Consider the following 576,716-nt stretch of genomic DNA (forward strand, 5'->3'; position numbering starts at 1 on the left):
AACCAATGAAATCAACAGATTGATATATGACACTCCCACATCATCCCCCCAAAAAGAAACAGGGGCAGGGGACTGTTATATAAGGTTATGATAGAATTAGGTATAATTCTATCTCTGGGTTTAGCTCAGAGTTGATGCTAATTTTTACCCCCATGACCTAATAGATGAATCAAGAGCCTGCCTAGTACTAGATCACATTAAAAGTGAAGATCAGGTTACAGAAATAGTCTAGGGCAGTGGAGAATTAAAGTGGTCCTAATACCAGAATTCTAGTTCTGCTAGGTACTTCAAACTTCCTCTGAGGCTGCGAGGAATCAAATGCAGGAATACTCACATGCAGTTATACGCCTTGAGGGACTGGAGGTGAGGGAAAACAGCTCACACTGGGAAAAGCTATAAACCCCCTGTGGCAGCACATGTGCGAGGGAGGCGCCTTATTTTAAGCGCTTGGCGTGTTCCTAAGCAGATGCATACTAAATGCTCATCTGATTACACATGCGACATATCTGCAAAGGACAACAGGGGCTCTGATGGAAACTGGATCACGGCTATAACCATATAGGAGGACCATTGCTTTTCTGAGAACCTGATTCTGAAGCAGACATCAGAGAAACAAGTGGGACTTGGTGAAAAGAAAAAGTATAAAGGTCTAAGTCTGTAATCAAACATTTTTCTCTACCTGCCAATTCCTAAATAAGCACTCAGAGGCTCAATATTAGTTATAAATGATTGGTCAATAGCTCAGGCTTGCTACTAGCTAACTCTCACACTTAAATTAGACCATAATTTTATTTATGTCTTGCCACGTAGCAGTACCTTTATTAGCATGGCACGTTCATCTCCTCCTCCCTCTGCATCTGGTTGGTAACTCCTCTGACTCCATCCTTCTTCCCACCATCCTTAGTTTGGTCACCCCACCTATACATCCTGTCTGGCTACTGCTGATCAATCAACATTTTATTAAACCAATTAGAGTGTCAAATCTTTGCAGTGTACAAGAGGGTTATTTCACAGCATTAATAGAAACAACGCGGGAGAAGCTGGGGAGATGGCTCAGCTGTAAAGCACTTACTCCATAAACACAAGGAACTGTGTACAGGACCCCAGCACCCATATCAAAAGCTGGGCGTTGACATCCTTGCTGTTCCAGCGTTGGGGACGGGGAGACAGAACAGTACCTGGAGCTTGTTGACCAGTTAGTCTCACCAAACAGGTGAGCTCCAGGTTCAGTGAGAAACCCTGCTTCAAAAATAAGGTGGAGACCCATTGAGGAAGGCAGTTAGGATTGCTCTATGACCTCCACTTGTATATACATATACCGTACACATATAAATTAATAAATAAAAACTCTCTTTACCTTCTGAACTTTAAGTCTTATGTGTCTACCTCCTGGGATGTTGGAGTTAAGTGAGCTAAGTACCTAAGGTGGTATTTACCACCCCTGTTGTCCCATATGCGAACATGTCCCCAACTGGGAAGACTACCACTCAGGTACACACAGCAGCAGCATTCCATCCACCTCAACAGAAGCAGAAGACAGAGATTTTCTTCTAGTTCCTGACAGATACCACTGGGGTAAGTGATGCAAGCTGGGTCAAACACTCCTGTCCAAACACTGAAACTAAGGTAAAGAAGAAAAAAGAGAGGGCATCCTAGGAGACAGCTCAGTCTGGAAGTTCTTGGCACTCAGGCACAAGGACATAAACCATAAACAAGCATGGAAACCGTAGGGGAGAAAAGTTCAGGTGTGTTTGTAATCCCAGCACTGCATCTGACTTCAAACACAAGGTAGGTAACTCCTGAGGAATGGCACCTGTGGTTGGTCTTTGACCTCCGCACACATGCTCCTGAACACACACACACACACACACACACACACACACACACACACAGAGGCATAACCATAATAAACAAGAAACAAAAGGGTAGGAATATAGTGATTGTGCATGACAGCTTCAGGATGGCATTAGTCTAAAAAGAAACCAAGAGCCAAAGGAAGTAGGACATTGATGATGATGATGATGATGATGATGATGATGATGATGATGATGATGGTGATTGTGGTGGTGGTGGTGATGCTACTGCAGTGTCTTGAGAAGATGCTCCTGTGGTGTGCCCTTCACCCATCCTGCCCCCTCCTCTGACTTCTGTTTGTCCCTTAAGGCTGTTGCTCTAGTCATTTATTCCATCATTTCTGGGATCTGTCTCATACCCTTTCAATGACATTCACTTCCTACCTGTGGTGGTTAGAATAAGAATGGCCCCTTAGGCTCATATATTTGAATGCTTTGTCACCATGGAGTGGCACTACTTGAGAAGAATTAGGAGATGTGGCCTTGTTCAAATGCATGTGGCCTAGTTGGAGGAAGTGCGTCACTGTAGGTAGGCTTTGAGGTTTCAAAAGCTCAAGCCAGTGCCAGTGTCCCTCTCTTTCTTCTGTCTGTGGGTCTAGATGTAAAACTCTCAGGGACTTCTCCAGCACCATGTCTGTCTGTGTGTCACCAAGCTCCCCACCATATAATGTACTAAATCTCTAAAACTGTAAGCAAGCCCCAGTTAAATGCTTTCTCTTATAAGAGTTGTCATGGTCATGGTGTCTCTTCACAGCAATAGGACACTAAGATACCACCAAAAGTTATTCAAGCTTCTAACCATTGCTTGCAACCAAAATCCCTGACCTTATTAGCATCTGATATACTTAACCTTGAAAAAGTCAAAACCCCAAATCCAAGGCATCTAATTGCTGCTGAGAGGGCCTGAAATCATAGAAGTAAGGAGGCAAGCTTTCTTCCAAGTATGTACCAGTTATAACTATACTTTAGCGTTGGGGCAGAGAGCTCCGTATATAGAATGAATGCTAATTTTAAAAGCAGTTGGAGAAATAGTCCATCTCTAGTTAACCACTTATGAAGCAGCCCTTATGTCTGTAGTGTAACTCAGCACTAAGACATGGCACTGTAACATCATCATTGAGTAGATGGATACTGACAAGCACACAAGACGTAACTGAGCTTTAATTCAAGTCCTAGGAGGTCCCCAGAGATAGAAGCTGGCCTGATACATTGCAGTTATGGGACAAATGACTTTAGAACTTAGAAGTTAAAATTATTTAGGCAGCAATGGAGGGGGGGACTTAACTGGTACATCGCATGATGGGATATGTCCTCCAGAATTTAATAAAGTTTAGATTATCTGAATCTAATTGTGAGGCCATTTGCAAAATCAAGTTACTACATAGCATCTTTGGAAATGAGTCATGTCCCTAGGAAGTGCTACAGCAAAATGGTTATCTGCATCATACCCGAAGGGTGTTCTGCTTGTTGTGAATCAAAGCTCATGGAAGACCTGTCACATGTTATAAAACCTGGCTTGGTGACGGTTGCCTGCAGCGGTGGAGAAAGGAGATGTAGCGAACGTGTTAGCCAAGCAGGCAGAGGAGGCTGTAACCGCTATCCTAGGCTCTGACCACTTCTCAGCGCGTCTCATGTCTGGATACTCTGATGATTGTTTAACCCGTGTCTGGTAAAGAAAACCCAAACCAGAGGCCACCGTTTAGACACACCCTAAGGCTAACGGCCCAGAGTCATATAACTCAGATTCAGGCCATCCTGATGGCCCTCAAACACTCAAATCACAAACATAAAATGTTGATTTACATCTTTATTGGCATGATTCGGTGAAATTACACCAATTAGTCATAGGCAAATCAGTACAAATACCTGCTTGCCCTAAAAATAATGATAATATATGATATATAATCATGAAATTGGTTGCAATCATTCCTCTGTTATACTTGAGGCTTAAGAAAAGCTTCTTCCAACCTAGTTTAAAGTCTTCCAGACTATGACCCATTCATTTTATTGCTTGACAGTTAACTTTAAAAAATGTTTAAATCTGACCTGATTTTACCTCTGGCATCTTATTTCTACTCTCATAATGCATGCATACAAGCCTGCAAATGCATGTGTGCACACAGGCACACACACGCCTGCCTTGTTCCTCTTTGCCTCACCTAATCCCAGCCATTCTGATCTGTGGTGGTCCTTGGACAACACCAAGCACATTTCTACTTAGTTCACCCCCACAGTGTTTCAGGTCCAGTCCCAAATGTTACTTTTTCTATAAGGTTTGTCCTATATTACCTAAAATCACAATCCATGGCTCCCCTGAGATGTTTTTCTTTAGTACGTGGGCATGTACATGCTTCTCATATACTGGACCCTTACTTATTAGTACATGATCTAAAGCTCGTCTTTTTCATCTGTTACAATACAAGCCCACATAATCACAAGCACCTTCCTAAGTTTTATCTGCTACAGTATCCTCCTAGCCTAAACTAGAAGTGAGCGCTAATGGATGCTGTCTTGGTCGGTGTCAGCCAGCAACAATATATGACACAAACATAGAACACTCTAGGAAGTGGGGCTGCAACCAAAGAGTTGCCTTGGTCAGATTGGCAAGTCTATGAAGTGTTTTCTTACTTACATAGGAGGGCCCAGCTTGCTGTGAGCAATGCCATCTCTAGTGGGGCTGTAAAAGAAAGCAGGCTGAACAAGCCATGGAAAGTAAGCCAGTAAGCAGCACTCCTCCATGGCCTCTGCTTCAGATCCTGCCTACAGGTTCATGCTTGAGTTCCTACTCTGGCTTCCCTCAAACGACTGTAATGGGTGAGATGAAATAATACCTTTTTCCCAAAGTTGTTTTTCGTCAGTGTTTTATCACTGCAATGAAAGCATTCTAGAACAGATGCTCAATAAAATTTTGTAACTCTAAACCTCCATGCAACAGAAAGGTTAGGGTTTGGGATAAATATGAAAGGGAATTAATTTTTTCCCTCTGCCTCCATACTAGAAAAATATTGGAGAGTAAAGGAAAATGAAGAAAGCAGACTGTCTGGTACGTTATGAGGAACAGAATTCATATGCCATTGGCAGAGTCTCAAGACCCTATCAGGGGATGGATGTGAGCTGTATCGATGCGCAGAAGACCAAAATCAAGATCTCTATCAGATGGATACTCCAAGAGGGAGCAGAGCCAGAGGGAGAGGCACAGGATCAAGGATGGGTGCTCCTGCACCCCTCATCCACCCGTGTCTCCCTGTTGATGGGCCCATTCTTGTGCAGAACTAGTACAAGTGTCTACAGATGTTGAGTTTGTGGTTACAATGGCTGTGTTTTGTGCAGTAGGCGGCATTTCTAGCCCTTCTATACAGTTTCCAGCTCTTACATTCTTTCTGTAGGAGCCCTATCCTACTGATAGGCTCAGGCAAAGGGGATGAGGGGTCATTGCCTATACCTGTGTATCCACTCATGACCCTCTAAGACTCCAGTGGATCGTCCCTCTATAACAGTCACACTATGGCCCCAGTTAAACTAATCAGACCATAAAACAAAGCCAATGATAGGTGGGTAGATGGATATTGATAAGGATAGGAGGGAGATATGAGATGGGGGGGTGAAGTGAGTAATCAGAATGCATTATGTGTGTGCGTATGCATAGAAATATCAGACATCTAATTTTAATCAAACTATTCCAGGTTAAAAAAAATATGGGCCATGACAGAAGAAGGGAGGTCTTGGGGTAACCTGTGTGAACACCCTGTCTTCCTCTGAAACCTTGTCCCTCTTCTTCACTGAGCTGTTGGAAGAAAGGTTAAAATCAAGGTAGGATGAATTAGGCAAATATATTATTATTATGCCTCTCCTCTGCCAGAGTCCAAACTAGCCTCATTTTATTCAAGATTAAAGATAACCACTATTATTCTCAGGAATGAAATTAATTTTAAAGAAATGTTGGTCATGTGCCACACAGAGAGTCCAGCTTTTCCCCCCTGGAGCCTGGGATAAGCATGTCGTGTCCTCTGCTGACCTTGTATGTGCTTCTGTAGGGAAATTAGAGATGCGTTAAGTGGCTGCATACAGTAGAATAATTGCCATGGCAACCAAAGGCCCATCACCTGAGCTTTCTTCCAAACTGATTTGTCAAGAGTGAATTGCAGATGGAAGAGGAAAAACCCATCATATTCTCTCCTTCTTCCCTCCTTTCTCATGTTTGGATATCTGGGTTCTAAAAGTGGCTCACTCGTGTCTCCTTTTTCTAAAATTATTCTAAATATGGTTTTTTTTCTTCTCCAAGATGCTGTCTGACTCATGGATCCTGTGCTTGATGAGGAGAGGGACTGGGATAAAATCAGCACACAGAAGTTCCCTTGGGGAAGGCGGGGGTCAGCCCACATGTCTTACATTGGCAAGGCTGGCAGAATGACCGTGTGCCCTTGATGAGGCCATTCTGGGACAAGAACGTCTCTGCTCTGTTAAAGGGGATCCATGACCTTGTCAGTTCACTGTCTCAAACGAACTAGACCCAAGATAAAATTGTTGTGTGAATGAATAAATGACAACTTTCTGTCCACAGCCTTTTAGAGGCTTGTTTTTCCTTGAATCCATCATTTGATATAGAAGACAGTAAACATGAACTGACCTAGAATATGGTTCAGATGATGGGTTCTTTGGTTGCTATGGTGATCACTCAGCTATTAGTCAATGATACTTCTGTAAACAGTTCCAACACATGAATAAACATAAAAGACCAACCATGAGGGTAGAAAGAAAATGTTTATTCCTGAGATCCTCGTGTGTGTGTGTGTGTGTGTGTGTGTGTGTGTGTGTGTGTGTGTGTGTGAGTATGTGTGTGTGGTTGCTTCTGTCTTGAAACAGGGTCTCATTATGTAGCTCAGACTAGCCTTAAGCTAGTCTTGCCTTAGTCCCCCAAGTGCTGAGATAACAGGCAAGCACCACTATGCCTTGCTTGCAGTTAGGTTTTAGACAAATAGTTCTCAGAGGAAAGGTGCCCATTTAAGTAACTTGAGGCCACACCGAGAAACACAGAACACTCCAAGGATTTCCCTATAAGTAAATGAAATGGCATAAGCTTTAGTGAAATGTCACGAGCTTGCTGAAATGCCACTAACAGTTGACCATAAGGAGGAGGTCTCTGCGGCAGTGTGGTCTTCTACCTACCCTAGGTTTGTTCCCCTCAGGCTACTTCTACAACCTCCGTTTTCTCCTGTGTCCCCTAGGTAGGCCATTAAGAAGCCTGTGGGCAAATGACACAAAACTACCAAACTCTGATTATCAGACAGACTCACGGGCAGGAAAAAGTTAATTCTACACTATATGATGTTAAAGCACTTTTTAAAGGAAACTCAGAATAATGATTTTAGGGGAAAGACTTCCATTTCCCATGAAAGTTAAGTACTACCTCCTAGTTCAGTTCTGAAATTGTATAAGAAATGGATTTTACATCTCCGAGTTTTCTCTAAGAAGCAATATAGGTCTTATGAAAAGTTTGCCTGGAGGATATATATGCATACACATTTTGGGGTGGAAGACTTCAAATCATCAAATACATGGTTATATTGGGCTGCCGAGAAGGAGATGGGATTGAATTAACTATTGGACTTGAATTAAATCTGTTTCCAATTATCCCCTGAAAGAAGGTGAGCTTATGGGTCAGTTATATCTTATAGACAAAATTACTGTTTTAAAAAGGCACAAATAATAAATCACGAAATTTTAGGCTGGGAGTCGCCTGAGAGGTCCCATTGTTGTCGCTATGTTCAGGGCTTCTGTAAGGTTCTCAGAACCACTCAGGTTGTTGACCTCACTGGAGTTTGATCATGCTGCCCATGGGATGCGTTCCCTGGGACTCGGCTGCCATTTGGCTCTGCTGCGGGAGAGTTTGCTGTTTTTAGGATTGGGTTCGACTTCTGGGTACGTTGTAAGGTCTGTTTGGCTTTCAGTTTGGTCATGTTTGGGGAAGTGGATTAGATGAAGGGGATTGTTTGAAATAATGGCAAAACAATGCCCTCAACAGAAAGGCGTCTTTGGAAGAAATAATCGTAGGTGATTATTGTTGTGTCATTGAACACAGTGTGGCCATAATGACTGTTGTGCGTCATTGCTCTTGTCCCCCACTTGTGTACCCTGTCCCCAAGTGTGTGTGTGTGTGAACTGTTAGGGTTTCCATTTGGTTCTTAGCACTACACCTAAAAGGGGGTTAGCATAACTGCAGTCCTCTGTCACTGCCTTGCGATCCCCTGAAATTCCATCACTATGGGGACTCTTTACCCCTTTCATTGTTCTGCTTGCTCCCTGGTTCATTATTATGTTCCAGCATAATCCCAAACCAGGAGGCAAAGGGCCTTGCCAAGGGTCCAAAGAGGCACAGTCCAGCTGCTCCATGCCAGGATGTGCCCCATGATTACTGCACAGAGGTAGCAGGGTGGCTGGGCACAAAAACATGTCCTGGCTCAGAAACATGCTTCCCCAGGCTGGCAGAGGTGCTGGGATGAGTTCCTGGTCTGTAAATAATAGGGGGGGGGGCACAAAATTCTTGGTGCAGGCTCTTCCATCTCCAAACAATGTGACTCCACGATCAGCTGTGGGCACTCCTTAAAATGTGGCCATGAATGGATTCTACCAGGTGCTCTGTGGAGAGAAGGAAACCCTTGGGGTTCTGAGTGTACTCCTGTGCTTTGATCAGTGAACACACCTTTGAGGAGAACCATCACTGAACTAGTCTTTCCCAGAAAATTCCTTCCTTAACCCCTGATAATGTTCCTTTACTTCACAGCCATTGTCACTACCCACACTTTGAGCCTATGCCATCCCTGCCTGAAAGCTAGAACCCCAATTCAATAATTCTACCACGCACATGACAGCCCTTATTTCTTCTAGGAGGTTTTGTTACTTCCACATGGACTCAACGGAAAGGTGGCTTCTGGAGAACAGAATAGAATTCCTCTAAGGCGGTGGTTCTCAACCTTCCTAATGCTGCGACCCTTTAATGCTGTGACCACCTCATGTTGTGGTGACCCCCAACCATAACCTTATTTTGTTGCTACTTCATAGATATAATTTTGCTACTGCTATGAATCATATGTAAATATCCAATATTCAGGTTATTTGATATGTGACCCCCCCTAAGGCGTCGTGACTCATAATTTGAGAATCACTGCTCTGAGTTCTTTTTTTTCTAAACTCTTCAGGGCTTACAGCTATAATCTTCAGTCTCTTTCCCCCATCAGGACCTGCTTTTGGAAGAGCAATTTACTCTCCCTATATGCCATTTACAAAGAACTTTTTCTCCCAATACTTGAAAGCTCTCTTCCAGGCATTACCGACCACAGTAGAAATGATGGGAGTGGCAGGCTTCCTTCAATAGACCAAGCACTACTTCCCTGTACTGGACTGGGCGAATAGCATCCTCCAGTACTCGTCTCTCCCTGAAGCTTCAGTGAATGCTGTTATTTGCAGGGACACAGGGTCCCTGAGGATATATAGTTAAGAGGATGTTATATTGTTCTACGATGCATCCTGTATACATGTCTATTTTCCGTTCCTATAACCACATATCTAAAAGCATGTACTTTATAAAGAAAAGAGGCTGATTTATCTTGTGATTTTGGAGACCTCACTTATTGGGCCTCTGGTGAGAGCAATGTGGCTGGCTGCCTAACAGCATGGCAGACGGCCTCACGGTGGGCACACGTGCAAGTGAGAGAAATCACAGGCAAGACAGGCGATAAGAAGGACGCAAGGGTCAGACTTCTCTCTCTATAACGACTCACTCGAGAGAGAGCTAAGTGGGCCCACAAGGCCAGCATTAACCCCACTGACTTAAACCTGTGCCGGTCTCCATGCCATCAAGCCCACCACACTAGAAACCGTGCTTCCAGAACAGAGATGTTTGGGAGCCACAATGAAACCATATCCAAACCACATCTATGACTGGGGTTCTTAGAGACAAAGGACAGGATATATAGATCCCAGAGGGAAGGTGATTGGGTGATGACAAAGGCAGAAGCAGATGCAGCCAGGTCAAAGAAGACTAGACTGTTCGTGAGCCAGGAACAGAGGGGAAAGGATTATTCCCGAGAGCCTTCGGAGGGAGTCCATTCCTGTAGATGACATCCAGATTCTTGCTTCCAGAACTGTGAACTCCCCAAATAAAACGATGCTAAGTCAAGAAGATACCGTTCAGGAGTCTTCGGTGTCATGACACTATAGAATGGAAGCTTATTAAAGGCTTGGACCATTCTTAGGACAGGAAGAAGAGAAGGAATCAGATGTTTCAACTCATGCTGATAGCAAAGAGCCAAGCTGAATGTTTTACATGGTCACATATGCAATTTTATGTAAAGCACAAATTAGTCTCCTTTAAGATGATATATATGCTATGATGTTGTAGGCTTGCATAGGTGTAATAAACAAAAAGTAGTAAGGCTACAGGTTTATTGAATAATAAACAGAATAAAGTGTTATATGTCACACAAAACAAAGCCCAAAGGCTCTCTTACAAATAATATGCAAATAGTTGTCTGAGGCACATAGCAAGCGTGAGAGGTAAGAGTGGAAAATCCATAGCCAGATGTTACTAATATGAAGGAAGCCAGTGATCAAATTAGCACTCACATGGTAATTGTAAATAAGCATCCTCAATAATAACAACCACAAATGCGTGTTTTGAAAGACACAAATAAGGTGAAATGAAATTACTGGGCACGTAACATGGTATCGCAGTTTGATTTCTCTTGCTGTGGTAAAACACCATGACCAAAGCAAACTGAGAGAAGTTTAAGTTTCACATCTCTATCACAGCCTCCACCTCGGAGGGAAGCCAAGGTAGGAACTCAAGGAGGGCACGAACACGGGGCCGGTCCTGAGCAAAAGCCACAGAGGAACACTTTACTTTCTCGCCATGGATTGTTTGGCTTGCTTTCTTACACCCCCCAGGACCATTTGCCCAAGAGTGGCGTCACCAACAGCGACTAGGCTTTCTATACCAATCACTTAATCACGACAACACCCCTAGAGACCAACTGGATGAAGAGATTTTTCAACTGAGGCTCCCTCTTCCCAGCTTGTATCAAGTGAACAAAAAACAAATAAATGAAACAAACAAATTAGCACATGGTAAATGCAATGTCTAAGGGTCTTGAATAATATAGGGCAAGGGTATCGATAGCAAATATAGCCTTCAACTGAGTATGCCTCTTACATAACAAGAAAAGGCACTATTCTGGTAGTGCAAGGGCTTACATAACGTCCAGTCAGGGCAGACGCTGATAGAAATGTTTTCTGACTCTTCTCTGGGGTCGCAGCTACTTAACTCTGTCGTGCAGCCCTAGCACACACCACCCTGTGACAGAATGAGATTAGTGTTGTGCAGCCAGTGACTTTGCTGTCCCCATTAGCTGTGGCCAGAGGGTAGGAACAGGGACATGCTGGAAAAGCGTGCGTTGGAGTCAGGGGCTGTATCACTTCCACATACAGGTCTGCTCCAGATGGCAGACTGATACACACATTTAATCACATGAATATCAATTATCCCCGTATTAAAGCTGAGAAGAGATTTTAATTTTCCTGAGTGGTATTTATGGAGCGACCTTCAGTTTATCTCCAGATAAACACCTAATTTCAAAAGAAGGAAAATGATTCTCTCCACCACCCACACCTACTCAAGGTACACACACACACACACACACACACACACACACCCTCAAAGGTGTCATCTGCCTGGCACCATGTGGGCAGCAATAGATGTGGGAACTAAGCCAGCGTAGAAAGTGTCTCCAAACACTTACTCATCCTCCCACCGCCTTCCAAAAACACTGTGTTGAGTTTACAGCTTTGAAAATGTAATTAACACTTTTACTTACGGAGAGTGGATCCTGCGAGTTTCAGCAGGCTACACTAGAAACAGCCTCAATTCTCAATGGCCTTACTCAAAGGGTAACCCAAGTATACCCAAGTATAGACACTCTCTTTTCAACTCCCAGGAGCCTGGAGACCAATACAGGCTTAGGCCGACCTTTCTTCCTCTTCATCCCCACCCCACTCCATCCCCACCCCACCCACAGACTTAAAAATTAAAGCGCACTGAGGACAGCACTAAGCAGCGCCATGGTGAGAGCTTGGAAGAGTTACTTAGAATTAGATTCTGTCTTAGTTCGGTTTCCATTGTTGTAATAAAGACACCGAGACTGAAAGAATTGGGGGAGGAAAGTGTTTATTTCAGTTTACAATTTCACATGGTGGTCCATCAGGAAAGGAAGCCAGGGCAGGAGATCAAGGTGGAACCCTGGAGACAGGAACTGAAGCAGCGGCCATGGAGGAGTGCTGCTTACTCAACTGTTCCTCATGGCTTGCTCAGACTGCTTTCTCAGCCCATCTGCCCAGGGGTGGCCCCACCCACAGTGGTGTAGGGCGGGGCCTTCCTACATCAATCATTAATGAAGAAAATGAATACAGACTTGCCTTCAGGCAATCTGATGGAGGTATTTTATTAACTGGAGTCTCTTCTATCAGATAACTGTACCTTGTATCACGCTGACAAAAAAACAAAACAAAACAAAAAACCCAACAACAAAAATGCCAAACAAACAAACAAACAAAAAAAACCAAGACAGGTTCTACAACTTTCTGCCATGGTAGAAAGATTTTAAGACTAGATTTACCTAGAGTTGTGTCTTTACAAGGAATGCTATATATAGGGGTGGCATGACGCATGGTATCTTGTTCCCAGACCTCTTTCCTATAAGTCTGTCATGGCACCTAAGATCTTACATGAAAACACCAAAGTCTTTTACTTGAAAGGAAGAAGCAAAACTATCATGATTAGACAGTGAGTTGGCAGTCATTATGGAAGGAAGCAGACTGGGCAAATTTTGGTAAGGAAACAGAACAGAAGGTGCTGCTGAGTGGTGCCAGGGTAAGAATCTGGGCCCTGGTGTTCAAGCAAAAGCTGGTTCCCATGTGAGAGAATCAGTTTCACGATGCAACAAAGCCAAAGAAAGAGGCAGACAAACCCGGGATTGCACAGAGTATAATTTATTGGGCACTTAGGTAAAGAAATGTATCTTGAAGCAAGACAGGTGAATTCTCACAAACTGGATCAGAAGAAGGGGGAAGATAGAATGGCCAGCATAAGGCTCCATCCAAGCCAAGTTGGAGCTGGTTTAGCTCCGGCTAATACCAAGGACACAGGACACATTCCTGGTGCTGATGGGTCTAGAATCTTGGTCATAAAACTCTGCAGACTATTTATAGATTCTGGAGAAAGCTAGTCAGAGTCACTCGGCATGGTCATGGTTCCTATAACTCAAAATGGTTTCCTTCGTGTCAAGTTGAAGCCCCACACCTGTGCAAGGGCAAAGGCAGGTAGGGAAGTCCATGGGGCAGAGGGAGATCAGAATTTGTTTCTCTGCCTACAGCTGAAACACATGGACACCACTGGGAAAACACCAGCTAAAACATTGGCCCCTGTCCCAGAGCAGCTGCCGTATATGAGGATGTGGGAAACAGGTTTTTTGTTAAAAAAAAATACACATTTCTTTGGGAGTTAATTGCAAGATCCACATGTTATTTTAAACAGAGAAAGCAGAAGGCTTTAGTTTCAAATTTCATGCATAGAGTGGAGTCTTGGGATGGTGACCTGCACGCCTCAGCTTTTCCCCAGCTCTGTCCTCACCTGCTCCTGCTAGTGAAGGTCACTGTAGACTTTAGAGAGACGCTTTTTAATGAGCTTCAAGGATATAACCCTAGGAAGCCTTGTCATGATCAGAGAACAGTACTAGGAATATGAGTTCTTTGCACTCAAAGGGCCTTGAGGGACTTTTTTTTCTGCTTGGAATTCTATCAGGGACGATCAGATAAAATCAAGCCCACTTCAAAGTTAGGAGAGTCAGAATGAGAAGCTGAGCAACATAGTCCATTTCTATGGCAGACCACCAGCATCATCTACTTCCTTTGCAAACTGATGCACATGTGTAAGGCCCACTGCCTTACTGCATGTAGTATGCCTAAAAGATGGTCAGTATGGCTGAGGAAGAATGTTTCCAAGCACAGGTCTAGGGAGGGAGACCTGGAGAGTTTAATAAACACAACTTTAACCTGGGAACTAAACAGATAACTAGTAGAGTTGTGATATTACAAGCAAGAGGTGCATAACACATGTTAAACACTATTACGATGTTCTTTCTCTAAACATGTCTTACAAAGGACCCAAAGGATGGACTGGAGTCTTTAGCTTAAAGCCCTATTTTCAGGAACCCGAGGTCTGTGTTGGACTTGTACAGGAAGCTTCTCACTGCAGCTGCATTGATAGATAGGTTCTTTAACAGCTACAGGGACACTTGGGTTATCTCTACTTCTTAAGGGAGCCTCATTGGTGACTCAAGGGATTTAGAGGCAAAAGTGCTTTTAGGAACCATTTAGCAAAGCGGTTCTCGACATCTGTCAGAATGACCACAGCCCTGCACATTTACTTTGAATATTATAACAAACACTGTAGGAGTAAATATTAGTATTTTCCTTTTCCACAATTCCCAATGAAATACAGAAACACTGCATGACAAGTCACCCTGCATGTGTAGACAGACAACAATCTTGTTGAGAAAACTGCTTGGTGCAAGCTGTAATTAATGAGGCGCCATCTGTGAGAGGCAAGACTCCCTGCATAAGCTGCGACTATCCAAGCGAAGTTCTTAGGCTTTTTAGCCAGATGGGAAGAGAGAAAAGGGTGTAACAAAGCAGAAATGTGGGGTGAATTATCTGATCAGTAACATATGCTATGTGGTTACATTTTATTTTATTATCTGACATATAGATTCATTTTCACATTCTTCCTAGAAAACTTGGTTTAGAATTTATATCTGACTTTGAATTCTTCCACTTGGTTTGGTAGTTTTGCATTATTAGTCTCTCTCTCTCTCTCTCTCTCTCTCTCTCTCTCTCTCTCTCTCTCTCTCTCTCTCTCTCTCTCGTGTGTGTCTGTGTGTGTCTCTCTGTGTGTGTATCCCCTGCTGTGGAGATCAGAAGACAACTTACAAGAGTCAGCTCTCTCTTCACCCCACATAGATGCCAAGGATGAAGCTCGGGTCTTCAGGCCCCGCAGCAGAGCCATCTCACTTCTCAACTCCTGCTTGATTTTAAATTGCATCAACAGATCAGCTCATACAAACTGCTTGCTTCCTCCCAACTCTGAGTAAAACTCCAACCCCTCTGCTTCCCAGTTCTTGCATGGGTCACAGAGTGAACTCATGACCAGCCCACTCCTGCTATTCAGTTCCCACAGAGTCATATCTGAGTGACTGCTAAACATGTCCACCCATTAGCCGGGCCGAGAACATTTCTCTATAACTCCTCCTGCCATATCTCACCCTTCTCCTCTCTTGTCAAAATCCCAGTGACTCTCCAAGACAGAACACTTCATCCAAAGACTTCCCCCATATGGTCTCAATATATCTTCATGTAAGAAACATTTACAGGCAACTATGACTTCCAATAACTCAGTGCCTATAAAAAACACCATGCCATGTCAGTTAACTTGCAGATCTGAACACTTTTTTAAAAATGTGTATCTATGCCTCTGTGTGTCGGCAAAGGCCAGAAAGGATGTTGTGTTGTGCTGCCTGGAGCTGAGTTATGAGCAGGTGGAAGCTTCTGATGTGGGTACTAGGAACCAAACTTGGGTTCTCAGGAAGGTGCTCTTAACTGCCGAGCCACCTCTCCAGTCTAAATAGCTGAAGAATTTTTAAGCATATCTATTTAAGGATAATCTGCATATACTAAAGCTGACTTTTGGTAAGGGCACAATTTCCTTGAAAAACTAAAGCAATTTTAATGAGACATAACTGACCTATAATAAAGTGCATGTAAATATATATTTGTAAATTTTATACATACATTCATAAAGTACACAATATGGTAAGATGGATATATGTATGTATATATTGATAAAGCTGTTACCACCATCAAGGCAATAAATATGTCCATCACAAGGTTTTTCTACGTGTCTCCCTGTAAGCAACAGTTATTAGGATGCACTTTCTAGAACTTTACATAAGGGGGAGCGCCAGCACATGCTCTCTTTCTTGTTTGGGTCTTGTTTGTTTGTTTGTTTTTTGCTCAAAGCTTATGTGGTTTGAATGTAATTGGCCCACATAAACTCATAGGGAGTGGCACTATTAGGAGGTGTGGCTTTGTTGGAGTGGGTATGGCCTTGTTGGAGGAAGTGTGTCATTGTGGGACAGGCTTTGAGGTCTCCTATATGCTCAAGCCATGCTCAGTTTTTCAGACCACTTCCTGTTACCTGGAGGTCAAAATGTAGAACTCTGAGCTCCTTTTCCAGCACCACAGATGTCTGCCTGCACACCACCATGTCACACCATGATCATAATGAACTAAACCTCTGAAAATGTAAGCCATCTCAATTAAATGTTTCCCGTTGTAAGAGTTGCCATGGTCATGGTGTCTCTTCACGTCAACAGAAACCCTAACTAAGACAACGGCATTCTCTGATATTCACTCACGTTAATGTGCTTCAGCAACAATTCGTTCCTTCTTAAAGCCAAATAGTATTCCACTGTATGGTTGTATCAGTTTATCCACTGACCTGTTAATAGGCATTTGGGTTGTTACCAGTTTGGGGTTATTACAAATAAAGTTGCTATGAACATTCACACCCAAGTCTGTTAAGTGAACATTTTAAAGTTCCAACTGTTTATATGATAACCAGAACTCAGTCTTATCCATTTAAGTTTCAGCTATTCTAATTTAGTTTTTAATTACATTTTCTTCATGACTAATGATATGAGCATATTTTCCTTTATTACTTTTTTTTAAAAAAAAACTATCTTTTCTCTTTTTACATATGAATCCCAGTTCCCACTCCCTCCCCCTCCTCACGCTCCCTCCCCCTTCCACCTACACTCTACCCCCCTCCCCCGGGCCATCTACTCCTCAGAGAGGGTAAGACTTCCCTTTGGGAGTCAACAAAGTCTAGCACATTACTTTGAGGCAGGACCAAGGCCCTCCCCACTATATCTAGGCTGAGTAAGGCATCCCTCCAAATGGGTTCCAAAAAGCCAGTTCAAGCAGCAGGGATAAATCCTGGTTGAGATGAGAATCTTTTTGTGTGGATATTTGCCACATATAATATGCCATTTCTGGTGAGGTTTCCATTTACTTTATGGTTGAGATAGTGTCATGCTGTGTAGCTCAGGCTAGCCTCAAACTGCCCCCCTACCTCCTCAGTGTTTACTGGCATGCACCATCATCTCCAGCCTTTTTACATGTTTTGAATTTCATTCTCAATGAAAGTCATTTATAAACTACATACTGCCCTTAAGAATATTTCCTCCCAGTCAATGGTTTATTTTTCTATGCTTAGTAATGCCTTTGGAAGCATGATAGGCCTAAAGGTCCAAGAATTCAAATTTATGAATCTTTTTCTTTCTTTTTTTTTTTTGATTTTATGATTCTAGAGTTTCAGCTAAGAAATCACTGTGTGGTACAAATTTACACATGTTATTTCTTCTAAACATCTATATATACATACACATATATATATGCATATACACATATATAAGTATATATACATGTATATATATATATAGAGAGAGAGAGAGAGAAATGGAGAGAGGGAGGGAGGGAGGGAGGGAGGGAGGGAGGGAGGGAGGGAGGAACAGAGGGAGGGAAAAAAAGTTTGTCCATAACTCATAACTTGTTTTGAGTTAACTTTTGTCAAGATGTGAGCCAGTGGGCATCTGGGGCACACATTAGCTAGTTACATCATTTCAAGTAAACTTAAGATAACAGTTTGATATATAAGGTTAATGGGCTTCTAAAACTAATTTGTATCATCAGAGATAAATGAAATAAAAACTCATGCAAAGTGAAAAAATGTTTTTATATACACAAGTTGAGTCAGTTTCAGAGAAACAAATATTTTATGTTTTCTCTAAAGTGTGGCCTCTAGATTTTACTTAGAAACTTAAACTACTAGATGTACAGATGACATGAAAGTGACTGTGACACTGGATCGGGGACAAAGGGAATAATGGGGTGAGGAGCATATGGCTGAAATGCTCCCCACATACATGACATAATTGTTCGACAGCGTCTGTATCTAACAATGAATGAAAAGCAAAACCAGGAAATACTTAAATCTTTCTTTTAAAATATTACCTTATAAAACAACAAACTTCTTAAGGTAGGTTCTGGTTTATAGTATTTTTGTTTGTTTCAAAAGAGGGTTTCTCTGGCTTCCCTGGAACTCACTCTGTAGACCAGGCTGGCCTAGAACTCAGAGATCCGCCTGCCTCTGCCTCCCAAGAGCTGGGATTAAGGGTGTGCGCCACCACCGCCAGGCTTGGTTTACATTCTATGCTACCTTCTTAGGTCTGCATGACATTATGGCTACAAATGTGTACATTGTTCTCTCCTGTGCACTGGCCCTTTGTGGAGATGTATTTGGTCTGAGGACTGATCAGATCATAGCAAAGTGCTGCTTTAACTGCTTGATTAAGTGCTGTGTGTCCACGTGCTCTGGAAATGCCGCTTCAGACTTCTGAGCTGCAACATAGCTTCTCTGAAGATCTCCAATCTGTAGGAAATACCAGATCAGGAACAGAATAAGATCTACGTATTGGAAAGATGTCAAGAGTTCTCAAAAGTAAATTATTCAGTTTAGAATTATCTAAATTTTAAGTCCATCATAAATAATGAGGTAAATAAAATTATATAAGTAACATATGTTCCATTATAGTTGTTTAGTTATGAATCAGAAACACGTGTTTTCTCTCTCTGTTGCTAAGAGCACAGTAAGTATAAAAAAAACAAGGGCATTTGCAAAGACTCAGGCCTGTATAGCTATAATAAATGAAACATCCAACAGAGACATTTGATTAGCATAGTATCTCTTAGGCAGAAAATTTAAATAAAATATATTAACTTAAGATATAAAGGCCAGGCACTGGTAGCACACAGCTTTAATCCCAGGACTCAGGAGACAAAGACAGGAAGATCTCTGTGAGCTCAAGGCCAGCCTCATCTACAGAGCGAGTTCCAGGACAGTCAGAGAAACCCTGTTCCAAAAAAGATAAAGAAAAAAAAAAAGACGGGGTGAGGGTAACTGGAGAGATGGCACAGCAGTTAAGAGCACTGGCCGCCCTTCCAGAGGATCTGGGTTCAATTCCCAGCACCTACATGGCAGCTCACAACTGTCTGTAACTCAAGTTCTAGGGGATCTGATACTCTCATACCAATGCACATAAAATAAAATTAAATAAATTGTTTTTAAAAGATATAAATTATGTTCTGAGGGGTTCTAAGTGATACTAAACACAATAATGCACGGCAGATACTGGTTTTTAAGTTTATAAAGGGTATCTCTAATGTTCAATGAACTCTGTTTATGTCCAGTACCAAAGAAAAATAATCTGCCTTCATTCATGCATGCACTTCTAAAAAGACAGAAAATTTTTAGTATGTGCACAAAAAATCTAGATGATTCAACTTTGATAGATTTTTAATAACATATATATGTATGTATTTTATATTTAAATGGTTTCCTTTTAAAATCATAATATTGTCAACATTATTATAATATATCAAAACATTGCCAACATTACTCATATTTTATAATATTTTTCTGAACTATCTTATAAGAATAAGAATCATAAAGGTACACTGATCCTCAGGTGAGCTGGCCTTCCTATAAAAAGTGTCTGTGCCTTTAACTAAGTGGCAGCACGGCACAGTGCAAGATGGAAGGGCATCATAGGAGCTGGGCTTCAGTCTGGAATCTCACGTTGCTAGGTGGCTTTAGGGTGTGTCTTTGTTTTGCTTCAGGTTTATGTTTTATCATTTTTAATTATGTATAGGTGTGAGTGCATGTGGGTATGTGGATGTGTGTGCAGGTGCTGCCAAAGCTAGAGATGCAGAATCTCCAGGAGCTGGAGCTGCAGGTGTTTGTGACCTGCCGTGGGTGCTGGGAACCAAATTCTGGTCCTTTGAAAGACCATCAAGTGCTCTTAATCACTGACTCATCCCCAAAGACCCCTGCTGTTTGGGTTTTATTGCAACTGGATCTTGTTGGTCTAACCTTGAACTAGGGACCCTCCTGCCTTAGCTTCCTGTGCCCAGTGTTTTACAGCCTCCACAGCAGTCCTATGGATGCCTTGTAACCTCTGTGAGCCTCAGGTTCCATGAAAATGCAAGCATCAAGAAGCAGTTTTCATCTGCTTCATTTTTTGCTATGTCTTCTATGCTAACAACAGGGCCTAGAACACAGAGAAGCTCAGCAAAGAAACCTTGATGGGGTTTTGCGGAGAATTCAAGAAGGTAAGTAAAGCAGCGGCAACAGAAGCTGGTATCTAGTAGCTGTTCCCCAAATTGTAATATGAGTGGGAGCTTTTTCTATTTTCAAAACAGACACATGGATAATTTCGTGATCATGTTATAAAGATACAGTGCTTATGTCTTTAGTAAATAAAACCCTGTACTTATATCACAAACATTTTGAACTGTTTCTTAATCCTCAAGACAGACTTACTTTTCAAGGGTAAAAATGCTGAGATGCTTTGGTGCCCTGGCTTGCTTGTCTGTGTTTTATGAAAATAGCTCACTCTTTCTGTTGACTTCTGGATATTAACTGATTGGCAACAGAATATTAACAGCTACCTTCTCCCCGTATTGCTCATAACAAAACAGCATTCACTACCAGCCTTAATTCACAACAATCCTGAGAAAGGTGTGGTGGAAATATGATCTGCAGATAATGGACAAGATTCCTTTGCTGTAAAAGTCTATTATAAATCCTTCTTGGGCCAGGAATTATCTAACAAGTGTTCTTTAGTGATTAAATGTGGTATTTCAAAATGTAAGAGATTTCTTCTGCAATTTATAGTGGTGTTTTAGTCAATACCCAGTGATAAAGTTTATTACATAATCTCCTGAAGTGAAGATATTTGTGATAAAAAATTTTAAAAAGTCATTTCTTTCAGATTGAAAATAATCAACCTTCTGTTCAGAAAGATAAGGTTTAAAATGTATTCATTCAATCTGTATTTTTTTAAACCAAGAAAGATCAAGAATGTGTCAGATGATAAATTAATAAAGGAAGAAAATACCTTATCAGAGATGGTTGCAAAATTAAAATGTGGCTCATACATATGGGGCGCTAAAGAGGATGCCGTCTGTAAGAGCGCTCTTGCCTGTGGGGAAGAAACGAAGAGAAGGCAGCCATATGATCGCATGTTAGACTATAGCTATGACTTCTTTAGGTTAAAACAAAACTTACCTGGGACAGGAACTTAAAACAATCCCACGGAAAATACAAATGACATTCCTCAGGAAGTGCAATGATGTAACAAAATATAGCTTACTCTGGACAGCCTGGCGAAATTATGTTAGTGATCCATACTTCAAAAGAGGAAATAAGAGACTTGAATAGGGTAGATGGAAGTTATTTAAGAACCGCTGCCTCTTCGAGGCCAGCCTGGTCTATAAGAGCTAGTTCCAGGACAGGAACCAAAAGCTATGGAGAAACCCTGTCTCGAAAAAAAAAAAAAATTCCAAAAAAAAAAAAAGACCCGCTGCCTCATAAAGTTAGCATTTCAGCATGATATATAATTTGAAATACGATCTTCTCAAAGCTTAAAAAAAAAGGTCTTCTTGATTTAAGCTTTTTCGTTGGAGATCAACTTAGGCGGCTTTAACAGTCTGTTCCCTCATAACAACTTGACATCAATACATTTCACAGTCATTTCAAAGTTCAAAGTTGTGTGTTGGATGAGATGGAGCAAACATTCACGACCCTGCTGATCAGTCTGCTAAGTGAAACAGCAACAGGAAGTGGCAAGCTTTCTCTAAAGTACTGTCCTAGTCAGGGTTCCTATTGTGATGAAACACCATGACTGAAAGCGAGCTGAGGAGGAAAGGGCTTATTTGGCTTACACTTTTGCATTGCAGTCCACTACTGAAGGAAGCTAGGACAGGAACTCAAACAGGGCAGGAACCTGGAGGCAGGAGCTGATGCAGAGGCCTTGGAGGGGTGTTGCTTATGAGCTTGCTCCTCATGGTTTTCTTATAGAATCCAGGACCACTAGCCCAGGGATGGCACCACCCACCATGGGCTGGGCCTTCCCATATCAACCACTAATTAAGAAATTACTCTACGGCTTGATTTTTATGGAGGCATTTTGTCAACTGAGGCTCCCTCCTTTCCAAAGCCTCTCCCTTGTGTCAGGTTGGTATGGACTAGCCAACAAAAGTACTCAAAGCATGAAACAGGCTACATTTCACACAATCATGTTTTGCACAGACCATGTTTTGTATAACAGGAGATGGTAATGTGTGTACCACAGTTCATACCATGCCACTAAACAACCCCCCGCCGCAACCCAAAGACCCTGAGAACAAATTCATGCATCATTTTTTTTGAAATGGAAAAAAGGACACCAACTTATATAAGACAGTAGATACTAGATTTTACTATAAAATGGGGGACATAAAACTTTTCAACACATCTGAAATCATATGGACACACACACGCCTCACAGTACTGAGGTACACATGCAGGCTGCAGTGGCTTTTTAAGTGGGTGCTGGGGATCTGAACTCAAGTTCTCAAGCTAGTGTGACAAGCACTTTACTGACTGAGCCATGTCCCCGGCCCCTTCAGCAACACTGCCTTAGACTTCCCATATGCCAGGTGCTGTTTCTGGTGCTGAGAACGCAGAAGTTACATAACAGACGCGGTCCCTGCTTTCAACAGCCAGCAGTCTGCTCCACATACCAATAGCTAGATAGCTAGTAAAACAAGAAAAAGGAAACACCACAAGATGTGCGAGGCCTCCAGGGCTTTTCTTAGACCGATGCTGGGTTTTTCCAAGGAGATGACACTTAAGGCTCATGTGACGAAAAGAAACTTGTCACGGCAAGATCTGGAGCACTGCAAAGGCCCGAAGGGAGACAAAGCCCTGTGTGTCTGTAGAGCGGTGGGATTGCTCATGCACCTAAAGCCGGTGAGAAAGGAGCACACGGATATAGTCTCCAAGGTAGGGACCAGAATGTAGGGCCTGCACAGGCCAGGCCAGGACGCCTGGGCTTTAGTCCAAATGGAAAGAGAAGGAACTGGGGGGTTTTTAAAAAGCACTAATAAAATGATAGTTTTATAACAAAATCCATTAGGTTCCTCAGAGGAGGATGCGCTGCTGCCTTATTCACTCATCATTAAGTCGCTCGGTAGTCTCCCTTGTAGGGGGTGTGGGGGCGGTGGCTTAGTCAGTAAAGTGCCCACCGGGTGTGTGTGTGTGTGTGTGTGTGCAGGAAAGAGATGAACGTGGGGTAGAGAAGAGGGACCACACCAAGCTAGGGGTGACAGGATTGCCAAAGAGTGTGGGTGCAGGAGTACCAGAGAGGGGAAAAAAGAAAAGGGGTTGAAAGGGGGCTGCTAGGGCCCTGGCAGGAGCAGCTACATCACAGGTGGGAGAAGAACATGGAGGTGTACGTTATTCCAATAAATCAGATGTTCAGTTTTGGCCGCAGAGAAGTGAAGTGACGGGCCCAAAGCCACACAGCTGGTAATAATGGAGCTGGGATTAAGAACCAGGCCTGTTGGACCCTAGAGCTATTTTAAAAGTGTAACAGATAACGAGGGCTAAGTGTCCCAGCTTTCCTCTGAGGAAATGCACCTCTCTGACCTGTTCAACGTGGCCTTTCCGCATCTCCAGCACGGCCAGGTTGTTGTAGGCCTCCGCATGGTGGTTGTTGTGGACCAGGGCCAGCCGGAAGCACTGATGGGCCAAGTTTGTGTCTCCTATCCCCTGAAAGGAAAAGTGCACATGCACACATGAAGCCACAGGCTCCCCACGCCACACCCCCCCTCATTTGGAATATAAATCTCCCCAGCTGCATAGAGAAAACCAGCACCAATCACAGCGGGGAGGTGGGAGTTCTGTGCATGAATTTAACTTGAGGATATAAAATGACGAAAAGCTCCAAATTGTCAGCTGGATTTATTATGTCTGAGAATTTCTTCACATGAACATATGGTGACTTTGTCCTTAACAGGAAATGCACACGCATGCACCACATAGACATACACGCAACACACACAAAACATACCACAGCAATGTGCCCCAGGTTGTACCAGACGTCAGCTGCCTCTTCTTCATTTTCCGCCAGGGAAAGGGCACGCTCAAACGAGGTCAGAGTCATATCATACTGCTGGGCGTAGAAGCAGCACAGCCCCAGGTTGTTGAAAAGCTGGCAGTTATAAACTCCCATCTGCAAGAGGCGTCTTTCCAAAGAGGAGCACAAAGTTGCTGTTAGACTACCTTTACCAACGTTGTTAGAAGTCAATTCATTTAATAATTTTGGGACCCCTGGTGAACATTGACACAAGCATATCAATAAATGTTTTAAACAATGCTTATAACTTGTCATAGGGCACGTGTCCAGGGACAAGGTAGGGAAAGTGGTTTGTTTTGTTTTGTTTTCTCCCTGCAAAAGCTTTATTAGAAAGAAAGGAGAAGTGGTCACATAAGTTCATACATGTTACTTCAGAGGCCTCAGTACCTGCAAGGAATTCCCTGACGCCTGCTCCAACCTGCGGAGTGTGCTCCATGCTTACCACCAAGCCTTCAGTAGTGCCCTGGATTCTGCCGTGTACTGTGTGGTACAGGTGTGCTACAGGGCTCACTCCAGGGAACCTCTGCCACGAAAGGTGTGACTGGAGTGGGTCTCTGTGCTCCGCACTCAGCTGTCCCAAGGAAGCTCAAGAGCCCTGCTTTGCTTCTATGCATCATTAATCCGACAGCGCTCAGACACACAAACGAAAAGCCAGCCTGGCCGCTTGAGAAGCCCGTGACCCACTTTAGGGGTGGGGAGGATGGCCAGCTGTACACGTGCGGGGCGGCATCTGTTTATTTTATGCTTCCAGCATGTGTTTAGAAAAGCTTGTCAGCTGCCAGTCCGTCCCTGTATATTATAAGGGCTGAAACCACCAGGTGAAAGTGAATTTTAGGGGCCATTGGTATGGCTTGGTTGGTAAAGGCACCTGTGTCCAAGCCTGACAACCCGAGTTTGATCCCAGGGACTGGGGTAGTAGAAGGAGAGCCCCGGAAGGAAGGGAGCTAGTTTTCACAAGCAAGCCCGTGCAGTACGCACCCCTCCCTGACATGCACAGATAAACAGTGAACGTAATGATCAAAAAGTGTAGCTTAGAAGCCACATAAGGGACAAAATAAGAATGTGCTCAAAACAGAACCAGACTATAATATACTTGGGAAAAGCTGAAAATGTCTCACAGAACAGGTGACCCTGTCTCAAGTCCTCGTTAAGGTTCAGAACACAGAGCACCTGCAAACCTTCCTGCTCCAGGCTCCCTGCCTTTAGGTTTGTGGTAGTAAGGGGCAGTGGCAGCAAGAACTATTTCAAGAAGCTCTTTAGCCTCTTGACAACTAGCATAAACTCACACAGAGCTAAAATGAAAACTTGGCCACACAGGTTTGTTTTTCCAGGATGCCAGCCTGCACACCCGCAAAGTACCGAATACCACTTTAACCTCAGGAAGCAGCCAAGAGACGCAGTTCTTAGATTTATACACATGTGGCCTTTCTAGCATTTCTCTACGTTTTCATTCCATCCCTGTACTGTCTCACTGACTTTGGCTGCAGGCGCAATGTAACGCCCACCTGTAAAAGCGGAGCGCAATCTCTGGCTGGTCAGAATAAAAGTGGTTGCTTCCGATGCAGGCGATGGCTTCCACGTGAGTATTGTCTTGTTTCAGAACTTCTTTGTAGTACTCCGCCGCAGAGGAACTATTGTTCATTTCCTAGTCCCCATCCAGACAGAAGAGCAACGTTTTATTAACACTGGACAAGAAGCTGCTTTTTTTTTTCTGACTAAGTTCGTTCATTCAACAGTATTTATTTCAAGCCTGCCATATGTCAGACTCTGTTCTAGACAGTAGGGACGAAATACGAACAAAAACATGAAGTCATCGTCCCCAAGGAGATGACAGCTGGGGGGAAGACAAACAAGTGAGTCAGTGTAATGTCAGGGAAGGATGAGCCATGGAAAGAAACGGGGTAGGGTGAGGGGAGAGCGAAAGGGAGGCAGGGGCTGCTTGTTCTCAGTCACCTTGGAAGAAGCCCTGTCTAACAGAGCTATAAATGAAGAGAAGTGTTGGAGCCAGCATGTGGGGGCCGGGGGGAGGGGGCAGTTTCATTTGGCAGAGAGACCAAAGCACACAGTCCTAAAATGAAAACACTTAGAAGAAACATTTTCAAGTGAGCCTGGAGAAGGGGCAGCCAGGACCTGTTGAGGCATTGTGAAGAGCCTCAGACTCCATACTAAGTTGAGAGCCATCAGGGGATTAGAAACAGCAGCATGTCCCAAACAAGCTGCCTCGTGTTTAAGGAGTTGCCCGGTGGCTGACTACAGGCTGTACTAAGCAAGAAGAGAAGGCCAAAGAAAGACCAGATCTAGGAATGAATCGAAAGCCACCCAGACCTAGTTTAGAAACACATACATAGGTTAAAAAAAAAAAGAGCCTTCTGCAGTTGCTGTATTCATTTGTAAAACACTAGTAATCACAAATATTGTCTCTAATTGTTCCAACCTACAAAAGAAATCAAGTCTGCAAAAAGAAGTGTGCACAAAATGACCTTTATTAGGAGAGAAAGCATTTTGATGAGGAATAGTCACCATAGGCCCCAAAGTAGGGGAGCATCAGGAGAGATTTCATCAAGGGAGAACTTCAATTCCCAAAATGGAGCTTCATCAGGTGAGATGCCCACCATGCTCAGCCTGAGGGTCCTGAAGGAGAAGGACCTTCAAGGACAAGGGTGGTCGCTGCCTCTTGCAGGTTCTTGGGATGAGGTGGGGCAAGCTCCATACCAGGCTCTAACCTGGCCTGGCCTACCTTCCATGGGTCACAGAAAGGGAGGCGCTAGGTAAAACTACACAATTCAAGGCTGTCCTAAGTCCAAGGACCGGGGCTGGGTTTGTTCATAGCTCTAAGTGAAAGGGAGAGAACTGAATTCATTCTAAGTGCTGGAAAAATCACAGCACATTTTGTCAGCTCTGTCCCAGAGCCAAGAGGGGTGTGGCCTGAGTTCCAGGATGGGGCAGTTAGCAGGTCTATGACATAATACTAGTTTTATTAAATTTGAGGCATATTCTCAGCATGTTGTCCAGTCTGGACTTGAGCCCGAGCTTAAGCTATCCTCCTCCCTTAGCTGCCTGAGTAGGTGAACTGCAGGCAGATGTGACCACATCTGGCTCAACAAATATTGTTAATGAAGGTACCACCTCTTACATCTACCTCAAGGACCAGTCCATCCTCCAGAAAGCTTTCCTTATGTCCAACTTCACACAGATCTCTTCTGCCTCTCAAGCTACATGACACCCATTATCACTCACACACTTGGTCTTACCACAGGAGGACTCTTATTAATGTAAGATCTGAACCATTTTTTAAATCAAATCCAAAAGACCCTGCCAACTGCAAGAAGCACCACACACTGCTTCTTTAAACACAGAACTAGTATTTGGTACAAGACTCACTTGACCAGGCTTGTACTCCAGACCACATTTGCATCTTTATACACAGAAAGAAGTATGTAAAGTAAGTTCTTTCACACACAGTCAAATTCTTCCAAGTCCCCGTTTCACTTGGTCATCCGTGTACTGTCTGTGCACTCAGTGCTTTGCTCTTTAAATTTTATTAATAACTTTATATGTCTGTGGGATACAATGAGCAGCCTTGACAGGCACATAGTATAGAATGAAAGTATCTAGCTATTACCCATGTCTGTAGCCTCACCTACTTCTCATCTTTGAGATGAAGAGGGTTGAGATCCACTACAATGCTCCCCACCACTGCTCCCCACCACTGCTCAGGATTCCCGTGCAAGCTCCTGCTTTGGGAGGCTGATGCCTGTGCTTTCTGGATTTAACCAGCAGGTGTCAACAAAAGCTTTCAGGCAACAATCAGAAGTAATTACCATCTTCACCATGTTGGTTAATTGGAATAATCGCCAGGTTTTCACAGGGCTGCAGATGAGGAAAACTACATAACAGCTGTTACTTGGCTACAAGGAGCAAAAGAAAAATGTGGTATATATAAACACAATGGAATACTATTCAGCCATTAAGAAGACAAAGTTATGTCATTTGCAGGAAAATTGATAAAACTGGAGGTCATTGATGTTAAGGAAAAAAAGCCAGGCTCAGAAAGATAAGTATGTTTTCTCTCAAGAAAAAAAAAAGACTTGAAACATAAAAGTAGAGAGATGACTGGGGGAAGGAGGAGGGAGGACACAAGACAGCGAGGAGGTGGTAAATAAGATCAAAGTACATGAACCCCATTACTTTGTACAACTACAACATGGTAATGCAAGGAAAGACGCACCCCGATGTCAGAGATGTTCAAATATGGAAAAGGGGTCTTGTGAGTCTATACGCATATGTGCGTGCATGTGTTTTATTATGCGTATAGATGGGTGTGTACATGTATGGACATGCATGTGGAGGCCATGTGTCAACCTTGGCTGTCACTCTTCAACGACCAGCCAGTTTGAATTTTGCGACAGGGCAACTCACTGGCCTGCAATATAACTCCCAGTTGGGTTAGGCTGCAGGTGCTTGAAGACCAAGTGCCACTGATGCATGGTTCTCAGTGAAGTGGCCAAGGGCCAGCCAGAGCACTTTTTCATTCTTGTGTGTGACATTATTTGTGCACTAATTTGTCTGTGTGTGTGTGTGGAGGCTGGATGCCAATGCTGGGTGACTTCCCCTATTGCTCACCCTATTTTCTTTTAAGAACGGGTTTCTCACTGAAATTAGAGCTCATTAGCTAGACTGGCTGGCCATTGGGTTCCAGGAATCTTCCTGTCCCAACCTCCCCAGTGCTGGGGTTACACGTGCACACCACCACATTTGGCCCTTTTTTCTGTAGGTTCTGAGGACTGACCTTGAGCCAGGCAAGCACATTCTTAACTGAGAGTTATCACACCAGCCCATTGTGTGTTTGTATTTCCTCACCAAAACATGTCACATTCTCATAAACTACCCAGTTCCTTTTCAGCGAACCTTGGTTTCTTTACATTTTTTAATCAAAAGAACAAGATATAAAACATCTCTGCATAGCTGTACACTCTACTAGAGGGAAATTCCCAAAGTAAAAGTTCCCCCCAAAGAACCTGGTTCAACCTCTCCTTGGTGACTATAAAAGCTTCCCGGTGGGCTGCATCAACCATGTATCAACCGTCAACAGTGCTCACACATGGAATTTGTTTCTTCACACCCTTGGGAGCCTAGGTTCTGTGGAACTTTTTCACCTCTGCCAGTCCAATCAACTCGGAAGTGGCCTATGGCTGGTTTAGCTTTTAACTCTTTAATTCTGACAGAGATGGGGCACTTAACAAATGAGACATCACACTTGCTTTTTCTGTGAGTTGCCAATGTGTGTCCCGTGTCTATTTTCTTAGCTAGCCTGCCTTTGGCCCTCTATCACTGGCATTCTGTGCTGCTGTTGCAGAATAGCACAGGGAGAATAATCTATAGTGAACAGAAAGGTGTTCAGCTATGTTTCGGAGGCTGCTGAGCCCAAGATCCAGAGGTGGCATCTGGCGCGGCCACCACACCTACCGGACTCTCACCTGCCATCTACCTCAGGCACGGCAGGCATTTTCCTGGGTGATATCCTAACCTTTTAAGTTTGATTTTATTTAATTTTTTTCTACATAGGATTATTTTTTGAGCTCATAGGGTTCTGCTTGCCTCTCCCTCCCCAGTGCTGGGATTAAAGGCGTGCACCGCTGTGCTTGGCTTTGGTATATAGGACATCTATGTAGGGGAATGAACGTTCTCACACATCAGTCTTTACTGTTATGCCTTTATTACTTGGCTTTGGATAAAAAGCTTTTCCTCAGGTAAAAGTGACAGGTGGCTCAGTGGTTAAGAGCACTGGATGCTTTTCCAGAGGCCCTGAGTTCCACTCCCAGCACCCACATGATGGCTCACAAAAGCCCTCTTCTGGCCACAGGCACCAAACATGCGCTGCGGTGCACAGACTTACATCCAGGTAAAACCACCATACACAAAAAAAAATAACTGAATAAATAAAAAGATTTTCCTTATTCTAATTTATACAAATAATCTGCTTATGGTTTTGTTTTGTTTTTTAAATGTTCATGGTTTCTTTGCTGGATGGTTTTAACTCTCAACTTGATACAACCAAGAATCACCCAGGGGGAGAGTCTTAATGAAGACTTATCTAGACCAGGTTAGCCTATGGGATGTCTGTGGGGGCTGTGTTGACTATTAGACCAGATTAGCCTGTGTGATATCTGTGGGGGCTGTGTTGACTATTGCTATAGGGAAGAACCAACACATCATGGGGCTCACCATTCCCTAGGCATGGTGTTCTAAACAGTATGAAAAGAGAAAGCCTATTGAGAACAAGCTAGGTGTGCTTGTTCTCTCTTTGCTCTTAACTAGAGGTGAGATGTGACTAGCTGCTTAAGTTTTTGCCTTGACTTCCCCCTCGGTGATGGGTTTTAATCTAAAATTGTAAGCTGAATAAATCATTTCTTCCCTAAGTTGTTTTCATCAGGATATTTTACAGAATAGTTTCATGTTTTGAAGTTTTAACTCTTTTTTAAAAGTTTAAATCTGAGAGCTAGGGACATGGTTCAGTCAGTAAAATTCTTGTCTCAGAAACACTGAGGACCTGAGTTCAAGGCCCAGAAACCACATTAAAAAGCCAGCTGTGGTGACTTCTGTGTGATTTCAGTGCTGGCAAGGGGAGTCCTGGGGCCTATGGGCCAGCCAGGCAGCAACTAGCCAGGCTACACTAATTGATGAGCCCCAGTTTCAGAAACAAGTGAGATGGCTCCTACGGCCTCACACCAAGGTGACCTCTGGCCTCATAGTACACATATATGTATACACATACACACAGCTTAAATCTGGCTGAAATCATTGTTTTAATACATGAAACATCTGTTCATTTGCTCTAACTTTAAAGTATTTAATTAATATCCAGTAACTCAATCTTTGTCACATCCTAAATTTTCATGTGGAGTCTCTTTTGGTCCTTAAACTTATTCCTGCATCAGAACTGGGTAAATCATAATAGTTCGAGAATAGATCTTAACAGCATATACTTAAAATAACATTTCCTTGTATGTAAATATTGCCTCAAGTGTGCAATAAACTTGATATTAGTTTAAGTGATTTTTAAAGTGGTTATTTCTGAGCCAATTCATGAAATATGAACTATACTTACAGCTGAATTATTTGAAGTAAAATTGCAAATAGCTCAAGGATGTGAATTCTGCAGTGGTTTTGCTCAGAATAGCAAAGGAGCGCATTCAAAATACAAAGGCCTGCGACAGAGATTGATGGGCCATACTTCTTACACATGCCTGAGGCAATTTCCACACACAATAAAGTTGAAAGGCCACTGGAATAACATTTCCAAGATTAGGTTTCTAATTTCAGACTTTTTTTTTTGGCAAAGAATAGTTAAAATGAGGGCCTTTCTACCAAAATGCCTCAAAAAATTTCCAAAGCATCAAAAATTTAATAAAGATGCATATCTTAAGAAAGCATCTGTAAGAAATGCAAGGAAGCAGAGGTTATACATGCTCACTGTAAAGCAGGAAACACGCAGACCATGACAGAATAAACACAGCGGTAAGGAAAGAACACAAAGGGGAAACCCTAGAGGAAAGCAAAGTCCTCAGAGGCAAATGCGGTGTGGCTGCAAACTAAGGACTTAGCTAATTATACCACCGTCACACAAAGAGCAAAGGAAGCCTCCAGAAATCTGGCTCTGGTGTGGTAAGCTTTGGCAGAAAGGAAATTAGCTGCAAAGGCGGGGTGGAGAATGGGGGGGCTCTACAGGGTCCTGGCGGGGTGGAGGATGGGGGGGCTCTACAGGGTCCTGGCGGGGTGGAGGATGGGGGGGCTCTACAGGGTCCTTGCAGGTAGGCCACTCTCCTCTCTACCCCTCTTCCTGCTGCTGCCAACTCCTCTCAGAAGAGAAGGGGAAGGTAGCCAATAAAGCACTGTTATCTATAGGACCACGGGGTGTTGTGGTGCACAAGGGCAACCCCAGCACTCCAGAGATGGGGGCAGGAGGATGGCGAGTTGGAGGCCAGGGAATCTGTTCAGAGCCTTGGCCTGTCCCAGCCTTAGCAACAGTGACTGCATCAGACAGGCATAGATGGAATTCTTCTGAAAAGCAGTCATAATTAAAGATGCTGACAGCTAAATCTTCTATCAAAAGGAAGGACAAAGGGTCTGAGAAATGGCTAATATCAAACTGACTTTTAAAAATAATGCATTTCTATCCACCATCATCAAACAGAAATTACAACACTTCATTCATAGTAATACCTCCATTCATAGTAGTACATCCATTCATGTTACACCTAGGAATACACGTGTGCATGGAAGAGTTAACAGAAGACCTGAGGTTGCTATTCTTAGGAAGGTATGCACTGGGGAACTCAGCTGATTCCTGCTCTCATACAAACTTTTCCCAGATGACAGGAGCCTTGCTAATGCGACACTATTGGTACCATGTGGTTTGTGCTATTACATGCTAGCTCTGGTACATGATAGGCACATGGTGTCCACACACAGTCTCTAATGAGACCCCTGGCAGACAACACTCTGCAGGAGTTGTCACAACTTGTTGCTGGAAGAATTAAGTGTGCTCCTTGTGACTCCATGTTGTGACTACCCTGCAGAGACGCGCATTACAAGGGTGTTCTTCTGAACAGAGCTGAAACATTCCATCCTGCAGGGACGCTATTAAGCTCAAAAAGTGAACAACTCAAATGCCTCAGGAAGTCCCTGAAACTGACTGGATGCACTGGGTTCCCCTTTCCCCAAGCATATATCCACTGTCAAGAGAAGCAGTCAGAAAAGCTGAGCTGCCTAGGAGAGGCTCAGACAAGATGAACCAGCCAACCCCCCTGGGGGAAGCAGGCACCAACCAGTTCAGCTGCCTAAGAGAAGCAAAGATCAGCAGACCTACATGGAAAAGCACAGACCACTTGCACTGCCTGAAACAGACAAGTCTCCAACCTGTGAGCTGGAAGCATGCTCCGGGTTTCCAGCTTTTGTGAGTTGTCACCCAGGCTGGGATGGGTTTTGGTGATGCCTATGAGTTATTTCTGTTCTTGTAAGTAACCCTTCATCTATACTCCTGTAAGTAACACCCCCCCGCCCCAAAATCACTGGTCCCCTGATGTGGACTTCGGTGGTGTCTGCACTTTTGTCTGTTACCCGTTCCCTAGGTGGGATAAGTAGATGTTGGTAGTGTCAATTAACACTGCACTAGCCGAGATCTTTTGGAAGCTTATCCCTTGCTTCCTCTGAACTTTCCCCGGGAGCCTTTCCCCTTTACTTTTGAATTTGTTTTGTGTCTTTTTCCACTAACACAATGCTCCTTGCTGGATGTTTTATGCTGTGTTTTGGGAGTATTAACGAAAGGACTGAATTTTAGCATGGCTTGGTGACTCCCCCGACAACCTTTCTGGGAATGATCACAAAACATTCACTGGAGCACAAAAATGAATGAAGCAACTACAGAGTTATGTCATAAGGCAGCCTACTTACCCACCCTGTCAATCTAAGTCATTATGCCTGCAAGGCTAAAAAGAAATATGTCTCTCAAGGCACCAGTCTTAAAATCAGTATGGAAGAGCAGAGAGATAAATTTTCAATTGTAAAAGAGAAAAACCAGGGGGTAGGATTACCTAATCTAGCCTTGGGATTATTGTAATGCTATAATAATTAGCAGAAAGAGAAGTTAATGAAACTTTTCTGCTGAATCTGAAAACATGAATCTAAAACTGTATAAAAATAAGAGTCCAAACTGTGAAGGCAAACCTACCAGCTACCATTAGAAAACTACAGAAATGTAGCTAGAATGAGCTTGGTAAGACGCTGGGCAAACAGACCAATGAAACAGATAGAAGGCTCAGGCATGTCTACCAAAAATGGGGAAAGCAAGCAAACAAACAAAACCCCCACATAGTTGGTGTTACAGATCTTGGGAAAGGATTAAGTGTGCTGAGATAACAGGCTACCCATGCAGGAAAAATAAGTTAAATTCCTGTCTTGTATCATTGACCTTTGGGTGTTTAAAATACTTCATTATAAAAATCTAGCTGAATTAAACACACACAGCAAAATCTCTCCTTATACTGCTGAATCACAGCCAACGATCTTAATTTTATAAACTGCTCCCTACTAGGACCCCAAGGGCCCTATGAGCTTTTTAAAGTAGCACACAACCTCAATTTTACACCAGCCTTAAAAATAACGTGAACCTTACCTCATAGATCCTGGCAATTCCACAAAGCAGGGTCACCTCGCCTGGAAATTTATCTAAGCCTTGTTTGAATAGATTTAAAGCAGTCACGGGTTGGTCCAATATGATATAAACCTAAAAGCAAGATATATTTCAATAAGATTACTTTAAGCAAGATTTATTTCAATAAGATTACTTTACTGGTTTTTAAAATAATAACTTTTATATAATAAGTTTTAATTATTGTTTAAAAACAAATTTTCTCCCAGAAATTAATGAATTTTCATAGACATAATTAGATTCTAATAATGACTTTACAGTATATCTGCATATTGTACATAAAATTCATCACCCCAAGAAATGTTTACTGCGGGGATATTCTTGTCACAAAGACTCGGTAATACATAAACGGGAAAGGGCCAGGGGAGCATCTTCCTGCTGCCCACACCAACCCTCCACTCCCTATGAGTCTTTCTCTGATAGTCACATCTCTTTGGTTTGTGTCTTGACTCACTAATTTCAACCAGGGTAACGTGCATGACTATGGGTTTCAAGCTACCCACGGGAGCCTGGAGGGCTCACCGGTGGATACACAACGAAGACAATGACTGTCCTTCACCTAGGAAATACCGGTAGCCAAAAGTTCAGCGGGATGGAATGTGGTCTTACAAGTCCTTTGTTCAGCTGTGACTGACTGATTTTAGGCTTAGGCTCACGCAAGCAATTCTAACTGCTATGAGATCATGATTGCAACGTCTGTGTTTCGTCTAGAAGACAGCAGCTCACAGCCCTTTCCCCACCTTTCCTGCTCTTTTCCTGAGCACAGCACACTTTTTAACTTGGAAACTTTTCAACAGCTGGACCACAATAATGCAATACCTACCACTTCATCAAGTGTTTTCATTCAAAGAGGCCTTGATGAGGCTCAGGCGATGACTTTATCCCAATATAAGTAGAGCTTCCCTTCTCGGAAATGTTTTACCACAGAAGTATTCTCAATTTCTGATTTTGGGGTATTCTGGGGGTATTGCAGAACACAAGTCTAAACGTGAAATTCATTGATTTTTTAAAAAATGTTTTCATTTTTACTTTGTGTATGGGTGTTTTGTCTGCATGTATGTTTGTGCACCATTTGTGTGCCTAGAACCCTTGCAGGCCAGAAGACGGTGTCAGATCTCTTGGAACTGGAGTTCAGATGGTTGTGAGCCACGATGTGGGTGCTGGCAATGGAGCTGGATCCTCTGGAGGAGCAACAAATGCTTTAATTGCTGAGCCATCTCCAGCCGTTTCACTGGTATTTTTCCATGTACATGTAAGGCAGTTTTACACAATAATTTGATCGCACCAGTGTTTCCACTTGTGGCAATCATATGGTGGCATTCAGTACACTTCAGATTTGGGAGCACTCCGGATTAGGAATGTTCAATCTGCACTGAAAATTCTAGGTGGCCCAGGTACTGGAGCTACAGTCACATCATACAGCACAGTGGACTTGAGCTTGCTGCTCTCAGCTCAGTGATGCTGAAAATCTGACCTCCTGCAGTCTCATTTTCCTTAGCAGCACAAAGCAAGGTATAAAACCTTCCCTGTAGGGTTACTTTATGGATTAAATTAAACTGTCTTTGCTAACAAGCCTGCTACAATATCCTATGCTGAATCGTGCTCAGAGCTGAGTAACTTATGTTCTATAAAGCAATCTACGAAACAGTCCCTGTTCTTAGAGCAGGGTTTGCTAGCAAAGGCCTGGGATCTCAGCTACCCAAGAAGCTGAGGCAGGAGGATGGTGAGTTCAAAGTCTATCTGGACTATACAGTGAAATCTTGTTTCGAAAACAAAGGGGCTTGTTTTATACAACCTGCTCAGGTTTGCGACAAAATAGACTGCAGAAAATACCTTTTTGTTACCTACAGGGTGGTGAGTCTGTGGTGTTTCCTTCTGTCCTAAAAAACAATCTGTCAAAGGGATTTTCTTTTTTTTCCGCAGCCATCAACTCCTTGTGCCGTGGGTACCCTCCATATGCTATTTTTTGCTTGCTATAAAAAATAAGTCTGAACATATTAACTTGCCAAATATTCCAGAAGGAACTGGCAACTTTACCCCATTCAGTGGCCAGCACCCTAAGTAGACAGTTTTCACTCAAGTTAAGAATATTTACTTACTTTTGCCAGATAGAGAAATGTGTCTACCATTTCCTGCTGCTTCAGGGCTGACTTAAACTGCTTCTCTGCTTCACGGTACATTCCTAACCTAGAAACAGCCATTTAAAAAATCAGACATGCCTTTGGAAAATCAACGCTACATCATTGTTTTTCAAACCCTGAGGATATGAACAGACACATCTCACCCTAGAGCAAGCATATACCAAAGCAGGTGATGCTGGGCACACAGACAGTAACGGGTATGCTAACAAAAGCTAGCAAGAAGCCACCTGTCTCCCAGAGTCATGATAGCTAAGCCTCGGATGGTGTAAAGACTACAAACGTGTTGCAGCGGGACCACAAGCTGTCTCTAACGGGGTCACATCAGGTCACCACTGCGAGAGCTTATAATCAGCTGCACATATGGCAAGTGACCTGGATAACTGCGGAGCTGCCACTTCGCTGAAGAGCTAAAGGACAGCGCTTCTTTGAAAACATCTCCTTCCCTCAGACAAGCCCTGTCCCCTTTAGTTATCCCTATACTATCTTAATGAAAGCAACAATTGTCAGTTGCATCCTACAGCTATAGCATCCCTTTTCTACAGATCTTCCTTTCCTCTGCCCGTGAATCTGAAACTTGATCTTTGCCTAAGTGACTGTTTTGATGTCAATGTCCACCCCTGTGGCCCAGGAAGCACGGGTCCTACCAGGACATTCACCAAAGCACATACGACTTTCATTCAGCTTGTCCTGAGTAGACCTGTTCTGCTTTCTGATAACTATTCACTCTTCTCAATCTATGAGCTACTTAGATGTATTTTTTCTGTAAAATAAACTGAAAATTATTTACAATATGATCCATGGGGCTAATCTCACATGCAGCTGGAAAGAATAGCTTTGGTCATTTTTTCATGATCTAGACTTCAAGCATTGGTGTAGCTGATATACTAGCAGCGGCTGGAAGATGGGATTAAAGTGATGTAAGGTGACTTCAACAGATTAGTGTAAAGTTAGAGGGCATGTAAGGAGGCAGAGGTCCCTTCCTCTTCACAGACTATGTATAAAATATTATCAAAGAACCCAAAGTTCTGAGAAATAGAAATAATAAACACGAATTATTGAACAAAAGAACAGAGTACGGCATATTCAAAGATATCTAAGGAATGGGGAAATTGCTCAGTTGATAAAGTACTTGAAATAGAGCATGGGGACCAGAGTTCAATCCCCCAAACTATTTACGATCTGGGCCTAGTGACATGCACATGTAATTCCAATGCTGGGGAGGCAGAGACAAACGGGGGAGATCACTGGACCTTACTGGACAATCAGCCTGGCCCAACTGGCCAACCTCAGACCAAGAAAACATGTGAGAAAAAGGTGTAAGGCACCTAAGGAACGACACCAGAAGAGGACCTCTGGCTTCCACATATACACACATCCTCTCTCTCTCTCTATTTCCTCCATACACACACACACACACACACAGACACACTTTCAAGAAACACATTTAGATACATCAAAATAAATAAATAAATAAATAAATGACACATCAGTCAGGTTCATAAACTTGGGCCAATGTCAGAGAGTCCAGAGAGACAGTGCCCTACAGCTGCCAACCGTTTCCCTGCAAATGAACCTCAAACAGCTGTGAAGCATCACCGTACCACATTTCACGATGTTAAAGAGATGCTAAAATGAAGAGGATAGCAAGCATGCCCTTAACGTCGTGACAGAAAAGGGCTAAATGTGTTCACTGACTTAGATGGCCAAGAGGAAAATTACTTGCAGAAGAGTGAGTAAATCAAGAGAATAGTGGATGAGGACTCAACTGTTGGGTGTGTGCTGGCATGCATTTCTGGGGGGGAGGGGGAAGCAATATGATATATGTACACAGAAAGGAAAGTGGATAGCATGTAGGGACAGGCTGGGGAATTCGCTTAACTGAAAAGGACATGACAACGCAAACAGTGAGAGACACGAGAAAGCAGACAGACAGGGACCACAGCACTAGACTGCACCAACGGTCAAATGGAGTCATCAAGAAGCCCAACAGCAGCTGTCTGTGCGGATCCCCTCACCAGACGCAGGAAGGAAGTGCTTTTCAACCTGTGGGTCACGACCCCTTTGGAGGTCAAATGACCCTTTCACAGGGGTCACACACCACACACATATTCTGCACATCAGATATTTACATTGTGATTCGTAACAGGAACAAAATTATGGTTATGAAGTAGCAATGAAAATATTTGATGGTTGGGGTCACCACAACCAGAAGGACTGTATCAAAGGGGCACAGTGTTAGGAGGGTTGAGAACCACTGCAGTAAGTGAAAACGAAATGTCCAGAATTAGGGCACTGCAGTGGGGCTGGGCAGTAGGAGAGGAAATCGAGAGTGCAGAGGTAAGGTCAGTAGGATGTAGTGGCCAGGAACAAAGGCTGAAGTCAGCTTCAGGCCACATCCTCTAGTAAAGCAATTCTGACCTCAACAGTTGACATCACAAGCTCTTTCTCTGGGTTCCCAGTGTGTCATGCCCTTGCTTCCATAATAATAGGAATCATCATAATAATTATTTGTTGTCTGTCTCAGCATCTGAAAGTAACATCTAATAAATCTTTGTGGTCCCATCTGAGAGAGGTTGCTCATTAATGTTTGGCTAAGTGGATGACTGTGAACGAGGGAACTATGAATGCATAGTAAAGATGCTCTGAAGGACAGGATGATGTAACATGATAGAATGCACTCATTTGAAAGGAGACTCACCATATAAATGGCATCACCTATGGGCAGTAGCAAGTGTCTGAGTTATGCTTTCCTTTAATTATCAACCACATCTCGAGGTTTTGTATAGAAGCTCAAGATGTTAAAACTGTCTTTAAGAATTAAACTCATAAAATTTTAACATAATGATCTCACATTATCTCTCATACAAAACATGTTTCAATTTATTAGTGGGGAAAAATGATTCAGAGCTGTATGCGAGGTGTCTAAAGGGAAAGTCTCTTTAATTTCCACAACAGCACAAGAACGTTTTCTGCCCACTTCTTCTTTTCCTCACAGAGCGCTGGTCTAGAAAATATGACTTTTTTCCTTTCCGTTTTCCCCAAAGGTTCTAAATTTTCTGAATATCAGCAGCAAGCATCAGATTGCACTAGAATTAGTAATGCCTCTACTGACCTCTCAGTTTGTTTTCTTTTGAATGTATCTAAACATTAAGCACGTTTAAGAAATATTCTGGTCCTATAAAAACCATAACGGTTATGGAAACAGGAGCAGAGTGTGGCAGACTGCTGATGCTGACTTTCCAGGAATTGAGGCAGGAGGAAAATGAGAGCCAGTCTGGGCTGCATGGTCACATTCTGTCTGAACTAAATAAATAAAGCGTTAATAAAAGAATGTGAACCAGTAAATGAAACTGAAATTCTTGCTGTATCACTTCTTAGCTCTATGAATTTCAACAACTTGCTTCACATTGGCCAGGCTCAATCTTCGTCAACTGAGCAGCTGACTCCAGATGCTGTGAGTCTTAAGCGAGCTCTGCAGGGCACTCTACAGATGTGAGGCATTTGTGTGAGGACCTGAAGCCAGGAGGACAGACTGAAGTGAACACTCTGGGTTCTAGTCCCAGGTCTGTCGCTAACCAGCTCATGGTGGAAAATGACAACTGAGCTCTGGCCTCAGCTTCCTTGTGTGACAGGTTCTCAGGGCACATGTCCTTACCGCTGTCATGTGACGGTTCAGAAAACGTTTGCTCAAATAAGCCCAAGTTGCCACTGCTTCATGAGGAAACTTGGTTATTTTTTCACCATCATATTGGATGACATAAAAATATTTCCACTTTTAAAGCTTTCACAGATGGGGAAGGTTTTACCTGTAGTAGCATTTTCCGATCTGTACTTTCCACCACCAGTCCTTGTACTGAGAATGCTCTGTGGAAAGGGATGCCAAGTCCAAAGCCTTTGAAAACAATTCATTTCCAATTACAAAATGCTTTTCTAATGGAAAGCAGGCAGGAGGATAAATAATTAAATAAACCACATAATTAGCATCAATCAAAACATGTATTAGAAATTAGATAGAAATTCCAGTTGCCCAAGTTTCCAGATGGCCCCACAAATTCCCCCTAAATAATCAGTTCCAGGCCAGAGGGCTAGCATCACAGAAGTTGGAGACATTGGTCGAAGGGAAGCAGATGTACAATAAATCAGAATATAATTTTAATATACAAGGCACAAAACTGAATTTAAAACACTAGGATTTTACTCTTCCCACTTTGTAGCTACTCTCTAAAGATTCAAAACGCCTCAAAACTCAGTGATGGCAAGCTTTCTGTATGTAAGGTGGGTCCAGCGGCAGTCCCCACTTCAAATACAGCTGTAGAGAAAGAGAAGGACGAACTAAGAAGACAGAAGAGGAGTTTGGAAGAGTGGGGGCCATTGCTCAGGAACAGGGTATTTGCCTCATCTGCCTGACCAACCCTGGGGTTAATCATAATCACTAGCTACAGCAGAGGACAAGTGAGGCACCGGCTTGCTATGGGGCCTGGGGCCAGGGCTTCAGCAGGCAAAGTGCTTGCTGTGCAGGCATGAGACATGAGCTCAGGTCCCAGTCCCCAGGAAAAGCTGGGTGTGGTACCAGGTACCTGTAACCTCCATGTTAAGGAACATACATGACTTCAGAACAAGAAAGAAAGGGGCTTTTGGAGCGTGGGATGGCACAGAAGAGGCTAAGAAGTCAGTACTTGGGTTCCTGCTGCCTTCAATGATCAGAACTCAAGGCCCTGATGTCACTTTACCTTCTAGTAATCAACGTTGTCCTCCATATTTAACTGCTTATCTGACACCTTTTAAAAAGGATTTCTGTGTGTGCGTGCATGTGTGTCTGAGTGCAAGCGCCTGCAGAGAACAGAGACACCAGACTTGGAGTTACAGGTGGTTGTGCACTTCCAGATGTGGGTGCTGGAAACAGGAACTAAACTCTGGTCCTTGACAAGAGCATATGTCCTTAGCCACAATCACCTCTCTGCCACAATCCCATATCTTCTGGAGCTTTTTCCTTCCAGTGTTTTTTACATGGTCAGACCAGACACAACCAATTAAGAATTGGGATTTTTAGAGAGAGGAAGTGGAAAACCTTTTGACAGAGGAGAAAGGGAAGCCGGGCGGTGGTGGCGCACGCCTTTAATCCCAGCACTCGGGAGGCAGAGGCAGGTGGATCTCTGTGAGTTCGAGGCCAGCCTGGTCTACAAAAGCTAGTTCCAGGACAGGAACCAAAAAGTTATGGAGAAACCCTGTCTTGAAAATCCAAAAAAAAAAAAAAAAAAAAAAAGAAAGAAAGAAAGAAAGAAAAGAAAAGGAGTAAGTTTTAACACAAATTTGAAGTTCACGGAAATCTAAAAGTTCTATAAAGATTCACTGAGTAGAACTGGAATTATCAGTTAAATGAGAATTTTGAGTTTTAATACTTATTTGTCTTCCCAATAGAGAGACTGCTTTATTCTGGAATCAGTGTTAATATAATCATGAGAGCCAACAGTTCCATTAAAGGAACACTTGGATGTTTCAGTTCTATTATCTCAAAGTGCATCCCCTATTACTGTCCTCTTTAATATCAGCTCTCTTCTGAAATTAATGCCAGAAAAGTCCCCTCAACCTACTATTGCAAAATTAATTACTTTTCCATGTGTTCTCTATCTCACTTGCTCCAGGGGAGACCTCTGAATATGCAAACTACTTATCCAGGAATGGTGTCACCATGCTGAGCCTCTAATGGACCTAAAAAATCAACATCTTTACTTGAATGCTATGGAAATGAAAAACAAGCCACATATGATTATACTTTCATGTGCTTATTTTCCTTTTTCCCCTCTAGCCAGAAATAAAAGTCAAGACAAAAAAAAATAAGTGAGAAGTATGACTTCCAGTGGCATTATCTCTGGAAACACTGGGAAACGTGTGTTTTCAGAAGGCTACATTCAGACATGCACTGCAAATATCTTTGCGCATTATCTCTGACTCAACCTTTATTAAGACCATTCCTAGCAAGCAGTTCACATTCCCTGTCATGTTTAATATAAACAGACCAAACCTTCTACTTTTTTTTTTTAAATCTTCCATTTGAATGCTCATATACCCTGACTTCCTAAGGCTAGATTCAGTGTTTATGATTGGTGGCCGAGTTTGCCTTCAGATACAGTCCTGAATCAAATCTTCCCATGGAGGAACCAGATGTTCCCATTAATCCAATTAAGGAAAATATAAATTGCTGAGACAATAAAAATGGCAGGAAAAAGTTACATCTTAGCAATTCTTAATTACATGAGAACTTGGGCTAAATTAGACAAGAATTCTTGTAATGACTTCTGAAGGCCCCTACGCTCCCCCAAGGGAAAACCCTCTTGTGGGAGTTTGAATAAGACTGTTCCTATAGGTTCCTATACTGAACATTTGGTCCACAGTTGGTGGCACTGTTTGAGGAGGTTTAGAAGGCGTGGCCTTGTTGCATGTCACTAGAGGCCAGCTGTGAGAGTCATTTCCAGTTGTTCTCTCTGCTTTGTGCTTGCAGTTCAAGAAGTGAGCTCTCGGCATCGTATCCAACTACCATAACTGCCTACGACCTCCAGTCAGCACTACGGACTCTAACCCTCTGGAACCCTAAGCCGACATAATCTCTTCCTTCTCTATGGACTCTGACCCTCTAGAACCCTAAGCCGACATAAACTCTTCCTTCTCTACCTGCCTTGGTCATGGTGTTTTGTCACAACAACAAATTTGAAGATAATGCATATGAAAGCAGCTCTGATTTCATTAGCATGCTAAAAAAAAATCCTTATTTTTTTTCTTTTTACAGCTGACGTTAAAAATATATAAAAGGTTAAAAAATGTCCGGTTTGTGCTCATTATCTAAATCCTTTTTGGGAAATAACATTTGTGATAAAATCTAAAATGACATTTTAATGGAAGAGTCTGGTCCAAGGAGCACCGTGAGCAAGGATGTGCATGCAAGTGTGCGAGCTGGTGAGGGCAGGAAGCAGGCACAGGCATATGTCCCCAGTTCCTCCAGTCCTTCACAGCAGCAAGGCAAGGGCTGCAGCAATTATTTGCTTAAGGAATAAACCTGTCATATCACAAATGCAAACAGGAAAGGAAAGTTTGTAGTTTTCACTAAGTAAAAACAAAAAGAGCTACCTCCCTGAGTGTTCCACACTGGAGTGACTAGCACATGAAAAAAATACAGGGGCCCAATTATGAGCATGTAAATTTATTGAAGTACTTAATCTATAATAGCAAAAATTGCTATTAATTCAGGAAACAGACAAAAAGTTTGAAAAAAGAATATAAAATGATACTTCATCTCCACTAGTGCCACGAGGCCAACCTGCTTGGTTGATGCATTGTGGGTATTCAACAAGCACACATGGAGTGAAGATCTTAAACCTATTCTCAAGAAATAATCCACGTATCTGTCTTCGGTATATGTGTACCTGTATTTAGTTATAATTCTGTTTAGCATCCTGAATGGATACTTTTTGACTTAACAATAGTAAATAAATATTTGCAATTTTTATAATTTTGGTAACTATTATTTTACTGGCTGCATGAAAGTCCATTCGGCTGCTCATTATAACATCTTATTTATCTTCCAGCACTGAGCATTTGTGTTGCTTTCCAAGCATTTTTCTACCATATCTAACACTATAGTGATCATTGCAAATAAAGCTATTTTTCCTAACAATTGTTGAGAACTGGAAGTACAGCATTATCTATAATTTGTAATAATTTATGACACTGTCCCTCAACATTTTAAAGTCCTTTGTTTTATATTCCTTGTCAGCCATCCCCCAGCCCTAGTTTAAAGTAGTTTATATTTTAGTAACTCGTTAACCCAATGCACAGAAGAATGTCCCCAAACAAGCTCCCCCAGTTCATCTAGTGATTCAAAGAGTTCTACCACAAAAAGTTTTACATTCTGCTCAGCACCACTTGTTTCGAATATATTAAGTCATTATTCATGAACATAATCTTACAAAATTTATAAAAGGAGACTCTGGCTCCCAATAAGATCTGGCATCATTTTCTTGTTCCTGGGATATATTTAAAGGTCATTTTGTGATGCTTTCTTTCTACTAATTTGCTAATTTCTTTTGATGAACTTCCTTCCCTGGTGAGGTTGTTACATGGAATTTAAGCTTTCAAATGCTCGACTCTATTTCTCACATCTGAATACATGTTTCCTAGTGTTTCTGTAATTCCAACATACGTCCTAGAGCAGTAGTTCCCAGTCATCATGAACACTAGCATCGCCTGTGGAGTTCTTAACAACAGCAGTCACCACCTCCCCTGGGGATTCTCATCTTGGAAGTGTAGCATAGACCCACACACCATTGCTACTAAGTTACACAGGTAATTAAGAAAGAGAAGCCCTTTTTGTATTTCTATTTCTAGGTCAATGAGAATATGATTTGCAGATATAAATATAAAGAGCGAAGACTTGGGTCGGCCGGCCTCCCTCTCCGTCCTTGATCTCAGGACTGAAATGGTGGCTGGCATGCTGTGTCACTCAGAATGACATTGGATGAAAAGAGCAGATATTCCCTCAGCAAATGAATTATTCTTCAAAAACCCAAGAGTATAAAGTCAGATGTGATGGCGCACACCTGTAATCCGAGCACTTGGTGGTCAGAGGCAGGAGCGAGAGTCTGAGGTCAGTGTGGGCTACGTAGTGAGATCCTGTTTCAGAAAACAAAAGAGAAAAAAAACCTTCTAAAAACAGATTTGTGACAATTTAATAATTAGAGATTTGCTCATTTGTGAAATGGATTGGATTTGGGGAGCATTACATATCATTCCACTAAAAGGCTCTAGGAGCTGTATAGCAAGTGAAACCACTGGGTTCTGTTTACAGAAACGCATATGGTTTCTTGGTGCGCTAACCTTAGACTCCGCTGCTCCCTATGTGACCACACACTTGACTTCTTCATCACAGGTGAGTCCCACATTCTCTGTATCTGGCCTAGGTTCTTAGATGTATACCTGTACCCTACTCCTTAGGGCATGCAATTGTATCTCCACACAGAGATACAGATTCCCAGAGTCACATCAAACACAAAACTCTTTGAGTCAATTACGCAGCTTCATTATAAACTGGTGAGTCAATCCCAGGTCTGTCAGTAAAGCTATCAATCACCCTCACAGCACCCTAGGTGGCAGCTCTGACTGGTGTCCCTTCCCTTGATGTCCTCAACATGAAGCCCATCATCAAGTTCAGTCATTTCTTTATACTGTCTCTTCAGTGCCCTTGTTTTTGAAGATAAGTCTTATTCAGCGATTGTTCCGGTCTCTTTCGAGATTTCCAATTTCTTTACAGCTCTTTTGCCGCATTTCCAGGAAACCCTGCTCACTCGGTGGATGTTTGCCAGCATCCATCACTGCCTGTCTTCCCTTGGCTCTCCTCAGTCTAGCAATCAACTCTCATTTGTTTGTTTTTCACACAGGTCTTACTCTGTAGCTCCGACTACTCTTAACTCAGGATTCTCCGGATGCGGCCTCTTGCGTGCTGTGACCGCAGGTGTACACCTCCACTCCCAGGGCCAGTTTATGTCAATTTTAGTTTCTACGTTAGAATGGATAGCTCAAAGAAGCAGGTGTGGTATCATATTTTCATTAGCTTGCCCTATACACTGAATTGTGGCTGACACATAGGAAACATAACTGAGGAAAGTATTTTCCTGAACACTCAACATGTGAACATAGTGTTTTTCCTGGACTCATAAGAAATTGGGGAAATTGTTATCTGAGATTATAGAATTGACTTCATTTGACTTAAACAATTTCGTGAGACTTCTCCTCATTTACATATCGGCTTATATAAATTGAGGCAAATTTGGAAAATCAGATGCATATAACCTCAAAATTCATTAGTGAGAAGCTAGCATGAAAAGTGACTCTAGCTAAAGCTAGATAGGAGTAACGTGGGCTCCTTGTGTTATTATTTCTGCTTTTGTGTGTTTGAAATCTGCATGGGAGAGGAGGCAGAAGGCAGCAGAAACGCATGCTAGTAAACTTCTGATAATCTGTGGTCTACAAAAACAATGGACCAGTGGTACTATTAGCATAAAGAAAACATTTTCAGTTATCTTGCCCTTTAACGACAGCTACATAATCTATGAACCAGGAATAAGTCTTATCATGTCTATATTTATACAAATGTCCTCACTGAAACTGAAACTTTCAGTTCCTTGCATTTTTAATGATTCCCCCCTTTTAAGGAAATAAATAGAATATTTCAAAATCTAAAGCTCGAAAGCCTGAAAAATTCCTAGGAAAGAAAATAACAGGAATTCATCACTTACCATCTTAATATCATTTTCATGGTGAAAAATATATTCAAATAAAGCCTGGAAAAGACAAAATGTCAAATATACTCAGTTTTATTTTAATAAAACACTTGTTATTGTTATACGAAAACTCAAAACTTAGTTGACTCAAAGTGCAGGATACTCTAAAGTGCTAGAAATTGGTAAGTAATAAAGGTGACTGCCATTTGTCATAATAATCCATTTTGAAATTCTGCAACTCACAATAAATTTTGTTTTTAATACTGAGAGGCCTAGTTAACTACTAATTAAGCATATATATTTCATCCCTTTGAACATCCTTAAATCATAATACAAGAGTTGAACATTATTTTTCTGAGAACAGTCCAAGCTGAAAAACAAACACATCCAGACAACCTCAAGCTTCACTCTGCAAAGGTGACTCTGCCTCTCTGCTTTCTTTGTTGCAAATTATTGTTGTTAACCAGGGGAGGGACTTCCTATAATAATTACATATGTACTTATTTCTGATCAATTGTACCTAATTCAAGACAAAGAGAATTTTCATATGTTAGACTAACTAAATTCTCCATTTCCTACAAAACCATGTCATCATACTTCTATCATTACTGCATAACTTAGAAGCTTTGGAAGCACATACCTTTGCCAACTTAGGTTTCTGGGAATATTTTGTTAAATTCAGTCTAGATAAATTTATAAATGGTCCATCAGGACTTGTAAGCATGGAAGCCTGTGAGAGTAAAAGACAAGAAGAAGAAATTAAAAACTTTCTCTTGAAACATAAATAGAGTTTCTTCTACATAAATATTATAGTAAATTATAGAAATTATAGAACAACAAGAATTACCTTCAGAATTTCTGTTTAATTCTCCACTGAAATACTAGTGGAACATAAAGTTACTTGAGTAATACAAGGTCCTGGGAGAGCTGACAGAACCTACCGTCCCTAGTCTGACGAACCTTCCAGATGAGCTAGTGATAGGTCGTGCTGTGTAGGCAGTTCTGGGTGTTCTTATGGCCTGCTCCATTGTACCGGGCCTTCCACTCTGTGTGCTAGGCCTAAGGAAACCCGTAATGGGTCTTCCAGCTTGAGTGATTGGCCTGTGGAGATTGACAGCTGTTATAATACAAACAAGATCAATTAAGGAAAGTCTGGTCAGGATTTAGAGACAGAGGGATGAACTAAAATACAGACCTGATAGCTTGACTTGGTCCTCCTGCCTGGTTAGTTCCAGGGAGCTTCAAAGATGTGCCAGGGCCTACAAGATAGGATGGTTATCAACTTATCAATTACTTATGAATTTTTAGATCCACTTAGCAACTTAATTTTCAGACTTATCCTGGCCTGGGAAGAAGAGGGTATGGCAGGAAATGCTTTGAGGAAAGGAGTTTGAGGCTCATCATCAGGGCACGAATACTGTTCTGGTCGGCAGCAAGAACCTGGTAGAGCGGGGCCTAAAACCGAGGCAGACTAAAGTCTCAAGCAATAGCCAGCTTTATTCAGAGCATCACACAGTGTACACTCTGAGGTTAAGACAAATCACATGAGCAAGATGTTCAACCACAAGGACAAGCCCCATGTGGCAAAAACATGTTTTTTCACAGAGGGATATGAACAACGGCAGCTGAAGTAGACTTATTCCTATCCATTACACATGGGAGCAACATGAAAACCCATTCCAAGAACAATTGTGTGTTTTGAAGAAACTGGGGTCATAAGACTCTTGTTTTCTTGGAGTTTTCTCACAAGCACTCAGAATTCTAACATGACTCCATTCTCGAACTGTGTTCTGACAGCTGAGCCCCTGTCACTGATTTGTGCTATCATTCGGTCTGTAAGGTAAGCTTAGTACTAACCCAGTTAACAGAGGCTCAAGGAATTAAGCTAACAGGTCACCCTATTAGCAGAGTTTAAGTCAATGGCTCTGGACTCAAAGGTTAATTATTTTTCACACAAATGTCTACAAATAAAAGATTGTGTCCAGAATTTACATGTGTTAGCAAGTCAATGAGGAAAATAAGATCTTAACAACCAATAAATTACCAACAAACCAACATATATTATGATATTCCTCCAATACCATTTATTTATATTATGACCCTGACTTGGACTCCAAGGCAATCCCATTATATATGTGTTTATATAAAATTCAGAATACACACATGTTCCTCTTCTATACCATATCCTTCCTTTAACTCAACTCAGTAAGTACTTACGTGGGACTTGGGCAATGGCATTTTCATCCAGAATCATCTCTGCAATCCCTTCATGATCCACATCAATTTCATCTATGTACACCATTTCAGTCAGCGCTCGTGCTTTCAAAATCCAAGCTGCCTAAAAAGCATTGAAAAAAACATTCGGTAAAATAACACAGTGCTTGAACTGGCCTTTTGGATACCTTGTTCAGCCTAGATATAGTGAAGAGGACCTTGGTTCTGCCTCAAAGTGATGTGCTAGACTTCGTTGACTCTCTGAGGAGTGGGTAGGAGGAAGGTGGGGGGAGCGGGAAGAAGAAAGAGAGTGGGAACTGGGATTGACTGATATGTAAAATGAGAAGATTGTTTTAAAATAAATTTAAAATTTTAGATAAAAAGTTAGAAATCTCACACAGCTTTGGTAAGAAGCTAGGTGTGTTTTGTTAATGTACTCTGCACTCTACTTCAGGACAATCCGGGACAACATCCAGGAAGTCCTTCTCAGCTTCCAACCCCCAGGCATCCTCTTGTCTTTCTTACAGTTTTCCCTTTAGGTTTCTGGTCTTCTACACATTCCATATTTGACAAATAGTATGATTATCTGAACATGTGTTAGTCCCTGTTCCCCAGAATACAAGCATTTCAACCTTGTCTACTCTTGCATTTTCTAGACTTTTAGGTTTTTATACATAATTGGGTATTCAGGAAATGTTGCTTGATTCGAGCTAAGATCAATTTCTCTGGATTCCAAATCACTGCTTTGTGATCTAGTAGGGAGAACTGGCTGACGAGAACAGAGGATGGAAAAGTAATTAAAGCTCTAGGCTGAAAGCATCATCAGCTTAGTCGGAGCCTGAGAAGGGCATCATGAAGATGTACATACTTAACTTTCTTGCCAAACACATGAAATTGCTTTACTGACAAACTTGACCTTTCTGCCTTTTTTTTCCCCAGAATAAAAGCCAAGGACGATGATGCTCAGTGTCCTTTGCACAATCTGAGAGGAACGCGAGTCTGGAAGTGGTGGCATAGACCTGATTCTACAGTCTACAGGAAAAATAGCAGAAATCTGGGGAGGGACTGGAGCTCACTATACCAGGAGTCTGGCTGTGAGGGAAACAATGAGGCTGCAGGACGTCTGCAAAGTCCCCACACGTACAGAACTTTGCCCACTTGGTCTTTTTATTAAAGCCCTCTTAGATTATACACCCACTATCAGGCTGAGTGGGAAACAAGCTCACAACATGGATCCTACCATTCCTGAACACACCATCAACCAGTGGATTAAACAGCAAAACACACAGCAGTATGTGATTAGGTGACAAGTGTGTGGTAGAAGAAAATGGGTTTTATAGAAAATGGTTGAAAGAAAGGAAGAAAGAACAGCCGAGATTGTAGTGTATGCTTGTAATCCCAGCACTCAGAAGTTCCTCCTTGACTGCACAGCAAGTTCAAGGTCAAACTGTAATACGTAAGTCTGTCTCAAAATAATGATGATTACAATAACAGTGATGAAGGCTTCGGCTCTGAGGTCAGGCAAACCTGTTCACAGCGTGTTTAGAAACACCCAGTAGCTGTGATTGTTGGAATGCTGGTGAAACCGTCTGGACTGAGAGACCAGCCAGAGAGCATGTGTGTCACGGTAAGGTTAGGGGTTTTTATTCTGATAATGAGGAACCAATAAAGCTTCTGGACCATGACTTGGAGTCTAACTTAAATCCTTCTCAACCAATCGTCCCTCCTCTCTCACCTAACCCCCAACCTCTTTCTCTGACAGGGTCTCACAATATAAGCAGGATGTCCTTGAACTCTAGACCCCCTGGTTTAGCCTGAGTGCTGGAATTATAGGCATATACCACCATACTCATATTACATCAAGTTTTTAAAAGTCAAATTTTTATATTTTTAGGCATCATTTACATAATCAGTTATTAAACATCCATGAACATATTTTAACTAGCTTTGAGTTGTTAGCACTATTTCATAGTCCAATCTGTTATGCTTGATATCTAGCTCCCTATTAACCTCTTAAATGTTAAGATGATGTAAATTTTCTTTGCTGAGATAATCAAAGCAAGGGAAGTGAATCCATGATTCTCCCTGCCCTGAGTAAATAGATAACTACATCAAAAGTCCAGTAGGAACATCTATTTTTCACTCTCTATGCTTTTTAATACTTAAGTCTTAAGAAATGGAAGCAATGATATGAAAATTTGATATTAAAAGATCTGTAGAGACTGGAGACTGCTCAGTGGGTAAAATGCATGCTGTGCAAGCATGAGAGAGGCCTGGTGTTCAGGTCCTCAGCACGCATGTAATGCATATCTGCAATCTCTGCACTGGACGGTGGAGCTAAGAGGCAGGAAAGAACTACAAGTTCTTAGGAAGCTAACCTGTTATAAGCAGTGGCAAACAAGAGACCCTGTCTTAAACACATGGTCCTCTGATATCCACACATGTGCTGTGGCATTCACATGCTCACACATACACATATACACACACACACACACACACACACACACACACACACACAGATATCTCATACATACACACATACACATCATGCATTCATTTACATATATACACAAATCATACACACACATACACACACACAAAAAAAACGATCTTTTAGAGATCTGAAATAAAACATACATTGCTGCTTAGTTTTTGTGAACTTGATACAAACTAAGATGAGGGAACATCACTTGAAAACTTGTCCCATCAAACTGGCCTGCAGGCAAGTCAGCGAGGCATTTTCTTGTGTGATGATTGATGTGGGAAGGTTCAAAGCACTGTGGGTGGTGCCACCCTTGGGCAGTGGTCCTGGGCTGTATAAGAAAGCAGGCTGAGCAGGCCTTTGAGAGAAACTTGGAAAGCAGCACTCCCCCAAGGCCTCTGCATCTGTTCCCACCTTGGCTTCCCCCTCAAAGACAGACTGGGACATGCCATAGTAAATCTTTCTCCCCAAGTTGCTTTTGTCTTTGGTATTAATCACAGCAATAAGACTCTAACTAGGAAGTTGGAACCAGGAACATGGGGTGCTGCGGTGATGGATCTGACCAAGTGGATTTTATGCCTTGGATAGTCTTCTGGGTAGGATTGTGAAAGCTTTTGGAACTCTGGGTCAGAAAAACCACTGAGTTCTCAGCACTTATTGGGCTATTCTGCAGGAGGCTGGAAGATAATGCTGACGGAAACACAGATAATGAAGGCCTGGCTCATGAAATTTTAGAGAGAAGTTTGAGAGTCAGTTCAAATATTCTATTGGGCTGTTTGTGTGATGCATTTGGATTTTAAAAAAAATCTAGGGAACTGAAAAATTAGTTTTATTGGGATTATCTGGGACTGAAAAATCAGTTGCGATTAATAAGAGAAGAGCATCCCTGAGGTGAACTCTTCTGGGAAATACTTCCTCAGGGTCAGACACAGAAGCTGTGGTCCACGGAGGGCAAGGGTTGCAGCTCAAGCTGGCAGCCACGCTTGGCAATGTGTAGGAGTCTCACACATGGTACACACTTTAAAAGCATAAGGGAGTCATGGAGAGTATCTGAGGGCTGCTACTGTGTGGCAGGGTTGGAGTCTCCTTGAATAAAGTCAGTAGGGGCCACTGGTGAAGGCGCAGCCTCAATTGCAGTGGAAACCCCGGCATGTTGGAGATGTCAAGATCACGGACGAGAGTCAGCCTGCTCCCAAGACCATCGGAGCCCAGATCATGAGTGAATCCTAGGCGGTGTACAATAAGTGTACGAGTTTGGTTTCACTTTAATCTTACTGTTACTGTGTCCTGATTCCTCCCTCTTAGAATAAAAAGTAGTTTAAGATAAAATAAACCCTTTCCTCCCCACATTGCATTTGGTCATAGTGGTTACCACAGCAACAGAAACCAAACTAGAGCACATACTTAAATCATTATTCGATTTAAAATTTCATCAGTGTTTCAGAAAAATTAATCTTCCTGATTTTTCTTCTGTCCTAACAAAAAATGACCTTGAAAATCACATGTTACTGCTGGATTACACATCAGAGTACTTAGGAAAAAAAAAAACACTACTCCTGGCAATGTGAGCAATTCTTGGGATTTTAATGAAAACAGCAGATGGGGCTTTGGCTCAAAAAAAATTATTTTTTGGAAATAAGCCAAATATGTTTTACAGTTCTAAAGTCCTCTGCATATTAAAATAAAAGAAACATGATCAAATATACACAGGAATCTCTAATTTTCCCTTAAATATGAAAAAACTACAAGTTTGTTTTATGTGTTATGTTCAACTGAATAACTGCAGTCATCCAGCTTAAAAACCAACCAGGCACTTATGCAAGTGACTATATTTATATTACAAGGTCTATAGAATCAATAATGCTAAAAAGATGCTTAGGACATTTTATAAAGAAGAACAGTTTTTCCCAACCTAAATGAGTAATCACCATGCTAATTTACTTGCCTGAACATCTCTTTTGCAGTTCCTATCAATTCTTTGATAATTCTACACAATGAATGATCAATTCTTTGATCATCCCACACACTGCATTATCAATTCTTTGATCATCCCACACAATGCATTTTGATCGTATTCACTTTCTTGACCAACTCATCCCAGGCCCCACAACCTTCCCAACTTGATGGCCTCTTCTTTTTTTCCTTTCCTTTCTTAAAACCCATCAACGCTTTTCTGTGCTGGATGGGGGCCCTTCACTGAGCACAGTCAACCTGGCAGGGGTCACCCAAGTCACTCACTCCTGAGATGTCTAAAGCATACCCTTGAGGCACAGACCTGCCAGCTTAAGGTTAATCTAATTTCATTTATGAAATAAAAACTCAATTAGCTGAGAAAATATGCTTTAATTATTCTGTTCCTTTTGATAAGTAATTCAAGGCCAACAGGTTAAGCCATGTGAGAAATAATTTCTGATTATTAGGACAAATCAACCAAGAAAATCATCTTTCTGATATGATTTGAACATCATAAAAAAAACTGGCAGAGAGTCAGGCAGTGATGGCGCACACCTTTAATCCCAGCACTTGGAATGCAGAGGCAGGCAGATCTCTGAATTCACGGCCTGTCTCGTCTACAAAGCAAGTTCCAGGATAGACAGAGCTGTTATACAGAGAAACTCTGTCTCAAAACAAAAACTAAAACTAAAACAAAAAGCAAAAAACCTGGTAGAGATACTTGACAGTCTGCCTGTAAAATGAAATTCTAGGCACAATATATTAAGTTGTCCCTGTGAGGCTTTTAGGGTTTGGTGATGGAATCTCCAATGCTCATGTATAGATGACAGTCTCCAGTTGGTGGCACTATTGAGAGATGACAAGGGTACCAATCTCAGCAATAGATTTCTCTGCTGATTCCCTCATAGCAGGACTATTAGGGGTGGGGCACAGGTCTAGCTGGAAGAAATGGGAGGCCTGGGGCCTGCCTTTGTAGGGCCTTTCCTGTCCTTTCACTCTCTCTGAACCCTGCCACCATGCCCTTCTGTCTCACCACAGGCTCCAAACCAACAGCCACCAACCACAGAGGCCCCTATAATAATCAGGAGGCAAATCAAACCTTTCTCTTTTAAGTTGTTTTTGGTAGGTTTTTTTTTTCTTTTTGTCTCAGTGGCAAAGAGCAAGCATAAGTCTCATTTCTTTTCAAGTTGTAAACAACATGAAAATATGAATGAGGTCAGCCTTGGTCCTTTTTACATCATTACCTGGTGATAATTGAATCTACAGAAACAAAAATAGAAACTGTTACTACATATAAGGCTTCTTGAAACTTCTTGCTAGTCTGAAACGTTTAAATACCACAGGCAGCTTTCAGTCATGTCTACATGCAAATTCCTAATGCCTCAGTTTAATTTTAATAAAAACCTTCCAGATGACTAAGAGCAAAACTATACTCATTTATTTGGAAACACATTACATTTCTGATTAGATCTGTCTTGAAATAACTAGATGTATAGTTTATAAAATATAATCTTCAGCCTATACAGAGCTCAGAATCGCATTTGGGCCATTTTCCAGTGTTGGTCTAATACAGAGGTCTCCATTAGAATACCTCTCGACTTGTTTTCCACTCTGAAAGACTGGATCACTAGCAGAAGTACCTTGAGTGAAGTTCAAATCACTCTCTTAGATGCTGCTGCTAGCGCTGTATCTCACGTGGCAGGGCAAGCATGGAGTAACGTTTAAGCTCTCCGATTTACTAGTCTCTGTATCTCTTCTCCTCTTCTCAGAGTCAATAGAAAGCCTTCTGGACAAAAAGTTTCACTGGTCAAGTACTATCCTCCATAGCTAGATCCAAACGAAACCTCTTCTCTTCCAGAGACGCCTTCTGACTCTTGTTTCTTACCCCGTTAGCAGTTCTCTAGACGTCATCTCTAACCAGCAGCCATGGCAATCTGGCCACTATCCCTTCCTCCCTCTCTCCCTCTCCCTTTCTTCCTTCTTCACTGGGACAGCTTTGTCCTCCCTGTTTAGAGCTACCAGGTCAGTTAGAAGCAAGCAGGGTGGGACTACTGGATTCAAAATCTCTGCTGCCCATCACAGTTCTGCAGATTCTTGTGCCTCTGCCCACAGCCTGGCTCCCTCCTAAGTCTGATTCCTTTTACCACCATGGGGTTGTTTTTTTTTCCATCATTCTACTCAATCTTGGCAACTGCTACAACCCCACATCTTAATAAGCAGGTCACATTGGTTCTACAAGGCTATTAAATAAAAGCTTTAGAAAAATGAAAGTTTATTTATGCACTAAAGAACAGAACAGCTGGTAGACGCAGCTAAGTTTCTAATACTATGAGCAGATACACAGAGCATTTTTTAATCTTCAGTAGCAAATAAGCAACAGCAACTAAGCTATTCTTTAATGTTTGCAGCTAAACCTTTACCTGAGACACTGGCAAATCGGGAGCTGGTTCCTGGAAAGCATGAAAGGTTGTAAACATTTTAAGACATGCAATTTCTGAAATCAAAAGATCTTAGTGAATACGTATTCAATGACAGTTTAAATACTGCATGTGTGCATGTGTAGTGTATACATGTGTATGTACAAGGTGGGTTCCTTGGCCCTGAGTATATGCATGCAGAGGAGAGAGGCTAACTTTGGGGATCTTCCTGATTTCCTCTCCATCCACTTTTTCTGAGACAAGGTCTCTCACTCAACTTAGAGCTCGTAAGTCAGCTAGAGTGGCTGACCAACAAGCCTTGAGATCCACCTATCTCTGCTCCCCACCCCAGTGCTGGGCTCACCTCCACACACTGCAAGTCTTTCTGCGCACGGTGACTATCTGAACACAGGTCCTCATGCTCACAGAGCATGTTCTTTACTCATGTCCCAGACTGGAAATAGAAATTGCAATCTTTTTCCAGAAGTACTCTCAAAAACAACATACACAGAAAATTCCTGTTTTTTTTTTTATCAGAAAGTTCTGCTTATCCAGAATAAAGAGAAAATGTAGCTCAATTACTTGTTTAAAGAAGTCAATAAAAGGCCCATGACACAGCCCAGTGGGTAAAGGCATTTGCCACCGAGCCTGAGGACCTAAGTTTGATTTAAATCCAGAACCCACATGATGGAAGAACAGAATTGACTCCCAAAAGTTGTTCTCTTGCTACCACCTAAACTACTCCTTCACACACACACATACACACACACACACACATACACACACACACTTTAAAAAGCCAATACAAAAGGAAAGCAGAAGTAATAATTTAAAAACAATTATTTCAATAAACTTTATTCATGAAAAATGACTCAATAACTATGAAAATTAGAGTAATTTTAAACTATACCAAGGAACTATTTTCTTGCCTCCAAAAGCAAGACATTTAGACTTTAATCACTCATGGGACAGAAGGAAAATCCAGATAATATAAACCTTTGATTCCATATAACCATGATAAGATTAGTGGCTGATAGTAAGAAATTAATTCTAACTACAATGTTCTTGTAGAAATGTTTATAAAGACTACATAGTATATATTATATTAGTGCTGGGTGTTGATAAATGTGGCATCTAAATCTTTTCTTTCCAACTTAAATAGGAAACCATCCGTCAATCAGATCTTACAACAGACATCTACACTTCCATGTCTAGGCAGCAGCAGCCAAACACGTCATCTATGCCACACTTTAGTGGAGAAAATGCTAAGAAACAGAAAGATCCTTGCTCTCTCTAATGCTACGATCTGAAAGGAACACTGTGGATATATTACATACATTATCTGCACAAGCAAAGGGCAAGCTGTGGATAGATATATGAATTCTTTAGCATGGTTCATGACAGGGACACGAGAGGAAAAGGCTGAGCCAGGCTGGACAATGAACACCCCAAAGGACTGAATTTAGAGAGGATCTTACAATGTACTAAATAAACCAAACACAAAACAGCAGCTGGAGAGCATAGAGCAACTACAAGTTCACAATGTAGTGCATGTAAGGAGGATCTAAAAGCAGCACGAATTTCCTAAGCACGGCTCATACTTCAGCAGTGTGAGACAGAGGGGAGGAGATGGCAGATCCCGGAAACACACCTTTCTATTCTTTCTTATGTACGTGTGGCAATCTCATTCGGATGTCATAACAACAATCTACACAACTCAAGAATACGAATCGAGAAATATCATCCGGAGATAACAAAACAGAGAATGAAAACAGATTTAAAGACAGTAATCCATTCAAGGTCATAGTGCTGACTAATTTAGATGGGTACCTTGACTGAACTAAGAAATACCTAGGGCATTAAGGAAGCACACCTTTGGGTGAATCTGTGAGAATGTCTCTAGAAAGATTTAGCCTAGGAGAGAGGACACATACTAATGTAGGCAGCACCATCATGGGATGGTACCACTGCCTTAAGGACCAGCATCCAGCAGCTCAGGGTTTGAGGGAGAGTCACGGAGTCGGCGAATTCATCACTCAGCTTGAATTTTCTATCTGAGGGAGTGAAAATTCTGGGGTTGCTGGTGGTGCGATGGGGGGCAAAACTTAACTCTCTGGGGCTGGCGAAAAGGGAAACACACACACACACACACACACACACACACACACACACCTCCAACATGGCAGGACCTCACCCAGGGTGCTGATGAATGGCAAGCTTTCAGTAGGTCAGAGAAAGTGAAGAGGAGTTGCAGAGCAGGAAAACCACTGGACAAACAGACACACGGGGACTTTTCTAAGGGCCAAAGCTTAGTTCTTTGTTTTAGTCTTCTTTCTGTCGCTTGTTCCACTCTATTCTTCTGGTGTTTTCCTTCTGTCTCTCTTGACGTCTTCCTCCTAACTTTCCTTCTACAGCTTTACTGGGGTTTTCCTTCTCTCGTCTCTTTATTTTTTCCCTCCTTATAGCATATATACCCCAGCAAAATCTTTCAAACAGTATAAAAATTACAATGTGAATTTCAAGTGAATTTCAAATGAATACAAGTAAAACACAGCATTCTTCCATATCCCTTACATGATTAAACTTTTACATACTACAGATGAAAAACAAATTGTCCCAAGAACCCACATATATTCATGTCCAAGCAACTTGTTATAGATTAACAGAGTGTAAGCAAGCAAGGTATTTTTCTCAGCCAGTTCTTTTACTGGCAGGCTGCATTTTATGGTTACAAAGAAAGAATAAATTATTTTATTAGTTATCTCAAAAGGTAATCTTTTTTTTTCAAGACAGGGTTTTTCTGTAGCTTTGGAGCCTGTCCTGGAACTACCTTTTGTAGACCAGGCTGGCCTCGAACTCATAGAAATCCATCTGTCTCTGTATCCCGAGTGCTTGATTAAAGGCGTGTGCCACCACCACCCGACTCAAAAGGTAATCTTATAAAAAAAAAAAAACTTTCATTAGATTCTTTTAAAAGTTTTTTTTAATATATATATATCAAGTCAGCTCTATTTTAAATCCCCAGGGTGGATATCTACTCATCAGCAGTTTTTATACCAGGAAGCTGAGGGCAGAAATGGGCACTAGGAATTAATCATCATCCTATCCTAGCAGGAAAGATACGTCAGCCAGCTTTAGTCAGGCTGCCATTGCTCTTGTATCTTGACCTCAATGAGTCCTCACTCAACTACTAAAAGTATGCCTTCAAATTGCTTTCCAAGATTTTATTTTTACCTCAAAGTCATTAACAAAAATATCTTAGCCTAACCTTAAGTCATTGTTTAAGGCTTTGTTTTAGCTATGAAACACATCTCTCAACATTAAGATTAAAAGAACTTGAGCTAGCCGGGCAACGGTGGCGCACGCCTTTAATCCCAGCACTCGGGAGGCAGAGGCAGGCGGATCTCTGTAAGTTCGAGACCAGCCTGGTCTACAGAGCTAGTTCCAGGACAGGCTCCAAAGCCACAGAGAAACCCTGTCTCGAAAAACCAAAAAAAAATAAAAAATAAAAAATAAAAAAAATAATAAAAGAACTTGAGCTAAGAGCTTCTGGGACTCAATTGTTTCTCTTAATCGTTGACCCAAACCATAATCTATACGGCTCCTCAAGAGAAACTAGCTGTGTGATTTTCCTTGTTCCTATTTTCTATCCTCTGCAGCCACTGTTTAACAGGGGTGAGGATAACACTTTAAACAATACAATTTAGGAGGAAAGCATCTTTGTAATCCACAGGTAAAAATGTCCAGTAGAGCGGGATATTTCCATGAGATAATCAGACTACATCAAGGTTCATTCACAACAAGCCAGATACCAGAGAAAAATGGCAGCGGCAAACATGTAAAGGCACCGCAGTAGCAGGAGACATTCTGGGGCTAAAGCCCCTGGGGGCCTTGCCTATCCTGAGATTCACCCATCAGTGCTTTGCTTCCTAGTAGGCCGATCCCCTGAAGTCAACTGCCACCTGCTACTCCTCTGACATGGCCACCAGCAGGATGGGGTCCAAGGCTGATTGCAAGGGGAAAGGGAGAAAGGCAGCTGAGCACTGGCTGTCCTTTCTCCACTCCCTCTTTAGCGCCACAGCCCATGCATAACCCCTGCCTTCTCTGCTACAGTGGGCTGCGCTCCTCTGCACCATGCACCGAAACAGACTCCTCCCTTCCTTAAGTTGCTCTGGTTAATGTTTGGCTACAGCAAAGAGAGGAGTAACTAACACAGTTATACAAATGTGTGTGAACCAAGAGCACATTTTGTCAGCTTATTGAAAATTTAAATTTTCTTAAAAGCCAGAAATAATAAGGCATGCCAAAGTAAAAAGTAAAGTTTAGATGCAAGGCTGGATTACATCTCAGTGGTATAAGGTATGTTAGTATGCAACCCTGGATCCATAATCTCTAGTACCTCAAAAAGTGAAAAACCAAATTAAGTTTAGAATATCTGTAAGACAGGACCAATATAGAATTAAATGGGTAAGGTGGTTTGAAAAGAAAACACCCTCCAAAGGGAGTAGCACTATTAGGAGATGTGGCATTACTGGAGTAGGTGTGGACTTGTTGGAGGAAGTGTGTCACTGTGGAAGGGGGCTTTAAGATCTCATATATGCTAAAGATAACACTCAGTGTCCCAGTTTGCTTCCTGTTGCCTCCCGATCAAGATGTAGGACTCTAGAGCTCCAGCACTAAGTCTGCCTTCATGCCACCAGGATGACAATGGACTGAACCTCTGAACTGTAAGCCGCCCAGTTAAACGCTTTCCTTTAAAAGAGTTGCTGAGGTCATGGAGTCTCCACAGCAGCTGAAATCCTCACTGAGACAGTGGGAAAGATCAACAACAAAGATCAAAGGCGATTGCAAACGATGTTTGAAAAGGAAGAGCAAACAACTAAAGGAACAGAAATCTCTAACAAAGCTTTTGCCTGGTGTTCCTTATTCTACCAACAGGAGTTAGATTCCTCCAGTGTCCCAAACAGAAGCCACCAACTCATCCTCACTGGGTTCTATTTATTGATGAAGGTCTTTGCGATCCCTCTATCCTGTTTTTCCATCTATCCCTTGAGATACATATGTGTAACTGTGCAGGAGAGGAGCAGGCAGGAAAACAAGATGTCAGAGAAGAAAATGAGAGGCCCAGAGGGTGGGGAGGACAGAGTAGGGGGCCGGTTATGTGGGTGAAAATGTGTATGGAAAACAGAGGCAAGGCCTAAAAGGGTGTGAGACAGAGAACATGTTCATTCCGCATCCTGTTCCTGGCAGTTCTGGCACCCACCAAGATGCTGCAAACACTCTACAGGGGAATATGCAAAATTAAATAAACTACAACATAATGTGCTAGGTGCTGTAGTTATGGAGTGAACACATTTCAGAGAACTCAGGTGGAGGGGAAAGAGGTAGGGCAGAAAACATAGGAAATGAGAAGGAAGTCCGAGGAGGGGGAGATTTGTCTGGATCTCTTAAACAACAAGGGTTCACATAACTCCTTGGCATATAGGTATAGTACCATTTTCACTACGAGTGAGATCAAGGTGTGGAGGCAGTGTTTAAGCCTAGACGCCCTGAGCTGAGAGCATTCCCTATGCTAAGTATGTGAGATGATATCAAGAGAGGAAAACTGACCACCACAAGATACAGACAAAGGGCAGGCATGTGTCATTTGATATCAAGGGAGGAAAACTGACCACATGATACAGACAAAGGGCAGGCATGTGTCATTTGAAGGCCCATCAGGAGCACAACCATGAGAGAAAAGAATTTTTCATTTCAATTAAACATTTTAATTTAAGGCTAAATTTTAATTTAAAATTATTTTAATTTAAAATTAGGGCAATACTTTAATTAGAAAACACTGCAGCCTTTAACTTGGAGTCTGTCTAAATTATATTTTCTGTGTGATTAAATTCATTCCTCTATATATTTTGGAAATCAGCCTTCTGTCAGATACGATAGTGACAAAGCTCTTTTCCCATTCTGTAGGCTGCCATTTTGTCCTATTCATGGTGTCCTTTGCCCTACAGAAGCTTTTTAGTCTCATGGGGTCATATTTATTAATTGTCAAACTTGGTACCTGAGCTATTCAGGTGTTCTGTTCAGGAAGCTGTCTCTTATGCCAATGTGCCCAAGGCTATTTCCCACTTTTCCTTCTATCAGGTTCAGTGTATATGAATTTATGTTGTGGACTTTGATCCATTTGGACTTGAGTTTTTGTGCATGATGATAGATATAGATCTACTTGTATTTTTCTACATGCTGACATCCAGTTAAAACAGCACCATTTGAAGAAACTTTTTTCCCCATTGTATAATTTTGACTTCTTTGCCAAATATCAGGTCAAGAAACTAGAAATCAAAAACCAAATAACCCAATTTAAAAAATGGGGTACAGATCTAAACAGAGAATTCTCAACAGAGGAATCTCAAATGGTCAAGAAACACTTAAACAAATGCTCAACGTCCTTAGCACCCAGGGAAATGCAAATAAAAATGACGCTAAGATTCTATCTTACACCTGTCAGAATGGGTAAGATCAAAAACACAAGTGACGGAGAGTTCATGCTGGTGAGTTCAAACTTGCACAGATGCTTTGGAAATCAGTGTGTGGTTTCTCAGAAAACTGGAAATCAATCTACCTCAAGATCCAGCTATACCACTCTTGGGCATATACCCAAAAGATGCTCAATCATACCACAAAGATACTTTCTCAACTATGTTCATAACAGCTTTATTGACAATAGCCAGAGCCCAGAAACAACCTAGATGCCCCTTAACCAAAGAATGGATAATGAAAATGTGGTACATTTACACGATGGAGTATTATTACTCAGCTGTTAAAAACAATGACATCATGAAATTTGAAGGCAAATGAACAGAACTTGGAAAAAATCGTCCTGAGGGAGGCAACCCAGACCCAGAAAGACCAACAGTATTGATGCCTAGCCCAATTGTCATCAGAGAGGCTTCGTCAGCAGCTGATAGAAACAGATGCAGAGACCTAAAGCCAAATATTAGGCCCAGCTCAAGGAATCCTGCTGAAGAGATAGGGAAGGATTGTACAAACCAGAGGGGTCAAGGTCTTCACAAGAAAACCCACAGAATGAACTAACCTGGGCTCAAAGGGGCTCACAAAGACTGAACTAATAACCAGGAAGTCTTCATGGGACTGACCTAGGCGCTCTGGTTATATGTGACAGTTGTCTAGCTTGGTCTTCTAGTGAGACTCCTAACAGTGGGAGAAGGGGCTGTCTTTGACTCTGATGGATTTTGGGACTCTATTCTTCATATTGCCTTGCCCAGCTGTAATATAAGGGGAGGCACTTAGTTTTACTGCAACTTAATATGCTGTGTTTTGTGGATATCTATGGAAGGCCTGCTCTTTTCTGAATAGAAATGGAGGAGAAGAAGAACTGGGGTGGGTAGAGGGGAGGCAGAGGAGAGGAGGGAAGAGAAAGCCTACATGACAATACAGGGAATGCACAGCTGACAGACCAATAGACAGACCCACAGGAAGTGTGTACATCCACATGAAATAACCCATTTTGCAGAGCTGCAAGAACACTTGTCTTTCGGAAAAGTCGCTGTCATATCTGTGGAAACCTGTGAAGACATGATTCTTCCATTCAAAATGGGATTCATTCCCAAAACACCTCAGCAGTGTGCCTTCTGCAGGGCAACAGAATGACCTTGCTCCATTCCCCCACACCATGAGGCCTTACAGCAACAACAGGCAAATTTGTTCTTTGTTCTAACAGGCAAATTTACAGAGCCAGTCCCACAAAATTACCTGCTAACAGACCACATAGAAATTTCTATAGAAGACAGGCACTGAGCAAGAAGGCAGCATGCCCTGCCTTTGCTAACAAACAAATCTGGACGTGCCCCAAGCTGGTTATCACCAAAGAGATTAGAAGAGGAGACTGGATGAATCCAGGATTCAGAGATGGTTTGTAACTTTATCTAATGGTTTGGAATGTCAGCTACTTCCCCTTGGATGCTGGCTCTTCCCTGGGTCGGGTCACCTGTTCCAGAGTACAGCTTTGTCAGGTTCTACCTGCCCTTTTTGTGATTTTGATATGCATATTATCATTGTTCTTGCCTATGGAATTTTCCAACTATGTCTGTAAAAACTAGAAACCTCGTGGAGATCAGCTCTTACTCTTATTCTTCTCCAGCAGTTTGCCTCTGTGACAGATTAAAGTGATGGTCAACTTGACAGAAGCACCTAGGAGACACATTTTCTGGACGAGTCTATGAGGGATTTTCCAGATTAAGTAAATTGAGAGGTAGGAAGACCCATCCTAAATACTGTTGGCACCACTCCACGGTCTGGGGTCCTGAGCTGAATACAAAGAAAGAAGCGGGTTGGCAAATGAGCATTTACTACTTTCAGCTTTCTCAGTAAGAAGCAAAGTGATTTGTTAGCCTTCTGCTCCGGCCACCCTGCGCTCCCCACCGCAGTGGACTGTATCTCCTAAGACTGTAAACCAAGAAAAACACTTCCTCCTTTAAATGGCTTCTTGTAGTGGTATTTTGGTCACAGCAACTAGGAAAGTACACACAGTCTCTTCCTTCCTCCCTGAGGGATGTTTCTCTTACGCCCTTGTTATTCCTTCAGGGAACTGAATCTCCAGATATTTCTGAACACAACTTCCTAATTATCACCAACACTTACTCCGGCTAATGAGCCTGCCCAGATCTAAAACTGCAGCACTGTCATTCAGAATTTAGTCATAGCAGCAAGGAGAAGCCTGTAAGGCAACAAAGATGGGTGGGTTTCAAAAGGCTAGGAGGTCAAGTGACCAAGCAGCCATGTGGCAATGCAATCTGTATAATCCGGGAGGACAGAAACCCAGGCAACCAAGTGTCTGGCACGTACAGATGAAACCAAAGGATGAAGCCTCCATGGCCCCAAAGAGGAAACAAATTAGGTAATTGGACAGAAAGACAAACTGGGGCGGGGGTGGGAGCGAGAGCTGTACCATCAAATCATTGCACTACTCACTCACCGAAGACAACTTGTTTCCTATCTTTCATCTTCCAATCATTTGCCTTCCTCTTTGTAATATCTGTCTGTGTAAGGGGAGACTCAGGGCAGGAGAGGAAAAAGTGAACACACCAAATATTTCCGCCTTCAGAAAGCTACCCTATTCAAGAACAGAGTGTCTTCTTTTAAACCCCACTGCCTATCCGAGTTCCATGCTGTAGGGAACGTGTCGTTACAGAGGGCCTCTACATTCAGCACTGTCTTGAAGGCCATTAATCTGACATATGGAACACAAAGAACAGTAATCAGATTAGGCCACTAATCAGGATGATCAACAGGAGCCTGGGAAGCCAGCCCTCCCTCTAGGTCACACTGCTCTGCCAGGTGGCTTTGTGTCTCCTCCTTTCACATCTAATCACTTCTTGCCACATTTTTAGTCACAATTAAAACAAAAGACAGGGCTCCTCGCTGTAATTGCTCATCTTTTGTTTTTCTAATGGGAGAAAACTATGATAAATGAACCCACTATCTCTCTGGCTTTACTCTTAGGAGACCCAACTTTCCTATCCTCCAAGCTCAGGGATCCTGGCTTCTGTCTCTCACTGTTAATCATACTGTTTCTGGGGAAAAGAATTCACAAGCCATGCTCTCTTAGAATGCTTCTCCATTACCAAAACCACATATCTTATATTCACCCCACTCTTGGCCCTTCCGTAGCCAAATAAAACAAGAAACATGTTGTTCCTGGTCTGGATGCTTCTGTGGGAAGCCCAACTGCCCTGACTTATCCTAACTTTGGCTAGAATTAAAAATAAATAAAATCTGATGTCCTACTAAAAATGCAAGGCACTAAGGATTCTTGATGGTGCTATTTCACAGGTGTCCCATGTGCAATGAAAGCAGATGAGAGGAAGCAACTCAGTGGTGGAGCATTTGCCTGGCATGCACAAGGTTCTAGGCTCAATTCCTAGACCTATGAGAAGAAAAAATGAGTCAGATGAAATAGAGACAGGCTTCATCCAATAGGTCCACATATGAAGACATATGTTATCTTTTGATGCTCCCTGGCCCAGCTTACACGAGTAAGAAATATCAAATCACTTTACCAAAGTTCCTTCATCTATATGGAATAAAAATAAAGAAATCCAAGGTGAAAAAAATTACTTTTGAAAACAAAAGTTCTTACCTGTATTTGAGGAGAGAGAAAAGCAGGGGCCAAAATGAACCCACTGGCATAGAAAAGAAGCATTTGCATTTCTTTGTCCCACTATGTGTCTGGGAACTGCTCCAAAGAAACTCATTCACACCAAAATCAGCCCAGGAATGGCAATTAAAATAAACCAAAAGGATTCTGAAAGGAGGAAGTTCAAGAAATGCTAGTGTTTTGTCAGGTTGACATAGCTAGCATCATTTGAGAGAACCATGAGAGAGTGAGTAGGTGTGGCTTGTGGGCAAACCTCTGGGTCATTTTTTTTCCTTTGGGAGGTGGTGAGAATTAATGACTGATAATTAATGATTGACCCAGATCACTGTGAGCACTACTAACTCTAGGGAATCTAAGAAAGTAGGCTGGAAAAGCCATGAGGACGAGCAATCCGGTAAACAGCGATCTCCATGCTCTCTGCTTCAGTTCCTGCCTGGAGTTACTGCCCACGTGAGCCAAACAGACCCCTCCCCTCCCCAGTTTGCTTTTGGTCACAGTGCTCTATCACAGCAATGGAATCCCTAACTAAGACATATTTACCCAAACTGAGTATAACTCTTGCTCATATCAACAAATTACAAAGGACAACTCCTCTGTGGTATAAACTATGTATCACATTATGAAGTCTGATCACAAATCCACAAAAAATAGACTGATGTAATAAGCTAGAACCTAATAAGATCTCTCTCCGCGATGATCTTAGCCATGCTAATCACCCAGCAGCACCTACAGCAGCATCTCCAGTGGGATCCCATGTCTGTTTTCTTTATCATCAACACCATCATCATCATCATGAAACCACACGTTCACAAAACAATCTCAGACTGGGGGTAAGACATAATGAGATCAATACAAGAGACCACACTAAGACCCTTTATCTTCTTTAGCTGAAAATATGAGACTGTAAACAAAGCACTTACTTTGTTTTCTCTTTTTTCCTGGAAAAAAAAATCTTTCCTGACCATAATAAAAGCACCACTTCTGTGGCTGTTGGTTTTCCCAAACAGTATCTTTGTCAAACAATGGAGGAAATTTGTCCTCCCCTTTCCCTTCTGGTCAAATAAGTTTTATTATTTGGCTAAATTACCTTAAGACTAATCAGAGCTTTTAATCCAACCACATAGATGTGTCAAAATCCTACACCAGCTAAAATCTTGGGAGTAGAGAGAAGGCATGTGAGAAAAAATATACTGGGAAAAGTTTAGTGGCAACCTAAAGGGCTTGTTTTGCTAGCTTTGTACTTTTGGACACACTTCTGTGTCCTGGATCATGAGATGGGGAAAAATAATTCCAAGCCCTAAAGTAGCTGAGGATTAAATGAGGTAGCACAATAAAATTCTCAAAACCAAATCTGTTGTTTTTATTACCTACTTTACAAGGTTATTTTAAGTATTAGAAAATTATTTACTTTATAGAACTTATGCTTGCGAAATCATAAGTAGTCTATAGATGGTCATTGAAATGAACACAAAGAGTCCTGACACAAAATCTAGCACAAATAAAATTTCAGCTCACAGGTGTAGTACTGAATGTCACTATGATCTCAAGCTCATAGGGCCTTACCCATTAATAAGAACACTTTTGCTAACAATATCTACTCCAAATAATAAGAAGTACATTTGTCCTAAGGACAAAAAAAAATCAGTACTCAAGTAAGTTTCTAAATAAATAAATTTCTAAGTAAATAAAATTTGGCAAAAATCAGCTTTATTTTCTTCTGAACTATTCAGGGCCTTTTGGGCACATCTGAAATCTCTAAGAAGGGCATGTCTATCTTTCACTGGCATTAATGAGGAAACTTCCAGCCAACAGCTCTTGGGAATCCTGTTTGTGGAAACCACCCCAACTCAATGGAAACAACACGGAAAGTTCTTGAGACACTTTGTGCCCAGAACAATGTCTGATACATCAAAACTTCTTAACAAACTTCCCTCATAACAAAGGTAACAAGATCTTATATTATCTCATTGTTTCCAAACTTTTGCCAGAAATGTCTTTTGCAGCATTTGTAGGACTAACGGGCCAAGAGACACTCTTGGAAAAAGACTTGTTTACAGACACACAGCCCTTTAATGAGGTGAGTACCAAGACCAGAAGCTCATTTAGCATCACCACTGTTGGGCAGGCCAGATGCAATCACTAGGTTACTTCCATCCATTTGCTCAGAGAGTAGCAGAGCCCAGAAACAGCCTTCACACTCGGATCCCTGCGTTTCTAACTCCCCACCTTTCCCTAGCAATGCCACGAGAGGAAAAACAGGGGAATCAGAACTGTATAGGTGCACTCTGCATGTACTTGAAGCACTGCCAAACTGCCACGATTCTACTACTAACCTCTCATTTTTCTTCCTCTTCCAGGAGCCATTTGCTCAATGGCGTTGTACCTCTCCGTTTTTATTACCCTTTCCGTTTAGCATACACAACATGACTACACTGTTACTTCCTTTCTAAAGGCAGGTTCTTACCTCACCAGGCCAGCCTTGAACTCTCTACTTAGCGGAGGATTACTTTGAACTACTTTGCCTCTACCTCCCAAGAACGGGGAGTACACAAGTGCACTCTCACGCTGGACTGTTAAATTTCCCTTGAATCAACACTATCATTTTCTCTTAGAGGGATTCTATCTTTCCCTCCTACAAGTATAGTTTCTCCTGCCCAGGTAGTTTCTTTAGAAATAAATATATCTTGTATCTTATCTCAAGTCAAACTCATGAGTCAGAAACAAAAGCTCCTTGACACTTGGACGGACATTGAGGCAGGAAGATCGCACGCTTCATCTGAACCAAAAGATAGCTGTGTTTAAAGGGGGCAGCGTCTCAGATCTTTGTTCGCATACGTCTTTCCTTTTTAGAAACCAACGAAGTAAGGAGTCTGACCAGTGAATGACCAATGAATTATCAAAGCTTCTCACAAACTTAACAGAGTCGCTTTAAATGTAACTAACTCTGGAAAGGGGGTGTTGTGGTTTACAGCAGGAGCTGTCAAGGCACAGAACTCAGGATCTCCGGAGATGTAAAGGCCAGGGACCCGCCGTCCAGGACTCCAAAGAGTCTTGCTTTGGGTGCCTCTGCGGACCACACAGGTAACTTCGCTTAGGGCCCTCCTCCCAGGGCTACCCCAGGGGACACAGGGATCCCCCAGAGCCCACGGCCATAGCAAGAGAATTCACCGACTGCCTAGGGTCAGCAGGTACCTGGTCATAAGGGGATTTCTCCAGCATCTGCGTGCATAGATCGGCGCAGAGCTGGAACTTCCTGCGCCTAAAATAGCTCCAGGCCCGGAGCAGAGGCTCCATCTCCGAACCCATGGTGGGCCGGACAACGCTCCAGTGCCAGGGGTCCGGGGCCCACGGCCCGGAGTAGGGAGGGCGGGGTCCAGGAGCGCGAGCGGGAGGATTCGGGCTCTGCCTGGCAACGCGGCGGGGCCTGGCCTGAAAGGTGTCCACAGTGCGCCTGAAAACAGGGGAAAGAAAAGCCGCCGTGAGCCGACCTCATCCAGAGAGTTTGCGCAGAACTGGCTGAAAAAAATTATGTACTCTTTTAAAGACAACAGCTTTCACTAATTTTGAAAAGCCACCACTTCTTCAAACAAAACAAAAACAAAAACAGGAAATGACTTAGACAGCTTGTCTGGGGGCCTCCGTGCATACAAGAGATGCAGTTGCCTAGCAACCGCCCCGCTGCTTTCCCCAGTAAAGGCAAAAACTACCTAAATTGACCCGGGTTGTGCCCCCCTACTTCACTCATTCCTACTGCGCTCATATTTCTGACTCTAGAAACATAAATGAGGAAACAGCTTTTCCTCTACCCTAAAAAGAAAAAGAAAAAGAAAAAAACAAATGAAAAAAACAAAATACCTCCAGTAGTTTTCCGTCTAACTCCGCCTCAGTGTTGAAATTGTAGGGGAGCTGAGAGATTGCTTGGTCCAATCCATTCATTTTAGAGATGAGAAACTGAGATAGACTCCAAAAAGAGAAATTAATTGCCTAAAGTTGCCCGGATTTAGAAAGCTGTATGATGTCAGGGTGTTGATTTTGAATTCTAAATCTACGGATTGATAGCATTTCCTCCAAAGTAGATAATTATGGAAAAGGGAATTTGATTTTTCGATTTTGTTTGATTTCTTTTGGTATCAGGGTCTTGCTATGTATCTTTGGCTAGCCCCCAGTTCAGCCTCCCCCGTGTGGAGGTAACAGACATTTGACACACGTTACAGCAAAAGAACTTTTGAAACACTATCTTCGGGCACATGTGTCATCTGCCGAACGTTTTTGTGCACAATATTTTCCCCCCTGCTGAAGACTGAGTCCAGGTTTTTGGCATGTGCTAGGTAAAGAGTCTATCATTGAAATCCTTGAGCTAACTCAGCAGAGCCAGATCAATTTCTTCGGGATCTGTGTCCTTTCCTCTACAGATTTACGGCAAATATTTCGTGGTAAAGCCAGTTAGACAGAAATGCGGCAAGGAGTCTGGGGGTGGCTTCTTAGATCATCCACTTGCCCCCTTCCTACCATGATGGAAGATGGAAGTGAAAAACCTCCATAGTCAGCGTTTTCTGATAGTGTCCAAATTTCCTTTCGGAGATAACAATCAATAAAGAGAAATATTTTGCAGTTTTCTCAACACTAGAGAATAGCGGTGCCAACATTATATTTAAACCAAGTCGCTTTTGCAGATATCAAACTGAAGTATAAATTTCAAAACTAAGGAATGGATAGTGAATATTTCTTTTTTTCTTTTCTAAGCAATCCTTCTAGAACTTTTTGCATCTTGGAAGTGAATAATGATAAAACTTGTTTTGACAGTGATGTTTAACACTAGCCCATTTGTGTTTCGCTGGGGGTAACTCTAGAGATGTAATTTGTGTAAAGGTCCCAGTAAGGCAGTCCATGTGAAGATCAAGCATATGTTGGCAATTGACAGATGCAGCAGTTCACAAGGGCCTTTTATTTTCTGATACAGCCTAAGCAGATTCCTATGGAAAACTGACTATAAAATGAGCACTTTTGTCTCAACTTCTAGACTGTTGTGGTTAAAGGTATGGAACGTTACAGTACATACATATATATATATTTTAATTTTGTAAGGTTATTTTACTTAGGTGTATGAGTGCCTTGCTCTCATGTTTGTCTGTCCACCATATTTGTGACTAGTGCCTGCAGAGGCCAGAAGAGGAGGCCTGGTTCCTTGAACTGGAGTTATTAAGTGTTGTGAACTGCCGTGTGGGTGTTGGGATTTGAACCTGGGTTCTCTACAGTAACAAGCGCTCCTAACCTCTGAGTCATCTCCATTCCTATACACATTATTTTTTATTTCAGAATAATTTGAGATTTGCATTTTAAAACATTGTGCAGATAGCACTAAGTTCAATCAATGTGTCCCTACTTGGTTCTTCCCATTGTCAATATCTTACAATATGCTTATCACAACTAAAGAGCTAACAATGATACATTATTAACCTAAGGCCATACTTATTATTTATATTTCAGTAATTTTATGCCAATATCACTGGCATTCCAAGTATTCAGAAATTTTTAAACATACATTCTCCTTCAAATAGTAGCAAACTGCAAACGAGGAAGCCCTACAAAACTGACCCCTTCCCTGAAACTAAAAATCTTCTCAATTTCTACATAGGAGCTATGTTACATTAACCTCAAATTGCTGACCATCTGCCAAGATCCATTTTTCTCCCGCAGCCCTCCAGTGAATAACCACCTGGGAATGGACTTCAAAAACAAAAAGCACAATTAATAACCATCTCCTTTGATTCCAAATTTGCTTTCTTAACTCTGAATTTCACAGGCAATTACACATTCACTACGTTGATTCAACTAGGTGTTCTTAGGAATATTTATGGGGTCTTTCTGATTCAAACCACATCCAGTAGTCTGAACAGCTCTAAATTGAGTACATAAAGAGAGTGAGTTCATTCAATTGCTTTTTCTAGCAGTCTTCTTATTTAACAAACCATATTTTAAAGTCTGAAATTGAACTAATTTTCAACAATGAAAGTAAGATTAGAACATTGTTGGTATAAATTCTGTTTGTGGAACAACCAGCCCCTGGCCCATATTATCCCAATGGGAGTTAATATGAGCTAAAAGAATACCCTTTCCTATTTAGTGCCAAGGAATCATAGCATAATCCTTCAATGTGATTTCAAATAAAAAAGTAGTTTCTTTAAATAACATCTTCTACATGTGACATACATATGGAATCATAGCATAAATACTTGAAATGCAAAATATAAGTGCTTTTTAAAAGTGCAGTAATGTCTTACATCTCGACTTTTGGTCCACAAATACTCATGGCATGTGTGAGGGAAGAGGGATGAAGAAGAAGGTATCATTGATGAGGCTAGAGCACTGGTCTTTAAAAAACAAGTTCTAAAATGTTTTACCACCACAAATCCAAACTTCCTCCCTGCACTCTGAAAATTCCCAGGTTCTAGCTGTGAACTGTCTGAGTGTATGTCACCCCTTACTTCCATGACTCCAGTCTCTGTGTTGCACCTTGATGGGCTGAGCAAGAGTATCTTACAGCTGTGATGGCCATAGTTTTGTCCAGGCATCCTCCTGCCTCACTGTAGAAACTTCCCCTATTGAAATGTCACGTCATTGATCAGGTCCCTTTTCAAACCATCAACATTTCATTTCTGCGCCACATTTTTCTCCAAGTCCCCTATCACTAAAGATTCTTTCCACTACCAAACCTTTTCTTTTGAAACAGGATCATATATAGCTCAAGCTGGAATTGAGCTATGGAGCCAAGGCTAGTTCTGAAGCTCCCGATGTTTTTGCCTTCATCTCCTAAGTGCTGGGATTACAGGCATGTGCTACTGTGCCCACCTTTCTTTTTACCAAACTTTTAGGTTTCTTTAAGCCTTTCCACTACTTGATCCTTACCTCGGGTTTCTGTGTTCTTTCCTACAGAGTCCAATTATACTAAGAATACTGCTAACTTGGTTTACAGAGAATCTCATCCTTATATCTGACTACCTCTGTATCTGATCTATTCTTCATTCTCCACCATCTCCCATGTGGTCAGCTCATCCTACTCTACCTTCATCAGAAACTCTGTTAAGTGAATTTAGCATTAATTCTTCCCAATTCCAATGTCATCTCAGAGATTTTTCTATTTGTGGCTGTGCTGGTTAGTTTTCGTCATATGAACACAAACTAGAGCCATTTGGGAAAGGAGGATCCTTAATTGAGAATATGTCTGCATCATATTGCCTATTGGCAAATTTGCAGAATATTTTCTTGATTAATGATTGATGTGGAAGGCCTAGCACACTGTGGCTGGGACCACCCCTGGGCATGTGGTCCTGGGTGCTATATGAAAGCAGGTTGATCTTTTTGAGTCAGGGTTACCTCACTCAGGATAGTGTTTTCTAATTCCATCCATTTACATGCAAAATTCAAGATGTCATTGTTTTTTACCACTGAGTAGTACTTTAATATGTAAAAGCGCCACATTTTCTTTATCCATTCTTCTGGCGATTACAAATCATGCTGCTATAAACATAGTTGAACAAATGCTTTTGTAGTATGATTGAGCATCTTTTGGGTACATGCCCAAGAGTGGTATTGCTGGATCCTGAGGTAAGTTGATTCCCAATTTCCTGAGAACCTGCCATATTGATTTCCAAAGTATGTACTCACTCTAGCTAAGTGGATATTAGCTATAAACAAAGGACATTGAACCTATAGTTCATGATCCTAGAGAAACTAAGTAATAAAGTGAACCCAAAGAAAAACATATATAGACCCACCTGGAATTGGAAAAGGACAGAATTGACTGGTAGAGTTGGGAGCATGGGGATGGGGGGGAAGGGGAGGGTAGAAGGAGAAGAGTAGGAGAGAGGAGGAGGGGAGAGGAGAGCTTGAAAGAATGAGATGGTCAAGATGGAGGAAGGACAGAGATGAGAGCAAGGAGAGAGAGACCTTGATTGAGGGAGCCATTATAGGATTAGCAGAACCTAGTCTAGAGAAATTCCCAGGAATCCTCAAGGATGACCCCACCTAGGACCCTGGGCAGTAGAGGAGAGGGGGCCCAATCTTGACTTACCCTGTAGTGAGACTGATAATTATCTTAAATATCACCATAGAGCCTTCATCCAGCAACTGATGAAGGCAGAGACAGAGACCCACATCAGAACACTGGACTGAGCTCCCAAAGACCAGTTGAAGAGTGGAAGGAATGAGAATATGAGCAAGCAGGTCAAGACCATGATGGGTTCACCCACTGAAACAGTTTGCCTGAGCTAATGGAAGCTCACCAACCCTAGAAAGACTGAGAAGGAACAAGCATAGGACCAAACTAGTTTCTCTGAATGTGGTTGACAGTTACATGGCAGACTGAGGGGCCACTGGCAGTGGCACCAGGATTTATCTTTACTGCATGTAGTGGCTTTTTGGAATCTTATTTTCTTTGGATGTATATCTTGCTCAGCCTAGATATAGTAGGGAGGACCTTGGACCTTCCACAAGGCAATGTGCCTTACCTTTTCTGAGGATTAGATGGGGTTGAGTGTGAAGGTATGTGCAGGGAATAGGAGGAGGGGAAGCAGTGGGAACTTTTTAAAAAAAATCTAATAAAATAAAAAAAGAAAGCAGGTTGAGCAAGCCGTGAAGAGCAAGCTAATAAGCAGTATTTTCCCATGGTCTCTGTTTAGTTCCTGCCTCTAGGTTCCTGCCTTGAGTTCCTGCCTTAGGTTCCGTCAATAGACTGTGACTTAGAATCTGTAAGCCAAATAAACCCTTTCCTCTCGGAGTTGCTTTTGGTCATGGTCTTTATCACAACAATATAAAGTAAGATAGGACAGCCAACATCTCAGCCTTTTCCTTGGCACTAAATCTTCATCTTTTTCTTCATATTTGAAGTTGACATTAGGTCCTTTCTCTCTTACTGAAACAGTATCTAAATGGAAACATATCGGCTTCTAGTTTTCTTTCATGTTACCTGCTATATTTTATATGTAGTTTTGAACATAATTGCCATGCATTTATATCCAGTCTTCTTCCCAGAATATAAACACCAAGAATAAGAGACTTTGCTACATCTTCAGTGCTTAGTGTTTGACATGCAAAAGGTGCTCAAAAACTACTTGTTAAATCACTAGTTATCTTTTCAGAAATAAACATCACACAAGTTATGAGTCATTTATAGTACCATCCCTGGGAAAATAAAGACAGGCACATCTCTGGGACTCACTGTCAGACAGCCCAGCCTAGTCATTAAGCCCCACGTCCTAGTGAGAAAACCTGCCTCAAAAAACAAATAGGATGATTCCTGAGGAACAACTGTTGGGTCAAATAAACCTGTTTAGGGGAGCAAAAACATGTGACTTGAGTATCCTCCAGCATTTCAGAAAGTATCTGTCCTTGGGCAAGGGGCTTACAGGTGAGAGATACAGTACCATCCATATTTGGGTAAAACTCTCTAGAATTAACTTCATAAACATATTTAGATATAGTGATATATTATTTGTGTTTTTAATAAATAAAGCTTGTCTGAAGATCAGAGTGGGAAGCAGCCACACTAGTTAGCTAGAAGCCGAGTGGTGGAGATGTATGCCTTTAATCCCAGAACTAGAGAGGAATGTATAATGGGAGGAGACAGATCTCAGACTCAGTCTCAGTCTGAGGATTTGTGGAGGCAGGATTGCCCATTTCAGTCTGAGGTAGAGGAGAATAAAGCATCCAGCTAAGGAATCTGAAGATCACTGGACAAATATGACATCTGAAGAAAAAGGGCAAATCATCCAGAAAAAAAAATGTTCCAAGAAAAAGAATAAATTAGCCTATTGGTGTATCACATTTCCAACAGGATAAAATTTCATAAATCTTCCCAAATGTTTGTTTCTGCTATTATCTACAATCACATAATGCAAATGGTCTTTTGTAGTCCCAGTCTAATTAAAGATTAAAGCTGGCTTTGCAGTTGGAGTGTGTCCTCTCTTTCTCTAAACCCAAACATGCTTATTAAAGTGAAATCCAAAATCTCTGTCCCATGTCAGAAGAGCTACCTGATATAGGACAGAAGAAAAACAAATATTCAAGGACTATTCTATTGCCACTAATCTCACAATCCATTGGTTTTATATTGACTTTAACAGTTTTTCTTAAGGTATAAAATTTATAAGATTAATATATATACATATATATAGTTTAAGGTTTTTGTCATGATATTAATGGTCATATAGAGTATTAACTATCCTAGAAAAGGGTTTCCTCTACCTTCCTGTACGTGATTTCAGATTTGAGTCTCTATCAGTTTCCTGCATTAAACCATGAGTATGCATAACAATGATCTTTGAAGTCTCCAAAAGGACGATGGGGCCCCACAACAATCCCTCAACGACTATGATAACACCACTAAGCTGAAAAACACCACCTAAAAATCAACTTTGGACTAGAAATTGCTCAGAACAATTTCGAGGTGGCTAGGTGAGATGATCCAGCCTAACAGACAACTTTAGCCAGAACTTGAAATAAGCCCTGCACCTTCCCATTACTCAGAGACTGAACAACAAATGATAAATCTACCTCTCCCAGAACTTGATAATTAACCCAAATTTTTCTTTTCATGATCCCCCTAAAGATACCATAGCCCCCAGACAGCAAGGAGTAAATTTCAGAATACGATGTCCACATTCCCAAGAGGTGGGGTGGGTGATTTATGGTCGTTCAATGAGTTATGGATATTTGTCATTGTTTGGGGGAGTTAGTTATAAGTTGTTATTGGTTATGGTCAGAAGGAAAACTGAACAAAGGAGACTAGATTCAGAGTTATTGTTTGAAAATAAAAAAGTTGATACAGATATGATAGGAAAAAGGGTAAATTATTGAATCTACTCTGAAAAGACAAAAGGGAGGATATAGATACAATATGATAAAAAAGGTAAATTATTGAATCTACTTTTAAAAACCAACTCCAATTTTTCAATATTTTACATCAGATTGGACTTTTGTATATTGTATACAAATTTTATATATTGATACAAATTTGAGATTAATTTTGTTAAAACATACTGGACATACATTTCTAATCCTGTTCAACATGCTGTACCTATATAGCTCATTTAAGATTGGAATGCAAATTTCTAGTTGTTAAAAGTTATTATTATCAACTGTTTAGGATAATAAAGAAATTCAGCTTAGTAATTAGTCACCTAATATAATTGAACTTGTAGTCACATTACATATGTTTTCAAGGTCAAACAGAGATATATTTTAAATAAACAAGTCATCTTCAAACACTTCAGAGATCTACAGAACATGGCATTTAAGATGTTTTAATAACATAGGTTGTTTTTTCTTTTTTTATGACAATGAGACATGTCTGCTTCTGGCAATACCAATCTACTTCAGAGAAGATAATGGGCATCGAAGAAACCCCACATGGATTTTCCTTTCTTTGTGGCAAAAGTAAACCAATGGGCAGGAAAATACAAGCTGACAGTATGCTGTTCTAAGTGGATGTTAGGAGCCAATTTCCTCCTAAAATCATTACAGGAACCATCACCCTGGGGAGTCTGCAGAGAACCCCACACCCCTAATTGTGTTAAGAATGGTTCTATTGACAGAGCCTACCCCACACCCAAATTGGCTGTTAATGAGAGCTATCTGTTAGCGGAACCCACCCCGCATTCCAAACTATCTCGAGAACTAGGTGTGTCATCTCCTAGTTGCGACCGAAGGTAACCTGGCTACGTGATCAACGAGAACCACGTGACCAACGTGAACCACGCGGCAAGAGCCCAGAACCCTGTGCCCATCCCTCAACTCTTTACTCTATATAAAGCTATACCCCATCTGTAATAAACGGAGGCTTTGACAAACTTTGCATGGCCTTCTTCCTGTCTCCTAGCCCATATCTTCCAGGTAGTGCCTCTCCGCGACCCTGGAATAACTGAACTGCCAGGCGGGCTACTAACCCTAGACTAAGTAGCCCGCCAAGGCAATCGACAAGTGGAGAGGCAGAACACAAAAGAGAGGGACTGACAAACATTGTCAAGACAAGGAGGGGCTGCCCTCCAGAGTATCCTGCTTCACAGAAAAGTCTGTTGGATATTCTAAGCCTGTAGGACAAAGATGGATGCACCAACATTGCAGAGGAACTTTGGATGACTGTCCAGGCAGTCACTGTTTCTGTCATTTCTCACATTTTTTGGAAGTCGGCTGTTTGTTCTTCCTGCTTACTCAGTTAATATTATTTCCTTCTTGGGTCTCTGAGGGAGTTGAAGACTAGATAGTTATAGTTTTCCTTGTTTACCAAACTCAGAAAAGAAACTCACTAAAGAGGTGTAAAGTGTAAAAGGTTAAGAGACATTAAAAAAGAATTTGATAAATGCAAATAAAAATAGAAAGTGAGTTAGGTGCAACCTTTTGGACTCATCAAGATAGGATAGATATGGAGTACTTTCTCTGAATTTGCCAAATGCAAAAGACTAGACATTGTTGATGTATATAGTTATTGTACTCATTGTATATAGTTTTTCTTATATTACTTATTGCCTTTTTATTTTAGACAAAAAGGGGGATATAGTGGTATATTATTTGTGTTTTAGTAACTAAAGCTTGCCTGAAGATCAGACTGGAAAGCAACCATATTAGTCAGTCATACAGGCCAGGCAGTGGTGGCACACACATTTAATCCCAGCAACAACACTAGTTAGCCACAGAGGCCGGGTGATGGTGGTGCACATACATTCTTTAATCCCAATACTAGAAAGGAATATAAGACAGGAGAGAGGTCTCAGTCTCAGTCTCAGTCTGAGGATTCATGAAGGTAGGCTCACCCATTGCTGTCTAAGGTAGAGGTAAGAGCTAGTGGCTGGCCGCTTTGCTTTTCTGATTTTCAGCTTGAACCACAATATCTGTCTCTGGGTTTTTATTATTCGTGCTATACTTAGAGGCTTGCCTCCAAAGTGATTCTAAATCCTGTCACATTGCTGATCAAGCAGTGATAATTGCCACATTGGAGCACAGATTGCCTTTGTGACATTCAAAATTTTTTATTTTGAAAAACAGCAACACAAAACACCACTGCGGTCTGCAAGTTATGGTGATGGAGCTATTAGCAGTCCCTCTTAGAGGGAATGAAGGAGGCCCTCCTGCCTTTCCTTTCTGCTGCTCTCTCCTGCCCTCCACTGCTGGTGGCCTGTGGGTTGGGTTTCTAGAGTATAAGGAGGTATGTTGACTGAAGACAGAACTTCAGTGAGTTAGTCTCCCTGAGTCCTCACTCATCCTGGGATGAGAACGCTCTGTGATATGACTACTTTTGAGTCATCAATACTGCTGTCATTAACCTTTCATTCATACTTCTGGAAGCAACCCCAACAAGCTCATTGGTTCACTGAGTGGTGGTTTGAAAAAGAAAGAATCCCATAGGCTCATATATTTGAATGCTTAGTCACCAGGAAGTGGGACTCTTTGATAGGGTTAGAAAGGTTAGGGTGTGTAACCTTGTTGGAGGAAGTATGTTACTGGGCATGAGCTTTGAGGTTTCAAAAGTCCACACCAGATCTAGTGTCAGTCTCTGCCTGAAGATCAGGTTGTAATTCTCAACTACTTACTTCTCTTGTACTATGCCTGCTATGCCTGCTGCCATGCTTGCTTATCATGGTGATAATGGACTAGACTCCGGAAACTGAAAGCAAGCCCCCAATGAAATGTTTTCCTTTATAAGAGTCGCAGTGGTCACAGTGTCCCTTCACAGAAATAGAACGGTGACTAAGACAACTGGACGTCAGTGGAATCATTCTTTAGGTCTGGTTGTATCCTATCTGGGGTGAATAAATGTCTCGGCACATCTTCCCAGGAAAACAAATTGCATATGATTGCTTTTCCTTCAGGATGCCAGAGTGAACTGTATTATTGCCACCAGCTGTACATTTATACCTTCCCTACATGAAGATCAAACATCCTTACCTACATGCAGTGTCACCTGCAGGACCCACTGCCCTCCCCCGAGAGTACTGTCATTCTTTCCTGCCTGCATTGACTTTGGGCTTAGTCATACTACTTGTCAGTGAGTTAAGGACAGATGTGCTCTTTAGACCCAGTGCTGGAAAGAGAAGTGGAACAAGTCGCCAAGTCATAGTACAATTGCTGATCACAGCGTGAAAAGGAAAGAAATGGACGTTATTAGCTCCTGGGATATGTGTCTTCATCCTCATCATACAAGTCTGGTAGTTCTGAACTACTCATCTCCTTATTCTTCTTTATTTTTCTTTACAGACATGCTTGTTTACATAGTTATTATCTGTTGTAAGCCCAGGAACATAACCTTCAGAGAATAAGGATTTCTATCTTTTTGTGCACTATTGTGTCCCTGTCCTTAGAGCAAAGCATGATAAATGGCTATCACTCAGTGTATATTTACCAAAAGTTATTAACTCTGAGATTGTTATTCTAAGCATCCATCGAAAATTGGTTTTGTTTTGTTTTGTTTGTAACACTGGGGACTGAATCCAGGGATCATATATGCAAGGCATGTACTCTATTGAATGAGTTCTTTGTCAGTCCAAGATGTCTTGTGGAGTTGAAGAAGCATCGTGGTGTGTAGCTAGTTTTATGTCAACTCAGTGCAAGATGGAGTCACTGTACAAGAGGGATCTCAAGATTCCTAAGGTACAGAATGAGAAATATTTCTTAGCTCATTTACTATTATCATCATTCAAATTGACTGGCTATGCTTTTTCATGGTGCCCTCAAAGGAATTTTCCTCCTGAAATACTGATGTGTTTGGAAACTCCATTGAATGCTATTAACACTCTCAAAGGCTTAACAAATTTTTTGAATTACTGTAGCCATTAATAAAGTCCATTTGTTTTGTTTTGCTTTATTTCTATTTTTCCATTTGGGGTTTTGAGACAGTCTCTCTAATGCTGCTACAAGTACCAAGGAGCCCTGGCTCCTTGAACTTGCCACTGGGGACCACATTAGCCTTGAACACACAGACATCCACCTGCGTCTGCTTCCCCAGTACTGGGATTAAAAGTGTGCACCACCACACCTGGATCATTTCTTTTTCATTTTATTCTCTTGGTATAGGTGACATTTTTAAAGTAGAAAATTTGTTGTTTCTATTTTTTTAATATTTTTTTATTTATATTTATACAATACATAATATTCTGCGTGTATGCCTGCAGGCCAGAAGAGAGCACCAGACCTCATTACAGATGGTTGTGAGCCACCATGTGGTTGCTGGGAATTGAACTCAGGGCCTTTGGAAGAGCAGGCTCTTACCCTCTGAGCCATCTCTCCAGCCCTTCTATTTTTTTTTTAATTTTTGTGAAGAGAACAAGGCTTTTGTAGCTCAGGTTGGTCTTAAACTCACCATGTAGTCCAGGACAGCATCAAATTTACCATCCTTCTGCATTAGTCTCGCCAGAACTGGGATTATACTGGGCGACCACATCCAGTTTTGGGTGTTTTTTACAAAAATATTATTGTTTTTATTCACATTTTTCAATGGAATGACCATGATGTGTCAAAGAGATCATCTATGTGTCTGTCTATCTATCTATATCTATGGTCTATCACATACCCTTCTTGAGATTTTTTTCTGAACTTCTTGGATCTGTAGCTAGCTTTATAAAACTACCAGCTCTCATTTCTTTAAACATATGTCTTTGTCTCTGTTTCCTCTTCTCTTGAGACTTCAATTACACATCTATTAGTATGTTAGACTATTGGCTGTCTCACACAGCTTCTAAATGTGTTTTTCTTTTCCACTCCCTTTTTGTCTTTCCAATTTGGACATTTTTATTGGTGTAGTTTAAAATCACTGATCATTTCCACGGTGGTGTCAGTCTGATGATGGCTATGCTAAAGAAATTCCTGGGCAAGAGAGCTAGCCCAGCTGATAGTGAGTCTTCTGGCCTTAGACACACACACACACAGAGAGAGAGAGAGAGAGAGAGAGAGAGAGAGAGAGAGAGAGAGAGAGAGAATGTAAAATGATAAAGGAATTATTCATCTCTGATGTTGCATCTTTTATTTCTGAAAGATTTTTTTGTAGCTCCTACTTCTACTGAAGTCTCTATTACTTGTGTGTGTTATCCACGTTCTTCTACCAGATTCTTTTATATATTAGTCATAGTTATTTTAAGGTCCTTAATAGATTTCCCCCAGAGAAAGAAAACCAACAGTGTGTGTGTATATATATATATATATATCTATCAAATTGTTGTAGTGGTTTATCATGTGTCCTTATGGAGATGAATGTCCCACAATCAGTCATCTTCAAAGAGGCTCAGCCCCAGCCCAAAGTACTGAGGACACAGAAGCCAATGTGTAATTATCATGCCAATTCCAAAGGCCTCAGAGTACAAATATCCAAAGCTGAACAAGAACATACTGGCCAAAGCAAAGATCAAACCCGCCCACTTCACTTTTTAGTTCTATTTGAGGCCTCAACAGATTGATGCTGCCCATTTGTGTAGGTAAGGGTGCTCTTTCTTTTCCTGAACATAAATCCTTTAAAACAGCATGTACGCTGATTCTCTAAGTTACTCCCCCACAGTACCAAACTTAATGATTCACACATGGGCGCTCAATTTCTGTTTAGGAACAGTTACGGTGGTGAGTCTCAGCCCTTTTCTTTCTGTGAAATGCTTTTCAGTGGTAGGACTTTTGATGATGCTCTTGAAGGAATTAGAGATGTGGAGGAACTTGAAACAATTCAGCAGTAACTACAGAAAACCACTCCAACAATAATATGACAGTTCTTCGAATCTATGCCAGTATCCACAGTTACCGCATCTTCCAACCCTTACAGCGCTGTTTGCGGATAATTGTTTATGAACCTGAAAATACCCTCCTGATTCAGTGAGCAAAGAGTTCTTGTGTTTTATTAGGTTGATGTCAAGGTCTACTTCTTAGCAGGGTGCTAGCACTGTACCGTGTTCTCGTATCTGCTGTGACTGAGTGTTCTCAGTTGTAGGGATGGGAGAGACGAGGTATCAGAGCACATGCTTAGCATGTCGCGACTCTGTGCTCAAGCCCAGTGGGATAGGGGAAAGACCCAACTGCTGAAAAAAATGTGTTTTAAATCGATTGTAGTTTCACCCCGTCAGGAAATCAGTATCTTGTAGCAGCATATTGGATCTGTGTTAGGGGACCATGTTCAGTAAGGCTCTCATGTTTCTGCAAATCTTTGAATGGGAGGCACTGACCGCCCATGCCCTAGACCTCTTTGCAAGGAGTTGATGACCGCTTGTGGAGTAAATGACCACAGAAAATAAAGATAGTGTTTCTTGACCATGGAGTATTGATGATTGTCCATTTGATAAAAGATGGCATCTCCCTTTGGAGCAAAGCTCAGACAAGTTTACTGTCCATTATAAAACGTCTAGGTTCCTGATGCTTGACTATTAGGATTCCTTTTCAGCCACACAGGTATTGTCCGGCACTCTTTGTGTGGGGATCTGGGCTCAGGGAACCTGACTGGTTACATTCATACAGAAGAAGCTGGCTGATGAAACTATAATGGTGGGTACTAACTCTAGTACATCACACGATGACCTTTAACCAGTTAGAGAAAGGACCCAGGAGACAGATGTGAGTTCACCTTTTTTTCTGTTTCTTACAGCATACTTTAGGACACAGTTTCTCCTTGTACTGAATGAAAGAAATCACATGACCAGGTGGGTGCACTTGCCTGCTTAGCCTGCTTTCTCTCTTCACAAATTAGAAGGTGGCAGCCAGGAAATAATGCCTCTTTATGTTACATATTATTCTGGAGTTATAGTTTTCCTTCCTCCACATCCTTTTCTTCAAGTTTCCTGCTCTGTTTGTCCATCCCTGGTACATTGGTGCCTTAATCATTGCCTAGTCTAAACTTAAAATATTGGCTAAGAAGCAAGACCAAAGACCCTAAAGAGTAGATAAATGCATGCTCTCCCCCGTACACACTATAGGGATAAAAATAAACAATTTCCTAAAAATTTAGTATCAGGGATACTATAAGGTTGTACAAGTTTAGAAAATGAAAATAAAGGGAAGCCAGTTCTGGACACTGTGGATGGGACTGTCACAGGAAACTTTGGAGAAGTGTCTTCATTGCCAAGTGCTGCCAAGTACACAACCAATCGGATGGCCTAAACACCAGAAGCATGCAGATGTCGTTCTGGAAGACAGACCAGAGATCAAGCTCTCAGCATGATTGGTTCCTTCTGAGGAATGGATGAAAGAAACAATTTGATTCCTTCCATGCCTTTCTGCTAGCATCTGATGGGTGTGGGAATCCCTTGGTGCCTTCATCTTTACATGGCATTTTCCCTCTGTGGGGTTCTGTGTTCAAGTCTTCCCTTTGTGTAGGGATGCTGGTTACATCAGACTTAACGTACTCTGGGGTGTTCTATATCTACAATGAAATCTTTTCCAAATAAGGTCAAATTCTAGAGAACTAGGAATTTGGGTTTCCACTCGTGATCACTGGGGACTGGGAAATACAGTTCAACCGCTAACAAGAGAGCATACAATCCAAATCTGGACTGCGCTTCAGATTCAATAGGATTCTAGGTTGGCAGTAGATAATTGAAGTTATAGCCCAGCATACGACTGTACCACAAGTATGTCTGAAGTTCTGGAGAAGCACGGTTAATTTTCGGAATGATCATTAATGTAGGATGACTGGACGTCAGGATCAGCTCGGAAGAAGGAGAGAGTAGCTGGAGAAAAGTTTGCTAAAACAGGTAGGGAGTTTGGGGCGACAAAACACCAATCCTTTATTTCATAAACAACTCACAAATACCTATTGTTTCATAATACTTCATTATAGTTTCCTAATGATATACACAATATTGTGATTGAACCACTGAGCAGTTAGTTCAAACAGTAAAATGTTTGTCTTGCAAGCATGAGGACCTGTGTTCAGAGGTCAATTCCCAGAATCCATGTTAAAACAAAACAAAACCAACACAAAGAACAGCAAAAGCTGAATGTGATGGCTGTGTGCTTGTAATCCCAGTTGGGGAGGTAAAGATAGGCAAATCCTTGGGACTTGCTGGACAGTCACCTAACCTTCTCAGGGGTGAACTTCAGACCAGAGAGTGAACACGTCTCAGGAAAGGTAGATGAATTGTCCTGAGAAATGCTACCCAAAGTTGCCTTCTGGCTTTCACAGGTGCATGTGCATATATCCTTGCATGGACATGAACGCAAACACAAACCACATACATACACACGTACACAAACTGTAACTTGAATGCTGAACTGAGGTTGGAGAGATGACTCAGTGGACACGAGAACTGGCTGTTCTTCCAGAGGACCAGGATCTGATTCCCAATACTCATATGGCACTAACAACCACACTGTTCCAAGGGATCTGATACTTCTCTGGCTTCCACTGGCAATGCATACATGTGGGATACAGATATACACACAACCTAAATGGCCATAAATGAATAAATAATTTTTATATATTTATTTTTATATTTATATGTATTTATATATAATATATGTTCATTCTAATGTAATATTTTTGGAGATAGAGAGTTGTCAAAGGGGTCATGAACCACAGGTTAAAAACTGCTGGTCTGAAGAACGGATAAGGAACGGTATATTTACATAATGGAGTACTACACAGCAGAAAAAAATGACATCTTGAATTTTGCAGGCAAATGGATGGAGCTAGAAAACATCATTTTGAGTGAGGTAACCCAGACACAGAAAGATAATTATCACATGTACTCACTCTTAAGTGGTTTTTAAACATAAAGCAAAGAAAACCAGCCCACAAACCACAATCCCAGAGAACCTAGACAACAATGAGGACCCTAAGAGAGACATACATAGATCTAATCGACATGGGAAGTAGAAAAAGGCAAGATCTCCTGAATAAATTGGGAGCATAGGGACCTTGGGAGAGGGTTGAAGGGGAGGGGAGAGGTAGGGAGGGGAGTGGAGAAAATGTAGAGCTCAATTTAAAAAAAAAAGAACTGCTGGTGTATAACATCATATGGTGTTCCATGGGTCATCCTTGTAAATTAGCAAGTCAAGGGCAAGACAACCTGCTAAGAGAATTAATGCGCAGATTGAGCCTATTAGGCACCAGGAGAGCTATGACAGCCACCTGAAACGGGTGAAGGAAAACCATGAGAAGAAAAAGAAGTCAAAGATATAGGTACCTGGGTCCAGCTGAAGCACCGGCCAGCTCCACCCAGAGAAGTAAGGTTTGTGGAGACAGACAGAAAGGAGCTCGGGCTGTTGAGCTTCTGGAATCCATTCCCTCTGAATCCATGTGTTAATGCACACACACACACACACACACACACACACACACACACACACACACAGACACACAGACAGACAGACAGACACACACACACACACACACACCAAAAATACAGAAGACCTAGAGTACTAAAAGTTTTTTTTAAAAAAAATAAGAAAATGTTGGTTGCAGTTCCCTATGAGTTAGAGAGTTTAGCATGGCTTGAGCTCCAAGCTTATTTTCTTGGTTTCCTTTGATCCTTTTCTGACAAGTTAAGGACTTTTTCATGTGACATTGCTTCCCACACAACAACTCAGAGGAGGAGAAACTCCATTTCTTCCATTAAAAAAAAAATAGAAATCTACCCAGCAGTTCATGAGTGAGTAGTGACTTTGTCATCTCTCTGACTTCATTCCACCCTCATCTTCCTGGAGGCACCGATTCATCCTCATCCCTCATGCAGAATTTTCCTGCCCACATCCGGCTCCTTTAGCATCTCTTTTTCTGGGCCAAGCACCATTCAGGTATTTTCCCAGACAAACAGAATTCTCTTCTCATAAAAAAAAAAATAAGATTCTCTTTTAACATATATTTTAAAGCTCTCACAAAATACACCCAGAATAGTTTTAAAATTATCCATATCACAAATCTTAGCACGTTGGTATCTTTTGTTCCAGTTGTCATTATATTATATAACTGGGCTCATTCTATATATACATTTATTTTGTATTCTGCCTAAAAATTTTATGCATTCTATTATAGAAAATTTTCATCGCTGACAGAATGTATCAGGAAAAAAAACAATTTTCAATGATTTTTATATTTTTCCATATTAGCTGGGTGAGTTTGCTTAAAAATTATCCTTCTGGCTAGACAGTTTAGATTCTGTATTGTCATTCTCCCAACTTGTGTTATAGTAAATATCTTTATACCTTTTTAAAAAATATAATACTGAGCTTAGTAAAAACTAGGCAAGCACTGTAATAAATATTTTAACACACAAATATTTTCCACTTTTTCCCCCCTATTCTATTGGGATGAATCCTAGGTGCAGAACTGGCAACCTGAAGAACAAGGTCATCTTAAGTCTTAAGATAGGCGCTGCTGAAGTGCTTCTCGAGAGATGGGAAGTGGCACGATTAGATACAAGATTTTCTTTCTACAGATAATTCAAGTAGCCCACTCTACAGAAGAGATAATTAAAATCTGAATCAAACTGTGGTGATGGGGAAGGGCTGGGAGAGTGTGGATGTAGAGACAGGATGAGAGTCAGTAACATTTCTGAAACAGAGAGCAAGGTATGGGCGGTGAGAAGCAGTGAGGATCAGAGGCAACTCACCCTGCTATCTGCCTAACTAAGACGATGCTGATTTTTTTTTTTGAATACAGAAAGAGACAATGATTAAAGAGTGCAGATGTGCAGGAAAAGATAATTCGGTATGGGACTCATTTTATTTGGATTATATGCCAATTTTTAAAAGCTTTGGGTGGAATCTAATAGACTCGCGGAACCATTGTTCTCAGGCATGGGGCATCTGTTGTTTTTGCCAGTCTGACATCTGGCGCTCCTTCACAGGAGGAATTTTGGGTGCCAGTCTGGGTTAGAAGGAGCCTCGTCTCGGAGCTGCATTTTTTTTTACACCTGCTTTTTAATTAAATTGCGGGTGTCTCTGGTTTGGTAAACAGAGATGGGGGATGATTGAGCATCCAGGTCTACCCTGAGGATCACTAGAGGCAGCCATCCCTTAATCTTAATACCCCTGGAAGGGCTGGTTTTCCCCATCCTCTTGCGCTGCGGCTTTGATACACCTGGTACTCCTCTGTCGCATCCATAACCCAAGTCAGCTAATTAGAGACAATGAAGTTGATGTCTACTAATTTCCAGGAGATGGCCAAAAATTAAAGCTATCTCTCAGGGATTTCGAGCTAAGGGGATTGGTCTGTAGATGGAGTTGTTGACAATTATTTTGCTTGTCTGGCAACTGAAGCAACACCAAATAAATCTGGGCTAGTTCTATGACTGGTTCTGACTGGCATCCTAGGGTTCAAGTACACCGATGCCAGTTCTTGCATTTTTCAGTCTTCGGGACCTTACAGTTCTCTTTAATCTTAAGGCAGTTTCCAACCAAAGAACCTCTGACTAACACAGTCATAGGGTATGAGTATCAGAAAATGATTGCTTTCTGATAAAACCAAGAGGAGTGCTACTGTGAGTACATAAGATTTTGTTTTATATTTAATGGTTGACATAGAAATGAGGAATATCTGCCATAGGGTCTATGTCCAAATAAGAGTGATCAAAAGCATGGGTGTAGAAATTAAACCATTATTACAATTTATAACTGCCTGAAGTCGATAGCTAGAATATCATAAATTTTCATTATGTTTTACATGCTTTTCTTTGTGTGTGTGTGTGTGTGTGTACACATGCATGTATACTTGCCTTTGCATGTGTGAGTAGGGGCTAGTGGATCATGTTGGATATCTTCCTCTGTGCATCTTATTCAATTTTTTAAAACTACATTCGTTTTAATTATGGGGGGGCACATGTATAAGTGGGAGTCAGAGGACAGCCTGTGAGGGTGAAGGGTTGGTTCTTCATTATACCACATGGTTCTCAGGAATCGGACTCAGGTTGCCCAGCGTGGTGACAAGCTCCTTTATCTGCTTGAACCATTTTGCTGGCCCCATCTTCTTTTTCGAGACAAACTCTCTCACTGAACCTGGGCCTCGGCCTTTTTAGCTAGGCTGAATGGTCAGTGAAGCCCAGGATACAACTATCTCTGCCTCCCTAGCATTCAGCACTTAGGGACCTGGAGATCCAAGCCTCACACTTGCTCAGCAAACTGGTTCCCCTCTGAGCCATTGCCCTGGTGTAGACCTTCTATTTCTTTTCTGGGTTGAAGGACGCAGGGCACGGTGCTGGCATGCGAGCAGCACCAGAAACTCCAATAGACTTGAATTTTAGAACACACTTCAAGTATCTGGAACATGCAGCTTCATAGTAGGACTTTGCATTTCAAGAAACAGATTACCAAGGATTACGGTTCTGTTACTTCAAATGTCCACCAGGTGTCCATTCGTTGATCCAGGGAATACCTGGGGTCTGGTTGCCACACTATATTCGCGCGACTTTCAGAGAGTGACAGCAAACACGTCATCTAGCAGCAGAGGCTTCACTGCCCTTTCCGCTCTGACGCTAGTAACAGATCACGTAAGAACTGGTCAGATTTGGTCTCCTTCCTTGGGCGTTCATGAGTGGTTCATTTTCTAGCCACCGCTGTGCCTCAGCCATCTCTTTTAGTCTGGAGTTGTCATTTGAGGATGGCTTAATTAAGAATGTTTTTGCTTCGTGCTCTACCCTTGGGTCATTAAAAATTGCAATGGAAAATATGATAATGGGAAAATAAATTATTTAAATCTATTATTAATCTGAAGTTCTTAAATATGTATCATGGGATCTGTAAAACACTGTGCTGAAAAAAAATCGGTACAGAAAGAAATTCTTATTCTACATCCTGCCTCATAAAATAATATGTAGCTAGTAATTAATATTTTACATATGTACAGCAACAAATATTTAATTTTTTCCAAATGTAGTGCTTGAATTTACATAGTCAATGTCTCTTTCAGGAGTGGTCTACCTAGCTACAATAATTTAGACCATTTGATCTCACAATTACGCTAAAACATGCCCTTCAAGAAGTCATTTTAATTATGATATAATTGCTGTTATCCAAAACAGCAATTGAAAGAACGTCTGGCGGTGGGAGTGAGGACGGGGGTGGTGGCAATGACAAACATTTGTAATCCCAGCATTCAAGAGGCAGAAACAGGAGGATCATGAGTTTGAGGCCTGTTCAGCAACAGTATCATCAAATCCAGGAGCCAGCGCTATTTACTAGGACATGGTATCTAAAGTGTCATAAGTACATTTGCGAGGTCGGATTTTATTCTTGACAAATTTATGAACCAGAGAGCGCTATAATAAGCAGAAATACACACATAAGGTATGGAGGAGGTGGTTAAGGGATGTTAATTCACAGGCATATGAAGTAGCTGAGGTCGCTCAGATTCCTGGGCAAGAAAGCCGAACAACAGCAATCCAGCTCTGAGAGGTTCGGTGAGGAATTCAGGTCCCGCGAGGGTGGAAACACGTACTTAGATCTTAGTAGGGAGGGCTGCGGGTGAGCCTGGAGCCCCCCCCCGATTCTACTCTAACTCCGGGAGGGGCGGGGCTGCCTGGTGGGCGGGGCTAGTGCAGAGGAGGGGCGGGGCGAGAGCCTGGGAGGGCGGGGCCGCGCGTCTCTGCCCGCCCGCCCCTCAGCTGGGCTCGGGAGCGCGCGGCGCGGCACCGCCGGGCTGTGGAGGCGAGGCAGCGGCTAGACTGGGGCGCCGCAGGTGACCCCGGCGAGGAGCCGGACGCGCGGGGCCGGCTGAGAAGCGGCGGGCTGGAGGCGGGCCCCCCCGGCTTGGGACGTCTCTCCGTTTAGACGCAGGGCTAAGGAGACGCGCGGCGAGCTCCGAGCCGCGCGAGGCCCCTGACGGCCGGCGGGGCTAGCGGCCCTCGGCATGTTCGGTGAGGCGAGGCTTTTCCTCCCGCCCGTGGGCTGAGGCGGCGGCGGCCACACGAGCGAGATGCACCTGCCGGGCTCGGCTTAGAGGAGCGTCTGGGCCGCCAGCGGGAGAGCTTTGGTCGTCCAGAGCCGGCGACGACCGCGGCCCGAACCGCAGCCACGGGTGGGCGCCCCGAGATGGCGGCCCGGAGCGCCCCGAGCTGCCACCTGCGGCTCGAGTGGGTGTACGGCTACCGGGGCCACCAGTGCCGCAACAACCTCTACTACACCGCCGCCAAGGAGATCGTGTACTTCGTGGCGGGGGTCGGCGTGGTGTACAGCCCCCGGGAGCATCGGCAGAAGTTCTACCGCGGTCACAGCGACGACATCATCAGGTATGGGCTCCCGGGAGCGCTGTCACCCCTGCCAAGCGCTCTCGGAGTTTGCACCGGCCTGTCCTTCGGGGAAGTCGTGACCACTCCTGCAAAGGAGCATCACCCAGGGACGCAAGGCGCATCTGTCTGATTCCGAGCCCACCTACTGAGCACTCCGCTTTCTAGGGAAGCCTCCTCCCGACCGGATCGTGAGGACGGTCCGCAGGGCAGTCACCTCCATGGTTTTGTGACCTTTCCCATTCCATCAACGTCAGGAAACTTGTCGAAAGGTTGTTTGGCTAACACTTTTTCCTTTTTAGACCCGTGACTGGTTTCCCGTTAAAGGAGATCTTAGAGAGCCAGCGGTAGAAAATACTTAACCGACCCAAGCTCCGCAGAGCGGAGGCTGGACTTGGGGAGCGCATCACACGGTGCCCAGGAGGGTGCTCGACTCTTGGCCATACTTGTTAGTTCAGGTTTCTCTACCAGCAGAGAGACTCGGGTATTTCTCTCAAGGCAGTTCACGGGAGGTTAAAAATCACACTGGAAGGCAGTTTGAGGGTTTCTGTCTTATGTGAGAAATAACCTCACTGATTTCCAGTCCCGTTGTTTATCTTCATCCGAGTAATCTTAAATTTGCTTTCCTGTTTATAATTTAAATCACAGGGTGTGTGTATTTTGCTCTTTATTGATCTGCATCTTAAAGTTGGTCGTGATGTTTACATTTCTCTGGGAAGCTGTGCATTCAAAGGCTAATTTTCAGCATCTCAGCCGAACTTTTAAGTTAGGAGCATTAGAATTGATTATTGCCCCAAGCACATTTCTGCCTTCTATCGTAGTGACTATATTACAGAAAATTTTGAGAGTTTGTGTTTGCTGTTTCTGAGTTTTTAACACAGGTTCTGTGATCAGGTTTAATTTTATTCCTTCATGGATGTTTCACAAGATTCAAATTAGTATCGTGGTTTGATGTCTACTAAGCAAGACGCTCTGGTGCTGAAATTCCATGAAGTTGTGTTATTTTGACTCTCTATACGTATACAAGGGGGAAGAGGGCCTAATGCAAACAGAAGGTCAGATAGGATGGAGCCAAGGGAAAGTAAACAGAATCTGAAATTGTAGAGTATGGAAGGCATGGTGGGGGCTTTTATCATATAACTCAGTTGGTTTTATAGACACTGCAGTGGAGGTTTACTAGATTCCACATTTAGAAAGGAATCTGAGAAGCAATTTTATTCTCCTCAAATTAGGCTTTTTCTGTGGTGGTGCTGATGGGGGCTTTAGACCTAAAACCAAAATCACTAACTTGAACAGAAGTTATAGTGATTACTGATCTTCTTATTCACCCGAAGAGCAGATTTTTCCCAGTCTCTTCTTTCCCCAATCCTGTCATGTCTGTCCTTCTCCAAGGACTTGGGCTCTAACTTTACTGACATCAAGTAGCTTTGAGTAGCAGCCTCCTCCAGATAGTCTGGGGTTAAATTCAGAAAGTAGCGCGGGTGTGAAGGACAGTGAGCTCTTTATAGGGAGTGCAGTTCTGTTGTTTCTACTCCTTGTGAGAGCCCTGTTCTATGGAGGGTCTCCTAAACTTGATGTGATTTATTTGAGGGAGATGAAGTTATGTCTCCATTCTTCTAACACTAGTTAGAAGTTATATTCCACAGTGCTTGAATTTTTTATTTATTTTTTATATCGCAGATTAAGCCCAGGGCCTTACACATAATCAAGTGCTGTATCACCGAGCTACGCTGACTGCAATTTTTATATTTCATTTTAGTAAACTATAAAGAAGGTTGTACTTTTGCCTTCTGCAAGAGTTATGCAACCTATACATCTGTCTCAAAATACTTCCAAACAGCAAACATACTCTACATGTCTGTGATTTGTGTAAATGAAACATTCTTATATAATTTATGGCAATTAAAAGGATTTCCTGAAAAGTTGTAGTGGGTAGTAAAATCTGAACCATACATCATAGTAAAAATTGTGGCACAGATTTAATACAATACTAAGAATATAATTGAGAAATCAAAGTGCTTTAGAAAATGTATTTCAGATAGTAATGACAGATTATTCTTGTGAAATAAAACCGTCAAACATTAAAACCCATTTTTTTCAGTAGTCCATGACCTGCAAGCATAGAAACCATTCCAATAATTGCTCAGTTATTTTATGGCAGAAGATACAGCATTCATAAATGTGATGGATAGTAGAAAACAATGTTATGATATTAGCCTTAATAATGAAAATGTTTTCATTAGTTTTATTCCCTGCTGTGGGATAAGGCTCTTGTACACTGTAAAGATTTGTCACTTGTATTAGTTTAATAAAATACTGACTAGCCAGTAGTGAGGCAGGAGGTATAGACAGGGTGACCAGACTAAGAATTTTGGGAAGAGAAAAGGCAGAGTGAGTCACCAGCCAGACACAGAGGAAGCAAGATGAGAATGCCTTACTGAGAAAAGGTACCAAGCCACATGACTAAACATAGACAAGAATTATGGGTTAACTTAAGTTGTAAGAGCTAGTTAATAATAAGCCTGAGCTAATAGGCCAAACAGTTTATAATTAATATAAGCCTCTGTGTGTTTCTTTGGGACTGAATGGCTGCAGGATCGGGCAGGACAGAAACTTCCCACATTTACTTAAAATTTGCTTGTGATTTTTTTGGTAAAATATAACTCCAGATGAAGACTGTTTTAAAATGAACAGGTAATTGTCATATGTTTTTAAAAATGTAAGTGCTATACTGGTTGTAAAATTTAAATAGTCTGTTACTTGGTCCTTCTATAATCTTACTGTTGTCTAGGATGACTCAAGGTGATTCCATTTGACATCACATCATTTTTTTACATCACTTATAGTTAGTTGTCTTCCTTCTTTTTCTCTGTATCTTTGTGCACTAAACTGCTCTGGTCGTTTATCCTCTACTAGTATTTATTCCAGTAACTTGTTTATATTTGGAAGTGAACTTCATTGTCAAAATAATGCAGGGCCTTTTTTTGTGTGTGTGTGCACATGTGCATCTGTTTCGAGTTCTGTTGTTTCAGTTTCTCTATTTGGTATTAGCAGTGGTTTTATTCTAATATAATATTTTGCTAGTTCTAGTTTTAACAAAAGATGCTTATCAATGACCTGTTCTAAAACGTTTTTCTTAAAAATGTTTTGAAACTTTTTCTAATTGAAATTTTTTTCCAAAGGATTTTAATGGCTTTTAAATTATGTTTTCATTGTTACTGCCCATCAATATTTATTCAGTAAAGTAGTAGATATTATCAAATGTTTTCAAGTTATGTATACCAGGAAGGATCATGGATGGGATATAGTTAACTTGGAGTGTTTTTACATTAAGCTCTATTTTACTCAGTTATCCACAGTTTATAGATCTAGAACTTGAAATGTTTAAAAATGAATTTCATCTATTCCTGAAAAAGGCTGTTGCTTCCTATTTTCCTTAAAGACTCTGCTTAATTCTTCTGAGAAATAGCGCTATCATCTGACATACTCTTGTGTTAGAACAGAATGGTTAGTAGTTGTTTTACTGCCTTCTTCTCCCTCCCACTTACCTTTGGTTCTATTTTGCAATGTCCATTTCTCTCAGGATCACCAGTGACCTAACACATTGCCAAATGCAGCGGCTGGTTATCGGTCATGCCCATCTTACTAAGATACTTTCTTAAAATATTCCAAAAGTTGCACAACTGTTTATATGTGTGTGTATTAATTATAACCTTTAAATCTGTATAAAACATTTGTGTCCTTAAACGGTTATCATTTATTTTTAGTGAAAACATTAAAAGTCCTTCTAGTTTTATGAAATACAGAGTCCATTTTCATTAGAGCCATCTTACTGTGAAGTACCAGACTTCTCACTCCTAACTATAACTTAGGTCTCAGTGATAATCTTTTCCCCATCCGTACCCTCTGTCTTGTTTTCCCTGGTCTCTTATCACCACCCTTCGACTCTCAAGTTGTATGAGATCAGTTTAAAAAACAATTCCATATATGTGGAAGATCTTGTAATTTGTTTTATTTTACTTAGCAGTGATCTTACGTTCCAACTATGTTGTCAAAATGATTTTGTCCTCTTTATGGAAGAATACTATTTTTTTATTGGTGTGTGTGTGTGTGTGTGTGTGTGTGTGTGTGTGTGTGTGTGTGTATGTGTGTGTAAAAGTAAGGAGAATCTGGACTATGAAGAACATTTTAGGTACTGTGGAAGGGAGGACTCACTGTTCAGGTGATGCTTCAGAAACTTGGAGGTGAGGAACTATACTGTGTAGAAATCTGAGTAAAGGGTAGACTAGGCAAAGGGACTCTTCTTTATGGAAGCTCTGAAGTAGAAGCCCTAATAGATTTGAGGAACAGTAAGAGAATTGGTGTGGCTGGAGTGAGGTAAAGATGATATGGAATAGATTGTATAGAAACTTGCTGAGAGAGTTTTGGCTTTCTCTCTGAGACTAGAAACTTTTTTTTTATAACAATTGTGGTGGTTTGAATAAGAATGGTCCCCATAGGCTTTTTTATTTGAGAGTGGCACTACTTGAGTAGGATTAGGAGGTGTGACCTTGTTGGAGGAAGTGTGTCGCTGAGGGTGGGCTTTTAGGTTTTAAAGCTTAAGCCAGGCCCAGTGTCTTTCTCCTCCTGCTGCCTTTGGATCTAGATGTAGAACTCCCAGCTACTTCTCCAGCACCCTGCCTGCCTGTGTGTCACCATGCTCCCTGCCATAATGGTAATAGACCAAACTGCTGAAACTATAAGCAAGCCCCAGTTAAATGCTCTCTTTTACCAGAGTTGCTGTGGCCATGGTGTCTCTTCAAGCACTAGAACACTGACTAAGACAACAGTTTAATGAAGTTACTGGCTTGTAGAATAGCAAAGTCGCACTGGCTTTTATATTCAGAATATACTGGAGAAGAGGAGCAGGAGGGGAGCAGGGGAACCAGTGAGGGGCCTGTTGTAGTTCTTTCCAGAAGTGTTGGTAACTTGGACCCACCAGGAGATACTGAGAAGAGTAATAGTGAAAGCAGTGAAAAAGATAAAGTTATGGGTGTGTTTTAAAGATAGGAGCAGTATGGTTGATTCATGAATCAGCTGTGAGTTAGAAGAGATCAATAATGATCACAGAAATTTTTATCAGAACATGTGGAGAATGAATGGGAAAGATTATAAAAAGCATTTTCTTTTTGTGGAGAAAGGGAAAAATCAAAAGCCCTGTGTTAGAATAGTTCAATTTAAGATAACTTCATAGATAAGTAAGTGGGGTCATAAACTAGACAGCTGAACAATTATGCCTATAACTCAAGGAAGCAGTCTGGTATGGCTAATATAAATTGGGATTATCAGCATGTAAGTAATGAAGACATGAGTCTCCATGAAGTCACCAGGGTAGCAAGTATAGACAGAGAACAGATTTGGAAATGGATTTCTGTTATGCTCCAATATTCAAATGCAGGGGAGGTGAAAAATGAAATAACAAAAATGTATCCAGAGGAACAGAAGGGAAAATGAGTAGTATGGGGACATCAGATATGACCAAGCCTGTTTCCCATTAGTGAAGATCTTAGCTGTCTTGTGGTTATTACATTACGGTTATAAAGCCTGTCCAGGAGACCATTATATCCAAAGGATCAGGGGAAAGGAGATCCAGGAAGAAGTCAAAATTGGCTGTTATTAATACATAAATCTAGCACCCTTTAGGATATTCCAGCAGCTCCTATTTGTTATTTAAAACAAACTCCCAAACAATAGCATGTGACTGGCAGCTCTCATTCTTACGACTCACAGCGTGAGTAGTAATTCAGATTAGCAATAGAAACAAATGCAGATTCTTATGTCTTACACTGCTACCATAACTTAGCTTTCCATAACTGTGACACAGTTCCTGAGAAAGGAGGAAATCTGTATTTTCACTTACGCTTTTCAGAGATTATGGTTGAAGGTTGAAGTCTTTTGTTGCTTAGGGGCTGAAGCAAGGCAGAATATCATGGTGCAGTGCTATTGGGAAAGGAGACTACTGACTTCAGGACAGCCATGCAGTGCACAGATGGGGAGAGGAAGAGGACCAGCAGAAGGAAGCGGGAGGGCAGGGAAGGGAGAGGGGAAAAGTAATCTGGAAATTGTCTACCACCTTCACTTCAGAACTCTTCATTCTCCTTCCCATTATACTGAATCTACGTCTTGGCATCTTTTGCGAGAACTTCCTCGTCAGGACACCGCTGGCTCCAGTGTGGAGTGCTGTATTTCATACTCCATTCTGTACGCGATAGGGGATGGGATTCTAGATTATTCACTTGAACTTTTTTGGTACCTGCAGTCTTGAGCCGTTCAGGTCACAGTGTGTGTAACAGATGATTATGTTTTTGCTTAAAATAACAGAAGCTTTTCCAATATTAGGGGAAATCCCCACACTTTTAGGTGGTGCTAAAGTTTTTGTTGTTATAAAGGACGGGATGAAAGCAATTTTCATAAGGGTTGTTCTTTGTTGAGGATTATTTTATTCAAAATTTCCTTTGAACTTTAGCAGCTTGTTTGGAAATTCAGTCAACAAATATTGACTGAATAACTCCATGCACTGATCATTGCTCTAGATGCTTAGAGTTCAAAATGAAGAAAGTGTGTGCATGTAAAGTTTCTGCTCTATTGGTTGGCATGGAGATTTTAATGGAAAGAGTTAGACCGTATATAAATAGTAATTTTCTTTTTCTTTTTAAAATTTATTTATTTTATTTTATGTACATTGGTGTTTTGGCTGTAGGTAAGTTTGTGTGAGAGTGTCAGATGTTGGAGTTTCAGATAGTTGTTACCACTTATGTGGGTGCTGGGATTTGAACCCGGGTCCTTTAGGAGAGCAATCTATGCCCTTAACTGCTGAGCCATCTTTCCAACGCCCACATATATATACAATAGTAATTTTAAATAGTTAATAATTACTGTTAAATGGATTAGGATAATTAGAATATTTTGAAATCACTAAGAGTTTAGAGAAAGCTTCTCAGCACAAAATACATTTGATGTAAAGGATAAATGAGGCAAAGATTTTGTAGATCATTCTAGACAAAAACTTTAAAAGCACAATTATGTACTTAGAAATATATATTTATTTATGTGTAAGTAAGTGTATTTGTCCTGCCATGAAAGGGAGCATAAATAAAAGTTAGAAGTTTAAGTTGATAAATATTTATAAAAAAGAAATATATATTTAATAACAAAGAAAAATGGTCATGAATTTGAGAGAGAGAAAAGGGGTGCATAAGAGAGGTTAGAAGAAGGAAAGGAAAAGAAGGGCAATGATGCATTTATATTATAATTTAAAACATAAAATTATTTTTAAAAACTATTTTACGATTTCATCTTATCCCAGCCAGAACAGCTAAGATTTAAAAAAAGAAAAAGAAATGACAACAAATGCTGGTGTGGATGTGGCAAAAGGGGAACTCTTTTGCATTGTTATATAGTGGTAGACCCTACTTGCTATAATACTGACCTTCCAAATGAATATGTCTGTTCATGCAACAGTAGAAAAACTATGTGTCTTAGTCAGTGTTCTGTTGCTGTGAAGAGTTACCATGACCATGCCAATTTTTTTTTATTCTTTGTTTGTTTGTTTAACAGCCCTAACTGTCCTGGAACTCACTCTGTAGATCAGGCTGGCCTCCAACTCACAGAGATTTACCTGTCTCTGCCTCTGAGTGCTGGAACTAAAGGTATGCACTACCACCACCCAGCCATGGCAACACTTATAAAGGAAAGCATTTAATTTATAGTTTTAGAGGTTTAGTTCATTGTCATCGTGGTGGGGAGCTTGGTGGTATGTAGGCAGACATGGTGCTAGAGAAGTAGTTGAGAGTTCTACATCTGAATCTGCAGGCAGCAGGAAGGGAGAGAGCCTCTGGGCCTGGCTTGAGCTTCTGAAATGTTGAACTCACCTCCAGTGACATACTTCCTCCAGTAAGGCTGCACCTCTTCATCCTTCCAAATAGTGCCATTCCCTGGTTACTAATCATTCAAATCTATGAGATTGTGGGGGCCATTCTTATTCAAACCACCACACTATGTATGGAAGTAACCAATCACCCTATTGATTGGATTTGAGGCCACAGGAGGGAGTTCATGCCTGATACTGTAGACATGATCAAAACCCATAGCTAGCAAAGTTATAGGCTCCTTTGGAGAACCCATTGATATTGGAGGAAGGAGAGGAATGCTGTTAAATGTTTTCTCTGGACATGGCATGGCTCTTTGTTGTGTGGCATTTTCCTTAGAATTGAAACATTCCTTCTGTGAATGAAGGGGAGGCTCATGAGACTTAGGAGGTAAACAAATAGTCATAAGTCTGGGAGAATATAAACTTGGAAGATTCTTGGAGGCCCCTTGTCAGATTATTAAAAGAAGTGAAAGACTGATAGAGGAAGAGACTAGCTGAGCTGGAGGGAGATTTTTAGACTGGCAGCTACTACAGGCTGTGTAAAGAGCTCCAAGGTTACAGCCTTTGTGAGTTGCCACCCATGTTGGAGTGGGCTTTTCAGTGATGCAGCTGCTTTTAACTCATCCTTGTTCCATGTGACGCCTCACCCATACTCCTGTTAGTGACAATAAAAACTTTGGTTCATTACATTAAGTTGAACATTGGTATGATCTTTACTTTGATCTCTCATGGGTTCCTTTTTTGGGGGTGAAGAGATATTTGTGTGCAGTGTTTTCACCCAAAATATGTCACAAATGTTGCTTATTTCAGGCATTTCATGTAAATGAATCCATAGAATGGGAGGCACTTATGTATATTTTTTCCGTGTAGTGTTAAAATTCAGAGTTCATCTCTGTTGCAATATACTATTAGCACTTTGGTTTTTTTTTCTCCATTCAGTTGATGAACATTTGAGCTGTCACTTTTTGCTGTTATGAATAATTTTGGCATGAGCATTTGTATACACGACTTGTGTGGACATATGTTTTTACTCCTTTTAGGAATGAATCTAGAAATAGAATTGTTACATCCTATAGTAACTTTACTAAACTGTTGTTCAAACTGGCTCTGGATTTATAGTCCCACAAATAACATTTAAAGGATCCAATTTCCTGTATTATTTTTATTTAATTATGACTGGTATTCTGTTGACCTTAGATCAATTTAGGAAGCATTGCCACCTTGAGACTATTACATTCTTCCAAGCCTAGAACTGATGTGATTTTTCTATTTAGACCTTTTAAAATGACTTGCAGTCGGGCTTCTAGATTTCAGCATAGAGGGAATAACTTCCTTAAGTTTATTGTATATTTGCTCTTGTTGGTGCTCCTATAATTTTCTTGATTTTTTTTGTCCTCTGCTAGTGTACAGAAATGCATTTGAGTGTTTTTTAAAGGCAAGTCTGATACTTTAAACTCACTTGTAGAAACATTTATCTAGTAGAATATTTTGTTTCCTGCCTTCTGCTGATGTATGTGCATAGACCTTACTAATTGTTAGGTTTTGTCCTACTCTTAAAGACACGTTGACTACTTTCTGTAAATTCCATATCATATTGCTGTTTTTTATAATGAGATTAAAATTTATTACTGTTACAGTGTACGTGCTACCAAGTGCCATTTTGGACATTAAGATTTAGCCATTTCCCCCCATTTTCATTTTTTCCCTTTAAAGCATGACACTACCTTTATTTATTTTAACTTCTTTATTAAATTTTTTTGGGTTTCACATCATATGCCCCAATTCTGTTCACCTTCAAGTCCTTCACATATTATCCCATCATTCCCATTGCATCCCTCCTCACTCGAAAGAAAACAAAACAAAGTAAGCAAGCAAACAAAGCAAGAACAGAAAAAGAAAAGAGAAAACCCATTAAATCAAAACAGAACAAAAAAACATACCCAAAACAGCAAAATCTCTGCTTCTCCTTCTCTCCTGCCTCTCCATCACCTCTTCATTCGACCTGATGGCATTGGAGGCTTCAGTGTGTCATATACTGTATCCCTTTGTCCCATGAGCTTGACTGGCAACTGTTCATTGCAATGAGTCATTGGTCTGGTTCAAGGCCTCTGGTTTTTGGTACACCATCCTCACTGAATCTTCACCAGAGCTCTTCTGGGGTATCCTATGTCTTGGAGATCTTGCGGGTACCATTCTGCAGGACCAGTCCCTTCACAAGCTCCAGTAGGACCCAGATGGGGTAGATGCTAGGGTGGGTCAAGCCAAGGCCCAGTTGTGGGCCTAGGTGTTAGCCAGTCAGGTCAGAGCCACTGGGGCCACCAGCCTCCTGTGAGGTGGTAGAGTCAACTTCTCTCCATGCATGCCCTCAGGATAGGTTCATCCTCTCTTGCCTGTGGTGAGAGGTGGGGGCCTTCTCTCCTGAATTCAGGGGCCAGCTCTCTTGCTGTAGTGGGCAGTGAGAGGTAAGGCCAGGTTCTCCCAGGGCAGTGAAGGGCGGGACTGTTGTATGTGTAATATGGTTTGTAATGTGCATTTGCATATGCATATTCATGGGTGCACATGTTTGGGGTGCATGTGCCTATGGATATGAGTGCTTGTGGAGGCCTGAGATTCATGTTGGACTCATCCTTGATTGCCCTTATACCTTATTCAGTGAGGCCGGTTCTTTCTGTGACACACAGAGCTCTCTGATATAGGTATTTCTTGACAACCAGTTTGCTTTGGGGATCCTCTGCTCTCCAAGGTTGGAATTATAGATGGTCTGCCGTGTCCACATGGTGTTTAGTGAGTTCCAGGAGTATGAGCTGCAATCTTCATATTCTCCTGGAAAGTGCTTAACCATGGAGCCATCTTCCCGGCTCCTAGATTTAGTCCAGTATTAGTCAATAAAAGAAATGGTGTGATACAACCATGAATACCAAATGAAAAATGGCATGTTATAAATTTGTTACTGTAATTCTCTTGATCTTTTATGAGATCTTTTTTTTGAGAAGTTTATGTATACTGTATGCAGTTTATGAAGGCTATAATTAGTTTATCATTAACTTTATGTAGTATATTATTAGGTATTCTTAGTAAAAATTTTTATAGAAATTATTTCTGAATACAAATTATTTAAGATGAACAAAGTCTAATGTTGATATTTGTAAGTACAAATATCTATATCAAATGCTACAAAAATTTGATAAGCAATTTTCAAGTCTTATTGTTTACTTATTTATTCTTTATTTTCTAGTCTTGCACTACATCCTGAGCGAGTGTTGGTAGCAACAGGACAAGTTGGGAAAGAGCCATACATCTGTGTTTGGGATTCTTACACTGTTCAGACTGTGTCTGTTCTGAAGGATGTTCATACACATGGTATAGCTTGTTTAGCATTCGACTTGGATGGACAGGTACATGATAATTTTTCTCCTTTCTTAACAATTTTTGTTTCAATGCTTGCTATAAGAAATTATTAGTCTATAAAAAAATTGATAAAAAGTTTTGTTTATTCAAAGGTGATAAAGTATAAGTGAGATGGTTAGATGACATAGCTAACAAAAATAAAAACAACAAGGGGTATTGTTTTAATCATTACAAAGAACTTTCTCAGTCAAATTGTTCGAAGAGTCAAAGAAATTCTCATTCAATGGAATATTACATGGTTGTTACAGAAAATTTTGTCTGCAATTATTTTACAGGTAAGGTATTTAGGTAGTGCATATGGAAGATAATTTAGGAAAATTAAGTTTCTATAAGTAGACCTGTGTATATTTTAATTTTCAGTTACTTTAAAGTTTTTCTTTCAAAATTATCTTTTTATCGAAAATGAGACAATATCTGTGAGTTACTTTTATACAAAACCAAAGATCAAAGCAATCAATGTAATTATCACCTCACTGGTTGATTGGTTTCCAAATTATCCTCTAACAAGCCAAGACTTTTTGTAATTCTGTATAGAAGCTGTTATGAATAAAACATATTTTTAAAAATGGTATTGTTAATTTATAATTGTTAAATATTTTGTGTTTAAATTAGATTTTAAAGCCATTTTAACATATGGAAAATTTTACTTACTTGCTTTTTATTATTGTTGTAGATCTAGACTCTAGATCTAGATTGTAGTATGGCTGTCTTAGAGGAAATTATAGTCAGCAAATACCTTTCTTTTCCCTGAGGTACAACACTTCCCAGTAGTGTGGATTCCTGACTTTCTGGTAAGGGATCTGAGAAGACTTCACTGGAGCCTCTCAGAATAAGTGCCCTTAGGTTTCGTGGTGATTAGCGATTGTGAAAACTCAATTCATGCCCCATGTTTGTTAATAGCTTTCAAGTCCTTTACATTTTTATCAGAATTTCACTTTCTTTCTTAAAAGAATATCTTCCTTACACTAAAGGAGTATAAAGCATTATTAAACAAATCTACAAAATTAGTTTAAAATTCCTTTTCATGGGTTTTGTGAAATTTAAGATGTTTTAAACTATAAGAGATCATGAGTATTCTTTAGATATAATTTCTTCATTTTTAAAGTTTCCTTTATTTTTAATATATTATATTATATTATATTATATTATATTATATTATATTATATTATATTATATTGCCCAGATGTCCCTTCTAAGGAGAAACTGCTTCCGTGCTGTTTACTACTCGGAAGCACTTCATCATGCTTACTTTGAGCTATGAGAAACTGTGAATACTTGTGTTTTATCATCTTGTCTTCATGAGGGCATGTTGTTAAAATTTAAACTTAGAAACCCAGAGATATGGAGTACACACTATGTACTTGGCATTTTCCTATACCTGCATTATTTCATTTACTCCTCATGACAACCATATGAAATAGATTCTGTTATCATCTCTACTTTGCAGAAAAAGACACTGAGACCGAGAAAGATTAAATAATTTTTTCCAGGTTAACAGCTAATGACTGGAACCAGAGCAGGAACCAGGTCTCAGACTCCAAAGCTCATGTTTCTAACAACAATGCTTTACTGCCTTCCAAACGTTAGGGTCCGAGAGAAGCCCCCAAAGTAGATCAACAGCTACATATTCAGTATCAAGAGCACTTTATTAATTGCAACATTGGGGTGGCTCTTGGCAACCCCTAAAGAAGGTCACAAGCGCCTTTTAAGCGGACTTAGGGGAACTCCAGAGAGCAGGGATTAATCTGGGACTGATTGGTGGAGGAGAGATTAGTATGGGGGCTGATTGGTTTAAGGATCTAGTGGTTAGGGACCTTCTAGCAGCAGGGTAGGGAAAGCTATCTTTAGTTATCAGGAAACTGGGGAACACCTGCTAAGCCAGCAAAGGGGGCCATGGGGTACCTGCCAAGCTAGCAGAAGGCTGTGGTTTTTCTGAGGACTGTGTGTTTAGCTCTGTCCATTTTAGCGAACTGAAACTAAGGCTTAGATTTCTGTTGGCCACTAGGAGAGCCTGGTCTGCCTCCTCCCAGCTCTCTCATCCCTCCCCACCTTGAGTAGTGGGTCATCTCAAATCCCGGAGATGCATTTTCCAAATCTATAGGCTTTGTATTGCTGTCTCAGAACCATCAGCTGGACCGTAGAGATCTGTGATGATCACCAGGTTTCCTGACCAGAACTTGTGGGACATAGGAGGCAGTGCTTTCTCATAGACTGCATGCAGTTCAGATTAGAGTTGTTTCTGCACCTGAGACAGAACTAGTAGGGAGGAAAGAAAATTTTTGGTCATCAAATGCAGCCACTAATTCTGCCCTAAGATTAATCAGAATAGGTGGTGGCCTGACATACATGATCTCAAATGGGGTCAGGCCTAGGGTGTAAGGAGAATTGTGAACGTTCTAGAGAGTAAAGGGGAGGAGAGACACCCAGTCACTGCCAGTACCAAGGGCTAATTTGGTTAAGATCTCCTTTAGGGTCCAGTTCATCCTTTCTACCTGGCCCACAGTTTGGGAACAAAAAGCACAGTGAAGTTTCCAATTGGTTCCTATAGCCTTAACTAGTTTATATGTTTGTTACCTAAGAGATGAATGCAGGTCCATTATCAGAGCCCAAGAGCACAGGAAGCCATACCTCGGAGTAATTTCTTCCAGTAGCTTCTTGACCATCTTGTGCTTAGTTGGGAAAGCCTCAGTCCATCCTGAAAAGGTATCTATAAAAACTAGCAAATACTTATAGCCATATAGGCCTTTACCTCTGTGAAGTCCATCTCCCACTTGGCGCCCAGCCGAGCTCCTCTCTCCTAGTGTCCAGTACTTGTGACTCTACTTATTGTGTTGACAAGATGGCAGGTGGGACATCAACTTACAGCTTCTGCTGTTTTGGCCTTAAGGTCAAAGACCTTAAGATGTGCTCTTCTCAAGAGGTCCCATATTTTCCTTTCTCCCAAGTGAGAACCTTGGTGTATTTTTTGGACTAGTTGAGTGGCAAAGTCTGATGGGAGGATGATTTGTTCATTGGGGGTCCTGAACTATTCCTCCATGTAAGTGTGCACGAGTGAATTCTGTGGAGCTCTTGGTCAGTGTAAGCTAAAATTCTGGCAGTGTGGGTGTTACCATCTTTGGTGGTATGACCAGCAGGATAGCTGCTGTCTGGAGGACAGCCTCCTTTGCTGGCATTAGCACATCGGCTAGGTAAACCTCAGCCTCTAGATTCAGTTAGCTCTAGCCTCCAAGAGGGGAAAAAAACAAAAACAAAAACCACAGACCACAGAACAAGAAACAGAACAGACCAAGACAAAGAGAGCTCACTTACTTACCAGCGGGCCAGGTTATCAGACACTCAACATAGTGGTGGGCTCTGGGAGGCTTCCCAGACAATGCACCGGCGTTAGGTTCAAGAGATTTTAGTGAACCAAAACTAAGGTTTAGATTTTTGTCAGGCTCCTAGGAAAGCCTGGTCTCACCCCCACCCAGCTCTCTCACCAAACATGTAAGTTAGGAGGTAGTGGTTTATCTATCAAGAGATTCATCCTTTGAAGAGTAAAGTTAATGTAAGGAACTTTTTGAAATTGAAGATAAGGAAATTATTTTAATGTCATAATTTGAAAAGTATATTTGAGCAAACATACCCTTTTATAAAACTCTTTATGAGATAATGAGTAGGAAATATTGTCTAATGTTTTCATTTTCTGCTAGAATTAAAAGCATATGTGATAATTTAGGATTTATTCCCTACTAGGTAGCAATACTAAATGTTCTTTTCCTAAAGGCTTTCTTTTAAATGAGCTGAATAGATATATAAATACTAGTAACCTGTCTTCTTGAGGATAATTAAGGCCTGAAAAGTCTATTTCTAGAAATCTGTAATAAACAGGGACTGAAGTTTCATACAGCAATGGGAGGAGGTAGTGGGTAATTTACCTTATAATTTACCTAAAAATATAGACACATATTATAAAAATATAGTATTCATTATTTTAAAAATCGTGTGTCTGTGTGTGTGTGTGTGTGTGTGTGTGTGTGTGTATGTGTGCGCGTGCGCGCGTGCACGCAAGCAAATATACTTGGCTGTACGGGCACGTGTAGAGGCCAGAAGTCAACACTGAGATGTCTTCCTCAACTGTTTTACCACCTTGTGTTTTGAGACAATCTCTGATTAAACCTAGAACCCAAATTTTCAGCTATGCTGACTGGCCGAGGAGAGCCCGGCTCCACCTGTGTCTGCTTTGCAGAGCCGGAGTTACGGACCCATGCCTCAGTGTTCAGCTTTTCCTGTTGGTGCTGGGGCTCTGAGTCATGTCCTCAGGCTTATGCAGTGAGCACGTCACCCATGTGCCGTCTTCCCCACCCACAATAGTTTCTAACAGAAACATAAATTATAGTTAAAACTCTGTTCATTTCTAGAACAAGCTTAAGGATGAAGTAGTTTTTAAGTCTAATTTTGTGAAAAGCCCACAAACTGGCACAAAAATAAAATGTATCAGTTTACCTTTGTAAAATTTGTAATGTTCTTTATAACAGCAAAATGGTTAATTCTTATAGAATAAACAAGACCGCACAACCGTCCATACTAGAACTGATCCCATTTGGTTTAAATCATAATTCTACCCATGCGAAGCTGTTCTGACTGGGCACTAGGTGGCAGTTTTCATTTGAACAGAGAACATGGATTTGTAAAGCTAATTATGTATGACTTATGGTAAATAGTGTTAATGAAGATATCAAACATTCATGTAGGAAGTCCAGGGGTTCCCATCTCTGCCTCCTTGGCAGGGGGTTAGCAGGAGTGTGCTGCCATATAATGATTGTTTTCTCTGTCTGAGTGCTAGGCACCAATCTCAGGTCCTTCATGCTGTGTAACTAGCACTTTACCTACTGAGTCACCACCCTCATCCAGCACTTTCACAGATAGTATCTTCTCTTTTTAAATATCTTCATAATTTTTAGGTCCTCTGATGACTGACACCCTCCCACGATTGTTTCTTTATCTGTTAAAAGTTTTTGTTAGATACTGGACATTGTGTATGTTATATAATTCTTAAAATGATTTACATGTTGGCACCTTTAAAACATTTGAACATTGTTCTGATGGATCATTAAATTCCTTAGTCCTTGTGAAAAGCTTAATGTTTAAATGTTGTACAATGGGAAGTTGGGGGACCTATAGTAGCTTTACTTCTGGGATGGCTGTTTTAACTTCTCTGCTAAGTCATGGCCATCCCGAGGCCTTTAATTAACCCATGGAGTTCCCTTCCATTGTAGCTATTGGGAATTGCTATAGTATTGACCAGTTATGTTCTCAAATTGTTTGCCTTTAGTTCCCCATTAATTGTTCGTTTTCTGGAATTTCTTCTTTGTCTTAAGATTATTGCCCTGTATACAGGAAGAATGGTGTTCTCAAATCTCACCTGTAGACATATTTTCTTCAGCTTTATCTGTGCCCTTCATATTCTAGCCATCTTGTCCTCTGAAACCTAGGCCATTGTCAGTTGAAATAAACAAACCTGTTGGTTGCTAAAAGACTCTACCTTTATGTACTACAATGTAGAAACTGCCTCTTATGTTCTCAACTGAGGCAGTTGTAAAACTCACTTTATTTCTTTCCTCCCCTCTTTCATCACTCATAGTGCCTTGCTTACTGTTAGAATGTTTGTTTCATATATATTTGTACAGTTTTCTAAATGTTACAGCAGTAGTCAAGTTCAGACCCTGGTGGTCCTTCTTGGCTAGAATTCCATCTTCCATGCTTCTTACCCCTTTCATTCTTTCAGTCTTTTTAACACCTGCCAGACTGTGTCCTCTCATCTCTTTCTAATTTATTGAACTCTTCCACGAGTTTTTAACTTTATCTAGTTTTATTTTCAACAAGCCCTGTGTCTCTTTATATCGTTTTGGACACTTTTTATAGTTTCCTATTCTTTGCTCTTATGCAGATGTTTCAAAGCCTTAATTTTATTTCTCTGTGTATGTTTAGCATATTTTATATTGTTTATCTAATTCCAGTGTAATGTATTTTACTAATTGCTGGAACTAGCTTATCTTCTCTTATGGTCACATTTCCCTGTGTTTGTGCTAAATGTCTGGTTTGTTTTTACTGTGTAGCTTATTTTTATTTAAATACCTACCTGTTGGAATTCTTTGAAGGATGGATTAAAAGTTGCATCCCCTTATGTTGGATTTATGTTGCCTGTTCCCTGCTGCTGAAATTTCTTGAAAACACACCCAACCTTAGAAACCCTCTGAAAAGAATTTCCCCCTTCAGGGTTCATGACCAATGTAAACTTACGTCATTCAATAATTAGAAAGCTGATTCTGCTTTCAGATGTTCAGGGAGATTTTTATTTTCTTTCACAATTGTCCACAGTTGTTCCAAAGTTCCCTGTTCTGGGAAATTTATTCCTCTAGTTAAAGGCTGCAGTTCCAATCACCAGAGTGGGTAGATTCCCTAGACTTTCTCTCGTACTCTTCTTTAGCCTTCAGTAAAACAAACCAATTAACCCAAAGAACTGGGGTAATCAGGCTTCACTTGATACATTCATAGTAAATATTTTCTTCCCTTCAGGATTCTCACCAAGAATCCTTTGTTTTTTCTTAGTTTTTCTTCATTTTTTTGACAGTGCAACAATGCATTTAAAAAGATGTGTTTATAGTTTATTTAGAAGTTTTAGCTTTTTGCTAGAGTTTGATTATGCTACTTAATGGATTTCATGGAACTGAAAGTTCTTACTTCATATGAAAAACTAAATGCATGTACAAATATTAATGGGATGAACACATCGATCTGCCTTAAAAGGTGTCTGAAATATGAATATGAATGGATTTATTTTGATGTTATAAGTAGAATTTATTTGCCATTTATAATGTGATAGTTATTTAAATTGTCTTTTCATTCCCTCCTGCACCTCTTGAACAAAATCCAGCGCTTGGTTTCAGTTGGACTCGATTCAAAGAATGCAGTTTGTGTTTGGGACTGGAAAAGGGGGAGAATGTTGTCTATGGCTCCTGGTCACACTGACAGAGTGAGTACCTCCTCTGGGCTTTCTAATGAATACCTGGTAGGACAAGTCTGGTAGAGTTCAGGGGCTTTCGTCTGTGTCTTGTCATTGTCACAGTCCCACAGGTAATACAAATTGTACAACTTGTAAAAAATATGGTAAAGTTACAGGGAGAGGGAGGGGGGAAGGGAAATGTGTAATGAATTTTTTAGATGATAGAATTTTCTAAAACTAAGTATAATTACAGTTGAACAATTTTGTAAGTATACTAAGTACCATTGATTTGCATACTTTAAATGAGGAAAATTTTTTGTATGTTTGTTTTTTGAGGCAGGGTTTCTCTGTGGAACCCTGGCTGTCCCAGGACTCGCCCTCGAACTCATAGAAATCTAGCCTGCCTCTGCCTCCCAAGTGCTCAGATTAAAAATGTGCACCATCTGGGTAAATGATACGTGAAATATTAATAAAACTTTTAAAGTAAAAAATTACACAATTATTAATACCCATAAAATCTTAGATTGTAGACCAGTGAGATGGCTTTTTGGTAAAGATGCCTTCATACACATGGACATAAGTAAATAAAAATATAATAAAAAAATCTGAGATACATATCTATCATAGGACTAAAACACATGATCCACTGTGTACAGCATTAGTTTGAAGCACATCTGCATGCTTGCTTCATTAAAAACATGCATTTTTCATTTTTAAACAGCTTTATTAAATTTAATATTTATTTAAAAGCTGCAGATATTTAATTTGTACTATTTGAGGAGTTGTATATATGAAAACATAAATTATTCATATTAATTTTAAGATTATGTGGTCTGTTTAGTTTGGTTTACCAGTATGTTACATAGGTATTATAGTTAAAGGGAAAATGGTATTGCTTGTTTAAATTTAAAATTATGCTAGAAATGTTGCTGTGTGGAAGAGGGCTTGCTTAGCATGCACAAGGCTGTGTTTGATCCCAGCTATGTAATAAATAAAAATAAATAAATAAGTTTAAAGACTTAACAGTTTTTATTTTGGAAACTTGTGAAAAAGTGATTTGTATATGTTATATAAGATTAATGTTAAGAAACTTTGTAAAGGGGAGAGGGAGGAAGGAAGGGTAGTAGGAAAAAATCGTAGCTCAATAAAAACAATAAACAAACAAACAAAGAATACTTTGTAACTGGTGCAGTGGTGTATGCCTTTAGAGGCAGGTGGATCTCTGTGAGTTCAAGGCCAGCCTCGTCTACAGAGACAGGATGCCAGGGCTACACAGAGAAACCCTGTCTAAAAAAAGAACCCCCCCAAAAGCCCAAAAAGGAATGCTTTGTAATCAAGATTTTGTTTCTTTGTTTTTAAGACAGGATCTCTACAGGACTCTGGTTGTCCTGTAACTCACTATGTAGATCAGGCTGGCCTCAACCATAGAGATCTGCTTGCTCCACCCCAAGTGCTGGGATTAAAGGTGTGCACAACCATGCCTGGCTTTGTAATCGATTTTTAAATTAAATGCTGTGATTTTATGAACCTAGACAAAAATTTAGATAAATTCATAAGTCTTTTTTTTTTAACCAGACTAGAATGATAGTCAGTGATACTTGTTTGTAAACATCTGTTTTGTAGGAAATGTCATAAGTTTTTACAGTTTGGAGTGGTTTTTGCAAATTCTTTAAGGAGCCTATTACATGGCCACTGATAACTATTAAAATGTTACCATATCTTATTAGACAACCTTGTTCTAACTTACTTGCATCAAAGTACTTCACAAATTTGTACCTTGAAGTTACAAACCAATTTTTGTAAAAATGGTATTGAATGATAATGGGCTGTTAAAAATATTGTCATTACTATATTAAAATTGCATTAGTGTAGCCAGGCAGTGGTGGCGCACGCCTTTAATCCCAGCACCCGGAAGGCAGAGGCAGGTGAATCTCTGTGAGTTCGAGGCCAGCTTGGTCTACAGAGTTAGTTCCAGGACAGACCCCAAAGAAACAGAGAAACCCTGCCTCGAAATTAAAAAACAAAAAAAAATGCATTGGTGTGTTTCCATGTAATGTCTGTTATGGTGATCTGGTGAGCTGTTAAGCAGTGTCTTGTCCGGTATACTCTTACTATCTTTGGAGAGCATCGCTTTGTAAAGTTTTAGAGATGACAGACTTCTTAGGTTAAATTATACAGTGACCAAAAAAACTTAGTGAGGAGCAACCTATATAGCAGAGCAAATGAGTGATGGATTTTCTTTCATTTGTTGCTTAATTGTTGTTTCTATTAGATATTCTGATTCAACTGAGTTTTTTCTAACAATGTGGTTTGTGTGTACTTTGAATTTACGGAATATTAGATATGAATAAAATCATAGGGACTACAGAATTTAAGAAAATGCAAGTTAATTCTGTTTGACCTATAAACAACGAGAAAGTTAAAAAAAAAATGAAGGCTAAATATGGCTGTGAAATGAATGTTTGGATTTTAAAGTAGGTCTGATTAAAAATGTAGAAGTATTTTGTATATCTCAGTATATGAGTATTCCATTTGGAATTTTGCCTCTGTAACAATTCTTGGGCATCTACCCCATGCTCTAGTTCTACTGAACTACTCTTGTTACTTACTTGGATCCAAGTATTCTTTAACAACTACAATTACATGTGTTAAATTTTACCCTATTAGTTGCTCTGTAAAGTTAAACAAAACTAAGAAATTGCCTTTATTACTTATCATCATACTTATTTTTTCTTATAAGATTTTGAAATGTACAATTTTTATCATTATCAAGGTTGCTATAGTTTCTGATAGGTGAGGATTTAGCCCAATTCGTTATTTGGGTAGGATTCTTAAATGATACTGAGTATTTTAACCATCAATTTGATTTATTTGCAGATATTTGATATCTCTTGGGATTTGTACCAGCCAAATAAACTTGTCAGCTGTGGTGTAAAGCATATCAAGGTACAAGAAGTTTCCTTCTTTTGTAGCAGGCATTTCCGGCCCTCTGTGGCTACATTTGCGTCACACCGTTAGCCATTTATGGCAGTTACAGATTCTGACAAGACTTATGTTAAAATGCCAACCTTTTAATACTATGCCTACTCTAGCAAGTGCTTAATGTATAGTTATTTTAAGACATTATATTGGTATAAGCTTTATAAGGGAAGTGATGAGTCACTCCCTATTAGGAAACATAGTCTAGCAAGAAAGACTCTACTGTGCTCATCTTGTTTCTTCATATTTCACTTGCAAAGAAAGATGTAAAAATAGGAAATCAAACAAACTAAGAGTTTTTCATCTGCAGAGGTAATATTGCCTTGTGGAAGCAACATGGATATCACTACTGTCATTTAGAGACACTTAACCTGTGTGAGTCAGTTAACCACAGTCAGGGTTTTTTCCCACATTTTGCAGCTATGACAGTTCCTACCATCCTCAGAGTTGATGACTTAAAAGGCAGCATATGTTCAAATGCTTTTCATAGTACCCAACTAGGGTTGTCTTTTTCTATGTTTGCCACCTGAAGGGACTTCCACCTTGATAGTTACTGTGTATTTGCTTATGCAAACTGTAGGTTTTGTTTTACTGTAGTTAGATTTTGAAGCCTATAAAGTAAGTGGTGACTTTTTTTTTACATTTTTATTGAAAATAGAGTCTTTTCTCATACAGTATATCAGGGTTATAGTTTTCCTTTCCCTCCTACACCTTTCAGTACTTCCCTGCCTCCTCTTCCTCCAGATCCACTCCCTTTCTGTCTCTCATTAGAAAAGAACAGGCCTCTAAGAAATAACAACCACACATTATGTTTATAGTTAGCTTTAAATCACTGGTGCAAATGCCAAATACTTGTTTCTCTTCTACTGTCTTATATAATTGCTCCTGGAAAGTTAATCCCTAGTGAGTGAGAATCTATGTTCTGTCATTTTTTCTGTGTCTCCCTCCACTTCTTCCTCAAGGTTTTAGGCACATATATTTTAAGCTCTGGGAAGATAGATATCTTTGTCCTTTTAGCTAAGGTGATTTTTGATATAGTACTTGAAATATATATGTATATGTACATGAACTTATTAGATATATGTGTCATATATAATATATGCTATATTAAATAAGTAGTTGGCAAAGAAATAATAAAGAGATCTTACTGATGATTATATTGTAAATAAAGCTAGAAGTTTAAAAATACTTATTTATTCTCTCATAAATCCCATCTACAGTTTTCCTTCTTTCCTCTCTTCTTAGTCCCTCCCCCAACCTCCACTCTCCTCCAGATCCACTTCCCCTTCATTTCCCTTCAGGAAAGAGCAGGCCCCCCAGGGATATCCACCAAACATCGCATAACAAGTTACAATAAGACTAGGCACATAAGCTCATATTAAGATTCGATGTGGTAACCCACTTGGAGGAAAAGGGCCTTAAAATCAGGGAGAAGAGTCAGAAACAGCCTCCATTCTCACTGTTACTAGTCCCACAAGAACACCAAGCTACACAACCATAACATATATGCAGAATGCCGAGGTCAGACCCATATAGGTTTTCTGATTGTCCCTCCAGTCTCTATGAGCCCCTATAATCCCTGGTTAGTTGATTCTGTGGGCTATGTTCTTTTGATGTCCTTGACCACTCTGGCTCCTACAATCCTTCTTCTCCCTCTTCCTCAGCATTGTCTAAGCTCTGTCTAATGTTTGGCCATGGGTCTCTGCATTGACTCCCACTAGTTTTTGGATGAGGCTTCTCTGATGATGATTATGGTAGGCTCCAGTCTACAAGTATAGCAGAATATCATTAGGAATCATTTCATTGACGTTTGTGTGTGTGCCAATCTTGTTTGGTTCTACCTTAGGTCTCTAGGCTGTCCAGCCTTTGGTTTGTGGCCCTCCAGGCAGTGTCAGGTGTGGGCTTCCTCTTGTGGTGTAGGTCTCAAGTTGGAACAGTCGTTGGTTGGCCATTCTCACAAGCTTGGCACTACCTTTACCCCAGCACATCTTGCAGGCTGGACAAATTGTAGGTTGAAGGTATTGTGACCGACTGATGGCCCCGTCCCTACACTGGAGGCCTTGCTTGGTTACAGAAGATGGCTGGTTCAGGCTCTGTATCTTCTATTACTAGGAGTCATCATCCTAGAATCCAGGGAGTTTCTACTGCACTAGGTTTCTATCTTACCTCTGAAATGCCCCCAGCTCCGGTCATCTCTCCCAGTACTCTCTTCCTTCATGCTTCCCCTGACCTGATCCCTCCTGTTCCAATGTCCACCTGCCCCCAGTCAGCCTGCAAAATCTATTCTATTTCCCCTTTCCAGGGAGATCAACATGCCCCTTCCTTGAACCTTCCTTGTTACTTAGCCTGTCTGGGTCTATGGACTGTAGCATGATCATACTTTACAGCTAATATCCACTTATAAGAGAGTACATAGCATATTTGTCTTTCTGGTTTGGGCTACCTCACTCTGGATGATTTTTTTTCTAGTTCTGCAAATTTCATGATGTCATTGTTTTTAAAAGATGAGTAATACTCCAATTTTATAAATGTACCACATTTTCTTTTTTATTATTTTTATTGACCTATACATTTTTCTCTGCTCCCTTCTCTTCCTCCCCTCTCCCCTTTAACCTTCTCCCCTGTCTCCCATGCTCCCAATTTACTCAGGAGACCTTGTCTTTTTCTCCTTCCTATGTACATCCATTTATGTCTTTCTTAGGGTCTTTTTTGTTATCTAAGTTCTCTGGGGTTGTGGACTATAGACTGGTTTTTCTTTGCTTTATGTCTAAAAGCCACTGTGAGTGAGTATAAGCTCAAATGAAATGAAATTTAAAATTCATTTCTTCAGTCATTAGCCACATTTCAAATACTCAAGAACCATATGTTTCTGGGGTTCACTGTATGAAACCATATATATATATATATATATATATATATATATATATATATATACACACACACACATATATATATAACATATTATATATACACACATTATAAACACATATATTTATCCATACACACACACACACGTAGGAAGTGAGGGAGAAATTTCTGTTTTCATTGAGTTTCTATTTGACAGTATTGATCAGGATTCTAGAACAGAGGGATTAGCTCCTGCTGAGTCTCAAAAACATTTGGAAGCCTAGACTTTCTTCCTCAAAGATTGTATCTCATTTCATCTCAGTGGGTGTTCAGGAATTGTAACTCTCCCCAGGTGATTCTAATGTGAAGCCAAGATTGACAGTCACTGAGCTGGAAGAAAATAATAGAATCAAATTGGGACTGGGTGAAAGGGCAAGACCAACTATTTTTGTGAATATAAATTATGGATGGTGCTTTTAGGTAGAAGTCATAAAATTTCACACATTCAAAGTACTCATTAGCTACATGAATGATTAAGTATCATAAATTTTAATTCTGTGATGCTTCAGAGTTTAAAATTTAAAGATGCAATATTAAAATATATTAAATGGTAATTTACTTTTTAATAAAATAATATTCTAGAGATCCAGTTTCTTTATTTAGAACAATTTCATGTGTAGATCTCTGCCTTACCACATTCATATTTTTTCTCTGTGCAAACTATAAAAATTTATTAAACACTGAATAATAATAAGGCTGGCTGTGACGACTCATGCTCGAATATGCCCTCTCCCAAGGATAAATTGGTTGTTTCTAATGGGTATCTTATTTTTAAGCTTTATAAACAGAGCTGTTATCAGCTTGAGACTATCCATGAAAATGACATATATTCTTTTTTTTCAGCCCTCTTCCCCCATCTTAACTGTTTGTATCAGATTCAACATAATGTTCTCCTTACCTTTCTGGCACTTGAGATTGAAACCAGGGCCTTGCACAGACACTAAGCAAACTACCTTCAACTGAGCTATATTCCCAACCTTTGTCTTCACTTTCATTCCTAACTCACTCCCAACTTTTTAACCCAATTTACATGTAGATTTTTTTAAAAAACAGAGTGTCTGAAATATAAGATCCTTTGTATTAATTCTTTGAGAAATTATAGATTTATATAGTGTATCTTGATCATATCCACTTGTGCTCCTCTCCCTAATTTCTCCCAGATTTATCCCCATCACTGGAACTCCTCTCACTCAGTGGTTGGTTAACTCCATAACATCCATGACATTATTGCACTCAATGAATGACCAATGGTCATTATTAAAACAATGGGTTCACAGCAGGGTAAGACTGTTTGATGACTTTTTCCTCCAAGTGAGTTATGTAACATTCCCTGATGCCATGAAAGGTGGCAAGCAGGGAGGAAAATTTCTGGTTAGTGTTAATCTGATTTCTATGTGTCCAAACTGTGTTTTATCTTCAGCAATATGGTCTTACCATCAAGCTCTAGTGGGCAACCAGAAGTGGTGGGAGTAGCCTATATTGGTTTGGAGTATCTAGAACATATTAGAACAAGTATTCTTGGCCTGTTCTTTTTATTTGGCATCTTATAGCTTCTGGGAGAACATTATTCCCTGTAGTAATATGGAGCGGCGGCGGGGCTGCGTCCCCAACACCCCAGCCGCCTGCTCGGCTAGCTTATGCCCCGAAATAATTACACACAAACTGTATTCATTTAAACACTGCTTTGGCCCATTTCTATCTAGCCTTGATGTGGGAGTGTCATATATCAATCTGTTGATTTCATTGTTTAAGCAATAAAGAAACTGCTAGGCCCATTTGATAGGCCCACCCTTAGGTGGGTGGAGTAAACAGAAGGGAAGGCTGGGAGGAAGAGGAAGTGAGGTCAGACTCCGCAGCTCTGCTCTCCGGAGCAGACGCAGGAGAGACGCCATGCTACCTGCTCCAGGGAAGACGCATGCTATGAAGCTCCAACCCAGGATGGACTTAGGCTAGAATCTTCCCGGTAAGCGCACCTAGGGGCGCTACACAGATGATTAGAAATGGGCTAAATTAATATGTGAGAATTAGCCAGTAAGGGCTAGAGCTAAGGGCCAAAGCAGTGTTTAAATGAATACAGTGTCTGTGTAATTATTTCGGGGCATAAGCTAGCCGGGCAGGGCAGGCGGCTGGGGTGTTTGGGGACGCAGCCCCGCCGCCGCTCCCCATATTACTACATAGCCTCTTCTAGGCTAATTCTCACATATTAATTTAGCCCATTTCTAATAATCTGTGAGCACCGGTCTTACCGGGAAAGATTCAGCATGTCTGACCTGGTGGCTTGCTTCTTCGCGTGTCTCTGCCCAGGAGCGGGGCATGGCATCTCTCTGAGGCGTCTGCTCCGGAGAGCAGAGCTGTCGAGTCTGACCTCACTTCCTCTTCCTCCCAGCGTTTTGTTCTGTTTACTCCTCCCACCTATCTTCTAACCAATGAAATGGGCCAAGGCAGTTCCTTTATTAGCCAATGACCTTCCTCTATCAATTCCCTGAGTAGGGTAACTCCAGTTTAATACTTTTGTATCAAAAATACACACACACACACACACACACACACACACACTCACACACTTAGAAAGCGTATAAAGTAGTAGGTTTCCATATGGCTTTTTACCTCCTTCAAGTTAGTTAATCCTCCTCCACCTATTATTCCCTTACCCTTCACTTCCATCCCCTCCCTACTTAAATATAGCTTTAAAGGAAATGTTAGCTCGAATTCCTTACTCTTATAGATAAAGATTGAAACTAGTGACTAATCTGCTATAACAGCTTGTGGCAACACAAGGATGAGGATATAAACATTGAATATTATTTTATCATAAGACAACTATTTTCAGTAATTTCTAGTCTGCTGCCATAGTATAGCATCGAATTATTGAAAATACTTTACTTGGTTTTATAAGCATTATTTGATAATATGCTTATACTGTATACATTTTAGTTCTGGAGTTTGTGTGGAAATGCTCTGACCCCCAAACGAGGAGTTTTTGGTAAAACAGGTGACCTGCAGACAATATTGTGCCTAGCCTGTGCTCGGGATGAATTAACATATTCTGGTGCACTCAATGGAGATATATATGTTTGGAAAGGAATCAATCTTATACGAACAATACAAGGAGCCCATACTGTAAGTATATTTGAATATTTGAAATACTGGATATTTACCGCTTAATTTTCTTAAAACAAGCTATCTAATATAACCTGTTGTTAGTCTTCTCAGTTTCTTGAAAAATGTTCTTCTAACAATTTGTTTTAAGATTTCAATGAAGAACCATGTAATTAGACTCATACATATTTATTAACATAGTATAATTATCATCTTATTACCATTGCTGTAACAGTGTCAGAATAGTGGTGAGTAAAGTTTGTTGACTTTAGCCATAGAGTTTCTAGATTAGCTTTAGTAAAATAAAGCTAGTGTTAAGGCCAGCTTAACCAGTAGGCAGTTTTGGAACATATAGGAAATTACCCAAAACCAAAACCATAGACTCATTAATCCAGGGAAGAAGGGATTTAATATTTTTAATAGATTAAATTGTTATTTATTTACTTTGTGTATGTGGTGTTTTGCTTGTATGTATGTACCATGTATGTGTATCTTTGGAGGCCAGAGCTTCCATGTGGCTGCTAGGAATGGAACTCAGTTCATCTAGAAGAAAAGCCAATGATTTTAACTAAAGAGTTATCTTTCTAGTCCTTGGGATTTTTTTAATTCATGAGATTTTCATTTAATTAAATTAGAAAAAATGTATTGTTAACAATTTTTTCAGACTATTAAGCAGTTGAATCATCTCTCCTCAAACAGTGAAGGGGGTTGGTTAGCATGGTAAGATTGTCAACTGGAAAGTACTGACGTGCTAAAGAACCATGTATGAATTTCTTGCTGTAAGCAAAAATATCAGTTTTTTTAATTAAAGGTGTGGTAATTCTTATTATAATCTCTAGTATGTAAAAACACTAGTTTTTTCTCTTCATATTTTTCAGCGTAGAATATGAAGTGTTGAAAATTTTTGCTTATCTTCTGGAAGAAAAATGTTAACTTCCTTGATTTGTCATTTTTTATCAATTATCCTTTTGTCTTTTACTCTTGTTTAGTTGGTTGTATTAGGACTTTTGTTCATTCGTATATTAGAGATATGTAGTTTTTCAATATATACGTTGCAGGTAGGGGCCATGGATGTAGCTCAGAGATAGAATGCTCACCTAGCATCGTGGAGTCCTAGGTTCAATCCTAGTCCTGCACATACATGCACAGAAAAGTGAAAGGTTTTTCCTTTATGGTTTATAGTTTTTTTATTATGTATAAAACGGTCTTATAACTCAGTCACATGAGTATTATGATTTTTAAACACTTATTTATTACATTTAGAGTTTTGCCTTCTAGAACTAATTTTATATACAGTACTATATTTAACTTTCTTTTGTTATATACATATTATTAAATACTGCCTCAATTCCATATTGACTTTCTAATGATGGATTATATTTTTGATATGTTATTGGTATGTTTATTTATTTATGTTTCATAAGAAAATATTGCTGAGTGGTTTTTTTTTGCCTTTATTTAGTATATTTCCCCCTTCCCCACCCTAAGCCAGGATTTCTCTGTATAGCCCTGGCTGTCCTGGAACTTGCTCTGTAGACCAGGCTTGCCTTGAGCTCAGAGATTCAGCTGCTTTTACCTCCCAAGTGCTGAGATTAAAGGTGTGAGTCACCACTACCCAGCCTAGTAGATGTTCTTAAGAAGTTTATGTTGCTAAGTTGATTTCTACCTTCACCTAGGCGGGAATTTTTAGTATGAATGCTTGTGAAGAAGGCTTTGCTACTGGTGGCAGAGACGGCTGTATTCGTCTTTGGGATTTAACTTTTAAACCAATTACTGTGATTGATCTCAGGGAAACAGACCAGGGATACAAAGGTAATAATAAAATGAATGCATTATGCTAAGAAAATTGTGAGTGGACCAATGGTTGTCTTTTGGTGATACACGTCTTCTATACATTCCTCTTGGAGGTTTTGTTGATAGCTGGGCTCACTATCATGACAAAGGTTCTTTTGTGTGTCTAATGCCTGTTGTAATGAGACCAACAGAGACATCTGCTAGACATTTACTTTTTTACCTGTGAATTTTGAAAAATATTTTACTGTTACAATGCTAAATAGAACTATTTGCCAAATAATTACACAACTGAAATATATTGGGAATTGGTAAACTTTTGTTATTGATGATTTAAGTCAATTTTCTTTATTCAGAGAATTTACTTTTTCAGCAATTAGGGGACTTAAAATAGGCATAATAGGATAAATTCTCAGTGTAACATATTAGTTATTATTATGTCATTGAAATATAAGACTAAAATTGGAAGTAACACATTTAGATAATATTTACTTAAAATATTATTTAAATAATATTGGTGCCACTGGAGAGATGTATATAACTCCAGTCTAATTGTTTAGCCTCATCTGTAAATTAAAGCCACTATGAATATCTCCTAGTATTGAACGAATTAATACACATTAGTTATTTAAACTCTTCAGTACATTGTAAGCTTTTAGATGTTAGCTGTTACTCTTATTTTTATTAGTTTAGATGAGCATTATTCTGAAGCTTAGAAAATAATGTCATTCCTTTTCTTTTATTCTGAAGAGGATATTATAAGATATATGGTATCTTTATATTGGCAATATTGTATAAAAAATAATGTTTTTCATAAGGGCCCAACAGTAACTGTGGACAATGCAGATAAAATAAAAGTGAATATGTTCTTTCTTTAAATATGTTGATAAGCAGATTTAAGAAATGATATACAGTGAGAAGTCAGATTCTTATAAAAACACACAATGCACTTCTCTAAAGGCAGGTCCTGAGCACTTACCCATTGTGAGCGCTTGTGAGAGCCTAACTACAAACACAGTCTGACTCTCAGGATTGTGTAGCAAGGAGAAGGAAAAAGTGTATCTAAAGATGGTTAGAAATTAGGTTAGAAAAAGAAATCTATTGTTTCATAAGGAAAAGAATACAAACAATTGAAGACCATGGGAGTGTACACCCAGACTTTCGTACTTTGTCTTATAATCAAGATATAAAGGATATGAAAATTCATTTCCAATTTAAACTGCATTTTATTACTGTAGCATTGACATTTACAATATTGGTATTAAATGTGCTTTTTACAGGTTTGTCTGTGAGGAGTGTTTGTTGGCGAGGTGACCACATTTTAGTTGGAACACAGGACAGTGAAATTTTTGAAATTGTTGTACATGAAAGAAATAAACCTTTCCTACTTATGCAAGGGCATTGTGAAGGTGAACTTTGGGCACTTGCTGTTCATCCTACTAAACCTTTGGCCGTGACTGGAAGTGATGATCGTTCAGTCAGGTAAGTAAATCATTTCTTAGGTAAGGGACTAAGCAATTTCAAATTCAGATTTTAAGAACTAGTATCTTACCAACTAAGAACATGTTTGTGGTCATACACCTTAAATGGATTGTGCATGCCTCTGACCTGCCATGGCGCTCAGGCATGCAGATGCATATACACAAATAAATACGTGTAAAATTTGTTCTAAAATCTACCTCTGTGATGGTATGTAAGCTGTAGGCAATGTGTAAACAAATGAGTGTGTCTGTGTTCTTATAAAACTTTATTTATAGACATGAAATCTGAACTTTGTGCATTTTCTCGTGTTTCAAAATTTTATTCTTTTATGATTTTTAACAATTAAAATTTATAAAATTCATTTTTAGTTTTCAGTCTATAAAAACATCCAGCCACCTGGTTTGTCCCAGAGGATATGTTTACTGACACTTGTGATACAGAATAAGAAATCTTCAGTAAACAAAACACTTAATGTTGCAGCAATGAAACTTTGTGGTCAGGAAGGATAGTGATTCACCAGTGTGGAACGGCCAGATAGAGATGATTGGGGCAAGGGACATGAGAGCGAGAGAGGGGAGGGAATAAAGGAGAGTCAAACTATTTTTGTACAGATGATTGTATCTGTAGGAAGAATCCAAAGAAAATGCAAATCAATTTGTGGAATTTAAAGGGAATTAGTGTATTGCAAACTCTAATTGGTCTTAATAATAAAAACCCAGAGTCAGATGCTGAAAGATCAGAGAAGTAAAGGGTCACCCACTAGAGAGACTTTTTACCTTTGCCTAGTCCTCAGATTGAAGGGGGCAAGATCCCATCTCCACGAATCCTCAGACTGTATGTGGTGAGCTCCTGTATTCTCTTGCCTTATATTCCTCTCTCTCTCTCTCTCTCTCTCTCTCTCTCTCTCTCTCTCTCTCTCTCTCTCTCTCTCTCTCCCTAATTATATCCCTTCCTGTCTTTACCTCCCTAATGTTGGGATTAAAGGTGTGTGACTCCCAAGTATTGGGATTAAAGGTGTGAGCCACCACTGCCTTTCTCTTTTTCTTTGAGATGAGATCAATCTAGTGTAGTTCAGGGTGGCCTTGAACTCACAGAGTGCTGGGATTAAAGGTGTGAGCCACCACTGCCTGACCTCTATGGCTAACTAGTGGCTTAGCTCTGTACTTTGATCTTCAGGCAAGCTTTATTTTTTAAAGTACAAACAAAATATCACTAGAATATTGTCTTACTTTAAACCAGATTATTTTAACCTTAATGCTCTTATATAGATTATCATTTTTACAGTATACATTAACTATTTTTATTTTTGAATTAAATTGTATAGGATTTGGAGCCTTGTAGATCATGCTTTAATAGCAAGATGTAATATGGAAGAACCGATTCGATGTGCTGCTGTCAATGTAGATGGAATCCATCTTGCCCTTGGAATGAAGGATGGGTCATTCACTGTCCTTAGAGTGAGGTATGCTATTAAAGTAGAAGTAGAAACAGTAATTTACTGTTTTGTTAGAATGTAGAGTACTCATTGCTCTTACCCACTTGGATACCCTCTTCTTTTATATGTGTGCCAAATAAATGAACATACTTCATTAAGTGAACATACTTTTTGTTGGAAAATTAAACTCAAGAAGTTTTATCTGGGGGCATTAAGAATGCTTAGCAAATGTGTTGGAGAGATGGCTCAGTGTTTAAGAGAGCTTCTGTTCTTACAGAGGAAGTGCCCAGAACCCACTTGGTGGCTCACAACTATTTGTAACCCCAAGTTCTAGGAAATCTGACTCCGTCTTCTGGCTTCTATAGGCTCCTGCACACGTGTAGTAAGATAACCTCAAACAGGTTCACAGACATATACATGGAAAAGAAATATGTTATTTTAAAAAAGAATGCTTAGTGCAGTGGTAGCTGCAGTGTGAACTACAAATTTGGGTCCTGATTTGCTGTTGGTCGTATTATTTTCAGTTATGATCCTATTTTGTTAAATATCCTCAAGGCTATGAGAAATGATGGAGTAGGGTTTTGTTTGCTTATCTTTATGCTTTGAAAAATGCCTGCATCCTCTAATTTGTCTACCTAGAAATGATTAAGGAATTTATTAAAAGGCTGGGCATAATGACATATGCCGTTAATCCCAGCACCAGGAAGCAGAGGCAGGTGAATTGCTGTGATTTTGAAGCCAGCCAAGGCTGTATAGGCAGACCCTGTCCCAAACAAACAAACAAACAAACAAACAAACAGAATTTGTTAAAGCTGTATCTAATTTATGTTGAATTACATTGAGTTTCTGTCCTTTGTCATCATTAAAAACAGTACTGTAGCATGTTCACAGATCAGTGTTTATGAAATCTTTCTCTTCCACCTCTACCTAGAAATTTTTAATTCATTTTTTAACTTTGCCTTTCTTGTTTGAGTTGCTTCCACAGAAGCTGTCTAGTTCACTACCTTCCGTGCAGTTTTACTATTATACTCTGTGTAGGCTTTGCCATCTCCTCACAGGATTGGTGGAACAGCCCTCCTAACTGCTCTCTTTACCACCTCAAAACCATTCCCTGCTGCCATGATAGAGATTCCTTCTTTCTTTGTTAAATAAATCTGTACCTTGACAATTTCATACACATACAATGCATTCTGATTACTCTCATTCCTTGCCCTGTGTTAGTTGATAGTTGCCCACTATCAACCCTTCTTCTTCCCTATACATCTTTTTCTCACACTCATTCTTTCTCCTTTGTTTTGTGACCATCCAGAGTAACTAGTAACCTTGGTGTGACCATGAGTTTGGAACTCTATTGGAGCCTGATGGGGCCATAGTGGCTACATAACTGAAGAAGCCTCTCTCCTAGCATACATGTCTATAGCCAGTAATTTAGGTAGGGCCCTATGCGTCCCTCTGTCTGTGAGTGATTAGGTAAGGTCACTGATGCCTTTTCTCCTCCAGCAACCTGCATAGCACTCCTGGCACTGTGGAAGCCACAGCAGGGAAGAAGTTTCCAGCTCACTTCCAGCTTGGTTTTAGAGATTTCTTTTAAGCCACACTTGTTTCATCCATCCTGTCTCCAAAGGCTTTCTGCTCCTTACGATGAAGTTTCTAATCCCTGACATGGTGTGAGGGCCCATCTCTCTGATCAGTTTTCTGTACCTCACTCTGGTTTTTTTTCTTTTTTTTTCACCTATTCAAAACTTCTTCACAGCTGAGCCTGATGGTGCAGACTTGTTGTAATCATAGGCAGAAGGATTGTGAGTTGAAAGCCTGAGTTCAAGGCTAGCCTACTTAACCTTGTGACTCAAAATAATTAAATAGGCTGTAGTTAAATAGTAGAGTGCTTGATCAGCAAGTATAAGACTCTGGGTTTGATTCCCAGTAAGAAAAATAAAAGTAGATTTTTACAGTGGGATGTACTGTTACTTTTTCTTAAATTGTTTTTATTTAATGTTATATTTGCTTTCACTCACTGTAGATATCCAGTGACATTAAGTACATCTACATTATTGTGTCAGTACTATCGTCTCTAAAACTTTTGATCTTTCTACATGGTTTCAGTTTGACATGCTGTAGTCATCTTGATTTATAACTGCTGTATTGATCAGGTTAACCTTAATCAGCTTTTCCTACATAGTTTCCCAGCATGCTACAAATAGACAAAGCCTATGGAGTTATGTAGAGCTTTCAACGAGACACTGGTGCTGGGAACGTACTTGACTCCATGATGTTGGCAAGATAAACTTGCTTGCATGATGCCATTTCGTTCCTCTTTCTAGCCCAGGTTGTGGGGATGAACCTGGGCTTGCTGATGAATACTTGTGTCTGTAGTTTCCAAAATTTCACCCAGTAAAATTTGTCTGCTTCTCTTTCTTTGGTTGTACCGTAGTTTATTAGTTTATCTTTAGCTTCGTTGTTTTCTGCTCTTCCTAGTAGTTTCTGTTTCCACATTGTATTGTGCACCTTTCTTCAAATAGACCACACACTCTATCTTTTCTGTGTGTGCTGCATCTTATTCCTGAAGAATCGTCTCTCCTCTTTTAGACTTAGCCAGCGCCTCATGTCTTATGCTCAAGTCAGATGTATCTTGCTGTGGCTCCTTCCTGCTTTCAATCTAGTCCTAGTCTGCCTTTCAGTATTTCTTTCAGTTTAACATATTTCCCTTGAGCAATTGCTGTACATTGTCATAGTTATTTTATGTCCATCTCTCATGAAAGGTCAGTTTAGTTTTGAATCCCTTGTACTAAAGCAACATAAGTGTTCAGTGCTATTAAAAGAATTTGAATGTTTGCTCTGACCTTCATTTAAAAACTTTAAGAATGAAAAAAAACATGCTTCTGCTTCTCAAATTGCCAACCTGAAGCATTTCAAATAACTAATACAGAATTTATATGGAGAGATGGTTACCACCAAGAAGCAATGATCCTTCCTTCCTCCTGCCCACATTCCCCATGTTTCTGTCCTCCCAACTACTTCCAATTCTAGAAGTTTGAAAACTCATTTGTGTTAAACTTAAGTGTCCATCGCTTTTATGACTGTTACCAATGCCTGTGCTATTTTGGAGATTCCTTTTAAGGCATCCTATGGGAAATGACTGAATTGTGGCCTATTTTTAAAATAATAAACTAAACAGAGCATGGTGGTATCTGCTTGTATTTTAAGTGCTTGGGAGACTGAGAAGAATTGAAGTTTCAGGCCAGCCTGTGATATGGGATTCCCCTCTGTATGCTATGAATATGTTTTATTAACATTGATTATTAAAGAAGCTTTTTCAGTCAGTGGCTTAGTAAAGTAAAGCCAGGTGGGAAATCTGAACAGAGATATAGAGAGAAAGAGTAGGCAGAATCAAGAGAGATGCCGTGTAGATGCTGAAGCAGAAAGACACCAACTACTAGCCAGAACCTTACTGGTAGGCCACAACTTCATGGAGATACACAGATAAATAGAAATGAGTTAATTTAAGATGTAAGAGTTAGCTAGAAATATGCCTAAGCTATTGGCCAAACAGTATTGTAATTAATATAGTTTTGTGTTATTATTCAAGTCTGGGTGGCTGGGAAATGAACGACCAGTCTCTGTCTACAAGCCTGGACTACATAATGAGACTCTTAAGAAAAGGGAACATTTGAAATAAAATTCACTAGTGGGGAAAAATGAATAAAAACAACCAAGGCAATTATATAAAGATATATATTCAAATATATTGCTCAAGTGATACATTCTTTCATGTTTTCCTTATTTCCCAAATGTCAGTTTATACATTTGGCTCATTACAAAAATGTGTTTGAAAATTATGGTGTTTAAGAATGTTCTATAAATTCAGTATTTACAAGGAACTTTTATCATTAAAAAGTTTGACTAAATATTTTATTATCTAAATCCAGAAATACAGTAGTGCTGTATGGTACTTAAAAATAAGGTTATTTATATATTGAAATTTAGCATTTTTTCTCTCCTACTTTTTTTTTAGTGCTGGGGGTCAAGTCCAGGACTTCCTGCTGGGCAAGTGCTCTATCATCACATACTACATCGTCCAATTTTTTTTCTATTTATTTTTTGTCAGCAAAATAATTATTCCCAAGCAGATACTACTTATCTTACTCCTTACTTACATGTATGTCACAGTTTGTAAATACATGAACGGAACCTCAGTATTTGGGGACATTTTACAATTCACTTGTGACTTTTGCTCATATGATCTTTTCTTTTTTTCACAGAGATATGACTGAAGTTGTACATATTAAAGACAGGAAAGAGGCAATCCATGAGCTGAAATACTCTCCAGATGGCACTTACCTTGCTGTTGGCTGCAATGACAGCTCAGTTGACATCTATGGCGTTGCTCAGCGATACAAAAAAGTTGGTGAATGTGTTGGTTCACTTAGCTTTATCACTCATCTGGACTGGTCTTCAGATAGTAGATATTTACAGACAAATGACGGCAGTGGAAAGCGGCTTCTGTACAGGATGCCAGGTGAACTTTTCCAGCACACTGCATATAGTTCATTGACTTTTAATGTCCGTGGTATTTAATTTTCAATAAGAGTAAATTGTAAATTATGTTTGATTATAGGCAGAGTAATCTGAGCTATTTCAGGCTTTACGGTCTTTTCTACAAGACAAATATCTTTAGAATTCTTTCCCATCAGAATATTGAGTTGTAAGTGACTCAAAATTCTATACATTTAAAATTTACAATGTGATCTTTAAAAAAATAAACATTGAGATAAGGTCTCATTATGTTTCCTGGCTAACCTGGAACTGACTATGTAGACCATGCTGGTTTCAGATTCTGAGATCCACCTGCCTCTACCTCTAAAGTGCAGTGATTAAAATTGTGTGCCACCATGCCCAGCCCAGTGTGTTTTTTTTTTTTAAAAAAAGTATGTACATACATTGGACATTGTAAAATGATTTTCACAATTACACTAATTGTCATATCTATCTCCTAATACAGTTATTGTATTTCTGTGTGTAGTAGACACATTCAAGATCTTTGTTAGCAGATTTCAAGTATACCATGCAGTAATACAGTGTGAATAGTAACAGGTACTGAACTGTACATTCAGAATGGACACTCAGAATTCATCACACACACCTGGGACTTAGTGCCCTGGAGAACATGTCCCCATCACAGCACTTCTCCCAGCTCTTGGATACCAGCATTGTAAACCCTTCTTAATTAAAACTCCAAACCTCTCAAAATGACTTTCTACACCTCTACTTAATGTGGTGCTTTGTGAATTAATCACTCTTATAAGAACTTATTTAATAAGATTGGTGGCATAATAAATCAATGCATCTTTACCCAAGATTTTCATTAATGATGTGAGCCCTAAAGTCCTCTTACCTAACATAAATATATCACCCTCCATTGATCATTCCTTTTTAGTCTTTTTAAGCCCCCCTCCCAATTATATATCTTGGCTTTCTTTTTAATACCTGATTTGTCACTTTGTCATAGCTTTTCCCCTTTCTTCTTTTCTTTCCTTCTCTCTTTCCCTGTCTCCGTCCATCCCCGCCTTCCTTCCCTTCCACTCTTCTCTTCCCCCTTCCTTCTACCTTTTCTTCCTTCTCCCTCTTCCTTCCTTCTATCCCTCCTGTTTGTGTTTTATTGAACATATTACAGAATATGTTTAGTAAAAAATGTTAAAGCCCTTGCCATTAGTAGACCCCTTAGATTCTTCCTCTGCTCCCACTTTCTTCTCGTATGCTGGAACAGCGGCTGTACAGTGAGTAGTCAGTTCAGAGTTGGCCGGAAGATGAGGAGAGCTCAGAGACCACTAGTTGTCCGGAAGATGAGGAGAGAGTGGATGTAGGAGAGCTCAGAGACCACTAGTTGTCCGGAAGATGAGGAGAGAGCGGATGTAGGAGAGCTCAGAGACCACTAGTTGCCAGAGGGGGATCTCATTCTACCCCATAGCTTCCTCAGAACCAAGACCTTGACAGTCCCCGAAAAAGGCATCTTTTGCTTTTTCTCACAACTTACCCAGTTGTCACTAATCTGTATTATGATTTTAATACGGTTCAGTTCTTTTTTCCATATGGATGAGCCTGCTGAATTGATAATTACGTTCAAACTCTCTAAACTGATATGATGTTAGTAACATTTAAATTTTTCTAATTTTGTTTTTTCTTCTAACCCGCACTTACCTATCTGTTCATGTTAAAATTTACATTTGAGTGAAAAGAATCAAATGAAGTAATTCCTTAAATGAAGACTCTTTTATTTTTAGGAGGAAAGGAAGTGACAAGTAAAGAAGAAATAAAAGGTGTTCACTGGGCTTCATGGACATGTGTTTCAGGCCTTGAAGTCAATGGGATTTGGCCCAAGTATTCTGATATCAATGATATAAATTCAGTGGATGGAAATTATGTTGGCCAGGTTTTAGTTACAGCTGATGACTATGGAGTTGTAAAATTATTTCGATATCCATGCTTAAGAAAAGGTATCTTTCTTTTTAATATTTTAACTAACCCTCTCATAAAAGATGTTATGTTCTTACATAGTCTAGATAAATGATATAAATTAATATTTCAAAGGATATATTAATTAGTGTAGACTTTATTTTATCATTTCAAAAATTATTGTACTCTTACATTTTTTTTATTTTAATATCTAATTTTATTAGTTTCTGATCTGGTTTAATGTCTAATTCAGCATATGCTTCATGACAGCTAAAAGAAAAGAGAAACACTAGGAACTTCTGATTGGAGAAAGTCTACAATGTTATGACATTCAGCAGCATTCTTTACATAAGAATCAGTTCTCAAAAAGCACACGCTCCAGAACATGAAAATAAACTTCTGTTTCCATATTTGTTTCCAAAAGCAGTCATTCTAGAATAACTATTCATCACCTAAAACGTAGCTGAATCAAGTAAGAAATAATTATCAGACGCGAATACCAATCCAAAGCACAGATTTCTGCTCTTCTGTTTAGCTTCTTCCCTAGACAAAAGCAGGAAATTGTTAATATCCTTATTTTAAAATTCTGACCACACACATTGGCCTTTCCAAGTGATTCAGGGGGGAAAAAAAGTCAACAGAAACTCCTGAGATACAGCAGTCTTCAGCATGGCCATGAGAACCTCTGACGATAAGTGCTCTGTTCCTGAGGAGGGATCCTTGTGCTGTTCGTGAAGACATGTTCCATTTCCTTTACCAGGCAAATGGAAGACATAGCACTGCCAACCAAATCTTTCCATTCTGTTTACTCAAAACACTTCAGGTCGGCATTAGCACAGAAATCTCCGCCCCGGGAGAAGCTAGCTCAAATACGCTTGTTAGCATCTTTGGTTACAGGGCAATACAGTGTGTAGACGCTGTTAGTAAGAGCTCTACCATGGCTATGTCAAGACGTGAGATGGACTCTTACATTTTTTTAGTTATGAAATTTTTACTGAAAATTATCCTTGAATTCATTATAACATGTAGTAATAGTTTTTCACCTGACTTGTTAATAATTACTACACATATATTAAAGACAACTTCATAATGGTGATTACGAGAGCAGCTGAAATAGCTTGATACAAGTCTATAGTGAACACATCCAACTTAAGTACTGGGTTTTCATGGAAGCCCAAGCTGTATTGATACTGTGCATGTGTACTGATGATGAATTCAATACTCTGCAGTCCCTTCATGCTGCCAGTTCCTCCCTGTGAATGTCAGATGCTCTAAATAATAAATAATTCCATTCTGTGAATAAAGGTTGGCTGTATTTTTAGTGAGGGAAGCCCCTGTTTCTAATCTTCTACCACAGGACATGTGAGGCATCAGACATTATTTGATGCTGTTTTTTTTTTTTAAAGATTCATCTATATTGTTTCATATACTTTTTGGGTTTTTTTACTGCCATAATATAATAGTGTTGTAAATGCATGTTATATTTTATGCATCTATTTTCCCATTAGTTAGCATTTGAGTCATTTCTAGCCTTTTGTTAACATGTGTAAGTTTCCCAGAACTGTATATAGTGTGAAACTGTTGGATGATAGAGTGTATGGATGCTGAACTTTATAAGAAAATGTCAGTTTGCTTTGGCTCACAGCCTGTTCAGCACTTGGCCTGACCATTAATCCTTTTAATTTTTGCAAATGTAGGTACTGTAAGTCATATTTTGCAGTCTCATTAAAATCTGTACTGGTGAGACTGAGCTTCATTTTCAGATGTTTGGGGGGAGGTTTCTGTGCTTCCTGTGTCAAACAGAGTTCTCTTGCTATGTGGTTGCTTCTTTTGTTGAACTGTTGATATATTCCAGTAAGTTCAGGTGATTTATGATTTTTATGGATTGCAAGTATCATTTCTCAAGTGCAGTCAGTTCCTTTCTTTTTTTTTCTGAGAGATGGTCTTTATAGCCCAGACTGGCCTCAAATTTACTATGTAGTTGAAGAGACTAGACCCAAGTGTTTATCTTATTTATTCTTAGAGTTCACAGGTGTCACAGTTGTTAGGACTGGTGAGCTTGTCTCACTTGGCCAGCGTGTGTAGCAGCTCCTGGTATTATGAAAGCAAGATCCAGCTGTATTCCTCCAAGTCCTGTGTTGCAAGCACATAGTGTCTTCAGCAGTAGGAACTTAGTGCAGTTTTTGTGGGTCCTACCAAAATACATTGTAAAATCAGTAAAGGAAACATTTGCACCCTTCAGTTCATTCATTTGTTCACTTAGCTAATTATTTTAAATCATTTTCCCATCTGGTCATACTTGACATAATGGTCTAATGTTGTAATAGTTTGAATAAATTAGTTGTGTAATAGTTTGAATAAAGTGGTATTTTGTGTATTGGCCTTTATCAATTTAAAGATATATTTTTGTTATAGGGGCCAAGTTTAGAAAATATATTGGTCATTCAGCTCATGTAACTAATGTCAGATGGTCACATGATTATCAGTGGGTTATTTCTATTGGTGGAGCTGATCACTCTGTGTTTCAGTGGAAGTTTATTCCTGAAAGAAAATTAAAAGATGCTCTTCACATAGCACCCCAAGGTAAGCTTAAATATCTTCCTCATTCATAGCTCCAAATTAATGATTTTACCATAAAAGCTTACTAATAGCAGAACTTTCAGTTTAAATAGGTCTACATCTTTAAAGTCAGGTGTCACAGAGTATGCCATGTGAAGTAATTGGGTTGAAATTTAATTTATCAAACGAGTAGAGTAATAGTTCTACTAGTAAAACCAATGATTCTTTATCTCAGAGATATAGGTTCCTAGGTTTTGTATATGCTACAAAAAAAATTAGTTCATTTGTTGTGTGTAGTATTTTTAATGTTGATTATAGGTTATATTCACTTATCTACATATACATTTAAATTTGATGTAGCCATCATTGGGGAGCCAGTGGAGGGATTTAAAGGAGCTGTTGAGTTCGCAGTGAGTGGACAGGAAGATAATCTGTATTAGTACAGTTTACTGACATCTGGGTCACTTGAATAGGTAATTTCATTTTATTGTTTTATGGCTTTTTTCCATGTCAAACTGACAGAATCATCCCTTAATTATTGATTTTACATTGTTGTTTTGAAAGTAAATCTTTAAACAAATGATACTTTATTTTTAAAAAATGTACAGAAAGTCTGGCTGAGTCCAATAGTGATGAATCAGATTCAGATCTATCTGATGTTCCGGAACTGGATTCTGAGATTGAGCAAGAGACACAGCTTACTTACCACCGGCAGGTAATGTCCTAGTAGCCCATGATATTTTCCCCCAAAAGCTCACGTTCTTTGCATCTGAAACTTATATTGAGTATATGAGCATCTTTATTAATACCTACCCTAATCATATTGTTGTGTACATACATTTTTAAGGTTTACAAAGAAGATCTACCTCAGCTTAAAGAACAATGCAAAGAAAAACAGAAAAGTGCTACTTCTAAACGAAGAGAACGTGCTCCTGGAAATAGTATTCGACTGCACTTCATTCATGGGTATAAAATACTATTTTTTATTTGTGTGTTTGAATTTGAGTTTGCACTTATAAGCTTGGCAAAGTCACCTTGCTGTGTGTCTGTTTCCATCTCTTCAAATTGGTGCCTGACTAAAACTGTCACAATGAGGAATAAATAAGCAATGCTAGTGATGATGGACAGCATTGTCTGCACACATGGAGCCACCATGAAAGTATGATTAAATTTCTAAAAACTGTTTTTTGAAAGTTCATATAAATGGGCATCTCACCTTAAAAATGTAGGATATTAATGATCTCTCCTACAATGTGACTAAATTGAAATTTTCTGAGACCCCTTTTACCTGCCTACTTATTTTTTAATTGATTTTATTGAGCTATACATTTTTCTCTGCTCCTCTCCCTTCCTCTCCCCTCCCCTTCAACCCTCTCACATGGTCCCCATGCTCCCAGTTTACTCAGGAGATCTTGTCTTTTTCTATTTCCCATGTAGATTAGATCTATGTATATCTCTCTTAGGGTCCTCATTGTTGTCTAGGTTCTCTGGGATTGTGATAGTAGCCAGGTTTTCTTTGCTTTATGTTTAAAAACTACTTACAAGTGAATACATATGATAATTGTCTTTCTGGGTCTGGGTTACCTCACTCAATATGATGTTTTCTAGCTCTATCCATTTGCCTGCAATTTTCAAGATGTCATTATTTTTTCTGCTGTGTAGTAAGTACTCCATTGTACAAATGTACCACATTTTCCTTATCCATTCTTTGGTTGAGGGGCATTTAGGTTGTTTCCAGGTTCTGGCTATGACAAACAATGCTGCTATGAATATAGTTGAGCACACGTCCTTGTGGCACGATTGAGCATCCTTTGGATATATACCCAAAAGTGGTATTGCTGGGTCTTGAGAAAGGTTGTTTCCTAATTTTTTGAGAAGTCGCCATACTGCTGTCCAAAGGGGCTGTACCAGCTTGCATTCCCACCAGCAATGCAAGAGTGTTCCCTTTACTCCACAACCTCTCTAGCATAAGTTGTCATCAGTGTTTTTGATCTTTTGCCTGTCTATTTAATGTTTAGCCTCACATTTTAGCTCCTCAGCAGCAAGTTTCTCCCCTCAGGAAACATGCATTTTCTCACCAGGTTGTTAATACTTTCTAAGAATTTGTAAAGAATTTTATGAAAACTATTTCCAGGGATAGATCAGTGGTTAGGAAGGGTTTCTGCTCTTCCATGAGACCTGAATTCTCTTCCCAAGGGTACCTGCACATGTTTAACAGATCCACCCACACAACACATACATAAAATAGACCCTAAAAATAAAGAATATACCTTCTAATGTTAAAATAAATAATAGTTTTGTTCGACTATGTTGTGTGAATTGGACTTATTTGAATCACAAAGCAAGGTTGTCATTGATGGGATTATATTAACTATTTTAATTAACCAATTAAAATATGTAAATATTTTAATTTATCACTTAAAGTTACTGTTGGGACATGTATTATTACATTGCCACAGTCAACATTGTGCTTAACTAAGTACCTCTTGAAATCTTCTCACTTCTCCTCACTGCCCGCACCCAGGTGTCATTTCCTTCCCCTATAAATGATATTTACTTTCAGAAATATTTGAATACAAATATGTATTCATTCCTTACTCTATTGTGTATAAAAGGAAGTGGTTTTGCATTGTAGAATGCAAATTTAATAGTGTTTTTTCAAATACTAGAATATAGAAATTTCTGTACCTGATTTCTTTGATGAATACTTTAGCCTAGATTTAGCTGTTTGTAACCAGAGAGACTCATAACAGTATGTAGATTCTAAGAAACTGGCATTTTCCTTTAACTATTCAGTTCCTTTATGACCAGAAATTAAGTGATCTGAATGATACCTATTTCTGTGTATATTAAATATTGATCAGATGAAAGGTTAAAATACATTGTACATGATTTATTTTCTGCATTAGTTACAGAGGTTATGACTGTCGAAGTAATCTTTTTTATACTCAAATTGGTGAAATTGTGTACCATGTGGCAGCAGTAGGTGTCATCTATAATAGACAACAGAACACACAGCGTTTTTACCTGGGTCATGATGATGACATTCTGTGCCTGGCTATTCATCCTTTGAAGGACTATGTGGCCACAGGCCAGGTAAGTCCTCCTAAAAGACCATGTTACAGTAAATCAGATAGGCAACTTTTTTAAAATCTTGCTTTTGAGATTTATTTTTATGCACCATAATCTTAGTGTCCTCTTTGAGGTGATACTCCAAGTGACTCAGTTCTATATCTTAAAGGTTTTATCATTCCTGATAACAGCCATGGGCTAGAGATCAATTCTCATGTGTATATTAGAGGGCCCTTCACATCCAAACTATAGCACCAAGTTAAAGACTGAGGGTGGGTGGTGAATAAGAAGGTATGTTTGAAGTTTCTTCCATGAAGAAGAGATACAGTAACAAAGAAAGGAAGGTAGAGCATTGGGAATCCAGAGAGATAAACACTCAACTAAAAAACACATAACACCAGAAAGATAAACACAAGTTCCAGAAAAAAAATACACCTTACTAGAAGAGTTAACAAATGACAATTATCAATCAAACATTATTGAATTTGTACTCAGAAAGCTTCTAAGGTGAAGAAAGAAGAACTCAGCACACACTCTTTAATAATAACCCCAAGTGTAAATGCTCTGAACCTTCCAAGTAAAAGATGGAGACTGAGGGGGTTGTCACTGAATGGGAAACACCTTCTTGGCTCTAGTGGCTAGTCAGTGAGCTCTGGACATCTGCCATCTCTGCTCCTCAGTGCTGAGGTTACAGCCACAGACAACAGTACTGACTTTGTAGTAGATACTAGGGATTCAAATTAGATCATCAGATCCTCATGCTTGTAGAGCTAATGTTCTTACTGGACCATCTCCCCAGTCCTTAGAATCTAGATTTTACATTTGTTTATGGTGTGTATGTGTGTGTGTGTGTGCAAGCACGTGTGTGCACATGCACACATGGAGGTTAAAAGTGACTTGTAGGACTTAGTTCTCTCCTTCCACCATGTGGAAGGTTTGGGGGTAACAGGTTCCCATAGTCTAGATTTTAAAAGAAGGTATGCAAATCAAAGGGATTTTCTGGGAAGAGCAAAGGGATTAGGGGAAGGGGGGAAGGGGCCAGTAATGGGAGGGTGAATGTGCTCAAAAGAGCATTACATATGTATGAAAATGTCATGACCCCGTTATTTTAGATAATACATACCAATAAAAAACAGTATATAGTAGAAAAACAATATCAGGGTGATATGGTCCATTTTGGTTTCATATACTTGCTTAGTACTTTAACCCTTTCTGAATTTTTGATTATGCCAGTATTCTAATCTAGAATATTCTTGCTTACTTCTCCTACTGTAAGATATATACTGTCTGAAGTCATAGCTCTATTATATGTTATCTGTTTCATGAAGTCTTTTCTTGAAATTTATTTTATTTTCAAGTATATAGTACCATGTGTTCTTAATGTTCTAAGGAGTTTACCAAAGTTATCTGAATGTCACAATATTTAAAGTGCCTATCACAGTAACCCTGCCAATAATAGGTACTTAGTAATCATTTATTATCATTATTGATGGATCGTAGAAGGAGTAGAAGGAGTCATATATAGCTCTGTCATATGCCTGGAGACACTGTGCTGAGCTTGATTATCTGTTTTTGTTTTGCCCAGGGTATTAAACCAAGGACTGCATACATATTAAGCATAGTTTGTATCAGTAACCCACAACCTCAGTCCCCTTAATTAGCATTTCAGAATGTTTTCAGCTAGTAAAATAATGGATCATACCGTGCCATTTTCATTTTCTTTGGTTATCTCTTCACTCTGCTCTCTTCAATCCCTCTTAGAGTTTGAAGAAAGGTTAATGAGAAAAATACCATGTTTGTACTCTTCTGTTTGTTTTTATCCGGGAAAATTTCCATGACATATAAAGGCAATATAGGTATTTTGTTTCCTTTGAACAAATATAAAAATATTGTTTACAATGGCTTTTATAATTGTATCTTTATCCAGGTAGGTAGAGATCCCTCGATTCACGTATGGGATACAGAAACCATTAAACCATTGTCTATATTAAAGGGCTACCACCAATATGGCATCTGTGCAGTTGATTTCTCAGGTAAGACTCTTCTATCTCAAAAAGAATGATCAAAAAGCAGAGGGAATATATAGTGTTTAAATCAGTGTTACCTAAGCTTGCTATTTAACTATGGCCTTCACGGTTTTTATCAAGTGTGCATACTGTTCTAACCAAGTAACGATTAAGCTAGGTTTTCTGGCTTGTTTATAATTACAGTGTAATGACTTTAACTGTAAAGCCTTTTTAAAATGTTTGTGTTAATATCAGCATAAAAATGGTTTTGTGCAAAACACCTAAAATTGTCATGGTTACTCTTGTAATATGTACCTTCCCTTTGGGCAAATTTTGATGTTAATCTTTTACAGCTTTAAAGTAAACTTTAAAAATGTTTAGTATGAATGAGATGAGAATGTTTCCCCGGTGTCTATATTAAGTAGCAGTTTCAGTGCATCTTATAATTTTAGTTCATGGGATCAGTTTAGCTACTACAGATATACCTACAGTGAAACTGTTGTGTTGATTGGAATGAAATATTTTATTGAAGAAGTATATATTATGTGTTTTTGTTGCCTTAACCAAAGTCAGTTATTCATAAATAAGATTTTGGGGGAAATAGTATGTACACATACATTTTCAAGAGTACTAATGGTCAAGAAACAAGAAAACGTAAAGCAGACTGAGTGGATCAATAACAAAAACATCACTGGTGGCACTGAACAACTAAGATTTTCAAAAGCAAGGCAGAGTGGAACAGATTCAGTTACACTTTGGACCCTATAAGCTGTAAACACATGCACTTCTGGCAGTATGTTTCAAGTCATTTGCTTCAATATTTAATATGTCATTATTGTTTGTTAACAGTGACAACTGAAACTTGGCCTTCACTAAAGCAGCCACACTAGTGATAGCAAAACCTAGATGTTTTTCATTTTACTTACTTTTCATAGTCACTGAGTTTTCATGTCCCAACAGAGTTCTTAATAGTGAATTTAATTGAAATAGATCTGTTTTCTCTTAATTATTTAATAATCTGTTATTTTCTTAATATAGATTTTGGTCTTATTTTTATTGACCTATAATAACTGTTTATATTGATGGGGTATATGTTGTAATGTGTGTGGTGTCAGCAATGGATCGCAAGACTTTACATACACCAAACAAGTGCTCTAGCATTGAACTATACCCCCAGGCTCTAATATGATGTTGTGATACAGGCATATGTTATGTGCTAATCACCTCACAGGATATTTAAGATATACATCTTTTTGTACATTTCCTACCCACCCCCAGCCTTCTTCTTCTCAACCTAATGAATGCATAAAGTAACTTAGGTCAAGTATGGTAATAATTCAAAAACCCATTATCCCAGCTTGGAAAATGCCTCTATGAGTAAAATTACTTGCCGCCTGAGCCTGACAACCTGAGTTCAATCCTTAAAGCTTGTATGAAAGTGGATGGAAAGAACAACCTTCATATAGTTGTCCTTCGACTTACACACACACACACACACACACACACACACACACACACACACATACACACACACACAAGTTAAAAGAATCATTATCCCCACTCTCTTCTAAATTCTGATTTATTTCATGGCTGTATATATGCCTAACATTTATCATTACTTTTTCAAGTTTTAAATATAGTGCTATAGCCTATTAGTGAATTTTCTATTGCTATAACAAAACACCTTAAGGTGAGTCCCAATAAAAGCAGAGACCTGGATAGCTCAGTTAAAGAAACTGAAAATTCAAGTCAAGTGACTCCATTGATTCTACTTGTGGCAAGAGTCTTTTTGGCTGTGCCACAGCATAACAGACAGCATCATGGTGGTAGTGAAAAAGTACATAACGCAGGATATGCTATGACTTCAGATACCATAGTGGCCAAAGCACAGACCCTTCCAGCCAAAACCATAACTCAGCAGGCTGAATTAATAGCTCTTACCATGCCTGTCAATTAGTAAAGGGACAATCCTTAAAGCTATATTACAGACTACCAGCCTCTGTTCTCAGAAGAATGAGACCTCATACACCTGTCAAGACTCAAGCCTAATCCTACTTCTTCTCCTCCTATTTCTTTCCACTCACCCCTATAGCTAGCGGACTCTGTGGAGATTTGAGGTTCAGGAAGCATATATCCAGCAGTTCAACCAGACCACTCATGTAGTAGAGTCTCGAGACTGCTCACCAGTAGGTTGCCAAAAAAGAGATACTTATCCCTATAACACCAAAATGGATTGCTAGGACACCTGTCCCCAATGCTTGCTCTCTGAGATTAATGTCAATACAGGCCAGAAACCTATGGAGGCTGTCCTTATTGGTCCTATAAGAGACATGATGCATATTCAGAAAAACACTCTGCTTTTATAAAGAACAGGGAATCTTTATACATCATAGTTAAGGATCCAGGGCAGCCCAGATTGAAAATGGGAGTCATTGGTAAGCATTTATCACATTCACCCAACAGATATACTCAAAATGCAGAGGGTACACATCCTACTCTCTCAACTCCACATTAGAAGAAGTGGTCCAAACCTCCTTGAAAATCCCTATATTCTTAATAACACTCCTTTTTGATTATATTGATCCCACTCCCCCATCACACTATCTCTTGGCTATTGAATAATGCTCAGACGACCTCTTTGGAAAATGCTGGTTGTGTGTCCCTCCAGGGTCAAACTGGCAACCCTCATGTGTGGCCTCGCCCATTGTTTTATTAAATTCTCGCGCCTTTCTACTTGCTAATTGCTTAGAGTCAAATGTTGCTGCAGCCCCTTATCTCTCTCACATTCTTATCTTCAGGAACACACCCTGTGAGCACTCTGGATTCTGCAGACTTCAATAATATCATTACCCTTAGTACTGTCACCCAACCCCTATGTCCAGACATTCACAATGCCTTGATTCTCTGTGGTACTCATATTTATCACTGCTTACCTGCTAGGTGGTCTGGGACTTGTGCCCTGGTGTTCCTACTTCCTAAACCAGGGGTGGTACCTCGTGAAAAACCCTTGCTAATCCCCACCACCAAGCCCATAGTGGCACAGCATAACAAATGAGCAGTCCAGGTCATACCCTTTCTGGCAGCCCTGGGCATAACTGCAGGTGTGGCCACTGGAACAGCAGGACTGACTACTTCCTAGCTATTTACCATCAGCTTTCTTTGCAGTTCATCCAGGATTTCCAACAGGTAGCTCTATATCCTTCAGGCACAAATAGACTCGCTGGCCACCATAGTACTACAAAATTAGAAAGTAAAAGATTTACTGATAGCAGAGAGAGGTGGTCTTTGTCTCTTTCTTGGGGAATAATATTGTTTCTGTGTCAACCAGTCAAGTGTAGTGAAAGATAGGATCCAACAACTCCAAATAGATCTTTAAAAACAGAAAGAACCTGATACTTCTAGGCAGTGGATCACTGATAGTCAGGATACCTTTCCCTCCAGAGCTATAGGTATCCAGGATACCTTCCCTTCACAGCTGTAGGTATAGCCTGACTTCCCGGCAGGCCAGGATACTTTTCCCTCCAGAGCTGTAACACTTGCATCAGTAAGCAAAAGGAAAAGATAACATGTTAAGACAGGAAGCCCGGGAGATTTAAGGGTTAAACTTGTTTTTATTATAACAACCATTACAATAGAGCTAATTCTTCCTGAGAGAGCATTATACCTTTCTTAGGGAAGAGAACTAAGCATTTAATCCCTTCACACCAGGCCCATATCTTAACTGTTCTATCATCATACACCATCATACTGGGGGCTAAGCATCCAGCATGCGAGACCTGCGATGGAGGGCCTATTCAAATGAGAGCCCATGCTCTAGAAAACACATTAAATGGTTTTGACTTCAAAATCTCGTCTTTTTGGTTGTCACAGCTGATGGGAAACGCCTAGCTTCAGTTGGAATAGATGACAGCCATACCATTGTACTGTGGGACTGGAAGAAAGGGGAGAAACTTTCAGTGGCAAGGTATGGAGAACCCTTACCATGCTGGTACAACCCTAATGTTGCCATGTACTTCACTTTTTTGGAAGTCAAGCTAATATGTAAGATTTTTATGATTATCGGCTTTTATTACCTTTAAATAAATATAATCAAGCTAAAAGATAAATGATTTTATTATTTCTTTGTAAGTTTAACCCCTGTGTACCCATTTTTAATGTGCCTCAATAGGACATTGGAAATTACTATTTCAATTTGCAATAACAAAGAGTGTATTCTATTAAAGACTATTATATACCAACTGGGAAGCATGGTAAAATGCTCATACATTTTATTGAGAAATATGTACATATATCAAAAAGAAATTATATGTTGTTTTTCTAGTATTTTTCTTCATTTCTGTCTTCTAAACTGAGCATGATTTGGTTTATAATCATAAATAGTGCTTTGAATGGGAAGGTAGCTAACGGTGTTGGAGGTTACATTTTAAGTTTGTTACTCCCTCAAAGTGAGATGTGAAAATACCTAAAACATGAATACTTTTGCGGAGTATATAGATGAAATCCAAGGATACAGTAGTTGAAAGGAACTTTGAGGGGCTAGTAAGATGGCTCAGTGGGTAGAGGCACTAAACGTAACCTCAGTTGATTACCAGGGCCTGTATGCTGGAAGGGGAGAAATGATCCCTGCAAGTTATCCTCTCACTTCTGACACATATATTGTATAATGAATACCCCTCTCTCCCCAAAACATGTACTAAAAGGAACATTGAAGGGGTTGCTAAATTGTGATGAATTGCTGTTTTGAAATTTCTTTAATTCCGGTCATAGACAGCATTCTCTGGGCACTGTACAGTGAGTCTTATGGGTACTATCTAAGTGAAGTTCTGTGTTCACTGTTATCCTGCCTGGAGAGTCTGCTGAGCAGGTTAATATGCCTGGTGACAAATGTACAAGTGAATGATTTCACAGCCCGAATGTCAGAGACCAGCAGAAAACAACTGTCTAGAGGGTGGAGGGTTCTAGCTAGGAAGTGAGTTGTCTTGAGATGGATTCTCTACAGAGCTAAAACATTCTGGTTCATTTCAGAGGCAGTAAAGATAAGATTTTTGTTGTGAAGATGAACCCCTATGTGTCTGATAAACTAATTACAGCTGGGATTAAACACATGAAGTTTTGGCGTAGAGCAGGTAAGGAAATGTTCCTTTTAACTCTTTTAAAATGCTAAAACCATTACCTTTAAAATAATTTAACTAAGTACAATTGGTGTGATGGACTGGATCTTGGGATAGAGAAGGAAAGTTTTTAGAAAGCTAAAATCTGAATAAGGCCTGATGTTCAAATTAATGGCACTGTGTAAATGATGTTGGTTTCTTAGTCTTGACAAAGGGACAGTGATGTTAATATGTTAGTATTTCGAGAAACTGGATATCGGATTATGCAGAAACACCGTTATTTTACATCTTTCTGTAAATCCAACATTATCCAAGATAACCTCACGGGTGGGAGGGGCCGTAGGTTAGGGTAGAATGCATTCCTAGCATTCCTCACCTCACGGGTGGGAGGGGCCGTAGGTTAGAGGTAGAATGCATTCCTAGCATTCCTCAGGCTCTGCTTGACCACCACCATCTAAAAGAAAATGTTTTATTTTTAAAGGATGCTCTTGTCTTGGTACATTTTAAACAAAGATGCTTTAACTTGTGGGATTAATCAGTTAATGTACAGATTTCACCATTTTATAGTCTAAGCTAAAATTTTAAAAATTTCGTAATTTGTATGCTATAAAGTAATACAGAAATACTGGTGCTTTAGTCATTTGTAACTATAAATCACAAATTTGGAATAAACTTCCTTTTACCATTAAAAAAACACCTCTTTTCAAATAGAATAGTATATTTATGTTAGCAATGTGGCAATGAAATCTCAATGAACTGAAAACTTTCAGAGAAAATGCTGAAGTGTAAGAAGTGAAACATCAGAAAACAACAAACTTTGTGGTAACATTTCCCAAATTCACCTGTCTTCCAAGTTGTGAATTATATGGGATGTGAAGTAATGGTTCAGATTTGTATTGAATGCTGTGCCAGAGACTCAGTAAATCATAGTGTTTATAATTATGAAGTGGATAAAACTTAGGGTTTCATTCCCATAAATTTAAACAAGCTTTTCATTTGGCCATATTACTTGGAACTGAAAATGCCTACTGAGTAGTACTTGAGAAAACACACACATATACACACGCATGCTCACACCCCTCGTCTACATATTTGTTTGAAATAAGAGATTTAAAGAAAGTAAATACTAAGCAGCTGGAGAGATGGCGCAGTGGTTGAGAGCACTTGCTACTACTCTTCCAAAGGACCCAAGTTTAAAACACCCACAAAACTGCTCACTGGTAGGGGATCCAGTGCCCTCTTCTGGACCTTTTGAGCACTGCATGTATGCAGTGCATAGGTATACATACATATAAGCAAAACACATGCACATAAAAAAATAAATTGTCACAGAGTCCCTTCAGTTATAAAAAAGGAAAAAATAAAGTAAATACATATCTTAAAATTTGTAGTTGAGTAACATTTTTTTTCCTAACCTATCTAATAGCCTTGGAACTGAGTCATAAGTGGATAAATGTTAAGGTTTGATGTGTATTTTCAATCTTCCATATTTTCAGAGTCAGATCCACAGAGTTAATTAGACAAGTAAAAGTAATTCCTGTTTTCTTTAAGAATTATCTAACCCTTTGCTTGCATAGTTTTGGACAAATTATTAGTTGAAGTAAATACCTTATGCATGGGGCTAACCTGGATTCTCATGCTATTTTATCTCAAGTTTATATTTATTTGAAACTGTGTACATTTTGAAAGCAACACTTTCACATTTTTTTATGAATCAGGGGGAGGATTAATTGGAAGAAAAGGCTACATAGGCTCTCTGGGGAAAAGTGGCACAATGATGTGTGCAGTGTATGGATGGACTGAAGAGATGGCCTTTTCTGGAACATCCACAGGAGATGTGTGCATCTGGAGAGATGTCTTTCTTGTAAAAACAGTTAAAGCCCATGATGGGCCAGTGTTCAGTATGCATGCATTGGAGAAAGTAAGTAACCTAAAGTCATTTTAAGTTAAATATAGTTATCATAGAAGGAGCACTGGTTTGTACTTAGCTACCCAACTATAGTCTGTGTTTTATCATTTCTTTACAAATCCCTAAATATGATACGAGATAGGTATGCTGCATACAAACATGTTTAAAATGTCACATAGTGGCACATGCTTGTAACCCAGGACTCAGAAAATGAATAGAGGAAGATCATAAGTTCAAAGTCATCTTTGGATGAATAACTAGTTCAAGGATAGCCTGAACTACATGAGACCCTGTCTAAAAATAAAAATAACAAACAAAAAGCTTTTGCTAGAAGTGGTGACTCATGTCTGTAATCTCCGCACTCAGGAGGATTGGAAGTTTGAGGCTATCCTGGACTATAAACAGAGACTTGTTTCAAAAAGAAAAAGAAAGAATGAAAGAAAGGGCTGATGAGATGGATCAGCATGTGCAGCGTACTCACTGCACAAGCCTGACAACCTGAATTCAGCCCCTGGTACCCATGGTGGAAGGAGAGAGCCAACCTGCAAAAGTTGTCCTCTGACCTACACAGGAAAGCTGTCACAAAAATTTTTATTATGAAAGAAAGGAAAATGAAACCTTACTATATTAAGGCCCTGCTATGTGTCAACATTATGCTAAGTGCTCTCTGTATAATCAGATGCTATTCAGTACTGTTGCTGTTCTTTCTTTTCCAGGGTAAAGTAGGAGGCTTTGGAAGGATGTGTGATTGCTGAAAGTGGCAGTCATAATTCATCACCCACTTTAGAAACTGGTCTTTTGGCATCCTATCCTATCTTTATAGATTCTGTGTTGATGTTTGGGAAATATAATAAATACTTACACTAATCCCTGTTACTCAGAAGCTGTGACTTTCATCTTTATTCTTTTCACTATAGTTTTTTCAATATAAAGCAGGTAATTGTTTTCGACAAACTTTAGTCTTTACTAACTGGGACTCTTTGTTTTTATAGGGATTTGTAACTGGAGGAAAAGACGGTGTAGTAGCCCTTTGGGATGATTCCTTTGAAAGATGTCTTAAGACCTATGCTATAAAAAGAGCTGATTTAGCCCCAGGATCTAAAGGTGATTCCATATTTAGTCTATTGTTCAGGAAAAGGCTAATTATTCATCAATATGCTCATTCACTGAAGTGGAACACAAGAAATATATTTCCTTTCTTGATGAGCATCAGAATTGCATAGAAATCACTTAACTTGATACCAGAGTCATCCTGCTCCTTTCTCTGGTGTACCTGATGAAATACGAACTATGACACCCTTAACATTTAACTTTTGCATTTATCAGCATTCAGGAGCTTGCTGTCAGGCTGCATTTTGAGTTTACCTCTCAATCCTGATAACCTGAGTTCAGTCCCTGGAACCCATAATGGAAGGAGAGATCTATGCTGATCTCCTCTCTAGCTGTGCAGGTCTTCCATTGTCTTTTGTTTGTGCATTTCCTCCTATTAGGGATGATGCCACAGTCCCACCAATCATGAGGCCTTTCTGCAAGCTTTCACTTGTTCCTAGAGTCTGTTATTCTCTCAACGACAGAACCACATGCTCACTATTCAGATCTCAAACAGAATTTATTCTAAATGACTTCATCTTCATTTCCCTCTTCAGGAAGTTTAATTGCCTTCTTAAATTCTCCCTTTCTAATAACCTCCTCACACAAGATCTGTTGCAAGAACTAGATCTGCCACGCTTGCCAATACATTACTGAGGCCTGCCTAGGACACCCTGAGGGAAGGGATGTATCTTACACTGAATTAGAATTCCTGGTTTGGATTTTATAAATAACCTAAGGGAAATGGAAAGAAGATGATTTGCTAATGTATGAGGCAAAGAAGTAGTTATCAGAATGGTAGTATGGAATCTGGATAGAACAGAATTCTATGTGGTTATGCTTATTCTGAGATTAACAAATTGAAGATTAAAGGAAATAGAATTTCTTAAATATAAAAAACAACTTCATAATGTGATTTTTACCACCCAAATAGCATCAGTTGGAAAATATAAATTCTGGAATTAACTTCATACCTACAAGAACTTTTCTATTTAACATTTCAGGTCTGCTCTTGGAAGATAACCCATCTATACGTGCCATATCATTAGGACACGGTCATATTTTAGTTGGCACAAAGAATGGTGAAATATTAGAAGTGGATAAAAGTGGCCCAATAACACTTTTGGTCCAGGTACTTTAAATACTGATATGCACTTTTTCCTTTGAACTTTATGTTTTCATTCAGAATATGAGAAGCAAAATTGACACTGCAGAAAACAATGCAAAATGAGTTAGGGAAACATTTCTTGATGTTGATATAAACGAAAATTAGTTCAGTGACTAGACATAATTCAATAAATTGATATACATGTTCTCATGCAGAATTATTGCCAATATTTAGGTAAAACTTTATCGCTAATTATTAAATCAATGGGACAAAAGCTAGCTATAATATATTTGACATAGACGTTCATTTCATGTTTGATTTTACTTTTTTGGGAGCATTTGTTAAACATGAGATATTTATTTTTCTGAAACTCTTTCGTTAAGTATATCTTAAGCTTATAGCTTACAGAAGTGGAAAGGGCGAGCATGACTTTATACTAAAACTGTATTACTGAAAGTATTTATCAGTGAAAAGAAGCTAGTGGAAATTCAGAAATAAACTTTTTTAAAAAACTGAGTCCCACTGTGGTTTGGAACTTGCTGTGTAGACCAGACCTGCCTCAGAATCTTGGAGATTGACTTGCACCTGCTCCTGCTTCTGCCTCCTTTCTTAATACAGGCATATTTCTTTACCCCTCTGCTTCATTCTTGTTAGGACACCAAAGAGTACACACAGAGCACTGCTCATGCTTTATTTGGTGCTTTATTGTATCTTTGTTGTTGTTGGTTTTTTTTGTTTTTGCTTTTGTTGTGTTGTTTTTTCGAGACAAGGTTTCTCTTTGTAACAGTGTAACAGTCCTTGCTGTTTTGGAACTAGCTGTTGTAGACCAGGCTGGCCTCAAACTCACAGAAATCCACCTGCCTCTGCCTCCTGAGTGCTGGGATTAAAGGCATGCGCCACCACCACCTAGCTGGTGCTTTATTGTTAATACCCTATGAATGAGATTGTGTAAAAGGCAAAATGTGTACGAATAATTTCACCTGCATAATATATCTTTGAAATAAAAACATACTGAAGTCATTGTGGGGTTACTGGTTGTGTGTGTGTGTGTGTGTGTGTGTGTGTGTGAGAGAGAGAGAGAGAGAGAGAGAGAGAGAGAGAGAGAGAGAGAGAGAGAGAGAGAGAGATGGGGAAGAGTGTGTGTCTATGTAACTCTGATTGGCCTTGCACTCATGATTTTCCCCCTTGGGTCATTCATAACAGGCCTGGCTAGTCATGGTACTTCACCTGTTTATGAGAACTCAGATGTTATTACTACAAAACTCTTAAAGGCGAAAATAGGAGAATTACTTTTTAAATTTTCACAGAAAAAAATTTAGAAATAATAAATGGTATCTATTGAGATAAAAAATTGTGTGGGGTGGGGAGCTGAAAAGAGTTGGAGAGGCGATAAACAAAATACATTGTTTATGTGCATGGCATTCTCAAGGAGTAAATGAAAATATGTAAAAGAGAGAGGAAATTTTAGATAAAAGAAACTACCTAGGCTTATTTGTGTATGAAAGTATTCGTGCAGTGGACCACACTCAGAATCAGAAGGAATCCAGGGAGATGTGCCTCAGTACAGGAGTAAGCTCTTGGCAGCTCAGTGCAAAAGACAGAGATCCACTTGGTTAGAATTGTTAAACCTTAGCTTGGCATTATTGGCAGTTTGTGATTGTCAGATTCTCTGATTAGAGTCCATTGATGGCTTCTGTTTGGCAAAATATCTAGTTTCATATTAGTGTTTATGTTGGCTTTCAGGATGCTTACATAGCACCTAAAGTGTGGATGCTGTCCTAATGGCCTCCTAAGTAAAACTGTTCTCAATACATCTTTTTGGAAAATGTGCTAGGAATTTAGGCCAGGGTCTCATGCATGCTGATTCATATTCTACCACTGAGTCACACCCCAAGCCATCTTATTATATTATTATTATTATATTTATTATAAGGTAAAATTTTAATGTCTTTTTCACTTCCTTACATGGGGATTCCTGATAGCTTTGCCTTAGCTGTTATTATCTAAATGTGTGGGTAAAAGCTTAGTGAGTCCAGTGAAACTAATCAAGCAAAGACTTAATTGTTGGAAATAAGAAAAGCAGGGCTGGAGAGATGGGGCAGAAGTTAAGAGCATTGTCTGCTCTTCCAAAGGTCCTGAGTTCAATTCCCAGCAACTACATGGTGGCTCACAACCATCTGTAATGGGTCTGGTGCCCTTTTTGGCCTGCAGGCATACACACAGACAGAATATTGTATACATAATAAATAAATAAGTATATTAAAAAAGCAGTAGTAATTTCATCTGTAACAACTGTGTACCTTGGATATTGAGTTAATAAATTAAAACTGAGAGAGCCTCTGTAATATGAGTTTAAAAATGAACATAAAGAAATTAGTTGTATTTCTTTATACTATCAATACAAATAAAATATTACAGAAAATACTATTCATAAAATAAAACTATACAATAACCAGTATTTTATTTTTTACTATTTTTACATGTATTCATTGATTTGAAGGACAATGCACATGGCATGTGTGTGGAAGTCAGAGGACAACTTGGGGTGTTAAGTTCTCAAAATCAAATTGTCAGGCTTGGGGATGTGTCTGATCCTTCCCACTGGTTATTCCAATAATTAGGAATTTTAGAGTTAAAATATGGAAGACGTGCTCTAAGAACTATTAAATTTTAATAAAGATATTAAATAAATTATAAACTCTGTGTAATTATAATCCATACTTTGATAAGATTTTTTACATAATCTTCTCTTTAAAAGTACCTAGAAAGGAAAATAAGAATAAGGAAGAACTTGTTGATACATGTTCCATGATAGAAATATAGAAAACACAAATTCATATTAACTAAAAATATGGGAACATGTATCCCTAACAGGATGTTAAGACAGCAGTGTTTGTAGTAGTGCTGTCTGTTGATCAGTCTGGGGATCTGTCCTAATGGGAGCAAGTTCTCATGAACACGAAATAGCTCTTACGTCACTAAGATCTCTAAATACTGTGAGATAGTTTCTATGGTTGTTATTGTATAGCCTTATTAAGCTTTTTCCTATTTTTTGATGCTGTTTTAAACAGGATTTTCTTATCTTATTTTCAGATCATTCTTTGCTAGTGCATAGATTTTGTACACAGCCTGTGAATGGAAACTTAGGTCCTATAGACTTGCTAATTTCGTTTATTAGTTATAATGTTGCAGTAGATTATAATTTTTTAGGTACAAGATCTTGTCATCAGTAAATAACTGATTCACTTCCTCGTGTCAGTTCTGGGTGGCTGTTACTTCTTTTTCTTGGCTAGTTGCCCTGGCTAAAACTTGTAACATGAGGGTCTGTTCTGTTGGGGTTTCTGTCCTGCCCAGTTCCCACATTCAGTAAACTTCCCAAGGAAAATCACATAGAAGTCTCCATAAATTATTAACTGATTGGCCCATTAGCGCAGGCTTCGTATTAGCTCTTTTATCTTATATTAGCCCATTATTCTAGTATATGTTAGCCACATGGCTCAATACCTTTTTCGGTGGGGCAGGTCACATCCTGCTTCTTTTGGATAGGACTACAGAGGAATGGGCTTCCTCCTTTCTAGAATTCTCCTGTTCTTATTGCCCCTTCTCTACTTCCTGTCTGGTTGTCCCATCTATACTTCCTGCCTGGCTACTGGCCAGTCAGTGTTTATTTAAAACATAATTGACAGAATACAGAATTGTCCTGCATCGAAAACTTCCATTCTAACACTGAATATAAGCAATGAGAACAGACATTAATGCTTCTGTTCCTGGTCTAAGTAAAGCTTTACACTATCAATCACTAAGTGTGATGTTCACTGAAGGAGACTCCTTCCCTTCCTCTGTTGTTTCTTTCCTCTCTCCCTCCACTTCCTCCCTCCCTACTTCTCTTTCTTCCCTCCCTCTCTCCCTCCTTCCCTTACTCTCTCCTCTCCTTCCTTTACTCCCTCTTTTCTTCCCCCTCCCTCTTTTCCTTCCTTGTTCTCTCCCTTCTTTCCTTCCTTTCTTATTTTGAGACATAGTTTTGTAGGTTATCCTGGCTTGTCAGGAACTCACTATGTAGAATAGGCTGGCCTTGAATATGCAGCTATCCTCTTGCCTCAGCTTCCTGAGTGATGATAAAATAGGCATGTAGGTTTTTCATAATGAAATTGTAGGTTTTTCACAAATGCTCTTTGCTAAGATTGGGGAATCCTGATTTAATTTCTAATTTATTAAGTGGTATAAATCATGGGCCAGGAGGGATTTGTCAGATTCTTTTTCTGTGTCTATTGGATGCTCATGGCGTTCTGATATTCATTCTGTGACACGTATTACATCAATTGATTCTGAGGATTAACAGCCTTGCTTTCCTGGTGGCAGTGTATAATTGTTTTTACATGTGGTAGATTCTGTTTGTTAATATATTGTCGACGACTTTAGTAATCCTGGTGAGGAGTTATTGCTTTGTATTTTTCTTATCTGGTTGTGGTATAAGGCTTTATGAAATGATTTGTGAATTAGTGCCTCATGGTTTAAGAAGAAAGCCAGAAAACAAAAACTCCTAATCTCTTCATAGAGAAACTGACTTTATAGCAGAACACAGAAAACAATCCTCTCTAAATGTGCTCTCAAACAGTGGAGTGTCATAAACTCAGATGGTATGCTAATCAAAAACATAGACCAGTCAGTTTTCACGGAGGCAAAATCTCAGTCAGGCTCTGGAGTTGAGTATAAGGACAAGAGAAGGCTTCTGGGTCTTGCATACATATAGTGGAAAAAGAGACAGTGATCTCAGGTCTTCTTGAGTTCCAATGGGGCTTCTTTATTCTCAGTAGCACTCACTCGAAGTAGACTTGACATCTGGAACAGGGGCAGGGGGAAAAGGAGTTTCTACTTGTCAGCTGTGCACATCAAGCATCTGTCCTCCAACAGGCAGCTGGTTCAGGGTGGAGAAATCGATATGCTGCCTATCCTGGGAAGCTGACCCTCCAACCGGGAGTTGGGGACAAAGCTAGGTTTCTTGGTTACAAGAGTCTGAGTTGGTTTCCATGTGGATGAGCTGTGACCAGTGAAGAGGTACTGAAATCCAGTACATATGCCATCACTATATTGACCAAATTCTAACAGGTTTTCTTTAGTAAATTTTTCTTCGTTTGTTCTAGTTCCTTGAAATCATGTCAGGGCTTTTCTGAATTTGGATCTCTTTATCAATTTCACTGGTGAGCTGGTCTGTGGAGTTCCTTATCTAATTCACGTATTTTAAGGTTACACTGAGATTAACTGTGTTTTCTTTATAGGGACACATGGAAGGAGAGGTGTGGGGTTTGGCCACACATCCTTATCTGCCCATCTGCGCTACTGTAAGTGATGATAAAACTTTAAGAATATGGGATCTCTCTCCTAGTCATTGTATGTTGGCAGTCCGGAAACTGAAAAAGGGTAAGAGGCTCTCAGACTTCAACAAAGATTAAGCTGTCACATTCTTCTGACATTCACAAATAGTCATAGAGTGTCTCTAGTAAAGGATTGTTGGATATTCCTTCATTTCCCTTGTGCTGAACTCATGACACTCCAAGGGCAGGGTGATTTTATTCAGTTTTTTTACTGTTGCTTAACTTCTCTTTAACAATGTAATACCCTTTGGAGTGAAGTATTGCCCTCTCTGGTCCAGTAGTATGGCCTTAGTTTGATAGTTGACTCTGTTTTGAATTCTTGTAATTGCTTCTGGAGCTCTTGGTGTAGATGACATTATTTGGGTTCTGCTGCTCTTTTGCTTTTCCTTACAGTTCTGTAGTTTAACAACACTGGGCATGTATCTGGGTTTACTTGGATTCATCCTGTTTTATGCTTCCTAAGTTTGTGACCTTTTATTTTGTGTTAATGTTGAAAAATTGTCTGTCCACTAGGAGTATTATAATTTTTAAAAAGTGTTATGAGAGAAAAGATACCATGCAACTGAGTTCACATGGAGGGTTGTTGTTATTATTATTATTATTATTATTATTATTATTATTATTATTATTGAAAAGGAGGGGAGAGGAGAGACCAGCCTCGGAAACAGGAGCAGCAGAAGAGAAAAGAGAGGGAGGGAGGGAGAGGTAGAGAGGGAGAGAGAAGGGGAGGGGGAGACAGAGAGGCAGAGAAGCAGAGAAAGGAACACACACAAACACATACAGAGGGAGGGAAGGAGGGAGGGGGGAAGGTGGGAGGGAGGGAAGGAGAGAGGGAGGGAAGGAGGAAGGGAGGGGGAGAGAAAGGGGGAGAGAGAGAGAGAGAGAGAGAGAGAGAGAGAGAGAGAGAGAGAGAGAGAGAGAGAGAATGAATAGGAGGTGGATACGGTTCACCTTTTAAAAGGGAACATAGTGAATGTGCACAGGAGATGCTCTTAGTGGCTGCAGCTGAGGATGTATCCTGTCAGGACCCCAAGGGCAGGCCAGTACAGATGCCTGAATACTCTCAAGAAATACTTCTTTGCATTAGGTTATAGGCAAAATTTATGATTCTGTGATTTTGGATTTAAATATTTTTACTTTGGTATCTTTATTTTATTCAGCATTAGTTCAAGACGGGGAGTTGATTTTCCTAATTTACAAAGGATGTGTGCAAACTTTCTTTTTTGGGACAAAATCTCACTATGTCTTCCTAGCTAGCCTCAAACTCTACAGATGAGACCGGCCTCGAATTCAGAGATCCATCCACCTGTCTCCTGAGTGCTGGGATTAAGGGTGTGAGCCATAACACCTGGTGGTATTTGTGACCACTGCTTATGTTAATATAATAAGATTACTGATGTCACATAGAGTTAATTATGAGACAGTGATGGAAGTGGGCTCTCATAAGAAAAATTTTTGACAAATGACTCAGTTTTATAGTAATCAGAGAATAAACAAAAGTATAGATACACAATATGTCCTAATGTTTACAGTCTTTAAAGTCTAAGAAATGAATGTATTGTGAATATTTACCAGCCTTTTGCACTTCTTTTTGTAATAATACATTGGAAAGCTCCCGTTAACAGCTTTAGTGTGCTGTTGACCTCCTGTAATCTCAGTAGAGGTGGTATGACTTCAAGTTTCAGGCCAGCCGAGGCTGTACAATAAGACCCCATCTCAAAAACAAACAAAAAGCAACAGTTCTTATATCCTGCAGTTGTAGTTTTTAATTATAATCAATTATGGATTTTTATGGAATTTCTGTTTCTGGATTCTTGCTATCATTCCATGTCTTTCTTCATTCCATGCCCCCCCCCCATAGCCCCACATCTCTGTAGATCTCTAGTGATGAATCATCCCGGTCCAATATTTAATCTGATAGCTCATTTTAATAATTGTCATTTTTCTACGTCAAAACCAAGAATCATGGGTTTGCCCTAGTGGTGGTCCCTGAAAATAATTTCTCAGGCTACCAAGGGTATCAATATAGAGCTTTGTCTCTGTCTTGTTGTCAGAAACAAAATGGCATATAAAATAATAGGTTTAGAAATTGGGAGCAGTGTACACGAATAGGTGGCACAAATCTTTTTACATTCCTGCCACAGAAAAAATGTCTTTTCAAGAGGAGCTAGAATGAAGCAGAGTTGCGTTTTATTAAGAGATTTCAGTGTGACTTTAAGCATGGGGCTTAAGATAGGGCAATTGGGAAGAAAGACACACCCAAGAGCATGTTTGTGGGCTTCTTGAAGAGAGGCATACTTCATTGTCTTTCCACTAGCTGTATATACCATTTAGGAGAATTTGAAGCTATTATGCACAAAGAGTTGCTAAGAAACTTTGTAATCATCTGGAGATTCCTGAAGGACAGGGCAGGTTTATAATCCATAAAGTAAACACTTAGGTCACAGGGATGTAGAAAGATAAAAGCAATAGTTCTGTTTGAGATTCTCAGAGGAATCTGGGAAAACAGTAAAGCCTTATTTGTGGTCACATAGGTTTAGGGTTTAAACCTAGTTCATTGGTATTTTAACATTCTTATTTGAAAGGATTTATGAATAAAAGAAACCTTGTCTCTATGTTGAAAGCCTTTAGAGCAAATATGACCCATTGTGTTGGAATTTTTGATTCTTAGCTTGCAAGAGGCTTCAAGGGGATCATTTTCATTCTCATGATGCCATAATGTTCCCTGTTTTTGTATCCTGTCTCATACCTGTGTATCAGCTTGAGCCCATCCTCTCTTCTGGTTATAGAGGATGTTTTGTTCTGTCTATCTATCCCTCCTGCCTCAGCTTCCTGAGTACTAAAGTTATACTGAGCCACCACATTCAGCAGAGAGTAAAGCTGAATTGGATCACATCCATGCCCTCTGTGCCATGTCATCTAGGGCTGCTGTACTGCTGTCGCAGAGCTGAACAGTTTTGATGGCTATTTTGTGGCTTATAAACATGAAACTCCTTTTGTCCATCTTTGCTCTAGAGCAGTGGTTCTCAACCTTCCTGATGCTCTGACCTTTAATACAGATGTTGTGCTGACCCCTAACCATAAAATTGTTTTTGCTGCTACTTCATAATTACAATTTTGTTACTATTATGAATCATATTATAAATATCTTATATGCAGGATATCTGGTATGTGACTCATGTGAAAGGGTCACTTGGCCCCAAGGGGGTTGTGACCCACAGGTTGAGACCCACTGCTCTAGAGACTGCTATATTTTACCCACGCTATGAGTCTAATGACAGACAACACAGGGTGGTTCTGACATTTCTTCAGAAAGATGAGTGTTTACAAGCAGCTGTTCCAGGTCATATTTCTCAGATACAGAAAGAAGCAAACCATGTGTATTGGCAAGAGAGTCCTTAGAATTACGTAAAAGTTTGAGATCTCAGTCTTGTAAGAGTACAACCAAATGTTCACATTCAAAATTTCAGAGTTCCCATTTAGTTTCCCAATTGTCACAAAAGAATTGTAGAGAGGCTGTGTAATTAAATTGACATTATAATTTACTCCCAAAATTAAACTTGTGTTTAATTTTTATGGACCGTTGGGTGTCAGGAATTCTTTTAAACTTGTGGAAGCTTTAACGATTCTAACTTGTGCTGAACACTTCAGACCTGAGCTGGTTCCTTTCTCTGTAAATGATTTCTGCATTCAGAATCTCTTGTAATCATCGTTAGCACAGTGTTGATAGGAGGAGCCACTTGGGCTCCCCAAGGCCTTAAGTATATAGCCATCACAGTCAGCAGCCGGAGAACCTGGCTAATTGTGATGCTTGTCCGTGCTTTCAATTACTGACATCTCATTTCCTGTTGGCAGGGACTCAGACTGCTCAGCCCAAAGGTTATTAAGTGACAACTACTAAAAGACAGTTAATTACTAAAAGACAGAAGAGAGGATGCTGGAGGGTATAAAAGGAGCAAGTAAAGAAGCAGATGTACCTGTAATCCGGGACAGTGGACAATGAAAAAGGAATGAACATAAAGGAAGTAGTGGCCTCCTCAGAATGAAATTCAGATCTCTTTCAAGGAGAAGGCCTTTTTTCTGCCAGTGGTAAAGGAGTTTACCAGAAGTCTAGGAAAGTTTCTGCTCTAACATCACAGTCATCCACAGCCCCACCTCAATCCCTGTAAATCCATCTGCTGGACCCACTGCTCTAAAAGAAAGAAGCAAGGTCCCTTTCTTCAGTTTTGGCTTTGCAGTTTTCCTGTGGTATTGGGCCAGGGACTACATTAGTAGGGAAGGAATTATGCAATAAGAAGAGTAGTGTATTGAATAGGCAGTAAAGGTCAGCACACTGAGCAGTAACTAGAAAACTGTAGTATACAGCTGTAGGCACATGGCTGCAGTTTAAAGTCCTTGTGTGGTTAGGTTGAGCTGCTTTGTGTACAGTTTCCTGGCATGTAATTCATACCATGTAAAAGGAGGGCAGTCCACATTGGCTTCTATGCAGTGTTGGGGATCATATGCACCCCACTGTGCATACAATTTCCAGTTATACAATTTCTGCCATGCAAGTAAGGGCTCTGCAAATCATAGTCATGTAAATTAGAGCAGTCCTGACCTCAAATTCAGTTCTTGTCCTAGTCTGGTTTCTGTTACTGTGATAAAGACCATGACCAAAAGCAACCTAGAGAGAAGGGGTTTATTTCTGCTCACAGCTGAGTTCCGTCAGGAAGGATAGAGCAGGACCTGAAGCAGGATCCATGGAGGAGTGCTGCTTGCCGACTCGCTCCTCCTGGCTTCCTCGCCTGCTTTCTTCCACATCCCAGAACTACCTGCTCAGGGCGGCACTACCCACAGTGGGCTGGGCTGCACCCCTCACATCAATCACCAGTCAAGAAAATGCCCCATGGCCAATCTGATGGCAGCGTCTTCTCATTTGAGATGCCCTCTTCTCAGATGACTCTATCTTGTATCTAGTTGACAAACTAACCAACACAGTCCTGATCCGAGACTCAGGTCACAGGATAATAGGTTTCAGCTCTGTCACGTTAAGTAGCAGTTTGGGATTCCTGGACAATGCTTGTGGAACGTTCCCAAAGGAGATCCCTGCACTATCTGCAGAGGCACTTCTTAATGACCTTCCTGCTGTGGAAAAATCATGCTGACTGAAAAGTATCTACATCATTCTGCTTTAAAATCAAAAAACAGGGAAAGGAAGTATGGATTTTGGGTTGGCTGGTAATAAATGACAAATTCTATCCAGATTCGTGTTTATAACCGCCACCCGCATACTATCATCCCCCATTTGTTTCTCTAGCTTATCCTCCCGAGAAGTGTTAATATATGTCAGATGGCTTTCATCATGTCTTCCACTGAGTTTCTTTTAGGCATCCTTAACTAAAGGGATACATACTTGATAATTAGATGATTACTTATTCCCAGTGCAGTCTGATTTTTCATTCTGTAACAACCTCACCCTATCCCTCAGATTACATGCTAGTACCAAAAGCTTTAGGGTTTTGCCTTTGCTTGCCATATCTCTTGCTGTTAGGATAAGCTCATTATTATTTCTTTATCAATGTAACTCTGACTGCTTTTAAAATTAATAGTAACATCATTAATAATAAACAATATTAATATTATATATAGTTTTGAAACAGATCTTCCTAGCTTAAACTAATAATTGCCCAATGTCCTTTTTTAATTTCTGAAGCATTTTTACAAAGATGTCCTCATTTTTAAAAATTTTGTTTTTTTAGATTTATTTATTATGTATTCAGTGTTATGTCTGCATGCTTCCTTGCATGCCAGAAAAGGGCACCAGATCTCATTATTGATGTATGTGAGCCACCATTTGGTTGCTGGGAATTGAACTCAGAACCTCTGGAAGAACAGCCAGTGCTCTCAGCCTCTGAGCCTTCTCTCCAGCCCCCAAAATTTTGTTTTAAAGAACATTCAAAGATAGCTCTTGCCTCCCACCCCAATCTTCACTTAGGTCATTGGCTATAGTTGGATTTTCTATTACTCTAGTCCCATGTTGGAATACCAAATGTTGTTGGTTGTTTTACTCTTTTGGCTTTTGGGGGCCCACCACCCAGCTCCCAAGTAAATCACACATGAAGGCTAAGTCTTACTTATGAATGCCTGGCTTAACTTGGCTTGTTGTTAGCCATCTTTTCTCAACTTAAACTATTCCATCTATCTTTTACCTCTGGACTTTTTCCTTTTCTATTTCTGTATACCTTTCTTTATATCTTTCTCTGTGGCTTGCTGGGTAGCTGGGTCTCTGGCCTCTGATGTCCTTCTTCCCTTGTTCTAACTTGCTTCTTTTTCCTCTCCAGATTTCGCCTTCTATTTATACTCTCTGCCTGCCAATGCTACCTGTCATTTTCCCTGCCTCCTTGTTGGCTGTTTAGCTCTTTATTAGACCATTATGTGTTTAAGACAGTCAAAGAATCACAGCTTCACAGAGTTAAACAAATGCAGCATAAATAAAAGCTATACACCTTTACATTGTTAAACCAATGTTTCAGAGTGTAATGTGACACACCTTAAAATAATATTCTACAACAATTGGCTTTTTACTAGTTAAGAATTCTCTTTTTATCAACTTTCTGTTAAGGTAAATAACTGTACATTCTTGTTAAGGTTAGAAACTCATTTGTTTTAACAGAATTTCTTGACTTCTTTTTTATGTTGATTTGAGGCCATAATAAATACAGGTTCCTCTGTATAGTTAAAGGCTCTTAAAGCACATACTCTAAACTTGTATATGTGACAAGAAATTCCCTATTCCTTTCCTTCTCTTTCAGGTGGGAGGTGCTGCTGCTTTTCTCCTGACGGAAAAGTTTTAGCTGTAGGTCTCAATGATGGAAGCTTCTTAATGGCAAATGCAGACACTCTAGAGGATCTCGTCTCCTTTCACCACAGAAAAGATATTATTTCAGACATCCAGTTTTCACCTGGTGAGATTGCATTGAAATTATATTTGATTATTTGCATCAATCTGGCAGTGAGTAAATGTATCAATGTGTAATAATTTTCTAACTTACTTTACCTCAGACCATTCTCTCTGTCTCTCTCTCTTTGTGTGTGTGGTTTTTTAGTTTGTAGTGTATATGCATGTGTTGTGTGTACACTTGTAGAGGACAGAGTTAGGTGCCCTGCTCGATCACCACCCACTTTAGTCCTTTATGACAATTCCTTACTGAACCTGAAGCTAGGCTACCTGCAAGGTCAACAGTCCTCCTGTCTCTGACCCCAGCAATGTTGGGGTCACAGGGTGTAGTCATGCCCAACTTTTACATGGGTATGAGGATCCAAATTTAAATCCTCATGCTTTCATTGCTAAAACTCTTATCACTGACCATCTCTCCAGCTCCAGAATTTTACTTTTTGATTAGGCAGTGGGGTGAAGTGTAAGAGCCCTGTACTTGCCAGGTACAAATATCTTGTTTAATCTTAATCCTTGTGCCACTAATGTTCCAAATGACTTGAGGCCAGGACAATTTAGGTGGACTTTAGTTTTCATATTTGCAAATAAAAGGGAACAAATAACTTTTTTTGATATAGTAATGCTTTTGAAGTTGCTTGTTTCATGTTACCAATTTCTTTGATTCATTGTCTACTACAGTGCTGATTAAAATGACTAAATTACTAATGATAAGACGACATTTCTTATATTGATTCATGTCCATTTCTCCCCTAAACTTAGCAAGATTTTTTTTGGAAGGATTGATTGTATCAAAATTGGAACATAAATGACTCTTTAAGATTTGCTGTCCAAAATAGCTCTATGGGAAGGCAGTGCTTAGGTGTCATCAGTGTGAGAGGATTTGTGCTTATATTCATGAGTCCTTGGATTTGTTCCCCAGAAAAACAATGAACAAAGTCAGAATATGTAAGATTGAAAATAAAATAAAATAAAATTGGCCATACACTGAAAATTCACTTCATTTTTGTTATTAATATTCTTGAAAAAATATATTGCCATTTGATATCAACATTTATATCTGATTATAATATAATTTATTGGACACTTAAGATTTCCCCCAAAAGATAAGTAGAGTTACCTCTGGTTGCAGAGTTAAACTCCTCCCACAGGTAGGAAATACCAAGCAAATGTTTCTGTTGTAGGTTCTGGGAAATACCTAGCCGTGGCGTCCCACGACAGCTTTATAGATATATACAATGTGATGAGCAGTAAACGAGTGGGCATCTGCAAAGGAGCCACCAGCTACATAACCCACATTGACTGGGACTCCAGAGGTAAGACTTCAGTGACTTGATACTGACAAGAGTGTCGTGGTGCTGGTATAGCTCTTTACAGGAGCCCCAGGTGAGCGCTCTAAAGTTCAGACTTTTCAGTAGCACATGTCATTCAGATGGGAGTACAGTAGGTGTTAAGAAGTTAATTTTAAAGTGATTCAATTTTATCCAAGAAAGAATTTAGTCATAATGTTCTGCTTTTTGTCAGGTAAGTTTCACGCATTTCAAATTTGGAAATAGAAATGTTAGTGAAGATTTTAAAAGCATTTCTTCCATGACTTAATTTACTATATGTTTTCTAAAAATCATCACAATCTTGTGGCATAGTATTTAATGAGAACTTCTTTGCAGATGTATAGCATATAACACTTTGAAAAGTTCAAACAAATGTTAAATATTTTAAATATCCTCATTTTAAAGGCTATTTCACATTTTCAGTTTTGTAAATTTCATGTTTATAAGGTTAAGATTTCACAAATATCCTTAAACTGTTTACTGTAAAATAGTTTTATCTATTTGCCTACATAAAAATAAGCTTTTTATGAGTGAAATTATTTAATTATAAGGGAATTAAGAAAATGCAATGATGTTAATATGTTCACTATAGAGGAAACTGACCTAGGACCTTGCGCATGCTAGGCAAGTGATCTACCACTGAGCTGTGTTCTACCCCTTTCTCATTTTCCACTTTCACGTGGGGTCTCACTTAATCCCACAGGTTTGCCTTGAATTTACTCTGTACTCCAGCAGTCCTTGAAATTGTGTGTTTGCTGTCCTAGTCTCAGTCTCTTGAATGCCTCAAACTTAAGTTTTCCTGTAAAGAATGCAAACAAGACCCAAATATCCATGCGAAGACATAGCTGTCACTTCATAGGGAGTAAGAGACTACTTATTCTGGAGCCAAATATGAGTGACCATCGCCTAGGAACACAGACTTAGGTTACTCCTAATACCATGTCCCAAGGTAGTAACAGTTACATGAAGTTTACATAATCATAAAGCCAGGAAAGTTATAAATCAAGACATTTTAAAAGTACATTTGTGTTTAGACCAGGTAGATGGGTTGTGCAAAGAGGAAGCTCTGTTTAAGGCTTCAGATGCTGCCTGCAGACATTAGTCTCTGGGTCTGTGATGTGGGAGTGTCATATATCAGTTGATTTCATTGGCTAAGCAATAAAGGAACTGCCTCGGCCCATTTCATTGGTTAGAAGATAGGTGGGAGGAGTAGACAGAACAGAATGCCAGGAGGAAGAGGAAGTGAGGTCAGACTCGACAGCTCTCCTCTCCAGAGCAGACGCAGGAGAGACGCCATGCTACCTGCTCCAGGGAAGATGCACGCTATGAAGCTCCGACCCAGGATGGACTTAGGCTAGAATCTTCCCGGTAAGCGCACCTAGGGGCGCTACACAGATGATTAGAAATGGGCTAAATTAATATGTGAGAATTCGCCTAGAAGAGGCTAGATAGGAATGGGTCAAAGCAGTGTTTAAATGAATACAGTGTCCGTGTAGTTATTTCGGGGCAAAAGCTAGCCGGGCAGGTGGCTGGGGTTTTGGGGACGTAGCCCCGCCGCCGCTCTTATTACTACAGGTCTGTGGAAGCCAGAGCTATGAATATCCTAAAAGGATTTACCTAATTAATAGTCACAAACATGCCAGATCTCATGCAGAGGTGAGCTGTAGGTGACTTCTTAGGGAACTAAAGCTAACCCACGATAATTTGTCTCCAGACCAGAATATTCCACTCTCCCTAGAGAATTACACAAGTTCTGATCAGCCTGTGAGATGTTTATCACATGTTACGTTTTGTTTTCTTTCTGGGAATTTTGGTTCAGGGTCATGATCTTTGTATTTATATGTTTTTAATATGTATGTCTGTAACTTTTAAATTTTTTCTTTTAAGGAAAGCTTTTACAGGTCAACACTGGTGCTAAAGAGCAGTTATTCTTTGAAGCTCCCAGAGGAAAAAAACAAACTATCCCCAGTACAGAGGTAGGAAGATTGAAGTGATGTTTATATAATTGACATTGATTGGAAAGCTAAGGCCTCCTTCCTACAAGTGATGACCATTCTCACATTGTTTGGATAGGTCTGTGGGTGGCATTGTTTTACTGGGCTACATAGATACCTAGATGGGTAAAGGAAAGGGAAACTTCTTAAAAGAAGGAATCTGGGCCTGGTGGCTCACACCTTTAATCCCAGCACTGGGATGGCAGAGGCAGGCAGATCTCTATGAGTTCTAGGTTACACAGGGTTTACATAGAGAAGCCCTGTCTCCAAAAAGAAAACAAAAGGAATATAAAAACTTGTATACTGGGGGCTGGAGAGATGGCTCAGTGGTTAAGAGCACTGTCTGCTCTTCCAGAGGTCCTGAGTTCAATTCCCAGCAACCACATGGTAGCTCACTACCATCTGTAATGAGATCTGGTGCCCTCCTCTGGCGTGTGGGTATACTTGGAGGCAGAAAGTTGTATACATAATAAATAAATAAATCTTTGAAAAAAAACTTGTATACTTAGCTGCACTTGAGTCACTGTCCTAAAAGGATGATAGTAGAGGTTGTGCCATCTCCTTTGAAGTACCGTGTGCATGACCTCTTTTGAAGCCTGTGTACCTAAGATATTTGTTGTTTCAGGTATGTATGAGGGTGGGAGAGGGGAAGAGGGCAGAGATGGGGAAGGAGGAAGGAAAGAAAATTATTCTCAGTCTTGTGTCTTATAATATTACTAATTTGGCATGACCTAGGAAATGCTCAGCAGATTTGACGTGAACGGGCTAAAGAAAGAAAGAGGCTCTCAGAGTCTTAATTTCTAGACTAATTGGAAAACATGTTTATGACACATTAATAGAGACTTAGATGCATAGTAAATATTGGTTTTGGCTAATCTTCGGGAAGAAGCAGTTTTACTTATCACTTTTTTTCAGCAGCTAGGACACATAGTATGTATATAGAAAGTATGTCCTGAATAGTATCATGTTGAAATTCTCTGCCGGTGGTGGGCCTGGGGAGCTATAAAACCAGTTTATAAAAGGCAGTTTTCCTGTTAAATCTTAAGCAGTGACAGAGAAATGTTTAGACTTTGCATATTAAATATTAGAAACTTACAGCATTTTTTTATATATTTTTAGGTGGAAAAAATTAGTTGGGCCTCATGGACAAGTGTCCTTGGTTTATGTTGTGAGGGAATTTGGCCAATAATTGGAGAAGTCACAGATGTAACTGCCTCTTGTCTCACCAGTGACAAAATGGTCCTGGCCACAGGAGATGATTTAGGATTCGTGAAACTGTTTAGATACCCAGCTAAAGTATGTGTTTTTCTTTAACTTATCTAATGATCATTGTAATGAAAGTGGTGAAAGTAGCATGATTTCATTGTTTTAACATTAATAATGCATAGATAGGAAGTAATGCTATATCACCAGAGGTTTGGAACTGTTTTTTCTATTCTTGGCATTATATTTATAGCTTTTATCTAAAATAAGTATTATAGTTTACTAAACTGTGCCTTGGTTTATATGTTACATATTGTACAGTGCCTTGTTTTGTATGTTATATTGTATAGTGCTTTTCATTATTAAATATATAAATATCTCTCCCTCAGTGTTCTTTTTATCACTATTAAATAAATTATATAATTATAAGTATAAATATAACTTAAATATATATCATTAGGAGTCAATATAAACTTTATAAATGTAGGTTTTACATTAGAAAAGAGGGCAATTTAATATTAAATATTTAAATAAAATTAAATAACACTGATTAATGTCATGATTTTTTTCTGAAACCAGATAGTACAGAATCTTTACAGTGCTCCATTGCCTAGGCTGTGTTGCTTGGTTGTTCAACTCATCTTTTTACTAACCTCTGTTCACACTACTGTAAAACGTAAGGCTCTGCTTACTACAGAAATAAAACCTTGTGTATAGAGTGCAAGGGCATTTACTTCCTAGTTGTCATAAATTACATTACAGATTATAATCTAGCATCAATATGAATATAAACAAAATTTGAAATGGGATGCTAAAAATATATCATGATATTTCATTCATGGTAACCTCAGCTGCCCATATGAGCATTTTTAGATTCTCACTGAAATGAAAACATGGGTTTAAAACTTCTTTTTGGGAGCTTGGGCACTCAAATAAACACCCCAGGCAGGGAGTTTCTACTCAATGGGAGAAGGGAGGAGAAGAAGGGAGAACTCACTATAGCAAGAACCACACAATTTTAGAGAAACTCTGTGCTTTGAAGACAGACTCTTCCTCAACATAAAAATAAAAGGGTTGGCCTTTTCCATCTCTCCCCCGAAGAGGCAGCTTCTGCCTTGCTCCCTTCTCCCTACTTTTCCCCTTCCCCTCTCTGTCTCTCTGTCTCTCTGTCTCGTCTGTCTGTCTCTCTCTCTCTCTCTGCCTGTCTTAGCTCTTCTCCCTTCTCTCCTCCCCCCTTTCCCTTCCATAACCCACTAAATAAGTATCCCACTTACTCAGAAAAAAGGGGTCTTTATTACATTTATCTGTGAGGAATAGCACATGTGCCTCATGGCCTGTGTACACATGGAGGCCAGAGGACAACTTGGAGAGTCGCTTCTCTCCTTCCACCAAGTGTTCTGAAAATTAAACTCTGGTCACCTGGTTTTGCGGCAAGTCCCTTTGTCTGCTCAGTCATCTCACCAGCCCTCTCATTTTCATTGTCTTCCCCTCTCCCCGCCCCAGAGAACTCACTGATTTTGCTACTCACTATGTTTTGCTTACTTTTAAAAAGGTTTTCACATTTTTTTCTTATTTTTTGGGTGTGGGGATTGGTGGGCATATATGCACAAATATGTATATGGACATGTGTGTGACCTCACATAGAGGTCCGAGGATACTTCCTGAAGTTGGTTCTCTCCTTCTGCAGCATGGCATCTAGAGAGCACATTCATATCATCAGACTTGGCACAAGTGCCTTTCCTTTACCTGCTGAGCTATCTCCCTGACTACCATGCTTTATTTATTTAAGAAACTTTCACAACTTTGAAAAGATGTTCACTTAAAACCTGCTTATAGTTTATGATCTCAAATTTACTTGTATAACTAATCTTTCCTGGGTCTATAACTTACAGTTCACTTGGTATTTAAAAGGGAAATGTAATTCTGGAGGATGTAGTTCTATGGTAGAGTATCTATTGCCTACTTAGCAGGTGTGGAACATCAAAGGACAAAAGAAAGAAAGAAACTATGTGTAGGTAGTACTTACCAAAGAGAGGGCAGTGAATTGAAGTGAAATAATATTGTGTGTATACATATTATATATATATATGTATATATAATAAAACAAAAGTTTCCATGCTAGAATTCAAAAAGCATGTCTGAATTTGTTTTATTTTCAGGGAAAATTTGGAAAGTTTAAGAAGTATGTGGCTCACAGCACACACGTCACAAATGTTCGCTGGACTTATGATGACAGTATGCTGGTTACCCTAGGAGGTGCAGATATGTCTTTAATGGTGTGGACAAACGAAATGGAGAACTATCGAGAAAAAAAGTCTTGTGATAGTGAAGAATCTGATATAGATTCTGAAGAAGATGGAGGTATGTCATTTTAAAATATCTTAATAAAAACAGAAAAAGTAGCTCTACTGATTTAAAGTACAGAAGTTAAAACAATAAGCAGTAATGTGTTTGAACAACTGTGTTATTATTGTTTGGGTCAGTTTTACAACAAAATTGTTTTTGTGATTCATGACTGGCATGTATTGATGGCTTAGATATTCACCATCTGTAAGACAGCCAATCATATTTTAAGTGCTGTTAAAAGCTTTTATGTTCCTGAGCTTTATATTTTAAGATCATTTTTATTTTCTTAATATGTCAGTAATATCAGTAATTATAAAAACTTAGGATGACTAATTTAACCACCCACACTTAACAGTTGAAAGTATATACTATTATAATTATGCCCTTATGTTCATAATATTTTTAATAAAAATGAGATGACTGAGTTCATATTTGTAGCCTGTGGTGCATAATTAGTGATAATTAGTAGACATTATTACATATTACTAAATATTCTTCACATAAATCTTTCTAGTTCCATATTTAGTAATGCAGCTTTAACAATTTATTTTACACTGTTGGAAGAAATAGAATTTATAAGAATGTAAGTGATCACCTTGCTATCATTTGATAACCATTGTATTTGATGGTAGGCTACGACAGTGATGTGACAAGAGAGAATGAAATCAGTTACACCATCAGAGCCTTATCAACCAATATCCGCCCAATGCTTGGAGTCAAGCCTCATTTGCAACAAAAAGAGCCATCAGTTGATGAGAGGTAATAATAAAACTCAAAGTTAGGTGAGAAAATGATAATGATATAAAAATTGAATTATATATAAAATTGAATTATATATAAATTTTCTGTAGATGCTGCTAGTAATATATTGAATTATGCAGTTGTGAACCACTGTTAGAAACTGTCCTTAAGTGCTCTTGGTGTTTACACTGTCTTTACAAGGAGTTTAGGGAATGTCATATCCATATATAAAGTTACTATGACTGAAGTAATCTTATTTGCTGACTTTCTTAATTGTGTGTGATAGATTAGGTGTGACCCCGTCTCTAAAAGCCCTCAATGAAGGATCAGATGCCATTATTTCAAAAACTGTATCCACAACATGAGTTGAAGTGGAATTTCTTTACTGGAAATTACTGGTCTTGGTATAGGATCAACACATGCAGAGCAATTTTATGAAAAGAAAACTCCTGTGTTTTTTTGTATATACACACAAGACATGTTTGTGTGATTGTATATGAACACAAGGTCAGAGAAAGACCTTGGCTGTTAGCTCTTGTTTCTCAGGGGCCACCCATTAATTAATTAGAGACAAAATCTCTCACTGGGCCTGAATTCCCCAAATATCAAAGTCTGCCTGACCAGGAAGTCTCAGGGTTAACATCTGTTTTGTTGGTTTATTTTGTTTTGTTTTTTAACATGGGCTCTGAAGATTGAATTTAGGTCTTCATGCTTGTAATGCAAGTACATTGCTGACTGAGCTGTTTCCCCAGCCCAGCAGAGAACTTTTTAGTGAAGTCTTTGCTGAGAAGAGAATTTGACATAATGCATTCCTAGTCAAGGATGGAGAACAGTGAAGAGGCATTAAGGATTTGAATGTGTAGCTCGGTGATAGAGTACTTGCCAGCACGTGTGAGGCCTGGGCTCTATTCTAAGAACCACAAACAGAACAAACTGAGCCAAAGTACAGACTTCACAAGTGAAGAGGTTTTAAGAAATAATGAAAAGACATTGTCCAGAGAAGGTGATAACAGGTAATGTGGATGGGATGCTATCCACTGCTAGTGACTTCCAGAAAAGGCTGTGATGAAGGAAACTTTAAGAAGTTCATGTTTGATGGAAAAGCAAATAACATGAAACGTGGGTTTAATGTTCAGGGATAGAGGTGAAGTTAGGGGTGAGCTGTACCTAATAATGGGGAAGGAGACAGCTAGGCACTCTAGGACTCACTGTAGGCAGTGTTCCCAGGGAATGCAGCTCCGCTCTGCTTCAGATGCTCAGTGTGTCCATAAATGTTCAGGTAACCACAGTGGGTGGTCATCTAAAGAAGAGTCAGAGGGTGGTGTGCACTTGTTCTGTGTGAAGAAGCAAAGTATAAAATTGTTAGAAAAGTCATTCATACCATGATCTGAATACTTATATTAAAATTCCAGGGTAAGGCAGCTTGCTAGAAGATAGTGTCTAGTGCTAAATTCATACATTTGGAGTCAGAAAAAAGGCTAAAATAACCATTTGTGTCATTCATTTAACAGTTGTTTGACCTTGAAAAATATTAGTCTGTTCTCAACCTATGTCTTCATTTTTGGCAGAATTAGAGCTATAATCCTTATCTATGGGTTATTTCAAGTTCTAAATAAAACACTCAAGAATTAAATAGTAATAATTAAGAACTATATCTTTACTAATGACCCACTCTCATTTAATGAAATATATTGTGTGGTGACACTAGCACTTGGGAGGCAGAAGCAGAACTCTGTGAACAGGAGGACAGCCTGTTCTGCAAAGCAGTTTCTAGGTCAGCCAGGTCTACAAATTGAAAGCCTGTCTCATTGAAAATAAAAAGAAAGGAAAAGCCGGGCGGTGGTGGCGCAGGCCTTTAATCCCAGCACTCGGGAGGCAGAGGCAGGCGGATCTCTGTGAGTTCGAGGTCAGCCTGGTCTACAAGAGCTAGTTCCAGGACAGGAACCAAAAGCTACAGAGAAATCCTGTCTCGAAAAATAAAAAAAAAAAAAAAAAAAAAAGAAAGGAAAGGAAAAGAAAGAGTAGCCTGAAATACTAATCCTGAGATTAAATATTCACAAAGAGTACTACTACCTTGATATTTATTAATTACAGGAACACATATAAATAAACAGATAAGGATTTTGTAAATTGAATATTTGAAAGAATTAGTATTATTTAAGGAAATTATATCTTCCAAGTAATAAAAAATTAAAAGTACCATAATCTCTTTCATAAGTTATTGATTTTTTTCAGTAAGAAATGTTATCATTCAGACCAGTTTGTTATATAACCTAACTTTACTCTAGAAACCACACTTGGTCACAGTAAAGCTGATTTCTCTTCACTGGTGAAGCCTTTCATGTGATGGCAGATGGAAATATTTTCCTCTTTTGAAATTGTTTAATGTTTTCATTGCTGTAACCATTTCTGTTAGGTTTTTTGTTTGTTTGTTGACTTTGTAGCCCAGTCAGGCCTGGATCTCACTGTGTACAGCACCCCAGACTTGCTTCCTATGCATACTTTTTCTGCCTCTACCTCTCAGGTGCTGGGATTATAGGTGGAAGCCAACATGCCCAGCTCTAGTTTGGATTTTTTGTAGCTAACTTCTCAAATTTATTCTTGAATTTTTTTTTTTTTGCATTTCATTCTCAATTTCTGTAGTGTCAGTTCTGCTAAATTCTTTTGAAAATGCTGAGACAGATGTCACTAATGTGGCTCATAAGAGTCCTCATTTTCACAAAAAATAAATTAAAAGGAGATCAAAAGAGATACTTTTCTTGCCCGTTTTGAATATATTACTCAAAGTATACTTTAGCTATTTAAATAGTTGTTTCATATTTTAATGTTAGCCATTAAATATTAATCAGTTACTTCATAATCATCTAAGCATCAAATCACCTACTTCAAAGGAAATATTTTCGATGACAGTTGATTACTACTATAGTTAATACTTCGTGGATTTTTTTCTGAATGATTTTGATAGTGATATGACTTTATTTTTCAATAAATATATTATGTAAATATTTTGTACATAAGGTAGTTAATTTTAATCAATTTCTAGTGTTTTAATTAAGATATCCAAAACCTGTTATAAAATTAGAAATTTTGTGTTTTCTTAAAGTTCTTTTGATGTTGCTTTTATTTTGCTTATTGTTATGTATATTCACCATCAATTTCCTATGTGTTTTCCCACTTTCTTTTCCTTTTCCTTTCAAAGACAGGGGGTAGTAAGGTAAGTGTTTTTTAAAGAATATATTTTATTAAAATGTTTATTGTTCTATTTTGATCCCTAGAGTATGTCAAGGTATTAATTTTTACTATAAAACATTTACTTACACCTGACAAAAAGATTAGAAAATGAAATGTGATTGTTATTTTGTAAGTAGGCCTTCATTATAATTTTACAAATGACTTTTCATGAATCCATGAATTTTAGTACTTCCTTTAGATGCCCATGAAAACTAGCATAATTATATGTATTTATCAATGGAAGATTATTCACTTCATAAGCATTTGTTCAACATAATAATATTTAATATACTCATATATTTAAAAATAGGATAATTATGGTATTTTGTGTTTAACAAAATTACATGAATAAAAAGGCTGTAGGAGCACTGGCTTGCAACACCCTTCAGTGAGATGAAAATGTCCTCAGAGCAATTCTAAAGGAGACATCATGGAAATAAGTCAATTTTAGAAGTAAGAAGATACTACTTTCTTTAAAAATGCTGGGAGTTAAGGATGAAAAGTTCATTTGAGTCCAGATTGTTCAGAAACCCATTCGGTATCCTTGGATAATTTGACAATTGAAATTAATTATCTTGGAAAGTCATTGTGTTTTCAACAGAGTAATATGTAAAGATGACTTGAGAGTATGGCTTGACCTCTGAACAGGCTCACATAAACTTACATAAATTTAACAGAAATGAAGCATCCAGACCTAGTTCTGTATGGAAAGTAGTGTTTAGTACTGAGTTCCACATTAAAGGAAACCCTAGCCATTCTGAATACCGTAGAAGAAACCAGAGTGAGGGAAAGTTGGAAGGCTGTTGCTAAGAGCACTCAGTTCTTTAGGAATCACTTGTCTGAAACATGAAGCTAAGTGGAGTTGTAATTGCTGTCTTGGATATGGACAGCTTTTTATGTGAAGTAACCTCTCCATGGCAAGTGTGCTTGACCGACCATCTGACAGGAAAGCTGTGGAAGACTTCTGTGATCCTTTCAGTTCTGTTAGTGATGATGTTATCATCACTCTCCTTCCACTCCTGGGTCTCAGGTGGTAGGCAAATGTTCCACACAGCTGCATCCTCAAACCTTGTATTTTTGTTTTATTTTATTTTGGTGGTTTGAGCAGAATCTTAAAGTTGTAGACATAGGTGGCTGGCATTTGAGACCCCTTCTCCTTAGCCTCCAGAATGCTGGGATTTCCAAGCTTCATTCTGTTATTAAGAGAATTTTTCTTTTGGGGAGGGGGAGAGAAAGGTAGTTTTGTTTTGAGACAGTCTTGCTATGTACTTCTGACTGCCCTGGCACTAATAGTCTTGCTCAGGCTAGCCTTGAACTCACAGCAATCCTCCTGCCTCGGCTTCTCAGAGTGTGGTGGCATTATAGACAAGTACCAACGCGCTCAGTTGGCATTCTTCTTTTAAATGATACTTGCTTTGCTTACAAACTCCGTAAGGCCTTGAATGACAGAAACTGCCTGCTTGAGTTGGTACCTGGAGAACCTTCTTAGATTTGCAGGATGGTCTCATGGGACAGTTTCTTTAAAAGCAGCCCCAGTAATACCTGACTAAGGTCCTCTTTTCCTTTCTTAAGAACAAAGATAAGATGAATGGCCCTCTAAAGTGTGAAAACATTCTGAATTCTCATATGTCTTTCTTTTTTAATCTTCTGGTTTATATGCTATTAATGAACTAATTTAAGCTTAAGTACAGTAATAAAAACAAGGCTTTAATGTATGCAATACAGTTTATCTGTGCTAAACCTAACAATATTTTATTATGTGAGATTCTGCAATAATGTTTAAAATTCAGATATGTGTTAAAATCCTTTTCCTATTCTTCTCTGCTGCTGAAAGAGGATCCAGGTAACCCTCTCCTCGCTATGTTTACAAGACCAAATTTTGTGTTTTTGTCATCTCTCCTGTTTTAACTAATGAGCGGTGATACCTTGTTCTCCACCCCTGTTCCCACTTCCCTCTCTCTGGAGGAACATCTTAATTATCTTAATTATCTGGCTTCCATAAGTCACTGTCTCACTAACATTTTATGTATCCAAATTGTATAATTTTATAAGCCAGATAGTTTCATTTTAAGCAGTAATATGAATCATGTAAATAATATTTATAAAATTTAAATATGCTTAATTGTTACATAAGGTTTTTTAGATAAAATTTGCTAACAGGGTTAGAATTAAAGCTATCAGATTCTTACACAATAAAAATTCACAAAAAGTTGACTTGGAAGAAAAGCTAGGTTTTCTGTCATTTTTTGAGCTAGTTCTGGTAGCAATTTTTTTAAATGTTAAATGTTATTAATTTACTTCTATTTTTACTTATGAGCATTCAAAAATGTGAAGATTTGAACTTTAAATTTCTGTGATAACTTGGAAAGTTACACATACTTGATGAAGATATTTTTTATGATACCAGTCAGTCATGCTCAGTACATACTATTTCATGCTGTATGTGAATATGTAAATTTATTTAACACTGTTTTACCGTACTTAGTATGAAATCCAGGCTTTGCTTATGCTAGGCCACTATGCTGCCACCAGGCTAGATTCCCAGCTCTCTGCATGTATTTTATATTATATGTTCAGTATGCACCAGGGCTGGAGTGATTGCTCAATAGTTAAGAGCACTGGATGGTCTTGTAGAGGACTAGGTTCAGTTCCTACCAAACAGGGTGGCTCACAACCATCCTTAATTCCAGTTCCAGGGCATCTGACACCTCTTCTGACCTCTGTGGGTTCCTGCATGTACATGATGCACATACACTCAGACATGCGTGGGCTTGTGCACACACGTGTGCATGCACACACGCACACACACATATATTTTAAAAGATGCAACATTTCTTTTAGCTTTGCAAATGTGTAACTTGACAATACTTTTGAAGTCTAGTTATATGGCTTTAATAAATTATTAAATGTTTTTATAAAATTAATGAGTCATTTTTAATTTAGTTATAAATTGAGTTTAAAATTTAGAGAGGACTTAATGCACGATTTAGATTCTGTGTTCAGATTATAAAATATTTGAATTTTGAGATGGATTGAATGGTTGAGATGGACTAGTAAGTGACTTTTAAAAATTAAGTAAAAGGTTTTACAAAAGTTCTTCCACAATTATATAATTCAGAATATGAATCTATACCCCTGTTGGAATAGGAAACATTTTACTAGATTCTGAGCAGATTAAGAGAGGGCTTGATTCAAAAGCTATTATGTAGGGAAAGGTGATAAATATTCCATAGATTAGAGAAGGAGATTTGGAGACAGTAGTTGTGGTAATGGCTTTTTTTTAAACCTTGCTTTGTGACTATAAAATGACTTCTTTGAATAACTTTCTGGTGTTGATGCCATTAGCCACCATGAGACACCTCAGGGAGTGTGACAGTAAAGGGCGTGGAGGAGCATGGAGGACAGGCCGCTATAGATGTGAACTAGTGAGTTATGTTACCAGCAGTACAGAAAGTTCATGTGATCTAAATTCACTGTCAGAATGTTTATATATCTGCTATGTGAGCCATAAGGGATGCTTTAGAGCAGCAATCCAGACTTTGATGATAATATACCCATCTAGAAATGTTTGAGTGTGTCAAACTAACATTCTTATCCTATTCTTTATGCTACATTATTTTCATTATGAGACACAGACCAAAGATATAAAAAGTAAAAATGAATAAAATTATTATTTCCTTATACATTAGAAATTATCAAGCTACAGAGAACACAGTCTAGTAAAATGAGAGTAGGCTCCCTTTCTGGAGGGCAGGTTGGGAGACCCAGTGGAAGCCCCAGGTAATTCCGTCTTTCCTCCTTCCCACCCCTCTATTCCAGGCCCCCAGTGAGTAGGGCCCCACCTCAGCCAGAGAAACTTCAGTCAAACAATGTTGGCAAGAAGAAGAGACCCATAGAGGTAAGGAAAACAAATTACCCAATATTCCGAAGCTTCCTTTTAATGGAACCTTCAAGTTTTGCCTTTAGCTTTCATGAAACTTGGTATCTTGAATTATCTTTGCTTGGTTGGTTGTAAAAGTTGTTTGCTTAATTATTATTCAGGTCTGAAATTTGGATTGATACCCTCTGCTGCTCTTAATTTCAGATGAGTCTTTTACTCTTAAATAAATAATATCCCGAGGTGGTCTGTGTCTTGGAGAATGTCTAAATGTAAATTTATATGAATGATTTCCTGGGTGGATAGGGAAGCACAGATACCTTGGTGGTGTCTTATAGTTTGTAAATTGACTTTATAAATTAACTAGAAAATACACTATTTCTGGAACTTTTTACCCCGTGTGATACATTTAATATATAGGGCGCATGGAGAGTGTTTCTCCTCCTATCTTCCATCAAGAAACTTCCTCATAGACAGTTCCTAAGGCCAATGTCAGCAGCAAACAAGCGCATTGTGCTAGATCCAGCATGGGGAAAGTGCACAGCTGCAGGAATACAGATGACTCTACTCCCTTCCACCACCCATAAGGCAATGAAAAGGAATACTCCTTGTTGTAGGAGCCTCTGCCAGACCTTTACTTATGTCTTGTCAGAACAGCGTTGGGTTCTCCTGGGTGTCTAATTTGGACATAGGACAAGTAACTGACACATTCTTTTGTTTGTTTTTTTTTTTTTTTTTTTGGTTTTTTCGAGACAGGGTTTCTCTGTGGTTTTGGATGTTTGTTTGTTTGTTTGTTTTTGGTTTTTTGACATATTCTTTTGAATGTAAGAAATGTACCAATGTTTTTGGTTGTGAGCATAGCCTTTAATGGCTGAGCCATGGAAAGATCTCCCATGCTTTTAGATAGGTAGCATCAACATAGTAAAAATGGCAATCCTACCAAAAGCAATCTATAGATTTAATGCAATCCCCATCAAAATCCCAACACAATTCTTCACAGACTTTGAAGAACAATAATCAACTTCATATAGAAAATCAAAAAACCTAGGATAGTCAAAACAATCCTGTACAATAAAGGAACTTCTGGAGGCATCACTATCTTTGACATCAAGCTCTATTACAGAGCTACAGTAAAGAAAACAGCTTGGTAATGGCATAAACACAGAGAGGTTGAACAATGGAATCGAATTGAAGACCCGGATATTAATCCACACACCCATGAACACCTGATTTTTGACAAAGAAGCTAAAATTATACAACGGAAAAAAGAAAACATCTTTAACAAATGGTGCTGGCAAAACTGGATGTCAATATGTAGAAGAATAAAAATAGATCCATATCTATCTCCATGCACAATACTCCAGTCCAAATGGATGAAAGACCTCAATATAAATTTGACCACACTGGAACCTGATAAAAGAGAAAGTGGGAAGTAGTCTTCAGTCCATTGGCACAGAAGACCACTTCCTAAATACAATACCAGTAGCACAGACACTGAGAGCAACAATAAATAAATGGGACCTCCTGAAACTGAGAAGCTTCTGTAAAGCAAAGGACACAGTCAATAAGACAAAAAGGCAGCTTACTTACTGGGAAAAGATCTTCACCAACTCCACATCAGACAAAGGACTGACCTCCAAAATATATAAAGAACTAAAGAAATTAGACATCAACATTCTAAATGACTCAATTAAAAATGGGGTACAGAACTAAACTGAGATTCTCAACAGAAGAATCTCAAACTGCCAAAAAATATTTAAGGAAATATTCGATATCTTTATCATTGCAAATCAAAACAACTCTGAGATACCTTCTTAGACCTGTCAGAATGGCTAAGATAAAAACACTAATGATAGCTTATGCTGGAGAGGATGTGGAGTAAGGAGAACACTCATCCATTGCTGATGGTAATGCAAACTTGTACAACCACGTTGAAAATCAGTATGGCGGTTTCTCAGAAAATTGGGAATCAACATACCTCAGCATCCAGCAATACCATTCTTGGGCATATACCCAATCATATGTAGTATGATACTCAGTCATACTTCAAAAGCCTTTGTTCATCTATGTTCATAGCAGCATTACTTGTAATAGCCAGAACCTGTAAACAACCTAGATGCCCCTCAACCAAAGAATGGATAAAGAAAATGTGGCACATTTACACATTAGAGTACCACTCAGCAGGAAAAACAATGACATCTTGAATTTTGCATGCAAATGGATGGAATTAGAAAACCCTATCCTGAGTGAGGTAACCCAGACTCAAAAAGATGAATATGGTATGTTCTCACTCATAAGTGAATACTAGGTATAAACAAAGGACATTGAGCCTATAGTTCATGATCCTAGAAAAGCTAAGTAATAAAGTGAACCCAAAGAAAAACATGTATAGACCCACCTAGAAATTGGAAACAGACAAGATTTCCTGACAAAATTGGAGCATGGGGGTAGGGGGAGAAGGTAGGTTAGAAGGGGAAGAGGAAAGAAGGGGAGGGTTGAGGAGAACTTGAGGGAATGGGATAGTTGAGATGGAGGAAGGACAGAGATGAGAGCAAGGAAAGAGATATCTTGATTGAGGGAACCATTATAGGGTTAGCAGAAACCTGGCTCTAGAGAAATTCCCAGGAATCCTCAAGTATAACCCACGTAAGACCCTAAGCAGTAAGGGAGAGGGGGCCGAATCTTGACTTGCTCTGTAGTCAGAGTGATGATTATCTTAAATATCAACATAGAACCTTTATCCAAAACTGATGGAAACAGAGGCAGAGACCCACATCGGAGCACTGGACTGAGCTCCCAAAGTCCAGTTGAAGAGTGGAAGGAATGAGAATATGAGCAAAAAGGTCAAGACCATGATGGATTCACCCACTGAATCAGTCTACCTGAGTTAATAGGAGCTCACCAACTCCAGATGGACAAGGAAGGAACAAGCATAGGACCAAACTAGTTCCCCTGAATGTGGGTGACAGTTGCATGGCTGGGGCAGACTGAGGGGCCACTCGCAGTAGCACCAGGATTTATCCCTACTGCATGTACTGGCTTTTTGGGATCCTGTTCTCTTTGGATGTATATCTTGCTCAGCCTAGATATAGTAGGGAGGGCCTTGGACCTTCCACAAAGCAATATGCCTTATCCTCTCTGAGGATTAGATGGCGTTGGGGTGGAAGTGTGGAGGGAATGGGAGGAGGGGAGGGGGTACAAACTTGGATTGGTATTTTTTTTAAAATCTAATAAATTTTTAAAAAGAAATGTATCAATATTTAACACATAAAAACTTAAATATAGTCTCTTGGAATGAGATGACCTTATGGTTCTCATCTCCTTTTTATAAGTTTATATTTAAAATATGGAATGTGTGATTCCAATGCTGAAAGCAATATATGTATGTATGTATATATATGACTGTTGCACCCATGAAGTCACAGCTGCAAAAGACTGGGCCCATCAATTATCTACCATCAATAGGGAATAGACTCAGAGGCCCCTCTCCCTGAGGAGCTGTAGTCAGTGGTTGCTGGGGGAAAGAAATCGTGTTCTTCAGGGGTACAACTCCTGGTAAATTGTCCTTTCTTAAGTGAATAACTGCCACACACACACACACACACACACACACACACACACACACACACACATCAGCAGTCAAAGGTAATGGGACACCAAGAGATGGGAAAGTAAGAGGGGGACTTTTGGAGAAAAAGGGGTTCAATTGGAGGGGGATAAGAGGATAGTGGGGGAAGATAATCAAAGTATATTATGTGTCTGTGTATGTGTATTTATTTTATGTGATGTATATGTAAAATTATGAAAGGTTAAAGAAACTTTAAATGTCAAGTTTGATTTTGAGTCAGCAGTTTATAAAAATCTAAAGCGCATTCTCCTTTTGACAGAAAATGCTAGTATGGTCTGTATCACAGAGCTCTAGAGAACATTTACACAGAAAAAAATGCCATGTGCAATGGTTTTGTCATTGTTATAGGACCTTGTGCTGGAGCTTGCTTTTGGCTATCGAGGCAGAGACTGCAGGAACAATGTGCACTACTTAAATGATGGTGATGATATAATTTATCACACTGCCTCTGTTGGAATTCTGCACAATGTTGCTACAGGTAGGAAGTCTTAATTCCCTGTACACACACTGTCTTTAATTTAAAACTTCTTACCTAGCAGCTTAAAAGTATTTGTTAAAGCTATTAATAGTATTTTTATTTATTTTATTTAAATTTTGGGGGTTTATTTTTGTTTTTGTTTTTTTCAAGACAGGGTCTCACTATGTAGCTTTGACTGGTCTGGAACTTGCTATGTAGACCAGGCTGGCCTCATGCTGTAACTAATAGAGATCTGCATATCTCTGCCCTACGTTGGTATTGACTGTTTCTCATCAGTTGGGGTTCCATTGTAATGTTCAGAGAAGTGTCTACAAGTTTATATTCCATCAATTTAATTAGCAGCCTATAATTACTTGTTCGTTCCTTTCACTACACCTTCTGCTCTGGAAAACAGAAAACACATTTCAACTTGAGAAGTTTTGCTTGCTTATTCTATCTATCTATCTATCTATCTATCTATCTATCTATCTATCTATCATCTATCTATATTATTTATTTATGGAGACAAGTTCTTCTGTTGCTCAGTCTAGTGTAGAATTCACTGTGTATGTAGCCCAGGCTGGCCTCAAATTCAGATTCATAATGATCCATCTGCCTCTGTGGGATTGCAGGTGTGTATTGCCCCACCCAGGGGCTTTGAGGAAGTATAAGTGTAACATAGCTGTGTTAGTGTAATTGTTGAGGTTGTGGAAAACCTGCTGTGCATGGTCCTCTATAATCTACATCCAACCTGCGGTCCTGACTTCATTTCCACACTATTTTACCTCCTATTTTATTTAGTCTTGTTATCTTCTTCATGGAGACTCTAAAAGGTCCCTTCACTGAGAGTACTGTGAGAGGAACCATATTAGCTTTCTGATCAAAAACCACTACTTACAATCTGAATGTGAAATATGAATAAACAGCACCCAGATTAATAAGTGAGAAATTACTTAGCTTTTCCTGTGACTCTACTAAATTTTTTTCTTTACAAAATCAAAGAGGGAAGATGATAGGAAAGTAATCAAAGTCTTCCATAATCTTAGAACCTGCTTACTTTTCCATCTATATTGCTGACTTTCATTACCATCCACGTCATTCAGATGAACCATGTGTATGCACAATTAGCTACATCCCCAGCCTTTTGTTTATCTGTCTCATGGCATTTTGTATCTTCAGCTCTATGTGGTTTATCCTTTTCAGGGCTCTATCCTTTTAGATTATCAATTTATTTGTCATCCTTTTGCTAGTAATCACTTATATGGTAAATGCTCAAAATAAATTTTGAATGAACAAATTAATCTATTGTACTAAATAAGTACATTTGGCTCTTGCATTTTAAAGTTTTCAAAGTTAACTTTCGAATTCTTTCTTTATAGGGACTCAGAGTTTTTATCAGGAACATAATGATGACATTCTGTGCCTCACTGTAAATCAGCACCCCAAATTTATCAACATAGTGGCAACTGGCCAAGTAGGTATGTTTCTATATTTCAAAAGAAATAGTCTGAAACATTTACTTTGTTCTAATGATTTCAATACCCTAGGGAAAAAATTGAAGTGTATTGAATTGTGAACTGCTCAGAATGCATGTGTGCATATGGAACTGAGCCTGATTACCTTGTTTGCTGTCAGGTAGCTTTCTATTATTTATCTGAATAGCTCAAACTATTGTGTAAATAGTTGACCTTTAGCTTTAGTGGGAATTCCTGGTCTGCCAAGTGGTCAGATTCAAACCTTGGAGGAAGGATATAAAGGAGACCCAAGAAATTAACTAGACCAATGGGGATAAACCCTTGTTTAGCAAAGGTTAGGTTGGGTAAGAGAGACTGCAGATCTGTTTCATGTTAGAAAATCCCTTCGCATTTAAAAATGTTTCTTTGGCATTAGCATTGATCAGATTCACCAACAGTTTGAAATGTACCTGTGGTTTATTTTAACTTCTGACAAAAAACAAAGGTTCATGGCTCTATGAGTAGGATCGCAGGTCTATTTAAATTGACAGCTAAAAATTACCATGATACTGCATTACAAATGTGGCCGGTCAAGTACACTTGTAAACATTATTGAAATTACCGTGTTTTGGGGGTCTCCGTGACCCCAGTTGCTATACTCATTTTACTGGCCTTTTTGTTTTCCCAATTCTGCAAATACTGTTAGTCAGGAATTTGTTTTTCTCTAGATTGTTTGTTTTTATAGCTGCAGTACATGGAACACTTACATTTTCCCTTCTGTAGAATTTTCTTTTTAAAAAAAAAATCCCAGCACTTGAGAGACAGAGGCAGGCAGATCTCTGTGAGTTCAAGGCCAGCCTGGTCTACAGAGTGAGTTCCGGGACAGCCAAGGCTATACTAAGAAACCATCTCCTTGAAAAATGAAACCAAACCAAACCAAACAAACAAACAAACAAACAACAAAAAAAGAATTTTTAAAGTAAACATACAAAGTGATAGATTTTGTTTTAGTGTTGTCAAGCATCGTTATCATTACACAGCTTTATTATTTGTTTGTATGTGTGACTGTATGAGTGTCTGAGCACATGGCAGAGAGTGCATGCATGCATCAGTTGTCCTTCTCTGTTACCCTCGGCACCTATTTCTTTGAGGCAGGGTCTCTCTCAGAACCTGGGGCTTGTATTTTCTTGGCTAGGCTGGAAGTCAACAAGCTCCAGTAATCCTCTTGTCTCCGCCCTACTTAGAACTCGGGTTAGTTATGTGTGGGACACCAGCTTGTTAGATGGATAGATTATGGACCAGATCTGGTGATAAACCTGTGATCCTAGCATTTGGAAATTAGTGGCAGGAGGATTGAGCTCCCATAGCTTTATAGCTAATAAACTAATACAGCTTCTCCCTAGAAAGCTTACTTATAAAGTGGTCCTTCACATGGAACAGAAGCCAATTTCTTTGTGTTCCTTTCTCATTGGTCTTTGTTCTTGGGTACATAGAAAATCTAATCTGTAACTTTACCTTCCAACTTTGGAAGCAGTTGTTATTTTTTTTTCCACTGACTTTCTCCTGGTGATTTTTGTTTAGAAGATCACTTTGTACATCTCCTAGCTACATTCTATAGGAGTGGGGTATGCTTTCCAGGAGAAGCCTTCTCTCTACTGGACTATGTCTTGAGCCTTGAAATCCTTGAATTCTTTACCAAATAGTTCTGAACCTACTTTTGGGCTTGCCTGAGTCTCTTCTCGGAGTCTGTTCATCCAGTAGCACATTGTACACCCAGCATGTGTATTCATAAAGGAAGTTTAGGGGGTGGTTAGCTTTCACTGGATTTGGGGATTCCATTTTGGGATACTTCTTAGCCAGTTTTGGCTACTAGAACAAATACTTGGATGAGGTGCTTTTAAAACAAGCAAGCAAGCAACACATTTCTCACCACTTTTGAAATTGGAAGCTAAAGGTGCGAGCATGATTGGGTTGTAGGTAAAGGCCATCTCCCTATGTTACAGATGACCTTGTTTTATCTATATTATCTTCCTTATTTATCTATCATCTTTTCTTATGTTGATCTTCATTGTGAGACTCCACTCACATGAAATTCCTCTAATTCCTCCCAAAGATCCCACCCTTTAACACTATAGTTGAAATTAGCATGATAGTTTCATAGGAGTTTTAGAGGAACACAAACATTTCATCCCATAGCAGCCTCACATAAGTGCTTCCACGATCCCTTGTGGTGTGGGATGAACCTGTCTGCTGAGGAGAGACAGCAGTATTCAATATCCCCAAACTCCAGTGAGTTCCAGATGTATACCAGTCCTTCCAGGCCATCAGAGGAATGTACCTAAATTAGTATAATCATTTAGGCTATAATGTTCCAGCTTTTATGTATAATACATTGTCTTATCTCAGACTATCCAATGACAAATGATCTCTAAGACAAACACCCCCATTCTATCAGCTTTTCTTCGTGTGACAAAGTATCCAGTCTTTTTACCAGTTGGTGATTATTAGATTATGTTCAGAACTAAAAATGGCAAAATACTTTATTCACTCTTTCCTCATATTCCTTATAAAGATACATGTATTCCTATGTTATCACTTTATCCTTGAAGTCATTATTTCACATAGTTGGGTATAAGACTTGATTGATGTATGAAACCGTCATGTCTCTTCAGGGGGTATATAACTCTCTGCTACTCTCTTTGTTGATACACACCATTACTCTTTAAAACTTTGCTCATAGACTTTACACCGTAAATATGAACATAAGCTTTCACAGTTTTCTTTTATGTATATTGTTTCTAAAATTCTTTCCTGAAGGAGTCATAAAATTTTTCCTCCTTCAAAGGTCTCTACAATAAACCAGGCACCATTCCATCAAAGCTCACTCTGGGGAACCAATCTTGGGATTACTTACAGAGCATAGGTGTGGATTCCCTATAGGAGACCTCATTCAGCAGGGATGATGGCTTTCCCATAGCTGCATAGATAGAGTCCCATCCCCTAGTCTCACCAAGCCTAGATATTGTAGCTCCTCCATGAGGAGCTAATTCTATATGCAGTTAGGGTTCAGTTGTAACTGGAGATTCCTCTCCTGCCCACCAGTTCCAAATAACTACTCTTAGGCTAATATTAATTATGAACTGTTTGGTCCATTAGCTCAGGTTTATTATTAACTAATTCTTACAACTTAAATTAACCCATTTCTACTAGTTTATATTTTACCACGAGGTTTGTGGCTTGTTACCTCACATCTTCTTCTCTGGCAACTGCTGGCATCTCCCTGACTCTGTCTTCTTTTTCTGAGTATCTTTGCTTGGATTTCCCACTTGGTTTTATTCTGCACTCAGTTGTACATGATGGGTGGTGTGGAGTGACTGGTCTCATGGTCTTCCCTCATGGTCCCTCTATGAGGGAATGCAAAGAGTCATCACGCACAGCTGCGGTGGTGTTTTGCAAGTGGACACAGCTGAAGACCCCAAGATGGCAGTTGTTTGGCTCAGAGGGTAGTCCAGTATAACACATGTAGAAAGTCTTTAGTTATAATGAAGAACCCCTTTTGCTTGTTGGGTTATTTAATAACCTTTGTTGCCACATTCCTCAGATATAACTCTTTCCTTCAGGCACAGATGCATCAAAGCATACATTTTATAAACCCAAAAAGGTTCATATCAGTATTACTTTATAAATTATTATGATTAGAACTTTATGTATATCATTAAATATGCCCAAAGAAAGACTGAATGATCATTTGTAGATAGTGAAAGCAAGTACCTTTTCTCAGTCTACTCAATTTGATGTAACAACCTAATTTTGTATAGGATATTTTGTCATTTAAATAACAAAATGATAATTATGTTTTACAAATTTACTATTATTATATTATTTATGGATAACTTTTTTAACTGATTCTTTATTGTAGGTGATTCAGCAGACATGTCAGGTAAGGAAACTTGAATACTTTCTGTTTTAGTTATATTATATAGTAGTAATTGCTAAAGTATAAGTAATAATGTGCATACAAATATCATATTCCCCCCTAAAAGCCCAAACATCTTACTGCTCCACATACGGCTTATAGAGTAGTCATGACAAATAACATCATTTTTTTATCTTCAAAAATAATAGTATTTTTAAACAATGGTTTCAGGGCTGGAAAGATAGCTGAGTCAGTAAGATGCCTGTCTCACAGCATGAGTACTTGAGTTTAAGAACCCACGTGAAAATACCAGTTATGGGGGCGTGCACACTGGAATCTCAGCAGCAGGATGGTCCCCGGGGCTTGCTCATCAGACAACGTAACCTAATGGGCAAGCTCCAGTCTCAGAAATAGTACTCAGGATAGTACCTGCAGAAGAGTGAAGCCATAGGCTGACCTCTGGCCTCCACACACAGGTGTATACCTGCCTGTCTAAACACACAATCACACATGCATATATACTCATAAGTGTTTTGACCTCTCAAGTGTGCCTGGGCTATCCTGAAGATTTTCTTACATCACATTATGTAGTTATCACACAAATTCTTCATGTAGTCAATAACTTGCTAACATCATAGAGCTAGTAGAAAATCTATTAATTTATGAACTATTTTTGTTGTTAAACACATTACATCAAAAATCATTTAAATGTTTAAAAATAATTTTTATGACTAATTGGACTATGGTTTTATGTACTTAAGATGACAGTTTAATTAATATAATTTTTATATGTCAATTGTTTTGATATTATAATAACTAGGCTTTTCAGCTATATTCTCACTTATGTAACACAATAAGCATTAGCAATTTAGTACGAAAATATTCCCCAAAGACTTCTGTTTTCTGCCCCTCATTAGAATACAGTATGATTTGTGCTTGGGCTAGTCCACTATTAATCTGTTAAGCACAGCAAGCCAGGCCCTTGCTCCTTGGCTACACTGTAGAGTAGTAATTGTCACCATTGGGCCACGTCTATCACAGCACTTGATTTTATAGCACGTGAGCTGAAGATAGTTTTGTTTTCTTTCCTTTTTTAAACTAATTTGAATACTTGAGAAAAATCAGAAAACTCATAATAGAAATCACAGGGAATTCAAGCTTCTGTATAATAATAAATCCTACTGAGCGCAGCGGTGCTCTGCTGCATGTCACCTGCAGTAGCTTTGCTCGATCTCGGCAGAGTGGAGTAGTTACAGCAGACCGCACCCGACATTCAGCACTGTGCACAAGTTAGAGTTCCACATGGTGAATTTACAGATTAGGAGCGCCACATAGAAGCCTATTGCATAGCATATTACTTTGTTTTGATTTTATTTGTTTGTTTGTTTGCTTGCTTGTTGCTGTTGTTTTGAAATAGAGTCTTTCTCAGCTGGCCTGGAACTTAATGTAGACTGGTATGGCCTTAAACCTATAGAAATTCTCTAACCTCTGCTTCCTGAATGCTGGAATTACAAACATACATCAACAAGCCTGAATTACTATGTCTGTATGTCTGTCTGTGTGTGTGCGCATGCGTGTGTGTGTGTCTCTGTGTGTGTCTCTCTCTCTGTGTGTGTGTATCTTGTTTTGAAGATTCAACAAATGCTACTAGAAAACTGGATATCCACATGTCGAAATTAAAGTGGATCTGTGTGTCTTGTGTGTCTTGTCCTGTTCAAAAATCAATTAAAACGGGGTTGATGATCTTGATGTGAGACCTGAAACTCTTCGATTGTTAAAGGGGACTGGAGAGAAGGCTCAAAGGCTAAGAGCACACATTGCTCTTGCAGAGGACCTGCCTTCAGTTCTCAGCACCCACGTTATGCCGCTCACAACTGCCTTTAACTAACCAGACAACCTTATATCACACACACACACACACACACACACACAGTGTGCACTTAAAAATAAATAAATCTTATATTATAAAACTATCCCCATTTTCATTTATTAGAAGCTGAAATGTTATGTTATAAAACTATCCCCATTTCCGTTCATTAAAAACACTGTTAGAGGAAATTATAGGGAAACACTTCAAGAGACATGGGGAAAAGACACCAGTAGCTCAGAATGCCAAAATTTATTACTTATTTATTATTAATTATAAATTAATTATTATTAACAATTATAATAATATAACAATAGAATACTATGATTAATAATGGTTATTATTTATAAATTAATTGTTATTAATTTATTAATTATTTGTTTATGCCAAAAAATTACTAATTAAATTGCAGTTAAATACTGTTACAGATATAAGTTTAGAGTAGTCCAAATGTGTAGTGTCCCACAACAACAGAGTACAGTTTTTACATCCCTGCTATCAGCTTCTTACATCTTCTTTGTCTATAAAGTCTTTAGAAGTGCAGGTCCTGAGGATGTGACTCAGTGGTACAGTGCTTGCCTAGCACCCAGAAGGCCCAGAACTTGATCCCAGCATCACCATGCACATGTTTGGTAATTCAATTGACAGTGACTTGCTATTTGAATTTTAGACAGATAGAATGCTTTATAATTTGCAGTATATTTCGTGATAATTTACTAAGAGTTTATTGTCTAACTGGGTGGTGGTAGCACATGCCTTTAACCTCAGCACTTGGGAGCAGAGGCAGACAGATCTCTGTGAGTTTGAGGCCAGCCTGGTCTACAGAATGAGTTTCAGGACTGGCTCCATAGCTACTGAGAAACCTTGTCTCGAGAAGAAAAAAATATGTTGTCTATCTCATTGTATTCTGACAAATATAGTCTATGAATATCTCAGAGGAACCTTTTGTAAACAGGCATTCTAATGTTTAATGTTTACCATTTCCAGAAAACTATACCATAGAAATAGCAGTTATTGCACTTATTTATTTATATATTTACTTATTTATTGGATTTTTTGAGACAGGGTTCCCTGTGTAACTTCCCTGGATGTCCTGCAACTTTCTCTGTAGACCAGGCTGGCCTCCAACTCACAGAGATCTGCTTGTCTCTGCCCCCTAAATGCTGGGATTAAAGGCATGTCCCACCACCACCTAGCCATATTTATGCTTTTGATTTAAGTCATTTTATATTATATTCCTTACCAATTTGTAGAGTAAGTTCACTTTTAAATTTAAAAATTACCTTTATTTGTTTGTTTATTTGGATGTGTGCTCTGCATGCATGCAGAGGTCAGATGACATCTTGTGGGAGTCAGTGCTCCTGGGATCAAACTCAGGTCCTTGGGCTTGGTGGCAGGCCTTCTTCCTGCTGAGCCATCTAATCTTGCAGGCTTGCTCACTGGCTTGTACTTTGACTTTTAATGAATGAGGGATTCAGTTCAATACTCAAATTTGTTTTTCTTCTTTCCCTCTTTTTCTTAAGAGCGGATGTATCCCAGGCTAGCCTTAAGCTCCTTCTATCTATGAGGATGACTTTGGATTTCTCATTCTCTTGTCCCCACCTTCTGAGACCTAGAAATATAGGTGTATGCCAGACATGTTATTTATGTTGTTCTGGGGATCAAAGTTCATGCTTTATACATACTAGAAAGCACTATGCTAACTGACACATATTCCAGTCCCCAACATTTTCAAATATAAGTAATCTATTTTATTATTGGTAAAACTTTTATATATCCTTGTAATTTTAAAGTTTTACAGCTGGATAAATCTGAACAATCCTTCATATCTCTACTTTAACATATTTTAACTGTTTTGTTTGAAGTTTTCTTAGATTTATCATTCATGCATTATAAATAGCAAATATTGTAAAATGTCCATATTTATTGAAATTTGTTTTCTAAAGGCCAGAATTTCCTCCTATGTAAAATAATTCCAGGCAGGTTATCTCCTTTAATGTTTTTCTGTCTTTCAGTTTATAATTAAAAGAAAATGCACTTTATTATTTTGAGTGTTTTAGTAAGAATGCTTATATTCCAAGACTGAATTCGCTGCTGAATTAACTTCAATTTTAGGTTATAATTTGAAAAGAAGATAACACAAAAATATGATAGTTTAGACAATAAAGAGAAGCAGGTTGAGATGTAGTTCAGTGGTAATCATTTGTTCACTAAGCATGGAGCTCTTGGTTCATTTCCCTGGAGGGGCAGAAAGAGGTGCAAAAGAATTTATATAGGAAAGGATAAATAATGGTTTTATTTTTCCAGTGAAGTAGTGTTTTTAAAAAGTCTCACAGTGTGTGTAACCTTTCCCAGATTCCCATCTATATAGTTTATTTTCCGTGGGATTTGTCCAGCTGTTTTGCCATTAGCTGCCTGTCAGCTGCGTGTGCTTTGCATTGCTTTCAGAGGATATCAGTATTGAATGTTTACTTGCATGTAGCATATGTATTGTGTTAAATGTTACAGTTTCAATATAACTTCTATGAAGATTTTTTCCACTCCAGAGCTTTGCCATGTATGAAGCTTGTGGTCCTCTCACTGACTGCTGCCTTCTGTTCTCATATACACCTTGTTTGATGAGCTGTTTAGTATTATTCTGATTTTTTTTTGCCTAAATGCTATTTTCTTGAAAGTACAACTTACCATATATGCTGAAGGATACTGTATTTTTACCTTTCTTTCCTTTCCCCTCCTTTTTATTTCCTTTTTAAAATTTAGCTTCAGTTCTGAGCTATTATAAACTACGTTCCTCTTATATGCATAGTTCCATGTTTCCTAGGTATGCTTATTCTGGCTTCTTAGTGGTGACTTGACAATGGTTGTAACACATGGATTTTGTCTTTGTTCAGCTACAGCCCCATCTGTGCACATCTGGGATGCAGTGAACAAGCAGACATTGTCTATACTAAGATGCTCCCATTCAAAGGGTGTGTGCTCCGTCAGCTTCAGTGCTACTGGGAAGCTGCTGCTGTCTGTGGGGCTGGACCCAGAGCACACCATTACCATTTGGAGATGGCAGGAAGGTAGGCTTCTTTTCGTTTGTGTGATTAAAAAACCAAAACAAAGCAACACATACACAAACAAAAACAAGCCAACAAAAGCTCACACGAATACTAGGACTGTATAAATGTTCTCTTTTAGCGTTTGCCTTAAGTTGGGAATTGAAGCCATTTTTCGTTATGGTCCTACCAAACATATAGCATACAGTTGGTAGCACTGTATGTGTGCCCTTAAGAAACCCCAATGAAGACATAAGCTCACAAAACATGAAATAATGAAACCAGGTAGTATTAAAAATGATTTGCAATGATTTCCTTTCAGTAGAAACTGTGTTTTTGCTAATGATTTGATTAGTTCTGAGATATTTTAGTAAAAAATGAAAATTGTAAGGCATCGGGCACTTGCTTTTAATCCCAGCACTCAGGAGGATGACGCAAGAGGATTGCTGTGAATTTGAAACCCTTCTAGGGTTACATATCAAATTCAAGAGTGTATTGAGATCTAACCCAGAGCCTGGCACATGCTACACAGGTAATCTCCCACTGAACCACATCTCTTACCCATGAAACATACACATATACAACACATACCTACACACACATGAACACAATGCACACATGCATAAGCATGCAGACACAACACACATACATGACACATACCTACACACAGATGCACGCCATAGATAACACACACATGCTCCCCCCACATATATAACATACACTCATATACACACACGCACATATAAACACATGTACATATACCCACACATGCATGCATATACATGCATACACTCATACACGTGCCTATATTCACACACATACATACACACATAAACATTCATATACCTATACACATACCCCCCTCCCCACAGCACATACTACATAGGTGACTTGACTTTGAACCACATCCATTACTCAAGAAAAGATGTACACACATATGCATTCTGTTCCGAGACAGGGTCTCTCTTTGTAGCCCTGCTGGCTTGGAATTTACTGCGTTTACCTCCTGAGAGTCCTGGGATTGAGACTGGAAGACCAATAGAATGAATTCCCCAACACACTCTAGGCAGATCATTAAATTTATATGAGGAATTAATGTAACTACATAGAAAAAGGTATGGTCTTTAAAATGGCCCCTAAATTGTCACAAAGAGCCCATAAACATGTGTTACTTGTAAAGATTTGTGTACCAGTGATTATAGGTCATATGATTGTTAAGTAGTAGAGCAAGTATCAGGGCCTTCTTGCAAGCATTTGTGTTTGGGTTATTTTGTTTTGTTCTTAGCTATGCGATTTGAGGAAACTGTTCAGTCCTGGCAATTAGCTCCGTTCTTATACTAACCTGTGAAATTTTTGTTGTGTCTTCTGTATCAGGGGCCAGAATTGCCAGCAGAGCTGGGCACAACCAACGTATTTTTGTAGCAGAATTTCGACCAGATTCAGATACCCAGTTTGTCTCTGTGGGTATAAAGCACGTGAAATTCTGGACCCTGGCAGGAAGGGCTCTTCTCAGCAAAAAGGGGCTTCTGAGCACACTGGAGGATGCCCGGATGCAGACGATGCTTGCTGTTGCATTTGGTGCAGTATGTCTGTTAAAATGCTGTGTGATGGTGTGTCTTGACTTGAAGTGTTTTTGCCGTATATTCATAAGCGCCATTACTATTGACTAGTCAGTGCAAATCCTGGTCAAGGATATGTCATCTTTAAAAAATCTAGTCCTTTTAGACATTAAGGGGTGAGTGACATTAAACATAAGAAAGTGAATGAGATAGTTACTGTCAAACGTGTGCACCCTCGGAACATTACCATCCTCCAAGCTTCATTGGTCATTACTTGTCACGCTCCACAAGCTGCGATCTCAGACGTCCTTGTGCTTCCTTGTGCACCTTCCGTGTCTTCAGGGCGCTGGGGTTTAGTGTTCCCTCGCTCTCTGTCACCAGAACCACTGTTCATCTTGGAGTTGGAAACACTCGGGGCCAGTGTCTGATCCGGGGAGCAGGGAACTGAGGCCAGAGAACACAGTCCCTGCCCTCAGCTCAGTGTTCTCTCATGCCATCCGCCTGGGTCTGTAGTAGTTTATAACCACTTCTTCTCCTTTAATACCCTGCCCTGGCTAGGCTTTTCAAATTCTCTTCAAATTCTACAGAAAATGAAGTAGATTTTTTTAATTTATTTATTTCTTTTTTATTTTTTTTAATTTTTTTTTTATTGAGAAAAGGGAAAAAAAAGTTTCCACCCCCTCCCAGCCTCCCATTTCCCTCCCCCTCCTCCCACCTTTCTCCCCCTTCCCCCACTCCTCTCCCCCTCCCTCTCCAGTCCAAAGAGCAGTCAGGGTTCCCTGCCCTGTGGAAAGTCCAAGGTCCTCCCCCCTCCGTCCATATCTAGGAAGGTGAACATCCAAACTGGCTAGGCTCCCACAAAGCCAGAACATGAAGTAGGATCAAAACCCCGTGCCATTGTCCTTGGCTTCTCATCATCCCTCATTGTTCGCCATGTCACAGTCCAGCTGGCCTTGGTGAGCTCCCAGTAGATTTTTTTTAAAATGTGAAATATACATTTTAAGAAAGAAAGTTACAAGTTTAGAACAGTTGAACACACTTAAATATTTTTTAAAAAATGACTAACAATATTAAATAAATGGAACCTTTTGTTAATTTTAATATAAGAGTATCCATTTGTTTCTAGAAGGAAACCCCTATTGGAATGATCCTGGCACTGGATCTGTCCATGTCTGTAGATGAACTTTCTTTATTCATAGTTACTTTGTAGTCAAGTGCCCATTCTTGGTAAAATAAATAAATAAAAAGTAAGTAATAAACTTAACAGCTATTACAAGAGAAAAATAGCTTTTTGATGTGTGAAGCAGTAGTGTGGCCAGGATATTTTCCCACAAGATAGCTTTATGTTCAGTTTAATAATTTTTCAGATGTCACACGATGACTCCATGTTGGAGACTGGACAGAGGAAAGGAGAGAGGAATGCTGGTGTTCATAGCTGAAGTGTGCTCTAACTGCAGAGAGGCACCAAGTAGCGACTTTCCTAGATCTGTGGGAGTTAGTGAGGTCTTCACCTTGATAATAGATTTATTTTCTGTGACAGGATTTTTTAGCAAACTCATTATTTTTCACTCCCTATTCCTAACCACCCCTTGTTTTCACTCTCAGTGTTTAGTGACCTTTGGATTAGCTCTTGGACGGCTGGAGGGCCCTGACTCAAAGAAAAGTGTCAGCTGGAGTTATAGTATTTTAGGAAAGGAAAGGCCCTACGGGCACTAAGCGTCACTCAGCCCCTCTCCTGGGTCCAGTGTTGCCCCTCCACTTTGCATGTGCTTTGTCAAAGCAGGTGAACTAGCATTCTGCTCACGTAGAGGATGACATCTGTTCGACCTCTCTTTGAACTTTTGATGAGTTTGTCTCCCCCCTTCCCCACTCCTTTTCAGAATAACTTGACGTTTACAGGTACCATCAGTGGTGATGTCTGTGTGTGGAAAGATCACATATTGTGTAGAGTGGTGGCCAGAGCGCACAATGGGCCTGTGTTTGCCATGTATACCACCCTGCGAGACGGGCTGATCGTGACTGGCGGCAAGGAAAGGCCGTGAGTCCTCTTCATACCCTTACTGACTGTGTGTGCATTTGTGATCTACCCGAGGCCTAAGTTGGGTGTTCTGGTCTCCTCTTGGCTGCACAGATTAATTGCTCATTTACTTCTCCTTTGTTGCTAGTTATGTGTGATTTTTGGGTTCTCTTAATTCTTGTCTTAAATAATGTTTTGGTTTTCACTTGATTTTTAATTTATTTTGTGCATGGGGGTGGAGGGAAGTTTGTGCCCAGGACATGTACAAATCAGAGGACAGCATGTGGAAATGGGTTCTTTCCTTCTACCTTGTGCATTCCAGGGGTCAAACTCAGGTCAACTGCTTGGAGTCTCATTACCCACTGTGCAATCTTGCCAGCCACCTTTTGGGCATCTTAGATAAACTTGAACTGCAGCCAGAGTGACACTTGTCTGAGATGGCCAAAGGCAGCTGTGCTTCTGATTAAGAATGATGTCCCTAGTCCTTGTGTGCCTGCATCAGTATTGCTGACAGGACATGAAGGGAAACCTTTACTCTAGAAGCCAAGTTATGTCTTCATGCCCTATTGCCTCCCTCCCTGCGAGATTCAGAGTCACGGTAGTGAAAGAGGAGACAGAGAATGCTAAAGACAGTTTCTGAACTCATTCTTACACGACCTCAGTCATAAGCGTGAACAGAGACCTCTGTCTGCATTACTTTCAAATATCCAAACAGTAACCAGATACTTAAAATTGATTTCTGGGCTGAGGTGAGGGCTCAGTGAGTAAAAGTGCTTACTCTATGTGCCTGATCTCCTGAGGACCAACCCAGTACCCACAGAAAAGCCGGAGAAGCCAGACCAAGGAGCATAAGCACTTGTAATCCTGGCACTTTCCCAGGGGGAGAAGCCCATCCAGCTTGTTTGGATAAACTTCAGAAAAAAACCTATCTAAAACATGGTGGAAAGGCAAGGACTGACACCTGGTGGTGGAAATGTATAGAAGTCTGTGACCACATACATCCATGCACAGGAACACAAACACACACAAAAAGTAAATAATAAATAAGTAAGGGTCTGGAGATGTGCCTCAGCAGTTATTAGCATGTACAGCTCTTGCAGAGGACCTGAGTTCAACACAGCACTCATGCTGGGCAGCTCACAACTACCTGAAACTCAGCTTCACAGGATCCAGGGCCCTCTTCTGGACTCTGAGGGCACCTACACTCATACATGCACAGACACCCCCCCCCCACAGATATGTATGCACATAATTAAAAAAATTATAATAAATCTAAAAATCAAATTAAAGCTGGGTATGACACATATCTTTAATCCCAGCACAGTGAAAACAGTGGCAGGCATATCTCTCTGAGTTCATTGAGGCCAACTTCTCTACATGGATATTTGCCTCAGGGAGGCAATGAGACTGCCTCAAACCACTTGCTCCCTACCCCTTCCCTCACCCCCCAAAAAACAGATAAAATCCATATGCCACCAGTGTAGTCCTCTGGAAATTAAAAATGGACACACAGTAACTACAAAGTTCAGTTCTTTTGCTACAGATTGGCACACAGTTACCTACTGAGCACATATGGTCTGCCGTTTCTTTAATGGGAAGGTGTGTTTTCTCCTAATGCAAAATGAAGGAATTATTTTTCAGTTTTTTTCAAGAGAAAATCCCATAAATGGCTTTATTTTATCCTTTGTATATTACTCCAAATACTTGTATTTCCCATACCATCTGATTTTGCACACCTTTACTAATAGCCTGCTATAACAGGATATTTTAATAATTGTAGGATATTTAATAAATGTGCTGCCCTTTTGGCCTTTAAAAGTTAATTCTATGGCACAACATCTATAATGCTCTTTCTTGTTTTGCATTTCAGTTATCTTTCTAATGTTAGAAATTGTTTTGTGAACTAGGTGTGTGGCACACGCCTTAAATCCCAGCACTCAGGAGGCAGAGGCAGGTGGATCTCTGTGAGGCCAGCCTGGTCTACAGAGTGAGTTCCAGGACAACTAGGGCTGTTACACAGAGAAACCCTGTCTCAATCCCCCCCCCTCAAAAAAATTTGTGGGGCTGGTGTGATGGCTTAGCAGGTTAAGACATTTGCCACACATGCCTGGGGATGAGTTTAGTTCTCAGGTAAAGGTGGAAAGGGAGAGCAGATTCCAAAGTTGTTCTCTGACCTGCAGATGCACACCATGGTATGTGTGTACACACACAATCTTTGAAAACAAAACAATCCTCTTTTCCTCATTTTCTTAATGGAGAACTATTATGAGAAATTTATTGTAATATAAAGTGGACTAAATAAAATTATGCTTGTGTCAGAAGAAAATATTTCACAAAATAAAGTTTACCAAACTGGAAGCACACTGATAAATAAATAAATATTATATATAAATAAATATTGTATATTTATTTATTATTTATTGTATGTGTCCTTGACTGATAATTTAGAATACTAGAAGTTACAAATAGGGTGTTTAAAATATTCTGTTTAAAATGAAAATTATTATAGTAGTCAATTATAAACACTTACTTGGGTTTTGTTTTTATTTACCTAGGTCAAAGGAAGGAGGTGCAGTTAAACTGTGGGACCAGGAACTGAGGCGATGCCGGGCCTTCAGGCTTGAGACGGGACAAGTCACAGATTGTGTCCGGTCTGTGTGCAGAGGCAAAGTAAGGTGGCCCTTGAGCCAGTGCGATGCAGCAGAAAACAGAGAGCAGCTGTGCTGTGATCCCTGCACTCTGTAACTTAATAACCTATACTTGATTTATAGGGTGCTGTTATGTCCACTTTTACTAATACAGAAAACTTGTGTCTAAGCAAGTTTTCTTTAAACCTCTGTATTGTCTTGAATCTTCTGATTGACTTATGGTAAGATAGGTTGAAAATCCTCACCACTGACTCGTTTTTATTAGAGCAGCTCTTTCCATTTGTCTCCAGCAGCAGCATTTCCCCATGCTACTGGCCATACCCTGAGGAGTTCCTCTCTTAGGGACCTCTGTTCACATATGGCTAGGGTCTTGACATGTAATGCAGAAAGGAATGTCTGGGCAAGGTTTAGCCGGGCATGAGAGCTCTTAGGATTTGGGAGTTTTTACGATACGTTGCCCAAAGGTTGCAGCTATGTTCAAGGTTAAACGGAGCTTGTTGTTTAAAGATATGTTTGTTCTGTGTGTATGGGTGATGTTCTTACATGTGTATCTGTGCACTTTGTGTGTTCCTGGTGCCCACCAAAGGCAGCAGTGGGCATCAGATCCCCGGAAACTATAGTTATAGATCATTGTGAGCTGTGGAACCTAACCCATATCCTCTGCAAGAGCAGCGGCTGTTCTAAAGTGCGAATCTAATCTGTATTTCTATCCCTTAAGCAAAGTTTTAAAATTAAAATTTACAAATTAAATTTTAAAATGAGCTAGTTTACTTATCTTAAAGAAATTCCCTTTGTAAATGAGATTTTAAAGTAGCTTATAAGATGCACCGTTTAGATTTATGAGTGAGGGATGAATGCAGATGAAGTTAAACTCAAAGATCACCTATGTTGTGGTCTTGCCTTGACCTCCTGAGTGCTGGAATTACAGATGTGCACCAACACACTCAGCTATGGCACTCTGAGTTTATCTCTCAGAAAAAGGGATTATTTATTTTTAGAAAGTCTTACTAGCTGGGCACTGCCTTTAACCCCAGCCTTCAGGAGGCAGAGACATGTAGAGCTGTGAGTTTAGGCCAGCCTGGTCTACAGAGTGAGTTCCAGGACAGCCAGGACTACACAGTGAAACCCTGTCTCAGAAAACCAAAACAACAACAGACAAACAAATAATAAAGTCTTCCAGAATGTTTGAGGTGGGGGTTGTTTTCTGTTTATTGATTTGCATTCAGCAAAAAAAACAACAAAACAACAACAACAACACAAATCAAATACCTGAGTGAGGGCCTTCTTTCTCTTTCAGCTTTAATTTCCCCTGTTCTGCTTCCTCTAAAAATAACAAAACCATGTCAGGCGGTGGTGGCACATGCCTTTAATCCCAGCACTTGGAAGGCAGAGGCAGGTGGATCTAGGCGAGTTTGAGGCCAGCCGGGTCTACAAGAGTTGGTTCCAGGACAGCCAGGACAGTTACACCGAGAAATTTTGTCTCGAAAAACGGAAAAAAAAAAAAAAACAAATAAAACCACCCCCCAAAGAAACAAAATCTCATACATTTCTATGAAAACTGTTATGCACTTGTACTGTGTGCCTATAAATCAAATGCATGTGCTGTCCTATCTGGATACTTAAATCCTAGTTAAGTTTAAACATTCTTCTGCTGAGACAAGTTCTGCTGTGTAGTCCAGGCTGGCCTGGAGCTCACAGTCATCACGCCTCAGCCTACCACGTGCTGGTATTACAGGTGTATGCCACCAAACTTAGCAGTTTACTTTTCAACTAAAAGATGAATTCTAGTTCTTTTTGTGTCTTAGTGCACTTTTTCCCACTCTGGAGGTCCTAATATTATCATAGTCAAAGCCAAAACTCTGAATACTGAAGAGTATAGATACATCACCATAGAGAGAAGTTGTCTCTAGCTCAGACTCTACCATGCAAGTAGCCCAGGATGTTGCCATTATGTGTCCCTAGGAAGAGAAACATTTGTATGCGCTAATGATTACTTTGCAATTAGATTAGTTCAAAGCATGTAAATGTTGTATTGCATTAAGTGGATTGGTCCCTCTGTGTTTCAGGGCAAGATATTAGTTGGGACAAGGAATGCTGAAATAATTGAAGTTGGAGAGAAAAATGCAGCATGTAACATTTTAGTTAATGGTCATGTGGATGGGCCAATATGGGGACTAGCAACACATCCTTCCAGGGATTTTTTCCTTTCTGCTGCAGAAGATGGGACAGTGAGACTCTGGGATATTGCTGATAAAGTAGGTATATACAGTTTTTTAATGAGAGGTTACAGTTTTTAAGAAGTGCAAATCCTCAACTGCTAGCTTTAGCTTGATATTGAGGTTTGAGGAAAACTGGTTTCAACTGTAAATGTTTCCTGTGATTCTTGCTTCTTATGCAGAAGATGCTAAACAAAGTAAATTTGGGACATGCTGCGCGGACAGTGTGTTATAGCCCTGAAGGGGACATGGTGGCTATTGGAATGAAAAATGGAGAATTTATTATATTACTTGTGAGTTCTCTGAAAATATGGGGAAAGAAGAGAGACAGGCGATGTGCAATCCATGACATCAGGTCAGTCAACAGATGAAATTAATTTTCTAGTTGATTTTTACAATGACCAACAAACTTAAAAAAAAAACTTGCCCATACATCCAGAATAGGTCCTGACATGTAATTCCTTATTTATTTTTGCAGTATGGAGATACCCATGACCTGATGCCTTTGAGGCAAAGGCTCTACTCCTTGAGCTACACCCCTAGCAATTATACATGTTATATAAGCTGCGTGCTGGTGTGGTTATATTTAAATTCTTCTTGCTAAATAAAAAAATCCTAATGAACATCACCTATCTTATGATACCAACTACTAGACGTGTGCAGTAAACTGCCTTACTGAGAACTGGTTTGTGCCGTTAATATGAAAGCCAGCAGCCATCCAGAAGTTTGAAAACCAAGGTTAAAATACCTTTGCTTAATCCCAGCAAGGCTTCACAGGTCAACTGTGGCCTTCCTCCCCAGAGCTTCTCCTTGCTTTCCCAGTTCATTCATTCAGGCAATACTAAATAACTATTTACCAGAATTCAAATTAACCAAACCTTTTTTTGTGTGTGTGAAAGATTTGCCGTGTATATATGTAGGCATACACATACTACAGGGTGCACAAGTGGTGGTCAGAGGGCAACTTGTAGAAGCTGGTCCTCTCTTTCCACCATGTGGATTCTGGGCACTGAACTCAGGTTTGGCAGGCATGGCAGCTGGAGACTTTACCTACTACTGAATGGTCTCTGGGGCCTTTAACCCTTTCTTGATCTTTTCTTAGTGCTTAAACTAATTTTCATAGTAGCTACACTGGGTCTGGGTCTGTCAAAAATGGGTGTTTTCCACTGTAAAACCCTTTTTATAAAAGAAATCTTAGGGCCTTTCTTCACCTCTCCACGTCTCTATTGTTACTCAACAAGACTCCTGGGACATTTTTCAAGACTCAGTTTGTACCCTACTGCTTCCTGTGACTGATAGGAGAGAACTTTTGTGATTTACCTTTTAATAAATATTCTTCCAGCTTAGAGTTGTCATTTTACCCTAACAACCCAAGTGAGCTAATTTGACTGGTATTTGGATATTAAGACATCATTTTTCTATCTTATGAAGTATATTAATTTAGCAATTCTGGAATGTTTTCGGATTATTTTGAAGCCAGTTGAGGTGGTGCACACTTAATGACAGCACTTGGGTGGCAAAAGGCAGGCGGATCCCTGAGCTTAGTCTAAAGAACAGCCAGGGCTACATAGAGAAACCCTGTCACAAAAAAACCAAACCAAACCAAAACAACTTATTTTAAAATTAGAATTGGAAGACAATATTTAGTATAAGCAAACTGTAAAAATCTTTACTAACTGTTACTAGGCAAATGCAATCTGTGTGCTTGCACAGTTATGTCTCCTAGGTAACTTAAAGCAACATCAAATACTCTGATTTTTCAGGTGCTGGAGTAAGACCCTGATATTAAAAACAGTTGAACAATTACATGGGACCTAACGGTGTTTTTTTCTTTTTTTAAACATTTTATGCATTCAGATTTAGTCCAGATTCCCGGTATTTGGCAGTGGGTTCTAGTGAGAATTCAGTGGACTTTTATGACCTAACATTGGGTCCCACCCTTAACCGAATCAGCTACTGCAAAGACATTCCAAGCTTTGTCATTCAAATGGACTTCTCTGCAGATAGCAGACATCTCCAGGTACAGCATCAATACTGCACCCAATTTCTTTTTATTTTTTTTAGTTGTTGCAAAAAAAAAATTCCCATTTCCCTCCCCCTCCTCCCACAAATCGCCTCCTCCCCCCACTCCCCTCCCCCTCTCCCCCCCCACTCCATTCCCCCTCCCTCTGGAGAATGAAGAGCAGACCAGATTCCCTGCCCTGTGGGAAGTCCAAGGTCCTCCCACTTCTATCCAGGACCAGGAAGGTGAGCATCCAAACAGGCTAGGCTCCCACAAAGCCAGTTCATGTATTAGGATCGAAACCTAGTGCCATTGTCCTTGGCTTCTCATCAGCCTTCATTGTCCGCGACGTTCAGAAAGTCTGGTTTCATCCCATGCTTAGTCAGTCCCAGTCCTGCTGGCCTTGGTGATCTCCCAATAGATCAGTCCCTCTGTCTCAGTGGGTGGGTGCACCCCTCGTGGTCCTGACTTCCTTGCTCACGTTCTTCCTGCTTCTGCTCCTCATTGGGACCTTGGGAGCTCAGTCCGGTGCTCCAGTGTGGGTCTCTGTCTCTAATTCCATCCATCGCCAGATGAAGGTTCTATGGTGATATGCTAGATATTCATCAGTATGGCTATAGGATAGGGTCATTTCAGGTTCCCTATCCCCAGCTGCCCAAGGAACTAACTGGGGACATCGCCCGGGGCACCTGGGAGCCACTCTAGGTTCAAGACTCTTGCCAACCCTAAGGTGGCTCCTTAACTAAGAATTGTGCTTCCCTGCTCCCCTATCCAACCCTCCTATATCCCAATCAACCCGTTTCCCCAAGTTCCTCCCATCCTCCCCTTCTCACTTTTCTCTCCCCCTCTCCCCTTACCCCCATCCCACCCCACCCCCAAGATAGCGGTTTTTTGCCCGGCAATCTTGTCTACTTCCCATAGCCAGGAGGATAACTATATGTTTCTCTTTGGGTTCACCTTCTTATTTAGCTTCTTTAGGATCACAAATTACAGACTCAGTGACCTTTATTTATGGCTAGAAACCAATTATGAGTGAGTACATCCCATGTTCATCTTTTTGGGTCTGGGATACCTCACTCAGGATAGTGTTTTCTATTTCCATGCAAAATTTGAGAAGTCATTGTTTTTTACCGCAGAGTAGTACTCTAATGTGTATATATTCCACACTTTCTCCATCCATTCTTCCATTGAAGGACATCTAGGTTGTTTCCAGTTTGTGGCTATTACAAATAATGCTGCTATGAACATAGTTGAACAAATGCTTTTGTCATATGATAGGGCATCTCTTGGGTATATTCCCAAGAGTGGTATTGCTGGTTCCAGGGGTAGGTTGATCCCGAATTTCCTGAGGAATCGCCACACTGATTTCCAAAGTGGTTGCACAAGTTTGCATTCCCACCAGCAATGGATGAGGGTACCCCTTCCTCCACAACCTCTCCAGGAAAGGCTATCATTCGTGTTTTTTATTTTAGCCATTCTGACAGGTGTAAGATGATATCTCAAAGTTGTTTTGATTTGCATTTCCCTGATCGCTAAGGAGGTTGGGCATGACTTTAAGTGTCTTTTGGCCATTTGAACCTCTTCTGTTGAGAATTCTCTGTTCAGTTCACTGCCCCATTTTTAAATTGGGTTATTTAGCATTTTAAAGTCTAGTTTCTTGAGTTCTTTAGATATTTTGGAGATCAGACCTTTGTCTGTTGCGGGGTTGGTGAAGATCTTCTCCCGGTCAGTAGGTTGCCTTTTTGTCTTAGTGACAGTGTCCTTTGCTTTACAGAAGCTTCTCAGTTTCAGTGGGTCCCATTTATTCAATGTTGCCCTTAATATCTGTGCCGCTGGAGTTATACATAGGAAGCGATCTCCTGTGCCCATCTGTTGTAGGGTACCTCCCAATTTCTCTTCTATCAGGTTCAATGTGTTCAGATTGATATTGAGGTCTTTGGTCCATTTGGACTTGAGTTTTGTGCATGGTGATAGATATGGGTCTATTTTCATTCTTCTACAGGTTGACATCCAGTTGTGCCAGCACCATTTGTTGAAGATGCTTTCTTTCTTCCATTGTATACTTTTAGCTCCTTTATCGAAAATGAGGTGTTCATAGGTTTGTGGGTTAAAATCCGGGTCTTCTATACGATTCCATTGGTCGACTTCTCTGTTTTTATGCCAGTACCACACTGTTTTCATTACTATAGCTCTGTAATAGAGTTTGAAGTCAGGGATGGTAATGCCTCCAGAAGTTCCTTTATTGTATAAGATTGTTTTGGCTATCCTGGGTTTTTGTTTTTCCATATAAAGTTGATTATTGTCCTCTCAAGATCTGTGAAGAATTTTGATGGGACCTTGATGGGGATTGCATTGAATCTATAAATTGCCTTTGGAGGAATTGCCATTTTACTATGTTGATCCTCCCAATCCAAGAGCAAGGGAGATCCTTCCATTTTCTGGTATCCTCTTCAATTTCTTTCTTCAATGCCTTAAAATTCTTGTCAAATAAATCTTTCACTTCCTAGGTTAGAGTTACCCCAAGATATTTTATGCCGTTTGTGGCTATCGTGAAAGGTGATACTGCACCCAATTTTCTAAAGATATTTGCTTGTACATTTCTTTAGTGTGAATGCATTTAAAGCCCCAGGGACTGTACCTGAACTCACTGATCTGTTTTTTCTGTATTACTTCTGTATCCTGCTCTGTGAAATTGAACTTTACTATTTATGTGTACATGTTATGGGTTACATATTAAACTATCATGCCCATTGCCTCAGAAGATAATTTGTGGCAAGTGTTTAGAATCTCATCATTCAGCAGGAATACCAACCATAGTAGATGATGGCCTCTAGTGTTTATTGCTGTGCATATCCGCTCACTCTGCTCCTGCTATTCTCACCTGCATCTCATTACCTTCCTTCCATGCTTTTTTACGTCCTCATGATGACACATAACAAAGATATCTACTAATAGTGGATGTTTCCTCTCGTTTTGAGAACAGGTTTCTAGTGGCTGCTATAAACGGCATGTCTATGAAGTGCCTTCAGGAAAACACCTTGTAGACCATGCTGCCATCGATAGGATCACATGGGCTACCTGGACAAGGTAAATAATCACTTCACTAAGTGATTTTTGAGGTTGGAGAAGTTGGAAATTATGGGTTGGGAATGTGGCTTAGTAGCATGAACAAGGCCACGTTTGAGCAGAAAGCAGGAAACCAGCCTAGACATGGTTGCTCAACTTTCTCCTAGAGTATGGGAGGCAGAAGTGATTCAGGTTCAAGGCACGCTTGATCTACATAGCAAATTTGTGGCTAGCCAGGGATATATTGCATGACCGTCTCAAAAACAAAAGTAGCAAAGTCTATTTTTGAATTATTGCACGATGGAATACATGATTTTGTTATCCTGTCTTGAATTTTAACAAATAAATAATATGTTGATTCTGGGACCCCTTCCATTTAAATACTATTCTACACTTTATCAGTTTCCCTGGCTCAAACAAGTTCTTGAAAAGCATTAGTGTAATGACCTTGAATATGTCATGGCATTTTCCTAAAAGATCAACAGTAATAAAGCAGCTGGTAGAGCCAGGAGACACACATCTTTACCCTAGCATTTGAGAGGCAGAGGTAATTATTTTTGTTTAATATGGTTAAAATGTCATGTTTTCTGTGGTGCATTTGTTTTCCCTCTACCTAGTATTCTGGGAGATGAAGTTATGGGAATCTGGTCCAGACATGCTGAGAAAGCAGATGTCACCTGTGCCTGTGTATCTCATTCAGGAATCAGCCTTGTGACAGGAGATGACTTTGGCATGGTTAAATTATATGATTTTCCATGCCCAGAAAAATTTGTAAGTGTTTAGTATTTTTGTATTACTTTAGTTGTATCTTAGATGATTCATCTTTTCCCACATTATATAAAATGTTATGGTGCTGATACTAAATACTGTAGTTAAAATTTCATTTCCAAAGATTTCCTCAAGCTTCCTCAACACCCAAAATAAAAGCTATTAAAAACAAATCTTCCAGGCCAGGTGTGGTGATGCCTGCCTTTGATCTCAGCACTCCAGAGGCAAAAGGCAGAGACAGATAGACTTCTGAATTCAAGGATAGCCTTGTCTCAAAAAACAAATCTTCCCTATAGTCTCCGGAAACTCGTAGACAAATTTTGACGAGCTTTTACTAAGTTCCACCGTACCCCCTTTTTTCAGAGAGAAAAGCTTCCAGGGACCTGTAGATATGACTAACCAAATGACTTAGTTTGTTGTACACAGACCTGTAAACTGCCAGGGGGCTACCTCCCTACTCTTGTGGTAAATTTTGGGAACCTTTGTATACATCACTAATGAGGGAGTTTTGTTTCTGTTTTAGGCAAAGCACAAGAGGTTCTTAGGTCATTCTCCCCATGTGACGAATATTCGATTTACCAGTGGTGATCGACATGTTGTCAGTGCTGGAGGCGATGACTGCAGGTCAGTATTTCAGTCCAGGAAGAGCATGACTACCTCAGTACTAGTGAAGACTTACTAAAGTAACTCTATACAGCACTGGTAATGAAGACAGCCAGCATCTCTCAGATGGTAACAGCCAGTGACTCCAAAGCCAGTACCTCATATAAGCAAACAAAAGTTATTGTACATGTGATCCGAAAGATAAATTGGCAAAATCTAAAAACCTAGAATGTGATGAACTCCTTGTCACTTTTTTTTTATTGTAGTTTGTTTGTCTGGAAATGTGTACATATGCCTCACTGAACTGCCAGTATGATGCTGAGAAGACTGAACAAATCTCACCTCAAGACCAGTTCCATGACAAAAAAACCAAAACCAAACTCTGCATGGTCCAGTGGTGCTAACTGAAGACTGACAGGGAGGGATGCAGAGAACCATCCACACAGAAGACTGACAGTTCACAATGCTTGCTGTATGTACCAACCCAAAATCTGCACACTGCCAGATAATTACATTGCAAATGACTGAATTACTTGATAAAAGCCATCCTCCTCTTATTGAGGAGTGTGTAACTTGGCAGACTTGCCCAGGAGATTTAGGGTACAGCAGTCTTAAAAAAAAACTGAAAATTTTCTCATTTCTAACATTTCTTCAATGAAATATTTCACCCTTGTACAAGGAAAGGCATAAGTAAGTAAGTGACCGTCATCCTAAAGTGTCAGTTTTAAAAATGCAAACATTTTTCTTAGGGGAACTTACACAAGCTTTCCTGGCAAATGTTTCTTAAACATTAGTTTAGTGCCCTCTGCAAAGGACACTGCTCCCCAGTCTGCTGAGAATAGATCCTGTCAGCAGCATATGACGTCTACGTTTTCATGCTTGAGCTATCAATCTTTGTGTTTTGGAGCCATCTCCATAAAATTTTGAAGCAAAATTATGGCATTAATGGAAAGTGATAATAATGAACATTCATTTCCAACTGTACAGTTTTTTAAGGTTCTGTGATAGCAATAGCTCTTAACGGAAAGATAATACTGCATATTTAAAGGTATGATCTAATTAGTAAACCTGTTTATTGTGTAAAAAAACATTAAATTCATACACGAATAACACTGGGCATACATTTTTATAGTTTTCTATTGAAACAAGCTGTTTAACTAGATGTATGCCAACCTGTAAGGCCGTTTTCAGAATCCTTCCATTTTAATGCTGCCAAAGATTGGGACTTACCTTCCAGGACTCTGCTGTTTAGCCTCGCTAGTTTCTTCAACATGAGAACTCCAGTAGACTGCCGTGTAAAACTTATTTTTCTACATGTGACCACACCGAGGATGCTCTACTGGTTGTTTCCATTTTTATTTTACTGTGTAAATTATCTTTGTAGCATAGATTCCCTCCCCCAAAGCCTCTTGGAATCCTGTTTGGTTTGCTATGTTTTCTATGGCTCAAAAATTGTGAATATTAAAACCAGAATGAACACACTGCATCAGAGAACTTTTGTCTAAGCAGTGCTTGGAGCCTGGCAAGTTTTAAAGCTGAAGGCTGATGAAGAAACTTCAAGGACCTTAAAGCATAAGCTCTTCCACTGCTCATGCCAAATGGTCCATCTATATTAGGCCAAGTTTTAGAATACACTGGAATTACATAATATGGGAGTCAATAAATTAAAGAACTCATGTAAAAAGAAAACCACCTTCAAATTTAAGCATGGTATATATTATAATTCTAAGGTTTCCTCTCTGGACAGCTTGCCAGCTTTTAGTTACAGAAAAATTTCAGTTCTATAAAAGTCCATAATGTTAAACAAGTAAACCATAAAGAAAAAACTGCTTCCTTTCTATTTTTGTCCCCCAAAGTGGCAGTCCTTGCTGAATTAACCACCAACTGTGAAAAGGATGACGAATCATATACAATCTGCCCTATAGTTTTTAAATCCAGGGAATTATGGTGTGTACTGGCACTATCTGAATTTATAGCCCAAGACTGCCACCAGTTGTCATCCCACTTGTTTCCGATGCAAATGCATGCCAAAGCACACAGCACACTCTGCATCATCATCAACCATGTCCACTCTTTCTCTGTGTGATTTCTTGTGTGGTTTCATTTAGAACAAATAGTCCAGTTAATTGTTTTAGAGTCAGAGTAAGCCTGTCTATAAACCACAGTCTTGAACAACAAACCATTCAAATGTGGGGCTATAGCATGTACTTCAGATGGTAGAGTGTGTACCTAAATTTGTAAAGCCCTGGATTTAATCCCTAGCACCACATATTAAATGGGGCATGTCTATAATCCCAGGTGTAAGCACAGAATCAGAAATTCACAGTCATTCTTGCCTACATAGTGCGTTTGAGGATAGTCTGAAGTATGTGAGACTCTACGTTAAAAAAAAAAAAAAACTTTTTAATTGTGTTTACGGTCACTGTCTACTAAATAACAGAAAGTAATTGGGTTGTCACATGTTCTTTTCTTATAAAAAGCTAAACCAGTTAAGTCCCTGTCCCCCACTTCTGGTCTTTACTGGACAGTTATGAGAACACATCAATGCACATTTTTAGAAAGTGATAGTTAAAAAGCATAGTTCTGGAAATTCACACAATTTTCAACAAAATTTTTCAGCTGAGATGCAATGCTAGAATGAATGCCTTAAATTTAATGGAATGCACTTACAGAATGAAGAATTGCCACCTCACCTGACCCTTTGCAGCAAGCAGCTTTAGGCCCTTGTCTCCTTTGTCCTTTTGCTCTTTCTGATCTTTACTCTATGGGATTAGCATGGCCAAAGCCAATTTATGAAATGGTCGAATAATTAGCTTAATGCTTTTATCTCTCAATGGAAAGGCAATGACCACAGCAGTAGAAGGGCTGGCTTCACAGTGTTAAACAGACTTTTATAGGCGTGACTTTATTATCCATCCTTTATGTAACTTAACAGTTTAAATTTGGTCCTGAAAATGTTTGAGCTTTTATTATCCCCTTTACTAACCACCTCTTACACTTTAATTTTTAAAACATCAAGTCTTTGAAAAATCAGTTGTCTGTTATTTAAAACATTTGACACTTCTTGCCTTAACAACTTCAAAAACCACACACATAAAACTTCATACAGTGGCCAAGTTTCATCTTATTGTGACGTTTACCCATTTGATTTCTGTAATTATATATAGTTCTGTCATTTAAAATATACTACTTAAATCTACATTTCAAGAATGATCTTTAGGAGTAACTAAGTATATTTTCTGTGGAGTTATTTCTGACAATATTTTTCAGAACACTGGAATATATATGTATATTTATACTCTTGTGAGTTCAAAGTCTGTTTTCTGAAACTTTCTGTATATACTTGTAAAGTTTTTTGTATGATTTTGTGATAATGTAGTCCCCCAAAAATTATTTTTAAATTATATGCTAATAGTAAATGGAAGCGTTTCAAGGAATTGTTCATATGTTTTTGCATTTGTCATTCCAACCATGTTTACCCTATATGACCATGTCACTACTTACTTTCACAGAAGGCAAGGGATCTCAGTCCACTCTACCAGAGTAGCACTTAAGCTAAGACTCTGTATTATGCTTTTCAAAGCAAATTGATTCAGACATTAAAAACAAAATTTAAATTAGTTGTTCAAACCTGCCTTAATATTTTGGCCATTCCTATTTCCTCAAAGATGATGCAATATTTGTAACCCAGTGAGAAAACGCTGCATCATCTTTGGGAAAAGAGCTGTGAGGACAATGGCCTTCAAACGGGCACTACAGCCCTAAGCTACAGGACCATTACCAAAAATGATGTTAAACAGCAATGTACAAACATGCCGTAAATGTTTTAATAGACTTTGGCTTTTCTTCAAACTGTCTCTTTCATAGTCAAAACTGTCCTTTTCATCGTCAAAACAAACAAACAAAAAATGTTGAAACCACTTAATAAACTTACAAACTTGAAAAATTAGACACTTCAGTTAGGCAATAAAATTCATATTATGAAAGCAATATATTCTAAATTTCAAAGACGTGACAAGTTCTGCAGAGTATCTCTCAGAAGATGGAAGCTTTCAAACTCCATGATCTTCTTGCCAGGTAGGACTATGGCATCATTCGCTGAATAAATAAAACCAAAAATTTTTTAAATTAACTTCTCCACACATAAATACAAAACTTCTAGCTAAGGTGTTTGTTCTTTTAAGAATTCAATTACATAAAGGTGATTAAAGTTTAAAAATTATGCAATTTAACTTCTAGGCCATGTTAAAATGTTCTGAAACTTCAGTATTTTGCCATCACTAAAGTCTAAGAAAACTGACTTGGGACTTCTTTTACTTTTTAAACTATGTATGGACATGATAGAGGCCAGAGGACAACCTCAAATGTCATCCTCACAAACACTATCCGTCTCAACACTCATCAAGTAGGCTGGACTGGCTGGCTGACCAGCAAACCCCAAGGATCTGCCTCCTGCCTCTGTCTTCCCAACTCTGGGATTACAGGTGCATGTTCACAATTTTATATAGGTTCTGGGGATCAAACATGGACAGATCCTCAAGCTTGTGAGGCAAACAGTTTAAAGACTAAACAGTCTCCCTCCCTGATCTGAGACTGTAGAGCAGTGTGTTAAAATATATACACACAGACAATCTGCTGGCCTAGATGTTATGTTTGTACTGTTGATGCTCAGAAGTTAGAGGGGCTGAAGGGTGGATTCAGTGGCTCTCTATTATTCACTGTGCTCTGGATTAAAAAACAGAACTCATCTGGAGATGATGTCAGTTAAACAATGTCATCTCTGGGTAAATGTAGTTCATGTTGTAAATCATTTTTGCTAAAAATAAAAAAAAAATCCTTGTCTGATTTTTAAAAGTACAGAGGAGATAAAAATTCAATTTCCCTCAGATTTGTGTGCCTATACACAGGATATAAATCTAAATGACATTAAAATTAGAGACGCTAACTTAAATCCTCACCTAGTTTGAGGTCGAATCCATTTCAAGGCATGTCTTGGTGGTACAGTAATGGTGGGATGGTAAAACGTGCAGTCTGGTCTTGTACACTGAGTATTAAACCTACAGTGCTAAGCACAAACAAGAGAGGAACAAAGGTTCAACAAAATCTGCAAGATAATACAGGAAATACACCCATGAGATAAGCATAAAGCAGTCCACTGTAACTAAACTAACAGATGTGGTAATGCCCTCTTAATACCACTGAAAGCCTTAAAAAATATACCTCCTCCCGAGACACAAAATCTCAGCACAATCATAGCAGGATATCTGCTAACATGTGCACAAACCCACACATATGCATAAACAAAAATAAAATGTGCACAGAAGAGAAACCCAAACTTCAGAATGGAAAGTAAAATGTCTTACTTTTGGGTGGTAGAAGGGACATTCCATTTTCTTACAAGCTGGGAAGTAACGGCAGAGCTGACCATTAGAAGATGGTGCTGGTGATGAGACTACTAACAAAAATCAAAATAAAGAATGGTCAAATCTATGTGGCAACATTTTTTAATGCAGTCTGCTGGAATTTTTAAAGTAAGACTCAATTTATAATACCAAGTTTTATCTATCAGTCAAGATAAAATGGCAAAGAAGGGCAGATTTGTTCTTTAAATGGTAAAGTAATTTCTAAAACTATTCTTTTGTTGTTTCATTTCACTTAGAGCCAGAAAATGGCACTTTCTACTTTTTCACCCAAATACAACAGTGCACAGTCACTAACCTGGTTTTGAAGTCAGTACTGGAATTCTTCTACTGATGTGTGTGAAGGGACAATCTGGTTTAGTACACTTTGCATCATATTTACAGTTTGGATGCACAAACAAACATTTTTCAGCAAATTTACAATTGGGAAAGGCTCTACAAAACAAAAACAGTTTATTATTCATATTTAACATTCTCAATGACTATTAGTTTTTTGTAGAGGGACTTCACAATCACCATGCATGGCTGGGAAGATAGCGTCACTATTTACGAGCACTTCCTGCTCTTCTAGAGATCCGAGTTCAGTTCCCAGCACCAACACTGAGTGGCTGGACCTCAAAGCTCAGGGTATCCAATGCTTTCTTCTGGCCTCCGGAGGCACCAGCACACATGTGGAATCCCGTCTGTCTCTCTCACATACACACACAGAAATAACTGGACTAGGAACATAGTTCAGTGGAGAGCACGTCTCTAATATGCGTGAAGCACTAGCTTCAATCCCCTGTGGTGGGGAAGCAATTAGTACTTTTTTCAAATGAAACTAAATACCAAAATAGAATACAACTGTATTTCACATCTGGAAGAACTGAACCTCAACGTAGGACATCACAGAATAGAGGTCTTGAGTCATTCCACTTTAGCAGAATATCCAAATCTTACTTTTTAATTCTGAATTTCATTTTTAAATAATGTATTTATTTTAATTTTATGTGCATTGATGTTTTGCCTTCAAGTATGTCTGTGTAAGGATGTTAGATACCTTGGAACTAGAGTTACAGGTGGTTGTGAGTTGTCATGTGGGTGCTGGGAATTGAACCTAGGTCCTCTGGAAGAGCAGCCAGTGCTCTTAACCACTGAGTCAACTCTCCAGCCCCAAATATTAAGTAAATTAAAAAACAGTAAGCATAGCTCAAATGCAAGGCACTGTACTATAGAAAGATTCATCCTATAGTCCTTACATGTAAATACGATCTATATTTACAGTTAAAAAAAAGGACACAATCCAGTCATGGGACCGACCAAACAAAAACCACCACCTAAAAACAATCTCACACAATTCTTTGCATCAGGTAGTTGGCAAGGAAAACTAATCCACACCTACAATATTTTTCATTACTCATATAACTCAATTTACTCCCAACCTAAATAAAACGGATGATGCCTGTGAACACATCTATACAAATTATATATACAGATTGTATAGTTACACGTGATATATAGGGACCCCAAGGGACCCAGATATTTCAGGATCATAGGTACCAAACAACCATTTTCAACACACACAAAGCTCTAGGGAGGGTTATAGTATCTATCAAGTATTTACTTACGAAACTTCTCTACAAAGGAAAAGAAAAAGTAGGATGCAGATGCAGAGATTAATATGCAAAATACACATCTGACATTCTTACTCACTTGCAAGGTGAAATGGGATGGTGGTATACGCACTCGTCCCCATTCTTACAAGCAGGCCAGTACTTGCAACGCTCCAGCAGCTTTTCTGGTTTTTGTGCCACACTCAGGTCAGTCATCTCAGCTTCAAAGAAGAATTAAGAACATTTTGTTAATTATGATTTCAGAACAGGGTTTACTCATATAAATTTGCCCTAAACCCAAGACTCAAAATTGGACGTTTTTTAACGTTTGCAGCCCTATAAAGTAACCCCAATTGATATGGCCAATCCCAGTAATGGAACGTGTTAGCAGGAAGGAGATCAGAGTCATCATTATAAAACCTCAAGTACACAGGGATTCTGTAGGTAGAACTCAAGTTTTCACCAAAGTCTAAATTTCAGTCTCAGAACTTTTTCTGATGTATATTGAGTAAGGCACTAAACTCTTGTGGTTTCTAAGAAGAAAACAGCTTTACCTAAAATGGACCAGCACTCCCTACAGGCGGGGGAAGAAGGGGAGAGAGAATATCATCTAACAGAGCAAGTCTGAACTTGGTTGAGTATAAGATGCTAAGCTGGGAGACAGACTGGGGAACCATGACCTAGAAAAAAAGCCTCACAAATGGAGTTCACTGTCTCTGCATTAAAGTCATGTCAATGTCAACAATATGGCACGTGGGAATGGAACCTCTAACTTTCCTAAGACATCTGTATGAAAGTAATTTATGACACCAAATAAAATTACACACGAAGGCCATATCTGCTGCCTTTTGATCTGATACATCATACAAAGAGTCCATCGTTGGGTCTTACGTGTTATCTATTCACATTGTTTAGGATGCCAATTCTCACCTCAGCTATCCTGCAGCAGTGGTGCCAAGCTCTGGTGAGCATATCTGGCTCTGCGTGGCAGCAGTTCATCTAGACACCTCGGCAAAAATCTAACCTTGGTCAGAACCAGATTATTAGATAAAGAAGGTGACACTTCTGCTCTAGAAACCCAACTTCTGTCCTTTCTCCGTGAGAACACGGCAGCGTCATATGGTGCAGACAGGAACCTTACCAACTACTGTGTTCTATCTGATACAGATCTGTGTCTATGTTACTTTGAAAGGAGGACTAGGAGGTCAGCCCTGCAATGAATGCTGACGCAGCATCCATAAGGCTTGATCTCCTAACAGCAAAAAAAATAAGAATTTATTTTATAATATATAAGTGTTATTTGAGAATTTCTAAAGAAAACTTATAGCACTGGAAGGGGGAACCTCACTCACTTTGAGATGATCTTTGTCCCATCTCTGCACCGCTCTATATACAAGACTGTAGTACACACATGAAGACCCACGACAAAGGAAAGACTAGATACGAAAGAGCAGTACAGCCAGAAAAATTAAGTAGCTACTCAAAAATAGTATTTTTTTTTAGCTCAAAAGCAATTGTTTTAAAAAGTTGGTCTTTTACAAGATGACTTTCTCTTAGTGAAGAAAATGTGAAGCAATGTCTTTCCTATGCTGACATTTTACTTCCTATGTTACTAAACTCTTTGCTGTTGTAATAAGAGCGGCGGGGCTGCATCCCCAGCACCCCGGCTGCCTGCTAGCTTATGCCTCGAAATAATTACACGGACACTGTATTCTTTTAAACACTGCTTGGCCCATTAACTCTAGCCCTTACAGGCTAATTCTCATATCCCGATCAACCCATCTCTAATAATCTGTGTAGCATCAGTCTTACCGGGAAAGATTCTAGCCTACGTCCATCCTGGGTCTGAGCTTCATGTGTCTGCCCCTGAAAGCTGAGCTATGGCGTCTGTCTGAGGTGTCTACCTCACTTCCTCTTCCTCCCAGCATTCTGTTCTGTTTACTCCTCCCACCTATGTTTTAAGCTATGAGGCCAAGCAGTTTCTTTATTACTTAACCAATGACCTTCCTCTATCACTTTGCATTTGAATTTTCAGAGGTAAATTCATTTTGTATTGAAAGCTGTAAAGTGCTGCCATGTAGTGGGAGATGGTGCGTGCGATTGGTCAGCACCTTCAAACACTACCAAAATACCAACCCAAAGACAAAATCTCAAGTCTGTGCTTGCACTGGGTAAGGAGCAGTTTCCAGGATCCACAGGCATCTCTCCTGCAATACCATGTCCTCACTGCTACGGTGTTTGAGCCCCAGTGTCCAGCAACAGTGAAGGAGGTGCTCTAACCATCCCAGCTGTCTCCACAAGGGCCATGGGCACTCACACAGATAGGCACACCCATGACTAACATGTTGCTGACATTGTCACGGCTTCATCCCACAGATCAACAAGGCCTAGCAGGGAAACTCACCTTTAAGGAAACTGGGTCTTAAAAGAGCCAAGTGTTAAGCAATTAAGCAGTAACACTAAACTTTCCCTATTTTAAACAAAGCAGGCAGGGCCATTAAAAAAAAAGTGCATTCCCTACTGCATTTTTTTACTGTTAAAATTTTGCTTTACTTAGGGTCACACTTGTAGTTTCTTCTACAAACCAAGACACTGACTCACAGCAGGAAAAGCCTCTCAAAAGTGCTTCTCACTTGTGGACTCATGATCTGTACTAGTTTACTCTATTTTTAGTGGCTGAAGAAAAAGTATCAATGTATATTTATGCCTGTCAAAAAAAAATATTACTAAGTAAAGACTTGGAAATTTACTGCTTTTTCCTTGAATCTGTTCATTTTTAAAATTTAGTAATTAACTGCTTAAGAAGTGTATCTAAATCAGGAATGACAAGTATAGTTGGGGGATGGAGAAAAGGCTCAGTGGCTAAGAGCACTGGCTGCAGCGCTCTGAACCTGTCCCAGCCCCTGTGTGGCAGCTCACAGCTGTAACTATTTCCAGGGGACTTGATGCTGCAGCAGGAATGCACAGGCTGCCGCACTTTCATACATGGACAAAATACTCACGTAACATAAATCTAAAAGGAAAAAAAAGGAAAGAAAGCATAAAGGATTGATGGTACCACACTTGTCACTGGCATCCATGAGCTAAGAAGTGTTGAAAACACAAATGGCTGCCTAAAGGCATGGTGCCATCAGAATGGGGTTCACTGAGTACTAATATCAATAAGGTCTTTCTCATACTCCCAACAAGCATTCTGCCAGATTAGGTAAGAAATTACTTTCAGAGAAACAATACTAAGGTGTGGAAAAACCAAAATTGAAATCCATCTTTCTCTCAAGTTAAGTTTACGGCTGCTGGCACATGAGGAAAGCAAATGTTTCTCAAGGAAAAGGCAACCGATGCATCAAGAATGATGGTTCATCCTTCAGCAATCACAATATAAAGAGATATTGTAGGTCATGATGACTGGACTTCATTTTAACACTAGCATCACAGAACACCCAGGAACAAGCACAGGGAGAGTATGAATCAAACTGGTGGTTTTGTGTAACAGAAGAAAAGAGGCTACTGAATAGAAATGTAAGTGGGGCCTCAAACCAATAATTCACTCAAGACAGAGAAATAGGCCAAGACTCCCTTCTCAATGACAGTGGGCTGAGAAGGCAAAGTCTGAGCTCTCAACACACCGTTAGAAAAGCTACCATCTGGGTCCTCAAGCTGCCTGCTCATCAAATGCAACTGCTGTGGGTGGAGGAGACCTCTGAGTCCCTTGTTTGAGGCTGCAGTTTGGTTTACGGATTTCATTCCTTCAAAGCACATCTCCTCCTCTTGATCTGACATGTATCCTGGGGGGCTGGGGACACCATCCAGCGTCACTATAAACTTGGGACTTGCAGGTTTATCTGGTTGTACAAGATCTCTGCCAGACAGATAAAAAATACCATAGAATTAGGGAAACAAACACAAAATGTTGAGCCTCCTAAAGTTCTCTTCAGCAGAACTGTTACTCCCTTGCTTTGCATTTGGTTCATTAAGACAGTCTTAGCCTGACTTCCTGCTATAGCATAAGTAGAATCCTGCTAACACGCAACGGCCATGGTCAGCAATTGCAGCAACATCACCAGTAACCTTATAGCCTGTACTTATTAATAATGACAATATCCTCTCAACTTTGACTCCATTGTCCATTTGATCCTTATAGGGTCAATATGGAAATAAACCAGAAACCAAACCAAGCCAAGCCAAAGAACAATTAGCATGGGTGCTCCATGCATCCTGGCCATCAGCTTTACTTTTATACTGACTTTGTCATCTGAACACTTGTTTCTTTACTGCACACTCTCGCTTTCTCAGGAAGGAACCACACAAACTTTCACTATTAACACTCTGCAGAAGGATTTTCTGATTTCAGTTACCCAGCTTTTGAAGTTCGATTCCCTGGGTATACATTTAAGAACAAAACAGAACACTAAACCTTTATCAATGGAGTCCCATTATACTCTGAGCTTTTATTTCTATTTAATGGATTTCTGAACAAGAAAGATGAACTTGAATTTGTGAAAACTGAATTCATGGCCTAACCATGACTGAATAAAAGCACCATCTAGTGGGAGCTACAGGAACAGGGACACTGGGAACTAACAGCTGCCCTGCACTATCTAATCACACAAAGTAGCTACACAAGAAAAAAAACAAAAAACAAAAAACCATCTACCGTGTCTGCATAAGGTGTCCTGAAAGTACCCGAAGGGCATCTGCAGTCTTCATTCCCGACTCCTGGTTTGGTGTCACTACTATTTCCTCAGACAGCTTTGGCTTCTTCAGAATAAATGATCTTGTGTCTGCATGGACCATGGATTCCATGTCATAGTAATCTGAGCCAAAAAAATTGGCCATAAATGTTTACTTTTGAATATACCTTTTTATTCTTAAAATCACACATGTGAGAAGAATGTCAATCTTTTATATTATTACAATTACTTGTAAAGAAAATCACAACTAATCTCTATTCAGAAATAGGAATGTCAATCTTACTCCAAACATCTTTTCAGAGAACTCAGACAGTCCTTTCTTCATGTGGCATACTGAAATGACATTCTCTGCCTAGAGTGGAGAAAAGCCTGCCTATAGCGCATCTTTTGGGATATTAACAGTACACAGTAAAAGGAAAAGCTACTTTTTTTTTCCAAAACAGAAGGAATTTAAGAATCTTAGTGTTTCCTAAAAATTATGATTCAAAAACTGTTGAGCTACTTTTCCAAAATGGGTTCTATTCATTCTTCACAGTAATATTTACAGAAAATACTGCCTGGTAAGAATTCAGTCAGCATAAGTTCTACCCAGCTGTACACAGAAATCTACTTCGAAATGGAACTTTAAGATGAATGTGTGTCACACTAACTTTCAGTGCAAGCCACAAGCTCAATCATCTACAGTATCTACAGACTGACTACTTCACAGAATGAGTAAGTTCTGAGTGCGGATGATAACCTATCAGTATGTCATCATATGACAAAAGCTAATTGTCTTTTAAAACCAACAAATAAAGAGAGAGCAAACTTCAGGCTATTAATTCACTGAATGGTTATTTACTGAGCAACCAAGGACTGTGCGAGGTACGTACATAAAAAGGAAAAGAAAATCAGACACACACAATTCTACAACAGCAAAGCCAAGAAAGGGAATGAAGAGGTGCTGGTATAGACATGAGGGAGGCACCTCCTCCGAAGAAAAGCTTGCTGAAGATGAACATGTAAAATGAGTATTAAAAGAATGAGTTCAAGGAGAGCAGCGAGAGTCAGAGAGGCAATACAGGCAAAGAAAAAAACCACGTGGAGCAAGGAAGGCCCTTTCACAGGCACGGAGAAAAGGGAACAAGTGTGGAGTAGCTAAAAAGATGTCTGTGATGGTATGGGAGGGGGATTGGCTATGAAAGAATGGAATGGTGGATCACATGCCTCACTATTTTGGATTTTGGTCTGGAAAGAATAAGAGGTTCTTGAGCAGGGAAGTAAAACTATCATCAGGTTTCCAGAAAAATAGCTAAAATACTCTCTTCCCATGCTGGGCATAGTTATAGAGATCTTTAGTCTCAGCACTAGGAGAGGCAGATGCAGGAGGATACCTGTGAGTCCAAGGCTAGCCTGATCTACACAATGTATGTTCCAAGCCAGCCAGGCCTACAAAGTAAGACCCGGTCTCAAATAAGTAAACAAATAAAAACAAAAGCCGCCCCCCCATTCCTTCAGCACATGACAAAGGAAAAAGCACATGCTCCACACTCCATCAAGCACAGGACTCCACAGGAACTGTACTGCAAGCACAAGCAGGGAAAGTGAAGTGGGTGGAAGAAAAGACACGAAGTGAAATTACAAGTACAGGGAGAGGAGAAGCCAATATAAAAACGTCAATTTTAGAATTATTTAGTGTGAAATCCTCTGGGGTTCCTACCTATTTAGAAGAAAGGTAAAAATTTGCAATCTGACCTCTGGAGAGAAGAGCGGCAGTGTCAGTCAGTGTCTGTGATCTACGGTTACGATACCCACCAAGAAGCTGACTTGGCAGTGTTCCTCCCATGTTACTGAGGCAGTCTGAAGCTCTTAAAAACTCACTGTGTGGCTGGCTACCTAGAGCAAAGCCCAGATCTTGGTGTAGGGAATCTGCACTACCTTCCTACCTTCCTGCACTTTGTGTGGTACTGCTGCCCTCACCACTTCACACCTTAGCAGGGCACAGAAAAGACAAAAATAATGCTGACAAGAAAACACAGATAAAGTTAGCATTTATGGAGCATCAGGGGAAAAGGGCTGGCAAAGGAGAAAGGAAAGGCAACGAGAACAAAAGGATAAAAAGCCCAAAGAACATTGGAACACAACTCCCACAGGCTAGCAAGTTTAGGGAAAAGTCCAATGAATTCAGTTTCGGGCCAGGGAGATTGCTCAGTGGCTAACGTACTTGCTGAGCCAGGCATGAGGACTGCAGTTTGGATCCCTCAGAACCCATGTAATTATCACGTGGGACTGGTGATCCACCTCTTCGTTTCAGCTTCAGAAAGCAGAGACTGGAATCTCAGAACTAAACTAGCCGTACGTATTAGGAAGCTCTAGGTTTGCCTGAGACCCCGCCTCAGTCCATAAGGAGTGAAGGAGGCTGATTCCTACCATCAACCTAAGCCTCAGCATGCACATACATGCATGTGAACCCAACACATGAACATGTATACATAAGTGCATGCCACAAGTACACAGACGGACAAAAATCTAGATTTCTCTACTCTACACATCCATGCACTGCCCGCTACAGCTTAGTTAAGGCATCGGGTGACAATGAACCACTGCAGAGAGAAGCCTAACACTTTGTCTAGATGGAGCATTTACTTTCTAGCCCTTTCTGAAGCCTAACAAAAATGGTCACGAAGAGTTTTGCTTTTAAAATAAAAAGGTATACACCCATAAATAAAAGGCAGACAGCCATATTTTCAAAGTAAAAAAGCAGGAGTAGAAACTAATTCTGAGACAGCAATAAAGTTATCTAATTTAGAACACAAAGTTCTCCAAAGACTGAGAACTTACAACAAAGGAGACCTTGGGCAGGGCAAAAGAAAGGTATGATAGACGTCCACTTCAGAAGCAATGAGTCTTTCCGAAAGTCTCAGTCCATGCACCTATTTTCTGTTTGGAATCTTACCACTCCCACCTCAACCACCACAGTGAGGACTTCAGAATGACCAAGTCTGTACTCTCCTGTCCATCACTGCTGCAGAAGCAGGGATGAGTTACCTAGCTCTATGACAGAAAGGTATCACAACAAAGTAACAAGAATGAACACTGTGAAAGACTGTTTAAAAGACAGCTTTCCTGAAAACCCTAACACATTTTACACATCCCCTCCCTTGGAAAAGATAGGGCTCTAGACAATAAATTCCCGAAAGACCAGCTATGCTCAAATAAATCTGTAGTGAAACAGGGAGAGGAATGAAGTAAACACTGTATAATAATTAATATTGAGGTTTCTCCATGATCCTCCTCTACTGACTGAGCTATGTCAACTTTGACAATCAGGCTATTATTAGGAAGACTTTTATTGGTACAGTTGAACAGTCTAAGAAGGCTAAAGTAGCATTAGTAACCAGGGTACCCCTCAAACCAGACTGACATGACAAATCACTCTCCACTCAGGATCCACATTCAAAAACAAAGTCCAAACACACACGAACCAACACAGGAATCCAGAATACCAATCAACTTTTCACTGGTTCTCTTTTAAAATAGATAACCAAGGAATTACATGCAGAAAGCCTCTATCATGAAAGCCAAAACAAGACCAAGAAGGGAAAAGAAAAACGTCAAAACCTACTTTTAATATCCTCAAAGAAATAAAAAAGTATTAGATATGCCAGGCAGTGGTGGCGAACGCCTTTAATCCCAGCACTCGGGAGGCAGAGGCAGGTGGATCTCTATGAGTTCGAGGCCAGCCTGGTCTACAAGAGCTAGTTCCAGGACAGGATTCAAAGCTACAGAGAAATCCTGTCTTGACGCCCCCCTCCCAAAAAGTATTATGTGTATGAAACAAAACAAAGGAACATGAACAGAGAAAGACTGCTCGCTCATTAGCCTCCTAGAAGTACCTAATGCTTCAAGCTGAGCTGTGCAATGATGGTAAAAACAAGGAAAAGAGAAAAAGAAACGCCCAAGAGCTGATGAAGTGGGTACAACAACAGCCTTTGACTCCGCACTTCAAACAAGACTCTTATGCGGAAACTCTGTATGCAGTGTTGCAAGGCTGGGCATCTCAGTACTCAACAGGCAGAAGGCAGGTGAAGTAGAGTTAAAGGCTGGAAGTATAACGACTCCATGCCATTCAGATGGGTAGAACCTGAAATCTAGATAGAGGTCAACCTTTGAGAGCAAAGGCATGTGTTGAGACATACAGAACTAGGGAAACAATGATTGTGGAGTTCTGAGAGGGGAAGATGACTTAAAAAGTAGAAAGCACAAAGAAAGGAATCAAGGAGCAGGATTTCCAACAAAGAACGGCTTCACAGGAAACACAAAAAAAGATGTGTTAGGCACGGTGGCAGCACAAGTAATCTAAGCACTTGGACATGAACTCAGGACTGCAAGCTGGAGTCAGTTTGGGCCACATAATAAAACTCTGCAAAAAGAAAATTAAAGTTTCAGATATCCAACTACTCCCTGCATTTATTAAGCACTGAATGTGGACCTGGCAGGGATTGGGAAAGCAAAGACACAGACAAATATAAGGACTGCACTCCATCCTGAAACAGCCCACGGGGTATGCATCGGAGTGAGTCGACTTGCTTGTCAGAAGGTTTAGAAAAGTGGTTAGTGGTCCCTGAGAAGGAGCCTGTACAGTGACGTCAGCACACTGGGTAAGTTGAACTGGCGCAGAGGGGGCGCTGAGGTGCTGAATCAGCTCTGGAAAAAGAGCAAAGGTGGGAGAAGGTGAGCTAGGGACACGTGCTGTCCAGACAGCAAGAATGAGTGGCATAGGGGAGAAGGTGGATTAGGAGCTCTAGCTGACTTCACAGCAGCAAGGTGAGCAGCTAAGAGTCAAGGAGGCAAAGCATGGGGAAAGAAAGCTCATGAATGAGGCAAAAACACCACACATGAAGGAAATGCAGATCTTACATCCCAGCCCTAAAAAATTTTCATCAATCATCAATCATATTGTGTTGTCTTAGGGCAGGATCTAAGAGCTACATGCTACACTGCGTGAGGTGTAAGGAATGGGAATGGCAACAGAACACCGACACATCACAGTGAAAATGTAAACGTCACCCACCTGGACTCATCTCCATTGCCTCTACCATTACTGGGTCAATCTGCAGTCGGGATAATAACTGCCTCTGCTGAGTGCCTAGAATATAAGTTTTAAAACTTAACTAAGCTTAACACAAATATCAACATTAATTCCTCAGAAATTAATCTTTGAATTTATTCGAACATCTTAAAAATAAAACTTCTACAACCTAATCTGCTAATATTAACAGTCTTCAAGCATATTTCTGCTAAACAAAAAGCTGTTCTTGGATTAAACCAAAAATGGTAATGAAGTTCCATATGTGAGGTGGCCAGTCTTCTTGGATTGAAGAAAATGTGGCAAAAACAAAAGGGTGGAATAAAACAGGAGTTAGTCATTTGTGACCGGGGGGCTGACAATCAACTACACAATAGGTATGGAAAGTCTGCTTCTAGAACTCTTATAATTACTACATATTCCACACTAATTCCCCTTCCCCATGACCACCTCCTAATGTTTGAAAACAGCAAAACATGTGGGAACTTAAAACCAAAGCCAAAACATATTCCACAATTACTGTGTCATTAAATTCTTAAGACAAACTGGCATAGACAGATGCAAAATGAACGATGGAACAAGATGACACTCGAAATTTGCAATCTAGATCCTCCGCTGGCTGCATATCAGACTGTCCATGAGCTTCGTAAGAACGTTTAGCTGCTCAACAGTGGCCCAACAAGCATCTTTTTGTAATGTGATAGTGACCTGTTTCTGAAAGTAGACTCCTCCCAGTGATGGATGATATAACCTAAGGAGACAGTCCTGTCATCAAGTGATGTGGTCTCAGCGTAATTCAGGTTCTCAGGCTTCCTAATACCATACGTCATGCTGTGGTGACCCCCAACCATAAAATTATTTTCACTGCTACTTCATAATTGTAGTTTTGCCACTGTTATAAAATGTAAGGTAAATATCTATGTTTTAGGTGGCCTCTGTGAAAGGATTTTTTGACCCAACAGTGTTGCAACCCACAGGTTGAGAACCACTGATGTTATTTTTAGATTTATACATCTACTTTTCTTTAGTTGATCAGATAAAGTACTTCTTCCTAAAATAGCTATTAACGTTCATTTCTTTTAAAAATCTTTTTACTTGAAAGGTTTTCTTTTCATTTTACATACCAACCACAGTTCCCTTTCCCTTCCCTACTTCCACTACTCCCCCAAACCTCTATCCACTCCTCAGAGAGGGTAAGACCTCCCATGGGGAGTCAACAAAGTCTGAATTGAGGCAAAGTCAAGTTGAGGCAGGACCAAACCTCACCCCTCTGTATCTAGGCCGAGAAAGGTTTTCCCCCCACAGGGAATGGGCTTCAAAAAGCCAGTTCATGCACCCGGGATAAGTCCTGGTCCCACTGCCAGCGGCCCCAGACTGCCCAAGTCACAGAACTGTTACCCACATTCAGAGGGTCTAGTTCGGTCCCATGCTGGCTCCCTAGCTGTCCGTTCAGTATTCATGAGCTCCCACAAGCTCAGGTCAGCTGTCTCTGTAGCTTTTCCCATCATGATCTTGACCCCTTTGCTCATATAATCCCGCCTCCCTCCAACTGCACTCTAGGAGTTCAGCCCAGTGCTTAGCTGTGGATCTCTGCATCTGCTTCCATCAGTTACTGGATGAAGGTTCTATGATGACAATTAGGGAAGCCATTAATCTGATTATAGGGAAAGGGTAGTTCAGGCACCTTCTCCACTATTGCTTAGAGTCTTAGCTGGGGTCACACCTATGGATTCCTGGGAGTTTCCCAAGCACCAGGTTTCTTCCTAATCCCATTATGACTCCTTCTATAAAGATATCTCTATATCTTACTTGCTCTCCCTCTCTGTCCCCTCCCCAACTCAACCATCCTGTTCCCTCATGTTCTCTCCCCCTCTTCCAATTTACTCTAGAGATTTTATACTAATTCATACTAGTATTCTTGAGTGCTTGTTTGGAGGTTCTAGCAGGGAAGGTTGTTCTCGTCAATTAAATATGCAGCTTTGGGAGAGATTCAACATGGAGCAGAGGAAAGATTTATCTACCTAAGCCAGATGAGCTGTGACTAATAGTGACAGATGTCTCATAGTCACAGAGACCTTACATTCACATACTCAAATCATTTAGCATTTATTTTTATTTTGAAGGTGTGACTGTTTGCATCAATGTATGTATGCTCATTTCAGGTGTGCCTAGTACTGACAGAGGCCAGAATAAGGTGCCAGGTACATCACAGCAACATGCTTTTAAGTTTTAAAAGGTATACTCGTTAACATTTTACCAACTGCTCTTTATTAAGGTATTTCTCAAGTGTGCAAAAGAGAGCAAATTCCGCCGAGTGGTGGTGGTGTACGCCTTTAATCCCAGCACTCGGGAGGCAGAGGCTGGCGGATCTCTGTGAGTTCGAGACCAGCCTGGTCTACAAAGCTAGTTCCAGGACAGGCTCCAAAGCCACAGAGAAACCCTGTCTCGAAAAACCAAAATAAATAAATAAATAAACAAACAAACATACATTAAAAAAAAAGAGAGAGCTAGTTCCAGGACAGGCTCCAAAGCCACAGAGAAATCCTGTCTCAGAAGAAAAAAGAGAGAGCAAATTCCTTTGAAAATTACCATGCAAAAACAATCATGGAGAATAAACCTTAATTCATAGATCATTTGCTTAAGCTGTATTCCTGTTGGACAACCTACAAACATGTTATAGGTTACAGAACCAGTAATGAAATTAAACAGTCTTATAGCAAAATAACACAACAGAAAAACCTGAAGAGAATGATTTCCTCTCAAGTTTTACTTAGCACATCTTTTCAAAGCATCACCCTAAGGTAGGAGGATCACAAACTGACACCACCAAGGGTAACTTAGCCAAAACCTTACCCCAAACATCACCCCCTCCTTTTTGGGAGACAGTGTCTTACTATGTAAGGCCTGGCTGGCCTAGAACTTGTTACATGGAGGTTAACCTTGGACTCAAGACATCTACCTGAGTTTACCTTCTGAGTTCTGGTATTAAAACAGCTGACTCCCAAAAACAATTTTAAGGAGGTTATAACCCACTGAGTCCTTGCCTAGCTGAGCATGTACAAAGAGCTATATTCAGTCCTCAGCACCTCCAAACAGCAACAAAAAGGCATTGCTGAAGTTTCATACATTGTAGACTGCCAAGTTATTATACAGAGTTCCAACTAATGAAAACTCCAACTTATTTTTCTATGCGCTGCTGCCTCTATACCAGAGCTAGTTATAGTGTGGAAACATCTAAGGATCAACAACTAAGACATAAAATTTACCTTTCTCAGTATTTGTTAGGAAGCCAATTATTTTTACATCAGTAGCCTTTGACTGTGATTCAAATTCTATTCTCTCTTGAAAATCTTCCAACTCTCTGTTGCATTCAGATGTTGATGCTGAATAATCATTCATTTTGAACGCTAAAGATGAAATTTTTGCTTCGTTCTGGGACACTCTAACATTCAAATCAAAAAGATTTGCTTCCACTGTCAAAATAGCTGCTTTCATTCCTTTAATTTCATTGATATCAGTTGCTATTTTCCTCAAAAGGTAGGAAATATTGTCCAGCTCACTTAGTGAACAAGAATCACTTGTCAGAGAACATAAGTCAGCTGGTTCTGGTGAGAGGAAAACTGGTAAAGATGGTGATGGAAACCTTGATGACATTTTCATAAAATTCTTGGCATTTTCACAGGCCATTAAATTATTTCATCAAAAGTAAAAGCAATCACCAATGTCACCTTTAAAAGTGCTAGCAACTACTTTAAAACCTATAAATAAAAAAACAAGGTGATATAATTCTAGAGCAAGAAGTCATACTGTGAAAAGTTGAGCACACCAGACCAATATTCCCTTTGACAATTAGGAGCACTGGCACCAACACTTGTGTCCTTTAAGTCCTACCTACTTAGCAGCTCCTCTGCAAATAAACTCTATTATTACATACAAAATAATCCTGAATTCTGATTGGCTGAGCAGAGACACATGACACTCAAAGAACTTTCTATTATTTACTTCATGTGTTAGGAACCCTGAAGAGCTACTCCATAAACTAAGCAAGTATGGATCTTTGGATTATGTTCAGTTGCTTGATGTAAAATTCTGTTTCCTCTGATAGCAGTAGATGACAGCACTACCCTGGCATTCTCTACAGGGCAGGCAACTAGACTCACAATCACAGACCAATCTCTTAAAACTGACCCAGTAACCCACTTCAACTGTGCCCGGTTATAAACTGAGGGACAGTGGTGGCACAGCTCAGTCGTGGAGCCTGCCTAGGACAGAGGACCCTGACTCATTCCTCAGCACCACTTCAAACAATCAAAATGGTGTTACTTTTAAAACAGAAAAATGATCTCTGTTGCTTTGGATATAAGCTTCTCAAATATTTTCTCCCATTTTGTGGGTACTTTTTTGGACAACTTCCTCTGAAACAGGTTTTTATTTTGTGGCCTAATTTATTTCTTCTTTTGCTTCTTGTGCTTGGTATTCTTAGGAACCACTCCCTAATTCAAGGACATGTATTTATACTTACTTTTTTCCTTATGAGTCTTATAACTGGCGTTGGAGAGATGGCTCAGAGGTTAAGAGCACTGACTGCTCTTCTAGAGGTCCTGAGTTCAATTCCCAGCAACCACATGGCAGTTCACAACCACCTATAGTGGGATCTGATGCTCTCTTTTGGCATAAAGTCAGACATGCAGATAGAGCATTCATATATGTAAAATAAATAAATGTATTTTTTAAAAAAAATCTTATAATTATCTCAACAATGCAGGTCTTCTGATTCATTTTGAGCTGTTTCTTATATATTTGGGAAGATCCCCAACATTTTCATTTTTCATTCAGAAGCGCAGATGACCCAGTAATACTTGTTAAACAATATTCTTTTTTATTTATTTATTATGTATACAATATTCTGTATGCATGTACAACTGTGGGCCAGAAAAGGGCACTAGACCTCATTACAGATGGTTGTGAGCTACCATGTGGTTGCTGGAAATTGAACTCAGGGCCTTTCGAGGAGCAAGCAATATACTCTTAATCGCTGAGCCATCTCTCCAGCTCCCTAAATATTATTCTTTCTTCACTGAGTTGTTTTATTGCACTTGTTTAAAAACAAAACAAAACAACCCATCAACTGATGAGGAATGCATGGCTACCTGGACTCTGGGACTGCCCCTCAGTGTATTTATAACTTCATCAGTCAGGCTCATTATGCATTTTCTCCAGTATTACTTTCAATAGTTTTGATTTCTCTAGATTCTATTTCCAGATGAATTTTAGCATTCAAGTGGCTAATTTTTACAAAAAAAGAAAGTAGGGAGTTTCCATGGAGACCAAGTTGAAATTATTTATTGACTTGGACAGTTGCTATTGTAAATATTCAGGCATCTGTACTGGCTTGCCCTTGGGGCCCCGATGGGATACATCATCAGCTGCAGCTACTGAGAGCATCTCCTGTGCACATTCACTGTTACCTTTTAAAGGCCTTGTCCATCTCCCATCTCTTTCTCTCCCTTCTGTCACTCTTGTCCCCAAGGACTGGTCTCTGCCTCCCCGCCCGCCTCCTCTTCCAATAAACCACCTATGTGAGTCCTGTTACATTGCATATCTTCTCTTTGCAGCATTTTAAAATAAATTACACCAGCTACCTTACTGGTGATCAAGTTTTCCAAATCATTTACATGGAAAATCTTTTAAAGCTGGAAACAATCCCTATGAGGTATCCCAGTCCTAAAAAGTCAAATACTACATTTTCTTCCATTTGTAGACATTAACTTTGAATCTTCAGATATGTGTGTTTCATAGAGGTCAGGAAATTACTAAGGAGCCATGGAGAGGAACTTTGAAGGAGGAAGAAGAGATAGAATGGATTACTATAAAGGATTAAAGTGAAATAACAGAACAGGAAGGATTAACGTGGAATAAAGGAGCAGATGGCAAGGTAGAGAAGTATGGGAGAGATAAATGACAATAAAGACCTTTCAAAAAAAGACACATGGAAATCTCTATCACCATGTTTGCTAGGTCAGAGTTAAAATGAAGTCACCTCGTTAACAAAGCAATGCTCCTACTCCACACCAGAGACTAACAAAACTTGGTGCCAGGAATGAGTTACTTCTGTTGGAGTTACTGGCCAGTAACATTACAGGTTATTGTCAATGCTCTTAGCTACTGCTCAGAACTTGATGGTAAGACCCTATAGCTGAAAATACCACATTCTTGAGTCATAGGACATGATCAAATCAAGTTGGTTCACAACTCAAGTTTTATTCTTCCTGGCTAGTTTCATACCATGCACCAAAGGAGAAAAGTAATCAATTATATATAAACTTTGGAAACTACAACAATAACCAATGCCTGGCAAGACATGCCTATGGGTGCAAACAACATGGGAGTAACCAATTACATTGCTACAGTGGTTGAGATACTGAGCCCAAACCAGACCAAATTCCAGCATGGAGAGGGGAGGAACAAAATCCTACCCCTGGCAAGGGAAAAGCAGAGTCAGTTTTCTTTAAGAGTATAGTCCCCAGTAAGGCTTCATTAGAAGACCACAAATCTAAGAATGTTTGGGGCATCACAAATTGGTTTTGAAAAGAGAAAGAAAGGAAGAAAGGGAAGGAAGGAAGGAAGGAAGGAAGGAAGGAAGGAAGGAAGGCAGGCAGGCAGGCAGGCAGGCAGGCAGGCAGGCAGGCAGGCCGGCCCCTAAAATTATAGTCTTTGGTTTGCTAGTCAAATAGCTACAGATCATAATTACAGAAAAAAAAAAGAGTGGGTGATGGCAGCGCACACCTTTAAACGCAAACACTCAGGAGGCAGATGCAAGTGGAGCTCTGAATTTAAGGTCGGCCTGGTCTACAGAGCTCCAGGACAGCCAGGGCTACATTAAAAGAATCCTTGTCTCAAAAGACAGCTAACTGTTAAAGCAAACATATAAAACAATTGTTATATATATATCACTACCTACCTATAAATTAATATAACTCTTTAAATTTTAATTTAAATAAAAGACAGTGTACAAAACTTATAAGGCTTTGAATTCTAATAGCATTTAAGATCACCTAGCTGACAGACACATCCAGATCAATGTTAAGAACAGCATATCCTCATTAAGAACTATTTGCAAACCAGCTCATTCACCAGGGCAGCAAGCTACCACGAAGACAACATAGGAGAGTGGCCTAACAGAGGTCACACAGAAACAAGGTACTCAATAGCCTAGCAGATGACCCTTGAATTGCTTGTGGTACCCATGCCAGCTTTACACACAAAACTGAAAAAACTCTTCTAAAGAGTCCCATAAAAAGGTCCATTAACAGAAAAACCTGAATATTTTAACACATTCTTTAAAATAATGGTGAAGCAGGTAAGATTATCGTTAAATCTATTCACAAATTAGGAAATTAGGGCAAAGAAAGGTTTGTATCAGCTAGTAAAGAGCAAGGCTTGGATTTAGCACCCCAAAACTTTGCCAATTACTATGTTCCTGTACTTGTCTCTATGACCTGTTAAATGGAGCAAACAGTTATAGAACTCCATGCAGTACACTGTTCAATGTATATATGCATGTACGTGCATAAGCACACACAGAATACCACTCAAACATCAAATGTTCATAGATGTGAAACTGCTTATAATATCATATAATACAAAACTTTTCAATGCTTACCTTCAAGCAGGGCAGTTGAGAAAAGTGGGTGTGAGTTTCCTTCCTCAGAACACAACACTCCTCTTTACTAACAATCTTCCAGTGCTTCCTGTCCAGTAGGACATATCAAGTACACAGGCGCCCACCTTATGATCATTAATGACTTCCATTTTCTCAACTTTACATGGTGTGAAAGTAATACACACTCAGAATACACTGCACTATGACTATATGCCTATTCTTAGCCTACTGTTAAGTATAAAATAATCTCTTTTAATGTTGGGCAGCTGAGGCCTAAGCCATGTGTTTTATGATGGTGTCTGATCACAAGTGTAGGCAGTTAATGCTGTATACTTACAGTTACTACTCTACGTTACACTGAATAGAAACCCTGTATCAGGTAATTTTGTCCAATCAAAATTGAGTAACACTAAGTTATCTAAACAGATTCAAAGAAAGCTACATATGTGGGGCTGACTGATCCTAAAGCCTCATGCAGACACCCCACCACTGAGACGTAACCTCAGCATTTTCACTTTTCATTCTGAGACAGTCTTAAGTTGCCCAGGGAAGCACTAATTTGCATGCCTCCTACTTTAGCTTCTCAAGTATCTGGTATTACAAGCATGCATCACCAAGCCTGCCATCTAGGCGAACTTTTTTTTTTTCCTTTCCCCTGAGACAGGGTTTCTCTCTGTGTAGCTCTGGAGTCTGTCCTGGAACTCACTCTGTAAATCAGGCTGGCCTTGAACTCACAGAGATCTGCCTGCCTCTGCCTCCTGAGTGTTGGACCACCTGGCAGTCTACAAGGAATTTATGACAAATATTTTCAAAAGACATGGGTTTAGCTGGGCACAGTGATGTACACCCTTAATTTAACCCCAGCACTAGTGAAGCAAAGACAGGTGGGATCTCTGAGAGTTTGAGGCCAGCCTGGTCTACATAGTGAGTTCTAGGACAGCAAGAGTTACACAGCGAGACCCCGTCTCAAAGAAAAAAAGATAAAGAAAAACAAGAAGCATAGGTTTATTGGAATAGAACCCATCACATATTTCAAAGTATTTGCATGTTCATTTACAGTTATTTCTTCTGGAGAGCCCATAAAGACAAAGCAAAGCACTTAAACAGGAACACATCTCTAAATGTAGCATTGTATGCACATTATTCCCTCAGATACCAAAGAAAATATTAAAGCTTCAATTAAATTAATAATACTTAATACTATTAGTAATACTATCACTTTTAGATTACTATGCTCAACATCACAATGTATACATTAAGATATATAAGTATATATACTCTAAAATGACCACCGATATTGTACAGTTAAAAAATATGATCATTGATTTAAAGAAGGGAGTGAGGGAAAGGATCATAACAGATAAGGTTTCAACAACCCCTGAGAGGAGAAAAAAGATGGGCAAATACTGGCTGCAGACATAAGACAAGGTCTCAAATGAACTTCCTGAGGAGTATAGACTTCAAAACAGAACAATGACATAATTTTCATATACCTGCTGGAGAAAAGGGATTTTTGGTGGTATAGTGGGGGGCGAGTATGAAGATCCACATACTAAAAAAGAGACAGAGATACATGGGAAACAGGGTATCAGAGGGGAGTGACAGGGAGGTAGCCGATAAGGCCAAGGAAGGCGCTGGTGGAAAACCGGAGTGAAAAAAGGACCACCAGGGGGTTTTCAGTAGAGGAGCAGGGATTTCTGTACAAAAGAATAAGGAAGAAATGATGTAATTTTAATGTTAAAAATTTAAAGAGAATGAGAAAGAAGGCACAGATTTGGAAGGCCATTATCCCAATAATCTAAGCAAGTCATAGACAGCAGCTGATAGAGTAATAATTGCAGAGGTAATAAGTACATATTTTAAAGACAGACAGAACAAAACTGTGTTCTGGACATGCCAGCATAACTATACCCATGAAGTCACAGCGCTGCTCCAGCTGCCTGTACAAGATTAATCCAATAACCATTCCTGACAGAAACAAGGAGTGGTTCACAAGCCCTGACTCCTAGCTGAAGAGCTACTGAGAAGATAATGGTTTCTGAGGGAGAGTCACTTTTCTTTTAAGAGTATGACCCCTGGTACCTAGGTTGACTAACTTTCAGGAGATCATCTGCCACCTATTAGTATACAGGCAGCACAAATTAGAACCAGTGGGCTATTTAAAACAAAAAAACAAACAAAAAGACAAAGTTGGGAGTAGAATATGGGAGACTTTGGGGGAAAGAATATAGATTAAATACAATAAAAATACAGTGTATGCATCTCTAAAAATATATTTAAGAAAACGTTCAGTAAAGACACTGAAGATACCAATGCCCCTTTACATATGACCTTAATAGAAAAAGTAATAAAAGAAACACACTTCAGTCTCTTCTTTTGTAAATGGAAAGAACAGGTATGGAAGTAGCAGAGAAGCAAGCACACCCAAAGGCCCATTAATACAGCTGTGGAAGATCCAATAATGGCGTCAGTACTGGGCAATAAAGATGGGACGGAGTGGGGAGACATACCAAATCACACGATAGAGTTGCACTGTGGTATGTAAAAGCTTGGGTGGAAAGAAGGTGAAAGAAAAAGGAGGCAGTAGAAATAAAAATGAACAAAGAAGTAAAACAATTAGTGAAAGCTACTGTTTCCAAGGCATCTGGCATCGAAGCCAAACCAGCACCACCAAGACAAATAGGAAAAGACACTGCGACAGGATGCTAGGAGGAAGTTTCAAGGAAACTTGAGATTTTAAGGTAGAGGAATAGGAGTAGGGACAGCAGACAGATAAAGAAAGGCTACAGAGATGGTTTAGCAGGTGAAGGCACTTTGTGCCAAACCAGGTAACTAGAGCTGGAACCACAAAACCCACATGGTGGAAGGAGAAAACCAGCCCACAGGCTCTAATGGACCTTTACAAGCGTGCACTTCCAGATGCCTACACATTTATTAGACAAACACATATTAATGGATCTGTAAGTAGGACTATTCTAATCCTGAGAAAAATTTTTAATGATATAGTTAAGGCAGTTCACCAACAATCTCTCTTACTTTTGAGAACATTCAGTTTTCCATTATAAAAACTTTAAAGTGTCTGAAAAGAATTGAGTTCTCTACAAGATCTCATTCTTTGTGTACACAATTTGTCACTTTCTTCATAATGTAACTAATATTCCATAAAAACGTATTTGAAAATATTTAGTATCCCAAGGATAAAGTGTAAATAAAATGGTTAACTCTTACCTTGAATTTTTTCTGTACCATCTCCTTTTGCTTCCTCCTCTTTAACAGGAGGACTTATTCTGGGGGCCCTGCTTTGCCCCTGGACCATTTCCGCTAGCAATTCTTCTTGAGAAGTTCGAGTTCTGGGAGCAACTGGAAGTGTCTGTTTCTGTGGAACTTCACATAAAAACAAAAGAAACAAACATATAATCATGGTCACTACTTCAGAACGTCACAGTTAACAACACTGGAATGCTATCCTTGGGTTCAGATTAGTTATGGAGTTCAGAACAAAGAAACTAGTTTTTCTTATAATATCCCCAAGAAAGATATTCAAGTTATTTGCCTTGCTTCTATGTAAACAGCATCTAAAGCTTGAGTCTCAGCACTAAAGAGGTTGAGGCAATGGATCTACAATGAGTTCTGGACCAGACTGAACTACATAGTGAATGCCTGCTTCAAAAACCCAAAACAAAAACTATATGTCACAATACAATTTATCACGTATGTAGTCATTTTAAATCAAATGCAGTGACAGGGTCTTAAAGTGATTTCAAACTGTAACGTAAATAAGTAAAGAATGTTTCAATGCTATTTTTTAAAAGTTCTTTAGCGACAAGGTCTCACTATAGACCAGAAAATGAAATGAAAATGAAATTTATGCCCTGGCAATACATGGGCAGCCCGTATATGGAGGTTCTGTTGAACTTGTCCATAGTGGGTTTCATATTGTAAGTTGATGAGGACAATCAGGCCTCTTCCTCAAGAGGGCACCAGATCTTATTACAGATGGCTGTGAGCCACCATGTGGTTGCTGGCAATTGAACTCAGGACCTTTGGAAGAGCAGGCAGTGCTCTTAACCGCTGAGCTATTAGGCTGGTCTCAAATTCACTAAATTGAAAATGATCTTAATCTCTTGCCTCTATTTCCCATGTGCTAGGATTACAGGTATGCACAACCAGGCTTAATGTTATTTCTTAAAATGTGGGAATCTCCAACTACTTTCTAAATTTCCTTTTTTAGAATTATGTGTCCTGCTGATATGTATATATGTGTACCTACGTGCAGGCCTGGAGCCTGTGTGGAGGTCAGGATGGTTCTGAGCAACGAAATAGGTACTGGGATTAAACCCAGATCCTCTGGAAGAACAGCCAGTGCCGAAACATCTCTACAGCCTAATAGTCTACTTGTGAAATAGTTGGAGAGACAGTTGTTAAGAGCACTGGCTGTGATCTAGAAGAAACTGTTAGTAATAAATTTATGCTATACTGGATCTACTAAACTTGCTTGGGTAGTAAGCTGCACAAAGAAGCTCAAGGAGAGGTACCACCAATATAACTCAAAACTTAGTACACTGATTAGACTTGTTAGAAGCTGTGGAAAGGACAATTTTATACTTGTAACATAATTAAAATTTAGGTTTGTCAAGAAATGTTTCTATTATTGTTTTAGTGAACAATTTGTTCACTAAGATCCTTGTGTTGTGGCACATAGCTCTAATCCCAGAACTTGGGAGGCAGAAACAGGCAGATCTCTGCTGGGTTCCAGGTCAGCCTGGTCTACATAATGAGTTCCAGGACAGTCCGAGCTACATAATAGGAATCTGTTTCAAATGAAACAAAACAAACAAGAAAACTTCTCCCCATAAGATTTTTTTTCACTAACATGCTTCCAGTTACCTCTACTTCCAAAAACAAAAGGAAATCACCTTAATTTACAACCTGCCCTTAGGCTCATCCCCATTTCAAAGAACAGGTCTCGAATAGCAAGCACTGGGAACTGAGTAGCATTCCCCATTAAGTTGCAGACTGCCATCAAGCCCTGGTTCTTTCCAGGAAAGGTTTAATTCTGCCATGGGGCAGAATGACCCTCAATAACCTACTATGGGAGAATGGGACACAGACACAAAACACTGATATACTTAAGTAACTGAGACAATACTTTTGCTGTGTAAATTTCCCATTTGTCCAAATGGCCAGACTTGTATGTAGCCTGTCTAAATTGTTCAAAGTGTGACTTAGAGGCAGGAACTGATGAGATTTAAGGATGACAGCACACACAGAATGCATAAGCCTAAGGCATAGCTATAAAGCTAGTAAAATGTTCTGTTTAAAGCTGGTCCCATTTTGTGCATTAGCCAGAAAGAATACAGACCTCCTCTATTCACGCTTGAGTATCTGGCATGATTCCTTAGTAAGAAGGCATATTAATTTCTGTACAGATGCTCTCTTTTTTTTTCCTTTCTTTTGTTTTTTTTAGACAAGGTTTCTCTGTAGATTTGGTGCCTGTCTTAGAACTAGCTCTTGTAGACTAGGCTGTCCTCGAAGTCAGAGAGATCCGCCTGCCTCTGCCTCCTGAGTGCTGGGATTAAAAGCCTGCACCACCACCTTTGTATCTGGCAAAAGCCTTTTTACTTTAAACATCAAGCAAGCAAGCTCAGTCTAAGGAAGCAATCTCTTACTGGTAAAAACAGACACATTGAAATTACCTGCAGAATAGTTAGTTGTTTTTGTGACAGACTCTTGAGCTTCAGAGATAGCCTTCAAAATTAGGTTCTTGTTAGCTTGTTTAGAAGGTGGAAGAGAAGGTCTAAAAGAGTTTTAAAAAAAGGCATTTTTGTAAGTTTTAAATTTCAATCATTTACATGCTAACCTTCTATTATGCTATTACTATATAGCTTCTGTTTTAAACACAGTATAGTTTCTAGAACATGTCAATTAGATTGGAACCCTATAGCTTTTTAAAAAATGATGCCGATGCCATATTAACATTTTCTCCCTCATTAATTTCTAGTCTTTGCAATTCTCTCCAATTTTAAGCAAGTCATTTTTCATTAATAGTTGTCTCTCTCAAAACCCAAAAACTGTAAGACATTTAGTGCCAGGGCACCTATCTAGCTAGTATTAGCATGCAGTCCCCAGGTTTCTTCCCCAACACTGCCCAAGCTGCAAAAAACTCTGCAGCCACGTCAAGCAGTTGAAGACTAATTTACAGCTATACCCAGGTACCTCCTCTCAGGCTTTGCCGGCACCGACACACTGCTGGACAGACTTCCTATCCGGGAGCCATAATCCTCATCTTCCTCCTCCTCTTCTCCATCATGACTGAATCTTTTTACTTTTACAACTGAACTTACAACAGGCAACTTTCTCTTCCGAAAGTTTTCGTCCTATAATGAGATACATTTAAGCTTATCTTGCAATGAAAACAAAGTTTTATCACAAAAATATTTGTTTTCATTTTAAGATGACTTTAAGACTTGAAAGGGCTGGATTTCTTGTAAAACAAAGGAAAATATCTCCTTGAATAGCTAAGTCAAAAGAACTTTCAATTTATTTTATAATGGTTACACACAGCACTGTTAGATAAACTATTCAAACTGAGTTTTTTGGTTGCTTAAGTCTAAAATGGACTTATCTGCATAGATATCAGAAAAAGGGTAAAACTAACTCAAATTGCTAAAATTACAAGGCACATGTGCATGACATAAAAATCCCTATACAGAGCCAGTCCAAGAAAAGACTATTTAAAATAAATATGCAATGTGTTTAGTTGCTTAGGTTACATCTGGAATCAACAACTGTCAGTTTCTAGCCTGGTTAAGCAAAAATCTATATAAAATCTATACAAACCTCAATGCTCATCTTATCCAGGTTGTTTCTGAAGAAGGGGCTGTAAGTGTCGTCTACGCTGCTCAGCACTTCTGGTTCACATAAGCGTCCTGCTTCATACACCTGGCTGCTCTGCACATCCAGCTGCTTGGCAGCGTGAGTACTGTTTGGCTGCTGATGAAGTTGCAGCCTGTTCATATGAGTGCTAGTGTCTGCATTTCTACTTGCAGGTGGTCGATAGATTTCAATAGAAGGGCGAGAAGAACCATACGTAAGTGTCACTGTAGGTTTTTTCTGAGATAAGGGATTCTCCTGCACAAAATTAAGGTCTTCATCAATGAGATCATCTGGTTCTGGCTTGATATCGATCACATCTTCAGAGGGTGCTGGCTCCCTCAGAGGTTTCACTGTTGACATTAGCCGGGTTGAAGCTCCATCATCATAAGAATGTCTAGTAAGACAAAATAAAGCAAAGCATTTCAACAAAACCAAAGCATTATTATTCTGAAAACTTCAAAGAATGTTTACTCAAAAAAAATTTAATGAGAAAAATATGGAAGGTTTTTTAATAATATTCAAACTGTTTTCAAATCATATCCATTAATTTTTCTTTTCTTTCTTTTCTGAGACAGTGTTTTCCTATGTAGCTCCGGCTGACTTAAGATCCATCCATCTGCCTCTACCTCCCAAGTGCTAGACTAAAGGCTTGTACCAGGGCTGGAGGGATGGCTCAGTGATTCAGAGAACTCTTATAGATGATCCAGGTTTGGTTCCTAACACTCATACTGCAACTAACAGCTATGTGTAACTCCAGTTCCAGTGGCTCCAAACCTCAGAAGAACTCCATGGGTGCTACAAGAGCATGGTACACAGACATACATACTGGCAAAATACTAAACAATAAAAAAAAATCAAATAAAAAAAAATAAATGCTTATACCACCATTCCTAGCCCTCATACTTTAAACTTTTATTTATTACATTTAAAATAAAAAAAAAAATCATACTCTGGTCACCATTAGTTTATTCAAAAACTTGCTCACGATTTGTTATGGTCTGAACATGGAGGGGGCTGGGGAGATGGCCAGAGCACTATCTGGTCTTCCAGAGGACCTGGGTTCCATTCCCAGCACCCACACTGGCTTATAAACATCTGTAATTTCAGTGCAAGGGGATCCAATGCCTTCTTCTGGCCTCAAGAGGCACCAGGCATGCACAGGGTTCGCTAACATATATGCAGACAGAACACCTATGCACATAAAAACAAAATAACAAATCTGGAATGTCCCATACATGCTCATGTGTTAAGTACTAGATCCCTAGTTCACTACACTACTTTAAAGGCTATGGATCCTTTTAAGACTCAGGGCCCAATTGGTCAACATAGGTCATGAGTGTCTAAGAACAAACTTTTGCTGATAATATCCAACCCAGGTTCTGGTTTAGGTTTCTTTGCTTCCTCGTCCCCTATGATATTAGGAATCTCTTTCATATGCTTTTGCTACCATGAACTCTTATCTATCCTGCTTCCACAGCTGTGAGGAACTGAAAGCCTTCTGAACTCTGAACCAAATACAAGATGTTCCAAATACAAGATTTTGTAACAGCAACAAATGACAAGAAAAGAGAGAAAGACCTTAGTGTAATCTGTGATCATTTCACTATCTCCAAAAATTGCTGAAATAGGAACTAATGGACATAATATCTAACATAAGTGTCACATTCACACGCCTATCTGACCATAGCAGACACTGGACTTTACCTGACATTAGTGGATTTCTGTTCCTGCGAACTTGTAGAAACTCTGGAATCTCTTTTTTCAGGCCTAGAGCTAGAAATAGCAAGGGGAGGGACTGTAGCTTCGTGCCGTCTCTCATCTCCTCGACTAAAGCTGCTCTTGTTTGAAGGCACGTTACTATCAAAGATGCTGGTGTCTGAAGACTTGAGACTAGAGGGCTCTGGAAAGAAAATGCATGACCTTGGTAATCTTGTTCTTATCTTTCCCTTCTCTCATCACCAATTCAAAAGCAATAACGTAGAAAAGAATTTTTTAAAGTAATAACTTCAAAGTATTTTTTTGTTTGTTTGTTTTCTTTGGTTTTTCACGATAGGGTTTCTCTGTGTAAATGCTCTAGCTGCACTGGAACTCACTTTGTAGACCAGGCTGGCTTTAAACTCAGAGATCCAAACAGGACCACAGTCCAGCTGTTTTCTTTTTTCAAACAAAACAGGTCTCATGAAGTCCAAGGTAACTGGATATACCACCAAGAATGACTTTGAAGTTCCCATTCTCCTGCTCCTACCTCTGGAGTATTGGGAATTCTGGGCACGTGTTACCATGGCTGTTTTCTTCAGTGCCAGAAACTGAACTCAGGGATTCATGTGTGCTAGGCAGGAGCTCTACCAACGGCGCTACATTTCTAGTTCCTCAAACGTGGTAGTTTAAAAAGCAGTTGGTGTTTATTAAGAGATTTTAAGCACAAGGGGATAAAAGACAACTGAAAATGTGGGGGATGAGGTCCTTAAAGGAGAACTACCACAACAATAAGTAACATTTATCATTACTACTACTAATAATAATTTATTATGTTATTACTATTTTGCAAGAGGATCCACATGTTTTAAATACTAGGATAATATTTGTGTTTTCTCATCTCATTCCAGATTACTTTTAGTTGTTGAATAGCATCCCTATACATCATAATAGTTTATCTGACTTATTAAATGACTGTAGATATTAGACCTTTAGATAACTTTCAATTATAAAGCAGTGAGGTCTCTTAAAGGTTAAGGTTTGGGCACATTTATAATTACTTCCTTTCGATACATAATGCAGTCTTGCCCATTATTGCCAAATCACATTAAGTTTAATGTTCTTACAATTCAGATGAACCACACCTCTTAAACTGACTGATATTCTTCTAAGAGCAGCATAAATAACTTTAAAAAGGAAAGGATCACATGCTATAACAAGCAAAAATTTCAAAAGGCTCTCAATTTTACAAATCTTACCAGTTGTAACAGAGCGAAGTTTATCTAATACACCATGGAGCCTAAAAAGACAAAAAACAAAGCCTCTCTTAATAAAAATTTTAATTGCCACTCTAAATCTGACATTATATTCAGGTTTAGCTCTTTTAAGGCATTTAATAATACCGAACTGGACTTTCCATCTGTACATTATTTTTTTCTTTAAAAGGCCTTACAATAGGAGTGGGGAGGGGCTGGAGAGATGGCCCAGCAGTTAAGAGCACTGGCTGCTCTTCCAGAAGACCCAGGATCCGCAGCTCCCACATGGCAGCTTACAACGGTCTGTAACTCCAGTTCCTGGGGATCTGATACCGTCATACCAATGTACATAAAGTTAAATAAATTATTAAAAAAAATAGGGGTGGGGAGGCAGCTCAGAAGCAGAGCAGCTTCTGTAAGTCCTAGAAATTTGATCTCTAGCAGTATACATACCATTCAAGCACTCTAATACCACCAACACACACCCACAGCTCTCTTTTTTACTTCTTGAGACAGGGTCTAAGTTGTCTCGGCTAGCCTTGAACTCATGAACCTCCCTACCTCAGTTTCCCAGGTAGCTAGGACTACACGGCATCAGCAGAACCAGAGCAGAATGTTAAGAACACACACAAAGCCTTGGGTTCAATCCCCAGCACCAAAGAAAAAAGACAAAGACATCATCTGACAAGTCTTGATTAAAAAAAAAAGTCATCTTGTTTTCTAAGGATTAAAGACTAATACAGCTAACAGTAAAATAAGCAACTTATTAACAGTAAAATACCAAACACAGAATGCTTCTTGCCACAACTGTTTTACGTGTGTGTGTTGCGCGCGCGCGCGCGCGCGCGCGGGTGCCTCACACTCGCCCTCCTTTCTCACCCTCTCCACAGGGTTAAACTAAGGATCATGTTCCAGTAAGCACATGTTCTACCACTGAATTATAAACACCCTAATCCAGTGGCTAATATTTAAACATTTACATGGCTTCTTGAACAACGTAATTCTGAGAGGTTAAAAAAAGTTAGTAAAGAATTTTAAAATATGCTATGCCATTTTACTCTATTATTTTCAAAATTAAGCACACAGGCTACAACCTTGCTGTAACACACTCATCTTAATAGTTTTATAAAAGACATACTTGCATAGCTATCCTTTCAACATCCTCTCATAGACACCAGAAGTCTCCTGCTGCTCCATTTAGAATCCCTTCACATGCCAGTTTCCTCATGAACACAATTAATTCAGGATTTCAAAAAAAAAAATTAGGATGAGGAAAAAAAAGAGAGAAAGACCTTAGTGTAGTTAAAAACTGACAGCAAAAACAAAAAATCACAAGAGTAGCGCTGGGCAGGGCGGGGTGCAGGTCCAGGTCCTGAAGTTGATTCCCAGAGCCCATGTAAAAGCTAGGTGTTGAAAGCCACCAGCATTTCAAGTAAGGCAGAGATGGGGTGCTTGGGATAAACTTTCTACGTAGACTAAAAGTAACCGTTGAGCTCTGGGTTTAGTGAGAGACCCTGTCTCAATAACTAAAGTAGAGAGTGATCCAGTGAGACACCCAACATCAAATTCAGTCCTACAAATGCGCGCGACACACACGTGCATGCACACACATCCATGTGTATCTACATAGGTAAACAAACACAAACCAAAAACCAATTAAAAATCAGGATAGTCTGATTAACATTAGTGAACTGATGAAAGTGAAGCACCAACCAAAGAGAAGACACAATTCCTTGCATGAGGGCATGTGGAACTGTAGTTGGAGCAAGATAAGAACTGATTTTAAGTTAATGGTATATTATGAAATCTGTCTTAAGCATTCCATTAAGTCATCTAAGAAAGAACCTATGAGGCCAGTCTTCTAGCTTAGCTCAGATGGGCTGCAAACCCCAAGTGATCTAAAGGTTTAGTCAAAGGTCAGGTTACAACAATACTTATGAAACAAATTCCTGAACTACTGATGACTTTAAAGAAAGTATTCACAGTCATAGTATAATCCCCTCAGTTAAGAACACCATCATCTGAGAGGGTATATATACACAATGAAGCAGTGTGTTAAACACATAAGGATTACTGTACTCTTAATAATGTGCTCCAAACTATGCAATATAAAGCAGAAAATTCTGCACAGATTTTCAAAATAGTGTTGCTGTAAGAGCCATAAGGCATACAGCTGCGAAAACACTGTGAAGATACTCTTTCCCTGAGAGTCAAGATGTGAACAGGCACCGTCTCCCTAGTGCTTCCTACTCAAATTAAGTAGGGTAAGTGGTCACTCAGTTTTGCTCCATCATCATCTTTCACTGTAGCTGATGGGTCGTAAGTCAGTGGGCCTTCTTATGAGTATCTCCTACCTGTCCTCAGTCAGCATTAATTATCCTTTCCCATTCTTGCTCTACCTTAAGCCTGATAACTGAAGCTGGGCTTCTTAAACTTAATATTATGCTTATTCTCAACTAAGGGAGCATGTAGTTTGATAAAGGGTAGTTCAAATCATAAATATTTTATATGAAAAAATAAGTTTGCTTATTTGAAATTTCAAACTGTAAAGATGACGGAGATATTTGTCAAATGAGGACATGCATGTGTCAGGAACAGCCAGCTTAAAACAAAAATAAAAGGAAAAAAAGTTATCCCCATGAAAGCCAAAAGAAAGCCTAGCTCACTGTTTGTTAAGTGGTTGTGCTGGGGAGTGTGGGGAGGGGGTGACGGGAGGGGATGATGAAGTGTAGAAGGCAATAATACAAACCCACAAACAATATCAAGGCGCCTTCGGTGCAGGCATATCTGTAAACACTCTGATGCACCAGCAAAGTTATCCTCACGAGTACAGAGAGCAGGTGACTTACTATTTCCCACTGAGAGACGGAGAAACCTCCGGAGGCTTGTGCGGCACAGCCCACAGAAGGCCTCTCCACAGTGAATCTCACAAGACTGCGGAGAACTCCTCCTATACAGAATACCAACTCTAACTTTGCTCTGAGGCACAGATATTCAGAAACATACCATACGGTGAATCGAATTGTGTTGTTCCCTAGAAACAGGGACAGGTCCTCTGTCATTTGGTCCTGACTTTTCTTGTTGGCCACCATCACCATAATGTAATCGGGAAGTTCTTCATCTAGTTAAAAGGAAAAGTATACCAAACTTTTAAGCGTTTCCTCAATATTTGTTTTTTGCTCAAAATCAATGTGCTTAAAAACAGAGAAGCTGCCTTGAGAACTGGTACTCACTCTAACATAGGCTGGACAAGGAAGCTCAGCTCCCAATTTCCCCCTTTATGCCAAAACTACTTCCCTATTAGAAGGCCAGGAATTGGAGGAAACTGCATTTCCAGTGATAAAATTAGGTATCCTGGGTCACAGAATCAACTGAGAGAATGTACCAGTTTTTGTAAGAAGTCTTCTCAATGCTCATCAACTTCAGACACTTTTAGAAGGTACAATTATTATCCCAATAATTGTATTGTTTAGTTTTCTGTTCTTACACAGTACTTTCATTAGAGAATATGCTTCTGCTTAGTAAAAGTAGGCTTCAATTACTCCATGTAATAAACTTCCAGCAACATCATACACACTAAAACTACACAGAACTCGGTAGTATGTACAATGCCACGAGTTCAATTGTTAATATCAAAGGAGGGGGGAAAAAAGCTAAAAGGCAACTCAACTTTTCTTCCGGGCAGTGGCAACCCTACAAAATGACTGCCAGTAAAAAGCCCAACTCTTCAATAAAGAAGCAAAGTGATGAGGAAATTAATTCCTTTCTGAAAAAAGTAGGTGTCTATCTGCCCCATCCCAGACGTATGGCCCATGGGAGGGTCTGGATTCTTTCTCCTCTGCCCTCTCAAATACTGAGATTACTAACATACACCGCCACATCCAGCTTCAAACATGTCTTTATTAAAATTTCCTAATGACTAAAATACTCATGCCTTCTACATAAACAGAAAGGAAGGTTCATCTGACAGACACCTGTTTCAAAAGAAAACATCTAGGGATTGAAGATTTGGCTCAAATGTTAAGAGCACTGGCTGCTCTTCAGAGAACCCAGGTTCAATTCCCAGCACCCACACAGCAGCTCACAACTGACTGTAACTCCACTTTCAGGGGGGGTCCAACACTCTCACACAGACATACATGCAAGCAAAACACCAATGCATACAAAATAATAAATAAATCATTAAAAAAAAAGAAAACATCCAAACTCCAGTATAGAAGCAGGACAAAAGAGAAGGCAGTATTTCATGGAAGCATGCAATAAAGAAGGAAATGTAAATAAAGTGACCAAGTATCAAAAAAGCTCCCATTGTAATTGTAATAAATAAACTAATCTTTATTTATATGACATACCTACTATGATCCAACACTAACTCAGAAAGTGTGAACAGACAGGACTACTAAGACACTTGGGCAGACAAGCTAATTTTCCTCTCACAGTGCCAATGAAATGACTGCCATTGTATCAACTTGTATTTTCTTAAATTTCACGAGATCAGTGGTTGTCTTGGTATGGAATGGGAACCAAAAAAAGGGAGTATGAACGGGTTACAAAGCCAAAGGAGCTACTGAAAATTTGAGAAGGGAGAGGACTTAATGAGTATTTTTTTTTAAGTGGTGCTTGGATTCAAGCATGCACACAGTGTTAGACAGTCTCCAATGAGCTATACCCAGTCTAGTAGATTTGACTGGTGATGTTTTGGGTATATACACATTAAAACATGGCAAATATATTAATAAGAAAACATGTACATCAAATATGTGCAATTTAAACTATCAATTATTTCTCAGCAAAGTCTTTAGAATTCACATATTGTATTCTGAATAGACAATACAATGGAAATTAAGAACCTAATGCAAAATTAACATGTGACCATAAACTTTTTATTCTTTGACAGTCCAGAGAGACCTCTTGAATTAGCATACTGGAAATAGAGGGCAGCAGTAAAAGCTAAGAAGGTTTAGAGAAGCTCTCCTCTGGAGTGTGACTAAAAACTAGACTGTTGCTTCTTGAAATAACACCAAATAACGGATGAAGCCGATGCAGCAGGGGGGCCTGGAAGACTCAGAGGCCATGGTGGCTTGCGCAGAGGATTCGGTAGTGGTCTTAGGGGCCACAGTCATGGTCGAGGCCACATAGCTCGCGAAGGTAAAGCCGAAGACAAGGAGTCTTCACCAAGTTGGGCCACCTGGTTAAGAATATGAAGATCAAGTCCCTAGAGATCTACCTGTTCTCCTTGGCCATTAAGGAATTCGAGATTAATTTTTCCTGGGAGAGTCCCTAAAAAGGATGAGGTTCTGAAGATCACGCCAGTAAGAAGCAGACTAGGGCTGGCCAGTGGACTAGGTTCAAGGCTTTCGTTGTTATTAGGGACTGCAATGATCACGTTGGTGCTAAGTGTTCCATGAAGGTAGATCCGAGGAGCACATCATCTTGGCCAAGTTTTCCATTGTTCCAGTATGGAGAAGCTACTGGGGAACCAAGACTGGCAAGCCCCACACTGTACCCACAAAGTAACAGGCCGCTGTGGCTCTGTGTTGGTTCAACTCGTCCCTGCCCCCAGAGGCACTGCCATAGCCTCTGTTCCTGTGTCCAAGAAGCTACTGATGATGGCTGGTATTGATGACTACTACACATCAGCCAGGGGCTGAACTGGCACCCTGTGTCGCTTTGCCAAGGTCACCTTTGATGCCATCTCTAAGACCTACAGTTACCTGACACCCGATCTCTGGAAAGAAACTGTAATTCACCAAGTCTCCTTATCAGGAATTCACTGATCAACATGTGAAAACCACACCTGAGTCTCTGTTCAGAGGATCCAGGCTCCAGCTGTGGCTACCACATTAGGGTTTTTATATAAGAAAAATAAAAAGTAAATTAAGTCTGTTTAAAAAACAACAAACAAAAAACACTGGACTGTCTAATGCTGCAGCACTGAGCGGCTCCACACAAGCACAGGTGAGACCCCATTTGCTTTAAAGAACGGTGGTTCTTCTTTGGACCCCACCCAATACTTTGAAAACAAACACTCAAATAATTATTGAAGAACTGTCTTCATAACCTTCCAGAGCTCTGGGACTCTTTTCAGGTATAAAGAAATGTGAGAAGCTGGGACTAGTAGTGGTGTGTGACTGCAACCTCAGCAGCCAGAGACGGAATCAGGAGGAACGGTTGGAGGCTGGTACAAGTTACATCATGAGTGGCAAGCCAGCCTGAGCTACACAGTATGAAACTCCACCTCAAAGAAAACAAAAGTCACCTTGCTCCACACAATGAGGTATAGCCAACTTCAAATAATAAGGTAACTAACTGCCAACATTAAAAAGACCATGCTTTATTTAAAAGAATGGGAAGATGATATCTGTTAACTGATAGTCAGTAAACACCAGGCCCTCTGCCAGAACCCATCATGAACTAGTTAGCTTTAAGGAATTTCCAATTTTGGGGAAGGGTGGTATTAAGAGTTTATGGGAACCTAGGGTCAAGTAAGGGGAAGGAGGGAAGGCGGGACCATCCATCCTTCGCTAACAGAAGCACCAAGGACCCCCAAACCTGAGCCCCTGATCCTCAGGCTGCTACTGACAGGCTCTAGAGCAGCGTTCTCCCAGAGCAATACCACTGCCCCAATTCCACCCAGTATTTTCAGAAACAAAATGCAACTATAAGGTAATGTTTTAAACAACAACAACAAAATTGTCTTAGAATTTCTAGTGACAGGAATGAGCCTGCCTCAATGAACAGGAGCTCATGTCTCACACTGGCCATTGCTAATCTGCCACATGGGAGGTAGACCTCTCACAGCTGGAGCCCATTAAGTGTTACATGAAAGAAACAAACCTAAGAAGGTCCAGGTTCAGCTTCATTTATCATGCCCATGAGGAGTGCAACAATCCTGAAACAAACCTGGAATCTACCTATCAACTGTAATTCATAAACTAGTAACTCTTAGCGTGTTCAGTTTCAGGGCCCTTCTCTGGTTGATGTGAAATGTTTTAAAAATATTTATTTATTTATTTATTATGCATACAATATTCTGTCTGTGTGTATGCCTGAAGGCCAGAAGAGGGCACCAGACCTCACTACAGATGGTTGTGAGCCACCATGTGGTTGCTGGGAATTGAACTCAGGACCTTTGGAAGAGCAGGCAATGCTCTTAACCACAGAGCCATCTCTTCAGCCCCGGATGATGTGAATTTTATCTACTAATATTAACCACATGAATTTAAAATGGAGAATTTTTAAAGGATTTAATTATTAATATACCAATTACATGATGGTAGCCCAATTATATTAACTTAATAGCTTTTTGAAAACTAAAGTTTCCCAAACAAAAAACACAGCTCTAAGGGTGGTATTGCTTTCTACTTCCACAAATCTCTTTGCTATCTGGTCTAAAAGATAAATGAATTCTAAATCTCTGTTTATTGCGTCTAATGTGTGATCAAGTTGTTTAATATAGGGGAATGTAAAGAAAATCTAGTCCTACACGTCCGTAGTTGGAGTATTTTAACAGCCTTTCTAGATCTCATGGATACCATTCAACAACTCAAGGGGCAATTTATTAGCTATACAGAATCTAATACACCACCAATTAACTCTTTGTACTGTTGCAAGGAAATCCACCTATGCATCCTTTAACTTTTGCATGTTTAATAATATGTACTGGTCACCTGGAAAATACTAGTTTACTGAGCTGGTGAACCAGGACATGTTGATACATTTCCATGATATGAAGCCACAGTGTCGCACCTCCATATTTTCATCAGAAAAATCTTTCCATTCTGGGAAGCTCTCCAGTTCACAGAGGTAAACCCAAACTTTCATTTTCATTTGAAAGTTCAACTTGTCATTGACAATTAAAAAAACTATTGGCTTTTTTTTCATGTTTACCAAATACCTAAGTGCAACAAAACCAGTTTATCACTTCTTAGAAGGTAGAAAAGTTTCCACTTCTGTGATAGAACAAAAGATATTTGATGAGGAGAATGTTTATTTCATCTTACAGTTATGGTCCATCATCCAGGAAACTCAGGGCAGGAACTAAAGGCAGGAACCTGGAGGCAGAAACTGATGCAGAGGCTATGGAGGAGTGCTATTTCCTGGCTTGCTCTGCCTGCTTTCTTTCTTTCAAGTTTTCCAAGACAAGGTTTCTCTGTGTAGCCCTAGCTGTCCTGGAATTCACTCTGTAGACCAGGCTGGCCTCTAACTCACAGAGATCCACCTGCCTCTGCCTCCCATCTGCTGGGATTACAGGTGAGAGCTGGCTTTCTGCCTCCTTTTTTTTTTTTTTTAAGCACCCAGAATCACCAGACCAGGGGTGGCATCACCCACAGTAAACTGGCCCTCCCATACCCATCAAGAAAATGCCCCACAGCCTTACCCACAAACATGTCTGGTGGTGGCATCTTCTCAATCTGGGCCTCCTCTTCCCAAACGACTCTAGCTTGGATCACGTTGACATGCTGCTAGCACAGTCAACTGGCAACTTTAGCTCAAAATCACTAACGCCTTTCCTAAAACAGGCCTATCAGCCCAGAGCGCCACTGCTTTCGAGCACTTCTGTGTACGCACAATCAAATCCTAAAAGGACGAACATTCTGGAACTCACTCTGTAGCCTAGGCCAGCCTGGAGCTCACAGAGATCTGCCTGCCTCTGCCTCTGCTCCTGAGTGCTGGGATTACAAGGCTGGGCCACCACCTCCCAGTTCAGAAGCCAATTTCAAAAACATTATATCAACTGTTTCATTAATAACATTCTAAATGGAACTGGTTTCCTTTTTTATCTACAAGAAGTAATCTAAGAATTCTAGGACAACTTGGCGTGACTACCCTTTAAACTTGGCTTTCTAACCACTGCTTTCATGTAATCCCAATGTGAACACAGTGCAAAGCCGAGCCTTATAACTATTATGACAACAATTTTGACTCCACAGGCCTGTAAAGGTCTCCAACACCTAGGTTACTCACAATTTACACCTGTAGCCACTAGCTGTACAGTCAGACCAGGCCTCTTCCTACAACCCGGTTAAAGTATCCAAAGCCTTTGTTTCTATTTGTACAACTGGAAACATTACCACTTACATTTAGTGGTGACTTACTGTATATATGGAACAGCTACACACTGTCCAAAGTAGACTCGTTTTAAGAGAGTTAAAATGAACTTCGCAGTCAGGTTCGAGTAGGAAGAACATTTAAAAAAAAAAAACAAAAAACAAAAAAACCATAAAACTCACTGAACCAGCTCTGTGGCAAACGCCAGAAGCATCAAGTGTTCATATCTAAGATGACAGATCTGAAATTAAAGGTCATGACGAAAGTAACGAGAGAAACATAACAAGATTTGAACAAACATTATGAGTTTAAAAACGACTGCCTCTGCGGAAGAAAAGGCTTAGGCTATTTGAAAATAATGCTTTAGACAGGACATGGGGGTGGAGCTGGGTGGGGACTCGGGGTGCTGCTCCGGACGGTTCAATGAAACGAGGGTGGAGGAGACCAGGGAATCTTCAATTTCAAGGTAGACCACCCAAAGAGCCTCGGGCAGACTCACTCAGACACATCCAGTCAGTTGCAAGGCCTACATTGTATTTAGGCGAATGACAAGAACCAACTTACCCACGTAAGCTCCTAATTCTTGCAATTTTCCCTTAATGGCACTCTGGGGAGGAAAGAGGGAGAAAACAAAACAAAACAGCAAAGATGCCTGTGAAAACCCAGACAGGAGAAAGCGACCCCCCCACCCCGCTCCCCGCCCAGGAAGGTGGGGGAGGGGACGCCCGACCCCCGCGCGGCGCTTTCCACCGCCGCCGCCCCGGTGGCTCCCACGGGCCCGCGGCTGTCCCCCCCAGCCGCCGCGCCTGCGCCCTGTCAGAAGCGGCCTGCGCCGAGGAGACGCGGCAGGCCGGGCCCACCCGCCCCGTTACTCCTGGCAACCGCCCGCTCGCCGACGCGGGCCTCACCCGGATCTTGCGGCTGATCTCGGTGCCGATTTCCATGGCTCCGCGGCGGGCAGCCGGGTCAGCACTGCGCGGCGCTTCGGTTACCAGGAGCCCGCCGCGGGCTGCCACCCTGCAGCCTGACCCGCAACCACCGCCGCCGCTGCCGCTCCGCCTCCGACCGACCGAGCGCGCTGCGTGTCCCCGCCCCTGCTGGCGCCCCCGTGCAAGCGCGAGCCAGTGCGCATGCGTCTGCGCGCACGCATGCGCACGAAAGTCCCCAGCAGGTCCAGGACCTGTGCTCCGGCGCCCTCTGCTGGCCGCACAGAGAATAATGGCGTGCAGGTAACCCGGCTTCTCCTATGCCTTCCTCCTAAACCTTTCTTCCCTTTCATGATTTCTAACTGATTTTAGTCTCCTACAGGTTATAAGGATGGACAGCGCGAACATCATGGGTCTTGATCTGAGTTCAAATCTAACCTCAAGTATGGGATCGATACAGATTGTTAACTCTTGAACTTTTCATTTTCTTCCAGGAAAAAGACTGTTTTCTAGAAGATGTACTGTCGTCTGTCGTTAGACTTGGTGAGGTGGAGGGGCAATATCCGGAGTGGCAGCAGAACCCTTCCAGCATGCCTTTAATTCTACAGGGTTTCTGTGGTTGGTGGTGGTGGGTTTTTTGGTTTTGGTTTTGGTTTTGGTTTTGGTTTGGTTTGGTTTTTCGAGACAGGGTTTCTCTGTGTAGCCCTGATAATCCTGGAACTCTCTCTGTAGACCAGGCTGTCCTCGAACTCAGAGATCCACCTGTTTCTGCTTCTGCCTCCTGAGTGCTGGGATTAGAGATGTGGCCACTGTTAATTCTAAACATCCTTGCTCTCCTGGCTTTGGTTCTGCCTCCCCCCATACCACCAGTGTGCTTTACCCAGGATGAATCCTCCTTCTGCCCTTCCTCTCTGAACTGCTTCTTTGGAGGACACTTATTTCCGGGACTCCCCTATTTGTTGTTAGCAATCAGCCTGCTACAGGTAACATGAAGAGTGGCAAGTGGCGCCCTCTAGTGTTAGAGATGGGGTGCAGGCCTGGGATAGTGGGACTCTAGCCCTACATGTATTTGAGCTCCTTGGGCCTAAAGATTAGGGTTGCATCTTCCTTCAGGTCTTCAGGCCTTGGCGGCAGCCAGTTACAACTCTCAGCCAGCCGCTTGCCACTCTTGGCCCTGGAGATCCCGACAATTCTCTCTCTTTTTTTTTTTTTTTTTTTTTTTTTTTTTTTTGCCACCAGGGCCTGCAGGTTCTCTGGTCACCTCTTGCTGCCCCTCTCTGCATCCGCTGCCTTCCGCCTTATCTTGGCAGTGGCACTCCGAAACAGCCCACTCGCTCTTCCATCTGCTGCCTCTCTCTTGGTTCATAGAACCGAAAGCGGGGGAGAAAAGAGCACTTGACAGAAAGTCTCCTGTTAGGCCCACTGTTGCAACCCTAGGGAAAGGAGCACGAGAGAGTGCCTCCCAGGCCGGAGTAGCCTGCTTATGGAGCTCAAATTGGGAGGTTGGGCTTAATCACAGCTATTTGTTCAGCCCAAGCCCAGCCATGTGTTGGACTAATCACAGCTTTGCCTCTTAGTCCCAGTCACAGCCGTCCCTCTGCTGAACCACAAGGAGAACTGCTTGCCCTCCGGCCTGGGAAGAAATAATTGCAGGTTCCTTTGAAGTTCTTGGAGGCTCAGGATCGCAAACCATCAGGTACAAAATATTTGAAACAGCCTTGGTTGCAGCCCAGCACTCCGCAGCACCACCTGCAGTCTTTGCATGGTTGTTTCAGGACGGTAGGCTCTGGAGTAAGAGTTGTCTGGCTGGTTGGTCAAGGCGTCCAGGGTAGCAAGGGACAGTCCAATAGCTGCTGATACGTGTCAAGTTGTCGAACTCCTAGCATCTTTGCTGGTTTATCGGAGACTGAGCGTCAAGGGGTGCTCAGAGCACACGCTGGAGGAGCTTACCACTCAGAGTAATTGATCCCAACTGATCTCAGAGTTCTTTAGCATACGCGACCCTTGCCTAGAGACAAGTAGGTCAATCTTTCATCTATCTCATTTCCAAGCTAATAAAGACCAACTCCACCATTTACCTTGTATTCTCACCTGAACACCCGCTCCCCAAATCCCAAGTAACTATGCCCGCTTTATTCCCTTCTAAATTCAGCCTTCTCAGGGCAAAGCCGTCAAGGCAAATGCATTTCTACAGTAGACTTCTTTAGTTCTCCTTGTCTCTGATCACAAAACATGGAAGAATCTTTCTTTTGCTTTTCAGCGTAGACATCTAGAGAAGTTTCTGTTCTCCCCACATTCCTCAAGTTTCTAAGTGATTTGGAGTATGTTTTGTTTTTTGATTTTGGTGTTAGCTTTGTGGCGTGGCCTCAATACGTTTGGACTCAGATTCCTGTTCCTCATGCCAATAATGGGATGCACCGACTATGCCCAGCTCCTTAAGAAAGAGTTTCCAAGCCGGGCGGTGGTGGCCCACACCTTTAATCCCAGCACTCGGGTGGCAGAGGCAGGCGGATCTCTGGGAGTTCGAGGCCAACCTGGTCTACAAGAGCTAGTTCCAGGACAGGCTCCAAAAGCTACAGAGAAACCCTGCCTTGATAATCAAAAAGAAAAAGAAAGAAAAAAAAGTTTCCATTAGCTCTCGGTGCATAACGAGTGAGCACAGGTGTAGCAGTTTGGAATATCCACGTTTCCCCTCTTACAGTTTTCATCAGTCTCCTCAGAGCTGGCAGACAGGCTGCATTCGCATGGGATTTGACTAACGGAGAATCCCATGTCACGCTCCTTATCAGGAAAGGATTTCCTGGGATCTTTATGCCATCTATGATCTATGGACGGTCTAAGAAGAAATGTGCCGGGCGGTGGTGGCACACACCTTCAGTCCCAGCACTGGGAGGCAGAGATGGTTGGATCTCTGTGAGTTCAAGGCCAGCCTGGTCTACAAGAGATAGTTCCAGGATAGACTCCAAAGCTACAGAGAAACCCTGTCTCAAAAAACAAACAAACAAAAAAAAAAAACAAAAAAAGATGGCCCACAGTTCCTTAACAAGTAGCTGTTCCCTTAATTTAGCAAAGATATAATCCCCTCCCAGCACACCTTGGTTCCTCTGTCAAGGACTTTTATCTCATTCATTTGGGTTCATCTAGACCTGATGCCTAGATCAAGTGAATTAGGAGCTTCTTTATATCTGCAAAATCTCTTGTCATTACCGTACCCACTAGTTAAAGCAACCCACAATCACAGGCATTACCAAAGAGCAGGAACCACAGGGTTGCAGAGTCTGTCTGCCACGGGCCCTTCGACAGTTGCCTGTAATCTTCCGAATTCTTCTGTCGTCTATATGGATACCAATATGATGATGGCATGTGTTTTCTATGTATGTGTTCATTCTCCCTAGCAAAAATGATCAGCTGAGTCCCGTGTGTCTTTTGTATTTTACAGAAGTTCTTTCGGAATGGTTAGCACATAATAAACATCAAATATTTATAGATTAAAAGAAATCAGAGACTTAATTTACAAAGGCATTTTTCCTGGGTAAATCCAGTGGCCATAGAGTCATGAAACATTGATGAGAGGAGCTGAGTGACAGAACAGGGACCCTGGAGCCGCACTCTCTGACCTCTGCCACTCTCTCTGAGACCTTCGGCAAGTTGCCTCTTTTCCTTGGGCCTCAGTTCCCTCATCTGTAGCATCGATATAATACTGTTTCCTCCTGCAAAGGGTTCTTATATAAGGTGGAGGTAAGTTAATATTTGCAAAGCATTCCGAGCTGTGCCTGGCTCCCACCAGCGTTGATTAAAAATTAAATACTGGGGCTGGAGAGATGGCTCAGTGGTTAAGAGCATTGCCTGCTCTTCCAAAGGTCCTGAGTTCAATTCCCGGCAACCACATGGTGGCTCACAACCATCTGTAATGAGGTCTGGTGCCCTCTTCTGGCCTGCAGACATACACACAGACAGAATATTGTATACATAATAAATAAATAAATATTAAAAAAAAATTAAATACTGCCCTGAGCCAAACACCGTGCTACGAGCCAGAGCCCACAGGTGAGTAGAACCGTGTCTACGTACTCATCACACAGTTCAAAAGCCAGGTAAGTTTTTAACTTCTTTTCATTTCTCCATCATTCCATAACTAAGAACAGGAACAAGTTTTACTGTTATTGTACTTTAAGCAAATTGGCATTCAGCAATTTAGTTACTATTGGAAAATCTTGTGTAAAAAGAGCCAGGAGCATTTCCACTGAAAGGTACTCAGAAGTCTGGAGAGACAGTCAGTGAAGTATTTGCCATACATAAAGACCTCAATAGCCCCCAGCACCCATGTGTTATATGCCTGTAATCCCAGAATTCGGGAGCTGGAGACAGGGGAACCCCTAGGACTTGCTGGTCAGTCTAGGCAAATCTGTAAGCCCTCGCTTCAGTGAGAGGCCCTGTCTTAGAAATAAGATGTAAAACAATTAAGAAGACATCAACACCTACTTCTGGCCTCCACATACAGACCTGCACGCACACACACACACATTCATAGACACCCGTCTGCAGTCTCAATACTTGCGAGGCTGGGGAAGGAGCATCATCAGCTTAAGTCCAACCTGGCAACACAGCAAGATCCTGTTGTGTTTTGTTTTTAATTTCTAACAAGGAATTTGTTGAAGGTGCTGAAGACAGGGTTCTCTTTTTAGGACAACCAGCTTACATTTCTGGAAGAGAATTGCAGGGTATTTGAGAACTCAAACATGTTCAGATCTCAGATGATAGAGAGTCTGAGTCAGAGAGAGAGAGAGAGTGTCCCCACTAAGCCACTCAGGGATTGGAGGCTGTTCAGGGTGCTTCCCTGTAAGATGCAACCTCACAGTCCACATCCTTGAAGGGACTGGAAGTATTCGTCTTACAAAGGAATAAACTGGCCATGACAAATGGCATATTTTTCTCCTAAGGGATAGTATGAGAGCCAGATCACAATGAACTACAGTGCCAGCTAAGAGGGTTCTTGGCCACCTTCCAGATAGAGGAGCGAACTGAAAAAGAGCCTTGGTTATGAAGCTGGCAGGGCCTGAGTGCCAGCTTCAGCTCCGCAAAGCCTAAGTTCTCTAACAATGGTGCCCCCTGTGTTTCCAGTCTCCCCTCAGGGCTACATTTCAGAGGGATTTTATGGTGTGTGTGTGTGTGTGTGTGTGTGTGTGTGTGTGAGAGAGAGAGAGAGAGAGAGAGAGAGAGAGAGAGAGAGAGAGAGAGAGAGCAAGAGCATGAGAGCCTGCTTTACCAGCTTGTGGAAGAAGGGAGGCAGAGGGGGTTGTTTTTCCCCAGCTTGGAATGCTTTTATTTTCCTTAAATGTTTAGTGACCTTGTATTTGTCTTTCCAGACTCAGACAGGATCCTCACAATGATTACCTAAGCATTATCAATCCGTTTGGGTTATACCTTTGTGTAAGTTTTCTTACTTCACATCACCTGTTGTTCACAGGATGAGTCCTTGAGGGGGCAAGACATGCATCTTGTTTGTCTTTCTCCACAAAACACCGGCTTCTAGTACAGGTCGAGAGAACAGATGCTTCTCTTCAGTACTAAATCTCAAATGATATGTCTGCCTTTGGAGAAGAATCTAGAGATGCTCGGGGCCTGCGGGCGACAGCACTGCGTCCCTCCCGTGATGCAAGTCTGGACACCTGAGTTCAGTCTCTGGAATGTGAATAAAGATGCATGGGGAGAGCCAGCTGCCCACGGTGGTCCTCTGACCTCCATGCAACAGCCCCACCCTGGCCCGCGAAAATAATAAATAAAATTGTTGAAAACGAAGCCCGAGTATGAGTGTTGGGAATGGCCGTCACAGGGGTCAGTCTCTGTGGCTTATGAGGCTGGCACCCTTTCTGTTGTCCTGGCCATTTATATGCAAATGTTGCCAACATCACTTTCAAAAATCACTGCTCCTGAATGTGTGGAGGTGTTGTACCTAGAGCAGTGCTGAGTGAGGGAGTCAGAGATAAGGGCCTAGAGTTTAGGAAAAAGGGTGATTGCACCTGTCAGGGCTCCTGGAACCAGCTCTACAGATGCGTGGGAGCTACCATGTGAGTGCTAGGAATTGAACCGGGGCCCTCTACAAGAGCAACAGGTGCTCTTAACCACCAAGACATCTCTCCAGCCCTAACATCTCCCGTTTGTTGGTTCTAATCTCCACCCCTCTCTAGGCATTCTTGTCTTTGTAGGCTGAAGCAAGTCTGGATTCTTACAGTGAATGATAATTCATGTAGTAATATATGATGGATGGTCACCAAGATACCAAAGCAAATGAACTGAACTCCTAAGAAAATACTGTTTGAGGAGCTGGAGGCAATGAAGAGCATACATTGTTCTTGCAGAGGCCCATGTTGGGTTCCTAGCACCCACATTGGGCCTGCAACTCCAGCTCTAGGGCATTCAGTGTCTTTTTCCACATTTGTATTCATGTGCACACACATACATACAAACATATATATGCACAAAAATACATCGTTAAAAAGTAGTAGTCAGTGGATCTCTCAGACCACAGTTTCGTCCCTGCTTATAATTTTGTCTTTTGTTATTTTATGTCAAACTTACCTTCTTTCCTTCCTTCCTTCCTTCCTTCCTTCCTTCCTTCCTTCCTTCCTTCCTTCTTTCCTTTCTACAGTTTTGTTGAAGATTTATCTTTAATTGTTTGTGTGTCTGTGAAAGGGGTAGATATGCGCATACAAGTGCAGATACAGCAGACACTAGAGGTGTAGGGTCCCCTTAGGAGTTGTAGGTTATGAACCGCCTAACATGGAAGCTAGGAATTGAACATAGCCCCCCGAAAGAACAGTGCTTGCCTGGACCTGCTGAACCATCATCTCTCCAGCACTCTTTCTAATTTGTATTTGTATATTTTAATAAAAATTACTGCTCGGTGATGGTGGCGCACGCCTTTTATCCCAGCACTCAGGAGGCAGAGGCAGGAGGATCTCTGAGTTCTAGGACAGCCAGGGCTACACACACACACAAAAAAACCTGTCTCAAAACCAAAATAATAATAATAATAATGATAATAATAATAATAACAACAACAACAACTTTTGCCTGATCTACAGCTTGTGTTCCAAGACAGCCAAGGTTACACAGAGAAATCCTGTCTCTAGAAAACAACAAACAAAAAACGAAGAAAAGAATTACCTTCAATTGCAGGAGTGTATGACGTAGCACTTTCTGGGTAAAAAGAAGTAAGCATGTGCACATGTGTATATAATAGCCCATATCTCTGTGCAGATACAGAGGACTCAACCATCTCCAGAAGAGCTGGAAGTCCAGCAGGTAGGCTGGTAAGGCTTTTACTTAGTTATTTTGTGTATGTTGGGGTTGAACTATATAAATGACCTCACTCTCTTTTGGAGGAAGTGTAAGTTAATGGTTGTCTTATACCTAATACTTGGGAGGGGTTGTGCTCCTGCTTTGTTGCGGGGATGTTTCTGCCAAATTAACACAAGGGAAAATAGAGCTTACGTGCATGGCTGGGAGCTGACATTTGTAGGCTGTGAAGGAGTTCAGCTCAGTTGTCTAAAGCACCACTTGGGTTTTATGATCATTTTCTATTTTTAAAATTCTTTCATTTTCTTCCCGATTCAATTAACACGTTTTTATTTAGTGCCTACTGTCTGCCCAGTACTTCCCTCGTAATTCTAGGAGATAGAAAAGAAGCCTCCGTGAAACCATTTTTAATAATCCTGCCAAGTGCCGCAGCTACAGGGTGGCTAGAACTGTGTCTTGGAAATAGAGTCCTGGATTGAGTTGGAGAGGTATGGACGGCTGACACAAATGGGAAGGGTATGGAGATGCAGGCCAGAGCCTCTGGATGGGGAGCAGCAGGCATGCCGGGAAGAAGAGAGCAGTAAGGGTGGCGAGGGGGGCCAGCCATTATAGATCACCCTTAGAGGTCTGCTAGCTGAACTTCACCTTGGGCGATCACTGACAAGGACCAAAAAACCAGAGAGAGATAGGTAACTAACCATGGGGTAGCTAAAAGGGAAAGACACGGAGGAGCTGATGCCACGTGCCCACGATGAGGGGCAGCAAAAATCCAATGTAATAATGAGCACTAGTAGCTGGGCCTAGAACCGAGTGAAACCTACCACGTGTATTTTACTCAAGGTTACTGGATCGCGATCATTCCCAGCTTTGGGAAGAGGAAGCAAGTCCACAAAAGCTAAGGAATTTGCCAGTAAGGGTTGGAGCTAGGATTTGAATCCAAACAATCTGATCCCAGAGCTTGATTCTGCACTGAATATGCATACTGTTCTCTCTGGGGGATCCTTTTCCCCAGGAGTCTCAATTGTCTGGGGTGGGGGTGGGGTCAGCTCCCCAGTTCTCTTTCCCTCCAAACTACTCCCATAGCTACCTTTCGGGTTTGTTAGTCCTTCCCAGTGGTCCCCAAGGTAAAGCTCAGCTATCAGAACTTTAGGTCTAGAATGGCTTCCCTGGTCACCCTTATTTCTAGAACTTCCTCTCCAGCATGCTCTGCTTTCCCTATCAAGTGGATTCCGAGGAAGCAGTACCTCCAGCCCCATGCCCATTTGTGTCAGCCGTCCGCTTCTCTCGAGTTCCTACGGAGGAGCAGAGGAGCGGTGTGGACTTACTGGAGGAGCAGGCACTAAGGGCGGGGGGGGGGGGGTGTAGAACGTTTTGAACCGTCTTCAGCAATGTACAATAATACACCAGTAACCCCAGTTACTTTACAGACCACCACTCAAATAAAGCACCAGATCCCTTTCTACCTGGACCCAAAATAACGTCCCCCTCCCTTTTTAATTTTTTTTTTTATTTCTTAAAGCTCTGCTTTATTTGGAAACTTAAAATAACTGGTCACACGGTTAAAAACAGCAGCGGCGCGCCCCCTCCCCGGCGGCCGGGCGCAGCTGTCCGGCCTCCCCCGCGCCCCGCCGCCCGCATTCCAGCTCTCTGAGGTCACGCGCCGCCGCCTCCCCGGATCCGCGCGCCCGGCCCAGGGGGAGGGACGCGGGCCCCGCAGCTCCGGCCCCAGCCCCTGAGCTTCCCCAGCGAGTCCCGCCGCGGCCGGGCGGGTGCGGGCAAGGTGTGCGGTCGGTGCACGGGCCCGGACGCAGGCGGGCGAGCGGAGCCCGGGGAGGCGGGACGCAGAGCCGGCGCGCAGCCCCGACCCGGCGGGAGCGGGAGCAGGTGAGGCGCGGGGCACTCGGGCAGGGGCGTAACAAAGAGCGAAGTCTGCTTCGCAGGCTCGCTCTGATCTAGAGTCATTTCTAAAAAGAGTCTGGAACTTCTATTCCGGACTCCTCCGCGGATGACTGCGGTTTAATTTTGGATCAGAGTTTGAAATTTGGGGCATATTTGTGCCTCTCGGAATATGTGGACTATCTCGGAATGTGGAGTATGAAAGTTGCCGGATAACTTTGGCGACAAGGGGCATAAAGGAAGGACTGTTGGGCAACTCCTTGTTTCGGTTTTGGAGTAAAGCGCCTTTACTCCTGGAGAATTCTTGGATCTGCAAATTTCGGTGATTTCTGCAAACCCTGATTAGATTGGCCTCTCTGAGCACGCCAGTCTTAGCCCCAGCCCCCGATGAGAAAACCTTATGATAATTGATAATGCTAGAAAACACGCTCTGAACATTTATGAGCTAAAAATTACCGATAGAGTTCGTTTTCTTTTTCTTTTTTAGTGTAGCAATTTCACTCTGAAAATAGTTGTTTTGTTTGCAGGCCATTTAACTGTAGATTACCAATGCACAGATGTTGTTTTGTGGGAGACATAGGATTCATTTCAAGTTCTAAAAATGCCAGATACTTCCTTTTCAGTGATTATTTAATGCTAAAGGAATAGTGGCAAAGTTCCAGGAACATGTGGTGAGTGATTTGAGGTGGGTATCCCGTGAGATTCAGGCTTAAAGTGAATTTGAGAAACGTTTGGAGGGGAATATGGACAAGAAAATAAAAATGAACTCACTAACAGAGCACACTGCCGTTTGCAAACCTATGAAGCAGAATTTAATATGCATGTATTTCTTATTCAGCAATGGAATAGTTTTGTAGAGAAATTATACTGTTTTTCTCCTTTAAAGGCTGTTTATGGCCTATTTCATTTAGTAGTTGACACCTGAAGCAGCTCTCCCCAGAGTACCTTAAATTTCTACTTCCTGGCATTAGGAGTCAAACAGAACTTATGATATCATTAAGATATATTTATCAATTATAAATTTTAAAGTTACTAAGCAGGACTTTTGCCACAGTGGGTTTTATATGAGTAATCAAGAAACCGGATATTCTTAGGAGGAAAAACACCGAAATATAACAAGCAAATTATAACAACTGCCAAAAGAAAAGAGGAAAAAAAATTGGCTTTTCCTCATCCCCAATGCTGTAAAACATTTCCAATCTCAGGAACAACTGGAAATTTGAGTTTACCTAATCAGGACTAGAGTTAATGATTAAGCCATGTAGTATAGTATACTGCGTTTAAGACACAGTTCCATCTTCATAGTGAAGACATTAACACATTTGCCAGGGCCCAATAAGATGTCTTCCCTTTGGACATATGAAGCTATCTTTTTCTGCACGTTGCTTAATGTTTCCAGTTACCACAATTTGTAAGTCTGAAACCTACAACTTTGTCTCTTTCGATAATACCTTGCATACTATCCATGGTTTTTGTTTTTAAATTTACAGAAACATTATTGGTCTCTCTTCTGGTTGAAAGCTTGTTTAAGGTGTGGGTTTTTTTTAAGTGTTTTCAATTTCTTGATTTTTTTTTAAAAAATTTCTGCTTCATCTGTTTATACTCTGGAAACAACAAAGAACTTTGAAAAATATTGCAGATAGAAACTCCATTTAGCCCCCCCCCCCCCATTCCTTCTATGGAACAGTGCTTTTACACAAGGAAGGCATTCAGCAAATGTTAACGTAAAGCTGTAGGTTCCACTCGCCCCTCTGGCATTCCTCTCTGCCCCTTGTTTTTATGCTTGTTTTATCTTTCTGGAATGGTGGCTGGGAGATCACCTCACTATAAGAGCTCCAAAAAGCAAAACATAAACAAAAATTTTAGAAACTTTGACCGTGTCCCTGCTAGCGATACAGCTCTGAATATAATTATAGATGCCTGTAATCTCCTTAAGGGCAGAGGCGGCTTAGGATTCGTCTTAGATTTCCTCAAGATGCTCATCAACTGAACCTTGTGCTCAGAGACGGCAGCGCACACTTGTGGAACGGAACTCCGAGACGTTAAGTCTGGCGAAGTCTAAACCTCATTTTCTAGTTCAGTCCTTCCGCAGGCCTGAGTGCTCAAAACCTCTGGGGTTGAGTCTCAGGCTGGCGAGCAGGATAGAAAAGAAGGCTGGGAGCAGTGGAGAAAGCCGGAGGATACCCAGCTAGGTTCCCGTGAGCGTGAGACCGAGAGAGCTGCTTCTGCTGAGGCCTGGGTTCTGTTTGCCTGGTGAGGCTTAGGGACAGACTGCCCCACTGCGCGGTCTCGCACCCAAATCGGGTAATCAGCTAGGACCCTGCCAGGCTAAACGATTCATCCCCGGAGGAAGGGGCGGAGGGTGAGACTGACAGCCGTGCGAGGGGTGGAAATAGTTGAGATTTTTGTCAAATTGTTTAGGAGAAAATAACTCTAGTTGACATAAAAATCCCGAGATATCGCTCGCCCCCAGTTTATCTCACCGCAGAAGTTACCATCAACAAGTATGGTTAAAAAAATAGCGTGTTTGGGGGCTGCTGTTGACGTGGATACAGCCTCACACTGCTCGACCAATCTCTCCCTGCCTGGAGGACTAACGCCGGCCCCTTTAAATCCTCCCTCCTCCGATCACAGGGGGCCGGTCCCTTTGGAGCACGTCCGCCCGGAAACGGGGCCGCAGGCGGAGGGTTCCGGGGCTCGCGAGGCCAGGCAACACAGCTTGCTTTTCTCCCAGGGAGGGGACTCGGAGGTTCCGGAGCTGAGGCCCTCCGCTGCATTTGGCTACATGGGCTTGCCCATTCTTGCTTGCTCTCTTTAACAAGGATGGCGTTTAGGACCTCGCCCTTCTCTTTAGGTGAGCGTCCACAGCCTCCTTAGGTGTCCTTAACCTGGAGAGGAGTCCAGAACACGCCTTTCAGAATGCTATGATTCGAGAAGGAGCATCTTTTGGGTGCTTATACCTTGTTTATACTCAAATCTTTATGATGTTGTTAATGATGAACCTGAAGGGGCTTTAGAAATTCTTGTTAAGCACTTCATCTCTTTTAAACCTCACAATTGCCATATGTTAGAAAGATGGGATTATTCTCCCCATTTGGGGTACAGGGGTAATTTGCCTGAAGGACCGGTGCTGCACTTAAACAGAGTCGGGAACTGAAGACACCTAAGTCAGGGGAAACTCAAGATAGTTACCTATGAAAAACAACCTTTCCTCCAAACTAGCAAGACGACCACGAATGTTTTTGTAGTTCTAGACGTGCTGGGCATTATCTCATTTAATCCTAACAGCCGGGGCTGTTATCTCCAGAAGTGAGTGAGGTAGAATGAGGGGTGGGGTCTCACCCTGGGCCCCACCCTCAACCCTCCTGATAAACTTTCCTGGTACCTCCCTGTTAGAGCTTTCCTATTCCAGCGCGGAGGCAGAGCTTATTCCTTAGATTCATTAGTTACATCTGTTTTTTTCTTTTTAAAATTTTAATGGCAAAGTCCATAGTAACTGCTTCCCTCTTTCCTCAGCGCTGGTGTGGATGCTCCCATCATTTGGCCTTCGGAGACTCGGTTGCTTTTTAATGACGGTGGCGGCTGTGGGGTGAGCAGCTGGAGACTAGAGTTTGTTCTGACGCGAGAGGGTCGCTTTTGGTTGGCTCCAGCACTGCCGGATTGCTCCTTCCTGGTCCCTCCACTGTCGAAGGGAGAAGATGCCACTGCCGTTTGGACTGAAATTGAAACGCACCCGGCGCTATACTGTGTCCAGCAAGAGCTGCCTGGTTGCACGGATCCAGCTGCTCAATAATGAATTTGTGGAGTTCACTCTGTCTGTGGAGAGCACCGGCCAGGAGAGCCTAGAAGCTGTCGCCCAGAGACTGGAGCTGAGGGAGGTAAGCTGCAAACGAGGCTGTACTTTCTCTGGCATGTCGTCTCTCCTTACCTCATGGTGGCTGTGTATCCTAGCCTGCCTGACACTGGAAACAAGTCCTGTCTGTGCCTGCTGGATGGTGAATCTGCTAGCTCCCCTCCTAGTGAGGAAGAGATCAGAGTCAAAGTCTTACTCCTTGGGGGCACTCCTAAGAGAATTTACAATGTCTATCTTTTTAACGTGTTTGAGTCCCGTGTCTTCCATAAAGGCTGTGGAGAATCAAATATGCATGTATTTTGCGTTATCCAAATTCCCACTTACTATCAAAGCCTGGTTGGGTCAGTCTGGTCAGTCTACTGTCTTCATGCATGCGTGCATGGAGTAATTCATCTGTACAACATTCATTTTCTATTTTCTGTTGCCCAAGTGGAGCTTCTAGAGTCGTATTGCCAGAAGTTTGAATTTTAATTTCTTCACCAACTAGTTCTGTAACTTTAGGCAAGTTATTTGATATCTCTGAGTGCCAGTTCCTCCATCAGAACCATGGGTCTAACAGCACAGTCTGCACTCAGAGTGGCTGTGGCTAAAAGCACACGTAAAACTGCAAGCGTTAATTGTCTATTACAGTAATCGTAAGAAAGCAGGAAGTTGTGGCATCCTCGCACATCCCCACAAGGTCCTAAATTTAAAGTTCTGTTGTAAGTACTTTAAGAGAAAGAACTCTAGACTTAGGACCCTCCCTGTGTTTGGCTGCTTGGACCATGGCTAAGAAAAAGAAGAAATGGCTCTTAAACGACTCTTGTCATATTTGGAAACCCCACGTAGATACTGTAGTTAATACGAAGTCAGGAATAGTTAAACTGTGTTCTAGAAAAAAATCAGTTGATCATTTGAAAACTTTTAAGTGGCAGCTGTACAGAGGTTCCAGTAGCTCACCCCAGTATGGAGGCCCAGTGAGAAGGCAGGCCCGAATGCTTGTTCTCATAGGAGTGTGTGTGTGTGGGGGGGGAGCAGCGGAGGTAAAGCGCCTTAGGGAAAGTAATATCTGAGCTGCGACTTGAAGGCTAGGCAAAGGGGTCCTGTCAGGCTGCAAATCCTTGTTCCTATAAGAGTAACAGAGGCATTTTGATGTTAAAAGGTTTCGACTTACCTAGATAGCTACGGGGAAGATAAACGTAGGCTATTTAGACTAAGGTGTGGTTTTGCCTAAATGAATCCTCTTGAGGTTGATCAAACAGTGGCTCAGATGCAGACTGTAGCCACCCGCCTTTGCTCTGGGATGGAGAGAAGATAGGTGGAAGCTGGAGATCTCGAGGACCAACCAGACAACTGGGGGAGAGTTAGCCAGGAGCTGTAGTTGGTTCTCAGGTTCGCAGTAGATCGTGGGGGCTGTAATTAAGAGCATAAAGATGAGACAGAGCTGCGTTCAGCTCGGGACCTAAGTGCTAGGTTGGAGGTGCCAGTGAGTAAGCTGGAGATGTTGATCAGAGATGTGGGTATGCTTTGTGGAGGGCCGAGCTAGAGATCCAGGCTGAAGGAGAGAGGCTTGGGATCCAGCTGGGTGGATGGAAGCCAGCCGAGAGGCATGGCTGTCCAGGGGGCTCAGAAGGAGGCAGCATAGGGGAGCCTTGGAAGGGAATTGGTAGGTCCACCAAGTAGGAAAGAGGGAAACCAGTCTGGGAGAGTGGGCCTCAGGGACTATCTGGCTTATTTGCATTTATTTGGCCATCTTTGTACTTTACTCATCTCTGCACCCCCACTTCCAGTTTGTCTCCCCCACCTCCATAAAGTTCATCAAAATACACCAGATGGGGCTGGAGAGATGGCTCAGTGGTTAAGAGCATTGCCTGCTCTTCCAAAGGTCCTGAGTTCAATTCCCGGCAACCACATGGTGGCTCACAACCATCTGTAATGAGGTCTGGTGTCTTCTTCTGGCCTGCAGACATACACACAGACAGAATATTGTATACATAATAAATAAATAAATAAATAAATATTAAAAAAATACACCAGGTCTCCCCTCACACTCAGAGTCAGCTTCCTAAGGACTATGGTGTATTCATTTTTGTAACCAAAGCATAGGGTATGCTCAGTAAATAGGAAGGCTTGAGCTCACCACCATTGCTTTTCTTCTGTTAAGGGCTGGGGACATCATGGCTAGGCAGTTCAGAGCACTGACTGCTCTTACAGAGGATCTGGGTTTGGTTCACAGGACCTTCATGGTGGGTCACAACCACCTTTAACTCCAGTTGCAGGGGGATATCATACCCTCTTCCGGCCTCTGTGGGCACCAGGCTAGGTTGGTGGAACTATACGGGTGGAAGTCTTGCACACATAAAATAAAAGTAAGCAAATTAAAAAAAAAAAAGCATCAGCAGCCTAGGGAGATTGCCGTTTTTTGTTAGAGGCTCCAGCTCAGGAGTTAAACAGCTTTATCTGTTATGGGCACGCCCTCAGCCCAAGATTTCTTTTCTTCTTCTTTTTAAAATGTGTTGTTGTTGTTGTTATAAAGAGAAGGTCTTATGTAGCTCAGGCTGACCTGAATTGCTTATCCTCCTGTCTCTTCTTAGGAGTGCTGGGATTGTAGGATGTGCCCCTGTTATTAGTCTCTGAGGCCAGTTTTTAACAGACGCGCAGAGCACACCGAGAGAACAGGTGTGATTCTTAAGGAACTGTCTTGTCCTTGGGAAGATCGTCTGCTGCTTTAGCTTCTACAACAGTCACGATTAGAAAGTTTAGCAAACTTTCCCTTGGAAAGCTCCAGAAGGTCCGCTCTGTAACGTGTAAACAGATGTTCTGAAATAATCTGAGCGGGGGGCGGGGGACGGACGGACACGACACACCTGTTCCTCGGTTGTGTACATTCAGTGTGTGTGAGATTCAAACCAGAGCTACCAGTGTGTTGGTTTCTCCCACTAGCGCTGCTGTCAGATATAAGCTGCAGGAAAAAAATTGTTTCTTTTTCTTGCTTAAATACCATTTGCTTCTGTAATGCAGCAATAAGGACTTTACAATAATGCCATATAATGCTAGAGCCAGGGACTCTAGCATTTATTAGTATTTTACCCAGGAGTCTGGGTAGGAAGATCTCAAATTTAAGTTTGAGGCTAGCCCGAGCCTGTTTCAAGAAATCAGCTGAACAGACAATAATATAACAAACCCCTATAATCATAACCCCCAGTTCCCTCAGGATGATAGGTAAAACCAGGACCCTTCAGTAACCTAAACTGCAGCATGGAGCTGCCAAGCGCCCCTTGTTTTCGTGCTCTGTGATCCACCTCCAGCCCAAAAGGAGGCCACATGGGAGGCAAAGCCTCTGGAAGAGGTATTGCCTTGCAAACGGTGCGGTTTCAGAAAGGAATCCCAGTGCCTCCAGAACCAGCCAGGTTCTTTTGAGTGGGGAAAAGTCCCTTCCCTCGGCCCAGTGTGTCAGCAGAGCTGCCTCAATTTGCTCCGCAGAAGGCTGTTTGACAGTAGAGTCCAGAGACAGTTTGCAGTCCTGTCGGATTGGATACCAGTTCTTGTCACTCCCTGAATATTAAATTATGTCTACCAGTTTTTAAAATTGAGAATTTGTGGTGGTTTAAAAATTTAATATTTCTAATTTACATGGGAAATAGAAAAAGACAAGATCTCCTGAGTAAATTGGGAGCATGGGGGTCATGGGACAGGGTAGAAGGGAAGTGGGGAGGAAGGGAGGGGAGTGGAGAAAATATATAGCTCAATAAAAACAATGAATAATAAATAAATCAATTAGAAAGGTAAAAAAAATTAATATTAAAGCTGGGCAGTGTTGGTGTACACCTTTAATCCCAAAACTTGGGAGGCAGAGACAGATGGATCTCTGTGAGTTCGAGGTCAGTTTGGTCTACATAGTGAGTTTCAGGACAGCCAGGGCTACACAGAGAAACCCTGTCTCGAAAAACAAAACAAAAGACAGGAAAAGAATGTGATATTAAAGTGTAGCACTGAGCAGAGCACCTGATGTTAGGGGACTCTCTATGTGTTAGCCATTAGACTTGTCATTATTATTCCGAGACAGGTCTCACTGTACAGCCCAAGCAGCCCTGGGATTCCAGGCATGAGCCACCACGCCCAACCTTTTGTTTTCATTTGTGGTGCCTGTGCCGTGCCTGCACTGTGCTTCTGTGACCCGGGTTGCAGCAGGGACTGGCCGGATTCTCTTTGGATGAGTTCTTTTCTTTTGTCAATTAACTGGGAGCGTGCACGTGCACAGAATATTCTCACAGCCGGCACTGCTAGTCATGCGGCTTGCACAGTACTCAAATATTGAAATGGTAGCCTGCCGCCACAATTGAAGCACTGTTTGCACACAAGCTGACACAGTCCTTTGTGCCGTGTCCTTGCCCATCGCCGACAGCAGAGTGTTGGAAAGTTCCTCTCTGCGTCCCTTCGGTTCAGCCCAGATCCTAGGCTGTGAAATACTGGACCCAGTTTATATTCCTTTCTTTAGAGTATGCCTTTTAGAGAAAGTCTTATTTAACAATATTATGCTATAATGGATTGTATTTTAATTAGGTTTATTGTACACTTATTTCTTGTCTATCCTGCCTTGATTTTGGGGTCCTTGTGACTTAAATTTACTTTTGCTTCTCCAAGTTTTAAAATCCCAATTAGGATACAGGAAAGTTGTGAATCCCAGAAGGGGGTGGTTTTATACCCTAAATCTTACACATTCACAGTTTTTAAAGGTTAGTGTGTGTGTGTGTGTAGATGCTTTAGGGAGAATATTCTTTGATTATTCCATGTGCACATGACTAACTCATTTAAAGTTGAGTTAAATGTTAAACAGCCTCTAAAATTATTGTCAGCTCTTTTTTGAAGATGGATGATGCAAATAAAATTTTTCTCTCTTACATCTTACTTCCTGGCTATGGGTGTTTGCTTACATGGTTGTGTTTTATTATAGAGCTTTATGAAATGAGTTTTAAATAACATTTAGTGTGTCAAAGACCTCAGTACTTTCTGTTTTAGCATGCAGACTCCATTGGAACAGGATCGCTGTTCCCGATGTATTTCTGGTGTCTAGAATAGTACCTGCCTCCTTATTGCACATAGTTCCTGAATGAATGTCCATTTACTTTAAACCACAGGATTGGCTTTCTAAACCTAGAATGATAAGTATGATTGCCATTCATTTGGTCAGCTTTGCTCTGCTCTGTGATTTCATTTCCTGGAGAGAGTGGAACATTTCCAAAACTTTGTACACGGTTACAAAAACACCATTCTTTTTCTCCCCCTTCCTTGTTTTTTCTTTTTTCTTGGTCTCTCCTTTTCTTTTCTCTTTCCTTCCCTTATCTTCCTTCCCTCCTCTTCTCTACCCCATTTCTTTCTTGCATATTTGCTGTTTCTTTCATTCAGGGTCTTGCTATGTAGCCCAGGCTGTCCCCAAACTTGCCATCTTTTCCCTTCAGCCTTTGGAGTGACTGGGATGTCATGGATGGGGCCACTGTACCCCCAGCTTACTATATATATATAAAGACTTTTTAAAGTTTATGTTGTTTTGTGTATATGCATATTTTACCTGCAGGTATGTATTACACCACGTGTGTGTCTGGAGCCCATGGAGGTCAGAAGAGGGTGTAGGATCCCCTGGCACTAGAGTTACTGATGGTTGTGAGGCACCGTGCAGGTGCTGGGACTCCAACCAGGCTCCTTCACAAGAGACACAAGTGCTCTAAGCTGCTGCTGTTTATTTATTGGTGATGCCAATGACTTTATTGGATTTGCTTATGAAGCGTAGGTGAAAGGTTACTCACGGGAGCACAGGCGACCCTGAAAAGAGCTGTACACATTTCACTGTCACTTCAGGGATTCTTCTGGAAACATAGACCCTGCTAGCTCTGCTGACTCTGAGGGAGATTGCTGTGTCAGGCTGGGTCAGCTTCCCCCCTGGTCTAGGAAGTGCTCTTGGCTTGGGAGTGTTCCATTTCAAATCAGCCGATCAGGTATTCCCGCTATCCTCTGGTCTTATCTCCGCTGGAATCTCAGAAGACGTGGGAGTTTCACATGCATTTCTCTGTCTTTTGCCTGGTGTCATTAAATAACCAGAGCCTAAGAAAGAGTCCATCACATGCGAATGTTTTGTGATGAGTAGTCAAATGGAATTTGTGTACATATTTGTATGCTAGGTAAGATTGTGGTATGGAGAAAGATAAGTATTTCACTGAGAGTTACGGAACCTTCTGGAGGGACTGGAATTTTAGATCGACCTCTTACCTGAACAGCTTTCAAACTCCAAAGGTCAATCATAAATGACTAAGAAATTTTCTTGATTTTTAGATTTCTGTTAAACAATCTTTTAAAATTACGTTTTGATTTAGTGCGTGTGGGCGTGGGTACACATTTGTCCTGTGCACCTGTGGAGGTCAGGGCATAACTTACAGGAGTTGACACAAATTCATGCCATCAGTGTTGTGGACAAACTTCTTCCCTAGCTAGCTTGCCCATCCCGTTCTATTACTTTTCTCTTGATAATGAAGGTACTTTTGGTCTTGATAACAAAAATAACATACAAAATAAGTAAATAAGAGAGTCATATGAATAAACATGGATATTTGTGTGCATCTGAAATACATAATATAGAATCATTTGTTATCAAATTTGGAAACCCATTTACTTAAATGATAGAGTTTTATGCAACTTTAGTTTGATGTTTAATCAACTTAAGGGCAGATCGGGGTAGCTCAACTGCTAGGGTGTATTGTCTGACATACACAGACCCCAAGTTTAGTACATAGCAAGGCATAAAATGGAATATGGTCGCCCACACCTGTAACCCAGCCCCAGAGAGGTGGAAGCAAGCAGATCAGAAGGTCAAGTTCATCTTGGACTACTTAGCAAGCTCAAGGCCAGCACAGGATACTTGAGACCCTGTCTCAAGGAACAAAAAGCAAAGGGCCAATAATGTAAGATATTTGTGCTCCAGTATTGGGATTTGCAGGTGACTGGAACATGTGTTTGCTCACCAGGAAGTCCTGAAGCTTGGTGGGGCACTCACCGCGTCCTGTTGCTGTCCCTGAAGGGTCTCTCACTGTATGCTCCAGACTTTCCTTCACTCCTAGCCTCCCATCTGAGCCTCCTGACCTTCATTTTTAAAACTTGACACAAAATGCTTATACCAATTTCTGGAGTATAGTAAGAGTATTTCCACACATGTACTTAATTTGTAAAGATGAAGTAAAGACATCAAAAATTCGGCATTTCTATGTGTTGTGAACCTTCAGATTCTTATTTTTTTTGAGATGGTTGTTGATGGCTGTAGGCTGTACTTACTCAGACAGTCTATACGCCAACAGAACTCATTTTCTTCTGTGACTTTCCTTCATAGGGCTCAGGAAGACCATTGCTTATTACTATTATTATTATTATTATTATTAGCCATCACTTATTTACTTATTTATTGAAGTAGGGTTCTCTTGTTTTTCTTTTTCGGTTGATTTAGTTCAGTTTTGTGCGTCTGGGTGTTTTGCCTGCATGCAATCTGTGCATCTCTTGTGTGCAGTGCCTTTGAGGGGCCAGAAGAAAGGGCACTGGATCCTTAACAGGAATTACAGGCAGTTGTGAGCCACCATGTGGGTGCTGGGACTAGAACCCAGGTCCTCTCGAAGAGCATCCAGCACTCTTAAACCCTGAGCCATCTCTCCGGATGCCTGTTTATTGGAGTTTTGAGTTAAGGTCTCATTCTGTGCCAGGCTTGCCTGGGATACATCCACGCTAGCCTCCAACTCAGTGGTTCTTTGCCAGCTTCATTTCCTTGATGGGGCAAAAGGCTCCCAGAGGGCGGAGAGGAGGTCATGAGTGAGAGTTCCTCCGTTGTGACATGGGTTGTAGATCAATGTTTGTGTTGTCTGCCAGGCATCGCCTTTGTGCCCATCGGGATAGTGAGCATGTGACAGACCTGCAGTGTCTGGAAACATTGAGTTCCTGGGCCATTTATTTATTGAACCTTCTAGTTCATTCTTCTTGTCAGATTGCACCTTACCTCAATATGGCATTTTCTTTTCTAATAACAAGGACTCATTGTTATTAGAAAACAATGGCGTGCTGGGTTTGCAGATATTTTCTTGTTCTGTTCTTCAAGCAGCTTGCACGCTGATAAATGTTAGGTTGCCTTTCTAGTTAAATTTTCTCTTGTTTCTGCTGTCACTCTGGTGTTGGGGATTAGACACATCCTTAAACAGACAAGGCTAGTACTATATCTATGAGATTTTTCCTAGCTTATTTATTTAACTACTTTTTGGAATTTTCAAATAAGGTCTCGTTCTGTGGCCTAGGATGGCCTAGAACTTACCAGACTAGCCTCCAAATCAGAGCACTTTCCTGGAATTGACTGAAATTACAGACTCTGGGCTCTTTTTGTTTGTTTAAGCTTTATTTATTTACTTCTTAGAGTGTGTGTGTGTGTGTGTGTGTGTGTGTGTGTGTGTGTGTGTTGATTCTCTCCTTCTGCCATGCGGTTCCTGGGCATTGAACTCAGGAGGTCACCAGGCTTGGCAAGTGTCTTTATTTACCTGCTTAGCCATCACCAAGACCCAGTGGTTTGAGACAAGCATTCACTATGTAGCCCAGGCTAGCCTAGAGCTCCAGGTCCTTCTGCTTCAGGCTCAGGAATGCTGGGAATACAGCTGTACGCCATGTCTAACCCTCGTTTATCTTTCAATGAATGAGTAAACTATCCAGAGGCTGTTGAAATTTATTCTGAAAATACTAATTTCACTAGAAGAAACTGTGTCACAGGTCCTGACGAAGAGTTAGAATGTAAGTTATAAATAATTCATTAAGGGTTTGTGCATCACTCGGATATCATGCACGGTGTGTATTGCTGTGTAGACAGAGTAGTTATTTTGAATAATAAACAGGCTAAGACAAGGTACAGTAATATCAAACCGCGTGGCAAAAGCCTCTTTTCTTTGTTTTTGCTGTCCCTTTTCTGTTCCTCCCTCCTTTCGGAGCCAGGGTCTTTTTATGTAGCCCAGGTTGGTCTTGAACTTGCCGTCTCCTGCCTCAGCCTTCGAGTGCTGGTATTACAGATATGCATCACAGTGTTTGGTACTTTTTCTTTCTGAATCTAAGATCAGCTTGTCTTGGCTCATTTACATACTATTTAGATTGCTCAGGTTCTGACTTGATTAATTAATATACATTTTCAACAACTTGGACTTTATACCCTTCAATTTAGCTGCACTTGGAAGGAACAAAATGGGTGTGGGTTTGCATCCCTGAAAGGTAGCTTTTGGGGGGCACTGGCTGTCTACAAGCTGTGTCTGGTGCTTCACGTGTGCTTACTGGAGCCCACAGTTGACTTCCTGCGTTCTCTGCTGCCTAACCAATGAGGAGCCAAAGGTGAGCAGTGTTCAGGAGACGCTTGTTGGGTGACAATTTTTTTTTTTAAATTAGTGTTGAGCTAGTTTTCTTTAAGTCTTTTTCAGTTTATTTTTCATCTTGTAAATTTATTGATCATAGCAATCAATATACTAAGGGGAAATGAGCCAGAAAAGATAAATGGAGAATTATGATGGTTTGGAGGTATACTACTGAGAATTAAAATACCCACCACACATCTCTCTTCTTGCCAGGTTTGGTGTAAATTATTTAGAAAATAACTTTAATTCTCCTTTCCCCATATTTTGTATCCACAGGTATTATTTAACTGTTACATATTTGACTTTCTGTGTTTTTACTGCTAGTATACCTTTTAAAGTTAATTCATGTTAGGATAGCAAACATCGAAAAAGATCCCTTTTGTTTACATTTATTTTGTGTGGGTGTGTGCATGCATTTGTGTGGGTGTGTGCATGCATTTGTGTGGGTGTGTGCATGCAGAAGCTTGCATATCAAAGCCAGATGACTTGTGGGGGTTGGTTCTCTCCTTCCACTTATGTGGATGTCAGTGATTCAACTTAGGTTGTTAGGCTTTGCAAAAAGTGCCTTTACCCACAGAACTGTCTTGCCAGCCCTATTTGTTTGCCCAGATTGTCCTTGAACTTATTGTGTACCAGAAAATAGCTTTGAATTCTCGATCCTCCTGTCTGTACCTCCCAAGCACTGGTATGGTAGGTATGGGCCAGCATGCCTATCATGGAGCATGTGTAATAGTAAGGAATGACTGTGGGCAGCGGGGACGGCTCTGTGGGTAAGAGTGCTTGCTGCACTTCAGAGGACCAGAGTTCTTAGCATCTAAATGGCAGCTCACTACAGTTCCAGGGGGATCCTTCCAGGACATCTATCACCCCCTTCTGGTTGTTTTGTCACCAGGCATATACACAGTATACATATCTATGCACAGGCAAACATCAGTGCACATAAAATAAAATACAAAAATGAATCTTAAAGAAAATATAGATGTTTGAGTTAAGCTCATAAACAGGCCCAAAGGATCTGAAATTTATAAGATTTAAAAACAAAAACAAAATATCCATAACCCATTTTTTGGGATGAGATATAAGAATGGCCCTATGGTAGTGCAAACTGATCAAGGAATGAGAAGCTCTGATTGCCCTCAGTTTTAAAAGTGAGCTCTAGCCAGAATGACTTTCTGTATAGTAGTACACAGAATACACTTGTCTGTATAGTGAAACTTCGTGTACTTATCTTGGTTCTCACTCCTATCTTTGGGGAATACAGTGTATATATGTTAAAAGTTTCTATTTAATCCTAGTTCACTCTTTAGAAACAGGTTGGTATTTTAGTCCCAGAATCAAATGTTCTTTAGAGTGCATCTATTTTTTTATTAATTAAATTTATTAATATATTTTGCATCCTGACTACAGTCTCCCCTACCATTCCTTTCCCTCCACCTCAACTCTGCTCCTCCCCACCCCCAAACCATTCCTCCTTTGTTTCTGCTCTGAAAGGGGTAGGCTTCCCCTGGGTATCAACAAAACTTGACATATCAAGTTGGGGTAAGATTAAGCTCCTCCCCTTGTTGAGACTTGTCAAGGCAACTCAATGTGAGGAATAGGTTCCTTTGGGCACATCTTAGCCAACTGAAACGCCTGCATTGCTTGTCTTTACTCCCAGGACACAGCCCTGGGAGAACAGGGACTCAGTTCTCTGCTTCAGTGCTGTCTGCTTGCACCCAGGGTAGCGTTTGACACCTAGGAGGTGATCAGTTAATGTGAGCTGAAGGAGTAAATGAATTTAGGGCATCTAAGGAATATAGATGGACTTGTTTTATTTTTATAGTTAGCTGAGTGGTGCCATGAATCAGCCCCCATAGCCTGCTATGTGCCATGCTGTGTTTTACTACTGTTATGCCCAAATCCATGGGTCCCCACAAAAGCCAACAAAGGAGACCGAGTCCCATATGTAAAAGCAAAGAGCCTTTATTTTAATCAAGTTTGCAAACTCAGTCTCTCCGCACATCCAACATATTGGAATATCCGGAGAGTTCAGGACCCCTGATTGGCTGACATCTGTCTAGGGGTGTCCTGGTGAAGTGCTGGCAGGTGTTTCTATCTACAGTGCTTCGAATGCCAGGAATTTCCTTTGAATGGTTTGCTCTTGGGTAGGGGTCGGGTAATCTCGGCCTGCCAGGCATTGTCTCAGGGTAAACTATTGAGACTCCAGACTTCATTTAAATTTATCTATGGCCAGAGTCCCAGGTGATAATGGTTGGAAGTAAGAACTTCCTTTCTGCCCAGACTTAGATTGTCATGGCTGGCCCTCACAACTACTTAGCTACATCGCCAGCCCAAGAATTTTTTTTTTCTTTTAGTGCAGGGGATGTAACTTGCTTGGCAATATCTTTATCATGGAATTAAATCTTCAGTCCCAAGAATATAGTTTTAAAAATATCTTGTTTACAGTGATCACATGCTTCAAAGTATCCAGTTGGGATTGTAATGGGAAAATGAGAGCGGTTTATCCAAGCAGACAGTTGTCCTGTTCCCCCCTTGGACTTCCTTTTAATAAGTCTCCATATTTGGCTTATCATTTCATGCTATGCTTAAATGTTAAAGCTACAGTGAAGGAACTTGGACATTCCGAGTTCAGTTACTTGGACTTCAGTTTGATCAAATTGAGTATAATTATACTTGTTATTTTCCCACGTCTTATTGCCTATAAAATGCAGAGTGTGTAATTTGACTAAAGTGAGAAGAATAGGAAGAAAAGCTGAACAGAAAGGGGAGGGATTGTTGTGTGGAGGCGGTGTGACCACTGCCATCTGCTAGAGGGAAGGGAAGAGGTTCCACACTTCATTATTTATGGCAGACTCCCTGTGGCTGTTAGCGCAGGGCTAGAATTAGCTGAGAGCTTGCTAAGCACCTTTGTTAGGTGATCTCTGCTTGGGAGCGACTTTATCTTGGGCTGTCTCCTCTCATCTCTGTCCTGACGAAAGACCTTCTAACTTAAGCAGGTTGAAGAGAGGCACCGGAGTAAAATTATATTTGCAATTTTACATGGGATTAACTTTTATTAAACATAATGCACTAGTGGCTTAAAAAAACCTCCAGTTAATTTGTGTATCTCCCTGGTCTATTTTAAAAATAGCAAAATAAAAAAGAGTCTTAAAATAATTAGACAAGAAATGACCAGGGAATTAGGAAGAGGTTTGCATTCTGTTCAGATGTGGACCTGCCCAGAGCAGCTGGCCTCTGTTCACTGTGTGACGAGGGAGGCAGCCATGTTGTCTGAAGAGACCCCAAGCCCTGTTTAACTTTGTCTTTGCTCTAGTTACCCAGCAGGCAGCGATCTGCAGATGAAGGAGAGCAGTAGTGAGAATTTATAAACTGCACGAGGAAGTCACCAAATACTTTTGAAGGTTATTGTGTGTGTGTGTGTGTGTTTTGAACAAACTAGAAAAGAAAGATAATGTAAAATATCTGGCACTGAAGAAGCTTCATAGGGGCTGGAGAGGTGTCTCAGCGATTAAGGGCACCTTTTCCAGAGGACCTGGGTTCAATTCCCAGCACCCACATGCAGCTCAGAACCATCTGTTAACTCCAGTTCCAGGCGTCAAACATCCTCTTCTGACCTCTGTGGTGACAAGACACACAACTGGTATGCACCCACACACATACAATAAATAAAAATATTAAAACAAAAGGAATCTGGTTAACAATCACTGTAAATAAATTTGTGTGAGAATTCCAGAAGCGTCATTGTATGAGAAGCGTCTGTTAGGGTGTGTTTTCCACACGAGCAGACAGAAAGAGTCACCTGAAGAATTTTGTATCAGGCTAAGGCCTTTATCAAGAAAGTTCTGGAAGGAGGGTTGGGGAATGCGGAGCTGTGAAGGGAAAGCAGTAATTAAGTCCATTACAAGTAGCGGAACTCTTGTGGTTCTTCATGCCTTTCTGAGGAAGGCAGAGCGCCCCTGTGGAAAGCTGGGGCTTGCTGGGGAAGTCCCTTGTTGAAGAGCTGGTTGACAGTCCTGGAGTGTGAATTCAGGGTGGGTTTGTTCCCTAACTGCCCTGAGGCAGAGCTTCCCAGAGAAAACACTGTTAGCTTCTCTGTTACTGGCAGACAAAGTTTTCTGAAGGCCCACAAATAAGGGTAGGTATAAACAAGGACAAGAGTAGAAAATGTTTGTCTATTTGGCTTTGGAGACATCTGCTGCAGATCTACAGATAAAGCTTGATAAAAAGCAAGCCATTCTTCTGTCTCCAGAAAATGGAACATCTGGATAGCTGTGTTGGGGTAAAGCTTATCATTTTATTATTTTTGCTGGTCTCTGGAAATTTTATTAATTTCTCTACCTCTTTTTTTAAATTGTTGCTTTTGTTATTTTGAGGCAAGTTCTCACTGTAGCCCAAGTTAACCTGAAGCTCACTTGTAGTCCACATCCTGGAACCCACATCCCATTGCTTCCTGTGCTAGAATTGTTGTATGGCCACTAATTGGTTATTTAAATCTTTGTGTTTGAAGTAGCCAAGTCCAGATATATATAAAGGAAAAAGTAATATACCCAGAGCAAGTTTAAGATCGTTTAATTTTAGTTAAAGGAGATGATATGGTTTTGGGGGGGGGGGTGTAAAGCATTGGTCTTTTGAGTCAAGGTCTCACTGTATAGCCCTAGTTGGGAATTTTCTGTGTAGACCAGGCTGGCCTTGAGCTCAGGAGATCCACCTGCCTTTGCCAGCTGGGATTAAAGGCATGTGCCATAGTGCCTGGCTAAGAGATGATATACTTAATTTAAAAAAATGATTTATTATTTTATGTATATATGTTTTTTGCCTACATTTATGTCTGTGCACCATGTTTGTGCAGTGCTTGCGGAGACCGGAAGAGGGCATCAGATCTCCTGGAACTGGAGTTACAGAAGCTTGTGAGCCTCCCTGTGGGTGCCGGGTCTGAAACCTGGGCCGTGTGAAAGAGCAGCCGGTGCTCTTAACCGGTGATCATCTCTCCTGCCCCAAGAGAGGGTGTATTTTCATGACCCGCCCGCACAGTTTTCAGCCCTATGGCGTGTCTACTCTGGGCTTATTTATCATTATAGAAGGAAAAAGTTTAACTTACGAAGTAGAGGCGGGAGGATTGTGAGTTTGAGGTCAACCTGGGCCACATGGTAAATCTGAGGTTCTCTTGAGTTGCATAGTGAGACCTTTTTTCTAAGACAAAACTGAACGGAAATGAGGACTAGGTGCCTGGAAGTGGTGTGCAGAGTAGGCCAAGCGCAGTCTGTGGCCATCCCCAAGTGCCAGTCCTAGGATGGAAGACAGAATCGGCATGTGTGCTTAAAAAAGTATTATACTCATTCTAAACTGTTATTATTTCCTGAGACTGGGTTTCTCTGTGTGGCCCTGGCTGTCTTAGAACTCACTGTGTAGACCAAGCTGTCTCAAACCTGGAGATCTGCCTGCTTCTGCCTGCCAAGTTCTGGGATTGAAAGTGTGCAACACTACTGCCTTGCTCATCCAAATTCTTGAAATTAGAAGTAAAAAGATTTTTGGAGGAAGGAACCAATAATTAAATTTTTTTTGGTATTTGGCAGAGTGGGCAAAACAAAATCATCCCTCAAATAGGAGTATGACCAAAATATATGAAATATTAAAAAATAAATTTAATCAAAATTTAAAAAAATTAAAGACAAATACATATTTTAATATCCTTTTCACAGCATCATGCATTCATTTGGTTTCCCACCCATCTCCCACGCTGGAGTTCTGAGTTATCTTATGCCAAAGGAAACAGGCCGGACTGATTTCTTCCAGTTCACAGCTAGCGTCTGCCTGCTGGAAACCAAGCCTAGAACCCCGGAATAGAAGCATCAAGCCATTCCTATTCTGCCAGGGTTTTGTCCGGTCTGTAAATTGCAGAAGTTGCTTTCTCAGAAATGTGATCCATGGGCGACAGAAAACAGCAGTGGACCTGAACTTTTCACCTTATTTACTTCATGGAATAAAAAGAAATTGATACCCATGCAACTTTTCAAGCATAGGTGTGCATGTGTGTGTGTGTGCGTGTGTGTGTGTGCGTGTGTGTGTGTGTGCGTGTGTGCGTGTGTGTGTGTGTGTGCGTGCGTGCGTGTGTGTGTGTGTGTGTGTGTGAGGCAGGTGGGACTGGAGCTCACTTTGCAGCCCAGGCGAATGTGATTGTCCTCCCTCATCTTCAGGAGTGCTAGGCTACGGGCGGTGGTGGCGCACGCCTTTAATCCCAGCACTCGGGAGGCAGAGGCAGGCGGATCTCTGTGAGTTCGAGGCCAGCCTGGTCTAGTAGAGCTAGTTCCAGGACAGGAACCCAAAAGCAACGGAGGAGTGCTAGGCTAGAGGCATCACCTGCACAGGTAAACGTAGGCTGTGGAAACTGCCTATATAATGCTGGCGGATATGGTATTCTGTAATGCTGCCCATCTTCAGCGGCGTAAGAATTACCTAGGAACTCAGTAGTTTTCTAGGGCACCAGGAGCTCCACGTAGTTCTGGCAAGGGTGCCTTGTGGGCAGTGCGTGGAGAGTCACTGGCTTGGGGTTTATGCCTATGGTTCTTGGGATACAGATGGATATATGATGATCAAGCTGTTCTTGGGTGACAGGAATAAGAGACTATTCATTCAACCAAACTTAGTGAATTTCTACAGTATTCTATTTGTAGAAATAAAGGAACAGTAAGAACATTCCACTTGTAGTAGAAAGTGATCGACTAATGTTAAGGTATTTTTTCTTTGTAAAAATGATGGGTCGAGAATATCCATGGAAATTAAAAATTCTTAAGTTTTAGATTTATTTTATGCGTTTGAATATTTTGCCTGTATATACGTATGTGTGCTGTGTATCTGCCTGCTGCTCTCAGAAGTCAGAAGAGGGCATGGGATCCCCTGGAACTGGAATTTAGATGGTTGTGAGCGATCTGCGTCCTCTGCAAGAGTAGCCAGTGATGCTGAGCCATCTTTCTGGCCCATTAAAATGCACGCCTTTAATCCCAGCACTCCGAGGCAGAGGCAGGCCAATCTGTGTGAGTTCAAGGCCAGCCTGGTCTGCCGAGTGAGTTCCAGGACAGCCAGGGCTACATAGAGAAACCCTGTCTTGGAAAACCACACACACACACACACACACACAAATTCTTTTTGAGGCTCGGCCTTGCTTTATAGCCTAGGCACAATCCTCCTGCCTCCACTTTCCAGGTCTGAGCTGCCATGTCGAACTTTAATTAATTAATTTCATTTTTTTTAAGGTGGGTTTCGCTGTGTATCCTACCAGGATGGTCTCAAACTCACAGTGCAGCCAAGACTGGCTTAAACTCACTGTGGTCTTCTTGCCCGAGTCTCCTAAATACTGGAAATATAGGCATTCAATGCCATGCCTGGCTTAGAGTTCATTTTTATTTTAATGAGTATTGCAGGCCAAGTAAAATAACCAGATTTATTTTATTTTTAAGTTTTACTGGAGCTGTGAAGTTAAACTACCCAGTACGGTCTGCAGCTCTTTGATTCGAGAGCATAACGGAGCACTGCTAAGAAGCACAGTTCCTCAGAGGCACCAGTTGCCACCTGTAGCCGGGAGCTGCTGCGTCGGACAGGACAGATATGGCACATGTCCATCATTGCACAAGCTTCTATGTGACAGTGTTGCTCTAGGGTCTAGAGTAGCAGAATTGATTTTGAGATCAATATTAGCAGTGATTAGAGGCTTCCATTTCCTCTGTGAAGTGCTTTCATACCCGTTCAGGTTGACCAGGCCAGGGCTGCTACTGACTTACCCTAATAGTCTTATTATACAGCAAGTGCAGTCCGAATGCCAGTTTACTCTGTGTGTGTGCGCTGGGATGCGGTAGGTAGCCTTCTGGGTACTGAGGTCACAGGCACGTGACCCCCGTCTGACTGTGGTCCAGAACTTCAAACCGAGTTAGTAGTCCCCTTAGGTCACTTGACTGTACCATGGTTTTGTTTTTTCCCTGTGGGGTCTGTGTTTGTTTGAGAGGGAATAATAGACCGCTCACAGGGCATGTGGGGGGGCATCTCCTCCCACAGTCTGCTCTTTAATTCAGAGTGCACTCTTCACATTAAACTGGGAATTTAAAACATCTCGGTTGCTTTGAATTTTGATCTAAGGCACTTGGAGGGGCAAGGTAGAGCTGTCATTGCATCTGTTGCTAAATGTCTGACATTTACGTGAAGCAGGTTTATTTATATAGAAGTCAAATCCCAGAAGAGTGAAAAATTGGGTCAGCGCCATGGTCTAGGGTTATCCTGGGTAGAGGGCTACTTAAGGCTTTTTAAGTAGCATAGGGCAGCTGGGATGACCCAGTAGGGAAATTTTCTTGCCACGCAAGCCTGAGGACCTGAGTTTTATTCCCAAGAACCCATTTTAGAGAAAAAGAACCAATTCCTACGACTCCTCCTCTGAACTCCACACATGAGTATGCACACGTGTTAATATATTTTCATAATAGTAACTAGGGTTTTGGTAATGGAAAAATCAGCATTTTTGTTTTTAGTTCAAGAAATGACATACAATTATCTTTTTTTTCCCGCCTCTATTTCCTGAATACTATTCTCTAAATGGAGCTTGGCATTCCCTCTTTTTCTTTTTTTCTTCTGTAAGCCTTGGCTATTGCACTTGGTCCCTGGTCTTTGGTGGTGGAAATCTTTGGAATCTTTTTGTGCACACTGCCTGCTTCAGTGACCTTCCCTCCTTCCTTCCAGGTCACTTACTTCAGCCTCTGGTACTACAACAAGCAGAACCAGCGTCGCTGGGTGGATTTGGAGAAGCCCCTGAAGAAGCAGTTGGATAAACACGCGCTGGAGCCCACTGTCTACTTTGGAGTGGTGTTTTACGTGCCTTCCGTCTCCCAGCTGCAGCAGGAGATTACCAGGTGAGAAGTTCCCTGCCTCCTGGGTTGAGAAAGTAGTCCGGTGAGGTAGGAAGAGTGGAGCTGAGGTCAAAGGCCCTTAGATAAAAGCCCGTGACTGACTTTGCCCTCCAGCCCGCAGCTTTAGTCACCGCATTCCTAGGGAGGTTCTGGAATGTGGTGTGTCAGACTGAATTATGGTTCAACAGGCCCAAAGGCACAGGAAAGGCGGTCGGCTCACCCTGGCGGTCAGCTCACCCTGGTGGTGAACTCCTACAACATCCTCTTTAAGGTCTTCGCTGTTCTGCTTCTGGTTCCTTGTAATAAGGAAGTGGGAGAGGAGAGATTTACAATGTGTAAACTCTGTGTTCTCTCCTCAAGGAACTGGCGGGTTCTTGTAACTGACTCCAGGGCTGTACTCTGTAGAGGGAGCTCATGGGGACAGAGGGGACACAGCGACAGAAGACTTGATCAGAGGATACTAGCAGTAAATACACTTAAAGGGGCAAAAGCAGAGGGAAAGGACAGTGCAGGAAACTCAGTGTCTGGCTTTGTTTCATCCTCCTGGGTTACATGGGTCCTTTCCATGCACAGGTGTATTACACTCAGAGCACGCTCCTTCCTGTCCCATCAGTTCCCTTTGTGCCCCGTACACGGTTTCATTTCTGCTTTCATGTTCGCTCACAATAAATGGCCTTGTTGAGAAATGAGAGAAACAGCATGCAGTTTTTGTCTTTTGGAGATTGACTTCATTCCCCGATATGATTAACTCCAGTTGTACCCATTTTCCTTCAAATATCATAACTTCATTCTTCCTTATGCTTTAAAACATTCCCTTGTGTTCGTGTTCTCTTTATCCTTTCCTTGCTGATGAACACTTAGGTTAGCTCTAGAACTTAGCTCTTATAAATTCTTTTGTAAAGTTTCATGAAGACAAAACAAAATGGTAAGAAAAGTCTTGATTTTTTTTTTTTTAAGCTTTGCGTGAAGCTCTGTGCCTGTGGAGGGTCCTGCCTGGCGTACCCAGGGTCCATGCATACTCCTCCAGCATCTAAGAAATAAAAAAATATAGCCAGGTAGTGATGGCGCACGCCTTTAATCCCAGCACTCAGGAGGCAGAGGCAGGCGGATCTCTGGGTTGGAGCCAGCCTGGTCTACATAGTGAGCAAGTTCCAGGACAGCCAGGACTACCCAGAGAAATCCTGTCTTGAAACATCAAACAAAAAAAGGGGAGGGGGATACAAACTGTGAAAGCTTGAGTTTGCCTGAGATGTCTAAAACTTACCACTGCTTTATCTTTTAAACTCTACTTAATAAGATTACTTTGGAGCCAGGCTGGGCGGTGCCAGTGTCCTAAACATCATGTACCTTTTATCTTTGTGTCCTGTGTCTTTCTCATATCCATCTGACTCTGTGAAGCTCTGGGATGCCCCAGGATGGGGTGCACATTGTTTACCCTGTGCTATCTTTGGATTTGTGGTTGGTGTCACAGACTCCTATTACGGTTATTTGTGTACGTGTCTTATCTTCTTTCTGCATCTTAAGTCCCTGTTTTCTCTGGCTTTACCTTCCATTTGCGAGCTATAATGCCCCGCAGATGTAAGAATTGCTGCTGCCTCATGCTCCTGGAATGCTGTTTGAATGTGCCAGGTAATTATCTGAAGACTAGGAAACCAGGGTCAGGAAGTAGGTCTAGGCATGAATAAACTGTGAACAGGTCTGAAATATAAATATTGAAGAGAGAAGTATAAGCCAGGAGGAAAAATGTGAACTGGCCACTTAACTCACTTAATTTAAACCTTTACTGAAGCTATTCTGTGATCAGAGAGTAGTCAGGTCGTCATTTGAATGTGACCTGGAGGAGTTGCTCACTCACAGCCTGGTGGAACTGGCAGAGTATCCTGAGATAACAAACATTTCATTTAAAGCTCAGGATTCCTCGGGGCGGAGCTTGACCAAAGAAGGAAACATTGGGCTTCTTGGTAGACTTCAGAAGGAATTTTCTAGTTGGGGTGTGTGGCTTGTGGAAAGCGGGAAGAATAGGAAGCCTCAGATAATACCTGGAGATGAAAGAAAAGGTTTATCCTGCTTAAGAGTGGGAGGAGTGAGGAGAATACAAGCAAAGAGGTCAAGACCATGATGGGGACACCCACTGAAACAGTTTACCTCAGTTAATGGGAGCCCACCAACTCTGGCCTGACAGCGAGGGAACCAGCATAGGGCCAAACTAGGCCCCCTGAATGTGGGGGACAGTTGTATGGCTGGGGCAGACTGGGGGGCCACTGGCGTGAGAACAAGATTTATCCCTACTGCTTGTTCTGGCTTCTTAGAGCTCATTCTTTTTGGATGGATTCCTTGCTCAGCCTAGATACAGTGTGAAGGGCCTTGGTCCTGCCTCAAAGCAATGTGCCTTACCCTCTCTGAGGAGTAGATGGAGGGGGAAGGGAAGTGGAGGGAGTGGGAGGAGGGGAGGAAGTGGGGACTGGATTTGGCATCTAAAATGAGAAAAGATAGGGTTTTTTCCCCTAAAGATTTAACCAAAAAAAAAAAAATTCAAAAGTATTTTAAGAAAAAAGGCAGAGATGCTGGGCAGTGGTGGCACATACTTTTAATCCCAAATCCCAGCACTCGGGAGGCAGAGACAGGCGGATCTCTGTGAAATCAAGGGCAGCCTGGTCTATAGAGTGAGTTCCAGGACAGGCTCCAAAAACCAAAAAAAAAAAAAAAAAAGAACAAAATTCTGAACCATGTCTTCAGAACGTGAGGCCTTGTCAGAAAAACGTGGCCACAGGCAGCAGAAAAGTGTCGCTCATATGATGGGAACTTACAGGGATTTCTGTTTGCAGAAGATAGGAAATTTTGAGAATAATGAAGAATAATGACTGGCTAGATTGAAGCTTTACACACTCACGAACTGGCAGTGTGTGACCCCACTGGTTACGACACCAGGCCATTTTTTGTTACTTACAATGATAGTATTACAGCCTGCATAGATTTTAATGGGAAGAGGCTTCTCTTGCTCGCCAGTCTGGAATGTGCTTGCTTGTCAGTGTGACACTCTCCCGGTATGTCATCTACCGGGGAATTTTCACATGAGAGTTTACAAAAAGGATATTGAACTAGCAGTGAACAGTTTACAGTGTATATGGAAGAATAGGCTCTTGTAGTGAAACCCATCCAAAGCTAAGGCAAGAAAAGGCTGTATTGGAAGCTCAATTTGGCCTATGAATGTTGTATTCCAAGGCTTTTATGTACAGAGATAGAAAAGTCTAGAATAATGATAGGGGGGTATGTGGAGCATGCTACTAGATATACCTCCTTCAATGCAAGCTCTTGGCATTTGAAAGCCGTAAGGAAAGCTGCAGCTTCCCCCTCTGACCCTGAGTTCCTAGCATTCTATTCGCTGACTTTGGAAACCTGTGATATCTGCTAGGTGGTAGAAGGGAAAGGCTGGGTCTGAATTCTTTTTATTTGAATGGATGGTGTGTCGGTCAGGCCATTTGGTACCAAAGAACAGAGGCTTAAAGCCTAGCTATACGGGTAACATAAGACTGTATATGAATTCTGGAGAATTCAGATATGGGCTATGCTTGGACTGCTCAAAGCACCAAACTTAGAGAGACTCAGGTTGAGATGGCATCGTAAACGGCACTGGCAGAGACACTGGACCAAATCTAACCCTCTCCAATGTCTAGAACGTTGTAGAGCAATGGCAGACCTATGAGCAAAAGGAAGCATTACATTTTCGCTCTGGAGCTTTATGAGGAGGGGGTGGGAACGCTGATGAAACACTGTGACTGATTGGAAGCGCTCTGATCGCCCCCGCTGCTGCCCGAGGGCTGGCACATGCCAGTGTTGTCAGCAGCTTTCTGCAGGCCGCTGGGGGATGCTTGGCCCGGGAAGGGATGGTTATATCTTCATTTTATTGGAAATAGCTGTGAGTCTAAGCTGTGACTTACCCAAAGCCACGAGAGTCCTCAACTGGAGAGCTGGAACTTAAACCTAGGTGCACTTGGCACTAAGGGGACAGACAAAAGTGGCCTATGTTATGGAATGCTAAGAAAGACTTTTAGAAGTTACTCTTTACACTTTAAAAAGCTTAATATCAAGAATCATTTTCCTTAAGTTTTGTGTTCAACGGCTAGTGAAGTTTTTAACTAAATACCTAAAGTCTCATATTGCCAAGTTACAAAGAGAGGTTTAAAGGTAAAGATTGATCGTTGAGTGTGCGCCTTCCTTACTTTAAATAAAGAACAGATAGCTATAAAGAATTAAACAGGACTGTTTTACAGGGTTCACGACAGGTGTGAGTTGTCCTATAGATGACTTTAACCTTGCTTTTTTCTGAAGGGTGTGGGGCTTGTGGAGATCAAGCTAGTCTCACACGTCCTAAGCAAATGTTTACCCCAGAGATACATCCCTGGACCCTGGTTTTAGCTTTGAAATAATTAAAGCAAGTGTAAAAAACAAGTCATCTCATTAAACAGAATAAATGATGTGCTTATTGTCAGTGGCGTTCTTTTCGTTTTTGAAACACCTAGGGTTACAGTTTTACTTGACAGTTTATGTTCCTCTGCTAACCTGTGGTAAAGTGCACTGTGTCCTGGTCCAGTTATAGTGAAAATAATTTCATACACTCATCCTCTCACGTAGGTATCAGTATTACCTGCAGCTGAAGAAAGATATTCTGGAAGGAAACCTTCCGTGTACGTTAGAACAAGCCATTCAGCTAGCTGGCTTAGCTGTTCAAGGTGAGCAATGCATGTGAAGGCGTAAATCTGTCAGAGTAAGATGTGTGTTAACAACTGTAGAGAGCTCTGAGAGTAACTGATCTCCTGTACGAACTGTTTAGATTTATGTATCAGTGGAATAGTATGCCATTAGGTGGGGCTTTAATGTAGGAAGACAATTTGCATTACTTCAATGAAATGTGAGACTTGTAGACATTCTGGAAAATTATTACATGTCAAGTGTATGTTTGTATAGAAAAATCAAAGAATTTAACATGCTAAGTTTTAATTTCACTCCAAGACTTGTTTTGATCCTAATATTGGGAGGAACGATCTTTCTATCAATGAGTTTCATGAAACTACATTCGTTTATGTTTCAAGTACATCCCATTTCTTTTTTCTCAAATAATATATTTCAGATTGGAGCATCATTACTCATAATAGAAGTAGTTTTGTGTTTTGTAAATATTTTTTTATTAATTCAACATTGTACATGCCTAGTGTATATATCTATGTGTATATCTGTGCACTAGAGAAATTTCTGCTGGTGCATTATTTCAGTTGGTAAATGCCATTTAACCATGGAGCTGGAATTTAATAAAAAAAAAAAGTAAGCTGGGCTGGGTGGCAGAGAGCTGAAGGCCAGTCTCTTGTACATAGAGAGTTCCAGACCAGTCAAGGCTACACAGTGGGACCATGTGTTAAAACAAAACACAAAAGAAAGAACACATAAAATTCTTCCAGATGCTAGCAGGCATGGACACCTGTCATCTTGAGATGAACAAACATCTGATACCGTGGTGGGCCATTCCTTATATACTGCCTAAACCTGAGCATTCGCGGGGCTCCATTCCCTGTCCCCACTTGGTTTCCTCCTGACACTTCCCTGCATCGAAGCACTTGTCACATGCAGGGCGGCCTTGTCTCACTTCATAGACATTTTCCCAAGCCAAGATGCCCGAATCTACCTAATGACTTTTAAAAGATAGTCTGAAAACTTGCCCTGTTATCTGTTGCACAGATTTGGCTTCTGAAGCACAAGTGTGTCATTCACATTTACTTATCCATTTTTGTTGTGCAAATGTGTTGTTGTAAAAGTTAAATGTAATCAACATGTGTATGTTTATCATTCCACATAGCTGATTTTGGTGACTTTGATCAGTATGAATCCCAAGACTTTCTTCAGAAATTCGCCTTGCTCCCTGTGGTAAGACTTCTTTTGACATTGGGCTTTTTAATACATGGCCTATTTCTATTATACTCTTAGCATGAATGTCCACATGGTAGATGTTTTAAACAGGACTGACATTACAAAGTCAGTTCCTTTTGTCCACGGCTCACGTTCCAGTCTTTCCCTGTTGCAGTCTTCTGGGTCTTTGTAAATTCATAAGAACAGAAGTGGGTAGTTAGGCCGGGCAATGGTGGCACTTGCTTTCAGTCCCAGCACTCGAGATGCAGAGGTGGGTGGATCTCTGTGAGTTCAAGGCCAGCCTGGTCTACAGAATGGGTTCCAGGGCAGCCAGAGGCCAGGGCTACATAGTAAGCCCCTGTGTCAAAAAACCAAAAACAAACCAAACCCAAAAACAAAAACAAAAAAAAGGTGTTCTTAGCTGTGCCTAAGGATATCCTTCCTTTAATTGTGTGTCTAAGGAGAGGGATTTGTTTTCAGTTTTGGAGAATCATAAAGTTAATGTTGGAATGAACCTGACTTTCCATCAGTATTGAAAACCCTGCCTTGTACTTTCTGAAGCTACTGTTGAAGAAATTGATGTGAACAGCTCACTGAAACAGCCGAGGAGGGTGGAATGTTCTTCAGAGTGAGCGGGTCAGCTCTGATAAATGTTACCAACCTTAAACCTTAGCTGAAACTTCCCCTGGGAGGAACTGGGAAGGCAGGGCAGATCTTTTGACTTCTGAGCAGAAGCCACGTAATTCATTAGAAGCATCGTGACTGTACAGACTGCAAAGACCCCCCAATGTTTGTACTGTTCAGAGGCTTACCTGAAGTGAAAGATGGGGTTCAGTCTTTAAGAATGCATGTGCTTACTGCTGTGTGTTTCCTGCAGGGGTGGCTTCAGGATGAAAAAGTGTTGGAAGAAGCAACCCAAAAAGTGGCCTTGCTGCATCAGAAATACAGGTAACACCAGGAAAAAGAGCACAGTTGATGGCTGCTGGAGTCTGAAACATACTTTGTGTGTTAAACTTTCCTGCGGCTTGTTTGCTGTTAGAGTGCCATTCACTGTGTGCCAAGTGCTGTTCTGAGTACCTGCATCCCCATCATTTCCATTATTATCCATTTACCAATGAGGAAACAGGGGTGGGAGAATGGGGGGAGATCCTGAAAGCAGCCAGTCCTTAGGGTACCAGTTCATCGCCCCATATATTAAAAGTGTGATAAATTAGTGTATGATTATGGAAGTTTGTCTTATACAATTCAGCCCTCCAGGTGCTCTTTTTTGCCTGCCTGCCTGCCTGCCTGCCTGCCTTCCTTCCTTCCTTCCTTCCTTCCTTCCTTCCTTCCTCCCTCCCTTCTTCCTTCCCTCCCTCCCTTCGTTCCTGTAAATGGTGCTAGAGTTTGAATCAGGGCCTTACATGGTAGGCAGACACTTTACCACTGCCCTACATCCTCTGGCTTTTAGATTTTTGAGAAACAGGTTAGCCTCAAACTTGCTGTCTTGCTGCCTCTGCCTCCCAAGTGCTAGGAATACAGACTTGCATCATCATGACCATTATTCCCCTGTATACTTTTCGAAGCAGCATTTCTGTCCTCAGGTCTGTTGCCCTGACTATCCTTGCATGTATTTGTCTCTGCTGGTGACGCTCTGTTGGCTGTAAAAATCTCCTAAGATGCTGGCTCTTATTCTAAGCCAATACACAGCATTCCAAATACTTTATATAAAGTTATATTCCAATAGCTCCAGTAGATCAGGCTGGCCTCGAACTCACAGAGATCCGCCTGCCTCTGCCTCCCAAGTGCTGGGATTAAAGGTGTGCGCCACCACCACCTGGCTCCAGTATTCGTTAAGGAAAATATTTTTTAAGGAGAATATTACCTCCGTTTTAGAGATGAAGGAAACTAAACTCAGAATGACTCAGGTCTCTGGTGTCTGGTAGAAGTGATTGAAAGTAGATGTGTCTGGTTGTAACCTGCGGTCTTCGCCTGTAGTCTCTCTCTGACCCTGCTGGTTGCGAAAGAGTGACGTTCTGAAGGTATCGTTCTCTCATCTCTTCCTGCATTCCTTTCCATATGCTCATGGGTATTTTCCTGCTCTCCTTAAGTTGCTAATCCCACCCTTTACCTCTATGTCTACGTGAACCATTTCTTCCCCTAGTGCACTTGATCCCTCAGGAACGTGTTATCCTGCTTTTTATCGTTTTATTTGTACTTTTATTTAAATAATAAGACTTAGGAACTCATACATACTTTCTATCCTTATGAGGTAGATTGCTGGATGGTTTGGCTTAAAGATAAACAGAACAATTCTCTCCCTTCCAAGAATGTGTTCCTAGCAGTCTTAACGCTAGGCAGTGTGAGGAGTGGTGGGTGTAGTGGAGGTGTGCAGAGAGTGTTAGGACTGCGTGGGGCAGAGGGCCGGCACTGGGAGACGGGAGGAATGGTCAGACGCCAGCCCTGAGGACACTGGTGATTACCAGGCCCATGTGTGGATGCTAGGGATATGCTAAGAGGCATCTACGTGCACAAAGGTTCAGAAATGCGAGGAATACAATATAGTCAAAGAAATGCAGAGTCTGGGATGGCTGCAGTGTGAGGCACCTTGGCACATGGGATGGGGCAGCAGTGAGGCGGGGGAGGGGAGGCCATGGATTTAAGTGCACTTCCTTCCTCACGTCTTTCTGCTGCTCCAGTCATCTGAGCTGAAGGGGATTTGCATCTGGCCTCTTCCTGCCCTTATTTCTTACATTTGTCATTTTGTCTTTGGATACATTTTATTTTATTTTATTTAGATGTACGAGTTGTTTTGCCTGCACGTATGTACATGTATCACGTGTTGGCCTGTGGAGGTCAGAAGGGGGCATCGGATCTGAAACTGGAGTTAAGGCTGATTGTGAATCTAACCCAGGTTTTCTGGAAGAGCAGCCGGTGCTCTTAACCGCAGCTCCATTCCTCTAGCCCCATCATTTGGCTTTTAAACCAGCATTCTAAGTGTTTCCTGATATGTTAGGATAAGTAAGCAACTGCTTGCTATTTTAGGTAAAAACTCCTGGATTTGCCTTGAAGATATCTTGGGAGTGGCTTCATCCCTTGCTTCTCCTCTTGCTTTCCTAAAGCATTAGCTTATGTGTGTGTGTGTGTGTGTGTGTGTGTGTGTGTGTGTACACACACACACACTTGCCCTCTGCATTTAGCACAGTGCTTCATGGGTAGCCAGTTTTTGATAAGTATTAGAGGATCAGTATACCCAGTCACAGATGCTTATAGCTTGAAATGTTTATAATGCCCTGTTCCAAATTGATGTATAGCTTTTAAGAAAAGCATTGTTTAAAATTTGTAGATTTGGGATTACTCTCACTACCATCTTTTGGGTTGCAGGGGGCTAACAGCTCCCGAGGCTGAGATGCTATATATGCAGGAAGTAGAGAGAATGGACGGCTATGGAGAGGAGAGCTACCCTGCCAAGGTAAGCTGGGCATGGCTTTGCCTGTTCGTACTGCCAGCTGCTCTGGTGGCTGAGATAGGGGAGTCATTTGAAAATAGACTAGGAAACGGAGTGAGGTCCTGTTTAAACAAACAAAAAACCAGGGTGGGTGGGTAGGAGGGCAACAGGGGGAACAGATGGGTATGACACTTAGCTATTTGAGAAAATAGCATGACTGGGGTCTTTTTTGGCAAGAAATCTGTAGTAAAACACAATCCTATATTCTAATTTGTGCTTTGGTAGGCTCCAGAAATAGAGTACTTAAGAGTCTAATCTTGGCTTAGAGGGTTAAGGCACTTGCCACCAAAACCGATGACCTGAGGTTGGTTCTGGGATTCTCACGGTAGACGGAGGAAACCAACTCCCACAGGTTGACCTCTGACCTCTCTGTGTGCGCTGTGGCACGTGTGCACCCATACACAAAGTGAACAAGTAAACGTAATAATAAAGGCATTTTTAAAAAAACCAAATTCCTCCTGTCTCCATCCTTACTGGGTAATGAGTTTGTACCATTCTGACCTTTTCTTTCAGACTGGCTGTCCTGCAGGTCTGTGACAAACAAGTTCAATGAGGTGGATACCTTTGTCCGTACGGGCCCGTTTCCCAAGTGTTTCTTCCCTTTTTCCTCCTTTTAGGATAGCCAAGGAAGCGACATATCCATCGGGGCTTGTCTTGACGGCATCTTTGTGAAACATAAGAACGGAAGGCCTCCTGTGGTGTTCAGGTATTTCTCTGTTTTGTTTTAAATATTTAAAGGTAGTTATTGCTGGCAAGTCTCCCCTAAGTTCTCATTAGAAAATGGAGATATTCTTTTCCTAGAGTTAAATGTTACCCAAGTACAGTGGTTCATTGATTCATTATTGTCTTCAAAACCAATGTGCAGAAAAGGAGCTCATAGTGATGGCCTGGTAGTGAATGCTTACAATCGTGTGACCCTGCTGCCACAGAGAAGCCATTCCTGCTTTGGATGGGGAGGTTTTTTGTTGTTTTGTTGTTTGTGTGTTTGTTTTTCGTGTGAGTTCTGGTTTCTGGGGCTGTTTATTCGCTATGGAAAATCTGGGCTTTCTTTTGACTGTAGTGTGTAACAAAATCGCTACCATGCCAGCACCTCAGCTTTCGCAGAGTTGATTCCCCCAGTTATAAAGAGTAGCTGCTCATTGGTGCAGCCCTCGGGGTGTATGTAGTAGTAAGGATGTGTTGAGATGGCGTGCAGTTTCTGAGAAGTCAATTTCCAGATGGCTTCAAATCACTTCGTAGAAGTCTGTGTTCCAATCATATCTTTTTGGACATGTAATATTTTATTAATTCTTTGAGTTTTCATATATCCATCCAATGTTTTTGGATTATATTCACCCCTCCATATTTTCCCCTAACTCCTCTCATATATATTCCCCGTCTTTGTGTCCATATACACAATGTATCTGAAACCCGTGGAGTCCATGTGCTCATGGCTATGGGGCCATACAGTGGAGCGTGGTCAGCCCACAAGATGCCATCCTCCCCACGAAGCCTTCCACTGTCCGTAGCTCCTCGGCGAAGGGTGGGGCTGGGTTTGCTCTTGTGCAGCTAAGCACAGCTGCCGTGAATTCACAAATGTCAGCAGCCCTCTCATGTCTAGAAGACAGCGTTTTGCTCCATTCCTCCCTGAACTTTGGCTTTTATAATCTGTCTTTCCTGATGCTCCCTGAGCCTTGGTGGGAGGGGAGGTGATGTTCCATTTGTGGCTGAGCACCCCACAAACACTTGCTCTCTGTATTTGACCTGTTTGAGTTTCTGTGTTAACTACCCACCAGCCACTGTCCCCAGCACCAAGAAACTTCTCTAAGGATTCTGAGAGTGGCACTAATCAATGGGGATAGAGAGACCAGTTTGATACTCTCTGACCCTTTAGCAAAATGGTTGGTTTTCCCTTCTGACCAGTGAGCTCCCCAACCCTGGGTTCTTGTCAGATCACAGTACAACATATGGGGTTCTCTCCTCTTTGCCCATGTGGGTCTAGCCTTCAGTTCAACCAGAAAACGGTTGGTTACTCTAGAACACTTGCAACATTCTTGCGCCTGTAGGCATATCTTGCCATGCCAGTCATTGTAGCTTCAGCATTCACAGCTGGGTAAGATTGCTGATGGTGCCCCTCCCCTAGCCCCCTGCAGAGCATCTTCAGGTACTAGGAAAGCTAGCCAGCAGGGAGGAAGCTTCCAGGTCAGGACCAATGTGATCGCCTCTATTTATTCTGTAAACATACTAAGTTATGTTATATTGTTTGCCTTTATAATTCTTTAAAATCTGTAATCTTAGAAAATCCGTGTTAGGATGTTGTAAAAACATTTGCACTTTTACTCTCTTTTCAATTGGTTGAAATAAAAACAGGTTTATATTGTTTTCATCCAGTAGTGAGGCATATCTATCACTTTTGTCTCTTGATTCCTTTGTGTCCAACATTCATTGAGTGCAATTTATCAGAAACCGGATGCTTATGTCATCATCATCTTCACAATAACTCAGGGTAGCAGATATCACTGCCAGTTTTCATATGAGATAATGAAGGCTTAGAAAAGCCAAGTGATTTGTCCAAAGTCACCCACTGACAGGCATAGCTAGACTAGAACTCAGCTTTTGTATGTAAGGCACGGCTCCCAGGCACATTGCTCGCCTGCTCTCCCTTCCTACTTCCTTCCTTCTTGACATCCTCTCCTCTCCCTCCCTCCCTCCTTCCCTCCCTTCCTTCTTTCTGTCCTCCCTCCTTACTCCCTTCCCCTCCCTCCTTCCCTCCCCCCTCCTCTTTAAAATGTTTGGTCAATACACAGTGAGGCCTGAGCAGCAAGCTGACATGAGGGTGTTTGATTGTTAAGCTTATCGAGCAAATTAGGTGTATCACTTAGTTTTCTGTTGCTGAAATAAGATACTATAACCAAAAGCAACTTAAGGATGTTTAGTTTGGTTTACAGTTCCAAAGGGTTAGAGTCCACAGTGGCAGAGGAGGCTTGGTGGAAGGTGGCCAGGCAGGAAGCTGAGATCACAAAGTCACACACAAGTGGAACAAGTCTATAAACTTTCAAAGCTCCCCCGCCACTTCCTTCCTCCAGAAAGGCTCCATCTCCCGAAAGTTTCATAACCTCCTAAACAGCACCAGCAAGCGGGGAGCAGGTGCTCCAGTGCACGAGCCTATGGGGATATTTCTCACTCAAAGCACCACATGAGGTTTGTCTCCCAAGCCCTCATCCTTCATTTCCCACACATGCCTTTACTTTTAGCAACTAGCTGTTGTCGTTTCAGTTAGAAAATGTGTGCTAGCTGAAAAACTACTTTATTTCTAAGATGAGTTACTGGTGTTAATTCACGTACCAAACTTAACGAAAAATGATGTGTTTCCCGTCCCAGCGTGCGCTCACCGTTCTCCGTTGTTCTCTAGGTGGCACGACATTGCTAACATGTCCCACAACAAGTCCTTCTTTGCATTGGAGCTGGCAAGTAAAGAGGAGACCATCCAGTTTCAAACCGTGAGTGAACACAGAGAATTTTCACGGCATCAGCGCCTCTGCGCTCCCGTTTGTGTGCTGGGGTGGGGGTGTGGCACCAACTTAGAGTTCTATAAACATAAGCTGTTACGCTTTATATTTTACAAAATGGCACTTGGCAAAAAGTGGCTGCACATTAAATATTGTTGAGTAAATGAGTCTTTGTATTCATATTATTGGATCCAAGTGACTTTTGAATTAAGTATAAAGAGACAAAGTAGGGGAAAGCGAGCCCGGCTGCCATTGCTGGGGAGCAGCTGTGCAGTGCTGCTGAACTAGAATTTGCAATATGAAGACACGAGGCAAGCGTTGAGTTTGAAAAGTCCTAGTGTTTCTCGGAAATAAAAGTTGATATTATATAAAAATAGGACATTTTCTAACCAAGTGTGTTTTAAGATTCCAAATCATTAGAAACTGTTTGAACAGATTACTTTGCTTTCATAATTAAATTCTTACCGCATTCATAGTTAGATGCAGGGTTGGGAAATGAAAGTCATGGTGGGTGGGAGATGGCGTAGCCGCGATGCGTACCAGTTAGGTCTGCTCTCGGGCAGTTCTGCGTTAGAAGTGTTTCCTTTGTGTGCCTCTCTACCACTCTGCGCATGTTCCTTTGCCAGGAAGACATGGAAACAGCCAAGTACGTGTGGAGACTGTGTGTGGCACGGCACAGATTTTACAGACTAAACCAGTGTGACCTGTGAGTATCTCCTGCTCTGGGAATTGTGGGAAATCACTTGGAAATGGCATTTATTTATTTATTTTGTATGTGTGTCAGGGGGCCACGTGTAGAAGTCAGCAGACAACTTGAGGAGTCCGTTTTCTCCACCATGTGGGTTCTAGGGATTGAATTTAGCTCTTTGAGCTTGGCAGCAAGCGCCTTCCACCTGCTGAGCCGTTTTGTTGGTCCTGATTTCCAAGTTTTAATCTCAAACTTCTTTGCATTGTCCAGAATGGCAAATTTTATCAAATGATATCTTTTTCTGATACCGCAGTCCTTTTGCTTTTATGAAATTACATTCCATTTTAGCATTGGGACATCTTATAGCTATAAAATGCCTCTAAGGTTTTTCTCAACTAGTTTTTTCCTTTTTTTGGCAAGGTTTTGCTATGTAACCCAGGCTGAATTTGAACTTGGGAGTTTCCTGCCTTAGTCTCCTGGATTATGAGAATGGTCTACTGTGCCCAGTTTTCATAATATTAGAACCATTATAACCCTTGAAATTAAAAAGAAAGGATTTTTTTTTTTGTTCCTTTTCTCTCCTTTGCTTTGGGGCATTGGGAATTGAACCCAAGGTCTACTCCATGCTAGGCGAGCACTCTACCACTGAGCTATAATTCCCAGTCTGAGATTATGGTTCTTTTTATTGTTGTTTCATTGCGATGGGATCTCACTGTAGAGGCTTGGGCTGGAACTTGCTGTGTAGACTAGGCTGGCCTCAAATTTACCAAGATCCATCTGTTAGTCTCTGCCTCCCGAGTGCCGGGATTAAAAGCTACCCTGTCTGGCTTGGGAGTTGTATACTTTATAGTTTTTAATCAGTATCCTGGTCAGCATTTTGAGAAAAGATTTGTCTTTTAATATATGTGAATTGTAGAAAGTCAGTTCTTTCCGACGTGTCCACACGTGCATATAAGGACTCCTGTTACTAGTCATTCCCGCATACTCTCAGTCCAGCTCCACCTTCTTTCCCAGTCTTCATCCCTGTGGTAGCCCAGGTGGGCCTCAGACTTGTAGGAGAGTCCTCCTGCTTCAGCCTCCCAAGTGCTGGGATTATTGACCTGAGTCCCTGCAGGCAGCTTCTCCTCTGACTTTCTCACCCCACCCCCACCCACCCTGCAGGGAATCTTACGTAAGAGAGAAAACGTGGTGCTTGCCTTCCTGTGTCCATTTCCAACCATTACCATGTAAACAGTCAACCAATTCCTTGTGGCGTGGCCGCCTTTTCTGCTGTCTGCTCAGTCTGGAAATTGCGTATGAGAGTGTTCCAGTCAGGGGTTCCAGGAGTCCTGGATCCGGAAACACCGTTGGCTGCCCTGGCTCCCTGAAGATGAGCATTCGTGACATTATTTCTACATATAATAATTATATCCAAATAATAAACAAAATCTATTAGAACATAATATTTTCATTTTGAAACTTTTCATAAATTTAAGACTATTTGTAATAAGCCATCATCACCTCAAATCATTTCTTTTCTTGAAAATAGTAGCCACAGTCATACTAATAAACCATTACATGCAATGCCCTCTGGTAAACCTGTGCTGGGTTGTGGCTAGGTCCTTTTAAAAGCATATTTTGTCAGTTCATCATTTAATAATTTTAAGATTCAAAGAGAAAAGGCAATATGTGTGGGAATTGTTGAGGTCTTAGAAATCTAATTTTTGGGATATCGCCAAATGTGAGTAAAGCCACAAAGATAATATTAACTGCATGCATTATTCTATGAAGAATATTTGATTCTCTTTAGAACTTCTGTGTATGAAGGACTAATTTCCAAATTTTGCTTTTAATTTCTGCCTATCCAGGAACTATTAGTATAATTATATATAGTCATTCTGTGCAAAACAAATATTTTACACTGTACATGTTTGTTTCCTGGGTCAGCAAATGGAGCTTATACTATTAACATTTCATGTTTCCATGGGGAAGAAAGCTGAAAATAATTTCCATTTTTATAGCTATTTCTTGATGACTGTCAACACAGTTCTAGTGACATCTAATGTTACAATGACTCTGAGGTGTTGGTAGGCCTTGTTCTCATGGTACAGCTGGGTAATGGGGTGATGGGTAGTTAACAAAACTGGAGTTGTGTGTCCGAGTTGGCCCTTGGTTTGGAGATGGAGCCTGCTTCCATAGAAAGGATTCACTTTCTCCTACAGTATCCACATCCCTCTGTTGGCGGATGTTTCTTTCCCAATCCCAGTTGCCAGTCCCAGATTAACACAGAGGCTTATATTAATTGTATGTGCTCGGCTGATAGCTCAGGCTTGTTACTAGCTAACTCTCACACTTAAATTAACCCATATTTGTTATCTGTGCTTTGCCATGTGGCTTTGTATCTTTTCTCAGTATGGCATGCCATCTTGCTCTCTCGGCGTCTGCCAGCAACTGCCCTTCTTCATCCCAGAATCCTCGGTTTGATCTATCCCTCCTAACTGTATCCCGCCTTACTATAGACCAATCAGCATCTTTATTAACTAGTGAGAGTAATGGATATTCACAGTGTACAAAAGGATTATTCTACAGATCCCTCCTTTATGCCCTTTTCTGTAGCACAGTGGTGTGGGGTGGCTGCGATTCATCTAACCTTGGCCCAGGCGATATTTACAGTGACAGGATCCAGAAGTTCTCTTCCCACCCCAGACAAGGCACTGGAGGTAACAGGGTCATCTTTTAATGTAGCTTACAGTCTCCCATTGGTTTTTATATATGTAAACACTAATAATGAGACCTGCTCTTGACTCTCCTTCAGGACTATATTAGGAACTAAATGAGATAATAATGTCAGTCAGATCAAAAGGCTTCTTCTAATAGCTCAAGCCCCAGAGCTGGGCTGGCAGTAATGAGCCTTCCTCAGTTCTATGAGGGAAAAACGTGCAGGGTGGTACAAAACTTCCTGGGTTAGGGGCTTTCTTCTCCCCCTCCCCAAAAGTGTGTGAGTTGTACCCACCAGGCTACAAAACCAAGTGAGAGACAGGTCCAAGAGCCTCCCTCTGGAGAGTCAGCCGCATGCTGGTGGCTAGTGCAGGAAGATGAGCTAGCCCTGTAGTTCACAGCTGTGGGTAAACATGGCAACAGCCAGTGTCCTCCTTTGGCGGTCAGAAGTCTGACTGTTAGCTCAAGGGTCTGGAAGAAGATGCAGGGCCCTCCTTTCCTTCTGGCTTCCTGAGCCTGCAGAAGACTGAGGAGGACTCACTGGGATCCATCAGACCCTGGAAGGAGGAGGGTGGAAAGAAGCTCTAGGAGATAGAAGGGCTGTCACAGGCCCCCGCAGTGGGATGGGTCTCCTGCCCTCCCTAATAAGGCTTGGCGACAGGGAGCTCTCCTGGAGGTGGAGTGAGGCAGCTTTTTTCTGTGCAGAGCTTGGGTAGATGATCACTGTGACCTCCAGTGAGCCCAGCCCTTTACCGTCAATACTGCCTGTTGTCGGGGATTAGCTCTGCTTGCCCACAGTGGCAAGTCGGGGTAGGGATCCAGAGCCAGGTCAGTGACCTTATGGTGGCCTGGATGTGACTTCTGGCCTACCCTAAAACGGGAGGTTTTGTTTTTCACCATCTTATTAAGGAGGGCCAGGAGGAAAGGCGTTGAGACAAATATCCTGAGGTATTTCCACCTTCTAACACGTGATCAAAGCTTGCCCTCTGCTGGCATCAAATAACCAAATGGCCAGCTGAGAAGAGGCTCACAGAGCAAGTGAGACAACGCTAACAGTCTTAAATCATTGGTTAATTTAGTGTGCGTGGGCGTGCATTTGGAAGCTGGTTCTCTCCTGACTCCTTGTAGGATCCAGGACTTGAACTCGGGTTGCTAGGTTTACATGCGTGTGCTTTTACCCACTGAGACATCTTACCTGAGAAATGTTCACTGAACACAGACTTCTGTCCCCACTCACTGTGCCATTCCTGTGTTCAACACAGTCAAGGGCTGCTTGTGTGCAGTCGTGTGCTGGGTACTGCTTGTGCCATGGTTTGTCTGTTTCCTCCATGGAGCTCATGAGTTAGTTGGGGCTAAGGACATAGTCAGGAAGATGATTGTCAGAAACTCCTCAGGCATCCAGCAGACCTGCCTGTTCAGATGCTGGTTCTGTCACCTGTGTGCCATGTGACCAGGAGTGATCTACTTAATCTAAGTATCACTTTCCTCATTTGTAAACCCGATGATGGGACCTCCCTGGTGGTGTCGTTCAGATTCCACTAGATAACCCATGCAGGCTGCACAGTTTCGCCAAGCAAGATCGTGTATTTCACTGAGCTGACAGCCTTTCGTTATCTTCTCCAGTGCACACATTCTAGATATAGACCGAGGAGCCTTAGCCGCCTCCGCGCTCGGCATTGCTAACCAGCACAGAAAGCATCCCTAGCGACTGTAAGGGGCAGGCAGATGCTTAGAGCAAGCAAGTGAGCAGCGGGGTTGCCTAGGTCAGACGGTTCGGCAGGTGGATGTGGTTGGTGCTCCTTTGCTTTGTTTTCAGCAGAACTGGCTTCTGCTTTTGCCCTCCCACTGGATGTTGCCAGCAAAATGCCAGTGAGTAAGAATGGCTGCCTCTGCTTCCAAGCCCTGCATCCTTGGATTCTGTACTTCGCATGCTGAAGACGGAATCTTGTCCAGGCTGGCCAGCAGTGGAGATGTGGTTAGGTGTTTGTTAATAAGTGTCCTATCAGCAGCTCCTTCTCATTGTGGAGTTTATGATGCTTTTTTCTTTTTTTTTTTTTTTTGGTGGTGGAGGGAATGTTTTGAGACAGGGTTCTCTGTAGCTTTGGCTGTCCTGGAAATAGCTCTGCAGATCAGGCTGGCCTCCAATTCAAAAATCCGCATGCCTGTGCTTTCCAAGTGCTGAGAGTAAAGGCATGCACCACTGTACCCAGCTTTAATGATCTTAAAAGCTCAGTTCATCTAGATGCTGAGCCATTGGTAGACTGAACACAGTTCTTTAAACCTAGGCTGGACTATGTTGAGTACCCAGAAGCAACATAAGTTTCAAAGTATCAAAAATTAGTGTCTTATGTACATTTAAGGGGCACTCTAGAAAAACTCACAAGCACCCTGCAGGCTGAATACTTGGCATGATATTGGAAAGATAGACATGTCTATTAGGAAGTAGATAGAGCTGCACAATAAAGCCCTAAAGTTCACTGCCAAGAAAAGAAAGGGAAAGGAAGGAGATGTGCATCATTCTCCAGCACCCTGAGTATTTTCCAGGTGTAGGAAAGAGAGTTATTTAAAGAAATCCCCTCGTAAGTGCAGAGTCATCGCCTGATTACTGCATTACTGATTAGTGGGAAATCCTAATGTCCAATAGTTTTCTTTATTTTAAAGGTCCTGTAAAAATAAGCAAATATTCCGAGTGTAATACAGACATTATCAGAGTGCTAAGAATAATGCTAGTTTAGAAGAAAAGAGGCTTCTTAATGCACGTTCCCTGAGTCAGTACGTTTATTTGTTATTTTGTGATGACAGAGCTTTAGTAATGATCCTTAGAGCGCCAGTCACTGTCATGGGATGTGTTAATCACTTGTGCATCACACACGCTCTTGGTAAATTAAAAATCCTTGACAAAATTATGGGCATTATTAACATTGGCAAGAATCTAATGCACGTGTTTATGCCTTACCCACTCACACTTCAGTAAAACAAACGCAAAGAAATAGGTGTGTGTGTGTGTTTTCAAAAAGAAGTGTGTCCTTTTGTTCTGGGGAAGCTGTGAAGTCCTACATTAGGAAGTGACAACTCTCTTCTGTAATTTATGGCACTTTTGACCTTGTCTTTTGCCTTAGAATCTTTTTTTACTTGTCTGTATCTCTTGGTTATTGCTGTTTTGTGACAGTGTCTTCCTCTGTATCCTAACAACCTGTAATTCAGGCACCACCAGACCGACCTCACTCACAGCAGGGCTCAAACCCCAGCACACCTTAGCCCCTTGCATGCTGCAGCTGCAGGTGGGAGCCACCACACTGAACCTCAGCACACCTTAGCCCCTTGCATGCTGCAGCTGCAGGTGGGAGCCACCACACTGAACCTCAGCACACCTTAGCCCCTTGCATGCTGCAGCTGCAGGTGGGAGCCACCACACTGAACCTCAGCACACCTTAGCCCCCTTGCATGCTGCAGCTGCAGGTGAGAGCCACCACACCGGCTTCCTTCCTAGATCTGGTTTATTGTCGTATTGTAGGAAGTGTGTGCTGGGCTCACAGCTGTCTTCTCCCACAGGCAAACTCAGGCTGCTACGTTGAACTCAGTCAGGAGGGGCTCATCTTCCAGGATGTCTCTGGTAAGAGAAGGAACTTGATCACCTCTTCTCTCTTAGCGATACCACTCTCTTTAATTAAAACATGCTTTGGGCAGTATGTTGAGTTTGAACCACAAATGTGTGTTGATGTTTGATAATTTTTATCCAATGATATGGTAACTTCCGTAAGTTCACCTTAGTATTATTATGTTTGTTCAAATATTAGATACAACCAAATATTATGAATTTTAACTGGTTAGCCAGTTAAATCCTAAGTAGGCATTTAATTTACTTGATGACTTTGTCTTATAGGGTTTGTAGTACATAAAAGCTTTTTCTATTCATGAGTTTAGACAAGGAGGCTTGTATCCATTCCTTCTTGTTCATAACTTTTTGGATGAAGACTTTCTTGTGCTGTCTGGTATCATTGGTGTCAGTGCCTCAGGTTTGACTTTCCCACGTGGGCGGTGTTGGAACTGACAGATATGTTAAGACTTCCTCCATTTTTGTGGTTATTTTCCATTTATAATACATTTAACTCCTGCAGAAGGTCTTTTTAGTGAAGAGAAAGAGTCCAGCAAAGAATGACTTTACCTTTTTGACATGGGCGATGTGTTTTAACTCTATGTCCAACTTTCCATTTCTTAGCCTAAACCCCAGCCCTATGCGATGCCTCCCCCACCCCAGCTGCATTATAATGGACATTATACAGAGCCATTTGCTTCTTCCCAAGGTAAAGTACACCGAGTCTGCAAAGCCGTGCACAGCTGTGTCTATGAGTAACTCTGTGAAGACCTAGAGATCTTGAAGTCTGGATGGTTTCTTATTGCAGTTGTACCCCAAACTGTCCTGATTATAGCCATCCTGGGATCCCAGAAGAAGCCATTGCATTCACGTTCTTCCTGAAATATGTGTGGCTCAGCTGAGCCCCAGTGTAGCTACTGACAACTCCCTCAGCTGCCTCCTGTCCTGGAAGTCTCTTTTAGGCCAGGCTTCCCTTACGTTGGTGATTTTTCCAGCCCTCGTTTCCCAAGTGATGGATTACAGGCATGTGCCACCGTATCAAGCAACCAACAATGCTGTTTTTGTTTGTTTGTAACAGAAGATACCCAGAAATGTTTTATCCCTGCCTGACACAGTACTTGGTACTTCAGCTGTGTGTGTACGGCAGCGCCTCCATGCCAAATCTCAACCGTCTGTGTGACATTTGTCTGTAACCTCTAACCACTGAAGGCCAGAAAGGGGGTGCAGATGAGCAGTTCTGTACACAGAGGCTTAGAATAGAATAGTGGAAATAAGGCCTTTGCTCATAATTTGATCACGATTATTTTGCTAAGAGAACATGCATTACCATTTTTTCCATCATGCCGGGGGCACTGAGCAGAGCGCTCCAGGTCTAGCGGGATGGCTGGCTATCATCAGTTCCAGCTATGACTGGGTCTGCTGCTCTGGCTGCTGAGTGCTGTGGCACAGAAGAGGCTGCTGGGAAGTGGGGTTCGTTGCCTGTTCTGTAGGGCACGGGGTCTGGGGAGACAGAAAGACAACTAGATCTTCTATGCAGTGTTGAGGACGTCCCCACAGTGAGGAAGGCAACGGCGGAGCAGAACAATGGTGACGAGCTCACTGTCCCCTGGCCTGTCCTGTTCCTGTCCCCTTGTCTTTGCACATACCCGTCTGTACTTGTACCGTAGCCTCTCCCACCATGGGGACAAGGCTTCTGCCTTCTGTCTGTGTGCTGCTCATCCTCCGACTTCAGGCTATGATGACCCTGCCGCTCTTTCTTCTCCTCTCTTCTTCAAACAATGGTTTGGGTTATTTTATCTTCCCCTTTTTACTACACTCGGTCTGAGAGTGATGTCTCTATGCTCCAGCCCATTGGGTCCCCCTTACTCCCTCTCTGGGTTTTCCACAGCCTTAGGTTGTCTTCCTGTTAGTATTAGGTGGTGTCACAAAGACCTGTCTGGTGTCTTTCTTTCCTGAGGGGGCTTCCACAGCAGCTCCTTTGCAAAGAGTTTCTCTAAGGGTGACTCAGATGCTCGTTTCCCACCCTGACATCATTCCCGTGCTCACCCATGCCTTGTTTCCCGCAGTCAGACAGGTGGGCACCCTGCATGGAGGCTCCCTAGTCAATAGTTGTCTCTCAGGAACTGGTGTCAACTAGCAGGGCTTGCTGCAAACTGAATATTAAATTGGAGCTAATTGCTTTACCCTGTAAGTCTGTTTGTTTTTATGGTTCTTTATTATGATGAAGTCACTCTTCTGGTTCTGTGGATTCCGAGATGCATGTAATTTTACCCCACTCAGCTGAATACCCATAACCTGAAGCATCACACACTATCTTCCATACCCCTGCCTTCCTGTCCCCCTGCTCCACAAAGGTCCTTATCCTTTTGTTCCTTTCACTAGCCATTGTATCCCTAACTCACCTGAAGAAAGCTTCCAGCTAACCTCGCTGTATACATGATCATCCCTGCCTATGTCCGTGCTCCTCAACCTTCCCTTGCCATTCTTCTCATCCAGCTTCTCGCAGTAGTTTGCTCCTCTCTAGTTTGTTCTATTTGGGGGACTCTGGCTTTGCCCCTCTGCTCTGTCACCCACACACCCTTATCCCAAGCACCCTCCAGCCCACATGCTCCTGTTCAGCCGGGATGGTCTGATTCTGCTGTGCTAACAACATTTAAAACTCTCAGTGGCTTTACTTCTTGATCAGAATCCTTGTCTGTTGTGTCCTGGCAGGTGGGCTCTGTTCCGTGTCAGCCTGTATCGGGCTCTCAGACTGGAGGAGCCTTTTCTGTCTGTAATGTTGTAGGTCAAGGCACTGGGGAAATGGGAGGAGGGGTCCTCAGAAACTGGCTCTCAACTTTCTGCTCACTTTCTCCTTACTGTTACTAGCCACATGCATGTGTTTGGCACCAAGGGATGAAGGGGTATAGTCCTGTGTGCTCTTCAGAGAGCCTGGAGGCAGGGACACTAGGTCAGTAGGTGTCACCCTGGTCTAGACAACCCAGAAAAGGAATCTGTGACCAAAAAAGGAATCTAGAAATTTGGCAATGGCCAAGTCTTGTGCAGATGGAGAAGCCTGGGATGAGGCAGCTGAGTGCAGCAGGAGAGAGGCATGCAAATGGCCTTCCCAGAGCTGCTTGCATGCCCAATACAGTGTGCCCGGCAGTTACCAGACATTGCACCCCAATGGAGCCGCTCAATCACCCAGACAATGCTTTCTGCAGGCCCTGACTGCTGAAGTGCAGGCAGGTGGAGGAAAGATGGCCTCTTCTAGCCCAGCCAGCGCTGTAGGATTGGTAGCCTGAGCCTGCAGCTCTGGATCCACATCTTGCTCAACTGGTAGCTGGGTGGAGCAACTTCAGCTGCCTTAGCCTGGTTCTTCTTGGCTTCTGGGCCTTTGGTGGAGTTACACAACCAGTGACCCTCCCTGTTGGACGGGAAGCTCTGTACCTGCTGTCCTGGTGCCCTTTGACAGTGGGTTTATTTCATTAAAGAAGAATCTATGCAAACAAACTAAAACTCTACTTAAGGAAATGTGCACAGATTGTTGGTTCCTGCCTGAGCTTAGCACCCACCCACCGTGGCTCAGGGCTTCAACAATGTCTCTTCTTTGAGTTTCACAGCGCTGTACAATGCCTGCTTCTTGTCTGTAGTGGAACATATCTTTTTAACTTTCAGAAGAAAGATTATTTTGTGCTATGATTTATACTTTCAATATTGGACTTAGACTTGGTCAGATCCTAAGTACCTCACTTTCAGCGGCAGACCTCCTCATCCCAGAGGTGAGATTTAAGCAGGCAGACTTACCCCATCCTATAGGCGAGGATGTTGAAGCTCCCAGGGCCACTTAGTGCACTGAAGCTGTGTCGTTTTAGCAAGAGAAGTTATAAATTCTTCCAGGGCTATCTCAGTATTTGGCTGGAGTAATGAGTCCAATTTAAGACATTTTAAAGATTTTTTTAAAACCTTTTCCTTCTTCAGATAACATCTTTGTGCCCAGCAAGAATGGATTCTATTGTCACTCCCAGACAAGTTTGGACAGAACCCAGATTGACCTCAGCGGTCGCATCCGCAACGGCAGCGTCTACAGTGCACACAGTACGAACTCCTTAAATACCCCTCAGCCCTACTTGCAGCCCTCCCCTATGTCCTCCAACCCGAGTATTACTGGCAGTGACGTCATGAGGCCCGACTACATCCCATCCCATCGGCACAGTGCCCTGATCCCCCCTTCTTACCGCCCAACCCCGGACTACGAGACTGTGATGAAGCAGCTCAACAGAGGCCTGGTGCATGCAGACAGGCACAGCCACTCGCTGCGGAACCTCAACATCGGCAGTTCCTACGCATACAGCAGGCCCGATGCCCTGGTCTACAGCCAGCCTGAGATCCGGGAGCACGCACACCTTACCTCTCCCCAGTCGGCCCACTACCCATTTAATCTGAACTACAGTTTCCACAGTCAGTCTCCGTATCCCTACCCTGCTGAGAGGCGGCCTGTGGTGGGTGCCGTCAGTGTGCCCGAGCTGACAAACGTGCAGCTCCAGGCCCAGGACTATCCAGCTCCAAACATTATGAGAACCCAGGTGTACCGGCCACCCCCACCGTACCCGTACCCGAGGCCCGCCAACAGCACCCCAGACCTGTCCCGGCACCTCTACATCAGCAGCAGCAATCCGGATCTCATCACCAGGCGTGTCCACCACTCAGTGCAGACCTTCCAGGAGGACAGCTTGCCCGTGGCCCATTCCCTGCAGGAGGTCAGCGAGCCCCTCACAGCAGCCCGGCATGCCCACCTACAGAAGAGGAACAGTATTGAAATTGCGGGACTCACACACGGCTTTGAAGGCCTGAGGCTCAAGGAGAGGACCATGTCGGCCTCAGCCGCGGACGTGGCTCCGCGGACTTGCTCAGCAGGCTCCCAGTCCAGCGTCTTTTCTGACAGAACAAAGCAAGAGGAGAGCGAAGAGCAGGAAAGTGGCAGATACAGCCACAAGAAGTCCCTTTCTGATGCCACCATGCTGATCCACAGCAGTGAGGAGGAGGAGGAGGACCCGGACGAGGACAGCAGCAGAGCACATGCCGTCTCGGCCTTGTCCGAGCCCCGCCTGACTGGTGCTTACTCCCAGGAGCAGCAGCTGAACTACCCCTGTGCTTCGGTGACTCCAGTCGCCGGCCCTCTGCATATTCTTGAGCCCAAATCCCATTTTACGGAGCCTGAGAAGAGGGTGAAGGCCATTAGCACCGTCCCCCTGGTTGTGGAGACCCATCGGCCCCGAAGAGATGGGCTGTTAACCCCCTCCATGTCTGAATCTGACCTCACGACTTCGGGGAGGTACCGAGCTAGGAGGGACTCTCTCAAGAAAAGGCCAGTGTCAGATCTCCTCTCTGGGAAGAAGAACATTGTGGAAGGACTTCCGCCACTCGGGGTAAGCTGGCCCAGGAGCAGAGGTGCCTCAGCTGTGGACGAGAGGCCCCTGAATCTGTGTTCTGTCTCCTCTTCCCTCAGTACCAAGGGTTCTCAGTGATTTGCTTTTTCTCAGTAACTGTCAGCCCTGATTTTTGCCTTATTTGGGGGCATGTGCGAGTTCTTGTGGAAAGGCTGTGGGCTGGTGAGGGTGGTAGTGGGCTTGGCTAGAGGTACGTTGGGTGCTGAGAAGAGGTCTATGGGAGAGGGTGGGAAGACTCCCCGAACTGTCTTAATAAAACGTTGAGGAAGAAGACAGTTCATTACTCTAGCCAGGATTGCTTTGCTAACCACCTTCCCCCACCCCCTTAAAATACTGTGAGGTGACAAGGCATCCCGGAACATCGTTCTGTTTGTCCAAGTCACGTCTTGGGAGAGGTGTCCGAGGCTGTGTCCCTAAGTCTTTATGTAGTTGTTGGGGTTCAAGACTGGATCCAGTGTGACTGTCTTGGCCATGGCCTCTTTGGGCTGGAGAGGGACTCCATCTCTTTACAAGAACGAGAGAGCAAACCGGGCATTCAACAGAAGGCCCTTGTAGACACGCTGGCTGTTTGCTACTCCTCTGATAAGCAAGGGGAAGCGCTTCCTACGCATTTAAAACAAAATGTAGGAGCCAGAGCTGTTTTCTGTAGCTGGCTTTTTCAGAACGTTTACCACGTGTGGAGATTTCATCTTTGCTGTGCCCCGTTTATAATGAGCCATTGTTGGTCGTCTTTCACAAATGAAGACGCTGACTCAGAAATACCAAGTAGCTCTTGCAAGGTCATACAACTAGTGAGTGACCCACTGGAACTTTCAGCTTACTTTTCTCTCTACCTGCCCGTTTCCTCCTCCGTTCTGGGTCCAGGTCCACTCTATGTAGCATTTTACTGAGTAGAATCTGCCTGTCAGGCCTGGCTACTCTGCACTGAGTCACTTTTGACTTCCCGTCCTCTGACCTAGCCTTTATGGTCCTGTTTGGCGGTGCGTCCACTCATCACCATGCTGCATCGCTCAGGGGTGCAGCTTGTATGGCCCTCACTCCTTGACCCGTGGCCTGCACTGGAACCGAGTCAAAGGGAAGAGTGCGTCCATTTGACTCATGTCTGTTAGGATGACCCAAAGATTGAGGAGCTTCTGCAAGTGTGCTTCCGGCCTAGTGTGTGAGGGCCTCGAAGTGACGCAGGCCTCCAGGCAGGCTGGGAAGCTCAGAGGATCACAATGCTTATGACAGATCAGTACATGCAAGAAAACACCCTAAGAAAGGGCTCAGATTTAACAGTCTTTTACTCAGCTGAAGGATGGAATTGTAAGTTCAGTTTTGTTTATTCCTGAGTATGCAAAGGCCAGTGCTGAAGCGGACCATGGTAGAGGGAACAGGCTGAGCAGCATTAGGGCAGGGACAGTGTGCTTGAGTCCCCAGGCCAGCAGGCAGGATAGAGCCTTCTATGACAATGCAGTAAGAACTGCCCACTGTTTTTATGTGGAGCACAAGTACTCCAAATGATGCTTGCATTGAGGACAGTCCCCTTTAATTCTCTAACTTCCCAAGAGTTGAGGGGACCAAACCCTCCGGCCCCCCGATCTCTCGAGGTAACACAGCTTGCCATTATCTTCTGTAATTGTTCAACAAATGTACTAATAAATCAAGGTGGGAGAAGTTTAGTATATTTCGATGGGGTCTGGCAGGTTCAGCTTACACTGAGGGCTTTGATGTAGTTGCTTGTCTTAAAATACAAATTTTCTTCTCACATTATATTTTAAGACTTTTTAGTGAAGTTGTATAGCTGAACCATCTTTTGGCCTCTTCTTTGCACAGGGATTTTTACCTACCCAAGGATATATGCGGAGGCGTATATATATATATATATCCTGTATATAGGCCCTAGCAGTGAACAGCCTGGGTCTGAGTATAGGCCCTGCTGGGTATTGTAGTTCATCAGTGGGCAAGACCCTTCATGCATCATCCCTCGGCTTTTCTTAGCGGCCTGGGCCCGTCATCTGCACATTTGTCAGCATTAAGTCTCACTGCAGTTAGGCGTGGAAGTCTACCTGCTGAAGCAAATGCTTCCATGTAACAGATTTTAAGAAAAGACATTTTTTTTTATTGTTTTGCACTGATTCTTTTATAAAAGTGGCAGTAGTGACCCTGAACAAACCGTCTAGTCTCTCCATGACCCAGTTTGCTCATTTGTAAATGAGATGACCTCAGTGTACCTGGGAGACTAAAATAAAACTTTAAACATCACAAGTGCGTTGTCAGTATTAGCTTGGTTTAGTTTTCCAGTTTCCCATGAGTTGAGAAGGCTAACCCCCTGTTAGCCTCTGACCCCTTCATGGTGACATCACACGATCCTGCCACTGTCAACAGACAGCACTAAAGCGAGCTAAAGTTAAAAGAGGAAAAAAAAAAAAACCCCAGAAGACCAGAGAGTAAGTAGCAAAGTAGCAGACAAGAAGGGACAGTCCAGAGTTCCCCACCCAGGCTTCCACCTCCAGGGATTAGATTGTTATCGCTAAGGCAGACTGGTTTGGGTGCTCACCCATCTGCATAAAAACCGGGTCTTCCATGCATCCTTTAGGCCTGGGCAGTGTGGTTCTCACCTAAGAAGCCCTGCAGATTTGGCATTGAAAATCATGGGCCTGGTAAGGGATAATGGCAGCTGGTGCTGAACCACCGTCACCTGGCTCGGCAGTGTGGGCTGTCTGGATCTCAGGCAAAGTACACTGAGTCAGCCAATACCATGCCGCTTTAGGGATCTTGTGAGCCAGGTGACTTCCTTAGGCAGTTGGGGCGTGGCAGTGACAGTGTCTGCACCATGGAAATGACCAGGGAGGGAAGAACCTTTCCCTTTGGGAGCTGCTTGTTAAACTCCGCAGCACACAGCTGTGCTCTGTGCAGACTATATTCAGGACATTTTAGCTGGAGTGTCAGTCTGTGGTGTGTCCCCGCCCCCCGCACTCTCCCTTTCTAGATTTCTGCTCAGGTAAGGCTGTAGGGCAAAGGTGACTTACCTGAAGGATGTTAGCTAGTTACACCCAGGATTCTGCCCATTCTAAGTCTGAATTGCATTATGTGGGAAGCTTATAAGCAATATGAACTATGAAGTTAAAAAATATTCTATAGGTTGGAGAGATGGCTCACTGGGTAAGATGCCTGCTGTCTAGTCAAGAGGACCAGAGTTCAAATCCCCAGTCCCATGTCAAAACTAGTCAAGACGGGGGGGGGGGGGGGATATAAGACATAGCACCGTGTGGAGGAGGTTGGTAGACCCCAGCAGGTTTCTGGGCGATCAGACTGTGTTTCAGTACTGTGTGGAGGAGGTCGGTAGACCCCAGCAGGTTTCTGGGCAGCCGGTGCCATGTTCTAGCCGCCTCGGCATATATGCCCAGGGCCACGCATACTCTCCAATTACAGTACAGCATTTCCTTCCCCACCAAAATGGCTTTTCTCTTTGTTTCTGCTCAGTGCTTCCAGCCCTGGTGTCACGGCACTTTTAGGCTTACAGAGCTGGAGTAAGCTGGTTTCCTTCTAAGAACTGAGGAAACCATTTCTTTGAACACTGGGACTTGTAACTCTACAGAATGTTCGAGGGGACTTCTCAGGTTTACCTGCTGCAGAGAAGAAAATGACCAGGCGTGAGAACTTTGGGAAGCACCGTTTTGCTAGGACAGTGTTCCACTGATGCTCCCTTCTGCTCTGGATTGCTGATAGACACTGCAGCTGGACTTATGATTTAGAAATGTGACCGTTTTGGGGACAGCCCAGGTCGCATTGTTCTTCAGGACTGTAGAGTGGAATATGTGAAAGCAGTCTTTCTTTCTTTCTTTCTTTCTTTCTTTCTTTCTTTCTTTCTTTCTTTCCTTCCTTCCTTCCTTCCTTCCTTCCTTCCTTCCTTCCTTCCTTCCTTCTCTTTTTCAGAATGATTTAAATTTTTGTTTGTTTTAAAAATAGTAAAGGCTGCTTTGCATTTTATCTGAGGACTCAGTAGGCAGAGACCAGTAGATGAATATCTGAGTTTGAGGCTAGCCTGGTATGTATAGAGAGTCATACCAAGGCTACATTGTGAGACCCTGTCTTAAAATAAGAAAAGAAAAAGGTTGTTGCAGCCCACTGCTATCTTGTTTTTCTGTTCTGTGTGCTGTCATGTTTTAAAGTTGGGTAGTTCTGTAAGAATGTTGCCTGTCCACAGCCTCACCTTTCATTGCAACAGAGTCTTGTAACCAATTGGAGCCAAAGCCTTCTATCTGGAGACCTTATCAGAGCTCTGGCCTTGAAAGGCACGTCTTCCTCCGGCAGCTAGTTGGGCGGTTGTGTGGGAAGGGCTCGCTCCTTGGGTGCTAGCAGGAGAGCGCTGCCTTGCTTCCTCTTTAGCTCACTGTCGTCACTTTTGAAAGGGTTGCATCTGGGTACATTCTCTATATGTGTATAAATATTTTCTTACAGGGAATGAAAAAGACTCGAGCAGATGCAAAAAAAATTGGTCCCCTTAAGCTGGCTGCCCTCAATGGACTCTCCCTGTCCCGATTGCCTCTGCCTGATGAAGGGAAGGAAGTGTCCACCAGAGCCACGAACGACGAACGGGTGAGTGCGTGCAGGGTGCCGGGCTCAATGCTTCAGTGGAGAGATGGTGAAGGCAACTCAAAAGTGTCCTTGTGAAATCTTGGTGAATTTTCTGGCCTAATTTAATAGTCATAAATGAATCCTAGGAATTCTTGCTATCTGGGTCACAGCTGGAGCGAATGTGCGGCTTTAATGTCTTAAGTAATTTCAGGCTCCAATGTTGATCAAGTTTTTTGTTTCTAAAGATCCTTGATTGTTTTAGTTCTTCAAAGTAAGAACATGTGTAAACGATACATAGAAGAGAAAGCAGACGTTTCATTATATTGGAAATCATCTTGTTTTTAAACCAAAATTAGATACTGAATTGAGACCTTATTATTTTAAAATAAGACAGGTGTTTATTTCCTCATTAGCTGCATCTATCTGCAGGTGGCCCTCACCTGCCACTGCTCTCCGCGTCTTACACACTTCTAAGTCAGAGCATTTGCTCCCAAAATCTGGGCTGTTGTAGAGTTCTGTTTCCTAGCGATCACAAAGCTGACCATAGGTTTAGACCTCATGCTTAAGCAACCACCTTAGGCTGGATTTCACTTTCAAACCCAATTTTGCGCTCTACGTCTTGCCAACAACATGTCTTTTCTGCTTTTTGTGACTTGTGAAATTTTGGTTTGGTTTCATGTAGAATCTGTCACAATGAAAATGCTAGACCTTGAAGGAGCAAACAGGACCTCAAAAGTCCACTCAGCTGTGACATGTGACTCACTCCTCACACATGTCCTATCTCCTAGTGTAAGATTCTGGAACAGCGCTTGGAGCAAGGAATGGTCTTCACAGAATATGAAAGGATTCTTAAAAAGCGCCTGGTTGATGGGGAGTGCTCAACAGCCCGGCTGCCTGAAAATGCAGAAAGAAATCGGTTCCAAGATGTACTTCCCTATGATGACGCGAGAGTAGAGCTGGTACCAACCAAGGAGAACAACACTGGCTACATCAACGCGTCCCATATTAAGGTGAGAAGAGCATCCGGCAGACAACACTGCAGTCCAGGGCTGACTTGGAGGAACCTAAGGTTTACACTGGGTTCTGTATTGCGAAAACATCCCATTTGGAGTCATTGCGACAATTATGTTATAAGCTAGAGAATCCAGACGCAGCCAAGATCACGTCCACTCTCCATGTGGTAGCCAGTCTGCACCCATATAATTGCCAGGACTTGGGGCATTTCATTGTCTGCCAGTAGAACTTTGTCCTAAATCTGAAGACTCTTTTGGGGCTTGTCAGTTCTCACGGGAGCTGCTGTATTGGAATCACTAGTTTTACCCCATCATATATCTGTGTGCGTTGTATATAATGAATGTGCCTACTTTGCTTTTCATGTCCTCCCTTTCCCCAGCCATGGCAAGCCCATGTGCTGTCTGGGACTGTGGAGGACGCTCGCACAAGCTGTTGCTTAGGAGCATGCCATCTGTCCCGTGTCCTTGTGATCTCTAGTGTCGCTCTGTTCTTTAAAGAAGCACTCCCCAGAACAGTCTGATGCTGTCCTGGGCAGCTGGGTGCTGTTCCACTTGTTACAGCGGGAGGCGGTGGCACAGATACTCAGCTCATGCCAACTAGCTGGATTCTCTGTTCCAGAAAGGGGAACGCCCCTTCCAGGGATTGAGTTGTGCCTGGTTTTTCTTCAGCTTCCATGTCATATTTGATAGCAGTCTGATCTCCATGGATTTATTAAGTCTTGGCACCGTGTGTGCTGCTTAACAGCTTTTATTTAGTTATATTTGGTTTTTGGTTTTTTGACACAGGGTCTTGCTATGTCCCCTTGGCTGGCCTGTTTATACAGGGTGGCCTCAAAGTCACAGAGAACAGCCTCTGCCTCCCAGGTGGTGGGAATGAAGGCATGCTTAATGGTTTTTGAGGAATCGATGCATGTACTGCCTTGCTTTTCGTATGGGTATTGTGTATTTAGAAACCAAACATATCTTTGGAATAACTCATCCCATCTTTTATGACTAGATGGGTAAAAATGGAATAACATTATGATTTTTTTTGTAGTTGTGTTTCAAAATTTTCAGCTACAGATTGAGGAGTCATGGAAAGAATATGAACTTCAGAACTGGGCAGATTGAGTCAGCTCCTAGATCTCTCACCAACTGTGAGACCTCCATTTGTTTAACCAACTGCTATCATAGCCTGTGCCCACCCACAGGCTACTGCTGAAAGGGAGCCCAGTGAGAGGGCCCAGAGTTGGTGCTGAGGCCTGGCAGCCTTAGAGGGAGGCTGTGTGGAACAGGGCTTGGCACAGGCTTTAACATTTAATGGGCACTCAGAAATGGTTGTCGGCAGTTACCGGTAGAACCTAGTTTAGCCCAGGTTTCTGGGCTGTAAAGCCTTGTTGGGGAGCATTAAGTCCAAAGTGGAAACTTGGCCTTGTGGAGGGTGATCTGACTCAGTTTGGGGTGGAGACCACTCTAAATAGAAGATATCTGGCATTAGCTTAGATTTTGATTTTACTTTTCCAAGAATATTTTATATTTCATCGTGGCAAATTGTTTGTGATTTGGGACACCATGGTGTTTTGTTCGCCTCACGGCGGGAGCAGCTATTTACTTAGTACTTGTTACAAACAAGCCAGACATTGTATACATCCGCTCTGTCCTCACAACCCTATGGACCGGCAGTTATTTCATTTTGTGGATAAAACTGAAATTGAGAGGTGAGCAGATTGCTCCAAGTCACGTGGCTATCATATGAACTCATGGTATATATGTTTATAAAGAAGCCAGAGGTATCCATCCTCTGCTGAATAGCCCAGTCAGTTTTTAGTGTTACCCCAAAGGCTATGCATGTATATATATTCCATGCACAGACTAAGCTTTTAACCTTCTCTGATTTTAGGTCTCTGTCAGTGGAATTGAGTGGGATTATATTGCCACACAGGGACCGTTACAAAATACCTGCCAGGACTTTTGGCAGATGGTGTGGGAACAGGGGATCACAATTATCGCAATGGTGACAGCAGAGGAGGTAAGTGCGCATTCCTCTCGGTGGGTTTTTTTTCTGGGACTCCAAAGAACCATTTATGTTAACCACCCAGAGCGCTGACCTGAGAAAAGCAGGGTGAGGCTGTGGCCCGCTTGCAGGCCTGAGTGAGGAGTACCCCAGGCTGGCTCTTGTGCTGCTGCTGAACTGTGCCTGTCTTTAACAGGAGGGTGGCAGGGAGAAGAGCTTTAGGTATTGGCCAAGACTTGGCTCAAGGCACAACACTGTCACCTATGGACGGTTTAAGATCACAACTCGCTTCCGCACGGACTCGGGCTGCTATGCCACGACAGGCTTGAAGATGAAGCACCTCCTCACAGGCCAGGAGAGGACAGTTTGGCATCTGCAGTACACAGACTGGCCCGAGCATGGCTGTCCCGAAGACCTCAAAGGATTTTTATGTAAGTGTCTTTGTTTTGGGGCAGCTTAGGTTCGTTTCCGGTTTCTACAACAGTCCCTCTCTGTTGTTTCATAGAAGCTTTGCACTTGTTTCAACAGAAGATGGGTTTATAGGGGTGTGTGTGTGTGTGTGTGTGTGTGTGCCACACCGCATGTGTAAAGGTCAGAGTTCTCTCTTTTCACCATGTTGCTCTTGGGGATTGAACTCGGGTCATCAGTCTTGGTGAATACCCTCACCCACCACCATTTTGCCAGCCCAAGAAGGCGTTCTTAAGAGATGCCTTGTCATAAGTAGAATGTCACAGCTAACTCATATCTCCTCCATCTCGTTCGTGCTGAGGCACTGACTTGCCTGCAGTCACCATAGTTGGCTCTGGTCCCTTGGTGCCCAGTGCTCTTTATCTGCAGTCTTCTCAGTGGGGAGAACAAAGAGATGGTTGTTGACTTTATATATGCCGTTGTCTCTGAGTACCTTTGTATTTCACTGGTTCTTTTCACAGCATACCTTGAAGAGATCCAGTCTGTTCGACGTCATACAAACAGTACAAGCGAACCCAAGAGCCCCAACCCTCCGCTGCTGGTGCACTGCAGTGCTGGCGTAGGAAGAACTGGGGTTGTCATTTTGTCAGAGATCATGATTGCCTGTCTGGAGCACAACGAGGTGATGACTTATGCTAAGTTCTACATTCTTGGTGGCGAGAGTTGGTGGCTGGGAAGGAGAGGGGCATAGAGGCCCAGTATCTTTCTGAGCACATTTCCTAGGACACGGTGACCACAAGATAGATGCTCAGTGTTGTTTATAAAAGGCTCTGGCTTTGAGGTTCTCGGCTCTAACTGTCATAGTAAAGATCCAGATGTCATATAATATGGAAAGCTGTTTAATTCTTTTATCTAGGGTTTCCTGTGACACCATTAACACAACACATCTAGCAATTAGTGCTGGCCAGTGGCCTGTGTGGGAAACATTCAGTCAGGTCCTGGCAGTGCCTAGCATACTGTGTTTTTGTTGAATCTGAGAATCTGGTGAGGTAATTGACTTCAACAGCCAGGGACTGTTGAAGAAATAATCCACATGGACATTTGTAGCTAAACCAGATTTCAGGTGATCACAGGAGGTGCTCTGGTAGACAGGGACTGCCTGCCTGACAGTATTGTTGCCCCTCCGAATGTCCTCTTCATCACGGTTTCTCTCCACTAGGTGCTGGACATCCCCAGAGTGCTGGACATGCTGAGACAGCAGAGAATGATGCTGGTGCAGACGCTCGGCCAGTACACGTTTGTGTACAGAGTTCTCATGCAGTTCCTCAAAAGCTCCAGGCTCATTTAAGCTCCCACGTGTTTATATGGGGACCCAATCATGTGAAGTGTTTACAGCTAAAAAAAGAAAGAAGGGAAGAGAAGAGAGAGAGAAGCGCGTGTGCAGCTCCTGTTTGTCCCCAGGAGTCCCATGCGGAGCTCCCGAACAGGAGGTGCGGCAGGAAGAGCTGAAGAAGCACCCTAAGCACAGGGCTGAGGAGGCGCGTGGGACTTGGGACAGGCTTGGTGCCCTGGCCTCGCTTGCCCAGTTTGCAGCGCTTGCACACATTCTGGAGACTGTATTTCTAGACGGTTCTCTGTCTTACTGAAGCTGCACTGGGCAGTTCTGGCAATCATTAAGGCACACATATTTCTATCTTAAGCTAGTTTTTGATAATGTAATTTTATGACTAAATAGTTTTGGTTTTTATTTAGAAACTGAACTTTTCTGTGGGGCAGTCCACAGACTGAGTGGATCTTGAGTAACTGTATTTAAAACCATTATTAGCTTTTGTTTAAGAACAAAAACCACAGGGAACTAAGTGGTTTATTCACCAAATCCAAAACTAAAGAGAATCTAAAAGTATTATTTTGAAACCTAGAAAGCATTTTTATATTCAGAATGTTTTTTATCCTAGAAGTTCTATATATTTGTACCTTCTATATTTTCCAAATAAGAGCTCATGTTGTTCTAATACTGAGTCAGTTAATGTGAAGTTGGGGATAAAGGCATATTATTTAAAATCAAAGAATCAGATTCACTATTTTTTTCAGTATTATCAATAAGCATAAATGAGTTTGATTTTCTTGGTTGAAAATGAAGAACAATTGCATTGGATGGTTTTAAGCACTTTTTTTTTTGTTGAAAATGAGTTTAATATATGTGGCTTTATATTAGAAACAACAGTGGACACTGTTTCAAAGAGAAGGACTATGAGTATGTAAGATGACCAGGACAAGAGGAAGTACCTGTGGTGGCCACGCAGGATGGCTTGGTCGGTACAGAAATGCAGTATTATCTGTAGTCACGCTGGGATGGAGAGTGGGATCTTGGGAGCTTGGGGGTGAGCCCCAGAGGGCTACGCAAGGGAAATCAAGGTCTGCCATTGTCAGTGATGTGCTTTCTTTATTTGGGTTCCTTGTAATTTTTTCCCCCTACAAAAACGTTTATATTATCATTAAAGAAGCCTTGAAGAGGCTTGGTTTTTTTTTGGTTGAAGGAAGGAAACAGTCAATGAGCGGTTCCTTTCTCCAAACCACAGCCCAAATTTATGGGGCCACCAGAAATTGCTGTGGTGTTCAGGGGGTACTTGAATTTAGCACCTTAATCCTGTCCTCACCCCAGGATCAGTTCTACGTAGTTGGTCCTCCTCTTCCATCCACTTTGGGCACATCCTGCTGGTCAGAGCCAGGTCAGGTTCAAAGGGCAGAGTGCTGTCCTTGGCCCGGGCTAAGCTTGTGTGAGAAGTGGAGGACAAGCTGGCACCTTTATCTGAGCCCCCCCCCCCCAATTTGGTTCACTGTGTAGACCTTCTAGAATGTCAGGTCTAGGTTCAGCTCCTAAATGATGATGATCTGCCATCATTCTGATTTGACCCTGTGGTGAGCCTCATCCTCCATGACAGACATGTGTCAGCCCAGCTAAACCAGTAAACTCACGTGGAAGGCGCGCCCCAGGACGGGATTGGAGATTTGGGTGGTATATGTTCCATTTCATGCCATATGAAGGACAGAACGTTTTCTGAAACTTTTTCTTCCAATGGTACATTGTTTGAAGATGCTTTTCTATCACACTTAAACATCTGGAAATATCCCACCGACAAGAACATATTGTAAAACAAAACTTTAATTAAAGAGTAATATATGGCTTGTTTGTGTTTGTGTTGCAATACCTTGATAATTCCTTCAGGGCAAAATTACACGGCGTAACCCTGTCACTCTTCAAATGTTGTATGCTTGACATCACTTCTACGAAACATTAATTTTAAACTTAATTACAGCTAGCAAAAGAGAAAATTTCTGAGTAAAAAAAAACCCTCTACATAATTGAATTTTGGAATAATGTAAGTTTTGAGGTCCATTTCAAATATTAAGGCTTAAAAGGTTTACTGAAGAGTCTGAATTGAGAATTCAGAATGAAGAGTCTGTCAGATTTATACAGTGTATCACCGAGGCTTTTAGTTCCTTGATGGTATTGATTTCATATCAAAAATATCAAAATGTACATTTTCACACAAACAGTTGCAAACCAATGCTTCTACCAGTTAACTTTGGTATTTCTGGCACCAGCTTTCTTGGGGGAAAATTCCAGATTTTCCTGGGAGCTTGTGTTGGAATTTCTAGTTGTGTTTTTAAGCCTCGGGGGCACTCATCTTAGAGTATAAACTAAAATGTTAAATTGTGACCAGTTGTTTTCTTCAAGAACTCCTACTGTGAAGCATCCACAAACCCCTAGAATTTAATTAACAGGTGTGGTTCCTTAGAAACTTCCAGAAAAGAGAGCTGGAGAAATAGCTCAGCAGTTAAGAACACTGGATGCTCTTCCAGAAGATCTGGGTTCAATCCCAGCACCAACATGGCAGCTCACAGCTGTCTATAATCCAGTTCCAGGGGATCTGACTCCCTCCCACACACACATACAAAATACAATGCACATAAAATAAAAATAAACCATTAAAAAAAAGAAACTTCCAGGAAGAGAAATGTCTAAGAAATTTTCTATTTGGAACACAGATGAGGAGGACAGGGTCGTGATATAGGACTATATGATATCATGGCATGGCTAAACTCATTTAAGATAGGAAGATATATTAATATTGTAGAAAATCGACAAACTATAACCATATATATTAAGCTCAAGGTCTGCAGTACACAGGCGTGTTACTGGAGAGTTATGCGGATAAATGCAAACAGGGAAACGTGTTACTATTTTAATCTTTTCCTCTTTTTTGTGGTGTAGGGATAGAAGTAAATTGTTTTTAGTATATATATATAAATAATATATCACACGCACACACATGCACACACATTACTGTTTAGCCTGTCATGGTCTGGAGTCCATAGTGTAGGCCCGGCTGGTCTTGAAACTCCTTCCTCTGCTTGCCTCTGTCACCGGAGGCTTTTAGTACCATGCCTTTTTAGCACCAGCCTTTAAAGGAAATTCTCTTGGATATAAATTTAGTAAGAAAAGAGCACATGAAACAAACTAAAATGATCTTTTACTTGAAATTCATTAAAAAACTTCAGATGGGTCCTTTTGAGTGATAGCTGAGGGAACTCTCTTAAAGGAACTTTTTAAATTCCTGCAGATAAGGGCTCTGGTCCTAGTACCTATAATTATGTGTAGAAGAAGGAGGGTAAAGTCCAAAGTCTGCAAGTATGGGTTGGATAGCGGATTTCAGGGAACATTCGAGGGTTCTCTGGTTGCATTAGTGGCATCCATCATCTGTGTATTTGTCTGCTCTTCAATAAACACATTCTAAAAGCTTATTGCATGTGGATGAGGTAGTCACATTTACTTTTGCAAATGATGCATTAAGTGGATGTGCCAATTCTTTTAGTTTGTCCCCAGAGCCAAGGGGAGGGGTGGACTGGGGTGAGGTGAGGGCCTGGTTGGGGCTGGGTTGTAAAAGGTAGGAAGTAACAACCAAATCACCACCTTGTATCCTCAGCAAATTTACAGAATGACTGTTGTCCCTGCTGCCCCCTGGTGGTGAGATCAGAGAATGAGTTCTCCCTGCTCTGCCAGGCAGTGGGGACTCAGAATGGAAGGCAGATTGGCTTGAGTTTCATAGGAATGTTTCACGGAACTGATCATGAAGCAAGCGTGAATGCTGTCTGAGAAAGTGGCTGTGAGGTGGGGTGAGGGGTGATTTGGCCAAGCATTCCGTCTACCTTTTCCATTGGACGTACCTACCACACCCTCCTTGGTGTGGTCCCTGAGTTGAGAAGGGAAGAAAGGTATGCAGCGCCAGCCTGCAGCATTTCCAAGTCAACAGCGCCGTCTAGAGGCCATCTGGAAGTCACTGTGTGTGTAGTGAAATCACCGAACAGATTCCAAAACCATTTAGATCGGTGATGTGTGCTTACAAAATAAAGTACTTTTTAATAATCTGGAGTTAGTGAACAGTTTCAGTATATTGATGATTCAAACAGATCCCTATCTTAAATCATATTAAAAATGTGTGTGCTCATGCATGTGTGTGCTGTGTTTGTGTGCACCACGGTGTATGGAGATCAGAGGTTGGCTTTCAGGAGGGAGTTTTCTCCTTCCACCTTATTGAAGCAGGGCCTGTTTTGTTTTCTATCCCCTTACCCATTGAGCTGTCATACCAGCCTTAGTTTTTAAACTGCAAGTAGACTACGTACGTTATTTCAGTGGTCAGACGTGAACAGTATCCATTTGAGTATGCATATGTACTTTAAATTTGTACTCTAAACAAACCTCAAAGAGATCCTCCTGCCTCTGCCTCCTGAGTGCTGGGGTTAAAGGCGTGCACCACCACTGCCCAGCATGGCAACTCTTAGAAAGAAAAACATTTAATTGAGGCTGGCTTACAGTTTCAGAGATTAAAGCCATCATTGCCATGGCAAGAAGCATTGTGGGATGCAGGCAGACATGGTGTTGGAGAAGGAAGGGAGGGTTCTACATTTTGATCTGCAGGCAGCAGAAAGACACTGGGTGCCACACTGGGTGCAGCTTGAGTTTATGAGGCCTCAACGCCTGCCCCCACAGTGACACACCTCCTCCAACAAGGCCACATCTTCTGATAGTGTCAGTCCTGTGACCAAGCACTCAAACATGTGAGTCTATGGGGCCATTCCTATTCAAACTACCACAGCCCACCTTTTAGTGAAGTCCACGTCACATGTTAGTGTTGTCTAAGATTAGTGATCACTTAAAATTAATGGACGTTGAACAACACAAATATTTCTTACTATATTTGTTACATGTGATACTTTGATATCTAACAAATAAAGCTTGCCTGAAGATTAGAGTGCCAAGCTAGTCACTAGTCAGTCATAGAGGCCAGGCAATGGTGTCAAACACCTTTAAGCCCAGCCAGCACTTGGGAGGGAGAAGAGGCAGACAGATCTGAGTTCAAGGCCACTCTGGTCTACACAAAATTGATCCAGTCTAAAAGAGAAAGAGTCAGAGGGTGGTGGCTCACACCTTTAATCACAGCATTAGGGAGGTGGAGATAGGAAGGATTATGGCTGGGAGGAGAGAGGAGCTCACTGCATTCAGTCTGAGGATTCGAGACAGGCTCTTGCCCCCTTGGTTCTGAGGATTTTGTATAGAGATGAGAATTGGTGGCTGGCTGTTCTGCTTCTCTGATCTTTCAGCTTCCCCCCCACCCAATGTGTGCCTCTGGGTTTTTATTATTAAGACCAATTAGAAATTGCACTACAATTACTTTTCTATTACCATGACAAAACACCATGACCAAGATGACTTCTAAGGAAAAACATTTAATTGGGCTTACGGTTTCAAAGGGCTAGACTATCATACAGGGAGCACAGCAGCAGCAGGTAGGCATTGGTGCTGGAGCAGTGGCTGAGAACTCATATCTTCATCATAAACACGAAGTGGAGAGAGAGAATGGGGGACTAGCACTCTTTTCAAAATCTCAAAGCCTGTCCCTCCAACAAGGCCATACATCCTCATCCTTTCCCAAAACACAGTATTTCATCATGGTAACAAAAAGTAACAGAAACAGCCAGTGATGATGGAGAAAAGGCATGGTAGCAAGGACAACTGAGGGCTCACATCTTGACCTACAAGTAGGCAGAGAGAGGCACACAGAATGGCACTGAGCTTATTGAAACCCTCAAGCTCACCTGCCCCCAATGACACTTTACCTTCAACAAGGCCACCTTCTAATCATTCCAAAACAGTCATCAACTGGGGACCAAGTATTTAAACATTAGTCCATGGGGCCATTTTCATTCAAACCACCACGCTTAAAATAGTTATGTAATTTTCGGAAACATCCCTTTGAGTTGGTTAGGGGAGTTCAGGTCATCCCCCAAACAAAATAGGCTATTGCCATTGCCCTTGCCCTTGCTCCTCTCCCAGAGTTTGAATATAAGTCCCCATTGCTGATGACACCACAAGCTTTAGAGTCAGGACTTGGAGGAACTAAACTGTGGTTGAGCTAGAAGCTTCTCCCTGAACTAGCTTTCAGAGTACCAGACGGTGCCATGCAAAGTTGCCAAGGAAGAAGAGCAATCAACAGTCCTATCTGGATGTGACGCCTATGAACCACAATAACTAGAGCAGCAAGAGATTTCCAAAGGTACAGTAGTGGTACTTAGAATTTGTGTGTGCGTGCGTGCATGTGTGTGTATGGGGGGGGGGCGTTTCAGTTTACAACTCCATCACTGAGGGAAGTCAGGGAAGGAACCAGAATTCAGTGAAGCAGAGGCCATGGAGGCATGCTTACTAGCTTGTTCCTCCTGGCTTGGTCAGCCTGCTTCTTATACAACTCGGGGCTACTTTGCCCAATTGTGGCACGGCCCGCGGTGGGACAGTCACATTAATGTCAATCATTAGCCCCACAGGCTTCCCCACAATCTTGTGGTGGCATTTTCTCTTGAGGGTCTTTCTTCCCAAATGACTAGTTTGTGTCAAGCTGACAAAACTGGCCAGAGCAATTGATCTCTTGTCAACGGGACACACAAACACATTACTATTCAACTACAGCCTTTAGTGATTATTCCCCAAATCTCATATTAATAGCAATACCTCATGGATATGGGAAGTTGACATGAAGTGGGGTGGGTTGGGGGAGGCAGTGCAAAGGAACCTGTGGTTCAGCACTTACATCTTGGAGGTAACCAAGCTGTGTAATTGAACTTAAGGCCCACTCAACAGGAGGTAAGTCGTGCCTGGTAATGTAAATCTAGCCAACTACCCAGGGCCATAGAACCTAGAGGAAGACCTACTACTGCCACTTCCTTAAGCCAGTTGTCTTAGTGAGGGTTTCTATTGCTGTGAAGAGACACCATGACCATGGCAACTCTGGCTCACTGGCAGTTCACAGGTTCAGTCCATTATCACGGTGGGACATGGCAGCATGAGGGCAGACACGGTGCTGGAGAAGTAACAGAGAGTTCTACATCTTGCAGGCAACAGGAAGTGGTCTGGAACACTGGGTATCTTGAGCCTACCCCTACAGATACTTAGCTCCTAAAACAAGGCCATACCTACTCCAATAAAGGCAAACCTCCTAATAGTGTCACCCCCCTAAGAACTTACATTAGAACTCCCACACCGGTATCTTTAATGCATTCTCCATTCTCATCCTTACAATCACAGCTACGTGTAGACCACCCCTTGTTGTAGTAATAGGGGCGGTGGGGCTGCGTCCCCAGCACCCTGGCTGTCTGGCTAGCTTATGCCCGAAATAACAACACACAAACTGTATTCATTTAATCACTGCTTGGCCCATTTCCATCTAGCCTCTTCTAGGCTAATTCTCACATATTAATTTAGCCCATTTCTAATCATCTGTGTAGCGCCCCTAGGTGCGCTTACCGGGAAGATTCTAGCCTATGTCCATCCTGGGTCGGAGCTTCATCGCGTGCGTCTGCCTGGGAGCTGGGAGCATGGCGTCTCTCTGAGGCATCTGCTCCCGAGAGGAGAGCTGTGGAGTCTGAGCTCACTTCCTCTTCCTCCCAGCGTTCTGTTCTGTTTACTCCTCCCACCTATCTTCTAACCAATGAGGGTCAAGCAGTTTCTTTTTATTTAACCAATGACCTTCCTCCATCACCTTGTTATATTAACTCATCTTTTAAAACAAAATTTAAAGAGAAACTAAAGAATATTAAAATGTCCTAAAAGGTATAAACATTAGAATGGGTAAAGGCTCCAAAGACAAAAAAACTGGATTCAGAGTTAAAGCATAAAAATGGCCTGGCATGTCAAAGGGCAGATACTCTCAATCCTCCAGCCTCCGTACATTATAAGATGCAATGCTTTAAGACCATCCCAGATTATAAACTATTTCCCAATGATGATGAGGCCACTATGTTGGGTCAAACACGTTCCTCTAAAATGCAACTTTAGAAGTGGTGGTCAAAGAGCCCCAGGTAACCCAGTGGTTCCCACCCTCCGGCATCTGCACCCTTGTATGCCATCCCCTTACCCCTTAAGTATGCAAGAGACCCATGTCTTGTTTGCTTCTAATCAAGAGCTAAAAAAAGAAGTGCTGGCGAATGACCCATCTTGCTAGCAGTCTCCTTTACCTTCACAGACAAACAGCAAGGATGTGGCCTGCTTAAGGAGCGTGCACGTGGCAGGGATGGCGAGCAGTCATCTGCCCACCAACCAGCCAAAACCAAATGAAGCCTCAGATCTATGGTGCAAGGAAAAGAATTCTGCCAGTTGAGCATGGAAGCAGAGTCCCTCGGCCAAGTCTCCCAATGAGATCACAGCCCTAGATTGTAGCTTTTGAGCCCTGAAGTAGAGCACACATCACTCCTGTGTTTCAGTTCTTGAACCACAGACAATAGTATTAATAATAAGTATGTGTTTCAAGATGCTAAATTTATGGTAATTTATTATACAGCATTGAAAATACAGAAATCTTAATATGTAAAAAAGGAAAACAAGAAAAGTAATATTGAGTTACTGGCCACATGGAGTATTTATTAGTGAAGATCCAAAGGTTAGTCTTCAATGCCCATTTCCATGATTTTTAGAGTCGGTAATTGCTTGTCATGATTACTGCCGTCTTTGATGCTGGGGAACTGAACAGATGGGGTCAGTCTGTGCTAAGACAACATAATTCCCTGGAAGTCTCAACACTTTCAGAGTCACTGTCACCTTCAATAACATCCACAGAGGCTTCCTGGTCTAGTAACCTGTCAGAAATACTTGGATTGTTTTCATCCAAGGCTGAGGCCTTAAGAGCTGTCTTATCGTTGACCTGTTGAACTATAACATTTTCGGAATCCTTGAATTTACGGTCAGGTATTAGGAATTCACCCGGTAAAGAGAACAGCTTGTTTTCATCCTGCGGCATAGACGACAGCATGTCCAGAGCCTCCTGGAACTGCTGACGCTCTTGCTCAATTACTGTATCATCATTACTTGTACCTTCATTTGGTTTTGAAATCAGAGCCTTTTGAAAATCAAGTTGATTCAACATTCTGAAATCGCTCTGCTTTGCTGGCTCTTCCTCAGATATGCAGCCTAAGTCAACCTTCAGGCCATGTAGCAGGTAGCGCATTTTCCCCTAGGATTATGGAAAGGAATATGCAATTATGAGGATCACTATAGTAGCTAAGCTAATAAACTAAACCATGTCTGTGTGCAGTGCTGATAGTCTCAGAGGATTAACACTTCCACAGCCCCTGCGCCCCTTCCCCTCACAAAAAGCACCCAGGGGAAAGTACCTATTTTAAATGAGCTCTTTTATGGTCTATGCAATGTTTTACAAAAACATAAAATTCTAAAGAAAGACAAACCTCCTCCAAATGATGTTTATTCTGTTTTATATGTCGTTCAAACAGTCGTTCTAAAAACCTACAAATGATCAAGAAAAATATTAACATCTTAAAATCAGATAACCCATTCAATGTAAAATAGGAACATAATATAAAAGCTGACAAAGGCTGGAAAGTGGTTTCCAGATGAATCATTTTCTCTGTGCAACTGGAGACCAATTTTTCCTGTTGTCTACTTCTCTAAACTGTCAGGAGGCCTGCCTTGGGTTACACATCTAAGTTATATAATAGATAACAGTGTATCTGAAGACCTGAGTACTGTTTCTATTTCTGTGAGTGTTTTAGGTGAAACACAATACTCCCCTCCCTGCAGAGCTCTCTCTCTGTAAGACAGACACCAAAAGCTCCCTGTGCTCCTTCCCCACACCCTTGAGAAAATGCTCTCATAGAGCTGGTTCACTGTGGCTCCTTAAGTATACACTCCATTGATGATAGGTCAATGACCTCCAAGTGAATGCTAGACATACAATCTGCCTTTGCCCATCCCTGACACAGTCTGCTATGAGGCTCTAGCTGGCCTGGAACTCTAAGCAGATCGGGCTGACCTGGAACTCAAGAGGTCTGCCTCCTTGCTGGGACTAAAGGCCTGTGCCACCAGGCCTGGATCACATAAACAATGTTACCTATTTCCCTGCCAAAGCCAGGGTATGAAAGCCCTGCAGAAACTGTGTTATATCTCTAGGATGAGATTCCTTTCCCTAAAGTCAGTCACAAGCCCTTCAGCGAATTTAACTCAGATGTGACTAGCCTCAGGGAATGTATTCTTTCTACACCAGGCCCAGAATCACACTAACCTATCCACAGGTTTCCTGAAAACAACTAATTTCCTTGGTCACTCAAGTTACCATGGTTCATACTATTGAGTGAGATGAGCCGACCCGTAGAATAGGAGGTCTGGATTATTCTGTCATTTTTAAAAGACCAAGAAACTTGTATCCTGCTCTTTACAGTTACTGGTCACATTCTGGAATATGTGCACCGTGGCTTTTTTCTGTGCTTCTGTAGGTGGGATTAAGTAATACATATTCAGGTACACGCATGCGCGCGCACACACATGCTCTCTCTGGTCAACAGATGCACTTCGAGCATCCTTCAGGCTGAGAATACCTATTCCTGCACCTTCTAGTTTCTTTCTCAGGATGGTTCCATGTTTAGTCTTATGAACCAAAGTTAAATCTTAAGAGGAAAATATAAACATTTAAGGGAAAATGTAAATGCTATGTAAAACTTTTTGGTTTTGTGATAAAAAAAAACCCATAAAAGTTACCATTTTAGCCATCTAAAATGTGTAGTCCAGTAATGCTCGACATATCTGTTCTACAAAACTCCTATGCAACTCTTAAAATTAACAGTTTGTATGTGAATGTGTGAGTGTGCATGCCTGTGTGTCCTCAAGGTCAAGGGCACCATCAGTGTCTAACATTCTCTGCCTATTCCTCTGTGGCAGGGGTTCTTCTGCTCAGAAAACCCAAGTAATCCTCCAGTCTGCCCACGCTCCAACACCCAACAGCCCTGGAGTTATAGCCCTGCATGAGACTCACTTGGTTCATTATGTGGGTGCTGAGATTTGAACTTGGGTTCTCATGGTTGTATAGCAAATACACGGAGCCATTTTCCAGCCCCCATTAAACATTTTTTTTTTTTCAAATGAAAAGAGGTATGACAGTATTGGCACACACCACTGGTCTTTTTATTCCAATAACAAAGTATCTTCCTTCATTAAAAAGTAAATTCTGATAAAGGGCTAGAAACGGCCACTGCAATGTCTGCAGTTGTGTGTAGAGTGCTGTGCAGTCCTATGCTCTGCTACATGAAGTGGAATCTAACGCTCAGTGGCTGTAGACAGAGCAGTGTTTGAGCTGCACCCAGCACACAGCTTCCAAAAGCAACGCAGCGGCTAATCTGGTTTTGCACGCTCTCCATTTCCTATAAGTACACAAAGAGCTTTTCTTTTGTCTTTATTAGATCTTACATGTTGTAGTAAAGATGTTGTGGGTGGATAAAGAGGGCTCACTAGGTGGAGGTACTCGACAGCAAGCCTGATAATCCAAGTTCAATCTCCAGGACCCACACGGTGGAGAGAGAACTGACTCCCATAGGTTGTCTTTTGACCCTCACAGCATGCTGTGGCGTGTGAACACACACACACACACACACACACACACACACACACACACACTTTGACGGCCTGCTGTGGCAGGTGACCACACACAGAGACACACACACATAAATGTAATAAAATTTGAAAGCTTATTTTTGATTCCCATAAGAGTTCGTGATAGCAAGGTGGAATTATGGAGGTTTTCCAAAATGGTAGCAAAAATTCAATTCATTATACAGTTTGATATAACTAAGATATAATAATACTTAAATGAAAAAAAATCTATTGTTTTTTGTAGTGTATAGATAAAAGTCTTTATAATTTACAATCAATTATAAAAATATAATTATAAGAAGCAACATAACTTTTTATATCCTAATAACTTAAAAAAATCTTACTGTATGAAAAATATTCAATGTACATCTCAATTCCCACACACATTAAAAAAAAATCTCTAACCTGTTGGAAAATAAACCAAGTTTCAAAATTTCATCTGTCACATTTTCCATGAAGTCCAGGTAGAGCAGCTCCTCTTCACTGCAGAGGAACACAAGCGCATCAGAACCATCACACGGAGGGGAGGTCATGCAGGAGCACCCAGATCACCACTACAGGGACTGCTGCCCACGAGTACAGGAATACTATAAACAAACCTGCTTTCTCATGTTCAAAAAGGAAAACATAGAAGTGAGAAAATTATCACCCAATGGAGTAAAATTTCATCTTTGTGGAACATTCATAACAGCAGAAAGACAAAGAGAGCCCACCCAGGGTGCAGGGCGTGATGCTTATCGAGCTCTGCTCGGCATCTTGTGTTCAAGCTGGGAAATTTACTGACTAGAAAGATTGCTTTTTTCTTTCCTTCAAAATCCTTATAAAAAAAGAATTTCTAATAGGCAAATTTATGGATGAAAAAATGTAGTAGTAATTTTTTAATTGGACACATTTCTTACGATATACTACTTCATGTCTAACTTCTAGTACCTATTACAAGAAAGTCAGGATACTACCGTTATTGATTCTAGTTAGCTCAAACTCGGGAATGAATGGAAATGGCAAGTACTTACTCAATTGGAGACTAACTGGGGACGGGTGGTTGTGTAAACCAGCGTGTTAAAAACCAATCCATAGGAACTTGCTTAAGAACAAATAAATGAAACTATAAAGCAGACTATTTTCCTGAAAACTATAACTTAAGAATGTTCCGTAACCACTGAAAGCAAAGACAACACAGTCTGCAAAGAAGCAGAGCAGCCACAAACCTCCCAAGAGGCCCCTGAGCTCCAAATCCTTTCCTGTAGGGTTCTTTACTAGTTTAATTTATAAAAATAAGCAATTATTAGTAGATATTATTCACTTAGGGACACATTTTCACTAAAGATAAGATGCCCGGCAATCTGTCCATCAGCGTGGATTAAATGACTGATACTACAGAGCTGGGTGTAGAAAGACGAGTTCCCATCTTAATTTATCTTATCAGGCTTTCCTGATCTTAATTCTGCTTCCCACTTAAGCAGAAAGAGGTCAGAGTGATCTTACTCAGGGTAGATTTTGCTGTCTGAAGAAAGCTGTGTAGAGAGCTCACAGAGCGTCCTAGAAAAAGAGAGAGGGAGAATGTTCTAACAGCAGCCATAAGGGTAGGCATACAAAGATTCCATGATTGATATTCTGTCTACATTAGTAGCTATATGCTTTGAAATTTCTAAGTATTTTCCTATCTGTGATTTAGTTCTGTGGGAGTGTGCATGCATGTGTGTGTGCACATGTGCTAACATGTGCTGTTTGTTCAATGAGTTTCAAGGACAGAGTTGGTACTTAGAAATCGAGATGTCCCTGGTAAAGGGCTAAGGGAGAAGATGTGCCTTTTCTTCCTGTCTGCTCCAAAACATGTCCTCATTCTCCCCTTGTGAATACTCTTCTTCCCTCATCTCATATCCAGTCTCCTACACTGGAAATGCAATTAACAGCCAAAGCTTGCTGGTCCACATGTTTGCTAGGTGTGGTGTCACAGTCACTAGGCATGGGACACAGTGCTAAAGAGCATCTCCCAACAGCAGAGCAGACAAACACTGGCATGTGGGAATGTTACACATCACAAATTTTTAGCTCTTGAATTTTTTTTAAGATTTTTATTTATTTATTTTGTTTACAGTGTTCTGTCTGCATGTATGCCAGGAGGTCAGATTTCATTACAGATGGTTGTGAGCCACCATGTAGTTGCTGGGAACTCAGGACCTCTGGAAGAACAGTCAGTGCTCTTAACCTCTGAGCCATCTCTCCAGCCCCCAAGGCTTTTGAAACTTTTACTAATACAATTATTGTGTGTGTGTGTGTGTACAACTTTCAGGAGTTACTTCTCTCCTCCTCTCACGGGTGCTGAGGAGCAAACTGTTTATCAGGCTTGCATGGCAAGCACTTTCACTTGGGAGCAGCCTGTCGCCTCCAAGTCGCACAGCTCATCTAATGGTGAGGTCAGTTCTTCAGCACTGTTGTGTCATAGAAACTGGCTAACACCATTGCCAGAGGACAATCTTCTCTAATGTGAGGAGAGACAGCAACTACTGCACACTAGCATCCCTTCCCTTTATTAACACATTAGCACAACTGACTCTCACCTTTACTAACAGTGCCACAGAACTGTGGAATACTAAAATACATTAGCACATGGAATTAAAACAGCACTTCGGGGAAATGTGTGCGTCTATTACACAGGAAAGCAAATGGAAGCAGGGTTTCACTCTGAGACCTAGGTGCCACTCACTTTTGGGAGGAATGCTGCAGAGTGCCATCTTTAATCCTGTCCCATCCTAAGTTTTGTCCTTGTGAAGGTAAAGGACGGTTTTTGTCCTCAGCACCATTTGCCATGGAACTAAGTGCCTGGAAGTGATACAAAAAGAAGAAATTTAATTTTGTTTCAAAACTATGTTCTGAAAGAAAACAGAAAATATTAATAAATACAAAAAGTACCTGATATATTAAAACAAACTAACAAAAAAAGAATAGCCTATCTGTGGGAGTCTAGCCTGTTTGGATGCTCACCTTCCTAGACCTGGATGGAGGGGGGAGGATCTTGGACTTCCCACAGGGCAGAGAACCCTGACTGCTCTTAGGACTGGAGACAGAGGGGGAGGGGAGTGGAGGATGGGGGAGGGGAAGGGAAAAGGGAGGAGGGGAGGAGGCGGAAATTTTTAATAAAAAAAAAAAGAATAGCCCATCCAATCAGCATTTTACCCATGTTAATAAGAAGCATTTTAAATGGCATTAGGAAATCATAAATAGGACTGTGGAGGAGTACTGTGACCCCAGTACTGAAAGGATGAAGCATGAAGTCACAGTTCACGGGTCACCTGGGGACCTGGGAGAGAGGCTCATCACCATGAGCAGTCCACAGCCATACACCTTTTACATTTTTATTTTATTTTATTTGAGACAAAGTCTCACTATTCAGCTCTGACTACCCTGGAACTTGCTAATATAGGCCAGACTGTCCTCAGACTCACAGAGATCACCTGTTTCTGCCTTCCAAGTGCTGGGGTTAAAGGTGTGTGCCACCATGCCTGGTTAGCCACACCACCCTGAAAGTGCCCCCGTCTTGTCTGATCCTGGAAGTGAAGCAGAGCTGGTCTGGTTAGTAATTGGATGGGAGACATCACCCCTACACACAATGTGTACATACCCACATTAAAAAACAAAAACTAACAAAAGTAAGACCAGAAACCCATGAAAGTATACAAATTTGCAGCTTTTAAGTAAATTTGGGGGAAAAATTCATTGACTACATTATTAAAAATTCAAAAGCACATCTGTTTCAAACGCCCACTATGTCACACATGAAAGCAGCTGTAGTAGCAGTGGCATATGGGCAATATTAACAAACAAAACGATGGCACATTACTTGAAAAGATTTCTTCTGACGTGTCACAAATAATATTTTACTTGCATTAATCTTTACAAAGTTATGTTTTGTTTTCAAACAGGTCTCCTGTAGCTCAGGCTGGCCTTGAAATTCCTTTGTGCCTGATGATGACTTTGAACTTCTGATCATCCTGCCTCTAACATCTAAGTACTGGAATTGAAATCATGTACTGCTGGGGCTAGTGAGATGGCTCCATGGTTAAGAGGACCAAGGTTTGGTTCCCAGTGCCTACATGGCTACCCTCTCCTGACCTCCTTGGGCACCCCAGCCATGCACATGGTACACATAGATGTAGGTGACCACACAGATGCAAATGTGGACCAGCCTGGTCTACACAGTGAGCTCCTGGATATCCAGGGCTACTTAGACATACCTGTCTTAAAACAAAACAAACAGAACCCAAACAAACAACAACAAAAATAGAAATGAAGAAAGAAAGGAACAAGAGGTACTACTGTTGGGGCTGGAGAGGTGGCTCAGCGGTTAAGAATACTGCACAGGCTGCTCTTCTAACGGACCCAGGTTCAATTCTCAGTACCCACATGGCAGCTCACAACTGTCTGTAACTCCAAGATCTGACACCCTCAGACATACATGCAGGCAAAACACCAATGCATATAAAATAAATAAATACTTTAAAAAAAAAGGAGGCACTGCTACACCAATTCATGCTTTGTTTATGCTAGGCAAGTACTCTATCGAGTAAGTTATATTCCCAGTCCTACAAAGCTGATTCATGCAAAACACCAATGCATATAAAATAAATAAATACTTTAAAAAAAAAAGGAGGCACTGCTACACCAATTCATGCTTTGTTTATGCTAGGCAAGTACTCTATCGAGTAAGTTATATTCCCAGTCCTACAAAGCTGATTCATGCAAAAGGCTTTACAGTTTTAAAAGTGTGGTTAAACTATAGATCTACTGCAGTTACTATTTCACTAGCTTTCTCAAGTCCAAGACTGCTGTGAGCATCCATTTTTCTTGAAGGGTTATGAATGAACATTCGGAATGCAATGGAATCAACTGGGATTCTTCCCATCTCACTCGTCACCATAAGTAATGCTAGGAAGATGAGAATGATGTATGATGTTTGTGTGAGTGCAGGCATGAGCACACCATGGTACACACGTAGAGGTCAGAAGACAACGTTTGGGAGTCAGTTTTCTCTTTCCACAGTGGACTCCAGGGAACTCGGGGCGTCACTCTTCTGTGCTAAACACTTTTACCTGGGGAGCACCTCACCTGCCCTGCGTTAGCTTACTCTTTTCACTAAAATTCAAGGTGAAAAGAGGCATCATTTATCAAGCCCTTCCCAGGCTAGAACTATGCCTGCTGTGCCTTCTCCCAAGGACCCTGCAGTTAGTCTTTTAGGAAGACACTTAGCTTTCAGAGGCTGTTTTCTACATGAACTCTAAGCGGTCCCCCTGTCAAAACACTATTAATGGCTGAGACGTAAAAACATAAGTTCCTACCCATTTTCAGAAAGAAAAAAGAAGTTGAACGTGATTATTTTAATTTTGTATCCCTGAGTCTGTGTTTGACATTTAAACATGCAAACCATATTTAGAATTAATGCATTTAAGTTAGGATATAATCCATGGTTGAAATGACTCAAATTAAATGACTGCCTGAGAAATCATATTTAAAGCTACGATATATTAAATCACTGCTAAACATTTAAGATACAAACAATGTAATAAAGTTCATAAAAGTAAAGTCAAATGTAAGAGAATGGTATCTACGGATTCCCTTATGCTGTATGATTTGTAATAAAGGCATTGCCAATGCAAACTGCTACATAGGTAGCCTTGGCAGCACCTTTAGTACCTTGTCTACTTTTCTGTGTGTGCCGCTGCGGGGTGGGTGCTGTGGTCCTGAACACAGCCTTGCAAATGCTAAGTAATTTCTCTAACACCAAGCTATAGTTCAGTCCTTCGTTGTTTTGAGACACAGTCTTGCTAGACAGCTTAGACCACACTTGAATCGGCTGTATAGTCCAAGACGGCCTCCTATTCTTATCCTCCTGCCTTTACCAAGTGTTGGAATTATAGTCAAATGCCACCATACCTGGCTCTCAGAATCTGTACTTTTGAAAATGTCATTAATATTTGTACTCACCCACCTGTTTAGGCAGCCAGTGAACCACGTAGGCGCTAATAACAAATGACTCCCTAGAATCGGTAGGATCCATCTGACCATGCAGAGAGCACACACGACAACTGCAAACAGGCAAACCTGCGCACGCTGACTACATTCTATTTCCCTCTTGATCGTCCAAACAGCTGTCTACATCTACATAAGTCAAATCATCTGAAACTCAGAAGGCACCAACACAAAGACTCGTGGTTACTACCTGCTTTATGTTCACTTCTGAGTCCTCTGAGTTCTTTGTCTCGGCTGTCCCAAACTCAGAATTAAAGCTGTAACATTTACAAAGAAATGATTGTTACTCCTTTATATATACAGTGACAAGCTTTACCATTAAGAAAAAGGTATAGATTCGGACGGTGGTGGTGCACACCTTTAATCCCAGAACTCAGGAGGCAGAGGCAGGCGGATCTTTGTGAGTTTGAAGCCAGCTTGGTCTACAAGAGCGAGTTCCAGGACAGGCTCCAAAGCTACAAAGAAACCCTATCTAAAAAAAAAAAAAAAAAAAGGAAAAAAAAAGGTATGGTATAACTCAAAGAAATTCACCTATTTATTCTTACAAAAATGTGTAATTTTTAAATATAGATCTGGAATTAGACATGATTTGATTTACATGTACTTCCTTTTCCTTGCTTGAAAAATAGATTTCAGTTAAATACACAATGGGCTAAGAGAAATGAGACTATCCTTTTAACATTTAAAAAGATATGAAACAATCTCTTCATTTCTTTCCTTCTTTACTGAATAAACTTGTTCTCAACAATTTCAGACAAATCCACAGCTCATTCTCTTTACTCTCCCACCCACCCTGCCCTACCCCTTCCTCCCTAGATGTCCCTTTCCCGTACTCATGAAGACATGGAATGCACCCCAGTTTGCACAGAAGCCATGCCGCCTCAGTCTCATTTCAATTAGATTCTGGGTTGTCAAATCCAGCAATGACTTCTTCATCTCTCCTCTGGTTGATGATTTCTCTTACAAGTCCAATTCCTTTTGTAAATTAAATCCATTCGCCATCATTGCCCCTCTTCTCCACTCATAAAACTAGTCTTGCAATGTTTGAATAACTAAAGTCTAGTATGAAATAAATTATAATCACTTGGCCAAGATACTGAATATCATGAACCATCCACTACAGAAATCAAAATCAAGGCAAATTCTAATTTCCAGATGTCCTCTCAACTGTCTAAGTCATGCCTGCAGCTGTTACTACCCAGGGTGTGGACATGTGCCAGGAGAAACACAGGGAACCGGATAAATGTTTATTTTCCCTCCTGGGCCTCACTGGTTTGCCACCGTCAACACGAATATTTATTTACATCAGTGCTGTCTGATAATGTGTCTTAAGACTTCTCTGAAACAACATTTAGAAACACACAAGTTTGAGAGCTGTGCTTACAACAACTTAGGCAGCACTCATTCATAGGAGCCTAACAAATCTAACAGCTACTTTTTCTGCCATTACTGCACTGCTTCCTAAGATGCCCTGGACAGCTGTACCATTCATTCCCATGAACGGCACTGTTGGATCTCAAGGTTGCAGATAAAGTGTACAACAAAGCAACAACTACTGCTTATTGCTCACTTCCCCTGACTTGCTCTCAGCTGTGGGCACGCCATACAAACCTGCTTAGTTCAGTCTGGGTTTCAGCTTCCGCCCGCCCAACTGGAAAACCCTTCCTTCTTCTGGCAGGTGTGTAGTAGCGGTACTGTGACAGGAAGGACTTCGCTTCTGTTTTTAAAGTGCGTGGGGTGAAGGGCAGCTCCTTGTTAGAGAAGAAGTCAGAGTGCTTTTCCAAAAGATCTCCGCTGGGGGACTTGGAGATGAGCAGCTGGAAGCGGTGCGCACTTGGGAAGGCACTCCTAGGCCTCCTGTGGCAGCAGTGGCTGCAGCACGGGCTCCTGGGTGCAGATCCTGTGTAAGCCAGGCTGAGGGGGGAGGTGCTGGGATGCCTCTGGGTGCCATTCACGAGGAATTTATTCAGTTCAGGATGACGTAGATGCGGTTCATCTGAAGAAGGGACCAATGACTTCGACAATGATGGGGACCTTGTCACTTCTTCTATTAACACACCCTGACATTGTGGTTCCCCTGAGGGCTAAGAACATTGATTTGACAGTAAGTATTTATACCGAATTCATAGAACTGGGGAGTCTTGGATTAACTTATACATACACCCTGCCTCCAACTCTGTGAATTACCTCCCCCCAACCCATGATGGGCCTGGACTCAGGGCCTTGAGCTGCTAAGCAAGTGTCCTACCACTGAACTACATTCCTGCCCTGCCCTTACTTTCTAGAAGAAAAGGAGGGTCAGAATCACATACTCAAGCTGATTCAGTGCCTCTGCTCTTTGCTATGCCATACACTATGTTTTAAAAGTGCACCTGAAAAACTAATTTAAATCTTGTTTATAGCACAAGGAATCTTAAATTGATTTGAATTCCTTTCTTGATAATGTACGGGTCAGCTAACTTACAAACAGATATATCTAAATAAGGAAACACATCCAGACACACAATTAGCTTCCCAACCTTTCTTTACCAAAATAAAACACAAAATAAAGTGAGTATTCTGCATTAAATTGTGAGTCCTTAGGTTACTACTCAAAAGTACACTAGCTTTAAAAAAATGCCCCCAAACTGGGTTCATATTACAGCTGACGTACAAAAGGCTCAGCTCTTTGAAAAGATATTTCTGAATCTTACAGGGCTATTAATTAATAACCATAAGAATTATTTATATCCATAGGATCGTATAAGCTAAGCTTAGAGTAGGGAGAAATGCATAAAGCATTAGATTGCCTGATAAGCCTTATCAGTGTGATGTTCACTAAAATGAACCAGAAAGAACCTTTAAGGACAGAAGTACAGAGCTGGGGGTCAATGAGATGGCTAAGTAGATAAAGGTGATTGCTGCCAAGCCTAAAACCTGAGTGTGATCACTGGATCTCACATGGTGGAAGGAAAGAACCAATTCCCACCAGTTTTATCTCTCTCTCTCTTTCTCACATGTACACATGCAGACATGCAGACACACACACACACGCACGCAAATAATTAGTAAATGTAAACAGACAGACAAAAAAGAAATTTGTCTAGCATACACAAGGTCCTATGTTTAATGTCCAACACTGGGAAAAAAATAAGGAAAAAGAAATACTCTTTTCTGATATGTGCTGGCAAATTGCTTTTGAGTTAATCGAAAGCATGAAACTTAAGTCTATTTTCCTATCTCAAGCACTACCTTGTATTCTACTCTCCCCTTGGAAATCAACAGACTGTAGTATGAAATTAACTGTACTACTGATCTGCTTTAACAAGATTATATAGTTGTTTCCTTTAGTTCTAAATATTGCAAAGCCTGAATAGATATTTGCATTGAATATGGGTAACACTTTGGTAAACCACCCCAACTAGAAAAACAGTCCATTGGAAAGTTCTAGAACAAGCAGTCTGGTGGTGTTCTGTCTACCTGCTCTGATGCCACTATGTGTGAGGTGATTTGCTATAAACTGTTTGTGTGATTTGGATTTATGCAAAGTTCATGTCAAGAACATCTACCCAATTTCCAAGCACAGAACAACTGAGTCCTTTTCAGGGATGGGGCAGAAGAAGTGGTGTTCTAAGATCTAAACTGCAGCAGCTAGAAGGGACGCACTTGGAAGGGTCCTGAAAATTGGCCTCACATGTTCCAGGGTGAGAGAAGGAAATGAGTGGGAAAGCCCAGGCAGCGAGGATCTAGGGTTCTGAATATGAGCTCATGTGTCTGCAGAAACTGCTACGATACTAAGAGGCAAAGTCAGCATCATTAACTGTAACTATCTTTTCAGTGAAAATATTTTATAGTTATTATAAATATCGTTAACCATGAAATCAACCCAATTATTAAAATATACTACACAAACTCATAATTTAAGATAACTTGGCTGTATTTAAAGTATTAATTATTAAAGATTATTAAAAATGTAGGCAAACTAAAGATTACTATTACTTCTAAATGGAATTATAAAAAAGGGAATAAAAGTATAAATGAACTGTCATGGAGGCAAGCAAGATATAGGATTACAGATACTAAAGGGAAAATGAATAGACATATTAAAATGTTTGATTTATTTTACTTTATTATAAGTGATTCATAAAGTATATTAAAATATATAATTAAAAATTTTCAACAAACTCATCTCAAAATTATTACTTTGTATATAAAATGTTGAGATTATTAAAGAATTACTAAACAATTATAATAATCATAAAAATATAGGGGCTGAACAGATGGCCCAGAGATTAAGAACACTTGTTATTCTTGCAGGGTCCCTGTGCTTGACTCCTAGGGCCCACATGGCAGTTCAAAACAATCTGTAACTCAAGTTCTAGGGGATCTGATGTCTTCTTTTGGCCTGTGAGGGACATGGCATGCATATGGCAGGAAGTATAACATATATGCAGGCACTCATACATACATATACAATGAAATAAATATTGAAAAAAAAAGCAATCTACCTGAGAGTGCATCACGGATGGAGAGATTAACAGGTGGTTCGCAGAGCAGATCTCCTGGCCTGTGGTCTTTACAACAGCGTAGGAGACTCTCACTCTCAACCCTACCTGCCGCCCCCACCTCACAACTCCCAGGTCTTTCTCCTGAAAGAGATGCTTCTATCCAACTGTAACTGTCTCCTGAATATATTCAATGTTCCTAAGCACTGCGAATTGAACATGCCAAAGAAGTAAACTCATGCCTCTTATCAATGTTACCCCAGAAGAAAACCTGCTCCTTATCTTATTATTATCACTTCTGCCTTTCTCTTCATATCATCAAGTCAGATACCAGGACCTAGCAATTCTCCTTTCTAAATAATAAGCCGCCTGTACCCGTATTTCTGGTGTTCTTTATAATGCCTGGGGAGAGCTCTTAATCTTTCTCCCAGATTACTGCAGCCATCCTGTAACTGGTCTGCTGGTCATTGCAGCCAGTGTAGTCTTCTAAAGACAGTGATGTCACTGTCTGACTAAAAACTGCTTTCAGTTCCTCCACAGTTCTCAGTCAGGAAAACAGGCCAGAGCTTCCTGAAAGGCTCCACTACCTGAGTCCTCCTTACTGACTGCTGGTAAACCGTGTCTGTGTTTGTACTGAAAAGACCAGGAGAGTTAAAAGACAGTATCTGGTGCTTGGTAAGCAACGGGGAAGCTGTCCTGCCAAGTAGGCTTGCCTGCCTTCCCTCTCCTCTCATCTCTTTGTCTCCCTCCCATCTTCCTTTCATTTTTTGAACCATACCATGGATGGCAGGGCTGGAACTCATCCTCGAGAGCATGGGCTACTCTCAATGGCTACTCTGCAAGTGCATAACTTGCCCGTCTTGAACCCTGGCACTCAATAGAGACTGCAGGCCTTCAGAAACCTTGTTCCCCACACAAGTTTGCAGCAGAAATTTTACATCATTTAGAATTCTGCAAAATTTAAGCCAAACTTTATTACTAACTCAGATTTCCCCCATATATAAATTACACAGTGATAAAAGGCATGGGAGAAAGAAAACTATAGATTAAAAAATATCAATTCAAGTTAACTAGATACCAATTCAATTCCAGTAAACTCAAAAATAAGATAGTGTATGAAATCATAGCATGGTATTTGGTGATATTAAACATTTAAGCATAGTAACAGTGTATTTTTTGAGAAAAGGTTCTCACTATGTGGCCTAGTGTGGCCTAAGCCTATCTTACCCATCCCCTAGTGTGCCACTACCTGGAATTAGAGGCATGCACTACTATGCCTGGCTATATCATGACTGGTTTAAAGTTATGGGTAAAAAATATAGAATCTGATAATCATAGCAAAATACTGTGAGCCGGAGGCAATGGCTGGGGCTAGAGATGAAAGACCAACCACCGGAATGAGCGGATAACACCACACTGGTTGATAAAGACATGTGGGCTCACTACAGTACTAAAGTTTGAAAAAGTGATCATTTTAGTGTTGCATTCCATGGAAATAAAAACAGCTGTTCAGAAAAATAAAATTATGAAATTTGCAGATCAGTGTATCTATTACCCATCCCTCAGCAGAGAAGCTTGTCTTGCAAGAGATAGTAATTAACCTGGAGAGACAATGTGCAGGGAGTGAGAGCACCCGATCCTAAATGGACTGTATTTATCAGAAACCGCCCCTCAAGGCTCAGGAACTATGGGGAAAGGAGGTGGAAAGACGGTACTATCTGTAGGTAGTGGATGATTCCAAAGACACAGCATTTTCAGACACAACAGGGTTAGTATACATATGAACTTACAGAGACTGCGACAGCACACACAAGACCTGCACAGGTTCAAATCAGACAAAATCCCAGCGCGGAGAAGGGGAGAGTCCCACCTTTAATTAAGAAGGTATTTGAAATTGACAGCTGCTAGGAAAAGGAAAATCTGTTTTTAGGAGTGGCACTGGGTGGATCAACCACACTCCAGGGCAGGCCCAGGCCTAGTAGTTAGTCAATACAAAATGAACTCGTTTTTGTGCACCTTTTGTCTTTTCTGTTTGTTTGCTTTGATTTTCATCTTGTTCTTTTTTGTTTTTGAGAGACAGAGGGGAAAAAAAACATGAAATTGGGTGGATAGGGGAGGGGGAAAGAATATGATCAAAATGTATGAAAAACTTTTAAATAAAAAATAATAACTTCCAACTTCTATAAACTAGAATATAGAAAAAGAGGAAACTGTGCTCTGTTTGTTCACTGAAGCCAGCATAACCAGACAGAGAGAAAAATGTACACCAGTAACAACAGTGTTCAGATGTCAAAATCCTAAACAAATGTTTACCTCGGAATCCAGCAATATAGAACACCTTAATGTTTTAATCACAGCACTCAGGAAGCAGAGGCAGGTGGATCTCTAAATTTGAGGCTAGACTGGTCTACAGAACGAGTTCCAGGACAAGGGCTGCACACAGAGACCCAGTCTCAAAACAAGATGAACAACAAATAACAAACAAAGAGAACAACAACAAAAAAAAAAAGGAAGGAAGAAGGAAGGAAACTCGAATGTATCACAGCTTGGATGTGTTCATATTAAGGACACAAGTCATTCACTACATTAACAGATCAAACAGAAAAATCACATCATCATTGCCAAGAAATGCAAAAAGAACACTGGATAAAATTGCCCATGGAGATCAAAACATTCTATCAAAAATGTTTTTAATAAAAAAAATGATCTATTCATGGGAGAGACTCTGAAAACTGCAAACACCTCTCATCAAACTAAGAACAAAAGACTACTTCTTCAAATAAATGTTAGAGAAGAGTCAAAAAAATAAAACCATAGTCCAGGTCAGCCAACTACAGCCTGCAGGCCAAGTCTGAGACATCATCCTTTCTAGTTGGTGGAGCTTGTGTGGAATACAGCTAGGAATTTATTTCTAAAATTGCTCGTGGCTGCTTCCCCCTGGCAGGCAGCAGTGAGGAGATGTGGCCTGAAAAGCATGCAGTAGAGTCACTTGGTGCTTGATGCTCACAGTCTGCTGACCCAAAGCTACTGAAAACGGTCCCCAGCCAGGCTACAGCACCAACGTGCCTTAGAAATATCTGCTCTTAGAGAGCAGAAGAATCACCTTACCTTCTGAGGAGAGTTAAAAAGGAACTTGGAATTCATCTTAGAACTGATCTGCATTGTGGGTTTACTTAATTTAAGCTCCTTTTCACATCGTGCTAATTCTTTCTTCAGTTTCTCTCTTCGTTGTTGATCTGCATCTAAGGAAGGAAGGAAAACTTTGAAATTGGCAACAAAACACAAAAACTAACTTTTTGGTCTTGTTACATTAATAAAGTCAAAGATTTCTCCCTTTCACTGCCCTTTTTCTTTGGACATCTCTCATCACATAGGCCGGCTGTTCTAGAAGTTCTCGCCTGGAAGATTCTCACTCCAGCGGGGGATATGAGGCTAACAGCACCATACACAGCTGGTACATCTTTATTGCTCAACATGTTTACACTACTATAAGTGACTAAAATCTGTTGTATGAGGCCGCTTGTTCATTTCTCAGCCACCCAGACTCCCAAAATAATCACACAGAAACTATATTATTTAAATCACTGCTTGTCCAATCTCTTAAGTGTATTGTTAGCTAGCTCTTACATCTAGAATTAACCCATTTCCATTATTTTATATTTTACCACAAGGCTTGTGGCCTACTAGCAAGGTTCTTTCTCCTCTGGTGGCTCCATGGCTTCTCCCTGGCTCTGCCTCCTCCTCCTCTGCCTGCCTGGAACTCCCGCCTTGCCCTAGTCTGCTAAGCCACTGGCTGAAACAGATTTATTCATTAACCAATAAAAGCAACACATAGACAGAAGGACTTCCCATATCATTTCCCCTTTCCTGTTTAAATAAAAAGGAAGGTTTGAACTTTAACATAGTAAAATTTAACATATAACAAAACAGGTATCAAGCAAGAATTACAGTTACAATATTTATATCTACTTTATTTTTTATCATAACTAAGGAAAACTATAACTATTTTCCACCTCTATCAAAGACTCAAAAAGGATATAATATTACCTAAGTAAACAGGAAGTGCATTGTAAGTTACTTCCAAAACTCTAGAATTGTTAGAGACATCCTGCTGCCTGGACAGTCACCCAAGTTCTTCTGTAATGTTGGAGCATCCATCTTCAGCCCACGGGCCCATAGTATCTAGCAGACTTTTCTATGAAGCAAGAAATTTCAAAGACAGTTCCACCTAGATTGGTGGTTTGTCAGTCACTTTCTTCTGTGTCCTGCAGAATGTCTAGCAGTCTCTTTCATGAAGCAGGAACCCCGAAGGACAGTCTCACCTTTAGTCAAGTTCAGCAGTCATTTCTCTATGGGTCCTGCATGTCCAGTTCATCAAGCAGTCCAGGCAAGAGCAGTTTCTTGCCCAAATGGCTAACAAACTCCATAAGAAGTCTCTTTGATGTACATCATCCTCTTGAAGTAGATTGGTGCTGCCAGGAGCACCAATCATGAAAAATCCTAAGTTCTTAAAACATTTTAAATGACATATTCTGTAGTCTTTGAAAGGTTTGAAGAATATCTATCTACCTGAAATATATCTGTATATATATATCTAGAAAACCTACAAGCTTGACTATTATAGATGACTATCTATTAACCTTTATTTCTTTTACATTTCCAAATGAGCTGCACAAACACAATACCTTAATCAAGAGCAGAACACACATACAATAAAATTGACCCAAATCTATATCAATAAGCCAAGATCCATACCAATGCAAGGTATTAACCTCTATATCATATCCCCCTTTAAATGTTAATAAACATTTATAAACAATATTGGAGAATTTGGCCGGAGTTCTCTCCAAACTACTTCCTGCTGTTTATTGGGCAAAGTAATTTTGGGGGTATTCATGAAGACCTTTCAGGTTGTTTTGGTTCATCAAACTACATTAGTCTGGAAGAATTCCACAGGTTCTCATCCTCTGTGGAAACAAAAGTAGAACCTCTTTTCCACAATAACATACCCTTAGACCCAATTCTGAAGTCATGATACCTTTAAAATATATAGGTTGGTTTAGCTTAGCAGCCCATACAATGAAATGTCTCTCTGTCCTTAGCTCCTTCACAGTCAAAATATTCAAAGAAAACACAATAATTACAAAATCCAGACTCTCTGTGTATATTCAATCTTTATGTGGCTTATTTTCTTACCCTATTATTTTTTCTACAAGTTTAATATTTATTTTATTATCTTTACTCCTTTAACCTATAACTGTCTGTACTTTTTTATATTACATTTATTGTCTCCTTCCTCTTTTTCTTCTCTCTCCCAAGCATATGTACATTTTTAAAACACACTGTGTCTTGTTTAGAGGTCTTTTATGTCTGAATCTGTCCTAAAGTGTATTTGTAATCCTTCTTAAAATGCTAAGCGCTTCTTCTTTATTTTTTATTGATTTTTATTGAGCTCTACATTTTTCCTTGCTCTCTTCCCTGCCTCTCAAGTTCCACCTGCTCCAAATTTACTCAGATCTTGTCTTTTTCAACTTCCCATGTAGATTAGATTCATGTATGTCTCTCTTAGGGTCTAGGTTCTCTGGGATTGTGAACTGTTGGCTAGTTTTTTTTTTTTTTTTTTTGCTTTATGTTTAAGAAACACTTGTGAGTGAGTATATATGATAATTGTCTTTCTAAGACAGGGCTACCTCACTCAAAATAATGTTTTCTAGATCCATCCATGTGACTGCAAATTTCAAGATGTCATTATTTTTTTTCTGCTGTGCAGTACTCCACTGTGTAAATGTACCACATATTCCTTATCCATTCTTCAATTGAGGGGCAGTTAGGTTGTTTCCAGGTTCTGTCTATGACAAACAATGCTGTTATGAACATAGTTGAGCACATGTCCTTGTGGCATGGTTGAGCATCCTTTGGATATATACCCAAAAGTAGTATTTCAGGATCTTGAGGTAGGCAGTTTACTAATTTTCTGAGAAATCGCCACACTGATACCCAAAGGGGCTGTACCAGCTTGTACTCTCACCAGCAATGCAGGAGTGTTCCCTTTACCCCACATCCTCTCCAGCATAAGTTGTCATCAGTGTTTTTGATCTTGGCCATTCTTACAGGTGTAAGATGGAATCTCAGAGTTGATTTGATTTGCATTTCTCTGCTAAGGATGTTGAGCATTTCCTTAAGTGTCTTTCAGTCATTTTAGATTCTTCTGTTGAGAATTTTCTGTTTAGGTCTATACTCCATTTTTTTATTGGATTATTTGTTCTTTTGATTACCAATTTCTTGAGTTCTTTGTATATTTTTGAGATCAGACCTCTATCTGATGTGGGGTTGGTGGAGATCTTTTCCCATTCTGTAGGCTGTCGTTTTCTCTTGTTGACAGTGTCCTTTGCTTTACAGAAGCTTTTCAGCTTCAGGAGGTCCCATATATTAATTGTTTCTCTCAGTGTCTGTGCTCTGGAATTATATTTAGGAAATGATTCCCTGTGCCAATGTGTTCAAGTGTACTTCCCACTTTCTCTTCTATGAGGTTAAGTGTGGCTGGCTTCATGTTGAGGTCTTTGATCCATTTGGACTTGTGTTTTTTACATGGTGATAGGTATGGATCTATTTTCATTCTTCTACATGTTGATATCCAGTTATGCCAGCACCATTTGTTAAATATGCTTTCTTGTTTCCATTTGATAATTTTTGGATAAGCACTTCTTAAAAAGCTAAGAGGTGGCATGACTAGGACCAAGGCTACTTTGCCTTTTGGCTCCGCCCAGTCGAACATGGTGGATGCATGTTCACTGCCTCTGCAAGCTGTGTACACTGCCCCAGTTCCAAGTATGCAGCAGGTCTATGTCTCACCATTAAGCAGTTTGTAATATGGTGCTCACAAATCCCATTTGTTTGTGCAGGCAGCACGGCCCAGGAAGCTGCTATTTCAAATAGCATTTTTTTCTTTTTTGTTTGTTTTTGTTTTTTCTGCTACCGCTGAATCAGAAATACCTCCTTTAAGGGAGCTGCAGCATGCTACCAGCTGAAAAAAAAAAAACTGTGGCTAAACTGTGTGTGTGCGTATGTGTCTAGAATTCTTTCCAAATTTTCTCAGGTTATATGTGAATTTAGTCAGTCCCACACTGGTATGCCATTCTGTTGGCAGAAGGCCACTTGTTCGTTCCTGGCTGCCCAGACCATGAAATAATCATGCATAAACTATATTATTTGCAATACTGTTTGGCCAATAGCTTAAGCATCTTTTTAGTTAGCCCATACCTTAATTAACCTATTTCTATTATACCTTAATTAACCCATTTCTATTATTTTATACTTTACCATAAGGCTCATGGTTTACCAGCAAGGTTTTAGCACATCTGTCTCTGGCAGCAGCTCCATGGCTTCTCCCTGACTCCGCCTACTCTCTCCTCCTCTATCTGCCTGGAACTCTCGTCTTGCCCTATTCTGCTAAGCCACTGGCCAAAACAGATTTATTCATTAACCAGTAAAAGCAACACAGAGACAGAAGGACTTCCCATATCAACAATTTATGTGGTTTTTTGTATAAAGAGATTCTAACTAATATGTAAGTTATAGAAATTTGAAACAGACAGTAAAGGAAGGAAAATCACTTGAGCCAGGAGTTCAAGACCAGCTTGAGAGCAACAACTTGTCTCAAGAACAAGCAAAACAACAAAGCCATGCTAACATTTTAGAAACATCTGTAGTCTGGCAGCTGACTTCAGTTCCTTGGTACTGCTCTTCATTAGCAAACACTAGCAGAGAGGTAGTTTCATACTTTGGTGTGCTTTTTCATGGGTGCTGAAGATGGGCAGCAAGCAGTCTCATCCTCTGAGCCACGTGACTCCTGTCCTAGGTTTACTTCTTACAGTGACATCAACGTATCTTACTAGTCAAGAAGCTTACATGAAAATAAGAGCAAGCTTCCCTTATTCCCAAGTATATTTAACAGCATCAGTGCTAACAAGTGAGCACAGGTCTATCTAAACCAAACCACCACTGAAATAACTACACACAAGAATGATTTTTAATGCTATTTGACTTCTCAAGAGGATGTTTTTCTTTCCAATCTGTTTTGAAGTTATCTAACGCATGCATTATTCACTTATCTGCCAGGGGACATTTAGATTGTCTCTGGATCTTGGCTATGAGGAATAATGCTACAGAACATAGGGGTGTGCATATCTGTGTGCCTTACCTGTGTGGGTAAGCATATTGGACATTTTCTTTAAATGTAGTAGGGCCCAACTGACTGTATATGGTGTCAACTTTATGTAGGTGATCTTGAGCTGTATAAGAAAGCAAGCTGGAAAGGCTATCAGCGGCATTCATTTACAGCCTCTGTTTTAGTTCCTACCTCCAGGTTCCTGCCTAGACTTCCCTCAGTTGTGGAGACCCCAAGCTGCTTTTGGTCATGTTTATCACAGCAATAAAACCCTAAGAGAGTTTTTAAAAAATATGAATGAATGAATTTTCCAAATGTTTCTTCTGCATCATGTGGTTCTTCCCTTTTCCTTTGTTAATGTGGTCCAACACACTGATTCATGGTATGTTCAACCATCTTTACACGACCATTTGGTCGTGGTAGAAGTTTCTTTTTAAAAAGTGCTACTGCACTTGCTGATTCAATTGCCTATGGTCTATTCAGGTTTCCACTCTTGGTTCAGTTTTTCTAGGCTATGCATTTCTCAGATTTTATCCAGAATCCATTTATTCTAGATGATCCAGTTTGTTGGTGTGTAACTGCTCACAATAGTCTAGGATCCCTTTTATTTCTGAGGCCTTCTTTCGTTTCTGATTTTCAGTCTTCAGTTTGCCCAAGAGTCTATCAGCTTTGTGTTTTCAGGGAACCAATTTCTGCTTTTTAAAGTGTTCTTGTTTTTCTGTATCTCTTCTGTAATCTTTATTATTTCTTTCCCTCTACTAACTGGGGGCTGCTTTTCCTTTCTACTTTGTTTTCTTTTCCCTGTTTTGTGCTGTGCTGACATGAGGTCTCAAGCACGTGAAGCAAGTGCTGTGCGGTGAGCGCACTACAGCCTCAATTATGTTTCACGTTCCTGAGATTTACACGCAAGTTCTTTGAGATTCCCTTTCTTCTACAGGGTAGCATTTGCACCTTAGCATTGACTGTTGTGTTTTGTTTTCACTTGAGTCAAGCTGTTTTTTAAGGTTTGTTTTGTTTTCATTTGCAGACTGTCTTACTATGAAGCCCAGGCTGGCCCAAGCGTCTAACCCTCCTGTGTTGCCTCCCAGGTGACAGGCGTATACCACCACATTTGATTTCCTGTAGGACTCAAAGTTACTTAGTTCCCAAATTTGTTTTCACATTGTTTTTAATTTTTATTTTAATTAAATTATGGTTAAAAATACTTGGAATGATTTTTATTTTCTGAAATATGTTAAAATTAATTTGTGACTCGATGTGATAAAGCCCATGGATGTTCCATATGTTATTAGAGAAAATGTGCAGCAAATGGGAGGAAAGCTTGGTGTGTTTATCACATTCATTTCATTAATTGTGTTATCTACATCAGCTGTTTCTTTACTGATTATGTTTGGATGTTCTTGCCATTACTGAAAGTGGAGTATGGAATCTATTATCACTGTATTGTTATCAATTTTAGGATTTAGGTTTTTGTCACTATTCACTTTTTATATTCCTGAAGCTCCAATACTGGGCATATATATCTAGACCTTCCTATTGTACCCTTTAATGACTATCATTTTCTCTAGAGAGAGTTTATGACTCAAAGTCTATTTTGGTCAGCATAATGGTATATTGCCGATTTCTTTCTGCTATCATTCCTATGTATTATTATTTCTTCTTATTTTTCATTCAGTGTGTGTGTTTATATCTAAACCAAGACTCCTATAAACAGCATATTACCTTTTTCTATTTCTTTTAAGATTGAGCCAGCCACTGTATACCATTGGAGTGGGAAGTTTAATCTACTTACATTAAAAATATATCTAGAGGGTGAGACTTATCATTTTGCTGTTTCCTATATTTTTTGCAACTGTTTTTTCTTCTATTATTGGATTTTTAAATAAATTATTCTTGAAAACAAGGAGAACATGAGCATTTGAGGGGGTTGGTTCTCGAGATAGGGTTTCTCTGTAGCTTTGGAACCTGGCCTGGAACTAGCTCTTGTAGACCAGGGTGGCCTCGAACTCACAGAGATCCACCTGCCTCTGTCTCCTGAGTTCTGGGATTAAAGGTGTGTGCAACCATTGCCTGGTGAACATTAGCATTTTAAAATCCCTAATCAAACAAAAATAAACCAACAAACCTAACTACCTCAAGACCCCAAGTGTTATATCTGAAGAAACTAAAGGCCTTGCATGTGACTGGTAGAATGTCAAATCATGCAGATGTTAGAGAAAACCCCATGCAAGTTTCCAACAATGCACAAAAAGAATTACTAGGTGTTTCACGGACTTCACTTCTGGGTATATACTCAGAATATCTGTATGCCCACACCACATGTAGACACGTGGTTCCCAGGGGATCACACATGACTGAGGGTGGGTGGATGATAATGTTGACTCTCCTAAACACACATGTATTTAATGTCACTGAAGTGAACACTTAGAAATACAGTAAATCATCATCTTTCTAAAGTGGTATTATGTTCAAAAGTTACTTACATTTGATGCTGGCATTCATACTTAATGGAATTGAGCAGTCCACCGCAGCTGAAAGAGAAAGAAATTTAATAATGCTTTTGATATTTATAAATAATGAGAAACATCAAATGTATAAATCACAAAAATCTCTGCAGACTTGAAGTTCTTTGCTTTTTTATTGTATTTCTGGAGATTAAAAATAAGAACAGCTAAAAAATACTATGTGGGATTAACAGCTCATTAGATAATGCAGAAGAAAATACTGGTGAATATGAAAACATCACAAGATAAACCATAGAAAAAATATATAAGATCGAAAAGAGAATGAACAGAACATGGATGGCCTAAAGCCATGTCTTTACCATACACATCAACGTACTTGAATGGACTCTTAAAGCAAACTGGAAGGAAAAGAACAACATGGTGCATTACACTACCTATTTCAAGACTTAAGGCAAGGCTAGAGAACACAAAGCAGGCTGGTGTGGACAGGAAGGTAGACAAGTAGATAAGGAGATCGAAAGTTAAATCTCAAGACTTATTTATGCATCTGGTTAAATGATGCCAAGACAATTCAGCAGGGAAAAGATAATCTCTCCAGTAATTGATACCAGAAATTTTATATACGAGTAAGCAAAAACCAATACCCTTTTTGTCATACTATATGAAAACTCAAAATGGGCCACAAACTTAAATGAAAAAGCTAAAAGTCGAACACATCTAGGAGAAAACAAATTTAGAAACCCTAAGATTAGAGAATGACTTCTTAAACACATTGCTAGCAACACAAATTTTAAAATATCTGAAAGTTGAACTTTACATGATTTTAATGCTATGATATGCTATTTTCCTCAATTATTTAAAACATAACCTAAACATTTTAAACTCTAGCTCATAAAGCTACACAGTTGAGATCCCATGTCACAAAAAAGTAAATAAACATTAGGTTAAGTCAGCAAAAAAAAAATTAGTGAAATTAAAGTGAAGTTTATAGTAGTTAAACTTGTAGATATTCACAAAGAAGAGATGCTACTCTACACTGGCAACAGAGAGTGTTGGTGAGCACGCAGCATCACGACAACACTCTGGAAGGGATTTGCTTACAAGCTAAATGTACACATAAACATACAGATCTATTCGAGCAAAATAAATTTACTCATGTGAAACGAACCTATGTTCACAACTGTATGTGAACTCTATGGTGACTTCATTTCCTAAAGCTCAAACTGAGTCAAAACAACCCAAATATTCACCAAGTCAGGAATGAATCAATCAGTTACACCAGATTCATTAAATGGAATACTTAAAAAAAATTTTTTTTGGTTATTTTGAGGTGGGTCTCTCTATATAGCCCTGATTGTCCTAGAACTCACTACATAGACCAGGCTAGTCTAGAACTCAGAGATCTCCCTGCTGAGTGTTAGGATTAAAGGCTTGGAACGCCAGTTAGAATAGAATTTATAAAGAAAAATAAATGCAATTAAGGGGTAGAGAGATTGCTCAGCCAGTAAACTACTTGTTATAAAGCATAGGACCTGTGTTCTACCCTAAAACATGTACAAAAGTCAGGCATGGTGGTGCACACTAAGAACCTCGGTGCTGGGGAAACAGGCAGATCCTCAGGGCTTATGGCCAGCGAGCCTACCTTAAGGGGTGCGCTTCAAGCCAGGGAAAGACTGTCTCAAAAAGAAGGAAGGACATCTGAGGACATCCTCTGGCCTCCACACACACACACACACACACACACACACACACACACACACACACACACGCACACACACACACCACAAACCCCATCACAAAACTAAGAAAGAAATATTGATAAACATAACACAGATGCCTCAAAGTATTGTGCACACTGAAAAAAGCCAGATCAAAAGTATAAATACGTATTATTCATTAACATAAAATTCTAGAATAGGCAAGACTATAGGAAAAGCGAGTAGATACTAGCTTCGGGGATCTGAGGGGAAGTGACTGACTGTAGAGATAGGAGGGGGAACTTTTTGAGATGGTGGAAAAGTCCCATACCAGGATTAGCACACTGTTATTGTAGGGCAGAGAATAAATGTTTCTGCTTTGCCAAGTGACACAGCTGGTCACAACTAGCTGACTTTGTATTTCAGTACAAAGGCTGCCATAGCCAGTATAAAAAGAATGAACACGACTGTGTTATGAACAGTAAATTCAAGTATCATTCTATTTTCAAATGCTACAAATACCATCCTTTTATTTTTTTTCAAGCATCAATTTGAAATAAGCACAGCAGTCTTTGCTCATGAACTGAACAAAAGCAAGTGGCAGGAAGACTGACATACATGCACAGTTAAATGGCCTCTAGTTTACAGTGAACATGGTAGTGCTTATAGAGACAGAATTTTCAAAGGATTGCCCTGCGTACTTATAACTAGTGTGTTTTAGTCTACGTAAGTTATGTCCTAATAAAATCAATGACAGAAGGAAAAATAGCAGCCAGAATCATCTTTGTATAACTTCCCAAGTGAAAAGCAGGTTATAAAATTATACTAAGGACAAATATCTAGCTGGGCATGGCGGCATGACATATGTAGTATCTAGCTGGGCATGGCGGCATGACATATGTAGTATCTAGCTGGGCATGACATATGAAGTATCTAACTGGGTATGGTGGCATGACATATGTTGTATCTAGCTGGGCATGGCGGCATGACATATGTAGTATCTAACTGGGTATGGTGGCATGACATATGTAGTATCTAGCTGGGCATGGCGGCATGACATATGTAGTATCTAACTGGGCATGGTGGCATGACATATGTAGTATCTAGCTGGATATGGTGGCATGACATATGTAGTATCTAGCTGGGCATGGCGGCATGACATATGTAGTATCTAACTGGGCATGGTGGCATGACATATGTAGTATCTAGCTGGGCATGGCGGCATGACATATGTAGTATCTAGCTGGGCATGGCGGCATGACATATGTAGTATCTAGCTGGGCATGGCGGCATGACATATGTAGTATCTAACTGGGTATGGTGGCATGACATATGTAGTATCTAGCTGGGCATGGCATATGTAGTATCTAGCTGGGCATGGTGGCATGACATATGTAGTATCTAGCTGGGCATGGTGGCATGACATATGTAGTATCTAACTGGGTATGGTGGCATGACATATGTAGTATCTAGCTGGGCATGGTGGCATGACATATGTAGTATCTAGCTGGGCATGGTGGCATGACATATGTAGTATCTAACTGGGTATGGTGGCATGACATATGTAGTATCTAGCTGGGCATGGTGGCATGACATATGTAGTATCTAACTGGGTATGGTGGCATGACATATGTAGTATCTAGCTGGGCATGGCGGCATGACATATGTAGTATCTAACTGGGCATGACATATGTAGTATCTAGCTGGGCATGGCAGCATGACATATGTAGTATCTAACTGGGTATGGTGGCATGACATATGTAGTATCTAACTGGGCATGACATATGTAGTATCTAGCTGGGCATGGCGGCATGACATATGTAGTATCTAGCTGGGCATGGCGGCATGACATATGTAGTATCTAACTGGGCATGACATATGTAGTATCTAGCTGGGCATGGCAGCATGACATATGTAGTATCTAACTGGGTATGGTGGCATGACATATGTAGTATCTAGCTGGGCATGACATATGTAGTATCTAACTGGGCATGGCGGCATGACATATGTAGTATCTAACTGGGTATGGTGGCATGACATATGTAGTATCTAACTGGGCATGGCGGCATGACATATGTAGTATCTAACTGGGTATGGTGGCATGACATATGTAGTATCTAACTGGGCATGACATATGTAGTATCTAACTGGGTATGGTGGCATGACATATGTAGTATCTAACTGGGCATGGCGGCATGACATATGTAGTATCTAACTGGGTATGGTGGCATGACATATGTAGTATCTAACTGGGCATGACATATGTAGTATCTTACTGGGTATGGTGGCATGACATATGTAGTATCTAACTGGGCATGACATATGTAGTATCTAACTGGGTATGGCGGCATGACATATGTAGTATCTAACTGGGTATGGTGGCATGACATATGTAGTATCTAACTGGGCATGGCGGCAAGACATATGTAGTATCTAACTGGGTATGGTGGCATGACATATGTAGTATCTAACTGGGCATGACATATGTAGTATCTAACTGGGTATGGCGGCATGACATATGTAGTATCTAACTGGGTATGGTGGCATGACATATGTAGTATCTAGCTGGGCATGGCGGCATGACATATGTAGTATCTAGCTGGGCATGACATATGTAGTATCTAACTGGGCATGGCGGCATGACATATGTAGTATCTAACTGGGCATGGTAGCATGACATATGTAGTATCTAGCTGGGCATGACATATGTAGTATCTAGCTGGGCATGGTGGCATGACATATGTAGTATCTAACTGGGCATGGCAGCATGACATATGTAGTATCTAGCTGGGCATGGTGGCATGACATATGTAGTATCTAGCTGGGCATGGTGACATGACATATGTAGTATCTAGCTGGGCATGGTAGCATGACATATGTAGTATCTAGCTGGGCATGGCAGCATGACATATGTAGTATCTAACTGGGTATGGTGGCATGACATATGTAGTATCTAGCTGGGCATGGTGGCATGACATATGTAGTATCTAGCTGGGCATGGTGACATGACATATGTAGTATCTAGCTGGGCACGGTGGCATGACATATGTAGTATCTAACTGGGCATGGCAGCATGGCATATGTAGTATCTAGCTGGGCATGGTAGCATGACATATGTAGTATCTAGCTGGGCATGGTGGCATGACATATGTAGTATCTAGCTGGGCATGGCAGCATGGCATATGTAGTATCTAGCTGGGCATGACATATGTAGTATCTAGCTGGGCATGGCGGCATGACATATGTAGTATCTAGCTGGGCATGGTAGCATGACATATGTAGTATCTAGCTGGGCATGACATATGTAGTATCTAGCTGGGCATGGTGGCATGACATATGTAGTATCTAGCTGGGCATGGTGGCATGACATATGTAGTATCTAGCTGGGCATGGTGGCATGACATATGTAGTATCTAGCTGGGCATGGCGGCATGACATATGTAGTATCTAGCTGGGCATGGTAGCATGACATATGTAGTATCTAGCTGGGCATGGCGGCATGACATATGTAGTATCTAGCTGGGCATGGTGGCATGACATATGTAGTATCTAGCTGGGCATGGTGGCATGACATATGTAGTATCTAGCTGGGCATGGTGGCATGACATATGTAGTATCTAGCTGGGCATGGTGGCATGACATATGTAGTATCTAGCTGGGCATGGTGGCATGACATATGTAGTATCTAGCTGGGTATGGTGGCATGACATATGTAGTATCTAGCTGGGCATGGTGACATGACATATGTAGTATCTAACTGGGCATGGTAGCATGATACATGCTATCATGGGAGCCCAAAGCACAACACTGAGGTAAGGCCAGCCTGGGTTTTATATTGAGACCATGCTTTTTTAAAATGTAAACAGAGAGAGGGCCTAGGAAGACAGCACAGTCACTAATGTGTTAGTTATGAAAGCACAAGGACCTCCAGACACGAGGACTCCAGCATCCACAGAAAAAGTAGGCATGGCAGCACTGTTGTACTCCCAGCCCTGGGGAGATGGAGACGGAAGATCTCTGGGGCTTGCTGGCTAGCTAGTCTAGCCTTGTCATGACAAATCCAAGGACTCAGTGAGAGACGCTCTCTAAAATAGAGTGGACGGCTCTCAACAAATGACACCTAAGGTGGACCTCTGGCTTCTATATGCATATGCACATATACACACATATGTATCTGAATACATGCTTGTTCACACACATACCCAAACATGCCCCAATACACACTCATAAAATTTTAAACAGAAATAGAAAACTCATCAATATCTAACAACAAAATAATACTAGAGGAATACACTAAATGAGCTGTCTAGGCATCATGTGGTTGTAAACACTAACAAAACGTGTCATCGACACTCTCAGTCGTCGGCATCGCACTCTAAGAAACAAATCCTCTTTGAGATAATGTATTGACTTTGGCCACAGGTCTGTCATAATGAGAAGTGAAGCTGGGGTTTAAATCAGCACAGAAAATTCAAATTTGCACATTTTTACCTTTGGCTGAAAGGATTTTATTATAGTGAACAGCCATGTGATTCTTGACCAGCTGGAGAGTGGTTAGTCTGAGAGAGGAGGAGTCAGTGCAAAAAGCTAAAAATTAAAACATATTTAATCATTACATATTTAAACTTTAATACAACATCACAAAATCCACAGTTCCTGAAGTCATCCTTAGTCGTGTTCTGGAGTTCACGGGAGGAGGCTGAGAGCACATGTGCAGGCTGCAGTACCCAGCCCTCATCTCGCCCTGCTAACACTGATTAGCAACTCACCACTTGGGTTCAAACCTCCTCAAGAATTAAGCTTTATAGGCTTGAGAATTTGGAAAAGAAATTCTAGAATATAATCAATGAAAATAATCTAGACTATAATCTATTAATAGATTGATAATTTTCATCTACTATTGATAGAATTGGTTACTATCTATTTAATATGTTTTTATTTTATAACTAAAAGTCTTTAGTCACTTGCTTGCCTATGAACAGATGACTGAGCTTGGGAAATCAAACAAACCCCAAATCCCAACACCATCTACAAAAATTTTGTTCTGAGAGACACAAGATCCACAGACTGCTTTAAGCACAGGCACAGAAAATCTATGCTGTTCAACTTTTCCTCCTCCACCCAGATTGTTTAAAGGAACTCTTAGAAGCAGCGAACACCAACACAAGTATAAAGTCCTGTGCAGACATACTTTTAAACATTAACACTTTTTTGCAGGTGTATGTGTATGATATGTGTGCATTTCCAGATGTGGGTGCACACAGGTGTGCAAGGGTGTGTGTGTGTGTGTGTGTCAGTTGGTGCCGGGAATCTTCCTTGATCACTCTCATCTCATTTATGGAAGTAGGATCTTTCATTGGAAGCCAGACTGGCCGACAAGGCTCGTCTACCAGCCAGCTGCTTGGGGCATCCCATCTCCGTCTCCCCAGGCAGGCGGGCTGTCACTCCCACCATGCATTTATATGGACTTTTGGGATCCAACTCTCAAATTTGCACAGCACGAGCTTTGGCTATTTGTCCAGCGAGCTGTTTCTCTAGCCCCTGAAAAGATTTTGAGAAGTCAAATGAGCTTATGCTTGAAAAAATTCAACCATGAAATAGAATAGGGCTTGAAAAACAAGGGGCTTTCCTACACTGAAACTTAGATTCCCCTCCTAGATTTATCCTTTAGTATTTCCAATAAATCCTTTTAGGGAACCTGCATACCATAAGCATGTTACTGTGGGAGACATGCCTGGAGGAGCACTTGCCTTCACTGTTCCACTCCCTCTGGCAGGAAAAACCTTTGAAGCCATTATTACCACCATTTGGTAGATGTGGAAATTGAGGCACAGAGCTGTGTCACATTCCTCACAAAGGGTGAGGTGCTGACTGGCTCTGCAAGTGCTTTCTTAGAGTTAGCAAACACACTGCACTCTCCACTCTGCTCTTCTGTCTAGGTTTTAGTCTGGTTTCAGAGTGTGCGTGTGTTTTCCTGAAGATTAATCTAGGGTCTTGCACACACTATGCAAACACTCTAGCCTGAGCGATATTCCCAGCACTCCTTTTACTTTTTATTTTGAGAAAGGATCTCATTAAGTTCCCAGAATGGCCCTGACCTCACTCTGTAGCCCAGGCAAGCCATAAACTTGGTATTCCCCTGCCTCAGCCTTCCAGATACTGGTATTCCAAGTTTGTGCCACCAGGCATTGCTTCAAAGGCTTTTTATTTGTTTTTTTTTTAAAATCAGTTTTCATACCTGTTTCTATGTATACACAGTGGTACAAAGAAATACAATGAAGTAATTGAAAATTTCATTTCTTGATATTTAGGCGGGACAGTATGAAGGATTTTTCATGGAAATAAGGAAAATAGGTTTCGTAAAACCTATGCCAAAGGCTTTCAGAAGTTATAATAACAAAAATTATTTTAGAGTTAACACTACAATTTTACTCTGAAAACCTTAAAACATAAATGCATCACAGGCCACAGAGACTCAGAAACCCATAAATGTCAGCTGAGACTCTATCCAAGTTTTCTCTACACAGCTTTTCTTTAGGATTGTCTTTGTTCTTGATAACCATCATTTCCAAGGAAGGCACGGCTTAAACCAGACCTGGTGCTGGCAAAAGCAGCCCCTGGCTGTAGCAGGGCGGGAAGCAGGAGGCAGCTATGTCCACATTCAAGCAGGGCACAGTAAGAGTTTGAAATTAGGACCTCCTAAATGTGTCTAAAGAATACCTACACCATTTGATTCTAATTACTAATGTGAGGTACAAGTGTTCATTAGGAGAACTGTTTCATCAGGTCATGTGATTTCCCAGCACAGAAAACGGTGAGTCTTTCAATGCAGCCAGTTTTAAGTAGCTCACTTACCATTGCTCTTGGTGCTCAAGTGTCCTGTAAATAGGCATGGTGGACTGTATCTGGGGAGGACAGAGGCTGCTCTGACTTTCAACAACAATAAAAACCACGAATTAGGACACGTGAAACACAACGTTCACAAAGAACAATATAGAATATTTTAAAAATAACACATTTCATTTTTAAACAAAGTTGTGAAAACTTTTATTCGGCTAAGCATAGTGGTGCACACCTTTAAACCCAGCAGTTGGAAGGCAGAGGCAGGCAGACCTCTGTGAGTTTCAGGACAGCTGGGTCTACACAGGGTTCAGATCCAGCCAGGGCTATATAATAAGACCATGTCTCAAAACAAAATAAAACCAAACCACAAGCCATGTTACTACCAGCAGTAATATATCAAAAGCAAAAATCCTATGACCAGAGATTCAACCTTTCCATTTTGGGGAAAATAAAACAGGGCTGGGGAGATTATGGCCATCACAGAAGTACCAAAGACTTGACTTTGGAATCCATATAAATATAAAAAGCCAGGCATGGCAGCACGTGCTTGTAACTCCAGCCTTGGAGTGGCCAGGGGTGGGCACAGATAGCCAGCTCCTTGGCAGTGACAACCACACTAGATGAATCAATGAATTCAAAAGTTCATTAACTGATGGTTTTAACTGTCAGCTTGACACAATCTAGATTTACCCGTGAAACGTCTCAAAGAAGAAATGCCTAGATCACATTAGCCTGGCCCTGACTGTGAGGAATATCTGAGCTGAACAGAGAATTCTCAACAGAAGAACTTCAAATGGCCAAAAGACACTTAAGGTCATGCTCAACTTCCTTAGCGATCAGGGAAATGCAAATCAAGACAACTTTAAGATACCATCTTACACCTGTCAGAATGGCTAAAATAAAAAACACCAATGATAGCCTTTGCTGGAGAGGTTGTGGAGAAAGGGGTACACTCACCCATTGCTGATGGGAATGCAAACTTGTACAACCACTCTGGAAAGCAGTGTTTCGGTTTCTCAGGAAATTCGGGATCAACCTACCCCTGGATCCAGCAATACCACTCTTGGGAATATACCCAAGAGAGGCCGTATCATACAACAAAAGTATATGCTCAACTATGTTCATGGCAGCATTGTTTGTAATAGCCAGAACCTGGAAACAACCTAGATGCCCTTCAACGGAAGAATGGATGAGGAAAGTATGGAATATATACATATTAGAGTATTACTCAGCAGTAAAAAACAAGGACTTCTTGAATTTTGCATACAAATGGATGGAAATAGAAAACACTATCCTGAGTGAGGTAAGCCAGACCCAAAAAGAGGAACATGGAATGTACTCACTCATATTTGGTTTCTAGCCATAAATAAAGGACATTAAGCTTATAATTCATGTTCCTAGAGAAGCTAAATAAGAAGGTGAATCCAAAGACAAACACATAGGCATCCTCATGAATATTAACCTTCATCAGGCGATGAAAGGAGACAGAGACAGAGATCCACATTGGAGCACCGGACAGAAATCTCAAGGTCCAAATCAGGAGCAGAAGGAGACGGAGCACGAGCAAGGAACTCAGGACCGCGAGGGGTGCACCCACACACTGAGACAATGGGGATGTTCTATCGGGAACTCACCAAGGCCAGCTGGCCTGGGTCTGAAAAAGCATGGGATAAATTTGGACTAGCTGAACATAGCGGACAATGAGGAATACTGAGAACTCAAGAACAATCGCAGTGGGTTTTTGATCCTACTGCACGTACTGGCTTTGGGGGAGCCTAGGCAGTTTGGATGCTCACCTTACTAGACCTGGATAGAGGTGGGTGGTCCTTGGGCTTCCCACAGGTCAGTGAACCCTGATTGCTCTTAGAGCAGATGAGGGAGGGAGACTTGATGGGGGAGGGGGAGGGAAATGGGAGGCAGTTGCGGGGAGGAGGCAGAAATCCTTAATAAATAAATAAATAAAATATCATGATCCAAAGCAAAAAAAAAGAAAAAAGAAAAAAAAGAAGTGTGTGTGTGTGTGTGTGTGTGTGTATGTGTACACTTGCAACACTAGTGTTTTTGGAAGCCAGAAGCATTAGATCCCAAGCTGAAGTTCAAGGATTCGAGCCTGTAAGGAGATGCTGAGAATCACTCTTGAGTCCTCTGCAAGAACAGTGCTCTGAACTGCTGAGCCATCTCTCCAGCCACAAAGGAATTCCCTTAATTATGCTAACTGCAGTCAAAAGACCGAGCTGAATGAAGTCAGTCCCATTTCAGGGGCCAGGCAGTGAACTAAGAAACTGCGCTGAGCAATAAACACATATGCCCTTGCTCCTCTCTGCTCTTGACTGGCTGTGACTAGTGCTTCAAGCTTCCTGCTGTGGCTCCCATATTTTATCACAGCAACAGAAATAAAACTAAAGCAGAGGGAGACCCTACTTAGGAAATAAGGGTAGAGAAACCCTGAGGAAAGACACCAGCCCTTAGCTTCAGACCTACACACATGCACACATGTGGAGCATTTTCTGTATGGGGCTGCAAGCTGAGCAAGTGCTCTACCGCTGAACTGTTTTAAAACTAAGTTATTTTAAGAACAGTTTACTCTGAGCCTTCAGTTTTACTAGGTCAAGTGATAAGATATCAGTTATGTCATGTGATAAATACTGATTTTATTGTGTTCACTACTAAACCATTAAGTGTTTTGTTTTGAGGTAATACATATTTTGGGTTATATTTATCAGTTTTTCTTTGAGATTAGGTCTTCCTATACTACCCAAGCTAGTCTTGAATTCCTGATCCTGCTTCTGCCTTCCAGGTAGTCAGAATTACATACACACAAATGTACCCAACTAAATGCTATATTTAAAGAGAATTCCAGTAATGTAAAAATAGTGTCTAGTCTTTGAGACTGCATGAAATTAGAAAATTACAGAGCTCATCATAAAATAATTTCTTTCTCCAAAATGTAATTGTATGTTCACCACAGCAGGGCAGTGGTGGCGCACACCTGTAATCTCAGCACTCCGGAGGCAGAGGCAGGTGGATCTGTGGGTTCAAGGCCAGCCTGGTCTATAAAGAAAGTTCCAGGACAGCTACAGCTGTTACACAGAGAAACCCTCTCTGAAAAACAAAACAGAAAAATCTTTAAAACAAAATAAAACAAAACAGAGTTTTAGTGTTAATGTAAGCAGTGTGCAGGGTCATTTCTTGCTCATGTATTTACATCAAGATGTGTACTTATTGGTTCCTAACATTCCTAACAGATAAATGTCATGTTAAAACTCACAGAGCTGAAGGGAGGAACAGATGGCTCGTATCGTCTGAGCCCTCTCTCAGGAGCTGCGCCCTTGAATGGGGTGTATTTTTCTGTTTACATGACTTTTGTTTTGCACAGTGCAAATATACAGGTAATACTGTAGTAACTATATCTACTGCTTTCAATATATGAAACACATATATAATAGTATATATAACTTTTTTATTTCTATAACTACTTTTATAACTGTTTAACAATTCTTTATACTCCTCATTTAAATCACCCCAGACACAATTTCTATATCCTGATTGGATCCAGAATGATCCAAAAGTAGTCTCAAACCAAATGGCCAGAAAAAGAACATTCTCTGAACTAATACTAAAAATTGGTGCGTGAGATTGATGGTCTTTCAGGACAGTCAAATTGTTCAGCTTGGCTTCCTATATAATTTGATTTTACTAATAAGTGGAAGAAAACTCACTGGGGGTGGGGGGGGGGAGATGTTTCAGTATTTTCCCCAAATTGCTGGAAATTTAGGAATAGGTCATTTATAAAAGTATCTCCATGGGAGCAACAGATTAAGAAATCTTTCCTAGTCCCTTTTCAGCTAGCTGTCCTAACAAGTTACCTGTCTCCTCTTGCTTTTCCAGCATAGGTCACTGATAATACAAAGGACGGTGGACCAATAGTCTTAATTTTCTCCCCTCCTTCCTCCCATTAGACGTTGGTAACAAAGTCTTACAGTATATCAAGTTGAGTTCCCCATTTTACAAACAACTAAGGCTCGGGAAAGTAAAGTAACTGGCAGAAGAAGATCTCATTAGCCAATATCAAAGACGAGAAACAAGACCTATTGTTTTTCAAGCTGGTAGCTTTTTGCTACATCACAACTCTGAAGGCTGAACCTACAAAAAATGTGATTACTGAAAGCAACTGAGAAACTTTCCCTCAGGTATATTTAGTATTTTATGTTCTGAAATGCCTAAAGGAACTAACGAAATTTAAAAGACATTTACTTTTAATTAAAATTAAGCATTTAAGCTTCAGCTAAATTAATGGTTACTTAAAAATAATATGTGATTAATAACAATTATAGTTACTTATTTATAGTATATGAAAACTAGCCCAGATGTTTGAATATAACATTTATAGTGAGGTAACTCAGACCCCGAAAGACAAATATATGTACTCAGTCATAAGTAGATAACAGACATAAAACAAAAGACAAACAGCCTACAGGCCACAACCCCAAAGAACCTAGGAAACAAAGAGGACCCTAAGAGAGACATACATGGATCCACCTAGGAAGAGGAAAGAAGACAAGATCTCCAGAGTAAAGTGGCAATGTGGAAGGCAAGGGGAAGGGTGGAAGGTGGAGGGGAGTGGGAAAAAAATGTATACCACATTCCTATCCAAACAATTAAAATGAGAAGGATTTAATAAAAAAATAAAAAGAATATAACATTTATTTTACAAGTTCAAAGCTAGAAACAATGATATTACTATATATTATGGGCTAAGAGTGAAGCCACTTGGGTAAGGTATAAAGTATAAACCCTTTTACATTTGCCACTTAAAAATAAATACCCTAAACTTACTAAGCCTATTAATGTACAAATGCCCCCACCTATACTGCACAAGTAAAAGAATTAACTCAGGGGTTTTACATTCTTGGTCTGGGTTCAAAGCTTGCTCTGTCACCTACTGTGACACTGAGAGATTATTTACAATCTTTTCTTCTATTTCAAAACATGAATAACACCTATTTAACAAGATTTGTGTGCGTATACTAGACAGGTGTTTGGTTATGCGTAGAACATAGCAAAGGTTTGTTTTGTTTTGTAACCATTTCTGAAGACCATTAGAGCATTTTGGTTTGCTTCTTCTAGAACTTAGGTTAGTGTGGCGTCTGAATATCCTGTCGACCGACTTTCTACACTAGACTTAGTTTGACCCATTATTTTAAAATAAAGTTGAAAGCGAGACTTAATTCAAGATACCATCAGCAGATCGATTCTTAAGTCCTATGGAAGAATACTTGCTTAGACTGTGGAGCTCCAACTTTGATTGGGATGATTTATGGATAGGGGTCACCAACAACTTCATATACTCCACTTGTCTCAGAGTAAGTATACACTGAGATTATGGGTAGTCTTGGGCTAGTAAACATTCAGTCCACCAACCAGCCACACTGTAAGATTATTACAAATGAGGTATCCCAGCTCACCACCTTGGAGGATCGAACTATATAACCAGTTTTGGGTGAGTCAGTTCTTGGGGAAGTGACTGGGAGACTTCATGCACCTCTAAGTACTTAGAATGAGCCAGGAGCTTGCCACATATTATCTGCACTTAATCCCCAGGAACTCCGTGGCGTGGGATTTTTTTCCCCTACGTTCGAGATGAGGAAACGGGGGTCGTTTCTGGGAAAGAGGCCGGCCTGATCTGGGGCTCACATAGGACTTTAAAGGTCATGGTTGGTCTTCTGTCTAGATGATACCGAGGTGACACAGGATCAAGGGATGGATGCAAGGCAAGGCCATAAAGCAGATCAATGAAACGGTCAAGCGGGGCTCCCCCAGGACCCCCCGGCCTGTCCAGCTCCAGTCATCACCCCGCGACACTGGAGAAGGAGCTGGCAGGCCACCGGAAAGGCCAGGGGGCGGCCTGAACCCGCGCAGCCTCTTACCTCTCCGGCTGCCATCCATGCTTAGTATTCCTGCAGCCTTCGCGGGGGACGCTCTGCGTCCCCTCGGTTCTTAACCCGGCCTGGCCCCCGCAGTAGAGATTTGGAAAGACCAGCCTGCGGGGGCCCGCAGCAGCCACAGAGACCGTTGCCAAGTCGGTTGCTAAGGGCCAGCTCTGAGGCGGCCGATTATGACGTCACACCAAGGGGACGCGTGCTCCCAAGCCCCGCCCCGCCCGCTCCCCGAGGCTTTCCAGGTTTCAGCCGGAAGGCAGCGGGCTGGAAAAGGGGCGCTGGTGCCAATCCGTTGCTCTGCCAGTCACCCAGAGTGAATTGCTGTCAGGGAGGAGCGTCACTTCTGTGTCTGTCACCATCCCACTTTTTACATAGGTGGCTGGGATTCGAATCAGGACCTTAAACTTTCGGAACAGGCGCACTTGACCAGGGAGGCATCTCCAGCAACCCCTATCTTAGTTCCTAAACGTGACTTTGACTTTCCTTTCTGCATTCTGTGTCCCTTACCTGCTGTCCTCACTCTCCCTTTATCTCAAAGCTACAAATCCCGTTTCGTTTTGAATGGAAGAGGGCTGTGAGAAAAAGGTCAATCTGTTCGCGGCTCTCTACAAGTTGTTTATTTTGGCAGTAGTTCTGTGTGAATCCTTGGAAATAAGATCATAATGGGGTGGAGGGCGTGCAGAAGCATCTCGCCACGCTGGGTTTCTTAGCAACCCGTTCTTGAACTTTTGGGCAGGATGCGTAAGTCTTTGTTATTAGATAAGTTCCTGGACTCTGTGTCCTGGACTCTACCCACTAGAAAGTAAAAAACAACCCTCTCATTGCAACCAAACTCCTGACAATCAAAAATCTCGCTAGATATTACCGAAGGTTGCCTGGGGAGGAAATTGCATCCTGTCTGAGAACCTCTGTTATCATTGAAAAAAAAAATTGCTGGATTCTGAGTAAGATCTGCTGAATCTTGAGCTTTTTTATATTATGGTTGATTTTAGTGGCAACTTGCCATAAGTTACAATCTCTGGAATAGGGAAATTGTCCTGATTGCTTTAAGGGATTTGGAAGACCCACTCTGAATGTGGGTACTACCTTCTGTAGCTGTCTAGATTTTAAGGTCATGGCAGAAAAGGGAGATAGAGCATGTCTTGCTGTCTTGGCTTTTCTTCATGGTGCCCTGTTGCTGGAACAACAACGTGGAGAACCAGTTTCCCACCAGGAACTAAGGACCAGCAGCTCTCCAGGAGTCTTTCAGGGTTTGGCACCAGATGGGGACTGCGAGGCACCCAGCCTTGGGAACTGAGCATCAACTGAATTGCCAGCTTCCCCAGTGAGAGAATCACTGTGGGCTACTGAGGCACCTGAGGATAGAGAAACTACTGCGTTCTCAGCCTCTCAGGTGGCATTCAGCTGATTTTGCTGTTTTAATGTAAGCTGACTTAAGTTCACACACACACACACACACACACACACACACACACACACACACACACACCATTGGTTCTGTCCCTCTAGACAACCATGACTAAAACAAACTGGTACCAGGAGTGGTTCTGGAGGAACAGAAATGTGGGCATGAGTTTCTCTAGTGGTCAGGGTAGTAACTGGAGGTAGCTCTTCAACTGGATGAAATGTTAAGCTTATTAAAGATTCTTTCGGGAGCATGGAGAACACTTAATAGTCCATGGTGTGAACCATTCCAAGAACTTAGACACGTGCGTTTGATGCTCTCAATCCACCACCTCCTGTGAGCTATAAAGAATTTAATGACTGTATAAAAATCTTTTAGCTTGTGGAAAAATAAGGAAAATGATGCTTCTGGCTGATTCCATTTAGCGTCTTTGGACAAAATTAGAAAAGAGAAAAGAAACAAAAAGAAAAGAAGCTGTGATAAAATTGACCAGATCCAGATGCACCCAAACAATCTCAAGTTTCCTAAGTGTGCCCTGAAATAGAATCGTGTAGCCTCAGAGCTTGAGTTTCAGAGCAAACACAGCCCTGTTATAGGATTAGTTGACTTACAATGTGAAAATTATTTCCTAGACTCAAAGTGTGTTAACAGTTAAAGTGAGGCATTGACTGGAAGAGAATGGGACCCTGTGACTTGGGATGGTAGTGTGGGAGAGGACCCTAAGGAGGTGGAGGATGTTGACTCCTCAGATTCTGCTGGGCTCACTCTGCTTGAGGAATCCTTTCAACCCTTAGCAGAGGCTACATCCCCACCCTAATTCCACCCCCTTCGTTGTTGCCCTCTCTGTCTGAGGAAACCGATCCTGCCTCTTTTGCAGAGCAGGTGATGACATTATCTAAAGGAGATGTCAGAAAGAACAGTGCTGATTTCCCCCAGGAGCCACCTGTCATTGCCTCTAGACCCGTCACTTGAGGGCTAGGTTAAGCGGCCCCCAGAGATGAGAATGAAAGTGTGGTCTGTGAAGAGGTATGCTATGCCACTAAAGAACTTGATGAGTTTGCTAATTCATTCAAGCAGAAGTCTGGAGACTATTTGCTAGAACGGACTTTAAAGGGTGAGATAACGGGAAGAGGTCAATTGAGACAGTGCCTCCATCAGTTTACCCTGTAAGCAAGTGTGTGGGAGCATTTTCAGGCTTAATGATTGAGCGTGAGAGCCCAGCCCACTTTGGACAGTGCTATCCCTGGGCAGGTGGTTCTAGGTTGTAGAGAGAAGCAAATCGAGCAAGCCACGAGGAGCAAGTCTGTATGTAAGTAGTGTTCTTCCATGGCCAGCATCTAGGTTCCAGCCTTGAGTTCCAGTCCTGACTTTCCTTTATGATGAACTGTGAATTTTAAGATGAAATAAACTTATCCCTGAGTGGCTTTTGGTCATAATGCTTAACCATACCGGTAGAAATCAAACTAAGACAACTTACAAGTTTGTTCATGAATTAAATTTTAAGCTTGGCTGAGTCACAGGTCCCTGTTTTTGTAAATGAAAGGGATGGTGGAAATTGTGTAAATACAAGTATTATGATACGAATCATGGCTGACCAAGAAAATGTGGTGTTATACAAATACCAGGTTTCTTTTTTAAGACTTCTGTCTCAGAAGAGCCAAGCGAGGAGAGTGAGACTTAAGGGAAGTAAATCAGAAATCCTATAACAATAAAAGGGAAAAAAATCACCCAGAATCCCAGTCATAACAACATCTAGAGCAGTGATTCTCTAAGACATAGGGAGGAGAGAACACTGGACTTGAAATGTGATGATTGTGTATCTGCAACATGTAGGATGATACAGACTAAGGGGACAAAGGGGACTGGAACTGTGGCTCAGCCATCAGGACCATCTTCTGGTCTTTCAGAGGACCCAAATTCAGTTGACAGCAACCACATCAGGTAGCTCACAACTACCTGTAACTCTAGCTTTGGAGGATCAGAAATGTTTGGCTTCCAATGACACCTGCACTGGTGTGTGCTCACCCACACACACGCACACACACACACATTCTCACAGATAAAAATAAAATACTGACTTTTAAAAGACACAATTGGATATGATGCAGAAAGCAGAAACTTTTATTCCTGCTCATTGTTAAAATGCTGAGATCCCTAAGGCGTTTATTGGGTCATTAGCAGCTTAAAAATCCACAGCCCTTATAATACTGTGCACAATAGGTTCCCAGTAAGCACTTGCTATATTTAACTAAAGCAAACTGAGGAAGGTAACATAATGATTTAGTTCACTAAAAAGAGATGCTATCTCCTCATATCAAAGCAGGCTTGTGTATAAAAGTATTCTGCTTTAGGTCCTTACCCTAAATATTATGGTTTCCAGTTTTTTTTAATGGGATTCCTGTGTGTGCAAACACATGGGTATCTGCATCTATATGTGGTTTTCGTTTGGTTCCTTTTCTAGTTTGGTTGTTTTATATTATTCTCATTTATTTTTCATTTGTCTGTTGTATTTTATTATTGTTCCTTAGATGCCTGTTTGTTTTCTAATGAGAGACAGAAAGATTATGAATCCGGTGGAAGGGAAGTGGGGAGGACCTGGGAGGAATAAGGGGAGGGGAAACTGTAATTAGAAGATATTAAAAATACATCTATTTTCAATAAAAGACAAAGTATATTCTGCTCTGAAGTAGGAAAGAGGCTTCTTGGTTGGGGGAGGACAGGAGAGTGGAAAGGGCGCCGTAGCCCACACTCTCTGTGGGGCCATCCTCAAAACTGAGGTTTTCCTTTAAAGTAGTTATGATGTCCCATTTCTTTCAAGGATGAATGTGCAAAAGGTCTATTGAATTAGTTTTGCAGTGAATAGATTTCAGCAGGTGAAATTTAATTTGTCCTTGGCTTTTACTCTTTGTATGTGAACAAGCGAGGATACCTTTCCTCAGGGACAATCCAAGTCTTGGCCACAGGTATACAGCTGGTATGAACTTATTGCAGGGGTAAGCTTCCAAGGTGTTCCTTTACACTGGGGGATCAGGACCAGTTGCATTGACCTTGGGGAGGAGGTATCATTGTGAAGATCTTTTACTGACTGTATCACAGAACTTCATGTTCAAAAATTATTCCAGTACTGCATCTTTGTTATGTACATTAAGAAATTGGTGCGTCTATGGTTTTGAAAGAAATATACTATCCTCTTGAGTGAATTTTCAGGTGAAGGCCAATGGTTTGATTTTGTGTGTGTGAACTGAAAAGATGCTCAGAATTATGATTTGTGTTCAATTTTGATATTTTAGTTGTGTTCAATTTGATACTGGTATTATACTTGATATTATTTTAGGCTACTTTTTATCTTTTTAGTTCTCTTTACCGAGAATATGGCTTTCAATGTTCTACTTTTATTTTTTATTTGTGTGTGTGCCTCAGAGTCCAGAGGAGGACTTGACTCTCCTAGAACTAGAATTACAGGCAATTATGAGCCAATATGTGAGTGCTGGGATTGAACTCAGGCCCTCTGCAAGAACAGCACATGTTCCTAACTGCTGGGCCAATTCTCTTCTCTTTTTTTTAATGGTTTAATTAGATCTCTCTTATTGAATTATGTCTAAGCCTTTGGGATAGTGAGATACATAAAATAAATTATGTGTAAACAGTCAGTCAGTACCACCCAACCTAATAAAACATGTAGTTTATTATATTTTAAATACTTTATTATTGTACATTTAATTTCTATTTTGTAGATAGCCCTTATTTTTAACAGGAAGGAAGCCTCCTATAAATGGTGCTTGCCTCTTTGAACATGCCTAGATGCATCAGTGAAAATTATCCAATGAATGCAGAAAAAGACACGAGACAAAAGGTCAAGGTTTTACCTTTGTTTTTATCAAGATATTATAAAATATAATAATTTTATATTTTAAGTTACATTGTATTTATTTATTCTGTGTATGCATGTATGCATGTCAGCACACACATATCATGGCATGCGTGTCAGAGTTACAGAAGCAGTGTTCTCCTTCCACTGTGTGGGGCCTCAGGTTTGGTAGCAGGTGACTTTGCCTGCCAAACCATCTCTCTTGACCTTGACTATACACTTTCGTTGTTTAATTTTATTGTCTTCTCATGTGTATGGGTATTTTGCCTGTCTGTCTGTGCACCGTGTGCTTGCCTGGAACCCATGGAGGAATGAAGGCATCAGATCCCCAGACACTGGCGTTTTAGGTAGTTGTGAGCTGTCATGTGGGTGCTGGGACTTGAACCCAGGTTCTCTGGAAGAGTCGCCAGTACTCTCGGCCACTGAGCCACCTCTCCAGCCCCCCCACACTAACAGATCTTAATCTTAAAGTTCTTAAAGGACAGAAGAGAAGAAAAATTATGAGATGTTTTTGAGTTATCCATAGGACCAAGTAAAAACACATAGAATTGAAAGGCGTGTGAGAATTTGTGTGATCTCAGTTACATACAAAGTTCTTTCCCTTTTGGGAACGGATGAAAGTTGAGAGTCCATGCTACAATTTTGCAGCCATTTCTCAATCAATGTGATTCATTTAAAAGCCAAGAGAAGATGAAACTTTAAAGTGTGTCAGTATTGATCTGAAATGGATTAATTCTCTGCTTGTCACTAGAGGGGGCTTTAGGAAAGGTTTAAGTTTCATCCTCATGAGGAAAATAAACCAAGTGCAAGCAATATCAACCTACAGATCTTACCCAGGGATTGTAAGGCGCAGACACTGTAAGAAATGTTTCTGGGGCGGAGTTTTGGTTACAGTTAAAGGCAGAACAAGAAGTTCTTTTTCAAGAGCAGGGAAAGATTATGCTATTATCAGTGGATAAAAACAATCTTCATCCTTGCCAACCTATAATTTGATTTTTCTTAGTTTTATTGTTTAAAGCAAGAGAGAGTAGGAATGTCCATAATTCTCTGTGAAGTAATATGTGTCTAATGGGAATACAGGTATACCAGAGAGAGTGATAATATCTACTGACCCCAAGTGATCATTCTGAATTCTCCTAAGCAATGGAGCACTGATCCCTGAACGCAAGCAGAATCTTGCCCTGATTGTTTTCATGAGCTGTGAAACCAAATAAGATTTTATATAGCTTTGTGGTGTTGGGTTTTGAACATTAGCTTCTAGGTCTTATGTTTTCTAGACAGGCAAGCACTCTATTGCTAAGCTATACACAGCCCTTGGTTTTTGTTTGTTTTGAGACAAGGTTTCCCTAAACTGACTTCTAGCTCATGATGTTTTGGGCCTCTACTTTCTGAGTGCTGGGATTATGGATCTGAGCCACCACACATTACTAAACCACAGTATTTTCATTGCACTTTAAAAAAAGAGTTATTTGGGGGCTGGAGAGATGGCTCAGAGGTTAAGAGCATTGCCTGCTCTTCCAAAGGTCCTGAGTTCAATTCCCAGCAGCCACATGGTGTGGCTCACAACCATCTGTAATGGGGTCTGGTGCCCTCTTCTGGCCTGCAGGCATACAAAAGACAGAATATTGTATACATAATAAATTAAATAAAAAAGAGTTATTTTAATGTTATGTGTATGTCTGTGCACCATATGTTCTGTATCTACAGAGGCCAGAAGGGGATGATGTTGGGTCCCCTGGAACTGGAGTCAGACATGGCCACGAGCCACCATGTAGTTGCTGAGATTCAAACCCAGGTCCTCTGGGAGAGCAGCTGATGCATCTAACTGCTGAGCCCTCTCTTTATCCCTCCCTATACTTTTTAATATGCTTATTTCCACAATTCATTTTTATTTTTCCTGTGTTTAAATGAACACAAAATTGTGTCTCAGTAGGCAACTTGACTGTCTTCTTGCTACCAATGAAAGATTGATTTGTATTATGACCTTTTGGCTGAGGCTGCCAAGATTGCAGACATCGGGTCTGCTGATAATTGCCACAGTCCTCTGTCTTTGTTTCTTCCCAGCTGGGTTCTTCAAATCTTCTCATCCAATTAAGAGAACAAGTCTCTGTGAAGAGAACTCACTCGTTGGTTACTAGGTAACCTGTCCTTCTAGCTTAAGAGCATTTTTTATATTTTTCCTCTGCCAATCAGTTGTCAGAACATGTCGGTAGGATGCTTAACCCAAGGAGCCAATTATTTTTACGCCATTTACAAATGGCATCATCACCCCTCCAAATATAGTACAACAAAAAGCACAGCCAAGTTGTTCGTCTAACCAGATAATTTTGCTTAAGAAAGGGGGTTTGGAGTTTACATTTCACATCACTGGGTCCAAATATCTTCCAAGAGACACCCGGAGGATACAGCCCATCACGATGGGGAAAACATAGTGAGGTTCATAGCTTCACGACAATTTGTGGCTGTGTCGACAGGAGCGTGAGGTTACTTGTTCATGCCTCATTGCATGAAGAGACAGAGGGCTTGGGCTTGGGCTGAACCAAGCTGTAACCCATAAGGCCTGCCCTTTGGCTCTATGTTTGCCAGCAAGGTCCGTGTCCAAAACCTTATATAACTGTCTCCAAACAACACCACCATAAAGAGACCAGTTACCTGACCAAACACATGAGCCTATGGGAGGACATTTCGTATTCAGACACCATAACTAGTTTAGAAATAATTCCTTTAGAACTTAAGCAGACAAGCTTAGTGAATGTGGGTGGATGTGACCCTTGACCCCCTCAGACATCATTCTGTCTCATACTTACCCTCTTTTCTTTTGCTTGCTCTGAAGTCTTTTCTGTAAACAATTAGTGTTCTTAGTCTTTATGTTTTAAAGCAAAACCAAAATTATCCAAGACTATAAAATTGTCTTTTCTAAGATTTATGTATATGAGTTTTTTGCTGTATATGTGGTGTGTGTGTGTGTGTGTGTGTGTGTGTGTGTGTGTGTGTGTGTACCTGGTACACATGGAAGTCAGAAAAGGGGTTCAAGTTCCCTGGGTTGGCTATAGGTTCTTGTGAACCGCCCTTTCTGGGAACCAAACCTGGATCCCCTGGAAGAGTAGTCAGTGCTTTAACCACCAAGCCATCTCTCTGTCCATAATTTGTTTCTTCCTTTTCTTTTCTTTCCCTTTCTATCTTTCTTGTTTTGAAAATTTAACTCCTTTCTCGGTTCTTTGGGAGTTTCACATTATGCACGCCAGTTTTGCTCACCTCCCAGTACCCCCATAGCCTCTCCTTAGTCCTGCAGCACCTCCCACAAAAGAAAATTTAAAAAAAACCAAACAGAAACAAAACAAACAAAAATAAGAACACAACAATCCCCGCCCCCCCCAAAAACCCCCAAAACAGAAAACAAAATCAACTCTTGGTTTCCCCATCTTTCCTGCCTCTCCAACACCCTCTCATCCATCCTGGTGGTATTGGCACCCTTGGCATGTCATACGACATACCCTTTGGTCCAAACAGCTTTATTAGCAAGTGTTCATTGCAATGAGCTCCAGCAGGTCCTGGATGGGGTAGATGTTAGGGTGGGCCAACTCAAGGCCTGGCTGTGGGCCTGGGGAGTGGCTGAGCTATTCTGTTGTCACCATGGTCCCAGGGAGTGGTGAAGGCCACCCAGATTGACACAGTCCCAGCGGCAACATGGCCCCTGGACACCCACCCAGCCCCAGGTGGCAGACCATATCACTGGAATTCAGCACAACCCTCTATGGCAACAAGAGTCAGACATCATCACAGACCCTGGATCCATAGGTCAATGGATCCAGACATGGACCCCAGTGCAGCCCTGGCCAGGAGTTGCCATGGCACCAGGTAGTCATATGTACCACCCATATCTGTATGGCCCCAGCTGCGGCATGACCCTTGGGCACCAACATGGTCCCAAGTGGCTGATCAGATCCTGGGCAACCACATGGCCTTTGGTTACAACAGGAGCCATGGACACCCACTCAGACGCTGGATGCTGTAGGACCAGGAACTCAGACATGGCTCCTGGCAGCATCCTGGGCGTGGACACCATATGGCCTAGGGTGGCAAGCAGACCTCTCTCCTCAACCTACTCCTCACCGCCTTCATTTCTTCCTTTCTGTCTCTCTTCACAGCACATGAATCATTCCACTTCTCTCTCATTTCTTCACCGCACATTTGTTCATCATAATGGGACACTCTTTCCCGTAGGAGCCCACGGGTGTCTTCCCATCAGCAGGGGTCCTGGCTGGCTAGCTGCTGCCTGAACAGGACTGCCATCATTTGTCTCTTCTTTAAGAAAGCTTTCAGAGGGGCTAGGAAGAAGCCAGCGAACACTAAGCCAGGAGGATGCTGGAGAAGATGAAAACCTGCAAACCTTGCTCCTGATTTCGTGCTCATTCTACTAAGTTAGGGAATGGGCAGCAAGACAAAGGATCCCAATGTCTTGGTTAATAATGTTTACTTCCTTAGCACAAGCTACCCCAAATAGCATAAAAGTGACTTTTATAAACACTTATGTTCACACAAAATGGAGATGAATTTGCTTAAATGTTTTATCTTGGACAAACCCGTCCAAAAGCTGTCCTCAATAAATGAGATAAAAAATATTTTAGAGTTACAGTGTTTCCTTGGAGACTGTGTCTTATTATGTAGGTTTGGCTGACTTGGAACTCACTATGAAGACCAGGGTGGCCTCAAACTCACAAACCCTGGGGCTATAGGTGTACACTACCCTGTCTGGCCCAGAGTCACAGTTTTAAAAGCAGACTTTTAAATTTATAATTATGTATTTGTGTATGCCTGTGTGTGCGCTCGCACGTGTGTGTATGTATTGGGTGTGTGAATACAGGTGCCAGGGGGAGGCCAGAAGAAGGCTTCCAATTCCTTGGGGCTAGACTTAAGTGCAGCTGTGTTCTGACTGACTTGGGCGCTGGGAACTGAGCTCAGGTCCTCTGCAGGAGCAGCAAGTGCCCTTAACCACAGAGCCATCTCTCCAGCCTATACAGCTAGACTCTATTATAAAGAACAGTGTGCATTATTCTCCGACAACACAGGCCACTGTTGAGCCCAGTTTCTCTCCCTCAAGATGATCGCTTTGCCTTAACCAAGAAGGACTGCCACTGGCGTTAAGATGAGAAACATTTATTTTACCCTGGAAAAATATGTCTCTGAAATGAAAGCTCCTTTTCTTTTGCTTTTATTTATTTATTTTTAGGAAAGGTGGGAAAAAATTACATCAATGACTCCCATAAACTGAAAAATTGCCACATATTATTTCAGTAATAATCATGGGCAAGGCACATGCTTTTTGGCTCACTTGTTTCCCTCAGAACACGATGGGATTCTCTCTCATCCATTTACATCCTCTTAGGTCATCTCAGAGCTTTTAGCTGCTTTGAGCAGGATCACCAGGACCTGGATGCCAACAGAGGTACACTGTAACATGGCAAGTGGCAGAGAAAAGCCCTAAGGATAGACGGGAATCAACTTACTTTGATGCTGGCTTTGTTGTTATTGTCTGCATGGCTCCATCTATAAAACACAATTTGGCCGTGCGACTGACGGGAGAGGCAGCACACACATGTGGTTTACACAGTACTTGACTGTGAGATTCGCTGCTCCCAAAGCTGACCTTGACTGAGGATTCAAGTACAGTAATTCATGTAGAATATGATCTAACTATGCCTGTATGAGGACACAAACGTGAGACAGAGAAGAAAAAGCAGAAAAATAAATAAAAATCGGGGGAGGAAGCGTTGCTATTGAGCAACTTCCCACTGTTGGCAGATAGGATTCCATCCTCCAGGGACCACGGGCAACAATAAAGAGCATATTGATGCGGTTCCCTTGCCAGGCTGTGAGGGAGCTGGGCTGTCTACCCTCATCACCAGACTGTTAGAGCCCCGGTCAGCTAGTTCCCTGGCCTTCTGCCAGGTCCTAGTGGACAGGTTGATGAGGAGTGGACATTGGTGATCAGAGGACGTCCTTAGTAGTAAGGTGTGGGTGCTGTCTGTGGTACGTGAGGAAGTGCCATGGGCAGAGAAGCAAGAGCTTCACAGTGTCTGTTGCCCTGGTAACAGGGGCCATGCAAAACACATTTACTCTTCATATTTAAATTTTTATTATGAAGTGACCTTTGAGGTTTTTTTACAGTTGATCGGGCACAGGAAAGATGTTTGCCGTATCTTCTGTATCTGTATTTGCACCTGCTGTATCTGTCCTAGGAGCGTGGGAAATCCATCTCGTATCCTTTAGAGGATATGGGCCCCATCTTCTTTCCTTCCCAGCACCTCTCTTCTCCTACCCATTTATAACCACAGCAAGGGACCATGTGTTCTTAGTCTAGCAGAACACTCCCTGCCTGCTGGTTACAGGGACCAAATGAGAGGTGCATTCAGGATTGTAGCTGTAAGCATCCCATTTCCCCAGAGTACCCCCATCCTTCTTGGTACATAGTTGCTAGAACTGCTCACTGAATTTTTTTTCTTATTTATAACTAGGAGCTATGAGTTCTGGGCTACTAGCAGCTATCTTGCTGTCCATAGAAAAGAAGAAGAGGAGAAGGAGGAAGAGGATAGGTGGAAGGGGAGACAGCCTTGAAGACATTGTTTTATCCCTCCCCAAATATACTTCTGGCTGAAGTGAGTTACGTCTTTAGACCTTCCAGTTATATGAGCCAATGTATTTTTTGTTGTCATTAGCAATAAGAATCCTGATAAATCATTTACTATATAGGTAGTTTGTCATGGTCTAAGACATATTTATTTATTTATTTATTTATCTTTTGAGATAGGGTTTCTCTGTGTAGCTTTGGAGCCTGTCCTGGAACTTGCTCTGTAAACCAGGCTGGCTTCAAACTCACAGAAATTCTCCTGCCTCTGCCTCCCGAGTGCTGGGATTAGAGGCGTGTACCACCACCACCTAGCGAGACATCTTTTAATAGCATCGTGTCCCGTGTAAATTCCAGAGCTGAGTTGTGAAGGCAGGCAATCACTGGCTGCTTTTTTTTCTTTACAACCCAGAACATTTTTCCTCTCATCTGAGGTTTTGTTATTTAATATGAAATTGCTCAGTCACAGCATCAAATAACTTTTGAGTCCCACCTGTGAGAAAGCTAGTCTCTTTGCAGTTCTTTGGGTCCTAACTGCATGCAGGAAGAAGCCTACTTTTGTTATTAATACAGTTCAGTGCCTTTCTCTCATCTCCCTTGCTAGTAAAGCTCTAAGCGGGTGCTGGAGAGGTAGCTGAGAGTTCTACATAGGATCCACAGGCAGCAGGAAGAGAGAGTGATGCTGGGCCTAGCTTGAGTATTTGAAACCTCAAGGCCCAACCTTAGTGTCACATTTCTTCCAACAAGGCAACACTTCCTAACAGTGCTACTCTCTATGGGCCTGTGGGAGCCATCTTCATCAAACCACCACAGCTCCAGCGTCATGGGCTGGAGAGAGCAGAGTTTGCTTTCGTGCACCCATCTTTCCTCCTGGGCATGGCTGCTCTGGTGCTAAGGAGGGGAGGAAGGAGGAGGAAGAAAGGCCTGGCTCCGTGTTTGCCTTGGTGTCTTATTTCCTACTGGGTAGTTGATACTGTTCTTGTCTATTGGTTCAGTGTAAATGAGTGAGGTCTACAATGTACCCCCTTATTGCCCCTATACTAACAGGCATCGTGATTCTCTAAATGAAAGAGACAGTTGTGTTCCTGCCTTTGACTGTCAGATTCTTGAAACAAGACACCTCGAGGAATTGGAGTCTTTTAGGAATCTCAGGCTGGGAGAAGGAAAAGGCTGAAGGCTGGTGCTAGCCAGAGAGGGAACGTGTCTCCCTGAAAGAGAGGTAACGCAATGCTTGCAATCTGTTAGACCACCTTGCAGTGAAGATTGGACCACGCCTTGCCTGGCACTGCTGAACCATGCACACTCTGACCTTCTTCTTAATCCCATGCCTTAATATGTCAGAGCCCCGAAGAAACACCTGAAAGTCACCAGACCTCTGCCCTCTTTCCTGTGTGGTCACATTGAATAAACCTCCCTTTTCTCAGTCTCACTGTTAATTTGGCTTTTGTAAACTGACTGACTAGGGATAGGTGGGTGAGTCTGGCTTGTCTGGGCTGCCAGACACAGGCTCGGATCCTAATAACTCTGGTAAGATGGTGGCAATTCCACCCTCAGCAACCTCTGCCTTCATCATGTTACAAGATCTGGCCCCCAAAAGAAGTACATCTGCCCCCATAGTTCCCCACTGCTGCAATGCACTTGCCCTTTGACCTCTTCTGTTACAGTCTCTGGCTATATTGGAGGCCATGGACCTGCAGGGATGTGAACCTTGTGCACACTTCTTGGTGACAGAGGGTGCGTGGAAAGAGACTAGCTTCTGCCTGAGCACCCCATCCCCAATCATGCCCTGTCTCTTTAGAATGCTTCCCCTAGGCCTAAATCATCATGGGGTTAGGTAGGTAGATGGGCTGAGTAATACAGATGTGTAAACAGAGGAAGGAACCAAGGCCCCATCTCTAGGCACCTCCAAAATCCACCTTCGGGGGCTGCCTTCCTTGGTTTCTAAGAAGAAAATCCTCTTCTTGACCATATAAGTAAGAGAGACAGAGAGACAGTCAGGGAGAGAGAGAAAGAGGGGGGCGGAGAGAGAGAGAGAGAGAGAGAGAGAGAGAGAGAGAGAGAGAGGAGAGAATCTCCATCAAAAGACAACATGACTCAACCTCATGTCTTCTTGTAGTAGGCTCAATAATGACCACCCAAAGATGATGATTTAAACAAAAGCACACTTTTCTAAACAATTGAGAATATTGCTTTGACTTTATATGGAATAAATAGAGATTCTCTGGGAAGTTACAGAGACTATTACTTGTTTCAGGTACCTGTTTCTACTTCGCCGCTTAATTACAGCGCACCCAATTCTCAGTTGAGCCTAACAGAATCAAAAGCACATCTCTTGTTCTGCCTTGCTTCTAGGATGCACATAGGGCAAAGTCCTGATTAGTGCATAAAATAGGAGACTTGCATGTAACACCATGGGCATGCCCTTTATAGAAGGGATATATCTGCCCTCTTTACTAATTCTTCCTCTCTCCTGGCTGGAACATAGTTTCAGTGGCATGGTTTAGAGCTATATCTTAAACCTTAAGAGGCTAATCCTCAACACAGTTAAAAAACAGAGAGTCTGAGTCCCTGGCATTGCGGTGCTTCATTCAGTTCAGTGAGTCTCCCAGGTTTGACTTTTGGAAGTGAAATACCATTTGGGTTTTCCATTACTCATGGTTATATATAATCCTGGCCAGTCATTGTCAGGCTTTTTAAAAAAATTATATATATTGTTCAGGTTACACCATCAAAGTAGATTTTCTTATAAGCTAACTATATGGATCTCTTGGAGTATTTAATCAATACAATATGCCCACCCTGGATTAGGCTGAAAATTTAACAATATTTTATTCTTATCCATTGGCATTTTCATACAGGATGGAATTTGATAAACTTGATCTGAACCAAAACAATATTCACGTTTATTGGAGAATTGTATTCTTTGCTCTTGGAGTTTTCCAGAATCATTATTCAAACAAGGCTTAGAGTTTGGAAATATTATGGAAGAATTACTGAATGAAATTAATTACGAGACGGGGTTCCTTGGGCTATAACAGTCTTGGCTGGATGTTTAACTTGGCATTCCGTCTGAGCATCAGAGTCCCAAATTTTAAAATGAAACTATTCTCTTCAAAAAGCTGTGATTTCAGCTCTCTAGATCCACAGAAAACATGTTTTATTTAAAGCTCAGCCTTTCCTTGTGTTCTGACAAAGACCCAAACTCTAAAATATCGGAGTATTGTAGAGTCCGAGCAGAGGCTGCTGTGTGGAAGCTGGCAGGTTCATTGTTAGTGAGTTCACTGATATTCTGTTCTTAGAAATTACTCATGGTCTTAAACCATAGTGATTTATTACAAATGAAGAGTTTAAGAGTGAGAAAGTAAATTATTATTCTGGTTGGTGCTCCCTTGGAATACAGGCTGGAGGGGGGAGCATCTTGCATCAAGCCCATAAGTTGTTGGTTTCTTTTATCTGCGTTCAGTATCACTATCATTTCAATTATTATTCACAAAATCCTAGTATCATAGTGTCCTTTAGTGACTTTAGTCTAAACTAGAAATTACAAAAGCCTAAAAGGACATAAACCTATTAGGATAACAAGGACTAAGTCACTGGAATTGCTACCAGCAGAAGCCAATGCCCAGATACTTTAACACTGATAATAGAATTACTTAAGCAAAGACTGGGAGATGGGTCAGTCGGTAAAATACTTGGTAAAGGGCAAATTATCCAAATACATAACTCACCGAAGAATAAAGATAACATACTTGTATTGGGTAGATTAAGAAATGGGAAAGATAACTTTGTAATGTAGAAACCTTGAAGACAGACCTTTAACCCAGAGTGCTGGGGATTAGCTCAGCTGTAGAGTGCTTTACTTAGCATGCACAGCATCCTGGTTTAGTCCCTTACACCACATAAACCAGGCATGGTATTGGATGAGGCAGGGGGATCATATCATTCTTGGCTACACAGAAAAGTTTGAGGTTAGCCTGAGATACATGACTATATATATATAGTTATATATATGTACATATATGTATATATAACTTAGAGTTATCATTGATCGTATGTCATGTTGAAATCATGTGCCTCCTGATATGTTACATGAAGGACGATTCATCTCTATGCTGATCATTCCTCAAATCTATAACCAGGGCTCTTGCATGCTATAAAAATCAGTACTGGCTAACATAAAAACCCTACCCAATTCTTTACCACCTTACCAACATTAATATTCTGTTTCCAAATGCCAGTCAATAGGGTTAATAGTGTGGCCCAAGTGAGTTCCACATAGTCTTGCAAGGATTTGGCATATGGAGCTTCCTCAGTTTTTCATCCATGACTTCGGATGGCATGGACACCCAGATGGTGTATGTGAGAGCAAAAACTTCCATGGAGGTTTGCATGAGCCAGGCCTGTAAATGTCCCATGTCATTCTATGTTCATATTCCATTAACTATGAACTCAAGGGATGCTGAGGAATAGAGTTTATCATGTGCAGAAGAAGAAGAAGAAGCTATTGGTTTGATTATCTGCATGCCCAAACAGGACATCATATATAGGAATAGGCCGGACTCTGGACACCAACATTGCAGTCACAACTTAAAGTAGAATTTCTGACAACCACATCTGGTCTTTTCACTCCACATCTTCAGAGAGCATCACTCACCTCTTCCCCAGAGCCCTGTAGTGTCATCTGCTTTGTCTTCAGAATGACCAAATTACTGGTGACAAATGCATGGGGACAATGGTCCCAGAAGAAAAGAAAGCTGCCCTTGTGCCACTAAACCTCAGCTGTCAGGAAGCATCTCTAATACCACGCGTACAAATCCTGATTATTTCTTGGAAATGATCCCTTTATGCCAACCCAAGCCAGAACACACTCAGCATTCATGACGTCATGCCATTACGAGGCTCTACAGTATGAGCCCAGTGGAATCTTGTCAGATGTTTTGTTGTTGAGTCCTTTGTTTGGAATAGAAGAAAAGAGATGGAAGAATAGAAAGAAGAGCCCGAGTTGATGGCCTGTCACCACTCAGGAGGAGTTCTCCTTTGTATAGAAAGTAACCTAAAACAAAACCCCACCAAAACAAACCAGACAAACAAATATGGAGTCAGTTTTGTGTTGGTCACTACTCTTGGACATAAGGCCTACTCTGGAGTGTGGTTGATACACCCAGTGACACATTCCTCTGGAGAAAACAGATTTCCCCCTTGCCATCAGGTATCAGTTACAAATGGATTCTTGGTTAGGGGTGGGACCCCCTGGGTACTGCCCCCGTCAGTGTTGGGACTCCATCTGGCTTGACCCTCTGCAGGTCTCGTGTATGCTGCATCGTCTCTGTGAGGTCATATGTGCATCAGTCCCCTTGTGCCTGGAAGGCACACTTGTGGTTTTGGAAAGAACATGTGAGAATAAGAGATAGGGATAGAGGAAGAGAGAGAAAGAGAACATAAAGCTGGGTGGGTAGGGAGGTGGGAAGGATAGGGGAAAAGTGGCGGGAGGGGAAAACAAGATCAAATATATATATATGAAAAATATTTTGAATAGTTAAAAAAGAAAGTAAGAAACCTCATAAGTAAGTAAGTCATAATCTAGGGTTTGTCATAGTCTAGGGCCCGGGAAACCCACAGGTATATTCAAATCAGCCTTTCCCCAGATTAATCAAAGAACAGAACTACATAGGCAGGATGTGGAAATGTGGCCTGGTTTTATTTGATAAATAAGATTTTCACGAATTTTACAATGGAATAGTATTTCTTTCTGTTTTACCTTCAGAGACCATTGGATTTAAGTGTGTCATATATTTATAATACTAATTTGGAAAAAGCTAATGCATACTATGTAAAATATTAGGCATGCATTAAACAATATCTTTTAAGAGCGCTAAAGTAGAATCCGAGGCCTAGGTCATTGCAGACACACACAAGCCACCAACATTTGGACCTGTTGGGTCACAAGTGAATGTAACCATAATTCAGTATCTGCTTGGTTCTGTGTATTAGCTCTAATAACTCAGTAGCTAAACAAATTAGGATCCAAACCATGTCATCTCAAAGCAACGTTGAACTACTGAAAATATAAGTTACCCATCACTATTGTCTATTCAAAATTCATGCATTAAACCTTAATGCCTGATGTGATGATCATTAAGAGTGTAGCCACTGAGAGATGATTAGGTCGTGAGGGCAGAGTCCTCATGAATGAGATTGCCTCTGTAACAGAGGCCCCAGAGGTGTCCCCTCACCATGTGAAGATACAGCAAAAGTGAGCAGCCTGGTTCAGCCTGTGAACTAGGAAGTGTTCTCTAGTTGTTTTTCCAACACCCTGATGCTGGACATCTTGGCCTTCAGAATTGTGAGAAATACATTTCTGCTATTAATAAACTACCTACGTGTATAGCATTTTGTTAAAGCAGCCTCAGTATGTTGGGATTAGTGAACATAATGATGACGATCATCTCCATGAAATCCAAAGACACTCAGAAACATCAAAGGTCTAGGGAGAAAAAGCCAAAGATGAAACATGTCATAATTTCGTCAGAACTGATGAGATGGCTCAACAGGCAAAGGTAATTTTGACCAAATCTGACAACCCATGTTTTATCTCCAGGACCCACGTGGTTGAAGAAGGGAACCAACTCCCACTAATTGGCCTCTGACTTCCATACCTGTGCTATGGCATTGCATGCTTGCACACATGCGTGCACACAAACCCACATGGCACACGCACGCACCCACAAATAAATAAATAAATGCCACAATTTATAGAAGGGTAAATGACGAAGTTGAGAAATTCTTCTTGCCTCAATTGTACCCTGGAACCCAGTGTCATTTTATATTTAGGAAACATAGTATGATTCTTAGGATTTATAATACCAACCTGGTTAGGCTTGGCAGGGCACAGGGTTATTAGTTCTGGCATATGTCAAATCCTGAGGCTTAGAGCTTGCTAGCTTTGTAGATAGTATCAGATAGTGCCAAACACAGACACTGCTTTGTCCACAATGAGAAAACTGTCCCCTTTTTAGCCACACAGAGGCAGGCATATCGGCAAAAGCATGAGCAGTATGGAGCATCTACCAAGTTTAAGGCAGCGTATTAGTTACTCTTCTCATTGTTGTGACCTGTCGCCTGACAAAAAGCAGCTTACAGGAGGAAGGCTTCGTTAGGGCTCACAGTTCAAAGGAACCCAGTCCATCGTGGTGCAGAAGGCACGGCAGCTAGAGAATGAGTGACCACAGAGCTTCCCCACTCAGAGGCAGAGAGAGCAGATGCTTTATTGCTTTATTAATTTTTAATCAGTGCTGTACCTTGCCCACGGGATTGTGCCACCCACATGCAAAACTGGTCTTCCTCCTTCAGTTAAGCATTTCTGGAAATGTCTTTATAGACATGCCCAGACATGTGTCTTCTAGGTGATTCTAAACCCTATTAAGTTGGTGATCAAGATTAACCATTACAGGTGGTGTCATAAGATAGTAGTCAAGGTGGGGTGAATGAGGAAGAAGGGGACCTGACCATAGGAATTAGAAGATACTACTGGAATTACTATATATTTTTGCTTTTTATTAGTTTTTTATTTTGAGATAAGGTCTTACTATGTAGCCCTGGCTAACCTGGAACTCACCATGTAGACCAGCTCGCCTCCAGCTCACATAGATCCAGATGCCTCTGCCTCCTGGGTGCTGAAATTAAGGACACACACCACTATTCCTGGCTGGATTCACTTTCTGTATGGTGGTGGTCATTTCTCCAACCCTAACCCTACCTCAGAGTAGGCTATGTTCCTGAGGGCAAGAGTCCCAGCGAGATACATTGTGGTATGGTGTGAAAAACTTCAGCTTTCTAGTCAGGCAAAGTGCTCTGATTCTGCACATACACGGCTCTGAGCCCCGAAGTTTTCCTCCATAAAAGGAGCATAAAATGTCATTTCGGAGGATTGTCTTTACATCCACTAAACGCTCAAGTGTAGCCCGGGACCTTGTCGTCTGTGATTAATGAGAAGGTGGTTAAGAAGATTTTGTAGAACTGTAGGATGCTCAGCTTAGAAGTGCCTATCCAAGTCATCTAGGTAAGCAGTCTCATTGGACCTAATTGTGCTCCTTCCCCTTCACGAAGCTAGGAATTGGTTGGGGAAAGGCAACTAAAATATAGGGACATTGTATCTATTTGATGTAAAGGAATAAAAAAAAGCCAGAGATAATCACCATTGGTGCAGGTGTGAAGAAACTGGATGCTCATGTCTAGCTGTTTGATAGAAATTGGTGCAATCTTTGTAGGGTGCAATCTGGATGACATGGGGGCCAAAGCTTCACTTCCTCCCCACTTTTCTTTGTATTCTTCCACATCTAGGAATTTAACCTGTGGAGATAGTCACCTATAGCGCACAACCTGTAGTATTGTTCACAATAGCAAAATTCTAGAAATATCTTAAATATTCCCAAGTAGAGGGTTAGTTAAATAAAATGTGGTCTTTTCATGCATGAGAATATAATAGAGAAGACTGGGTAAATAATGTAATATGTTATCTCATGTACGTTACATGATTACAGCGTACGAATACTTTGTGTACAGAGGGATGCAAGAATGACAATATCACAATTTTGTCAATTGCCTGTGAATGATTTAGAGTGATTTAAAAATAAAACCTATCTTTGTATGCCTCTAAAATGTTTGTATTATCTATCTGGGTACATATTGATTTTATAATAATAGAAAACCACATATTCTCAATCCGAAATAAAAGACAAATAAAAGTGCTTTCGAGTTTCCTAACTCAGTAGTGTTACTCAGGTATCGCCTGCCACTGCACAGAATCCCGCTTTATTGGTGTTATTTAACTGGACAGTCAAATGGCTGTTGATGTAGGCATAACTAGAGAAAAGTCCATCCCTAATCCTTCTCACTTTCTCTGTCTCTCCTTTGAAGGCTCTAACATGACCACAGTTCTTTTTATGAAGTAAGGCAGTTGCATTTATAAATGAGTGAATAATAAAAATGGTGTTTGTTTCTCCTTAACAGTAAAATTTATGCCATCATAAATGTCTTTTCTTTTCCAAATAAAAGTCAGTGGTTGAGTGTCCTGTACTATTAATCTACCCTCATGTGACAGCCAGACAAGGCAGATTTCCTGTCTTGTGATTAAAGCATCTTAAGGACTACCGGTTGAGATAATGGATGCGTATTGTGTACCGGTTGCCATGGTTTTGACTGAGGATGAGCTATTTAAGCTTATCCTTAATCTGGATAGGCGTGAGTCTTTCTTCACAGGGTTAAAAATGGTGCGAAAGACAGGGCTATTTTTAGACAGAATGTCAGCCTGTCTCTAGTAGCAGCTAAAAATAGAGGCTCCTAGCTGTAATTAACCCTTTAGATACCAAACTAGGTAAATAAATTAATCACAATAGATTTATTTTAGAAACTAAACTGGCTTTCAAAAAAATAAGAAACTAGCATCTAATCACATAGGCATTTTTGAAGTGATATTTAAAAACACTGATATATATATATATATATATATATATATATATATATATATATATATATAAAGAGGCTTATATTAGCTCCAAAAATAAGCTATCCAGTTCCCATGGCAGCTTTGGCTCTGTTGAAGCATTCCAGATTGTCACCGATTCAATGTTTTTAGCTAGTGATTTCCTTTCTCTCTTCGCAAATAGTACTGTGGCGTGGACAGCAGGCAGACTCTTGATAGTTTACCTTTGGCTCTTTTATCCATGTTACTCCATGTAACATGCCATGCCTTATCAGAATGCAGATGGTTTCTGACATCAAGAGCTTTAACTACAGAGGTATAAGAACCTAGAAGCCGGGTGTGGTGGTGCACTCCTTTAATCCCAGCTCTTGGGAGGCAGAGGCAGGCAGGTTTCCATGAGTTCAAGGCCAGCCTGGTCTACAAAGCAAGTTCCAGGACAGCTATGGTGGTTACACAGAGAAACCCTGTCCCAAGAAACTTTAAAAAAAGAAAGATAACCTAAACCTAGAAAGGCTGTATAAATAAGCAAGCAATTATTTTAGAGTCCAGATGCCCAGCTGCTATAGTGCAGGTGCTGTGATGAGCACATAGGAATTTGGGAAGTCCATTCAGGCCAGGGTTAGAGAAAAAGATCTAAGTCCCTTTTTTCAGTAGGCCATAGAACTTGATGGAAATCACTTAATCGGATGGTCTCCATTTCCTCAGTTGCAAGCCTTTTAGTTTCAAGGATCATTGTACCAGAGGATGAATTTTCTACTAAGCATGTATTGTTTTATTTTCAAATGGATTAATTATTTTTTCCTCAAATAAAGCTCAGATGGAAGTCAATTATGAAAACACAAATGGTGGGGTGCTTTTAAGTCATCCTGGGCTTGGGGAGTCATGAAGATCTTTTTTCTTTTTTTTTGACGCCATGGGTTTGAACATGCATGCATGTTGCATGATGGTTAAACACACGCTTGATGGTCAAACACTCTATCACTGAACCTCATCCTCCAGCAGGATGAGTGTCTTGCTTGTCCCCACACAGCTCACCACAGAGCCCCTCAGAGTTTAAGCTAAAACTTTAGTGTCTGATTCATTTTGAAAGTGGATCTACAATTCTGATAAATCTTAAAAGAACATTACCATAAGAATTTTGTTTTAAGAAAATGGGAGTCTTCTTAGTATGCTGAAAAGATATAGCAGCTTCTGAAAGACAGAAAAAGCATTATTTTCAACTTGCTTTGGTTTCCTGATATTTGACATGAGTGTGAATTTCCTTTCTTGCATGAAAACCATAGAATAAAACAATTTACTGCTGAACACATGCCCTCTATTGTTTTATCTTTTCAGGAAAGCCCACCCATTGACTCCTCACTTCATTAGTTTTGAATTTTTTATACTCCTTTGGATTTCTTATTTTTTGGATGGCCCAGGGATTTAATTATTCTAAGCAACGGAGTACTTGACCTGGTATTCAAGCTTTTTCCTTCAATGCTGGTCCATTCTGCCTGCTTTGATGCTCAGTACTTATTTTCAGGGATGGAGAGTGAAGGCTGATCAGACCTGAGGGATCACACAGAAGAAGGTGGGGTTCAACCCTGACCATTAGTTATCCTATGTCTACAAGGCAAAGGCCACTACTGTGAAACAGATTTGGTATGAGCAAGAACCACAAATCTCAGAGTTGCTTTGTTATTCCAAAAGTGGTTTCAGGGCCAACAATGGAAGCTATATCTGATTCCTGTCTTCAAGTACTGACTCTAATTGTGACCTTCCCAGGAACAGATCTGTAGCTTGAAGTTAGGAATGCTTCTTGGTGTTCTGCTATACAGAGAAAGCTGAGTAAAAATGCTCCAACTTTTGTTTCCTTAGACAGTGAAAAAAAAAGGATACTTTGATTCAATAACATGATCCCTATGAGAAAAGAAGATTGTGCTGCGCCCCAGCTGCTTAACACTGACATTCATGTTGCACTTCTCAAAACCCCCTTGTAAACCATTTATCAAGCGATCATAGCAACCACCCACGACTTGTTAAAACAGAAGAAGTATTTTAACAGCCAAAGGCAACTTCAACTGCCAGAGAACTGGAGAGGAAAGGAAATGACAGGAAGAAGACTTAGCCGATTCCTTCCTTATTTTAAACTTTGGAAGTGTCGTATGTATTTAAAGAAATACATTCATGTTCCAACTCCCTCCATATCGCCAACATAACACGCCTGTACAACTAGCATCCCGGACAGAGAGACAGCCTGTGGCCAAGTCCTGCTTTGGGACTCTAGTTGTGCCTTCACCCCCTGCCCCAAGGTAGCCAGTCTTTAAGAGCAAAGATGCATCCAACCAGGTCTGGACTTTTACATAAACGGAATAATACAGCCTACATTCCATGTCTTCATGGGCCTGGGGTCCTTCATTCAAGTTGTTTGTGAGACGCTTGTGTTGCTATTCATAATTATTGCTTGTTCGTTCTGCTGCAGATTATTAAAATGTGCAACTATATCTCAATTTATGGATCTGTTCTACTGTTGATGGATACTTGGACAGTTTTCTGTTTTGGACTGTGACAAATCAGGCTTCTAATGAACATTCGTGATCGTATTGTTTAGGGATAGAGCTAGGAGTGACACTTTCTGTGTCACGTGCCTGTATTAGTGGGTCTGCCAAGGAGCTTTCCAGAAGATTGCCAGTTTACACTCACAGTAGTAGTGAATGAGAGGTCTGGGTTGCTGCATATGTTCCCCAACACTTGCTACTTTTCAATAATTGGGTAGTGGCTTTAATTTGCAATTCAATGGTGACTAATAAAGTTGAATATTTTCCTGTCCGTGTCTTGGCCACTTGAATAGTGTCTTTTGTGTTACATGTGTACAAATGGCTGTCTATCCTTCCCTTAATGGAAAGAGGGTTTTGTTTTATTTCATTTTTCGTACTGGGTAATATCTTTGTTATCTTTGTTGTCTTATATGCTGTATAATCTTAAGTGTTCACGTTCGTGGTAGGCCTTTCTTTGATGTTTTCAAGTGTGATGTTTACCATGCACCTCCCACTACTGTATATTAAAGTCTGAAAGTTTCCAATGACACTGTGTTAGTTAATTTTCTGCCACTGTGATAAAATACTCGATATAACTTAAAAGGAAAATCTATCTAAGTCTCAGTTTTGGAGGTTTCAGTCCTTGGAAGGCGCATTGCTTTTGGGTGTGTGATAAGACACTTTATCATGGTGGGGAACATAGGTTGGGGTAAAGCTGATCCTCAAATGGTGGGTGGGAAGCAAAGAGAAAGAGGAAAGGGGTGGGACCCACATCATCTCCTTCCACTAGACACTGCCTCTTAAAGGTTCTACCACCTTCCATGGAGCTCAAGGGGGATATGTAGAGCCACACTGTATTGCCTAGAAGAAAGGTAGACCCGTCTAAGGATTTAAGGACTAGCCAGTGAGATGGCCCAGTGGGAAAGGGTGCTTGCTCAGGACCCTAACCCGTCCTGAGTTCAGTCCCTGGGATGCATATGGTGGAAAGAGACAGCTGACTCCTGTAAGTTGTCTTCTGACCTCTACATGTGTGCCATGAAATAGGGCACACACACACACACACACACACACACACACACACACACACCCAAAAATAAATGTAAAAGAAAAGAAGTCAAAGGAATAAGAGAAGAAAATCTGAATCATATACAATCAGCCTCCACAAATATATGTACTTAGTACAATTTTGAGATCATTTTATTTTAGTCTCTTCATACTATTAGATGGATTGAGACTGAATATGAAAATAAGGACCAAAAAAGAGAAAGAGATAGTGATCTTGTTTGGACTTTACTAGAATGAACCATGATTCTTCTCATTTTGGAAGGTGTCTATAGTCTACAGTGAGATCCACTTAAAAGTAAACACTTCTGGCTTGAGTTTTGGTTTAGCAGCTTCCCAATATTCAGAGATGAAATTGCGCCAGGATCACCACATACCAGGGAGGGCCGTCACTACTGTTGGTTGCACGCGCTACTCCTTTTGATGGCAGCATCCGATCAGTTACTAGAGTCACAAAAACATACAACCGATGGTGTTGCATGTTCCATCAGCTTCACCTGAGGCCTTGAGCCAACAGTTCAGGCCTTTCCAGCGGAGCATAGCATTCCTTGGATGCTACCCCAGTCAGACACACTGACACGTGACCAGACCCTGGGAGAATTTCCCAGGAAGCCTCTTCTCTGGAGAATTCGGCTGTTTGAGGATGATTCGGTGATTGCTGCAGTTGCCTCACAGCCCCCGGGGCTGATCCTGGGGAAAGCGAAGTTGGAAATGAAGCAGAGCAGCCTGGGAAATGCTCAGCCAGGAAGAGCACTTACCGTGGAAGCCCGGCCCTAGCACACACACAAAGGTAGAAGAAGGGAACGGGTGTTACAAGGTCGTCCCTTGGTCACCATGTGTGTTCCCATCTCCACACAATCTTACTAGTACACAACATTTTTTTTCTGTTTCTTTTCATTCTTTTTTAACTTTTATTGATTCTTTGTGGATTTCACATTATGCATTCCCAACTCACTTATCTCGCTGCCCCCTTGCATCTGCCCTCTCCCCTTGCAACCTCCCCCTCAAATCGAAGCCAAATTTAAAAGAAAACCCCAAAACCAAACAAAACAAGGGAACGAAACAAAAACAAAAACAAAGAAGAATACTCTTGCTATGGAAGCTGTGTGGGCCATTGAATAACACAGTTTACCCGTTAGTCCATTCATCTTTACTTGTGAGTGTTCATTGCCTCGAGTCATTGATCTGGCTCGAGGCCTCTGGTTTCCGCTATACCCCTGGTAATGTCTCTCACTGGGACGCCTCTTGGATATTGTGTTGTTGTCCTGTGTCATGGAGATCCTGCTGTTTTGGATTTGTAGGTTCATACCCCTTCACACACTCCAGACTGTTCATAGATGCGGAGGATGTTGGGGTTGGTCAACTCACAACCCTTGTTCTAGGCCTGGGTGGTAGCTGGGTTGGTCAGTCCTGCCAATTTTCTCTATCATCACTATCCAGGCGAGCTCTCCAGCACTGCTTAGGCTCACTTACTCAGTGCAGTCTGCAGCAAGGAGTGGGGCCAGTAAAATTAAATATGTGTATATAGGGAGATTGAAGCTAACAAACAGTGGGATTTGAGGCATTTTGAACCCTTTGAACCAAGCCATGGCTAACATCATTGAGACTTGGGCATTTTGTAATAACCTACACCTGTACATTTCTTGAACCATTGAGATGCTTAGGGTCAGGTTTTCTTACACTGAAAATCCAATGAACATCAAGCAATTGCAAAAATTTGTCTCGCATGGTATTTGCAGTGTTATCTGTGATACACAAAGCAAGATAATGGTATAGCTCTAAGGCAAACCTTTACCCTGCAACATGAATAGTCTTAGGCAATAGTTTTGTAATTTAGACCATGGGTGTTCTGTTCCTTTATGGCTTTGTGGAAGTTTGAATGTGAACGGCTCCCAAAGGCTCACGTATTCGAAAGCTTGGAGCGGAACTTCTGACTCAGTAGCTCCGGCCGACCAGCATCAGTTGTCCCAGGAACACAAAGGTTTTTCTTTAGTAGCCCTGGGATCTTGTTAATCACAGCTGATTCTTCAGTCCCAGCTGACCACAGACTCTTAAAATAACAAATGGCCCTGATAGAGTCTTCCCACTGACACTTCCCAAGCCAGGCCTCCGTTCTTTGCCCTGCTCTCAAGATTACCTCTCAAATTCTACCAAACATCCCATAGAAGGATTAAGAGCTGTGGCCTTGTTGGAGGAGGTGTGTTGTTGGGGGTGAACTTCAGGGTTTTAAAAACCAGTGCCAGGCCCTGGCTCTTGATCTCTGCCTGCTGCCTATGGATCAGCATGTGAAAGCTCTCAGCTATAGCTCAGGACCATGCCTACCTCCCTCATGCTCCCTTACTCTCTGTCATGATGGTTATGGTCTAGCCCTCTAATCTGTAAGTAAGCAAGACCCCAATTAATTTCTTTCTTTTATAAGAATTGTCTTGGTCATGCTGTCTCCTCACAGCAATACATAAAACAGTAACTAAGACAGGCTTGTTTGTGGGACTAGCACAGTACAAATGTTTGGTTAGTGTACTGGCTGGTTTCGTGCGTTAACTTGACACAAGCTAGAGTCATTAGAGAGGAAACAGCCTGAGCGGAGGAAATGCCTCCATGAGATCTAACCGTAGGGCATTTTCTCAATTAATGATCAATGGATGAGGGACAAGACCATGGTGTGTGGTGCCATTCTGGGCAGGTGGTCCTGAGTTCTATAAGAAAGCAGGCTGAGAAAGCCAGGGGAAACCAGCCAGTAGTAAGCAGCTTCCCTTTATGGCACCTGCATCAGCTCCTGCCCCTAGGTTCCAGCTCTGCTTGAGTTCCTGTCCTGACTTCTCCAATGATGGATTATGATGTGGAAGGATAAGACAAATTTCTTCCCCAACTTGATTTTTGGTAATGGTGTTTCATCATGGCAATAGGAACCCTAACTAAAACAAATTGGTACCAGGAGGAGGGTATTGCTGTGATAGGCCTAGCCATATTTTGGGAGGATTGTGGAAGGACTTTGGAACTTTGGGCTAGAAGAGTCATTGAGTGTTAAGAGCTGTGTGGAGTGTTCTTTGGAATTTGGGAGATAATGTTGAGAGCAGTGCCGAGGAGGGAGGCCTGGTTTGTGAAGTGTCAGAGGGAAGTGTGAAGACTATATCAGAGCCATTTGTGCTTTTGATTTAAGAGTCTGTGATTCTGGTCAGTTGGGGCTGAAGATTATTAACAAGGTACCAGAACTACTAGTGCAAAACCTTTGTGTTACTGGGACAATTGATGCTGATTAGCTGGAGCTAATGAGTCAGCAGTGATTAAGAAGAGACCAGTATCACTAAGTTGAGATCTGCTGGGAAGAATTTCCTGAGAGCACAGAGACGCTATCTTCCAGAGGTGGTCAAGGTTGTACCTCATGCGGGCAGCTGGGCTTGGTAACATGTAAGTGGTACTCAGGTGGTAATGTTTTTGAAGGCATAAAGGGTTCATGGAGAACAGCTGAGACTTGGCACAGTAAGAGGTCAGGAGGCCATTGGTGAAGGTACAACCTCAGTGGCAGCTGAGAGCACAGGACTGAAGGGACCATGCAAAGACGTTGAGGCTTGGCATCATGAAGAGAACGTATGAGAGGCTACTGGTGAAAGTCCAGCTCAGTTGCAGCAGGAGACTCCAATGTTTTGGAGATGCCAGTACCGTGGGATGACCACCAAGAACAGCAGTAGCAGTGAAGTGGAGCCAGCTGGAGCCTAGAAGACAAGCTGTGCGCCGCAGAGGGCGGAGCCATAGAAATGACCCAATCCCTTTGGAGGAGCCCAGAAGATCATAAGTGGATCCCAGCCATTGGGCGGTTGGAATTTGGTTTTGCTTTGATATGATTGTGACTGAACCATGAATTTTTCCCCTCTTGAAGTAATAAAGGATTTTTACTGGAGCTCACAGCTGAGAAACTTTGAATTTTAAAAAAATTTTTATTTGAAAAGAGATCGGCTATTCTAAAGGGACTGAAATTTTAATGTCCTGGAATTTGCAAATACTGTGGGACTTTTAAAGTTATTTATATTTTTTATGTTAGATCTTGGGGACAAATAAGAAAGGCCAGGATGTGGTTTAATAGTGATGTGTTTGTATGTCAAGTTGACAAGGGGTCAGTTGTACTGACTGATTTTCGTGTGTCAACTTGATATAAGCTAGAGTCATCAGAGAGGAAGGAGCCTCAGTTGAGGAAATACCTTCTTGAGATCCAGCTGTAAGACATGTATTGGTTATAAGTTTTTATTGATAATGGTCAGAAAAAAAGCTGAACAAAGGAGATTATATGCAAGGTTCTTGTTTTGAAAATAAAAAAGAAGATATAGATATGATAGGATAAAATAGTAGATTATTGAATCTACTCTGAAAAGAAAAAGCAGAGGATATAAATATAAGATAAATAGATTATTGAATCTACTTTAAAAACAACTAATAGTTTTAAATGATTTACATTGGATTGTTCATTTGCATGTTGTATACAAATTTTGTATATTGATACAAATTTGAGATTAATTTTGTTAAAACATACTGGATATACATTTCTACTCTTGTTCAAGGTATTGTATATATAATAAATATATTGTATATAATATATATTATATTGTATATGTTCAAGGTGTATATAACCCATTTGACAATGTAATGCAATTTCTAGTCTTTGAAAGTTATTATTACCAACTGTTTAGGATAATAAGGAAATGGAGGTTAATAATTAGTCATCTAGTGTAATCAAATTTGGTGTCCCATTAAGCATGTTTTCAAGGTCAAACAAAGATATTTAAGATAGACAGGTCATCTTCAAACACTTTAGAGATCTACAGAATATGGTATTTAAGATGTTTTAATAACCTAGGTTCTTCTTTTTATGACAATGAGACATGTCTGCTCTTGGTAGGACCAATCTACTTCAGAGAAGATAATGGGCATTGAAGAAACTCCACATGGAGTTTACTTTCTTTATGGCAAAAGTAAACCACTGGGCAAGAAAAAATGCCCCTGCCTTTGCTGCTGACAGTATGCTGTCCTAATTAGACAAGCAGGACACAAAAGAAAGTGAATGACCCACTATCATTATTTTTGACATTTAAATCCCATCTTTTTTACTTTTTTACTCACATTATATAATGGTTTTAATGCTCTTACTAGCTCCTGACTTTTCCTCATTCTGTCCTGTTTTCCACACAGAAGGCAGACAGAGTAATTAAAACCAACTAAATAAAATTTTCACAAATCTCATCATTTTCCTTTCCTTGCTCTGTTCTGAAATGGTGGTCCTTTCCTTCCAGAATAGACGGATTCTCTTGGGGCATCGGAGCTGCCTCCTTGCTGCTTCTCTGAGCCCATTTCCTTTCTTGTCCACAGCTTTGCAGCCCCACTACCCTGCCATTAGTATCTTAAACATGATGGAGGCTTACTTGTTACATATAGATCCCGAAAGAGTGAAAACAAGCAGTCCTTCCCTCTAGAAGTTTATTGGTTGGGTAAATTATCATTTAGTTTATCCACTATGCTGGGGACTGAACCCAGGATATTGTTCATGGTGGGAAAGAACCATTTAGTCACATCCCTAGCTCTAGCTGAATTATTCTTTAACTTAAGTGTGTGTGTGTGTGTGTGTGTGTAAGGTCAGAATACAACATGCTTGTGGAGGTCAGAGGACAACTTATAGGAGTCTGTTCTCTCCTTCCATTCAATTCTGGGGATTGAATTTCCATCATCAGGCTTGGTTGCAGATGCCTTTATATTCTGAGCCATTTAGCCAGCCCAAAACTGTTAGATTTTAAACAGAACTGCTCATTCATGTTGGATATATACATTAGAAAACTGTATATACAAAATGCAAATGCTCCTATCCTACCCTCTGAGATTGATATTTTGGTATGTGTCCTTTCAGATATATGTTTGCATTTCATAAATACATGTTTGTATACATCAATAGGCTGATTTCCACCAACAATGAGCTGAGAATGTGTTTGCATGTTATTACATATACAGCCTCATCATTTTATTTTAGACTTTTGATAATTCTAAATTGCCTTCCTTGTGCCAATATGTGTTCCCTCTGGTGGCACATGAAAATGCCTGGTCCCCCACACCCTTGGAATTCTTCCTAATCTCTGTCAGTCCGAGAGAAGAGGTACAGCACCCTGTGTCTTAATTTATATTTCTTGGTTGGTATTGAGACTGAATTCTTTTGCTTCTGACACAGCTCACATGCAGTTCTTCAGAACTGTGTGTCATCGAGTAAACTTTAAAAACAAGAGAAGACCAGTTAAGGAAGCCACTTACTAGCCAACTGAAAGAACCCTACCATCATTGCCTTAGAGTTTACTCAATGCCTTAAAGTGTCTTGCTCTCCTCCATCCTCGAAGACTTTACCATCCTGAATTTTAAGCCTAATAAAATGTGAGCCACAGAAAATTTCCAATAATCAGTTTTAAAACTTTTTACATATATATATATATATATATATATATATATATATATATATATATATGTCTGGAAACAAATGAGAACCCAAGTTTCAAAATGTGGCCCCGAAGTTTCCATTTGTTGCTGTCTGGCATATATAATTTTGTCATTAGGTTTAATCTTGGCACTTAAATAACCCAACGTATAGAATGGTCAGACATTAGTTTTGTTACATTTATTTATGTTAGAAAGGAGTTCAGAGTGGAATGCCTGGAAATAGTCATCCCTTATATTTTAAGAGGCAATTTTAAAATTTTGCTTTGTCTGTAAAAGCAGCAGTGTTGTGTCTGATGCAAGACAGACTTTAAAACGTGCCACAAGCTTCCTTCTGAAAGAGGCCAGGGTTTACAGGCCAAGTACTCTTCACTGTCCAAGGTCCTGAAGTGAGTGAGACACATTTTGTTCTATGATGTTAAGTATTGTTCTGGACTTTAGAATGGTTTTCTCCCATCGAATGGGCACTTTCTTTCACCCCCACACATGATGCCTTTTTATTATTATCTAAATCTAGTCCACTCAAATACAACTCAGCCGGCCGGGCAGAGCAATTGTACACATGAGATGCCGGTGAACACTTTGAGAATTACTTTTCTGAAAAGAAAAAACAAATACATGTGACTCTGGTTTTGACTGTGAGACCAAGTGCTGTTGTGTAATATTTTGATTGCATTCTAAAATTAAAGTTGGTTTTGAATCAGAGGGCATATCTAGCCACCAGCTGACCAAAATTAACCGTAGAGGGGTTGGAGGACTGAGGAAGTAGTAAGGCGGGGCTTAGAGAGGATCTTGGCTCTTTTGAAGGAAGGAACAGGGAGGTAGGAGGCCACTGGTGGCTGCCTTACAGTTTCTCTGATCATTCAACTTCTTGCCCTGTTATCTAACTCCAGATTTTTAAAAATTTATTAGATTAAAAAAATACCAATCCAAGTTCCTGCTCCCTCCTCTCCTCCCATTCCCTCCATACACTGTCCCACCCCACCCCCATCTAATCCTCAGAGAGGGTAAGGCACATTGCTTTGGGGAAGGTCCAATGCCCTCCTTCCCTACTATATCTAGGCTGATCAAGGGATCCATCCAAAGAGAATAGAATTTCAAAAAGCCAGTACATGCAGTAGGGATAAATCCTGGTGCTACTGCCAGTGGCCCCTCAGTCTGCCCAAGCCATGCAACCATAAACCACATTCAAAGGAACTAGTTTGGTCCTATGCTTATTCCTTCCCTGTCCAGCTGGAGTGGTGAGCTCCCATTAACTCAGGTAGACTGTTTCAGTGGGTGAACCCCTCATGGTCTTGATCTCTTTACTCATATTCTCACTCCTCCCACTCTTCAGCTGGACTTTGGGAGCTCAGTCCACTGCTCCAATGTTGACTTCTGATTTTTTTATTGATAGTAATTATTAGTTAAACACTTCAAAGTACTTTTTAATCAATATCAAAAGATATAAATCAATGTTATTTGAACTATAAAATAACTAGCCACAAATAGAAACGGTAATAGACTATTAGACCAGGGCATTAGGAATAAAAGGAGTGTGACTTGATACATGCAAAGTCTTATACTTAGAGTCTTAAGGAACTGAAAAGAAGGCACAGTAGGAAATAGGAGAAGTTAGGGATAGGATGTACACCGTCATGAGAAGGCATGGAGACACTGTAAAGACACATAGTTTGCACTTTTTTAAAAAAAAATCTAGATTTCATTGAATTCAAAGATCTGCTCCCATTATATATGCAGCTTGTGTTCCATTTGTGGTGAAGCAGGGAGTCAACCCAGAGCAAGGAGACCAGTCCTACCTAAGAGAGTCTTAGCATTGTTGAATGAGAGTCTGTGTGACATTAAATCAGGTCCAGTACAAAGAGAAAAACTAGAAAAGATGATTCCTTTCTTAGAGAAATGCTGCAGACACACAGAATGGATTCAGAATATCATACTTTTCACTGATTAGCAAATGCTCAGAGAGCTTGAGAGTCTGGAGAGATGGCTCGGTGGTTAAGAGAGCTTGTTGCTCTTTCAGATAACCTGGATTTGATTCCCAGTACTCACATCAGACCACACACACACACACACACACACACACACACACACACACACACATGCATAGACACACACACACACACAAACAATAATAAAAAAAGACTCAGAGAGCTAAAGTGACTTTGCAAGTTCACACAGTGTGTGACCAAAAATCACTTGTTACCATCTCTATCGCAACACTCCTAACTCATGTGCAAAAAATAAATATTCGTAACAGCAAGCATACACTTGTTATAAACTACAGAAAGCTAGAGAACTAGAACAAGAACAGATAGAATGGATGATATGGGGGAGACTGTGGGGAATGGTGGTTTCGATGCTCAGCTTGACTGGATTAAGAACTACATAAGGAATTGTGAGGCACTAAGAGGTTTGGTTCTCACATCTACTGAGGAGAAGACTCACTTGGAATGTGGGCAGTGCCAGCTCATGGACATTAGTTCATGACTACAAAAGAAAAAGGAGCAAGCCAGCTCAGTGCCAGCATTCCCTTTCTCAAACTCCTGGTACTTCAGAGCCAGCCCTCTCCAGTCACAAACTCCCACCACGACCATGTTCTCTGCAGGCTCATGGGGCGAGAGGCCACTCACCGGACCCTCTAAAACACAAGCCCACCTTTCTTCCTGTATTATTTCTGTCTGATATTTGGAGACAGTGATGACTCACAGCTCATGTCACAGTTGACATGTCTGGCATAATATGGATTTTAAGGAGAGGGTACGTTTTGCCTGAGAGGAGTAAGAGAGACAGTGGAAGGACAAGCTTGCAGTTGCTGATGGGAGCCACGGAGGCCAAACACAAGCAGAATTTGGGGGGATGTCGGAGAATGAGGCCAACAAATGAGTAAGTGTGTCATAAATAGTTGCTTAATAATAAACCTGAAATGAGGTGTTTTCATAATTGAAAAGACCCTCATCTAATGCCAAACAGATGCCCGAGATGCTCTTGGCCTTTCTATTACCCAGAATCATGAGCTAAATAAAGATCTATGTTTTAGAAATTATTCAGCTTTGGGTATTTTGTTAGTCTGAAATCTCCCATTCAATGAACTTTCCTAATGGTCAAATCTCATGATTCATTTTTTCTCACCAGTAAAACCCAAACAGATTTTATAAATAAATTTCATCTCTGATGGACTGCGGATCTCTGTGAGTGGTAGAAACATTATAAAGTTCTCTAGTTTTCCATAGAGAAAGAACAGGGACTGGATAAATGCATTAACTCCAAATTACTTCCCCTTCAATACAAAAGTCAATAGATGAAGTCCCTGTAGTCAGCTTTTAAAATTCTATTTGCTAGAAAAATACCCCATCTCCAATGAGCTTATATTTCAAATAAAGTTGTCTATCAAAAAACTCAGAAAATAACAGATGATGCTGTCTCCCAGGGACAGGGTAGAGCAAAGCAAAACCCATCACAAATGTATGAGCTCCGTGTCCTTCCAGGAGCTGTCATGAAAACAGTGTGTTCCCTAGGTGACCAGAGGCAGAGCACGAATCTCCTTAGTAGTTCAGAATTAAATTTATTATTTCCATCATTCATGTCTCTAAAGCAATAGAGGCATTGTTTTTATACCATGTTTAAGCTTAGTTTTTAAAGCAGAACATTGTTATGATGTTGCAGAGTTAAGCTATTTTGATGTTTTTCAAACAGAAAAACTCACATTAGGAAAAAAGTTAAAAATGTTCAGAAATGACAAACATAAAAGTATATTCTTTTCCCTAAAACTAATCTAGAGTTAGTTTAAATTCATCTACAACATAAAGTGAACCATTTCTTGATCTCAAATGATGAGAATTCATCATGTATTTCTCCTCTCTGTACCTATCAGTATGCTTCATATGAATGGCTGGAGCACACAGTTGTGCAGTTTTGTGCATCCTATACAGGCATCGGACTGAGGGGGGATTAGTGAGATCTGCGATTAGAACCCAGTTCTAGATATACTGCTGTGCTTCCTAGTGTCAGCTTGCTCTTCCTGTGGCTCTCGACCCTTCATCTTCAAGGCTGTTCCCCAGAACTACAGAACAAAGCCACTGTCTTCAAATCAAGATGGCACCACGGTGCTCTTTTGACCTGAAGGGGGTACATTTCTCAAGTTATCATATAAACTAGCAGTAATCTTGTCTAACAGGCTAGACCATGAAGAACGGAGCTTTTTCCTCAAGGCTTGGATAATTTCACAAGAGGATGCAGAAAGATTATGAGAGGCTGAGGTTGTAGATGACTCAGCAAGAAATGTTTTCCAGATGCAGCAGGGCAGATGTACGTATTAACTCACAGAAGTCATGATAGCATGCCTAAGACACATGCAAACTTAAACTAGATAAAATTCCAGCACTGAGCAGGAAGTGGGCACCAAGTCCTACTCCTAGCTGAGGAGCTATTGGTAATTGATAAATGGCCTGGGAAAGGGATAGTATGATGGAGGAAGGTCATTGGTTAAAAAATAAAGAAACTGCTTGGCCCTTATAGGTTAGAACATAGGTGGGTGGAGTAAACAGAACAGAATGCTGGGAGGAAGAGGAAGTGAGGTAAGACGCCTCAGACAGACTCCATAGCTCCTCTCAGAGCCAGATGTGCGATGAAGCTCCGACCCAGGATGGATGTAGCCTAGAATATTCCCGGTAAGTGCACCTTGGGGTGCTACACACATTATTAGAAATGGGCTAGTCCAGGTGTGAGAGTTAGCCAAGAAGAGGCTTGATGTGGGAGTGTCATATATCAATCTGTTGATTTCTTTGGCTAAGCAATAAAGAAACTGCTAGGCCCATTTGATAGGCCCACCCTTAGGTGGGTGGAGTAAACAGAACAGAACGCTGGGAGGAAGAGGAAGTGAGCTCAGACTCCGCAGCTCTCCTGTTCCGGAGCAGATGCAGGAGAGACGCCATGCCCAGCTCCCAGGCAGACGCACGTGATGAAGCTCCGACCCAGGATGGACATAGGCTAGAATCTTCCCGGTAAGCGCACCTAGGGGCGCTACACAGATGATTAGAAATGGGCTAAATTAATATGTGAGAATTAGCCTAGAAGAGGCTAGATAGGAATGGGCCAAAGCAGTGATTAAATGAATACAGTTTCCGTGTAATTATTTCGGGGCATAAGCGAGCCGGGCAGGCGGCTGGGGTTTTGGGGACACAGCCCTGCCGCTTCATATTACTACAGAGGCTAGATATAATGGGCCAAGCAGTGTTTAAAAGAATACAATTTGTGTGTTGTTATTTTGGGGCATAAGCTAGCCAGGCGACCAGGAGCTGGGGCGGCAGGAATGCAACCCGCAGCTCCCACTACAATAGTAGGTCTTCTTAGAGGTATGGCCCCTGGTAGATAGGCCACATTCCAGGGGAAGACCACAAATCCAAGAGTATATAGTTAGCACAGACTGTATTTGAGGAGCTTAGAATTAAAACCCAAAAGACACAAAGCTGGGAGGGTAGGGAGGTGTTGGTTAAGGGGATGAATATGTTCTGAATAATATTGTATGAAGAAATTTATAAGAACTAATCAAAGAACTAATGAGAAAGGAACGCTGTCAGATTTAAACAGGGATGCTTATGTGAGTATTTGAAGGTAGCTACAGGAATAATGGCATTCAAGGATGCAGTATGGATGTTCTCTCTTCCTCTCAGTTTACTTTCTCCCCAGTAGTTCTATCTGTTAGATTACACCTAGTCATTTAGGATTTATTGTTCAGTACCTTGCCTTATAAGTTCACCTGCTATCAAAACACAGGCACTTAGGGATCAGAAGGTGTGCTTGGTTGTCTGTTCTCAAAGAGACAGAAAACACATTTCTCTTAGGAGAATCATCTAAGTGGATAGTACTTTGGTGGTGGGGAGTTGGCCATCCAATGGAAAAGGTGTTGAGATGGTTTCAACTGCATTACTGAGACTGACTCTATAAAAACAACCTCATGCGATCAGCATTTCATGGGAATAGAGTTTGGCTCAGAGACTAGTGGGTCCTGGACCTCAGCTAGACAACTGTGGTCTGTTCTCCTTTTCTATCTCTGACTAACTGTGTTTACTTGGTCAGAGCACTCCTGCTTCAGGCTCCAGTGTCGTCCCAATAAATATTTATGTGCCCAGTTAAATGCAATCATGCTAATAATAGTGCTCATTTTCCAGGACTGTTCTGAGAAATAAATGAGGCATTCTTGAAAAGCGATAGTTATATGCCTGGCAGAGGTTCAGAAGAAACTACAGAACAAAGACTCGTGGAGATGAGTACTTCTATCTGTAAATTTCTGTAGAGTTTGCAAAGCCCTCTCATATCTATTACCTCTTTACAATAATCTGGTAGGTAGAGGCAGCCACACTCTCTACTACTCCATTTTGCATGTGAAGAAGTGGTGGGGGCTGGAGAGATGGCTCAGTGGTTAAGAGCTCTGGTTGCTCTTCCAAAGGTCCTGAGTTCAATTCCCAGCAACCACATGGTGGCTCACAACCATTTGTAATGAGATTTGATGCCCTCTTCTGGCCTGCAGGGATACATGCAGGCAGAGCTCTGTATACATAATAAATAAAATTTTTAAAAAATATTAAAAAAAAGAAGTGGAAAAAAAAAGAAGTGGGGTGATTTTCAACACTTCACTTGATTGCATTCCTGATGGTGGAGGGCAGTTGTCTGAAGTATGTATAAGTTGACAAAATGCTCCATAGTCAATTAATGATCACAATTTTATAAGTAAAGTATTTCCAGAAGAAATTAAAACATTCCAATTTTCTTTTCTGGAATTTACAGTGAAAAAGTTTTTTTTTTTTCTCAGAAAAGTTTATTGGGGGCTGGAGAAAGAGCTCAGTTGGTAAAGAAAGAACTTTGCTAAGCAAACATGAGAACCTAAACTGAATCCCTAGAACCATTGTGAGAAAACTGGGTGTGGTAGCACACACTTATAATCACAGTGCTGAGGAGGAGACAGGTGGGCCCTGGGGTTTACTGATTAACCAATCTCTACTCTATTTGACGATGTGGTAGTTTGAATAGGAATGATTCCATAGACTCATGTGTTTGAATACTTGGCCTGTAGGGCATGGCACTATTAGGAGGTATGGCCTTGTTGGAGTAGGTGTGACCTTGTTTGAGGAAGTGTGTCAGTGGATGCAGTCTTTGAGGTGTCATATGCTCAAGCTACACCTAGCATGACAGTCTCTTTCTGTTGCCTGCAAATCAAGATGTAGAACTTTCAGCTCCTTTTCCAGAACTATGTCTGCCTTCTTGCCAATATAATGGCCTAAATCTCTGAAACTGTAAATCAGCCCCAATTAAAAGGTATTTTTTTTAAGTTTCTGTGATCATGTTGTCTCTTCACAGCAATAGAAACTCCCAACAAAGACAAGTAAGTTCCAGGCCAATGACAAACCTAGTTTCAGAAAAGAGGGTAGATATTGCCTAAAGAATGTCACTCAATCTTGAATTCCAACCTTTATACACATGAGCACATGCAACCTTCCTAACACAAAGTTATGACTTGGCCATGTGATTTTATTTATTGGTAAAGGGTGAAAAGAATTACGAGATGCAAGGAGAATGCTGAACAATTTAACTTATAATACATGAAAATATTGGAAAGATACTAATGTTCTTTTTAATCTACATAATGGAAAACTTGAAGAGATTTAAAATAAAACAGCAACAACAGATGTTTACTTCACTGATGTTTGTTATATTTTGGAAAAGTCTATTTGTGGTAATACCTTGTTTGTGCCCTAACAAATAAAGCTTGCCTGAAGATCAGAGGGCAGAGCTAGCCATTTGTTAACCATAGAGGTCTTGTGGTCTGAGCAGACAGACAGGAAGTAATATGGCTGGGTGGAGAGAGGAATATAAGGTAGGAGGAGACAGGAGCATGACCCCCCCCTTTTTTTTGGCTGAGAAGTTAGCAAGGTAAGGGTTGGCTGTAGCTTACTTCTTTGTATCTCCTTTGTATCAGCATTTACTCCACATCTGGCCCCAGGTTTATTATTACTATTAAATAAAAATATTTTATTTATTTTTTAAAAGAAAACAAACTATCTTTTTTCATTATACATACCAATCCAAGTTCACACTCCCTACCCTCTGCCCATTCCCTCCACACACCCTTCCACCCCACCCCCATCCAATCCTCAGAGAGGGTAAGGCACGGTTGCTTTGGGGAAGGTCCAAGGCCCTCCCTCCTATACCTAGACTGAGCGAGGTATCCATCCAAAGAGAATAGGATCCCAAAAAGTCAGTACATGCAGTAGGGATAAACCCTGGTGCCACTGCCAGTGGCCCCCGAGTCTGCCCCAGCCATGCAACTGTCAACCAAAATCAGAGGGTCTAGTTTGGTCCTATACTTGTTCCTTTTCAATCTGGCTGGAGTTGGTAAGCTCCCATTAGCTCAGATAGACTGTTTCAGTGGGTGTGCCCGTCATGGTCTTGACCTCTTTGCTCATATTCTCATTCTTCCCACTCTCCAAAAGGTTTTTTTTTTTAATTTTTTTTTTTTTGGTTTTTCAAGACAGGGTTTCTCTGTGGCTTTGGAGCCTGTCCTGGAACTAGCTCTTGTAGACCAGGCTGGTCTCGAACTCACAGAGATCCGCCTGCCTCTGCCTCCCGAGTGCTGGGATTAAAGGCGTGCGCCACCACCGCCCGGCTCTCCAAAAGGTTTTTATTATTAAGACCAATTAGAGCTTATACAACAATTGCTTTCCACCTTTATGGCATGAATTCACAAAAGAGCCCTTTGCCTGTGCCTTGGCAGCCTTTGACACACTCCAAAGCTGCATGGAAGGGCTCTTGCCAGAGTCACCGCCCCACAGACGTTTTTCTTTTCATTTTTCTCCAGACTCTGAGTAAGTTTGGGATTTTCCTGTTGTAGCATCTTCACAACAGTCTCCAGCTGCCACCCAAACTGCAGAAGCACTTGGGCTCCAAACGTCTCAGGACTTACCTACCCTAGACTGGTTGACTCTGCCTTCAGGCAGCTCCCACCACACGTGCTTCTTCCGCACAAGCCTGTGTGCATTTTTTAACAGGTGGCTCACTTTCCCCCATGTGCTGAGGGCTTCCCCTAGACACCCTCTTCTTGGGCTGCCACTCTCAGCTCATAGCTACATGCTAGCAGCTGCAGCTGTTCTCAGCCAGGCTGTGCACTGCCTGTGTTTTCTGTTCAGACGTGACATGCTTTGAATTTCTCTGATAGCCTCGGCAGATTTGGTGAGACAACTGGGAATTCTTAAAGGGAGGAATTAGTTTAAAAAAGAAAAAAAAGGTTTTCCCACAATAAAAAGGGGAAATATCATTATGATGGAGGGAGTTAGGTCTCTTTATGATTACACAATGGATGATCCAAAATTGAGACAATTAAGTGAATGGATAATCAATTTAACTGGGATTGACATAATGGTAATTATCATTTTGATAATCTTTATTGTTGGTTTGATAATTCTTGGGTTATCCTTTAAAAAATTGGTTGATATGAGTGTCAAGATATAGGCTGTATAAAAACTTATCAAAGCAGATTATAAAGATATTCAGATCCAGACAGAGGAATTTAAAGGGGAACCATTATCAGCATTGCACTTTAAGGTTAGAGAGAAACAGACAAAATTTTTCAAACAGCCAACTTTAATTTATCCAGTAACCTTACAGGAACAACTGCCAAATGAGAGATATCCCCAAGACTGCAAGAGTTGAATATATTTCTATGAAAATGAATTTAAGAAGATTCAAGGAAGTGATAGTCTCATATGTCATGTATTACCTTTTGTGAAGCAGATGTTAAACTCATGATCAACTTGTAATAGAATTATCCCTAAAGCCTGGAGAGACTCAGTTAGAGAAGTCTTGGAGCCTGGTCCTCAATTACAATGGAGAACCTGGTGGAAAGATGAGGATAAGACCATCAAACAGTGAGGTAGGGCTAGAGGTATGGAAATCTCTCAAGACTAACTTCTTCAAGAGGCAGATTATGCTAATGTACAAAGGCAATCTGTATATGATGACCACACCTTGGCTTTATGCTGTACAGCAGCTTTGAATGCTTGGGACAGAACTGGAGAAGTAGGAAAGAAAGTTGAGCCGCTCTGCTCCTCTGACTTTCCTGCCTCTACATCACGTAATTTGTTCATTGTAGCAGCACTGAAAACTGCAGTGCTTCACCTGGTGTACCCTTTGGCCCAAACAGTTTTACCTGTAAATGTTCATTGCAAAGAGTCTTTGGCCTTGTTGAAGGCCTCTCTGGCTTCTGCTACACCATCAATACTGGGCCCTCACAGAGACTCTTCTCAGATATTTGGCTGTTGCCCAGAGTCATAGAGATCCTGCAACTGTGGTTCCACAGGACAGGTCATAGATGAGGTAGATATTAGAGTAGGTCCACTCTGGGCACCACAAGTGAATGGCAAGTGTCAGGGCCCACAGACGTCAACATGGCTTCAGGCAGCAGCCCAGACCACAGACATCCTCTTGGCCTTCAGTGGTAACACAGCCACGGACATCAATATGGCCTCTGGTCATATCAGGACCACTGACCCACTCATGGCCCTCAGCAGCTGTATGGCCCTTGGTCCTCATCATGGCCTTAGGTGGTTATACCTGCCAATCACATCAACATGGCCCCCAGGTAGCAAAGCAAGAGGACATCACCAAGTCATCAGTCAGCAGTATAGACAGCTTATATCTACACGGATCTCAGGTTTCAAAATGGCCTGAAACCACACTACAGACCACAGACACTAACAGGACCTCCTGTGGCAACATGGACTACAGTGGTCCTTCTAGGTGATCCGATTCAGAGAGTGAACCTTTCCTTACCTTGGGCCTCAGCTATTGCCCGGAGCCCGGTCGATTCCATGAAGGGGCAGCTTTTTCTGGGGTTGAGTCTGTGTCTGCTTAAGCTCCAGGCTGCTGCAGACCACCCTGTAGATCCTACTGGGCAACAACAGCATGTTGACTTCAGCCCCGTCTCTCATATGTCACCGCCGTCACATCTCCAGTTCTGCTTCTCTCCATAGGTTCCTTATAGTTCTCCTTCTTCTCCATAGGCGTCTGCTGCCCTGAGCCCTGCAGCAGGGATAGGCTGGGTGATTCTGCTGCTGCCTCCATTCCAGGAATTTTGAACTAAACAAGTGTGGTAGTTTGATTGTAATTGGCCCCCATACGCTCATAGGGAGTGGCAAGAGTAGAAGGTGTGGCTTGTTGAAGTAGGCGTGGCCTTGTTGGAGGAAGTGTCTCACTATGTCGGCTGGATTTAAGGTCTCCTAAAGTCAAGCTATGCCTAAGTCAGACTACTATCCATTGCCTGCAGATCAAGATATTAAGACTCTCAGCTCCTTCTCCAGCACCCTGTGTGCCTGCATGCCACCATGTCACACCACGATGATAAAAGACTAAGCCACAGAAAATGTAAGCGACTCCAATTAAATGTTCTTCCTTTAAATGAGTTGCCATGGTCATGGTATCTCTTCACAGCAATAGAAACCCTAACTAAGAGAGCAAGTGTTAGCTTTAGAAGCAACAAAAATAGCAATTATTTCTCATTCTTCCCAGTGGTTCTCAACCTTCCTAATGCTGTGACCCCTTAATACAGTTCCTCGTGTTATAATGACCCCCAACCATAAAATTATTTTGTTGCTACTTTATAACTGTGGTTTTGCTACTGTTATGAATCATAATGTGAATGTGATGTGCAGGAGAGCTGATATGTGACCCTTTACAGGGGTCACGACCCACAGGTTGAGAACTGCCCCACTTGAGGCTGCGGTGACATTCCACTTGCTACTGGGGGGATTTTTTTTTCTATTCTTCAGATTGTGTCATCGGCTTATAGAAGAAGACTCTACCAGCATCTCTAGACAGTAAGTCTCTAAAAAGGATTTTTAATTCTGCCAAACTTAAAAACTCTGGGAATAAAATTTTCCCATATACAAATAAGTATCAAAAACATGTCTGTCTTCAAGTTTGAGTTCAAATGAAAATCCTATGTAGGTTGACATGAATATCAGCATATTATTTTACTATGTGACCTTGCTAAGGCTCTTATTTCTAAATTCAATAAATGTCAGCCATGACTGTCATCTTGGTGTACATGTGTGAAAACACTTATCATTGAAACTTGGCCTTTGGGGGATATGAAACAAAGATAACTTCTGTGAGTAATGAGGGTAGAAACTTGGTGAGTAGAGATACAGCCATTTTCTGAGAATATTGTGGTGGAGTTTGGGGGGCATCTCAGAAAGTACTAAGTCATTTTAACTACTTGCTGGCCTGGAAATCTATGTTTTTCTCTTTCATACAGTATGACATTTAACCTTAGCAGAAAGAAAGGAAATTAATTTGGGCTCTTTATTTATTATTTTTTGGGGGTCTTTTGAAGAACCATTACTACTGTGGTTGGAGAGATGTCTCAGTGGCTAAGAGCACTTGTTGCTTTTGCAGAGACCCGGGTTCAGTTCTCAGAACAGACAAGGCATCTCCCAAGCAGTGTGTGACTCCAATGCCAGGGCATCTGATGCTCCCCGTGGGCACTGCACCTGTGTGATGCACAAAAATATGTGTAAGCAATGCACCGATACTCATATAATAAAAATAAACAAATTATTAGGAAAAAATTAAGATTCTTAAATATTATGCTGGGTGTGGCAGCTCGGCCTGTTACCTCAGCATTTAGTAGGTTGAGGCAAGAAGATTGCCATGAATTTGAGCCCAATCTGGGCTACATTAGTACATTTCAGATAACCCTGGGCTACCCAATAAGATACTGCATCAAAGCAAAATAAAAACAAAAAATAAAACCCTCAAACTCAAACAAAACTTAAAAACTATCAGTACTAAAAACGTAAAGAAATTATTTTAGAAAATGGCCATATCAAATATTATCTTTTCCTGTCTGTAGGCTCTACATTAACTGATTGAACAAACCTTAGAACATATTTAAAGAACTGTATCTGTATTGAGCATGTGCACACTCCACTGTAGCAGGAGGGACTGCTTGTGGGGGTTTCTGTTCAAGCCCAGTTCCAACAGCCGGTAAACCCCAAAGAAAATCACACAGAGGACTATATTAATGATAAACTGATTGGCCCATTAGCTCAGGCTTCTTATTAGCTCTTATAGCTCCTATTAACCCATTATTCTTATGTATGTTAGCCACATAGCTCACTACCTTTTTCATCAGGGTAGGTCACATCCTGCTTCTTTGGTGGTCTAGGGAGGACTGCAGAGGAATGGGCTTCCTCCTTCCCAGCATTCTTCTGTTCTCATTGCCCCACCTTTACTTCCTGTCTGGTTGTCCCACCTATACTTCCTTCCCGGCCAATCAACATATATTTAAAACATGATTGACAGAATACAGACAATTCTCCCACACCACTCCCCCCTTGTCATTATTCCCTAAACAATACAGTCTAGCAATTACCCAGTGTCACCTACCTTGGTTAGGTTGGTAAGTAGTCTAGAGATGGTTTAAAGTAGAAGAGAGAGGCTCTGGAGAGATGGCTCATTTGTTAGGAGCACTTGCTATGATTCCAGAGGACCTGAGTCCAGTTCTCATCACTCACACTGGGCAGCTCATAAGCTCCTGTAACTCTACCTTTAAGGCCTCTTTTGACATCTTAGGACATGAACACATTATACATTCAACACAGACATACTTACACATAAAATTAGCTAAGATTAAACCTTTAAAGGATAAAGTAGAATGGAGAATGAGTACAGTTTTTTATGCAAATGATCTGACATTTTATGTGAGATTTGAACATCTTTGGAGTTTGGTATCCATGGGGTTCCTGGAACCAATCCCCAGTGGATATCAAAGAATATGTGTAGGCATGGTGACTAAATGCAGTCATGATTATATCCTGCTTGTTTTAGTCCATTTGAACCACTATAACAAAATATTTTATATTGAGTGATTTTCAAATAGAAGTTATTTCTGCAGTTCTGCAGGCTGAGACATGCAAGACCAAGGTGACAGCCAGTTTGGTAGTTTGTAAGTACTTGTCTCTGTTTCTAGGATAGTGTCTTCTTGCTGCATTCGTATGTGGTTGAAGGTAAAAAGGGCCAACCTGGCACCTGCAAGCCCTTTTGTAAAGGGTCTAATCCTGTTCATGAGGGTGGAGCTCCCCCATATTAATTATCCTCAAATGACCTCAGTTCTTAGTGACATTACATTAGGATTACGTTTTAACATTTTTTGGAGGGGTAGAAACACTTAAACCATAGTATTGATTCTTAAAACATGCACTTGTGCTGTGTGTGTGTGTGTGTGTGTGTGTGTGAATGTGGGTCTGTGCATGGAGGTCAGAGGGCAATTTCTAATGAGTGTTGGTCCTCACCCTTGCCCTTGCTTAAAGCAGAGTCTTTTTGTCTCATCGAATAAGCTAACTGTCTTAAGAGCATCAGAGAGTTGCCTATTACAACTTGCCTTTCTCAGAGCAAGAACTGGGATTACAGGAGTGTGCTACCAGCTTTGACTTTGTCTGAGGTCTATGGATCTGAATGCAGGTCCTCAGGCCTGTTCTTCACCCACGGAACCACCTCCCCAGGCCCACAACCCTGATTGTTTTTTAACCAAAGAACTATACTCTTTTATCATTTGCTTTTTTCCCTCCTCCTCCTCCTCCTCCTCCTCCTCCTCCTCCTCCTCCTCCTCCTCCTCCTCCTCCTCCTCCTCCTCCTCTTCCTCCTCCTCCTCCTCCTCCTTCTCCTCATCCTTTTTGGTTTTTGTAATAAGGATTGAATTTATGGCCCTATGCATGCTAGGCAGGTGCTCTACGACTGAGTTATATCCCTTTTAAAATCATTTTATTTCACAATATAGTATCTCTAAGTTATTCAGGTTAGCACTGACCCACCTCTGTAACTCAGGCATGCCTTGAACTTGAGGTCCTTCTGCCTCAGCCTCCCAAGTAACTGAGGTTATAACCTTGCCTGAAAATTTTCAAAATAAAAAGATGAGGGAAAACAATTCCAGCTCAAGCTCTTAGCAAACAAAACAAAACAAAACACAACACCCTTAGGCTTCTGTTTTGGTAGTAACCCAGGGAAAGGTAGTAACTGTAAGATGAGAAGTGGGGTTATGGCTTATTCATTTTGGTGAAGATGTTTGGCATAATGCCCAAATGGGAGTGTACATATTATTCTCTTACAGCTAAGATTTAAAACAGAGAGTGCCTACAAGGGAAGGCTACTGTGTCTGGTTATGACTTATCTCCATCGAATTGAAGCTTTAATCACAACATCGTGGGAGCTCATACTATGTCATCCTCATTAATTCCCAACCAGAGCTTTGAGTCAGCAAGCGAAGTCTGCAGGATGTGCGCACACGGCGTGTTCCTGGGCAGTCCAGATCCATATTACCAGGGATATCTGACACCCTTTGCCCTTTTGTTGCCGATGTCTCTGGCTTTTACACGCCAAAAGACAGCCCAAGATTAGAGCAACATATACTCAAGGGTAGGTGTTCCCAGATGGTGATTGGCACCTGAAACGTGAGACTGGATTAAGAACTATGCTGAGAGTAAAAAACAAGGACTTCTTGAATTTTGCATACAAATGGATGGAAATAGAAAACACTATCCTGAGTGAGGTAAGCCAGACCCAAAAAGAGGAACATGGGATGTACTCACTCATATTTGGTTTCTAGCCATAACTAAAGGACATTGGGCTTATAATGCATGTTCCTAGAGAAGCTAAGTAAGAAGGTGAACCCAAAGACAAACACATAGGCATCCTCATAAATATTAACCTTCATCAGGCGATGAAAGGAGACAGAGACAGAGGAGCACGGGACAGAAATCTCAAGGTCCAAATCAGGAGCAGAAGGAGACGGAGCACGAGCAAGGAACCAAGGAACTCAGGACCGCGAGGGGTGCACCCACACACTGAGACAATGGGGATGTTCTATCGGGAACTCACCAAGGCCAGCTGGCCTGGGTCTGAAAAAGCATGGGATAAATCCGGACTGGCTGAATATAGAGGACAATGAGGAATACTGAGAACTCAAGAACAATCGCAGAGGGTTTTTGATCCTACTGCACGTACTGGCTTTGGGGGAGCCTAGGCAGTTTGGATGCTCACCTTAGGAGACCTGGATAGAGGTGGGCAGTCCTTGGGCTTCCCACAGGTCAGGGAACCCTGATTGCTCTTCGAGCAGATTAGGGAGGGTGACTTGATCGGGGGAGGGGGAGGGAAATGGGAGGCGGTTGCGGGGAGGAGGCAGAAATCCTTAATAAATAAATAAAAAAAAAATAAAAATAAAAAAAAAAAAAAAAAAAAAAAAAAGAACTATGCTGAGAACTATGTGGAGACACTATCTTGGAAAAGAAATGTAGTGCCAGTGGATAACCCTTTCCTGTCCCTAATGAATGGGTGTATTATCCCCCACCTGCACGTGCGTGTGTCTGTATGTCCATGTGATATCTTCATAATAAAACGTGCAAATGGAGTTCAAGTCTTTTGAAAAGAGGACCCAGCGCTGTGTCTCTCATGTTTTGAAGAGGTGAGGGGGGCGGGGGCGGATTTCTTCTGTGTTTGGGGAAGCAATGAGGAAACCCAAGGGAAACAATTCCGTGTGGTGCATGAACCCATTCTTATGAATTTAAAGTAGATTTTGATCAGAGCCACCCTTCTTCCTTTAGCTAAGCAGAATCCTCCAAGGGGCTTTATTGTCCCCAATTATCCCCTGTCCCAGGAAATTTTTGTACCTCACCTCTGAGTAGAATTCAACTCTTCTCTGGCTGAGCAGTTTTCCCTCTGCCCCCTCAGGTCACACTGTGTCAGCCCAGACCGCGACTGAGGGATGCCTAAGGGCTTGCCAACTCAGGCAAACTTCGTTACCAGAGATGATTGAGGTTTTGGGGTTTCCCCAGCCCTCCCACGCCAGGCCACTCAGCTAGCGTCAAAGAGTGCGGCAGGCAACTCTACTCTGAGCTGCAGGGACCGGGCAGAGGACCCAAAGCACCCTGAATGCTGCCTCTGTCAGCCTGGGCGAGAGCGAGTGCAGGGCGGGTTTTTCCGCCAGATACCTTGTTTTCCTGCGGCAGAAACCCGAGGCGGGCGGGCTCCTTCCACCAGACCTAACTGGCCCGCAGCAGCGATAGCCATGGAAGTTGCTGTGGCGCAGAGCGAGAGCCAAGCACTCGGCGCTGCTTTTTTTGTGGATGTGTTTTTCCTGCCTAAGTCACTTCTTTCTTCTTCCTTTGGGTAAGTGGAATCAGTCTGCAAATAACCAACCAACGGGCAAGAATTGACTTCGTTGGAAGCTGGAAGCGGGGCGGGGAGAGGGAGGGGGTGTGTGGGGAGGTGGGAAGCGGGGGGGGGGGGGGGGAGGCACACAAGGGGTTAATGTGCTAAGTAGGTTCAGGGGGTGGTCTTGCACTTCAGTTTTGGAAGAACTGCATTTAATTTCACGAGCGTTGAATGGGGGATACTTGAATTTCTTTTTGTTCCACACCCTCCTCCATAAACTCGTCTTTGAAACCATCCTGAAGGAAGAATGAGAGTGGGGAGGAGGGAATGACCCAGAGGTGAGCGGCCAGTGAAAGGTAAGAGGGAAGGAATCCAGTGATTCAGTAGAGAGATAGTCCTCCAAGCCAGTGACCAGAGCAAGACTTTAACCCAACCAGGAGCTAAACACTCAATCTGTTTCCCCAGGCCAGCAGGGTCTGCCCCAAGTCTTCCAGCCTCCCCATAACTGTCCTGATGCTCTTGGGGTGAGGAGGTCCTTCATTACCCAGAGGTCAAAATCCACTTCTAAAGAAGACCTGCAACTTTGTACCCAAGGGATGCTCTGTGTTTGTTGATTGGCTGAATGGTAATGCACCAGAAGATAGCAGTTTGTTCCACGAAATGGTACTTTGGGCAGTCATAGGATTCCTTCATGTTGACTTCTGACTACAAGGAGATCCCATGCATTCTTCAAAGGGGAGGAGGTTGGAGTGTTGGGTAGTCCAATATTAGAATCGTCATTACTCAAAAGAACCATCTGCTCAGAGTCATGGTCCTGGGCCCCAAGGTTTTGGTATAGAAACTATGAGTGTTTGGATCAAGTACGCTTGTGGTTTGATTTCCCCTCTGTGACCTTGGGAGCATCTCTTTATCCCCCTGAGCAGAAGTCTCTCCTCTGTAAAAAGAGGCCAGGGAAGGTATCCTCAGAGAGATGGAGGAAGAGATGAGAGAAGGTGAAGCTGCATTAAATAAGCTGCTTTGCCTCCTCACCTGGGAGGGATCTGGAGAGCAGGCGCATTTCTGTTGATTCCTCCCTGATTTCCAGGGGTTGCAGGGAGGAGAGGACATAGTGAGACTTGGAAGTGCTTGGAAGCCTCCACTTTGGGGGCTTGGGTAAGAAATTCCTATCCACACCAGAGTCTCTGAGGCTCACAACTGGGGGATGCAGACAATGAATTTGCCTTCTTTTCATGCCTTGTTTGTACTCACAGTCCAAGGAGGGCTAGTGTGGAAACAGCCCAGAGGAGGCAGCCCTGATGCGCCTGGGGAATCCATCCAAAGGGCTGAGGAGGCAGAGCAGCACTTCACCATGGTGCCAGCTTTCCTCGAACCTGGTCTGCAGAGAACTCAAGCTCTAGTTGGGCTGTTTGTGAAGTCAGTGACAAAGCACTTCCCAGCCAGTGCCCCTGTGGATCTCCATAGAGTTTGCTTTTGGACTTAAAGACCAGTGTGTGTGTGTGTGTGTGTGTGTGTGTGTGTGTGTGTGTGTGGTGTGTGGTGTGTGGTATGTGTGTGTGGTATGGTGTGTGTGTGGTGTGGTGTGTATGTGTGTGTGGTGTGTGTGTGTGTGTGGTGTGTGTGTGTGTGGTGTGGTGTGGTATGTGTGGTGTGGTATGTGTGTGTGGTGTGTGTGTGTGGTATGGTGTGTGTGTGGTGTGGTGTGTATGTGTGTGTGTGGTGTGCATGTGTGTGGTATGTGTGTGTGGTATGGTGTGTGTGTGGTGTGGTGTGGTATGTGTGGTGTGGTGTGTATGTGTATGTGTGTGTGTGGTGTGTGTGTGTGGTATGTGTGTGGTATGGTGTGTGTGTGGTGTGGTGTGGTATGTGTGGTGTGGTGTGTATGTGTATGTGTGTGTGTGGTGTGTGTGTGTGGTATGTGTGTGGTATGGTGTGTGTGTGGTGTGGTGTGTATGTGTGTGTGTGGTGTGCATGTGTGTGGTATGTGTGTGTGGTATGTGTGTGGTATGGTGTGTGTGTGGTGTGGTGTGGTATGTGTGGTGTGGTGTGTATGTGTATGTGTGTGTGTGGTATGTGTGTGTGGTATGTGTGTGGTATGGTGTGTGTGTGGTGTGGTGTGGTATGTGTGGTGTGGTGTGTATGTGTATGTGTGTGTGTGGTGTGGGGGGGGGTGATAAAATGAACCTCAACGAACCTCAAGGCTATTGTATGGTTTTAGGACCACAGTTGGCAGACTTGGGAGTAGGGCAGTTATCACTTTCTCTTCCATGTGTTAAGGCAATAACATTCAACCTGACCTTCTGTGAAGGAAAGGTTCACTTCAGTCTTACTCTTTGCCAGGTGGTCAGCACCGGGCACAGTAATGGTACACAGAAAGGCTTCAGTATGTGTATTCTGCATGAGCAATGATTTTAGCCATCTTGTAGACCAGGCTACACAAGGGTACTGAGTCGAACTTCCTATCGAACACACAGTGTGCTAATCGGACCTTTCTTTAGCAAACATTTTTTTTTTAAGCACCTATTATGTGAAGACTCTCTTGCTAGGCATCTCAGGGGACTTGTAAGCAGAATTCATATTGATACTTGGGTGACTCTTTCAAAAGCACCCTTTTCTGGACGCCTCTATTTTGCCATAAACCCAGTGGGGGTGAGGCGTTGCCCTAACTCTCTGAGAACATGGTTAAGGTCTTTCTGCACCCACCGTTGGTGCTGTTTCTCAAGGGTTCCCTGGGCCACCTCCTTAGCTTCTCAGAGTCACTAAGCCTTAGCAACTCGACTTTCCCCAGGGACTCAGTGCCTCTCCCCAACCCATCTCCCTAGCCTCCAAGCATGAGCCCCAGTCCGGCTACAGGTAGCTGGGGAAGGGACCTAGCTGTGTCTGGGGAACTAGGTGCAGTGAGATAGCAGCAGATGCAAAGCGGTCCCAGAACAAAAGGCTCATGGCTGGTACTGGCCTCCTCAACTCAGTAGCGCAGTGGGGACATGGGTTCGGGACTCAGGCGAGAGAACCTCGCTGGGGATCAGAGAGTGGAGTACCAAAAATGAACTGACAGAAGACAGAGAGCAGGTGCCCGGGGTGGGAGCGGTGAAAGGAGGTCACCCTCCCAGGCCGAGGTCTGCGGTGGGGCCGCGGCAGGCCCTTTCCTCCGCCTCCTGCAGAGCCTTCCAGGCAGCCAAGCGTGTCTCCGGCTGCAACTCCACCGAGCACGCTGTGGCCGCGCCAGTAAGTAGCAGCCTAGCAGCCGCGCCCTCTGCTCGCTATCGCTGCGCAGCCCGGGGAGGACAGGTCTGCCACCGCCCAGCGTCCAGACCCGGGTGTCCGGATCCACACGCGTCCCGCTTTCTCCCGCAGTGGCGCGGCACCTGCAGCGTGCCACGGGGAGGGTCGCCTTGGCTGCTAGCTCTCCCGGGCGCCGCGCCACCCTTCTGTCCAATGGCTTTCAGCGGGTGGGGAGTGGGGGGCGTCGCCCGGGGGCGAGGAGCCGCGGCTGGGGTGGGGCGAGTGCTCTGTGATCAGCCGAGTGAGGCTGACGTGCCCGCCAGAGCGCGCGGCCGGGTGTGTGCGCGCCTGTATGTGTGTGTATGTGTGTAGTGTGCGCGCGTGTGTGTGTAAGCGAGAGAGGGGGTACGAACACGCCTTTGGGGACCCGAGGGACTCTGCGGTGGGATTCTCTTCGGCGTCGGCCCCGTGGCTGCTCAGCTTTGGGTCTTCCTACCGCTTCTGCAGAAGCGACCCCGCTCTTTCATCCTTTCGGAACCACCCTCAGCATCCGATCTTACTTTTTCTTTCACCCACGAGGGCAGCAGCTGGCCACCTCCGTAACCGGTGCAAACATCCAAGCCAGTGCTCGGTGCTTTCCTCAGCTAGTATTTTCCCGCTTGTCTTTCTTTGGGGCTCCCCACGAGCCACTCCAATGTTCCTCCATCCTAACAAATTATACTGTTGGTCTGTTTAACTGAAGAGTTGTAAATCTTGAAGACTTTATTATTATTATTTTGATTCTTTTCATTTCATCCCCCTGTGGGCAACGGAGCAATGAAATTTCCAATCGAGACGCCAAGAAAGCAGGTGAACTGGGATCCTAAAGGTTGGTATTGCCTACTTCGGGCTACCCTGGCTCTCCTCCACCTGCAGGTCCCTCACTGGCAGGCGTGGATGAGCTTGCTCCCGGCAGCACGCGTCCTGAGGCTGGGAAATGCGCCTGGCAACTGCAGCGTGGGTGGGAGGAGGGCGGAGGCAGCGTGGGTTCGGAGCCCAGATCGCGCCTGTCACATAATCGTTGTCCCTCTAGGATGGTTTCACAATCTATTTAAAGATATACCAAGCTGGCTGTTTGTTTTGAAATTTCACGGAGTGTTGGTATTTGCTTTTGACTTTGTGAGTGTCCCTGTGTGTGTGTGTGTGTGTGTGTGTGTGTCCTTTGTTTCTGGTGATCTTTGTCTCTCTGGCAGATGGGTGGGGTGCCTCTCACCGGACCTGGAACTGCACCACACTCCCGGGTATCCTCAAGGGGACGGGTTTCTTGGCAGCATCTGAGGCTGCGATCTGCAGTAGCTGTCCCTAGGGTGGCACTTCTCTCATAGGGCATGTAGAATAATGGAGCCCACGGGGCCTGCGGAGTCTTTGCTCTGTCTTATTCCTAATCCTGCTCGCTAGTTTGGCTCAGGTTGTAGAAAGAGTATAGGGAGTGTCTTTGCTCCACAATGGTGGGTCTGGGAAGGTCTCACGGAGTGACCTACAGTGTACCCACTCACACAATGGCTTGGTACACTTTTAGGAAAGTGGGGTCACTTTCCCTTCCTGTAAAAGGATTAAGACAGGTGTGCGGCTGCACCACACCCCTGACCTTGACTACTGCTTCTGATGTTAATGTACAGATAGTATTACAGCTCTTAGTGACCTGTATGGGAACAGAAGTTGAAACCGTAGGTCCAATCACACCTTAGCTCACACACATGCAGTCAGTGCTTGAGTGGGTCTTGGAGTTAAAATTTTGTGTGTTTAAATTTCTTCTTTTTTTTTTTTAAAGAATATGTTTTCATTTAGGCTTTGACAATTTTATACAATGCATTTTGATCATATCTAATTCCCGCTCAGTCCCTCCGTTTAAATTCCGTTGTGCCTATGTTTCTTCTTTTCCCCAAACTGGAACGGGGGGGGGGGAAGCAAGTTTTTTGTGGACTGTGTGTGTCTTATGAGCTGACTGGCTGGCAAGCGAGTGAAGAGACCTTGCCCTTCATTTTGCAAACACCCTCAGTGCAGCCCCAGCCTTCTCTTTGGGCTCCAAATCTCTGGAAATAAGAAGTGCCATTTGGCTTTTATTTTTAATTCTTGCAGGTCATATTGATTTGTCAAATACATGCTTCCCAGCAGGCACAGTTCTGGTCCTGGGAATATGGTCAGAACAGGACAGAAATATGTATCTTCTTGAAATTTACAATGTGGGTGTCAGGTCAAAATTAGTGGCTGCAGGGAGGAGAAGCCTGTTCTGTGAGACCTGTGGGGCTTTTAGAAAGTCTGATAGGAAAGACTGAAGCTGGGTGTGGTGTTTCATGCCTGTAATGCCAGCTGAGTCAGGATTTCCATGAGTTCGAATCTAACATGGGGTTATCTCGAGAGGTCCAGGTCAACCTGGGCTTCTAGCCTGTCTGAAACAAAACAAAGCAGACTGACAAAGGCCGAGGGAGGGGATGCTCAGTTGGGTTTTGTGAGACAATGTGCTGGCCTAACACCTAGAGTGGGCGTTAGCTGGCCAGTGAGAAGGGGATCTGCCTTCTATGGGGAACTGCAGGGCAAAGGTCGCAGAGCAGATGGACTGTGTGCATTTGATGAGCTGGAAGTAGCGTCCCATGCCCAGAGGAGAAAGTAAGGAGCAGGTGCTGTGAGGTGTAGCTAGGGGGATCTACGGACTCTGGGGCCAAAGCCCTGGTGGTGGTGGTGACAGAGTCAGGTTTGGGATGGAGATAGAGGGGTCTTTATCATAAGCCTTGAAAAGTTTTAGCTGGAGCCATGTGACCTGAACTAAGTTTCAAAACCATTGCGATGTGATGGGACTGTGGGGACCAGATACAGTGGTGCACTAACCAGGGCGGTGGCTGTGGAGATGGAGAGATGAGGGACCACTTGCTGTGCTAACTTGAAGTCCACAGGATTTGTGAAAGAAGCACCCAGGTGTGACTTCTGAAGGACTGAGAGGGGTAGGTAGCTTCTGGAATTCTGGTAGAAGGAGCATTGAGGGGCTGTCTTTCTCTGATGCTGGCTTTGGCTTTGAAAACTTATTTCTGTAATAGCCTCTTGTGTCCCAGTGACAAGTGCTTCTCACAAATTCCCCGTATTTCACAGTCTGATACGGGGAAGAAAAGCACACGAGTAGCTTCTACAGTTACCCGGCTGCTAAAAATAAACACCTCAATAAAAACAACAGCATCTCACGAGCCAGGCCAGCGAGCCAGGTGCTTCACGTTCACGATTTCATTCAGTCATCCCCATACTTCTCTTTTTTAACTAAAAATTTAGTCATCGTATGAGGAATGGGTTTCCGGATGACATCTTCCTTCGTATGTATCACTATGCTTTGCTTATATTCATATCCTGCATCCCAGCTATCCACCCCCAGCCCTCCTCCCTCTCTCTCACTGGTCGCTCCTTCTGGTTTGCTTTCATTATTTAAAAATTTCTCTATTTCGTCTTATGTGTATGGCTGTTTTGCCTCTGTATATCTGTGTTCCACATGTACCCGTGTCCATGGAGGCCGGTAGGATAGGCGTCAGATCCTTCTTGGAGCTGGAACAACAGATGATTATCCAGTTGCCATGGGAGTGCCAGGAACTAAACCCAGGTCCTCCGGAAGAGCAGTCAGTCTCCGGGCTCCATTTTTCCAGCTCTTATTTGATGGTATGTTGCTGCCCTATTTGACCTTTGCCAGGATACTATGAAGCTGCCTTCCCCTGAAGGGATCTGGTCCACACCTTTGCTTTCTGAAGGCACAGATGGCTACAGTCTGGCTATGAGGCAGGAGAGTGGGTGTGTCTTAGAGTTAAGTGCCAGGTAGGGATGAAATCCTTTACATATTAGTTTCCTTCATGTTGACATACATCTTAGAAGGAGAGTATTATCCCGCTTTTAAAAATGAGGGGACCGAGGAAGAGAGAGGCCAAGTAACTTGCTCAGAGTTGCACGGCTAGTAGGTGGTGGGACTGAACTAGAATCTGGGCTCCTTAAGAATTCTTCTAGCCTGTGTATCACAACTGGGACATTAAACTCTTGCCTGGTGAGTCTTCCATCAGTCAGGGACTGGAAAAACTCATTGGAAGGAGGGGAAAAAAGGAAGAAAGAGAATGAAGAGGTACAGGAACTGGAAGAGGGGCGGTATGCATTCAGAGTCAGGGACTGGAAAAACTCATTGGAAGGAGGGGAATAAAGGAAGAAAGAGAATGAAGAGGTACAGGGACTAGAAGAGGAGCGGTATGCATTCAGAGTCTCCAGAATCATTTAGTGGTGCTTTCCTGCCTAGTTGGTATTTGCTTGCTGTTAAAGTATGTTAAAGGCTTTTAAGCCCCAGAAGCATCAACACAGGATGTTCGCATGGCTTAAGGTGAGTGGATCAATGTAGTGTAGAAACCTCAAGGTTTGGGGGTGGAAAAGAATTAGGTTCTGGAGGCAGTTGTAGCATTTAGTAGCCATGTGACTTCAGGCTATTCATTTAACTTCTCTAGGCCCTACTTTCTTCCCATAGAGAGAACAGTCATTGACATGACTTTGTCTGTCTCTCTAGCTTTTCTCATCATACCACCCTCCAACTTCTGATGGTTGAGTACTTGGGCAGTGGCTTATCCTTCTCCTCTTCCCCATTTTCTCCTCCTTTTCTGTAAAGGAGCAGATTGTTTTTGTCCCAGGACCTTTGCATCTGTACTAGAGCTGCTTGTGGTGAATAGTCAGTCACATGCCTGGCTCCTTGCTCCCATTCGACTCCCAGATCACATGTTACCTCCTTTGAAAGGGCTTTCTTGCCTATTTGAAGAGCCCAGTTCCCTGTCTCTACCAGGTTCTATAATACATCATCTGCTTCGGGGTCTTTCTGGCACTTGTTGCTCTTTAGAGCCATCTTGCTTCCTTATACATCACATGGGATGCTGGCTTCCTTCACTAGTGTGCGAGCTTCACCAGGGCTCTTCCACATCTTGTTCGTTCTTGTACTCAGTGCCACAGGAAGTGCCTGGCAAACCTTAGTCACTTATGAGCCCATTATTTAATAGATGATGAATTGGATGGATAGACGGAGATAGAAATGGGTGAAAGAGGGAGAAGAGCTAGGTAGAGGGAGAGATGGATAGATTGATGTTTGCACGGATGATGGACAGGTGGATGGGCGGGGTTGGAGGGGACCCAAGGCTCTGTGCATTATGAAATTCTAGACGCCTCTAAGTTGCAAACCGCAAAATACAAATAAGGCTAGAAGAAGACTATCTTCGATAACATGGCCCAGAACCGACACCCACATTCCTTTCCTTTCCATTTCTCAAGCCTGTAGCATGCTGCCTTCCTTTTCCCCCTTTTCAGGAACTGAAAAGCTATCTGAGTGTGAGGTAGTGATGCCAGATGGGCGTGTCCAGCCAGACAAAGACCTGGTCAGTATTCAGTTAATAATGGGGCTGTGGCTGTTTTCAGGCCCTTTAATACACCCGAGAAACGTGTAAAACCTCAGAACGGGAGCTGGAGTCTTTAAAAAGCCACACTTTCCGTGTAGAGTTCCAGAAAGGTCTTCTTCACCTTTGGTGTCACACTTTTCAGTTTACAGAACACTTGTAACAAATGATGTCATTTATTCTTCAAGCAACTACTTTTTGCAGATATTAGAGTTCAGTCTTACTGCTGGGAAAGCCAGGATGTTAGAAAAAGGATAAACAGCTTATTTGGGGCCTCCAAACTTCAAATAGGCAGAAGAGAGGCGGACCCAAGCCGACCTTGAACTCTACCAGAGCAGTTACCCAGACACCTCTCTTCCCTCCAGGGTCTTATCAGTTCCAAGGTCATCCCCGCTTCCTACTCAGTGGTACACTGACAAATCTCTTTGAGAGAGGGCTAAGACTCCAGCTGTGGGCTGTTTCAGCAGCTTGCACCTGCGTCGGCTGACAGACGTGTTACCCCGTGAGTCAGCGTGTTGAATGCAGTCGGTCTGTAGAAGCCCACCTTCCATCCTGCCTAAGAGAAGATATCAGTCTCTGGTGAATGGGAACTCTATGGAGTCTGCGAGGTCCCACGAGTGCTGTCTTCATTAGCATGTTTCCAAACACACATTCATGCAGTTTAGTTTTTCTGGAAAGGGAATCATCTATTTCTTATTTAATATCCAACTTTCAGAAGATCAGCATTCCAAATGCAATTAATAATGAGCCCAAATCACCATAATTAGCTCGAAAAGTACAGCAGGATGGCGTTTCAGAGATTTTCTGGATTGAGATTTGGTTCAAGCTTCCTTTACAGCATGGTTGGTTCTTTCTTCGTGGAATGAAGACAGGGCATGTGGACCTTTGCCGTTCATCTCAGTTCTAACACATCTGTGTGCATGCGTGTACACACACACACACACACAGGGGGGGGGGGGAGAGACACAGAGAGAGAGACAGAGAGGGAGAGAGAGGGGGGAGAGACAGAGAAAGAGACAGAGACATAAAGAGAGAGACAGAGAGGGAGATAGAAGGGGGAGAGACACACAGAGAGAGACAGAAAGAGAGACAGAGAGGGAGAGAGAGGGGGAGAGACAGAGAAAGAGACAGAGACAGAAAGAGAGAGACAGACAGAGGGAGAGAGAGGGGGAGAGACCACAGAGACAGAGAGAGAGAAGAGAGACAGAGAGAGACAGATAGAGAGGGAGAGAGAAAGAGAGAAGAGAGACAGAGAGAGAAAGAGAGAGAGGGGAGAGACACACAGAGAGAGACGGAGACAGAGAGAGAGACAGAGAGGGAGAGAGAGGGGGAGAGACAGAGAAGAGACAGAGACAGAAAGAGAGAGACAGAGAGGGAGATATAGGGGGGAGAGACACACACAGAGAGAGAAAGAGAAGAGAGACACAGAGAGAAGAGAGACAGAGAGAGACAGACAGAGAGGGAGAGAGAGAAGAGAGACAGAGAGAGAAAGAGAGAAGAGAGACAGAGAGAGAAAGAGAGAAGAGAGACAGAGAGAGACTGTTGAATGATAGAGCAGGAAGAAGTCGTTTGACCACTGCCAATTTCGAGGCTTCAGTTTAGTCCCTTGAAGAGAGCAGAGACATGAATAAAAATGGTGATCTCTTTGCAGATTTTGTTAAGAAGGGTACTTAACTTCGTGATGGCTCACACTGAGTAAATCTGCTTAGGGCCCATCCACAGGCTTGATTGTGGAACCCAAACATGGCATTGAGAGTAAGGTCACCATGTTGATTTACACCCACCTGGCTCCTTCTCTTCTGGACTCTGATTCTTTGGGTCTTCCACAGCAGCTTAGAGTTGTCTGTGAGACATGTCACTGTCACCCAGAATGGGGAAAGCAGAGACTTCATATTTACTCTGCAGAACATGATTTATGGACAAAACGTGAGATTTCTGTTAATTCTTCCAAGTGTCTGGAACCGAGTGCCATAGAGTGACAATGAAGCCCGACTTTCTCAACTTTACATGAGGCTGGAGAAGTGTGAGGACCCCAGCCTGGACAAAGAATGAGTGACCATGAAGTGAATGCCCTTCCTTTGCCATTTCCAACCCTAGAGAGGTGGGGGAGGCGTGGGCATTAATAGTTGTAAGTATAGAATTATGGACATTAATGGCTGTAAGGGTTGGAATAGGGGTTTTGGGTGTAAATTTGGCCTTATTGCTTCTGTATGAGTCAACAGGGTTTGTTGCTACCACATACAAGCATCTGTCAATGGCAACTTCTCCTTCCTCCCTTCTTTCTTCCTTCCTCTGTCCTCGCCCTGTTCTTACAGAGTTGATCTCAGTTGCTATTGCCTCTACATAATATTCTCACTTCTTCCCCTACTCAATTAGTCAATGTAGAGAGTTTCAGTTGTTAAGTGGACAGTGGAAAACACAGTGAGATTATTTTTCAGATGAAAGAGAACTTTGAGTTCACTGAGGCCTTTGAAGATAAGCTTAAAGTGCCAGTTCTTGTAATTATGACCTAGAAGCCAGAAACAAGTACACCACACAGAAAATGAGCTTCTTATATAGATAAGTAGACTAGAGGTCTCCTGAACTACAACAAAATATTCCAGTAGGATAGAGACAAATATTGTAATTTAACCTGTGTGTGTTGTGCATGTGACACTGGCTGTGAATGTGTGTGGAGGTTAGGGGATTTTATCCAGGCCTTCCTTCCTTCCTTCCTTCCTTCCTTCCTTCCTTCCTTCCTTCCTTCCTCCCTCCCTCCCTCCCTCCCTCCCTCCCTCCTTCCTTCCTTCCTTCCTTCCTTTATTCCATTCTTTCTTCCTTAATTCTATCTATCTATCTATCTATCTATCTATCTATCTATCTATCTATCTATCATCTGTCTATCTGTCTGTCTGTCTATCTGTCCATCCATCCATTCATCCATCCACCCACCCACCCACCCACCCACCCACCCACCCACCTACCTACCTACCTACCTACCTACCTACCTACCTACCTATCAATTTATCTCCTTACTTTTTTGGAGACAGGGTCTCTCAGTAAATGGAAGTCATTTGGGCCAGACTGGCTGGTCAGGAGCTTCAGGAATCTTCACAGTCCTAATTCTGGGATTACAGATGTGTGCTGTTGTTTTTACATAGATGTTGGGGGTCCAAACTCAGTAGAGTGAGAAACTAGTTCACTGAGCCCCATAACTTACCCATTTTAATGTGATATAAGCCTGGTGGGCCAAAAAGAAGTGCTGGGTGTCAGTTTTGATACCTGACAATTGAACACTCACCAACTTGGTCATGTGAGAGAAGTTCGGTAAAATTTTAAATAAATGACAAGAGGAAAAGATTAAAGAGAAAACGTTCCTGCCTATTAGTTTATTTCCCTTCTTTGCCAATTGGAGATGCTTTATTTTTCACCCACATTAACCACAGACCAACCTGAGACATATCCTAAATCTACTAGTTGAGATTGTTGCTTTAGGCTAAAGCATTCATTTCTTACTGCAGAGTTTGAGATGTATGAAAAGAACTTAGGTCAGAATGGCTTGAGAAGAGATTAAATTCACTTTATAATCATTTAATTTAGGCTCAAGGTAAGCAGTCTCCTTGTGCATCATGGCAGTTGGGGGTGGAAAGATTGGTTTGGAGTTCCAGGGCTGTCTCTGCTGCTGCACCTATAGAAAAGAAGAGAATGGAGTTGTTGATCACTTGAGTCCCTTTGGTCTTAATTTGAACTGCTTTGCTTAGTAGTAACTGACTGGAGGAGATTTCTTCATTTTGACTTAGTTTCGTTGCCTATAAGATGGACAAAGTACAACCAGCACATCCTTGGTTTGTTAGGCAGATGACATGAAATGAGACGATGCATCCAGAACTCTCCCAGGCACTGTATAGATGATAGATGCCCTATGCCGGTCTGAAGGTTCCGACTCTCAGCTTCCTGAGATTCATCTGGATCACTCTCCAGGTTCCCAGGAAAGGCGAAAGGTGATCCATGACAGAGACACCCCTCTTGGGAGTCTTCTGGGGTCGTAATACTCTTGGTTCAGTTTTATGAAGCTATTCTGATTTTTTCAAAAAGAATCAGAGAAGGAACATAGTTTTCAATCACAATGTTTGATTTTGAACACTTGCTCTACTGACTTTATTGGTTGAATGTCTTAGTCTATTTTGGTTGCTGTAGTAAGACCAGACCGGCGTGTGGATTTGGAAAAGTCACCTAACTCTTTGAGCCGTAGTGTGTCCCTCCCCGCAATGATAAAACATGTCTTACAATAACACTTTGTAGCTATTGAGTTGATCAATTGAGATACATGTAACTATGATTTACAAACGTTTTTGTTTTTTGTTTTTGTTTGAGATACAGCCTTTTCCAACAAATGCTCTGAAGGAAAAAGGAAAGTCAGGGCTATCTGGGGATGTACCTAGTGGCAGATCACTTGCCTGGCATACCTAGTATGTAAAAGGCCCCAAGTTCAATCCCAAACACTGAAAAAACAAAACAAAACAAAACAAAATTAGTCTAATTACTAAAACCAAAAAGCAGTAACAACAGCAGCAACAACTTGAATGACAGGTTATCACGAAATAATTTTGCAGAATGGTGCTTGTCAGTCCCTTTGGGAGAGTCCTCATAGGCCCTGAGTAGTTTACTGTCTCACTGACCATCAAATAATCCGAATGTTTAACAGGCCTGGCGTGTGTGAGGGCCTGGGTTTCATTGCCACAACTACATAAAGTATCACCTGAGCTATTTATATGAGAACCATGACGATGCTTTGTCAACGATTATCCAAAGTCAACAAGGCTATATAATACACTCTTTTTAACTCACTGGGAAAGCTAGAGATTGATTGGGAAAACTCAAATTTCCCTGTTTTGAATATTCTTCATAAGCTCCCCTATTGTATATATTTAGTGGCTGAAAGCCCAGTCTTTGTCTATATGTGGTGGCTTATACCTGTAGGCCCAGCACTTGGGAGGATGAGGCAGGACACTTTGAGTTCTGGGCTAGACTGAGCTACGTGGTGAGACCTAGTCTCAAAATAAGCAAGCAACAACCTCAACAATAACAAAAAAACAGGAAACCCAAACAAACCCCAAAACAAACCCCACTGAATAAAGCCAGAAAAAGCAGGGTGGTTTCTGGTTGAGCAATCTGAATGTTAGGGACTGGGGTGTTCATATCAATAGTGACGCCATCTGAATTGTGTGACTGAAACATGAGTTGGTAGCTCCCTAAGACGACAGGCACACACAGTGACATGCTGGTGGAGGAGGACTGTTGGCACTCCCTGTCACATTTCCAGTCAGCTTTCTTTTGACAAACTGTTGCATCTTCTCTGACAATCTTGAATAAACTGTTTCCTGGAAGGAGGCTGCATCAGAGCTCCCATGCTTCCCCCCATCACACACCTGGTTCCTTCCTCATGTGATTTATATTTTGGGGGAGGTCTGGCTCTTCTGTGTTCTGCGCAGACAGAGTGAGCATGTCTTTCAGTGCCACTGTGGACTTGAGCAGGACCAAGAACTAGAGATGGTGGAGTACATCATTCCTCACACAAAGTGACAAGCAAAGGGTCAAAGGCGGGGGAGAGGGGGCTTCTGTGAGGCTGCCTGAAGCCCCAGTCCTGCACTGGAGCCAGCTCTTATGTTGTCTGTAACCATGGTAACTAAGGGCTGAAGGAATCTCAGGATGCCCATATGTCACTGTAACATCTCCCCGCTCCCAGTCTGTTATTTTCCTTCTGTTCTTTTAACCTGAAAACTCCCTCTGCCCCCATAGGATGGAGTCTTCCTTGGTACTTTAACATTAAAGTGTATTTATTTATTTGTTGTATATTCATGTGTATATATTATATTTTGTGTGTGTATTATATATACACATACACACACACACAAGAGAGAGAGAGAGAGAGAGAGAGAGAGAGAGAGAGAGAGAGAGAGAGAGAGAGAGAGAGAGAGAGAGAAAGGACAGTTTGTAGGACTAGGTTCTTTCCTTAGACATGGGTTTTGGAGATCAAAGTCAGATAGTCAGACGTGGTAGTAAGCCCCGTTACTCACTGAGCCATCTTCTTGTCCCATTGGTGCTTGTGTATGTGTGTGTCTGTGTGTGTGCTTGCACCTGTGTACTTTCTCATATAGACACATTTGGAGCCTAGAGATTAGATTAGGGGTATCGTCTTCCGTAGTCCCTGCCCCTGTTTTTGGAGGTATAGTCTTTCACTGCACCTGGAGCTCAATGATTTGGAAGGATGGCCTTGATCCCCTGGGGTTTCCCAGTTGTGACACTCAGTGCTGGGCTTACAGTGTGGCATCACACCGGGTTTGTGAGTGGGCACTGCTGTTTGCATGCTAGCGCGGGAAGCACTGAAATCTCTCAGCCACTCCCTCAGCCCTGCTGCTTTTAACTTTCCGTTAACTGTACACCTCTGGAGGCCCCATTTTCTTTTCTTCTTTTAATTTTAATTTTGTGTGTATGGATATTTTACCTGTACACTGCTGCCTGAATGCCCAGTGCCTGTGGAGGCAAGAAGATGGCGGAATTCCTGAAACTGTTGTTACGTATGAGTTACCATGTAGATGCTGAGAATTGAGCCTGGAGGGTTCCGGAAGCCCCATTTCCAGCTCCTGGATCCACAGTGGCTTTGTTATGACCTCGGCCTGTGCTCCATATGCATGACGCGCTCAGCATTTCTGTTTCTCCCGTGAAAAGTTTCATGAGGCTGGGTGTGCCCATGCTGCGGGTGTGATTCCAACTGCTCCCGATAGCAGTGGCTCTCGCTCTGTGACGTTGTGGCAGCCAGGTGAGATGCTGAGAGCTTTGGATATGTTCCCCAGGGAGAGAGAAAGCCAATGTGGCTGGGATACATTCAAACTCTGCTTTCATTTTGTCAGGAGATTTTGATGTGTGCTGTGGTGACTTCAGCGTGGTGACATCAATGGTGGTCACATTATGACCTGGGTAGCAGGTGATAGATGGGGTGCTTGTATATTTATTAAGGATGGCAGGATCTCCAGGAATAGTGTGACACAGGAAGATGATGCTAATGGTTTATTTAAAGGTTATTTAAACCACTTGCCAACTGCACAACAGATTTAGCAAATGTTTATTATGGATAGCTGTGATGGGGCCAGAATAGTGCTGGGCACTCGACCTGACTGAGACATTTGGGTCTCCTTATAGGACTCATGGGAGCTGAAAAACATACAATTGGAGGGAAAAAATACTTTTCAGGACATCTTTGGTTATGTGAACCAATTATGCAGAGGGGAGGTGCGCTGGGGAGCGATGGCTGTTGCATATTCAATTTCTTACTTGAAAGAATCTTTTTTTCTGGCTTTGTCACTCAGCCCTTGATTCTATGGTAATTTATGCATTTGGAGTGAACAAATCAATAAATGGGAAGCTATGGTGTGTCCATATTCTCCTAACTTCAAATGATTCATGGAGGCATGCAGCTGTCGGTCCAACATAAGAGGCCTAATAAAGACTGCCAGGCTCCCCTCCATGCCGGCTGTTGCTTTGTTTCTGGGGTGACCGGAGGTATTGTAACATTGTGGTATTTTGCCTTTCACTATAATGGGACCCCCTCCCTGCTTGTCCTGTCCTTGTGGCCTCAGCTCAGAAGTCCTCCTCTGAGTCTGAATTAATGAGAGACTATGATGCATTGATTCCTTTCTCTGGCAGGGTGGGAACACAGCCTGTATAGGCACATGAATGCCGGATTATCAGGCAAGAAGTTCCGTATTCAGCCCCAGTTATAAAGAGAGGCAGAACAGACAGCCACAGGGGGCTGGATTTGGGGAGCTCTGTAAGTCCTTGTCCAGTTGCACACTTACCACTGTTTCCCATGGCTGTCAGGATGCCTTTGGTTGGTATTCATCCATGTGGGGATTCTGAACACTTCTCGAGTGAGCTGAAACAGGAATGGGGTTTGTGCACTGGATACAGACATGTAGAAAAGTCCTGAGTCTGGGCACCCAGAGAAGTCAGAGTCTGGCCATGGAGACAAGTGTTTAGTCAAGTAATTTCAATGCACCATGAGGAATTCATTGCTAGAGATGTGGATTAAACCCTGATCCTCAGACCACGCCTGCTTTCTGTCCAACCTGAGTTTCCTCTGTTGTCTATTCCTGCTGCATAATGTCCTGCCCATGTGTGTGGAGACAAACAAGCATGGGTTGGATCCTCGGGGACAATAAGCTGGAACAAGTAATTCGTCCTTGCTAAGGGATGAGTCTCCACCGATCTTTATAGGCTCGTGCCTCCCCGCCCCCCCCCCCCCCCCGCAGTTGGTAGCACTCTTTTGGGAGGCTGTGGAGCTTGAGGAAGTGGGTCTGCCTGGTGGAAGTAGGTTAGGAAGGGTGGCGGACTTCTGAAGTGCTAGCCTGGCTCCTGATTCTTCCTGGTCCGCTGTGATGAGAGGAGCCTCTGACACAGGCTTTTTCTCTATGTTTTTTCCTCCCTGATGGGCGGAGATCTCTCTGAAATCGAGAGCCCAGATAAATCTTCCCTCCCACAAGCTGTTTCTGGCAGGTGTTTGGATCACAGTGAGTCAAACATGACCAACTCACCCTTTATGCTGTTTCTAACAGCCGTTTTTGACACGTATTTGAAAAAAGTAACTAAGTCAGCAGGTTCCTGGTAAAAATAACCCCACCCTTGGTTACAGTTGATGTATGGCTGTCACGGCCTGCTCAGTGCGATCCAGCACACACTCACCAGGCTCCAACCTTATAATCTTACTCTCGCCACCTCAGCACTCCCTGACCTCTCCCTTTTCATGGGGAGGGTCTTACTATGTAGCCTTGTCTGTCATTGAGTTTGCCACTGTCTGGAATTACAACTGTGGACTGCCACATCTGGCTATTCTTCTGGCATGTTTTTGGCCCTTTGGGGCTTGAATCTTCTTTGCTGTTCCCATGAAAGGTGAAGAGGACCAGAGAATTAGGACATCAAGAGTGACCCCCAAATAATGATTGAGTATTTGAAGGAGACCGTGTATCAACGTCCCCAGGCCCCCAGCATTGGGTATGCTTTGTACAGGGCCTCAGTTTCCTCACAGTGATAACTCACTTGACGCTGTACCTTTAATTGGTTTCTTAGCAACCTTCCCATCTGTGGCTCTCTTCTCTAATTCCCCAATGGTGCCTTTTGCACCTCCCAAACAAACTACACATTCTTTTTGTAGGTTCGGCTTCTTGGGGGAGCTCAGAGGAAGACATATGGTGAGGATCGTTCTCCCCCGTGTCTCTGCCTTACGCAGCAGGCACCAGCTCTGATGGTGGAATGAGGGGAGAGGGTGCGGTAGCCCAGGATACCTAATTTGTCCCTAAGACCAACAGCTTTCAAGGAATACAGCCTATTCCTAAGAAGCCACTCTCTCCCCAACACATATTCCTTGAGTCCTGGTTCTGGAAAATGAGCCACAAGAATGGGCTAAGCTGAGGCTCGATGAGACTCATCTGGGCCTCATCAAACCACTTTGTTCCCATAATTCTCCTTCTCCCCAGAGGGAGACATGAAGTGCAGTTGATTTCTATTATTTACGATAATTATCATGTTCTACGAAGTTGCTACAAATACCGAATTAGCAAATGAAAACCGTCGCCACTGTGGGAAGCACAGGGTTAGGTTCCCGCCAACCTCTGGTCACAACGTTCTCATCAAGTGATTAGGCGAGGCTGTCACCGCATTGAATTCGTACGGTTGGTTCATCTCACATTGAGCTCCTGGCTGCAGCCCTGCCACGTGTGCCTGGGTGAAGCTTTCCCCTGAAGCCCTTCATCACCATTCCCCATTTTCCTAGGTAGCACTTCTGTATATGCTTGGAGATTTCAGGCAGTGAAATAAATCATAAATGGATCATAAATGCCCAGATGCTTACACTATGAAAGCTGAAATGAGAAGGCAGAACACGCCTTGGCTGATCTTCAGCGGAAGGTAGGCCTTGTGGCTAGATGTCTCCCCCGACATTGTTTATCTTATGTCTGCAAATGACCGTAAAAGCATCACAAATGTTGATTGTTAAAGGGTCTAGATAAAATTTTCAAATAGAAGAACAGATGAAAATAGAATTTGTGAATAATAACGAGAGACAACTGTCTTTCTTGTCACATTGAGACTTGATTTCAGTTTAATATATTCAGGAACATGTGTGCTAGGCTCCATGATTGATACTGATATATTAATGAGATGGTCCTTGCCCTTAAGGAGGGAGGTCTGGAGACATTCAATGACATAATGCAGTAGAGAGAGAAACAATTAGAAAAGAGAAACAGCCTTCACAGAGGACTTGGAGGGATGCATTGGCTAGGTCTTGAAGCTTGCATTTTGAACACTTTGCTCATCATTGGGAAAGCACAGTCAGAACAACCTTGCTGATGTGATTGACTCTGCCAGGTTCCCTGCCCCAGTGCCCTCTTGGACCCTCTCATTCCTCAATGAGTCAAGTATATCTTTTAAGATCAAACCTCTCAGCTTAAATGTTCCCATCCATGTCTAAATGGGCTTCAGGATCACATGCCTTCTCCTCGACCCTCCATCTCCTCTAGCCGTCACTTCGTTTCCGGAGAGAGAGGTCTAAAGATGATGTCTTCACTTACCACATTTTCTACCGCTTCCCAGGATCGGTGTTCACAGTGAGGATTTCCTCGTCTGTGTGGTCTTTTGAGTATGCCTTAAGATACTTAGTGCTTCATTTGGCCAAGACCCTGCTAGAAGTTTCTGATATAACATGGGCACTGACTGTTAGGAGGAATAGCTTCTCACCAAATGAAGTTGTTCCAAGATTGACTCAGCTGTTCTCTAGGGCCATCAAGAACTTTATGCTTGTTGGCTCATTCTGTTTCCTACTCTGCTTCCTTGCTTCATACCAGCACAGGTCCTGGATGGCAGTATAAAGACCCAGGAGCTGCTGAAGCCATTTTACCCTAAAGGCAGCGAAGGGGATGAGGAAGTGGCAGGCTCTTGCTCTAGCCCTCCCTCCTTGAGTATTTCATTTTCCTTTCCCTTTTTCTTCCCCTCCCCTTTCCCTTTTCTCCCCCTCTCTCCTCCTTCCCTACTGTCTTAGTCATTGTTCTATCACTGTGAAGAGACACCACAACCAAGGCAACTCATTAAAGAAAGCATTTAAATGGGGGCTCGCTGAACAGTTTCAGAGACTTAGTCCATTTTCGCCATGGTGGTGAGCATGGTAGCAGGCAGGTGTGGTGCTGGAGAAGCTGTGCAGAGCTCCGTCCTGATCTGCAGATGAGAGCCCAGGCGCACTCCCAGTGACACACTTCATCCAACAAGTCCATATCTCCTAATCCTTTCAAATGGTACAAGTCCCTGGTGACTAAGCATCAAGGTATGAACCTATGGGGGCCATTCTTATTCAAGTCACCAAACCTCCTCTTTCCCTTTCTATCTCTAGCTTCCTCTTTCTCCCTTGCCTCACCATCTCCTCTTCGTTCTTTCTCTTCTGTCTTGAAGAAGTTTTCATTTTCCTGAAAGTCCTTCACATGCTTCTTGCATATAACCCTAAACCCCATCTCTAGCAAAGGGGACTGTTTTATCCTTCTTAGCACAAGACTCATTCCTTGCTTCTGTAAGTGGGGCCCATCTTCGTTGATATGCTGCCATTTCGCCGATCTTTAAGTAAAATTGATGGTGTTAGCAAAAAGGAAGAAAAGTGAGAATAAAAGTCCCAGTCAATGTCTGCCCCCATCTTCCTGGACACTTTGAAGCAATTTTTATGTTTAGAAAAAGAAAACATTTTATTCTGGTTTGCAACAGGATTGGTTTTCCCTTCACTATTCTTACTACTTTCTGCTTTCCTGTTGGTTATTTTTCTTTTGCTTTATCTTTACGTGACTGAATGTTTAGGCTTGAGGTCTTTTTAGTTTGGTTCTGTAGAGTCTTCCTGGCTGACCTTAGCAGCCCTTTAGTTCCATAAAATGCCATCATTTCTAAGTGTGTGTGTGTATGTGTGTGTGTGTGTGTGTGTGTGTGTAATTGCCCCATGATGTTTCTACTCACATGCCCTAAGGCCCCTTTTAACCAAGAAGACCATCACAGAACTATGGACTCCACATTTTAAACCTGTTCTTCCCCAGGCTGCCTTATCTTAGGCAATGGTACCATCTTATAAAATCCAGTCAGATCACGAGTCTTTCCTGGATCCCCTCTATCCTTATATATTTTACTCACCAGCAGGTCCTATCCACTCGACCTCTAAACCACACTTAGAATCTTTGTTTTTTTCTTACCCCACTCTCTTAGTTGTGTGTCCTCTTGGTTGGACGGCTGACAGAGCCTTCATGTTGGTCTGTTCATTTCTGTTCCTAGTCACTGATGTTCTGTCGCCTATCACTTCAGCTAAGCAGTCTCTCCTTCTGCTGGACTGTGTGGATTGACTTTGATACCCTGCCCATGCCCACAGCCTTGTTCAGAACCACCTCTCCCCAGTTTCCTCTGGACTTCTTCCTTTTCCAAACTCTTCTTATTAAAAGGCCTTTTCAAAACCTGCATTTCCTCCTTGAATTCTCTTCTATCCAGTCTGTGTGACTGGCTCCTCTTGGCCTTTGAAATCCCCGACCAAATTTCGTATCCCCAGAGAGCTTTCTCTAGCCACCCACTCTCACCAGTCACCTTCTGTTACAATTCTCTCTATCGGGCCTATCATTCCCTGAAAAAACTTCTATTTGGTAATTTAATGAACTGAAACTAATGAAATTACTAAACTAAAACCACTAAAATGATATCCGCCTGACATTGAGAGAGCAGCGACTTTTAAGGAGGCCAACACAGCTAGCAACATTGCATGCTTTTGCAAAGATTGAAGATGATGGTGATGATAAGGATGATGATTATGATGATGATGATGGGGACTACAGTGACAACTGATGCATATGGTTACTGTGGACCAGGAACAGTGCCAGATATTTTGCATATATTGTAGTACCTAGTTTTGGCAAGGTTTGCATTGTGGGGAAATATAGTCACTCCTATTCTATACTAAGACTTCAGGTGGTTGGTTGGTCATAGGGTCTGGTACAAGGAACTTTCAATGAATGTTTTCTGTGTGGCTAAATGAATTTCTCCCACGACTCTGGTAAATAGTAGTTAGTATAGTTGAGAATCTACTTGAGGTCTGAGTTGATCCAAAGCATGCATTGCGAATGTGGTCTATATTTGTTCATGTGATTAAAATAGCCCTTAGCAGATTAAGAAAGGGAAAGATAAGCTATGTGGTTGACTGTATTTCAAAATGTGTAAATAAAATTAGTTTCCAGGCAAGAATTTCTTGACTGTTGGCTCCTACCCTGATTAATGGCAGGTATAGTTGAGTTTTAGAAAAGTATTAGGGAGGAATAAGGTATGATGGCACATGTCTGTAATCCTAGCACTCAGGAGGCTGAGGCAAGTGGATTGAGAGTTCGAGGTCAGCCCACGCTACAGAGTGAGACTTTGTTAAAAAAAATAATAAAGAAAAATTAAAAAAAAATTAAAAGAGAAATTCCTAATGAGATCATATTCTTGTTGTAACATCCCAAAGATGCACTCTTAGCATTGTGTGCTAATTCAGCAAGACCATCACACTTCCAGGTCTTTCGACTCTTATCCTTCTGCCCTCTATTCCACAATGTTCCTTGAGCTTTAAGTTCTGGAGTTGTATTGCAAATCTATCAACTGGTGATGGGCACCCCAAAGTCAGTTGTTCACAGTGTTTTCACTAGTGGTAGCTTTCTGTAATGGTTTCTGCCAGTGGTAGAAAGAACCTTCTTTGATGAGGGTAGTGCCCACACTGTGGATAGAAGGGTAGGTGTTTAGACTGTGCTTAGGAATTTTCCTGGTTCAGGAAAGTGGCGGTAGTGGGTTCTCCTCCAAGACTCGTGACCTCATAGCCAGGTTTAATTGGCTAGATTTACAGTACCAGGCACAATTGATGTCCTGTTCAGTGGACCGTAAGTCCGTATAAACAACTATTGGTTACTACGAATACATAAATATGACGATTGCCCCTTTAGGGATAGCTGGTCATGCTGGTCATTGTTATGGTCCATAGGTGTTACAGCTGTTGATTGGTCCCCAGTGTTAGTAGCTTGCACATCACCTTTTGGTCCTATGAGAGCTTTTCTCAGAAAGAAGACGTTCTGGTCAAATTCTGGGAGTCCTATGTACAAAGAACATGGTGTCTTCAGCAAGAGACCTACTTTCAACTACTAGGAGGCATTCAATGGCAATAGCAATAGCTTATATTGTTTGGGGGGGTCTCTTGGACTCGCCTGACCACAAACTCAAAAGGAGGTTTCTTTTTTTCATGCCTGGTACTGGAGTTTTGATAGTCTATGGCTCTTGAAGTATTACCTATGGTTATTATCAGTCCAAGTAGTATAACTTGATATATTTATACACACACACACACACACACACACACACACACACATATATATATATATATATGATGTCCTATGTCTTTTTCCAGCATCCTTGGTGAGAATCTTCCTTCTCCATCCTTCTCTACTGTCCTCCCTTCACTAGTATTACCTACCCCAACTTCACTTTGTATTTAATTAGGAATTTTGAGATTGGGTCTCACTATGAAAGCCAAGATGGCCTCAATCTCTTGATTTTCCTACCTCAGACTCCTAAATTCTGGGTTACAGATGTACCACCACACTTAGCTAGATTTTACTTTTAAAGACTTAAAAGATCAGCTTTCCTTTAAGCAATGATGTGTACTGTACTTAATTCTTTTATTTAAATTTATTCAACCATATAAAAACTAATAAATATGGTCTTATTTCAGATAACAGCATCTATGGAATCACAGGCATTCTATTGCTCTATTTTTCCTATGGTTTGCTGTAAAATAAACCTATGACCGCAGCCAGCGGGCTGTATCTGCGTATCACCTACTCGTACTCGTATTTTGCATACTCGTATGCTATGCTTTTGGGGCTACAGAAGCCCCTATTGTTTACCAAATTCCAGTTTTGAGATAGGTAACTTTAAGTGTCAACCTGGTTGGATTGGTAACCTAGACAATTAGTAAAACACACCTCTGGGTTTCTCTCTAGAGCCTTTTTCAGAGATGATTAGATAATCAAGGTTCTGCCCTAGTCAAATTGATGGTTTTGAAATCTGAACAGATCATTGGGAGATACTTAGAACTATGGAAGGCGGGGCCTCATTGGAAGATGTGGGTTTCTTGGTATGTGTCTTTGAAGGGGTCGTCTTGGTCCTGTCCCTTCTTGTTACTCTTTCTGATCTTACCACAAGGTGAGGGGCATTGGTACACCACACCCTTCTACCATAATTGTCTGTTTCACCATAGACTCCTGAACATTGAAACCAGATGTCGATTGGAGCCTCTGAGATCACAAGCTGAAATCAGCCTTTCCCTTTAGGTGCCTTTCTTGGATATTTTGTCACAGTAATGGAAAAGGTGACTAACTCAAGTGCGCGCTCTCTCTCTCTCTCTCTCTCTCTCTCTCTCTCTCTCTCTCTCTCTCTCTCTCTCTCTCTCTGTCTCTCTCTGGTTGTAACAAGAATGGAACCAAATATGTGGTATTCAGCCTACATTTATTAGATGCTTAGTATGTCCAACCTCACATGCTGTAAAAAGTAAAAATGTGAATTGTGTTTAGCCTTTAGTCTTAATGGGTTTGGAACGAAGTGACTGGAGACTATCACATCAATAGGAAAGTAAGATGTGGGTGGGCTTTATGCTCCAATTCCAGCTGCATGGATAATGGTTCTTATGTTTGCCATTTGACATGAACTCTTTCAATGGAGAAACTGCATGAGCTCTCATCTGCAATCAGGGCTGGGTAACCTTTTCAAATTCAATTTACTCCAGTATTTGCCAGGGAATACACGATGCTTTGGGGAATATGAAGATTATCATGGTTTATGGAGCAATAAACCAGAAACCAAAGGATGTAGTGGGAGGCAGAGTAGAATAGGACCACAAATGAGACGCAATTGGTGTATGCTTGAAGTTTAGGGGAAACAGAGTTCACTGCCCAGGAATGGCTCTCTGGTAGATATAGCACTTCAGATGCTAAAGGAGGAGATGGTGCAAATGCAGTGATCGAGGGAGGGCCCAGCAGAAGGAAAGGAATCAATCAAAGAGGGAAACAGGTGCTTATTTTGAAAGAGCAACTCTCTAGTTTTGTAGAGATCTGAGGGCAAGTGGGACAGCTGTGTTTCTTGTGGCCCTTGTGTGCCCCTGAGGTACTAGACTGAGTATAGATTTATTTCAATGGACAGTTTGGAGCCTTGGAAGGCTAGAGAATGTAATGAGCTGACCTTCTTGAAACAATGGGGTGCCAGCATGTAGTTTAAATAAGAGGAAAAGAAAGCAGCAAAGGACTGCAGTCATCCGGCTGGGAAATATTGAGGCCGTGAACTGCTACTGGGCTCCAGGTCTGGGGCTAGAGAGGCCCCGGGAGAGTGGAGTAGAAAGGTGTAAATAGTGTAGAGAAATGGACATTGACTGGTGACTAACTCAGCAGAGGCAGTTGTTTCTCTTCAATTACCAGGAGCTCAGTGTCATCTGTGAGCGATGGGTAGCGGGGACAGTGATTGTCTGGTACGGAGACAATGACTGCAATTCTAGTGTACAATGGGGCAGGCAGCGGGTCGGACGCACAGATTAGCCTTCCTGTGAAAGAGCAGAGGCAGTCCAGGCTGCGGTTAATTTCCCATTTAATTTTTAAGTATGCTCAAGGATAAGTGGCAGTATCACTTCTGCATAGATTTTCATGGCCAAGAGGCAAGATAGTGAGCTGAACACGGGCATTATTGCTCTGGACTTGAACAAGGTTAATTTTCCCTGTGAAGCTGGCCCACTGCATTATGTGAGAAATCTCAAGAATAACACATCTAAAATATTTTTGCTTTAAGAATTTTATACACTGTATTCTGATCATATGTATTCCCCCACCAACTATTCTCAGACAAGCCCTATTCCCTGCTCACCCAACTTTGTGCCATTTCTTTCAAACCATTGCGTTCAGTTTATGTTGCCTACATATGATTGTCTTTGTTCATTTATTGGAGTTTAGTTGGCCTACTGGGAGGTCATACCCTTAAAACTGGCCCCTCCTTTCCCAGCAGCTATGAATTGCTGGACTTCGTACCAACCTCATCTTTCAATGCTGGGATTCTGTCTGACTTGAGATTTTGAAGGTCTTGTACACGCACCCACACTCACGTTGAGTTCATGTGTATAGGTCCCCTGAGTGGATGACTTTTGTCCATCGAGTAGGTATTTTTACTCTTAGATGTCTTCAGAGTCATGGGTGATTACATGGCCGTTTCATCCGCTTTTATCCCATGTTTTCCACTTGACAAGGGTCTGACATTTAGTGGCTGTAGGTGCATTTCTTCCTTCATACAAAAGACTATATGGTGGTTATGTCCAGGCAAAGAGACGACAGAGGTTTATTCTAAGCCTAATCTGAGATTTGATATTCCCACTGTAATATAAGTCCCAATGTAATATAAGTAAGGCAGAAGTTTCTCCAGAGAACTCTGTGACTGGATGCTTAAAGCCCAGGCAATGGGAGATGGCTCATTTGCACCCTGGGCTGAGATCCCTACCATACACGGAAGGCCTGGGAATAGTGGAGTCCTTCTGTAAAACCAGTACTGGGTGGGGATAGCTCATTGGCCAATCAGTTTAGTTGAATCCAAGAACTCCAGGTTCAGCAATAGATCCTGTCTCAAAAAATAAGGTGGAAAAGTAATCAAGAAAGACACATAACTCAATGTCTACCTCTGGTTTTCACACATCCACATCCACCTACCAAAACACAGATACGATACCCCTCCTCCACCCCTCAATTCATTCTATTTTCATCTAGTATTTTTTCTTGATCTTTTGATTGTTCCATCTGATGCCTATCCCTGTAGCACCAGAGATGAGATGTACTGATTTTAATGGCAATGAATTGGACAAAGCAACTCTTGGGGGTAACTCTGTGCAGAGAGCGGAGGCTGGGTTCTTCTGATGGAAACATCTTTGGGAATCATGACTCACTGGTCCTTATCCCCATTACCATGCAGGAATTAGTCGAGTGCCAGGAAGCAGCTGTGGGTCTACAGCTAATTTGGTGGTACAAAAGAAGGGAGATGGCATTGTTCAATGGATCTGCATTCTCAATCAGCAGAGATGCTGTTGCTGTCTCCTAGCTACTAGGAAGCTCAAGTATACCCCAAGGATGCCACCAGATGTTTCTAAATAAGTACTCTACATCTTACAGTCTTAGATATTGAGCACTTAAACACACAATAGCTTTAAAATTGTCTGTTGAATACACACTGAAGTTTTAGGTTTTATTACTGGACCAAGGTTTAATGTAGTGGGGACAGACTGTTTAGAGTTGAATCCCACTATTATTGTACAAATGCATTTTAAGTGGAAGGCTGATGAAGTGATGAGTACTTGATTTTCTTATTTCACCAGAGATTATCTTTTTAGGTAACAGTGACTTACAGTAATCTGTTAGGAAATCCATGTATTCACATATACATTAGTTCACTAAGGGCACATTTATTTGTTGGTTGCTGGGTTCTATACAGGAGTCTAAGAAGTCAGGAGAGCAGCCACATTTTGTAATTTTATGTTGCATCAAGCAGATGTTCTAGTATCCAAAATTAATTCTAAAATCCATTTTGACTATTTAATGATTTTGAAATCAGAATGCAATCCATGTACTTATTTGTCTATTTATTTATTTTTTCAGGGATAGAAGTAGAAATTAGGGTCTCATACACAGCAGGCTAAATCTCTAAGTGTGAGTTATATTCTCAGCCAAGGGATATAAATTTTTAAATCGATGATATCAATTTAATTGGACATTTACATTTTCTTAAGGTACATAAAAAGATACATTTTTTGACTGATGTTGTGATAGATTTGGTAAGAAATACTTGCACAGTCCTAAACTGGCACCATACTTTGATCAGCATTATATCTTGATTTGTTGAGCCACTGATTTAATGCGTTGATGTAGGTCAAAGGGCACCAGAACTCAGATGGGTGGATGTCCAGGTCCAGGGGAGAAGAAACAGAAGGTAGATGAATAGTTCCTGCTGTGTAGACAATAACAGCAGAATTCAGAGGCATTTTCCAGCATCTCCTATCCCTGCATCGTCTCTCCTTTTCTGACCTGCTATATAAATTCAAGTGAGCCATGTAGCATGACTCTGTCAGGCACCAAACAGAGCAAGGAAAACGAGAAACAGCAGCAAGGGCTGCGGTGTGTGAGATGGAAATTACCAAGTGAGATCAAGGCCAGGGAGGGTACCCAGCAGTGCCTAGAGCTAACATAGGGGCAGCAACATCACCTTATCCAGGTTCGACCATTGCTCATCTCAAAGACACTATTACTTTTAGTAATAAAAAATCCTGCAAGCTGGGTATTAGATAAGCACCATTTCTATCCTTGCTTCCTGCATGAAACTGGCAGGTGACTTGTCTGACAGTACACAGGAAGTGGTGAAAGCAGAGCTTTAACTGTGGTGTACAGGCGTGAGCATTCTCTTCATATTCATTGTGCTGCTCTGTGTCCCCAAATCTCATAGTATACATGGGCATTGCATCCAGTTGTTGGGTCCCCAAAAGCTGGCAGGGAGACGAGGAAGACTGATACGGAATAAAATCTAAAATCATGGTTTCTGAGCAAGATTCTACAGATGTCGTGAGGTAATTTCTGTGTGTTTGAGCCCAGGTGAGTGGACCAGACCAAAAACATGCTAACAGGACAGGGAAGTAGTTGCTCGCCTGGTGAGCTAAGAATTTGTTACTTGTGGGGCAGTGGTGCCCCATGCCTTTAATCCCAGGACTTGGGAGGCAGAGACAGGTGGATCTCTGAGTTTGGGGACAGCCTGGTCTCTAGAGGGAGTTCCAGGACAGTCAAGGCTATTACACAGTGAAACCCTGTCTGGACAAACCAACAAAACAAAACAAAATTCGTTACTTTATTCAGACACTCGAAAACCAGAAATGCTATTGTGCCTAAGATTCCAGAATTCAGTGCCTGGGTATTTTAATAAAGTCCAGAATCTTTTGGGAAGCTTGCTTTTAGAATGGGCTCAAAACCCATACTTGGAGCTGATGAACAATTTTAATGACTTTTGAAATATTTGGGGAAATGTTCTCATACTGGTGAATTCTCTTTAGATTTTCCATCACAGGGACTTCAAGGAAGTGTAAAATGTTTTGTTTCATTGTTTAAAGTCACTGTATTATTTTCTAGGAGCTACTGAAGAGCCCTAATAAATTTATGCCAAAGATTGCAAGATTTCAAATTCCAAAGGTAACATTTGGGAACGAAGACATTTGTGAGCTGTTCAGTTAAGCCTGTCACTAATATCTACCCACTCACACGACGGAGGAAAGCAGTGGGTGTTTATATATGTGTGTGTGTGTGTGTGTGTGATTAGATTTAAAGGACAGTTCTAACAAATGATTAGAAAAACCATTTTTCTAATGATACGTGAAGTAGGGCTTTTACCGTCTTGGTCATCATGATTTTTGCCACCAATACGCATTTGTTGCATACTGTATGTTGTCTTGGTGGGGTGACAAACAGGTTTATAAACTCTCACCATTGCATCTTTTAGAACTTCCCATATACAGTACCAAAGGCAAAGCACATGAAGAACATGCATGGAAGAAAATGGGTGTATTCTAATTTAGCATATTAATGAGTGCATAGTGAGAGGTTTATTGAAAGGTCGTAGGTGACTGCATGTAAGTGTTTTCTAAGGGTAGAATGCTGGAGAAGGTTGGTCAGTATCCCTGAAGCTGCATGTTAAGTTTAGGCAGACAAAGAGACAACCTGCATGTTTCAGTAAGGAAATGGTCCTGAAGGTGATACATTCATTGTTGCTGAAATCAGTGCTGTGGAGACCAGTTAGAAACTTTTGTGAACTTTAGTGCATGTGGTGGAGTGAGGGTGTCTGTGTGTTTCAATCCTTTCGGACCCAAGATTCACAGGCATAAATAGACACTAGACCAGTAGTATATCTATTTCAAGTATCTGAGAATATGAGACAAGTGCGACCCAAGCTCTAGCCATTAATAAGCCAATTGCCCAGCTTTTCTGAGCTTCTGTTAAACTGTGGCAAGGGCTGACCCTCAGGGCAGGACTCTTCATGCATATGGAGAACATTCATGTGAAATGCATGGCCGGCCTGGAGCAAGCATTGCTTGGCTTAGCAAGCTACTACTAACCTGGTGACTAAAACAGCGTGAGCTTGTATTCTCACATGGTTTTCAGGTCACTTAATCTAAATAGTCATTATGGGTTAAATTGAGGTGTTCTCAAGGCTGTGTTCCATTCCGGAGCTGCTGGGAGGACTCCCTATAGGAGCACTACTCCTGGCTACCAACATGGAGCACTGATCCTCACTCTCCGCATGGAGCACAGCTCTTCACTCCTCAATGGAGCACAGCTTCTCACTCCCCACATGGAGCACACCTCCTCACTCCCCACATGGAGCACACCTCCTCACTCCCCACATGGAGCACACCTCCTCACTCCCCACATGGAGCACACCTCCTCACTCCCCACATGGAGCACACCTCCTCACTCCTCAATGGAGCACAGCTTCTCACTCCCCACATGAAGCACACCTCTTCACTCCACAAGGAGCACACCTCCTCACTCCCCACATGGAGGACACTTCCTCACTCCCCACATGGAGCACAGCTTCTCACTCCCCAATGGGGGACACTTCCTCACTCCCCACATGGAGGACACTTCCTCACTCCCCACATGGAGCACAGCTTCTCACTCCTCAATGGGGGACACTTCCTCACTCCCCACATGGAGCACAGCTTCTCACTCTCCTCATGAAGCACACCTCCTGACTCCCCAGTGGAGCACACCTCCTCACTCCCCACATGCTATGTATCTCTGCTTGTGTGTGTGGGTGCCTGTGGAGGCTGCGTCTAGCTCCTCTGAAGCTGGGAGCCACCTTGCATGGTTCTAGGACCCAATGAATCATTTCTCCAGTCCTCTGTTCTCTCTCTCTTAATGACCCTTGCCATTCCCTGGGGTCACTCAGAAAATCTGCAGTCATGCCACCATCTCAAGGCCCTTAACTTGATCATATATTTGTAAAGTCCCTTTACCATGTAAAGTAACAAGCTGACAAGCTCTAGAGACTAGAAAAGACATCTGGGGGGGGGGGGACTATTATTCTGCCTACCATACCACATTTTTTTTTAAATTATCTTTTAAGTACCTACCCTGTGTTAGGCCCTCTCTGCTTCAAGTGGTCACAGAAAGTAAACAAGTCACAAGGCTTGCATCAAATAAACATGTAAGGACAGTGACAGTAAAAATCAGAGGAGTTGAGGCTTGCGAGTGTTTGCACTATGCAAGGTATTAGGCTTGGCACTTGCTGTGAAGTGTCTTGCTGAAGTCTACCACAGCGCTGAGGGGAAGGTAATGCTCTTATTTCAAGGGTGGGAATGAAGGTGCAGAGAAGAGGGTAAGAGAAAAATCCCATTTTAGTGATGAGAGGACATACACCCCCCTCTCCCACCAGAGGCTACTATTACGAAGAAGTTAGTCTGTCTGAGTGTTTAGCTTGCATAATTTATCATTGTGCACCTTCTGCCTCTTGCAGACTGTGTAAACCTTCTTTACAGTAGACGCAGATTGAGCAGCTGAAGCAGAGCGGATCACAGAGCCACCTTGATGAGGGCCTGTGGACAGAATAGTGGGGGGGCAGACATTGCCAGGGAGAGTCCAAAGCACTCCTTCGTGTCCTTGACAGTTGGGTTTAGTGGACTTGTACTCAAAGGAATGTAATGTAATTCATCTATCACCATGATAATGGGGTCTGTTTTCTACCCGGGGGAGTGTGTGAATAGCAGAGGAAGACCCCAGTGCAAAGTTGTTTTCATGACTCCCGATTTGAAGTAATGGTTCAAATGGTGGTTCTCAAAGGCAGAAGAGAAGTTGCATTCAGGTGAGTCAGAGGGAAAGGCAGCATTTGACTTGTATTTATAAAATTTTAAAAAGATATATTTTAGGGGCTGGAGAGATGGCTCAGTGGTTAAGAGTATTGCCTGCTCTTCCAAAGGTCCTGAGTTCAATTCCCAGCAACCACATGGTGGTTCACAACCATCTGTAATGAGGTCTGATGCCCTCTTCTGGCCTGCAGACATAAAGACAGAATATTGTATGAACAATAAATAAATAAAGTATTTTAAAAAAAGAAAGCAACATCTAAAAAAAAAAAAAAGATATATTTTATATAACACACACATACACTCACACACACACACCTACACACACACACACACACACACACACACACACACACACACACACACACACGAGGCGCTTGAGGAGGCTGGAAGACAGTGTCAGATCCACTGGAGCTGGAGTGCCACGGATTTGGATGCTGGGAGCTGAATCCTCACCGCAGAACCATCTTTCCTGCTCCAGCGTTTGACTCTCTAAGGCCACGTTGTGACTCCTCGCCTGTTCCAGGATCCCCTTTAGTAATAGAAACAAAAATTTTATGTGAAATTCAAGGCAGGGGTGCAGGCTGGACTCCAGGCTGTGAGTCTCTCCCTTTCCCTATTTCTCTCCCTCCCTCCCCTTCTCCCAGGATGGTTACCCCAGAATTACATCCCAGGCTGGATTTCACTGGGATTCTGAGACTGGCTGGCTGACAGGGCCCAGGGAGAAGCTGCAGAGGCTTCTGTCTGGAGTGTGCTCAGGCTGGTGGCATTGAGAGATAAACACACCCACCCCAGCCTCCACAGGCTACCTGGCAAGATAACCACACCCACCCCAGCCTCCACGAGCTACCTGGCAGTTTGGGGGGCTGTTTACACAGTAGTAGCGGTAGTAGGGATGTGTTCTTTCTCAGATTTCCAAAGATCAGCGTCTCTCTCTCACCCCCTTTGGTGACACCATTGATCTTGGGTATGACTACATGATTGCATTTTAGACACATTTACGTAAGGATGAGAGTCTATTCATTCTGGATTTTTTAAAAAGGACAGCCTAGACTTTCTTAAAATGGTGATTGATCAGATGAATAATATGTGTAACTTATTCTTGAATGTTTGTTAGACTTTTCATCTATAAAATCCACAAATTAGAAGAATTCATAGTTATACAACGGCAGTTTTCTCTCGCGTGTTATTTTTTTATTATCTCTCTCAGCTTCCTCTGCCTTGTTTTGCCTTCCTCTCCTCCCCTCCCTCCTTCCCTTCTCTTTCATGGAATAGACATTTGACTAGGAATTTGAGACTCACAATTGCTAGTTTCTGACATCCATGGAATTATGACCTGTGCTCAACATTTAAAAACAAATTTGTGTGTCTTGATTTTTTTGTTTTTGTTTTTATTTAAAATTTTATTTTAAACGTAGCAGGCCTCTTTGTAACTTTTCCAAACATACTTTTGATTTATCCTTTCCCACCTTCTCCTCTCCCTCATACTCCCACCCCAGTTCCAACTTCCCCCTTCTCCCCAGTCTTCCTCCTTCCACCTTCAGGTCGCATTTGTCGTATTACCGTTCCCGTTCCTCTTGCTTGAAGGCCCTCATGTCCTCTCTCATGGGCCCATTTCTAATTTCCTGGCCTCGACAAACACTCTCTCTTTATAAATAAAAACTCATAAAAATTAGAAGCTAGTATCTGCCTAGGAGAGAGAATGTGTGGTATTTGTGCTTCTGACCCTGGACTGCCTCATTGAATATAATATTTTCCAGTACCATCCATTTCCACGCAATTTCATTTTTCTTTGTGGCTGAATAAAATTCCTTTGTGTATACATGCTGCCTGTTTATTATCCATTCATCTCAACCGACGCTCATTGGCCATCAGTTCTGTAGTAGACACTCATTTATAGACTGGGATATAGGCAACCAATAAAACAGACAAAAAAACTCTCTTTAGGTGGCATATTTATTTTTTGTTGTAAGGAGGCACGGAATGAACAAGCACAGAGAATAGTTTCAGAAAGAAGGGAAACGAAAGAGCTGTGAGGGAATTAAAACTGGGATGCAGGCTCGAGCATGGCTGGTGGGGAGATTGGCCATTTGCCATGAGGCGAAGAGATGGGAGTGTAAGGATCCGGGGAAAATGTTAGACATGGAGATTTTAGGGCACTGTCCCGGAGCTTGGAGGTAAGATGAACAGACTGGAAGCCCGTGCCACTGAGGGGCACATAGTTGGCAGCTGATGAAGTGGGAGACACAGCAGGAACCAGGACGTGAAACACTAATCTGATGCATTGGTTTGTCCTTGGAGTGCATGGATGGAGGTTTTCAACAAGGCGGTGGTTGGACTAAGTTCACGTGTTGACTGGATTGCTGGGCTTAGATTGTGGCAGTTGGATTCAGGGGTGAAGAGACGTGGTGGAAATCAATATCTCTTTAGAGGCAGAGTTCGCTCGATGAGCTGTGGGCCTCCAGGCAGAGGAGGGTCAAAAGCAACTGGAGATCGGGCTGAGTCCCTGGAAGAATGACAGCAACCCTAACAGAGGCACAGAAGTCTTGGGGAAAGAAGCAGATCTGAGGATGCTCAAACAAGATTTCTCCTTCAATCATGTTTAATGTGAGCCCCTAGTTGGACACCTGAACAGATATATTGGACTGACAATAAATATAACCCATGATAGAGACAGATACTTTGCTTTCAGAGGGGGGTAAGTTTTGCTTTAAAAAATGTGGCCGTCTCTGGCAGTGAGCTGTAGTGTGCACATTGGTACTCACAGCTCTCCAGAGAGAGAAGCAGGACGATTTCTAGTTCAAGGCCAGCTACACAGTGAGATCCTGCCTTAAAAGACATTGTTGAAACTTTTTAACAAAGAAATTAACAGCTACCATCCCCAGGTCTCCCAAAACAAAAGCAACCGTGGCAATTTAAACTGTGATGTCAATGTTGAGGAAGGAAGGAAACACTTTCATAGAGTGTTGACAGTCTGCCAAGCACTTGCTAGATGACTTGCGTTTATTATTCATGAAGCATAAGACTGAAGAAGCACCCAAGTATACTCTGTCGGACTCTGGAGGTAGATGGTGAAGTTCAGTTCCCAGCCATGCCTCTTACTAGATGTCTTACTACATGTCTTACTAGATGTCTTACTACATGTCTAGATTCTGCTTATATGTAACATGGAGTAGTGACTGTGCTTACTTCAGAGTCAATGCATGGAAAGTACTGGAAATGATGCCAGCTATATAAATGCACTCCGTGAATGACAGCGGTTTTTATTGTCTCCATACGGTATTACCTTAGAGACACAAGAGTAGCATGTAGTGGTGTTGCTTTAGAACTCTGCTTCAGCTTGTTTACCAGCCAATGGATAGGATTCTTGGGTTCTATTATTGGGTTTTGTCCTGATTCAATATTTTTGATCTGTTCTTGTTGCTGTTATAACAACTTACTGGCAGAAAACAAGCATTTTATTATAGTCACAGACCTAGGGCTTTAGAAATCTAGGCGGCACAGAGGGGATGGCTTGTGTTCTGTGATGATTGTGATTTCACCAGGGAAGATATGAAAGCTAAGGGGACTTGTGGGATGCTGGAGAGTGGAGGCTGGAATCACCGGAGTCATTGCAGCTCGTGTGACTGAGGCTGAACTTCTACAGGGGATCAGCCTTTAGTAGCTCTCCACATGAGCTGACTTGGACTTCCTCACAACATGGCCACCAAGTCCAATACTTCGTGTCCCAAGAGAACCAGACAGATGCAGCATGACTGTCTTTTCTACTTTAGTCATGGCTTGTCTAGCTTCAAGGAGAGGTAGCCTAGATTCCACATCCCCTTGGGTAGAATTAAAATAAATACAGGAGGGGAGAGATGGTTGTGGTCAGTTTGTTTTGAAAAAACTGCATTGGGCACAGAGATTAAGCAGGAGGTGATTTATGAGATCACCTGACCAAAGGAATCCAATACATGATCCCCAAAACATCAAGGAAACCATGTTTTCCATACATAACAGGACATTTGCACATATGAACTCACAGCGATTGAGAAGGCAGGTATAAAATCTTTCACAAGTTCAAACCAGCTAGTGTCCCAGCATGGAGGACTTGGGGGAGGTGAGCATGCAGCCCCACCTGTAGTTGAGGAGCTCTTGGCATTTGATAGCTGCTGGGAGAAGGAAAGTCAATTGTGTTAAAGGCTATGACTCCTAATAGATCAACCGCCCCAGGACAAACTGCCCACACAAGAGTAATGGGCATCACAATTAGACTAGATGTGTTTACGGTAGGGCAGGTCACCAAGAAAGGTGGGTATGGTGTGGGGGGGTGGAGCTTGGAGGAGTCGGTGCAGGGGCATGAATATGATTAAACCATACTGTATGAAATCCTCAAAGAATTAATAAAAACATATTAAGGAAAAGTATTCAATACACTTCTAAATTCCAGTCACGCTCTGAGGCCAGGGTGTCTTCTACAGATCAGGGAGTAGTCTTTTATTAATTAAAAGGTCTTGAGTGCTCTTAACATAAATTATTTTGGAATTCAAGGACCGAGTCGTCACAGCCAGTAACCTTTCATTCGCTTAATGAACACCGAGTACAGTTGTATGGATTCTGAACCGTGCAAGCGTTTGTGCTAATAGCTGCGAGGGTATATTGAGAAGCGATGGGAAGTTGGCAAGCTAACAGGTAGACAAATGCTTTGCCTTTCCATGAGCTGGCCTCTGGGGAGGCAGAGGCTGCTGACAGTCCACCATGATAATTAAAACTAGTCAAAATAAGACAGAAAATGAGTTTAATGGCAACTTTTTAGTTGGCGTTGTAGCCCCTGTTCAGGTGCACATCTCCCATTCTATAGACATTGCCCGTTAATTAATCACAACTATAGGTAGTAATTATTAAGTGCTTGCATAGTCTTGTTGGCCAGTCTAGCTGAATCCATGAACTGTAGATTCAGTGAGAACCCTTGTCTCAAAACCAAAAAGTGGAAAGCAAAGAGAAGAATACCTGACAATGACCTCTGACCTCCACACACACATCTGTACACACCCCAAAACATACACCACACCTATATAACACACACACACACACACACACACACACACACACACACACACACACATTTAAGCTTGATTAAATGTCTGTTAGGATTTCCTAATTAGTTGTATACATAAATACATGCCAGAAAGAACAATCAAACTGAGATCTTTATCTCCACACAGAATAAGAACGGATTAAAAATAATCTTAAAGTATGACAATCTCGCTTTCCTAGAGCAGGTAGTGAAATTCTACAGATGAATAGCAATTCTTCATTTGGGATTAAAATAAATGTGAGTTTTCTGATGCAAGGACACTTGTAATTAGTCTCAAATAGTCTTGGCACTGAGCTGAACCAAGCCTTCGGGCTGCACTGGTTGTATACTGTGCATCTGTGTGTAAATGGCACTTTCTAGAATGATCAATATGGCAGCACCACGGGGAGGTTGTGGACCACAGCCACCCTTGATGCTTCAGCATGGACGACTTGACACCAAGCTCCCAGGTCATAAGAATAAAGAGATCTTACATGCTGTCATTTCCTAGGTCATTCCACCTTTCAGCTAGGGTGTCTCTTCTGGAATCTTGAGTGGATTCCTGGGAATAAATAAGTGAATGTTTTGATATAGTGTATTATATAGAATCCTTGGGTTAGATGCAGTTATCCTTCATGCCAGTAGCTGATTGGTTCAGCATGCTGAATGTCCTAGGATAGTCTCTCAAAGTAGGAGTCCCCAGTCCTCAGCGTTTAGATGCTGAGGTATTGTCTGGCTAGTTTCCTTTTGCACGCATAGCGCTAAGTGCAACCCTGGACTCCAAAGACTGGAATCTGAAGAGACTGAAGGACTTATTAGTGCCAAACTGAGAGACTCAAGCCTAGTTTCCAAATAAATGACAGCGTGGCTCCAGCAACTCTTTCACAGAATTCCTTGCAACAGAACTCAAAGATGATAAAAGATATCTTGATAGAGCTTGCACTTGAGAGTTGGATAAATGCTACCTTTGTATCTGGGTTCTGGTATTTGCCTTGGACAAGTTACTCAGATCTTCTGGTTGAAGAAATTGGGTTAGCTGCTATCCACAATGCCTTTAAAGTAGGTAATTGTATGCTTATGTTTTTGCTATAACTGTTTAACTACAGACTTCTTTATTTTGGTTTGTTTATTCACTGTAGTATTGCTATATATTAAGAGTTCCCTTATGCCAAGTACATTTAGTGTGTAAGAGTGAACTAAGTAAACAAGTTATCTCCCCATGGGAGGGGTTGTAATCTAGTGGGGCAGGTTCTGGGGATAACGGCATATTTAACATAGACCATCAAATCATATTCTTACTGCTGTGAGCCTTGCCGTGATAAAGAACAATGAGGTGGCCAAGGTCCTTCTGACAAACAGAGTTTGTAAGAGATGTATGTGAATATATTTTGAATTATTAGGATTTGGTCTGCATGACTGTGGAGGTGAGCAGGTCTCAAGATCTGCAGAATGAGTCAGCCAGCCACAGGCCCAGAAGAGCCAGTGGTTTAGTTCCAGTTCAAGTCCGAAGACTCGAGAACCAGGGAAGTCAACCCAAGAATTCTCACTGGGAGATGAGTCTGGAAGCTGAAGAAAGCTTTCTTACTTAAGAAAACCTAGCCATCTAGTTCTATCCAGTTCTACAGTTATGGACTACATGACCAACCCATAATGGAGGATGAAATGTTTTACTCAGTCCACTGAATTCATTGTTAATTTAGCCTAAAAGCAAGCACCTTCTAAGGAACATTTGCATGGATAACTGGGCATCATGTGACCCGGCCAAGTTAACACAACATTAATGAGGTTATTTAAAGTGGTTAGAAAAGACCTCTCTGATATGGTAACATTTAAATGCAGACCCAAAAGGAAGGAAGGGGCTATTCATAGAAGATTGGGGGAAGGCCTTCCAGAAAGGGAAGAATATTAACGGAATGAAGTTTGGAGTAAAGATGGAGAGACGGAGTGTTGGGAGGAGAGAGAGAGCTGGAGGCAGAGGCCTTGTTTCCAGACTCTGGAGTCATGCTACTGGTATGGATGCTGTTCTAGATGGCTTCTTGTGGATACAGCTGTGAGGTGGCCATGCTAAGGGCACAGATGCTATTCTAGATGGCTTCTCATGGATACAGCTGGGAGGCTGAGCCATTCGTGGCCATGATAGTGGCCCTGGGACTTGATAATGCGGAGGTCTTGGATATTTTGACAAAGGCAGGTTTGGTAGTTTGACAGAAGTGGAAGCTTGCTCGTTTTTACACATTTCCATGATTGGCATTCATTGTCTTAGTATATTTGCTGCTGCTATAACAAAATACCACAGACTCAGTTTTTATTTGAGAGAAGGAATTTGTTTCTCACTGTTGTGGAAGTTGAGAAGTCTGAGCTCAAGTTGCTGGCACCAGCGTCTGTGTCTTTGTGTCTATATGTATTCTTGCGCTTTTCTTTGGCTCTTTTCCTTCTGTTTGCTTGTTTTGTCCTATCCTTGTTTGTTTTTACTTTATCTTATTATGATGATTTTAGATGTTTGTATTCCAATGGGACAGAGAAAGAAAGGGTGTGGATTTGGATGGGTGGAGAAGTGGGAGGATCTGGGAGGAGTTGGGGGAGGGAAAACCATAGTCAGAACATTGTATGAAAAAACATCTATTTTCAATAAGAAAGCAAAAGATTCTGGCATCTATGGCCTCCCTGCTGTGTTATCCACAGTGGAAAGGAGAGAAGGAGAGGAGAGGGAACCTAACCAAGTTACTTTCGCTATTGGTTTTTAGAGAGGTAGTCATTGCATTTTAGCCAACTCATGCACATGACGATAAAACAAGGATGGCTAAGAGATTGAGATAGTATATTAGCTACTACGAGTCTGAATGTTCATTGTTTCTTCATTAATCATGATAAGGGCCACATTAACTCTAGAAGAATCGATTTACTCAATACTGGTACCTTTATACTTCCAATTGTACCGACCTAATGACATTTATTTACATATGTAAGCCTGACCAAACCTGCTTTTGCAGCAAACCCACTCCTACAAAAGGCCTGCTCCCTGGACAGCGAGATTAGCTCACTTACGAGGGTAGATCTTGTGTGCTCAGATTACCCTTCAGGGTTATAAATTGGGGATTGAACCTAGGGCAGCACACATGCTAAGCACATGCCCTACTACTGAGTCACTTCCCAAGCTCCCTCACCTCTTATAGGCACTACTCTTCAGTCCTGTCACTTTGGCCCTCAGGTTGCCAGCACATGAACTTGGGGAAACGCATCCAAACCATAGCCCAGAGCATGGTACTACTAGCTAGCTTTTGTATGGTGAGTGGCATGGTTGATGATTGTGCTTCTTTAGTCCGTAACTTGGGGTTGGCAGATAAAATACCAAATAGCCAGTGAAATTTGAATTGCAGAAGAAGATTTAAGATAAGTATGTTTCGGATAAAACTTGGGATACTCTTAAAATTTTGTTGTGGTTATTTATGTAAAGCATAAACTTAACTAGCTGTCTTGCATTTTTCTTTGTTGAACATGAAAACTCATCTTGAATGCTCACTCTTCAGTGGTTAAAGTGGTGATTTTTACCCACCAGCTCTAGGGATAATTAATGCATTTGCTAAATTCTCTTAGAACATCACATAGGGTACTGAGCGCATAATAGGTTCTCATCAAATGCTGGTTTGATAGAAACTGCAGCGTGGTCTGAGGATGTAGCTCAGCTGGTAGGGTATTTTTCTAGCAGCCTTGAAGCCCTGGGTTGGTTCTTCACTGCCACATAAGCCAGCTACGGGTAGCAGCGCACACCTGCAATCCCAGAACTCAGGACATGAAACAAGAGGATTGAATGTTCGAGGTCATCCTGGGTTAATTAGCAGTTTGTTTGTTTGTTTGTTTATTTATTTATTTATACAATGTTCTGTTGTGTGTATGCCTGCAGGCCAGAAGAGGGCACCAGACCCCATTACGGATGGTTGTGAGCCACCATGTGGTTGCTGGGAATTGAACTCAGGACCTTTGGAGGAGTAGGCAATGCTCTTAACCTCTGAGCCATCTCTCCAGCCCCCTTAATTAGCAGTTTGAGGCCAGCCTGGATACTTGAGACCCTGACCTTTAAAAAAAAAGGAGAGAGAGAAAAAGAGAGAGAGAGAGAGAGAGAGAGAGAGAGAGAGAGAGAGAGAGAGAGAAGAAAACTGTACCATATACTTATGTACAGAAGAAAATGGGTTTATATTGGCAGCTGAATAGAAATGACCAGCCTGTACTGTACAACATACGTATAACAGAGAAATTGAGGACTTTGACATGTGCTTGTCGGATCAAACACCTCATGTCCATGGTGCAAATGTCTGTTGAGTGGACCGCCTCTCTGCATGGTGGTCTAACTGCAGCTGGCCTCTCAGGGGCCATCAAACATCTTTAAGTGGCAATGGACTCTCAGAAAGGCCCACAAATTCCGCAAGATCCCGGCTGAGTCATTTGCTCTTTTAATTGGCTATGGCAATCTCTTTGCCTTTCTTTTCTCCTCTTCTCTATGAGGCGGGGGAGGCATAACCACAAGGCTGTTTCAGATGACCTCTTTCGAGGCAATTCAAGGACATGAAGCCCAAGGCGAATTAAAAATTCTGATGAATTAAACATGAGCTTGGATTTTCTGCAAACCTTCTATCCCTTGGCTCGAACCTGAGAACCTGAAGGTTAGATTTTACTTTCTATGAAAATGGCCCTTTTCGTCTTGTGGTTTCCCCTGGTTGTGTTATACTGAAGGATCACGTATTAGCAGCTAACACTCGCTTAAACCCACGGGAGTTCTTTTATTCTACACCAATTACTTAACACTACTATGTGCTACTATTAAACATATAATTTGGTTTAGGTTTTCAAATACTAAATCCTTGGATATAAATATGCTTATAGTGGCTATTCAGTTGCATCTAACTGGTCATAGAGATTTTACCTGGTGAATTGTCTTGAGTCTGAGGAGCTATGGTGAGAAAGAATTTGGCTCTTGAAAATGTCATTCACTGGAGCAAGCTTCTGTCCGCCCTTGCGTTTGGACCCGCTACCCTGGAAGAGCATAAGGAGCTACATGAAGTTTGGCAGCTATCTGTAAGAATCACACGAGGCTGTGTGTAACCTCTGAGCCCTAGGGTGAGTGGCTGAGCCTTTTCTACATCCCACAGAGGTGGAGGTGAAGGTACCGCCCTCCATGCCCTACAGCCAAATAATTGCTTCTACCTCAGTTGCTCAGCTCCTGTGCAGCACCGTCTCTGTTGCTCAACTTTGTGCATCTGGTGCCCCAGTTACAACTGATGCTTGGTGAACTTTTGTGGAATTCCTATTTTGGACTTTAACTGAGGCATTTATATTCTGTGCATTGAAAGTGGGATCACAGAAGAACTAGGAAAAGGTGAAAGGGCCCACTGTCAAGGGGCCTCCTGAGGAGACCCCGCCCCCCACCCGCAGAAGAAATTGCTACCGAGAGAGGATATTTTGGGGATGGGATGAGATGTTCAGCAGCTGGTGTGGAAAATTCCCTAGGAGGCTGGTTCAGCCCCAAGATTTCCCAGGCAGTGCTGACTCTTGCCTTCAGCAGAGGCCAGAGTGTCTTTCAGACTTGGCTGTTACTGGGAATCCACGGAGCCATCTTATCGCAGGGAATCTAGTCCCTCAAGTTTTTTTTAGTTAGTCTCTTGAGTCCTTGAAGACTCCCCTAATCACAGCTATTACTATCTCAAAACTCCCAAGATGAATGGATTTGTACGCCTCCGACGTCACTGTCTCCGCAGCCTCATGAGTAACACTGTGGGCATCCTTTCCTTTCTAGTCCTTCTCTTCCTCCAACCCACACCCACTCCTCGCCTCTGAGAGCTACATTAGCACAGTAAGGCACAGAGATGGTGCTGATGTCAGCAGCACGGATGTGCATTTAGAGGAACCTTTTTATAGGGGCGATTGCCCAGAGGGTGATGCTCAAATGCGAAGCCGTCTTGTAGGATGTTTGGTACAGACTGTCTTCTCCCTTTGGCAGCTCTTGTTTATTTTTTGCAGCTTATTAGGCACAGTGAAGGAAGACATATCTAAACATTTTATTTTCTACTGAAGTTTGTCTGAAGGTGGTTTCAAGTGGCTGCAATGAACAGGGAGCCCTGAGCAACCAGGCTGGCAAACAGGGTTAGCTGGGATTGCTTGCAGACCAGAATCTGCTGGGGGCATTGAGCCTTCATTTCAGTGACCTGGAAAATGGCAATGGGGAAGACATACCTCATTTGACATAAATAGTTTATTCTTTAAAATATATAGATAGAAGCCAAATCCAGTTTAGGTGTATGCGGAGTGTATTATTTAACACTTCCTGCAGAAAATCCTTTTGTAAATAGGTATCTTGCAGAGTGTCTATACCTGTATCAAGTCTACTTAGAGTGAGGCTAACCTGGTGTCTTCATAACATTTATCATGACAGCAGAGAAACAGGACAGGACCAGCTGACAAAGGATCCCGTGGGTTGAAAATGACAGCCATCCCCAAGGTGATGCCATTTCTCCGGAAGCCTTCAGCATCCCACCTGTAGAGGCAGGACAGAAAGAAAGTAGTTATGAGAAGAGTACTTCCCGGTGTTCTGGGATGCACTAGTTACTTTTCTCAATGCTGCAACAAAATAACTGATAGAGCTAAATAGTGAGGAAACCGTTCTAGGGGAAGTCCGGACAGAGGGGGCTTGTGGTGCGGGGCTTGCGGTGTTTGCTCACACTGTGTCTGTAGTCAGGAAGCTGAGAGATAGGTACCTGGTGCTCCGTTTCTTTCCTTTTTAGTCAGTTCAGGCCCCAGCTCATAGCATGGCGCTGCCCACACTCAGTGTAGGGCTTCTTTGCTTTGTTCAACACTTTTATGAAAACACCCTCAAAGGCACAAGGGTGTGGTTCTATGGTGATTCTAAATCTGGTTAGGATGGCAATGAAGGCGAGTTATCAAGTGGTAGAGGATTAATGGAAAGAAAGTCTGTTGCTTGAAGAGAAATGTTGAATGTGAAATCTAAGCCAGATGCAGAAGAGATGGGGGTGCAGGGAGGCATAGCAGGAGAAAGCAGAGGCAGAATATAATCTGAGGGCAACGGGGAGAAAGCAGGAGGGAGAAGATGCTCAAGCTAATCTCAGTAGCTTGGTCTACTGTAACAAATACCATGGACTTTGAAAGGACAGAAATTTATTTCTCATGGGTCTGAGAAGTCCAAAGTCAAGACAGACTGGGTGTCCTGTGAGGGCCTGTTCCATGGTCCCTAGATGGCTGTCTTCTTCCTGCATCTTCACATAGATGCTGTTGTCTCTCAGATCGACTCTTCCCTGTACAATAACAGCATCTTCTAGTTCCGTGTGTACTTTCCTCTCTGGCTTGTACCTATAGCCTTCCTTTGTCTACTAGGAACTCTTTCTTGATGCCTCTAGGAGTTTTCATCCCCAGGGGTTCTCCCATGTATGAGTACTGACTGAGTAAGAGGGTGGAGAGCCTAGTTCCTAGGCTTCAAAGTCAAAATTCTGACTCCGGACCCCCTCCCCCCCCGGCTCAGGCAAAGACGGGACCTTCACTTGGAACTCTTCCCTTACTTGCTTCTTGCTTTCCTGTTTCTCCCACTCTCTTCCTGGGTCTCTTCTAAATCAATTAAGTTGCACTAAATCACAAGCAGATCTGCTTTGGGGATCCATTACAAGCCCCTGGTGAAATGGGGTGGGGAATGACGGTAGTGGTGAGAACTAGAGGCCACAAGGGGCTTGGGGGTTGGGTAGCTTGTTGTTGGGTTATTGGTGGGTTAAAGGGGGTCTGGGTGAAAAGATTTGGGGAATCAGGAAGAGAACTCAGGTCTACCATTAACGTCCACAAAGAAGATCAGGAATGGAGGGGCTGAAGTCCTGAGTCTTAGAGGAGCAGGGCTGGCCTTGCTCTTGTGGAGATTCATATAATTTACCCAAAAGCCACGCGTGGAGTATAAGGGGTCCTAGGAAAATGTACAGGCAGATGTACCAAGAGGCTGAAGAAATAGTCAAAGTTCTGAGCAGAGGCTTGGAGTGGGGGACGGGTCTTCTTCAGAATGGACCGAGATGGGACAATGAGAAGGTGGATCAGAGGAGAGGAGGAAGCTGAGAGTAAGAGAGATTGAAACTCTAGGGTCAGCTAGATGTGGCAGAATACACTTTGATCCCAGTACTCAGGAGGCAGAGGTGGGCAGGTCTCTGTGAGTTTGAGCACAGCCTGCTCAACACAGTGAACTCCAGGACAGGCAGGGCCATGTAAAGAGACAAAACAAAATAACAACAATGACCCCTCCCCACAAAACTCTAGAGTTACAGACACCTGCTCTTTTGGTGTATTGCTCTTTGGTGGCTTTGCACTTTGAAGGGTGGTTCTCGTAACCTCTTAATGAGTGGTGGCCTGGACATGGGGTGCAAAGGGAGCAGAGTAGACAGCCACTGATTGAATGATAAACGGCAAATACACTGAGCGTCTAGGCCATGATAAATACCAGTGCGTTTCTCTCTTTAAAGTATTTATTGACAGTTCTTTAGCTACCTGTATTGGCGTGATTGATCGAGACGTAAAGAACAGATTTCCTAGACAAGAGAAGGAGTTATAGACTGAAGTTGTAGGGTTTTTCTTCCTAATAATAGGTTGAAAAACATTTTAACGGGTGGGACATTTAGCTTGTTTCTCACTATGGATCTGTAAGGAAAGTCGGTGATAGCGGTCAGCTATTTAAGGTCTACTTGAGTATGAAGAAGATTTTACAGAGTAAGAGAGAGCAGCGTGCGGAGGGGAAAGAAGGCTGGAAGAACGACGGAAGACCTGTGCTCGTGGGCACTGGAAGCCTTGGAAAGTACTGTGGGGTTATGAACAACAGCAAGGTAGGGTTTCTAGCGGGATTTCCTGGCTGTTGCTTGGAGACTAGATGGGGGGGGGGACCCAGTAAAGAGAGGTAACAGTTTTTGACAAGACTCCTGGGAGAGGGAAACCTCTAACTTAAAGGAAAGGCCCTGCCAGTGGTATTCAAAATAGGATTTCAAACATTCCATCCCAGGGGAAAGAAGATATTTTAGGCGATGCAACTGTGTGTATTATTTTTAATCCTAGAAGATGGGGAATGATTTTTCCCCGTGAAAGTGTTCTCGGTAATTTAGATAGCGGAGGGAAAAAACATGGGGCATAAATCAAAACATATTACAGAAGCATTTTTGGTTAGCTCACAAGAACCCCCAGTGGGGGCTGTTCATCTTTACAGTCTTGACCTTGGGGTCAGGACAAAGGAGAGCACAATGGATAACTGGGTCCCCAACCCAGCAAATACAGGAGTCACTCTGGGTCCCAGGCTCTTTGTGCCTGAGTGGGTGGGAGAGGGTTTACTTTTTTTTGGAGGGGGGAGAGCAATAAATTCGTCCTATCTACTTTCAAAGGTTCTAGCAAACCCACGAGTTCTAGTACAGGTATTCTATTGAAGAGAGGTTTCCAGTAATCAGGAAGGGTTTATGGTGAAGACAGACATGATTCTCTACGACAGGGAAAATTCATGTGGCACATATGCGCACTTGTGGGCTAGGCCTCACGGTCGACGCTGTATGTGCAACAGACAGAAGAGCCATCGTTGCTCTGTCTGAGAAGCTACCTCTGAGTTGCCCCTCCCCACTGTCTCTGTTTGCTCTCAGCCTCCTTTGTGCATTATGCTCATTCATTGTCTCTTAAATGCTACTCCCTTGAGCTCATCTTTTACTCTCTTCTCACTTTATGGCTCCTCCTGGACTATTTCCTTCAGTCCCGTGGCTTCTGCACTATGTAGATACTCATCACAGTCATACTCAGGGGTCCAGCTAGATTCCCCCTGAGTTCCAGTTCCTTGGGCTTGGTGTCTTAGGGACCGCTCCTTTGGATGTGCTGTGGGACCACAGACCCCAGTCTCCTGCAATCTCTGCCTTGCAGAGCACTGTGCTCTGTGACTGCGGCCTCCAACACTTCCACTGATCATACGGTCCTGTGGGTTTTATTTACTTAATATCCCTTGTTTCTCTCCTCTCCCTTTGTCTTCTTTGTGATTGCCCAAGTGAAGGGCATAATGTAACCCAGCAAACTTACCTTTTTTTGGAGCATGTGTGGTGTCTGCAGACATGTGAATAGGTGTGCATGCTTGGCCCAGAGATCAGAGGATGGCATTAAGCGTCCCCCTCTACCACGCTATGCCTTGTTATTTTGAGAAAGGGTCTCCAGCTGAACCAGGAGCTTGTGGTTTTTGTCCATGCTGTCATCTAGCAAGCCCCAGCATCCTCTTATCTCCGTTGCCTTCAGTTCTGCTGTTACAGACACACAAGGGACACAGTGCAGCTTTTATATGGGTGCTGGGACCTGAACTCTGGTCCTCATGTTTATGTAGCAAGTGTTTTAATAGCTGAGCCATCTCTCCAGCCCCATCCCACGAACATCTACCATGCTGTCTCCTTCACAGGCTCTTTCCAACTATTGCTAGACACAGCTCGCTTGCCCCTCATAGGGTTCTGTGGCTCTTCTTGTTGTGTTGGTCTTGATGGCTCTCCATGCTCACTAAGAAGACTTAAACTCACCAAGCCTCCTGCTGTTTCCAGCTTTGCCTTTAAATCCTGCCTCCTGACCCACAGACCTGGTTATGTTTTAAGCATCCCTGACTGGCTCACAGTCCAGTGTGTTTGTACCTGTGGCTTGTTTCCCTTCCTTTCTCCCTCGCCTTGCTCTATGGCAAACTTCTGATCCTCTTTCTATATCGGTGACACCCTTTCTCTGAACCCTTTCCTGGCCCCTGTATCCTCACACCTCCACCCAGCACAGCCATTGCACGCCTGTTGTATTGTTTGCACAGATCCCACAGTCCTTTCCACTCTGGATGATGTAGAAGGCTCATGTTCATTGAGTAGCAATATGCCTTGCCTCAGTGTGTGGACCCTTCTGAAGAGCATTTTGCTCCTTTGCCTTCTCTTGTTGAGAGAAGGAGTGTGTTTGGAGAAGAATCAGGAGAAGAACAAAATGGGGGAATTAATCTCTCTTTTTCCAGAGTGTTTGCTTTCTGCATCCCATAATACTTTTTAAGAGTTATGGAGCCATATTGCATTGTAAACTCATAGCAGGGAGTAGACTGGGTGACCATTTCTCAAGCCCTAAGAGCCTTATTCTCTGGGCTCTTCTCACGCTATTATTGCTGTTACCTTGCTTTAATAGATGCAGAAGATCTTGGGACAATCAGGAGAAACCATGTGCTTACTAGTCCCCCAAATGGAGTTGCTGGCCCATTAAGCCTCAAATGAGCCCATTTCCTTTATCATCCGGTGTGGGGTGTGCAGTAATGGAGCGTGGCAAGAAAAGCCTCACAGTCCTGGGTGTCTTCAAATCCAAGTTTCTTAGCCAGAAGGGAGGCAGACCAGAGGGGAATGTTGCCCGTTTAGGATGAGAGATGAATCCCTAAGAATCATTGGTGATACTATATAGATTTATTTTGATCTAAAAAGTCATTCTATATAGATGAATAAAACAGCTTTCTAGCGCTCCATTGAGAAAATGGAGTGTTTGGAACACAGTGCCGTGTCTCCTTACTCTTTTCTAGAAATCAGGCTCCCTATGGTCCTCAGATCATTTTGTCTTCTGAGAGCTTTAACACTCGAGTCTGGATGTCTGCCCCTGAAAACTTACAATAGCCAGAACTGCTTCGACATGCTGATTTACCAACATCAACTTCTCTTTGGAGCAGATTATGAACTCAGTATTGTAAGTGCTGGTATAGATGAATGGATAAATTCAGGAGTGGAACAAATTCTAGTCATGAACTCCCAACTTATAAGAACTCGCAAGTTTCATCTTGAGGCAGAGAGGTGGGTGCGTGACCTTCCTGGGGGGTGGGTGATCAAGGAGGACTTCTCAGTGGTGGTGACATATGTGAGCTGCTAGAAGTTTATCAAAAACGGAGTAAGAAAAAGGGAATGGGGGAACAAGGCCCTGTTTCTCCAGGGCAGTGGTTTCGCTAGGTGCCTTAGTGGGGGCAGGCTTGGGTTTGTATGGAGCAAAGGTTGTTTCAGGGGTGTGGAAGTGGGCGGGACAGGGAGACAGGTGAGTGCCAAGTCCTGAATGGGAGTCTTGGAGCAAGTCATAGAGTCTGCTCTTTACCCCGGCCCTTGCCCTACCTGCAGCAGATTTGCTTCCCTGGAGAGCTCCAGGGAGCTGTGATGTTCAGGATGGAACTAAAGGAGAGGGAGCTAGAATCTGTGGCAGTGATTCAGGTGAGAGGAAAATGGGCATCTTGCTGAGGTGACAGGAGAGGGCAGGGATGAGGCAGGGGCCCAGCCTTCTCTTAGCCACCTCTTTCTCTTTCAGTTGGCTCTTTAGAGTCTTAGATCTTGGTCTGTTCTCTCTTGAGTTTATTTTTCAAAGGTTTTATTATTACATAGTAATTATGCATAATAATGCGTTTCACTTCGCCATTTCCATACATATATATTTTGACCACGTCAATTATCCTCCCCTTCTACTTTCTTTTTCTTTTCTTTTCTGTGACTCAATAAATTTCATCATGACATGGGCAGAAGGGGTTATTTCAGGAACTTGGACAACTTACCAGTGGCTGCTGCACTAGGTAGGAAATCTCTCCCTCCCCCAGCAAGTAATAAGTGCTTATAGATCCTCAGGATGGGTGGGAATGCTGGAGTTTCAGATCTTTTAAAATTCTGTTGTGTTGAGTTACCTATGACTGCTTTCATACCTGCTTATAATATACTTTGGGTCCTTCCATTGGATTCCACTGCTCTCCCCTCGCCCACCCTCTAGTCCCCGCTGTTCTTCTAGACAGTCTCACGTCTACCTGCCTGCTGTCTGTAGGTACACGACTTTGTATATGCCTCTGTAAAATCTTAGGGTCCACAAATGAGAGAAAACATGGAATATTTGTCTTTCTGAGGTTGACTTAATGAACTCTATGTGATTATCTCCAGTTGCATCCATTTTTCTGTGTGACGTAATTTCATTCTTTATGGCTGGAAACAACTACACGTGTACTAGTCCTCTGTTGACGGACTGCTAGGTTGCTTCCATAGCTTAGTGGTTGTGAGTGGAGCTGTAATAAGCTACTGAAGCTTTGGGAAGGACGGGTTAGAGAGAGCAGTGCTTAACTCCATCCAAGTCACAGCCCCCCCCCTTCCACAGTCCCTTTGTGGGAGCGATCATTGTGTATGCAGACTGGACTGTATTGCCTTTCTCAAAGGGACTAGCTCCATTGCCTTTCCAGTAAGGAAACTTCACACACAGGAGACACATGGAAACACTACAAGTCATGTTCGGCTGCTGGGGTATCCGGACTCCTAGGACGGCACACTTCCTTCTAATGGCTGGCTTCTGGCTGCCTTAATAGTTACAGGCAGGGGTAGTTGGAGTGCTGGGGGTGGATTTGTTTTCTTTCACCAATCCTGCCCTCTTCTAAACACCCCAATTCCACCTGGGTCTAGGGGAAGCACTTTAGGGAGTCTGGGTGAGCTTCAGGCTGGGGTTTGTAGGATACTTGGTGGAGGCTGATGTGCAAGTGTCTTGGGAAGGATTTCAGGCCTTGGGGGTGGAAGGAAAGAGATGAGAGAGGGAGGGAGGGGACTGGATTGCCATTTCCGGTGAGTCCACTGACAGTCACAGTTGCACTCCGCCTGGATTACCAGGCAAACCCACTTTGCTGGATGATGCTGGAGGCCCTGAGGGGGCTGTTTCAGGTTCTCCACAGATCTTTAGACCTTCGGATGCTGTTAGCTTCCAACACTGTGACAGTGGAGGCACCTGAGGTTAGGCGTCTGCAGACAGAGTAGAGCCTGCCCTGTTACCAAAAAGGTCACTCAAGATCGTCTCTCCGGGCTACAGTTTCCTTACCCGTGATGGGAAAATAGGTTAGAGTCTCTGTTCTCCGTGTAAAGCCTTGAGATCCATGTGTGCACAAGTGGGAGCCAATTCTGTTTTTCACTCCGAAGGCAAGGGATGTGTCTTACTCATTTACGTACTCCCGGTACCAAGCATGGTACAAGGCAAGCTCAAATGTTTGTTGATTGGCTTTAAGAATGAACAATACAGTAAAGCTTACAGGACGCGGGAAAACCAAGTAATATAAAATGACTAGGAAGTTACTCAAGCACCCAAAGTCTGACTTCCACTGTGCTCCTGTTTCCAGCCCCGCACAGGTAATGAGGACATGTTCAGAATATTCACAAGAAAACATTTAAAAGGAATGGAAGGGGAGTTGTCTCCCAACACTGTCTTTATTCTTCGAGAATTTCTTACGTGTATGCACATATTTTGACCACACCCACCTCCCACCCAATGTTTCCTTTCTCATCAGTTCTCTGTGACCCTTTTACTGCCGAATACCTTTCTGTGGGAGCTGTGACGTGTGGTGAGCCAGTGTGTTATAGGACCTATTCGTTATTGATACACTCCAACACCTATCCCTGCTAGGAAATAGAAGGAGACCCCCCCCACAGACCAGAAAATGTTTTTTTATGTCTGTCTGAAACAAAATCCTTTCTGAGTTTTGAACAGAAGGGCCTTGCTTCTTAATTGTTCCTTTCCTTCGCTCCACTGCGGAGGTGACTCCCAAGTCAGACTGTTCTAGCTGCAGCCCTGGCTCTGCCATCCCAGCCACTTGACCTTGGTTTAGTCATCCAGCCCATCTGGGTCTCATCGCCTTTATCTTTGTGGCAGAGCTGTGATGGCCCTGAGCTGCACTTGCAGGCCTCCCATTGGAGGGCGTGTAATCGACCAAGAGCTTCTGGAAGCTTCTGTGAAATATTGCCGGAGCTGCACAGAAGGTGTGCTTCTCGTGAGCTCTTCTCAGCCAGGATCAAACTTGCAAGGATGCTCTGGGAGACCTAGAGCTTCCCGGATGGCTGACTTTGGCTCAAGAACTCTTTGACAGATTTTCCAGATCTTTCTTAGACTGCAGATGGCCCAGAATGCTTATAACCATCACCCTCTCCTCTCATCTACTAGCAGTGTCTGCTGGCTACTCTAGCCAACCAGACAGTTCCTCATTTCTTTTCATGTATGCATTCCCCTTAATAAAAATATGAACACATTTAGCTCCCTTTTGGCACTGCTTCTGGGAGGATCTGAACACACGTAATGTGTTAAACGCCAGGGTGAGGATCAATGCAATGGTGTTAACAATGTTTCTTAGAGTGACAAGCATTGGCTGGGGCTCTCACCACCACCACCAGCACCACCAGCACCACCAGCACCACCAGCACCACCAGCACCACCAGCACCAGTACCTCCACCAACACCAGCACCAACACCTTCTCCACCACCACCAGCACCAGCACCTCCACCAGCACCAGCACAACCAGCACCACCACCCACCACCACCACCACCACCAGCACCAGCACCTCCACCACCACCACCACCACCACCACCACCACCAACACCAGCACCACCACCAACACCACCAACACCACCAACACCAGCACCACCACCACCACTACCACCAGCACCACCACCCTGACCCTATCCAAATTCGTTTCTTTGTAAAAAAAAGACAGAGATGATCATGACTCATCTCAGGTCACTAGGCAACTTCCTGCGACAGTGAGAGCAATCCTAGTTTATTGAGAATAAACAGAGTAATGAAAATACCCTCTGAAAATTTATTCGACCTCAAGGGGAAACAGACTCCAAATCCATTTCTAGCTGCTGAAACATGCAGTCATATTTGCTAAAGCAGCTAACTCCATTTTTAGTCAAATGCACAAAAGGTTTTGTAATGTTCTGAAGTCCCCGCCAGGACTCCTGACATCTGCGGATATACTCCAGTCTGCAAGCCAGGGAAGCTCATGTGCTGGTCCTGAGAGCCCTAGAATGTGAAAAAGAAGTGAAGTGATTATTTACATTTCACAGAGAAGCAAACAGGGAAGCTAAGTGACAGTTTCAAGGTCACCCAGTTGATGGTTTGGGGATAAAACTGTTTTTCTGCTCTGATGCTTTGCACACTGAACCATTTTTCAGATTTGATTCAGACTCTGTTCCTGGGGACAGTCCTTAGCAAACTGGTACAAAGAACTGGCTTAAAGCCTGAAAGACCATTCTCAAGTCCAGTTCCACCTAGCATTGGGAGTGCTGGGATTTCTAGAACCAGCTGTTCTGTACTGGCTGGAAAAAGATCTACCTACAATAGTTTTGGATGAGTTTGTAAGTATGTAGCAAGCCAATGTAGAAGAATCAATATGGAGTAGCAGATAAAGAGAAAATCGATAGAACAACATCATCAAATCGGGTGCTCACACCTCGAGCAGAGAAGATGAGCATAGCCTGATTCAGAAAACAAACAAAGGTAACATCATCAAATTGGGGCCGGGGCTACAAACATTCAGCAGAAACTGACTGGGGAAGCCCATGGGAGTCAGCTGTTAGGGGGTTCCCAGTGAGAGTCCCGCACAGAACAGTGTGCCCCTTCTTGTGAGGCTTCTGAGTTAATGAACAAAGAGTAGCAGAGAGACATCACCAAGGCACTGAAATCACTGAAAGTAGTGGGAAGCCAAGGCAGTCAGCTGGAGTCCTGAAGGCAGAGTTCCGGGTAGAGCAGCCCTGCATTCTTTCTGTGGATGAGCTTCTGGCCTCCTGTTCCCACTGCCAGCATGTTTATCCTATAGCAGGAACAATAGCAACCTCATGGTTGGCCTTCTTGTTGTCTACAGTATGGGTGTTTTTTTTTTTTTTTTGGTGATCAGACACATTTAATTGAGTTCTTCAGTGTAACATGGGTTAAATAAAGAGCCCAAATGCTAATTTAAGCAACCAGCTAGTAATCTAGTGAGCACTACCCTTACAATTATAAGTTACCAACCAGATGCTGGTTTGACACCTTCCTAACTGCAGAAAGGAAGCCAGTCAGAAGGCTTACAAGACGAACAGTATCACACTGTTAACACCAGAACATGTCCATAGAAATGAACTAGGTTTTTGTTCCTTTCCCAAAAAGGAAATGTTAAGGCCCTGAAAGGAGTCTGGTGGCTTCTATATCACCTCCAGCCAGAGGCAGAGGCAGAGGCAGAGGCAGAACTAGGGGTCAGGATTTTGACTAGGGTCAAAGCAGAATAGAAGACCTGACCATCTGGTTATTTATGTTGACTTTAGAAAGAAATCTTATAGTAGAAACCCAAAACAGGTAACTAATTTTTTTTCCTTTATAAATGCCAGATGATGTCATGCTTTATCTGGCAGATTTATTTTATTTTATTTTTTTTAATTTTTTATTTATTAAAGATTTCTGTCTCTTCCCCGCCACCGCCTCCCAATTCCCTTCCACTCCCCCAATTAAGTCCCCCTCTCTCGTCAGCCCAAAGAGCAATCAGGGTTCCCTGCCCTGTGGGAAGTCCAAAGAACCCCCACCTCCATCCAGGTCTAGTAAGGTGAGCATCCAAACTGCCTAGGCTCCCACAAAGCCAGTACGTGCAGTAGGATCAAAATCCATTGCCATTGTTCTTGAGTTCTCAGTATTCCTCATTGTCCGCTATGTTCAGCTACAGTATGGTTAATGCCCTTAGATTTTTGCTGTTTTCCTTCTTCCTTGGTCAGGAAGCTTTTTGCAGAATAAAAGGGAAGGGCTCCTTGCTTCCAGCATCTGCTTTTTTCTCCTTTTTATTAGCTTCATGAGAATTTCATACATAATAAATTTTGATCACATTCATTCCCTTTCCGCAAGGCTTGCAAGATCTGCCTCTTACTTCCCCATCCAACTCTTACGTCCTTTAAAAAAAGTCTATATAGTTCTGTTTGTGCTGCCTGTATCCTCTTGTGTGTGTTTCTCTTCTTCCACAATGATCCCTGAGACTTGTGAAGAAGGCTTGTGATGTAGTCGTCCCATTTAGGGTGGAGAATTCTGCTCTCGTTCATTCTCTCACCTCGATATACTGTGGATCCCTGTGCTAATGAGATCTATCACAAAAAGGAGTTTCTCTGATGGGGGTTGAGAGATGCACCGCTCTGGAACAATTAGTCTTTGAGAGTCAGTTTAATATGATGTCTATGTAGTAGAATAAGAGTGAAGGTTCTTCCTCAGGGTCTATGGCCTGCATAGCCACAGGCTCTTGATGTTTTCAACATCAAGGCTTTAGATAGCACATGACAATTTACCTTTATACTGTGCAATATATTTGGCCTTTAAAATGTTTATGTGATGTTATAGACTTTTGGAAGTTTATTTTGTAATATACAAAGAAGATTGATTTAATACATGTGGGGCCAAATGCATGCAAAAGCTAGTTAACTGTAAGCTTTCATTTTTCTCACAGTCACGTCTTTTTCTTGTCCAGTTAGCTTGTCTATCTCATGTCCAACAGCAAGATTATTCATTTACTCAAAGGTTTAACATTTTAAGACAAGATCTGAGTAAATAGGGAGTATGGGGACCTTGGGAGAGGGTTGAAGGGGAGGGAAGAGGCAGGGAGGGGGCAGAAAAAATGTAGAGCTCAATAAAAATCAATAAAAAGTTTAACATTTTAATATTTAATTTACACACTTGTTTTAATCATAACACACCCCACTCCTCCAGCAGTTGGGTTCTAGTTCTTTGGAGTATGGTGCGATGAATACTTTTGGCAGCTTCAGAGCTTTATAAGGACATCAGTGAAAGGACCACAGGACTCCTCTCTAGGGGGCACTAAGAAGAGGTGGAACATATGGTGTTTAGGATCAGGGACGTCAGATGCTCCAGTTGCCCTTGGTGGGAAGTGATCATGGTGGCCAAGGATTGGCATCCCTTAGTCAGCCTGGTTTGAAATTTTAGAACTCAGAACCTGGCTAATATCTATCCACAAATGAAGAGAAGCCAAGGGCACAAAGCAAATTAAAAGATCCAGTGTAAGGACTGATGTCTCAGCATTCAGCCTGGGAGGGACAGGACAATATATCGGTGCATAGCAGTTTGCTGAGCTCTGGAAGCGGGGAACCCAATTCGCTATCTAAGGAGCCAGGAGGCACCTTGCCTAGCCTCTTATGTCCATTCAGTGTTAAGCAAAAGCTTACTGTCGAGGTAATTAATGCCAGTGCTTATTGTTGGTGGTAATTCTGAGCTCGCGATTGCGTGCAGTTTAATATAAACATTCCTCACAGTGACTGGCAACAGCAATAGGAAACAAACGCCCTTTCTCTGGCGCTATACCAAGAACTGAAATGGACTTCCCTCTCTCATCCCAGCATTTGGGAGACGGAGATGGAATTTCAAGATTAAGTATAACCTGGGCTACCTAGTAAAACCACAGCTGTGTAAAATAAGAAAGACAAGGAAAGAGTGAGGATCTCTGACTCCAACAGCATACAGACGTGTGGGAAGACAGGCTGTGGAGACAGAGTGGTGACTCTGCACAGAAGAGTTCAGAAAGATTTCACAGAGGAAGAAGCAACTTTGGGCTGAGAACTGTGTAGGTATGAGTTTGCAGATTCGGGGCTGCTATGCGGTGGTTGGAACAGGGTGCTGCTGTGTGCAAGGCCAGCTTTTCTCTACTGGTGCCTCATCATTAATTTTAGTTTGACAATGCTTGTTCTGCGCTGTGTGCGTGAGACTGCACTGTGCCAACTCTCCTCCGTTCCCTCTCTAACGCCTTTTCAGGTCATCATTGGTTGGCTGCCTACTGTGCGTCAGTCACCATGCTGGTTCCTGGGGACACAGAAGAGAGGGGGCTGATATGATGCCTCACTATAGATCTTTTAGTTTAACAAGGAATCTGGGAGGTGAGCTTGTTATGTTAGAAGCCTGGGGCAGCGGGTGCTGGGCCAGGGAGACCAATCTAGCAGAAGTATGTTTATTTCTTTGGACCACAAACATAGCGGCCTCAAAGAGCAATTTATAATTAGCTGGTTTCTTCTGGAGGCTGTAGGGGAGAACCATTTTCTAGCGAGACCGTATCTCTTGGCTCACAGCTGCACTACTCACTCCCACCTCTGCCTTTGCCTTTATTCTTCACCTGTATGGCTGTCCTGTGGTCCTGTGACCACACCCACAGTCTAGGATAGTCTCTTCACTTCAGCATCTTTGCCCACATCTTGTCACATAAGGTAATGTCTTTGCAGGTGTTGGATTAAGGTGTGGGTATCTTTGGAGGGTATTATTTTCTGCCAACCTTGGGTGAATGGGAAGAGGTACCTCAAGAAGTAAGGTTTCAGTAGGGTAGAAGCAGAAATGGGGAAGTGACTTAGGAGCCTACTAGGTTGGTCTAGACAAGACATGCTGATAGCCTGCATGAGGATGTTGTCATGGATGGGAAGGCAGAAGTGCTGGAGCAAAACTGTCCCAGACCAAAAAGACTCTCTGGGGGTGGGCGTCTACAAGGGCAAGTGGGAGCCCCAGTTCAATGCCTTTAGAGGAGGGCCAAAGACAAGAACGCCTGACTGGATGATTCTGATTTCTAGGCAGTGTGGAGACCACGGAGAACTTTGTTTTCACATTAAGTCCAAGAAGAATTTAATATTGAGTAACTGTTGAACAGAGTAATATCTAGAAAAAGGTGGATGGGTTGTCAGCATGGTTTCAAAGAGAAAAACGGATTTCTAGGGCCCAAAGAAGCAGATATTTATAGAAATTGATTTTTCTAAACAACCATGCTTCCAGCCAGGTGTGATCCTGATCAGGTCAGGCCTATTTTCAACGACACGAGTGACATGACAGAATCACCGTGACAACGCCAGTCTAGAGATGGTACCCTACGGGGGCAGTATTATTTGTCACATATGCGCTAATACCTTATTTACACAACATCCCGGGTGCTGCCCAAGCAGAGGCCATAATGAGGGTCAGGATAATGAAAACTAGAATGTATCTAAGTGCTGTGATGCTCATTGACGCACAAGACAGAAGTCTGTAGCGCGTGCCATTAACTCTAACCTCCTGCACGGGCAGAGAAACTGCCAGCTTAATGTATTTATTTCTACAGTAATGAAATTGCCTTTATAGAGACCTGGGGACCTTAACAAATTTTGTGTTCCGAGCACCAGGGGAAATTTCATTTCCAGTGGCTTCTTATTGGATGACAACTGGAGAAAAAAATTCCATTGCTAATAGCTCAGAAGTGGTTACACCAAAGTCATTGCATTTCCTATTAGGCAATGCACTCGGGATCTATTTTATTCTATTTTTTTTTTTCAGGCAAGAGGGCTAATTGACATAAACCATCACTCTTGCTTCCTTCCCCAATTATAGCCACCTATCTTGGCAAGTCCCAAACCTCTCTACTGTGCCTGACCTTTGACCCTTCTTCCTTAGCCTGGGATCAGTGTCTTCCCTTCTTTGTGAGAAGAGAGGCTTTTGATTATGCACTCCTTCACCTCTCTGTGTTTGTGTATGTCTTTTGTTTTTCTTGGGGGGCACATATATGTATGAGTATGTGTTTGTATGTGGATTTGTTTGCATGTGGGTATGTGTGCCTCTCTCTCTCTCTCTCTCTGTGTGTGTAGGTCAGAGTCAGGTGTTTCCCACTGTTACATTATTGCTTGGAATCAGAGTCTCTCAATGAATCAGAAACTCAATGGTTGGATAGACTGGTTGACTAACCCAAACCAGGCATTTGCCTGTCTCCACCCACAGTGCTAGGGTCACAGGGGTGGGCTGCTTCACCTGGCTTTTTTTTTTTTTGGCAGGATTTCATTGTAGCTTTGGAGCTTGTCCTGGAACTAGCTCTTTGTACACCAGGCTGGCCTCGAACTCACAGAGATCCGCCTGCCTCTGCCTCCTGAGTGCTGGAATTAAAGGCATGCGCCACCACCGCCTGGCTGCACCTGGCATTTTATGGGTGCCAGAGATCAAACTCCGAACTTCATGCTTGCCCGCACCATTTCCCTGGTGTCCAAGATGGCCTGTTAAAGTCCCTAGATGTCTAATATGTATATATTCCATACTTTCTTCATCCATTCTTCCATTGAAGGGCATCTAGGTTGTTTCCAGATTCTGGCTATTACAAACAATGCTGCTATGAACATAGTTGAGCAAATACGTTTGTTGTATGATAGGGCATCTCTTGGGTATATTCCCAAGAGTGGTATTGTTGGGTCCAGGGGTAGGTTGATCCTGAATTTCCTGAGAAATTGCCACACTGCTTTCCAAAGTAAAAAACAATGACTTCTTGAATTTTGCATACAAATGGATGGAAATAGATAACACTATCCTGAGTGAGGTAAGCCAGACCCAAAAAGAGGAACATGGGATGTTCTCACTCATATTTGGTTTCTAGCCATAAATAAAGGACATTGAGCCTATAATTCGTGATCCTAGAGAAGCTAAATAAGAAACCCAAAGAAAAACATATAGGCATCCTCCTGAATATTAACCTTCATCAGGCAATGAAAGGAGACTGAGACAGAGACCCACATTGGAGCACCGGACTGAAATCTCAATGTCCAAATCAGGAGCAGATGGAGAGAGAGCACGAGCAAGGAACTCAGGACCGCGAGGGGTGCACCCACACACTGAGACAATGGGGATGTTCTATCGGGAACTCACCAATGCCAGCTGGCCCAGGTCTTAAAAAGCATGGGATAAAACTGGACTCGCTGAACATAGCGGACAATAAGGACTACTGAGAACTCAAGAACAATGGCAATGGTTTTTGATCCTACTGCATGCACTGGCTTTGTGGGAGCCTAGGCAGTTTGGATGCTCACCTTACTAGACCTGGATGGAGGTGGGTGGTCCTTAGACTTCCCACAGGGCAGGGAACCCTGATTGCTCTTTGGGCTGACGAGGGAGGGGGACTTGACCGGGGGAGGGGGAGGAAATTGGGAGGCGGTGGCGGGGAGAAGGCAGAAATCTTTAATAAATAATTAATAATAAAAAAGTCACTAGATGTCTCTTTTGTACTTGAACAGAATAACCGTGTATCTCACTTCTGTTTACTTTTCTTCAGTCTGAATAATAGGCTTGTTTTTCAAGTATGATGATTTGTACATACTTGAACATGGGAGCCGAGGGAGCAGATGAGGTATAAATAAATATAGATGGCTTTTCTGTTTGGGTCCTTCATTGTAGGACGATCTCAGTGTTTCTAACTCACTGCTAGTCTTCCCTTTAGAATCAGCACTCCTGATGCTCACTTTTAAGAACTCATTTAAAAACTAACAACCAAAACCAGGTATTTAACAACGGATCAAATTCTCCCCCTGCAGTCCTGGTAAACGAGTGTTTCATCCTTCCATTTGGAAAGGCGGCTGAAGGAAGACATATGTTCTTTGTTTCTGATGAGTTTAGTGTATTGTACTGATGAGCAAATTCTCTCCTCTTCTCTACCTGCTTCCTCAGTGGCCGTGCCTGCAGCAGCTCCACCAGCGTGCCAGCCCAAGAGTGCCACTAACGGGCAGCATCCGGTTCCCCGCCTCTCCATTTCCTCCCGAGCCACGGTGGTAGCCAGGATGGAAGGAGCCTCCCAGGGAGGCCTGCAGACAGTTATGAAGTGGAAAACGGTGGTTGCCATCTTTGTGGTGGTGGTGGTCTACCTCGTCACAGGTGGCCTTGTCTTCCGGGCATTGGAACAGCCCTTTGAGAGCAGTCAGAAGAACACCATCGCCTTGGAGAAGGCAGAATTCTTGAGAGATCACGTCTGTGTGAGTCCCCAGGAGCTGGAGACATTGATCCAGGTGAGCTGGGAGTGTGTGTCTAACATACAGCAGCCTTTGGCGATGGATGGTGGGCTAGACATGGCCTTTGTGGGTCAGGGAAATCTCTGCGGAAGTCACATTTGTAATATTTCTAAGAAGCCAGCAAGTGAGGGACATGCCAGTGTGGGAGTAGTGGGACCATGACATGGGACTAGGTTGTGTTATGTATCATACATTTTCAGATATGGTGACCAGAGGTGGCAGCGGGCAAAAGAATTTTAGATTTTTCAAATTCAAGTCCACTAATACATGTTGATTAACTCTGAGTTTGTCATTTTTCAGGAACCATATACCTTATTTTTGAGACATTGTCTCTCACTAGACTTGCACTAGTCAAATAGGTGAGTCTGGCTGCCTGCTGAGCCCCAGGGATCTTCCTTAACCCGGCTGAGATCATAAGTGTATACCACCATGCCTGTTTTTTTTTTTGTTGTTGTTATTTTTTCATGGATTCTGGGGTTGGAACTCATTTTAATGACCAAGCTAATATCACCACCCCTTAACATCAACTCTTATATTCTACATATGAGTGAGATTGAGTCATGGTTTGTTTACCTCTATGATTCCTATGTTACATGAGCAGTGTATACACCCAAGATGATGTTATAATAATTGACAAAGTTCTATAGACATCTGTTAGGAAGCGGGCACTTTACATATATTATTTCATACAACCTTTACAACAATGATAGTTGTAGTTTGGATATGATGTATCCTGAAAGGCTTAAACACTGAAGGCTTGGTTGACAACTGATGAACTTTTAAGAGAGACTGTATCATGAGGACCAAATCTCATCAGTGGATGTATCACTGATGAATTCATACCTTGATGGAATTACTGGGAGGTGATGAAAATTAGGAGGTGGTGTCTGATGGAAAGAGAAGGTTGGTCTGGACCTGCTTGTCTCAGGCAGATCTTGTCCTGGCATACTCTTGTTGCCCTGTCTTCCAGTTCCCTAGCAACCATAGGATGAGTAGCTTTTGCTCCGCTACACGCTTCTTTTCATGCTGTTCTGCCTCAACACACGCCCCTACTAATGGAGCCAAGCAAACATGGTTAACACTTCCCAACTGTGACCAAAACAACTCTTTCTTCTTTTAAGTTGGCTTCCTCAGATACTTTTCATGGGGATGAAACTAACACAGTGTTCAATGATGGCATTATTGACCTCACTCATTGAGTGAAGAAACACATTCTAAAGGACTGAGTAACTTCCTAAACACTGAGGTGTCAGCTATGTGGGATTCAGAGTAAGGGGTTGTACCTTGTCTCATTCACTGAATTCACAAGTCTTGTTCTATGATGAACTTGATTCTCTCTCAAATACGTGCCTGCATTCAATCTTTCCGTTACTTATGAACTAGAGAAGAACTGGGGTGCCTTGCATTTAACAGAAAGAATTTTTTGTTTCTTTTCTCCATACTTATTTAGTATTAGTCTTAGACTTGGGATATTTTCCAGTCTGTCTGCTATGACATAGGGTTTATTATCATGCCTATCTATAGTATTTATCACAATACACATTAAGTAGTTTTAGTTGCCAATAAAGAATTAGGTCATTGTGTTTGCTCTTCAAGTCTTGATACTTCACGTGTGTGCAAATATCCATGCTTGTGGATTAGTGCGACAACTGCTCACTTTGTCCCTGCCCAGCACTGGATATAGAGCTTCTAAGAAGCATAATATTTAAAAGTGATTTTCCTTAATAACTGGAAGGGTTTTATTTGAGCTGTGATCTCTTTGAGAAATATTACTGCATCTCACTGTAGTTGGGAAGGAGTGACCAGTAGATAGAAATTTAGATTTCGGTGCAGATTACTTTGAAAATGTGATAAATCAAAGCTCGAAGGCATAGTTTACATTACTGAGAGCAAATACAGAGTATTCGGAACAGCAAAATTCTGACAAAATGCCCAAATAGTTTGGAATAACCAAAGTTAAGATGGGTTTTCTGATAAATTGAATCACTTTTATACTGTAGCACGTCTGAGAGACTGATAGTTCACTATCCCTGAGAGTCAGAAAATGATAGTTATTATGAAGGAGATGGTCTCATTCATCACTTCTTCGGGTCATGTATCCATCTATGTATTCATTCTTGAAATTGCTACCAAGCTCCTCTGGGAGCAAGTTATGAATTGGGTGCTGGAGTTAGATAGGACGAGACCAAGACACAGCTTGAGGAAGTTGCTAGCCTCCCTGAGCTCTAATTTTTATTATCAAAAAAATGTAAACTCTTCTGCCCTTTGGATGCTGAAAGTCTAAAAGTAGGAATTCACTAGGAAGGGTTTAAACTGTGGCATTATAAACATTCCATAGAGGCTGGTGATGGATGTAACTGTTTGACTTGCTTGGAGCTTCAAATAGTAGTTCTTCTATGGGGCCAGTATTGGAATTGATAGACCGAACCCACGGTCTTGCAGATGGTAGACAAGTGGTCTAGCACTGAGCTGTAACTCAAGTCGCAAAGCGGCGTTTCCCAAGGGAGGTGTGGAAGTATGGAGTTTGCCTCCATGGTAGCATTTGACTGTATGCAGAGACATTTTTGGTTGTCATACAGTCGAGGTACTATAGATATCTCGTGGTTAGAAACCAGGGAGACCACTAAATAGCTTACAAAATACAGGAGTAGTCTAGTCTAACACAAATTAGTTGGAAAGATCTGAAAGAAGAAGCATGTAACCAATAATTTGAATTCTTTGAATTAGAACTATTTGAAAAGTGTTAGACCCCCAAAAGCCAGGAAATCAGAAGCCTAGGAATGTTCTATGGGTATTTATCTCCTTTAATCCTACAGCTATCTATCCCATAAGGATTGTCTTTGGTGCCTCTCTATAGATGTGGAAACAGACACCAGGAGGTGAAGTTATATGCTCTGAGTTACCTGGGTGGTAAGTGAACGATGCAGGGTTTATTGGTAGGCACGTTGATTGCCCATCTCATACCCTCCACCAGCGAGAGGGGTTCATTTAGGTAGATCATAGCTGAAGGGCATCTCAGTGATTTGAGAGAAAGCTACAATGGTCAGCACAGCTTGGGCTGAGATGGGTGGGAGGAGGCGAGCAGAGATGAATCTGTGGGAAATAGACGGGTGGGATTTGAAGGCCCCTCCCATGCTTTTCAGAGGAGTTTGGAATTTATACTGTAGGAAGTGGAGACATGATAGAAATTTCAATCTAGAACAGTAAGTCTTTTACTGAAGAGGAGGGTGGATTGGAGAGCGGAGAAGTTGGAAGGCCAATAGGGAGAATATTGCAGCACCATGTAATGTAAAGGAGGGCAAAGAGTGCGGGTGCTAGAGTCGGATGGCTTTGCCCTTTCACCCACTGACCTAAGCTCCTCCTTATTGTAAAGGGAGTAGTCATCGGTCCTCACTCGGATTCCAGAGAACACGGACATGATCAGGGCTTGGCGGAGAACCGGCACGTCACTGGCATCCAGGAACTGCTGTCTCTTTCCCCGACCAACTCTCTGCCTCTCTGCCTAGCCTGCAAAGAATGTAATGAAATGAGCAAAGGCGACCGTGCTCATGCATCTCTTTGGCTGTGGAGTAAGGCACCTCCAACGTGCTTTGGAACTTAGTTTCCATGGGATTGATACGACAGTCATTTGTTCTGAGAATTTCTTTATCCCTGACCCTCTCCCTTGTCACAATCACTTATCTCCCTGTTCCCAGTGCAATTTGCATCAGACACGTTTGCACTGACTAGTCTTGGTGAAAGCCGTAAAGCATGCATCTTCTGCAGTCCACAAAGCATAAAATCATGAGGAGGCTGCAGTCACTGACATAGGGGAAGGAAGGATGCTTCAGCTGTATGGATGACAATTTGCTGCAGTTATCAGGATTTGAGTTCTTGGGTGCTTTATGTCCTCAGTGGAACTCATGTGGTCACTTGGCAGCTGTTTCTTCTGATAGACGCACACTGAGAAGGGGAGGTGTTTTAAAGGAGAAGGTTTCTGGTTGCTTAATGCCCACCAGGGAGAACATTTTCCCCTCTCCCATTCTAAGTGCCTGGATGTAACAAGGATTTATTTTGCCCTCATTAGAAAACATTTCTTGGGTGTAGGTTGGTTCCATTCCAGCAAAATAAGTGTAAGCGCGCTGCATCAGTGCCGGAACACTGACTTTCTTGACACTCCACTGCTGCCTAAGATAGATTGCTTAGAACTCCCACGACATTAACACTGGCATCTTCTGTTTGTGGCCGTCTTTCTGTCCTAAGAATCCTGTAAGGTCCCTTTGCCTGACAGGCCTGGTCCAGACTGTGGTGGAGTATGGGACAGTGCTCACTATACTCTTCCTTTCCCTCCATGGTTGGTCCAGTGACTCTCTGTTGGTAAACGGGAACTTTCTTATTGGATCTTACTTTATGATTTTTCTTTTTAAATTTTAGGTGGTTTGTGTTTGTGTGTGTGTATGCATGTGTGTGTTTGTGCGTGCATATACACATGTGTATATATGTGTGTGTTTATATACATGTGTGTATATGTGTGTGTATGTATATATGAGTGTATGCATGTGTGTATGTATATGAGTGTGTGTATGCATGTGTGTAATTGTGTGTGTTTGTGTTTATATGCATGTGTATATTTGTGTGTATGTGATTATGTGTGGGTGTGGTGTGTGTGTATACTTGAGGGTAACAGAAGAATGCTTTAGATCCTCTGGACCTGGAGTTACATGAGGTTGTGGGTCTGTGTTTACTAGGTACCGAGCCTGGGGCCTCTGGAAAGCCAGCAGGTATTATCACCCACTGAGCCATGTATCCAGCCTATTCATGGTCTCTCATGTATTTTTAACATTTCCAAATGGAGTCTCAGGTGCTTTCCTCAGAACCTGGACCTTGATCAGTGTTTGATGAGTACCACTTGGCACTTTCCTTGAGTATTAGTGGTGTGGTTGAGTGCTAGGGAGTTTCTATATTACTGGCTCCATGTGGCTCTTTCTATGCCCATGTAGGTGGCCATCCTCACTGTCCTGTTTTATAAAGGGCAAAGTTTTTGCACCTCTGTAGTGGCAGGAGAAGAGCAGGCAGGACTTGAATCTTGCCTTCTTAATCTTCAGGCTCTTTTAATTAGATCCCCGCTTTGGTCAGACACAATGGGCCAGTAGAATATGTACAAGATTAAGAGAAATTTTTCCCCATTGAGGGAAAATTCACTCTACTGGCTTGACGGGGAAGCTTTTATGTGAGTCTAGGTGCTTGCCTTTGGGCATGTCCCACTGTCTCCTCCCTCCCTCATGGACTTGTAATCTTCCTGAACACAATGTCTAGGACAAGGTCCTGGGGCTGGACAGTTGATCTCTGATTAATCATCCTTCTTGACCTTGATCCCACCATGCTTTAGTCAGAGGATTGAAGTTAAGATGTGGGAAGTTGCATGAGAGAACTGGGTGTGAGCATTTTGATTACAGTGGCCAAAGCTGCTATTGTAAAGATGAGAGGAGGATGAGAGATGACAAAGCCATCTCTTTAGAATCAAATGTGAGGTAATTGCACGATCAGTCCTCTATGATTTTCTGAGGCTACGGGATTTGCCATCTTCTTCTGCTGACACCTTAACCATTTACTGATTCATTCATTCGGTGACCATGTTGCCAGTCACTGTGTGCCGGACATGATTCCAGATCCTGGGAATAGTATGGCCACTCAGAGACCTATGGCGTCTTTGGGCTTTGGGGTTTATAACTAAGACAACCTACTGGGCCAGTTGTGTGCTTCTGGAACAATTATTAATTCTTATTCACCTCTTTCAAAAGAGCCCTGGTTTTAAACATGTTATATTTGTAGATAAAGGGAGAGGCAAGCCTTATGAATATTAATTATCTTATAAATATTTGCAAGTAAAATCGGGGTGAAAGGGGAAACTAAAATCCTGGGGTACCCCTTGCTTCTCTCTCTATATATATACATGTGTTACGATGCCTGGCCACAAAATCCTTTTTTAAAAATCTAATATTTTTGTTGTACTGGATGTTCTACCTAAGGCCTCAAAACAGACTAGGCAAGATGAGTCCTCAGTTCTAGAAAAATTCTTTGGTTGCTATGAACTACAAGTCCTTCATTTCTGGTTTAGTTGCCAATAGTGCATCTCCCAAAGCTCTTTCTCTCTTGCTTGCACTGCAGCCTCCTGAGCCTCCACATGTTTAGGAATGAAACCATTGTAAAGTAGGCATGGTGTTTTAGTCAATGTTCTATTGCTGCGAAAAGACACCATGGCCACTGCAACTCTTATGAAGGAGATTGTTTAGTTGGGGCTGGCTTATAGTTCAGAAGTTTAGTCCATTAGCATCATGGTGGCCAGCATGGTGCTGGAAAGGAAGATGAGAGCTCGGCATCCAGATTGGCAGGCAGAGTGAGTTTGACTTGTGCTTTTGAAACCTCAAAGGCCACCCCAGTGACATACTTCCTCCAATAAGGCCACACCTCCTAATAGTGCCACTCCCTATGAGCCTATAGAGGCCATTTTCTTTCAAACCACCACACATGGCTTCTGAGATATGCATGCACCAGGCTGTGATTTCAGAGTCCCAAACAAGATCATCTCTGCGTTCTCCCTAACCTAGGCTGCTCCTCATCCAGCCAGCCCAGACAGGTGACCTCTGACAGTGACAGCTGGGATCTTAGTGCCCAGGGACATGGCTCTAAGGGATGATATAATTCTCCCTGGCTGGTGTCTAGCAGTCAGAGGGGCTGCCCTTTTGTCAGCAAATCAGTCACATAGAAAATTGTTCAGTGGGTGTGGGATCAGGCCTGGTGCCCCTGGCCTGCCTGTGCAGGCCTCCACTTCATTATTGTTATTGCTCCCCCTCCCCTGCCACCTACTGGGGCTGTTGGTTCTGCCATTGTTTTGTGATCTCAAGCTTTTGAGCCAGATATTAAAGAGCTAATAGAAATTGGCATGGCCCTGGAAAGTAGCAAACAAAGATTCGGTGTTCCAAAAACAAAACCCCCAAATTCCCAGAAAAACAATACCAAAACCCCAGAAATAAATGCTAGCAAGTCTGCTTTTCTACGCAAATGTGCCCGTGTTGGCTTTTGTTAAAGGTGTTGCTGTATATATTGGGGAATGATGAATTTTTGATGGTGGTTTGTATAGTTATTCTTATTTTTTCTAATCATTGCTCTTCATTTGGATAATTAACATTTGACTACTTGTCATGAAGCAGATACCACGTTAGGCCTTAGCAGTTCTAAAAAGTATGAAGCAAACACTGCCTGTCCTTCAAGAGCCTTGAGCAGAAATTGTATGGCTAGCTCATCTAGGCTTGCTGCTTACTGCTCATTGCGTTGGGAGTGCGCCTCATCTATCCACTCTCCCTGGGGATCCTCAGAGAGGTAAGCAACCAAGGGACAGAGAAACAGACAATGCGCTCAGGCTTTGGTCAGAGGAAGAACTGAGATGCAGACAAGACTGCGTGGCTCCAGAAACTTTGCTTTTTTAACCACAATGCTCTATTTCTGGGTTGAGGAAACTGACTTGGCTTGGATGGAGTCCAATGTGATTGGTTTAAATGATTAGGAAGCACTCAGGCTCCCATTCATGGAAAGGGAGTGTCTCAGACTTGACCTCCAGGACCCCTGTGATGGGGTCATGCACCCGTGAGTGGGGTAGACAATAATGACGGGTTGCTAGTCGGCTTCTGCAGGAATATGATTTTGGGTCTAAACGTAGGTATTAGGACTAGGCCAGTACGTTCTGTCTGAAATTCGGAGCACAAGAGCTATCATTAAGGGTAGATTTTCAGTCTGTGTTGAGAACATTTCCTTTTCTCTTAACAGAAATAGGAAGAAGAGGCAAAAGCTTGTGGGCTCAGGATGACCCCCAAGATTGACCTTAGGGTTCTTTAAAATGCGAGCGATTGTGTCGGTTCTGAGTTGTCCGTGCCATCCTGCGCAGTGAAAGAACAGTCGAAGGTTAGAAAAATGTTTAGAAACTCAATAGAAAGTTGCCTGTAGAAGTCAGGAGAGGGCTAGCATTAAAGACATTAAGCCATTTTAGCCTTGCTCCGTATTAATTATCATACCTCCGAACAAATTACTTCTGCTTTTTGTGGTCTCATTTGAGAATATTCTCATTGAGAAGAGTTCCATGTACTATCCAGGGTTTTTATGATAACCAAAGAGTCTAGCATTTTGCACATGCTGGTTACTATCATTACTTTTAAGGGTATTCTAGAACTTTTTTTGGAGTGCCTCTGATTTATACAACTTATTATTTCCCCACAATCAGACTGTGCTTATCAGAGAGAAGCTGGGAGTATGTGTGGGCTCATTCTTTTCTGGGCTGAGGTCAAGGGTGAACACTAAAGAACAACAAAGGGTCAAGCAATGGAGTCAAGTACGTGAAAGCAAGGGGCCCCCTGGAGCCATAGTTTTAATCATCTACCAAGTTCAGGCTCTCTCTAATACTCTCTCTCTATGCTCACACCCCTTACGTAGACTAGTCAGTGATTTGGTTATCTATTTATTTTATTCTAATTCTCCTAATTCCATTTTTTTATTAAGTGTTGGTGGAGGGGGACATGCACGTCACTGTGCCTTTGTGGCTATCAGAGAACACTTTCAAGAGTCACCTCTTTCTCGCCATGTGGATCCCAGGGATCAGACTCAGACAGTCAGGTTTAGCAGCATGTGCCTCAATCTGCTGAGCCATCTTGCCAGACCATGGAGCATCCATAGGATATTCTCCTCAAGGCCAGGATAATTTTCAACATTACTTGGAAATACATCACTCGGTTTGTAGAGGCTGAGCTCAAACCAAGACAAAAGGGTAATGTTTAGTTTGTCTGAGAGCTTATTGATCAAATCAGTATTGACACATATATTCTTATTGTCTTAGTAGACTTGGTGCTTTCATTGTGGTTTGTTTTATTCTTCTGAACAATCAGGTGGGGGAGAAATTTTACTATATCATGTGGCACAATTTAGAAATAAGTTAAATAAGCTCCCCCAAATGTCATTGGTCCACGACGACAATATCTAGCTAAGTTAGTTATTATATTCAGGCATTAATGAATTCAGTTTTAGAACCTGCTCCCCCTTGATTAAAGGATTTACTTGGGATCATGAGAAAGTCTAAGTTGTCCTAAGACTGTGGGCTAGGGATGTCTGCTGGCCCATCCTGGCTTTCTCTAATCCTATAAATAGATCCACTGCCCATCTACCTTCTGCAGGTGGCTTTCGCTTTAGATTTATTGTCAGGATATAAAGTCCTGATGAAAGCTTGCTACCTGCCTCTCCTGGGACCCGAGGAAAGGCCAATATTTGCACATAACTGAATATTCAAAGCAGCAGGAAAGAAACCCCACGGTGATAGTCGCTATAGCCCCCGGGTGCCTCTCCCTTTGTCTTTCTGAGAAAGTCTCAGGAAGATGGGGTGGGGTGTGGGCTGTTGATGGCTTTGAGGTGGTGTGGTTAGGGTGGCCTCTGAATTGTTTCAAATTCTCCCAGGCCAGCAGAGGTCTCACCTCACAGTGACCCTCTGCCTGAGCAGAGGGTAACCTTAGCTTCCTTTCTGTTTTTCTTGTTCTCTCACAAGCAGTTGAGATGTCCCAGACCAGGTGTGTGACAGGTGTGGTGAGCGGAGTGATCTGAGATGGGGAGGGAAACAAACACAACACAACGACAACAAAACACAACACAATGACAACAATGCAAAACAAAGCCAAACAAAACAGAAACGCCTCAGGATGGACAGATCCAACTTTCCAGAGTCTGGCTCAATGTTCTTCCTGGTGACGATTCTAACAGCATCACTGGCTAGATTTGCCATCCTCCAAATGTGAGCTGTGGCCCGGGTACCTCACTATTCTCAGTGTCACATGTCCCATGGAGACCAATGATGACTGTTATGCACAGTCATTGTGTGGGCTGGGTTAATAGGTGCACTCATAGAAACTTAATGGATTCATTTCCATCATCATCATCATCGTCGTCGTTGTCATCGTCGTCGTCATCATTATGAGAGTTTGCTATCTGAACTGTTCCATACTTTTTTTCTTTTTTAAGTTTTTCAGGACTGGGTTTCTCTGTGTATCCTTGGCTATCCTGGAACTCACTCTGTAGACCAGGCTGGCCTTGAACTCAGATCCGCCTGCTTCTGCCTCCTGAGTGCTGGGACTAAAGGTGTGTGCCACCACCACCAGGCTTTGTTTCACACATTTTCAAAAGGCCTTGATAACAGCCTCGTAAGGGAGATAGCCTTTCCTCATTTTACAGATGAGAAAACAAGTTCAGAATCTGGGCGACTTGCACAATCCAAATATTTGTTGCTTTATTTATATTTGCAAGAGTCACATCCCTAACGGTCTCTACCTGTCTGTACCGAGGCAGGGACATCTCTGACCCTGGCAGCCTGCCTAGCTGAGCAGGGCTCCAGACTTCCTCTGGCTCTCAGGGTTGCTGTTTGATTTTCTGTTGCAGCTAAATTCCCCTCCCCCAGCCCCAGCATACTCCTGGCTGAGTTTGTGAAATATTTATGTGTTGAACACTTCTGAGGCAGGAGAAAGGAGGAAAGAGGCTTGCAAACAAATTAATATCATCTTTCTGCTTCTCACCTAAGGCTCTTCCTCTATCGTTAAAGGAGGGAGGGCGGGTTACCACCCCACTGTTGGAGTTTTGAACCACCGAGGGTGTTTTGGGCTGTAATGCATGCTGTTTCCTGTGCCTTTCTTTCTGGGCTTGGGGGTTTCCTTCTCTGCCCATTCATAGCTGAGTGCATGCTCACTTTTAGTATGCATATGAAGCCACTTCCCACACTCACACACCCATGCCACCTCACCCCCCTGACCAAGTATCCAATTCATCAATTCCTTCGCTGACAGAACCCTATAGGGATGAAGAACCTTGGGGACCCGGAGCTGTGAGTGTACCCTCAGATATGGTCTTTTCTTTTTGTCCTGTGGTGTAATTATTAGCAAAATGACTGTGGCCGGGGTTACACTTGAGCTGTGTTTCTAGTTTAATTTTTAACAGATGCAGTCTTTGTTCTGGAAATGTCCTGGTTAGGACAATAAATCCAACGGTTACCCTAGTTATCTGCGCCCATGCGTGTGGCGTAAATCTGTTGATTTCTTCAGCTAATCTGAGACAAGCAGGTGATTATGGCTCTTGGGTTGTTTGTCTTCATGGTGCTTCCTAAGAAGAGAAAGAAACAGATGATCTCACCAAGCACACAGATCATAGAAGAAAAGCCCCAGACAGTTATGGATCCCCCGTGGGCCATCATTTATCCCTGGGCAGCGCTAACGCTCATGATGGCGTCTTGTGTTGTATGGAAGTGTGATTTACACAGCCCAGCATCCCGACAGAGGAGCCTGGCTAGGGGTCCTGCAAGGAGGAGTCGCCTCTCCCTCCCCTGTTCACCTCACGGCAGGCTCTTTCTGGGAGGCTGTAGCTTCTCTCTTATACTTTCTGTTTGGTCTTGATGCATGGTGCTGGAATATAGCGGTGCGGGGAGGAAGAGAGATACAGATTCTTTTAGATGATGCCCTCCTCCAAGTCAGTTCCCTTTCTTGTTTTTGTCTGCCCCTCCTTTTTTTATTCCTTTTTTTTAGTTCATTTCACATGGCCACGTGTGTATTTGTGGGGTGGTGGTTGTTATTTAATGGCTATCTCATATACTAAGAAGTAGAAATGTTTTTTTTTCCCCAGGAAAGTTTGTGTGCTTATGTCCCTTCTCTTAGCTTGTTCATTCATTTCAAGACTTGCTGTAGTGTGCCCTCTTGAGTCGCTTGCTAGGCAGCTGGGTTGGTGCTAGAATTCAAACTCAGGGGCCAAACAGGAACATCAACAAAGAGTGGAACTAGAATACAAAGTGATGTCTTCTTATATGTAGTCTCTCTCTTTCTCTCTCCTTCCCCATCTTTCCATCTACCCATCCATCCATCCACCCACCCACCTATCCATCCACCCACCTATCCATCCATCCATCCATCCATCCATCCATCCATCCATCCATCCATCCATCCACCCACTCACCCACCCATCCATCCATCCACCCACCCACCTATCCATCCATCCATCCATCCATCCATCCATCCATCCATCCATCCATCCATCCATCCATATATCTGTCTTTCTATTTATGAACCATCTATCAATAGCATACCTATCACCTACCCATCTCCTATGATCTATCTCTCATCTATCAGTACCTCATTTCCCAGCCATCTATCATCTCTCCATCCCTTGCCATCTGTTACTCTAAGACCTCTTGGACTTGATTGTGGTTGAATTTGTAGGTGAACAGAACATGCTCACCAAGCCAGAGGTTATGACCCAAACTGATGTTAATGTTGGTTGAATTTGCACCACATACAACTTTATTTATTTTTTTTGGAGGTTCTGGAGTTGAATCTAGCTAAAGCCTTAAACAGCGAGACAAGCGCTTTACCTCTGAGCTGTCGCCCCAGCCCCATGTAACGTCTTTTAAACTCAATATACACAGTACAGTTGTGTCATTGCTTAAATGTTCATGAAGTGGGTGCTTCCTTATCTCCCTCCCCACTTTTTGTCTTGAGACAGTGTCATGAAGCCCAGGTTGGCCTAGAACTCCATGTGTAGCCTTGTACTCCTGCTCTTTCTGCCTCGGTTTCCTAAGTTTGGGTATTAAAGATGCATACTTCCACACCCAGCTTTAGCTTGACTTTTGTGGCATGAATACAAAGATAATAAAAGCATTAAAAATTTATTTAATTATACAATGTTTACTTGAGCTCAGACCATTAAAATCATTGGATAGTACTTTAAAAATTAATAAAGTTAATTTTAAATAAAATTAATTTTAAATACAAATTAATGTTAAAACCATAGACTCATTTAAAATTACTGCTGTTTAGTTAGAACAATGTCCCTATTATATATAATTTAAAAATGCTGGATAAATTTTAAGTAGTTTCACTATAAGTAAATGATAATTGTTTGGGGGGTATAAGTATGTGTGCTGTATTTGAACATTACACAAAGTACAGCATATACTAAAGCCTTACATGGTACCTCAGAAATGCATTATTTTTTTTTATCAGCTACAATTTAAAGAGTTGATCCTCCAAATTCAAGTGGTAACTGTTTTAACTAGGTTTACTGGTCATTTAAACCTTATTTACATTTAATTTAATTTATTATTTTTGTTTTGCTTTGTTTTGGTTTTTTAAGGCAGGGTTTCTCTATGTAGCCGTGGCTAAACCTCTCTTTGCTGACAAGGCTGGCCTCGAACTCACAGAGTTCCACCTGCCTTTGCCTTTTGAGTTCTGGAATTAAAGGTGTGTGCCACCATTGCCCAGCCAGTCATTTTAATTTTAGATAGAATCAAAGATCTAAAACCTTACCAAAAGTTTGGGGGCTTTCTAGAAAGCATATTTTCACCTTCTTTCTACTTTCAAAGTAGAAAGTGCTCCTAGTGGATTTTGTCTAGAATATTAGTGGGCCCAAAGCAACCCTTTTATACAATTTCCTTAGAACAGCTTCCCTGGGCATTCGGGTACATTGCCCACTTTATATATGACTTAGGGGAAAGAAGGGCGTTTACTTCACAGATATGAAACTATCAGATGGAGGTGCTCCTAGCAAGCACCCAAGCTACTGATTGCTGTGAGGTCCCTCCTGCCTACACGCTAGGACAATGGCCATGCTTGGTCTCCATGTGGTTATGAGGATGGAAGGGGAAAAAGAGTGCATTTTGGGTATCATGTGTAGAGAATTGAGCCAAACCATCCTCTTTGGGCTAGACAGGGTTTGGGTCAAGGCTTCTCTGCTTCCTGGCTTTGTGACCTCAGATGTATTAGTTGACTTTCTCATATCTGCTGCAGCATTGCTGAAGTGGGAACAATACCACCCTACTGGGATTTGGGGAGAGAGTAAATTTGGAGGTACTTCTTATGTGCCTGGCTCAATGCCGGTGCTTGAAGAGAGTTAGTTTCTTTCCCTTTCAGTTGATAAACACTTCTTTTGAAGGTTGCATGCAAAAACATTAAATATCCATTAACTGCATTATTCAAGAAAAGTGAATCTTGAAAAGGCACCTTACTTCAGATATTTCAATGCAGCAATAATCACTTCCATTTATCTTTCTTGTAAATCTGTATTTTATGTGTGGCACTGGGTTTATTTATGATGTTTGTGGAAAATTCTCAGTACTGTGAGACTCTGCTGAACATAACCCTCTTTCAGGTTTTATGGAAATGTTAGGTATTGGTGGTGTGATTTGAAGCTCGAGTGACCGAGGCCTAGAACTGTCCTGGAGGTATCACCTGTGAGTGGCATCCTCAGAGGTGGATAGATAGTGAGGAAGGATCTAAGACTCGGTTAAGACTGACGTGGTTGGATAGCTCGCACACAGCACAAGGAAAGTGAGGTTTAGCACTAGAAAGAACTCCCCCGCCTATCTCCCTCAAAAACAGAGGAGAGGCTGGGAGATGGCTTAGTTGGCAGAGAGCCTGAGATGCAAGTATGAGGACCACAGCATCCACATAACGACCAGGTGGGATGGCTTGCATGTGCAATATTTGATGTGCAATATTTGTGTTGAGGAAGGGGAAACAGGTGGATCCCAGAGCTTGCTGGCCAGCTGGCCTAGACAGTTGGTGATCTCCAGGCTTAATGAGAGATCTCCTTTCTAAGACAAGCTGGTGAGTGATAGAGGATGACACCCAAGGGTGACCTCTGGCTGCCACACATACATGCATACCTATGTGTACCAATGCTCAGTAGATCAGAATGCAGCGCCGGGTTAATAAGTAGTCCTGTCACCCAGCGCTGATTCAAGCCATTGACAGAAAACATCTGTGCACAGCCCATGCAGCTGCTGCTAAATTCTGGGGTGCCTGCGTTTATGTCAGAAACTGTCGCTAGCTCTACCCTTTATAATGCTTCATATCCTTAGGGGCAAGGAGGACTAAAGACTTAAACAGAGACTGTCTTTATCCTGTCACCTAGTCAGTCGTATATGCAAATCTATTCGACAGCTTGTTTTCATACCGCCTATGGAGTAGGAAAGGTATTTTTGCATATTTAAGCAGTTATTTATAAAAGGACAGAAAGAAAAAAAATAAACAACAGAAACTCTATGTAACCCGCCAAGGCTAAATAAAATATTCATCATGTGGCGATTTATAGAACAGGTCACTTATCCCTGTCCTAGAAAGCTTGACTGATCTCATCAAGCATTCATACTGAAGAGAATAAGGACTTTCCAGTTGTTCCCCAATGTGTGACAACCACTATGTGTCTGAGCCAAGCTGTTGAGGACACAGAAATGTGTCTCATTATTCATGCCTTGCTCAGTTCTAACTTTGTCCAGAATGTGGAGTCTCAGTCTCTCTAAGCAGCTCATGCTTCCGTCACCTCCTCCTTGGAACTCCTAGGTGGAAGGCTTCTTGTTACAGTTCACAGTTGTGGACTGCAGGTGACTGGGATGCATGATAATCAACTCCTTCTGCACCTAGACTGAAGCAGGATAATAGGACCAGCTCAGGAAGGGCCCCCGAGAGGATTTATCTTCCGCTGCTCATGCTGAAGTGGGGGACAAATTTCAGGGTTATGCTGAGTTGGTGCACATTTGGGAAGGGGACAATTTTGGAGCTGTAATATGTAGATTGAGGCACTGGGGAGAAGCAGGACCTAAATCAGACCTCGGTGGTGGGCATAGTTTGTGGCAGAGTGTAATCAAAGACACGAGGGAGTGAGGGAGCAGCACCCCAATGACTGGCGACAGTTTCATTGCGGGTGGATGAGGCTGGGTCATCACCGTAGAGGAGGTAGTGGCCATACTGAGACAGAGTATGGGATTCCAGTGGTCACTGAGGAGTCGGTTCAGGCTGATTAATAAAATGAGAACAGGACTGGTGAGGGGGCTCCTGGGGTAATAGGGGCTTCCTGCTAATCCTGATCATGTGAGTTCCTTCAGAAGAACCTGTATGCTGGAAGGAGGGACCTGACTCCCTCAGGCTGTTCTCTGCACTCCATCTGTGCACCGTGGTGCCTGCACACCCCTTCTCCCCAATATAATTTCAGTTTCAATAATGTAATACAGTACTGGTAGATGTGGGTGAGGGTGAGCACCACAATGATACCTAGGGAACGGATGCTATAGCCATGTACTGCATAACAGTGCAGTCAAAAATGGGCCACGTACATGATGGTGGCCCTAGTAAACTTGTTGATATCATAGTAATTTTTGTGTTGGTCCACTTTCTAATGTTTATACATTGAACAGCCATGACCCTGAATCACATGGCTGTCTTTACCAAAGACAGTCATGGGTTGATAATATTAAAGGGACCACCTCATTAAATCCTTATAGCTATGTTACTGGGCGGTGGTGGCACACACCTTTAATCCCAGCCCTCGAGAGGAAGAGACAGGCTGATCTCTATGAGTTCGAGGACAGCCTGGTCTACAAGAGCTAGTTCCAGGACAGGCTCCAAAGCTACAGAGAAACCCTGTCTCAAAAAAAAATTCCTTATAGCAAGGGAAGGTCTCACAAGTAAATTAATTTGGCTTAGAGAGGTTGAGGTAAGTATCTAAGATTCTGGTATTAATAAAACGCAGAACCAAGCTTATCTGACCTGGTGCCTGAGTTTTAAATTCCTTTGCTATTGGAAGAAACTCAGTGGAAAGTACTTTAAGAATACAGAAAAGGGTGGATGAAAAAGAAACCTATAGCCTGCTCTTCCAGAAATGACAACTTCGGGTGAACGCTCTGGTAGCAAAATTCTATGCGTGAATTTTGTATAATTGAGGCCACCCCTGCCTGTAAGTCTTATTTAAACTTATGTAAAGTTTTATATAAGTACTCTAAATCTTAGATGTTTCTCCCACTTAGAAGTCATCCTCTGATTTTCATGGTGTATGGTATGCCACTTGAAGCCTGTCCTTTTTTCTGCTGCACCGGCAGTGTCTAGCTCCTTGCAGGTTCTTGAGCAGTACAGCAAATTATCAGATTCTTACTTGAGCTTTCCCCTCTCTTTGCAGCACGCACTCGATGCTGACAATGCAGGAGTCAGCCCGGTAGGAAACTCTTCCAACAGCAGCAGCCACTGGGACCTCGGAAGTGCCTTTTTCTTTGCTGGAACTGTCATCACGACCATAGGTATCCAACCATTTACGAATATCTTTTCCCCCGCAGACCCTTCTGAGGAATGGGTAGACAGAATTTGTCTTCTTAAACTGTAGTAGCAGATTCTCCCTATTTGGTCCAGTGAACACAGCTGTTGGGGCTGCTTTCAGTAAAAAAACAGAGCAGGGTGGAGATTTCCGAGGGAAGAGCATTTCAACGGAAGGAACCTAATGCCAAGGCAATGGGAGAAGGCACGGCCTGACCAGTTGAGCTCAGATTGCTCTGTTGTGTTCAGATTCCATTGTAAAGATGGCACTTCTTGGTAGAATTCAGACAGTGGGATGAAAATGATCTACAAAGTTGAGTATGGGGGAACAAAACACCCTTTCTCCCTCTTTAGTTTTTTTATTATTCCTGAGAAAATAACTTCCATCTCTTTGTCTGATGGTTTCAGTGTCTACCTCTGGTGTCTTAAATATCAAATTGGTACTGCTACTTCTAGAATTTTCAGTTTTAGGGATTGTTTTTGAGTTTCACACTGTGCAAGCGGAAGTGTTGGTCTCCTTCTTCCTTCCTGGTCCACTTCCTTGTTTCTGTCTTCCTAGGATAGTTTGACTACATAAAAACCTGGGTATTTGCCTGGAGCAGACCCTTGCACATGCTCTAGCAACTTACCCCCATATAAACCATCATTACTGCCTTTCTGCAACAGTGTCAGTCTTATTTTTATGAACCTTTTGTTTTCTGATACTTAGGTAGTGTGAATTTTGTCTTAGCCGTTATTTTATAATAGTATATAATAACCTTGATGTTCTAGTCATTAGTCAGTATGCATAGATCCTGATTATGAGTGATGACATTTCCCTTTCCCATCTTTCTCCACCACACAATTTTAGCTGACACCCCATCTGTTCAGTGTTTGCCTTAACACGATTAGTGTGGCTTCTAGCATGTGATTTGTCAGCTTTAAGTAATATGTGCATAGACATGGGGCAGAGGAATTGTCTTCTGCAATCAGGATTCCAAGACAGGTCCATTTGGCAAGCTACTTGCAATGGAAGAAGCCATATGGTGCTTTTCGATGATTTAATTTGAATTCAAAGGTTTCAGATCCAGGGATATTGATGGTATAATTCTTAGAATGAGGCCAAAGGGCTGAAAATCCACAAGGCCAGGTATAAATCCTGTTGACTACAGGTCAGAGAGGTTGGGGTTCTGATGTCAAAGAGTAGGAGAAGCAAAATGTTTCTGAGTTGTACATGCTTATGTGAGAGAGACAGGCAGAGAGAGATAGAGATAGATAGATAGATAGATAGATAGATAGATAGATAGATAGAGATAGATAGAGATAGATAGATAGAGATAGATAGATAGAGATAGATAGATAGATAGAGATAGATAGAGATAGATAGAGATAGATAGATAGATAGAGATAGATAGAGATAGATAGATAGAGATAGATAGATAGATAGATAGAGATAGATAGATAGAGATAGATAGATAGAGATAGATAGATAGAGATAGATAGATAGATAGAGATAGATAGATAGATAGATAGATAGATAGATAGATAGATAGAAAGAAAGACATCTTTTCTATGGCTTCCCCTTTTAGTTCTACAATGTCCTCAGCCAATGATCCTGTCCACACTGAGGATGGATCTTCCACACTTAGTCCATCGACTCACATGACAATGCCCTGTGGAAACATCTAGAAACATTGTTTACAGACACATCCGAAATAATGCTTTTCTGAGTAGTCATAATCCAGTCAAGTAAACTAAAATTAACCACCAACTCTCTAATCTAATTAGATGACAAGCTATTTTACACCTGCAATTCTTAAACTCATTAACACTAGCTGTTGTCAGAGTTCCAAGTGTCCATTATACATGTAAGTCTGCACCTAGAAGCCTTTATGACCTCCAAATCAGGTTAGGCCATTGGAGTTCAGAGACTCCCTACACCCAACAGAGAAAGTGTGTGGCCTGGAGCCTCATGTGCTATGAGCTTTAGCCAATACAAGGACATTGTAGTCATCCACCAGAGAAGAATGATGTCATGTTAGAATGTGTTTGACAGTCTGGTTATTAGAATGATGAAAGGCATCATGCATTTTAAGAGGATTTGTAAAAGAATTAAATTCGAGAAAGTCTTGGCCATTTCAAAAGGTATATTTTGGAAAATGCTCTCAAAATGCCGGTATTGGATCCATGAGATTTTAGGGGATATTACATATAATAGATTGAAAAACCCTATTCATTTCCTTGTATGAAATTGCTAAATCAGAATTTTGTTTGAGGCATTGACAGGACTCATGCTGGACTCTGAAGTATTGGTATGGCTTTCAGAAAAGCACTAACGGTATTTATTGACACTCACTTAGTGTTCCGACCACCCATCACTCATAATTTTTTTAAATTCATCTTTGTTTCAACAACAGTATCTACAATCTTCCCTTTCCCCTCATGAGCCCTAGCTCATATTTGTCAATGACAATATCTATACAAAGCAATTCAGTCTGTGGCCAGAATAATCAGTTCAAAGATGGCCAATGAGAATTTTGCTTGAACTTTAGAGGAAATGGCTTCCTCACTTCCTCCCTGGTGGCAAACCCAGAGAAGGAAGAGCCAAGCCACTGCCCCTTACTGTCTTCCCTTGGCAGGTTACTCTGTCTAGACTTGAGCTAACCCTGCTGGGGTAAGGAAAGGGCTAGAGGTAAGTGGATCCTGCTCACGGCCTGTGAGCTCTGAATAGAGCTACTTGCGTAAGTACTAAGAAATATTAAATTTTCTATTTTTCCAGAGTCAGAGGGATTTCCCTTTGTTTAGGTTTAAGCTAGTCTACATTGGATTTTCTATAATCTTGACATTTCTAACCAATGTATACAGACATAAGAGAGTTGATAAGAGGGTCCATAAGAATCTTTTGACCCCATGACCAGTGACTGATTCTTCTGGCTACTGTACCTGCCATCTTTGGGCCACATGATCTTGCTTTAAGTCTTAGGCCGAGCTGCCCTGTTGATGAGCCCCTGGGTTCATGTGTCCTTGTCTTGGCTATTTGAGAGGCTGCTACCTCTGCAGAAAGAGGCTGGCCACCGTGTCTAAGCAGTTGTATATTCCAAATATACACTCCAGTATTCCAAATCACAAAGATGCTGGCTACCAGCAGGCAACCACTACAAAGCAAGGATGAAAAGAAAACCAAACAAAAATATAACCCACCACTTGAAGATTACAGGAGGCTGGGTTCTTGTCCTATGCAACTTTCTCCTTTCTTTCTCTTAACTAAGACATAATGAATTCTAAGTTGAGTACTATTTAGCTGAGTAAAATTTAATCCCAAAGTGTCATAACAAAGCCAGACAGCTAGAGCAGTTAAAATGAAATGGCTTGATGCAATGTAAGTGGGAACGAGGTGAGAAAACAAACCGCCAAAAAAGCCAAGTACTTATGGTAAGTTCATTTCAAGACTTGCAAAGAGGCTTGCAAGTAATCTCAGGGCTGGTCATTCTTCAGCTGCCCCTGAGAAGTTGCCCACTCTCCCAGAAGTCGGGCAAGTGGAGCAGTTATCCCAGGAAGCTTTATCTCATTAACCGGCAGTTCATATCCTGGTCTACCGGCTCCAGATCATATAGTTTGCAAGCTAATATTGTTCACGCTTCCCTTATCAGCAGTGTTAGAGCTCTGGGGTTCACTGCAAAGCCCGTCTTCGATGGCCCCCTTGGGCTCACTGTCCGTACTGTAGTCACATGTGGAGGGATTAAGATGTTTCTACTTTTGTGACCCTCTTGACACCACAGTGAAAACCTTTATTCAGGAAGTAGGTTGTTTCCTTGGGAAAGGCCCAAAGAAGGGAAAAGGCCTTTGCTCTGTCAAAGGGCACAGACCTTTGCAGGGCTCTCCTCGTGACTCTCAAGAGCCGCATGAAGTTACGTATGTACGAAAGGCCTTTTCTGAAAAGTGACCCTGTTACTTAGTATCAATATACTTCTCAAAAGGGCCTTTTGCATGCTGATCTATACAGAGATTATGTTTGTATCATTAGCCCTCTGTATTTGTGTTTTCACATCATAGAGCCCACCAATTATGAACTGAAAATATTCAAATGAAAAAATGCATGCACACTGTACTGTTTTTCCATCTCATCATCCCTTCGACAATACAGTCTAACAGCAATTTACATAACATTTACATTGCATTAGCTATTGTAAGTAGTTTAGATTATATGGGAGGAAGTGTTTAGGTTTATATGCAAATATGGTGTTTATATAAGAGAATAGAATATCCTTGAATTCTGCTATCTGCACGGGCTCCTGGAACTGGTCTCCTCTGGGCATCTGGGAATAGTCATTCAGCAAAGTAAATACATTTAGGAACCTGTCCAAACCAGAAAAAAGACTGGTCTGGATCAAAAGTGCCTTGCGACTATTTATTTCTTCATATCTGATTCTGATATGAGAAGTCCCTCTTGCCTTTGATTATTGCCTCTGCTGGTAGACCCATAGCAACTAGCTTTTGTAAGCTGGAGGGATGATGTTCACTCTTGTGTGTGGATGCTTTTATATGGACCATCATTTCCAGAAAGGCGGGAAATGATCACATTATTACTAATGGTAAGAATCAGACCCGGAAAAATTAATTAACTTATCCATTAGGTCACAGTAAAGAAGCAGTGGAGTCTTGTGTCATTCACCCCCTATCACCTGCCAGGACTAGCAGGGCTTGGTGCAGAATGGAAACACATGTTTCATTATTAAAAAGTAGTTAAGAATATGGGAACTCACCAAGGCCAGCTGGCCTGGGTCTGGAAAATCCTGGGATAAAACCGGACTCTCTGAACATAGCGGACAATGAGGACTACTGAGAACTCAAGAACAATGGCAATGGGTTTCTGATCCTACTGCACGCACTGGCTTTGTGGGAGCCTAGGCAGTTTGGATGCTCAACTTACTAGACCTGGATGGAGGTGGGGGTTCCTTGGACTTCCCACAGGACAGGGAACCCTGATTGCTTCTCGGGCTGGGGGGGGACTTAATTGGGGGAGGGGGAGGGAAATGGGAGGCGGTGGCGGGGAAGAGACAGAAATCTTTAATAAATAAATAAATTAAAAAAAAATAAAATTATCTTATAAAAAAAAGAATATCAACATAGTAGCATCAAAACATTCAAGCAAGCACAGGACTATGGAAGGTCTCTTAGGGTTTACAGCTGTCAGGGAAATAATACCGGGAAGAGAAGAATGAATCTCAGTTCAATCTGATTTAGGTAGCTGTTGCTAGTCCAAGACTTCAAGAGTCTGACGCCAGATCATTTACTTTAGCCGTATTTAAGCACAGAACAATTTTGGAAAGATGTTTTCTGATAACAATTAACTCAGTCCCAAGTAAGCAATAAATTTAAGACGTGTTTACCTTGAGATTCTTTCAATGTAGATGTTGCTTTTTTTTCCACAAAGACAAGTACTGTTGATTCAGATATAGTGCCCAAGATTTAGGGTCTAGGTAGAAGAACCGAGGTAAACATAATGCCCGTGGTTGTCAGGATTGGCCTGACCCTAAGATAACATAGAAGTCACCTAGCTGTAAAGTTCAAGTGACACCACTCCTAAGGATGAGTTTTATGGAATGGAAGTCATGTTCAAGATTTAAGTTTGGAATAAGTGAAGCATAAATTGTGGGAAATAAGGTCAGAGCCTGGCTCATCAGATAACCAACACCAGATTGTAAACTGCCATTCCAAGCAGTTCTAGGAAGAACAGCTATATACCTCATTCCACTGAAGAGATGTTATGTGTTTAGCTTTTCCTGATTTCCCCAGTGCTTATCCATGTGCACAAAGACTCTTTTGCCCTCAACACAGGACCTTTCTGAGTGTGAGGTCCTGTTTGACTTGCACAGCTCCTGCATGCAATAGAACATTCCAGTGCAGACAGGTGGCTTCCACAGTCATGGTGTTGCAAAGATCTGATCTGGGCACCTAAGAAGCATGTGGAAAGTTCTTTGTGTCTCAGGATCACGTCTTTAAACACTTGCTTTTTCCTTAAGGACTTTGAGATGTTTTCTACTCAGGGGTGATCAGAACCAAGACCCATCTGGTCCTCTGCTACAAAAACCTCGTTATTTCTCCGTGTTCCTGTTCAGCTGGCCATCCTTTGCTTAGAGTCAGAAGCGCTGGTTGGTAGAGGGCCTTCCGGACTGCCTTTGCTCTCCCTATGTCTACTTCCAGTGTGCTGGTTTAGTTTTTTTTTTTTCGAGCAGCAGGTGAACTGCTCTATTTCTCAGCCTCCATGGTATTTTGCTGCCTAAGAAGCACCGCATTTACCACCCAGCCGGCATGATCATGGATCCACTTAATTCATTGAGCTAATGCATCTCAAGGTACAAACACACACACACACACACACACACACACACACACACATTGTGTCAACTATATACATTAATACATTCATACATACATACATACATACATACATGCATGCATGCATATTTGAATTTTGAATTTTGCTTTATTAATACCCTTACTGGAGAACTTCGATTTTATGTTACTCTGCTATTCTAATCTGAGAAATATTGGCCAGTTCTACTACTGCTACCACCCAATACTCTTCTGGTTCACATTTTTCTTGAATGTTTTCAATACCCTAAGTCTTGGAGAGAGTCCATGGGTCTAAGAACAGTGGGGTGTTATGAGATAGATATGAAACCTCCTTGCTTTTCGCTGGTGCTTCTAGGGACACCTGCATCCTCTGTGAGAACACTCAGGACATGTGTAGAGCTTGTCTGGATGAATAAATGCACACTCAGCAGGGTCAGGGCTTCAGATTGCCTACCTCTGCAATATCTTTCTGAGACGGACTAAAAGAAAACCTGTATTCCCCGAAATGAGGCTGTCACGAGACAGCCAAGCTAAAATTGTTAGTGTCTCTACAAGTTTCTAGAATGTTTCCAAGGCTCACCTCCAGCCCCTATGATGTGAGGCTGCAGGGGCATGCTCATTCTCTTTCTAACAGAGTAAGTCCATGAAAATCAGACTAATCTAGGTGAGTTTGCTTGGCAAGATCATTTTCTATAAGCTCCTAAAAGCATTAGAGAAGAATTCCCAGGAGCTTTGTTGCACATTTAAATCAATGTGATAGTGAGCAAAAGAAAATAAGATTAGGAAGTCTTGCCTGCACACTCATCTAAGAAATGGAAAGGGAAGTTTAAATAAGTTGAATGATTCTGAACAGAAAATTGTTAAGGAAAACAGCCAAGTGACTCATCCCAAGCAGGGTATCTGTGCAGGCCCATGGGAGCATGAATGACGGACAACCAAGAATGTGTTTTCTTTTCTGGTCATGCTGAGAACTTTATTCTTTTCTGCTATGTTCTCTAATGTGTCTCTTGCCATGGACCCATACCTCATCCATTGTATGGATTCAAAACCAGTCCCCACTTAAACTGTTTGAATTGGGGAGAAGGTTAATTGGCTGTTTTAAGTGTGTAATGCTAATTGTCAAGAAAATGAATATCAATTACATCTTATGTAAATTGTACTAATATTATAAGCCCAATTTGTATGGAATTAGGCTGTCTTAGTTAAGGTTTCTATTGCTGTGAAGAGACACCAGGGCCACAACAGCTCTTACAAAGGATAACATCTAATTGGGGCTGGCTTACAGCTTCAGAGGTTTAGTCCATTATCATCATAGTGGGAAGCATGGCCTGCAGGCAGCCGGTGCTGGAGAAGGAGCTGAGAGTTCTATATCTGGATCCTTGGGCAGCAGGAAGAGACTTGCCATAATGCGCCTAGCTTGGTGAGACTTTACAGCCTCCTCCCAGTGACATGCTTCCTCTGACAAGGCCTCACCTCTTCATAGTGCCACTCCCTATGAGTGTATGAGGGTTATTTTCTTCCAAACCACTATAAAGTCTAATACTCATGAGACTTGAATTACTTACGTAATTGGCCTGACTATAGACGGAATCTTTCGTGTTCAAACATAGTTTCCATCCACAAACATTTATTTGGCTCTGATTGTTCTGGATGCAAGGGTAGTGGGTGGAGATACAAGAGCTGGGGATTGTGTGCCATTTCTAATAAAGAGAGCTGGGCACAACTAGACTTCACTGTCAATGGGGGAAAGAGACACAGAGGCTTTGCTTACTCATCAGGTTTCCTGGGCTAGGGAAAGGCAAGCCTTTGTCCCATCTGAGTTTGTAGTAGACCATATTTTTTTTTTTAATGTTCAACACCTATTGCTCTATGAGAGCAGATGTTGAACACAGTGAGACCAGGCAAAGGGGATACCTGTGGGATGATACTATAAGAAGGGGCTTTTGTCTACAGAGGCAAAGGTGAAAATTTTTGTGTCCATGATGTGTGCTATTTCTTAAGAGAAAAGTATCATTTCCATTAGATACATTCAGGCTGACCACACATTTCTTAAGTATATTAAGTTCTCGGAAACATGGAGACTATTTATATAGAGAAAAGCGAGGGGGCACTGCTTTGAAATGTAAAGGGCTTTGGAAACCACGAATTCTGAGGATTCTTTGGTCAATGTTCTACTTTCTCTGCCACCTCACTGCTTTCCCTCTTTTTCTCTCCACTCTTTCTCCCCAGGGTATGGGAACATTGCTCCAAGCACTGAAGGAGGCAAAATCTTTTGTATTTTATATGCCATCTTTGGGATTCCGCTCTTTGGTTTCTTATTGGCTGGAATTGGAGACCAACTTGGAACCATCTTTGGCAAAAGCATTGCAAGAGTGGAAAAGGTTTTCCGAGTGAGTACTGCACCAATTTAAGCCCTCATTACCAGATTCGTTGGCTTTTGGCCTAATACGGTTTAGAAGTAGCAGCAAGGGCTCTGTCCAAATGAAAGAGCTGGATGGTATGACCGCGTTTTATCTTTTGGCCAATGGTAGAAAGAGGAATGTACCTAAATGCCTTTTTCTGGAATAACTTCCTGCCTTGTGGTGGGTGGTATAAGTACTTGTGGTGGTATGTGAGTACAAAATCGAAGAAGGTTAAGTGTGGGCTATCAACACAGGTATCCCCAACAGAGGAGAGGCACACTCAACGCCTTAGTCTGTTCAAGTTGCTCTGATGAAAAGCCCGAGCTGGAAGGCACATAAACAGCAGAAACTCACTCCCCACAGGTTGGAGACTGGATGTATAAGATTAGGTGCAGGTGCCTGGTGAGAGGCTGCGCTCCCTTTTCAAGGTGCAATTGTCACTGTGACCTCTAGTGAGAAGGGTGCTAAGGCCCCATGTGGTGGATGGATGGAAAGGAAAAGGGGTTTGACACTGGAGGATGACTCTTTTGTAAGGGCTATTACTTCATTGGTGGAGGAGCCCTCATGACTTAACCCGTTTGAAGGCCTCACCTTTAAAGATCACATTAGCCAACACCTGTCACATTTGAACCATAGCTTAGCGCCCCTTAAAGATGCAAGGTGGCAAGCAGGCTGAATGATACTGTGGGGACCCCAAAAGTTGAGTTAAATCTCCAGAGCCTACATGGTCATAAGAGAGCCGACCCTTACAGATTATCTCTTGACTTCCACCTATGGGTTATGTTTACTTATGCATGTGTATGTGTGCATGCACATACAAACACTTAACAAATGAAAAAGATGGAAGATGGTTTCTTTGCTGTTTTTGAAACGATGTAGAGAAATACAAACCCATTGTTTCATTGTTAGAATCCCTTCACTTGTTTAACTCCTGCAGTGTCTCCAGGGCATCCTGGAGTCTGAACTTCTCTGTCCTCTGTTCTGTGCTTTGTGTCTCTTGCTTCATGGCTCCTCCTCATTCTGCCTCTCGGTGCTGAACATTCCCTCAACAACAGGACACCAAATCTCTCCTTTATGCTAAGGCGTGGAACATTGCTATTATTTTAGTACCAATTTTCCTCTTCAGAACATTGACTTGCGGAGTTTATTTGCTAATGATGATAAGTTTGATCTCTGTAGCAGGCATGTATGACAGATGTGAGGGGGTCTAAGGTTGCCAATGCCCTTTAACTCCTCCCTGGTCATTTGACTTCATAAAACTTGTGGTTAGCTTAGCCATTTCTGTGCTCTTACTTAATTCTGATGTCATTCTCACATCTTTCTGTCCTTCATCAGATGCATAGCTGGGTCATAGTCACATTCAAAAACCCAACAGTCCTGTTAAGTTGCCTCCATTTCTTTATCAGCAAAAGGCGACAGAGCCCAGAACAACTTTAGAAAGCTTTGGTGATGGTTAAATGGAATAAGGGGTTGGCAGGAACTTGGCCCAGGACCAGAAATAGAGCTCAGAGCTGCTGTCCCTTCTGAGAGGAGAGCTCGCTGGCAGGCTAGCCACTCACTCAGATTTGTGCATATGCGAATTTTTCTGGAATGTCCCACAGCCTTTGCTCCCTGGGTGCTGGCTGAATAGCCAGCCTCATTAGAATGTGCACCTGTCTCCTCAGCGGTCACCATGGAAACCATGGTGCGCAGTTTCTCAAATGTTTAGGTCTTCTTAACTCCAGACACAGAGAGTTTGTCTACAAAGGGCTGTTTTGAACTCTTCGGAGGTGATTCTTAGCCATCGGCACAGCCCTTCGAGTTAGGGAAAAATAGATGCAGTGGCTGAACACTCAGAAGGAACAGGAACGTTCTTAGAGCATTCCCATGGAGAAACCACGGATTTGGCATTTCCCCTTTTTGTTGTGGCTCCTGTTGGTTTCAGTTTCCTTGGTCAGAGAAGAAAGGGCTAGATTGTAGCTTTTAAATCCCCCGGAACAGATTTAGTTATTGTATTCTACAGGAGGCGAGAGATTGCAATCATTTTACTGCTTAGACTACCAGTGGGAGCATGCTATTCACTTTTGAGTTGTTTCCAGAAGGCCCTTCAGTAGACTCTGGTCAAGCCTGAGCCTTTCCACATTTCACTTTTATGCTGATGGCCCATTCAGGTTCTTGCAGCAGCGGCAAAGACAGAAAGTTATTCAGGAAGGTGAGCAGACATGTCTTACATCAACAAGGCCAAAGTCAAGGTGTTGGGCCCGATGAAGCTCCAGGTTTGAGGGAGAACATGCTTCCAAGTGCATTCATATTTGGAAAACGGTAATTACTGAGTTACTTTTCCTGGTGTGGGTACTCTTTCTATTCAACTTAGATGGAGAAAGTAATTTCAAACCAAAGCAATAATTCCATCTAAGCCTAGCTGAGTTTGGGTTTGCTTACAGGAGCGTGCACGAAGGGTTACTTACCGAAGCGTGAGTGACTCAGGCAGCTGCATTACTAAAACCTCTAAGGGTGACAACTTACAAAAGCTGCACAGTGGAGCTCCCTGTGCAGTTTGTGGGTAGCTAGACTACCAAGTATCCTTCTCAGGGGTTGCTTACTGATTATTAAACCTCAGCAGGGTCCTCACAAATACTGGGAATTTCATGAGTTGCTATCCTCTCTGCATCCCCCACAAGGCAATGTTTCCATCTGGAGGAAATAGCTACAAACATGGTTCTTTGTGGTTGTAGGACAAAAAACCCTATTTCCTTGATGGTTTATAAGTAGGAGCCTTTAGTTGGGTTTTTTTTTTTGTGTGTGTGTGTGTGTTGTGAAGAGGCACCATGACCACAGCAATTCTTATAAAGAAAACATTTAATTGGGGTGGGTTAATTACAATTTCAGAGGTTCCGTCCATTATCATCATGGCAGGGAGCATGGCAGCGTGAGGGCAGATGTGGTATTGGTTACATCTTGAAATGCAGGCCACAAGAAGTCTACTGAGACGCTCAGCTGTATCCTGAGCATAGGAAACCTCAAAGCCTGCCCCCACAATGACACACTTCCTCTAAGACCGTTCCCACTCCAAGAAAGCCACACCTGCTAGTAGTGCCACTCCCTATGAGATTATGAGGGCCAATTACATCCAAACTACCACATCTCACTCCCTGGCCCCCATAAATTTGTAATGGTATCATCATGCAAAATACATTTAGTCCATTTCAAAAGTCCCCTTAGTCTATCACATTCTCAACAATGTTTAAAAGTACAAAGTTCAAAGCCTTTTCTTCTACTTTATAAAGTAAAAATAAAAAAAAAAGAAAATCACATATTTTTAAAATATAAAGGCACAGGATATACACGACCATTCCAAACCACAGGGAAGGGATCATAGTGGGGAAATACTGGACCAAAGCAAGACCTAAAACCAGCTGTGCAAACTCTAAACTCTGCATCTCCATATCTGATGCCAAAACGCTCTTCAAATCTCCAACTCCATTCAGCTTTGTTGACCGGAGCACACTTCTTTCTCCTTGGCAGTTTCTGCTCCCAGTTAGCGGCTCTCCCTGGCAGGTATCCCACAGCACTGGCGTCTCTCACATTTTAGGTCCTCCAGGATTCAATTTCACAGTTTCACTCAATGACTTCTCTGGGCCTGTTTTCAGGGACACCCCTGGCACATGCCTGGCCTCAGTGACTTTCTTTTGGCAATGGAGGCAAATTCCATAACTCCATTCTTCTGTGCTTAACTCTAACGTCAGAACCACGTGGCCAAAGCTACCAAGTTCTGCTGCTTCCTGGGGCTGGAACATGGCCCCCTCATTCAGTTACATCTTTACCAGAATTCTGTCCTTCACTGTCTAAGCTTGGCTGTGATGAAACGCTCTGTGGACTAGGCTTGCCTCAAACTCAGAGATTTACCAACCCCATCTTCCCAGTGCTGGAATTAAAGGTGTACCCCACCATACCCAGCTCTAAGCTTTTCTCTAGTTCCTTTTCACAAGTTGAAAACGTAGCTGGGTGGGATCTTGCCCTGAGATCACCATTCCCTTTGTTTTATTTCTTAATCTGTTCATCTCCTTGAACACAGGAGTTAGCTTTATTCCACTTCCTGGTGCTCGTTCCTCCTCAAAATTGTCCTTTTGTAATTTACCCTGCTCAGCTTGCTCCTCTTCATTATAAATTTTCATTAGAGTTACCACTAAAAGCCACATGACAGTCTATAATAGGCTGTTTCGAGATTTCCACTGCCATTTGAACTAATCCAAAACTTAATCCAAAATTCTTCGCTTTAGCCTCAGGCAGACTCTTCAGATAAGGACAAAAGGCAGCCACTTTCTTCACCAAAATATTGCAAGAAAAAATCTCTAGGCCATATACTAAAATTTTTCTCTGAAACTTCTTGAGTGAGCCTCCAAGAGTTCAAATAACTTAGCACCTCTGTCTTCTATGTTCCTACTAGTATGGTCTATTAAGTAGCACTTAAAGCATTCCACTGCTTTTATAAGCCAAGGTACCAAAGTCCAATTTCCTCCAAACAAAAACATGGTCAGGTCTATCACAGCCAATACCCCAGTCTCTGGTACCAACCTGTTGTAGTTAGGGTTTTTATTGTTATGAAGAGACACCATGATCACAACAACTCTTATTAAGAAAACATTTAATTGGGGTAGCTCGATTATGATTTCAGAGGTTCCGTCCATTATTCTCATAGCAAGAAGCATGACGGCATGCAGGCAGATGTGGTGTTGGTTACATCTTGATATGCAGGCTACAGGAAGTCTACTGGGACACTTGGCATAGGAAGCATTAAAGCCTGACCCACAGTGATACACTTCCTCCAACAAGGCTATACCTATTCCAACAAAGCCACACCTCCTAATAGTGCCACTCCCTGTGAAATTATGGGGGCCAATTACATTCAAGCTATCACAGAGCCATTTTCTCAGTTTTGCCCAAATGCTTTATTACATGCCCCTCCCCCCCAGCTTCAAAACCAAGGATGCTCTGGATCCTCCTCATACTTTGGATAGCCCTGACTTCCACTCTGGCTCAGCTGGGGGAATGGTCTCTGCTTTTGAAGACTCAGAGATTAGATTAAGCCAGGGACCACAATCTGTCTTAAAGGTCAGCCATATTACATTACATAATTATGGGAGCAATAGGTCACTGTGTCACAGAGCCTGGGCACTGGAGTAGTTTATCTTCTACAGACATCATACACATTCTGTCTTCAGCACTGGATTTATGAGCATGCTTCATGTTAAGAATCCTCCCCCTGTTTTCCCAAACCATTACCACTTTCCACTTCTATAAGGAACAAATGAGAGTTTGCCCTTCCTGTTGCCTCACTTCCCTGACAACATTTGGTGGTGTCTGCATACTTTCCCACCTGTGTGTTGTGGTCGCTCCCTATTACAATTTGCTGTTACCAAATGACATATGACGTGGGATATATTCTCACATGCTTACCTGACAGCTAATAGATCGCAATTAATATCTTTGGCACATATCTAAGTTAAGTTGTTTTTTCAAATTGTTGAGTTTTAAATATTTTGATTATTAGATGTGACTTTATTAGATGTGACTTTAGAAAATATGTCATTTTCAACATCTTTTGCACAACAGATTTTTTTCCCACACAGTCTAGCATATTGACCACTTTCTTCATGCATGTACCTTTGGTATTTATTCAAAAGGTTATTATGAGTCCTGCCCAAGGTCAGCTAGGTTTCTTCTGTTATCCGGGTATTTCTTAGTTGCATAGTTCCAATTTAAGTCTGTGTTACATGCTGGGTTAATTTTTGTGAAGGGTATAAGGTCTGTTGTATTGTTTGCATGTGTACTCTGTGTGTATGTGTGTAGGCAGGTGTGCACACACGCACAAGCATGGCTTAGTTTTTTCTTTTTCTGTCTCATTCAGTAGAAATGGATCACTTGACCATTCCCAGCTATAAGAGAGGTTAGGAAGGCAAGCATCCAAGAAAGGGCGATTGAATTGATTGAATGTGAAGAACCTCTTTCTTTCCCTAAGGGGCTGGAAGGAGGTGGGAGGTAATGGTTTTAAACTGAAAAAGAGAAAAGACAAATAATTTTAAAGCCTTACCAACCAGATCTCTTCCAAATTAGTTTAGGGATGTTATCTAGCATTAACGGTAGGCCTAAAATGTACATTTGGGGTGGCCTATATAAATGACAATCAGGAAGCAGACTACACTTTTTCTTAATGAGTGCCCATAAGGCAGCTTTCCCATGGCAGTCCTCCCTCTCTTCTTCTAATGCAGGATCGCTTGTGAGACAGGATAGAAAGGCAGGGGACATTATAGGGCTGTGAGCAAGAAAAGGAGCCCTCACTCTGGAGTCTGGTTGGAGACCCTTACCAGCAGAGAACCAAGAAATCCACAACAGTTAATTGCCGGGGTCCAGTTTTGGTTTGGGTTCAGGTTCTGAGGTCAGAAGGGGCATCAGTGTAAGGAAAACTTCTAACCACCAAGTGGATTGCACTCAAGTGATTCGGAATAGCTCAGGCCATCTTTATTTATATTTGATTATAAAATACTCTATTAAGAGTTTTTCTTACCAGGGTTACATGAACAGTTTTCTTATTGACTTCTAATTTTCACTTCAAGAAATACATCATAATTTAAGGAATACATTGTAATCAGTATGAAATCCATCATTGGTACCCTTTATGCTTCCCCAAATGTACCTTCCCACGCCCTACATAACCTTATTCCAGACACAGAAAATTCAGCACTTTTGCAGGCTTAACTGAATATCGAGCCAGACGCATCCTGCTCTCGCAGCTCTGGTGTCAGCTGGCGGCGACTTCCAGTTACAAAGTTAAAAAGCAATAGACAAGGGTACAATGCTCTAAGGGCAATAATATTCAAACCCAGACAATTATTTCATATCTGCAACATAAGCTTTAATACAGTTCCCTTTTCTCCAAGAGGGTCCCGCATCTCAATCTCTCTGTAAAAGGCAGGCTTTACTAAGACACTCTTTTTCCATCTCACTATACCACACTTCTTCCACCAATGTAAGCTCTTATGTATGGCAAAGATGCATCTCTCCATCCACATTCTGCATTGTGTTTTTTTCCTCTTGGAACATGCCAGATCCTACCAACAATTCTATGCTTGATGTCCAGGGAGCTTACTCTCAACATTGGTACTATGTGTATTCCTGAAGCTTGTTCCCTATTCTGTGTCTGAATGCCTTACTCCCCTTTTCAGAACTGTAAGGTCTTGTTAATGTTCTAAGTGTTGCTTTAGAATATGTACCTCACTATCTCTATTGAGTCAGAAAAGTTCCCAGGATTAGGACTTGCAGTTAGTAATTCCAGATAAGAGATTCGAAAAACATTAGTCCCCGGTTGAATCTTAGGGGAAGACATTCAAGAAAGAACAGAATTTCCAGGAGAAATTACAGTTGTTGCATGTGTGACAGACAAAGTAAAACTAAAAATCACCCAAAGGATCACTGATATAAAGAGAGAGAACAGAGTCTGGAAGCTGCTCGAATTTTGCAAATTCCTGTGCTGTCTCATGGACTATTATTGGTCCTTGCCAAGTAAGAGTCCATTTCCGCAGGTGCCTTGCCCCAAGGAACCCCGTTGAGCAGGTCGTTATATGCTGATCTGAGTCTAGACTGTAAGGCTCCCAACAGTTAATGCTTGCTCATGAATCTTTCCATACTATAGGTCTGCAATTTTCTAGAAGTTTCACAGAAATGCATTGCACAATCTCTAATGGCTCCTGGTTTTTTAACTTCGTAGATGGTCATCCCATCCCAAGGCAGTCCCAAAGCCACTCTGTAGTCTACACACACACACACACACACACACACACACACACAGAGAGAGAGAGAGAGAGAGAGAGAGAACACACAAACAAACACACAGAGACACACACATAGAGCATACACACACAGAGACAGAGAACTATGCAGAGGGAGATGCAAAGAGATAGAGAGACAGAGAGATAAAGAATTTTCTTAGTAGCCCTTTGAGATGTATTCTGAGAGCCACCAAAATTACTGTCTTCTATATCTCTATCTATCTATCTATCTATCTATCTATCTATCTATCTATCTATCTAATCTATCTATCTATCATCTATCCATCCATCTATCTAGACACTTAATTGTGATTTTCCTCTTGAGAAGCTCACACCCACACTTGGGTTTGTCTTACTTTCTTTTCGAGTGCCTTTCTCATAATCCCCATACTTAAAATCAACTTGAAAAGTGGCTTTTAATAAACTGTGACTCTTTTTAAAAAACCTTTATATATTAGTGCATGTATGTTTGTGTTGAGATTCCTAAGGGATTGTGGGAAATCCATACATGGCTGCAGGTGTATCCCATCCCTGCTGCTTCGGCTACCTTCATCTTAGTACGACTGGTGTTGGGGACTGTGTAAGTCGTTGGCACAGGTTTCTCTGTGTCTTATAAGGTGGGTCTGGCTTTTTCCACTGACTACATGCCAGCATCATCCCTGTCCACAGTTGCATCAGCCCCAGTGTCTCCAGACAGAATAAATGTCATCGTAAGATAAACTTGCCCAGTTACGACCCGAGTGGACAGGAAGGGGCCAATTTGCTTTACAGTCCCTGAGGTGCGCATCCTGGCCTCTCACCAGAATCTTCCGCATGAGTTGTAGTGTCTAAATCAATGGTGCTACCCGCTTCTTTAGTGCTCCACCAAAGCTACCAAGGACACTCCTGTTTCAGCTGGATCCTGAAGGAGGACTTTGAAGATTTATACTCTGGCCATGAGGTCATTTTTCACCGAGAAAGGAGAATGCCCTGAGGCTTGGCTCTGACAAGTCAGTTAGAGGGAAAGATGGATGGCTCAGCTATGATTCTTCAGCAGGCAAACGTCTCAGCCTTCACTTTAGCTGATGGGAACTAATTTAATGGAATAGTCTTCCATTTTCTCATCTTATCCTTAGTAACTCACCGGTGTCCCCTTGGCATTTCCTGTTGTTGTCTGAAATCAGTTCAGGGGGTTTTAATGGATTTAAAATGCATCTTAAAGAGCAGAGTTATCAAACCCTCACAAAAATATAACTAAGTAAAACACTTTCCAGACAGTGGTCAACCTCTTCCTCTCATTCTCCCGCTTCTCCTGTCAGTGTCTCTGTATTCTCTCTCTCTCTCTCTCTTTCTCTCTCTCTCTCTCTCTCTCTCTCTCTGTGTGTGTGTGTGTGTGTGTGTGTGTTTGTTTGTTTATCTCTTTCTCGGTGTGTGTTTATGTCTGTCTCTCTGTGTGTATTTCTCTCTCTCTGTCTCTCTCTCTGTGTGCTTGTTTATCTCTTTCCAGTGTGTGTTTATGTCTGTCTCTCTGTGTGTATTTCTCTCTCTCTGTCTCTCTCTCTCTCTCTCTCTGTTTATCTCTTTCTCGGTGTGTGTTTATGTCTGTCTCTCTGTGTGTATTTCTCTCTCTCTCTCTCTCTCTCTCTCTCTCTCTCTCTCTCTCTCTCTCTTTGTGTGTGTGTGTGGGGGGGGGAGAGAGTGTGAGAGTGTGTGTTTGTGTTCGCATCCATGTTTACACGGAAGTCCGACGTTAACCTTGGGTGTCATTCTTTTTGAGCTGTCTTATTTTTTAAAATAGGTCTTTCACTTGGACCTGAGACTCACTGATGAAGGCTGAAACATCGGTCCTTGGGGATCTTCCTGTCTCTGTCTCCCCAGTGACGGATTACAGTAATGTGCCACCTTGTTCAGCTTTTTCTGTGGGTTCTGGGGATCAAAACTCAGGTCCTTATGCTTACGCAGCATGTACTTTACTGAGCCATTGTCCCAGCTTCAACTTCTTTAATGTTTTAAAGGTAACTTCAACATTGTCTCTCTTTCTGGCAAACTTTGACAGCATATAACTGGGCTATCTGTTTGTTCTTCAGGATGGGAAATCACCCGTGAAACTGTGTGTGTAGAGGCCCTTGCAGGGGGTCTTGGGTTTGTCATTGGCTGATGTCGGGATGAGCATTGTGGTACTTCAGAACTGGTGCCAGTGTTGCTCACCTGCTCTGAGGGTTTACGGTGTGCTAGACTCAGGGCTGCTCACTCTACCCAGAATCAATAAATGGTGTATCTCTAAAACATCACCATCTTTCCAATGTAATGAGAACAGGATAGTTTGCCTGATTCTGTGATCTATCCAAGGTCTACTCAGACAATAGCTAAGAGAGAAAAAATGCTGGCCCAGATCCCCTTCCCCCAGAGTACACACATAGACACAGCCAATTCTTCTCTCATTCTCTTGTAAGGGTCACTAGTGTTTGACAGTCCAAAAAAGCTGCGAGGTTTCATAAGATTGGAGGACAGAAAATATGGACATTTGAGAGCAAGCTGATACTGATGTTGTATTTATCCATTTTCAATGAGTTTAATTTTATTCTCTCATTATGTCGAATTGGATCATAGCTTCTGCTTCTCTTTACGAACCCATTGTGTTTCCCTAAGCAGTTCATGTTTAGTGTGTATCTCCATGTTCGTCTCCTCTACTGTGGAGTTTAATCTACAATTTGAACAGCCCTGTTCTTGCTGGATACTGTCATGCAACCAACATAAGCTAGATTTATAGAAGTGGGGCCTATACGGTCCCCAAAGCTGATTGGTTCTGCTATTCTTCCAAATACTTCATAGATGGGAATATCCTGTACTCCATTCTTCCAGTCCGTTGCTGTGCTTGGTACCACCTACTCTACAGAAGAAAACGAAGGACACAGCTCAGAGCCAAGCCTCCTGGGGAGCTGAGACATCTGGCCTTGCCTTCCAAAGGCATTCTCCAGGTTCTAGACTCTTTGGTCTGCTAGCCTCAGCCTTGCACTAAAAGGGTTTCGAAGGTCATGGAGTTGCAAGATAGCAATAGGAAAACTTTAGCTCCCATTAGAGATTTGACGGAGTTCTCACCCCAGGGTCTGCTTTGCGAGGCTGAAATGATTCTCCCTTTCAAGAACCTTTTGTGTCTTTGAGGTTTTGCTAGCCTTCCCCAAGGCTTCTGAGCTCCCACAAGCTGCTATTGTCTGCTTTGCTGGCACTTGCAACCTTCTTTTCCATTCCAGAAAGAAGATTCACCATGAGGTAGAAAAAATAGCGTTAGTGGACTATTTGCTTATAGGAAGTAGAATGCATGGTCTGACCTTGTGGTTATTAAAGTCCTCTCTCTTGTGGTAAGTCCTTACCAGCTGAAGCACTGTGACATCTCCCCCATTGTCGCAGTGAAGTTGGTTGGAGTGTCATGTTCAAAACAAGATATTCTATGGCAAATTTTCAAACTGATTTTATCTCCAGGTTGTAATCCTTAAAGCCACTGGTCTAAAAGGAAGCGGGTGAACCAATTTAGCTATACCCTTTCTCTGTTTGCGGCTCCCTAAGGGAGACTTGTAGGAGTTTATCCAAAAGCACTGTCCAGCAGAGGGCACCATCTAGAAAATTGTGTAGGATTTCACTGCCTGCTAGGTCTTGTCTACCGAAGAGCCGACTGCTTCCTAGAACTTCAGGAGTCCTATTCGTTAAAATGTTTTATATCTTCTCAATTTGGGGCTACTTGAAATCCAGGAATGTATTAGTTCTGCCCCCATGGTAACCTGCTTCTAGAATTAACAGCAACTCTTGAGTTACTAATGTAATGAGAATGTTTTATTAGCACTCTCGTTTTTACTGACATTGTAAAATCAACTTAATAGGCAGATGAATCCCGTATTCCCCCTTCATCACTAGTTTTCGTAGGCTAGTCTGGTTCTTCTGCAAGGCACTGACTTAGTAGGGTAATAATGCTTGGCTCCCCAATAAAACTCTCTGTTTACTTTAGATTACATTTATTGATGTGAAAACTTCTTCTCTGTGTATGTGAGGGTATATGTTCATGCTATGGGGCCCAGAAGTTGACATCCTCAGATGTCGTCCTTGGTGAGTTTTATTGAACCTAGAGTGTGCCATTTTGGCTAGACTGACTGACCAGTTGAGCCCCCCAGGGATTTTACTGTTTCTAGCCAGGCTCTAGAATTGTAGGGATTTGTGCTGTACCTGGCTTTTACATGGGGTGGGTGTTGGGGATATGATCTCAGTTCCTCATGTTTGCTCAGCAAGCCTTTTACAGACGGAGCCATCTCCCCAACTCTCCTTTTTTCTTTTATATTTTGACATGTAGCATCATGCTAATTGTTATGGTTTGGGTCTGACATGTCCTTTAGATGTTCATGAATTGAAGACTTGGTCTCCAATTCAGTAGTATTCAGAGATGACTGGATTATTAGGGTTTTAAACTCATCAATGGATTAATTCACAGATGGGATCTGTGGTGGTTTGAATAGGTATGGACCCCAGGGATTCATGTGTTTGAATACTTGGTTCATAGAGAATGGCATTATAGGAGGTGTGACCTTGTTGGAGTAGGTGTGACCTTGCTGGAGGAAGTGTGTCACTGTGGAGGTGGGCTTTGAGGTCTCATAAGCAAAAGCTTTGCCAGTGTGTCTCAGTGATCACTTCCTGTTGCCTGTGGATCCAGATGTGGAACTCTCAGCACTTTCCTAAGCCCCATGTCTGCCGGTGTACCACCATGCTTAATGGACTAAACTTCTGAAACGGAAAGTGACCCCAATGAAATGTTTTTCCTTTATAAGAGTTACCACAGTCATGGTGTCTCTCCACAGCAACAGAAACCCTAACTAAGACAGATTCATAGCTCAATGAACTATTAAGAGGTAGGACTTGGCTGAGAAAGTAGGTCACTAGGGCTATGACTTTGGAGAGGTTGTCTTGTTCCTTTTGGCTTCTTTTGCGCCCTCTCATTGTCTCATTGATGCTGTAAGGCAAGCAGCCTCCTTAGACACCCACACCATGACGTAAGGCTCTGATTCACCTCTTACCCAGAGTAATGGGACTGGCTGACTCAAAGAGGAAGTCAGAATGCATTTTTCCTTCTCTGTTATTCTCCAATATTTTGTCACAGTGACAGAAAGTATATTATACTACTTCTGTACACCAAGAAAATGAGAAAATAACCACTCAGTGGTGTAGCTTACAAATGGACACGCCCTGCTATTGAGTCTGCCTTACTGGAGCTGGGCATGTGATCTGTGTGTTTACAATAGCGTGGCACCTTGGACAATGCCTACGTGACTGGTGTGTGAGAAACCACCGAAGAATTCTGAATAGCTTTAGGGCTTTTTGGCCTTAGGGAGGGGAAGCTACTGAGTGTAGACGTTGTTACTGAGAGAGGTACTGACTTCTGAACTGTTGCTCCCTTGGGAGGTGATGGCATCACAGGCACAGTCACACCGAGGCACCATCAGTAGAAGGCTTTCTCTCATTTTAAATGTTTTTAATGTACATATAGGTGTATATACACATATGTGATTTGGTGAGTGAGACTGTGTATTCATTCCAGGCTGCTTAGTCCAGAAATAATCACACAGAAACTCTACTATTTGAAATACTGTTTGATCGACAGCTTAAGCATATTTTTAGCTAGCTCTTATATCCTAAAATAACCCATCTCCATTAATCTGTGTATCGCCATGTGGCTGTGCCTTACCTCATAAAGTTGAGTCCAGCTTCTGGTGTCTGTCTCCAGTGGGGCTACATGGCTTCTCCCTGACTTTGCGCGCTCTCTCTCTCTCTTTCTCTCTCTCTCTCTCTCTCTCTCTCTCTCTGTCTGTCTCTCTCTCTCTCTTTCAGCCTGGCTTTACTCTGTTAAGTCATTGGCTGAAAACAGCTTCTTTATTAATCAATGACAATAAAACATATTCACAGAGTATATCACCTCCCACATCATAAATGTGTATATTTTGTGTGTGTGTGTGCATGTGTGTGTGTGTGCATGTGTGTGTGTGTACGCATGTGCAAGTGCATCTGTGTGTGAGTGCCAGTGTGTGGAAATCAGAGGTCATCTTTGGGTGCATTTTATAATCATCATCTTCTTTATTTTATAATCACCATCTACTTTATTTTCTGAAGCAACTTCTCTGAACCTAGAGTTTGCCAATTCAGATAGCCTGGCTGGCCACTGAGCTCCAAGGATTCTCCTGTTCTCCTGCCTTTGCCCCTAGCCCTGGGGTTATAGGTGTGTCCCACTACACTCTGCTCTATGTGGGTGCTGGGAATCTAAACTCAAGCTCCCAGGATGTTCAGGAAACTCTTTCTTGACTGAGCCATCTCCCTAACCCCTGGACTGCTGATCTCTTGAACTGAGTCCTGCCTAGGACATAGTATGTCCCGTGGAGGTGACACTTCCAATTTCTGGGGCGACACCTTGCTCTGACACCCCGAGAAGGGCTGTATTTGTGCATTATAGCATGCTTGACCTAATGGCTTAGCCGTGTCTTGGGTGCCTTCTGCTGAGGTTTAGGTTTTGTTAGCATGCAGCTATAGTTCTTGGGCTGTGTGTGGTGGATCCTCAGGAGCCCGAGGTGCAGTTTTCAGTAACTACAGTTCTCTTGTTGTGGTAAGCAACACATCTCCTTCACATTGTGTTACCTCTTTTCAATTATGAATAGAGCATTAATCAACAATTCACTTCAAGGCATAGTGTCAGCTGGTACGGAAATGTAGGTTTTGTGGGGATCATAGATTTTTTTTTTAACGTTCAGAAGGTATTTCCATATGGTAAAAGCTGAAGTACATTGGCTTTTCTAATCATACTCTGTTTCTGTATCATTCATTTTTTTCTTCATGAAGTTAACATTTTAAAATTACATTTATGTGTGTGTGTGTGCATGTACACTCCCTGTGCATGCAATTGTGCAGATGAGAGGCTAACTTGCAGGGCTGATTCTCTCCTTCATTATACAGGTGCTGGGGATGGAAGTCAGATTGTCAGACTTGGTGGAAAGTACCTTTATCTGCTGAACCACCTTGCTGACCCCCGTCTTGGTCACAGTCATCTTTACATGGAGGGTCCCTTTCCTGATAAAATCATTCTGGGAGAGGCGCTTTGATGAAACATGGCTCACAGATTAAGAGTCCATACTGGCCTGCCTTGCAGGCGGCCTAACTGAATTCAGTTCCCAGCCCCTATGATGAATGACCCTTAACCACCTGTTAACTCCAGCTCCAGGGGATCTGACATCCTTTCTAGCCTCCACAGGCATGGCATTCATTTTCACATACCCACATGCAGGCACGCATGAATACACATAATTAAAAATAAAAATAAATCTCGATAATATCTCAGATATTAGTTAAATATCCATTTTATTATTTTTATTGTAATAATGTAACACAGTGTAAACTGTTCCATTTATGGTCCTCAACCATTCTCAAGTGTCTGGTTCCGTGGTAGTAATTATATTCACATTGTTGCACAATTATTGCCATTATCCATCTCCAAAACTTAATCTTTCTCCAAATCAAGCTGTACTCATTTGGCAATAATTTCCACCTTTTTCTTCCCTCCCATTCCTGGCAACCACTATATATTTTTCTTTCTTTCTTTACTATTTTTCTTTGAGACAGGGTTTTACTGTGTAATCCTGGCTGTCCTGGAACTAGCTTTGTAGACCAGGCTGGCCTCAAACTCACAGAGATCTGCCTGCCTCTGTCTCCCAAGTGCTGGGATTGAAAGCATGCTCCACCGCCTGGTTCATTATATACGTTCAAAAGATTTATCTTTTTATTTTTATATGTTGAGTGTTTGCCTACGTACATGTCTGTGCAACATATGCATTCAGGGCCCACAGAGGTCAAAAGAGGCCTCTGTTAGTTGCGGGAAACCATGAGAAAGTTTTGCGGACTCTTGCTCTTAGGCTGAGTATCGCTTTCATCTGTCTTACCTTGCTAGTGGATTACGATCCTCAAAGCAGAGGGCTTTTGGAGCTTCGTGCTGTACCAGGCTTGTCTTGCATCCTTCAGTACCTGCTTGGTGCTGAGCTTAGTATGTTCGGAGATATGAACAGCGTGTGTTCACAGTGTGAACACAGGCTCAATTGGCTAGAGGACAAAGGGAAATGAGTCAGGTTTGACACCCAGGGTTTGTAGGGTATGTGATTTTCCTGGCGGACTGACAGGAGAGGAGAGGCTTGCCGTGGTTCCCCTGACTTACCCTTCCTAGGAGTGTGTGTTGGGGTAGAGAAGTAGAAGGAGCAACAGATGAGACAGGCAGGCAGTGGGGCAAAATTTCAGTTGTCATTCACTGCCCTGGGAAAAGAAGTTGAGAAAGCCTTGATCAGAGATCTCTTTGCAAAGTCAAATACAAAAGGAGAATAAAGCTGGCTGGTTGTTGGGGTTAGTTGACTTCTCTGGGCCCCAAAGATCATGTCCCTGTCATTTTGTCTGTCGAAAGGGATGGTGGCATTCTCCAAACTCATCTGTCCTTCATTGCCTCCAACTGTTTATGCAGAGATCCTACTATCAAAAGAGATTCTGGGGGTGTGGGGGGAGGGAATGTGTAGACAGTTTGGACCATGTGGCAATTGCCTCCCAGCTTGTCTGTGCTTTTGCTGTGCATTAAATAAGGCCACTTTGCATTTTTTATCAACTATGAAAATGGTGCCAAAAGACACCAGAGGAGGAGCTAAGTCTCTTCCACAAAGAGAGCGGATCCTTCTCTCCTCAGCAAGGAATCCGGAAGATGGAGGTCAAATGATGTGTTTCCCATCTTTCTCGTGTAATTTCCACCAATTCTCTACTTAGCAATGTTCCATTTACCTCTTGCCCCATTCCTTGGCAGAAAGGAATTTTGCTGTGAGCAGTAGCAACCATTCCTCTCCATGAGCCCGGGCAGTGGTTAGAAGGCTTGATACTGGGTCATTGCCATTGGCGTTGGGCTGTCTCCGAATCTACTCCTGGCTCTGCTGACGGGGTGCACATAAGTATTGTGTGTTTACATTTCCCATAAGTTTTTTTCCTTCTAGTGCCGATACTGCTTTGCCGATTACTTCAGACAGTTAGAAGCAGGGATATGTGTCACCCACTTTAAAAAAGGAAAAGGAACTTCTGTTGGGTTTTAAAAATAGGGTGCAAGAAGCTTTGGTGTGTTTTCTTTAAAAGAAAAAAGAATTTTTACCAAGTACTGTAACAGATTTGGCACTAAGAGCGAACCAGAAAGCAAATATCAACATTTAGGATGAAGTGCATGGCATATAAACGGCATATGGCGTGCCTGCAGGGTGTTCCTGCCTTCTTGGCACCCATCCTGATACTGCTCCTTGCTTCTTGTCGCTGCTGCTCTGCTGCTCTCTAAAAAACGGCTCGATTCCTCTGAGCCCTTCCATCCTGCCCTGAGATAGGGGCAGGTCTCTTACCTACTAACCCTTTGGAGGCTTGTTAACCTTTCTCTCAAGGACAAAGGGAAGAAGACCCATCCAGATGGCTGTGGGAATGTGCGACACCTGCTTCTGTGAGCCACCATCAGATGGTTTGGAGAATTGACGGGATTGTCTCCTGCCTAGAAAATGGGCTCCCGTTCCTTCCTGTCTATCTTTTTTCTTTTTTTAAAACATTATTTAATACTCCGAGCAGTGTCAGTGGGGTAGGGACTGAGGTAACTTGAAGAATACTTTTCAGAAGCCTAAACTCAAGTGCAGCTGGGATCTTGATGTTTCTAAAGAAAAGAATTCTGGAATGAGGCAACATGAAGCCGAGACATTATTGAGAAGAGTGCTTGGCATAGCTTCAAGCTTGGGAGTAAACAGACACTCACGGAAAAGATGGTACACACTCATGCGTGGCTGTGGGCTTCTCAAGGGAGTTACACTTAAGCATCTCAGCAGTATCACACACACACCTTTGGTTCCCTCTCGAGTTAGATCTGAAAGGCTTCATTTTTTTTCCAGTTCTCTCTCTCTTTTTCCTTTTTTTCAAATACATGGAATAATAGGGTGGTTCCAGGAAGGTCTTGGATAGGATTGAAATCTGAAAAAACCATTGGTGGTGGGAGTTGTACAAGGGTAATGCATAACTTTGATTGTAAAGTGTGTGTGTGTGTGTGTGTGTGAGAGAGAGAGAGAGAGATGTTCCTATAAAATTGGTTTAGAGCTTGAGAAGAAGAAGGCCTACATAGTCTTATGCATGACTTATGCTGTCTTAACATTCTTTTCCAGATCATATCTCAATAAAAGAAATATTGTCTCTGTGTAGGCCACTCTTACAGTTTAGCTAGTGACTCAATCTGGATTCTGGGGTGCAGGGCTCTCTTCCAGGCCCCATTGACACTGGCACAGGACTAGAGGGCAGCGATCTCTTCACAATAAATTCTGTAGAGACACATGGGGAGTAACTCAGGTGATAGTTGATTATGGGGGCAATCAGAGGAGTTCAGAGGTGTCATATCCTGTGGTCTGGTTCTAAGAGGGCAAAAAGGGAAAAGGGGGTGAAGCTAGGCCTATAGTGATCTTTTGCAGATCATTAACTTAGTACTTGCCTTTCCTAAGTGTGGAGACTTTTTGGAGCATGCTCCTCTGGCTGAATGAAGCCATTGGTGGTTTGAATGAGAACTATAACTCGTTCTTGGGAATCTGAACACTTGGTCCCCAGTTGGTGGCACTGTTTGGGGAAGTTTAGATAGTAGAGTTTTGCTTGGGGAGGTATGGCCCACTAAGGGTAGGCCTTAAAAGCCTCCACATCACTTCCCGTTGACTCATGGACTGTGTGCTTTTGGTGAAGAATTTGAAGTCTCGGCTTTCTACTGGTACTGCCATGCCTACTGATGGCGGTTATGCCTCCCCTCCATGAGGGGACTCTGGAACTATAAGCTGAAATAGACTCCTTCTTCCTCGAGTTGCCGTGGTCATGGCATTTTATCATGGCAACAGAAAGGTAGCTGGTGCAAAGCCCAAATAAGCCAGTAAGTAAGTGAGTGAGAGAGTGCGGTCTTCCCATTGCTACCTCTCATCTGTTGGTCTCTGGAGTGTCCCCTCCCTTGTTTGCTATTCTCCTGCCTCACCCTCCCAAACCATTTTCTCTATCCTATAGTAATCCCTCATCTTTAGTTTTTATTTCTAGAAATGTCTTAAATTCAAATTATTAGATTTGATTATTAAATAGCAGAAAAGCATACCAGCTAAATTTCTTGTAAGTTAGTATTAATAAAAATTTTAATTTAAAATTATTTTAAGAATATGAGTGTTTTGTCTGCATGCATATTTGTGTGCCATCTGAGTACCTGTTGCCCATGGAAGCTAGCAGAGGGCATCAGATGCCCTGGAAGTGGAGTTACAAATGACTGCCCTCTGTCAGGTTGGAACTGTGAAGCAACCCTGGGTCCTCTAGAAGAACAACAAGTTCTCTTAACTGCTGAGCCATCTCTCAAGCCCCCATCGATAAGTCTTTTAAAAAAAAAATTCACAGTGAACCGTCATTTCCAGAGTAAGAGCCATGATGATTGTGTTTGGGGAAAGAGTGCCACTTTACCCCAGACAGTTTGAAGAGCCTTGGTCTTTACAGTGGAATTCCAACTCTGTCTAAGACATGTGATATTTGTGCTCCACTCATCCCCACCCTCCTCCTACTCTCAGTGTGTCAGCTCCTCAGTTCAGTAGCCCCGAACTCCCGGTGTACCCTGCCTCTACAGACAACAGCATTCATGTTGTGCTCTTGGAGTTGTGTGATTGACACCTGCTATTCCTGTCTGCTTGAGAGCAGGGTGATGTCAGGTTTCCTCCCTGGTTGTCGCCTTATCTACAGGAGCCGCCACAAAGCTGGACACTCAGAGGACTCATAGAAAATGACAACAAATGAAAATAATGCCAGTAGAGGAAGAGAGACCTTAACTTTTGAAGTATAGCTGGTTCTCATACAGTATGGCTCCTCTGGAGAGCTGACCCCATCTCATAATGTTTATTACAAATAATATTTATGTGTGAGTCTTTCATTTCATCAGATGACAGAGGTGTAATTCTGCAGACTTGTCGACTCTCTTAAAATATATTTGTTTTTAGTTGGTAGTTTGGAAACACATGATACCCCCCTTTTCAGAAAATAATGAAATTTTATTTCACCGAAGTGAATACTATAGATAGTACAACTTACTAGACACATAATTGTGAAAATCCATGATTATTTTCTTGTTATATGAAGGCAAAGTGAAAATGACTTAGAGTAAAATCTATGTTTCAGTAATAAGTGCTTGATCGTGAGCTATTGAGAAAGCAGAGAGCTGGGGAGCCTCCAAATGAATTTGCTTTCAAAGCAGACTGCCTGGGGGGATTGTTGTACTGGTGACTTGGAGGCTGCCAGGGATTTCTCTTCTTTTTCCCTAGTGACCTGTTTTTTTTCCAAAACAGAGAACAATTCCCAGCCAGATCCAACTAACTGAAATCCAACCTTATCAAACTTTACCTTGATTTGGGACTGGGGAGATGGCTCAGTTGGTAAAGCACTTGTTTTGTGAGCACAAGGAACTGGGTTCAATGAAATCTGGATGTGGTAGAATGCACTGGAATCCAAATATGGGGAGTCAGGAGTCAGTCCCTTGGGACTCATTGTCCCTCAACCTGTCCTGTCAGTGAGCTCCAGGACAGCCAGACACCCTCATTCCCTTCCATAAAAGCCTGGAGAACCCCAGAACTTATTCTCTGCTCTCCACATACATGGGCAAGTGCGCCTGCGTATACATGTGGACCTGTACACACACGAGTACACACACACAAACCCAAATTTACCTTCCTTATACTCTTGCAAAAACATCTTCCCCATGGAATGCAGAAGTTTGCATGAGAGTGGAGTTGTTGGTTCAGATGACCACACAGTTTTATCCGGGGTGTGCTCAGAACTTCTATGAACTGTAGCAGTATTATACTTTGTGATAGAGCGTGCCTACAGCTCTGACAACCACGAACACTCCAGCAGACTTATATGCCATCCCTTATGGTGGCACAGTCTAAGTGATGGTGGAGAAGAACCTTCTAGAAAGCCCTTGTGCCACATCTGGGAATCTGCCACGTGTCTGTTTACCTGCCGACAACCGAGGTCGCCTCCCCTTGGTGCAGCTCTTATGCTAGTATCATTTAATAAACAGATATTATGTGTGCCTGTATCTCCCCATCAAATATATCTATCTAGAACTCCACATGATAAAGTCTTGACAGTTTAGCTCTTACCAGATGCATAAATTTATTTCTCATTTTATGTCCGCATTTTCTCCAGGATCTAAACTAGAAGGGGAATATGTGTCTTAGGGTTTCTTATTGCTGTGATAAAACACCATGACCAAAACAACTTGGGGAGGAAAGGGTTTATTTCACATGCAGATTGTAGTCTATCATGGAGAGAAGCCAGGGCAGGAACTCAAGCAGGAAGCTGGAGGCAGGAACTGAAGCAGAAGCCATGGAGGAACACTGCTTACTGGCTTGCTTCTCATGGTTTGCTTAGCTTGCTTTCTTGTAGCCCTCAGGACCACTTGCCTAGGAGTGGCACTGCCCACAGTAAACTGGGCCCACCTACATCAATCATTAATCAAACAAATGCACCATGGGCTTGCCCGTAAATATTCTCTTGAGGTTCCCTCTTCCAAAATGGCTCTAGCTTGTGTCAGGTTGACATAAAGCTAGGCACTACAAGCAGAAAAAGAAGTCCAGTGTTCTGGCACCGTTGGCACACAGACGGAGGTGTGCATTGTGTAATAAGGAGATGATAGAGACAGATAGCCAGGCCGACCGAGCAGCCCCACTGACAGGGAACATGCGCAGAACACAGCAGAGAAGAAATGCCAAGTTTAATGAGAAGGTGGTGGTGGGTCCTTCCTGTAGGAGGTAAGGCTGGAACTGGGCTCTGAGGAATGAGCTGGAGTCTGATAGACATTAGCAGTGTCCTGCATGTGGAACAACATCTCAAGGGGCCAAAGCAATGAAACAAAACCCAACTCGATGAAGCCACGAGATGTGCAAGAGGAATGCATGCCTATCACCAAGTGGAAGTCAGTACAAGACGAATGGAGAAGGAGGTGTGACAAGGAATTTGGGGGCTGGTAAAGCACCCTGTGTGATACTGTAAAGGTGGATACATGCTATTATCCATGACTGTACACTGCACAGCACCAGGAGTGAGCGCTGGTACAAATGACCTTTGGGTAACTGAGAAGTCACTGCAGAACAATCAGTTATAGCAGATGTACCATTCTGGTAGGGATACCAGGAGAGGCCTTGTATGTGTGGAGGCCCGGGGATCGATGTTTGTTCCCCTCCATTTTCCCAGAAACCCAAAACTGCTATATTAAAACAACAACAACAACAACAAAAAAAAAACAGTCTTAGAAAAGAGAGCGAACAAAAGCACAAGCTGGTGTGGTATTTGAGTAACAGCAAACATGGAAGCCCCTTTAGAGAGCGGAGGGCAGAGTCATTGCTATTACAGATTGGGGTGAAGAGAATCAGTAGGTGTGCAGAAGCCAGCCACGGGGCTCCCCATCAGGTTTGCACAGGAGGAGGTACTGCCACTCCGTGGGAAGAGGAGGTGACCAAGCAGAGCAGGCAGGATGCAATTACTGAGTTGGAAGAAGATCAGGTCCCCATGGCTTCTGCCGCCACCTTTGGCAAATATCCCTAGGATTCTGAAGGCCCAGGCACTGTGTTGTGGGAAGCACAGACTTCTAGTTTTCCCTCAAGGGTGTAGCCATCACCCCCTTAAGCAGAAGACACACAATGTGTGCGATTTCCAAAGGCATTTTGTGTTATTGTCTCTGGGAGAAAGATGCGAGGTCACAAACACGCTATTTTCTTTATCCTCTCTATTCCTATGCTACCCACAGGGACTGTGTCACATCTGGCTATAGCTATAGGTGCTCTTGGAGTGCAGAACTGTGGGCCTGTCATCAGAAGATCTAACTGGGCTGTGTCCCTGGCCTGCCTCCAAGGGACTGAAACCAAATTCCCGCTTGATCTCAAGAAATGGCAGCCTATGATTTTAACGGGATATTCCTATGTAATACCCATATCACTGGCCAGTTTGTTTTTGAAACCTCCTGAAATTACTGTGTCCTTGGTGAGTTCTTCCCTTGTGATAAGGGAATAACAGACAAGCATGTTCCATAAAGGAACACCCTGAGTGGAGGTATTAGATACCTCCTGAATCCCAGGAAAGCTGGAGAACCAGACTTGGAAGGTTATCCAGTCATGAAGAATGATTCAAGAGATGTCAAAGGGTTGGTTTCAGTGAAAGTCATAGTTGTGCCTGTCTAAGACAGACAGTGCATCAGCAGCAGCTGCTGATGGTGGTGATGGTGGTGATGACGGTTGGGGGGATGGGACTCAGAACATACGCAAGCACCAAATTCTCAGCACAAAGGAGATTTATTACCCTGGAGGGACAAGTGGTGGAGGTGGGGGTGGTGCCTCTGGATCAGAGAGTAGGCATTTCTGCAGGAATGTTTCTTTTTAAGGAACAAAGGGGAAGACTGTACTAGGGTGAGTTGGTGTGTTCTGATTGGACAGGCTAGCCAGTGTAGCCAAATAATGAATTTCGATTCCTGGACTTTGGTATTCTGATAGCTGCACTTTGGAGTCAGGCAAAAGGAAGAGGCAGATAAGGGAACAGACCTCGAGGCTGACTTTATGAATGTTAGCAAGGCAGAGGGGAGGGGCGAAGGCGAGACTTGCCAGTGCCATGTGAGACCTCGTAGAGAGCCCTTTAATGGTGGTCTTGGTGACAATAGTGGTGGTTATGGTGTTAGTGGTGATGGTGATGGTAGTGGTGGTTATGGTGTTAGTGGTCATGGTGACAATAGTGGTGGTTATGGTGTTAGTGGTGATGGTGATGGTAGTGGTGGTTATGGTGTTAGTGGTCATGGTGACAATAGTGGTGGTTATGGTGTTAGTGGTGATGGTGATGGTAGTGGTGGTGGCGGTGGCCGTGTTGCTGCTTAGAAACCCTGGTGACTCCCCTGAAACGGGACATAATAGTACTATATTGGCCACCAGCCCCAGAGAGAAACTCCTTGCTCTTTTTATTTAACACCAAATGGTGTTTGCACTGTTGTCCCTCAGCCCTCCCAACCATAGAAACTCCTACATGTTCCATGTTGATCACTGGCCGAGTCTGGTCTTAACTCCAGGTCCTTTTTGTTTTTATGCTGGGTGGAGATTATCTTTCACCAGACTAAAAAAGGGAATGCAAATAAAATGTTAGCGACGAGAACAAAAGAGACCCATTGACTCATTTCTGTCCTAGCATGGGGCCATGTGACTTGGTGGTCTAGAGCAGCACTGGGGGTGGCCCCTCAGTCATCTGAAGCTGAGCTTCGCTCGTGCCAGGAAAATGCCATGTTCTAACATGAGGTGAGCATAAGACCTGATACCTTTCCTTTTGTCTTAAAGGATCTTTGTTTCTAATCTCTGTGAAGAAGTGGTTATAAAAGAACAATTTTATGTTCCCAGTTAGCTTCATGTGCTCATACAAAGAATAGTTGTCTAGAAAAAAAGAAACTAAAGCAGAAAGGGGAAGGAAAGAAGAGAGATGGGAAGGGAAAGAGGGAAGGGAAGGGGAGGGGAGGGAAAGAAAAGAGGGAAGGGACAGAGGGAAGCAAAGGGGAGGGAAAGAGGGAAGGGAAAGAGGAGAGTGAAGGGGAGGGGAGGGAAAGAAGGAAAGGGAGGGAAAGAAGGAAGGGACAGAGAAAAGGGAAGGAGAGGGAAAGAGGGAAGGAACAATTGGTGGAGTATCATCTCCTGATAACACTAAGGCATCTTTTTATTGGTTTTACTGTTAATCTGGCTGATCCCGGAAGCTTCCTGCATGTCTTCTAGCAGACCCATTTCTCACTTACCTTGACTCTTGGGCATGTAATCGGTGGTGATTCCAGGCAGCCCACCAGAAGCTCATACACACCTTCTTTCCACACCTCTCACAGGCTGAGTTGTGTGTAGGTCCTCCGACAGCTTTCTGACCTCTCACTGGTTTCAGCGACCAGTCACAGGGTAAGAGATGGATGAAGAGGAAAGAGAGTAAAATGTCCCTAGACAATTCACAGCCGTTGAGTGGATGTTTGGCTGCACAGCTCTGCCAGGACTCAAGTCCTACTTTATCTGAAGATCTGTTGCACTCCCCACTCACAACTGATCTAGTATGATAACTGTTTCTTCATGGTGAATACCCACAATTTAAAGGGGGGAGAAGTCGCTTCCCTTTAGGAAGACAAACCTCATAGCATAGCAGATGCTCCCATGTATTTCCTAGTTCATAGTAGAATAAATCAAGCTCTCTTGATTTATTATTAATTAATTTATTCTTTATTATCCTCTCAATGTGGAGGGATGTTTTGCCTGCATGTATGTCTGTGCACCGTTTGTGTGCCTGGTGCCCACGCGGGCCAGAAGAAGGTATCAGATTCTCTGGAACTGACTTAACAGGTGGTTGTGAGCTGCCACACGGGTGCTGGGGACGGAACCTGGGGCCTCCGGAAGAGCAGTCAGTTGGTCTTTAGCCAATGTGCCCCACCTATCAAGCCCCAGACGCTTAAACATTTTGCATTGTTAAAAGTAAGAGAGCACTGAATTGGTCAATCTGCTGTAGGCTGTGTGGTGACTCTGAGTCAGGGGCTGGAGACACTGTTTTTCAAAACCCAAAACATGGTTGTACCAGGGAGTACTGGTAGAGGATTGTTGGGGATGCCCGGTGTCTTTGAAAGAGCCCAATAAGTCACATTCCTTCTTTGTTACAGAAAGTATAAACAAGTGTTGTGGAATATTAGTTGAAGATGTGTTACATTGGTTTATGCTGTGGAATATTTGTTTAATGAGGCAAGGATGTGTTGTATTCTTTTACATTTGTTTAACTTTGTGAAGCTGTGTTACTTTGCCTGTTTAAAACACCAGATTGGCTTAATAAAGAGCTGAATGGCTAATAGCTAGCAGGAGAGGGAAATAGGTGGGGTTGGCAGGCAGAGAGATTAGGAGGAGGAATCTGGAAAGAGAGGATCAAGGAGTCAAAAAAAGGAGAAGGATAAGAGGATCTCAGGGGCCAGCCATCCAGCTACACAGTAAGCCACAGAGCAAGAAGTAAAGAAAGGCAAATACAATAGAGAGAGATGAAAAGCCCAGAGGCCAAAGGTAGATGGGATAACTTAAGAAAAGCTGCATAGAAACAAGCCAAGCTAAGGTTGAACATTTCTAAGTAAAACTAAGACTCCTTGTGTTTGAGAGCTGACTGACCAGGTCCCCAATGAGCAAAGAGTAAAGAGTGAAAAAAAAAAAAGAAAAAAAATCAACTACAAATAACAGTAGACAAAACACCCATATGCTTAAAATAATAAATAAACAGATCTTTTAAAAAAAATTGAAGCTTCTGACTCCAGTTACCACCAAGGGCTATGCAGATGCCCAGGGTCCGGTCAGCTACCTGATACCATATGGCTGAATCATGACAACAGGGACCATATAGATCTGAGTGACCTGCACTGCCACGTAGGGCCATGCTGACATCTGGGCTTGGGGTACTGCCAAGGACAATGCATGGGTCCATGGTCCTGTTGCAGCTGGGGTCCATGTTAGTCTCTGTGGCCCATGTTACCACAGGGGGCCATAGGAACCATACATAGTGAACGGGGTGGGGGAGGTGGGTGGTGGCACACGCCTTTAATCCCCCCTCCCCACCCCTTGGGATGCAGAGATAGGTCTATCTCTATGAGTCTGAGGCCTGTCTGGTTAACAAGAGCTAGTTCCAGGACAACCAGGGCTGTTATGCCAGTAAACCCTCTTTCAAAAAAAAAGAAGAAGAACCATGCATTATTGAAAAACCCCGGGCTGTTCTGATCCAGCACTGCCTTTCTGCTGACCCTCGGAGAGCTGGCGCCGCCCCCTGTGGGAGAGCTGGTCCCACAGGCAGGAGAGCTGGCCCCAATGACATGGACATAGAAGAACTGGCTCTGTTCCTTACCTGAGGGAGGTGGTCCCAGTGGCCACCAAATCATTGACCATCCAGACCCACATTGAAGGCTTTGAGTTGGCCCACCCCAACATCTCTCCTACCTATGACCTGCCAGAATATGTGAAGGGACTGGTCTTTAGGAATCATAGCTGCAGGATCTGAGTGACTCAGGGCAGCATCAGGACATCTGAGGGGAGTTTTGGTGAGGGTCTAGTATTGATGGTGTACCAGAGGCCTTGAATCAGAATCAGACCAACAACTCATTTCAGTGAACACTTGCAAGTAAAGCTGCGTGGACAAAAGGGTTCACCGCACGACACAACATAGCTCCCAATGCCTCTCAGGCAAATGAAGAGGTGTTGGAGAGGAGAAAGATGGAGGATCGAACATTTTTTTTGTTTTTTTTTTAATTAATATTTTTAATTTTTTCTTTTGGAGGTGACACTACAAGGGTGTGGGGCAGATATGGAGGAACTGGGAAAAGAGCTGTGTTGTGGTGCATAATGTAAAATTGCCAAAGAATTAATAAAAATCATGGTAATTGAAATTGAAGCTTAGCTGGTCGGTGGTGGCACACACCTTTAATCCCAGCACTTGGGAGGCAGAGACAGGTGGGTCTCAGTAACTGTGAAGACACTGTTTTACAAAGTGAGTTACGGTACATCCAGGACTGTTACACAGTCTTGAAAAACAAACAAGCAAAGAGAAATTGAAGCTCAATGTATTCTCTCAATATTTGGTGAATATTGGTTTAGCTGTGAACAGATGGGTTTCCTAATATAAACCCAGAGTTGTGAGGTTGAACTTTCCTTTGGGCCCTGCCAGCTCACAAAAAAAATAACACAGAGCCGGGCGGTGGTGGCGCACGCCTTTAATCCCAGCACCCGGGAGGCAGAGGCGGGCGGATCTCTGTGAGTTCGAGACCAGCCTGGTCTACAAGAGCTAGTTCCAGGACAGGCTCCAAAACCACAGAGAAACCCTGTCTCAAAAAACCAAAAAAAAAAAAAAAAATAACACAGAGACTTATTAATTATGAAAGCTTAGCTTTGGCTCAGACATGTTCCTAATTAGCTCTTAGAACTCAAATTAGCCCATATTTTTAGATTTACATTCTTCCATGTGCTCCGTTGTCTCATCTCCATCTTGTCCATCCTGCCTTCTCTACATCTGGCTGGAGACTCCACCTTTCTTCTTCCCGAGCTTTCTCTGTCTACCAGTCCCTGCAGGGAGTCCAGCAGGTGGCCTGGGGTTTCCAGTACCCTGTCTAAGGCCACCATAAGCATGGGGCAGGCCACAGCGAGTGTGCTTTGGAAGTACACAAGTCAGAGTCCTATTGTTCAGACGAAAGGGTCACACTGTAGCTTCACCCATCAAAATGGTGGTCTGCTATCAGGGCACAGCCAAGGTCAAAGTGAAAAAGGAGGAAGCACAGAAGCAGTGGGCGGGGCTTCTCAGAAAGCCCTTACTGTGTTGCTGTGCTGGACTGATTCACAAGAAAAAGCGCCAAAGCTGAAGGCCCACACTTTTCTATTGAAAAAAAAAAAAAAAAGACTGTGATCAGGATGCTGCCCCGAATATAAAGGAAATAGTAAAAAGGAAGCTGAGAAGTGGACCTGTGAAGGAGCTGCGCTGGATATCCCAGCAGGAAGGAGCGGGGTTGAGAAGGCCAATCCTCCAGCTGGTGGTCCTCTGCAAGTGGAGGATGGTGGTTGCACTTGACATGAAATGGTCAGGATACGAAATAACAAGAGACATCTAGACCAGGTACCTTCCATAGTAGAAGTGCTACATGGACGTGACGGTCTACAACAACACTACTCATACTTGGACTACACACCAGCGAGGAGAACATCTAGTCTGCTAGAACATAGTGCATGCTGATTCAAATGTCACGGACGCCAGGGGCAACACTGCTCTCCGATATGTTCATCGTGAAAACATTGTGACTGCCAGACCGGAAATACAGCTACGGATGGAAAAAGCAGGGATCTTTCATCCCACTTTAACTTCTTGTAAAGGGAGTGCAGATGAAAGACAGCCAAATTTCAATTTATAAAGAAGCAGACACACATGCAATCGGTAAATGGAGTAGGTTTTCCAAGAAATTCTGTACCGGTGGTCCTGGTCCTACATCCTTCAAACGAGGATGATTTTAACTTTGATGCCCAGCTGGAAGAGGCACGGACCTAAAATATAGGCTGTATGAAAATCGTGCAAAGATGTGAGGACAACTACACAAGCTTGGCAATTCCCCACTAGCTTTACAAAAATAAATACTTTAAGTCCCACAAAAATCAAGCAGGAAAATCCCAATGTTGAAAAAATGTTATCTGAGGCAGATAAGGAAAATTTTATAAAAGAACACATGTAGCTATTTCCTCTGAATCAAAACATTCCCTGCTAGAAGGAGGAGGGAGGCTTCGAAAACTATCATTAATTGAACTCTATCAGAATACTGGAGAAACTTGAGGGCACAGGAAGCTCCTGGAAGTTACAAGATTCACAAAGTTTCTCCAAAAGGGGTTATAGGAGCATCTGCAATTGGAAGAGCATCCTGCGGGTTGCTCCAGGAACACAGCTGGAGCTGCCAGCCATGCTGAAGTGAGCTTTCTGGTGAGTTTCTTCTGAGTAATCCACGGTCCTAAAAGTAATTCCTCTCCCATTTTCCTGTATATAACCCCAGTGAACACTCTGGTGTGCTAAGCCAGACTTTTATGGCGCTTTTACTTTGCTTTGTTGTTGGTGCCCTAGCTTTCTAGGAAGTGCCACACAATGATTGTACTGAGAAAATACACCTTCGACTGTGTACTTTAGTGCAAGGAAAGAAGAAAAATGTCTTAGAGCTGAGCTAGATTTTTTTTAAAGAAAACAACCTCTAAAATATGACACAAAGAAGTGCCTGTGAATGTGAAAATGAGCAATATCGTTTGCACGGAAGTTTGAAGCCCAGAGATGTTGAAATGGATATTCTGATTGACATATCTTTAGAAAGTAAGAACTAAGTTAAGAGACACTCCAGCTGCTTTGATAATGTGACTACAAATCAAATCTGCAACTGCACCTCTCCAGAAGGCCAGGACAAGATTTCTCTAAGAAATTAGAATACCGTTAGCAGCCACCCAGAGAGGTTAAGACACCTGAGCGGCCAGCGGCGTGCATCAAGATCATGAAGAGTTTAGCATAAACCCAAAACTCCTGGAGATGAAGATGGCCAGAGCTGGAGTTAACATCTTAGATAAAACCAACCCCTTGGTGCCCAGCTGTTGGAAATCGAAGGATCGAGAAGAAATTTCCTAGCAGAATGTTTCAAAAATAGATACCCAGACTAGCTTGTTCCCAGGAAGAGAGTGGCCTTCCCCCATCCCACCTGATAAATTACGCCTGGCCACCTGGTACAGGCTGATAAAGACAGCCTAACTGAGAAACAGGGTGGCCTTGCTCTAAGAACAACAAACAAGCTGGGAGAGAAAGCAAAGACCTTCAACCCCCCCCCCCCCCACGACCGCCCTGAAGGGTGGCTTGTGTTTCTCCTGCCTTTAAAAGCTAACCCCACAGAGGAGCTCTAACTTCTCTCTACCTTGCTGCAAGGGGTGTTGGAGATGAGTTCCTAAGCTAGCTTGTATTATGCTTACAAATAAAGTCTTGCCAATTACAGTCCCATCTCTGGTTTTTGGCGGTCTCCCTTGGGGTCGCAATCTGGGCACAACACTAAGAAAATGGGGCCATACCAACTTCGAATCTGTGGCATTTGGTAGAAAGCCTGGAAGTCTCTGGACCGGGATTATTATATTGTTTCATCATTTCCCTTTGGGTTTCAACTGTACTGACTTGACCAATCCATGACATGTATCAGGCTGGATGTAACACATCTATATCTATTCATCTCTATCGCTATATCTATATTGATATACAGATTGTCTGTTGTGCCCGAGTCCTAGAATACCCCCAAGAAGACCAACATGGAGCCATACTTTCTAAATGCAAAAGCAAGGTTTTGTATCAAAGTACGGGCTAGCACGGATCCTCTGCCTCACAGTCTGACACAGCAGATGTAGGGAAAAGGACCTTGTCTACTATTGTAAGGGGTTTATAAGGACAAAAACCACAAAACAGTCACAAAGTTACAGTCTCAAAATATAAAATTATGTATCCTATATCATAAATGGCTAAAGACTAGGTGATAAGCTATTATTGTCTAAGGGAGATAGCAACAGCCCCCCTAGTTATATCTTCCAGACAGCTGCTGACTCTTTGCTAACCACAGGGGCTATCTGAAATATTATCCAGCTGACAGGGGAACTTAGGTGGTCAACATTCTCTGTATGACTATGGGGTGGGGAATGGGCTTCAGCCAGCAACTTTGTGTAACTTAGGTTTCTCCATTAGCTAATACTTCCCCTGAAGAGGGGTCCCACAGCCTTCAGCTTATCCCCGGGGACTGGGGTGTCGGCCTTCATCTTTTCTTTGGCCTTCATCTTTTTCTGGGGGCTGAGGTGTAGTTCAAGGGCCCAACACAGAAATGGAATCTTTTCCAGCCTTTCAGTCCATTTGCATCTTTGAATTTTAGGGGTTGTACGTGGTCTCCACGGAGGTTTTTCTTCATGAGCTCACTAATATGTGTTTGGAATATTGCCACAATGGACAATGGTGTTCAAACTTCTTTAAGTCTCTGGGGTTGCTTATGCTTTGTGGCTATTTGCTGCCAGGTTGGAACTATTGTTTTAGACCTTTTAGACGAAATTGGCAGAAAACATAAAACGAAAATAAAAGCTGATCTTTACCAAGACAGTGCCCATTGTCTTTCCATGGGGAGAAATTATCCTCAGTTCAATTGTATTACCATGGTGACATATGCGAATCTCAACAAAGCCCAGCTATATCACAAAGGAGGGCTCGGCACATCTAGCTCTTATTTCTGGCAATTTTGTTTCGATGTCTTTGATTAAAATCTCCAATATCCTGGATAAAAACACACACTAAAAATACTCCTAAGGCAGACAGAACAATCTGGATAGTGTATGTCAAAATTCTAAGAAATCTCATAAAAATGAGGAGAAAAGCAGGTATTATTACAAAGGAGTAAAAAAAAATCAAATGGAAAAAAAATAGCCAGTGAATGAACAGAAATATCTGCACGCTCTCTAATATAACATTGTTTCTATAAACAAAAACAAGCAAGGGATGGTGCCCACAGTAATTGGACATGTGGTTGGCCCCCTGAGGGCTGAAATAAGTAAACAGAGCTGCAAGCACACATTCTTATCCAAGCTGGTCCTTTCCTCCTGCTTATGAGGCTCATGTTTCTTAGTAGAGCTGCACACAGCGAGATGGACTTTGAGTTTTGTAAGAGTTCCTATAGTCAGCATCAGTTGATACAAGAACTAGTTTGGTCCAACGGTGTTTTGTAACAATTTCTGCAGAAGAATCTGAATAGCAAGTCCTCTGTCCTAACCAGTCTGCAGAGTGTGGGGAATAAGAGTGGGGCAGAAACGCCCAACAGCTTTCTCACTTCTGCTACAACATGGCATGCAGACAGACAACCACTGCTGCATACGTGATATCGTTTTGCCTAGGGATGGCACCAGGGAAATAGCTTCGTTCTGTAAGTGACCTGAGGCACAGGGTTTGTGAATACAGAAAGGGTGAGACTCAGGTCTCTCAGGTCCATTTGGCAGCCTGTTTCTCACAGCCTAAATGCTATTGCCAGTTCTTAGCAGTTTCAGAAAGTTGATGAGGACCAGAAGGAAGTGAACAGGAAGGCAAATGAAAAAAAAAAATCCAAACCAAACCAACCAAAGAAACAACCAAACAAAAATCCTGCTACCAATGTTGTGAGCTGAAATTTTCTGAGAGTTTCAGATAAGGTTGACACTGAAGAACCAAAGAGGAAATATTGAAAATGCGATTGTGTGGTGTAATGTATCCAGGAAGGGACAAGGGTCAGTGATCTGAACCTGAGTGGAAGTCGTCTTAAGCTAGGAGGAGACATATCTCACCAGCAAAGAGAAACAATAAGTCTGGCACTGCTTACATTACAGGAAGACTTGAGCCTTCATGCCCAAGGTGCCAGTTCACAACCACTGAGCACTAGGGAGACCTTGCACTGACTCCTATACAGATTTTCATCTTCTAAACCACCTCCACAAGCTTGACTTTCCTATCTCCATTGTATTGAGGTTGAGAAGCTTGCATGAGGTCACTCAGCTTGGCTTGGCAGTAGGGACAAGTTGTGGCTCGGGCAGTCTATCCCTCGACTGTCCTTCAATAGCAGGAGCATATTCTTGTAGAGTCACAACATGAGTTGAAGCTGAGAGTGACAGCTGATGCTCAGCGAAGGCAGTTGATGATTTGTCCTTGTATCTAGTGGAGCGCAAAAACAATGTCCAGAATAACAGACATTCCTACAACTTGGGGCTCACATCTCTTGTGGATATATGCATTATGTCATACCTCTCTACATAGTCATAGTCATGCAAAAATATTTCTTAAGTCTCCCAAATTCCTCAAATAATCAAATGTTCCAAATATTTTCTGAGCATAATTCCAGGGAGTCCAGAAACAGTCTGGTTGGTGCGGGCAGGAAGCAGGAGGAGAAGTGTCTATCTTGCCAGTGAGCCCTCTAACAGACAATACCACCAGGGCACCAGTACCCAGCCTTTGCTATATGCTTGCCTTCGCCTCCATCAAGCAAACCTACTCCTGCCCATTTCAGGAGATTGGATAGTATTCCAGTGCCCCACATCCTCACCACCCTTCTCATTCAGATGAGAGCTGTGCTCACATTCTAATCTAGGACTTGACAAGTATTACATAAACATTTAATTCACTTTAATTTCACTATGCTTTTGAGGAGGAGGATCTACACAAAGGGGAGGGGGTGATAGTCCCCTTGCCAGCAATTAGATGAACATAATAACCTGCCATGAAATCTCGTTTTGGACTCTTGGTTACAAACTAAACCAGACTAGTAAGTTCCTGGACTGTCAGAGGGGCTCAGCTGTCTCTCCTCAATGCTCTGGCATTCAACACAGTAATTCCCCAAATGGGCAGAGCATCCTCTGTGATTCTCAGGTGACCAATCTCTCCTGTGACACTTCGAGGGAAAAATGGCATTTTCGTTGATCTTGCTATATCAATATCAGCATTTTTTCCCCAGAAGGCCCTCCTGAGGATATGAGGAGACAAGCACCATAGGTTAAATTGTTGTCCCCAGCCTGCTCACACTTTATATGCTAACTGCCCTTCCAGTAGTCAGAGGATGACTTGCTTTGTATTTCTTTAGCCTTTCCCAGACAGTTTACACACCGACTACTTTTCATCCCTAGTCTTTCCATAACGGACACAAGATGGCCTGTTCTTCGGGAGGGTTGCGTCTGATGTCCCGATGTTAGAGAGGGTCGACTTTCTTTGGCAATTTTCTTTGAGCTGATCAATTATTGAGTAACCTGGGAGCTGTTTCCATCATCAAGTGCAGGGCTGAGACTTAATTACATCAGAATTCTAATCTTAGCTCTGACCCTCATTACAGCATCCTTTTGTGCAAGTCCCTTGGCCCCCCTTGGTGTCTGTTTTATATCAGTCAAATGAAGAATATGAATGTAACTGGCCTGTCTGTACTCTTGAGAGCAAAGAACAGGAAGCAGATTTCCTACATTGTCCCCAAGTGCTTGCCAAAAATAACCTAGGCAATGTAACCAGGCCACCTAGTCTGGTGGTAAGCACCCGCTTCATAAATTTATGTCATTAAATGGCATTCAAGTCCCTCAATGACAGAATCATCTTCTCTAGCATCAGTTTTGGGAGTCCGGAGAAAATTTCCATGAGAGGCAAGACAGGTTAGACCATAGTGCATCAGAGGGCCCTACCAAGGGTGAGGCATATCCACCTTGGATCATGCTGGTATGGTTCATTTGTATCAATATAATTCCAAGTCTTCATGCATTTTTACTACCCAACTGATGGCTCCTTTAGAAGTGGGCACAGGAGGAGGGTCCCACTGACTTTTTAGAAAAGGACCTTTCATTTGGAATCATCTCCTGTTATGTATGGTGATGCAGCCAACATACATTATGACCATGGCAGTAACTCAACATGTGCTTAGAAACTCAACGTGTGCTTAGAGTAATACACATTTCACAGTGGATAAAGAGATATACTAAAGCTTGGTTGGAGCCTGCCACAAATGAGGGATGGTGGGTTTTTTTTTTTCTGTTATGGCTCCATTTTCTTTCGTTTCCCCTCATTTGTTGGGCGACACAAAGAATGCGGGTGTAGATTTTACTGCCTCTAGCAAACCAATGTCATTTCTCCCTCCCCTAACCTATTATTCTCGACCCTGCCAATGTGTGAGGAGCCCTGAATGTCAGATCCCCGGTATATTAGTAACACATAAAACCATGTCTGCAAGATCTTGGGAAATAATTGCAATCACACCAGTGACTCGGATCAGAATTGGGCTGTAGTAATGGGATCATGCAAAGCACATAGAGACTCCAACTTCAAATGTGGGGCCTTCATAGACCACCAGGAAATATCTGAGTGCACATTTCTTTCTACACACGTGTTTATGACTGGAGAAAAATTAAAAACAACAGACGTAACATTCCTTTCTGGGTGTCTGTCTTCTGAATCCAGGATACTGTCTCTGACTTTGTCTGTTCCTCTTATTCCTTTGTCATCCTAGAAAAAGCAAGTGAGTCAGACCAAGATCCGGGTCATCTCAACTATTTTGTTCATCTTGGCTGGCTGCATCGTGTTTGTGACAATCCCCGCTGTCATTTTTAAATACATCGAGGGCTGGACAGCGTTGGAGTCCATTTACTTCGTGGTGGTCACCCTGACTACAGTAGGCTTTGGTGATTTTGTGGCAGGTAAGCAACCTGGACTTTCCCAGTCACTTGAGCTTTGGTGGGGAAAACATTGTTGGGTGTCCTTTTCCAAATCATGGTGACAGGGGGTTGGGATTTAGTCCTGTTCTAATCTGGTTGGCCAGCATTCCCAAGGCCTTTGGTCCAGGTCCGCAGCTTTGGGAAGAATCAAAATCATGTTAACAGGTATTTGCAGAGGAGGTAAGTAGAAATGGCTCAGTGTTTGTCAACTCAGTGTGATATGAGCAGCATCAAGCTATTTATTTATTTATTTATTTTCTGCCTGAGAAGAAAGCCAGGCCCCTCCTCCTTAAGATGCTGACTTACTGGCTGTCATCACTGCATGAATTATGTAAGGGAGAAACAAATTTCTCACTGAATCTTTGATTTCTCAACTGCATTAAGGTTTCCCAAGTTAACTTGATAAAGGCCATAATTAGCCAAAGATCAGACTCAAGTGCAGTTGACACGGAGGTTGGTCTACAGAAGCAGGCAGGGGAAAGCTCCTCACACTGAGGTGAAAGTCACTGTCTCTGCTGACCAGACACAGGATCCCCTCAGTCGTTTCTTGTGTACAAGACCCAACCACAGTGGTCTGGATGGAGTTCTAAAGCTTGAGGGAGAAACCGAGCTGCAAAGAACAACTTTCAGCATATAAGCATATTCATTCTATAAGCATATTTAGGCCGCCCCTTTGTATCATCCATAGACGATGGTCCCTGGGGAAAGTCAGATGAGGTTCCAATCTAGAAGAAATACCTGTGAGAGCAGAGGAGGAAGAGCTGCTTCACACCAATTTCAAACACTTCCCAGGGTCATTTGCAAAAGCTGGTGTTTTGACAATGTCTGGGCTAATATCACTGACCTGAGGACTAAAGACAGCTTGCACACTGGTGACAGACCCCAATCTCCAACCAATAGCTCAGTCAGGACAAAGGACAGCTCTGACTGTGAGAACTAGCCAAATGTTTTTGCCTTTCCTCCCTGCTTTTCTCTTGACTGTTGATTAAGAGAAAGCGCTCCTAAAAATGGGAGTGGCCTGGTGAGCTGAGGGAAAAGTTCGAAGCCCATTTATGGTTTTTGATTATTATTACTAGCTGCTGTGGACTGAACTCTTGGTACATGCTGGCCCTTTATCCTCAGACCTCTATCGTTTGGGTGGGTCTCTTCCTTACTAGAGATCACAGAACTGTACTTCCTTTTCACTCAGAGGCCTCCATAGACTAAGGTTTCTTAGCATACATAATGCTGATGGAATGCACCATGTTCTTTAATTTATACATATGCGATATGTGTGTCTGTATGAGCATAAGCACATGTGTGTGGGTGCAGGCATTGAGTGTCCTTGACTGTCATTCTCTGTCCACTCTTTTGAGGCAGGGTCTTTCCCTAAATATGGGGCTCAGATTTTTTTTTTGTTGTTGTTGTTTAGACTAGAAGCTATCAAACCCCAGTAATGTTTCCGTTTCTGTCCTGCTTGGAGCTGGGCTAACAGGCATACATGGGACGTCCAGCTTGGGAGGCGGGTGCTGGGATCCCAGCTCAGGTGCTCATGCTTGTGTAGCAAGTGCTTTTGAATTTGCTAGGCTGTTCCTTCAGTATCTGCCAAAGTACAGTTCCCAGAGCTCACGTGGATCCACCTGTTGAATATTTGTGGAAAATGTACTCAGTGGGATTTTTCATCAGTGTATTTATTAATAGAGTGCGCTTGGTACCTCCAGAGGATTGACTATGGAAATCTGTAGACACTAAAATCAGCAGATGCTCAGGCCCCTCATGAGAAACAATGTAACTTTTACCCAGGATTGACGCTCATTGTCTTGTGCATGTTAAACCATCTGTGTGCAGATGTCTTGTTCTTAATGCAATGTGAACACTATGCAAACAGTCAGCATGCTACAGTGTTTAGCGACTGATGAGAAGAAAAAGGCACGCACGTGTCCACCTCTGGTTGAATTCACCCAGACAACTTGTGGATATGGAGGGCCAATATTCTGACTGACAGGGAGGATTGCTGGACTATTCAAATGATGTAGATGACCAAGAGCTGGTGGTCACCGTGATCTTACTGGGTATCACCTCTACTAGAATATGACTGGAAATGCAAACCACTCGGGATTGATTGTTGCTTCATTTTGCAGCTGACCTATTTGGGGACAGCCTAGTGGCACCGCAGTATTTCACAGCTCTGAGCGGGACTGCACACAGAGCTTGCCATTCTGGCCATGGCTGATGAACGTCTACACAGAAGGATGTGGTCTGTGTTGTTGGCTAGTGTCTGCCCCAGTGACAGTCTTGTCTGGGTTCTAGTGACTTGCAAAGGCAAATACTTAATCCAAAGTGGAAAGAGCACAAATAAATGAGTACAGCACACAGAGAAAATGAAATGAGCATCAATTCTGAAGAAGGTTGGCCGCAGGGGAGAAAAAGAAGGCACATGAGAAAAAGAAGGCAAAGAGACGCCAGACACCTCAGATCCTTGTGCCAGAGCTGGGAATCCTTTTTCTCCCTATTTTTTCTATCATGCTTTCCTGTACTTATGAATGTGCACAATGCATGTACCTGGTGCCCTTCAGAAAAGAAGGTGTCAAATCCCTCAGAATGTGAGTTACATTTACCTGTGGGTCCTCTGCATGAGGACCCCTCAGGCACATCTCCAGACCTAATCTTGTTGCCGTAGAATTCATGGGTTGTGTCGCAGAGTAGGTTTGGATTTATTAAGACCCATGGGTCCCAGTGGGTGTGCACCAGGCTTTTCAAGGTATTCTTGACACAATAGAGCTCAGCACAGTTTCGGTGATGCCAGGTATGGAGGTAACCATGACCCAAGGGGAGAGGCTAGAGATCTTTCATCACCCAGTGTCCTAATGTGAGTTGTCTTAGCGGCACCTGCCTGCTCTCTGGGTGAGTGAGTGGTGCCCTCAGCAGTGCTAGCATTGAGGCTAGAACAAGTTGGCTAATTATTTGGAATAAATGACCATTTCTCTTACTGGAATAGTTAGTCAATACCGTTAGGCAACTGGCCAATTTGTTTTGATAGATTTTTTTTTTTTTTACTGTAATCCTTATTTATACGATGATGAGATTGAACTAGTTGGTCTCACAGGTACTGTTTAGCTCTAGGATATGGTGATTCTAATTGCTTGGCCTAATTGACCCCAGGATGAGCGTCATGTAAACACCATCCCTCTCACATTAGCATCGGATCGCTACTTCACGGATCAAAGTCTCAGTAATGTTGTCACATCTAATTCTACTTCATTTTCTACCCACTCGTTTTCTTGGTAAATGCAGGCAGAATTTCGAAGGAAACAATTCCAAGTGCTTGAAATCTCACCCTTCCTCTCCCTTTCTTCCCCTTCTCTGCCTCCACTCTTTCCTCTACCCTCCCTTCCCCTCCCATTCTGGCTTCTCCCCCTTCCCTGTTCTCTCCCCTTCTTCCACCTCCTCCTCCTTTCCACTCTGTCTTCTCCTTGTTCCCCCTGCCCACCTCCCTTCTCTCCTTTGAAGAGTCAAGTTCTCATTACGTAGCTCTGGCTCACCTGGAACTCACTGTATAGCCCAGGCTGGTCTTGAATTGACAGTGGATCCTCCTGTCTTTGCTTGAGTGACAGGGTGGACTGCCATGCTGAACCCTCACAGTGGTAAGGTAAATTTAGAGAAGTTTGGTAAAAACAGAACGACAGGTGGGCTGACATCTGAGATACTTTTTCTGTGAAGTCCAATTCTTTGCCAGTGAGAGTAGATAACTCCAAGTGGCTACTGACGTTTCTCTGTTGCAGAATTGAGGTTTATTTTTAGTGGTTAAGGATCAAAGAAATTAAGCTACAAGCAAGCCTCCAGCTTTTGTGATGTTTTGTATCCTGTAAACCTAATGGCTCTCACTGGATTATGGAATGATAGTGTTCTCCACAAACTGGAACGTGCTCTGTGAAGATCAACTGCTGACCATTTGCTTGTTAAAGTACCATTTGCTTGTTTTCAGGGGGAAATGCTGGCATCAACTACCGAGAGTGGTATAAGCCGTTGGTGTGGTTTTGGATCCTTGTTGGCCTTGCCTACTTCGCAGCTGTCCTTAGTATGATAGGAGACTGGCTGCGCGTTTTATCCAAAAAGACAAAAGAAGAGGTAGGACTCCTTCCTGACCCCCAAAATGTTTGTGACGTCCCATTAGCCCTTGTTGAGAATGCCTGTGTCTGAGTCCAGGAGGGGATTTTATGAATTCTCTTTCTGTCTATTTAGAAGCAAAGTTGAGTGGACAGTAGTCATTTTTAGAACCTTTAGTAACTTCTTAAAAATGTTAAAAAACAAAAAAAGGGAAATGGCCAGCGAGGGTGGATGGTTGCCGCAGGAAGAACACAGTTGTCTGTGTTAGCAGACACATGGGAGGCTCTGTGGACTTGTAGGGAGCCTGGGGAAGCTGGCTTGTCCTCCATGAGGTAAAAGTCACTGAACAGTGGCCAGCCATAGGGCCATATTTCTCATGTCCCACCATGGTCAAATTCTCAGATTTTATTCCTGATACCTACAGTCTTCACTCCTAGATTATTATATGAAACTCTAAACCACTGGTTCTTAACCTTCCTAATGCTGCAACCCTTTAATACAGTTCCTCATGTTGTGGTGACCCCCAACCATAAAATTATTTTATTGCTACTTCATAACTGTAATTTTTCTACTGTTACAAACTGCAACGTAAATATCTGATATACAGGATATCTGATCTGTGACCCCTGGTGAAAAGCCTTGTTTGACTCCCCAAGGTTGCAAAGTCAAGAAAAGGAAGACAAGAAGAAAAGAAACATTCAAAATGTCATTCCTCTGCAAGGACAGGAAAATAAGTAGGTGGGAGAGGGAGTTAAAAAGGACACAAGAAGGACAGACACTTCCTTTAATGGTAGCTGCTCAATTTGTTTGGTCTAAAGGGACCTGGGAGACAGCTGCTGAAGGAGCTTTCTCCCTCCCGCAGTTCATAGGCTTATACTGCTTCCAGCTTGTGTAAATGCTGACAGGGCCATTTCCAGGCGGATTCCCCTGATGACTAACTGATCCACTGAATATTGATTTAAAAAAAAAAGAAGGGCGACACCCATACAGACTTTGCTAGATAGTAAACCTTGAGTCATTCACCTGTATAGGGAAGCAGGATGCATATGGGTACCTCATGCCCTGTCGATTAAGCAACCAAGAAATTTGGCAATGAGTCTCCAACAAAACTTCACTCTCTAAGAAAATGCCCTTTTCCTGCATCTTAACCGTGGAAATGTGGTTATCAGGCCCGTTGGAGGGGCTTCCTCAGCCAAGACAAGTCCCTTAGCACAGGGTTGTAGTGTGCCTCCAATATAGGGGGGCTAACTGTCCATCACAGTTTGCCCAGGACATAGGGGACTTTCTAGGGCACAGGATTTTTTCTTTCTCAATACCCCAGAATCAAACCCTGGGGCCTTGCACATGCTAGGCTGGTGCTCGTCCCTGGAGTTCTATCCTCAATGTTCAGAATTCAGGAAGCTGGGACAGGCTGGTCATCTTACCCAGACAGAAGTATTGCAAAGACGGGAAAGGACAAAGATTTGTTGAGCACTGACTTTATGGCCAGGACTGAGTTAGGTGTGGCCTTTAATGTTATGATAGAAATTCCATGAGACAGATTTGTGTAAATAAATGGGGCCTTACAATGAATAGAAAGAGAGAGAGCAAGTGGAACCCAAATCCTGATCTCTCCTCTAGATGCTATCTGCCTCTATTCAGTTATAATTTCCAGGCTCTCCCTACTTCATTGGTCCATCACTAGCCAGTCCAACGTGGGTGACTAACTGGATGGCAGGCAGTACCAGAGAAGACAGACAGAGTGTTTTCTCTTTCCTTAGACTATCATTGCTCCGTCTCCCCCAGAGACAGCCTCCCTTCTGGGATGCCTGAGGGCTGTGGGATTCTGAGAAGCATGAAGCTGGAGGGATTTCTTAGTTTGTTCTTGCTCCTCTGTCTTGTCCAGGTGGGTGAGATCAAAGCCCATGCAGCCGAGTGGAAAGCTAACGTCACCGCCGAGTTCCGGGAGACCAGAAGGCGACTCAGCGTTGAGATCCATGACAAGCTGCAGCGAGCAGCCACCATCCGCAGTATGGAGCGCCGGAGGCTGGGCTTGGATCAGAGGGCCCACTCTCTGGACATGCTATCCCCAGAGAAGCGTTCTGTCTTTGCAGCCCTGGATACAGGACGTTTCAAGGCTTCATCCCAGGAAAGCATCAACAACCGACCCAACAACCTGCGCCTTAAGGGGTCAGAACAGCTCAACAAGCATGGGCAAGGCGCTTCTGAGGACAACATCATCAACAAGTTTGGGTCCACCTCCAAACTCACCAAGAGGAAAAACAAAGATCTCAAAAAGACCTTACCAGAGGATGTTCAGAAAATCTATAAGACCTTTCGGAATTACTCTCTGGATGAAGAGAAGAAAGAGGAGGAGACAGAAAAGATGTGTAACTCAGACAACTCCAGCACAGCCATGCTGACGGAGTGTATACAGCAGCAAGCTGAGATGGAGAATGGAATGGTACCCACAGACACCAAAGACCAGGGGCTGGAGAACAACTCATTACTTCAAGACAGAGAGTAAATGATAAAGACACTGGAGTTGGACTAAGTGTTGTCTTGTTTTTGTTGTTTTGTTTTCGTTTTTTTTTCCTTTTTAAAATATTCACACTGAGACACGTGCCTTAAATAGACTTGTTAGTCCAAAATTACATAACATTGAAGAATATATTTCACTGTGCCATACACAACTGAAAGCTTGCTCTGCCAAAAGGAATCAGATAAGAGCTTCATTTCAGATGGTGGCGGCAGGACACAGGGGGAGCTTTTGCACACGTAGCAGGTGTCGCCTGTCCCCGTGAGGAGAGCTCCAGTGGCAGGCCATAGCCCTCACACAGTGCCACTCTGACGTGGTACGTAGGCAAGGGCAGCTATTCCTTCGACTAGCCTCTGAGAGGACAGGCTTCTCTTGTGGACGGAGTCTCCATTCCTCAACGTTCCTTTAGTGATAGGTTACACACCAAGGGGACAGCTGTTCGCAGGTGGCCCTGTCACTCTAACTAGGGTTCGAGTGAACATTTTTGGCATGTCCTCAGCTTGAGTTTTGACAGGCCACGGCACAGAACTCCTACTCCAGACGAATGTCCTTGGGACCCAAGGGTACCTGGAGTTTGTTGGAAGCTGATCAGAGCACATGTTTAATAAAGGTGCAATTGCTTTTCTCATTAAAAAAAATATCACAGACTCCTCCCACTGTGGCAATCTCCTTAACCAATGGGAGAAGCCTACTGAACTTCATCCTTTTCACCGGATATGTAGTTCAGGCAGGCTTGCAAGCATTGGTTAAAGCGCCACCTCAGCCACTGCCTGGTAGAAAGGCAGATGTTGCATTTTCTTCAGTGGGTGTGAAGATGAAAATAGCTGATTTTGGAGCATCCGTACTCACTTTTCTAAGGGAACACTTTCATTCTAACTTCTTTTGATAGGCGGGAGGAAATACCAAAATTATTGCCTTTTGCATGATGCCAGTGGCTTGCTGCTCTGTCTAGCTGATCCTAATTTTTTTTTTAAAAAAATAAAAGTAAAAATAGACATCTTGTGTTTGTGAGACACATCAAGAAGGACCCTGGCATCTTTTCATCTCAGGGCTTTTTGTCCTTTTGGGTGTCTTAGAGTAGACATAGCTATGAGACTCAATCTATTTCCATACAAGAGGAAAATGAATCTCTCACCCAATCCTTGTCTATTAAGATTGAAATGGTTTAAGTTGTTTGCAGCTTAAGTGCCATTAATACCATCTAAAAATAATACTGAAAAGGAGTATTGAAAAGAGTCCACTTCATTCTTGCATTTCACCATGTCTTTATCAATTTCATTGTATGCCTACCTTTCTTTATGCCTTTATTATGGGGGCATAACCCTTCCTTGTCGGTTCATCCCACACCTGCTACTCACTCAAGCGGTATCTCCCCTGTCATTGTCTCTAGGCAAACAATGATCAACATGCACTAGCTATGCTTGCTTATCGGGTTACAATGTTCAGAGAAGGAACACTGTCGGAAAGGTCTACTTGCAAGTTGTGGGAGGATGATTTTCGAAAGATTTTTATCGGGAAGGGGAAATTCATAGTAGGCTTTTTCTCTCACATGTGTGTTTCAGCTTTAACCAGATTTGGTTGGCATGTTGGTTCGGCTAGCTAGTGTTCTGGAACCCTGCACCTAAACATTGGAGTCTGTAATATGAGGAAGTTGCTGGCTAGGGGTCTTCTAGACTCAGTACCATCTTTGGGGATTTCATGTAATATTCTGTAACTAAGTTCACAGAGCGTATTTAACAAAAGCTCAGAGCACAAGTAGAGACTTCCAGAAACCATCTGTCATTTCTGAGGGGAAATTTATGCCCATGGCCTCCGTGACCACTGGTACCATGGGAGACCCATCACCCCTGCCTGTCTCTCTGACATGCACTGCTTACAGCTGTCCCCTTCTTGGAACCCAGAAGCCCCTGTTTCCCAGATCCCAACCCTTTAGGATCTTGTTAGAGAGCTGAGAAGTCAAATGAGAATCACTATGGTGAGGTCTTTTCTGTCAAGGGTTTGTCTGGACTAACTTCTCCATAGGAACAGAACGTTGGCTCACTGATACAGGAGTGGATGCAGGACCACTACTACAACTGGCTCATTGTGCTCAAGAACAGATATACAAGTGGCATTTCTCTTATTCTGACAAGTTTCCCAATGAAACTGTATGTGGATCTCATTCATTTAGGTTTCCACTGTATGGCACCTTGCTATGTCTTTATGGTTGTATTAAAACTGCAGGCGCTGGATCTGTATCTGGTAAAGGAGCTTCCCTATTGTTTGCACAGGGCCTTTCATGGGATTGGCACTGAATGGTACGTTTTATGGCACTCACTGAAACCTCGCCACAGCATGTGGGAAGCATTTACATATCCTTTGTAGAGATGAGGATACAGAGACTCAGGGAGGTGAAGGAGCTTACCCGCAGTACACAGCAAGAGGGCCTTGGAGTCTGTTCGCAGTTTTGCTGCAGTGTCCACCTCCTGCACCTTTGTGAAAGAGCGCGTGCATGTGTGTGGTTGTGTGTGTCCCAAGTGTGAGCACGCACACATCTTACAAGTTTCATGAGCACAGCTGACAGGGAGGAGGAGAAGACAGGCATTTTTATCCCTATGAGGGCATGACGTTTTGGCTTAATCCTGGCCTTTAAGGTTGCCCTCGAAGACACATGTATGCTCTTGGCTTGGGGATGCCATAGACAGCACCTTTTCTGTGCCGCTGGAAATGCCCCTCAAAAGCACTCCTTTGCACTTTACTTGATTTTCACACAGAAACTCTTTCATACAGCAGGAATTAGACAGCTCAGAGGTCTTAGATACACGAGTGACCAAATGGAACAGGTGTGTGAGTTGGTGTGTGCATAGATGTATTCACAAGAATCAAACCACAGTAATACTGAGAACCAAGCATGACCTTGGACTGAGAGTGTATAACCCCTTCCCTGAGTGTTGGATGCAGGTTTGAGATGATGTCACAGAAGACCCTCTATGAAGACAGTGTATGTGGGCAAGGTATTCCAAAAACTATGAAGTACTCTCCAAAGGAGAGACTGAAGAATGAGAGCTGTAATTTCTCTTTATGTAGACATGCTAAGCCTGTAGTTATTGGTTGTTTGGATGTTACCCCTGTAAAGATGGAGGCAAATAACAAATACAACATATGTGATAAGACAGCTGCTATGTGTTCTATACAAATAGCCCAGGCTCTCCCTTTTCCATCAGTACCCCCTGCCTATCTTAAGCCCAGAATAAATGTATGGATGTTACATTTGGGAAGGGCACATGTTTGGTGTCTTCAGCAGGAAATTTTTGTGCTTTATTTGGCAGCTGGGTACAGAACTGTCCTCTCTTCTGGAGGCTTACTGGAAACTGCCCAAAGGACAGTTTCGAGAGGCTATGTTCCATACCCAGTCCAAACTCAGTAGTGATTCACTCTGGCCGTCTGTCGGTTTGGGTATAAGGCCGTGCAGTGTGTATGTGTATGGTGTGTGTGGTGTGAAAGGGATCACTGGCCTATAATTCAGGTATCTAGGATGACTGTGCTCCGCCACATTTCCGCCTATGCTCATGGGCACACTGCTTCCCCGTACCTCAACTGCACACCAGCGGAACTGAGCACAGGTTATGACCAACCTTTTTTCCAGTTGTGTAGTGTGCTGAGAGAATATTTCCCAACCCATGAGTTAAGTTTAATGAGAAAATTATTAAGTTGGATCTCTGAATATTAATGGCCCCACTCCTATCCTTGGCATTTGTTTTTTTGCATGGTTGATGGAGACCAGATGTATTTGAGGGACTGGTGTCCAAATTAGGGTCACATCCCATATAGGCTCTCCCCATTGACCTAGTAGGCACACCTTCACCCGAAAGCTCACAGGATGCAGGAATTTTGGGGGTGGGGTGGGTTAGGGGCAGGGCAATGGTGTTAAAACTAGTCAAAGAATTGTAAGCCTTTGCTATTTGCATTCAGTTCTACTAAAGGCTTCCTTTGATTGAGATGTCGATTCATGTCCTTCTCCTTCCCTCCTTCCAGTACACAAGGGCACACGTGCATGTAGGAAATGACTTTTTGGCTTCCATGGGAATAACTTCATGTGGAAAGTTCTAGTTGTACAAAATAGTAAACAACTCCTGCCCCTCTTCCGAGGTGTCATTTCCTGGGCAAGCCAAGCTGCATATTGATTTGTACGCTTGGTTTGAGGGAACTGGTGAAAAAGTGTGCCAGGTTCTGAAGCAGGGAGTTGTGGCTCCCTGGACTGGGGACGAACGTCAACTATCCCATGTGCAGAATGGTTTCAGCATTAGAGCGAAGACACAAAAGGGCGTGAAGTAAAAGAAACTTGCAGAGCCTCTCTGTAAAAGAAAATGAGCCCCGCTGCCCTCTGCAGTGTGGTCCTCGGCGTTTTGCCAATGCTCCGTCTCTGGCAGTCTTTCTCACTGTTAGGATACAGCTGTGTGCTTAGACAGAGGCTGAGGGGACATGGGAAGCCTCTCCTCGTTAATGATGACCCCAAGAAGACTCGCGATGTCACTTTCATTTAGCGTTGCGGGTGCTGTTGAGTCTGCATATGCTGCGGCAGTGGCAAAGCTCTGATAGAATCCTACACTGTGCCCCTGTGCAGGAGCCACGCCACGTCTCATCACCCTTTCCAGGCTCTGCGTGCTTCTTGGTCCTCTCATGTTTGTAGAGCACACAACACCAGCTTAGTGGTATAGAGGAGGAGAGGTGTTTCTGACCTCCTGGATGGGATTTTCATTTTCACAGGTGCCTGAGTTGGGGACCCCCTTATGTTCTTTTTTCCTTAAGTGAAAACAGTTTCCTATGTGTTCAAAAGAAGCCCCTTTGAGAAGACTTCCAGTCCATTAACTCAGTAGGCTTGCGCTACAGAGGCTGCTGCACAGTCTTGGCCCTGTGGCTGGAAGAGGGAAGCTGCAGGCATGCCTAGAAGTGATCTGCAAGTCACCATGTATGCGAACCTTTGTTCCTTTTCTGTCCCCGAGCTGCAGGAACCCAGTGATGGCAGATGATAAACCCAAGTGTGGAGATGTTTTGCTTATTTTTCTCTTTGTAGGATTTCATGGTGCTTATTTTTAATAATGTGTGTGGGGGGCACTTCAAACTGTTCTTAGGAGGAGAGGTGGAAACCTGCTTGTAACATTTCGATAAGCTGTGCTGCTATTATCCTTATTTGATGATGTAATATTTTTTTTCCAATGATGGAGAACATTGCAACAAAGACCTTCTGGAAGATCCAGTCTAACGTCTGTCCTGTTTTCCTTTCTTTTATGGGATGTGTGTGGTTCATAAGGTGGGATTGGGCATGCTGCTCAGGACCACAGGATAGGCTCCTTCCGTCTGATGACGTCTCCACTCACTCATCCACGTATTGCACGGTCTTCATGAGTACAGCTGACCAGGGACAGTCCTGGTTCATGTTTTTATTGTCTGCCTGGGCCTGTCACAGCATGAAACACATGCTAGCAGTTCACAAAGATTGTTTGAAAACAGAACAAATAGTTCAGTGGATCTCCTTGGCCTTTGAGATAAAATCCAAGAATAAGGTCATGACTTAATCTTTTCTGTCTCCATTTTGAATGACTTTCGAGCTCTTTTATTCTATATATTTATACCTGGGGTCCTTCCAGGAGTCAAATTTTCTTGTGTCCCATTCCAACTTGAGTTCTTTGGAGCACAGTAGAAGAGCTATCTCTAAGAAGTCCTTTCTTGACTTTCTTCAACCCTTGAGCAAGTTTCCTGCCTTCAGTCCAGCTTGACCTTTCTTCAACCATGTCGCTTGCTGGACTGGATTTGCACTGACTCTCCCCTTGCATGTTTTAGATGAGAAGCTCTTTGGGCAGGGACTGTGTTGACCATTCCTGTCCTCTGCACTGAACAAGATACTGAATACAGGACAGACACAGGCGAGCGGGACAGTTTGAACATGATTGCTGCAAGACTGATGGCTCAAGTCCTTTCACCTCTAGCTCCTTAGTATCATCTTAGTAAACCTCAATCAAATCAAGTTTACTTATAAAGAAATGAGTTTTTTCACAACCTCAAAAAACAAAAACATAATTCCAAAATTTTAATCGCAAGTAGCATTTGAAAATATTAGACCGGTAGGGTGACTTTCCCAAAGGGCAGCTCTCATTTAGATCACTGGATACTGGCAGTGCCCATTTCAAAGCTAGTATCACTATAAAAAGAACTGGGAGTTATATGTAGTCAGGGAATAAGAGATTATGCTCCCCGGGGATATCTGCTACCCCCAGTCATTCCTGTGCTTGAAGTCCTTGTCCTTCTCAACCTTCCCATCCCTGTTAACCTGGCTGCATTGTTAGAATCCACATTAAGATTCTACTCCAAGGTAGCAACTCTCAAAAATATGCTGGAGGGACCCTTGTTGACCTTGAGAAGCTTTCAGGGGCTCCATAAGGTCTGAACCATTTCCAGCATACTACAAAGACCGTATTTGCCTTTTTTTTTTTGTTCTCATTTTTCTCCCCCGCAACTGAGTCTTAACACACAGGCAAGGGAATCTGATACCTTCTGATGAGAATCATTTTTTTTCCCAAAACGACAGCAAATGGCCCTGCATTTCTTAGAGTATAAAAGGTACCACGTGTAGTAATTCTATTAAAAAGGGTTTCCTGCTTGCCCTCATAGTAATGGATCACAGCTGTGGCCACAGAACTGTTCTTCCAGACTTTCCCAGTTGCTCCTGAGAGAAATGCAAGGTTGTTTCTTGGCCCCTATGTAACTAGTTGAGGCATTTTCAAGTTAATGTGTTGGTGGGCACTTCATATTGTTCTTAGGAGAAGTGGGAATTTTCTTGTAACCAATAAACTGTTTATTGAAGCTCTCTAGACGCTTCTCTGGAACTCCTAAAGGACATTAGACAGTCTTCTGGTGATGCCATGGTCACATCAGCCTCCTGTTCTTTTTTTCCCCATATAGTGACAATTCCTAGAGGGAGCTCTCCTTCCCTGGTTTTCAAGGAGGTTGTCTGGGACACAGGGGTGAGTTAAAAACATGTATGCCATAAACCACAACATTGAGCAAAAGGAACCTGTAGAGTCCCAGCAGAAGAGAGCTCTGACTTGGCTGAATTGGAGGTGGGATGCCTTGAGTCTGGTGCAAAGGGTAATAGGACAGGCAAATACAAACTCTGGAGAATTTCTGGAATCAGAATACTGACCACTCTGACAGGACTGTCCTGGTTACATTTATGAACTTGCATCAACCAAGGGAGTCAAAACAGTGCAAAATGTCTGCAACAGAAACACTAATTTAAAAATGCTAGCGCACATCTGAGTGTGTGCTGTTCAGAATCTTTTGAAGTTGGAAAGGCCGACAAGTCCCCACACTTTCAGTGCCTTTGTTTGAAATGCTTCAAATGTCTGTTATTTCAATTGTTTTTCTTCTTACATACCAAAAGTCACCCAAAGTTCGCACACTTAGAAACAAAAAGCACATTTTCTCACACAATCAATGGAACAGTCATGCTTATGACTGAATGAGTTTGGAAGACCATCTCCCATTATTTGGGGTCATTTTGGATATGTAAGAATCTTCCTTCACTTGTGCTGAAATTACAGACGTTTCCAGTATAGCTGCCAGCGTCTTTATCAATTGCCCACATCAATAGACTATTTGAATTATTCGCCAGAGCTTTAGGCAGGACTTTTGAAATCGTGAACTCACATCATGATGGAGAACTTTGGAGACTGCTGACCTCCAACGTCAACCGTAACTGGAGCAGAAACATGACGGCACGTGGTGCCAGCAAAACTTACAACTGTACATTTATTTTCCTTCTCATTTTTGAGATTATAATTATATCTTCCCTCCTTCTAAACTCTCTCATATACCCCTCCTCACTCTCTCCCAAGTCGTGGTTCCTTTTGGCATTGATTGTTATTACATTTCAACTTTTTATATAGAGCATTCGCTTATGCCTTAATATCTTGCTCTTCCTTCTTAAAAAAAAATTTAAGGACACAGAAGGAAGAAAATAATGAGCCACTCCTATTTCCATAAGTGGATATGAATCCAGAGCAGTTTCTCTGCTTATTGCCCAAAGGGGTAGGAAGAGAACTGACTAACTAAAAGCAGTGGTAACTGGCTAAAGGTGCAGGAGCTATCTGGTCTTTGGACATTTATGAAGCCCTATTCTGTATTAGGCCTTGAGGTGGGGGGGACAGGGCCATCTTAGCCACATAATGACACTTCAAGTTCTCACGTGGTAGAGTTGAGCCACCCTATGCCGTGTGTTCTCTGGAGGGAAGTGGAAGGAAGTAAGATGGGATGTGATTCTGCTCAAAGGTAAACAGAATGAGCAAGCCAGTGACTGGAATTAAGAGAGTCCCCTGCTCAGAATGCACCAAAGCAGGCTCCCCAGAAGAGGTAGGGGCAGGACCTGTTAGGGAGCAGGGAAACTTGAATAGCTCCAACACCGTGTAATTAAAAAAAATTACATAGTGTATCTGTGCTGAAAATACTGTGAATGTATTCTCTATTGCTACAAGACATTTCCTGTGGCGGTGGTGGCGGCGGTGCCGTGGCGGTGGTGGCGGTGGTGGAGATGGCTGGCTTTCAAATGACTGAAAATGTATCACAGATGCTAAGCCAAAGTGAAACGCAAACAGAAGATCAGCACTACTGGCAATGGATTCCAACAGGAATTCTAACTCCTTCTGAAAGCAAATGTGATTGACTAACACACAAAAACATTAGTGTTTCTCCTTCTCTCTGCCCTCCCACCCCCGTGCCCTTCTTCTGCCTCCAGCTACGCAGATACCATGGTCCGCTTTCATTTCCTCTAGAAAGGAATATGGTGGCTGGAGTCATCCTGACTCTTTATGCCAGACATACAGAGGAGTTTTGGAACACAGCTCTGGGAGAAGCAGGCTTCTCCTTAGGTTGGAGGACAGGGCACAGAATTTGGACCTACTCTTTGCTCAGTACCACAAAGCGAGAGGATGCATCATTGCCGATGGCAACAAGGGTCAGGGCCATGCTGCTGAGCGGAGAGCTGGGATCCCAGCCCGAAATGGCTGCCTGTGCACACACCGTCTCCCATCGTGGTACAAAGCTCATTCTGGGAGACACAGGTGCAATTTACAGAAGGGGCTTTTCCACTTCTTGCACACATACACAGACTTTTCCACTTTCTCTTTTCTGCTCTAAATTATATGTATATGCATCATAGTGTTTCTGAGGCAGAAGCAGGAGAGGGTTGGCATGCTGGACACTATGAATATGAGCATCAACCATTTCAGTAGCTAAAAACCTTTCTTCAAAGAAGAGGCAGAATAGGCAGTTTTGTGTAACTGGGCACCAAGAACATCCACAATAAACTCTTACTGTCTTACACCTTTCTGCCTTAGTGGGTAGTTGTGAGGATGCAGAGGAAAGTGTACTTCCCAGAGACTGAGCAGAGTTTGTCTCCTCCTGGGAGATGGGGGAGAAATTGAGGATTGCCCTGATGGGAAAGGGGACCCAGTCAGATGCATGATCAAACCAGGCTGAAATGCCTGACTTCAGGCCCAGCAGGACTGGCTATTCTCTGAGAGCCAGATACCTACCAGTTTCTACTCCCGTGCAAGCTGCCTTCCCTTGTTCACCTCTGCAGAAACTGGAGAGCCAGTAGGGCCAACTTCCTGTCTATATGTGGAAAGGAGTTAGCTCTTTGGAAGTCACAATATTTTGATTGCACAATTTCAATGAGCCTGGTAGTATTACACAGCATAAAACCTTTTTCTCCTTAAATTTACTTTTTTCTTTCGCCCCCCCCCATAGTCTACTTCCTGTGTCTACCTACTTATCCTAACTCAAGCAAGAGGAATAGACACAAATGGGAGGAAAGCAGAAATAGTCTAAAATAATTCTGCCTCTTTATTCTCTTGGATGCCTGGATCTTTGAGGAAATCCTAACAGCATAAAAGTAAAATGAGTACATGATATGGGATACAGGCAAAACATCTAAAAAAAAAAGAAAGACAATGGAATCCAGGCATACTTGGGGACAAAAAACTTCTCTTAGCTTGGGCAGATAAAAATAAGGAAAAAGGTAGGGGCAATCCAGAGGAGAGAGGCCCACACAGGGCATTAGATCAGAGGACACCCAGGTAGGGGCATGAACTCTGAAAAGGGTAAAAGCAAGACTCCCTGGATAGCAAGCTAAAGGGATAAGAATATGGCTTACTTTGCTCTGAGCCAGGCACAGAACAGGCATTATCAGAAAATGCCCCTAAGCCTAGGGAGGGCCAGGTTCTCAGCAATTAAGAAATTTAGGAAAGATGACTTCAGAAACAATCTAAAGCAGAGGTTCTTAACCTGTGGGTCTCAACACCCCCGTGGGCAACCTACCCTTTCACAGGGTTCGCCTAAGACCACCAGAAAACACATGGTCTTAGGAACTGAGACACCGCGCTTCTGTCTCCAGCTGCGTCTGCTCAGACGCAGATACAACCACATATGAGTACCCGGTGTGATGACATCATCAGGCCAATCCATCCCATAAACCCTGAACAAATACAGGAGGGTGTGATAGATGCCCTAATGTCCTTAAACAAACATGTCACCTACCACGTTGAAGGTAGCAGTGTTGAAGGTAAAACGAAGCTGCAGGAATGGTAATTACTTAGCAAATGTAAAATCAACTACTACTACAAAAAGACCCAAACCAAACAAAACCAAAACAGACAAGCAACCCCCCTAAAATCTGTATGGTGGGAATTTAATTTGTATGCTGATTGGTCTTCAGCTGTGGTTGATGTGAATACTGCCCCCTTGTGATAGTAACAGATATGATTAAAAAAACACACAAAAACCAGTAAATGATAAGAAACGTTAGTAGACTATTAATTGACCAAACTCTGCTATGTATCACCTTTTTTATTATTAAAGCTATTGTTATATATTATTTTCATTAGAAAACCATCCCATGACAATGGCTCATGTAGAGAGATGTTAAGAAAATACAGTGAGGGTTTTATTTTTTTTTTTACAGTGTGATTTTACCCCAATCATTACAGTAGAAATCGAGAAACTGTAATGTGTTATTACACATTATTTCAGTCGAGTCCATGAAGCCGAACAAACTAGAATGCCATTTTGATAGCGAGCCTCTGAGTTTTGCTGGCAAGGACAACTGTTCTAGAAGCAAAGCTGACGGACTCAAGAAAGCCAGACTTGACGCTGGTGTCAAGAACCACGGACAAAACGTAGCAGCCATTGCCTCTTCATATTTAGATTCTAAAGTGAGAAGCTGGCTCTGCGGCAAATCACAGCCAGTTTAAAGGACCCAAAGGGAATTTAGTTGAAGAGATTAAGGAGTGCCTTCAAGGAGAAAAGTGGGCTTAGGCGAGTGACCTCTGTTTTCTGCCAGGGCTTCCAGCCACTGTCATTAGGCTGTGCTCGCCTAAGGACATGGCCTCAGCAGCATCAGCCCTTCCCAGGGTCTGAGACAAAACAGCCTATCCCGCAATACTTGAAAACCCATGGGAAGCCTGCTTGACTCTTACTGGAGCATCTTGAAGATTTGAGGCTAGATACCAAAAGTGCTTGACTTCAAGTTGCCGCCAGCGGCTCCAAGGCAGCGTAAGGACAGGCGGCCACAGCAGCACTAAGTTACATGCTAAACCCAAGAAATATGTCATGCTCGGTATACATGCCACACAAACAGATTTTGTCTGTCGGAAGCGAGATGCGCAGGTGTGTTTGCAGCCACCAAATAGCGAGACCAGTTCAGAGAAATGTCTGGTGACTTTGTCCACATCACAAAGCAGGTCCTTTGCCTATGTACCCACCATGGTGGGGGTTTCACGTATTGTGTTCTGAAGAGAACTGGACGGTAACTGTCAAGTGGAGTACGTGGAGCTGCACTAAGGGTTCAGTTCATGGTGTTGCGGCCCCCCCCTCAGTTTCTGCATCTTTAAACCTACACTCCTGGATATTTTCTAACAAGAGAGATCCCCCCAAGACACCAGAAAACAACTAGAAATAAAAAGGAGGTGGCCTCCTAAAAGAATTTTTAAAAGATTCAGATAGAATTTTCAGGGTTAGACTCTCCAAGAGATAGTGTGTATGAATGAAATCCCCAAGTATGTGCGAGGTACAAGCATGCACAGAGTTAATGATCAATATTAAATACTTATTAATGTTGGGCATTTATATCCTTTTACTCTGGTTATTTTTATTTTCTGTGATAATGTATACCACGGGGAAAATATGAACACACAGCTAATTGCTTGACCATTACAGACATTTGAAAACCTGTGTAGAAGTTCACTTGACTTTTGTCTGTGAGTCTTTGAAGACTTGGAGGCCAGACACGGAGATAGAAAACAAAGATTCTTTTTCTTTTAAAAAAAAAACTATTGTATTAATCTTTCTACAGTAAAGGAAGCTGAAGAGTCTTCTAGCAGCTACTGACTTATCAAACTCATTGAGAGGTTCAAGTTTGACCATCCCTCTGGTGAAGACAACCAAACCTCAGTGACCCCTTGCTGAGGGTACGTACTTGATACAGGAAAGGTTAGTGCCTTGCCCAGCATTCCACCCATCACCGGTGATGTCAGGACTGGGTAAAAAAATCTAGCCTGTGCTTAGCTCCATTTCTCTCATTCTTCTCATTGGCATTTTTTCTGCCCAACATCCAAATCACAGCATAGCTAAGGGAACGAGGCCTCTGCTAGTTCCACAGATGTCACCCCTTTGTCCTTGGTGGTAACAGAGGAACCAGAGTGTCCCAGCTTCCCTGCCTTTTATGTCACTTGTATTACTTTTTTTTTATTTTTATGGATTGAGCAAGCTGTCAAGCCATAAATTCAGAAACTACTTTCTTCATCTGGAAGACAGCACCTGCCTGTGGGGAGCTCCAGGTTTGTGATCTTCCAGGATCACGGGCTAAATCTCATTGAATTTTCAGTGAAGCCAAGCTGAGGTGTTGCCGATGCAATGACCAGCGGTGAAGAAAATCTGGGGGTGTTGCCAGTGCAATGACCCCCGATGCACCACACCATGCCCTGCTGCCGCCCTTCAGCTGGCTCTACTGTCCCTATGGCAGCCAGGTCACCAAATCCCTGACTAGTTGCTTGCATGTTGGTTAGTGTGTTGACAGAGGAAATGTAGGGGGAAAGGCAAGCTGAAGCCTTGACTTTCCCCCTCTCGTTTCCTGGGTCCTGTCTTTTCAGCAGCAGCTAAGTGCAAAGGTCAGCCCCAGGAGCCTTTTATAAGGAGGGTTCAACCACACCCCAGGAAAGAGGGCAGCTTCTTATTCTGGGGTTCTTTCTGTACTGTGACAGAGATAGGGGAGACTCCTCCCTATCACTGACCCTTCTGGTTCTCCTTTCTTGCATATTCTGCTCCAGCTCTGTGTCCATGACTTTCTTGCATAGTAAGGGACTGTTCTCAACTCCAGGTTTTCACTGTGTAGGGTCTATTTAAAAGATGCCTCGTCATGTCATGGTCAGTTCTCACTGGAAGAGCTCCTTCCAGTGGGTCTTAACAGAATAAAGGTGCTGTAATAGAGATTTGGAGAACGGGGATTGCATTTTTATTTAGTAAATCACATTGTGATTTGTGTGTGCTTTAGAATTCTCTGGGTGTGAAAATTTTCAGTTTTTTTTTAAAGGTCCATCTCATGAACCTTGAGGAACTTGGAAAGGGTAGGTAATGGTCATAGAGCATACATGCACAAGATAAGGGCTGGGGACCTCACAGAGTGGACCCTCCCATTCTATATCCTCTTCTTCTATAGAAATGACACTGCTGTCCGCCCCACCCCCCACCAGACCAGGCAAAGTACCAAGAGGACGACCTATTTCATAGGTTTCCCCCATCGCAAATGAAACCTTTCCTTGCCAGCTATCGGGTAATTACAAGCACAACATCCGAGTTGATGCTTTGTTGTTCTGCCTCCTCAGCAGGGTCATTTGCCCCCCCCCCTTTACTGCCGCCAAGTGCCAGGTCCTTTTCCTCTCGCTGCCTGCTAAGGGTACCTCTTTGAGAACCCTGCATCAGTTGTGGCAGGCTCCTGCTTCTGCTACCACCTTCATCTTTTGGCCTATCTTCCATGAATCCTCCATCATTGCTCCTCTTTAACTTCATAGCTCTCAAGAGTTAGTCATTGTTATCAGGCAAGTCTGACAGCAGCAGAATTGTACGGTGGAAATCGTAGTGGACTACAGAAGTAGTCTCCTCTAGCACTGGTGCCCTGATCCTCTGTGGGCACAGTCCGGAGAATGGCTCTCTCACTCAGTGCTCATCAACGTCTTTGCCACTCACTCTTCTGGATGGCGGGCCTGGGCAGCTTTCAGTGTTCACACCGGTGGGTCAGCCCTGGAAGCTGGCAGAGGGTTCTGTGGCTGGAACAAGCCAAGGTCAGGGAAGTGCTTATGGCATGGGTCAACAGCACTACCACAAAGGCTGCTTCTGCCCTGCACACCTCCTTGGGTATCCTACCAGGTGCTACAAAGCTCAGTACACACAGACCTTGAAGTGGCTTCTCCATCATTTGGTCTTTCTAACTGTCATGCTCACTTTTGGTTTTCACAGAGTGGACAGTGGAAGAATCCAAGAGAGGGATCTCCAAGTCTGGCCAGGCGAGTCTGGAGGAGGGCAAATGGCAGTTAGGATCCTTTTCAGTTTTGACCGAGGAAGGATTAGAAAGGGGTGCAGTGATATGGCCTGACTCCACTCACAGACTCCCTGCAGGTCTTAACACAAAGCTTAACACAAAGACTGCCACTTGCCAATAAAGAGGCAGAGGACACTGGGGGTCACTTAATCAAACCTCCTCTGAGTATCCCAAACTGCCTCTGTAGTATAGTATGTAGCATACAACTGTTGTTTGTACGCTTCTTCCAGGAGTTCCCAGAAAGACATTTTTATAAAAAGTCTGTACTTTGGATACCTCTCAGCTAACCCAAGGTCAACCCTGAGGGTTTAGTTTTTTTTTTCTTCTTGAGTGTGTGGCATCAATGTTGCTAGGGTTCCACCAGTGTGAGCTTCTCAGGGGTTAGTGCACCATTAAAGTGGCAACGGAGAATGAATCGGAATGAATAGGAGAGACGGAAGAAAGGGTGTGTACAGGGAGAGAAAGGGCACAGAATGTGCATCTGTCAAGAGGCAGGAGGGGAGCAGTGTCACACAAAGTGGTTTCAAACTTAGTGAGCAGCCTTGTAAAGGACAGCCGGGTTTCAAGCGCCATGAGGGAGAAGGTGACTGATGTCCGTTTACCCAACAAACATTTATTGAGTGTCTACTGTGTGCCAAGCGGTGTTGCAAAGTGTAGACTCAGTGAAGATCAGACACGTTTTTTCTACCCAGAGGGGCCATGAAAACCATGGTGTTGATCAAAGTCACAGAATGTGGCCATTGTATGAAGAAGAATGCCTAGGTTTGGGTGAGGGTGTCGCTTGCAGAGGAAGAAGTGAGGGACCATGAATGCACTTGTTTTGGGGGTTGGGAATAGGTGACAGTCCCGGGCACAGCAGTGCTATGAACTAAAGTACAGAGATGCCATGAGTTGGGGTGGCCTCAAGGGATAGTGAGCCAGCCACATGGTGTTACTACAAAGAAAAGACCAGGATGGACATATGGAAGACGATCAGGCCCTCTGGTCTCAAGTGCAGTGTCAACGAATTCTTCTTGATCATGGGGAAGCACCGAAGGTAGATGAGGCCACATCAAGACTCTGTCTAGGAACACAAACCCAGAACCACTTTGAGGGACAGTACTAAGAGGTGTGCACCTCCAGCCCTGTCAGGAGGAAAGCCATCCGACAACAAGGTCGAAGGGACCTTATCCATCTGAGACCTCAATTTTCTTCAAAACTCTGTCTCAGCGCCTCTTCTTAGAGAGTCGATTCCACAAGAATCTGAGCTGTTTAGTGGTGGATTTGAGATGAAAACTGTGGTTTGCATTTCAGGTCTAGCTGTATATGTGATTCTTAGTTATACTGGCCCCACTTTCTCTCTTCCCTGTCTCCCATCTCTCCTTCCTTCCCCGTTCCCTATCTTCTACTCCTCTCACTTCCCCGTTTTTTCTTTCCTGTTGTCCTTCTCTTCCTTCAGCCCTGTTTGTCTCCCTCCCTCATACCCCCTTCTTCTCCTCCTTATAAATCGAAGGTCCATTCTTCAATGTAAAAAAACACAACCCTGTCTCATCAGTCTCAACACGTAGGTCCCTGACCTATGCATCTTCTATTTTGGGCACAGGAAAGCTTTCCTGCCTCCTTTGGGAAGAGACCAACCAAATCGATCTCTTTGTCAGATCAGTGAGAGCAGAAGAGAAAGGAAAAAAGAATGCAAATATGTCTAAGAATGGGGGTTAGGGCGGCGCTTCCTCTTGGGTTAGAGAGAGACCAGAAGGGTACTGATAATTGGGAGGGAGCTAGGGGCTGAATCTCAAGTCTTCTCAACAAAACCTCCACTAGCTTTCATTAGCAGAAGGCAACATCAGCTTAGCCAGCAATTAGCAATAAACATCCTGAGCTGGAATAGCAATTTCCCTTCTCAGAGTCAACTTCTCACTTCTACCTCTCTCTGGCTTCCAAGTTAGAGGTTTATGTTCTGTTTTTGTCAGGTCTACGCAAGGAGTGAGAAAATTTCCCTGCCGCAGAAGGTATCCAAAGACATGTCTTGTGAGAGCTGGGAAGAGCCATAGAGATGACAAACTTCATGTCCATCAGACACACTTTTCAAGTGTTCTGTTCGTCCATCCTCAGAGTCAATGCTGAGACGACTGAAGTTTTCAGACATTCTACAGTTTTAGAAAGGATGTGTCTTTCAGCTGTCTGCTTGAGACAGAACCTGCTGCTCATTTTAGTTCTTTCTTTTCATGTCCTTCCTCTCTGCTTTCCTCCCCCACCCAACCTTTCCATTTTTTCTTTGTTCTATGTCCATAAGGGGCCTCTTTTGTGCTGGCCTCGAGGACAGCCACCCTAGGATGAGTAGTGACTGTCAGAGTCATGTGAGAGCAATGACGGTTTGAGTCCTGAAGCCCCTAAAGCCCTCTCCAATCTGGGGACAGGGGGTTGTTATGGTAACCCTCCTCTGCCAAAGTTCCATTCAGTTAAACTGTCCCTTAGGCTGCTCCTCGCAATCAGTCACATACCCTCTGAGACACAGCATCAGATTGTCTTTGCCTGTGTCTGGTGACACCTCACATATCAAAGCCAATTTTAAATTTCTCCAACTCTCTGTCATTTTTTTTTCTCTGCATGTGGTTTTTATGGGGTTTTCTCCATTTTTCTCTATCTTTCTCTGTGACTTTCCTAAGAAATTAGGGTCAAAGGTATCCCAGAGAGACAGGTAGCTTGTTCTTTAACACACATGAGTAGAAAGGAGTTAAAGAGGTTAGAGCAAGTCTAGATTTTCTAGGCATCTCATTGATGGTGAGCAAGGCCTGGAGGGACCCAGGATTGTAGTGGTCACTCAGTGAATCACCAAGAGTCTTGAGAGATTAGAGAGGCACGCATGTAAAAACAATGAAGTAGAACATTAGTTACTATGGCATGGTTTAAAAGGTTTTGACCCGTTCTTTCACCACAGAGTCCTTTTTTGAATAAATAATAGGAGATAAATTTGGCAATAAATTTTCAGCCATTGGACTAACATTGTGATTTTATTATTGGCCAGATTAACTTTATTTTTCTTAATGTAACATTTAAAGAAAATACCTGCCTCTTTAGTTGTTGACTTTCTCTCTCTCTCTCTCTTTTTTTTTTTTTTTTTGATTTTTTCGAGACAGGGTTTCTCCTTAGCTTTTGGTTCCTGTCCTGGAACTAGCTCTTGTAGACCAGGCTGCCCTCAAACTCACAGAGATCCGTCTGCCTCTGCCTCTCGAGTGCTGGGATTAAAGGCGTGTGCCACCACTGCCCGGCTGTTTATGACTCTCTTAAAGGTAACATTTTTTGGAGATGTATACACATATGCACACACACACACACACACACACACACATTGTATACCCATATTCTTCCTCTGAACCACCCACTGTAGTTCTTGCAAGTCTTTATATTTTAAAAGGCTAAATAGAAGAATAGATTATTTTGGTTGATAGAGAATCAGATTAAGTTTATAGAAAGATCCAAGAAAATAATTGTATGGGGGTTTTATTCGTCTTCTAATTCGCCTCCCTTGAGAAGCCATCAAGCCTCAGGAAAATGTATCCAAGCTCCCAGAAATTAGCTATCCAAAGCGTTAGGTGTTTATGGCACCAGGATTTCAGCATGAAAAATTCTGGTGAAGGGAGAGGTGGAGGCAGAACAAAACCAGTCAAAAGTCACCTAGATATTCCCCACTCATCTCCTTTTTTAAAGTTCAGTAAGACGATTAGAAAAAAAGAAGTGAAAGGAAACGTAAAGTTGCTTGAAAGAGGCAATACTGAACTAAGCTGAACGCTGTGGTGCCTAGTAAAGAAAAGAAAACTGGGTATAGAAGAAATATTACCCCAGGCTTTTTTTGTTTATTGTATCTTGTGGCAATTTTCTCTTCATCTCCATTGTATTCCTAAGATTATCAGATGCCTTAATGTCCCCTCTCCTTACTTCTTACCAGGATCTCAAATTTATTTCTCTGTTGTCTCAGGAGAACTGAGTTTGAAGAAAGCTGGTTTGATTTTGAATCTTCTTGCTTTTTGATTTTGGTACTTACTAGCTTTGTGACTTGGATAAAATGAGCATTGACGGGGTATGTCTTCCCTCTTCTGTAAAATGAGAATAACCCGCACCACACAAGATGTGATGTAAAACCAGGCTACTAAAAATGCCAAGTAGCACTTATTAAAAACTACTTCCCTCCCTCAAAAGAGCTGCAAACTATTTTTTTTAAATGTACATAACTGTATTCTTCAAAATGTACCTTCAATACTACACATTCCTGAGTTTATACAGACTTTTTCCTCTTTCATTTTCAGTCTTTTATTATTTTTTACATATATCTTATTTTTTCCTCTGATAATTTTTTATTACTTATAAATAATAGGAATCAAAATTTCCACTTCCTCCCCTCCTCCCACTTCCCTCCTGCTCCCCACTCACCCTTCCTCCTCTCCCTCCAGTCCTAAGAGAGGGCAGGGTACCCTGCCCTGTGGGAAGTCCAAGGCCCTCCCCCCTTCATCCAGGCTCAGGAAGTTTTGCATCCAAATAGAATAGGATCCTCAAAAGCCAGTAAGTGCAGTAGAATCAAATCCCAGTGCCATTATTGTTGGCTCCTCAGTCTGCCTAAATTGTGAGTCGCATTCAGAGGGTCCAGTTTGATCCCATGCTCATTCAGTCTTAGACCAGCTGGATTTGGAGAGCTCCCATTAGTTCAGACACACTGTCTCAGTGGGTGGACCAACCCCTCGTGGTCCTGACTTCCTTGGTCATATTGTCCCTCCTTCTGCTTTTCAGCTGGACCTTTGGAGCTCCATTTTCAGTCTTTTAATCTTGAAACCTTTCCTATAAGAAAGTTCTCAAACTTAGCAAGTTCTTCATTGAGACTTAGAGTTGTGGGAAAGGAAGAATCAGTCTGAGAAAGAGGTACCAGCATTCTTCAGGAGATGGTTCAAAATAGGTATGACTACTTTGGGATCACAATTTTATTCATGAAATACGAAAGTGAGGAAGAGCCTTCTCCTTGAGAAGATTCAAAGATTCGAATCTTGGGCCTGCCCAAGGAAGAAAGAAAACCAGCAAAGGAGATCTAGGTAAAGTTAATGCAACAGAGATAGGACAGGAAAACACAGAATGGAGTCAGAAGCTGGAAGCCTGGACTAGAAAAGATGAGAAATTTAAGAAAGAACTAGCAGAGTGCGTTCTCCAAAGGCAAACATTCAAAGGTATTTGTTAAGCTTGCTTTTGATATGTAAGAAGCAGCCTGTGCACTCTGCCGAGATATTATCAGTGAAGAAGTGAGACCTTTGGATGGGGCAAGTGGAAGAAGGCCATGAAGAGAGGAGAGCTGATCTCTCTCTCTCTGGCAAGTTGGGTCAGTGAGATGGAGGAATTGCTAGAGAAGACAGAAGATCAAGGGGACCCCACCCTCACCCTTCCCCATAAGTTTGGTAGGCGCCTCGGCACATTTTCAAGCCACACAAAGATAGCTTGATGTGTGGAGTTGAGGCTGCAGGGACAGAGCAAAAGCACTAGGGATTTGTCAGGGTCTTTGGAGGAGATGGAGAGGAAGGAAGAGCAAAGTATTGCTCGCCTGTTGCTTTCAACACCAGAACAGGCAGTGTACTTCGAAAGAGATGGGGTAAGGATGGATGCAAATTTAGATTAATCCATAGGCATAGAGGATCTAGTCTGGTCCCTTTGAGGGCTTCACTTTTCTCTAAGGGTGAGGCCAGTTTCCTGAGGACAGGACTCAGGGATGGGATGATGATATGGTAGCCACGAGGAGGGTTTGGGACAGCCGTGGTGTGGGACGTGGGAGAAGGTTGTTATAGAATCCTGTGACTCTAGGAGGCAAGAACCCCCTGGCATAGTGGCTTCTCAAGCAGTGCTCAGCAGCACAGGGGCAGATGCATAGGAGGGGGAGAAAGTTTGGACCGATCCAAGGTTGGTAATAGGCCAGATGGGGCTGGAAGAGAGGGGCTTGCTGCATGGATGGTATAAGGAAGAATAGAAACGGGATTCACTCACCACGGATCCATCCATCCCAGGGAGGGAAGAAGCAGAGACAGGAAACTGGTGGGCAGCAAAGGCTGGTGAGGTTAGGATCAACAAAGCTGATGCAACAGATAGTGGCCAAATAAGGTCTTGGGATTTTAACATTTCAAAGATGGTGCTGTTTTAGGGAGGGATCGGGCTCCTGGAGTTGACTATTCCAGCCGATTTTTTATTCAACTTGCGTGCTGTTCAACTAACTGTGATTGCACGTCCCCACATCTTGATGCTGTAAGAAATCCACATTATCAAGGTGTGTTATCAGGAGGATTAAAAAATGGATCCAAAATTGTCCTTTCCCTCCTCTTATTTAAGGATCCTTGTCATGTATCCCTTTGTCCTCTCTTTATTTTCAAGTTTTTCAAAGAGGTCATCCATACAGTTAGAGGGAGCTACAGACCTTTGATAAATAAGAAGGCAACAGTTCCCTCAAATTTTGTAAATGGCTGCCTATCTGGGCAGGCCCATTTCTTTATTTTATTTTTTGCTTGTGGCGTTGATGATTTGGAGCCAGAAAGATTATCCTTTTAGAGAGAGCAATCTTCCACACAGGTACCAGAAGTAGGTTTCTAAGCTATCACAGAGGTGCGCTTAGTCTTTCGTTGAGCTCCTTATTCTGCCCCTGAATTGAAATACATACCTGGATTATAAGCTTCTATGCCTCTTTCAGGGAATCTGCTATTTTCTGTAAACAGTGAAGAAAGAGGAACACATATTCTGTTAAAATTTCTTCTTCTGGCCTTTGATTATTTATGAGAACCCTACAATGAGGGATGGGAAAGGGATTATGAAGCACCCTGACTGAGCCAAGCTGAACCCACAGGTTTAGAATATATAGGGCCTCTGAAATCCTTCCATAAAGGACTCTTTTTTTCTTGTTCCGGAGGAGCTGTTCTTCAAATAGGGAGCTGGATTTAGATAAACCCCTTCGAACTTCACTGTATAGATTTGAGAGTCTCTCCATGTCGTGGCATGCAGACACCGACATGTGCTTATCCATTTCATGGACACAGAAACGAGAGAGGTTGTGTGCATCTTTGATAGAGTCAGGAAGAGCTAGCTACTTGCAAATGCTTCACTTAGGAAGGACATAAACTCTCCTCCCCAGGTGTCTTCCTTTCTGTACTCGTACAATCCGTGGAAATCTGAAAGGAGACTTTTACTACTGCAAATGATTTAATTCATCTGCTCCATGGCTCACCCATTTATACAGATGCCTCTTAGCGTGGAAAGGCAGCACCAGCCTCGTTCGTTCGTGGTTGCCTAATGCCTTCTGTAGCTAGAGACAGAGGCAACAAGCTCCCACATTGTCTGTGGAAACATCCTTCTGCTTTCCCTCAAGGTCTTTGACTAGGAAATAATTGGTTCAGCTTTATTTGCTTCTTAGGGAGGGGATGGTTTTCTTTAAGTTGCTCTACAGAACCTGCTTTGCCTGCTTCTTGACTGTGCTTTAAAGCATCTGGAGATGCTTTTTCTCCCTGCGCACCTCCTGACTCTCAAACTTGACTCTTTTCCTCTCTATTTTCATCAAGTGCTCAGGACATAAGAGAGCACCGTTTGCTTTCACGGCATTTACTGGTTTGGGGCAAGCTCTTCATCACCAGGTTACATTTTCCTCACCTTGGGTTGCCATCAGGCACAAGTGGTTTTAATGAAGTACCTCAACCAATGGGATGGCAAGGCTGCAAAGGACAAGGTTCTCGGTACCTAAAGTTGGATTCTGGACCTGGTAGTATCATTTGGGAATACATTAGAAGCCCTCCATCTTAGGGCTCAGTCCAGGACCAGAGGGTTTCTTTTTCACAGGCTCCCCAGGTGCACCTCATGCATATTAACGTATGAAAAACATGAGTCAGACATCATGCTAAGAGCCTATGGGGAGGGAGGGGAGGCTTTGTGTTCTTTTAAAAAATATAGGTATAATTCAGATGCTCAGTAGACAGCATTGAGAGAGGACACAAAAAGCCTGGAGGTAGAGGCAATCGTGAGGTTATGTTCCAACCGTCTTAGCTTGCTGCACACCTATCATCCTATTATCAGCCACTTAGGAACTTACCTGGTGCCTCAAGGAAAGCATGTGGATGAGCACAAAAACATGATTGATAACCTCAGTTTCCATCCTAAGACTTGCCATGCAAATCATAGTGCTATACAGTTCATGACTTCAGAGACCTAGTCTTCTCTGAGGGACAATTCCCTTAATTTGTTGTCCAAATGGTCAGGTCTGAAATCATCTACATACAAGCAACACTGAGTGGACTTGGTATGTTGTACTTATATATTCATTTATTCATTATATATGTACTATAATTAAAAAGGGTGCTAAGAAATTGAATCGGAACAACCGGGTATTTTATGGAAGAAGTTGAGGACACAAGGGGAGAAATGCTGCAATTATATAAAATGTGACCCCCACGGATGCTAATTGCTAGTAGGTCTTCAGTGAGAAGTGGGAAGTTGTTCTAGAAGCTTTTCAACTGTTGAACATTAACAGTGTGTGTTTTGTAGCCCTCTGGCGGCAAGTGGGACCTTAACCTGTGGTTTTCTGCTGAGGACTTGGGTTGATGACTCAGGTTGGAAAGAGGACAGCTGATGGCTCCCCACTTTCCCAGGATGCCTTTGCTGTTGCTTTCCACTGGAGTGGCTCGGGCTGCGTTGTTCACCGCTGCTGCCACTGATTTGGGAAATGAGAAAATGTGATCTATTTTTCACATGAAACCCACATCACTCTGGCAGCCATCAAGAAAGACAGTGATTACAAGCGACTTATGGGGCATGTTGAGCATGGACTCTATTAAATATTTGAAATTTACATTGGCTTTCTTTTTTAATGTGTCTTCTTCTCATTTGTGGGTACCCATCTTTCTTCATCTGGCTCTAGGTAGATGAATTTACTTGCTCGTGGAAATGTTTGGACTAGTTACATTCTGAGAGGTTCCTTACAAAATGCCTGTGTTGGTGGTAACTGGAGGGCTGGTAACCAGCTTCAACCGATCAGGAATTCTTGACTTTCTGTTGCCACATTGCTTCGGAGTAGTACAAAAAGCTTAGGAATTTCTGGTAATGAGAGTTATACTCCCTGGGTCTTGTCTCCCCTCCCAAAATTCTTATGCCAGTAAAAATAGTTTATGAAACGTTTTAGTATTACCTGCTCAGTATTAGATGTGGGCAACATTGAAGGAGATAAGAGCAATGCCAAGATTCCCTGAAGTCATGTCTACCCCAAATAACATTATTTATGCTCACACTGAGCTTCCTCCTCCAAAGTAAAGAGATGGGAATATATATTTAGAGCTGTTTCCGAGAAACATCTTCCTACTTGGCATTGCACTCTGTACATTTTCTCACATAAATAATGCTGTTTGCATTCAGTGGCCACAACCCAGGCACTACAGATCCTCTGAGAAAGGTAGATAACCGGACATGAGTCAAATCAAGGTGGGGAAAGTGAACAAGAACCCCGAGAACACTGGGACTCAGTAGACTCATTTCATGTCCACGGGAAAATCATTTGACTAGTTTCTTGTTTTCCTGTTTTGCACTTGGCCTCTCCCTCTCCCCTCTTATGATCTTCATGGAGTTCTTAATTACCACCTCTTAAATAATCTCACTCACCAGTTTTAAAAGCATTTTTGGGTTCTGGAAATTGTATTTTCCCAAGATTGTCAGATTTCTCAACCTCCTGTTCTCTGTCTGTCTCTAGAAGTACCTGGTACAAAAGGCTGGTGCAAAATCTATATGATGTAAGTTTATGCAGAGGGAGGGGTACAGAAATTTGCTCATGGAAAGTTCTTTGCTTTCTTTGTGTTCTTAAAGAGCTGACCTCTTTTCATTTCTGCATTCATATGACAGTCTCTGAGTGATTCCGAAGTTTTGAGAGACTGTCAGGTATGTTAGCTAAGCTTATGAAAACACACTTGCAGTTGAGTGTCCTTGGTCACCACTTGAGCGTGACTACTAGGTTCCCACGCAAGAAATCTGAAATGTGGCCCTACACACCATGACCCTCATCCTCCTAGTCCACCTTTACCTCATGGTACCAGTCCACCTTAACCTTGAGTCCAAATGCATCCATTCACATCTTTGAGGATAGTCCTGTAACTCTACAGAAGTTCCTTGCAGAATTTCTCTTCCAATGGGGCAACTTTCTTTTTGTCTTCCAGTTGTAAATTCCCATACATCCTTAAGACTCAGCTTTTCCATGTAGCAATGTAGGCTTCTAAATTCCTAACTCAAGATGCTCACTGCCACAAGTGGATATTTCCCAGGTGATGATCCTCACATAGGCTTTACTTGCTAGACATGTGCTCATATGTGTATACTTGACTATATGCCCGTGTGTATAACTATGCCCCTACTTGAAAAAGTAGCTCTTTTCATAGACAGGACAAATAACCTATAAGATAAAAGAACTATAGGAAACATCTTTTTGGTCTTTCTTTCAAAGCAGCCTGGAAGCCTCGTAAATTGCTTTGGCATTATTTTTGTGGGCATAGACTTTAAATTTCTTGTATAAGCCATGGCTAGTAACAGTGCATAAGAAAGTTGGTATTATGTCCTCAAAGAGGTACGCTATCTGCTTTACCTGTTTTATCCAATCATAATCAAAATACATCAACTTTTGGAATGTTAGAGATGGGTTGAGGAGCACATTACACACAAAAATAATGGAAGGTGGTGAAGAAGCTACAGAGCGAAAAAAGACAGGAAGTCAGAAGTCTGTCTTTTCCCCTATCCCTCCCTCCTGCCCTTTTTCTCGCCACTTGGGCTTCATCTGATTAACTCTGCTTTATATCTGTGTAGATCATTCATAATTTCACACAACTGTTTAGTATACTAAAACACTTGAGAACAATTTGTAAAGAGGAAATTTCCCTGTGAGTACTTCATAATGCGAGGAGCATCCGTGGATACAAGTCTAACAACAAAGCCTTTTTTATTAGTAGTAATTCACTGAACTAAAAATCCTTATGCGTGATGATTGACCCATGAAATCTCTAGACACTCAGAGTCACAGGGCCTGAGAGAACCTGTTTCTAGCAAGCTACAGGCATAATTAATTCTAATGTCTTGTCAAGTCCAAGCTTACCCTTAGACCACGCATTTCCATAAGGAGGTTCTACCTTCTTTGGAGACAGCAGAATTGAGGTCAATTCAGTGAAAGTCCTGGCCAACACAGGCCCCATTATAGATGTGTATAGCCAAGGACCCTAGCAATAGCTACCCTGTGGTGGGTAGGACAGGGCTAACTGTGCACAGGGGTCATTGTCAGATACAAATTGGCTTGTAGGGCCCTCTTCCTGAAAAGTGATAGGCATTATCGTGGAAAGCATAGAAAATGTCCTCTAGGTGGCACTAGAGAAACCCAAAAGGACTTTAAAATGCCTGTGGGATTAAAGAGAGGGAAATTCTTTTCTGACTTCCAAGTTCTGGCAATCTTGAACTCTTGTCGACATAGCCAATGGATGTGGAGTCTTTGGCACCCACAGTTGAGATTCTCCATTCCTGTATCCAAGTGTCTTTGTGGAAAGCTCTGCAGGCAGAGCACTTGCTTGATTCATTACTCTTTTTCAAGCTTCCTCCCACTCCATTTCTTCGCCAATAAGTCTTTCTGGGTGAGAGGGAACATCTGGGAATTTGACATCGCTTTCTGGTTTCTCTGCCTCCAGGCAAATAGATAGCAGACTGTCAGCCGAACAGTGGGCCCAGTTTCTCTGATCTGTTTGTTCTTCTTCCAGCCTTAGAGGTGCTCATGGACTCCTCTGCATTTAGGTTCTATAATGGTGTATCTGAGGGGCTAGGGCACAGCTCTTGTCCCGTTGCTCAAACACACTGAGACAAGCTTATCTTTATTGAATTTGTTTGAACTTACACTGTCTGGAAGAACAAGTAGATGAATAATATGCCAATGTAGGCATCATCTGAACTTTGCAGATATTAGTTTATCCAAATTATTTGAGATGTTACCATTTCAAAGCTTCAATAAGATGATGCATCTTATTCCTTACTTCTGGTCTATTTTTCTGACAACTCTTCCTTCCATGTTAATAGTAGTCTCTAGTCAAATAGACCGCTTATTTCCTGAAGGTCACAGAGCAAGCAGACTCAGTATGGACAGGTGCATTTTTGAAGCATGGAAAAGAACAGCCTGCATTCATGGGTGGCTCTCCATTCCCTGCAGAACTAGGTTTTTTTGTCTTTGTACAGGTGCTAGAGATTTCTGTAGCCTTACCCCCTGCTCAAGGAGCCAGCCTTCTGTGTTCTTGCTGCTCCCCCTTGCTCCTGGTATTTGATTGTGTGGAAGCTCTTATACTTTACAAATATGTACTACTGCTTTATCCACTGGGATTTCACCCTTGCTTTCTTTTGTTGAAATACCTGCTGACATTTATGATACTTTATTTGGAGTGGGTGGGATGAGGAATATGGTTATAGACTTTCTTCTTCTGAGTATTTTTTAATCTATTTTATTTTATCTCTGCTTTGCTATTCAATGGATGTGTTTTATGCCACTATCACTATTTGTTGGCATACTTGTTTTCATCAAAGTCTACAGCTGCCACAAGATGAACCTTGTTTAATTTACACCCCTCCCCCATATTCCCAAGGGCAAAGTAAAAAGCAGGCACTCAATAAATGCTTGTTGAATCTACCTATTAGGCTCCTCAAAGAGTGCTTCCTTCAGTTTGGGTTTAGGAAGGTTATGACATATTTGCCTAGGAAAACTCAGTCAACAATTTCTCATTTGATTGAGCAATTATACTAATAACTTCACTCTTCTAATTTTCACCAACATTTACATTTCCAGGACTTCGCAGGGGGCTAGAGTTGTGCTCCTTCTCGGCCCCTTAGAAGGCCCCACCCATTTAAGGTCAAATGATTCAAGAAAGGAGTCGGAGTTTTGGTTAGCTTACTCTCTGAAGGAAAATTTAGGTGTAAGCATCATGTTGACTTCATGTTGGCATGAAGTCATGGCGGTACATTCCATTGTAACTCCAGTCCTGGTGACAGGGTTTCTGGAGAAAGATTTGCCCACTTCCCATTTGTTAAAGATCAGATAATTTAGTGATTATTGAGTGTCTTGAAAACTCAAAAATCGTCTCCTCTCATCAAGTTCATCTCCTAAGATGATGTTGAATGTGATGTTTTGGGGGACAAAAGGTTGCTTTCTAATCACTTTCTCCTCTAAGTTAGAAAATTATTTCCATGTCCAATGGATAAATGGAAGTTGTATGACCAGGAGGAATTCCAAAGGAAAAAGGTAATTGACCTTGGTCAGGTAGCTCACCATGTTCTTATTTTGAAGGCTGTGGGTTTACTTGGGGAAAACATCAAGGTTCTCTAGTAATAAAATTTCTATGGAGCATCAAATTATTATAAAGTTGATATGTCTATCAAATTTATGCATCAGTAGAAACACACCGCAGGACAGGTCTTGGACTTGGCATGCTTAGTAAGGATCTCCTCTAATGGTTTTCCATTAGTAGTTTAGAATTGACCATCAGTTTTCATTAGTCTTGTGACACTTTCCAAAGGCAAGTATTTAACGTTTTATCTTTCTATAAATGACTCCTAAAGGATTTGCGTTCTAAAAACTGCCACAAGAATAAATCAAAGTCAACAATTTCTTAACACTGGAAATGTTTCAGAGCCTGCATCCATAGTCTCTCTTGTGGTCTATCTTTGTTTGTTTCCTACAGCTTCCCCTGGCAGGCATTTCATTTATTTGGTGCCTTTAACTTCCTGGGGGTCTCTAATGATGCTTTAGTTTTACTCTCATAGCTCCCTGTGTTACCCTCTCAGGACCTGAAATCATATTCTGACCCTGCCACACACTGTCTGGTCTTCCAGGTTTTCCTTTGAAATCATAGACGTCTGCATGATCTCATAGCTCTTGCATCGGTATGCCTCTAAAACCATTCCACGTACAGTGCTCTAGGTCTCTCTTCTTAATAAAAAGACTTTGAAAAAGTTTATACTTCTGCACCCTTTGACCTGAGAAAGGTAGGGTGTTGTCAGTCCTAAGATATTCTAAAACTGTCCTTCTTACTCTCCCAGTGCAAAATACTTGACTTCCTTTGGATGGTTTGGTTTCCTCAGCAACCACACCCTCTTTGGACACAGCTTTACATATGCTCTTTAAACGTGAAACAGCAGGCTTTAATGGTTCATTTTTGCACCAGTTTTACTGGAACTCTGGCCAAGAGCATCCAGCAACAACTGTACCACAGCCTGAGCCCTGTGCTGCTTGGGAATTTTCTGTCATCTTTGCCTGTCGCCTTTAAACTTAGGACTCTACAAATTCTCAGGGCATGGACAAAATGTAGACAAGTTATTTAACAGGATGCCATGCCAGTGGCCTCTCCTCCAGTCCTCAGTACTCATTTCCTTCACCAGCATACTATTCTCAGCCTGGAAGCAGTATGGTCTTCTGAGCTCCCACCAGAATTGCTCACTAATCTCTACTTAACAGTAATGTAAGACTCAAGGTTTGCAGCTTTCTGTTACCAGTTCTAATGGCTTCTGGACCATGTGACCCATGGGTATATATGGGTGTGTGACCTTCTTGTCACTGTGTCAGTACACTTGCCACAAAGAGCGTAGAAGGAGGAAAGATTTATTCTGGCTTATTGTTTGAGAGGCTTCGGTCCACAGTCATTAGCCCTGCTGCTTTGGGCCTATGGTGAGGTAATTGAGTATCATGGTGAGCGGAACAGGATAGAGAAGATCCGTTTACTTAAAATTTCCTGAGAAATTAAAAAAGAGCACGTTCTCTTTTATAACAAAGCCTTTTCTCTCCAAACACATTAAACCATGCATCCATAAGTGGATTAATCCATTGATGAGGTCAGAGCCCCAAAGGCAGTTTCCACCTCTAAACAGGACTGCATGGGAAACATAGCTTTTTACCAACTGAACATTTGGGGAGACAATTAGGATCTAAACCACATTAACTAGGTGAAATGTTATTTTTCTTAATTATAATAGCTATTTCACTATGTACACACATACTAAAATGTCACATTCTTCTCAGACATACACAGTAACTGAGGCGAGGGGGAGGGTAAAACAAGGGCAAAACGTGGCCAAGTTGAGTATTTCCATTTTAAAGACAATGGACACTGATGCTGAGAGAGGGACAAATGGACCTACCTAAGGAAAATATAATTTTGCTAGTAAGTGGCAATATCCTGGTCATCATAACTTTGGGGTGTTTCTGCATCATGCCTAAAACAACAAAATTATTGCGTGAGGCTGAAGAACTGGGGAAGCTGATGGGCATTAAAAGATTGGAGAGCAATACCAGCTTTTCAGTTCGTCTTCTGGAACTTACTGGCACACCTATTTCTTCCCTGCCTTCTCAAATGGACCAGAATATTTAGTATAACCTAGAATATCACTAGCAGATAATGTTAAAAATACACATTAAGGATGTGGAAACAAAGGTGTGAGTTTCCTGTGAAAATTGGTGACGTTGAGCCCCCACAGGTCTATTATGCCGTTAGACTCTGTGGATGTCAGACACTCAGGGGAAGGGGATGGAGCTTCAGGACAGCCAAGATGGACGGTTGTCTCTAGATTCTCTTCTGTATCGGGTTGAAAGGTTGATTCTCTTTGTAGAGATTAAAATTTAGCGCTAATGGAAGAGATTTTAGACTTGAATAGAATGAAAAAAAATATGTTCATTGTTTCAAGCTATGGAGACTCTTCCTAGGTCTCACTTCTCCCTGGATCTCCCATTGCTGCTTTTGGTGCTGTCTGCCTGCCCATTTCTTCCACTTTTTTTGAGATCCCAAGTGCACCCCATACCATCCCTGCAAATGGTGGCCTCTGAAGACAGCTCCAAAATTCTGGTTTATGTACTAAACAAGGAAAAGTATTCTGGCATTCTTTGGCTTAATCCATACCTGGTGGTTCAATGGCCTCACTTTTAGTTGATGACTTACACCTACCTAATCAGAGATGGAGCAAGCCGCTCCTTTTAAAGACAAAGTAGTGTTTTTAAGTAGCATTTTCCTCCTCTTCCTCCTCAAATATAGTCAATGTGTTTAACAGAGCAAAAGGAACAGAGACACGGGAGGGTGCCCCTATAGGCCAGTAGCAGGGTCTTCTGTTGGACTTAGTATCTTTGCTCTGGGAGCAGCTAACTGATGGGGGTGGTTGTAGTATCTGAATAGAGAGTTTTGAGTACATCACAGAGCTGATGATTCAGGAACTCAGTTCAGTATGGCCTGGGAGGATTCTCAAACAGAAAGGAAAATGGTCTGTTGTCAGTGGCTTTAGTTTTGTGAGTATGACCTTCTGTCGAGAGGAGCTGTTCAGTTTTGTGGTTCTAGGTTCCACAACCTCATACCTGGCTCTTCTCCATTTCTTTATTTCTGTTTATTGCTTGGTGGTTTGATGTTGAAAATGTCTTTGCATATATATACATATAGGGTGCGCTCTGGGTGGGTGGAGCCTCGGTACTGGGCACACAGATGACAATGACTTTCCCAAGTTAGTCAACAGAAGCTAGTAAATGGAAGGGCACTTTATAACTCCAAAGATTCTTATTTTGGGCTTCCTTTTGTCCTAAATCTGCAATAAGATTTGGCTTTTCTCTCTTGCTATTTCTGGTGTGCCACTGAGAGTTAGGTCCCTTATCATCAGGATACTTATCCTGACACCCAAGATTCTGTCCTGTTGAACTTAGGGAGGCATACTCAGTTCCTAAAGACAGAGAAATCCCCTGTTTGGAACGCTGCCGTAGTTCTGACCAGGAAGAGACAATGTGGACAGTGATGAAACGTGTCCTTGTGAGAGGAACTGGTGAAAGCACCGAGAGAAACCCACATCTGTTCGCAGTGCAATGGCAAAACCAAACCAAACCAAATCAAACCAAGATCAAAATCCAGGATTGTTAATTTTCCCTAAACCTACTGCCTCTATGATAAATGCTGTTTGTTCTTCAGTGTTGGTTCACTGAATTATGTATGTGCTTCCTTGCTGAAGTTTTGGATTCAGTTTGATGCTTACGTCAGTTGTTTTTACGATCGCACTGCTGCCTTTGTTAATGTTTTTCTAGACTGCTAGGAAGTCTCTTATTCCTGATCAATATCCCTGTTTTTACCACACCATGTAGGATGGCTCATAAAACACCAGCATACCCAGGGAGGTACCTGATAGCTGCTTATTAAGTTTTACAGGGACTTATAGGTATTTAGGTTTATTTAGAGTAATGAAAATATCTCACCGTATGTCCTAGAAAAGGCCACATGTATTTTTTATGCTCTTGAGGTGATGAAGGTAATGAAGCCCCAAAAGGAACCCTTGGCTTTTACTGATTTCAATGTTCAACCCATGAAAGCCAAACCAGAACTCTGGAATATGGCCAGTCAGATTTGGACAAGCTTTAACTGTTGGCATGGTGATAGGCCTGAAGGCTTCTTTTGTTATTGCTGTTTTTGTCAGATCCAAGTTTAAACTGAGACTCTTGAGTTTCAGCAACCAAGATGCACAAAAGTAGGACCTAACTTTGGGTCCTGTGGTTCCCACATGCTATTCTTCCCTCCCTGTCTGCCTCTTCATAAGATAAATCACGTGGGATCCTCTTCCTGGGTGAAAAGAAAAGTTACGTCACAAGTTCCAAAAGGAAGGCAGGAGTTGGTGGGTGCCACAGTTAATAAAAAACTAGGGGTCCTGAAAGGGTCCAACAGCACGGCCCACGTTGCTCTCCCCTTCCCAGTTATCCTCCTCACTAGGGAAACGCCACACTTGGGAACACAACATCACCACTCCAAAGATTCAACATTTTGTTGGGACCAAAAATTGCATTGGAGGGTTAGAAGACACCCAATCAAAATGTAATTTTCTTGCCCAATTAATAATAACTGTTTTCTTAGATTCCCATTTTGAAGGAGTCCCAGGAAAGGGGTGGGATCCAGGCTCCCAGGACTAGGAAGCAGCACCCCAGTGTCCTCCGTGGGAGTCCGCTTGCTCCTTTGTAGGAGTAGGTGGTTGAGCGAGGAGATGCTGCATGCAGGGCCAGGAAATATCTTTCCACAGACATCACAGTGGTCACCTAAGCAACCAAGGCTGTCAGAGAAAGAAGCGACTATTGGGATGAGGTCTGGCCAGCCAGAACATCTGGAGGATGCAGAGAAGAGGGGAGCTGACCCTGGTGATGGTGTCGTGATGCCCCAAAGGCGTCTTTTGCCGCTGTTATTTGGGACTGAAAGGTTGCATATGGACATCTATTTTGCCCACAGTCACAGAAGAAAAGATACGTGCTTCAACCTGATGTGCTGTTTGAGTTTCATAAATTTCAAATAGTGAAATATGCACAAACTTCTCTATTTCTTTCCTCCTCCCCAAATAGTTCAAATACCTGAAAATCTTATGACTGCTTCTCCATGAACCATCATAACCAGATCTGAGGTGGTAGGTGGCAGATGAGGGAGCGATCTGGCTAACTAAGCTGGGTGAGGAAGATTCCCTTCTGGTCAAAGTGTTAGACAAATCCTTGTAAGGGCCTTCACTGAAGGGTCATGCGAGCCAGAGCTGAGGGAGTTGTTGAACCAAAGAAGGGTTATTCAAATGATTTCATGGCACAACGAAGAAGGCAGCAAACAAATGGAGAAAGAGACTAGTCAAATATGATCAGAACTGGTTAAGCAGGAAGTCTACAGGCAGGTATTTCTTCCCTGTAATGGTCTTCTATATGCACTCTATGGAGGGCTGCATAGGTACACTTGACTGTATTTATTTTTCAGAGACAAAGTGGATTCTTAGTCCAATAATTTTGGGTTTCCTTGGGCATGTTGGTCACAGCAGGCTGCGCCTCCAACATTCCCTGGGGGGCGGGGAGGCAGGAAATTTTAGAAACGAGTAAAAGAGCTCCTAGAAGCTGATCGTTCTGGCATTACTTCTTCTTTGTGGAAATTGGTACCATCATTGGTGATGGTTTTCATGGAACTCCGCTCTTTGATGGATTTGGGTACCAAAGCTAGGTCACCAGAATTTATAGATAGTGAACCAAGGACTGGTGAGTCTGGAATTGATGGATCCAAAGGAAGATGAGGAAATACCTTTGAAATAAGGTTGACAAAAACTTAAAGGTCACTGGCTTCATCAAATGGCTTCTGGAAATGACCTTCCATTTTGGACACAGGAAAACGGTGTGTTTCTGGTTTTCCCCAGAGAGCCAGAGAATGACTCCAGCTTCTCTGGAATGAGCAGATCTTAAACAGTGTAGGTTAACAGCAGTTTAATTCTCATGAGCATTGCTGGAATCGAGGACTGTCCTTTACAAGAAAAAGAAAGGAAAACATTCAATTTTGGTGTATTTATGAGCCCCTTGTTGCCTTCCTATGTGTGCGGACTTGAATCTCTGCCTTTCACCCCCATTTCCACGTCAGAGGATGTTTCATGATCCCATGAGGCATCAGCCAGCTGCCAAAGTGTTGACGGGAGCTCCTGAGATGTCACTTAGCTGATGTCAGAAGGAACGTTCTGGGTGCAAAAGTCCAGAGTTTTCAAATCAATGTCCATGCAGGGTACACGTTTATAGATTTTATCAAGATTCCTTTTCTGGGATATGTGCCAATTATCTGCACTGCAGTTCAATACAGTACAAAGTGGAGGACAAGATATCTCTGGCTCAAATTCTGTCCTCCACACTGGATGCTGAGGCTGGGACTGTGCTGCCTATACTAAATGGAAGCTGGAGAGGTTTCTTTAAAGCAATGTGGCAGGGATCAGTGTGACCTTAACCAGCAGCGTAAACTCTACAGAAATGGGTGAAAGTAGGAATACCTTTTCCCTTGTCACATGGCTGCTATATAAACTAGGGAAGGCTCCAAAGCTGAGAAGAACCCCCCCCCCCCAATATAGTCAGACTCAGTGTCAGAATAAGAAAAGCATCAAATTCCTGACTTGGAAAGATGCATTGCTTTCCATCTGTCGATACTGCAGTATTCCGGGACTTGGCTGAACTGATGAATAAAGGAAGAGGCACTATCCCGTTCTTCTCAACTGTGCTCCTAGAAGTCATGCAGATCTGGAGGGGTCAATTAAGATATCATGGCCACATTCTAATAATGATTAGATCCCAACTTCTAAAAAGAGGACTTTGCAGTGCTAAAAGACAGTCTCCTTGAAGTGATGAGTGACTTCACTTAGCCAGTTGTCCAAGTCTCTTCCGGTTTCCTTTCTCCTTGTCTCCCCACTTACACTCTGCCCACCACCCAGGGGTGTGAGTGCGTTCTAGTCTCCCCCGTTCTCACGCTTTCTCATTCCCTCCAGGTCTAGGGCTTCGTATGTGTGAGAGAGGTGGTCAGATGATGCAGTCTGCATAAAAAAAAAGTGTTGAGATATCATTTGCTTAGACAGCAGGACAAGATATTTGAAATCAGGACTGTTCTGGAAATTCCATCACAAAGGCGAGCTCCCACATAAATTCCTGTGTCTTTGTCTCATGTCAGCAAAGCACTCTTATTTGTCACTCTGTAAGTTATGAAGTGTACTGAGACAAAACGGACCAAGACACACTCCCATCTGGCGAAGTTCATGGTTGAATGTGAGCTCCCTACGAGCTGTCAGTGTTCAGCGTTGTCCAGTGGCTCAATTTTTAAGGTGGCTAGGGATGTATATAGAACACTCATGGGGCCCCGGGGCTTTATCCCAACTCATCTTCCCACCGTGAAGAACTGAAAATGTTTCTGGCTGCTTGCTTTTTGGATAATTCACAAACACCCCTCTTTGATCTTCATTTCTTCTCTTCCATACTTTGTGCACTTCTTGTTTCTGTAAGTGAATCAGCTGCTGCTTGAGAAAAAAAAAACCCATGGGAAAATGGTACTTGCTTATGTCATCACCTAAAAGAGGACCACCATGCAAATTGGAATTCGACAGTATGAAAAGTTTTACTCTCGCTGAGATATGACCCAAGTAGGCAGTGGTCAGAAGGTTTGGATGGTCCTATGTATCCTTCTACCAGCATCACCGTTATGGTGGAGTAGACAGAAACTCACTCTATTTAGCAGCAGCTTCCTGTTAAGGAATAGAAGGGAAGCCCATACAGCTGTTCTGCCTTCTCTGAAGGCCAGGCAAGGGGACCTTCAGTGGGACTCAAGCTCTTGAAATTCAGGAGACATCAGTCCACGCAGAGTAGCTACTATTGATAAGGAAGATTGGAGTGGTCAGACGGCCTAGGATGTCCCTATATATCATGCCACCAGCACTAGTATTCCAGGGAGTGCATAGCAGCCCACTCAACCTAATAGTTTCCCATTCTGAACGGGAAGGAAGGCCCTGCAAGTAAGTTCTCATGAGAAAGCTTATCCTTCCTAAATTCTTTGTATTTGGCCATACAGATACAGTATGACCATACAAATGGGCAAAACATAAGCCCTGCTGTGAGGTCACCGAGTGCTAGAGAAGGCAATCTGGTTAAAGCAGAATTAGAACAGAGCTTAAAAGGGAAATCATTGGTAAAAAGGCACAGGGGCCTCTGCAACCTCACATTGAGAGATCTTTCCCTGTTGAGGAGAGGCACGAAAGTTACCCCAAAGGGTTGTTTCTGCTCCAGATCTGTACCTGGCCCCAGGGAATGCAGGTGAAGGGAATGGAGCCAGATTTGTTGGCAAAGGGTGCCACCATTGTGTTGTAGATCTCTGTTCAATCCTTGGTGGTGGCACGGGGGTTGCGGAATCATATTTTGGAAAATCAGATTGAAGAGTCAGTCTGGGACCTTATAATGCATATAAAGTATAAAAAGTCTATGACTTGGGACAACAGAGTGTGGGACTCTTATGGGAGGTGGTAAACTGCAAGTCTTCTTCAGAAACGATTCCTGAAGTCCACACACACAAGATGGAGTCTAGACGTGGCTCCTGCTAGAGTTTGAACATGGGTCTTGGGGCTAAGCCTTCTGCTAAGCTCAGAAGAGGGACACAGGAGGGAAAGAAGAAACCAAGCTTGGTTTGGAGCAAGACATGGTGTGAGGTGCTGACCTCTGATAGGCCCTACTGTGTAGGGTGGGAGCAATGGGGGTGTTGGAGTGTCGATGTACTGAGAAATTATTTACACTAAGGTTTTGGAAAGCTGGGGGCTTTTCTGGCATAGGAAACTCCATCACCCGTGAATCAGTGTTTAATATTTTTGTGAGGACCAATCATAAAGCCGAGGCAGAGTGAAAGGGGGACTTCCCAAGTCAGTCTGAGTAAGTAGGATTATAATACTAGAATGTTCCTGATCATGGTTGCCTGCCACTTGTCTGCTCAGGACATCTCCTGGAAGGAGATGATGACAGCTAGTGGACTATCCTAGATTCTGCTGTCTTGGCTCTCCTGCCTCCCTCAACCTACTTAATCCAGCCAGTTTCTGTCTGTATGCATGCTCTCTATATTCTGGTCCTGGCTCCCCACCATAAGAGAAGGAAGCCTTTGAGTCTTTGTTTCCAAGACTGATTGCTCTTTCATCCATTTATAAATTCCTGCCCCAAACAAGTCACTTAATCCTGGAAGTCAGCATTGCCAAACTTAGTTGCGCTGTTGGTCCCAGTTTTAGTGATATGTTGTCTCAGTGCCAACGTCAAGCCACTGCCTAGAGCAAGATGTAGAATGGCCAGGAGACACTGCGAGTGGGCCTGATTGACACAAAAGTGCTTTCTGATGGAAGGAAAGTTTGGAGACAATGCCTTCGGAATAAGATTAAGATTTGGGGTCGCAATGTTTCATATATAAAATTATATATATATTTGCAGACTGCATTTGTTAGGCATAAAGATGAAACGTCCTGTTAATAGAGATATCAGAGTCTTACAGTCTGTGTCAAATTGGGCCCGTTGATGAGACGAAATGGCTCTCCTGATTGTTCTAAAACTTCCAGTGGCTCCGTTTCCAGCTTCTTTTGCACATGATCACTTCCTTGCTAGACTCAGATTATGTATCTGATACCTGTGTTTGCAAACCTCGATCAAGCTTGAGCCCAAGACGCTAACTGGGTGTCTGCGGTTTTATTTTGACTTTGTATTGGTCCAATGGCTTTCCTTTCGGATCAGAGAATGCTAAAGATTACCGAATTACATGAGCAAGGTCCTTAGCTTCTGATAAAGTCATTCCGGATCTCTAGAGAATATTTCTCTCCATTTTCAGCCCCTGGTGTTTTCTGTTACTTAACCAGTTTGACTAAATACAAAGGTGTGTGCGCATAGTTCAACTGGAAGTTTCAAATGTGGTAAAATACAGGCAGAGATATAATCAACTTTGGTGGCTTGTCTGGCATATACGCTATGGAGCCAATCGTCTAGTATAGAATTTTTTTAATTAATTTTTTCACATACCAATCCCAGTCTCCCCTCCCTCCTTTCTTCCTGCTCCCTCCACCTTCCCCTCACCCCACCACCCAGTATCTGGGGGGGGGGCATAGGAAGTGGGGTCAGTATCTAACTCTAATGCATGGACTGACTTTTGTGGAGCTCATTCTCTATGGAGAGATATTTTGCTCAGCCTAAGCATGGGGGCAGGGGAGGGGATCGGTCCTATCTCAATGTGGTGATGGGGCAGACTTAGCTGACTTCCCAGGGGAGGTCGAGTAAGCATTGTCAACTTCATACATTTCTGGAGGGAAGGGATATCTGTGCTCTAAAATAACAGTTCTCAGACAAGATAGTTAGCTGACTTCAAAGCCTCTGCGGATATCCTGTGATGCTGAGGATACCCTGTGATGTTGAGAGCTGCTGGGCCAATCCTTGTTTGAGATGGTTGCCCCCAGGAATGTGAGGAAGATAGCACAGCTATAGTCTGGCTCCACTTAGGATGTATCTAGATGACAGCAGAGGTGCTTGAGGAAGCACGTACATAGCTCATGATAACTCTTTGGGCTTGCAAATATCTCTGTTGGGCTTCTCCAGGAAATGGCTGAATGTCTTAACCATGATGACAACTTAAATAAACTGGCTTTGCCTCCTAAAACAGGAATTATATTTGGAAATTTTTATTTAATGGAGACCCCTGACCCCCCAGTGATGTGTGAGAGGCAGAGTACGGTGTTAGTCAGCTTTTGTGTCTCTGTGACAAAACACCCAGGCAGTCAGCTCACAAGGAAGAAAGACTTACTTTGACTCCACAGTTTCAGTGGTGTGAACCCATGGCCAGTTGGTTTCATTGCTTTTGAACTTGTGATAAGGCACACAGCCTGGTGGGGAATCTGTGAAAAACTTTTTACATTACAGTATCCAGGAAACAAATAGACTAGGATCTTGGGTCCCAATGTCTTCTAAAAGGGACACCCACAATGATCCCACCCCCTTCTACCAGGCCCTGTTTCCTAGAAGTGTCACTCCTTCTTAGTGACAGCTCAGGCAGGTGACCAAGCTTTTAACACATGGGCCTTTGCAGGATACTTCAGATACAAAGTGCAGCATCTCGCCTGCAGTCCTCTAGAAGGGCCATTGAATAATGAAAAAGATGAGTTTAGAGCATCCCAAAGTGTCCCTAAAGGACAACGAGTGCCAGCTCTGCGGATCCATAGTCTCCTGTGAGACTTAAGGCAGTATCTGGGCTGTGAGCATTATAAAGATCTAAATGTTACATGCATCCAACATGTATGACATAAGGTAAACATTAGCATCCACGAAGAGGGGAATGGGTAGATAGATAGAAAGATCAGGTCAAAGGAAGACCAAACCAAATATAGACTTTAGTAAATCTGATAGCTTCATTCCAGGGTCTAGGGCACAGAGTGGCATGGTAGGAACTCCAAAGGGCTTCCCACTGTGATGACTGCAGTCCACATGACCTTTCTCTTGATTATATTGGCTTGATGCTTACAAGCTCCCTCCAGGTATTTCACTGTTCTGACATCTCTGACTTTCTGGGGTCTCCCTTGCATCTTTGGCTTGACTCTTACAACATCACATATTACTCTGTCAGGGGCTACTTCTTAGAGGTCTGACCCTGTGTCATGATTCATGGACTCCCAAGCCATCCTCTGA

General features: G+C 42.1%; 6 protein-coding genes and 1 long non-coding RNA gene across 26 annotated transcripts; 4 read left to right on the top strand and 3 right to left on the bottom strand.

The window, feature by feature from the left end:
- Positions 1-17,730: 17,730 nt before the first annotated feature.
- Ttc8 (tetratricopeptide repeat domain 8) lies at positions 17,731-69,347 on the bottom strand. Its single transcript, XM_075947945.1, has 14 exons — positions 69,095-69,347; positions 48,880-49,000; positions 47,858-47,921; positions 47,604-47,763; positions 47,303-47,392; positions 46,678-46,722; positions 40,198-40,283; positions 36,350-36,437; positions 34,215-34,325; positions 25,546-25,685; positions 23,975-24,149; positions 23,551-23,673; positions 20,978-21,061; positions 17,731-18,450 (listed from the first exon to the last, which is right to left on the bottom strand). The coding sequence occupies exons 1-14, from the start codon at positions 69,206-69,208 to the stop codon at positions 18,334-18,336; spliced, it is 1,518 nt and encodes a 505-aa protein (XP_075804060.1). The 5' UTR covers positions 69,209-69,347; the 3' UTR covers positions 17,731-18,333.
- Positions 69,348-90,507: 21,160 nt separating this feature from the next.
- Eml5 (EMAP like 5) lies at positions 90,508-206,507 on the top strand. Of its 6 annotated transcripts, XM_075947806.1 has the most exons (43): positions 90,508-91,083; positions 102,225-102,384; positions 109,314-109,412; positions 112,260-112,328; positions 118,203-118,388; positions 120,044-120,179; positions 121,439-121,640; positions 122,965-123,102; positions 127,335-127,591; positions 129,354-129,566; positions 131,941-132,108; positions 132,693-132,799; positions 132,932-133,050; positions 134,994-135,180; positions 137,084-137,189; positions 141,033-141,126; positions 142,188-142,288; positions 143,992-144,194; positions 145,175-145,286; positions 146,276-146,403; positions 151,656-151,797; positions 158,546-158,698; positions 159,870-160,001; positions 161,904-161,992; positions 163,130-163,306; positions 165,373-165,574; positions 166,192-166,318; positions 169,500-169,514; positions 173,351-173,429; positions 177,385-177,514; positions 178,873-178,971; positions 182,867-182,887; positions 187,622-187,795; positions 189,146-189,354; positions 191,211-191,368; positions 193,903-194,017; positions 196,062-196,250; positions 196,394-196,566; positions 198,069-198,231; positions 201,197-201,300; positions 201,897-202,050; positions 202,571-202,671; positions 202,917-206,507. In XM_075947806.1, exons 1-43 carry the CDS (start codon positions 90,887-90,889, stop codon positions 202,951-202,953), a joined length of 5,925 nt encoding a protein of 1,974 aa, XP_075803921.1. In that variant the 5' UTR covers positions 90,508-90,886; the 3' UTR covers positions 202,954-206,507. The 6 variants fall into 6 exon arrangements, with proteins under 6 accessions (XP_075803921.1, XP_075803922.1, XP_075803925.1 ...); XM_075947807.1 differs by lacking the exon at positions 169,500-169,514; XM_075947810.1 differs by lacking the exon at positions 163,130-163,306.
- Positions 205,033-247,063, bottom strand: Zc3h14 (zinc finger CCCH-type containing 14). 11 transcript variants are annotated; one of them, XM_075947813.1, is made up of 17 exons: positions 246,871-247,061; positions 246,527-246,569; positions 239,918-240,032; positions 236,915-236,955; positions 235,665-235,860; positions 233,925-234,354; positions 233,301-233,461; positions 232,781-232,881; positions 230,313-230,468; positions 219,407-219,481; positions 214,317-214,476; positions 213,289-213,521; positions 209,763-209,883; positions 208,369-208,505; positions 208,014-208,105; positions 207,609-207,715; positions 205,033-206,748 (listed from the first exon to the last, which is right to left on the bottom strand). In XM_075947813.1, exons 1-17 carry the CDS (start codon positions 246,904-246,906, stop codon positions 206,742-206,744), a joined length of 2,211 nt encoding a protein of 736 aa, XP_075803928.1. In that variant the 5' UTR covers positions 246,907-247,061; the 3' UTR covers positions 205,033-206,741. The 11 variants fall into 11 exon arrangements, with proteins under 11 accessions (XP_075803928.1, XP_075803932.1, XP_075803938.1 ...); XM_075947814.1 differs by having other exon boundaries at positions 206,456-206,748; positions 208,014-208,102; positions 246,871-247,063; XM_075947816.1 differs by lacking the exon at positions 219,407-219,481 and having other exon boundaries at positions 206,456-206,748; positions 208,014-208,102; positions 246,871-247,063.
- Positions 247,064-247,133: 70 nt separating this feature from the next.
- LOC142835005 (uncharacterized) lies at positions 247,134-252,662 on the top strand. Its single transcript, XR_012907710.1, has 3 exons — positions 247,134-247,191; positions 247,383-247,431; positions 248,466-252,662. It is a non-coding gene; the product is annotated as an uncharacterized LOC142835005 (long non-coding RNA).
- Positions 252,663-258,739: 6,077 nt separating this feature from the next.
- Ptpn21 (protein tyrosine phosphatase non-receptor type 21) lies at positions 258,740-314,652 on the top strand. Its single transcript, XM_075947286.1, has 19 exons — positions 258,740-258,937; positions 259,600-259,961; positions 278,047-278,216; positions 282,846-282,943; positions 284,062-284,129; positions 284,989-285,059; positions 287,475-287,562; positions 288,216-288,304; positions 290,990-291,077; positions 291,713-291,792; positions 298,024-298,084; positions 298,691-298,775; positions 302,027-303,474; positions 307,939-308,076; positions 308,844-309,065; positions 310,948-311,076; positions 311,258-311,492; positions 311,991-312,151; positions 312,689-314,652. The coding sequence occupies exons 2-19, from the start codon at positions 259,782-259,784 to the stop codon at positions 312,815-312,817; spliced, it is 3,540 nt and encodes a 1,179-aa protein (XP_075803401.1). The 5' UTR covers positions 258,740-258,937; positions 259,600-259,781; the 3' UTR covers positions 312,818-314,652.
- Positions 314,653-321,413: 6,761 nt separating this feature from the next.
- Spata7 (spermatogenesis associated 7) lies at positions 321,414-360,253 on the bottom strand. Of its 4 annotated transcripts, XM_075947771.1 has the most exons (12): positions 360,065-360,233; positions 354,150-354,224; positions 351,786-351,881; positions 345,616-345,663; positions 338,074-338,207; positions 332,093-332,565; positions 330,672-330,738; positions 327,162-327,277; positions 325,940-325,993; positions 324,860-324,937; positions 322,261-322,318; positions 321,414-322,028 (listed from the first exon to the last, which is right to left on the bottom strand). In XM_075947771.1, the coding sequence occupies exons 1-12, from the start codon at positions 360,081-360,083 to the stop codon at positions 321,555-321,557; spliced, it is 1,692 nt and encodes a 563-aa protein (XP_075803886.1). In that variant the 5' UTR covers positions 360,084-360,233; the 3' UTR covers positions 321,414-321,554. The 4 variants fall into 4 exon arrangements, with proteins under 4 accessions (XP_075803886.1, XP_075803887.1, XP_075803888.1 ...); XM_075947772.1 differs by lacking the exon at positions 354,150-354,224 and having other exon boundaries at positions 360,065-360,253; XM_075947773.1 differs by lacking the exon at positions 351,786-351,881 and having other exon boundaries at positions 360,065-360,226.
- Positions 360,254-408,381: 48,128 nt separating this feature from the next.
- Kcnk10 (potassium two pore domain channel subfamily K member 10) lies at positions 408,382-542,335 on the top strand. Of its 2 annotated transcripts, none has more exons than XM_075948053.1 (7): positions 408,382-408,706; positions 468,638-468,972; positions 485,971-486,088; positions 494,667-494,827; positions 530,288-530,474; positions 534,457-534,599; positions 536,464-542,335. In XM_075948053.1, the coding sequence occupies exons 1-7, from the start codon at positions 408,664-408,666 to the stop codon at positions 537,082-537,084; spliced, it is 1,608 nt and encodes a 535-aa protein (XP_075804168.1). In that variant the 5' UTR covers positions 408,382-408,663; the 3' UTR covers positions 537,085-542,335. The 2 variants fall into 2 exon arrangements, with proteins under 2 accessions (XP_075804168.1, XP_075804167.1); XM_075948052.1 differs by lacking the exon at positions 408,382-408,706 and adding an exon at positions 412,200-412,778.
- The last annotated feature ends 34,381 nt before the right edge of the window (positions 542,336-576,716 follow it).

The sequence above is a fragment of the Microtus pennsylvanicus genome, chromosome 14 (assembly GCF_037038515.1).
Source record: "Microtus pennsylvanicus isolate mMicPen1 chromosome 14, mMicPen1.hap1, whole genome shotgun sequence".
NCBI classification, from domain to species: Eukaryota; Metazoa; Chordata; class Mammalia; order Rodentia; family Cricetidae; genus Microtus; species Microtus pennsylvanicus.

Bases quoted from the DNA above. Each gene is read 5' to 3' on its own strand.
- Ptpn21 (XM_075947286.1), top strand. From the start codon at position 259,782: ATGCCACTGCCGTTTGGACTGAAATTGAAACGCACCCGGCGCTATACT. The intron at 282,944-284,061 runs GTGAGCAATGCA...CATTCCACATAG, and splicing joins AGCTGGCTTAGCTGTTCAAG to CTGATTTTGGTGACTTTGAT. The intron at 311,077-311,257 runs GTAAGTGCGCAT...TGTCTTTAACAG, and splicing joins CAATGGTGACAGCAGAGGAG to GAGGGTGGCAGGGAGAAGAG.
- Spata7 (XM_075947771.1), bottom strand. The intron at 345,664-351,785 runs GTAAAAATGTGC...TTTCTCTTTCAG, and splicing joins TAAAATCCTTTCAGCCAAAG to CTGCGGTGGACTGCTCAATT. The intron at 322,029-322,260 runs GTTTGTCTTTCT...CCATAATCCTAG, and splicing joins ATAAACATCATTTGGAGGAG to GGGAAAATGCGCTACCTGCT.
- Eml5 (XM_075947806.1), top strand. From the start codon at position 90,887: ATGGCGGCCCGGAGCGCCCCGAGCTGCCACCTGCGGCTCGAGTGGGTG. The intron at 129,567-131,940 runs GTATCTTTCTTT...TTTTTGTTATAG, and splicing joins ATATCCATGCTTAAGAAAAG to GGGCCAAGTTTAGAAAATAT. The intron at 178,972-182,866 runs GTATGTTTCTAT...TCTTTATTGTAG, and splicing joins AGTGGCAACTGGCCAAGTAG to GTGATTCAGCAGACATGTCA.
- Kcnk10 (XM_075948052.1), top strand. From the start codon at position 412,727: ATGAAATTTCCAATCGAGACGCCAAGAAAGCAGGTGAACTGGGATCCT. The intron at 486,089-494,666 runs GTATCCAACCAT...CTTTCTCCCCAG, and splicing joins AACTGTCATCACGACCATAG to GGTATGGGAACATTGCTCCA. The intron at 494,828-530,287 runs GTGAGTACTGCA...TTGTCATCCTAG, and splicing joins GAGTGGAAAAGGTTTTCCGA to AAAAAGCAAGTGAGTCAGAC.
- Zc3h14 (XM_075947813.1), bottom strand. From the start codon at position 246,906: ATGGAAATCGGCACCGAGATCAGCCGCAAGATCCGG. The intron at 234,355-235,664 runs GTAAAGTCCAGT...TTGTCTTACTAG, and splicing joins CAGAAATCCACTAATGTCAG to ACATTCTTATGATGATGGAG. The intron at 214,477-219,406 runs GTGGGTGACGTT...TTTTTGGCTCAG, and splicing joins GGCAATGGAGATGAGTCCAG to ATTACTATGACATGGAATCC.
- Ttc8 (XM_075947945.1), bottom strand. From the start codon at position 69,208: ATGGGTTCGGAGATGGAGCCTCTGCTCCGGGCCTGGAGCTATTTTAGG. The intron at 47,764-47,857 runs GTCTGTATTTTA...CAATCTCCACAG, and splicing joins GGACCAAGTCAAGCTATCAG to GCCAATCACTCAAGCTGGAA. The intron at 25,686-34,214 runs GTAAGGTTCACG...GATGGGGACTAG, and splicing joins GAATTGCCAGGATCTATGAG to GAAATGAACAATAGTTCCTC.